General features: G+C 37.9%; 1 protein-coding gene and 2 pseudogenes across 1 annotated transcript; all 3 read right to left on the minus strand.

Moving 5' to 3' along the window:
* Positions 1–168,548: 168,548 nt before the first annotated feature.
* LOC130874050 (5S ribosomal RNA) lies at positions 168,549–168,667 on the minus strand (annotated as a pseudogene).
* Positions 168,668–219,907: 51,240 nt separating this feature from the next.
* LOC130873948 (rRNA-processing protein FCF1 homolog) lies at positions 219,908–220,504 on the minus strand. Its single transcript, XM_057768995.1, has one exon. The coding sequence runs from the start codon at positions 220,502–220,504 to the stop codon at positions 219,908–219,910; it is 597 nt and encodes a 198-aa protein (XP_057624978.1).
* A 160,812-nt stretch (positions 220,505–381,316) lies between these two features.
* LOC130873855 (selenoprotein K-like) lies at positions 381,317–381,609 on the minus strand (annotated as a pseudogene).
* Between the last annotated feature and the right edge of the window lie 195,107 nt (positions 381,610–576,716).

Raw genomic sequence — 576,716 nt, forward strand, 5'->3', positions numbered from 1 at the left:
AGAACTCTAAAGTGTATATGTGCCACAAACTCAAGAAACCAGACATTAAAACTCTAATTAACCCAATTTAAAAATGGGGTACTGAACTGAACAGAGAATTCTCAACAGAAGAAGTTCAAATGGCCAAAAGACACTCAAGGTCACGCTCAACCTCCTTAGCAATCAGGGAAATGCAAATCAAAACAACTCTGAGATACCATCTTACACCTGTCAGAATATCTAAAATAAAAAAACACCAATGATAGTCTATGCTGGAGAGGATGTGGAGTAAGGAGAACACTCATCCATTGCTGGTGGGAAAGCAAACTTGTGCAACCACTTTGGAAATCAGTGTGGCAGTTTCTCAGGAAACTGGGAGTCAACCTACCTCAGGACCCAGCAATTCCACTCTTGGGAATATACCCAAGAGATGCCCAATCATACTACAAAAGCATTTGTTCAACTATGTTCATAGCAACACTATTTGTAATAGCCAGAACCTGGAAACAACCTAGGTGTCCCTCAATAGAAGAATGGATAAAAAAGGCATGGCATGTATACACTTTAGAGTTTTACTCAGCAGTAAAATCAAGGAATTTATTTCTTTAGATTTTCCGAACATTGTAAATTTTGGTATCAGCAGGAATGCTGTGTACTTAATGGCACTAAAACATATGTCTTTCTTCTAAAATCTATTAATATTTGCTTCGTGTATCTTCCATTATTGGGTACACATATATGTATTATGTCTTCTGATTCATTGGCTCTTTTAATATTCTATGACTCTAAACTTGTGATTTAGCTTAGTTACTTTATTTTTGTGTGACGTGGAGTTCTATTACCTCTGGATCTAAAATCACCAATGCACCAGTAGGAACCTTGTTGGCTTGACTTCAGCTCCAGGAAATCCAGTGTCCTTGTCTTCTTTCCCCAGCTCCTGTTCATATAGACTCCTACCACATACACATGAATTTAAAATTAAACCAATCTTTAAAACAGAACAGATTAAATTCTCAAACAGTCACACCTTAGTTACCCCCAAATAAACCAAAGATGGAAGGATGTTTCATTTAGCATCAGCATCAATCTTTGAAACAGAGGGCTTCCTTTTAGAACTACAGATATTCCAGTTTGTATGCCAGTCTTCTGATATCTCAACAGCAAAACCAGCTGCCTAAAGCAGACCCTTCTCAGCCATAATTTAGGTAGTATCTCTTGCAGTTAGTCACAAACCCTGATATTCTATTATTGCTCAACATTCATCTAATGTCCCACAACAAAGAATTAGCAAGTTGTGGCAAACATAAAAACAGTATTTAGAACAGTAACAATTCTACATTCTTCATATGTGAAGAAACCTTAGGAAAATTATGTCAATTTAAAGTTGCAATGATAAATAACTTGTCAGAAAATTCAAACCTATGAGAATTGGAAACCTAACCTAAACTGTACATTCAAGCATCTCATAAATGACAGTGTTATCATTCCCATTTTCCATAGTATACTCTCCCATCCCCACTGGAAAGTGATGGAAACCCTAGAGAGATAAAGAACCAGAGATGGCTTAGACGTGTAAGATTGTGCAACTTCACATTACTTCAACATCAACATCCACTGTCACCTAGATTAAAAATAGATTCAGATGGAGAAATAATTATTTTAAAATTATTGGTGCATTTTATATATACACATATCACATGATACTGAGACAGAAGTTCCGCATCCTATTCTTTGCAATTCAGTGGGTCCTATACGCCTCATAGATAGGGTACAAGAAGGAGGAGTGTTAAATTCCCACATATGCCTGCAACAGCCCACAAAAACTGTCAAGGGAAAAACTTCCAAATATGTGAGGTTTCTGCATTCTGTTCCCTCCGCTGGCAAACTACAGAGAGCAATTAGAGTTGCGTCTTTGTATGTTACTCTCAGAGGCAGGCTGAAGTTTCCCACATGCCATATTTTCAGGGAATGCACATCTGTCTCACTGGAACGATGTGAGATGGGATGGATGTGTGTCCCTCACATATTCTTGAATCTTTGCATTCTCTGAATGCTATTTGCTTGTCTGAGACAGTTTCTTTCTGCCGGCTCTGGATCACAAATGTGCTACTTGGCTTTCTAAAACACATCGCTGGGAGATTGACATGCCCAAGGCCATGGGTGGGTATTAAATCAATGTCAGACTTCACAGTTTTTCATCAGATTCAACCTCGTGATAAAATATTTTAGCTTGAAGATATTTTTGTACTTTGAAGAACATTGCAAACTCTCACTAGTAAAGGAAGTGGCAAAGAGAAATACCACAGAATGTACTTTCATATGTATATGTACAGAAAGAGAACATGAGACTATACCAATGGCTGCCTTCTCTTACTTGCTGATCACAATGGAGGCATTCAGTAGTTAGTGAAGGATGAAATTATTCTGAAGAGCTTGAAGTTTGCTAAGCTATTCTGCTCTTTAATACTGTATATGTTATAGCTATTACAGTGTCTTTGTAGACTTCATGAATGTCAGTTCTTTCTTTTGCTTATTCCTTCAGGATTGATAGGAGCATAATACTTGAAGGGAAAATCTTTTAATATTTTAATGAATGCAGTAGTTAACTAGGAATTTAATTTTTCTCTGTGTAATGCCCATAATTCAAGTATATCTATTTTGAGGATGAGATGAGAATCTTTCTTGCTATGCAGACTATTACTCTCCATCAAGGCAAACCTATCCAAAACACTAAATGGTCCATATCAATTGAATGAACTGGAAACATCTTTCTGATGTTGAGGGACTTTATGTTAACAAAGGGAGGAATCTGATCTTGCTGCCACATTAGAATTGTTCTCTTCTTCTAAGTTAGCAGGTCTCCCTCTTTTCTCTCCAGTTTCATCAGGTAGTTCAGGTCTGAGAATCCATCAAGACCATTTGAGTACCCTCATTGCTGACATTTATCTTCCCTGGGAATTACTCAGCTTTGCTGTTATAATACAATGTGCCTGTGCCCCAAGCGGCAGCTAGTAGACTACTTTCTCACTCTGGATTCCCCAGTTAGTCAGTTCTGAGTGCTATTTTATTGTCAGCACCTGTAACACATAATATCCAATTTGAATCACTTTGGAAAAGTTCAGGAAAAGGACCTATTTGATAAGTAAGTTCCTGCCTCTGGTGATGATTAATTTTATCATCAGGTACTGAATTAAGCCAGGCTATTGAACCAAGAACCTTAAATCACAAGTATTCTAATGGCTGCATGAATGTGTTTCTTAAAGGTGAGACTATTCCCATCTTTAACTAGATTTAAATAGCAGATTAAATAGTGGGTTTAATAAAACAGCTTCCCTCCCTTCCTGTAAGTGGGTCTTATCCAATCACTTCGTGGCATAGATAGAAAAATTCTTATCTCACCAGAGATAGGAATTCCACCAAAAGACACCCTTCAGCTTGCCAAAGAATCAGGGAAGCTTTGCCCTTGTCAGTATGACCATGAATAAGTCTCTCTTTGTCTCTAAATATGTCTTAATTCTGAATTCGCATGTCCAACTTTTCGTTTCTCTGGAAAACTTTAATAAACCTCTTTAAGTAGAATATAGTACTTACAAAAATCCAGTGTTTCACTATTTATGCTCAAATACAGAGAATTCTTGCAGAATTATACAAATAATAGTCAACACCTCATGAATATTTTTGAGATACTATTACATTTAAAACCATTCCACCAACTTACCTAATGAGATTAACAATTGCATTGAAGGTAAAGCTTCTAGACCTGGCCCTGAAACCCACATTTAGGTATTTAACCCAGGGTCTAGATGACTATGACACATCACACAGGGTGGGGTTGTTTCTTCCCTATCAGTTAAAGTGGTATATTGTGCTGTTTTTATTATTATGCAAAACAGAACAAGAATGATTTCCAATTAAATTGGAAGGCATTTCAGTCTTGATTGCTGGGAAAGGATTTGTATTCTATTAAATGTTGTCAGCAGCCTTAAGAAGGTTTGTAAATGACAGGGAAAGTTAGCTAGATCTGAGCATAAAGGCAGAGGATGAATGCAAATAAGGCGTGAGCCTTCTTATTCCCTTCAAAGAAACATCTTCCAATCACACATTCTATCATAAAAATTCACAAGGCATGATGAATTAGAAACAAATTGCATTGTCACCAAAGTAATAGGCTGACTAGATTATACCTCCAGTATGAAAATTATGCTAGATACACAAACATAAAGCATGGAGAAGCTTCTTTGATGTCAAAAAGGTAAAAGTAGTAAATACCAATTACTGTCTTAACAGTCAAGCTTGAAGCTCTTACATGACAATTAGGTGTCTTAGAAATCCTAATGACTGCAGCTAGAAGGAAGAAACTCTTTGAAAATCAATGAATTTATCCTCAAGGTTGCATGCGTCCTCAGTTTCATAATATGACATAAAAAGTTTCATCTTTTCAAGAGGACAGATTATTTCAAAATCGAAACAAATGTCAGTTTCTCAACTGATCTTACTGTTTCCCCTTGTCTTTGGCAAAATACTGTCTGCTGGACTGTTTTAAGATTGTGTGAAACCATCAAAGTTTGAATGGAAAGAGGTAAATATGAACTGGGTAGACAGCCAAGCAGGTGGGAGCATTTACTACCCAGAGTTTGAACCCCCAGTACCCATGTAAAAATCAGAGTGAATGTGTTCACAGAGTTTGCTAACTTAACCTAGCTCCATAATCAGTGAGAGATCCTGAGAGACCGACCACAAAGCAAAGCAGGGTAACCAGTGTTTTCTTCTGGCCCCCACACATTCCCATATGCACACACACACACACACACAAACACATAAACACACACACATACACATATGCACATACTAAAAAACAGATAAATAGTTAATCCAGTCAAGCTGTAAACATACAATGGCCTTAACACATACCACTGTATGTGCCAAAGTCTTTTCATGTCTGTGTTTTAAATATGTAATTAGTAGGACTGAACTGAAATATTTTGCTCAATAATACAGAAGCGTGACATTCTGATGACTTAATCTACTACTTTCTATTAAGCCTATGTTTCAACAGTTATTTGAGTTGACACATGCTAATATCTATTTCCTGAGTAAATGAATGGAAGCATAGCTATCTAAATAATAAAATCATGCAGCGCTATAATAGTCTTTGTTATATGAAAGCTGAAGTATGGATTGCTGTAACCATGTATCCCAATTTTAATCTGCTTGGATTTATCATTCCAACACTGATGATAAACATCATATTCAAAAGTCAAAAGACTCAGACCTGAGCACAAGATCTCATGAAAACAAAATGAATTTTTAAATAGAGTGATCCACAGTGTTCATGGCTATGTAACTTTCTGTTTATTTTTTTTCTCAAAGTAACACCAGACAAGCAAAATACCAGACATCCCCTGCTAACCTTAGGATAGTATAACAATGCAATGTTTTGAAGATGAATTCTTAGCAAATATGACCACAGAAAGCATGTTAGACCTTAGAAAGAAAGGCAATGATTAATGCCATGGTTTGTATTTTTTTACTTTTCTGAAAAAAAAAATTCTCCAAAGTAATATTATACTTACTGACTTTATTTGCTACCCTGGGACCAAAATTGAAATGATAATGAGTTCTTAAGAAGACAAACCTAGAAAAAAACATGTGGAGATTATACCTACATTTGTACACTTCTACATTCTGAAAGATACTTTTCTCCCTGTTTCCCTGCCCTTTTCTCTTATATGAAAGGCTATTTTTCAAGCAGAATATAAGTCACCAAGTAAGAGGCACCGTTCCATCTTAAGGCTCTTCTTTGTGGTTAAATATCTACAGTCAATTTCTCAGTCCAGGGATCCATACATGAGGTCACTCACAACTGGAACACGCTGTTTGAATGTAGCTCTTGCTCTCAGCTTCAGAGAACCTCGATTCATAATTATCACTTACTCTGAAGTGACTCATCTTGTAGACAAACAGCAATGAATTTATCCCATCTTCTACCCTTTGGTTTCCATCGTTTCCGTTGCTGAGTAAACATGCGTGTCTGACAGCCTTATCCATGTCTGCAACGATTTGTGCTTCTGTCAATCATTTTAATGATGTGTTAGAATTGGAAAAAGATATAAATGGATGTTTGTAAAAATTTAGAACTTATTCTCAAATTATCTGTTCAAATATTTGTCCTACCAAGCTTATCTAATAAGACCAACAAATAGAAATATCACGTGTGTGGACTGTTTATTTCATAGTTCCCTTATTCTTAAACTCCCACAAAATGTCCTTCTGACTTATGCAAAAATCAAGCCTCATCCAGGTAATTGACGCCATGAACCTTTAAGAAATGAGACTTCCTGCAAGATGAATGAGCTCTTTCTGCAAAGTTTCCAGTGAACATGCCAAGTGTGACTGATGGAACCACTTTTAATGATTCCCCAGAGCTCCCCCTGCTGCCTCTGCACTTTCCCCACTGTGTTTTTTTTCTATTTCCTCAAGAAACTGCTTCGCTGAGAATATTAGCCACAACAGCTGCTTTCCCATCCATTTCGGCAACCACCTTGTCACAGCTACATCACAGTAATGGGGGGGGAGGGGGGAGGATCCCTACCAGTTTCTGCCCTGTGTTGTCACGGGTGTCCATTTAGTCTTCTTGTAGAGCAGTCGCATATGAATGCCCACGCATGGCGCCCTGCATTCCAGCATAACTTATCAGTGGATTTGATCTGGTCATGTGCTCACAGAAAAGCCATGGTTCCTTCCTCGACAATTACAAAATGACGCTCAAATAAGCTTTTATAGATTATTTAAGATGGTGTAAACAGAAACTTTTATCTTCTCTGACACTCATTTCCCTAATTCACTGCCATTCATGCCTCTTCATTAAAACATTGAAGACAAACGTAATTTTTTTTCTTTCCCACAGACACTGAGTTTTGAGAATTAGCTACATTTAGAATCTGCATGTTGTCTTGGTAGAATGCACCAAACAGTTGCTACTTGTTCTCTTACCCCTGTGAAATAACCATTTTGATTGATTTGAATGTACTCATTAATTCTCCTGGGACTTAGGGGCTATAGATAATATTTACTTTTATTTAAAGTTATCTTTCATCCAATTACTATATTCCTAATTCCTACATTTCATGTTAACTAATATTTCCAGGGAAGAAAAAAGACTACATGAATGTTAAGCTTTCCACAAAAATGGAACAGTTAAAATGCTGCAGATCCGGAACCAGATTATCTTGGGATCCCCTGTAAATAACTGTTTTCTTGTGCGTGTGACCTAACATCCTTGTAAGTAATAGGTGAACCCTTAGGAATGTGCAAACAGACTTCTAGTAGCTGAAGCTCTTAGCAAATGCTTCCTTGTTTAGTGTGATCCAATGGTGCTACCCATAGGGATTTGAGAAGTGTTGATTCATGGCTTTCTTTGTTTTATAACTATAAAAACTTCATCAAGTTGTTCTTACTATGAGATGTGGTGTTTGACGTAACCCAATTTGTGTTTCTGGGTCATACTCACGTATGCTTGGCTCTAGAATAAGATAGCTTCCATTTCTCTTTAGGAGAAAACATTGGAATAATTTTACAAGTCTAAGCTGCATTGTGTTCTGTGTGTCTGCAACATGGACTCTATATGCTACTGGACATCTAAAGGTGCCACTCTCAGAACACAAGGCTGTGTGACAGGGCAGCTTTAGTGCCTGCCCACCACTAACTTGTTCAGTTATGTTCCAGAATAGTCCTGGCTCTGATTTTGACAGTTTTCTCAAGGCAAAATAGTAATAATAATAACAAAAATAATAATTAAAAAGGTAAAGTGGAGAGATGGGAACATAAGAGTGCCTGCCTTTCCACAGATGAGCCTGGAAAAGTACCTCCCAGAAGCCCACCAATAAAAAATAGCACAAAGTCTTAGGGAGAATATCTCCAATCTATGTAGCCATATAAATACAATGAGACTGCATTGCAAGAAGGAGAAGAAGGTATCGAAATAGCTGCTTGATTTTACTGTGGGCAACAGATGCTTCACTAATGCAAGATGTCAGCGAGGATGTGAAACCACAGGCTACAACACTGTCCCATGAGGCATCACAGCTGGGATTTGCAGAAACTTGCAGCTCACTCAGTTGTTAGCATACTGGTGGGACGTGCTGTTTCTATTAAAACTTGAATTTTGAAACTTTATCTGATTTCTTTATTACATCACTCGAACAACTTAAAGCAACCTAATTCTAGTTATAATTTTAGCACAGCACACACTGAAAGTTTAACAGCTCCAACACTCAAATGTAGAACTGAAAGGATAACTCTCCATTATCAAATATTGATTATGGAAGAAGCTCCAGATTTGTCATTTTGTGTTGGGGAGCATTTTATTTATTTATTTATTTATTTATTTATTGAGAATTCATTCTCATTCTTATTTCTGGATGGTTTCATCAGTTAATTACCTGTTAACCTAGGTAATTGATAGATGATAGATAGAGATTCCTTTTATATAGAGATACATGCAAACTAAAGCGTTGTTGGATCATGTCTAAAATCTAAGCCTAGAACCTTTAAGCATGATCCTTTTTCTTCCCATGAACTTTTTTTTTCCTTTAGGAAATTTCACAAGCAAGATTTTCAGTTTATTGACAGTGCAAATATTTTGACTCTTGTGACATAAAGTTTTATTTTATTTTATTTTATTTTATTTTATCAACTCCAGTCCTGCTAAGTTACCTCAGGCTCAGACACCACCAATTTTCTCATTTAAATTTCTAAGCAAGTCTTTGAAGATAAAAGCTTCATAATTGACTAAAATCCTATATTTGATTGTTGAAAATCAATAGAACATGAATGACTGTCCTTTAAGAAGCCCACACTTTCACTCTGGGGTATGTCTTGCACTTTCCTCAAACACATGTTTCCGTTAACCCCACATCTCAAAATCTTTTAATAAACTCTAACTCTGCCTCATACTGGTCCACCCTGAAATCCTTTTCCATGGTTAAGTCAAGTTTCCAGTTGCACCTGAATTGAGGCTCCCCAGAGGACAAGGAAACTGCAGCACGGAACTGGGCTAGGCCCTATTGTCACCAACATATATCATGGCCCTTTTGATGACACCATCTCCAATATGAAGAAAAGAAGCATACAGACTCAGCCAGAGCAGGTGTAATTGCTCTATTGCGTGAAGTTAGTCTTTGTTTCCAGCGCATCGTCACGTCTACAGAGACACAGACATAATGCCGGCTACTTTCAGTCCTTGACTTTTGGCTTTGTTTCCACAGTGTAGCCACTCCCACTGAGACAGTGATATAATGATCAGAAAAAGTATTTTATGGACTCAAATATCAACATAGCAGCTAAAACATGACTTAATTAAGATTTATAAGCTCAAGTGCATATAAGTAGAAAATATAGTTTTGAGATATGTTAATAGACTCAATTCATAATAGTAAAGTCAAAATGCATGCCATTTAAACTCATAGAGTGTATTTACACCTGTCAGAAATTTGTTTAGAAGTTGGGAGAAACAGTTGTTTTCATGCAAGAGATAAAGGTAGTATGTTTTACAACATTACAAAATTAAGTCACATAAAAGCTACATGGTGAGATAAATCAGATTCCTACACAAAGACAGAATATTACCCATTGCCTGAGGGAAAGAAACTGACCTTAACCACCGCACAAAGGCTCAGATCAGTGAATTTTAAACTGTGATAAATCCTCATACCTACCAAAACAAGTTTTCCCTAGGCCCATGTGTGAATGGGCTTTTAACAAATTTCTGTCTTGCCTTCAAATTTTAAATACCAGTCCTCACACCACATCTTTAGCCCAATGTTTTCTTTAGCAACAGCTGTGGAAATAGTTTCCTAAGGTCCACTGCAGATGAGCAATGAGAAGTTCAAGACATGAATCATTTTATTACTGTGCCTGGTTCAGGCTTGCTTACCCTCCCAAATTCTATTCCTGGAAACCTAGTTAGCAGAGTTAAGAGCATTCATGGTGAGTTTTATGCGCATAAATGTGACCAGGATCTGTGTGCACTTCTCTAAAGTATGTCATCCAGCAACCCAGAAAGCAACCAAAGCAAGCCTTAAAAGGCATGTAAAGAAATCTACTCACTCCTTGTCCACTGAAGGAGCCCTTAATCTTTACTGACCTTTCTGGGTAATTGAACAAAAGTCTCTTATTCAAAAGCAGGTCTGTTACTTTCCTAGTATGATGGAGGAAGGTCATTGGTTAAAAAATAAAGAAACTGCTTGGCCTTCATAGGTTAGAACATAGGTGGGTGAAGTAAACAGAACAGAATGCGGGGAGGAAGAGGAAGTGAGCTCAGACGCCATTTCCTCTCCTCTCTGCAGCAGATGCCATGCCGGTGTGCTCCAGAGCAGACGCGATGAAGCTCCGACCCAGGATGGACGGTAGGCTAGAATCTTCCCGGTAAGCACACCTTGGGGTGCTACACACATAAATTAGAAATGGGCTAGTCCAGGTGCGAGAGTTAGCTGAGAAGAGGCTAGATGTAATCGGCCAAGCAGTGTTTAAAAGAATACTGTTTGTGTGTTGTTATTTTGGGGCATAAGCTAGCTAGGCGACCAGGAGCTGGGGTGGCAGGAACGCAGCCCACAGCTCCCACTACACTAGTGCTATTATGCACATGCATGTATACACAATTACGCGTGTGTGTGTGCATGCACACACACACACATACACACACACATCTATTCTTTTGTTTTTCACCTGCCATCTGTTATACTTGTCTATGCCATGGGTGAAGACAATGCAAAAATCTGTCTTGCCATTGTAAAACAGCACACTAGAAATTGATCATGTAGAATTTTAAGTTACTGTTTAGAAATATTCAAAGGAAAATGAAGTACATTTACTTAATCAAATCAGTTATTTTAAGTTTTTTATTAGCTGATCTGTGTGTGTGTGTGTGTGTGTGTGTGTGTGTGTGTGTGTGTGTGTACTGGGTGTAGGCCATGTGAGATGTGAGTAAAGGTGAACATGGATCTCAGAAGATGTTGGATCGCATAGATCTGGAGTTCCAGGCAGTTGTGACTATGCTTGGAACCAAATCTCAGTACTCTGGAAGAGAAAAGCTCTTATCCATTGAGCAGTTTTTCAGCTCCAATGTTACTTCTCAACATAAGGAGATTCCACAGGCTGCACTTTGTGAAGTAGAAGAAGAGAATCAAAGTCCAAAATCATCTTGAAGTACATGACAAATTCAAAGCCAGCCTGGGCTACATGAAACTCTGACCTAAGAAATAAAAGGAAATTCAGTGAGAACATTAGAATTGCCCAATTTGACTACTGTTTTAGAATCTCCAATGCAGCAGTGTGGAAGAGGCAACCGAAGTTGTCCTAGCTGGACAGTCTTGAGGACAGAGCCTTTGATAAGGACTTATGTCCCTACTGCAGATGGCAGTGCTTTTGCTGTGGCTGAGTTACTGAAATAGTGAACCCACTTCCCTTGATGGTCATTTTCTGACACCTCTGCAAATATTACTAGACTTCTCAGCTCCAGAAACAATAGTTGAATCAGCCTCTCTACCTTTCAAATTACCTTGTCTACTGCTCTCCGTGACAGCAATAAAAAACAGGCTAAGAGAAGATCATTAAGTCTAATAACTGAATGGCTCATTGCCATTGAATGGCACCAAACTCCAGAAAATCTTATTTTAAATAAAACAATACAAAATGCCTTGGGGATTTTACTACAGAAGATGTGATGCAGAGTTGCAAAGAGACTCCATTCTTTGTTAGTGGCATCCATTTCTCTTCTAGAGATCTATTGCACTGCAGAGTTTAAGTGTTTGTTTTACTCAGACACACAAGCAGGTGATGGTAGAATAGTTTTGCAGGCATGTTATCCAAAGTATGATTTTAAAAAAATGTGGTAGTTTTTAACTTAACCAGTGAACTGAGCATATACAAAAGAAATCACCACTCTATCTGTGATAACATCCACAGAGGAAAAGGCACATGCTTCCTTCTCTATTCATTCCAGGACAGGAAAGAACAGTTCACAATAAGTCTAAGTTACTCAGATGTAACAAACAGCCAGGAAAAGAAGTTGGAATGCCTCCTTTTGACCCCATCTCCCTACCATGAGACACAATCATCATCACTTACATGTCTAGGCAGAGAAGTCATATAATCAAGAGGTTCCCAGAAGCCAGCTTCAGGCTTTCCCAGTGAGGAACTTCAAAATGTGTAACACTCCTCTTACTTCTCTCCTGGTGAGATTTTCATTGATAGCAGTGATGGGGATTACTTGTGGCATCTTTGAGGCCAGTTCTAACTCATTGATGTGATGCTATTTGTCTTTGGCCATGAGATGCTGATTTTAACAAACTCCACCAACCCTTGTTCAAGACCTGACAGAATTCTTATTTCTTGTGAATTTCATCTCTTTATGAATTTCTGTTTATTTTTATCAGTGTAGTAGGAATTTCAGCTAATTCAGATTATTCTGAAGTTCTTTCAAAAATCCATTACTTATAAAGTCCATTCATTCAGTTGCCCCATGGCTTGCATTGCACTTGGAAAACACAGCACCAAATGCTTAGGTGCTGTGGAATAATCCTTCTGTACACTGTGAATATGTATTACTCTCATTTATTAATAAAGAACCTGGCTGGTCTGCAGCGGGCAGATTAAAATTCGGCAGAACAATCAAACTGAGGATACTAAAATGAAGGGACAGAGTAAAAGAGTCACTGGCAGACACAGAAAGACCAAAATGGGCATGCTGTACTGAAAAACTGTATCAAGCTACAGGGAAAAGCATAGATAAAAAATGTGAGTTAATTTAAGTGTAAGTGTTAATTAGTAACAAGCCTGAGCTATCGGCTGAGCATTTTAAATTAATATTGAATCTCTATGTTGGTTATTTGGGAAGTGACCACAGCACAGAAAAACTCTGCATATACTTAAGTATTGCTGTATTATACATTATTCAACTTGTTCCCACTGTTACTTCATTTATGAAACCTTTCTACTAGACACTGGTGCGAAAACTTTAATCCAAGTACTCAAGAGGCAAAGGCAATAGGACCTTTGAGTTCAAGACCAGTCTGGTCTCAAGGGTGAGCTCCAGGATAGGCAGGGCTACCCAGAGAAGTCTTGTCTTAGAAGAAGAAGAAGAAGAAGAAGAAGAAGAAGAAGAAGAAGAAGAAGAAGAAGAAGAAGAAGAAGAAGAAGAAGAAGAAGAAGAAGAAGAAGAAGAAGAAGAAGAAGAAGAAGAAGAGAAAAAAAAACAGCAAAAAAATGTACAAAAAAGAAACCTTTCTCATGACTGCAATTAGGAAAGATTTTATGAAGAGAAGGGAGAGAGAGGAAGGGGACACACATAGCCATTGGGTGTCCTGTCCTTCTATCTGCATGTTTGCTTATTAACATAGAGACACAATAGTCCTAACATAGACCAATGTTTTGAAATTTAGGACTAAATATATAATATGCAAAGTTTTGATAAATTGAAAACTTGTTTCTTACCCTCTTCTTTGTGAACAAGTATATGTTTAGCATACATGAGGTGAGAGAAAATTCATAGAACAATTATCACATGAGTAGACATCAGAAGTGCTGGTATCATTACTGTGCATTTAAGTCACATGCAAAGTACCCGAGTCTCACTTGACATCCATCTATACCTCTCTTTCACTGATTTAAAAACCCAATGTGCTATTTTTTGTTCTTTTATTTTTCTTAAACATATTGTATGGTGATAGCCACATGGATTTTCTTTTCATCTACTTTATGGTTTTATTTCTATACATTTGAACTGGGTGTCATATTAATACATAGATCTTGCCAACCACTGTTGAATCTCTTGTCCTATTGCCATTACATGCAAAATTTGTCTTTAATAATATTTACATATTGCATTAATTTTTGCATCTTCATTATAGTTTCTAGCTGCCATACAACTCTCTCTAGCTAAATGGTTTTAAGATGACTATTGGATATCTAGCTCCTCATTATTTCTGTGAGCTGTCTCCTAACTCCCACCTATATATGATATATGCAACTGTCAAATACCTGGATAGAATCCCAGGCACTGAGCTTTCTCATAAGAAGCATAGTAATGCTAGCATGGGTACATGTCTTCAAAGAACCAACAATGCTAACAATTGTGACAATCTTAGTTATACTCCAAGTTTCATTATATCCTAATGACAATGAGATATGTCACATTCATGCTCTTGGGTCAGTGAACATAACTTCATAGGCAGGTATGAATAAATACGCTACAGAAAGGACTACTCATTTCATTAGAGTAAAAATTTCAATATTTCTAAAGCATGAAAAACTAAAAATTGTGAGAAGGTCATTGCATCTACTAAAAATATAAAATCACAGACAGAAAACAGTGAGATGTCAGGGGTGAAAGGGACCACTAAGTCTAATGACTGACTTTGATTCCAGGATTCACATGTTAGAAGGAGGGACAATATGTGAATGCCCACTAAGTTAAATAAAATTTAAAAAATCTAAAATACATTCACATTCACTTTTGTTCTTAGTGTGTCCATGTTTTTGTGGTTCTTAAGCCTTTAGAAAAATAAAAACTCATTTTTGGTTTTGCCAACTTTATTGAAAAACTCCAAGTTTGATCATATTCAGTCAGCACAGCTCTCATTTCAAATATATAACAATTCTCAATTTTATTCCTCAGTAATTTTACTTGGCTTTTAATTATTTGTCTGGTCTTTATATTTCATAGTTTCTGCAACTCAATGGACTAGGAGTCTAAGTCCCTGTTCAGTAGACACTCACATCCTCATTCATTATATTTATCTGAGATGATATTGTCTGTATAATCAAAATAATCAATGATAAATATCTAGAAATTCATTTTTTCATATATTCTAGAAAATGATAAGCACTTAAATGGGGTCAAATAATTTTCTCTATTTGTCAAACTTTTTAGTTATCAAACATGAAGCAATATCAAAGATAAGTTTTCCAGTGACATTGCAATGTGATATTTGATAGAAGCCTTCCCAATCACTTCCATTGTCACTTTTTCAGTTTCCTTCTATTAACTTGAAAACTCCATCCATAGGACTATCATCCTGCTCAAAATAAATCACATTATGAAGCTAAAAGAAAATGACAGATCTAGTAGCTCAGTTTTTCAAGTCACAAATAAGAAGCATGACTCTCCCAAAACCAGTGTTCTTGATACAGATGTCATATCAAACCTGACCTCCAAGTATTTGTCCTTGTCATTTCAGCATGCTTCTGGTCAGAATATCAACAACAAGAACTATCAAGCCAAGCAAGACTTGATTCAAACTGTCATCGCCAGCAAAGCCAATCTCATATGTACATGTTTGTTCATTTTTATCATTACCTAACACAGACATAAATTAATTAATGCATATCCATATATAACATTATAATATATAGCATCTACATATATTAGTAGGTATTTCATATATGATTTTATAATATCTAGTGAACCTTTTACTATCATACATATCTTACTATTTACCTATCAAGTAGAGTCGCTATCATCTGTATCCCCTTACAACAAATAATGGGAAATCTTTTAGATTAATCTTCCTCATTAATAGATGGAAGATCTTCTAGAATTTATCCCCAGGATAAAAAACAAAATCTATTACAATGAATAATTAAGTACAGTGTAGCAATTAAAAGGGTTCATCTATTTGCTGATTCTTTCATTCAACATATTTTTAGAGGGCTTGTAACCTGCCACTTTTGGTAGATCTTGAAATAACAGAAAATAGCACAGATAGCAAAGATTCTGCTAGGAGATGTAATTTATATTAAATTATGTTAAATTTAAACATTAAAGAAGTTCCAAGTGGAGAAAGGTTTTAAAGATGTGACAACTTCAGTGAAGAGTAAGTACCCTGTGCAAAAAGATATGCAACAACCTCAGATCTTGTCTTAGAGCTGAGAGTTTACGCTCAACAAACATGACTTCAGTTGACATCTTAAGAGTGGGTATAATAGGTATACTGGGGCATCAGTGGAAGAGGGACTAGACAGTGAATTCTAGAGAGGAAATGACATCAGGCTAGAAGCAAGAAACTCAGTGCAGGTTCACCTGAGCAAGACAGGTGCTGTATGATGACACTAACATGTGTAGGCACCAGGGCTGCATCCACATCAGGAATGTGAAGAGATGGATTCTCTTTGTCCTAATAAAAAGGGGGAACACTAGAGGCTTTTTGAGGTGATAACTTAATGAAAATATTTCCATCGTGAGTACCTGTTTTAACTGAAATATAGACAGCAAATAGGAGCCGATTCTATAGATACAATCATTGTTTGAAAAGATTATAAGAGAGGGCCTGGTAAATTCACCAATGAGCAGCAAAGAGACACTGTATCAAACAAGCAGAAAATAAAGGCCAACTGAACACCAGCGTTTTCCTCAAACTTCCACATGTGTCATGGGTAAAAAGTGGCTTCTCCCAAAGGCAGGATCACAGAGGTTTCAAAAGTCATCACATTTGTGAGAGTCAAAAAAGAGGGTTTGCATGGAATACAAGCACATTTAGTCTTATTGAAGTAATAACATGTCATTTTATTCTAAACAATATTGAAAGTATCAAGAATACTTCTCTTCATCTGAGGTACAGTTTCAGTACCAGAATAACTTATCAGACTTAAGTTCTAAGACAACTGTAGACTGAAGACTGCTTGTTTGTTTCCCAGTCACCCAAATAGAAAATAATTGCACAAAAACTGTATTAATTAAAATACTGCCAGGTCTATTACCTCAGTTTTTTTGTTAACTGACTCTTACATCTTAAATTAACCCATTCCTATTATTCTGTATTTTACTACAAGGCTCATTGTTTACCATTAAGGTTCTCTGGTGTTTATCTCCTTTGGCAGCTACATGGCATTTCCCTGACTCTGCCCTCTTTTTTCTTCTATCTCTGCTTAGAATTCCCACCTTGCTCTATTCTGTCCTGTCATAGACCCAAAGAAGCTTCTTTATTAATCAATGGTAATAAAACATATTCACAGTATACAGAGGAGAATCCCAAATCACACAATATATTATCAACTGATGATATAACCATTGAATAGATAGGGGAATCTTGTTCTTCTAGTTGTCTCAACAGTTAGAGACATTTCTATGGGTAGTGAATACACATGGAGAAGAAGAAAGAGCATTATAAGATGTCTCAGATTGGCCATGACAGAAGAAGGTCTAATGAAGTAGGCAATTAATATGTAATAATACACAACTTGTCACTTTGAAATACGGATTACCAACTCTTTCCTTTGTCATAAATGCACTCTGATTCATCACTACTTGAAGGAATAGCTGTTTTAGCTTCCCAAAAGCAAAAGTTACTTTTAGAAGTGTCATGGTTTGAGAGAACCAGAGTTGACATTCATGCAATTTTTTGGTTAATAAAAAGAGAGAGAGGAGAGATACTTGAATTATATTTGACCAGCCGCAGAATGACTATGTCTACTTACTTTCCAGTCCCATTTTATTAGACAAAAGGTTTGAGAAGGTCAAATAGGGGTGGTATGGGCTGGGAACTTACATTAAAAATCCTTAAGGGAGAATTATTAACACTCTTGTAAAGGTCGAATGGATTCTTATATTTTTACTTAGTTTTGATTTTTGAGCTAGAATAAAAGTAAGATAAAATAGTAAAAGAACAAAGTAAAAATAAAGAGCTGGCAGTTGAGGAGGGGAAGGAAGAAAGACAAGGTGTGAGTGCAAATGTAGAAAAGAATCTATGCAAAACCCAGTGTTATAAAAGGAAAACCTTAAGAGGAAATAAAGAAGATTGCTATCTATACTGTGTCAACTGTGCAGACATGATTAACCAAACCATTTGTACTTAAGAGGATATGTAAAATAGATATATAGCAATATTTCAACTTATTTAGAAATTTGCCTAAAAATTTCATTAAACGAAAGGTTGGGGTATAGCTCAGTTGGTAGAGTGCTCTCCTAGCAGGTACAAAGCTCTCAGTTCAGTTCCTAGCACCATATAACCCATGTGTGATGGAGCATACTATAGTCACAACACATGAGGAGAGAGGCAGGTGATTCACACCAAAGTAGTCTTTAGCTATACACAGTAAGTGATAATCAAGCACAGGATACACGCAGACCTATGTAACAATATAGCCCCAATTCTAGCCTCACTGCTATAGCATCAGCATGGCCCACAGTGATTATGAATACATCTACGGCTGTCACTGGAACCATGGCTAACTACTTTTTTCCTGTTATGTTTTAGTGATTTGATGTGAAACTGTCACTTTTTACATAATGACATAGTTACCTTCCCACACATTTTGGCAAAGACTTTTCCCCCTTGAGGAAAGTATACTTTTGGTGCCTGTTCTTCTCACTCACATGGCCTCTTCACAGCCTCTTTTGCTAAGCTTTCAATCAAGGTACATCTTCTCCAACAGAAAATAATGCTGCATGTCATTACAATGTAATAGTACATTAATAATTTTCACGGTAGAACATAAATGGAGACAGAGCACATTCATTTCCTGGCCACCCAGACCCAAATAATCACACAAAACTATATAGATTACAACACTGGCCAATGTCTCAAGTGTATTCCTAGCTAACTCTTGTATCTTAAATTACCCTATTTCTATTAATCCGTGTGATACAATAAGACTTTGGCTTACGGGTAAGGTTCTGGCGCCTTTCTCCTTCAGTAGTTACATGGTGTTTGCCTGACTCTGCCTTCTTTCTTCCTCGATCTATGCTTAGATTTCTTACCTTGTTATATTCTTTCCTTTCATGGACCAGAGCAGACATTTTTTATTGCTTTTTAAATAATACCATTCAAAATTTCCAGCTTCTCCCCTCCTCCCATTTCCCTCCAACTGCCCCTACTCCCCCTCCCCCTCCAGCCCTAAGAGAAGGCAGGGTACCCTGCCCTGTGGGAAGTCCAAGGCCCTCCCCCCTCCATCCAGGCCTAGGAAGGTATGTATCCAAGCAGACTAGGATCCCAAAAGGCCAGAATATGCAACAGAATCAAATCCCAGTGCCATTATCATTGGCTTCTCAGTCAGCCCCCATTGTCAGCCATATTCAGAGAGTCTGTTTTGATCACATGCTTGTTCAGTCCCAGTCCAGCTGGCCTTGGTTAACCAATGGCAATAAAACATATTCACAACAGAGGTGAATCCCATATCATCTCCCATTTCTGTCCAAATAAAAAAATAAGGTTTTAACTAAAACATAGAAAATTGCATATACAAAACAGTTATAAAATGAGAATTATAGTTATAATATCTAGTACATTTACATTTGGCAAATTAAGGAAAATACTTTATCATCTATTCTATCTTTGTGAGTTTAAAGTTTTTTATCTAATTCATCTTTTATCATAAGTAAGGAAAACTATAATTATAACTATCTGTCATCAACTCCTTCAAAGACCCCAGAAGGATATAATATTACCTAAGTAAACAGGAAGTGCATTATAAGCAACTTCCAAAACTCTAGAATTGAGAGAGACCTCTCACTGCCTGAACAGTCACCCAAAGTTCTTCTGTAACATGGAGACATTCATTTTCAGCCCACAGGCCCATAGTATCTGGCAGACTTTTCTGTGAAGCAGGAATTTTAAGACTGTTTTGTCCATATTTTGCATATCTAGTTTATATAGTATACCATCAAGCAGTTCAGAAAAGTGCAGGGTTTTTTGCCCAAATGGCTAGCCTTGTCACATAGAAAGCAAATTCCATAGTGAGTTTCTCCAATGCCTATCAACCTCTTTGAAACAATTGATGCTGCCAGAAGCAGAATGTCTTACTGTTAAGAAAAGTCTAAGTTCTTAGAACCTTTTAAATGTCATATTCTGTAGGTCTTTGAAATGTTGAATATTATCTAGCTAATTGAAATATATATATCTGTTTATCTAAAAATCCTAACCAACATGCCTACATGTTTGACTATTCTAAATGACTATCCATAATTTTTAATTATACATTACATTTTAAATGATTTGCATAAATGCAACACCTTAAACAATAGTAGAAATATACATATGAAAAAATTGACCTTAAATTTGTATCAATAGACCAAACTACTTCTTTCTGATTGGGGTGTTGTTAATTGGGCCTTTCCTGGAGTATCCTGTGGGGTTGTTCCATCTAAACCAGAAGTCCTAAAGCTGTTGTGGATGTTGGACCACTTGGACCATCACTTCAGGGCATCTTGGAGGTCATGTTTGCTCAAATCACATTAGCCAGAAAGGAGTCCACAGCTTTCTATTCTCTGTAGAAACAAAAGCAGACCCTCTTTTTCAAAGTAACATGTTTATAGACTTAAATTTTGAAGTCAAAATACCTTTAAAATATATATATTGGTTTAGCTTAGCAGCCCATACAATGAAGTGTCTCTCTCATTCACAATTCAAAGATTCAAAGAAAATATTATAGTATAATAATTCAAACTCTGTGTATTTCCAATCTTTACATGTTTTTCCACTCTATTTCTTCTATTTTTATTTTTTTTGTTTTTTTTTTTTGAGATAGTGTTTCTCTGTGTATCTTTGGCTGTACTGGATATCACTCGATAGACAAGGTTCACCTTTAAATCACAGAGATCTGCCTGCCTATGCCTCCCAAGTACTGAGATTAAAGGTATGTGCCACCACACCCAACAATATTTTCTTTTTAAAGGAATTTCTCCATCCTTTTTCTTTCTCCCAAGCTTACACATATTTTTAAACACACTATAAACTATTTATAGACATTTTTCCTTATCTGAATCTGTCTTTATTGGATATCTTTATCTTTTTCTGATCAGATGGATCTTTAATTTGCTAAGGATTAAAGTTGTGGCTTTGGTGGCTAGATCTATCCATTCCTTGGCTTCCTGAAAATCTAGCTTCATGGTGGAGATACTGGTGGGAGCCACATCTTTTTTTAACCACAACTCTGTGGAGTAGTTCTAGGTCCATGTCATTGCCAAGAAGCATGTTGCCTGCTACTCATGAACAACATTTCAATGTTTGGTGGCAGAGCCTTTTAAAACAGCTGCAAGTTGTTTTTTTTTTTTTTTTTTTTTTTTGGTTTTTCGAGACAGGGTTTCTCTGTGGCTTTGGAGCCTGTCCTGGAACTAGCTCTGTAGACCAGGCTGGTCTCGAACTCCCAGAGATCCGCCTGCCTCTGCCTCCCGAGTGCTGGGATTAAAGGTGTGCGCCACCATCGCCCGGCAAGCTGCAAGGTTTTTATATCTAAGACTGAGGCAGGAAATCTCTCTTAAAGGAACTGTGCCTCTGCTTACCTCTAGCAGACAGAGCCCAACTGAGACAATGCTGCTATCAAGAAGCCATGCTTAAGCCGGGCGGTGGTGGCGCACGCCTTTAATCCCAGCACTTGGGAGGCAGAGGCAGGCGGATCTCTGTGAGTTCGAGACCAGCCTGGTCTACAAGAGCTAGTTCCAGGACAGGCTCCAAAACCACAGAGAAACCCTGTCTCGAAAAACACCAAAAAAAAAAAAAAAAAAGCCATGCTTGACTCTGTTCTTTTCTTTCTAGAGTTCTTTTTTTAAAAAGCTTTCTCAGACTTTATGTGAAAATTCTTGCCAAGTGTTTGGATACCATTATGTAAACTGAGACTGTGCGTTCATTTCCAGGCTGAATAATCACACAAAAACTATATTAATTACAACACTGTTTAGCCAGTGTCTCAAGAGTATTCCTAGATAGTGCTTATATCTTAAATTAACCCATTTCTTTTTTTTTATTGAAAAAAAAAATTCCGATTCCTCCCCGCCTCCCATTTCCCTCCCCCTCCTCCGGCCCCTCCCCCCCTCCCCCCACTCCTCTTATCCTCCCTCTCCAGTCCCAAGAGCAGTCAGGGTTCCCTGCCCTTTGGAAAGTCCAAGGTCCTCCCCCCTCCATCCAGGTCTAGGAAGGTGAAAATTAACCCATTTCTATTAAACTTTGTATTGCTACAAGGCTCTGGTTTTCTGGCATCTTTCTCTTTCAGTAGTCACATGGCATTTGCCTGACTTGGCCTTCTTTCCTCTTCTTTCTCTGCTTGGATTTCCTGACTCTCTATATTCTGCCCTGCCATAGCCAAAGCAGACTCTTTATTAAAAAATGACAATAAGATGTATTCACAGCATACAGAGGGGGATACCACATCAGTACAGTATGGTTACACAATCATTTTCTAAAGGTTGAAAATATATTTCCTTTACTGCTCCAACTTTACATTGAAAACCTGTTCCCATATGGAAGAGAGAGCTGTAGAAGGCTAAATAAAAGTACCATGAGTTATACAGAAATGGACCAGCCAGCTTCTATTGCGATGTGAGACTCCAGGAAGAAGTTAGAAAAGAAAATGAGTACATCCCATGTTCCTCTTTTTGGGTCTGGCTCACCTCACTCAGTATAGTGTTTTCTATTTCCGTCCATTTGCCTGCAAAATTCAAGAAGTCATCGTTTTTTACTGCTGAGTAATACTCTAATATGTATATATTCCATACTTTCTTCATCCATTCTTCCATTGAAGGGCATCTAGGTTGTTTCCAGGTTCTGGCTATTACAAACAATGCTGCTATGAACATAGTTGAGCATATACTTTTGTTGTATGATAGGGCATTTCTTGGGTATATTCCCAAGAGTGGTATTGCTGGGTCCAGGGGTAGGTGGATCCCGAAATTCCTGAGAAACCGCCATACTGTTTTCCAAAGTGGTTGCACAAGTTTGCATTCCCACCAGCAATGGATGAGTGTACCCCTTTCTCCACAACCTCTCCAGCAAAGGCTGAGACAATGGGGATGTTTTATCAGGAACTCACCAAGGCCAGCTGGCCTGGGTCTGAAAAAGCATGGGATAAAACTGGACTTGCTGAACATAATGGACAAGGAGGACTACTGAGAACTCAAGAACAATGGCAATGGGTTTTTGATCCTACTGCACGTACTGGCTTTGTGGGAGCCTAGGCAGTTTGGATGCTCACCTTACTAGACCTGGATGGAGGTGGGTGGTCCTTGGACTTCCCACAGGGCAGGGAACCCGGATTACTCTTAGGGATGATGAGGGAGGGGAACTTGATGGGGGAGGGGGAGGGAAATGGGAGGTGGTGGCAGGGAGAAGGCAGAAATCTTTAATAAATAAATAAATAAATAATAAAAAAAGAAAAAGAAAATGAGGTTCTGCACATGCACAGAAGTTCATACAACAGATGGGATTCAGAGAATGTGAACTTTGCAATTCTACAAAAATGTCAGAGAGCAAATGATTACCCTGTTAAATTTTTTCCAATTTTTAGGAGGATAGAAAATGCTATTGTCCATAATTTTTATTGAAAATAATTAACAGATTTACTTTTAACTTGAAGCCTTTTCCTCCATGTACCCTGTGAAAGTATCCTTTTTAAGCATACTTTTTAAGGAAGGCCTTAGATCTTGAAATGTGAACAGATAAACACTGTCCTTTTGCATGATGAATAAAATAGTTGCTCTAATATGGCTATCTCAGGGACTGTAAAATGAAATACAAATTCATATATCCTCTTCTTACTAATTTATGAGGCAGATATTGAATATTTAATAATTTTGTGAATTAATGGAAAAGCTGTAATGCCAAGAAAATGGATGGGCTGTGCTTGAACAACTTTTCATTTGCCTGTCTCCCTCACAGCATTTATTTGTAAGGGATATAAAGATGAGAACTGGGATTTTAAGAGGATGTGCACTTTCTTCATCAGGAGAGCCCATCATGAAAGCATTACTGCATACCAAGATTCCCAGTGTAAAAATTAGTTGTTGGATTAGTGGTCACAGAATCAGTGCAAAAGAGGTGATGCAGTGTTTAAAGGCAAATGTCACTTAATTTTATGCTAAAATAAGTTCAAATATCAAACATAGGTTGATACATTTTATAAATCTGGTTAGAATGTCTCTTCTCATTTCCTTTCTAATTTAACCAGCCAGATTGAGAAAAACATCTGTCCATCGATGAAAAGTACCTGTCATATGAACAAGGAAATCACCTAGGCTGAAATTGTAAAGAATGAGTGGAGACTAGAAAGCATATGTTCAGGACCCATCTCCATGAAGACCTACATTTAGCCCCAAATTGCAAGTCTGTTACCTTGTATTTCACTTTGTGCCTGCTATCATGGCATCTGTGTGCCAGAGGCATCCCTCTCCAGACCACAGATTTATTTGCCATGTTTGAATCTTCAAAGATTCATCTTCCTCCTCAACCTAACAGCCCTAGAGAAAACTAAATATCTTTTCCTTGCTACTGGACTCTTTTTTTGTTTAATCATCAATAACACCCAGTACAGAGATTCCTGCTTTCAGCTGCATGGACAGATGCTGGAATGCCTGCGTCTAACTTGTTAATTGAATAGAGTTATAAATTATCTATGAGTCACAGACACCCTGCTGGAAAAGTAAATGGTGTGCCCAAGTTAGCTTCCCTGTGGTATTACTTTCTGTATTTCACATTATCCTTTTAGTCAGGACACGATATTGCTGCAAATATAGTTTTTCTTGACATTTCTTGCTCCACGGTTTTGGTGGTGTTGTTGCTATTTACTTTGGATTTTTAAATGGTGTTGTAAAGTGTAAATTTTAATTTAGGATTTGTTTTATTTACAAAAATTACTGCTATAGAAAATATTTGAGAGTTGCAAACCTGCCTAAAGTGATGTGTGTCTTCTATTTCAGTTCTGTCTGCATTCTGCTTTTTCTGACAATTTCTTACAGTGTCTGGAAAAGACCTTGCTTTTGTGGAGACTCAAACTCAACCTTGTAAAATCTTTTCAATTGTTCTTTCATGTTCTGTGGTTCTTTAAAAAATATCAGTCTTGTCTGAAATTCAAGAAAATCATCTGCAAATTCTTTACACAGGGAAACTGTGGTTCAGAAATTAATTTGAAGTATAGCATCCAGATTTTATAAGTAAAAACTGTAGTTCACATTTTTCGGCAGGCATGTTTTTTTTTTTTACTTTGTCTGTACCAAACTCCAGTCAAAATTCTTTGTATTATGAATTTGATTACAAAAATTAAATATCTTTAAAATCTTCTTCCCTTTACAATTTGAACAAAATAATAGTTTATATGCAGAGAAATTTTGGTTATTTAACCATAAAATCAGATTGACACTACAAAGACCCAGTTAGAAGAAAATATGTATTCTTTTTTCCTGGGTTATGACCATCCTCAGAACGAATTCAAGTAACAAAGACAGAGAAGTATTTGATAGGCTAAGGACAATTGTGAACTGAGGTTGCTAGTGGAAATGTAATCAATTAGATTATCTGGTCAAGAGTTTCAGGAGGTTTACTAGGTGTACAAAGTATGATCAGAAGGTTAAGCTATATGATGCTATAGAAATTATTCAGGACCTGAGGACAGATACAACAATACCTCTTGAACTTTAAGCCCAAATTCCTATAGATAATAATGGTGATTAATCATGAATATCAGTTTGATGGGACTTGGAATCACCATAGAAAGAATCATGGGACAAATCCATGAGGGGTTTTCTATATGGGATAAACTGAAGTTGAAAGACACACTCTGAATGTGGTCAGCACCACTCCACTCCCTAGTGTCCTAGAAGGAATACAAAGAGAATGTGAGTTGAGAATCAACATTCATCTTTCTCTGTTTCCCAATTGTGGATACCATGCTCCCAGCTGCTTGACATTTTTGTTGTCATGACTTCCCTGACATGGGGAATTATGAATTGAAAAATAGCATTAATTCCACTCTTAAATTTCTATTATCAGGAATTTTGTCTTAGGAATGAGAATATTAGCTAATAAAGATAGATAGGAAGATTGTAGAAGCAATATATGGGATTCAGTAGATCTGGGTTGCTGGTTGCTGGTTGATTATCTTAACCCAATCTCCCTAATCAAAGATGAGCCTTCAGAGAATTGGTTTAAGATAATCAAGACACAATAATATTGATATGAGCACTGGCTTATAAAAGTCAGGAAAATATATAAAAGGGCATGCATCAGGACTGTGATCTATGAGTCTACCCCAAATAAATGATCTTTTATTACACGAAATACTGACCTAGTGTGGCATGACTTTATCATGTCCATCTTCATCTGGCACCCATGTGAATCCCAACTCCATGCCTACCGGGATAGGCCAAGAAGGCCCAAAAGGCTCACAGTCCAGAAGGTCTCCCACTCCTACCTGCCTGGCTTGATTTCACCTGCAGAGCAGTTTTTTGCCAAAACCCTGCCACAGTGGAGCTACTGCATGGCGACTTAGTTATTTTCCAGGCTTGCTCAGGCTCCCCCCTTGCTGCTTTCCTTGCCAAATGGTGGCTTGTGCAGCTTCCGGTTTGTGTTCCCTGCTTGTAAGCTCTGGGTTACTTAATATTCTGGCCACTAAAAACTCTCTCTGTTTACAGAATTGATTTAATTGCTCTTAATTTGCCAATCAAAGCATATTAGTCAGTATTTAAACAGCTGCCAATGTGGAACTGAGTGGGACTGTTCATGCCACTGGTCACATTTCTCAATCACATGGCTGAAACTGAGACACATGCTGGCCAATAAAGATTATTACACCTACAACAATTTACTGAAAACTCATAACAGAGGTTATTTTATTTCATTAATAAATAAATCAATAAATTTGAAAGTTATATAATTGAAGACAATATTACCTTTCAGGAATTTAATAACTTTTTTGCTTATACAATAGATGGTATTCTGCAAGGCTTGTATGGTCTTTTTATGCATCCATTTATTGCATATTGTTAGTTAGTTTTGTTTTTCATATTATATCTTTAAGAAAATTGTTTTATAACAGAGCCAAGATTGAGGAACTTTTAGAAATGATACAGTCTTACATACTAATAATGAACTGCTAGCTGACAGGTTTAATACTGTCAAAACTCAAAAGCTTGCTGAAAAAAATTAATACCATTGAAAAAGATAATATTAATTTTACAGAAAAAAATTAATCCATGTCAAAGAGTGCTGAGAAATTATCTGAAAGAAATCATACTGTTGAATTTCACAATTAAAGTCTTCTAAAAAAAGTTATGATAAGTAAGCAGATAGACTATCTCTCCAGGATGAGAATCTGCATGCCATCCAAATATTATCCAAGGATAAGAAGTTATCCTTAATGGATAAATTTCATGCCTTGGAATTGCATGTGCAGAATGAGAACTAGAGGGTAGGTAAGTCAATGAAATCACTAGAATTATACAATGGTCAAGAGATTCAGGCTTTACAAAAGATAGTGTTAAAAAAAATTGAAATAACTGACTAAATTATCATAGCTGATTGACATGGAAAAAAGGTACAAGGACAGGACTTAGCATCGCCAGTACATTCAGAGCTAGAGATGACTTACCAGGGTTTTAGATATTTTGTAATTGCCTCAGACAAATCAGCAAATACTAAATACACAAAAAGATCTAAAGCGTGTAAATAGAAACCCATAAGTAAGAATGATCTAAAAGAAATTGAGCAAGTAGTAGTATTTTATGGCTTGCATTCACTATTTGTTAAGGAAATGACAAGGACATACATTTCAAGCAATAAAGCTTTCTACATTATTGGTTCCCATTAGTCTCAGCAGACCTTAAAGATGGGACACAATTATTTTGGAAATGTTACTTGTGACAGGAGACAAAATTTTTAGAGCAACAGAGAAGAGTAAAAGTATTTGAAGCTTCCCAAGATCAAATTCTTGGAGAGGGGACTTATGCTGACCCACAGGATCAAGTTCTTTATGATGAACACATCTTGTTTTTATGTCAAACAGCAGCCTTAGAATGCTTGGAATAAGATTCAAAAACTAGGGAAAGGAATTAAATCATATATTAGGGTTATACAGGGCCAGAGAGAATCCTTTAATGACTTTTTCAAAAGATTAACTAAGGCTGTGCAAATAGGAGTAATCGACCCAGAAGCTACAGGGTTACTGATTGAATCACTGGCTTTTGAAAATGCCAAATCAGAATGCAAAACGATATTTTGGACTTTAAAGATTTGATCAGCACTAATGAATGAATGGATCCCACATACAAAAAATGTTGAGACATTTGACTATAATACTGAGTTTTGTGTAATAGGAGCAATTTTCAAAGGTATGAGAACACATCAAAATGTCAAATGTTTTAATTGTGCTAGAATAGGACATCCGCAAAGGGGTAGTAGACAAGGAATTTCTAGAAATAATGTTTCCTCTGGAAATGGCAAAAATAGAAGCCCTCAACCTTCTGAATTATGTAAAAGATGTGGCAAAGGGCAAGATTGGGTCAATGAATAAACCAACAGATCAAAAAGACAGACGAGGCAACCTGAGACAATTGAGAAACACCTTGGGGGGCCTCTCACAGGCCCCAAAGTCAAACGTGGTCCAGTCATTCCCAGTTGTTTTGGAGGACATGTCTCACCAGAAAAAAAATTTAAAAATTCATTTCCTGCTTTAAAAACCATACTGTTCTGGATGATGGAATACACATGGAGAAAAAAACAAAAATTTCAATAGGAAATAGTAAGCATAAATTTTGGCAGACTTCTACAAATTATCAAAGACCAAAGCTAAGAGTGTGTATAAATAACATCGTAATTGAGGGATTACTGGACATGAGTGTGGATGTGAATATAATTACTCTAGAATCTTGGCATCTGAATTGACCTCTTCAAGAGGCAGATGTTCAATTCCTAGGAATTGTAACCCTATATCAAGTGGGACAAAGCATGAGATGGCTTAAATACATAAGGCCAGAAAGACAGAGAGAAAGCCTGAGGCCATATGTGGCTAAAACCACAGTGAATGTATGGGATCATGACCTGCTGCAGGATAGGAATTCCCAGATTAACATTCCTGTAGTTCCAGAAACTCATGGTACTATAAGCAAAGGTCACCAGCCCTTCAGGTACAAGAACATAAAGCAACTAACAAACCTTTAGAGGTATCAACAGCCCTAAATTTAAAATGATTAACTGAGAAACCAATATGGGTTAAACAATGACCTTTAACAGAAGAGAAACTGTAGGCTGTATAACTGGTACAGGGGCAAATAGATACTCACTATATTAAAAAATCAACCAGCCCTTGGAATTCTCTTGTATTTTTGTTAAAACCAAATCTGGCAAATGGAGAATTGTGACAGATATAAGAGCTGTTAACAAGGCAATCCAACCTGTGGGCCCTCTACAATCTGGAATTGCTTTCTCTATTGTCTAAAGGATGACCTCATATAATTATTGATTTAAAAGATTGTTTCTTCACTTTATGTTTTCAAGAAACAGAGAAAATGTTGTATTCACAGTGCCTCCTTATAATATTTCTCACCCTACAAGGAATTATTAATCTACTGTTCTCCCACAGGGGCTCAATAGTCCCACTCCATGCCAATACATTGTAAGTCAGCCATTGGAAATAATATGTAAATAATTTCCTAAATATATAATTTACTATTACATGGATGACATTTTGCTATCTGATTCAAATGTAGATACATTAGAAAGAATGTTTAAAGAAGTAAGGAAAGATTTTTCCAAATAGGAATTGCAAATTGCTGCTGAAAAATACAGAGGAGATTCTGTCAATTGCTTAAGATATAAAATAGGTTTACAGAAAATTAGAACACAAAAGGCACAACTTAGGAGAGACTTATTACAAACTCTTAATGACTTTCCAAGATTCCTAGAAGACATTTCCAGTCTATGACTGGTTGTTGGGATAACACCTGATCTAATAATTCATTTAAACAAAACCTTAGATGGTGATAAAGATTTGAATAGTCCCAGAGAATTAACAGCTGAAGCAGAAGAGGAATTGACAATTGTTGAGGAGAAATTACTGAAGGCACATGTGGATAGGGTGAATCCAAATCTTAATTGTATTCTAGTCCTATGGTTGTCCAGAAATTCCCCTACAGGAATTTTAATGCAGAGGGAAGATCTTGTCTTAGAATGAATCTTTTAACCACATAAAGCAAGCAAAATATTAAAAACTTATGTGGAATAGGTCTCTGAATTAATTATAAAAAGAAAATTGAACTTGTCTGCTTCCAATTTCCAGGAGGATCTATATATGTTTTTCTTTGGGTTCACCTTATTGTTTGGCGTCTCTAGGCTTGTGGACTATAGGCTCAATAGTTTATGGCTAGAGTACACAAATGAGTGAATACATACCATATTCTTCTTTTTGGGTTTCGGTTATCTCATTCAGGATAGTGCTTTCTATTTCTATCCATTTGCATGCAAAATTCAAGATGTCATTGTGTTTTACTGCTGAATAGTACTCTAATGTGTATATGTTCCACACTTTCTTTATCCATTCTTCCATTGAGGGACATCTAGGTTGTTTCCAGGTTCTGGCTATTACCAATAATGCTGTTATGAACATAGTTGAACAAATGTTTTTGTAGTATAATTGGGTATCTCTTGGGTATATTTCCAAGAGTGGTATTGCTGGATCTTGTAGTAGGTTGACTACCAATTTCCTGAGAAACTGCCACACTGATTTCCAAAGTGGTTGCACAAGTTTGCATTCCCACCAGCAATGGATGAGTATTCTCCTTACTCCACATCCTCTCCAGCAAATGCTATTATTGGTGTTTTTATTTTAGCCATTCTGACAGGTGGGAGCATGGGGGTGGAAGTGGGGGTGGGGTGGGGGGAAGAGGATAGTGGGAGAGAGAAGGGAGAAGGGAAGGATTGGGGAGAGCTTGTGGGAGTAGAAGGGTTGAGATGGAGGAAGGGCGGATATAGGAGCAGGGAAGAAGATATCTTAATTAAGGGAGCCATTTTAGGGTTGGCAAGACACTTGGATCTAGAGAGGATCCCAGGTGTTTATGGGGATGTCCCCAGCTAGGAGACAGCAGAGGAGAGGGTGCCTGAACTGGCCTTGTCCCATAGTCACACTGATGACTATCTAGAATAGCACGATAGAACCTTTGTCCAGTAATGGATGGAGATAGAGTCAGAGACCCACATCAGAGCACTGGACTGAGCTCCCAAGGTCCAGTTGAAGAGCAGAAGGAGGGAGAACATGAGCAAGGAAGTCAGGACTGCGAGGGGTTGGTCTACCCACTGAGACAGTGTTCCTGATCTAATGGGAGCTCACCAAATCCACCTGGACTGGGACTGAATAAGCATGTGATCAAACTGGACTTTGAATGGGGCTGACAATGGCGGCTGACTGAGAAGCCATTGACAATGGCACTGGGACTTGATTCTACTGCATGTACTGTTTTTTTGGGACCCTAGTCTGTTTGGATGCACACATTCTTAGGCCTGGATGGAGGGGGGAGGGCCTTGAACTTCCCACAGGGCAGGGTATCCTGCCCTCTCTTAAGATTAGAGAGGGAAGGAGGAGGGTAAGTGGGGGAGTGGGAGGGGAATGGGAGGAGGGGAGGAAGTGGAAATTTTTGAATGGAAAAAATAAATTTAAAAAAAAAGAAAGAAAATTGATACTTCATCAACTAACTAGTAGGAATAGATCCAGCAAAGATTATAATGCCTTTTACTGATGATGAAATTTAAAAATTATGGAAGGCAATAAACCCTGGCAAAGAGCTTGTACTATTTTTTAGAAGTGATTAATAGTGATTATCCCAAAAGTGATAGGATTTACCTTATAAAGAGAACTGCTTGTATCCTTCCCCCCATTGTAAGTTACGCACCAATAACTGGAGCCATACATTCTATACTGATGCAAATAAATCAGGAAAGGCAGGTTACATGTCAGCAGACTTAAGTAAGGTTAAAGTAAGCCCTTAGAAATATGTCCAAAAGGCAGAATTATATGTTATTCTGATGGTGCTAAGGGATTTTAAAGAACCTCTCAATATAGTTACTGATTCGCAATATGCAGAAGAGTTATTTTGCATATTGAAAGTGCTGAATTTATACCAGATGATACAGAATTACTTCATTATTCATTCAGGTTCAAGATATAAACAGAAATAGGGTTTGTCACATGTACATAATACACATCTGATTTCATATATGTCTCCCAGGTCCTCCAGCACAAGGTAATGTAGAAATTGATCCATTTATTGATTGAACATGTGCTGAAGGCCTCAGAATTTCATGCACGCATGATTCTTTGTGGGTATAGAGGCCAAGTTCAGGACACTATTTTTAACATCTGGGATAAAAGATGTGAGTAGATACACATATCAGGAATTCAAAAAGGGGCAAGAATAGGTAAATAAAACTATTCATATCAGAATAAGACATACTTGAAAACCAATACTTACATTCCACAGAGACAGAGTATTTGTCTTCCCATTTGAGATCCAAGTTTAATGGCTGCTTCACAGCAGCCTGCCTTTAATGACTTGACTTCAAACTGCATAGCCTGTCAGTTATATTTAAAGTTAGATGCTGCCCTGATATCTTTGACAAGTCACTGACTATGTGCCACACAGACTTAAACTTTCAGAATAATGCTGACACAAATTTTTAAAAAAGTAAAGAGGTGCTAGTATACTAAACTATAGGAAGTCTAAGGCAGGCATATGGAGATGTCTGAGTAAGTAAAGCATGAACAAAGAAAGAGTGAGGGGTCTAGAGCATGAATAATAGAAACTCATAGACAGACATTTGGGTCCAAGCTGAAGATCAGAAAAGTCACAGTCAAGCCACTAGAAAAGTCTTACCTCTATCAATGCTATATGACTGCAGAATGAACGCTGAGTCTTTGTCTTTCCTATTCTATATACCCTTTTAGTGTTTATGATTAAAGATGTGTGACTCCCTAGTACTGGGATTAAAGTGTGAGCTAGCGCCACTTGAATCTATTTCTGCATTAATCTTGTGTATCCCAGGGTGGCCTTGAACTCAAAACAGATACATCTGCCTCTGTCTCCCAAATTCTGGGATTAGAGGTGTATGACACCACTGCCAGGCCTCTAGTGGCTTAGTTTTACCTTCTGATCTTCACACAAGTTTTATTTAATAAAACATAAACAAAAAATCACTATATTTCCCCTTTTGTCTAAATTTTAAAAAGGCTATAACTGATATAAGAAAAATATATGCAATAAATACAATAATTATATATAATATATATAGGCAATAAGTACATCAACAACTCTTTCTGAATACTGTGAAAATGTAATTATGTTGAGGGGTACTTTATAATCCTTTAGTACCTTAAGAACTGAATATAATTCTGACTTTTGGACAGAATTATAAGGATTTTGATACACTTTACTTAATATTTCTCATTTGTAGCCTGCCTTTCCTGATTTATTTGCAGAAGTATAGAAGAACTCCAGTTATTTGTGTGTCTCATACAATGTGAGGAAAGATCTAATTAGTTCTATTTATAAGTTGATTTCTTTTGCTTTTGGGGTAGTTGTTAATCTCTTAAAAATTACTACAAGCTTTTGCCATGGTTTACTTTCTTCCAATAATTTTCCAGTTTCTTCATTATTAAAAGGTACTATAATTTCTACTGTATCACTTCCTACTGATTGATGAAATCTCAATTTTCCTTTTATAATTAACTCAGAGACTTTTTACACATGTTTTTAATATTTTACTCATTTTTTTGTTAAAAAGATCCATTCTGAGATAATATCTTGCCTCAGCATTAAAATTCTTGTAGGGAAATATTTGGAGGGTAATATCACCAGAATGCAGTTAAGATTTGAATCTATACAATCCATGCATCCTTTCAGTAATTTCTCTTCAATCAAAGCCAATTCTCTCTGTTTCTGCTGGTAATTCCCTGGGACTATTTAAGTCCTTGTTACCATCTAAGATTTTGTTTATGCTAATCAGGTCATCAGAACCCATCCCAGTAGTGCGCTATAGACAGGAAATGTCTCCTAGCAATCTTTGGATTTATTGTTGACATAGGTTTCTGTCCTTCCCAGTCCCAAAGTCATTAAGTCCCCCAAAATACACAGAGGCCTTTATTAATTATAAACTGATTGGTCTATGATGTGAGAATCCCTTCTGTATGTTGTGAATATCATTGGTTACTAAAGAAACTGTCTTGGCCTGACAGGATAGAGCAGAACTAGGTGGGGAAACCTAGGCTGAATGCTGGAAAAAAAGAGGCAGAAGCAGTGAGTAGCCATGTAGCCCCACTGGAGACAGATGCTGGGAATTTTACCTGGTAAGCTACAGCCATGTGGTGATACATGGATTACTAGAAATGGGTTAAATTAAGATATAAGTGTTAGCCAATAAGAAGTTAGAGCTAATGGGCCAAGGAGTGATTTAATTAAGATAGTCTCTGTGTGATTATTTCAGGTCTGGGCTGCTGGGCATCTGGGAAACAAACAAGCAACCTCTTACAACATGCCTATTAGCTCAGATTTTCTTATTAACTAACTCTAATATTGTAAATTAACCATCATTCTTGTCTATGTTAGCCACATGGCTTGGTACATTTTATCAGCAAGGCATTCAATCTTGCTTCCTCTGTAAGAGGGTACCAGGTGGCAGTTGAACACACACTTTACAGCTGCTTTCATAGTATAAGAGACCATTCCAAAATGGGCTGGTATCTTAAAGGCTATTGCAGGCTATTGGCTGAAGGAGCTTCCACAGTAATTAAGAGTTTGCAATCAATCTTTTCTAACTTGCACCTTGTGGGGTAGATTTTTTTGTAAACCTATTTGTAAGCCTAAATAGAATCTCCTTTTTGTATTTTTTCAGGAATAATTTATATTTGCCAATAAAGAAAATTTTCTTCTTTAAATATTCTTTCTAAAGTATACATTTAACTTCTTCCTTTCCAATATGGATCCCCTTGATCCCCTTATGTTGTCTTATTGCTATTGCTAGAACTTCAAGCACTATATTGAAGAGGTATGGAGAGAGTGGACATCCTTGTCGTGTTCCTGATTTTAGTGGGATGGCTTTGAGTTTTTCTCCATTTAATTTAATGTTAGCTGTCGGCTTGCTGTAAATAGCTTTTATTATATTTAGGTATGCCCCTTGTATCCCTAATCTCTCCAAGACCTTTATCATAAAGGAGTGTTGAATTTTGTCGAATGCTTTTTCAGCATCTAATGAAATGATCATATGGTTTTTTTCTTTCAGTTTATTTATATGGTTGATTACATTGATAGATTTGTGTATGTTGAACCAGCCCTGCATCTCTGGAATGAAGCCTACTTGATCATAATGGATAACTTTTCTAATGTGTTCTTGGATTCGGTTTGCCAGTATTTTATTGAGAATTTTTGCGTCGATGTTCATGAGTGAGATAGGCCTGTAATTCTCTTTCTTGGTTGGGTCTTTGTGTGGTTTTGGTATCAGGGTAACTGTAGCTTCATAAAAGGAATTTGGCAATGACTCTTCTGTTTCTATTGAGACTATAATTCGTGACTCTAGAGAAGCTAAATAAGAAGGTGAACCCAAAGAAAAACATATAAGCATCCCCCTGAATATTAACCTTCATCAGGCGATGAAAGAAGACAGAGACAGAGACCAACATTGGAGCACTGGACTGAAGTCTCACGATCCAAAGGAGGAGCAGAAGGAGAGTGAGCACGAGCAAGGAACTCAGGACGGCGAGGGGTGCACCCACACACTGAGGCAATGGGGATGTTCTATCGGGAACTCACCAAGGCCAGCTGGCCGGGGAATGAAAAAGCATGGGACAAAACCGGTCTCGCTGAACATAATGGACAATGAGGACTACTGAGAACTGAAGAACAATGGCAATGGGTTCTTGATCCTATTGCATGTAATGGCTTTGTGGGAGCCCAGGTAGTTTGGATGCTCACCTTAATAGACCTGGATGGAGGTGGGTGGTCCTTGGACCTCCCACAAGGCAGAGAAACCTGCTTACTCTTTGGGCTGAGGAGGAAGGAAGACTTGATTGGGGGAGGGGGAGGGAATGGGAGGTGGTGGCGGGGAAGAGGCAGAAATCTTTAATAATTAAATTAATTAATTAATAAAAAAAAAGCAAGAAAAAAAATAAATTAAAAAAAAAGTATACATTTGAATGAGATAGCAAAATGTCATCCATGTAATAGTAAATTATAGATTCAGGAAATGGCTTACATAGTATTACAATGGCTGACTTAAAAGTATTGACATGGAATGTGACTATTTAACATTCCCTGTGGAAGTATCTTCCATTGATATATTTTACCATGCTGAGAATTATTGTAAGTAGGAACTGCGAAAGAAATTTTTTCTCTATCTTTTTCTTATAAAGGTCTAGTGAAGAAACAATCTTTTAAATAAATAAAAAATGAGAGGCCATGCATGGTTTAGGCAACAAAAAAAAAGCCAAAGGATTTCAGACTATAGAGAGCCCATTGGCTGAATCACCTTATTCACAGCTCTTAAATCTGTTATCATTTTCCACTTTCCAGATTTACTTCTAACAACAAATACAGGAGGACTCTAAGGGCTGGTAGATTCTTCAATATGCTGAGCTCCCAGTTGTTCCTTTACCTGCTATTCTGAAGCCTATAGTTTCCCTTGTGTTAAATGTCATTAGATTATTCTTAGAAAAACATTGTTTCTAGGAACACCCTTTCTACAACCCCTTTTAATGGTACCTTGTTTGGCACATTAATAATATTTGACATTTTGATTTTTCTTCAAACCTCTGGAAATCTCCTCTCCTAACCATACATCATCATGATCTTGAGATTCAATATTAATTGTATTTTAGATCCACTCCTCCAAAGGTGCTGTTCTTGCCTTTAATAGCTTAAGTATCATTTTGCATAGAGTATTGGCATTTTCAGAATCCAGAGATTCAATTACTACTTGTCTAGCTTCTGAATTCGGTATCATTCTATTTACTGCTGAAATCAATTTTTGTAAGAAATCCAGAAAGGCTTCCTTTGGGTGCTGCTTAACTTTAGTGAATGACTCAATTTTCTTTGCTATTTCTCCAATTCTGCCCCAAGCATTCAAAGCTGCTCTGGAGCATAAATCCAGGGTGTCCATCATATACAGCTTGCCTTTCTATAAAAGCATATTCTCCTTCTACAATAATTTGATGTTGGGAGATTTTCCTACCTCTACCTTTACTTCATTGTTATATAATCTTAGCTTCTTCTATGAACCACATACTCCATTTTAATTGTTGACCAGGCTCTAAAACTCTATCTATTACAAACTTGCCATGTATTTAACATTTACTTCACAAAAGGTGAATGCATGCCATATGATATTATTGCTTCCTTGAATCTCCTTAAATCTAATATTGGCACACGAGTCCAGTTAGGTATAACAGAGCCTCTGCTATTTACCAATCCTGTAAGGTCACTGAATGTATTAAGGTTGGTTGTCTGAAAACCTTTGGTTGTTCCTCTCTATTTTTATAATACAATGCTGGAATTGTCTCTCCATTAGATTCTTCTGTCTAGATTTGAATATCTCTGAATCTGTTTTATTAATTTTTTAAGGCCTTTATATCAGTACTCAGATTTACCAACTTTGTAGTGATAAGACAAAAGTTATAAAGCAATAATGTTTACAATTTATAACTTCTCATTTTTAATTTTTCTATTTTCAAATGGTCTTGATGTGGGATTCCCCTCTGTATGCTATGAATATGTTTTATTATCATTAGTTAATAAAAAAAAACTGCTTTGTCCTATAGCAGGGCAGACTATAGCCAGGCTGGAAAAGATAGAAAAGGGAGAATAGGCAGAGTCAGGGAGATGCCATGTAACTTCATCAGGAGATAGATGCTGGACATTTACCCAGTCTTGTGGAAATTGATAGAAATGGGTTAATTTAAGATATAAGAGTTAGTTAATAAGATGCCTGAGCTAATAGGCCAAACAGTGATGTAATTAATACAGTTTCTGTGTGATTATTGTGGTTTGAGCAGTCAGGAAATAAATGAGCAGCCTCTGCCTATATTTATCACACAGAGACCCAAATCCCTCTATTATAATAGCTTTTCTCATTTTTTTTAATGTGGGAAAATACTTTTTCTTTTACCTAATCCTTCCCTTTAAGAATTCCCAATTGTCTTACCCAGCCTATCAACAATGTTGATGAAGATATGACACTGATTGTTGCTGCATAAAACAGTAAACGTATAACTGGATTTCAAGGCAGCTACCTATTTTGGCAGAAGGTAGAGAAGAGGGTTCAGGAAAGGCCTACAACCCACAGTGAAGAGAAAAAGAGTGAGAGAGAGAAAGAGAGAGAGAGAAAGAGAGAGAGAGAGAGAGAGAGAGAGAGAGAGAGAGAGAGAGAGAGAGAGAGAGAGTTGTATGAAAGGCACAGGGGATTGTTTAGAAAAAGCATGTTTATTGGGGGCTGCCTGAAGGCTACAACAGAAAAACCCAAAATTTGCTCAGAGGCTTGGGGAAAAAAGAAAAGACAGCCTAGGCAGGTAAAGCTAGAGCCCCACATTTAGTGCCAGCAGAAACTCCACATATAGCTTTGGCCTATGCTGGTGACTTTTTTGTGAATTTGTATCCCAAACACTGAACGCCAAATGTAGCATGAATAATAAAAACACAGGGACAGGTATTAGGGTTTAAGCTGAAAATCAAGAAAGCCAAATAGCCAATCTACTAGAAAAGTCTTACCTCTACCAAGGCTGGACAACTACAGAATGAGTTCTTAGTCTTTGTCTCCTGTCATCTTATATTCCCCTTTAGTGCTGGCATTAAAGGTGTGTGACTCCCTAGTACTGAGATTAAAGTTGTAACGTACCACCTCCTGAGTCTGTTTCTGCATTGATCTGTGTAACCCAGGGTGGCTGCCTCTGTCTCCCAAATCCTGTGATTAAATATGTATAATATCACACCCTGGCCTCTAGTGGCTTAGTTTTACCTTCTGATCTTAAGGCAACCTTTATTTATTAAAACATAAGTAAAATATCACTATAGGGGCCAGATTCCAGTTTCCTAGCAAGCATGCAAATGCTTTATAGGCATGGTGGCCCACATCTCATCTTAGCACCTGGCATATGAAGAAGGGGCTAGTGCTTTGGAGCAAAGTGACTAGTTAGACTAAGAGAATCTGTAATCCCTGAGTCCCAGAAGAGACACTCTCTCACCATAGTAGATAAATGCCAATCTCTGCCCTACACAGACAATTCACACATTGTACACATACCTACACAGTTAAATGTTCTTTTACACATGCAAAGTGCATACATGCATATATGCCCAACAAACATAAAACATAAGGGGAAAATTGAAGGACAGAGCAGGTCAATGTCATGTTTTATCTGATGTCAAGCAAGTGAGATTTACGATCCCTTCGAGTGTTTTCCCCCAACTGAGCTCTGAATCTTAGAATTTGGATAAGTCTCGATTTCTAGAAAAGGTAAAGGAAAATTGGACCTTAACGGCTGGAATGGGAACTAGGAGCATTCCACTCTTAATATCCAGCAGTATGGTGAGTTTTTTACACTTGGCAGTGAAACTTACAGAAAGACTCTGCATCTCTCCTAATACAATTATTTCTTTACAAGAACCGCACAGCTGCAGAACAGAGAATGCTTTTAGTAGGGTTGTCACTGAACACCTGAGGATGTAGTGTAGAGTCACATTATAAAGCCAAAATTACACCTCATGAGATTAATAGGCAGAAATAATTGATGTCATTCTTTATGCTCCAGGTGTTTTACACAGTTCACCTCATTACTGCTCCTGGCATTTTCTTATTGTAAGTTGGAGGGCAGGTTTTCTACTCATACTCATTACTAGAATAGTGGAATGAGCAAGCATGGGGAGTGACGGTGTTAGAGCTCTTGTGTAATTCAGGAGTATGGCTAGAGAAAGGAGTTTATGACCTCAGAGAGAAACAAGACTAGTGCTGTTCCTAAAAATTTTAAAACATAAACACAAGATAGTGGTGAACAGGTAGTACCAAGATGCAATATATCAAGGCACATAATTCTCAATTTAAAATTACAAAAACCATAATCACAAGCAATCTGATGTCAGAATGGGGCAGTATTCATCCTGTTAGTACAAGGCTACTCTGAGTACAAACTTCTACCAGGTTCCTCGAGAGGTGTGATATGACTAATGGCTGGGACCTATGATGTTTTATCTTGATTGAGGGTATGTTCAAAATCAGAATTAGCATGGACTCACACCTCTAAGGGTGACTCAGAGTATTTCTAGCAAGGTTAAACATAAGAGTCACAGAAGATCCTCCCAGAACATGGGCAGAAATATGGAGCCCAGATTAATTAAAAGTGTGGAAACAACTTGAACACCAGCATTCATCTCTCTCTTCCTCCTTATCCAGATACAACATGCCCACCTATGCCAGGGATCTCCCACCTTGATGACAAGTGCCTTCTCCCTGGACTTCTTTAGTTTACTACTAATGCAGTTCCAACAACATAAACCAATAAACTCGGGCTCTACTCCAAGTATCCGTGATCAGAATGCTTGAAATAACTGATTGCTGAGTGCTTAGTTCCAAGAGACAACCCATCTCCACCTCAGAGAGCACCAAGGACCATGGGGAAAAAGAATGTGGGATCTGGAATCAGGGCGAATCAGTGACACACTGTCCTCTAGGGATGACGTCACTGCCACACACTGAAACTCTCAGTGACTGTGAGATGTGTCCAATTCCTGCATCAGATATCAGCTTGGACCACCCACATTCCACCAGAGAATGGGCAGGAGTTCACATACTTCCAGCTCTGCCTGGGATTTATACAGTGGGCACTTTTTGGAAGGATGACAGAGATTACCTGCAATTCTGTAGCTACAGGTAGCGTGGTCATGCTCCAAAAATTAACCATAATTAAGCAAACTGATTCAACAACAACAACACTAACAATAAGAATATTAAAGTTGAAGGGGGACACTGTTTGAAAAGAGGGAAGAAGTCAGTGCGAGGGGAAGAGGCTAGTAGCTGTGTGATCAAAGTACATGTAAGAACATACTAAAATACTAAAATAAATCATTGCTTTATATAATTAATATATCCTAAAAAAACTTAGAAATGATCATACAAATAAAAATCTTGTCATATAGGCAGACCAGACAGAAGAAGTGACATTTGTCAATAAGTAAGAAGTGATTCAATGATTAGGGTTACTTTTTCCTTTCAAATGAGCAGATAACAGAGGTTGAAAGGAAGACAGCAACAACAGCAGGACAACAGGGGGAAATCACTTTATTTTTTAAGTAGGAAGACCTGAATTTTCACTGAGACTTTAAACTTGAAATTCTTTATGACTTTTGAAATTATATGTAATATATTTTCTCCACAATATTTAGTTAACTTATTTTTGAGTATTACCTGGTTTAAGTGACATTAATTAGTAAAAACCATATGCTAACCTGCTAACGATACCTTATCGTTTTATAAGGACAAACATTCTGAACGTATCTGCCTGGCCTGAAACGCCAATGAGAACTTATTTGCAGACCAGTCCAAATATAGCTATTTTGGAGTTTAGTAAGCAGAAACATTCTTAAAGCCCAGAGCAAACTGGAGAGTGTTTTCTGTTACAGTGTGCTCTGTGACACATTGCTTTTATCCCACCAATGCTATTTAAAGTGACAGAATCATATGAGGTGATTAATGAAGGGAGAGACACAGAGCAGAAATAGAACAAAGCAAAGCAATTTGAAATGGGTAGATACTTGTCCTTCATCCTAAATTATGTCTCTGGAACTGAACATCAGCAACACAGCCAAACCTGGGGAAATACCACATAATGGAAACCAATCTGATATTTATGATAAAAGTAGACAAATTTCATGCTTTATCTCAAAATAATATCAAACAAGAAAATAAATAAATATTTTTTCCCCAAATTTTCCCATCCATGTTCTGAGGCAATGCACAACTGTTTAATGCATCCACCCATGTGTGCTGCAAAGACTGTATTAGCTATAAAGGTGCACAAACATTTCTGGAAGGTGTGTGACAGAATGAGAAAAATGAAACCTCTGATTCATGATTGCTAGGCATAGCTAGCTGGTCTTGAGTTCATGAGATTTAAAATACGCAATCAACCAGCTTGTTCCTCTCTGACACACACACAAGCTGAACAATCTGAAAACTAACTAACTCTTCTAAGATTCATTAGAGAATTGAATCCTCAGGGCAACCTCCTTATCCAACGACTGGAAACAGGAAGATACAAGAGAACAAAACTCAGTTGAAGGTGGGCACTTGCTGCTGGAGTATTCAGGCAGACCAAACTGAGAGTTTAGAATCCAAATGTAATGGTATTATTATTTTTTTTTTAGGTAGATTTTTTTTTATTGAAAAAAAAAAATTTCCGCCTCCTCCCCGCCTCCCATTTCCCTCCCCCTCCTCCCGCCCCTCTCCCCCTCCCCCCACTCCTCTTCTCCTCCCTCTCCAGTCCCAGGAACAGTCAGAGTTCCCTGCCCTGTGGAAAGTCCAAGGTCCTCTCCCCTCCATCCAGATCTAGGAAGGTGAACATCCAAACTGTCTAGGCTCCCACAATGCCAGAACCTGAAGTAGGATCAAAACCCCGTGCCATTGTCCTTGGCCTCTCGTCAGCTCCCATTGTCCGCCGTGTTCAGAGAGTCCGGTTTTATCCCATGCTTTTTCAGTCACAAGACTGACTTGCCCATGCCGATTGGGAAGCTCTATTCCATGGTTGTCTCCTGCTTATGGCAGATACTTACACAATAGATACATACTCAGAATGATGGATGAGAGTCACAGGTGACTTGAAACTCATTGGAAGGAAATCCTGAAGTGTTTATGTATAGATAGGATGCCCTAGGGAACAATCAGGAGTGATGTGATGTCTAAGTCTCAGATGGAGGATGAAATCATGAACCATGCATGCATGAACTGTGAGAAACCTCCATAACCAAAAGAAGGCAAGGGAAGTGAAGCCAGCACCCCCATTCCCTCCTCCAGGCTCCTACTGAGTGTTCCAGAAAAAGCATTTCCTGCTACACTTTGACCATCACCTGGTGATGCTGGTTTTCATATCTGAGGTTTAGAATTTAAGAAAGTAAACTGTGATAAGGTGTGAACATTCTTGATCTTCCTTTTTGTCCGCTGCTTGCCTTCCATTCCCTCCTTTTCATGGTCACAGTCCTGCCCTCTCCTTTCCCTTTTGCATTTATTGCTTCATCTAACTTCTGCTAATCTATTTTAGTTTGTGGCTGTGAAGTCAAAGTGGGATGTTGCTGACTTCTTTATCTCTGGCAAACACCACTCCTCTTCCTTTTTCACTACTCTCTTCTCCCTTTGGATTAAATGACATTTAAGAATCACAATATTTAAAACATTGGAAGAAAAAAATCCCTACTCCCCATCCTTGACACTCTACACCTTCTCCCCCATGTTACTCATGTCAACACTTCTCAGTTCCTCAGTCCAAAAGATTTATCATTATCTTTGAGCTTCTTCTCGCACACCCCTCATTCACCCTGCTAGAGAACCCCATTAGCTCCATCTTCAAGTCTTCTGCACACTTTTTGGAAAGAATTGCTACATTGACTTATCTACACATGAATGCCTTTCCTCTTCCTGTAGCCCAGGTGGCTTCATGGCTGAAGCCACCACATGGCTCTTGTCAAACATCAGTGTCCTATCAGTGATGTCCACACCTCACTGAAAGATGCTACATAAGGATATGCAGCCAACGAGGACTGAAGAGAGGGCTTAGTTGTTAAAAAGCACTGGCTGCTCTTCTAGAAGGCCTGGGTTGGGTTCCCACCAACCACTTGGGAGCTTCCAACTGTCCAACATTCCAGTTCCAGGGAATCTGATTTCTTTTTTTAACCCCATGGGCACTAGGCATGCATGTGGTGCACATAACTACATGTAGGCAACACACTGAAATGTATGTAGTTAATAAAAGTAAACTAGGAGTATTCCTCTGATACTGTCTCTTTGCCAATAGCAATGTCTTCCACTCTCTTACTTTCATCAGTCTTAGTTCAAATACCCATTTTCTTAGTGAGGGCTTTTCTTACCTCTTAGTAAGTTTCCAGCTTACTGTCTACTGTCTTTTCCCCAGTAACTCTTATCATCACTGTACATGTTCTTTATTTACTTCTCCATTATCATTCCCAAAGATATAAACATTACTGGGCAGCAGATTTATCAATTTTATTTACTGCTTTATCTTCAGTGTAAGAACTGCTATGAATTTGTCAACTAGAATTAGTTATATTTAAATATATACAAGTTCTCCACAAAACATTTAGGTCTCTAACATAATAAATGTATGATCAGAGTGATACCCCCTTGTAGATCAATTTCTTATTTTGTAGTAGTAACTATATTTTATTTTTCATCTACTGTTCAATTTTTATTCAAGTAATAACCATTTGCTGTTCTATGGGAAACTTCATGAGATATCCATGGAAGAATAAGACTCACTTTAGATATTTAAGAGTTATTCTTTCTTTTTTAATCAAGACAGTTTTTCTCTGTAGCTTTTGAGCCTGTCCTGGAACTAACTCTTGTAGACCAGGCTAGTCTCAAACTCACAGAGATCTGCCTGCCTCTGCTTTTGCCTCCCAAGTGCTGGGATTGAAAACATGAGCCACCACTGTCCTACGCATCATTCTTAAAACAGAAATGAAGAAAAACAGAGAATTAAAGTAATGTATAAAAGACTGAGGCCAGGACCACAATGGGAACAAAAGTAAAAAGCATTGTAGAGAAAATGTTAACTCAATCATCAAATTAAAGAAAAGGCAGCACTGGGTGTTTCTCCTCTATGAGTGAGGAACCAATCAGGAAATTGAGGGCTACAATCACAGCCCACTTCTTCCAAGGACTCTCATAGACAATGTGTTGGCTGGCTATGGTTATCACCAGGGACATTATTCTGCTATTCATGACTCTGACCCATATAAGATAGGCAGATTCCTTCATATTTGGCCATGGTGTCAATTTCTCTATTCTCTATAGAAAGACATGCTATGTTAAACCCTAACCAACCAGACCATTTTGCTTGTGTGTCTAAAAGAACTTTCGTCCAAATAAATTATATTATTTCATTTCCATGTATTTTCTGATATTTTCCTAAGATATATAAAGCCTGCTTGCATCACAGTTTTGTTTTGTTCTCACTAGGCCCCCAAATAATACTGCTATCTTAAGCCTCTCCTAAATATTCATCAAGTCACAAAATGTTTCCAGGGTTAAGGAGTAGTTGGACATGTCCAGCCAATCAGTTTTACTCAAAGAAACACACATCCTAACAACTGCAAGAAGCAACATTTTATTTAGATATAAGATTCTTAATAAGTATTATTGAATCTCTCAGTACTGAAAGTATAATTTAATGTTGTTTATATAGATTTCATTTACAGTTTTTATGCTTCAAACTTCTGAATAACACATAAAACTATATGGATAATAAGAAATCGTGCATCCATTAAGTGAATAGTGAGAACCTATAATTGCTCCAAATGCAAGTCAGTTAGATAAAATGGTTATACTACAGTCATATAGAAAATTAATTCCAACAGTATGACCGTTATTATCTGAAATACATCATCAGAAGAGAAGCATATTAGAATATTACCCCAAACCTCTCTCTGTACATACTGAAATTCAACACTCCTCGTATTCACTCCTATTACCCTAATTCACACTTGATATGCTGCCTCTCCCAGAGAGAAGGTAGTAATCATCACAGCTCCAATTATCAACTCAATACACAAAGCTTGGAAATGTTATCTTGAAATACGACATCTTCTGCAAATTGCATTATGGTAGAAACCTGTCTCAGACATCTTGCCTCATCATTGAGATGTATTTATTTTTATATGTAATATTTATCTATTTATGTATTTTGTTACCTCTGTCTAATCATTAAACTTGCTTGGGCATTTAGTTTCCCTTTTAGAATGGGAATGACTGTGACTTTGTCACCCACTTTAGAACAATGCAAACATCTCATGAAATACAAACTTGGAATTTTTGTTTATATCACGATAAAAGGGTTAGAATGCACAGTACTTCAGGGCATCATTCTACACATGGCTGTTATTTGCCGTATTTTTAGTATTATTTAATGTAGCCTAAACATTTTTTTTACACAAACCAAAGTAGTAAATAGTCCTTGCCAGGTCACATATAAGCACATTCACAATACCAGAGCCTTACAGCTTGTAGTTACCATGGATATATCTAAATCACCATAAACACATCTTACACATTTGACCTTTAGTGAGCAAACTATTTTAATTTTAATTATTAACATTTAAATCATCTCATCTATGTCTATAGACTTCACCATTGACTCTTGTGAGCCCAATAGGCACTGGGCTCAGCGGAGAGTACTGATCATAAGCGTTCAACCTAGTTCACACACTAGTGTCATCTTGCCCAATTTCCTATTAGAGTTACATTATCTTCGCGTCCCTCACATTTTGTTCTCCATCATCTCTTTTACCCACCAATCTCCTACATCCTTCTTCTAGTTTCCCATTAAGGCAGCACTCTGGGGTTACCTCCATCATTCCACTATGTATATTGGGCTTCAATTTACTGTCTTTAGGACTGTTCTTAAATGAGTAAGGCTTTATAACTCTTCAAAAAACTTTTATTGCATTTCAGTGTGTGTGTGTGTGCATGCATATGTGTGTGTGTGTGTGTGTGCGAGCAAGAGTGCATGTGTGTGCATGTGTAACTGCATGCATGTGTTTGCATGCATAAATTCATGTATGCATGCGTGTGTGTGTGTGTGTGTGTGTGCAGTATCAGTGTAGTCATAACAAGTATATGGAGGTCAAAGAAGAAATTGTCAGTCAAGTCTCTCTATCATATGGAATCCAAAGATTGAACTCAGGTTACCAGTGTTGATAGCAGGCATATTAACCAGCTAAGCTATCTTGCCAACTCAGCCTTTATTTTTTTTTTTTTACTTAAGCAAAATCTTTGTATAGTTTCTTGTCCCAGGTTTAAAAAAATTGTATAAATGTACAAGTGATTGTTTCCAGATATTTATTTTTAAAGTCTTGATTTTATTATTTTTTTTTCTTGCTTTCTTATGACGAGGAACTTTTTTTGCCCAAGTTTCAGTTTTAACAATGTGGCTACATAAACTCCTTGTAAATAGAATAAAGGATTTTTTCCTTCTGTTTAGGGAAGAAAAAAATCCATACCTGTCAAATAAGTCTGTCAAGTTCCTGAGTGAGTCATATGAGGGGGTCTATGGTAAGCTTTAAGAAAACTCCAATTTTTCACAGAATGTTCGCAATATCAGATCCAGTACCTGAGAGACATGAAAGGAGGTGTAACGCTTAAATTCAACAGATCTCTGCCGTGAAATCAAAGCTCTGATGGGACTGGATGAGATAATGAGATCTGCAGTGTCAACATTTTGATGATAAGCGTGAGAATATTAGAACCACAAATCCCAGAAACTCTGAAGTCTGACAGCAGCAAGCCCTGACAGTTCCCAGGAAACTTTGTTCTGGCTAGAGCCTGTAACAGAAGGTAGCGTTTTACAGAAAGACATGCATATGATATTCAAGACCAGTATCTGCCATCCATCATCCCCGTCAGGCTAATACTAGGCTGAAGTCCAAAAAATAAGCACCGACTCTTTCCATACAGAAATAATATGCGCAGATTCTGACAAAATGCAGAACTTTTTAACATACACCTGAGATGGATGGAGCATGTGAAAAGTGGCAATTTATGTGCTGCCCTTGGACCAGGAAGGAGTAGTTGAGCACAAGGCACTATCATCATGGAATTCTAGTCTGGAACCAACAATGGCACCTGCAGTCAGGATGAGAGTTGATTAGGAAGAGTCCTAGAAATATTTTTATACAATTATCTGCAGCCAATGAAATGGAGACTTTGAATTCAGTACTACAGAAGGAGTAGAAAAATATTAAGCGAGAAATATTAAATTATCTTTTAATATTAATATGAAGAATGTACCCTGCTATTCCAATAATCTTTACTTTAGGCTCAAGAACTTTGTGAGTTCCAGTTTAAAGAAATGCTAGACTTTCAGATCTTGTCTGTTCTTTTTGACAGATGATAAGACCTTTTGCTTTGATTGAAGACTAGGCAAGCACCTTCTAAGACAGAGTGTCTCTCAATATCTACAATGTTGTCTCCTACTAGCCACTGTTAAATAGATTCACCAATGCTTTCTGGGATTCGTGGTTCTAATATTTTCGGTCTTATCATCTACCTGTCCAAGTCCAGCAAGATTGGATGTGTAAGCACAGGTTTTAATAAGTGAATGTGTTATGTACACAATGAAAGCAAATGTCAACAAAGTCCCTGGTCCTAGATAGCTGTTCCCTTAAGGCTCAACACTTCCAGTGGTGGATGGAGTACTTACTGCACATGTCGTCATTGCTCCTAAGCCCAGTGATTTGCACAACCTCACACCCGGTTTAAGGGTCAAATAGGCAATGTTGGCAAAAGTGAAGAAAAACTTCAAAGGTGAGAACAGGAACAGAACTTTTTGCTGTTCTCATTTTCACTTTGCCATCTCAGAAATTATATTCCAAGCTTTTTGCCAGTTTTTCCTGAGGACTACAAAGAAGAAAAATAATGATGCTGGTCCAACGCCATATAGAGAACTGTATATCATCCACGAGACAACAAATACAGTAAAATACAACCATGCTTCAAGGGGAAGCTATTGAACCTACTAAGTGGGGAGAGTGATTACAGTCCTCAAAGGCACTGCTGTTTATACTTAGCACATACTGTAAGAAATAGAGTCTGCCTGCGATCTAGTCATCTGGGAATGGCAAAACAGGTAGAGCAAAGTATTTGTATAGGATTTATCATCATGTCAGGAGCTTTGGATTTCCCTATTTATCTTCTGGATGGTTTATAGAAGCTTTGGAATGGTCATGACTGTTATGAACTTAGAAACTAAAGTCTGATTAAGCATAAAAGGGTAATGATAAAGGTTTAGAAAATTATGAAGAGATACCAACTGTGTACATTGCTCTCCAATCTGCTGATAATTCTTTGTTTTAAATTTTTTTTAGTGAACCAAGTGTGTGCAAAGAGCAACAGCAGCACCTGAGCAGCTACAATCCAGCCTTGGCCACCCCTTTGCAACTAGTTCACTGTCATCTCTGTCTCTCTGTATCCCCCCACCACTATTTAATTATCTGTTCTGTATGAGAACCACATAGTGTCAAACCTGCCGCGTTACTATGTGGACTCTTGTCTTTTTAGAAATATTTTTATATATTCTATCACAGTTTCACACATGATTGTAGTATAGTTTTATCTTGTTGAACCCCATTATCTCCTACTCTCATAGAACTGCTTCTACCTAATGAATCCTCCTCCTCTTTTATGATATCTTATTATTTTTGTAATCTACTTAGTCTAATTAGAATTACCTACATGAGCACAAGTTGGGGATTTGACTATACAACTGAAGAAAATGGCTCTCCCATAGCAACGATTAACTATCAATTGCTCTTCAGAAAGAGGTGAAGTGTCAAGAGTTTCTCCCGTACCCATGATGGAGTGTTGGCTGGCATAATCTTGTGCAGGGATTGAATATTTGACCTCAGCTTCTATGACTTAACAAGTGCAGGAGTTTTGTCTTCTTAATTCCTCTATTTCTTACCTTTCTATGATCACCTACACACCCTTTTCCCCATATAACCATGTAACTTGCCCATGTTAAATCTATTCTAGTTAAAAACTTTAAATGTGAGGTCCATTTATATACCCTTAACCTAGCATCTTATCCTACCAGTAGGTACTTCATAAATAATTGTTAGAATAAATGTGTTCTAGTATCCAATCGACCTTACCATTATGCCTTCATACACTTGTCACAAAGACATACAGCCAAGGTAGTCTTCTACCCATTAAGATAATAAAATTAAACTCTTTCAGATTTTATGACATTTGGATTTTAATTAACTTTGGCATCTGATACTGTTAATAATACCAATTCCTATTTTTAACTTTACATGAACTTTGTGTTTAATCCAATGAAAGTATTTTCATCTATCTATGCACAATCTTTATATATTCTCTTTCCTTTGATTTTTTAAACTATAGAATAACTTTTAATTTTACTTCCATTGCCGGTGTCTCACATGACTCATAAAATAGATAATGAAAGAATGGACAAAGTTATTTAGTGCCTCAACTTTGTGTGTGTGTGTGTGTGTCTGAGAGAGAGAGAGAGAGAGAGAGAGAGAGAGAGAACATGTGTATGCTTGTGTGTGTGTGTGTTATAAAAAGGAGTTTGGGGAAGGTATTTCAAGTGATGATCATTTTTCATCTTTTATAATTCTCGCTTGCTATGCTTGCTGTCTTGGGACAATGCTGCTGAGGTGTCTCGCTGCATTAGCCTTGTTACCATGTCATTGCCTGAAACCTCAACAGACCCTGTAGAAACTGTTCTAGCTCAACCACTTACTCTTCTGTTTCACTATATACTGGACATATTTGTCTAAGAAAAATGTGATTTTGAAATTTTAATATTTAATGTAGATATACTCAATCACAATATTAAACACAGCATAAACTTTTAAAAATATTCAGGGGTTATATTATGCTTGAAACAATGTTGGCATGAGAATGTTTCAAGATATCCACAAAGATACACCATGTAAGGCAAATGTTCTTGAGTTCTTATCCCTAACACTAAATAACAATTTAGCAGCTCCGCACATCAGTGTTCACTCTCAGTACAATTTCTTCTGAGATTTTCTTTCTCTAACTTGTGTAAATCTGATGTCTTTTAAAAATCATAAAATGTAAATATTATGCTAAGTTCTGGAACCTAGTAGCAGTCACTGTTTTGTGTGGAAAACTTACTATTTTCAAATAAATTTACCTATTTTAAAGCAGATTGCTAACCTTCATAGAAGTCATCCATCAATCATTTAAAATGGTTGGTGGAGGTTTCTTACTTGGTCGCTCCTCTTCATATGTTTTTGTACATGTGAGTGCATGTATGCATATACATGCAACAAAATCTATTTCTCTAGTTTGATTATATGCACCCAATTGAATATCATAGATGTAAAATATACTATTTTTCTCCATGTGTGCTCTTGATTTTCTTTGTAGAAAAAAATGCTTCTAATAGATAAATTTATGATAGATCTAAATATTACAGACTATTAAAGGAATATTTTATGACAGTTCAAATAACATTTATTGTATTTGACTGGTAATTAAAAAAAATAAGCTAACCATGTAATATTAGGAGCATGAGAATTCTACCATCTTTAAGATACCACATCCAAACTTTATTTTTCTACTTTCTTGGCAAGTTATTTTTGGATATTCTGAATCAGTTGGGTTATTATGAGAGGAAACTGAAAGACTCATGTGCCATAAAAACATTTTCTCCAGATGTGTCCTGATTTACCAAAATGTAACATACAACTTTGAGAAAAAAAAAATGTGATAGACTAATGCTCAAACTGCTGAATCCTTACCCACACATTTTTAAAGAATCTGTTGCTACTTATTATTAGCATAGTCATGTATTGTAATGGATGAAAAAGCTGTTGCTGTACATGGAGGAGATAATCCACATAATGAAATTTAAGACACATTTCCAACTCATAGGAAGTAAATTATTTGATAACAGTAAAAGAAATTAGTCTTACCCTATGCAGCCTTGTTATAAAAGGTAATTCAACAAGCAAACAAATAAAGATGAGAGGGTGAAATGAGAAAGCATTCTAATAAGGAAAATATAATACCACACTGCCATTTTAGCTGTTCAAATAAATTTATTCTACTTAAACCTTTAGAGAGAATGGATAAATAATCCAGTCTTGCATTAATCATCAAGAATTTCAGTGAGTACCCTGATTGTGAGATGGTATCTGAGAAAACATATGGATGAAGAAACATATCACAGGAAACATAATTCCATTGCCTTTTAGTGCAGAGAGGAATGGCATCATTGCAGAGTCTTGAAGCTGAGCCATTTGCCTCTTGAGTTGATGTATCTGTTATAAGGTCTCCAACTTCCAACATTTAACCACTCTGAATGTAAAGGACCATACGCTGTCTTCCATACTTTTGAAACTGTCCTAATAAGTGGAGTAGAGTAGGACAAAGCACCTGTAGCTAAGAGACTTTCTTCCTTGATACAAACCAGCGTTGTATTACATGCATAGTCTCTTACTAAAGACCGAAAGTTCATCAGCGAGAGGAATACTACGATTGTTTTATTAATTTAACAAGGGAGATATCTAAGCCACATGGAGGCTAAGAAATAGAAGGATCTTAGATCTTAAAGGACTAAGTCAGACTTTTAAGGATGTGGTCTTAGATTGTTCAAGACCATCCTTCCCACTGTACAGATGGCTGAAGTATTTAAAAATAAGGTATTTGGGAATGGGAAATGCCATTAAAGCATAGCAGCCCATCTGCAATTCTACCTCACCAAAAGCACTGATGTGTTGTTGATAACATGCTGGCTAGCTAGACTAGCCACAATCAGTGAACAAACAGGTATAGAGAGAAATCCCACTGCTGGAACACCACCCAAGAACGGATTTGTGTGAGGAGACTTTTGAGTGATGTGAGAAAACTTCAAGAAAAACGGGAAAAGAGTCTTGTGTCCTCAGTTTCTTTAAAAGCACAGAGTCGTTCTTGAATGTGTTTTTGTGCCACTCCCAGAGGTAGAGGATAGGAATGAGTTTATCTCAGACTATTAATGACAACTTGTTGTTGTTATTTGTTTATATGCCTGTACAAATAAAGGTTTCTGGTGCATGTAGCTTGTCTGACACACGGGGTTTGCCCATGTGATTGTATACTTTACTCATGTGACTGCTCCTAACTCGTAGAGTATAAATTATCTGGGACTTTGAATAAAGATGGCTACTGAATGAGACTCTAGTCCACCTCATTTATTGGCTCCATTATCCCATGTCCCATGTCTTCTAGAGTGGTAAACTCTCTACCTCAATAGTGAAAATGGAAAGGAATGCAGGCTACATCTGGAGCTCCACAAACACACACACACACACACACCATGTACATACACATGCAGAGGCATACACACAGAGAGAGACACACATATATACAGGCACACACACAAATAGATATACACATACATACACAGACAAACAAACACACACATACATATAAACACACACAGGAATGTACACAAAGACATACACAAAGTCACACACAGACACACACATATACACAGTTACATATAGATACACATAAACACACAGAGATAGACACGCATGCACATACATATATACATACATACATATATACAAACAGGCATGAAAACACAGATATGCACATATGTATACACATACAAATGTATATGGACATATAGACATAGACATACATGGAGAGATAGACACATACACAAACATACATAAATATACATACAAACATGCAAACACATACACACATAAACACACAGACATGTACACATACACATGAACATACATTGACACACAGACACAAAAAACACATTTGAAAAAACATGCATAGATGAGATTATACCTCACACAAGTCTAAATAAGAAGTAGATAATACTTCAAACCAGTATTACATAGAGCTTGTAAAGTCATCTACGTTCTCAATGTGTCCTAATTTGTCAATTGGTCTCAAGTGAACAAGCCCATCATTTTACTTACACACATAGAAACACACACACAGAGAGAGAGAGAGAGACAGACAGAGACAGAGACAGAGAGAGAGATAAATAAACATACACACACCCGATTCTGAAGATTTTTGGTTATCAAACTTTTGTTTGTACTCAATACCACCTTAGTTGGGAATAATAAACTTTGGAAACAATAAAATTCAATCTGCCCCTAAATTGACCACTTACTCTTTTTTTTTCCTTTTTATTGAAAAAAAAAATTCCGCCGCCTCCCAGCCTCCCATTTCCCTCCCCCTCCTCCCCCTCATCCCCCTCCTCTCTCCCTCCCCCCACTCCTCTCCCCCGCCCTCTCCAGTCCAAAGAGCAGTCAGGGTTCCCTACACTGTGGAAAGTCCAAGGTCCTCCCCCCTCCATCCAGGTCTAGGAAGGTGAGCATCCAAACTGGCTAGGCTCCCACAAAGCCAGAACATGAAGTAGGAGCAAAACCCAGTGCCATTGTCCTTGGCTTCTCATCAGCCCTCATTGTCCGCCATGTTCAGAGAGTCCGGTTTTATTCCATTCTTTTTCAGTCACAATCCAGCTGGTCTTGGTGAGCTCCCAATAGATCAGCTCCACTGTCTCAGTGGGTGGGTGCGCCCCTCACGATCCTGACTTCCTTGCTCATGTTCTCCCTCCTTCTGCTCCTCATTGGGACCTTGGGAGCTCGTTTCGGTGCTCCAATGTGGCACTCTATCTCTATCTCCATTCATTGCTAGATGAAGGTTCTATGGTGATATGCAAGATATTCATCAGTATGGCTATAAGATAGGGCCATTTCAGGTTCCCTATCCTCAGCTGCCAAAGAACTAACTGGGAACATCGCCCTGGGCACCTGGGAGCCCCTCTAGGTTCAAGTCTCTTGCCAACCTTAAAATGACTCCCTTAATTAAGATATGTGCTTCCCTGCTCCCCTATCCGCCCTTCCTTTATCCCAATCATCCCGTTTCCCCAAGATCCCCCCTTCCTCCCCTTCTCACTTTTCTCTCCCCATCTCCCCCTACCCCTATCCCATACCACCCCCCAAGATCCCAATTTTTGCCTGGCAATCTTGTCTACTTCCCATATCCAGGAGGATAACTATGTTTTTCTTTGGATTCACCTTCTCATTTAGCTTCTTTAGGATCACAAATTATAGACTCAATGACCTTTATTTATGGCTAGAAACCAATTATGAGTGAGTACATCCCATGTTCATCTTTTTGGGTCTTGGACACCTCACTCAGGATAGTGTTTTCTATTTCCAACCATTTGCATGCAAAATTCGAGAAGTCATTGTTTTTTTACCGCTGAGTAGTATTCTAATGTGTATATATTCTACACTTTCTTCATCCATTCTTCCATTGAAGGACATCTAGGTTGTTTCCAGGTTGTGGCTATAACAAATAATGCTGCTATGAACATAGTTGGACAAATGGTTCTGTAATATGATAGGGCATCTCTTGGGTATAGTCCCAAGAGTGGTATTGCTGGGTCCTGGGGAGGTTGATCCCGAATTTCCTGAGAAACCACCACACTGATTTCCAAAGTGGTTGCACAAGTTTGCATTCCCACCAGCAATGGATGGGGGTACCCCTTTCTCCACAACCTCTCCAGCAAAGACTATCATTGGTGTTTTTGATTTTAGCCATTCTGACAGGTGTAAGGTGATATCTCAAAGTTGTTTTGATTTGCATTTCCCTGATCGCTAAGGAGGTTGAGCATGACCTTAAGTGTCTTTTGGCCATTTGAACTTCTTCTGTTGAGAATTCTCTGTTCAACTCAGTGCCCCATTTTATAATTGGGTTGATTAGCCTTTTACGATCTAGTTTCTTGAGTTCTTTATATATTTTGGAGATCAGACCTTTGTCTGTTGTGGGGTTAGTGAAGATCTTCTCCCAGACAGTAGGTTGCCTTTTTGTCTTAGTGACAGTGTCCTTTGCTTTACAGAAGCTTCTCAGTTTCAGTAGGTCCATTTATTCAATGTTGCCCTTAATGTCTGTGCTGCTGGGGTTATACATAGGAAGTGATCTCCTGTGCCCATATGTTGTAGGGTACTTCCCACTTTCTTTTCTATCAAGTTCTGTGTGTTCAGGTTGATATTGAGGTCTTTGATCCATTTAGACTTGAGTTTTGTGCATGGTGATAGATATGGGTCTATTTTCATTCTTCTACAGGTTGACATCCAGTTGTGCCAGCACCATTTGTTGAAGATGCTTTCTTTCTTCCATTGTATATTTTTAGCTCCTTTATCAAAAATGAGGTGTTCATAGGTTTTTGGGTTAAAATCTGGGTCTTCTATATGATTCCATTGGTCAACTTCTCTGTTTTTATGCCAATAACACACTGTTTTCATTACTGTAGCTCTGTAATAGAGTTTGAAGTCAGGGATGGTAATGCCTCCAGAAGTTCCTTTATTGTATAAGATTGTTTTGGCTATCCTGGGTTTTTTGTTTTTCCATATAAAGTTGATTATTGTCCTCTCAAGATCTGTGAAGAATTTTGATGGGACCTTGATGGGGATTGCATTGAATCTATAAATTGCCTTTGGTAGAATTGCCATTTTTACTCTGTTGATCCTCCCAATCCAAGAGCAAGGGAGATCTTTCCATTTTCTGGTATACTCTTCAATTTCTTTCTTCAATGCCTTAAAGTTCTTGTCAAATAGATCTTTCACTTCCTTGGTTAGAGTTACCCCAAGATATTTTGTGCTGTTTGTGGCTATCGTGAAAGGTAATGCTTCTCTGATTTCCCTCTCTGCTTCCATATCCTTTGTGTATAGGAGGGTGACTGATTTTTTGGAGTTGATCTTCTATCCTGCCATATTACTAAAGGTGTTTATCAGCTGTAGGAGTTCTTTGGTGGAGTTTTTGGGGTCACTTATGTACACTATCATATCATCTGCAAATAACGAAAGTTTAACTTCTTCCTTTCCAATTCGAATTCCCATAGTCCCCTTATGTTGTTTTATTGCTATTGCTAAAACTACAAGCACTATATTGAAGAGGCATGGAGGGAGTGGACATTCTTGTCGTGTTCCTGATTTTAGTGGGAAGGTTTTGAGTTTCTCTCTGTTTAATTTTATGTTAGCTGTCGGCTTGCTGTAAATAGCTTTAATTATATTTAGGTATGACCCTTGTATCCCTAATATCTCCAAGACTTTTATTATAAAGGGATGTTGAATTTTGTTGAATGCTTTTTCATCATCTAATGAAATGATTATATGGTTGTTTTCTTTCAGTTTATTTATATGATGGACTACATTGATAGATTTGTGTATGTTGAACCAGCCCTGCATCTCTGGGATGAAGCCTACTTGATCATAATGGATAATTTTTCTAATGTGTTCTTGGATTCGGTTTGCCAGTATTTTATTGAGGATTTTTGCGTCGATGTTCATGAGTGAGATTGGCCTGTAATTCTCGTTCTTGGTTGAGTCGCTGTGTGATTTTGGTATCAGAGTAACTGCAGCTTCATAGAAGGAATTTGGCAATGACTCTTCTGATTCTATATTGTGAAATACATTAAGAAGTATAGGTATTAGGTCTTCTTGGAAGTTCTGGTAGAATTCCGCAGTGAAACCATCTGGTCCTGGGCTTTTTTTGGTATGGAGGTTTTTGATAACAGCTTCTAATTCTTCTTGACTAACAGGTTTATTTAGATTGTTCACCTGGTCCTGGTTTAACTTTGGTATATGGTATTTATCTAAAAAATTGTCCATTTCTTTTACATTTTCCAGTTTTGTGCCATATAGGTCTTTGTAGTAAGATTTTATGATTCTCTGAATTTCCTCTGTTTCTGTGGTTATGTCCCCCTTTTCATTTCTGATCTTATTAATTTGCAAATTCTCTCTCTGCCGTTTGATTAGTTCGGATAGGGGTTTATCAATCTTGTTGATTTTCTCCAGGAACCAGCTTTTTGATTTATTGATTCTTTCAATTGTTTTCTGTGTTTCTATTTTGTTGATTTCAGCCCTCAGTTTGATTATTTCCAGTCTTCTACCCCTTCTAGGTGAGTCTGCTTCTTTTTTTTCTAGAGCTTTCAGGTGGGCTGTTAAGTCTCCAATGTGTGCTTTCTCTGTTTTCTTTAAGTGGGCAGTTAGTGCTATGAACTTTCCTCTCAGGACTGCTTTCATAGTGTCCCATAGGTTTGAGTATGTTGTTTCTTTATTTTCATTGTCTTCAAGGAAGACTTTAATTTCTTTCTTTATTTCTTCCTTGACCCAGGTGTGGTTCAGTAGTTGACTGTTCAGTTTCCATGAGTTTGTAGGCTTTCTGGGGGTAGCATTGTTGTTGAATTCTAGCTTTAATCCATGGTGATCTGATAGGACACAGGTGGTTATTAATTTTTTTTGTAACTGTGGAGGTTTGCTTTGTTACCAAGTATGTGGTCAATTTTCGAGAAGGTTCCATGAGCTGCAGAGAAGAAGGTATATTCTTTCCTATTTGGGTGGAATGTTCTATAGATGTCTGTTAAGTCCATTTGATCCATTACCTACATTAATTCTCTTATTTCTCTGTTAAGTTTCTGTTTGATGGATCTGTCTATTGGTGAGAGAGGGGTATTGAAGTCTCCTACTATTAGTGTGTGTGGTTTGATGGCTGCCTTGAATTTTAGTAATGTTTCTTTTACATTTGTGGGTGGTTTTATATTAGGAGTGTAGATATTCAGGATTGAGACTTCATCCTGATGAATTGTTCCCGTTATGAGTATAAAATGTCCCTCTCCATCTCTTCTGATTGATTTAAGTTTGAAGTCAACTTTGTTAGAAATTAGTATGGCCACACCTGCTTGTTTCTTAGGTCCATTTGCTTGATAAGCATTTTCCCAGCCCTTTACTCTGAGTAGGTGCCTGTTTTTGTGGTTGAGGTGTGTTTCTTGTAAACAGCAAAATGTTGGATCCTGTTTTTGTATCCAATCTCTTAGCCTGTGCCTTTTTATAGGTGAGTTGAGTCCATTGACATTAAGTGATATTAATGGCCAGTGGTTGTTAACTCCGGTCACTTTTTTAGTAGTAGAGTTTGTGTGTTTTTCTTCTTTGAGTTGTGCTGGTGAAGGGTCTCTAGATGTCTGAGTTATTGTGGTAGTTGTTGGATTCCTTGTTTTGTGATTTTCCTTGTATTACTTTCTGCAAGGCTGGATTTGTGGCTACGTATTGTTTAAATTTGTTTTTATCCTGGAAAATTTTGTTTTCTCCATTTATAGTGAACGAAAGCTTGGCTGGGTAAAGTAGTCTGGGCTTGCATCCATGGTCTCTTAGTTTCTGCAGTACATCTATCCAGGACCTTCTGGTTTCCATAGAGAAGTCAGGTGTAAGTCTGATAGGTTTACCTTTATAAGTAACTTGGCCTTTTTCCTTTGCAGCTCTTAATATTCTTTCTTTATTCTGTATGCTTTGTGTTTTGATTATTATATGGCGAGGGGACTTTTTTTTTGATCTAGCCTATTCGGTGTTCTGTATGCTTCTTGAACCTTCATAGGTATATCTTTCTTCAGGTTGGGAAAGTTTTCTTCTATAATTTTATTAAATATATTTTCTGGACCATTGAGCTGTACTTCTTCTCCTTCTTCTACTCCTATTATTCTTAGGTTTGGTCTTTTTATTGTGTCCTAGATTTCCTGAATGTTTTGTGATGAGAGTTTGTTGGACTTGCTGTTTTCTTTAATCAGTGCGTTTATTTTCTCTATGGTATCTTCAGAATCTGAGATTCTTTCTTCTATCTCTTGTATTCTGTTGTTATGCTTGTTTCTGTAGTCTCTATTTGTTTACCTAGATTTTCCATGTCCAGCAGGCCTTCTGTTTGTGTTTTCTTCCTTGCCTCCATTTCAGTTTTCAAGTCTTGAACTGTTTCCATTAGCTGTTTGATTGTTTTTCCTTGGTTTCCTAGGGTGTCATTCACTGATTTATTCAATTCTTCAAACTTTCTGTTATACTTCTCATCCATTTCTATACGGGCATTTTTTACATGCTGTTTAAGGGTGTCTATCACTTTCATAAAGTCAATTTTTTCTACTTCTTCTTGATTAAGGTGTTCATGTCCTCTTGTTGTGAGGTCGCTGGGTTCTGGTGGTTTCATGTTGTTTTTCAGAGTGTTGGGTGAATTCTTGCATTGATGCCTACCCATCTCTTCTTCCAAATGCTCCCCTATGGATCTTCTTTTTCAGGATCAGGTCTCCTTGTCCACTGATGTACCTTCCCAGTGATGGCACTCCCCAGTAATGGCTCTCCTGATGCCGAGATCAGATCTCCGTGTTGGTTGGGTAGCTCGTAAACAAAGCACCTACCATGCTTGGTGCAGGCAGGCTATTGAGACAAAGGAACTCCTGCATGATTCGCCCCCAGCACCCAAGCAGGCTGAGCTGGGTGATGTTATGTGCCCAAAGAGGGGAGGGAGGCAGAAGGGAGAGGGGTTTCTAGATGCAAGCAAGGTGGGATAGGAAGAGAGAGGCAGTATCCGGGGAGTCTAACCCCTGCAGGAGGTTTAGGAAGTATGGGGGGGATGAGGAACATCTGAGTACTGTGTCCCGGGCTGCTGTCGTGGGTCCAAAACTGACTCACCCTGGTGCTGGCTCTCCAGGTGCCGAGATCAGATCTCTGTGCTGATTGGGTAGCTCGTAAACAAAGTGCCTACCTTGCTTGGTGCAGGCAGGCTAGTGAGACAAAGGAACTCCCACACCATTCGGCCCCGGCACCCAAGCAGGCTGAGCTGGGTGATGTTATGTGCCCTAAGAAGGGAGGGAGGCAGAAGGGAGAGGGGATTCTGGTTGCAAGCTGGGTGGGATAGGAAGAGAGAGGGAGTATCCAGGGAGTCTAGCCCCCGCAGGAAGGTCAGGAAGTATGGGGGTGGGTGAGGAACATCTGAGTTCCATGTCCCGGGCTGCTGCCGCGGGTCCAAAACTGACTCACCCCAGTGCTGGCTCTCCTGGTGCCAAGATCAGATCTCTGTGTTGGTTGGGTTGACCACTTACTCTTTTAAAAAAAAAATTCTAAGTTATGTGTACATCTAAGTGCCTACATGTATGTATATGTACCAGTGCGTGCCTGTCACTAGTAGAGAAGAGAAGGCATCAGATTCCTGAAATTAGAGTTTTGGGTGGTTGAGAACCATCATGTGCATTCAGGGAACTGATTCAGGGTACCCAGCAGAACAATAAGTGTTTCTTACCACTGAGCCACCTCTCTAACCCTGTAGTCAATCCTGTACAATTATATAAATAGGAAGAAAATAACAGAAGACACTCACAAACTAATTATTTAAATTTATAACATGCACTATAATTGTGTATAAGAAATATATATTATTTTGCTTGCAAATAATCACAAAATTCTACATGCTAACAATAAACCACATCCACTAAAAGATAAAACATCATATTCAAGTTAAGTTTACTTTTGAAAAACAAATATACTTTAGCCTTAGGAGAATGGGTAGGTGTGTATATTTCTGTTACTAATAGTAAAATAATGATAATTCATGCAGAAAATTATTTAGTTTATCACCTATTTGCTAAAAGTCAAAACAAACTAATAATGTGCCTGAATTCACCTCATAACAAGTTTACAATTAAATTCAAATCAAACATCTTTTTCTAAATAGGAAGAAATAAGAATTAAGACATTTCCTGTGATTTCCATAAGAAAATGCTGTAATCTGTGGCTCAAGACAATAGACATGGGAGGCTATAACCTGGATTCACTCTTCCTAGGTTGAAACTATCAACCTGGTGTGTGTGTGTGTGTGTGTCCAGCTGGTGAAAGCCTGCTCTTTCCACTTTCACACCTCATCATCCATGATTTCCCAACTCATGCTGGTACTGCTTACAGCTCTGCCTCATTGGTTTCAATACCTTTCCCTCCCCTACATGTATCACATGTCCATGTGCCTTTCTCTCAACACACCTTAACTTACTTAGAACCAAGTGGACAAAACATGGAATTATAAAATCTCAGAGACTTTTAACACCTGCATAGTGTATTTTTGAGATGCACTACATTTATGACTTCAGAAATCAAGTCACTTACTTTTTGGATATCTGAAGTTTATTCTGCCTTTCAAGTAAAATAGAGAGTCAGTTGTTTTAAACAGCAACAAGAAAGACTTATACTGTAGTCGTATGTCTAATTTTCATTGAAAACATTTATGTCATCATTTTTATGCTTATTTTAAAGGAAGAAATACAGTGAGTGAGGGAATAAAAATCAGTCGTGGGAAAGAATAGAGCATGAATGGTTGTTGAAATGTATGCATGATGAAATCATCTGAAAATTTTGTAGGCTGTAATACATAGTCAGAAGGGCACAAAAATGTGGTGATACCTTGTTTACAGTCTAACAAATAAAGCTTTCTGAATATCAAAGGGCGGTGCTAGCTACTAGTTCACAATAGAAATCTGTGGAGACAGGAAGTGATATGGCTGGGTTGAGAGAAGAATATAAGGTGGAGACAAGAGATCAAACTCTTTTTGATCTGAGGATTTTGCAGAGGTAAGAACCCTAGTTGCTGGCTGTTCTGCCTCTTGAATCTTTCAGCTTTTGCCCCTTCATATTGGATTCTGGATTTTTATAATTAAGATTGATTAGAATTCATGCTACTTCTGGCACTCAATGTGGGGTGCCATTTGTTATTGGAGTTTTCTTTCCCACCCACTAGTTTCTGAATAACCACTCAGAGGCTTAATTAAAACATTAATTAAAAATGTTTGGTCAATGACTCAGGATTATTACTAGATAGCTCTTAAATTTAAATTAACCCATACTTCTTACCTATGCTTTACCATGTCATTTGTGGCTTGTTACCTCATTTTATGCATGTCTTCCTTCCTCAGCAACTAGCATCTTTCAGACTCCATCCTTCTCCTGTATCTCTGCTTGGCTTCTTCCCTGGCTCTATCTTGCCTTGCCATAGGTCAAAGCAGCTTTATTTATCAACCAATGAGAGCAACACATATTCACGCATAGAGAAAAACCACCCCACAGTCTAGATCCTGTATGTTATTGTGTTGATTTTGAATTTTTTGATGACTGATGGGCAGCAGACAGCTGTTTGTAGACATGGGATGTAAAGAGCAACTGATAAAAAATACCAACCTTAATATTTTGAAAAGGTCTTAAGTTTAAAACAAAAGTAAATAATATTATTTGTAAAAGGGAACTGAAATGATGCATTGTTTTTGGAGAAGCAATTTAGATTTTCTTTCTACAGGAAACAACAGGTTACGGAATTGTTACAGGTTAAGATGGGTCAGATTTGATCAAGGGAGATCTTCTGAACCTTAACAGGTGATTTCTATCAATAAAGGTTATCTTCATAGGAGTTGGCCAATATAATCAAATTTTCTCCTGGTCTTCATAAGCTCACTAGTACCCACCAATCAGCAGGAAGTATTCTAGAGAATTATACCCAAACTCTCACAATAATGTTTATGAATGTTTATTTTTAACTAAGAGAGGTTGACTAGAAATTGTTATTGTTTTAGTAAATATCTTACTAAAAGGAAGAAGAGGTATATGGTACATAAAATTTGGAAGAAAAGGATAGATTTTTATGATGAAAAACAGTGTAGATTATTAAATTTACTTTAGTCCAAAAAACAAGTTAATTTCAAAATATTTTGCATTGATATGAATTTTAGTTTATTGATGCAAATTTAAAATCAATCTTATTATACTGTATGTATATTCCTACTTTTGTTGCATGTGTTGTGTTTATACAACTCAACTGAAAATGCAATGTATAATTAAGAAATACAGATTTACAAAAATACAGGTAGTCATCTATAATAGTCAAATTTGCTAGGTTTTCTTCAGGTATACAAATATATATCTCAATTAGATAAATATTCTTAAAGCACTTCAAAGATCTATATATGATGACATTTTAAATGTGTTAAGAAATAAGACATTTTTTCAACATTGAGACATGTCTGCTCCTGGCAGTACCAATTACTTCATAGAGGATGATGGACATCAAAGAAATGCCTTATGGAATTTGCTTTTAATGTGACAAGGCAAGCCATTTGGGTAAGAAACCATTTTTTCTTGGACTGCTTGACAGTATGCTGTATAAACAAGGCATGCAGGACCCACAAAAATATGACCAATAAACTTTGCCAAAACAAGACAAGATGGTCTTTCAGGTTTCTACTTCACAGAAGAAACTACCAGACATCCTTCAGGACACAGAGGAAAGCAACTGATGATCTTTGCCAATATAGGTAGGATAGTCCTTCACATTTTTTGCTTCACTGAAAAGTCTGTCAGTTATCCTATACCAGTAGACTAAAGATGGATATCTCAACATTGTAGAGGAACCTTGGGTGACTGTCTATGCAGATAGCTGTTTCTCTCATTTCTTACCTTTTTTTGGGGGGGGGCACATTTTCTGTTTGCTTAGGAAATATTATGTCCTTCTCAGCACTCTGATGGAGCCAAAGATGTTATAGATTTAGTTATAGTTTTTCTTCTTACAAGATTCAAAACAGAAATCCATTAAAGTGGTGTAAAGTGTATAAAGTTGAGGCATTAAAAGATAGTTTTGGTAATACCTGTTTAAAAAGAAAATGAATTAGGTACAACCTTTTGGACTCACCAAGATAGGATAGATATGGAATATTTTCTTTGGAATTTGTCAATTGCTAATGGACTGGACACATTGTTGACATATTTAATGACAGTATATATTATATACAGTTATTATACTCATTGTATATAGTTTTATTATATTAATTATAACCTGTTTTTATTTTAGACAAAAAAAAGGGGGAAACGAGGTGATATCTTGTTTGTACTCTAACAAATAGAGCTTGACTGAAAATCAGTGGGTGGTGCTATCCATTAGCTAACCATAGAGGTTTGTAGGACTGTACAGACAGACAGGAAGTGATAAGACTGAGTGGAGAGAAGAATACAGGTAAAAGGAGCAGAGGTTCTGTGAGTTTTCATGCTGAGGATTTTATAGAAGATCTCTAGTGGCTGGCTGCTCTGTTTCTCTGATCTTTCTGCTTTCACCAACTAATATTTGACTCTGGGTTTTTATTGTTATGATCAATTAAAGCTTGTGCTACACAAAATATAGATGACAGAATTCCAGAGTTACAAGATTGAGTTACATTCAAAACTTAGCAGTCATATGTGACAATGGATAATCAACTAGATCATGCAAAAGACAATAGGTTATGTAAATGAAAATATTTCTTGTTGTAAGGAGGCTACTTGATCATTCTAGCTGCTCAGCAGCTCAGACCCTAAATAATCACACAGAAACCATATTATTTAAAATACTGCTTGGACCATTAGTTCTAGGTTCTTATTGGCTAACTCTTACATCTTAATTTAATCTATCACCATTAATCTGTGCATCACCACAAGGTTCGTGGCTTACTGGCAAGGTTCCAGCATCTGTCTCTGGTAGGGCTATATGGCTTCTTCTTGACTCCACCCTTCTTCTCCAAACATTCAGTTCAGTTTCCCCCACATACCTAAGTTCTGCCCTATCAAGAGGCTAAAGCAGTTTCTTTATTCACCAATGGTATTTACAGTATACAGAGGGGAATCCACATCACCTCCCATTTTCTGTTTAAATAAAAAGAAAGGTTTTGACTTTAACATAGGAAAATTACAAATAAAACAAGTATCAAGCAAGAATTATGGCTACAAAATTTATATCTACTTTATCATTTATCATAACTAATAAAAACTATAACTATCAATTCTTCAAGTCCATCAAAGTCTCCAGAAGCCTGTAATATTACTTAAGTAAACAAGAAGTGCATTGTAAGCAACCTCCAAACTCTAGAATTTATAAGATATCTCACTGCCTGGACAGTCACCCAAAGTTTTTCTGTACTGTTGAGGCATCCATCTTTAGACTATAGGTCCATAGTATCCAGCAAACTTTTGCATGAACCAAGAAATTTCAAAGACAGTTCTGCATATATTGGCAGTTTGTCAGTCACTTTCTTCTGTGTCTTGGAGAATGTCTTGCAGACTCTTTAACAAAGCAGGAACCCTGAAGGATGGTCTCACCTTTAGGCCAGTCCAGCAGTCATATTTCTATGGGTCTTGTATTTTCAGTTCATCAAGCAGTCCAGGCAAAAGCAGTTTCTTGCCAAAATGGCTAGAAAACTCCATAAGGAACCTCTTAGATGTCCATTTTCCTCTTGAAGTAACTGATGCTGCCATGAGAAGAGGTGCTTCACTGTCATGAAAAGTCCTAACTTCTTGAAACATTTTAAATGCCATATCCCGTAGGTCTTTGAAAGGTTTGAAGAATACCTGTCTAATTGAAATATATTTCTATATATCTAGAAAACCTGACCAGCATAATAAGAGTCTTGACTTTATAGATAATTATCTATTAACCTATATTTTTAATTATAAATTACATTTTCAAATGAGCTGTACAAACACAATACCTTAATCAAAAGCAGAAATATACATATAACAAAATTGACCTTAAATTTGTATTAATAAACAAAAATCCATATCAATGCAATCTCTATATCATATCACCCTTTAAATGTAAAGAAACATCTCAAATAGTATTTGGGAATATGGGTATAGTTCATCTCCAAACTGCTTCCCTGCTTTTTGTTGGACAAAATAATTTTGGGGGGGTGTTCTTGGTGACTTCTCTTGTGGTTGTGGTCTATCAAACCATATCAGTCTGGACTAATTCCACAGGTTCTCATCTTCTGTGGAAACAAAAGAACATCTTTTCCAAAGCAACATATCCTTAGACTCAAATTCTGATGCCAAGGTACCTTTAAAATATATATGTTGGTTACTTAGCTTCTTCACAGTCAAAAAATTCAAAGAAAACACAATAATATACATAACCCAGACTCTCTGTGTTTTTTCCATCTTCACATGACTTATTTATTTTAATTCTATAACTTTTTAGTATGATTGTCTGCCCTCTATTTTATTAAAGACTTTATTTCATTTTTTAATATAAACCACTTATTTCTTTTTATTGCACTCTATAGTCTTTTTCTTCTCTCTCCCAAGCCTATGTATGTAACATGAGGGCCTGCTTGTTAGGGTTTCTGTCCTGCCTGGTTCCTGCAGTTGTTATGTCCCAAAGAAAAATCACACAGAGTTCTACATAAGTTATGAACTGATTGGCCCATTAGCTCAGGCTTCATATTTGCTCTTATAACTTATATTAGCCCATTATTCTTATCTATGTTAGCTACATGGCTTGGTATCTTTTTCAGCAGGGCAGGTCACATCTTCCTTCTTCTGTGTCTGGGCAGGACTGTGGAAAGAGCTTCCTTCTTCACAAAATACTCCTGTTCTCATTGCCTGCCTCTACTTCCTGTCTGCTTGTCCTGCCAATACTTCCTGCCTGGCTATTGGCCAATTGGCATTTATTTAAATAATTACACACATTTTTTAAAACACCCTGTATCTCATTTAGAGGTCTTTTTCATCTGAATTTGTCTTTATTGTGTATTTGTAATTCTTTTCTGACCAGTAATGCTTCTTAAAATTCTAAGCCTATCTTATGAATTTAAGCGGCACCATTGCTAGGGGAAATACAGCACTGCCTGCTTTGTCCTGCCAAGACCAGCATGATGGAACAGTTCACGGCCTCTGAGAGCCATGCACATTGCCCCATTTACAAGCACACAGCATGTCTACGTTGTCATTAAGCAAGTTGTAGCACTTTGTTCACAAACCCCATTTAAATGCTCAGCCTCTTGAAAAAATCAGAGGTTGTGCTGGCAGCATAGCCCAGAAAGCCAGCAGTTTCAAAACTGTAACTTTTTTCATCTCTTAAAGGAATCACAGTATGCTGCCAGCAAGCCAAGCCTATCTGGGAAAAAAATGCAGCTAAACTTTGTTTTTTAGTGTGTAGAATTTCTTTAAAATCACTCTCAGGTTTTAAGTGGATTTTAGTTGGCCACATGGGTGCCAATTTGTTGTAAGGAGGCCACTTTGTTATTCTAGCCATTCATCAGCCCAGACCCTAAATAACCACACAGAAACCATATTATTTAAAATACTGTTTGGTCCATTAGCTCTAGCTTCTTATTGGCTAACTCTTACATCCTAATTTAACCCATTTCCATTAATATGTGCATCACCACAAGGTTCATGGTCTACTGGCAAGGTTGCAGTGTCTGTTTCCAGTGGGGCTACATAGTTTCTCCTTGACTCTTCCCTTCTTTCTTCCAGCATTCATTTTAGTTTTCCCTGCATACCTATCAACAAGTTAGGCCCTATCAACAGGTCAAGACAGTTTATTTAGTCACCAGCTATATTCACAGCATACAGAGGGGAATTCCACATCATTTTCTTTCAGTCATACTGCTGACTCAAACATTATAACACATAGAGTTATCAGTATAACCTGACACACAATACCAAATTTAGTCAGAACCTTACCATCTTAGCAACTGAGCTTTGGGTTCTATATGGAAAAAATAGAAGTGGAACATTGTAATGTTATTGTAAGGATAAATGCACTGCCAAGCACGGCAGGGACCAATGGTCTGACTTTCTTTTTCCTCAATGTGTCTGTAGTTTCTATAAATAGTTGTGATAAGGCAGTGAGTAAAAAAGTGATGCTATCATCCTCACTATAAAACCTTGTATTAAAGCATAAGGTCAATCCTAAATAGAAGAGTGAGTTGAAAGACTATTCCAGAATCTGACTTGAGATATTGGACAGAGCAACTAAAGACTGCTGCTGCCCAGAAGCCCTGGCCATCTCACTTTGGGAATATAATCAGGATTGCAGATTCCAAACTATCACACAGTATACAGAAAACAAATGAAGATAGCAGTCAGATGGTTTAATACATATGCCACCCAAACCTTTTTTCTTTCATTCCTTAAGATCAGGCAGGCATGCATCACAAATACAGAGAACTATTTTCTCTTGTTGTATCCAAACTTTCCATTGATGGGTGCATGGATATGTGTTTGAAGGATCTCTCAACCAGCTGTGGTCTGTTTCCTTCTTGGGTCTATGTTAGCTTTTAGTTCATAGAGTGACAAAGTTTGTGTCTACATCCATAAAGATGTACACCCAAAGGTTAGATTAACAAGCAACAAAGAATCATTGTAGCTCTATTAACACCTCAGTACTATCATGACACCACACTTAATCCATAGTAATGTCTAGTCATTTTAAATTGAATTTTGCTTGCTATCAGCTGAAGAGTCAGTAAAGGTTTTTGTGACCAGGGCATGTCTGAACTCCCATCTTCTTCTGGTATAAGAGAATTGTCTGTATTCTGTCAATCATGTTTTAAATAAATGCTGATTGCAGGCAGGAAGTATAGGTGGGGAAACCAGGCAGGAAGTAGAAATGATGCAAGGAGAGCAGGAGAATTCTGGGAAGGAGGAAGTTGATTCTTTCCACTCCTGCCCAGAAGTAAGATGTGAGCTGCCCTGCTGAGAAAGGTACCAAAGCATGTGTCTAGCATAGATAAGAACAATGGGTTAATATAAGCTACAAGAGCCAATAAGAAGTCTGAGCTAATGGGCCAATCAGCTTTATAAGTTATAGAGATCTCCATGTGATTTTCTTTGGGGCTATACAGCTGTGGGAACCAGGCAGGACAGAAAACCCCAACAAACAGACCCCCGTTCATGTTACATTCTTCTCAGGATTTTCTAACCAGAGTTACCTAACAAAAATTTCCTCCCCAAGCAGACTGGTCTGGAGTTCATTTTCCCTAACTAAGGGATGACAATTAGATCTTAAACCTGTAACTTCTCAAACAGGATTTGCATTGGGAAATCTAGGGCACGAAGTTCTTAAAGGACAGAACCATACAAGCCAGGCAAGAGTCCTTGGCTCAGTGCTCTCTGAGCCAGTAAGCAGTTGGCTCCATTTAAATAAGTTAAAAATAGACTAAGCGCAGTTAAAATTTTCAGCACAGCAAAACGCAGGGAGAACAAGGCTTCTCTTTGATCTCCAAAGGTTTGCTTCATTGAGTCTGATAATGGTGCATGACGTGAAGAATGTCAGCGATACCGTGGTCTCACATTACCTGAGCTTCACTTGGTCATCAGTGTAATTTATCTAAGGGCAGCTTGCTGCTGAATAAAGAGCTCGGCTTGAAGTCTTCCAGCTTACACAGCAGGAGTCTCTAGAAATTTTACTGCTGGCAAGGAAACTCTTATTTATGGAACCAGGGATCCTCGTTAGCATTTTTTTTTTTTACTGGGTTGACTTGCAGGCAGGGCACTCTTTATTTCTTTATGTGCAGTGCTAAGTTGTTCTCCATCACAGGATTCTGGGGAGCCTGCAGAATTTAGGGTGGCTTCTCACTCTAAGAAGAAAAGCACATCTGGATAAGCCTTATTTGCCCTTGAGGCAAACATAAGTTGGCTCCGCTTTCAAATGGGATGGAGAAGCCAACACTGCTTCCATTTAGCTCAGCCAGTACCCAAAGTTCCCAATTAGAATTCAGTGGTCACAACCCCCTTTGGGGATCAAATGACCATTTCACAGGTGTCATACCTCAAATATCGTGCATATTCGATACTTAACTTGCAAATCATGCCAGTAGCAAAATTACAGTTGTGAAGTAGCAATGAAAATAATTTTCTAGTTGGGGGATCATCACAACATCCCAGCATTAGGAAGGTTAAGAACCATTGGTTTATTGTTCATCCAATAGTGATGGGAGGATTTACAATTCCCCAAAGAACATTTAAAAAAATGTCTAATGTACAAAATAAATAGCATTACTCTCTCTAAACATTTCTATCATAGTTACACTTCTTTAAATTATATTATTCAATTATTATGTTTTTTTTTTTACTTCCATATACTTTGCAATCTAGTTAACCAATGCACTTCCTCACCAAATCATCTTTGAGTACAATCATCCAGTTCTGACTTAACTTTTGAAATCTTTGTATCACTGAACATTCAGGGAAAAAGAATTATTTTCATTCTTGTCATTTGTGTTCAATAAAGGTTCCCTAAGTAATGAATATTACTACCCATTTGTCTCTTTTAAAAACTGCAAGGGCTAGAAGTAAAATAACTTTCCAATGAGGTAAAAGCCCTCTGCTTAGTCACCATAACATTTTTATTTGTTCAATCATGTTACAAACAAAAAAGGGAACAAAAAATAGTTTTGATATAGGTGGATTTTTATTTGGGCTTCTAGCTCACAAAAATGACACAGAGACTTATTATTAATTATGAAAGCTTGGCCTATAGCCTAGGCTTGTCCACTAGCTCTTCAACTTACCATTTCTATTCATCTGCATGTTGCCATGTGACTAGTGGCTTTTACCTCTTCTCCAGCATGTCTTGCTCTCTCTCTGTCTCACTGGCAACTCTACCTGTCTTTTTCTCAGAGCGTTCTCTATCCAAAAGTCCCTGCTACACCTCATGCCTAGCTATTGGTCATTTAGCTTTTTATTAAGCCAATCACAATCACACATCTTCACACAGTATAAAAGAATATTCCACAGCAGTGGAGGTAAAAAAAAGAAATCCAATCATTGCTTCCTTCAGAAAACAAATAGACAAACAAACAAATCAGAGTTTTCCTGGTGTCCTTTGGCACCTGTCTGCTTTTCAATTCCTATAAATTTATAAATAGGTATTAATGGTTTTCTTTATATTTACAGCAGCTTCAGTCCAACCTTGAACTCTGTTGTCGTTATCAAGTGTCCTCTGACTGGCACATATGCCATGCACAGGATCAAAGATTGTTTCAACAGTATCCTTCTTATTTGTCATAGAACATAATGTCTATGCAATAATATTCCATCTTTTTGAACAACTCTTGAGTCTCATGTCTACAATTTAAAACAACAAATGATCAAAAGGATCTTTTCACCAAGTGTTCCCAAGATGACATCCACTCATCTTCCAATGGGATTCTCAGAAATGGTGCCCATCATCCCATTAGCTGCCTCTGGCCATGACTTCTTAGACCTCACCATCTGTCTCCAGCCTGCGTTTATATCTTTTTCTCATGGAAATCAGGTATTCTTTACATTATAGATCTTGTTTTCAAATTCCAGACTTAGGAAAACTTTCCAATTAAGATTCCACCTACTTACCTATTCTGTTGTTGGTCTACATTTGATACACACTTATAAAAATAATCATGGAGATACCCTGAGAAAGCTCAGCAGCTAAAGACACCTGCTTACAATGCTGCCTACCCTAGCTCAAGCCCTGAGATTCACATGGTGCAAATAGAACTAATTCCTTCAGGTTATCCTCTCATCTTGACATGTAAATAGTGACACACATGTGTCCATACAACATGCACACTTGCACATAAATACTCTATTTGGGGGTCATGGAAAAAATAAATAAAATATAATACAAATTTAAAAAATTAATAAACAGGATGATCTCAGTTTCATACACAAAAATATATGTTTAGTATCAAAAACCTCTATTATATAATTGACTTTTGTAAAACAAAAATCATGTCTAGAAGAAAAACATTTTAAAACTTATTCAGGGTATGGAGAAATGGCTCAGAAGTTAGGAGCAACTGCAGATTCCAGAGATCACAAGTTCAATTCCCAGCCTAAGTCAAGAGGCACATAACCACATGTAACCCCAGTACTAGGACATCTGACTCTTCTCCTGGCCTCCATGTCACCTGCACACAGTCAGCATACATTCAGGCACACAGGAAACAAATCAGTAAATAGGTAAAAAGGCTTATTAGTCATTGTGTATGTCCTTTCCAAAGTCTAGGTGCTGCGGTGATGTGTTCAAATGTGCTGTAGTAAGAGGTACTATGACACTTTTCCCCTCTGGTCTGAGAGGAACAAATGTTTATGTAGGCTCATTTTAGCAGGCTCAGTCCATGGTGGGTTGACTCCATTCTGAAGCCAGGGATTGCATGGTGGTGAGGGCAGGAGGTGATCACACCCTGAGGCCACCTCCATCATGACTGCTCTCAAGATGCACATGAAGGACGCTTACTGCAGTGCTCAGCTGACTTGCCCTATATCTTCCCCCTCCTACCATGGGAGTCTGTACTCCCCTCCTCTCTGGTGTAGAGAGTCTCTACCATAAAAGCCTGCACTTATTTTTAGGGTGTATGAAAAGAAAAGAAGCATCAAACAGAACATTCATGGGAAACACTCAGAATTTTCCATAGTTCACTTGCTTTTCTACATGCTGGGAACTGTCACCAACATTTAATTTATTTTTTAAAAAATGTGTGTTCTGTGTGCATGTATATGTGTGTGTCTGTGTGTGTGTCTCTAAATATGCCAGGGCATACTTGTGGCAGAGGCAAACTTTAAGGTCTTGTACCATTGGATTCCCAAGGACTGAACTTGGGAACCATGTATTCCAGGTTGGAAGGAAGTGTCTTCACCCACTGAGCCACTCCACTTGTCCTCCCAGTATTAAAATAATCGTTCATGATGACGACAATGTCATTACTGTTGATAAAGCAGAATTTTGCCTGATAAGAAACAATCAAAGTGCTATTATTTTATATCTATAAATATATTCAGCCGTTAATGTTCCTGGACCTTATTTTCAATGTCCTAAAGCCCAATTTCCTTTTCACTACATGCCTACTATGTCTTCATTGCTTCTCCAAAGCAGCAGATGTCAATTTGATATCTTTTAATCCATCACATGGCTATGCCTGAGGTAACTGTAAAGTCAAACTTGACGTGTTCATAGCTAGGAGATGAGGTTTTCAGGGCTCTTTACAATGTGACACCATGAAATGAAGTATCTTTAAAGTGGCCTTCTGCTTTCCTATTTCCTAATGCCTGAGTGAAATAGATGATCACCTTGAGGATCACCTATTTGGAGAATAACCATGAAAGTAGACATTTGAAAAAGAAATGCACTTTGAAGGGAGGAGCTGTTGTGACAGAAGAGGCGACTGGAGAGGCCAGAGCTCAGTATGAGTCCTGGGTGGCACCTTGTGCTCCATTGGAGCCAGAAGCTTTCAGATTCACAGCAATTGCAAGGTGGGGCTCAGTCCATGGGTCATGAAGAGATGTTGACCATCATTCAGAAACACTATCAGCCTGTCACAATCAGCCTTCTGTATGACCACACCCAGCTACTTTCAGAAGACACCAATAATAGTAACACCCCCCCCCCCATTAGGAGCAGAGAGAACAGAATTTACACTTCCAGTGTTTTAACCTTCAAAACCTGAGCTATGCTGAAATATATCTTTTAAGGTTACATATTGGCATAAAAATACATTTAAATTGGAGTTCAGATCAGTGCCCATATCTGTTTGTTTTTTACAACAGTAATGTCTTAAGCACAAAACAATGCAATTTAACTCGACTTAGTAATTATTAGAGCATTCTATGCACTCCATGTGCAAAGCCCATTTTAATGTAAAAAGCAGATGAGAACATACTGACAGAGGTGAAAATGTCCAGCTAGGTAACTTGCCTGTGAGAAAGAGTAAGAACATTGTAGAAACAAAAGGATTAGGGGAGAGCACCCTAGGGATGTTCGGAGCATTTAGAATGTGCAAAACTAGAGGGCACAGACTGCTGTAAATCATACTAAGTCAGGATAGCAAAAAAGCACTCCACCAAGCAGGTGCTTTAGAAAACAAGGAATGAAATAAACCTTAGAAAGAGCATGTTTAGGGGAAGAGTATGTTTATTATATTTAAGTCGACCAGCTTTCTTAAAATTCAACATATGATTATTCTTTCCCTTTAATGTTGCACACCTAGAATTGTTCCTGTGTATCCATTAGGGCACAGTTCTTTATGTGGTTCAACTTTACATTAAAACAGCCTAGGAATAATGATGTTTGTCTGTAGAATTGTTCCATGAAGCCAAACATGTGTGTGTGTGTGTGTGCATGTGTGTATAAGGATAAATGTGTCTCTATCTAGACATGTATGTAAATGAGTGTATGTATGCATGTATGTGTGTATGTACATGTGTGCATATGTGAATGAGTGTATATCTATATATGGGCACTTACATGCATTTGTGTAAATGTGGTATGTGTATGTATGTGTGAGTATATGAGTAAATATGTACACATTTATGAGCATACACATATATCTGCATACATGTATGCACATATACGTGTGTCTATGAATGTATGCATATGTGTGTATATGTGTGTACTGTACACATGTATATGTGTATATATGTGTAGGAATGTGTAATGCACTTTTACCTTAAAATAATGTTGTTCAACATTATTAAATCTTGCCTCTAGCTACAGTATATTACATAGAAGTAAATGGAAATAAAAATATTTTTTGCTCATCAAGGCACGCTCTTTTCAAGGTCATATTTAATCAAGGTGAACTTCACACTACATAGACAGGTACAAAGCAAAACAAGAATAGATGAGGGCTTTTAAAGGCTTAAAAGATGGAACTGCCACTCACAGGAATATAGGCAGTTTCATTTTGTTCTCTTTTGTTTCATTTTGAGATCATTTGTTTGGACTTAAAATGACTTGTTCTACCAAGACACCCCTGCTCAAGGAGGAAACATTCAAGGCATAAGAATATTTTTCTAAGCTGAAAATCGTGTCATCATTAGAAGCATTTGATTGACAGCTGGCAGAGGTTCCTAGAGAAAAACGGGCTGGAAGCATCCTACCACACAAGGGCAGCATCACATTCTCTGATTGGCCTGGTATTGGGCATAATTAATCTCACACTTCAACACTATTTATTTCATTTGTCTAGCTTAGGCTACAATTCTTTCTTTCTCTGAGATTCTGTTATACCAAGTATGATACATTGTAGGCAGAATGATTCTGCTACAGCAAGTATGATACATTGTAGGCAAGGGTTTTTTTCCCTGCAGTCACTCTCTAATAATCATTCAGAGGTTTAATATTAATTACAAATGCTCGACTGAGAGCCCAAGCTTGTTACTAGCTCTTACACTTAAATTAGACAGCATTTTCTTATCTATGCTTTGCCGTGTGGCTTAGTTAGTACCTTTTCTCTTGCTCTCTCTGTGTCTGCCAGTGACTCTCTGACTCTGCCCTTCTTCATACCAGCATCCTCAGCTTGATTGCCCTGCCTATGCTTCTTGCCTGGATACTGCCCAACCACTGTTTTATTAAACCAGTTCAAGAAACAAATCTTTACAGTGCACAAAAGGATAATTCCACTGCAATGTATGCATGCGAATGAGCCATGCGTAAGAATGTAGTGGAAGCCATGCTTTTCCCCCCTCACACTCCACAGCCATCAGTCTCCTTATAAACTCATTGTATAGACTGCTTTGGAGCTGGAATAACATATTAAGTAAGAGTTCCCTACTTAAGTAGTATCAATTTGCAGCGTTGGGAAAACCATCTCATTTTGTCAGACACAGGACGGATTCAGGCCGTGGTCTGCTCTTGGTCCACAGTTGACAGTTGGTCATTATCACCTACACTATGAGCCCCAGGAAGCCAGGTTCTGATCCCTCCAGTGTCTCAGACTTACAGCACTCACAGTGGGTGTAGTGAACACTGATCCTCCTCTGCATAGTTTGACCATCACCTCTGGGATGTTCTACTAGCTCTCTGCCCTTTTTCAGACATTATTCTAGGAATGATGGTAACTCTCCAAAGACTCTCAAAACAGAAGCTTCAGTTTATCATCTGTATCCTCTGCACCCTCCAATAGATGCAAAGGAGTTACTTTCCAACTCTTTGACACATGAGGCCAGTCTTCATTCCCAACTTTCTCCCTCTTTGAGCCTCACACTGGTGGTGGATACAAGGCAGGGAAGTATAGAATTCAAAAATGTTTGAAATTCAGACATTGCTTTCTAAGGAATTCAACAGAGGCTTGGATGGAAACATGTCACTTTCATTATCTTATAAAAATTAACAATGAATTAAACAACACAAATCAAAGTCATCAAATTGTTCTAAATTCTACCAGAGTCTGGGTATAATAGTATTTGTGATGATTATCTGTGAAATGCAAGAGCCATTGTGTCATGTAAACTTGTATTCACAGAGTCAGGCTGAATTCAGCTTTAGATGGGGCTAAAGTGCCATACCAGAAACACCGATGTTCATTCTTTTAGGTGGGTTCTGAAGAGTCATGCATTGTCAACATAGTTATCTTCTGCTCAAGCATAATCTATAGAATTCACCAGCGACAGACTTGTGTTAGGACAAGAGACAAAGTGTTGTTTGTGTTCTTGGTCTTCACACAAAGATATGATCTGTGCATCACTACACAAACATACATAACTCTTCTATGTATTGTTTATCCATTCACTAAGTCAGATACATACATATAACTTGAACCAGTAAATTTTGTCACATATAGGAAATTAAATTATTTGTAAAGCCAGGTACCTGATCAAAGCACGAGTCTAGTTACCAAATAGCCTTAGAAGTCCTATCTGAAACACAAAATTGTCTATTGCCTTTCTAGTGCTGACAGAAAAAGATGTGTGCTTCTTTAAATTCATGTCGTGTCTTTGTATGGAAAGGCTTTCCAGCCTCAATCCCACAGATTTCATAATTGTACACTAAATAGACATCTCAGCTGATGATTTTACACCTCAGTATTATTCAGAGCGGCACCATATATTATATATAATGATAGATTTTCAAGAATTTATTCATTTTTAAAACGAGGATAACAAAAGTTGATGTGGGAGTGATTTCTTTCTAACCTGTTGCTTTCATTGGTTAATTAATAAAGAAACTGCCTAGGCCCATTTGATAGGCAACCCTTAGGTGGGTGGAGTAAACAGAAGAGAATGCTGGGAGAAAGAAGCCGAGTGAGTCGCCATGATTCTCCCACTCCAGACAGACGCAGGTTAAGATCTTCCCTGGTAAGCCAACTCGTTGTGCTACACAGAATATTAGAAATGGGTTAGATCAATATGTAAGAGCTAGCCAATAAGAGGCTGGAACTAATGGGCCAGGCAGTGATTAAAAGAATACAGTTTCCGTGTAATTATTTTGGGGTATAAGCTAGCCATGTGGGCGGCTGGGTGCCGGGGACGCAGCCCTGCCGCTCACACTTCAACAAAAAGTACCAAGTTTATAAAACTATGATGAGACATAGTAATGCACACAAAATAACAAGATTGTTTTGTGCAAGCAATACAAGCAGAGTTTTCTCTTGTAATTTGTAAAAGAAAGAAAAACCCCATCTCAATGCCATTATTGGATTAAGAACTTATAGGTATTTTCTTACTTTGATGAAAATTCTCTTCAAAATGTTCTTTTTCCTGCTCATATATTTCCACACACTTGCTAGATTATTGAATAGTCACCATTTCTCATTTCTTTTTGGAGTTCTTGAGTCTCGGAATCCTCCTGTATTGAATTATGTGTAACCCATTTTGCTAATTTACTTCCTGTCTTTAGTTGACCATATAAGAAATTAAACATTGACCTAACGAGGGACAGCATTGGTGTATGGGAAAAGGCAGTAGGGTAGAGAGAGAGTTAACCTACAGGAACGGTGTGTACAAAAGCTCTATGGAGACCTATCTCACAGCCTCACTAAGACTAAAACTGGAAAGCATAGTAAAGCACATAGAATGTAAATAAGGGGGGGGAGCTAATTTCTTCATTTTTCTTTTCTTTTTAATCAGAGGACAATGCTATTCCCATAAAACAGGAACTTATGGTGGTTTGAAAGAAAATGGCACCCACAAGAAGTGGCACTATTAGGAGGTGTGGCCTTATTAAAGTAGGTATAGCCTTGTTGGTGGAAATATGTTTAAGCTATGTCTAGTCTGGCACACAGTTGCTTCTGCTGCCTGTGAATCAAGATGTAGAACACTCAACTTCTTCTTTAGCACCAAGTCCACTTACACATTGCCATATTACCTGCCATGATGATAATGAACGAAACCTCTGGAACTATAAGCCAGCCCCAGCTAAATGTTTTCCTTCATAAGAGGCACCATGGTCATGGTGTCTCTCCACAACAATAGAAAACTGGCTAAGATGGAGCCATGAAACAAAGATCACAGAACTAGGTTCAAGATACCTCCCTACAGTCCTGCAGATGTAGAGGCTCAATGGTGGGCTCTTTTCTGACAAACTAGAGGAGAAACCCTGATCTCTATAGCAATGTGCCCTAAGGCACATTAGACAACAATGAAAAACAATCAAAAAACAACCTCTGGGTTGATGAAGAATATTCTGATTTGCTTTCCCTGTTTTTCTTTCCTATTATTTCACTCTGTTTTCAAAAGTAACTTTTAAGCAAACCCCTGGCTTTTCAACTGACGTGTACATTGAAAAGTTGATAAAATTCTTCTGTGTAGGCCCATATTGTGAGAGCCAAGTTCTCAAGCCATGGTTGGTATCCAAAGTAGTTACTATCCTGCCAGACAGCCTGCTGCTACCTAACCAAAGCACAGGATGTACTGCTCCTTCTCTTTTGTTACTATGCAGCTCACCTGAGAAGAGGTATGAATTCCAAGCTAGTGACAGAGTGGCTGAGTGACTGCAGTCCTACTACCCTGGAAGGAGAATGTTAATGAACTTCCACCTTAGTTTACCTTGAGGAATAAAAGGTGTTTGAAAAATAAACGCAGGTAATCCTCAGGATGAATAAAGCCTGAGACTCCCTTCCAATATTGCTGTGTGAAATGCTTCTCAATTTTTCTCGTGCCTCCACGCCAGTCCAGACAGGGAAAAGTAATTTATCTTGGGGCACCAGACCCCAACATTCTCTGGCTGATGTACTGAGTTGTCATTGCTGTCCATGGGAACACCTAAACATAGCCTAGGACTTATGGGTGACACCAGCTAGGTTAACAAGCATTAACCTAGCATGAAAGACTATCTTGAGATATTAATCATGGTATTCTCTGTAGTAAAATGTGCAACCTTTAAGATTCTCAGTCTAAATATTTGAACATACTCTCAAGAAGGTAACCAATCTCAGACGGTATACTTAGAGATAGGAATTTCACTCTCACCTTAAAGAAGTTACTAGAGAGCAACAAAAGAAATTAATTTTAACACAAGCCTCGGCTAATTAATTGTTCATGACAAACAGAGAAGCTAGATAATGAACCAAAGGAGAATACGTGGTTTCTCTAGCAGAATGTGACTTGATGGTATGCAGCTGAGGAAACACAAGATTTTTATTCCAGGAAAAAAGAAATTGGGAGAAGGTTGAAAAAGCTGTGGAAACATGAAACTCTGTTCAGGGCACATCTTCATGGTGGATATAACAAGCATTTGTATCTTTTTCTAACCAAAGTCTCACATACCACCAGTCCATTTTGTTGGTTTTTTTTTTTTTTTGGCTCCTTGATTTAAATTTTCATGTTATAAACCAAGTGCTCATTTACAAAGTATTACATAATCAATTTCAGTGGATCAGATTGAACAATATCTTTACTTTTGTCAAATGGGGAGCTACTGTATGTTTTCCAGACAAGAGACAGAGGACTGTAGATCTCTGAAACATGTGGAAAGGTATAACTGAAAAGGAGGTGGGAACGGAATGCTGGGGCTTAGATGTGATTCATTTGGGGAAGTCTTTTTAAAGGGTGCATGCCTTGAAGAAAATTTTAAGAATATCTGAACTTGCTTCATGGGAAGTTTATTTCTACTCTACTTCTTACAAAAGATAGAATAAGAATGAACTTGAGAAAGGTAAACTAGTTTCTTAACTTGATTTATTCTATCTGTGCCTGCAAATTATGACAATATTTTCCTTTACATGATTTAAAGACTAAATGTCCTGATTTCCATTCTTCAGGTTCTGTGAAACTCACTTATCCCATGATGAAAAGTTGGTCTTCGGTGCTTGCCTCCCCATCCCTCACACAGACTAATGCTTAGATTTCTCATAGTCCAAAACCACACATTTCAATAGCATCACTCACTTGACCTGTTTGGAAAAATAATTCTTGGAGGCTGTTAGAAATTGCCATACAGAAAGTTGACATGAAGTAATGAACAATCCAAGCAAACACTATTCAGAACATAGGCTCAGCCTGCACAATCTATTTTAGACAAACAATGGGAAGCTTTAAATACACAGTGTGTCATGGTGGCTCTTTTGAAATGAAATCTTTCAGGTGACAGAGAGACTTGTTTGCTCTTCCTCACAAGGTCACAGGGGAGAAAGAACAAGTTTCTCTGATTTGCTACCACAAAAGAGAAAAAGAATAACATGGCCATGGCCTCAGCAGTATAAGAACCAATTTGTTCTTCTCTTAAGTGTTGGCTATTATTTATTTAGATGGTGATAAATTATCCTCAGCAACTTGGCAACATTTCCATATAATTATTCTTCCTCTTAAAACCATATCTCTTTTTATTAGGCTATTACTTTGTATGTTTCGATGTAAAATAAATCTCAATACCACATATACCCATAAGAGCATACTACTTGGTGCATCAACCCAAACGATAAAATTTAAAATTTAATAGTTTGATGCATAGAATTAATTAAACAGTGTCATATGTTTCTAAAAATATCATTATACTCATTTTATGACTTTTATATGAAAATTTTCTCTTTCCTATAACAGAAAACTTAAGAGTAAAAAGAAAATCAAAACTTTTGTTTCCTGTCACCATAACTGCAAGACTCAAAGGTACAGGTGAAGAATCAACCCACCTGGAACTGAGCAACAGAATCACACACAGGATAAGTAAGTCTAAAGAAGTTAATAAAGTATCCAGGAGCTGTAAGCAATAGGATTCTATCATCTCTTTTGTCATAACTGAACTTATTTTAAAAAGCCAAGAGAACAAATGAACAAACAAACACCAAAAACCTTCAAAACATATTCAGAGTAGCTTAGCTCATCAGTATATGTAAAGCAATTCAGAGCTGAAGACCTTCACATCCTTGGCCTGAACTCTATTTTTATATACAAACTCTGTAATGGTTTATATCAGCTATCAACTTGATGAGATATAAAGCCACTTGGCCTCTGAGAACACAGAAGGTAGGAATGAGTATCTTCATAGGTTTAATTGAGGTAGGAAGACCTATCTACTATGTGTGGCACTATTCTCTGGACTGGAATACTGATTTGCACAGAGAGCAGGAAGCAAGCTGAGCATCAGCATTAATCACATTCTGCTTCCAAAGCTAGCATTGTCATGACTTCCCTGCCTTGGTGAACTGCACCCTTGAATTGTGAGCTGAAACAAACTCCTCCCTTAAGTTGTCTTTGCCATGGTATTTTTATCATAGCAATGGAAAAGCTAGTCTGGCATTAATCAGTAAGAGGTAATCATAGTTGGTCTGTCTGCTTCCTCTTACATGTTTCTATTACTACTAATTCTTTCTCAAAAATTGAAACAAACTGAGGTTCATATAATACAGTATAGAGTTCCTCGGTGTTTTAGGGATAGAGCTTGAAAGATTATTAGAATATAAAATTTTTAAATACAACTACTTTCACCATTCCACTTCTATTTACAACACAACACCCACTGTAACATTGTAAGATGAAGAAATTCACATTTTCTCACAGGGGAAGATAATAAAACATCTCATCTATCACTTCACAAGGTTAACCATGATTGAGCCAGTAAAATTAATCCATCAACATTATTGGTATATATGTATCTGTAGATTTATGTGTAGCAATTAAGGTGTAGCAAATAATGCTGTGATGGTTTCCATACCCAGCAAGGAAACCTAGTTCGGTCATCACAGATTCATTGTCTACACAATAAACACTATCTCCATGGCTCTTCCCCAACAACACCAAGAGTTACCAAGGGATTTTGTTGTGTTTTCTTCTTTCCCTATGTGAAAATCTCAAACTCTATTCCTAAATCACCAAGGCCTAAAAAGGCCTGTCTCCATGGTGCTGCTTCAGAATCTTTTGTTCATTGTTATTAAACACAGGGATACAGGACTGAGTCCTTTGTTTTCCAGGTTCCCAGCATGGATACACTTGCTACACTATGAAGCCATATGTGGTTACAGCAGGCCAAGTATGCAGTCCATTATAATGATTCAGTGATGTACTTAGCTTAGTTTCATAGAACACAAACTTGTGGAAAACCAATGTTAGCTCACATCTGAAAACAGTTGAGACTAAGGCCATGTCTCCTCAATTAGAGTGCTCCTGAATACTAGGACTTCTTCCTTCTCCTAGTGAAAGATGAAAAATCATTTACAGCAGACTATTTGATCTCTCAATTTTCTGAACCTCTAAAATGGGAAAATCTTGAAACGGTTGTTTCTTAAACTGGCTTCTATTTTAAGGCATTTATCATACATCATAGGATATCACAGAAAATAATCAGTTATTATTTTGCAGCCAACAGTAGAATTTAACATTCTGTTAAGCAAGATGCTTTCACATGATAGAGAACATGATGTGTACAGTGAAGGCCCATTGCAGACTCTTCAGTGAGGCTCACTGAATGGCATGTATCTGCCTAGTAAATCCTCAGTGGATATTTTATGAACAGACCCAGTATGCCTATTTTCTAGACACTCCTTGGAGTTATATTTCATATTGTCTTTTCCTATAGTGAAAGATTCAATAGGACCGTGGTGTCTTGTGTGAATTCCCAGGTAATGGCACCTGGGCTCTGAAAAAAATCATTTGTCAGTAGTCAGTGTCTAATCTGTGCTGTTCTTTTGAAAGATTCACAGATTTGCCTAACTTTGTCTCAGACATACCTGGCAAACCAGGAACTTTCTTGTGACTGAGAATTGCTTAGGTAATGGTTCCTTCAAACAAGTTCAGATAAGAGGTTTTTGTATGTGGGAATTAATTTGTGAAAAATGTCTTTTGTATAACAATAAAGAGGCTTTGGCGAAGACATGAGGGAGTTGGTCTATCGGAGGCTGATTCCTCTGAAGCTGTTGAGGAAGCCATTAAACATGTTGGAGTGGCTCTTTCTTCTACTGACCTGACAGTTTGCAAGACCAACCCATTCACCAGCCTCCAGCCCATTCATGAGGCTCCAACCCATTCACCATGTTCCAGGAATCTGTAGTTCCTCATTCCTTTCTAGTATTCATTCAAAGAAAAGCCAAGTATACTTCCCTAATTCTCCTCAAAGATAAATTTTCTTTCCACTCTTAGTTATCAAAGAGAGCTTTGAGGTTCTGTTGCCATACTATGAGCAATATGGTGAGAAGTGCCAAAGACATGCCAGACCAGACTTAGTTATCTAGGATTCTATAAGCTATGTGTATGAATTCTGTATGAGGTCACATAAGTTCAGAGAGACAGAGTTAAAGTACTTAAAAAGCAATTATCATAAGAGGATGAAGCATGCTGCCAAGTATCTATCTGTCCCTTCTGGGTACTTCCTCAATATAAAAGTTCTCTTATCAGCATTCATGTCCCCGGGCTCAGTTGATGAACAACGTCTATCAGATAACATCTTTCACAATGGACATCAAATGTTTGTATTCTCTCAGAGCTTCACAATTGGCTGTTTCCTCTCTATGGTCCAGTCACAGAAGAGAAACTAACTTATTACACATAAATTCTGTCAGTAGAATATAGCATAACGTACCCAAGATGGAATCTTTACTGCGGCTGCTTTCTTTGAATTCTTTGCAGTGAAGTGTTTGTTTGAAGTGGGATTCTCTTCTGTATGCTGTAAATATGTTTTATTGCCATTGGCTAATGAAAAAAAAAACTTTGACAGATAACAGGGCAAAATATAGCCAGGCTGGAAGAGATACATAGATAGAGTAGGTGGAGTTAAAGAGATACCATATATTTATGGCTAGAAACCAAATATGAGTGAGTACATCCCCTGTTCCTGTTTTTGGGTCTGGTTCAGCTCACTCAGGATAGTGTTTTCTATTTCCGTCCATTTGCATGCAAAATTCAGAAAGTCATTGTTTTTTACTACTGAGTAGTACTCTAATATGTATATATTCCATACTTTCTTCATCCATTCTTCCATTGAAGGGCATCTAGGTTGTTTCCAGGTTCTGGCTATTACAAACAATGCTGCTATGAACATAGTTGAGCATACACTTTTGTTGTATGATAGGGCATTTCTTGGGTATATTCCCAAGAGTGGTATTGAGCCTATAATTCGTGATCCTAGAGAAGCTAAATAAGAAGGTGAACCCAAAGAAAAACATATAGGCATCCTCCTGAATATTAACCTTCATCAGGCGATGAAAGGAGACAGAGACAGAGACCCACATTGTAGCACCGGACTGAAATCTCAAGGTCCAAATCAGGAGCAGAAAAAGAGAGAGAGCACGAGCAAGGAACTCATGACCACGAGGGGTGCACCCACACACTGAGACAATGGGGATCTTCTTTCGGGAACTCACCAAGGCCAGCTGGCGTGGGTCTGAAAAAGCATGGGATAAAACCAGACTCGCTGAACATAGCGGACAATGACAACTACTGAGAACTCAAGAACAATGGCAATGGGTTTTTGATCCCACTGCATGCACTGGCTTTGTGGGAGCCTAGGCAGTTTGGATGCTCACCTTACTAGACCTGGATGGAGGTGGGTGGTCCTCGGACTTCCCACAGGGCAGGGAACTCTGATTGCTCTTTGGGCTGACGAGGGAGGGGGACTTGATCGGGGGAGGAAGAGGGAAATGGGAGGCGGTGGCGGGGAGGAGGCAGAAATCTTTAATAAATAAAAAGAGAGAGAGAGAGAGAGAGAGAGAGAGAGAGAGAGAGAGAGAGAGAGAGAGAGAGAGAGAGAGAGATACCGTATAGTCGCCGAAGGAGAAAAATGCCCAGGAACCTTACCTGCAAACCATGAGGCTTGTGGTAAATTACAAAATAATAAAAATGGGCTAATTGTTAATTTAAGGTGTAAGAGTTAGTTAATAAGAAGCCTGAACTAAGAGGTCAAGCAGTGTTTTAATTAAAACAATTTCGGTGTGATTATTTATGTCCAAGCAGCTGGGAAACAGGTGTGCAAGCAGTGTACATCTACAAATTGGCACACTAATGTGGGCTGACTACATTCACGTAAAGCCCAAGAGAGCTTAAAAAGGAATTCTAGACAAAACAAAGAAACAAAAATAACAACAACTAAAGAACAGTTTAGTGCAGCTTCTTGGTAGCTATATACATATATATATATATATATATATATATATATATATTTGGATTGGCTCTGTTTGTTGGCAGCAATAAGGGGTGCCATGGCTCCTTTAAGAGAGGTTTTTCTGACTCAGCATTGGCATTGAAGGCTGCATGGCTTCCTTAGGGGAGGGCTTCCTGGTTCATGCTAGTTGAACAAACAGTTCTGGCTCTTTCGGGTGGATAAGAACTTAAATGGGGTCTAAGAGCAGTGTGTTACAAATTGCTTAATGGTGACATAGACTCACTGAGACCCTGGAGCTAAGGCAGTATGCACAGCTATCAGAGGCAGTTAACATGCCTCCACCATATTAAACTGGAACCAGCCAACAGGCAGGACTGTGGAGTTGGTCCTAGCCTTACCTGCTTAGCATTTAAAAGAAAAAAAAAAGCACTCATGGTCAGAAAATAATTACAGATATTCACACATTAAAGACAGATTCAGATAAAAAGATCTCTGAATAGGTCACAGTGTTGAATAAGTGTACATAGGCTTGAGAGAGAAAGGAAAAAGAGTATAGTCAGTTATAATATAAAAGTATGAATAGTCATAGATTAAAGGAGTAAAGATAATAAAATAAATATTAAACTTGTAGAAAAGGTAACAGAGTAAAGAAAATAAGCCACATAAAGATGGAATATAACCAGAGAGTCTGGGTTATGTATATTATAGTGGGTTGTTTTTTTTTTTTTTTTTTTTTTTTTTTGGAAATTTTTGACTGGGAATGAGCTAAATACAGAGAGACATTTTATGAACTACTTAGTTAAACTAACATATATATTTTAAAAGACTATTGATTTCAAAATTTGGGTCTAAGGATATGTTACTTTAGAAAAGAAATTAGATTCTACTTTTGTTTCCACAGAGGAAAAATAGCTGTGAATTCCTTACCAGCTAATATGGTTTAATCAAACAAGACTCCCTGAAGCAATGGCCCAGAAGGCCCAACATCCTTGACAACTTTAGAACTGCTGGCTGAGATAAACTTACCACACAGGATACTTCATAAAAGACCTTATTAACAGCAATCCCAATCAGCAAGTAGTCTAGAAAGCAACTTCCAAATTCCCTAAATGATTGTTCATAAATATTTGTTTACATTTAAAGGGGGATATGCTATAGAGAGGAATACTTTGCATTGATATGAATCTTGGTTTAGTGATACAAATTTCAGGTCAATTTTGTTATATGTATATTTTAATGCTTGATTAAGGTAGTGCTTGCGCAGCTCATTTCAAAATGTAATTTATAATTAAGAAATACAAGTTAATAGATAGTCATATTTTATTGTCAAGCTTGTAGCCATGTTATTTAGGTTTTCTAGATGTACAGAGATATATTTCAGATGGATAGATATTATTCAAACCTTTCAAAGGCTTACAGAATATGACATTTAAATGTTTTAAAAACTTAGGACTTTTCATGACAAAGAGACGCTCTGTTCCTGACAGCACCAATCTACTTCAAGAGGATGATGGGCATCAAAGAGACTCCTTATGGAGTTTCCTAGCCATTTGGGCAAGAGACTGCTCTTGCCTGAACTGCTTTATGGTATGCTATATAAACTGAACATTCAGGGTCCACAGAAAAATGACTGCTGAACTTTCCTAAAGTAGGTGAGATAGTCCTTCAGGGTTCCTGTTACATGACAGAACTTCCAGATATTTTCCAGGACACAGAAGAAAGCAACTGATGAATTTTGCCAGTACAAGGCATAAGGAATCTTCAAATTTCTTGCTTCATGGAAAAGTCTGCCAGATACTATGGGCCTGTAGGCTGAAGATGGATGCTGCAATGATACAGAAGAAATCTAGGCAACTGTTCATACAGGTGATGTCTCTGTCAATTCTAGAGTTTTGGAAGTTGCTTACAATGTACTTCCTGTTTGCTTAAGTAATATTATAGCCTTCTGGAATCTTTGATGGATTTGAAGAATTGATAGTTATAACTGTAGTTATTAGTTATGTTAAAATATAAAATAGATATAAATATTGTAACTACCATTCTGGCTTGATACCTGTTTTGTTATATATAATTTTACTACATTAAAGTTAAAAACTTCCTTTTATTTAGACAGAAAAGGGGAGGTGATGTGGAATTCCCCTTTGTATGCTGTGAATATGTCTTATTACCATTGGTTAATGAATAAAGCTGCTTTTGCCTATAGCAGGGCAAAGTGTAGCCAGGCTGGAAGAGATGTACAGAGTGAGTAGGTGGAGTCAAAGAGATGCCATGTAGTCGCTGAAGGATACAGATGCCCAGGAACCTTACTGGTAAACCACAAGGCTTGTGGTAAAGTACAAAATAATGGAAGTTGTTTAAGTTGCAAGGATTAGTTAATAAGAAGCCTGAGCTAATAGGATGATAATAGACCTAGTAATGTTTTTAGTTTTTTTAGACCAGCCTGGCCTCAAACTCACTCTACCTGCCTCTGCCTCCCGAGTGCTGGGATTAAAGCATTGTGCCACCACCGCCTGACCCCCAACCAGTATTTTAATTAATACAGTTTCTGTGTGATTATTCAGGTGTGAGTGGCCAAGAAACAGATGAGGAAGTGGTCTCCACTTACAGATGTCAGTCTTACATTCTGTCAGCTGAGGGATCTTTTGCAATCTAGATCATATGACTGAAGTGGCAGCCTTGCTTGTACCATATCTTAGACAGGACACAGAGACTTTTCTCTTTGCATCACTGAACATGAGAGTACTCATGAGTGACAGAAGACCTGGCCACTGTGTCCTTAAAACACTGAGGAGACATACTAATTACTCTCTCGGCCTAAGAGGTGGCTTAAAGAACATAAATTTGTCACTGTCTTTAAGATCTCCTGAAGTAACCCCCAGATGAACCCCTGAAATTCCCTCGGAAGTGTTTTGTCAATGAACTCCCGGTGATTTCCTGTCCTATTTTGTTTCAGGCATATGGGTATTTTTAATTTCTCACTCATCAAACTTAGATGTCACAAAAACATCAATATGTGAGATGAAGACATCTTTAGGAATGACGATCAACCTTCTACAGACTAAAGCATTGCACAAAGCAAAGGAGTTTACAAATCCCATGATAAAATAGTCAAGATATGCTATTTTCCCAATAGACAATTGAAAAATATTTCTTATATACTTTTTCCCCAAAATGCGTTGAATAAAAATCATTTCCTGGATCAATAACTACATGACAGTATTTATTAATACCAATTAAGAATAGTAACCATGAATAACACAGCATCAGAATCTCAAATCTAAAATTAGGAGTTTCATGCTGCTACAAAATCTATTTGTGAACACCAGTATAACCCAAGCACTTCAGAAAAGAAATACTTTTAATATGTACCATTAATTAAATAAGCATATGGCAATGCAGTCATTATCCAGGACTGCTCACCAACAGTGAATCACAAGATGCCCTAGAAAGGATCATTACCCAAGTGACTTTGACATCACTGATGGATAAATTTTCTGCAGCTTCCCCAGGGACATACTTTTATCTTTGGTTTCAGTTCCTTAGTTGAATATTACAGTGTAGTAGTTGTTTAGTTAGGTTTTTATTGCTGTGGTTAAATGCAATGGACAAAAGCAAATTGGGAAGGGAAGGTTTGAATTAATCTTACACTTTCAGGCAATAATCCATCATCAAAGGATGGGAAGGCAGGAAACCAAGAAGAATCCTGGAGGCAAGGACTAGTTAGAACAGAAGCTATGGAGGATGCTACTTGTTCTTGCTCGCCATGGCTTCCTAAGCTTGTTTTTTTATGTCATCTGGGACCTCCTTCTCAGGAATGGTAGTGCCCACAGTGGGATGGGCCTTCCCATATCAATCATCAATAGTATACTCCTGTAGACTTGCCAGCATTTGTTGTGAGCATTTTCTCAATGATGGTTCCCTCTCCTTAGCTTAGTCTAGTGTGTATCAAGTTAACAAAAAACTAGCTAACACAAGTAGGAAGCCCAGCATAAAATTCAACATTGGGCAACCAAGGTGATCTATGTAAACTAGAATTTTAGCTCCTCCCAGTTAGCATTTCATGACACAGAAATTAATGTAGGGTGAGTCATGGATCCACTGTATTAATGAGACTTTCTTGGCCTAAACTCTATCTTGTATATCACCACCACAAACCAGGAGGTGAGCAAATCATACCCAGAAATTCTATATATGTGATATTCCATTTGTAACTAATTCTTTGTTTACCCAGAACTGAAAATTATTAGCCTCAGGCCTCTCAATCTGTCATGTTTTCTACTTCTGACTTAAATAGCAAGGATAACAGAAGGAGATACTCACTGCTTAGCATATTTTATTCTTATATTTTGTGCAAGTTTGTCTTTAGAAATGCAACAGTAACTCTTGCTTTCTATGACATCTTGCTTCCTTTGGTAATTATTGCAAAATATACTTATTAACAAAACACTAACATGTAAAAAGACAAAATACAAGATGCAAAGATAAAAAACCAAAACCACACACTTGCCCTAAAGTAACTTATTGACTTGTAAGCAAGTATTTAGCTAAAACAATGAAAGTAATAACAAAAGAAAATTAGACAAGATCTATAAATGGAGAAATCACTTGGTCAGGCTATCATTGAAGGCTTTCTAGGAAGCAGATTTTAAAGAGTAAGCTAAAGGGACATTGATGAGAGGTTGTAGCAGTACTGAATACAGGATTCCAAGCAGAGTTGGGCAGAATTTATTTTTCACTTGTGGATAATAACTATTTTAAAATGAAGTGGTAGCTCATTGTGATTTTGATTCACTCTTCCCTAATATTTAGTTATGTTGAACATACTCATTATCTATTTACCATGGTTTATTTTCTCTTGAAAATATGTCTTTAGACATTTAACATCAAATAGAATACTATTCATCCTTAAGGAATAGGAAATTCTGCAGTAGTTATGAATGAATGACATTATAGAATAAAAATATCAGCCACAGACAAACATGGTATGATCTCACTCATACGGAATCTACAAGCTGTAGCTCTGACAGCAATACATGCATATCAGAGATCAGTGTGGGAAAAGATGTTGGCAGTGGGTGCAATGTTACAGCAAAATAGGGTGAAGGAATTCTGTGATCTTCTACATAGAGGAGTCAGGAAATTAAGAGTGGTACATTATTTCCCAAAATGGAAAATAGGATTTGAAATATATTCATTATATCCAAAAGTAGCACACTGCTGCTGAAACATTGTACAAGGAGCTGTGGGCTGCGTTCCTACCACCCGGCTCCTGGTTGCCTGGCTAGCTTATGCCCTGAAATAACAACACACAAATTGTATTAAACACTGCTTGGCCCACTAGCTCTAGCCTCTAACTGGCTAATTCTCACATCACGATCAACCCATCTCTAATAATCTGTGTAGCACCAGTCTTACCGGGAATGATTCAGCATGTCTGACCTGGCAGCTTGCTTCATTGCGTCTGCCCTGGAGAGCAGAAGCATGGCGTCTTACCTCACTTCCTCTTCCTCCCAGCATTCTGTTTCATTTACTCCACCCACCTATGTTCTAACCTATGAGGCCAAGCAGTTTCTTTATTAATTAACCAATGACCTTCCCACATCAAAACATAATCAACTATTATGACTCAATCATAAAAATTATAGTTACAAATGCTCTGTGAAGATAGAAATATACAAGCAACACCTTTGGGGTATATTTTTTCAAGACAAGTTTTCTCTATTGCTTTGGTGTTTGTCTTGGAACTAACTCTTTTAGACCAGGCTGACCTTGAACTCACAGAGTTCCCCTTGCCTCTGCTTCCCATGTACTGTGATTAAAAGTGAGTCATACACCACCACTGCCAAGTTTATAAGCAACAACTTGAAGGAAATAAAAGACAGGATTCTTGAGTTTCACATATATGATCAGATTCCTAGCAATTCATTAATCATGGCTGCCTGAAGAAAAACATTGGTGTGTATGGGATCATTCTTTATACTATAAAGAAATGAAGATGAATTAATGTAGAATTTCCCCGTCCAGCAGTACCTGCAGACCAGTATCCAGCAGTTCAACAAGTAAGGCTCCTCTGATATGAGGATGTGTACTGCACTTTGAAATGACCAATGAGTCATTCCATATGCAGAGTAAAGCTCATAATTATGACATTTAAAACTGGAAACATTTGGAAAAACATCTCTCTACATAAATTCACATAAATTCAAGAGTCCATGTAGATACAAAATGAATATAAGGAATTGATCTTCTTTAGAGACAAGGAACACCAAGAAACCATTAAAGATTAACAAAGCAGTTTTCCACATATGGAGGGATGCTGATGTTCTTATACTTAATAGAAAATATCTGAATTAACAGAATTTTTTTATAATTTTGGAATATTGTCATTGAGTATCAAGTTTTTAGTCTGTATGTGCATATATGTACATGTGTACATGTCATTTTGTGTATATATGAGGTGTGTGTTCCACAGTTCATTCCTGAGATCAAAGAACAATTTTAGGTGTTAGTTTTTGCCTTCCATCTTGTTGAGCTCAAGGCTTTTTATGCCAGGCCAGATACCCCTTAGCTCCCAGTCTCCTTTCTTCTCCTTTCACCGTAGGAATCTCATGATCACATGATCACAACACTACTGCATGTAACTTTACAGTGTGAGAACTGCAGATTCTCACACTTACAGGTCAAGAGCTTTTCCAACTGAGCCATTAGTTATTTCACTGCAATGTCTACTGTAAAGAAATCACCCAGCTGAAGAGTGGCTCAGTTAATAAAGCCTTGCCCACATCCATAAGGACTGGAGTTCAGATTCATAGAAACCCTATAAAGCAGGGTAGTCATTGAGGCGATATGTAATCTCAATATGCAGAAGGCAAGAATAAAAAAAAAAAACCCAGAGTATACTAACTAAATTCACCAGAATCCATGAGTTCCACCTAGAATAAGAGGTGTTGCCTCATTAGAAAACTATTTATCAAGGCAAAACTCTAAAAGTCAACAATGAGCCTATGCATATACAAGCATAGGCTCATATGTGCCTCTACACACACACACACAAACACACACATCATACATACAAAAATAGAGAGGACTGAAGAGCTGTCTCAGCAGTTAAGATAACTTACTGCTCTTCCAAAGGACCTAGTTCATTTCACAGACACCCCATGGCAGATCACAACCATCTGTAACTCCAATACTAGGAAATCTGACACTCTCTCTGGCCTTCATTGTTATCAGATAACACAAAGTACACAGACATGTAGTCAGATAAAAACCCATATTCATAAAAAACAAAACAATAACATAGGTTTTTTTTTTTTTTTTTTTTTTTTTTTAGAAGAGGAAGTATAATGCTCAGCAAGCAGCCATGCTAACTTTAGTTCAAGGGCACTGGGAAGATGAATCTTCAAGGAGAAGAAAGATGTAGCATTCAAGTCTTGACATTTGTGATAGAGATACTAGTTCATACAGGGAGTCTCGATAGATGTCAGAGTGATTGGGGGTGTGTGGCATTACCCTGGTAGTGGATACAAGAATAGACAGAACAGAAATTTAGTGAAAATGGGTGTGGAGGCTCAAGAGTGGATGGATTCTAAAGTATTTTTAAAGCCCTTTATGTCCTTCTGTTCATCAACTTTATGCAGATGTAATATCTACTTTCATTGTTAACAAGGGACAAGACAGTAACATCAGGAATTACCACTGTATTGCAGGAATTGTGGTGAAGATACTGAGAACACTCGTCATTTAACAAAAGCCCCTGTGCTTTACATGCTTGGGAAACTAAACATTACCCATTTTTAAAACCCAGGCAGGCAAAAGTGGAAGAAGTCACCTTTAATGTAAATGATTATTACTTAATTTACAATGAAATTAGCACTAAGAAATCTTTAGAAGTTAATAGAATATCATTACCTGCCTAAGTCACACAACATAAAACCTGTAGTGCAGAAGGCCTGGTGTTTTTCATGAAGGTTCTTAATTCCTTTGTGCAGAGAACAATGAGGGACAGAATTCAGCTACTATGAACTAACCACTTTGTGAGTTCAAATGCATTTCTATAACAGGTTTTATTTTAACACACTAAATTATAAAAGTTACATGTTACAGCACTATGAGATGACCTCATTCTCCTATCTAGGAAATTGCATGGAGCTGTTATTCAAACCTTTGAGGACCTCCTATTTTATGTCAGACCTCCGTTTTCACTTCAAAATGTAATTGTGTGCTCTGATTCGAATATTATTGAACTGCAGACACATCCCCACACCCAAAGGCAAGATTCAGCATGGAAAAAGTTCATATCCTCAACAATCATCCATCACAATTTTGCAACTAATGTCAAAAGCAGAATCATTAACCAAAGAGATTGAGTCAGTGTACTGGCAGTGGCTGGACCTGAGAACTATGAGAGTCTCTACTCTATGTCAACCAGACTTGCCTATAGTATTCAGTTATTCAGAAGAACACATTAATCCAAGGGTTGTTGTGGAGATATTTGTAGTCATGATTAATTGATGTGGGATTCTCCTCTGTATGCTATGAATAGGTTTTTATTACCATTGGCTAATAAAGAATCTTTTTCACCTATGGCAGGGTAGAATATAGGTAAGTGGAAAAACTAAACTGAATGCAGGGAGAAAGGAGGCAGAGAGAGAAAGATGCCAGAGTGTTACCACTAAAAAGATGATGTGTGATCCTACTCTGTATTCTGTGAATATGTTTTATTACCATTGTTTAATAAAAACTGCTTTGGCTTATGACAGGGTAGCATTTAGCAAGGCAGGAAATCCAAGCAGAATAGATGAGGGAAAAAAGGCAGAGTGAGAGACACCACGGAAGTTGCCCAAGAAGCAAGAGGTAAAAACCACAAGACTTGTGGTAAAATATAAAATAACAGAAATGGGTTAATTTAATTTATAAGAGCTTGCTAGAAATACACCTGAGACTTTGGATAAGCAGTATTGTAATTAATATAGATTTGTATGATTATTCAGGTCTGGGTAGCCTGGAAACAAAATCAGTCTCCATTTGCATAATCACACCCAATATTTGTCAACATACATTCATATAAAGTCTAAGCACTTCTAGACTCTCAAAAATGAGAGACAATTGGAGCTTCTTGGTAGCCACATTTTTTCAGATAGGTTCTTTTTATTGGCAGCGAGGAGAAGCAAGGCTTTAAGAAATGGCTTCCTGGCTCACACTGCCAGTATAAATGACTCTGGTTGTTTCAGGAAGTCCTGCTACAGAGCACTTAAATGGTGTTTGCGCACAGATTGCTATGTTACTTAATGGTGACATAGATCTGACGCATCCCTAGAGTTGCCAAAGAAAGGATGTTTTGCAGAGGTGGTAAGCATACCTCTGCCATGTTGGAATGAGCAGAGGCTACATGGAAAGCCACACCAGTGTTGTCCTAACCATGCCTGCTTAACATTAAAGAAAACCTCTCCTGGTCAGAAAATGTTTACAGATATACAATAAGACAGATTCAGACAAAAAGGCCTCTGAATGGGTAGCAGTATTGCATAAATACACATGTGCTTGAGAAAGAAAGAAAAAGAGAAAGTGGTCATAGATTAAAGAAATAAAGATAATAGAATAAATATCAAAAAATAATAGAGGAAGAAAATAAGCCACATAAATATAAGATATACACAGAATGTCTGGATTTTCTATATATTATTGTATTTTCTTTGGGGTTTTTGACTGACAATAAGTTAACTGCTAAAAAATATTTGATTCTGGGGGCTGCCAAGCTAAACCAATATATATATTTTAAAAGTATCTAGACTTAAAACTTTAATTTAAGGATAAGTTATTTGTTTCCACAGAAGATGAGAACCTGTGGATTCCTTCCAGGTTAATGTAGTTTGATGGAACAAGAACCTTCAAGAACAAGACCCCCTGAAGATTCTCAATAAACCCTAAAAATACTTCACCCAACAAATAGCAGGAAGCAGTTTAGAGAAAAAAACTGGCCAAATTCCCAAAATGTTTGATTATAATATTCAAACTTGCAGTCATGTTAGTTAGATTTGCTAGATGTACAGAGATATATTTCAGTTAGATAATCTTCAACACTTCAAAGACCTACAGAATATGGCATTTAAAAGGTTTTAAGAACTTAGAATTTTCTTGACAGTAAAACATGTCTGCTTCTGGCAGCACCAATTACTTCATAGAGGTTGACAGGCATTAAAAAAACTCATTATGGAATTTGCCTTGTATGTGACAATGCTAGCCATTTAGGAATGAAACTGCTCTTGCTCAGACTGTGTAATGATATCCTATATAAATTTGACATACAGGACCCACAGAAAACTGACTGATGAACTTGCCAAAATAAGATAAGACAGTCCTTTAGGGTTCTTGCTTCACAGAGGAAACTTCCAGGCATTTTGCAGGACACAGAAGAAAGTGACAGAAAAACTGCCAATATAGGTGAAACAGTCTTTCAAAAGTCTTGCTTCATGCAAAGTCTGACAGATACCATGGGCCTGTGGGCTGAAGATAGATGCCCCAATTTTACAAAAGAACTTTGGGTGACTACTGTCCAGGCAACAGAATGTCTGTGTCATTTCTAAAACTTTGGAAGTTGCTTACAATACACTTTCTGCTAACTTAGGTAACACTAATGTCTTTGATGAAGTTAAAGAATAGATAGTTATAATTATAGTTTTTCTTAGTTATAATAAAAAATAAATTATATATAAAAGTTTAGACCCACAAAGATAGGATAGATGATAAAATATTTTCCTTAATTTTTCAAATGTAAATGAACTAAATATTATAACTATAATTCTTGCTTGATAACTATTTTGCATATGTAATTTTACTAGGTTAAAGCTAAAACCTTCCTTTTTATTTAGTCAGAAAATGGGAGATGATGTGGGATACACCTCTGTATGCTATGAATATGTTTTGTTATCATTGGTTAATGGAGAATGCCCTTTGCCCTATAGCAGGGTGGAATATATAGCAAGGTGTGAAATCTAAGCAGAGATAAAGGAGGAAAGAAGGTGGAGTCAGGGAGATACCATGTAGCCTCCCAAGAAGCAAGATGTAACAAACCATGAGTCCCACAATAAAACAGAAAATAATATAAATGGGATAATTTAGAATGTAATAGCTAGCTAGAAATATGCCTGAGCCATTGGCTAAGCAGTATTGTTATTAATATAGTTTTGTGTGATTATTCAGGTGTGGGTGACAGGGAAACAAAATCACAGTCTCCATGTACAATTAATGTGTGAAATCAGTTCTGTTTAAGTAAATTATGTGACCCTAAGTGATCTTGTTAGGCCTTAGTCAAACATCTGGAGGATCTCAGATGCAGACAGAACTAAGAATTTTCTGGAGAAAGGCACCTGCCATCCATAACAACTACAATCTGATCCTACTGCCTCAGAGCTGCAGGCTGCTCTCAAACTGTAAGCTCACTGTGCAAGGACTCATAAAAATATACACAAATATTTAGAAAAAATAATAGAAACAACAACCACAATAAAATCGCTCTTCACAGGGGGTTCGTTCTATCTTTAGTTGTAGTTCTCTTAAAGGATATAATCCAAATTGGGTGATTTCTTACTTATCTGCTGGTGTCCTGATCATTCAATGAGGAAAAGGAAAAGTTGTACAAGTTTCCATAATATGCATATTTCATAGGAAAACATGACTCTGGCTGTTGTTATACTCCACTGTGAAAAAAAAATCTGAGACGTTGGTATAGCAGAAGGAAATTGTAGGAATGACTGCTGTTTATTAAACTCTGATGCTATTCTAAATTCTAACAGTATCTGTCCTACTAACTTCTTCCAATTTTTGACAGCAATCTTCTTTTATGAGGTTCCACATTTCTGTACTACTTGCCAGTCCTATAAAGACATTTTTAGGCAGAAACAAGTGAGATACTCTTAGTTGCCATGAGGGATGAAATTAGGCAAGAGAATGAAGCCAGAATCAAAATGAAAGTACGGATTCAACAAAACAACCTTGGTGAAACTTACAAAAAATCTCCTAGCATATCTGCTGGTTTACAGGTTTAGTTCATTTCTCTGTAATAGGCAGTCACCTGTGGAGAAGCCACCATGCTGAGTTAGTGATTTGATTTGCCTCCTGTTAGCATGTGTTTGCAGTAACATCTGCACCATCTCAGTTCATGACCTGCAGTCCTGGAAACACCTGAATTCTCCGTTGCATTCTCCATTTCAGGAGTTTGTCTGAGCTGACACGTTTCTGAGTGAATTGTTCTTAGAACAACCAGCCATGAATTAAGCCTACTTAAGACTATCTTGGGAAAGCACAGTCAGAGCTTTGAACAACCCAGTGCTGTGAAAGTTTGTTGCACTCAACTGTAGATGCCTTTATAAAAGCAATGCTCAAAGCTTTGACTTTATACTACCAATAATTGATTATTTTCTGTAGTTTCAGTCCCCAAGTTCTCCTTATGAGAAAAGATAGGAAGCTCAACTCTGACCACAGTTGTAATTTGTCTACTGAAGTTACACTTGATAGACAAGCAGGTTATGGAGTGTCGCCTAGAATTTTCATTTGATGGGGACATTTTGTCTGCCATTCTTGAATGGAATGCTATTTACTCAGTATTTTATGAGGTAGTGAGAGTTCATGGACTTTCCTTTCATACTTCCCTTAATAATAATGATTCCATGCAGATTGTGGACTGTCAGGGTGACACCCAAACAGACCGAAAATACAGGACCTTGTTCTATGCAAGAGTTTAACCATATCTGGAAACAGTATTCTGTATTCCATATAATTTCAGAGAAATAAGAATTAACGGCTACAGTGGGAGAGAAATGACATTTCTACATAAAAAATTTACAGATTATTAATGAAAGAAAAGGCAAGGACTTGGTGTAACAATGGAGAAGGCACTTTACCTTGGATGGAAATGTGATTGATCACCCTGGTAAGAGGGCAGGAGACGGAGAGACATTAGTGTCCTTATCTTACCTTAACCTTCAGGGACTAGTTATTTATTAGCATATATCACAGATTTCACATTAAATGTTTAGTAACGTCATGTATCTAAAATTTAAATGTTGACATTAACCAAATTCATTAATGATTTCAACAAAATTACAATATAAAAATCTTTTCTTGCAAATTCATGGACAATTAAGTGGTTTTAGCCTTTGCTATGAGGTCCTATTGCTTTAATTTTCTTGAGATTATTTAATACTTTTTGTCATATTGTTCATATTTCTATGAAGAGACACCATGACCACAACTACTTTTACAAATAAAACATTTAATTGGGGTGGCTCACTTTACAGTTTCAGAGGTTCAGCCCATTGACATCATGACAGGGAACATGGCAACATGTAGGCAGATATGGTGCTGAAGTAGTGGACGAGAGTCCTACATCTTGTATGCAACAGGAAGTCAACTGAGACACTGGGTGATATCCTGAGTACATGAAACATCAAAGCCTGCCCCACAATGACACATTTCCTCCGACAAGGTCATACCCATTCCAACAAAGCCACCCTTCTTAAGAGTGTTACTCCTTATGTGATTATGAGTGCTAAATACATTCAAACTACCACACTTTAGAAACAATTCTATCCCAGCACTCGGGAGGCAGAGGCAGGCGGATCTCTGTGAGTTGGAGGCCAGCCTGGTCTACAAGAGCGAGTTCCAAGACAGGCTCCAAAGCTACGGAGAAACCCTGTCTCGAAAAAAAAAAAAAAATAGAAACAATTCTACCTATATTTCCTAATTACTAATGTCCCCATGTTCCTTCAAGACCATACCACAAATTCTTTTTTGAAGCTACATTAGAATTACATAATTTCCTTCATCCCTTTCTTCCCCCATACCCTCCCATATACATCTCCTTACTCTCTTTCAAATCCTTGTCTGTTTCCTTCTTTAATTTTGACTTGCCTTCTTAAAGTGATACTTCAGAGAACATTTTATCTTAGTTGAAGAGGCATGATAACTCAGACATTTGTTATGGAACAATAGTTGTCAGATTTTGGTGCCCTTGTTGCAACAAAACTAATTTATCTAATCTAGTTAAGAAATTCTAATATTCCCTATTCTTATCTGAACCAATTATTCCCGGAGCTTGACATTTTATAACATCATAATATGCAACACGTATTTTTCAGTAATTTTAGCCAACTAAAATGGTACTTGGAAATTAACACCTTGGCAAGAACAAAATGGAGTCCATTAAGAACCTACATCATCCTCTCATGCCGCACATTTATGGCCTGTACTTGCCTCAAGATCAACAGCCCTGGATACCCTGAGATCCGTATGTGGACAGTATAACACAGGTCAGTACCCAGCTTGTTGCTATGTCAAGACTCTTGTATTTGCTGAGACATTTACCTAGACTTGCATTTCTCTAAAGAAAATCCTGAAGAGAGAAAATCCAAAAACAGTCATGGACAGAGAGAATAAATACCTGCTCTTCATTAGACTAATCTTAGAATTCTCAGAATTCAGAAAGCTTATAGTACATTAAGTAGATGAAGTTTATAAAAGTACAAACTTATTTAAAAAGCACAAAAATAATGAAATATTATCACATTCACAGCTAAGGCTATAAATAAGGGACAAGTAGAAATTTTCAGGATGAATAAATTTGTGTCTGGACTTGAAGAATGAGTAGATATAAATATTTAAAAAGCAATAAACTAAATGCAGTTAAGTCCCAATTGCATAACTCTGGGTCTATTTGTGTCTGCATGATTGTAAGAGGATTTGAAATATTTTTAATAAAGGGCTGAATATTTATTCTAATTTTAAAAGCATGATCAAATAAAAATGATCTAGACAAAAAATTGTGGAGCATAGTCTAGTGACTGATTCATCAAAATATAATGTCTCTTGTACTCTGCCCAAGTCTTGGTAAATCTATTCAACAGCAGTTTATAAATGTGCATGCTATGAGATACAATGATTTTCAAACCCCTCAATATTTTAGTTGATAAGAGACTTCAAAGTTTTTATTCTCCAATTCTAGATCTGAATGCTTATACCAGTATTTTAACCCACATGACTGTACTTATTACTGTCCTCAAGTCCATCAAACAAATTTCAGCATCCAGAAACAGAAATCCTTTTGTTTTTTTTTTTTTTTTTTTTTTTTTTTTTTCGGGACAGGGTTTATCTGTGGCTTTGGTTCCTGTCCTGGAACTAGCTCTGTAGACCAGGCTGGTCTCGAACTCACGGAGATCTGCCTGCCTCTGCCTCCCAAGTGTTGGGATTAAAGGCGTGCGCCACCATCGCCCAGCCAGAAACAGAAATCTTGTATTTCATTTTTAGTACACACCTTGCTGTCAACCAGTCCAGCATCTATCTATCCACAACTGCCACAGAAGATATGAAAGGCGGTCAAGGCACTGAGTTGTGTAAAATGTTTTCTTCACACTCTGAAACAGCTATGTGCCGATAAAGTATATACAAAATCATAAGTGTCTATGTTTAATACTTGTACACAATAAACTATGTTTTGCTATATAAACTATAGTTATATAGAACCAATAAATACATATAGATGTATAATATATATGCCACTAATAATTCACTCTAATTCTAATCCAGGTTGAATATAGTTATTAATTGGCCAACTCATGAGGGGAAAGGAAGTTAGTGAGACTGTGCTATTACCTTGATGGAGCTTGCCTTAAAACCACTGTGTGGAGTGATAGGGCACTTTTAGAATTTAGATGTATTATCCTTCAATTAAGTCAGCTTTATTGTTATACAAATTACAATCTCACCATGTTCTTCTGGAAAGTTGAGGGACTAGAAAACAATCCCCACCACTTCTCTTTTCCATTAAAAATGCAGGAAAAGTTAAATCCAAGGATGCACAAGAATGGAGTTTCCACTAAAACTGAAAGCACTTTTGAAAGGATAAAATTTCAAAACTTGAAAGGAAAGAGGCCAGAATCTGGAAAGAGCAGGATGAAAACTGAGATGAAGACAAGCCAGTGTTTTATGCAGGTGACGTGTCCTTGGCATTTATCCACACAGCACTCCAGCCAAATCCTGAAGTCTCGAGGCCAGGAAAAATTCAAATAATTTCCCACACAAAATGCAAGATTTTTTTCTTACCCACAAATTTTTGAACATGCATGTTTGCATGCACACACACACATGCACACACGCACACAAGTGCATGTGTATGTCTATCTCTCTACGTGTCAGCACATGTATGTCACAGTAAGCTTATGGAAGACAATTTACAGAAGTTAGTTCTTTCTACCCTGTGTGTTCTGAGTCCTCAGATTCGGTAGTTAGAGCCTTTACCTGCTAAACCATGTCACCAGCCCTTGTATACACTCTTGAAGTCCTACGGATACAGACAAAGGATCTGACAAAAATACATTAACATTGTCATCACTTCCCTTTACACTGGCAGAAGACACCTCAGTCTGGAACCCACCTGCACGGTTGGCAACTACCAGAGGGACCTGGCCTAATGGAGTACGTGAGAGAATAGATGGGAGAAAACCATTAGACCACCCACATGGTCTCTCTCTGCTTCCATGGACTCTGTGACCAGCAGCCTCACACTTCTAAGATTACAGCTAGAGTCAGCCTCTCTGCATTGCCTATCCCCAATGGTGAGCTATCACACTCAAACTTGTGGGTCCAAATACACCCTTAATTAATGCTCCGTGTTAGACATTTGGTCTCAGCAATGTTACAGCAACAAACACAGTGGCCTCTGGTGTAATAAGAAACTAAAGAGGCAGAGGAACATGGTGATTCGCACTGTCCCCAAATGCCATATAAGTCACTTTTGCTCGTGTGTGCATTAAAAACATATACTGAGCCCCAGAAACATCAGATGATCCTACACAGCGGATAGATGCTACCATTTGTGGGATTTACATTTTGTGGTCATTCTTGCTTAACCTATGCTCATGAGCTACTGCTTATAGCCTCTAGAATTATTTGAATTTAAAATCTCCAAGAAAAACTGACCTTATATCAATGAAAAGGCAATTAAGTCTAATTCAAGAGAGGGTATCCTTCAAACAATCTTAAATTTTAAAAGCCTATGTAACTTGTTAAATATATACCACTAATTATATCTAAAGAGTCATAAAACACTAGATTCTATAGACTAAATATATGTGACTTTAATCAAAATTTGATTTTTAAAAGTTTCTGGGACCTAAAGAACTAAAAACTATATTCTAAAATTAAGTATTGAGTGACCTTTATTCAACAATTGTCAGCTGCATTTTTCTAACGTAACATTACACTAAAAATATCAACTCATTCTAGGTCATGCTTTTCATTTAAAGAATTCTCATCAATGCTTGAGAGGAAGCCCTTTCCTTCCCTTGCCCCCATTCTGCCATTTCCTTTATTCTTTCCAAGTTCTGTTCTGAGATATTAAACTTTTCTTACTTCTATTTAACTCTTCATACTTCTTAGTGGACTTTAACCCTTCTAAATTGATGCTAACTCATCTTTTATGATTTATTCCCCTCTTGATCTTATCCTTTGTCACCTATTTTTGTAAGTGTTGACACACTTTTCTCTCTTTTTCTGTTTTATTATTCTCACAGTGTCAGTACATACATACATTCCAAATAACTACACCTTATTCTCAAAGCGTTCATCTAAATTAGAACAATTCTCAAAAAGCTGATGACAAGGATATTTTGAGTGAGTCTAAAATAGACATAAAATAAGAATATGCTTAATGAAAATTTGTATCATAATTAATCATTTAGTGGCATCAGATCCCATAAATCATTTTTCTTCAGTGTTATAGTTTTGCATAGAATTTCTGCAAAGAATGTATTTTAAAATGATGAATGATAATTGACTACAAATTCTCTAAACTTTTAATAGCTGTATTTCTGTGCTGTGTCACACAGTAAAATATATTAAATCTTTTTAAAAGAAATATACTTTGGATACTGCCTTTTTTATTCTAGAAACAAAGTTGTTGACATTTCACGTGAATACACTTAAGACCCCTACCACAGCAACTAGGCAGGAATTCAGAGAGAAGATAAAGCTGGAGACTTTAGTACTTTAGTATAAACTACTGAAGAAGTCTTTATATTCAGTAAAGTCAGGATATTAATAATATAATAATATTTTCTGCACACAATTCATCCAAAGAGGAGAATGCTAAACTTACTTCTGTAATATTTCTTTTTTTATGTTTTTATTTATTTATCTATCTATTTATTTATTTATCTTTTCCATTAAAAAATTTACACTTCCCCCCCTCTCCCATTCCCCTCCCGCTCCCCCACTCGCCCTCCTTCCTCCCCCTCCCTCCTTAAGAGAGGGCAGGGAACCCTGCCCTGTGGGAAGTCCAAGGCCCTCCCCCTACATCCAGGCCTAGAAAGCTTTGCATCCAAATAGACTAGGGTCCCAAAAAGCCAGTACATGCAGTAGAAACAAGTCCCAGTGCCTTTATCAATGGCTTCTCAGTCTGCCCCCATTGTCAGCCACATTCAGAGAGACTGGTTTGATTGCATGCTCGTTCAGTTCAGATCCAGCTGGATTTGGTGAGCTCCCATTAGAACAGGCACACTGTCTCAGGGGGTGGACCAACCCCTCGTGGTCCAGACTTCCTTACTCATCTTCTCCCTCCTTCTGCTCTTCATTTGACTTAAGCACTTTTCTCGTGACCTAATGATTACTCTGAATAGCAAAGATACTTAGAAGCATATATATCCAGAACTACATTCAGTGTTCTTTTAAAATATATTTTATTAATTTTTTTTTAGAATTTTACTAGTACAAATAACATATTTTAATCAGTGTTCAGAACTGTCACAACCCTGATCTGTTTATCCTATAGATCTTTCCTCCTTTCCCAAATGAACAAAAGTCTTACTTGCCTTTCTAATGTATAGATACCGTTAAGTGACATAGAAGGAAAATGAGAGAAAATAGCAGTCAATAGAGAGTGCTTTCCCAAGTTCAACAGGATTTATAATTTACTTCTTATGCCCAATTAAATATTCAGCATATACCACCATATGTAGGAAGTTAGGAGCTACCAGGCCAAGAGGAGCCAACCTTGAGTCTATTTGCTGCTGTCGGAGGTCCTGATAGTGCCTAGACAATGACTGGTGACCATGTGATGTAAATGGATTGGAGCACCTGAGTGCTGGGAGGGTATATAAGATTCTCCCCATTGCTAAATAAATGAGTCTGCTGTTTCCCTTTCAACTGACTTCCAGCATCTATGTTGTTGATGCTGTGCCTTCTCCCTCTTCTGAGGGAGCCATTAGGACTTAGTAACCATCATAGATAAAAGTATACAGTGTCCGTGTTTCAATTTTTCTCACTTTTTAGGGTGTTATAAAAATTAAGAAAGTTATAACTAGACTTATTTTAAGAGGTAATTATACACACACACACATAGCATTTGATAGATGAGTAATACTATATCTTCACTTTTTCTATTTGTGTGTGTGTATGTGTGAGGTTTATATGTGTCCATATACATATTTGCATATTTACAGTCCCAAATACATATGCCAAATTTTGACATAGAGAGTCATCCTTAGTTGTTGTTATGTCTTATTCAATAATGAAGGGTCTTCAATCAATCCAAGAGCTTTGTAATACAGGTACTATTGTGTGTAATTTGTACAGAAATGGCCTCTATATATAAGCTCATAGATTTGAATACTTGGTCAACTAAGAGTAGCACTATTAGGACATGTAGTCTTTTAGGAGTAGGTATGTCTGTTTTGGAGAAAGTGTGTCACTGTTGGTGTGCAGACATAAGTTTCTGTCCCACCAGGTCCCATAGCCATTCAGTCCCAGAGAAACACATGGAGATTTATATTAATTTAAATTGTTTGGCCTATTAGCTCAGGGTTATTACTAACTACCTCTTACAACTTAAATTAATCCATAATTCTTGTCTATGTTTACCCATATGACTTGTTACCTTTTTTTCAGCTTGGCAATCTTATCTTGCTTCCTCTGAATCTGGCTTATGATTGACTCTCTGCCTTAATTCTCTTAGTCTCATCACCCTGTCTATACTTTCTGCCAGGCTATTGACCAATCAGAGTTTTCTTAAACTAATATAAGTAACAAATCTTTACAGTGTACAAGAACTTTATCTCACACAACAGGTGTGGGTTTTGAAGTTTCAAATGCTGAACCCAGGCCTAGTATCTCTTTCTTCCTTCTTCCTTCTGGTCCAGTTGTAAAACTCTTAGTTCCTCTACTGTCCCATGTCTGCCTTCATGCAACCATACTTCCCACCATGAAAATAATACACTAAACTTCTGAATCTGTGATCTAACCCCTGTAAAATGTTTTCCTAAATAAAAGTTGATTTGCTCATGGTAGCAATTCACAGCATTAGAAATCTAATTAAGACACCTTATTAGACAGCTTTCCATGACAACCTTTTCCTTTGCTTTGCTAGACAGGTTCCCATGCCCATTCAGAATTTGCATAGGTCCTACAGATCTTAACATGAACTTTATAGTTATGCAGCAAGTGATGTAACCAATGAGTCGTATTTACAACACCAATATAATCATTTACAAAGCACAACCACATGACGGATATAAGCTTTGTCAAGTGATTATTTCTCAGATATCTAGTGTACACAGAGTCTTGCATGTATGTAAGTCATAGGAGGCTGTTATAAAAAGATAAAGGAATAAGAGAGACCAAGATGTGTGGTGGACAACAATGGCTGGAAGCTCTGAACATATGGTCTATTCTATGTTTATGGTTCTCTTTCCCAATCATGGACTCAGTCTATATCTTCACCATCATACATGCAACATCTCTACCCCTTCCCTCTCCGTCTCTCCCCTTCTTTCTTTATTATTTTAGGCATATGAATATATATGTTTATATAGGGGCATTATGTCTAGATAACTGTGCATATACATGCACATGCCCTTGCACAGTATCATAACATTGCATAGCCTATTACTTTACAGAAATAGCTTTTGTTATACATCCTCCAGGTCAGACAATATGAATTATTCTTCCAAAAATCTCCCATTATCATTCATTTGCTATTATAAAAATATTGATTGTAATGCCTTTTCCTTCTCAGTATATTCTAGCAAGACTCTTGTCATTTATACTAAATGAAACACTTGTATTCTTTTGAAGCTTATTGAGTTTGGGGGTCAGTATATTTTATATATCAGGTTGTAGTGTATCATATAGGCTTAAAACTTTCATGTCTTTATTTTGGAATTGATAATACAAATATTGATATCTAAGTCACACAAATATATTGCTAAACAAACAGACTATCCAAGTTATATGTCCAGACGAGCACATAAGTTTAAGGCACAGATTAATCATAACCATTAATTGAGAAAATTTTTTGAAAGTGAGATGTGCTGGTTATATAAGAGCTTATGCAATTATTATTTATTTTAACTTCAAATATGATGTGTAGTCTATTATATAAATTGGCACGTTTAACTTATTGTTATCAACAACACAAAATGCATAGGTATCTTAACAAGTTGCTACTTGTGATTTTGAAACTATTCTATAAAGACAAATAATAAGACCTGAAGAGCAAGTTCAGTGGTTCAGAGCACTTGCTGCTCAATCATAACGATTGGACTTCAGTTACCAGCACCCATTTAGGTGCTCAAATTGCTAATCACCACAGCTTCAAGGAATACAACACTTCTTCTGATCTCCACAGGTACTGTCACTTACATATGAACATAAGCTCAGACAGGAACAGACACAAACACCCAGATATAAAATGTATAAAAACTAAAAAAAGACATATTGGAAGAACCTTGACCTCCAAATAAAATCAGTTAGATGATGCAGATATAGTAATTAATTTTGTTCCAGAAAGTTACGCAGCATAAACAAAATCCCAGGAAACGTTCAGGAAAACTCAAAAATTAAGTCATAGAAAAGGTATTTATAGTAAATAAAGATTTTAACATTCAAAAGAGAAATAAAAACCTGTTTCACTTGAACAAGAGTAATTTATAGTACAGTTGCACCTTTCAATAAGATCTATTCTAGGACTGCCATTTTATATTGAACTAGTGACCAAGCAATTGACTTATCTCTTGTATTGAATTAATTGGGACCCAGATCCCTAAGAGGCAGGAATCACACCTCAAATACACCATAAAAATATGAGTTACTGATCCTACTAATCTATTTCTTTAGGTTCATTAAAATTATATGTTAAGATCAGTAACTAAACCATGTAGATTTTGCCATCTGTTTTTCCATCTATTTTGACCACATAAGACAAAAGTCACATCTACCCAATTAATCCCTATAATTAATAAACTTCATTTCCCCTTCAGCCATTGATGGCCTGTTTTGTGCTGTTTCTCTAAGTTTCTGTCTCACACTTCACCTCTGACCTACTTCTGTGCAGCCTTCATGGTTTGGGCAATGTGCCATGATTTCCACAGCTTTTACAAATACATTAAAGACACATTAAAGCCCCCTCTGAAAGTCTGTCTGTGTGTACAACTATGACACACTGGTATATCCATGCAAATGCATACCCATAATTTTAGTGCCTCTTAATTTAACTATCCTGTTCATTTCTGTGACAGCTTTTCCAGGCTCACTCTCTTCATAGTCCAAGGTATACCCTACACAGAGTTGTAGAACAGAGCTTCAGGAAGCTGCACACTAACACCACAGACTTCCTCTACTGTGGAGAACACAGGGCCAGGACATTGTATGATCACATTTCTACTCTCTTCCCAGTTATGTATTTTTTACAAACATTTATGTTTTTGATTTTTAGCCTGCGATAAACTTTTTACAGTTTTCCTCATGAAATCAACAGTTTACAATTTTTATCTCACCCAATCCTAACCTTTTACTAATTACCTTGATGCCAGAAATCAGATGCTCATCGTTGAGACTTCCATTGCCTTGAACATTCTTGTTATTACTCTCCATCTCTTTTGCTCTCCATTTCCAAGATCAACTGAAAAAAGGACATTTCTCTCCTGTCTGACTTTTATTTTGTCCTTCTCATTTCACTTTAATAAAATTTCCAATGTAAACACCATCAATACCCTGAAAAATATCTTATAGCATTTATCTCAAAGGACTGATAACACCTGCATCTGTCTGTCTCCATGTTAGGCTGGCTCCAAAAGATTGTTGCTTCAAATGGAACAACCAGTACTTGAGGAAGCTGTAACATGGTGGCCTGCTAGTTGGGGTTTCTGTCCTGCCCAGTTCCCACAACCAGTAAATCCCAAAGAAAATCACACAGAGGTCTACATAACTTATATACTGATTGGCCCATTAGCTCAGGCTTTGTATTAGTTCTTATAACTTATATTAGCCCATTATTCTAGTATATATTAGCCACATGACTCAGTACCTTTTTCAGCAGGGCAGATCACATCCTGCTTCTTTGGTTTCTGGACAGGACTGTGGAGGAGTGGGCTTCCTCCTTCCCAGAATTTTTGTGTTCTCCTGACCTGCCTCTACATCCTGTCTGGTTGTCCCGCCTGTACTTCCTGCCTGCCTACTGGCCAATCAGTGTTTATTTAAAACATAATTGACATCAGTGTTTATTTAAAACATAATTGGAAGAATACAGAATTGTCCCAAACCAGGAAGCAATGTTTGTTATGCACAGACTGGAGAGATTTCTTCCCTAAACATCTGTATCTCTGATTGATGTATGTAGATAGTGTGCCCAGTACACTTTCAGTGACCTTATCTTTGTATCATTCCATCAGACTTCTCCTTATGGAAAACCATGGCAGTATTATACTTTCCTTTTATTTTTTCTATTTATAAAGAGGCAAATAAAAGTATGTTATTGTATATGTATGCACACATACCTGTGTACTATAATTTACAGTGGCCAAAATACAGAAGGTAGAATAATATTTAATAAGCCGAACAAACAGAATTCTAAAATACACCTAAACAATTAGTTCTTCATGTCTCATGATATGGGTACTGTTTTCAGTCCACTTTTCAAAGAGATAGCATGATTTTGACAATCTGAGAACCTAATCTTATTGCACATGACTAACAAGAATTCAAACAGAGATTGCCAACATAACTACCTACTCTAATATCCAAACTCTCCTTGCAAAGTCATCTTATAAAGCTGCATGAGAGAATTATATCCCCAGTGGGTCAGAAAAGAATAATAGGATGATTAATGGAAAGAGAGACTCTCCAAAGGTTCTCCTAAATTTAAGTAGTAAAATATGTTTTTATCAGGGAGGGCATACTCCAAAATCCTTGAATCACAATTTTTTGAAGCACAAATTCCATCCTGTAATTCAGAATTAGCACAAATCAAAAAAGAGTAAAATCGAAGGATATAGCATTAAAAAAATCACCAATACAAAGAAAATATGAGTATTTTCACTTGAGAATATAGACTGGGGACTTTTGAGATGAGCTACACTTGACACCATGTAAATGCAACATATACAGGAGATGAATGACATATGGTTCATTCTTGAGCAGACTGACAGATGAACAGATAAGAAAACAATCAACGTAGTTTATTTATCAATAAAAAATACTGAGATGATCTAAGGAACAAAACTTGTATTGACGTAATAGTCAGGCTAGCTTAATATGAAACAGCAAATTTTAATGAAGGAATAGCTTACAACACCAGGGATCCAGCGATGAGCAGTAAATACAAAAAAAAAAAAAAAAAAAAAGAGCAGCAGGGCTCACGCTCTGCCAGATTTATACGTAAACATTAGCCCGAGGCGAACACGCCCCCAAAATGAAATATTTCCAGTAAATTCTGAACGTAGGGGTAATATGACCAGTGTTTAACTCTTTTCAACATGTCTTGATGTTGGGGAACTATAAGGCATCCCCGTTGCTGTAGTTTATAGTAACTATAGCTATGAAGAAAAAGTGAGACTTATGCAAACACACTCTTGTGAAGAAAGACAAGTCTAAGAGTCCTGAAAGTTAGTCTCTGGCCCTTTTGGTGAATTTGACCCTTTCATTTAGGTTTCTGCCCATTGATATCAGGGTATTCTGAATTCAATAAGGAAACAACAATTACCCTTTATGTGATCCAGTTTTTTAAGTTTTAATGCTCTGGATATTTTAAGAGACCTTTTCATTATATAGACACAATTCCCAAGTAAGAGAATAAAACATTCCTTCCATCTAAAGTCTGCAGTAAAGGTTGGAACTTCAGAGATTTGAAAACCCTGCCCTTATAAAGCTCACTCTTGTAAGCTCTCACAGGTGCTTGAACCTTCCTGTTCAGCTGGGAAGGTCCCTATTGTGTGTAACTCTTCCATGATTCATGCCATTCATCTGAACCTTTTCATTAAATCAGTGCCTTTTGCTGTGAAATTTAGTGCAGAGTTCTTCTTTTGTTGTCTCTGTCTGGAGCCTCAAAGCCTATTTAATCACTTTAATTTGCTAAGGAGGCTAGAGTGTGGGATAGATGGCTTGAGAGCTTCTTATTTGTGATGATTATCTAGTGTGGACTGGGGAAAGCATTTTAGTCTTTAATTTTTTTTTTTTCAGACATTCCATTGTGTTGTGGAGTATGCCACAGGGACCCATCCTTTGCTGCGAGAGAGTGAATGAGATGACCTTAATGGATCTTCTGCACATCTACCATCTAGGACTCTTTAATTCATTTGTCCTTTGGGCACAAGAAGAGCCTTCCATCACCCCTCCTCAAATGGCTAACTACCAGCATTACTTTTTTAAAAAGCCTACTACAGTATTTCAGGATTTTTTTGTTCTTCCTTAACACATCCTTAGCTGCCATTGTGTGTGTAGAATTTTTAATTTTATTTTAGATTCATTTATTTTATTTTGTGTGTGTAAATATGTTACTTGCATATATCTCTATGGACTATATATGTGTCTCCAAAGGGGCATGGGTGATCAGGGAAGTGTGTTAGTTTCTTACAAACGGGATTTATAGGTGGTTTGTGAGCTACCTCTCAGAGTGAGGCAATTCTTCTTCTCCTTGGGGACATCCAGCCCCAGGAGGAAATTTCAGCCCTGTCAAGACACATCTGAAGCTCCTACATACTGCTATGGAGGCGCTGCATGAAATGCCTCTCTGACAGATGTGTCCCATTTATAACAAGAATAACTGCAGTAGCCATTTTTGTTACATGTTTATCCAGGTTAATATCCCAGACATAGAGGAAAAACCAGTTATGTATACAATTGTACCTATTGTTATCTTTCTTCCATTAGTTGAGATTCAAGTTTCCTGTCTTCTGACTGTTTATCATTTTGAATAAAAGAACGCTAAGAAAAAAAATCCTTTTATTTCTTCTTTTTTCAGAATCCACAGTAGAGATGTGAGATACGTGACTTTGGATAAAATGAGAAAAACTTAATGGAAAAATCAGTGAACTGATTGATTCATGCAGTATTCCTTTGGGTAGAAGAGTATATGTGTTCTTCACTGTGTCTATGACATGTCTTGTCAGGTTTGCCAGCTTCAAATCTTCAGTCTAGGATGTTGCTGAGTTTTAGAAACACTAGTTACTCTTGCCATAACAAGTTACCATTGCGGTGGCAATTCAAAATCAATGTGGACTTTGGATAATATGGTTTCTACATAGCTGGGGAATGCATTCAATACTAATTTTTAAACTCTAAACAATTCAATCCAAGTTTGCTTTTTACACCATCTGGGGAATGATTTGTCTCTGGCAAACATTTCAACTCATGTAAATATTCTCCATATCTTTCATCTTATTCATGTGATATGTCCAAATAACAAACAAAATAAACAATAATCTAGCAGAAGACATGTATCTTGGTTCCATAAACAATTGGTGTGCAACTCCTGGCTCCCACAAATTCCATGATCTCATACTTTGAATGTAAAATTACCTGCATGGTCTTACATTTGAAACCCTGCTCTTCAGCTGCTGATGTAATTTTAGGAGGATGTAAAACCTTTAGAATATGTGCTCAGCTGATGTAAGCAGAACATTTCAGGTAAGACTTGGAAAGTTGTACCTATTTCCAGTTCTGGTGTAGCTTTATCTGCTTCACAGATTTCTATGCCATAGACATGCCAGGCTAAAATCCAATCTTCACTATGCAAAGCAAATCAAAAAGCCAATGCTAGCCTCTGTAGCTACCATGAGGAACCACAAGCAGAGATTGAGCTGAAAGCCAATGGAAAGTTGTAGCAAAAGAGTCATAGATAGGAGTAATCAATAATCATTGGAAATAAACATTGGGATAGAAGATTGTCATGAGTACTGAAAACATAAAAAAGTTGGACCTATGATATCACAAGTAAATTCAGATTGATTACATTTGGATGAAAAGTTTGCAAGGAATGGCAGTAAAAAATGTTTAATAGACTCTGAAGAAAGGAAATAGACGAGCATCAATCTGAAAAAAAAAAAGATGTCACAAGAAAGATGGTTCAAAGTCAGAACTGAGACTATGACCATGGAAATTAAAGGATACATTTAAAATAAGACCACTGCAAGGCCAATAATATCGAACGTTAATAGAAGAGCCCCCTTAGCATACATTTTAATATGAACACAGAGCTGACAAAATTTATACCATGCACTATGATTACAGAATTTCACTGTCATCACCTCATCATAACTAGCACAGGGCAGACATGCATTCGGTATGGTAACAAAGGCAGTGTCAGACACTATGTCTGAGTTACCTCCCATATTAAATGTGTATTTGATCATTAGGTCGGTGTTTGTTAGCAAAATGACAGCTATTTCCAACCTAATGGATTGTGTGCTAGTAACTACTGCCCTTCTTTGCTGGTACTAACAACACAGATCTTGACAAGATGACAAGACACTTTACATTTACATGCTTTTCTCATAGATTAAATTTCATGTTTGTGAATGGTTTGCCTAAAAGCCCTCCTGAAGATGCAAGTGTATGGTTTTCAACTCTGTTTATAGTCTAACTCTTTCTAATGCTAATGAGCATGACTCTAGTTATTGTTCTCAGAGTAACCTGCTTCTTGCATTTCCTGATGGTCTAGCAGCTTTTCTGCTGATGTGACAAAAAATGGTGAATTCATTTGAAGAAATGAAAGATTGACTTTTGCTTCACCATTTCAAAAGGATTGAATTCATCATGATAGAAAAGACACAGCAACAAGCATGGAAAGCATACCACAGGAGCCAGAAATGGCTAATTACTTTTTTATTAATATACAAGAAGAAGAAGGAGGAGGAGAAGGAGAGAGAGAGAGAGAGAGAGAGAGAGAGAGAGAGAGAGAAGTTAGGGAGAGGATATAAGATAAGCTCTAACTTCTAAAGATTCCATAACCTCCACAATAGACACAATAGAACTATCAACTAGAAACCAAGTGTTTAGGTACATGAGCCTCTTAATGACATTTTTGCTTCAAACTATCACAGTTATGGTTTAAATATTCTCCCCAGAATGCTATGTTGGAAAGTACCTATGCATTTAGAATCATCCCAGTTCATGAAGACTGATAGTCATCATAGCATGAGTAGCCTTGGAGACAAGGAAGAGAGTCCAGATATACCACATCTTGTCTAAACTTATTCCAAGGCCTTGTGTAAGCATTCTTTAGAAGTATGTCCAACCATAATACAGGAGCTGTTTGTCCCAGAGTAATATGGTCTAAGACATTTCTAGATGATAAATTATGATGTCATGTCATAAATTTTGATGTCACCACTATGGTTAACACACAGGCAGAAAACTGACTTTGTGTCTTTCATTGGAACATAAAGTGGTGGCACATAACTGACTTACAGACCCCGGAGGTCAGAAGAATCTTTTAAAGAAAGCATTATTGTCTGACAACAGATTAATTGTGGTGTTACAGAGAAGCAGAGTTTTATTTGTACCTGTACAATGATTACATGTATGATGGTACAATCCATAGAGGAATTAGAATGCAACCTGATCATTGCTGTTATTGTTGAGAGGACAATGCTTCATATTATAGGTGCATCTTGAATCAGAATGTATAACTTTGAACTTAGGAAGACTCATTGAACCAACATTGCATATTTATAGAGATACATGCCTCCCTTCTCCATTAATCTTCAGTCTACACATACTCTAGAGAAGAAGAGTGGGATCATCTTTTTCTGTCATCACATTCCTGAGAGTGGAGAAAGCAAGGGCTCAAATCAAGTATTCCCCAAAATCTGTATGTAAGTGCAAGAATACCTGGTGATGATGGTTGCCAGAGTGAAAAGGATTCAATAAGCTAAAAGTGAGATAAATGAGTTTTATAATTTTGGAGAAAAGATTCCATGTGTGCATAACCTGGAAAAGATAGAAAGCATCAAGAAAAGCAACAACCTTCAAGGTGTTTTGTGTGAAATCAAAATACATATATACATTGTTTTCTTTTTATATAATTAGGTGTTTCAAAATTACTAAATCGTCAATCTATGTTGATTGTCATGAAAAACTGAATGCTTTCTGAGTAGGAATTTAAACTTTCTAATGGCCTTGGAAAATGGCTCAGTACAAAAAGGCACCCGAAGCCAAACCTAAGACCTGAGTTCTATATCCTGGACCCAGATGGTATACATAGAGAACTAATTCCTCTACTTGATCCCTTATACCTTCATAGATGCCATTGCATGAACATGTCACAAACACAGAAACACAGCACTAATAAAATGTAACACTGAAAAGAAAAACTTAAGATTTCAGACATGAAGTCAGTAAAGACATAATATTTTGGGGGCAATTTTCAATTTTTGACAATTTTAGGACTCTTAATATACATGTTAAATTATATGATTGCTATATAATTTTTAATAAAAAATTTCATGTGCCTGATGTTGCACCATGAAGTTGAACAACAGGTGGTAAAGTGTTTACAAAACAGAGAACAGCTTGAAGTTGAAGCACAAATAGTTGCTGTCATTATTACTAAATTATGATCATAGAATTTAAATTGAAATTAACCAGCAAGTGCCATATGTAGGCATGTTTTATTTGAATGCAGCAATACCCCACAGCAGATCCTGAAGTGTTCCTACATTTTTATATTGAGTATGCCAAGAGTGCCTGCCCCTGGACATTCTCCTTTTATATTCTAAGTAGGAATTACTGCAGAGCTTAAACTAGAAAGTTATTTGAGGTTGTTGCTTTAGAATAAATCTCTTCTAGTGTAGAATTACAGCTTGAACTGTCATGCATTTTAACCTCCCTGCTTGGATATTCTTTGCTAATTTAAACATTTCTAAAATCTCTTAAGTGTCAAACCACATATATTTCAAATGTTCCACAAAACCACTTGGGAATTTTTTTCTTTACTATGGAGTGAATACTGTATTTTGGAGGCAGTAGTATCAGGGATTCACAGTCTTATTTACCTTGGATGTCGGCTTATTTCACTTCTGACTTTTGGAGGCAACAATGCAGCTGTCTGAGGCTTCTGGCCACCCTTTCCCCCTTTTTGTGTCAGCACAGGATCTGATTATCATCTAACACTCTGACATGCTGCTAAACCATTCCTCCAACCCACAAATGCCACAGAACACCAGTTATTAGTGGCTTTTAATGACATTTTATACCTTACTTTTTAAGTTCTCCATGTCAGAGAGTAGAGTGATGGCTCAGTGGCTAGGAGTGCTTACTGCTCTTCCAAAGTACCTGAGTTCAGTCTCTAGCACCCACATTGAGTGGCTCAGAATTTCCCACACATGAACTCCAGGAGATGATTCCACATCCTCAGGTACCCACTCTTAGGATTCAAGAGGAGCCCCCAAAGAAGACCAACAGCCACATATGTAATAATAAGAGCACTTTATTAATTCCAAGGTTGAAGAGGCACTTGATGATCCCGAAGAAGGTCACAAGCTCCTTTTAAGTGGAGTTAGGGAGACTCCAGAGAGAAGGGATTAATCTGGGGTTGATTGGTGGAGGAAAGGTAAGAATGAGGCTGATTGGTTGAAGGTCCTAGTGGTTAGGAACTTCTCAGCAGCAGGGTAGGGAAAGCTATCTTTAGTTATCAGGAGACTGGGGAGCACCCACTGAGCCAGCAAAGGGGCTTTGAGGGCCTGCTGAACTAGCATAAGGTTGTGGCTATTTTAAGGTCTGTCTGTTTAGCTCTGTCCCATTTTAAAGAACCAGAACTTAGATTTCCGTCAGACTACTAAAAGAGCCTGGTCTGATCCACCCCCACCCCTGCCAGTTCTCTCACACACATGTTTGTGCCTCACCTTAACGTCTATAAATTTTAAATATAAACAAATTAAATTTTTATAAAGTATTCTCCTACACAATGTTTGTTGGCTTTTCTGTGGTAACACATCAGAGCTCTCTCAGTATTTATGAATACAAGTTCCTGTCTCATTCATATGTTTTCCAAGACTTTATTTTTTGTCCTTGCCAGAGTCTGAAATACCTATAGTAGAGACCTTCAACATTCTGTACCCCAAACCTTGACACACAGTAGGAATCCATGTGCTCAATACAATGAAATGCCAGATTTGAAAAGCAAACCTTGGCAATAATGCCCCTCTCATTCTTTTAACTTAAGGTGAAACCAGAATAGAAAGAGTTAAATCTCTGATTATTGCAAGGCTAAGTAAATTCTATTTCAGGTTTAAAATTATATTCAATGATACATGTTGTATTTTGCCAGTGTTATCCCCGAGAATATGATATTTGGCTGTAATTTTCTACAGGAGAGTACAGTCAGGAGTGTTGGAACTTGTGATCAAGGACAAAGCCATAACCAGCACCAGACACCAAGCAGGCACAGAGAGATCAAACACATCCCAGAGTAGCCAATAAGATTATACACAGACTGGAGGCTCTGTAGGTGACAAAGCAGGTAAGAGAGATTCCAGGAAGTGTGTTTAAAAGTAAAAACAGAATGTCTTAGCAACTGCCTGGCTTGGATGACCAGACGAGATTATAGTCCCCATCACTAGGTTTCCTCATCAGGATCATCTCAATATAGCGCAGGTTTCCACTGCACTTGGTTTCCACAGCACCTCCCAAATTTTCCCAATTTTAGCCACTTGTCCTTCTATCTCACTTTCCCAGTCACCTGATTGCTCCCGAAGGTATACACCCCCTGTACCCCTCTTGTTTCATAACCTCTCTGGGTCCACAGACTGTAGCTTTGTTATCATTTACTTCTTAGCTAATATTCACTTATAACCAAGTACACGTGATTTTTATCTTTTTGGGTATAGGTTACCTCACTTGGTATGACTTTTTTCTAGCTCCACCCCTTTGCCTGCAACTTTCATGATGTCATTTTATTAACAGCTGAGTAATATTCCATTTTATAAATGTACCACATTTTCTTTATCCATTCTTTATTTAAGAGACATCTAGGTTGTTTCCAGTTTCTGGCTAGTATGAATAAAGCTGTAATGAACATGGTTGAGGAGTGTCTTGTAGTAGAATGAGGTGTCCTTTGCACCTATGCCCTAAAGAAGTACAGCTAGGTCTTGTAGTAGATAGTTCCCAACCTTCAGAGAAAATGACATATTGACTTTCACAGTGGATGTACATATTTTCATACCCACCAGTGGAGGGGTATTCTCCCTGCTTCTTACCCTTTCCAGCAGGAGCTGTCACTTAGGTTATTGATCTTAGCAATTCTGACAGTTGTAAGATGATGAGTGCAATGTGTAGGAACGGTGAAATTTCAACTGTCAATGTAGTGTGCACATAGGCATCATGAAGAGAGTCACATTCAAAGCAGGTATGAGAAAGGTGAGGAGAGTTAATGTGCTGTCAGATGAAAGAGACTTGAGGTTGAAATAAAGCAGGAAGAGGGAGTTCGAGCATTGTGGTGCATGCTCACAATCCAAGTACATCCCAGACCAATGTAGAAGAATTGCTGTGAGTTCAAGGTCATCCTGGGTTACTATTATGGCAAATCAGAGACTAGTAGGGACTTAACTCAAAATAGGAGAAAATTTTAAATTCAGACAGACATGTGATCCATTTTCTAGGATTTCAAAATAAATGAGAAAATTCTATATATTTCTCAGAGAAAATTCTGCTTGTCACTAAAGACCAAAATTTATACTGGAAAAGTAGTGAGAATTCCAGGAGGATGCCACGAGCTGATGGAAATGTGAATGATTTAATTGTGTCTTGATTGACAGGTGAAATCCTATTGACTTTAACATTAAAATATGTACAGTCATTTATATATCAGTCATACTCAATAAAGTTACTTTAAAAATAAAAGAATCAGGGTCAGGGGGATGGCTCAGTTTTTTTTTTTTTTTTTTTTTTTTTTAAGATTGTATTTATTTATTAAGTATACAGTGTTCTGCCAGAAGAGGGCACCAGATCCCATTACAGATGGTTGTGAATCACCATGTGGTTGCTGGGAATTGAACTCAGGACCTCTGGAAGAGCAGCCAGTGCTCTTAACCTCTGAGCCCTCTCTCCAGCCTGAGATGGCTCAGTTGTAAAGGTTCCTGCCTCCACGCCTGACTAGTTGAGTTTGATACCTGGGACTTACATGGTAGAAAGAGAGAACCAACTCCTGCAACTCCTGCAACTCTCTGACTTCAACACATGAGTCGTCATAGCACATGTATGTGTACATATACACACAAGTATTTTTAAGCCACTAAAAGATGTTTATAAATGTTTGCTTACATTTAAAGAAGGATATGCTACAGAGATTTGTATTGGTATGGATCTTTGTTTATTGATACAAATTTAAGATCAATTTTGTTTTATATATATATATGCATTTGATTAAGGTATTTTGTTAGTGTCGCTCATTTAAAATGTATAAAAATATACGTTAATACATAATTCTATAATAGTCAAGCTTTAGTCATATCAGTTAGGCTTTCCAGATATATAGAAATATATTTCAGTTAGATAGATATTCTTCAAATCTTTCAGAGACCTTCAGAATATGGTATTTTAAATGTTTTAAAAACTTAGGTCTTTTCATGACAGTGAGACACATCCGCTTCTGGCGGCACCAATCTACTTCAAGAGAATGATGGGCATTGAAAAGGTGCCTCACGGAGTTTGTTAGTCATTTGGGCAAGAAACCGCTCTTGCCTGGACTACTTGATGTTATGCTGTATGAATTGGGCATGCAGGACCCACATAAAAATGACTGCTGAACTTGCCTAAAGGTGAGATGTCCTTCGGGGTTCCTGTTTCATCAAAGAGTCTGCCAGACATTCTGCAGAACACAGAAGAAAGTGACTGACAAACTGACAATATAGGTGGAATTGTCTTTGATATTTCCTGCTTCATGGGAAAGTCTGCCACATACTAAATGCCTATAGGTTGAAGATGGATGCTCCAAGGATACAGAAGAACTTTGAGTTACTGTCCAGGTAGCAAGTTGTCTCTGTAATTGTAGAATTTTGAAAGTTGTTTACAATGCCCTTCCTGTTTACTTAGGTAATATTATACTTTTTGGAGTCAAAGAATAGATAATTATAGTTTTTTTAGTTATGATAAAAGGTAAAGTAGATATAAATATTATAACTGTAATTTTGCTTAATACCTGTTTTGTTATATGTAATTTTACTATGTTAAAATTAAAACTTTCCTTTTTATTTATACAGAAATATATATATATATATATATATATATAGAGAGAGAGAGAGAGAGAGAGAGAGAGAGAGTAGGCAGAATCAGAGAAAAGCCATGTAGCCACACCAGAGACAAAGGTCATAAGTCACAGTCATGTAGCAATACACAGATTAATAGAAATGGGTTAGTTTAAGATGTAAGAGTTAGCCAGAAATATACTTAAGCTAATTGGCCAACCAGTGTTGCAAGTAATACAAATTTCTGTGTGATTATTTTGGGAGTCTGGACAGCATGAAAATGAACTAGGAGCCTCTCCCAACAAAAGAAGATCCAAAAACCCACTCTTTGTTCACTGTAACTCTTGAAAGTTCTAGAAAAAACAAAGGCCCTAGAAAAGTATTTCTCCCAATTCTAACAATAAATGACTCGATATAATATTCATGTGTACTTCCTTCCAGGGTTTCCAAGTACTGTGTTTGAGAATCTGAATTCTAAGCATGATCTTCAATACACATTCTTTACTCTGTGATTAAATCACTCTCTCATTGAATATATGCTTAACTGTTTTCTGAATGTCAAAATTATCATTGAGCATAAATGTATGTCAGCATTTTGCTTCTTAGAGTTTGTATTTTGGAAAAGAAAATGTTAGAAAAATCTCTTGATGTTTATTGTCAAACAAGTTTTTCAAAGAATCTCACTAATTTTTGTTTCTATCTGCATATACATGTTCCTCCCTTTTTTCCTCTTCTTACTATATCTCTCAGTATTTGTGCTTGCTAATTCTATGTCAATTAGACATCAACTAGTGTCGTCAGAGAGGAGAGAATCTCAACTGAGAAAACGTCTCCCAACATAAGTCTATAGGCAAACCTTGAGGACATTTTCTTAATTAATGGTAGATGGAGGAGGGTGTCACCCTGGTCCAGTGGTCCTGTGTTCTATAAGAAAGTAGGATGAACAAGCCCTAAGAAACAAGACCGTAGCCAGCTTGCCACCATAGCATCTGCATCAGCTCCTACTTTTAGGATCTTCTCTGTTGAAGTTCCTATACTGACTTCCTTCAATGATGAACAGTGATAAAAAAAAATGTAAACAAAATATCCCCTTTCCTCCCCAAGTTGCTTTGGTAATGGTATTTCATTACAGTAATAATAACCCTAAGTAAGGGAGAATTTCACCTGCAAAAAGTCAATGATAAAGTCAGTATTTTGAATTAAGGCCCTACACCAACTTTTGCATACACCAATTTGTTTCTGATCAATGTTGTGTTGTGAATACATCCCACGACCAACTCGCAAATTATACTCATTTTAATTTGATAAGTTATGATTTAAATCAATGAGGCCAAGATTTAGCAACAGTACACACCTCATGCTTTTGTTCATATTTGTGTAGCAGTGTTCTTGTGACTCTATTGACTTCTGCTTATCAGTAAAATTTACATAAATTTAAGAAATACAACATGGTATTTTGATGGAGATGAACAACATGAGATAATGGCTCCCACAATTAAGCTAATTAATAGATCATTGCTTTATGGTTAGCATGGATATCTGCCCTTTACACAAGAGAACACAGTAAAGACTCTTGGGTTATTGTTGATTGCTGTGATGTGAACTGTTAATGAAGCAATGTCTTCCACCTCACTGCCCACTGAGAGTGCAGCTGGGCTTCTCAGGGTGCAGCCTACAGCCCAGTCATCAGCATGTCAGCAGCACAGTGGGACACCATAAACTTGTTCACAGAATGCTTTCATTGGATTATGTACTTCCCAGAGTTACCGAAGACTCTAAAATGCAGCGATGGCCAACATAGTTGCTGATGCCAGTAAGAAGAGGAAATTCTCGGGTGAGGAGTAATGGCCATGGAATTGCCATGATGCTGGTGAACCATGACTGGATCTGATAGTGTTTGAATTTACATTTGATGAACTCTGATAACTGGATAGAGTTAACACAAGTTGTAAAAGTAATATAAGGTTTGTATGCTAATATTACTTTTCTTGCCCCATGAATGGCAGGTAGCAAGTTGTGAGAGTTTCAGGCCATGTTTTATCAAATAATAAAAACTTGTGTTTGTGTCATGAGCAAATGGGTTGCGTTTAGATTGCATTTAACACCCCTTTTCCTTTTCTCAAATGAACTTACTATTTTTCCATCACTTACCTTCATTGAGAGAATAATTTGTGTTTGAGGTGGCATATTATTCAGCCGCCTCTCACAGAAAGGTCTCATGTCAGATTATTAACACCTGACTGAGAATGGGTCTAGATGTGAGAAAAACACTTATTTCCCCTTCTTTTAGATTACCTTGATCTTGATGAGACTTTTCACAGTCCTGAGTAGACAGAATAACAAGGATCAGGATGATGGTGTGGGGCTGGGTGTGAAGAAGGAAAGAAGAGGTATTGACCTTTGCTCCTGTTGCCAAGCAGTGCATATGATTACTTGTTAGCATAGTGACTTCCTAGTTACAGGGATTTCACAGAAGGTTTTGTTCCTAACCCATGGTTACTAGCAGCTGCAATGATTTTTTTTTCCCCAACTCCATGTCCTCTTCAAAATTCTAACTACAAGTGTAGATGGTTTTGGATATGCAATTGGAACTAACATATCCTTCTCCATATGTGAAGAAGAACAATGGCAAGACAGAAAACTACAGTTTTCAGACAGACAATGCTCAAATTCAAACTGAGAGAAGAGAGTAGATAAGCCCTTTGACCTTTGATTAGAATGATTTCTCCACCCATTTAAGGTAACATCCAGATAAACTTATTGTAAAGCCAAGAGATTATCAGTTAAAAAGATTTAATATTCCTAATCTAGGGTACATTATAGTGAGAGAGAGGAAAGGGACCCACCTCTCCCCAACAAAATGGGTATATCAATCACCGTAAAATACTGTTCGAGCCTGTGGAAACAATTGATAGTGTTAATGATAAACTCCCTACATTATTATTAGAGCAGATACTGCTTCTGCTGTTCATTTCCTGGTAAACAGCAAAAAGATTTGAAAAATGAGTGATTTCACTCCACAATTAACAAGTGTATTCTCCCTTTCTGCCTAGCTGCTGTGTGCTAACAGACTATTTCTCAAATATTAGCCAGCTGGACTATGTTCAGGCCAACTACAGCCATCCTAATAATCTAGGCAAACTTAAGAAGGCCACACACGACTGAAGTTGATCATGCCCAGCCTCAACCAGAGTGGTATCAAACAGGTTTTAAAGGGCTATTTGCTATCACAGGCCCAAATGGACCTAGATGACCCTGAAACCTATCCACTAGTGCAGTCCAGGAGGAGTTCTCTTGGGTCACTGGTGGAGAGACTACTGTGATTGGTGCCACAGAAACATCCATTTGTATGTGCGGTACCCTATGATTGGTGCAAATATCCATCTTCCAGCTATGTAAACAGGCTGTTGAGAATACCTAGTGAGCTACCTCAGAAACACTAACCTGTGCTGGCTCATGCAGCACTGTGACACTGGTCCCAGTTAGAGTCTATTCATAACTACTTTCATAACTACTTTCTATAGTACAAATTGGGTTAACAACATGAAGAAACAACAGAGACAGCTGAGTAACAGTGGTGGCCAAGCAGCCACCAGGCTAAGATAAAATGTTGAAAAGCAGCTGGCTTCCTGGCTCTTAAAAAATAGGTAGCTGAGAAGTCAGAGAGAGTAACAAGGGCAGAAAGAGAGGGCACCAGGACTGAGGGAAGAGCTGAGGCTGAGAATCGATGGAAGGCTGCAGAGCAGAGAAGAGAAACTGCAGCCTCTGCTGAGTAGGAGAGTTCTAGACAGCTGGCAAGACTGAAGGCCAGGAATCTCCATGATCCCTTGTGACTATGGCCACTGTCAAGGGCTGAGTAATCATTGTGCCTGTGCACAAATGTTCCCAAGTTGCTGTTCCATTTGTTGTCAAGAAATAAGGAATCTTGTTTCCCCAGAAGATGTAAGGGGTGAAAAGCTGTGAGTTCTATTGCTTGAGGCTTGTTACAGAGGACACTAGCTGATCCTGTCTTCAGTGCTGGAAAGTCACTACTCACTGTTGTAAAGCAATGAGGACTCAAAGCTGCATGAGACCCACTTTGGGAGGGCTTCTCCTTGTCCTGTGATGGTATCTGGGTAGAGTAAGATCCCTGCCTACTGACTAACAGTGATAACTTAGCTCTATGATAGATATGAAGGCAAGATACATGAATACTGTTAGCCAATAATGTGCATCAGGGCAAGCTATCCTGAAAGGTTTGAACCATTCCTATGTATGCCTATAGACTAGCAAATGATCCAAATACAGACAAGCAGGTGGATTGTTAATTTATAGTGTATCTTTACAGTGAAGTGCTACTTAGGAACGCAATGTTGGGGCATACTGTTTAGCCAAATGCATGAGTCTCAACAGGAAACAGAACAGTGTACTACTTCTCAAACTCAAGAAAGTCTCAAGCTCCCAGCTCCAATGACTGGGATAGAAATTCATTGTGACTAACTGGGCTGAGGACTATTGGCAACTCAGTTACAAGAGATTGGAGGAAAACTCTTGCTGCCTGTGCAATATTGAAATAATAATTAATGGCACAAAGATGTATGCATGCATTCTATGATGGCTACTCTTGATTGTCAACTTGACTACAACTGTAATTAACTACAACCCAATCATTTGCGTAAATCTGTGAGAGATGTTTACTCAATTAACTCTTTTGAGGTGGGAAAATCTACCTTTATTCTGCCTCACATCTGGTAGCAGCCTGTATAAAGGATGTGAAAGAAGGAAGCTCTCTGTTTTTGCCTGCTTGTCATCACTCTCACTGGCAGTGTCCTTTTCTTCACTGGCATGAGAACGTAGTTTTTCGAGATTCTGGCATATACTGAAGAACATCTAAGACATTCAGCTTCTGGGCCTGAACAACTACTGGATTCTTGATCTTGTCATTGCTAGACAACCAGGCAGCCATTACTGGATTAGCTGCATCACAGCCTATATGCCACTCCAGTAAATCCCGCAATTATAAATATATGTGAGATGTATACATATGTATGTATATTTTTATACCACAGAACTGGATAGATGCAACAGAACACACATATATGTGAGTCAATAGGGACATATGTACATATTCAGTTTTTTTTACCCTAGAGAACACTGACTACTACACATTCCATACATCTATCAAGTTGCGCTCTAAACTGATCATATTTTAGAAGTGCAAACTATAGCTCTGGTCATTTCTATACAGTTTTAGTAACTGAAGAGTCCCAGAGGAAGAATGGCTTGTGTTTTTTAACAACTAATAAAATAAATTCGTAGACTACTTGGGGATACTTCTCACACCAGCCTTCTAAAGAGAATATTTTTTTGTACATTCACTATTATTAACTATAGAAATGAAAGGGTGAGGTTCAACAATGTTAATCATCTCACCTAAAGCCACGTGCTTTCTGTGGGACAAATGGATAAGATGCCAATTTTAAGCCCCTTTACATTTTCATATTATTTGATATTTCTGCAGCAATATGAATTCAGGAAACTCTCCCAAACATAAGCTAGATAGTTGTGCATGGCTCAAAGCAAAACTTGTGTCTGATATCCTAAAGTGCTTATAATTGTTTTGATCCTCAGCCTTATTAAGTAACCCACTATGCAGTTACATTGAGAATAATGCAGAAACTGGTGAATTCATGAAACTCTATTCCCATTCTCAGCTGTTCATTAATAATTTCATAATGTAGCTATTTAGAACTTCTGTCTCATCAGCAATTTCTGAGGTTCTTTAATATACTAAAGATACTTACAACAGTAATAGAAATAAAATGGATTTTCAGGGAAGATTTGAAGATAGTTAAAACCATTGATTTAGAAAGACAATCGTGTCTTAAGCTGCTTCAGAGCAGGTTAGGAAGGGCAGCCTCAGTACTTGCATGCCACAAAGGCAAACATCCCAAAGATAAATGATCCTAGGATGGAAAATACAGATCAATACACTTGGAATTAGAAAAAAAGACAATTTAAAAATGGATGCCAGGGTAAACAGGATCCAAGTGATTTATATAAACCAGAGTCGTGTGTATGTATTTGTTTTTAGTTCCACTGAAGAAGCAAATAATTAACACTCTAGGAATTTGAGGCCAAAAGTAAGGCAGTACCAAAAGAGGAAAGCGAGGGTCCTGTTTCCATCACAGCTGTGCTGTGAGTTTATTAATGGACACCTCAGAAAGAGCACAGCTTTCATCAGTTCACCATCGCCACTCCGGTGTTCACAGAGCTGCACAGTGGGTTGCTAAAATTGCAAGACTGGGAGTAAGGAAACTCTTGAGCATCTGGTTCAGAATGTGAATAACACTTACTTTGATATTCTGCCCTTCTTATTTGTAAGTGATGACAGTATTACTGAGCTAAGTTGGGCTAATAATTAGTAAATGTAAATCACTCTATTGTCTGAGTTTTCTCTACTATTAATTTTGGTTAACGGGTTTTACTGTGATACTCTCATGTCCATATGTAATTACCTTTGAGGTTTTACTGGGATATTCTCATGTTCGTATGTAATTGCTTTTGTTCTTTCTTACCACTCTCACATCATATACCCTTGACTCACTTCTCTTCTCATTGGTCTTCTTCCATTCCTACTCTAATTGTTCCTCATTTGCTATTAATGGCTTTGAAATTCATATAAGAAGTGTCAAGTTTGGATGCAGTTTCTCATTTTTGTATTTCTAGAAGAACACTCTACTAAGGAAATTATAACTCGATTTCCTTTGGTACTTGTTCACAAAGTTCGTCATTCTGTAGTGAAGTCATATTAATACATTTCGTTTTTGAATTGCACGTTGGATAAAGATAGTCCCCATTGGCACAGAAAATACCTAATAGCACATGATTTGATTTTTGCTTCAGGAAATACTTCGTCACACATAATAAGGGTGTATTGAATTCTAGAGGATGGAAGTTCTAAGCTCTTCCTCATTTTAATATTTCACAAACGGGAGTTATAGTAATTAATTTAGTATGATTCAAGTTTGTGCTGTACAGCTCCAATTACCCAATCTCTCAGTTCTAGACTTTTTGATTGTTCCTTCAGTACATGTAACGTAGATGCAGAAGCTTGGAAATTAAAAGAGGAGTTCTTCCTTCCTTCCTTCCTTCCTTCCTTCCTTCCTTCCTTCCTTCCTTCCTTTCATTCTTTATTGTCCCCAGGAAAAAAGTTCTGTAGCTTAGTTTGTAACCACTTGCTCTAAAATACAAATCATGTTTATTTTTATTATATGTTAAATAGTCTTATGATGTAAAGTAATACTGAGGTCAAATTAAGTTTTGTTATTTCTAAATTCTATGGCTTAGCATTATGAAAATAATATTTTAGTTAAACACACTACGTGATTTTCTGAATTTTTAGTATTCTCAACTCAGTGCAATATTAATAAACAATGACCAGAGAAAGGCATGAGGAACTAGGGCTTTTAATTTCTATAAGCAGTAGTAAGAATATTATTTGATCCTTAATGCATTAAATGTTTAAAGGTAGCAATTTTAGCCTAAATTTACTGAGGAGCCAATGAAAAATGAGCCTGAAGGATGCCTAATTAACCATAAGACAGAAATTCCTACATTAAAAAGAATTAGAAGAATGGGGACTATTTTCCATGTCTCTTGAGTGCTCTTGTCAAGTATAAGCATCTCGAGGTTTCAAAGAAGATAGCAATAAACACTGGGAAATAATTTTCTTTCAAGAGATGGCTATTATCCTTAAGGTTCTAATTTTCTCTGATTCTTAGCAGTTTAATAATTTAAGAAAAAAATACCCCAGTATAGGTAAAGGAGTTCATGGATATGATAGAGCAGATTTCCCAGGATTGTTGGAGAAAAGAAATTTCAATGGTCATTTTCCAAGTTTCAGAACACAAGAGAAACAACAGTCTGTGTGAGGTCAGAAATGTAAACACACTAGGATCTCAACCCACCACCATCTTTATGCCAGATAACCACTGAGCTAAATTCCAAACCTTTTATTTTGCTTTATTTTATTTAAGACAGGATCTAGCTAGGTTATTTTATTTAAGACAGAATCTAACCATCCTAGAATTATATCATAATTAATATATGACAATCTGAAGAAAAATATTCCTAGTTAAATGGACTGTCTTTTACATTGATATAGACATGCCATTTGTAATTGAATTCTCTTCATTTTCAAGTGTTTTCCTATGAATTACTTCATATAGTCTCTGAAACAGCTATGAAAAATTTGGTAGAAATAGTATTATTAGATTCCTAAGAGGGTTTGTTAAACAGGAATAAAATGTAATCTAAATAACCAAAATCTTTACAAAAGATAATAACTTCAAGGCACCAGTTTATTGGGACTCTTTATTTACAATTTAGATGGAAGAAATCTTAAGAATAGGCTGGGATATAGCTCAGTTAGTAAGGCTTGCCTAACAACCAGGAAGCTCTGGGTTCAATCTTCTGAATCAAAATTATCCTCACCTACATAAGGACTTTACTCCCTGAATGGGCTACATAAGACACTGTCTCAAAGATACCATTGTTCAATCTAGCATAATATTTCAACGTTTAGGAATTACATTTTAAATATAGAGTTAAACACTTTTTAAGTTGCAAAATAATAATAAAACATTTTAATCAAACCATATGATAGATCTCCAGGAAAGGCAGGTGTGCAAAGTGTAGAGTGCAAACTTAGCTGTGTGATCTTTGTGTAAGGCATATGTGAAACAATAGAATCTGTGCTTACTCTTGAGTTACAGTCCCAAGATACCTCAACACAGGGTGCATAATAACTAAAGCCTTTACAAATTTTAAACTCTAAAGCATGTGTGCACCCAAGTACTTTGAAGAAGGGATGCTCAATCTGTATTGTATGACTGGATGCATTGTATGTCCCTGTTTTATTCATAAAGGCAGTCAAAGTTTAAGGAGCTTAGAAAATCATAATAAAAATAAGTGTGACCAGTATCACTCCCAGAACTACTATTATAGGCATACACAGTCATATCCAACTGTTGTATGCTGTAAAGGCATCTTAAGACTCATTTTATTGTGGATTTATAGTCTTTATGTAAACAGTTAAGTTCATTTGAATACAATATTCAAAGCATGAACAGTTTAATACTTTTGAAGTGATCAAGTGAAAAGTCTTCTCTTCCATGTCTGGAGGACATTCTGCTGTCTTCAAAGAGCATCCAGGTGTCTAGATTCACAATTCACAGTAAGATGACAATTCCACAGATAATAAAAAAATGAATACAAAATCAAGAATTTAAGAGTTGTTTTTCAGAAAACAAGAATATGAATTCCAAGGAAAAATAATTCAAGGAGTGGTTGATTGCAATACTTAGCATTCTGTGGAGTGCCCCATGTAAAATAAACACATCCTGGAGTGAAAGAATATGTGATTAGGTGGTATTTTTAAGAATAATATGTTAAAGTATTTAATATAGAAGTATCCTAAACAATTCCAAAAATAGACAAACAGTTTCAACACCATTTTGCCTTAAAAAAATGACAAAGCAAACATGAAATTGGTTTAATAAAATTCCAAAGAAGTAGTTATTTGTAAAGAATTAGAGAAAGAAATACAATCTCCATTTAAGCAAGTGGTGATTACTCCAGACATGATAATCAGACAGTGATGAAAGAGAAACACTTCTTCACACTGTAATCTGTGACAAGCTGCTCTGTTCCTGACAGTCTGCTGAATTTAGAATTGGTGAATCACAGAGTACCTTAAGTTCTGACTTCCCTAGAAATAACATTCCTTTGGGTGGACAAAATTAACAATATAAAGAAAACATACATCAGATGCTAAAATAAGCACAAAGGGAAACAAGGAAGATGTGAGGCACGGTGGAAAAAAAATGAAGGTGTAATTTTGGTGTTTTGCCACTGTGTAAGCAGTTGAGTTTAGACAGTTAGCCTTGTGGAAGGGCAGGAGAGAGCCTTGAAACCCAAGAAACATTGAGATGAGTTTTTGGCAGTATGATGAGCGAGGAGTAGAGCTAGAGATGAGACTCAAAGGAGGCTCAGGATGGAGATGTTTACAGGATGTCTGCTGTCAGGAGAAACAGTGAAAGCCATCATACCATGAGTAATAATAGGAGATACCAGAGGGTTTCAAAAGAGGATCAGTAATAATACCTGAGCCACATATGAAGGTAATCAGTCTATCTGTGAATAAGAACTGAAGAAAAATAATAATGCTAACAACTTAGAAATTCTTCACCATAATTTACTTAATACCCAGAAAACAGACCAAGAAAAACGGTAACAGTAGAAGGCAGTAAATTGAATTTAAATATAATGTTGAAGATGTACCAATAGGACATATTGACTTTATGTGGAGTGTGAGAAAAGGGAAGGGATTAAGATGGACTCTTCTAGCTGACTTGACCATGGTGTGTGCTTAATGCAGCTTCCCACCCACAGCAGACAAATTTCTTCTTGTAACAGAGGATAATTAATATAGAGGCCACAGCTGCTTTAGATGTTGATAATGAGAGACTATTCAGCCTTCACTGGGGAATCTATATCTTATCTCCTCCCTTCAGGACTTGGGGATTATTATATAAGGCGAGGCAGATGATTTCAAGTGCCAGACATAGTAGAAAATAAGTGTGAGAGAATGTTGTCAATTATAATAAAGTAATACCACACTAGGTCAGAATGGAGTATAATAAAGATTTATTTTTATTTAGGAGTAGACTCATGGATCAATGGTCCTCTGCATGAGAGGGAACAGGAACTAAATGCAGCAGCTTAGGATACTGGCTCTTTCTGTGCATGGCCACATGTATTATATATACAGATGTAAAATTGTGTGCAGCCCTTTGGCTACTAAATTTGGCTCCTGTTCCCCACTCATGCAGAGGACTGTTGATCTGTGAGTCTACCCCCAAAGTAAAAATAAACCTTATTATACTGCATTCTAAGCTAGTGTGGGGCTACTTTATTATAATCAACAACAAGAAAGTGTTTTTCAGACATGACAAGGCTATTACACACATGAGCTCAGAAGTTAAACTTTGCAGTTAGACCAGGCTAACCAAACTCCTGGCTTGGGTATTTTAGAGATAGGACTCATGAGATCCCACCCCAGCTGAAGAGATATTGGCATGTGATGGCTGCTGGGAAAGGGATAATCAGTTTTTTTTTTCAGACACTTCACCTCTAAGTGGTTACCAAGGCTTCATAAAAACCTAAGAGGCATCATTGCTAGGAGTAATATACCCCTGCCTGCTTGCTCTGCTCAGTCCGACATGGCAGAAATCCCTTAGTACCTGAGACTGCCAGGTGGGAGCCCTCCTCACTGCCTCAATTCTGATAACCAGTTGGCCCTTGCAACTGCCAAGTAGCTTGCAACACCCTGCCCACAAACGCCATCTAAATGCTCTACAACCTGAAAGAGCCAGAGTTTTTAGACTGGCAGCATGGACCAGGAACCCGCCATTTCAAAACCACATGACTTTTACTCTGCTACCACTGAATCAGGAAAACCTCTCTTAAAGGAGCCACCAGTAAAAAGAGCAAGAAGCTGCTTTATCTCTGTTTTTTGTTTCTAGAATTCCTTTTTAAGTTTTCTCAGGTTTTATGTGTGTTTAACTAGCATGTTGGGTGCCAATTTTGGATCTCTGTGAGTTTGAGGCCAGCCTGGTCTACAGAGCTAGCTAGTGCCAGGACTGGCTCTAAAGCTACACAGAAAAACCCAGTCATAAAAAACAAACAAACAAACAAAAACTAACAAAATTTATTATATAACAAGCAGCTTTCAGGGGCTGGAGAGATGGCTCAGCGGTTAAGAGTACTGCCTGCTCTTCCAAAGGTCCTGAGTTCAATTCCCAGCAACCACATGGTGGCTCACAACCATCTGTAATGAGGTCTGGTGCCCTCTTCTGGACTTCAGGCAGACACGCAGAAAGAATATTGTATACATAATAAATAAATATTTAAAAAAAAAAAAAAAACAAGCAGCTTTCATTAATAAAAAAATAGAACCTCTCCATTTTACTTGAATGAACACACTGAAGATTTAGAATTCCCATGTATTTAAAGAAAAGATAGAACTAAGCTTAGGAGTCATAGTGAATAGTGAATATCAATTCAGTTTTGGGCATTTGAAATATGAATTATAAGCTCAAATACAGTTGTTACAGGCAATTGCTTTGGACAACAGTTCAGTTCTACCCAGTAACCTTTGTGCCACCATGCACAACAGAGCTGCTTTTCCTTCAGATCATCCAAGAAAGCCTGTCTTTTCATGATGCAACGTCATTCTGCCAAGTCATTTCTCAAAAAAGCTATGCCATAATGAGACATGAATGTTGTGTTTGGTAACATAATAAATTGAAAACAGAAAAAGTACAATTTAGACAAGATCAGTTCACCTCCCATGATCCAACACATTTGAACAGTGATACTATTTGACCAAATAGACAATATCACCAGTAGTAACACACAGCAAATAAGAATCATTTATCTTCTTATATATCTTAAATATATTCAGTGGTATTCAGAAAGGTGCACAGGATAAAATTGGGCCTTGGTGACAGCTGTGTAAGGGAAGAGGCACAGGGAGGTGGAATCAGTACTCAGCTACATGCCAACATGTGAGCCCACCAGAGGCTGTCAGCAGTAAACACAGGGTAACACAGATGCCCCTAGTTAACCTCTGTGGGGACAGCAAACATGAGCAAAACTGTTAAATAGAGTGGAGCAGGATGAGTGCAAAGGAAAGAGCAGAGGGTGGGAGAGAGCAACCAGAATACGTCAGATACATGATGGAATTGTGGAAGAATGAAATCTTACAATGCAGTATTTTGCACAATACAGACTTATAAACAACATAGTGCATGTCTGTTTGTCTTACACAGAAATAATAAGGAAGGTGCTGTGGCCTGTACCACTTAATGAGTACATTTCCAGTGACAGACACTTCTCCTTCTCTGTCCTGCTACAGTATCATTCCTAATTAACCTTCAGCCTTTCCTTTCAGAGAACTCTGCTATTTAAGTGTGCAATGATCATGAATCCCTTGTCACTGAGGGTGAATTAAATGTAGTGTCCTCACAGAATCCATGAATTCAAAGCTGTAAGGCCAGCAGCTTTCTCTCAGTTATCCTCCCAAGCAGAGCTTTAGCCTCAGGGGAAGAGAAATCCTTTATGTTCATAAAGAAGTAGATATCTCAGAGACACAAGTCATCATGTGTCTGATTGTCTTTGACATTGTCTTTTAAACCTTTGAGCACCTGTGCTCTGGGGCCTCCTTGTTCAGGGGTGTGACTAGTTAGCAATAATTTAGTTTTCATTTCAAAATTACTAGCAGAGAATTTGGATGTCAACACAAAGTTCTGACAAACGTTTGAAGTGATAAGTATGATAATCACCATGTATTGATCATCACCGAATGTGTCTATGTCTTCCAATACAACACCAAAACAATCACTGTGTCCCTTAAAAATAAAATTAAAAAAACTATGTGACTATGTTTATATCACTTAGCAGAATAAAAATGGATATATATTAAATATTCATTAAAACAATTACAGTTCTGATTGTTCTAAACTTTTGAAAGCAACAATTGCCTAATATAATGCCATTAGCAATAATGGAAAATACATTTCTAGAAATACACAAGTACCTTTCGCCAAGGTAGTGCTCCCTCAATATTTTTCAGTTAAAGGTTTGAGGATTTGTGGGGCATGCTTTCTGAGAAAAATAACAACTTGTAAGTGAAATACAAAGACTGAGAAAATGCAAAGACTGAGAAAATGCAATGAAAAACCTTGACTTTAGGGGGATTTAATTCTGTGATGTAAATTAATAAAATACATGCTTGCAATAACCTCCCCCACTTGAAAAATCACATAGCCAAGTTGTACTCTTTTAAAATGTATGCTCCTATTATCTGTGTCATACAAAGCAAATTTTAAAGCAATACCACCTATGTGTTTAAACTATCCTGCACAGCAACTGTATCATATTTTCCTCTCCCTACTTCTTACTGCCCTGCATACAGAGAAGGTGATAGGGAGGAAGAGAGAGAGAGAGAGAGAGAGAGAAAGGGAGGAAGAGAGAGAGAGAGAGAGAGAGAGAGAGAGAGAGAGAGAGAGAGAGAGAGAGACACGAGTCCCTCCCTGGTAAAGTAGCACACTGATTAGAGAAACCACTCCACTTCTCTCGCAGTCCCGTCTCTATCTACCATCTCCTCTAAAGTAACCATGTGTGGAGGACTGAGAAGTTTGAAGACATTTTGTCGGTGACCACAGTGGCTGAGCTGGTAAGCAAGAGCTTTCTTCATTGCTCTGTGTAGAAATCAATGCTTTTCAGTATGTCTTTCTGGGACATTTGATTGTGTGACAGTAACAGAAAGAGCTTCTTTAAAGCAGGGCATCTCAAATAGAGCTGCTCTTGTCTGAAAATCTGCCAAGTTGACCACCCAAAGAACCTGCCATTAAAAGATGCAAATCCTGCTGTCTGATATAAAGCCTTGTTACAAATGAAAGTAGGAAGGAGGACATGATACCTCTGATTTTCAGGATGTATTTTATTTGTCTAAAATGGTTCTTGATGGTTAATCAGTTATAAAGGAAGGACAAACACTAGCATCTTTTATGTCTTTTGTCAGAGCTAGATTTTAAAAATAAGCCAAAATACCCTTATTTTTTCTCCTGTGACATAAATTGGCAGGTGAGCTATTTGGCAATACATTCTGAAGTATATCAACTATTAATAAGTAGAAAAATATTAATATGAAAGGGAGAGAAAACAATATTACACATGGTGGGGGAGGAAGGGCACCAACTAGCCGGAGCCAAGTCTCCTAATTTTCACTTTCATTCAGACCATGCTGAACTTCAGAGCACTGCTTACTTTAACAAAGAATCTTCTGTCATTTCAACATTTACACTGAAGCGTTCTCATCTGGAGGGAATCAGTACACCCCTAAGACTCAGGAACCTGAGGAAGTTTACAAGGTTTTGGAAGGTCAGGAATTCATGAGATTTACACATCACAAGACAGTAAAACATCACTTAAGAAAAGAGGTTTTCCTGTGGAACAGGCAACACGTTCTCTCCCATGCTTGGGTCAGCCTTTTCAATGATACGGCTGTCTCTGGGTCATCCATGTTTCTTAAGGTAACCCCTACTCTTGCCCCCATAAATAATCCCAGTATCTCAACCATTACATGGAATCATATTTGTTTTGTTTATTACAACTACCATACAGGAGTAAATAGACATTTGTCCACGTATTCCAGAGGGGCCATAAAACATCCCTGAGTTGGGGTTAGTTATTCTGAAGGTAATTTACCCAGAAGAGTGGATCCCATAAAAACAAAACTAATGAAGGGTGGATGTGAGGGAGGGGATCCCAGAGGTTAACAAAGAGCAGGTGCATAAGTGACATGGTACACAACATCTACAATTGGGACATGGGCCCCACTAGACACAATTTTCTATACCTTTTCCATGTTCTAGCTCTTTACTATAAATGCCCAAATAGGAAAAAATAAACCTCCATTACATTCTCATCTATCAATTTTATGAGAAAAACATTTCTCCTGAGACTCTGTTGCATTGAAGACTCTGAGGTGAATGCACATGCACTTGGGAGTTTAGCTTCTGGACATTTTGCAAAATAAAATGTGTTTTAGACTTAGAAAGGGAAGCTCGTCAACTCTGTCCTGAAACAGAATGAGGCATTTGGGATAAGTTCAGTGAGAGTCGATGATGGGTGGGTGATATGGTATTTCACTCTCTATGCTGTGGTTACCATTAATGAATAAAAAACTGTCTTGGCCTGAGAGGATGGAACAGAGCTAGGTGGGGAAAACTAAACTGAACGCTGGGAGAAAGAAGAGCAGAGTCAAGAGAGAAGCCATGGAGCCACCGCCAGAGACAGACATGTTGAAACCTTGCCAGTAGGCCACAAGACCCATGGTAAAATGTAAAATAATGGAGATGGGTTAATTCTAGATGTAAGAGCTAGTTAGCAATGCACTTAAGTAATTGGCAAATCCATGATTTAATTAATACAGTTTCTGTATGGTTATTTCAGTTCTGAGCTGCCAAGCAGCTAGAACAACCAAGTGGCCTTCTTGCAACAGGTGGTTTTCTGCTCAAAAGCAATGATTTTGCACTCAAAATAAAGGAAAACAATAATTCAGAGAATAGTGAGGAGAAAACTGAGCTCATCTTAAAACTGACCATCCCTGCAACCATTCTGAAAATTACATCAAACATCTAAATGAACTGTTGTTACTAAGCATGCTTTTGGTTCTTAATTTAAAATTAATCTTTAATAATCTTGTTATCATACATAGTTTTCAATAAGATGGCAGCTACACATGAACTCATTGTATCCATTTAAATCTACTAGATATCAGGGACTCTTTATAAGTAAGTCACATATCCACAGAAGTTAAAGAAGATTTTTTTTACTGTCTCAGATTTGACAGAAGATGAAAATTCTAATTAGAAAATAATTTGTGAACTGTTTTCTCTAATTCTAACTGAAGATGTATAGGACTTATCAGAAAAAGTCTTAAATTGGTTTTGAATCTTTATCCCAGGGCATATTGAAAAATACAAGTAACTTGAGCTTGCAGAAGTTGGGCAGGAATTGCCTCAGGAGACACTCCTTCAGGTATGTCTCATGTAAGTCTGACTTTTAAGGATTGATATCAAAGATTTTGATGCATTTGTGGCATTTGGGGGTATACGTATATAATAATGAGTCAACAGGCGATCTTTCTTAAGAAATCTAAAATTGAGATGATGGGTCTCTGAGTTTAAGTTAGGAAAGTACAAAAAAGATGATGAAACAGAAGCAAGCATTATTTCCACCAATACTAGAGCAAAATTCATGCATATCATTCAAAGGGGAATTGCAAATAATTGACTGGAGTCCTCCTAAGTCTAGCCTGGGGTGGGGATGTAAAGCAGATATGACCTCATTCTAGAAGAAGAATTGCTAGATGACTATGGACTGAGAGAAGAGATTTAAAGGACCAAACAGAAAATCCAAAAATGCCATTTGTATCTTGGAAAAGACAGTTTCAAGGGCAAAACATGACCAAGGAAAGAGAATGAGCATGGAACTTCAAGAAACAACAGACATGCAGAACCTGAATAGTGAGAAGTTTCTTAGAGACTGAGTTTTTCAACTTGGGCACACTCAAGTAACGGGGGGTCAGAAACCATGGCTGGATAGCGTGCAATGTGCAAAGAAATATAAGGAAGAAAACCAACAAAAGGTACCCATCCTTTCTTCCAGATGCAGACCCTTGAGCTTAAGTGCTAAGTGATGAGATGTGAGCTCTTTTGAGACTGGGGAGAAAATAGGAAAAACTTTGACATCAATGAAGACTACTTACTTTCCCCTAGTACAAAAGTTTGAGATTTCAGAATGTTGCAACTCCAAAACGTTGTGATCACTATGGGAAAAAAAAAAAAAAAAAAAAGAACAACACCGCCCACACAAAACAAACAACAACAAAAAACTTCAAATTTTAAAAGCCTCTGCTTCCAGTCAAATAAGTAACTGTAAGTCTTTATGTACTGAATTAACCAAAGGGATTATAAAGAGAGCCCAATGGAAACACAGAAAGTGAGAGACAGACACAGAGTAGGGGGCTGGGTAGATTTTGCATTGAGGTCTGAAGAACAACTACGTGTGCATATAGTTTACCCACAGGGTTCCTTCCTGAGGAAAGCATTATTCAGCAATTCCGTAGATTCACAACCACCTCAGTGAGTTTAAAATCCAAAATGATCCAGGTACCCTCCACCAGACGCACTCAAGAGAAGTGGTAAACACATTTCAGAGAGGCTGTGGTCAGGGTTCTGGAGCATGCTATTCTATAGCTTCGCATTTCTAATAGACAGGGAGATACTAAAAAACAAAGATTCAATGTACAAAAAAATGCTCAGGCCAGTAATATCAACACTCACTACTCATCAGTTCTTATATGCTGAAATAAATAGGTACGCACCTGTGACAGTGTGGGATTGTTTACACCAATATCTCCACAGACACTTGAACACTACAATACTTTGACAGCTGCAGTGTCTCTAGGCAACAGGGAATTCTCAGCTCCTTTTTGAACTTATGGGACCACTGTCAAGTGTGTGGCCTGTTCCCGCCTGAAAATTCATTGTGCATCCTGTCACTGTGATGATATTCATTAAACATGACTGCTACAGCATGAAATGAACCCTATGAATATGCAGGGGAAAGAGATCCAGGAAAAAAATATTGAGAAATTCTGTGGGACACTGCACAGGAAAGAGGTTATTAGGAGCATGCTAAATAGTGTTAATTGCATTTTCTGTCTATGTATATGTATTTGTTCATGTGTGTGAATGTGAAAGGAAGTGTGTGTATGTCATTATGAGTCTTCTTTATTCATTATTCACCTTATTCTTTAAAATGGTGTCTCTTTCTGCACTGGGAGCTTGCCGGTTCAGCTAGACTGACTGGCTAGTATTAGTACAGTTTGCCTTTAACATGGGTACTAGAGATCTGCCCTCAGGTCCTTGTGATTGCATAGTCAACACTTTACCCATTAAATCAGCTGCAAATCTCAAGTATTTGATAGATATTCACCTTTCCAAGTAGGCATGGAAATGCTGACTAAAACTAAGATGAAAAGCAGTTTTACATAGTCTAGACCCAAAAGTCAACCATTGCTAAGAAAACAGAGCAAGAGAAAGAGCCAACAAGAGGATGCTATGATAGCTTTGGAGCAGTATTGGTACTTAGAACACCCTATAGTGCTTTTTCAGTTAAAACTACCTGGAAATGTGGGTCTCTGTGGGCAACAAGAAATATACTACCCTCCAATCAAGAGCTGAGAGGGATAGGCTCCATGACGTCAGTGGGACCACCTACAGTTGACTCTATTTCTCATCCAGCCCTACCCTCCTTTTTAGTCACCTCCGCTGGGTGCTTTTCTCCAAACCCCAAGTGAGTACTTCTGAAAATCTAGCTCACTATAATATTATGCTAAAGAAAAGAGGTGTATTTAGTCTCTACCCTTGGAGCCCATTATATAGCACCTCAAACCATTGTATCTACCACTGACATCAATGAATTTTTGGATAAGATAAGTGATTATTAAGGTTTCAGAATAACTTGAGTATGCAGGTGAAATGCTTGGAAAACCACGTCATTAGGTCTAAGCGACATTCACTCCAACTGCCCAACATCTAGGGAGAGAAGAGAGGCTGAGCCTTGACATGGTCATGTGTGACTAATTAATCAACCCTGTCTACATAATGTAGTATGCATAAAAAATAACCAGAATCTGGTGGGAGAACTTAAAGTCCAAAGAGTACAGATGGATTCCTAGAGTGTGTCTTACCTGGAGAAGCACATAAACTGTGATGCACACATGGGGACAGCATGTGGACTGTGAGGCACACATGGAGAAGGCATGTGAACTGTGATGCACACATAGAAAAGGCATGTGGACTGTGATGCACACATGGAGAAGGCATGTGGACTGTGATGCACACGTGGAGAAGGCATGTGGACTGTGATGCACACATGGAGAAGGCATGTGGACTGTGATGCACACATAGAGGGCACATGGAGAAGGCACATGGACTGTGATGCACACATGGAGAAGGCATGTGAACTGTGATGCACACATAGAAAAGGCATGTGGACTGTGATGCACACATGGAGAAGGCATGTGGACTGTGATGCACACATGAAGAAAGCATATGGACTGTGATGCACACATGGAGAAGGCATGTGGACTGTGATGCATCTCTGAAGAATGTATGTGAACTGTGATACATATGTTACCTTGTCCATCTTTATTGTATCTCCATTTGCAATATTTTGGATGGCAAATGAGTGATTTAAGTCAAAAATGCTTGGAGCACCTCTGACAAGCTACTCTCAGTATTTGGAGTCCACAGTAACTTGATGTGAAGCTGATTGTACAGAAGCACAGATAAAATAACCTGATGCTAGTCACTGGTATGGACTGTGAAATCTGGCACATTTCTTGGTAGTTACTGTCTGAGTTACTAAAACAAAATGCCAAACATCTACCTTATGTCCACCAGATAATCAACTACTTGTATGGGGGAAACATTTGGTGTCAGAAGTGTTGACTATGTATGTGGAAAAATACATAGAGCTTTCATATTTCTGATACCTCTATAATTTTTATTCCAAACACCATTGACAAGTCTATCACAGAATATGGATATACCCCAGCTTCCTGAAGGTGTCAAATTCCCCACCATACCAGGGGTGATCCCAAAGCTTTCTCTGTCCCTTCTCACAGTATATTAACTGTGATAAGAATATTCCTATGCCACTAGATTCATAGTAATTCTGCTGTCCTAATTAAATAGGAACAAACACAGGAAAAACCAATGCACAGAATTACATACTGTATGGTATTTCTTGTCTATTTACAACAAGAATTAAAAAAATCAAAATAATCTGTTAAAAATAAAAATAAAATTTCAAAACACAATCTGAGACTAGACTTTTCAATCTCACAGAACATTTTCAAGATCCTATTCATGGCCCTTGCTATATTTGTGAGAGCACCACTGACTAGGTCACGATGTAGACTTACTTGCTCAGCATCACTCCACTTACTAATGGCAGAGAATTGTATTAGTCCATCAAATCCAGAAGATTCAACACATTCTAATAAGTCAATCCACTCATGGGGCTTGAGAGAGGTCTCTGGATATAAAACCATTTACTCTCCTTCCAAAGGTCTCAGGTTTGAACTTAGGTTTGTGACATTGGAAAGTGCCACCATACACAAAAGTATCAACTACCTCAGTTGAGCAATTTCCTTTATCATATACGTCTTTATCTGTGAAATGGAAAATATTATTATCACCCATAGAATTATAGTGATAGGTAGCTTAGAAAAGCAATTTATAATCACTAAAGAAAAACCTGAAGCATTGTTATGGAGAACAAATCTCTCAGACAATAATTCTTTACACATCTCTATATCACATGACCTTCCCAAAGGGCCATAATGGAAGAAGGGAAGGAAGATTCTAAGACCTAGATATTGGGAAGGATGTTAAAGAAACAGTGTCTTCTGGACATGATAGGACAAATGCACTCACTCATTAATTCACAGCTGTCTGGACAAGATCTGCAAAAGACTGAGTCAGTCAGTGTTCCAGCATAGAAGGAGAGGCGGCTTGTGAGCCCCAAACCGTAACTTGGGAGCTTGGAAAACTGATGTCTTCTGGGTGAAGGAGAGTCAGGGTTTCTCATTGTTGTTGTTGTTTGTTTGTTTTAGGATATGGCTGTTGTTATGTAAACTATGCCCCATTAAATGACCTTACACCTAATAATAGATGGGCAATCCATATGGAAGTCAATAAGTTATTTAAAACAAAAAGAAAGGAAATGAATTTGGGGCAGTCCAAATTCTCTGCCCTGCAGGAAGTCGAAGGTCTTCTATCTATGTCCAGGAAGGTGAGCGTCTAAACAGGCTAAGCACCCACAAAGCCAGTTCATGTATTAGGATCGAAACCTAGTGCCATTGTCCTTGGCTTCTCATCAGCCTTCATTGTCTGCCATGCTCAGAGAGTCCAGTTTCAACCCATGCTTATTCAGACCCAGACCAGCTGAGAAGAGTTGATCTGGGAAAAGGTGGGGGGTAATTGAGGGTGAATATGTTCAAAATATATGAACTTCTCAAAGAATTAATAAAAATAGAAAAATAATTAAAAGCTAAGGAAAGAAACAAAAAATACTCACATAGTACGATGTCTGTAATAAAATTTGCCACATTGCAAAAGCTTTTTCTATAATTGTACTTCTCTCATTTAATTGAAAACAAACCTTTTAGCTTAAAAGAAAGCTAGTATTAAAACAGAGTTCATATCAGAATAAGTATGTTTTCCCCAAAAGAAAGCTTGATAAAATCAATTTAATTGTGTAATTTTAACTTCCCATTATTGAAATTTAAATTACTAATGATAGGTGTTTAAATAAGCTATTTCCAATTACAATTAACATAAACAATTCCTTACCCAGATGTAATCAATGGAGCTATTAGAGTGCAGTAAACAGTCTTTATTGCTGTGAATTATGTTCCCACATCACAGGGTTCCCACATCAGATGCTCTGGTGTTTTATGCTCTGTACTTACATATTAAAACTATGTGTTATTTTCATATACACAAATACACCATTCACAAGCATTCATCTTTGTGACCTTTTCCATCTCTTCTTTGTAAATGAAAGTAAAAATGCATTACAGACAGAAAAAGATTCAAACTAGAAACACTAGCAAAAAGAAAAAAAAAAGAGAAAAAAAAAGAGAGAAAAAAAAAGAAACACGATTTTGTGCTGTTTTTCAATGATTAAACATGGCTTGATGTGGTTTCTAACTATTAATAGCATGTGTTATTACTATTGTTTTCATTTTAAAGAGGTATGGTCTCATCATGAGATAATTTAGATAGAAGGAAACATTTTTCCATAAGGCATAATACTTATTTATTCAACTCAAATTATAGATAGTCCATATTTTCTACTGGAAGTTTCAGAGAAGATTATATATAGATGGGAAAGCCCTCAGGACTCAAAAAAGATGGGGATGTTAAAAGGCTATCCTAGCTGTCAATTTAACACAGCTTAGTGTCATTGAGAAAGTCACAATGAGGGATTACTGGCTTGTGGCCAAGTCTGTGAGAGATCACCTTGATTGATTATTGACCTTAGAGGCACAGCCTACTATAGGCAGCACCATACTTAGGCAGAAAGCCTGGGCTTTATAAGGACTCTAGCTGAGAATCAGTGAGAGAATGACCCCACAGCAAACAAAACTGCAATATCCTTCCACGATTCCTGTCTAGTTTTTGCCCTGGCTTCCTTCAGTGATGGATTATGATCAGCAGATGTCATCTAAATGAATAAAACCTCTCCTCCCTCCTTATGTTCAGGACATTTTATTACAACAACACAAAAAATCACTAGTGCTGTGGCCAGTAGTGATTGGACACTGACATTTCTAAGTCCACCAAGAAGACCCCTTATCACCACACACAAGGGTTTAAAGGAATTGGATTTAGACCTACAAACTAAAAGACACAGATGTGATATTTTTAGAATACAGATAAGGAAACATCCTGTAGAATGTTTCAATACATTTTTTCAACTAAAACCACATGATACACAGAGTAGTAATATTTTCCAGGCCACTAAGTATTTCACTGGCTACTACAAATAAATACAAGCTCATTTCAATGCCAAGAATACATTTCAGGTCCTGTTTCTTATGTCTATAAGGTTAAAGACTGGCTCAGGAAACAAGAAAAAATAACCAAGTACAAAGTGCAAGGGACTTTAGAATGTAGAGGTTATCACCAACTAAAATATGTTGTTACAATTCCCTTTAGTTTTCTTTAATCTTAAGGTGAATACTGTCAAGTAGAAACCTGAAGTCTAGGAGTGAGGAAAATGTATAACATGCCATACCTCACACTTGTTGAAAGCAATGCAGCAGAAACAACTGTCTGGAGTACATGGTTAGCAATAGGAATCTTGTGTAGAAATCAGTGTGATGACCATCTTTCCAGGTGACTGAAGTAGCAAATAATCAGAATTACATTAATATTTAATTTACTTCTAATTAAAAATGCAGTATGAGAACATAGCTAAATAAAACCAGCATTGTTCTATCCTATATTGGAATTAGGTCTACTAAATGAAGATTCATCACACTCAACATCATTTGGTTCTAACTCACTAAAGTAAGGATGGAGTGGAGCTGAGAGACTCTGCTTATTCCCAAACTGCTGTGGGATAAGGCTCTTGTACCCTGTAAAGATTTGCCACTCATATTGCTTAATAAAATGCTGATTATCAGCCAGGCAGGATGTATAGGTGGGGTGACCATATTAGGAGAAATATGGGAAGTGGAAAGGCTCAATCTGCAATCACCAGCCAGACTGAGAGAAAGCAAGATGAGAATGCCTCATTAAGTAAGGTACCAAGCCACATGGCTAAACATAGATAAGAATTATGGGTAAATTTAAGTAGTAAGAGCTAGTTAGTAATAAGCCTGAGCTAATAGGCCAACCAGTATATAATTAATATAAGCCTCTATGTGTTTTGTTGGAACTGAAGACTGCAGAACCATGCAGGACAGAAACTTCCATCTACAAATGACACCCAAAGTGAGACAACTACATCCACATAAAAACAGAGAGCTTGAGAAGGAATTCTAGACATACAAGAACAGAGTTAAGCCCGACTTCTTGGTAGAAGCATTTTCTTGGGTGGGCTCTGTTTTCTAGAGGCAAGCAGAGGCATAGCTTCATAAAGAGAGGCTTTCTGATTTCCAAAGTGGTTGTACAAGTTTGCATTCTTACCAGCAATGTATGAGTGTTCTCCTTACTCCACATTCTTTCCAGCATAAGCTATCATTGATGCTTTTTTATCTTAGCCATTCCAACTGGTGTAAGACCTCACAGTGGTTTTGATTTGCATTTCCTTGATGGCTAAGGATGTTGACCAGTTCCTTAAGTGTTTTTTGACCATTTGAGATTCTTCTGTTGAGAATTCATTGTTTGGTTCTATACCCCCATTTTACCCAATTTTTAAATGAATTATTTGGAATTTTGATGTCTAATTTCTTGTGTTCTTTATATATTTTGGAGATCAGTCTTTTGTCTGATGTGGGGTTGGTGAAGATCTTCTCCCATTCTGCAGGCTGCCATTTTGTCCTGTTGACCATGTTCTTTTCTTTACAGAAACTTTTCAGTTTCAGGAGCTTCCATTTATTTATTGTTGTTCTCAGTGTCTATGATACTGGTGTTATATTTAGGAAATGGTTTTCTGTGTCCATGAATTGAAGGTTACTTCCCTCTTTCTCCTCTATCAGGTTTGTGTGGTCAGATTTATTTTGAGGTCTTTAAACCATTTGGACTTGAATTTTGTGCATGGGGATAGATATGGATCTATTTTCATTATTCTACATGTTGACATACAGTTATGCCAGCAATTGAACATCAACCTACATCAGGACCCAGTAATACTGCTCTTGGACATATACCCAAAAGATGTTCTATCATACTAAAAGGACATTTGTTCAACTATGTTAATAGAAGAATTATTTATAATAGCCAGAACTTGGAGACAACTTCAACTGAAGAATAGATAAAGAAAATGTGGCACATTTACACATTATAATACTACTCAATGGAAAAAAAAAAAAAAAAAAAAAAAAAAAAAACCAATGACATCTTTAAATTTGCATGCAAATGGATGGAACTAGAAGAAACCATCCTGAGTAAGGTAACCCAGACCAAGAAAGATGAATATGGTATGTACTCGCTCATAAGTGGATACTAGATGTAAAGCAAAGGATATTGAGCCTATAGTTCATTATCCTAGGAAGCTAAGTAACAAGGTGAACCCTATGAAAAACATACATAGATCCACCTGGAAAGGGGAAATAGACAAGATTTCCTGACAAAATTGGGAGCATGGGGGTATTGAGAGTAGAGAGGGTAGAAGGGAAAGACAAGAGGAGAAGGGGATGAGAAGTTGAGGGAACAGAATAGTTGAGATGGAGGAAGGACAGAGATGAGAGAAAAGAAAGAGATATTTTGATTGAGGGAGCCATTAAGGGGCTAGCAAGAAATCTGACCCTAGAAAATTCCCAGAAATCCAAAAGGATAACCTCAGCTAAGACCCTAGGCAATAAAGGAGAGGGTGTCCAAACTGGCTTTGTCCTGTAGACACACTGATGTATATCTTAAATAAGACCATAGAACCTTCATCCAGCAACTGATGAAAACAGAGGCAGAGACCTGCTTATGAGCAATGGACTGAGCTTCCAAAATCCAGTTGAAGAGCGGGAAGAGGGAGAATATCAACAAAGAAGTCAAGACCATGAAGGAGACACAGTCTACCTGAGGTTTCATCATGGGGACCATGTTGAAACAGTCTACCTGAGATAATAGAAGCTCACAAACTCCAGCTGGATAGGGGAGGGACAAGCATAGGACCAAACTAGACCCTCTGAATGTTGGTGACATTTGTATGGCTGAGGTAGACTGTGGGGCCACTGGCAGAGGCACCAGGATTTACCTCTACTGCATGTACTGGCCTTTTTGGAAGCTATTCATTTTGGATGGATACCTTGGTCAGCCTAGATAGAGTAGGGAGGGCCTTAGACCTTCCCCAAAGCAATGTGCCTTACCTTCTCTAAGGAGTGGATTGGAAGTGGGGTGTAAGGAGTTAGGTGGAGCATTTTATTAAACCAATATGTGTGACAAAGAGGATCTGCCACCAAACACTTAAATGATGTTTGTGAGCAGCCAGCATTAGGCTTCTTGGTGGTGGCATGGATCTAAAACCTCTACAAAGTTGAGTTACAAAAATGTGGCCTCTCTTAGTACCTCTCCCATGAAGCTAGACTCTCAGGAAGCCAAGGAATGGGGCAAATCCAGTTTCCAAACCCTCAGCTTTAATCCTAATCATATTGCATTAAAGACTGGTGCGGGAGAATTGTCTGTATTCTGTCAATCATGTTTTGAATAATAATAATAATAAATAATAATAATAATGCTGATTGGCCAGGCAGGAAGTATAGGTTGGTCACCTGACAGGAAATAGAGGCAGGGCGATGATAACAGAATTCTGAGAGGGAGGAAGCCCATTCCTCCCATTCCTGTGCAGGTCACCGAAGAAGTAGGATGTAACATGCCTGGCTGGAAAAGGTACTGAGCCATGTGGCTAACATAGATAAGAACAATGGGTTAATATAAGTTACAAGAGTTAATAAGAAGCCAGAGCTAAAGGGGAAATCAGTTTTATAACTTATGGAGATCTCTGTGTAATTTTCTTTGGGGCTTGTTGGCTATGGGGAACTGGGCAGGACACAAACTCCAACAAGCCAACCCTCATGTTACAAAAGACTCATGTGGTCAGAGATATATAGTAAAGACAAACTTAGACAGAAAAGAAGAAATATAAATGGTTTATATACATAGGCTTGGGAGATAAAAGAACAAGAATAGGAAAAGCCCCCTTTTTTTAAAAAAGGAAAGAAATGGCCCTTTCACCAAGGCTACCAGCCCAGACCAGTGAGTGCCTGACTAGAGGGCAGGCCTCAAGGTCCCCACCAGGGGAAGCAGGCCCCTGCTGCTGGGGTTGCAGTCTCTGCTTGTGATCTCCTGGACCTGCTCTCCCTGCCCCCTATTTCCCTTGGTCCCGGGCTCATTGGGGCCACCAGGAATCCCTGCATAGGTGCTGAGAAGTCCCATCTGGATGGGTGAGTGTGTGCTATCCTGGGGCGCACTGTCCCGGTAGAGAGCACAAACGCCCCCCCCCCCAGCTCCTGCTGCAAGGCTTTCTTTCCTACACACCCGCCCCCCACCCCCACCCCCAAGCCTGCCTTGTCTGCAAGGTCCTTAGCTGTGGAACAGTTTCCTGCCCTTTCACTAAGGCTACCAGCCCAGAGCAGTGAGTGCCTGACTAGAGGGCAGGCCTCAAGGTCCCCGCCAGGGAAAGCGGGCCCCCGCTGCTGGGGCTGCAGTCTCTGCTGTGATCTCCTGGACCTGCTCTGCCTGCACCCTACTTCCCTTTGTCCCTGGCTCATTGTGGCATCCAGGAGTTCCTGTGTAGGTGCCGAGAAGTTTCATCGGGACGGGTGAGTGTGTACTATCCTGGGGCGGACGGTCCCGGTAGAGAGCACAAACGCCCCTACACTAAGGCTACCCAACCAGAGCAGTGAGTGCCTGCCTAGCGGGCAGGCCTCAGCAACCCCCGAAAGGGAGTGCAGGCACCTCCATCTTGTACTGCAGTGTCGCCTGTGTTCTACTCGACCCCGCCCGACCCCTTGCATTCGGCCTTCTTTACGCGGGTCATTGGAATACCACGCATCCATGTTTTGGTGTTGAGGAGTTCATCTGGAAGGGAACGGTTCCTGCCCCTACACTGAGGAGATACACCTAGAGAGTTAGTCACAGCAAAGACTGGTCCAAGACATCAGGCCTCTCCTGGCTCCATTTGAAGGAAAAGATGGGCAGGCGCCAATGCAAGAATTCCCCCAACAACTTGAAAGGCAACGTGACATCACCAGGATCCAGGAATACCGAAATGAGAAGTGTACACCCTAATCCAGAAGAATTAGAAGAATTCGACTCAAAAGTGAATTTTATGAAAATAATAGAGGACCTTAAACAGGAGGTGAAAAACTGCCACAACCAATTAGAGATTACAAACAAAAAGGTAGAGGAAATGAATAAATCTCTCAAAGATACCCAAGAAAACCAAGAGAAACAAGAAAAAGTAATCAAACAGGTAAGGGAAACGGTTCAAGACTTGAAGAATGAAGTGGAAGTAATAAAGAAAACACAAACCGAGGGAAGGATGGAGATGGAAAATTTGAATAAACGAACAGGAACTACAGAGACAAGTACCACCAACAGATTACAAGAGATAGAAGAAAGAATCTCAGACACTGAAGATACCATAGAGAAAATAAACACTCTCATCAAAGAAAACAGCATAACCAACAAATTCTCATCACAAAACATTCAGGAAATCTGGGACACAATAAAAAGACCAAACCTAAGAATAATAGGGATAGAAGAAGGAGAAGAAGTACAGCTCAATGGTCCAGAAAATATATTTAATAAAATTATAGAAGAAAACTTTCCCAACCTTAAGAAAGATATTCCTTTGAAGGTCCAAGAAGCATACAGAACACCAAATCGACTGGATCAAAAAAAAACATCTCCTCGTCATATAATAATCAAAACACAAAACATACAGAATAAAGAAAGAATATTAAGAGCTGCAAAGGAAAAAGGTCAAGTTACCTATAAAGGTAAACCTATCAGACTTACACCTGATTTCTCTATGGAAACCATGAAAGCCAGAAGGTCCTGGATAGATATACTGCAGAAACTACGAGACCATGGATGCAAGCCCAGACTACTATACCCAGCCAAGCTTTCATTCACTATAAATGGAGAAAACAAAATTTTCCAGGATAAAAACAAATTTAAACAATACGTAGCCACAAATCCAGCCCTTCAGAAAGTAATTGAAGGAAAATCACAAACCAAGGAGTCCAACAATGCCCACAATAACTCAGACATCTAATGACCCTTCACCAGCACAACTTGAAGAAGAGAAACACACAAACTCTACTACCAAAAGAAGGAAAGAAAGAAAGAAAGGAAAAATGACCGGAGTTAACAACCACTGGTCATTAATATCACTTAATATCAATGGACTCAACTCACCTATAAAGAGGCACAGGCTAAGAGATTGGATACGAAAACAGGATCCAACATTCTGTTGCTTACAAGAAACACACCTCAACCACAAAGACAGACATCTACTCAAAGTAAAGGGCTGGGAAAAGGTTTATCAAGCAAATGGACCTAAGAAACAAGCAGGTGTGGCCATACTAATTTCTAAGAAAGTTGACTTCAAACTAAAATCAATCAAAAGAGATGGAGATGGACATTTTTTACTCATAACAGGAACAATTCACCAGGATGAAGTCTCAATCCTGAATATCTATGCCCCTAATATAAAAGCACCCACTTATGTAAAAGAAACGTTACTAAAACTCAAGGCAGTCATCAAACCACACACACTAATAGTAGGAGATTTCAACACTCCTCTCTCACCAATGGACAGGTCAATCAGACAGAAACCTAACAGAGAAATAAGAGGATTAAGGGAGGTAATGAATCAAATGGACTTAACAGACATCTATAGAACATTCCACTCAAATAAGAAAGAATATACCTTCTTCTCTGCAGCTCATGGAACCTTCTCGAAAATAGACCACATACTCGGTAACAAAGCAAACTTACACAGTTACAAAAAAATATCGGTAACCACCTGTGTCTTATCAGATCACCATGGATTAAAGTTAGAATTCAACAACAATGCTATCCCCAGAAAGCCTATGAACTCATGGAAATTGGACAGTCAACTACTGAACCACACCTGGATCAAGGAAGAAATAAAGAAAGAAATTAAAGTCTTTCTTGAATTCAATGAAAACGAAGACTCAACATACTCAAACCTATGGGACACTATGAAAGCAGTGCTAAGAGGAAAGTTCATAGCATTAAGTGCCCACATAAAGAAAATGGAGAAAGCACACATTGGAGACCTAATAGCCCACCTTAAAGCTTTAGAAAGAAAAGAAGCAGACTCACCTAGGAGAAGTAGAAGACTGGAAATAATCAAATTGAGGGCTGAAATCAACAAAATAGAAACACAGAAAACAATCCAAAGAATCAATGAAACAAAAAGCTGGTTCTTGGAGAAAATCAATAAGATTGATAAACCCCTATCCAAACTAATCAAACGGCGGAGAGAGAATACGCAAATTAACAAAATCAGAAACGAAAAGGGAGACATAACCACAGACACAGACGAAATTCAGAGAATCATTAGATCTTACTACAAAAACCTGTATGCCACAAAATTGGAAAATGTAAAAGAAATGGACACTTTTTTAGATAAGTACCATATACCAAAGTTAAACCAGGACCAGGTGAACAATCTAAATAGACCTGTTAGTCGCGAAGAATTAGAAGTTGTTATAAAAAACCTTCCCACCAAAAAAAGCCCAGGTCCAGACGGCTTTAATGCAGAATTCTACCAGAACTTCCAAGAAGACCTAATACCTATACTCCTTAATGTATTTCACAATATTGAAACAGAGAAGTCATTGCCAAATTCCTTTTATGAAGCTGAAGTTACTCTGATACCAAAACCACACAAAGACACAACCAAGAAAGAGAACTACAGGCCAATCTCACTCATGAACATCGACGCAAAAATACTCAATAAAATACTGGCAAACCGAATCCAAGAACACATTAGAAAAATTATCCATTATGATCAAGTAGGCTTCATCCCAGAGATGCAGGGCTGGTTCAACATACGAAAATCTATCAATGTAATCCATCATATAAATAATCTGAAAGAAAAAAACCATATGATCATTTCATTAGATGCGGAAAAAGCATTTGACAAAATTCAACATCCCTTTATGATAAAGGTCTTAGAGAGATTAGGAATACAAGGGTCGTTCCTAAATATAATAAAAGCAATTTATAGCAAGCCGTCAGCTAACATCAAATTAAATGGAGAGAAACTCAAAGCTATTCCACTAAAATCAGGAACACGACAAGGTTGTCCACTCTCTCCATACCTCTTTAATATAGTGCTTGAAATTCTAGCAATAGCAATAAGACAACATAAGGGGATCAAAGGGATTCAAATCGGAAAGGAAGAAGTTAAACTTTCATTATTTGCAGACGATATGATAGTGTACATAAGCGACCCCAAAAACTCCAGCAAAGAACTCCTTCAGCTGATAAACACCTTTAGTAGCGTTGCAGGATACAAGATCAATTCCAAAAAATCAGTTGCCCTCCTATACACAAAGGATAAGGAAGCAGAGATGGAAATCAGAGAAGCATCACCCTTCACGATAGCCACAAATAGCATAAAATATCTTGGGGTAACCCTAACCAAGGAAGTAAAGGATCTATTTGACAAGAACTTTAAGTCAATGAAGAAAGAAATTGAGGAGGATACCAGAAAATGGAAGGATCTTCCTTGCTCTTGGATAGGGAGGATCAACATAGTAAAAATGGCAATTCTACCAAGGGCAATTTATAGATTCAATGCAATCCCCATTAAAATCCCATCAAAATTCTTCACAGATCTTGAGAGGACAATAATCAACTTTATATGGAGAAACAAAAAACCCAGGATAGCCAAAACAATCTTATATAATAAAGGATCGTCTGGAGGCATTACCATCCCTGACCTCAAACTCTATTACAGAGCCTCAGTATTGAAAACAGCTTGGTATTGGTATAAAAACAGAGAAGTTGATCAATGGAACCGAGTAGAAGACCCTGATTTCAACCCACAAACTTATGAACACCTAATTTTTGATAAAGGAGCTAAAAGTATTCAATGGAAAAAAGAGAGCATCTTCAACAAATGGTGCTGGCAGAACTGGTTGTCAACGTGTAGAAGAATGAAAATAGATCCATATCTATCACCATGCACAAAACTCAAGTCCAAATGGATTAAAGACCTCAATATTAGTCTGAACACACTGAACCTGATAGAAGAAAAAGTTGGAAGTACTCTACAACATATGGGTACAGGAGATCACTTCCTACGTTTATCCCCAGCAGCACAGACATTAAGGGCAACATTGAATAAATGGGACCTCCTGAAACTGAGTAGCTTCTGTAAAGCAAAGGACACTGTCACTAAGACAAAAAGGCAACCCACTGACTGGGAGAAGATCTTCACCAACCCTGCAACAGACAAAGGTCTGATCACCAAAATATATAAAGAACTCAAGAAACTAAACTTTAAAATGCTAATGAACCCAATAAAAAAATGGGGCACTGATCTGAACAGAGAATTCTCAACAGAAGAAATTCAAATGGCCAAAAGACACCTAAGGTCATGCTCAACCTCCTTAGCGATAAGGGAAATGCAAATTAAAACAACTTTGAGATACCATCTTACACCTGTCAGAATGGCTAAAATCAAGAACACCAATGATAGCCTTTGCTGGAGAGGTTGTGGAGAACGAGGCACACTCATTCATTGCTGGTGGGAATGCAAACTTGTGCAACCACTTTGGAAATCAGTGTGGCGATTTCTCAGGAAATTTGGGATCAACCTACCCCAAGATCCAGTAATACCACTATTGGGAATATACCCAAGAGATGCCACATCAAATGACAAAAGTATCTGTTCAACTATGTTCATAGCAGCATTGTTTGTAATAGCCAAAACCTGGAAACAACCTAGATGCCCTTCAATGGAGGAATGGATAAAGAAAGTGTGGAATATATACATATTAGAGTACTACTCAGCAGTAAAAAACAATGACTTCTCGAATTTTGCGTGCAAATGGATGGAAATAGAAAACACTATCCTGAGTGAGGTATCCCAGACCCAAAAAGAGGAACATGGGATGTACTCACTCATAATCGGTTTCTAGCCATAAATAAAAGACATTAAGCATATAATGTGTGATCCTATAGAAGTTAAATAAGAAAGTGAACCCAAAGAAAATCATATAGTCATCCGCATGGAGAGGGGGAAGTAGACAAGATTGCAGGGCAAAAACTGGGAACTTGCGGGTGAGGTGGCATGGGGCAAAGGGGAAATGGGATGAGAAATATGAGAAGGGGAGGATGGGAGGAGCTCGGGGGATTGGGATGGTTGGGATATAGGAAGGATGGATACGGGAGCAGCGAAGTATATATCCTATCTAAGGGAGCCATCTTAGGGCTGGCAAGAGACTTGACTCTAGAGGGGTTCGCAGGTGTCCAGGAATATGTCCCCAGCTGGTACCTTGGGCAACTAAGGAGAGGGAACCTGAAATGACCCTATCCTATACTGATGAATTTCTTGCATATCACCTTAGAACCTTCATCTGGCGATGGATCGAGGTAGAGACAGATTCTCAATTTGGAGCAACGGTCTGAGCTCTTAAGGTCCAAATGAGGAGCAGAAGGAGGGAGAACAAGAGCAAAAAATCAGGACCACGAGGGATGCACCCACCCACTGTGACAGTGGAACTGATTTATTAGGAGCCCACCAAGGCCAGCTGGTCTGGGACTGAATAAGCATGGGTTGATTCCGGACTCTCTGAGCATGGCGGTCAATGAAGACTGATGAGAAGCCAAGGACAATGGCACTAGGTTTCAATCCTAATACATGAACTGGCTTTGTGGGAGCTTAGCCTGTTTAGAAGCTCACCTTCCTGGACGTAGATAGAAGACCTTCGTCTTCCCGCAGGGCAGAGAATTTGGACTGCTCTTCAGTATCGAGAGGGAGGGGGAATGGTGTGGGGGGAGGAGAAGAGGAGTGGGGATAGGGGGAGGGGAGTGGGGGGAGGGGGCAATATTTGGGAGGAGGGGAGGGAAATGGGAAACGGGGAGCAGGTGGAAATTTTAATTAAAAAAGAATAAAAAAATAAATAAAAAAAAAAAAAAAAAAAAAAAAAAAAAAAAAAAAAAAAGGAAAGAAATATAATTAGGTGTGGTGCATGCTTTTAATCCCAGAACTTGGGAGGCAGAGACAGATGAATCTCTGTGAGTTCAACGGTGGCCTGGTCTACAGAGTGAATCCCGGGACAGCCAAAGGTACACAGAGAAACCCTGTCTCAAAAAACCAAGAATTCAAAATAAAAATAAAATAAATAGAGTTAAAAAATAAAGTCAGGTAAATATGGAAAATATACAGAGAATCTGGATGACATATGTTATTGTGATATTTTTGAATTGTTTGACTGCTGAGGAAGGAGAAACAGCTGATAAAAGACATTTTATTATAAATGTTGCTTGATTAATCTAACATATGTATTTTGAAAATGCCTTGACTTCAAAATTTAAGTCAAAAGATATGTTACTCTGGAGAGGAGATTTTGCTTTTGTTTCCACAGGAATGATAGGCTGTGGATTCATTCTGGGTTGAAAAAAAAAATAGGTTTGGTCAAGGAAGACCCTCTGAAAAATCTCCACTGGGAACAGATAGCCCAGGTGATCCAATGTTTCAGAGCACCTCTATTGCAGTTTCCTCTGAGTTCTACATTCAGAATATGCTCAAGACTGCTGGCTGAGATGATCCAGCCTCAAAGAATACTCCTGCTAAGATATGACTATAATCCTGAATTATCTTTGGGTCCCCATAAGATTATCAGCATCCCAAATCAGCAGAAAGTAGCCTAGAAAACTATGCTCACATTCTCAAAAAAAAAATAAATTATGGATGTTTGTCTTTTTTAGACTGTTGATTACAAGTTGTTATTGATAATTGTCAGGAAAATGCCAAACAAAGGGATTAGATTAGGAGTTCTTGTTCTGAAAAGAAAAAAAGAGGAAGTGTTATAGAACAAAGTTCATGTACCCTGTAAATATTTGTCACTCATATTGGTATAAAACACTGATTGGCCAATAGACAGGAAGGAAGTGTACGTGGGGTGACTAGACTAGGAGAATTCTGGAAAAAGTAAAGGCTCAATCTGCAGTCACCAGTCAGATAGAGAGGAATCAAGTTGAGACTGTCTCAGTCAGTAAGGTACCAAGCCACATGACTAAACACAGGTAAGAATTAGTAGTAAATTTAAGTAGTAAGAGCTATTTAATAATAGGCCAGAACTAATAAACCAACCACTTTATAATTAATATCAGCCTCTGTGTGTTTTATTGGGACCAAATGGCTGTGAACCAGGCAGGACAGAACATTCTGTCTACAAATTTCCATCATCAATTTGTTAGCTATTTTCATTGTGTTGAATTTGATCTCATTTTCTTAAATTTAATAAAAAATGGATTTTATTGTTTGCTTTGCTCAAAATCAAAGGGAGTCCTAGACAATGAGCATTTGCTTATAAATTCATATAATTAGAATTAAGAATAGGGGATAGAGAATTAACCAGCTTATTAATTTAGTGAATACAGGTAGAAACAGGAAAAAAAAAAAACATTTCTGTGAAGCCAAAGCAGTCAGTCCCCATTGCAAAGAATACACTTTCCTTTAACAAGCAATTACATTTCATTCCTACCCCACCCCTCCTTTTTGTGGTTCACCAGGACTGAAATAATAGATTCATCTGCCCTAAAGGTAGACATTATCAGTTGCTCACTTGTATCAAGGAAAGTTCGTCTCATTAACAGAAGTCTCCCCCATGCTGTGGTTCATCATGGTTATGCACAAAGCAGAAAACTTCATTAACTCAGCTCTTCAACATTCCCCTCTTAGCTCTTCATTCAAGATTTATGAAATGAGTTTACCTAACTCCCTCACCTTTGAAGAGTTTACACAATTGATTAGTTCATTATCCATCCGTTCTATGTGTGTATTTTCTCTTTGAACATATTCCCTAAATCCAAAACAAACAATCACAGCCTCAAATTATACCATCGTGAATTTGTCTCGGGCTTGAAAGCTGTGTATTGTCACTGGTGTTGTAAATGGAGAAAGGACATCGTGCATGCAGTCTTTAGTTTCTCCAGGCATATTTATGTCATAGCATCAATTTATGCCTAGGTGTCCTGAGTTTTACCTAACTTGGTTTGCTTTTCTAGGAATCACTCTCTGATGCACAAAATAAATAACCTTTGAAATGTCTTTGCTATAACTTAGCAGAAGAATAGCCTGGACTCTGAAGTAGATCTTGACTGGGAATCAGCTTCCGTTCTTCAAAAGTGTGCTTATCCCTCTACTTGTCATAATGCGTTAAATATTATATAGCACTCATTGTAACTGAAGAAACAGAGTTCTTCACCTATAGTTCACAGACTGAGTTTTATTTGTTTTGCAAAGATAGAAACAAAAAAATCAGAAAATGATTTCAAGCATGAATTCACTGAGCTATATAAACAATCAGGTTAAATTAATCTTCCACTAAATGCATAAGTTATCATATTTTATAAGGTTTCTATTGTTTGTTAATCTTCCACATAGAAAAACAATCTAGATAACAGCAATTATATAAATGTGTGGTTTGTCCGAGCTCTTAATATAGTGAGATTATATATAAAAACTCACATGAGACTACAGAGGTCTCAGAGTTATCAAATAGCTCTGCTGTTTCTGAACTTTCTATTGTCCACTCTATACCTCATCCTAAGCGTCATAAAAATATCATGTTTCTGTTGTACTAATAGAATTATATATGTTTTTGTTTGTTTGTAAGATACCACAGCAGTTGAAAGGACTGACATTCAGAACACAGCACCCACATTAAAGGCAGGCATTCTGAAAAAGAAAGAAGTCCAGCTCCAGGGATATGATGTTCTTTTTGGCCTCAATACATGTTTGCATATCTGCCCCTACATTTGTCCACAGCGACACACATGCTTACACGTGCACAAATAAATTTAAAACTAGGTATAAAGTTGTGACAATTGCTATTGGTAGCCAGCTTTAAAAGCTCAAGAACCATCGAAGAGACAAATCCGTGAGGCCTCATCTAGGTTTACTGGAGTAAGAAGACTCGTCCTGAACGTGGGCAGCACTATTCTGTGGGAGAGGTCCTGGGCTGAGTGAGACAGATAAAATTAGCTAAGCACCAGCATCCCCTGCTGTCTGCCTCATAACTGTGAGCACAATGTGATAAACACCCCCGAGGTCCCCCTGCCGTGACTTCCCTGCCATAAGAACTCCATCCTCAAACTGTGAGTCAAAACAATAAACCTGCTGAGCCTATTTTTGTTGTTTAGATGTGTATGGTTTCAAAGCTAAGAGGAATCATGAAAGAAATAAGATCAATGAAAGTGTATATGAGTTTGAGAATGAGAAGGCACGGGAGAAATTTCAGGGAAGATAACAGGGGGGTTTGTAGAGAGGAACGGGAAAGAAGACACAATGCAGTTCTATTTCATTAAAAACTTAAAAAATAAATAAACCATAGCTTTCTCAATTGATTTTATCCATTATTTTATTTTGGCAATGACACAAGAAACTAAAAGAAAGGTTAAATGAAATTAAGAAAATGCTGAAGGCTATGAGTGAGTGCCTCTCCCTTGCCACCATGAGTCAACCACTCATAAATTACTCTATATACCCTCCTTTTGTTTATTAGTATTGTGCTGGTGTGGGGAGAGACAAACTCATCTGCCACTGTGTGAGTTTGGACATTTGGGGGCAGCTTTGTGGAGTCAGTTCTTTCCTTACTTCTTGAGACACAGGTTTCAGGCTTGCCTAGCAAGCACCTTTCCTCATTGAACCTTCTTGCTTGCCATCTCCCCATTTTTTTTTTTTAACAAGCCCTCCTGTCGTATTGCCAAATTTTCTTTCCCATAGCACACATGTGGCCCGTTGGCTTGCCAGTCTACTGAAAACACATTTCCTCTGTTCACTAATGAGTCTATCTCAGTTTTGTGGTTGCTACGACAACAGCCTTTCCAGGAGCAAATGCTACAATTTCTGATTGTGAAAAAAAAAAAAAAAGAAAGAAAGAAAGAAAAAGAAAAACAACCAGAGACCAGAGAGGATACAGACTTGGCTTAATAAAGCCTTTTCCTTGATGAGCCTCCATTTACATTTGTGCTTTCACAGAGGAATCAGATGTTAAAGACCTGTATGCACTTTTTGTTAGCCTTTGATGAGTATGGAAATAAACATGTCTATATACTGTACATAAACAAAGAGAAGGAAACTGGTCTTTTCTGAAACTTCTTTTTATTCCTCCAATTGTTCTGCACACATGAACTCCTGATCCCAGACCTTCCCCAGGCCCTCCCTGTAGATTTAAAAGTATCATTCGCAAAATGATATGTATAGACTGAACTCCACAACAAAGCTTACCTTAGGTACCTACTATGACCTCAGCTCTGTCTTCCCTTAAGTCTGTCAATCTCAGGAAAACACAACCCTCATCTACTGGTTTAGGTCAAGAATAATGGAATTTTTCTCTCACATTCCATGAGTGATAATCAGTGCATTTCATGTTAACTTTCAGACCTTACTTCAAATCCAACAGTGAATACCTTCTCATTCTTGACACTGTTCATCTGATAACTCATCATCTTTCTAACTTGACATAGTTGCCCAACTCCCACCTGCATCTATAATCCTACACACAGAGTTCAGAACAATCCTGTTAAAAGGGAATTATCTAAGTTTCTTTTTTGTTTCTGATCTGAATTCCAAAGACTTCTTATTCTATTTTTAAAGGTCAAAGATCTTATAAAACACTTCATCCCTTACATAACCCAGCCTCTGACCCCTCCTTCACTTCCTGCACAGCTATGCCAGCTCTTATACCTTAACCCCAATCCACTACAGGCCCTTTGTTACCCAGGAAGCCATATCTCCCATACTGCTTGCTAACTAATCTGTATCTTCCTAGCCCTTCTCATATATTCATTTTTAGGAGATGCCTACATAATCCAGCTTATTAAATACAAATCCACCAAACAAGTCTTTTCTTTGAGAGCACACAGCATTACTGAACTGGAAATGTACTTACTTATCTCACTTGATGCTTACCTAGTACTAAAATAGGTGTCTGTAATGCAGTGTGTCTAGAGAAAGCATCAACATTTTCATATGAACTTCTTCTGTGGGATCCTTAACATGCCTGAAAGAGTATTGTATGTGTGTGGACATCAAATGTCTTCTTTGATAGTTTAACACCTTTTTTTTTTCCCCTGAGGCAGTATCATAGAATGAACTTGGAGTTTTCCAGCACCACCTTGGCTAGCTCCTAGCTTGTCTGAGGTCTTGCCCATCTATGTTTACCAAATTCTGCAGTTAAAGGCAGCTGCTCAACTTTACAAAGATTCTGAGGACCTGTACTCCAGTCCTCCTGTTTGTAGGGACTCCACTGAGCAATTTCAGTAATATAAAATGAGTTAAAGGGTTGCCATTCAGGTAAGTAATATGGGTGGTGGTCTAGGCTTTGCTTAGAAGAATGGAAATTCTGTCACTTTGAATAAAACTGAAATAAAATTCTTAGAAACATTGTCTTACCTTGCTCTCTAAGTATTTGAAACCCTTTGACTCCCACGTTTTCTTTGAATTACTTAGGGAATATTTGTTGCCTTTAGTCTTACATAAATTTGGAGAGTTTCTGTAAGATTCCCAATGTCATGTCAATAAAGTGAATCTATAGTTCATAAATTATGTATTTCTCATGAAGAATTCATTCCTCAGTATAGCTGAAAAAACCCAACGTGAGTAACTTATAATCCAGTAGTTCTTAAATTTTCAAACCATAACTTACATCTATTTTTAAATATTTTTCACCTTATAAATGAAAATAAATGACAACTGCTAATTCAAAGTACTACCCTGTCAATTTCTTGAATGAGTTTTTTTTTTACAAAAAAAGCATTAATAATTTCTTTGTCAAAGATACTGAAACTGTTTTATAAGTTCTTTCATAAGACATAAAATTATAAATGCACAGAAAAGCCAAAATTCTGAATACTAAACTGCATTTTCCTGTTATGTGAGTCTGTACTATGGGATACCAGCATCAATTTGCTTTTAAAATATATGCTTAGAGACTGAAGTGTAACTCATTTGGCAAAGTGTTTGTCTAGCTTAATGCTCTGGGCTCAATTTGCAGATTCTCACCATCATACCAAGCAAGCCTGGGGCCTCCCAGCTATAATACAAGCCCTGTAGAGGGGAAGACAGGAGGATCAGAAGTTCAAACACATGCCCAGCTGTAGAATGAGTTTGAATTTGATGTCAGGTTAGAACACTTGAAAACCTGACTCCAATTTAACAAATAAATCAGAAATGTCTCTGCCATTATAAAAAAGGAAAATGATGAATGTACCTATGCAAATTTGAGTTATCAATAAGTAATTCCTTTTACTGTGAAAATCTATGTTCCATGTCATCATCAGCTTTACTACAAAGCCATGGTTTCTTTGATGACCTAGTCAAGTTGACTGTCTATTTAAATATCTACATATATTACAAATCCAGTGCACAAACAAGTGCTATGTTTGCATGGGATTCAGTATCTACATGTTTTTAATGGGGGATGTTTGCTTCATGTTTACATTCATTTTACAAATTAAAGATTTATTTTATTTACCTTGTATGTATGTGAAGGATTTTATTACAATATTGTCAGCTAAGGGATTTATCTTCCCTGTGTTCATACTTTCACAGCAACAAAGAAAATTATTCAATGGTGAGTGAACATATGGTAATCATAATAATAAATGTTATGTATACTGATGTTTTGGGGTGGAGAAAGTTTCAATGTGTTAACATTAATAGCTGCTAATCCCTCCATACAAAAGCAGTGGAGTAAGGCATTATCCTAAGTTAGTCTGATGACTTGTGACTTCTCAATTCTGCTGCAGAAGATGAAAATCATGTATTTCACTTCATCCATAAAATTTCAAGCTACAAATGCAAAAGCAATATCAAAACCATTCTGTTCAAGAGTCTGCATGAGTCTCAAGTTCAGATGTTCACTGGAGATTTTCTATAATATTAAAACAATAGTAATCACAAACAAAAGTTCTAGATACTGCTGGAAAAGTGTGTTTGCTAAAACTGACAAGGTTCTTAATGATTTGGCAACTGGAAACAATGGGATTTGTTGTGTCTTAACTATTAAACCAATGGCTACGTTGCATGGCTCTTAAATTTCTCTAATGAAATTTCTGATAATATATCTGCATATTAGCATGTATAGAAAGTAACAAACTGTATGATTGCCAAGAATTATATGTGGATTATATGGGATTGCAGCACCTGCTGTATTGTTTGTGAGCTCTTGACACCAAATTATCAAGCAACACAACAGCTTCACACCAGAGTAGTCATCTCCATCTTACACTAAATAATTGTTACATAGCTTTCTATACCAGGGTTCTCATGCACCAATTGAGAAATATTGAGTAGAGAAATTTACTCACTCAACAAGCCATTGAATAGCTGTTATGTGTCTAATTAGTTGCAAAAATAGATGAAGATAGGTGAAGATTTTGGTCTTTAGATTCCAGTACACACACAGTTTTCAAATAAATCACTTACCTCAAGAAGATTATGTCTATCAACCAACCAAGATCGATGTTCTACCAGAGCAATAGGGAACCACTGAGGACAGAGTGCCTCTATCACTGAGCAGGAATGATTTACTAAGCAAAAGGACAAATGAAAGATGTAGCAAAAAGGGAGAGAAAGATCAAAAGGGAGAAATAAGAATAGAAACAATCAAGGAAGAGAGAAGCAGGAAGAAACTGGGAGGAAGATAATAGTTGGTAGCTACAGAGACCCTGGCAGTGTATAAAATATATAGTAAGCATCAAAAACTGAATTTATTTGGAAAAATATAAGGGAGAAAGGTCAATAATAAGAACCAGAAAGCAATACTCTTTTAGGAAAGCCAGTTCCAGAAGTCCAACCAGTGTTCTGAGGATGTACAGGGATAGACTGACAAATTTACTTAATGTCTTGAGATTAATTTTTAAAATGATTTTTATATTATTATTATTACTATTATTATTATTATAATTACATCCTGATCATAGTTTCCCCTCTGTCCTCTCCTTCCAGCCCCTCCCCTGTACCTTCCCTTTGCCTCCTATGTCATCCACTCCTCTTCAGTTTCTATTCAGAAAACTGCAGGCCTCTCATGAATATCAATCAAACACAACATATCAAGTTTCAGTAAGACTAAGCACCTCTCCTTGTATTAAGGCTGGTCAGGGAAGCCCAGTATGAGAATAGCTTACCAAAAGTGACCAAAGAAGCAGAGGTATCCCCTGTTTCAACTGCTAGTCATCTCACAAGAAGACCAAGCTGTGTAACTGTAAGATATATGCAGGATACTTAGGCCAGTACTTACAGACCCCTTGTTGTCAATTCAGTCTCTGTGAACCCCTATAAGTCTAGGTTAGTTGATTATGTGAGTTTTCTTGTGGTGTCCTGTAGAAGGAGCTGCGATGGGCCGCTTCCCACCTCCCAGCTCCTGGCTCCCGGTTAGCTTTACCCAAAATAATTACATGGAAACTGTATTCTTTCAAACACTTCTTGGCCCATTAGTTCTAGCCTGAGTGAAGTAATTTTTTGAAGGTGTTCACAGCAACACTTCAGGAGGGCATGGTCCATCGTACCATATTGGGATAGAAGCAATCCACAGAGTCTCGTCCTCTGTGAAAACAAAAGAACAAGCCGGGCGGTGGTGGCGCAAGCCTTTAATCCCAGCACTCGGGAGGCAGAGGCAGGCGGATCTCTGTGAGTTCGAGACCAGCCTGGTCTACAAGAGCTAGTTCCAGGACAGACTCCAAAACCACAGAGAAACCCTGTCTCGAAAAACAAAACAAAACAAAAAAAAAAAAAAAAAAAAGAAGAAACTCCTTTCCAAAGCATCATGTCCTTAGATCCAAATTTTAAAGTTAAGGTATTTTCAAAATATCTATGTTGGATTAGTTCAGCAGCATTTATAAACAAATATCTTTTAGCAGCTGTTGCTCTTTCCTCAGCATTCAAACCATTCAAAGAGAGCATAATAGCATACAGTATCAAGATTCTCTGTATATTTTCCATCTTTGTGTGGCTTTATTTTAACCTCTATTTCATTTATTTTTACTTTTTGAGACAGGTTCTTTGTATATCTTTGTCCTGGAATAACTCTGTAGACCAGGCTGTCCTTGAACTCTCAGAGATCCTTCTGTCTCTGCCTTCCAGGCATTGGGATTAAAGGCGTGTGCTACCACACCTTGAAGTCGCAGAGTTCAACTCTGAGGTCAGTCTACCTCTGCCTCCCAATTGTTGGGATTAAGGGTGTGTACCACCATACCCAACTACTCTCTTTCTTTTTTACTTTTAAGAACTTTAACTTTTATCCTGCATATATTCTTAACACACTGTAAACCATTTAAACGTTTTATTCAACTTTGAATCTTTCTTTTACTGAATATCTCTCTTTTTGTGACCACATGAGTCTTTAATTTACCAAGCAATATCAGTAGGACTAAAGCCATGGCTTTGTTGGCTGGATCCAGCCCATTCCTTAACTTTCTAGCCTCGTGGCTGACATACTGGCTGTAGCCATTTTTATTGCCACAACTCTATGGCATTTCAAGGTCCCTGCCAGCAAGCAAGCTGCAACAGTATGTCCACAGACAACACTCAAGTCCTCTCTCTGTAGCTGGCCCTCCTGCCTCAAACAGTCAGAGTTTGCACTGGCAGGACAGCTCAGAAAGCCAGCATTTTAAAACAGCACAACTTTTTTCCTGCTACATCTGAAAACAAGCATTCAGTCAGATTTTATCAACCCCATTTAAGTGTTTCATGGCAGAATCTCTTAAGAGCTGCAGGGTTTTGCAGCTAAAGCTGAGTCGGAAAGCCTCTCTTAGATGAGAGTGCTTGCTTGCCTGTAGCAAGCAAAGCAGACCTGAGAAATTGCTGCTACCAAGAAAACATGCTTTACTCTATTCTTTCCCAAGCTTTCTCAGGCTTTATGTGGATACAGTTGTCCACGTTGGGCACCATTCTGTTGAAGGAGCTGCGGGCTGTGTTTCTGCTGCCCGGCTCCCAGCCCCTGGCTAGCTTTACCCAAAATAACAACACAAAAACTGTATTCATATAAACACTGCTTGGCCCATTTCTATTAATGTGTGTAGCACCAATAGGTTGTGACTTACCTTGCTTAATCCATATTTAGTAATCTGTGTAGCACCAGTCTTACCGGGAAGGATTCAGCATGTCTGACCTGGCGACTTACTTAATCACATCTGCTCTGGACAGGGGAGGCATGGCATCTGTCTGAGGCATCTTACCTCACTTCCTCTTCCTCCCAGCCTTCTGTTCTGTTTACTCCACCCACCTAAGGGCTGGCCTACCAAATGGGCCAAGGCAGTTTCTTTATTAAACAATGACCTTCCTCCATCAGTGTCCTTTGTCCCTCTGGCTCTTATAACCCCTTTCTCCTTTCTTCAGTATGCTCCATGTTCCACTTAAAGTTTGGTTATGAGTTTTTCTGCATCTGTCGTTTGAGTATAACAGAATATCTTTTGCCATCATTACAATGACTCTTTTCTTCTAGTCGTGTTGGGTTTTATCCTGGGTCCCTGGGGTATCCTTCCTCTGGGTTCTGACACTCTAGGAGTGGGCATGGCATAGATCTCAAGATGGACCAATTGTTGGTTGGCCACTCTCACAGTTTCTGTGTCACCTTTACCCCACCACATCTTGTAGTCAAGACAAATTGTAGGTAGAAAGTTATGTGGCTGGATTGGTGTCTCAATCCCTTCCCTGGAATTTTTGCCTGGTTACAGGAGTTGACCAGTTCAGCCTCGACATTCTTTATTGCTGGGAGCCTTGGAGGGGTTCACTCTCATAAATTCCTCAGACTTCCCATCACACTAGGCTTCTATCTCTCTTCTAGTCTCTTTCAGTACTCTCCTTCTTCATGCCCCTAACTTGATCCCTCTTGTTCACATTCCCAACAGCCCCCAACTCACCTGTGAAACTATTCTCTTTCTCCTTCCAGGGAGATCCAACCATCCCTGCTTGAGCCCTCCTTATTACATAGCTTCTCTGGGTCTATGGATTACAACATGGTTATCCTTATTTTACAGCTAATTTCCACCTACAAGGAGTCCATATCATTTTGGTCTTTCTGGATCTGGGTTAGATCACTCAAGATGGTTCTTTTGAAGTTCCATCCATTTGCCTTGTTTTTTTTTTGTTTGTTTGTTATTTTTTGTTTGTTTGTTTTTTCGAGACAGGGTTTCTCTGTGGTTTTGGAGCCTGTCCTGGAATTAGCTCTTGTAGACCAGGCTGGTCTTGAACTCACAGAGGTCTGCCTGCCTCTGCCTCCCAAGTGCTGGGATTAAAGGTGTGCGCCACCACAGCCCGGCCATGTTATTGTTTTTAATAGTCAAGCAATACTAATTAATTAATTAGTAATTAATTGTGTAAATGTACCACATTTTCTTTATCCATTATTTGGTTAAGGAAATCTAGGTTGTTTCCAGGTCTTAGTTATAGTGAATAAAGCTGATATAAACATAGTTGAGAAAGTATCCTTGTGGTATGATTGAGTATCCTTTGGTCGTATGACCAGGAGTGGCATAACTCGGTCTTGACTTAGATCAATTCCCAGTTTTCTGAAAAACTACCATGTCAATTCCAAAGTACCCATATAAATTTGCACTTCTGCTGGCAGTGGAAGAGTATACTCCTTTTCCCACATTCTTGCTAGCATGAGCTGTCACTTGTGTTTTGATCTCAGCCATTCTTACAGGTACCTCAGAGTCATTATGATTTGCATTTCTCTGATGAGTAAGGATATTGAGCAATTCCTTAAATGTCTTTTGACCATTGTAGATTCTACTGTTGAAAATTCTTTGTTTTGATCTGTACCCCATTTTAAAAATCAGATTATTTGATATTTAAATGTCTAGTTTCTTGAGTTATTTATATATTTTGGAGATGTGGGGTTGGTAAGATCTTTTAACATTCTTTAGACTGCCATTGGATTTTATTGACAGTGTTCTTTTCCTTACAGAAACTTTGCAGTCTCATGAGGTTCCATTTATTAATTGTTGACCTTATGGCATATGCTAGTGATGTTATGTTCAGGAAGTTGGCTCCTACGCTAATGCATTCATGGATATTTTCCCATTTTCTCTTCTATCAGGTTTGATGTACCTGGTTTTATATTGAGGTCTTTGGTTCATTTGGACTTGAGTTTTGTGCAGTGCAATAGATGTGGATCTATTTACATTCTTCTACATGCCAACATTCAATTAGTACAACACCATTTGCTGAAGATGCTTAATCTTTTTCATTATTTAATTTTGGCTTCTTTGTAAAAAATCAGGTACCCATAGATGTGTGGATGTATATCTTGGTCTTCAATTTGATTAGTTATTCTTTTAAACCACATAAATCTTTGGATATTTTAAGAGAGCAGACCACAAGTTTAAACTTGTAAACTCCAAGAATTTTCATGATAGAAATATTGGGAATATATTACAGGCTAATGGGATTCAAAGCTTAAAGAAACTAAAGAGATGATTATGAATCCCAAATGCCCGCTGAGGGGCAAATTTTTAAGAGCTAATATATTTCAATGTGCTCTGCAATTTGGCATGCATTAAAGAATATTCTTGTTCAAAACAATCTTATGAAAGTAGATAAAAAGGCTCTCATCAGACTGTCAATGTGAGAAAATTGAGGTATAACTTGCCACTTGACTGCAACACCTGTGCTCTGGGCCACCACCCTTTACTATTCTTGAGTCAAAAGTCGAAAAATACAAAGGATAAAATAGAAGATACAGAACACTGAAGCATGCTCATAGGCATTTCTCTGCAGAGATGTTCAATGTTTTATGAAGACTGACTCCTGGCGCCAGGTTTACAGTACTCCCTTCACAGAAGGATAAGTCACAATAGAAGGCACATTTTAGAGACGAGAATCCAGGCTTTGGAATGTATTTGAAACATCTTTGATATAGATAAGTAGGTTCACAATAAAATTAAATACAGGAAAGGCTATCTCCCACCCATCCTCACTATCTTCTTTCTACAGAAGCATGCTGTGTATTTTCTAGCCATCTTATTAGATTCACCAATCTGTCACAGTTTCCTCTAAATCTCACTAAAACTGATGCTTTTTCCTGGCCTAGTGGTAAAATCCTGCAATCCTAGACCCTTGGAGACTTAGGCAGAAGGGTTATAGTTCAAGGCCAATCTGATCTGCAGAGCAGAGCAAGACTAGCCTAGGTAACTCTGTACATTCCCTACCTAGCGTATGTAAGTACCTGATTGAATTCCCCATTTCCACACACCACAAGTGAGTTTGATCATATGATCTCAGCATTGCACTTTTATCATGTTCTTGCTTTTATTTTCTAGTTATTTTCTTGGAAGGTAGAAGGGACCATATCCAGACTACACCCTCCAAACATACCCTGACTGAGCCCTACCTCCAGCCCTTATTTTTTCCCTGGATCCAAGTATTTCAAACTTAGTTATGGTCTAAAATTTCACTTTTAATTTCCAAGAGTTGACTTAGCAGGTAAAGTGTTTGCTAAGCAAGCACAGGAACCTAAGTTCAGGTCCCCAGCAGGCATGTAAATGCCCAACATGATGGACTACTTCTGTTTACCAGTCCTGGGACAGCTGAAACAATCTCACCATGGGAACTTGCTTATCAGTTAGTCTAGCCAAATTGACCAGTTCTAAGTCATTCAAAACACTGTCTCACAAACTAAGTAGGAGAGCAACAGATGAAGATACCTGAAGCTTACCTCTGAAGTCCACCAGTAAATAAACAGGTGTGTACACCACACGTGAGTGTGTATACGCAAAATGAAAAAGCTAAAAACTACATTCTCTTTGTTCTTATCTATACAAAGAATCATGGCACAGTAGTACCAGTTGTCTGGCCATTCTTTCACAAGAATGTTTCTCAAAATATAAATGGCAAAATTTCACAACTAAGTGTATAACAGAGAGTTAAAAAGAACACACTAGGGTGGGCATACTGGTTCTTGGCTTTTATCTCAACTCTCAGGACACAAAGAGCTGGTCTACATTGGAAATTCTACACCAGCCAGGGTTATGCACTGAAACCCTGTCCTCAAACAACGTAAAACAAACAAACTAAAACAAAACAAATTCACCAATTTTGTATTCTTTAAGTAGTCTGGGTGTCTAGTGATCAATTTTAATAATCCACAAACAATTTAGAATGGCGTGCATACATCTCTCTTCACAATCATTGATTAGGATCTGTTGCTGTGTTGACCACCATTTTCTCTGAAGCTCCTATCTCTAAACAAAATTCTACTTTTAGGCGTATTGTAATATTTCAGTTGCCCATAGTAGATTACAAATCAGGCAGATTTTGTACAATTACCATATCTGGAATATCTCATGAAGCAGACCTGAAAACAGTGTGAATGAATTGATTGATGGACCACAAGGCATGGTTTGGCATAAACACTAATGGCAAGTTCCTAAAGGAAATTATAACGTTTCTTTTCTCAAGGCCTTTTAAACATATTTTACCACTGAATATATTACAATATTTTCTTAGTTTATATTCACCTAAGGTTTTGTTTTTTTCTTTTTTTGTTTTGTTTTTGTTGTTGTTGTTTCTTTGTTTTTGTTTTTGCTTATAGCACCTGGTATTACCAGGTGGCCTTCCATCCAAGTACTAATTAGGCCCGACCCTGCTTAGCTTCCAAGATCAGAGGAGATCAGGCGCGTTCAGGGTAGTATGGCCATAGACTAAGGTTTTGTTTTAACACATATTTTCAGTCATTTGTATGGAGCTTGCACAAGGGACTACAAGGGAGGCACCTATCTCAGCACTGGTAACTCACTACATAAGCTATTTTCAGCTCATTACTCTCTTTATCCCATCCAATTTAATGCCATTCATAGAACCACTCCCTCTCTTTCCAGACTTCCAGCTTCCTCCTTGCCTCACGTGATCAATAGCTCTCCTTTCCTAAGGCCTCGGGAAGTGGACTTGCTAAAGTCTAATGGACTCATCAGATATGGCTCTCAAAAGTTAAATGCCACACTGACATTCAAAAATTCATCTTGGGTCTCACATCAGAAAATGAAACCATTGCTCTCAGAGTTCATCAAAGCAATGCCCTCCATAGAAACAGGATGTGAAAGCTGTCTGTTTTCAGGCAACACTTCCAAATCTGCAAAACAGAGGTGCACAGTCAGGTTCAGTGACATGTCATGCTGAATCCCATTGCTCTGAAATAATTCAGAAAATGGACAGATTTAACAATATCTGCCCCAAAGGACTACATTTATGAATTATGCAGTGCCCAAATCACCTTGTGCTTGCATCTGTTTTTCAGAAATTACAGGGTCCTAGCACTAGAAAGAATGGCAAACTTACATAGTGTGGCAGTGCACACAGAGTCTGTACAGCTCCAAGCCAGACAGGATCCCTGCACTGAGAGAGGGAAATAGATATGGGCTCCCACCTCTGTGCAGCTCTAGGCAACTGACCTGCTTACAAAGGAAAAATCAGTTTTCTACAATGGAGTCATATTTGAGATACTAGCTACTCTAAGTGTAGTGTGCAGGCACAGTAGCAGATGGCCAACACAAAAAGAACTAATTATTGTAGACATTTTGTCTGATATTACTTTGTTTGTGCATTTTTTCTCTTACTTTTTATATTATATTATATTTCTGAGATTGTGTTTTTATGGGTTTTGTTTGTGTGAGAGAATGTGACTGTATGTATAGTGTATGAAGGCATGTGTACACACAAGTGAGTGTTTGTGTCTAGTTTCATATGTGTGTGTGTGTAGTTTCTTCTGTGAGTGTGTTTGTATGTAGTTTTGTGTGTAGTGTCTTGTGTGTGTGTGTGTGTGTATGTGTTTGTTTCTCCTGGCTGGTTTGTTTGCTGTTTTGGTGGTGGGTTTGCATTCCAGAGAGAAAGAGAGAAAGGCCTGGAGTATAGGGGGTGAGGATGCGGGAAGATTCTGGCAAGAGTTGGGGGAGGGGAAACCATGATCAGGTTATATTGTATCAAAAATGATTTAAAAATTTTAAAAGTGGAAAAAACATTAAAAAGAACCACAGGAAGAGGAGCCCCTTCAAAAGGTGGGATAGTGAAATGGCACAATTTTGTTCTGACTTTCAGTTCCCTTGACATATACTCTTTTCTGTTATTTAATAAATGGCATTGATACAACCACTAAGCATCTGTTTTCATGGCAATAACTCCCCCCAAAATGAAACTTTTAAAGTACAGAATAGTCACATTCATCTTGAACTAAAGATGCCTAGTGCTGGTGTTTATTTTAGTTACACTCATCAAGCATTTGCAGAGACAGAGATTAAGCTCACACAGAGTGTCTGTATTAGTCAGGGCTCTCCAAAGGAACACAACAGGACTCTCTCAGGGTCTCACTGGTATTGCTTACAAGCTGTGGTCTGAGTCGTCCAACAATCGTTGTCCCTGATGAAAAGGCCAAGTAGCAGTAGTTGTTCAGTTCATGAGACTGGTCATCTCAATATTTCCCATTTCATAATGGAGTCCCAGGTAATGTCTAGAGAACTGTCAATCTTTACTCTATGTTGAAATCCTGAAGAAGTAGTATCTAATACTAGCAAAGGAATGTCTAGGTAACAGGATAGATGAACTTGCCAGTGGGAGTGAAGAAAGCAGACAAAGAGCAAAATATCCATTCATCCATTGCATTTTATGTGCACTGCTCTCAAAAGGTGTGACCTAGTTTAATTGTGGGTCAAGAGTTCTCAACCTGTGGGTCACAACTGCTTTGGCAAACCTCTGTCTCCAAAAATATTTACATTACGTTCTTAACAGTAGCAAAATCACAGCTATGAAGAAGCAACAAGAGTAATTTTATGGTTGGAGTCACCGTCACATGTGGAGTGTATTAAAGGGTGGCAGCATTGGGAAGACTGAGAGCCTGTTACAGGTCTTCTGATCTCACTCAAATTACTCAGTCAAGAAAATCCAACACAAGAATGCCCAGTTGCTTGGATTGCCATAGATTTCAGGTGCTGTCAAGTTGACAATAAAGATTACACATCTCAGGTCTTCGCTGTGTCTTTTATGCCATTATTAAGTTCCAAATGAAAACAATAAATAAGTTGGTACCAGGAATAAAGTATTTATTTAACAGGCCTGAAATTTAAGTTTTTGTTTGTTTGTTTGTTTGTGAATGTGGAACACTTTGGAACTTTGGTCTGGAAGAATGGTTGGATGTTATAAGCAGGGTTTAACAGATCATCCTAATAAGAGTTTGGAAGACAATAGTGCTGAAAATCATGAGAACTATGGAATCTCTGCTCCTGAGGTTTTGAAGGGGACAATATTAGCATCTGGGATAGGGACTATTCTTGTGATTTTTTTGGCAAAGAATGTGGCTGCTTTCTGCCTTTGTCTTAAGACATACAAGCCCTTTTGATTTTAGAATATTGAAGTTGCATGCATAAAGTTTCAATCACATTCCTTGCTGTCTATTTCTTTCACATTCATCTTTTCTTCAGCTCTGAGAATAGAGTTGCAGTGTAACCCATCTTGAAGAGGAAGGCTGTTTTGCCTGACAGGTTTTGTATGACAGGCTTGTCATACAAAGAGGCTGCATAGCCATGCAGAATGTTCATTGTTGAAAGTGAGATTTTAATTTTTTGTTGGGCCAAACACATATTTAAAAGCTTCTTTAAGGAGTTCAATGAGTGAGAATGATGCTCTTTATGTAAGCATTTCTTCCTAACTGATTCACTGAGGAGGACGTTCTGACTGGAAGCTCAGGGTGGTTAGTCCTTGCTCATGTCTCTCTTTTCTTCATTCCTTCCCCGTTGCTTTATCTTTTAGGACTCTTGGTCTCCATGGTGACACCATATAAAAATCTATTATCAAAACTGTCAAGCTCAAGCCATGTTTTTCCCCACAGAAGATTACATTACCCAGAAATCAAAATCTCAAGCTACAGGCAGCAACTGCCTAGGCAGGACGTCAAGCGTGTCAAATGTACCAATTAGCCTCTTAAAGGGGCTTTGTGAAAGAAAGCTTCTCCTTGACTTAGCAGAGGAAGAAAGCGAAGGTAGAAAGAAGAGAGGGACTTTGAGCTTCTTTAAGGCTAAGTCTTTTGATTTTATAGGCTGACCTCAGCCATTAAAAGTAACAGTGCAGAAATGGACAGTAGGAACCAGATGCTGCCAGGTATCTTTTTCTTTTTTGCACAATGTTTCTTTTGTTCTATATACAGACTCTTGGTTTGTCTGCTCTGATAATTCTTTAACTGAATCCTGAATCAGGGCTTGGTATGTGCCCAAAGTAGACAGACATTAACCCAGCCATTGCTGCAAAGATTCTTTACTGAGTCTTATTTGCAAATTTTTCAGAATTTCATTACATATGCAATGCACTCTGATCATATCCTCTCATTTCATGCTCTCATCCCCTTTTTACTTACCCTGGGCACCCTTTTCCCCAATAAGTCCCCCTCTTATTTTTGTGCTTTTATTTCTTTGTGGTCTCATGCATTTAATTATGATTGTCCACATAAGCATGTGTAGGAGTTATTTGAGCAAGGGGCATCTTAACAGGAAATGCACCCATACCCCAGCAAAGGAAGATTGGATACTATTAGTGTCTCAGGGAGCAGTGAGGTACTTGTTTCCCTTCTCACTCCTTGATGAAATGTTGATGGGGTCAGTACTTTAAGGTCTTGGCGTAGGTGGCCACTGTTATTGTGAGTTTATGTGTATCATTTCTTATGTTTCTACATACATGCTTTGTCCTTGCATGAATGTCTCAAGAGGGGAAATAGCAACAATCCAACTTAAAGAGTCTAAGTGCCTAGTTCTCAGGATGTGAAAGCTGGTATTTTCATGTTAGTCTGAATATCTGTTTTTGTATATGAAGAAGCTATCGAGGGAGAGATTAGGTGGTTGAGGAAAGCTGGGTAGCTCTTTATTAAATAACCTGTTTGTGTTATTTTTTAATTGCTTATACAACTGAGGTAACTAGCTTCAGATCTATCCTCCTTTCTTTCATCTTTTCCATGCTACTTCATGCTGGTGCAGTGATCCATTCAGTTTCTGTCAGGATGTCTCACCTCCATGATTGAGGAGACTGTGTGGAGCCAACTCCATAGAAAGGGAAAGCAGATGCTGAGCGTATTTCTATATACAAACGCGGAAGGAAGTTCAGAATTTGTTGGATTGAGGATTCTTCCATCTCCCTGTTTCAGTCGCTGTTCTATTGTTTGAAGCTTATAAGAAAAAGCATTTAGTTGGGGACTTACTTTCAGGTTCAGCTACGTCATGGTGGGGAACACAGCAAGTATTGCAACAGGAGCTGAATGCTCATGTCTGATCCAAAGGAGGCAGAGAGAAAGAGGGGTTGAACGTGGGCTTGTGACACCTCCAAGGCCACAACCAGTAATACCTCCAACAAGGTCATGCTTCCTAATCCTTCCTAAACATCCATAAATGAGGGACCAAGCATTCAAATATATGAGTCTAGAGAGGTCATTCTCATTTCTACTACCATACTCCCACAGTGCTTAGCTGAAACTTTATGCTAGCAGACAAATCAGTAGGTGAAATTAAAGTGATATTCAATGTGAAACATTTTTAGATGATATCAAGATCAGAAATGAATACACACTCACTACTCTTGACATCCATTTCATTTCCTTTAATTATTAAATGAACACATGAGCCAGACAGATGGCTCAGCCAATAAAGGTGTTCTCTATCATGTCCGCGGACCTAAGTTTAATCTTTGGGTAGCACATTTGGTAAGAACAGAAACGACAGCTTCAAGCAGTTTTTTGAAGGAGAATTTTCACATGGACACCATGGCATTAATACACCACCACCACCACCCACATACTTCAAGATAACCACTTACATGAGCAAAATAAATAAAACATATACTTATTTTTTCAAAATAAATCCCAAGGTATTTTTATTTTGACTGAACGTCTGCTTAACAGGAGGTACTTCATGCCTAGCATTGTAAACCTGGCTAACTACTACTGATACTTAGAGAAGTTGTGAACCCAAGAAAGAACTCAATCACTACTACTATATACTTTTCAACTATATTCTCAATATTTATTCTTATACCTACAAGTAAGTGCTGATCTTACATCGTGAAAGAAGTCTCTTTGTTTGCAGGAGACAGAGGGTACTGAAGAGAATCACAACTGGTCAAGATGCTGAGATACCAACCCCAACTGATATACCTACAATGCAACTCTACACCTAAGGCTCAGGAAAAACTGTGGACTATGGCATAGAAAGACTCATAGAGGACAGAAGATGAGCATACTTAATGAGAAATAGTGTCTTCTAGACAAGACCAGAAGTTGCACCAATACAATTTCAGCAACATGGTCTCCTAAGCAAGACCTGCAAAAAGATAATACCTGTCTACTTGCAAACATGGGTGAGGAAACCCCACTAGTCCCAACCTCTAGATAAAGAGTTAAAGGTCTTCAATGACTATTGAGACAGGGAGAATCAGTTGTCCTTGGGGATGAGCTCTATGCTAGGTTATTTAATCCCATGGGTTAGTCGTAAAGTCATCTTTGTGAGTAGCATTGAATCAATATATTACTATAAAAAAGGAAGTTATAAATTTGAGATGGAATGTGTATAGAGAAGAGCTAGAGGGGGAAGAGGAGTATAAATAACACAAATATAGCACTGATACATGAAATTCTCATAAATGAATAAGTAGATAGATGCATACGAGAAAATGCAAGAGATAAAAATAATTTCAAAGGATTATGCTCTGACTTGTGCTTAGTTCAAAATTAGAAAGTTACCTAAGGCTGTTAAATTTCCTTTAATATTGAAAGTCAAATCATAAAATGAAATATTTAGACTTCTGTAGATTGTCCAAAATGAAAGATTCAGAACAAATTTGCCAATGACTAGCTAGATAAGCTCCTGGTGTTTATGTGAAAGCCAGGCTATTTCTCACCTCTCAATGAGCCATAATTGAAATCTCTCCCTCAGTCTACCTCTCAAACTCTCTCCTTTTCTTTCTCTGTCTCCCCATCTCATTCTGTATCTCCCTCTTTCTGTCTCTCCCTTTCCTTCTCCCCCTCTCTCTGCATGTGTGCTGTGTGTGTATCTGTGTGTATATGCCCACGAATACATGCATGCTGATCCTGATTACATGAGAAAAAGAATAAGACAAACAGCACAGAGAGTCCCATGAAGCAACTCAGTGGGAGTTCTAACACACTGGTACCTCACCAGCAGTAATTTAAAGTATAATCAAGATGAACACACACCAGGGACAGGCAAAATGAATATCATGCATGTTGTCACGGGCACATATGAAACAGACTTTCTTTTAGCCCACCAATGAGCTCTGAAATCATGACACAGGAACTTATTATTAGTTATGAATTTCCTGCCTTTTCTTATCGTTTTTTTTCTGTTTCTCTTTATCTATATTTGCTTGCTTGCCTTCCTTCCTTCCTTCCTTCCTTCCTTCCTTCCTTCCTTCCTTCCTTTCTTTCTTTAACAGTTCTTTCTGTATGTCCTATTTTCTTGCTTCTTGTGTCTGGTTGGCCTTTGGCTTCCTGGCTTCTGTCCCCTAGTGTGTCCTCTTTTTACTTTGTCCTGTCTGCCTTTTTCTCTCTTGGTCTACATTCCTCCTTGTACTTGTACTCTCTCTGCCTGCCAGCCCCACCTATCCCTCTTCTGCGTAGATATTGACCATTCAGTTTTTTATTAGACCCATCAGATAGGTGCCTTAGACAGACAAGGTGGAACAAATGCAACACATCTTTACATAATTAAGCAAATGCAGCACAAACTAATGTAACACATCTTTATATCATTGGACAGTTTCAGCATAAACAAATGTAACACACTTTTACATGGCTAAAGTAATTTTCTGCACCATTAATAATTGTAAAACATTTACATAGTTAACATAATATTCCAAAACAATATGATTCTTTCTTTTTCTCACCAGAAAATGTATATAGTTTCTTTTTTTGTCTAAATCTGAAATTTTTTTGTTTCTAAATGTTATCAAAAAGTCAATGTGTTCCCTAATAGAAAATCTTATTTATTCCAACTTTATACATATTTATTATTAATGTAAATTGTATTGCCAACCTTTAATATCTTCCTATTAGTGATTATATCCAATAACTACTTAGACATATTTGACTGTGGAAATATTTAAAATAATATATGTGATTTTATGGAAACTCCATTATAACATAAAGTTTATTTTTCATATACAATACCTTTATCACAAAAGTTAGAATTCTTCGTGTTTTGTTACACCAGCCCAATTGAGTTTGGACATCCAAAGCTTGTCTCCACATTACACAGACGATAGCTCAACATTCTTTCTCTGTCTTAAGGTCTTTCTTGCCCCCACTTGAGAGTGGTTTACAGATGACAGGAGGGGAACCTGTGTCTTTGGTTTTCATTTTTAGAAAGTTCAGAGTGACCTCGAGTCCTCTGTAATTCCAAGCACATTGTGAACAGATTCCGGTTCCATTCATTTCCATTTCCATAGGAAGTTGGCAGCAATCCAGGGCAATGCCTGGTTTTCACACACTGTCATTTTGGGGGTTTGAGAGGAATTGGTTTGAAACTCCTAACACTTATCTCAGTTTCATGCCTCTGGTACCCAAAAGCATACTTTTGTTGAACTCTGTCCATTTATTTCTGCGGAACTTCCAGCCTCTTAAAGCTCTAAGACATGAGAAGACAAACTGTTGTGCACAGTCTTTGTTTACATCAAAAGTCAGTGAGTTTCTGGCCTATTCCATATGATCAGATTTGGGATAAAAATGTTCATTTTTATACATTGCCCTCATTAGTTCACCAGAATCAACAAACAACACTTTTAAAGTAGCACATTCACTTCAAGCATCGTGTGTAGACAGGCACCATATTACTGTGAGTGGGTACAGAAAACCAGCTGTGCTGCATTTGCTGAACTATTGGGTCTGAAGTTCTGATTTTGTTTCCATTCAATTATTCTGAATATTGTGTGTTAATGTAGAGGCATTTTCAACTTTCCACAGGACATATGTATACGTAGTCACAGTAATATCAATCATTCTGTTGCCCACAGTGCTGTAGCTCTTGGTCCTACAAATTGAATCCCTCCTGCTACTTGCTTTACTATGGATAATTTCTTTTTTTGTGTGTGTTTAGTTTTCTCACTGGAAGTTAAACAAGTAAAAACATAAAGTGAATCACACAAGAAGTTGTTATGAAGACTATATGGGATAAAGTTTATTAAAGGATAATATTGTTTTATCATATATATGAGATGCTCAATTAAATCTCACATTGAATGAATAATAATACATAGTGAAGGAGTAATTATTCCAAGAGTTCTTTGTAATCTTATAATAATGTCTGCAATGGATTTGGGTCTGTAGTAATCAGTTAACAAAATATAAGCACCACTGAATCTAATGTTGGAAGGACAAATATGTAACAGTTTATGGATTTTAAGGGAAGCAGTTTCGTGGAGACCAGCATGAGAGTCTGGCTTCTTAACTCATCAATGGAATGCCTTCAGGAGAAATCACTGTCAAAATGTCTTATCTTTAATTTAATGAAATTACTGGCATCCTTCCCATGGTTTTAATATGATGACCAAGAGTCTTCATATGACATATTATTCTATAGACTGACATTATTGTACAAAAGGACGTGGCAGATTTTGTGAAGCTAAACAATATTAGGAAAGAGCAGAAATAATGGAGGAACAATTTTCAATCTGTTCTTGGGCCACAGAGTATCCATCAGCATTTATTGTAACTATTAAATATTTGTATTATATTTTATTTTACAGCTCAGGTTTACCATATCAAGATAAAACAATTTAAAAGGCTCACTGAGGGCTTCCAGTTCATGAATTGTATTAAAAACATTAAGCACTTTCTTTTACACTTTGAAAAATCAAAACAATATAATCCAAGGGAACATTTTTAAATTTAATAAAAGATGTGTGAAATTAATTTCATTTCTCCAGCCATCTCTGATCTCCTATTTGCTGTACTAATCCTTAACACAAATACATCCCTACACACACTCATGGCTTGGATATAAAGGTAATGAATACCTTCACTAGAGGATCCCTCTAGACAACCACACCAGTGTCCATTAGTTAGCAATTCTTCCAAATGAGGCTGGAGTGGCAAGGAAGGGGATCCAGTCCCATGGGAAATGAAAGACAAGAATTTAGAGTTTTGGAGGATCCTGTCACTGGCATGAATACAGAAATAGGAACAGGAGGATAATATCTTAAGACACCACGGAAAACTTAAAACTGGCCACCATACCCAGGGTGAGAGAGGAGAAGCCTGGTGGAATAGGTAAATGTCAAAGAGGGTAAGAGAAGGAGCTCTTCATAGTTTCTCCTTTGACTTCATCCTATGTCTTCACATCATCTTACTTCTGGGTCTATGTCCTAACGTCCTATCAAGAAGTATGTGATGTTGATGCCCTAATTAGTGTTCCCTATTCCACTTTTTTGTTCATTGCTTCTCTCCCTCATTCTCCCCCACTCCTTCATTGGCAGGTTTTAGTAAATACTGGAATCTGGCTTTCACCATTCATTCTTCCTACTTCAACTTTCCAAGCGCCAAAAATTTATAAGAGTGTGCCACCATTCTCAGCAACATCATGCTTTAAAGTTGAGAAAATTTAAACTAGAGTAAGTCAAGATCCTTGTCCAATATTTCACATTTATAAGATTTATAATTAGATGAAATTTAACCTATCTGGCCATATGGTTTCAAGACGGAGGCCCTTGAGCAAACAAAGCAGTGGCTTTAGTCATTAATTTAAAAGAGAGACCCACACATCCATAGGACTTCATGGCTGGATCTGACTAGAAATAGCGAAAGAATGAAGAATGACAAAGAGACACATGGACAGACTGATAGAAAATCTGAGATCTGTTGTTAGAGCACGTGACTGTAGAGAACTACAGCACCCCAGAAACTCAGTGCATTTATTTTACAGAGCTGAATAAAGAGGGAGGGTCAAGGGTCAATGCACATGACTGAAACAGGAAGCATACAGATAGCACAGATGCCTCGAGGCGGTAGGTTTATTGAATCATGTGAGGATCAACCCCTTGAGAAGAACAGTCTTCAGGACAGAAACATGAGTAGGGGCAGTTAGAATGGACACTATTTGTATGCATTCTGAATATTCTCATTAAGTTTTCTATGTAAGGTTTTGACATTTCCCTCTGAGCATCACCCTTTTGAGCATGGGGAGGGTTGCTTTGTCATTCCTCCATGAGTCTGAGGGTTTCTATCTTTGAAATGCTGTACCCATGTCAACAACACACATCACTCAGACCTTCAATAACTCAGGGCTTCTTCCCTACGTTGAAAACATAGAGCATCCTCTTCTAAGAGCATTTATTTACATGAAAGCTTATTACATGTCTACTTATAAAGTGAAAACCTTGTTTAAAGGATGAGCTGGTTAAGGAAAAGCAGCTTTCAAAAGAGGCCATGCCAAAATCATCATTTGTACCACTATTTTTTGCACAGCATTTTATAGGGCAAGAAAGACTCTGCAGATAAAAAACATGGATCTTAATGCTGTAGAAATTCCTACAGCCAGTAACTTTTAAGTTACCCACCCACTTGGTCATGGCCTCTTATTCTATTTATGTAAATATAAAGTATGTTTCTGGCCTCTTTTCCAGCTGCAGGATTTGGTTTCTGTTCTCTGATCCAGAAGAAAATTCTTATTTGTGAGTCTACCCCTAAATAAATACCCTTTATTATTCTCAATTCTGAACTAGTGTGGGATTTCTTTTAAGCATCCTTCTTCACCTTGACATTGAGAGACTGACCTGGAGATATCCAGTCCAACTCAGAACACCTTTAGGAGCTGTTAGATGTGGGAAGAAGGAAACAAAACAGGTCATCAAGGAGATGCAATGCAAGGAGTCAATCAGGGGATGGAAACAGATACATGCCAAGTTATACTTTCAGTCTTTAAAAGCGTAACATGGCAGAACACTGGAATCTCCTCTGTAATCTCTAGAAAGGGAGGGTTTGCCAATATCTTGACATTAATTAGATCAGTGATTCCTGAAATTTCACTCTAAAGATCTAGAGCATAATGCAGTTAGTATGTAAATTTTCAAGTACAGGATAATTGGTTGCCATAGAAATAGGAATTAGTATAGTAGTAAAATTTTTATTAGAGACTTTAAAAAGAAGGGAAGTTAAATGTTTACTAGTATATTCATCTGGACTAATGCTTCTAAAATAGGGAAAATAAAAACAAAACAACTGGTAATATTCCTGCATGTGAAAAACATTAATAGAATTGTGGAATGTCCAGGTATGCCCTGTGGGATGTCTCAATATCCCAGAAATTTTCATTGTTTATAGCATCATCCTGAAGAACTAAGGAAGTTATCCAAGGGAACAGGTACTAGTACAACTGTACAGAATACAATTTCTATGGAAGTCCATAAGTTCAGCTAAGGCAACCACTTATGTAACTAATGTATTTGTCAGGATTCTTCAAAAGAACATAACAGAATACTGCATAAATATAAGGAAATTAATTAGATTGCTTTCTAGTATGCTATCCTGCTAGACCAACAAAGACTGATTCACACTGCAGACACAAGAGTCAAGGAGTTGTTCAGTCTTTAGGGCTGGATATCTCAGAAGTCATAATCTGTCACTAATTACCTGGGTGTTTCTTCAATGTCTGCTGTTCTTTATATACATTAGAACCAAATACATTGAAATACTGCTGAAGAGATGTGATAGTAACAGGTTAGATGAACTTGATAGTGAGAATGAAGGCAAACATGCAAAGGGCAAATCTTCTGCCTATCATATCCTTTTGTCTTGGTGCCCAACACAAAGTGCTTTCCATATTTAGAACGGGTCTTCTTGCTTAAACTATAACAACCAAGAAAATTTGTCATAGGAGTTCCCAGAAGTTTGTGTTTTAGTTAGTTCAAGATGCAGGTAAGTTGGCAACCAAGATTAGCTCCACAACACACAATGAAGAATGAGCTGTATTTTAGTTTGTTCCTAGAGGGGAATACTATCAACCAACTTAAAATAAGAGTGGCAGCTGCATCTGTCAGTTAGATTAGTAGTTATTTTTAAAGAGAGATATTTAAGACATTAGGAAGGCATCATTCAATATTCATAATGTTTTTTCTTGGTCAGTGTTGCTTGGTAGGTGGTGTCTCAGTTTTGAAGACAAGGGACTCAGCTCAGCTTACAAGCACTGGTTATCTCTGCCAAAGAACACACCCCTGCCTCTAGTGAGATGGAGAGATGCCATCTCCCTCCAATGACAGCTGCCAGCCCCTGCTAACCCACGGGAAAGGGTAACTTCTGTTTTTCCTCAGATTCCCATGATGCCAATATGAGTCCTGGTAAGAGATATAAGCCCAACCATGGATCAGCCTGCTTCCATCAAGAAGGGAATAACTCAGGATGGGTAATATAGCTATTTCCCTTTTTAACCCTCATTGCCCCCCAAAACAAATTGTTTTATTAAAAGCAGAAGTTATAGTCTTTGAGTATTCATTTTTTTGAAAAGTCTTGGCATAATATAAGAAGGCTATTTGACCCCTCTGGGATGCTTATTTAGGCATTAATTATCTGAATGATAATGTTAATCCTTATTCTCTTTAAATGTCTCCTGCAACCGATCTAAGAGCAGCAGACAGCAACAAAGGCAACTCTTCAACGGTTGATAGCTCTTAGACATCCTGCTCACAGTCTTCCACAGGAGGTTCTGCATGCCTGGTTATCTGTAATTCAAAAGGCTACTGGCTGGTCTCCCCATCATGGCAACTCTTCAGGAAGGAATGCTCTTCAAAGATTAGTAGTCAATGATGGGCAAGAGCTTATTCAGCCTAAGACAGACAAGGTTCAGTTGTTGAGTCCTTCTGAGATGGGGTCATAAGACCTGAGCAAAGAACTCCCACTGAGAACCCATTAGGAAGTTATGGCCTACCAGGTCAAAAGGAGCCAGTCTGCAGCCTGCCTGGTGCTGTCCGAGGTCTTGACTTTGCCTAGCCAATGAGGAGTGACACATGATGTCAATGGATCAGAATGCCTGGGTTCTGGGATAGTATATAAGATTTTCCCCACTGTTAAATAAATGAGTCTGCTGTACCCTTTCTACCTGAATCCCACAGTCTGTGTTCGTTGACATCATACCTTATCACCCCCTCCCCCGAGGAAGGCGTTAGGGACCAGCAACAGTGTTCATTTCAGTATCATAACACTAGTATGACACATAGTCCAAGGAGGAAGTGTTAGAGTGCATCTTATTAATAATCCTTTCCTACCTCTCTGGTTCTGTGGCACTCGGAATCTCTCTCTCTCTCTCTCTCTCTCTCTCTCTCTCTCTCTCTCTCTCTCTCTCAATGTATGTGTGTGTCAGTGTGTTTATCTATCATCTATCTATCTATCTATCTATCTATCTATCTATCTATCTATCTATCCATCCATCTATCTATCATGTATCTATCTTCAATCTATCAGCCAGTTAGTTATCATCTATCTACCTATCATCTACCTATCTATCTATTATCAACTATTATATATTATGTATACAGTTACCTGCAAATTATACAAAAAATAGACATACACAGGGACATCACAAATTTCATATTCACATACACAGTCATACAGAGAAAATCAAAATCTACTTAGATGTTTGGTAAAATGTCTTAATTACAGCCCATTGAACAAAAGATACCAATGTGTTGAAAATGTCACCCACATATCTCAGCGTGTACTCCTGAAATTTACTTTACTCATTTTATTTTTGTGTAACTGAAACTGCTCTGCCCTTCTATCATGGATGTTCACATCTCCCTAAAACTTGCATTCATGCCATGACAGCCCTCAGTGATTGGATCCTATTTTCCATCCTCTTATTGTATCCTTCATTCCTTGTTCTTTCCCTGCATTCTCTCTACCCTCTGTCATATACTAGACTTCTCACAAGAGAAAATATATCTTTATCCACAAAAGCTTTCTCACTTGAATCTCCTTCTCTGAAAGTCTCTTTGAGTTCTCAATCTCAACTTTTGGAAACCTTTCAAATGTCAACTCATTTCTGAACTATCCCTGCATATCTGCCTTTTAAAGCCTGCATGAATACTCTTCATTTTTGACTCCCACAAACCTTATATGCTACTGAGACACATAGACCTCTTCACTCTTTAGCTACAGATTTGGACTTGACGATTTTAACTGTGTGCTGCCTCCCAAAGCAGCAGAAATTTGTTTTCAATGCTTGGATATGTGCATACTTAAATGAAATATTTAAATCAAAGAGATATGCAAGGAAAAGGGTGGTGTCTTTGAGTGTTTTCTAATTCCAAAGGAAATGCCCAGTCTTTTACCTTGAAAGATAAATTTAATCTCTTGCTTGTCCTGCATAGTTTCTGTTGTATTAAGGACTTTTTTTCTGTTCTGAATTTGTGAAGATTTTTTTAAATAATAAATGGGTGTTGAGTAATCTGCACCTACTGAAGTAATCATATAGTGTTTATGCTTTATTTAATATGTACATGTTTAAAATATTTCCTTGTACAGTTACAATGGGAAAGTGTTACACAAATTTAAGAGCATCCTTTTAGAAAGATAACTTGTGAGTAATGAGATTCTAGAAACTGTTTATATTATGCTGTAGAAACCTGAATTTTCAAATATAAATTTGCTGGAAAAATTTACCTTAGTTGATTTTTTTTCTTGAAACAAGGTCAACTATAGCTCAGATTGGGTTTGAACTGGTTATGTAGCAAAAAGTGACCTTAATCATTGATCATAGAATTAGAATTTGTAGAAATTTAAAATTTATATGAAAAGTGTGTTATGAGTTTGGTTTGTGGACTGGTGTTAAGGCCATCCTCTTGACAGGAGGGAGATGCTGCATTCAAGAAAGCTGAAGGTCATTATGAAGGAGACTGCTTTGGACCTCAGAATATAACTTGGAAGTATGTGCTCTTTTCAGTTCGTACACCAGCCATGTTTTAATATGCCTTATAAATATTCATACTGTACAGAAGAGTGATTCTATGTCTCTTCTCACACTTGTTTGGAAGTTTAAATGATTTTCCTCCATACAAAAGGAGAAAAGGTATAACATTTGTAAAATTGTGGAGACATAATATCTGATTTAAAATGACTTAAATATCTCATATATAAACAAAACACATTTTATCACCTGAACCATTAAATGATTATTAATTTCAAGATAATTAGGTACTACCACTTTTAAAGCTAAATTGGTATAACTCTAAATTGAATATCCTCAGATAATTTCTCTTCTCCCTTTTAATGCTTGAAGTAATGCATGTACAAATGAGTATTTGTATATATCAAACTAGATGTTCATTTAGTCAGTTCACTCTGGTAAACTTTTCTACCTTTGATTGCAACAAATGGAAATTATGTCTTTCTTCAAGTGGGCTTCCAGACAGGTATCAGTAGTATCCATCTATTAATAGACAGGTTATCTTTTTAGGCCCCAAGAAAGTTATATAGTCATTGAAGGAAAAAACAGAGATGTTTTGCAGCTTAGAAATATTTTTATATTATCAGATCATGGCAGTAATATTCCATTTAGCTAAGTCATTGTCAACTTGAGGACCACAAAATATCCCCTGGGAATGGTTGCACTATTCATTCATCAAGAGCCTAAGATAATTAAGTCATCTATCAATGCTGATGCTGGCTGGATGTTTGAGGTTTCTTGTTGTCTTGACCTTGGTATGTCAGATGCTTAGATAAAGGCTGTGATGGATCTGGGAGCCCATCCTAACTACCTCCAGGCCTGAGAAGCCCAAAGTGCTCCTAGGGAGAGCAGTATATTTATCATTCTGCTTTCAATCATCTTGACTTTCTCTTACAATATGCCACTTCTGTCCCAACACTCAAGCTGAGTTTGTTATTTCTTGTTTGTATACCCATAGTCCTTTATAGTTGTGTCTAGTGTGGTTCTTAGCATCATGTGTTACAGAGGTTTGTCTGCCTTTATCTACCTGGATGATTTCTTCAAAATGTCTTAGGCAGTCTTGGTTCTCTTTATCTAACCTCACAACTGACATAAGGAAAATAGATAAGTTATGAATCAACTTAGGTAATTAAATATGTTTCTCTCTTGCTTCTTTTGAAGCTTTGCTTCTATTTTTATTTGTGTGTATATGGTTGGGACTGTGTGTGAGTATGTGCACATGAGTGTGATAACTGGGTGTCTTAGTCACTCTTCTATTGCTGTGAAGAAGCACATAACCAAGGCAATTCTTATAAAAGAAAGTATTTAATTGGGGACTAGCTTATAGTTTCAGAGTCTTAGTCCAACTTCAGCCATGGTGATGGAGAAGTAGTTAAGAGTCATATTCTGATCTGCAGGCCAAGGGAAAGACTAGACTTGACATGGGATTTGGAAACCTCAAAACTGGTGACATTCTTCCTCCAACAAGGCCATACTCCCAATCCTTCTAATTCCTTCAGATAGTGCCATTCACTGGTGACTAAGAATTTAAATATACGAATCTATAGGGGGCATTCTTATTCAAACCACCATACCAACAAAGCCAGCAGAGGGGGTTGAAGTACCTGGAGCTGTAGTTAAATGTGTTTGTGAACCATCACATGTGTAGATGCCAGGAATCAGAACTCCATTCTCTGAGAGAGAAGTATATACTCTTAACTACGGAGACATCTCTTTAGCCTCTTTTGTCTGTTTTAATGACATGAATTGAGAATGTTGCTAGAAGAATTATGTTTTTCAAATTAAAATAGAGATAACTGTGTTATTGTAGGAGGCTGCTTGTTTGTTCCAAGCTGCCCAGACCACAAAATAATCACTCAGGAACTATGTTATTTGTAATACTGTTTGGTCAATAGCTTAAGTGTCTTTTTAGCTAGCTCATATCTTAAATTGACCTGTTTCTATTAATCTGTGTATCACCACATGGCTATGGCTTACCGGAAAGGTTCCGTCTGGCATCTGTCTCTTGCAGGGCTATATGGTTTCTCCCTGACGAGTCCTACTCTCTCTCTATTTGCATCTTTCAGCATGGCTGTACTCTGTTATGCTACTGGTCAAAAGCAGCTTCTTTATTAATCAATAAAATCAAAACATAGTCAGAAGGATTTCCCACACCACAGCATGTATTATAAAGTACCTTTAAAAGGTTGTCATCTCACCATATCTAAATGATAATAACTTGTCTATCTGGACCTTGTCATTTGAGAGCAGAATAATGTCTGGAAAACAGTTTCACTTTCTATCAGTTTTCCCACCGAAAAAGAAAAAACTTTCACTTGGATTTGAAGAAAATAAAACTGAGGGAAATTTATTTTTAAATGCTTTATAATCTGCAATGTACTGATAAACTGTTTTTTGATAAAAATTTTTGTCTGGCCACCAAATTTTCTACTAGGCCTGCTTGTTTCTTTCTGCTTATAACATTGTGGAATCAAAAATTCTGTGAAGTCCATTTTAGCAATAGCCTTCCAAAGGGGCTGGCAAGGTCCACTCAGCACCACCCTCAATATGTACTGACACTGCTTCCCACTACCGCCCCCCATATGTGTTCACAATGCCCACCCACTACCATACTCCATATGTGCTTGCGATGCCCTCTCCCTACCATGCATCCCTACCAATAATGACAAGTCATCCAGGCCTGTCTTGAGAAAGAGTTCTGTTGACTAGTCCTTCTCCATTTACCTCTGCTGTGATTTCTCCATGCAAAACAGAGAAATGTGTATTCACCTCATATAGTGCACCAATCACAGATGGAAACGATGATTCTGCACAAGTCTGGACTGGTGAAATCCATGAGTTTATTGGGTTCCTTACAGAAGCATCAGTGAGAGATCCCTTACAGGACTATGGATGCAAGGTGACTTATAAGAGCAGGAGTGAGCTAAGCAGCTGCCTCACTGGGAAAAAGTCCCCAATATGAATGAGAGCTGATCCACAACAGCAGGGTCCCTGAAGTTGCTTATATAATTTTCAGGTAGGCACGTGGTTCTCCTATCCCCAAATGGTCATCACAGTGGCCCCTTGGCTGGTAGCTTTCTTGCAAATTATTGCAACTATCTTAGGAGGATGTCTCCACTATTTTTCATAAGGGAGTGCTTCCGCATGGAGGTAACAGCTGCACACACTACATTTGATAATCCTTCTGAGTGATTTTGTACACACTGATTCCCACTCTGCTCCATGGCTATAATTTCTCATACTATATTCAGAACTGAGCCCAGTTCTATACTAAGATATGTTCCCTCTGTAGCCATAGTTCTGAATAAAGCCTTTATTGAGATTTAAATATCAAGAAGATCCATGTATGGTTTTGCCTCAATAACGAAATAGGAAAAGAACATTTCGATGGTGCTGTTCGCCATTGCTGATCTTCTCAGATTAAGATTTTCTCTTCATTGATTAATTATACTCTTCATAGCTGATTATTCCTCCCTCTTGGAACACTTACTTGTTCTGATACATCTGTCTTGGTGGTCCTCCCTGAATTCTGATGCCATACCTCTAAATAAAGCCAGCTCTTGAAGGTGGATCTGGGTGGTTACTGCCCATCACCTTTTTGCCTACGCTTGCCCTTGAAAGGATCTCATTTACTTTCATAACTTGAAATTTCCTTTAAATCCAAAAAGTCTTAAAGCTCTATTTCAATCTCCACTCACCCCTAAGTACAAAATTTGTTCATCTATACAGCATTAATATTTGGCTTATAAAAGCCACCACAAACTTATTATGTCTAAAATTAACTCATGGTCTTTTTCTAACCCTAGCAATTTCTTTTCCTGAAGTGTTCTCAGACAAAATCGGTGTCAAAACTTTTCTTTCAGCCGGGCGATGGTGGCGCACGCCTTTAATCCCAGCACTTGGGAGGCAGAGGCAGGCGGATCTCTGTGAGTTCGAGACCAGCCTGGTCTACAGAGCTAGTTCCAGGACAGGCTCCAAAGCCACAGAGAAACCCTGTCTCGAAAAAACCAAAAAAAAAAAAAAAAAAAAAAAAAAACTTTTCTTTCAGGTAAATGTCACAATTTGGAATCCACCATTTTGCCTACACTCACATTGACGTTCAACAAAAGATCCCCCTGATTCTTTTGTCAGAGCTATCATATGTGGTTATTCTAACCTCTCTACTGCCATGTCTTTATCCTTCCTCAGGCCAATATCATCTCCTGCCTTCAGTTTTATTGCAGCATTCTTGTAGCAACTTTTTTATTGTTTTTTTTTCTTCTTCAATCTTTTCCAGGTACTTGAAAACTCACAGACATATTTACTTCATAATTGGTAAAATTCAGACTTTTAAAATAATATTCAAGTCCCGATGCTCCCAGGACATGGCCACTGTGATCTCTGATTTCATCTCTGACTCTATCCTCATGTCTTCTTTTATTTTTATGACACTACTTCTCAAACATACAATTTATACTGGAGCCTCAGGGCTTGAACTATCTTCCTGCTACTTGAATGTATGTTCAGTAGTAATTTTCTCCCACATAAAACTTTCTATCTTGGAGAAAAGTTTATTAAAACACAGAATGCTATCTGTAAGATTCAGGAAATGAACCACAAAAAAGTGTCAGGAAGTCCCTGAAACTGACCAGATGCATTAGGTCCATCACTCCCCAAGCTTGTATGAACATTAAGGACTGTTAAGCCATCAATGATGATATTAACCTTCTTCATTTTAATGATGTAGTGCTGTTCAAATTTCTGTAATGTGCAATTACCCTACTCCTGATTTATAATTTAATGTTTGGAATGGAATCATAACTCTGCCGATGATTGATAGAGGATAATTGCTCTAATAACATTAGTTTGGAGTATTTGCTTAAGTTACCTGAAATTGTTCAGCATGGAAAATCTTGTATATCTGTTTCTGGGTTTTCTATTATGTTCCATTAATCCATATTAATTTCATTAACATAATTTGAGTGTTGCAACATAAGTCATAAAATTTGGTAGTTTGAATCTTCCAACTTGTTCTCTTTCCAGTTCTCTCAGTTACTGTAATCTTTTTGTTCTTTTCCTCATTAACATCAAAAATCAGTTTATTATTTCAAATATACTGACATGTATACATATGAAATTTCAACTGGAATTACACTAGATCATATACTAAATTAAAAGAATTAATTATTTATCTATTTTTTTTATATCTATTTGTTTATTTTTCTGGTCCTAGGAGTCAATGTGCAGTCATTATGGCGATCCTAAGCAAATCTCTTATTTCCGTAGGCTCACCTGATGCCATGGGGCTCAGACAGATGAAAAACACCTTGAGCAGGGTGCTCAAGGCCTGAAAATCCTGAAACATCCACAGGCCTATCCAGTGCTTTATGGCCCTAGGGCAGGTGGGTGCCATTATGGTGAACAAGTACATGGTGGAGAAATAGGAGAGAGGGGGATAGAATGGTTTGCGTGCTTTGGTAAGAATTGAAGAAGCGAGGGTGATAGGAGTGGGTTGATGTTGGCAGCCTGTTTGCCACTCAGGATAAGGGTGGTATCTAGCCTAGGCTGCTGTCTAGGGCCAGTTCTAGGTCCACGTTTCTGCAGCAGCCAGGGTCTGTGGTGATGTAGATGGCTTCAGTAACTATTGAAGTTAATGTGAATGACTGGGGTGTGATCAGATATCTGAGTTCATGTTGGTGTCTAAGGGCCATGGTGCTGCTGGGAGCATGCTAATCTAGAGGGCCCGTGCTGCCACTTAGGATCATGATGGCATCTGAGCCCTGGCTATAGCATAGGGCCATGTCTGAGTCCATGGCCCTAACCCTGCCAGGGTCTGCGTTGATATCTGTGACTTCTGATACCACCGAAGGGTCTGGGTTATCACCTGAGACCATGTTGCTGTCTGAGGGCCATGATGCTGCAGCTGTCAGGCAGATAATGAAGGGCCTACATTTCTACCTAGGGCCATGAAGATATCCAAGTCCAGACTGCTACCAGATACCATGTCTGGGTACATGGTCTTACCACAGCTGGGTTCTTTGTTGGTGTCCAAGGTCTGTGGTACCATCAAATGTCACATAGATTCCTAGGGTCTGGGACACAACCTGTGGCCATGTTTGTGTCTGAAGGCCATGCTCCAATGACTTTCTGAATGGCCTGAACTTCTACACAGGACCTTAGTTTGATTTGGGCCTGGGCTGTTGCCATGGCCATATCTGGGTTCATAGGCTAGCAACAGCCAGGGTCTGACTTGATATCCACAGCTCCTATTGCCACAAAGTGGGGGACTAAGAGGATACCCAGGCTTTTCACAGTCACCTGAAAGCATGTTGGTATCCAAGGGCCTTGCTGTTGATAGTGCTATACTGTTCTGGGTGACCTGTGTTGCCACCAGGGCCATGGTGATGTCTGGGCAAGAGCTGCTGCCAAACATATGCCTGGGTCCATGTTCTTGCTACAGCTGAGATCTGTGATGATGTCCATGGTCCAAGTTACCACAGGAGGTAATAGGAACCATGCCTGTTTAAATCCAAGGGCTGTGCTGAGTCTGCCCTGCTCCTCAATTGTCTTGGAATAGCTGCAGTAGGAGAGCTGGCCTATACACTCTGGAAAGATGACCTTACTACTGTACAGGAGAGCTGGCCCCCATTACATGGACTAGAAGAGCTACCAAATAGCTCAGCTATCATCCAGACCCACATCTTGGGTCTTGGATCAGCCCACCCTAACATCTACCCCATCTATCACCTGCTGGAGAGCATAGAGGGTTTAGTCCAGTGGAATGATTACAGGATCTCCATGACTTGGGCAGCAGCAGGATATCCAAAGGTAGTTTCAGAGAATGTTCAGTGATGATGGTGTTCCAGAGGCCTTGAACCAGACCAGTGACTCACTGCAGCGAACATTTCGGGTGTGGGCTAGTTGGGCAAAAGGGTATACTGTCCGACACCACAGCTCCAGATTCCACTAGGGGGAATGAAAAGGTATTAGAAAGATGAAGAAATTAGGTGGCTTTTTTGTTTTGTTTTGTTTTGTTTTTAATTAATTTTAAGGGGTGTGATGCAGGGGTAAGGAGCAGACATGGAGGGATGGGGAGAGGCATGCTGCAGGGGTGAGGAGCAGACTTTGGGGGACTAGGAGGTGAGTAGGACTGGGGAGCATGCTATGAATTTCCCAAAGAATTGATCAAGAATTATGTTTAAAAAGAAAGCATATTTAACAAATGGTTCTGTCATAACTGGATATCAACATGTAGAAGAATGAAAATAGACCCATATCTATCACTGTGCTCAAAACTCAAGTCCAAATGCATCAAAGACCTCAACATAAAGCCAGCCACACTGAATCTCAAGAAGAGAAAGTTGGAATTTCACTTGAATGCATTGGTACAGGAGAACACTTCCTAAATATAACCCTAGTAGCACAGACACTGAGAGCAATAATTAATAAATGGGACCACCTGAAACTGAAAAGCTTCTGTAAAGCAAAGACATGGTCAACAAGACAAAATGGCAGCCAACAGAACGGGAAGAGATCTTTACCAACCCCACATCAGGCAGAGGTGTTATCTCCAAAATATACAAAGAACTCCTTAAATTGGTCATCAAAAGAATAAATAATCCAATGAAAATGTGATAAAGACCTAAACAGAGAACTCTCAAGAGAAGAATCTAAAATGGCTGAAAGACACTTAAGGAAATGCTCAACATCCTTAATTATCAGAGAAATGCAAATCAAAACAACTCTGAGATTCCATCTTACACCTGTAAGAATGGTCAAGATCAAAAACACTGACAACAACTTATGCTGGAGAAGTTGTGTGGTAAAGGGAACACCCCCGCATTGCTGGTGGAAGTGCAAGCTGGTACATCCCCTTTGGATATCTGTATGACAATTTCTCAGAAAATTAGGAAACAGCCTTTCTCAAGACCAAGCAATGCCAAGGGATGCTCAATTGAGCCACAAGGATATGTGTTCAACTATGTTCATAGCAGCACTGTTTATCATAGCCAGAACCTGGAAACAACCTAAATGCCCCTCGACCGAGGAATGTATAAGGAAAATGTGGTACATTTACACAATGGAGTACTGCACAGTAGAGAAAAATAATGACATCTTGAATTTTGCAGGCAAATGGATGGAGCTAGAAAACATTATTTTGAATGAGGTAATGCTGACCCAGAAAGACAATTTTCACACTTCTAATATTATCATAAGTGGTTTTTAAAATAAAGCAAAGAAAATCAGCCCAGAAATCACAATCCCAGAGAACCTAGACAACAATGAGGACACTAAGGGAGATTTACATGGATCTAATCTACATGTGATGTAGAAAAAGACAAGATCTCCTGAGTAAATTGGGAGCATGGGGACCGTGGGACAGGGTTGAAAGGGAGGGGAAAGATAGGGAGGGGAGAAGAGAAAAATGTATAGCTCAAAAATGTTAATAAAAAGAGGAAAAAATCTACCTCTATGCAATGTTCAGAACTTGCTTTAGCAGACAGTGTCTCACTCTGTACCTCATGTCAGACTCAAGTTTCTCAAACTTTTGCTCCTTCAGCTTCATTTCAAGTCCTGGAAGTATAACTACCTAGGAATGGACCTCTTCACAACACTGAGGGTTCAGTGTTAATACATATATAATGGAATTAACCTATATTAATCTATATGGCTCCACATAGATTTCAAACTCATCAGTCAGTTGTTGACATCATTATGAACAGTTTCTACTTATATTTTGAGATTCATATGTAATTTTAGAAGCAATTGTCTCACTGTAAATTTAGCTTATAAATACGTATTAAAAGGAGGCCTCTATTTTTTTTTATTGAACTATCAGAATTACCTATCTTTACATTTTACATACAATAATTTAAATAGTGAAATTATTTGTTCAGTGTTCTGGTCTTCAGGAATGAATGTAGCTATGAGTATATATCACTGCAGTTCTGGGAACACTAGACTAGGAGTGGAGGGACTGGAAAACCCAGGGAGAGGGCCATGAACATGCTGTTGTTTGGGTTCAGTCACTCAAAGCCACATTTGACCTAATCACTTCCCAGTCCACACATGAGCTCTGAGAAAGAATTCTGAAAACTTTAACCTCTCTAAACAATACACTCAACCACGAAGCTCCAAATAATTTTGGTATCTGTCACTCTTGCTTCTTCTTATGGGAATAAATTTTAGGGAACATTTAATGCTGTGTATGAAACTGAAGGCAATGCCCTGTCTACCTCTTTCTGCTATGTATGACTGCCAAAATTATCTTCTTAATTTTTACCAGATATAATAATGTGCTTGGATCCAGACTAAAAATATGCATTTATAAGCAGTTAGTGTGAGGAACAGCTGGCGTGCCCTTAAAATAGTATATTATATGCATTGCTCCTCATAAATATTTTAAAACTCCCATTAAATGGGAAAAAAGAAAACTTTAGCCATCAAATCTATTTTAAAGTCACAGCATTTCGGGAGCAGCATATTTCATGGATATTGAAATTCTAGAGAACAAATAGGGAGTTACAAATGGGATCTAATAGGAAGCATCACTATTAATGGAAGTCTATTTTTCATGCTGAAGCCTTAAAGATCAGCAATGATCTATACATAATATTGCCCCAAACTTGAATAAATCCTCTGCCCTCATAAGCACCTAAGAAAGTTTTGGGGCCATGGTGGAAAGACCTATTCTTCACCTTGTCTTAATAACATCTCAGGTATATATCTGTATGTCTATAATATGTCTAATGTACATCTCTATGCATGGCTGCAAGTAGAATCTATTGCCAGAGGGTTTGAAAATTTAATAACAATTTTTCTCTTCACCCCAGGAGAATTGCAATGGCCAGAAAAAATTGTCAGATACAAACATAATATTAGTGACGGCTGGTAGGTTTCACCTCTTTCCATGGAGGAGAGGGTCCACAGAATCTGCAGGTTTTGAAGTGTGTCCTAATGTTTACCTTGATTTATTTTTTTTTGACTCAATGCTGAGCACCATAACTCAATTGACAGTCATTTGTCTTCAGCAAGGAAACTCCAGAAAGAACCTCAAATAGATCTTCCTCTTTTTGTCAGACAGGTAAAATTTTATCTTGGGCAATTTACATTATAAACATTATGCTTTACAAATAAATAATTTGAATTCAACAATACAATCTCTCATTAATACAGGAAAGATAAGAGATTGGTATTGGTACACAGAAAGCAATTAATCCCTGTTATCCTGTATGCTATATACCTCAATTTACAATTTATCATAAAAGAATACTAGGAAGGCCACCTATTTACCATGAAGAGCTACTCAGATCATGTGGGATAGCAATATTACATCCCTCCCCACATGATTAATTTTGGCAATACAAAAAAAGATGAGGTGAAAAAAGTGAATTTAGATGAACTGACACATTCTTAAATTTTTGTAACTTTTCTTTCATTGTGTTTAATGTTGACATTAATATACATCACAACTGCTTTTACTACATTCATCCTGCCAGTTGATCTCTAAACACTAACTTACTCATTGTTAATGATGATATAATTGAGGTTTGAGAAACCTTCTTCCTTTTATGGCTGATAACACATATCAAAAGAGGTTAGGACACTATGGGAACACCTTACTTCATATATATTTTGGTTTCAAGACAGAAAGAAAGCTCAAACAGAAACATTCCTGTTTTTAAAGCATAATTGTGATTAGTTACAGGACTAGAGAGATGCCTCTCAGTACTGCTCATGCAGATGTTCTGAGTGCAGTTCCTAGAAACCATATTAGGTGACACACAACTGCCTGTGTTAACTCCATATGTAGAAAATTTGACATGCTCTTCTAGCTTATGTGAACTCCTCCATACTTTTGGTTTATACACATGGAGAAACACAAGCATATTCACCAGTAAAAATAAAAACAAATCTTAAAGGGCTAGAGAGATGGCTCAATGGTTAAGAGCACATGATGGCCTCCCAGAGAAACCAGATTCTATCCCCAGTACCTATATTGTAGCTCATAGTCACTTGTGTATTTAAACATTAATTACCGTTCCAGTTGATATTAGTTTGATATAACTCCAGTTACCTGGAGTCTGACATCCTCTTCTGTCCTCCACAGGCACTTCATGCACATAAAACATAGATACAGTCAGAAAAACACCCATACATATAAAATAATAAAACAAATTTCATTTACATCTTAAAATGCCCTTATTTATTGAAATCAACCTTGTGTTTGTCATTGTAGTGGGAGAGAAGAAAATATTCATTAAGTTGGAAACCTTTATTTATAGAGGCTAAAACACAAAAGAAAACTTGGAGGTAGTATATCAAACTGAACCAAATTATGAATGATTATGAAATTTAGAACTTCAATGTATGTAAAATACTGTATCCAGGGGTGATATTACAGCAAACACTGTAAGGGATTCTGCAGTTTTAAGTAGAAAAAAAAAAACTTCATAGGAAGTCCCAGCAATCCTAAGTATAATCAACAGAAACAGTGATATAAAAGGCAATGACATCATTATGAAAGTGTATTTGTGGCAATTGGAGACTTATATGCTGGCTGCCATAAAAGGGTATGGAAATAGAAATGCAGCAAAGAAAGTAAGCAGATGTTCTATAGAATTAGGAATAAGTTTTCAGAGTAATATGGCTTGAGGAAAAGAACATCTGAAGAGAACAAACTGCTATTTCATTTTAGGAAGAAAGCTCTTTGGTTGGTTTAGGCTCAAGACTTGTTGTGAGTTTTTTGACTTGTAAATGTTGCAGCAACTAACTCAAACTCAGACAGTGTAGAAATTAAAGCCTTTTATATGTCTTGCTATTTGTCAAAGGCTTTTATCTTAGTATGCCCACATCCAGGCCCACACTGTTGAGAACATCATCACCTACTGTGTCTACAGTGTCTTGGTTATGAAGTTTCTTTAGGATATCATGCTGCAGCTTTACCCACTGATGTGTTGAGTAAGAACATGTACAGCATCTAAGACTAATTGTTGGCAGGCCCTAGCCAGTTTTTCATCACCATATCCTAACAGTGGGAAAATTTAGTGCTCTTTTGAGTAAGGCAAAACTGCAGATCAAATCTCTAGATGTATTTATTACAGCAGAAGTACACACGCAAAAGTCATAACCATAGGAACTGTGTGCTTGTGTATTGTCCATTGCCTTTAGAGTACCCCAACTTGACGTATTCATATATAGCTGTACTATTTACCTGTGACACTACTCTTCCAGCTGATAGTATTTTAAATATAATATTGTAGAGTTTACTAATCAATATTCTTTAAAAACATTCTTCAGAGCATAGCAATGCAAAAGACTGAAATTCTCTAGTTTGTTGCATGGTTAATTTGTCTAAATGTACAAACACTGATTGCTTTCTTCTCTAATTTTTGTCAAATCTTAAAAATAACATCACATGTATGTGGAACATAGATACTTTTAGCTATACTGTAAGTCTAGCCATGCTTTCTAGTGCCATTGTTTTGCTACTATAAATCTATAAAGACAAGCAATTATCAAAAATTCAGCTTTTCTTCCTGGGGTATTGGTGTAGTATCTGGGAGAAACATGAAAACGGTTTATTAACATCTTTGGGCCCTAGTGGTTTAGCTGTGTTGTTGATTCTCTCAGCAGTCCTGATGCATATCTATCTGAGCACCTGGGATGTTGAAGTCAATTACAGGGAGATAAAAGATAACACACAGAGAGGCAAATGTATTTGAATATGAAATGTTGAAAAAGGGAAGGGTGAATTTTGTTAGTGATCTAGGGTTACTGAAACTGTAATATTGCTTATTTAATGCTATCAGTAAGCAAAATTAAAGATATTGATAAATCCCTCTACAGCAGGTGTGACAGTGTAGAGAAGTTGACAAACATTCCATAATTAGAAACAGTGCATATTTTGGACTTAGTAGGGCAATTGCTTGACTCTGATTCTACAGTTTTTATACCTGTATCCTCGGGTACTATTTGTGAGAGTTTATCTTAGTTGTATCTGTAATCAACCAAGAGGCAAGCCAGAAATAACTGTGAAGAATTTTCTTGATCAGGTTACTTAAAAAGGAAAAAAAAAATCTTGAATGGGGTGGTAATTTCCATTGGCAGTTCAAATAAAAGGAGGTCTGGGGGAAAAGCTTCAGTTTTTGCCTGTTTGTCTTGGTGTCTTGCTGGTAAGCTTGCCTATCCAATATTCCAGTTCATCTGGACTGTCCCTGTTATTGCTGCTGCCACTTCTGCTTCCCTCCTTCACTCCTACCAGAACCCAGCTTATTCAGATCTCCAACATGGATTGACATCCATGGCTCTCCAGTAATCCGCCAGACCAACAGCAGTAGATGTGGTGTGTGGAGGAACTCAGGCTATGGACTAGCCCCTACTGGGTTCTCAGTCTCTCACCCACAGAAACAGCCACAGTTCCACTACCTAGACTATGTTATGCAAACCGATGCAATCCATCCCCTTTATTGATCTATGAGAGAGCCCTAAGGAACACAGTATCTTAACAGTCAGTGCAGTTGTATTCTAATGAAACTCTACTCAAATAAACAGGTATTGGCTAGACTTGATTCAGCCACAGTTTTTCCACTCTTGCTTCCCCTTGTAGAAGGAGCTGCGGGCTGCGTTCCTGCTGCCCAGCTCCAGGTCACCTGACTAGCTTATGCCCCAAAATAACAACACACAAACTGTTTTCATTTAAACACTGCCTAGCCCATTATATCTATCCTCTTACCAGCTAACTCTTATATCTTGCTTAACCCATTTCTAATAATCTGTGTAGCACCACGAGGTTGTGTCTTACCGGGAAAGATTCAGCATGTCTGACCTGGAGGCTGGCTTCATTGCATGTGGCCTCACTTCCCTTCTTCCCAGCATTCTATTCTGTCTACTCCACCCACCTAATTTTCTGTCGTATCAGGCCAAGCAGTTTTCTTTATTAATCAACCAATGAAACAATAGATAGATAAAGACCCTTCTACATCATCCCCTCCTCTGCTTTAATACTTTTTAAAATATATTTTTTCATAAAATATATTCTGATTACAGTTTCTCTTCCCCATCTCCTCCCAGATTTTCTGCACTTCCCCAGTCAGCTAAATCCATACTCTTTTTCTGTCTCATCAGAATACAAGTAAGCATCTAAAACTATTAATAATAATAATAATAATAATAAACTAGGATAAGACAAAACAAATAGAAAAATGAGCCAAAGGAAAAAACATAAGAAATATATACAGATGCTGAAAACACACATTCAGTTGAACACATAGAAAACCAAAAAAAAAATAAAATAAAATTGAAAACCATAATATATATAGGTTCTACATGGGTTTAATCTCCATTTTATAAATAAAAGTTTAATAGAACATATCCAAATTCATTTGCTTGCAAATCATTCATTGATGCTTTCACATAATAAGAGAACAAATAGATTATAACAGAAATGATGTAGTATTTTACCACTAAATACTAAAGTATTTGCTAAAGAGCTGTTTCTAGAAAAATTCCATGACTTCTGAGGTCAGCCCGGTTCTACTAGTAACCCTCATGAAGGTGTGGTCAAGTTACTTTGCCTTTCTATGCCCCTATTTCCTTAACTTTGAAAAGTGATGTGCACACAACATTCTGTGCTGAGCATAGCAGGTAGGCACTCTAGTCTTAACTACTGTAATAACTTATTCTTAGGGAGAACTCTATCATCAAGGAAAACTTTATATGGTCTGGCAGGAACAGAAATGTGAATACATTACCTCGAAGTTGTTCACTTAGTCTATACCAGAGAGTGTACAAAATGCCTCACATGCATCTTTTTAATTCTTATGATAGCCTTATGAAATATTATTTGCTACAATAGAAGAATAGCACCCATGCACCTTCACAGTTACAGGCAAACATCTCAAGCAATTACCATATGCTCAAAAGTTAGATATTTTCAAACTGTGTTTTCAAGCTATTGGAGAAGGGACAAAGATCTATCTGCCACTGTGCTGGGAGGGACTGTTTGCTCACCCTTTCCCTGTAAGGGGGAATTCAACTTATATTTATGTAAACTTTAGTTGAAAAAGTTTTGTGAAATGTTCATCATCTGTAATATTTAAAACTGAATCAGTGTTTTCCACCTACTTTAGATATCTGTGATAGATACAAGTGGCCTTGCAGTTCTCTTCAGTAGACAGTTATCCGAGAATGTGTGTGAACTTTGAGTATAGTGAGTAATGTATTCAAATAGTGAGACAATCAGAGAGACAGAGAGGGAAAAAGTAGCTTATTGCAAACAGAGGAACAGTTGTTTTGTGTCCTGACCACCTAGTCTCAATTAATCACACAAAAGCTTACATTAATTACAGAATGCTCAGCATAAAGCTCAGACTTATTACTAACTAGCTCCTAAAACTTAAACTAACCCATTTCTATTAATCTACATTTTGTCATGTGGCTTCATGGCTTATTGGTTTTCCAGCACATCTTGCTTCCCCTGTAGCTGACTCGTGTCTTTCTCTCTTGAGAAACACACAATTGTGGAAATTCAGGAAAAGTTTTTAAACTGTAAGTTGCACCTGTTCATCATGGTGCAGGAAATGATAGTTTGATGAGGCTGTATGACGGAAGCAGCATTTTTACTCCATCACATACACATCTAAAGAGAACCAATAAGACATGGATTAGGCAGGGAGCTATGTTAGGGACTCCACAGAATTGAAGGGAGGCAGTGGGAATGGATTTGATCAGGATATATTGTAGACATGTATAAAATTTTCAAAGAATAAACAAAACATAATTTAAAAACTGAATGAATAACAACCGGGAATAAAGCTTAGTGGTAGTGTTTTTCTGCCGTGCATAAAGTCCTGTGTTCCAACAGGCACCACAAAAATCAATCCAAATAAACAAGATTAAAAACTAGGTCCTTGGGCAGCTGAGGAGGGAGAGCCTGAAATGGTCCGATCTTATAGTCATACTAATGAATATCTTGCATATCACAATAGAATCTTCATCTGGCGATGGATGGAGATAGAGACAGAGACCCACATTGGAGCAGTGGACTGAGCTCCCAAGGTCCAAATGAGGAACAGAAGGAAGGAGAACATGAGCAAGGAAGTCAAGACCGCGAAGGGGGAACCCACCCACTGAAACGGTAGGGCTGATCTATTAGGAGATCACCAAGGCCAGCTGGACTGGGACTGAAAATGCATGGGATACAACCGGACTCTCTGAATATGGTGGACAATGAGGACTGCTGAGAGGCCAAGGATAATGGCACTGAGTTTTGACCCTACTGCATGTACTGGCTTTGTGGGAGCCTAGCCGGTTTGGATGCTCACCTTCCTAGACCTGGATGGAGGGGGGAGGACCTTGGACATCCCACAGGGCAGGGAACCCTGACTGCTCTTTGAACTGGAGAAGGAGGGGGAGGGAAAAGGGAAGCGGGGAGGAGGCAGAAATTTTTAATAAAAAAAATTAATAAAAAAAAACCTAGAAACTAACAAACAAGAAATCTATGTCAGCATTTTATTTATTTATCTATTTATTTATTTATTAAAGATTTCTGCCTCCTCCCCACCACTGCTTCCCATTTCCCTCCCCCTCCCCAAAACAACTCCCCCTCCCTCAGCAGCCTGAAGAGCAGTCAGGGTTCCCTGCCTTGTGGGAAGTCCAAGGATCTCCCACCTCCTTCCAGGTCTAGTAAGGTGAGCATCCAAACAGCCTAGGCTCCCACAAAGCCAGTACGTTCAGTAGGATCAAAACCCAGTGCCATTGTTCTTGACTTCTCAGCAGCCCTCATTGTCCGCTATGTTCAGCGAGTCCAGTTTTACTCCACGCTTTTTTTAGACCCAGTCCAGCTGGCCTTGGTGAGTTCCCAATAGAACATCCCCATTGTCTCAGTGTGTGGGTGCACCCCTCGCGGTTCTGAGTTCCTTGCTCATGCTCTCTCTCCTTCTGCTCCTCATCTGGGCCTTGGGATTTCAGTCCGGTGCTCTAATGTGGGTCTCTGTCTCTGTCACCTTTCATCGCCTGATGAAGGTTAATATCCATGAAGATAACTATATGTTTTTCTTTGGGTTCACCTTCTTATTTAGCTTCTCTAGAATCACGAATTATAGACTCAATGTCCTTTATTTATGGCTAGAAACCCATTATGAGTGAGTATATCCCATGTTCCTCTTTTTGGATCTGGCTTACCTCACTCTGGATAGTGTTTTCTATTTCCTTCCATTTGCACTTTGCTGGAGAAGATGTGTTGTAAGGGGTACATTCATTCATTGCTGGTGGAAATTCAAACTTGTTCAACCACTTTGGAAAGCAGTGTGGCGGTTTCTCAGGAAATTTGGGATCAACCTACCCCAGGACCCAGCAATACCACTCTTGGGAATATACCCAAGAGATGCCCTATCATACAACAAAAGTATATGCTCAACTATGTTCATAGCAGCATTGTTTGTAATAGCCAGAACCTGGAAACAACCTAGATGCCCTTCAATGGAAGAATGGATGAAGAAAGTATGGAATATATACATATTAGAGTACTACTCAGCAGTAAAAAATGACTTCTTGAATTTTGCATGCAAATGGATGGAAATAGAAACACTATGTCAGCATTTTATGTGTTACTCTGAGTCCATAAACTAGGGAAGAGATAGAGGAAACATAGGTACAGATAGGACAGCCATTAATAACTAAAGAACCAATAGACCGTTCTGATCACACATTTCCTTTTGGTGCAAAATCAAAGATCTTTCCCCATTGCTCTCCTGAGATGCTGTTCAGAGTGGTGTTAAAATGACATATTCATTTCAGAAATTTTGTCTGTCTACCCCTCTGACCATAATAGGTGAAAGTTCACTGAAATTTTTATAGAAATAATGTTCTGCCCATATTTTCTACATGGCTTACAATTCAAAGTAACATACATGAACAGTGAAATAGGGTCATAGATTTCAAATCTGATGGAAAAATGATCAATAATTAATAGGTTATGAGCATGGCTTACCTCGTCAATGATGTGTCAGCTGAAAGGGCACGAATATGGCTAGTAACTGCAGCATCATCTATAAGTTTTCAGTCAAAAGTTTCCAACTTGATTATAGATGATGGACTTTGTAATTCCTTATTTTTTCTTATTTGATGTTTGATAAAAAGAAATCAATCATGTTATCCCCACATTTGAGTAAACCAAAATGTAATTTATATATGAAAGTGTTAATCCTTGCAATTAGTAAGAATATTGTAAATATTTGGTAGAATATCATTATTCATTTTTATATTATATGGGAAAAAATCATCCGTATGGAAAAATTGAATTTTACCCTGAATAACAAGTTACACAGCTGAATTAGTACACTCTGAAACAAGGTTATCCTTACATTTAAAATGATAAATTGGTATGTAATGGATCTGATATTCACCTACATTAATAAACTAAATTACTTATAAATAGACTAAAACATTTAGGGATGCCTAATGTAACCAGTCAAGCAATCTAGAAATAAGATTGGAGTTGGAAAAATCAGAATAGAATGACTTCACAAAAGAAAAGTAAAGACTTTCTAGGCTACTGGTTACTAAATTTCACTGTGATCACCAAGTAGGAACACATATGTGCATGGAAAATCTAGAAAACTTTCAGTTCCTGTCTTGGCATTTACAATTGCACACACCTGTCATCCACAGCAAAACTGCTTCTGACAAGAGTGTATTATTTTAATTATTTTCATGAATCATGAATCAAGACAAACATAGCTGAATGTTGTCATTCTCAGTCTCCAACCAAGTTTGTTTTTTTATTTATTTTTTTTTCAGCCTGCTTTGCTCTGTATTAATATATAAACCCAGGCTCTCTGGTGGAAAACTCAAAAAAAAAAAAAGAAAATTACTAAAAGTTTTATCAACAATTAGAGTGTTCCATACTGAAGAACAACACACAAGCCATTACATTTTTAATAAAACCTTTAAAAATTACTAATGGATATGTGTGTCAGTGTGGTGCAATATAATTTTTGAAATATGCAATAAATCTAATGTTTATATTATATATTATATAATTTTAAACCAATGTTTTACATACATGGTATATATATATACACATATATATAGAAAACAAATACATTAACAGTACGTATAAGTAATATAAGATCAACCATACTACTTATTTTAAATAATTATACATAAGTGCATTTATACGCATTATTTATATAGCAATACACATATTGAACATTTTTTTTTATAAAATGAAACAACAATAATTCTATTTACTTGATTACCCTTGTACAAAGATAGCTGGGGTGAAATATGAGCATGTTCATTTATTCTGTCATAAGCAGTGATGCTGGTCAAGTTTAATGTTTCTACTGAGACTTGTGCTACAGTAATAGGATTTTCGTCCCAAAGTGATACCTGGAATAGATGAAGAACAGAACACCCAGCCAACAGCTAAGCTAACAAGAAGTTTCAGGGCCCTGCTAGGACTCTCAGAGGGTCTGTTTCTGCTACCAACCACACACAGAGTACATTGAATTTATGCCCCAAATGAGAAGGAGCCTTAAGGGAAAGAAATAACTATCTTTCAACTAGTATGCTATTTGAGGGGAATAAAATTCAATCTTATTCTGGAAAAATGCGAAGCTAGGTATATTAGTTACTATTCTATTACTGTGATCAATTGTTGTGACCAAAGGCTGCTTTTATAAGGAAGAACTCGTTCTCCTTATAGTTTCAGAAGAGGAGTCCATAGTGGTAGAAGAGGAATTACAACAGGGCACTGGAGCAGGTTGCTGAGAGAGCACATTTTCAACCACAAACTCCAAGCAGAGAGTGGACTGGAAACTGGGTGAGGCTATAGGTTCCCAAAACACACCCCAGTGATGTACTTCCTCCAGTAAGGCTCTCCCCCTACTCAAACAGCAGCATCAACTGAGGAGCAGGTACTCAAATTCCTGAGCCTAGGAGACAAAGTTTTTGTTCAAGCCACCTACATAGTCTTAGTTTCTTTTCATGATTCTGTGATGAAATATCCTGAAGAAAGCATGTCAATGGAGAAGGCATTTATTTTGGCTCCCATTTCAAGGTGTGTGCTTCATTATAGTGAGGAAGTCAAAGCATCAGGTACATTACATTGCATTGACAGCCAAGAAAAAGAGTCAGTGTATGCTGGTGCTTGCCGGAATTTCTCTATTTTTCACAGTCCAATATCCTGGCCCAGGGAAAGTGCTGCACATGATGAAGACAGGCCTTCACACAATAATTAAACCAAGATACACTCTCATAGGCATTCTTGGAGGCTATATAACCCCTAAAGGCAGGTATGTAGCTGTCTTCTAATTTCTGCAGGATCTTGTCATATTGGCAACCAACACTAGGCATCACACTAAGAAAAAGAGAGGAGTTCATGGCCAAGACTTTGGTGAGATGGACTAAGGCCTTTATCATCACTCACTCATGGTCATAGGTGTGAATAACACTCATAACTTAAACATTTTATATTTTATAAAAATCTTATATTGTATCTGGATACAATTCACATTTTTCAATTACTCCAATTTATTTATTTTTAATCAAGAACATGTACTTTTCATCCAGCATATTCTGAATACGGTATCTCCTCCCTGCAAGTCTTCCTAGATCATTCGACTTCTTCACCCACCCGAATCTATGCTCTTTCTTTGTTTCCTTCATTGGAATACCAACAGGCATCTAAAATAACAAATAAATAAATAAAGATCAGAATTAGTTCAACACAAAAGAACAACGTAAAAACATTCAAAGAAGCAAAAGAAGCACATGCTGATACAGACACACAAATTCACATGTAGAGAAAGTGAAATGATAATATATGCAAAAGACCTGGAAAGGGGACAATTCTGATAGAGCATTATGAGACAAAGAACATCCAAAATGCCATTAAGTTTATTTTGTGTTGACCGTTCACTCTAGAACATAGGGCTGCCCTTAAGGGTAGTTTTTATCCCCAATAATTTACATATTGTTAGTATATGGTACATTATATATTTTATTGTATCTAAAAGAAAAGCCCCTTCCATGGCCAGTGTCACATACAGCATATAGGACACTAAACAGTTAATACAATATGAATAATTGCAAGCAGCATTTATCTGACAAGGAATGAGACTTAGAAATCCACTTGACTTATACAGAACACACCTCTCCTTTTATACACAATAACCAAAGCCTAATATCACCTCATTATTGCTCCATAGGCAATCCACTCTAGCTGCTAATCAGATTCTTTTTTGTCAAAGATAGCAAACAACATGAACTTTGAAATCCCTAACAAAACACAACATCTACTATATTCTTACTCTCCTAACAGATTGAGATATTTAGCAAATCTTTGTGTTTCTATTTATGAATATCAATTAAATCAGCTTCCATTATTCCATAGCATAGTGTGATGTTTCTTATATATTATATGAATTACTATGCATCTTCTCCAACAGGACCATTAATTCCTTTCCCCTAGGATTCAGCATGATGTCTCATTGAATCATGCCTCAGCACCGATTCGAAACTATTTAGGGGGCTGGAGAGATGGCTTGGTGATTAAGAGTACTTGCTGCTTTCTGAAGGACCTGGGTTCAGCTCCCGGTACTTTCATTGGGTAGTTCCAGTTCTGGGAGATCTGGCTTCCTCTCTAGGCCTCCATGGGACCAGCACTCAGGTACACAGACCCTCTATACATATATGTACAAGTGAATTAAAACTCTTTGAAGTTCAATTTAGCATCTAAAATAGTCACCTTCTCATTAAAAATAAAAACCTATCCATTTTATACTGATTGTCCTGTCTATGAATGTTGTCTCAAATTCTCTTTCTTCTGCAGGAATTGTGTATGCTCTATATGTTGCTAAATTATGGACTATTATATCAATGACCATGATTTCTTTATGTTTTTTTCTTTTTGTGTGTTGCCATTGTTTCCTTTATTGGTTTATTTGGTTTTTTTTTTGTATTCATTTTGGTCATCATCTATTTCTACATTTTTGACAAGATGAATGGATGAAATCTTATCTGATTTTCTCCAAAAAAATATTTCTTTGTTTTTCTTTTTTATTGAAAAAAAAATTTCCGCCTCTTCCCAGCCTCCCATTTCCCTCCCCCTCCTCCCACTCCTCTCCCCCTCCCCCCACTCCTCTCCCCCTCCCTCTCCAGTCCAAAGAGCAGTCAGGGTTCCCTGCCCTGTGGAAAATCCAAGGTCCTCCCCCCTCCATCCAGGTCTAGGAAGGTGAGCATCCAAACTGGCTAGGCTCCCAGAAAGCCAGAACATGAAGTAGGAGCAAAACCCAGTGCCAGTGTCCTTGGCTTCTCATCAGCCCTCATTGTCCGCCATATTCAGAGAGTCCGGTTTTATTCCATTCTTTTTCAGTCACAATCCAGCTGATCTTGGTGAGCTGCCAATAGATCAGCTCCACTGTCTCAGTGGGTGGGTGCGCCCCTCACGGTCCTGACTTCCTTGCTCATGTTCTCCCTCGTTCTGCTCCTCATTAGGACCTTCAGAGCTCGTTCCGGTGCTCCAATGTGGGACTCTGTCTCTTTCTCCATCCATCGCCAGATGAAGGTTCTATGGTGATCTGCAAGATGTTCATCAGTATGGCTATAAGATAGGGCCAATTCAGGTTCCCTATCCTCAGCTGCCCAAGGAACTAACTGGGGACATCGCCCTGGGCACCTGGGAGCCCCTCTAGGTTCAAGTCTCTTGCCAACCTTAAGATGGCTCCCTTAATTAAGATATGTGCTTCCCTGCTCCCCTATCCACCCTTCCTTTATCCCAATCATCCCTTTTCCCCAAGATCCCCCCATCCTCCCCTTCTCACTTTTCGCTCCCCATCTCCCCCTACCCCCATCCCGCCCCACCCCCAAGATCTCAATTTTTTGCCCGGCAATCTTGTCTACTTCCCATATCCAGGAGGATAACTTTATGTTTTTCTTTGGATTCACCTTCTCTTTTAGCTTCTTTAGGATCACAAATTATAGACTCAATGACCTTTATTTATGGCTAGAAACCAATTATGAGTGAATACATGTTCATCTCTTTGGGTCTGGCTTACCTCACTCAGGATAGTGTTTTCTATTTCCATCCATTTGCATGCAAAATTCAAGAAGTCATTGTTTTTTACCGCTGAGTAGTATTCTAATGTGTATGTATTCCACACTTTCTTCATCCATTCTTCCATTGAAGGACATCTAGGTTGTTTACAGGTTCTGGCTATTACAAATAATGCTGCTATGAACATAGTTGAACAAATGATTCTGTAATATGATAGGGCATCTCTTGGGTATAGTCCCAAGAGTGGTATTGCTGAGTCCTGGGGTAGGTTGATCCCGAATTTCCTGAGAAACCACCACACTGATTTCCAAAGTGGTTGCACAAGTTTGCATTCCCACCAGCCATGGATGAGGGTACCCCTTCCACCACAACCTCTCCAGCAAAGACTATCATTGGTGTTTTTGATTTTAGCCATTCTGACAGGTGTAAGGTGATATCTCAAAGTTGTTTTGATTTGCATTTCCCTGATCGCTAAGGAGGTTGAGCATGACCTTAAGTGTCTTTTGGCCATTTGAACTTCTTCTGTTGAGAATTAAAGGCTAATCAACCCAATTACAAAAAAAAAGATTTCTTAATGGAAACAAGAAGAATCTTAAGGAAATTTTACCATGGCCTGTTATAGCTTGCTTTCCTGTTTTATGATAACAGTTGGGAATGATGATTACATATGTTAAGAGCAAAACGGTCAAGCCTAAAAGTAATCAGAATTTACAATGACATTTTAATTTTGTGCAACACTTTTTAGAATGAGCTATTCACAGAAAAGGTTCTTAGGCTGTAACAGAGTTTTTATATTTGAACAAAAAGTATCCCGAGGATTGAAACAGTGATTCTTAATCATTTTTAATGAAATGAAACTCCAGGCATCAGAGTTTTCTAAGACCTACCCCAATGATCGTCTGCAATGATGTGTCAGTATTTGATAACCACTGAGTTCGAGATATGGACTAAACAAAATAGCAACAGTATGTGTGAAGTCAAAGAAATCACTCTCCTGTCTTAATCTCAGTGATTCTACACATTCTTAATGATTATAGCTCAGATCTTACTTAGTTTTCAGAATAACAATCTAAATCTAATCTTTGTAGAGGGGATAAATTATTCTCTATAGAATTAAGGTACTTTTTATAAGCAATGGGTATGAATAAATATCAGGAGCACAACTGGCCCCTCTATGTCTCACATATCTCTGTCTTATTCTGTCTCTCTGACTCTTTCTTTCTCTTTTTTTCTGTCTCTCTGTTTCTCTATGTCTTTCTGTATCTCTGCATCTTTGTCTTTCTATGTGTTTCTGTCTCTCCCTAGGTCTCGGTCTTTCTGTCTGTCTCTGTGTTTCTGTCTCTCTGTGTCTTTGTCTGTTTCTCTATCTGTCTCTATATCTCTCTGTGTGTCTGTATCTCTGTGTCTCTGTATCTCCGCCCCTCCACCCTATTGCATTTTGCAAGTTGGAGAAGGCAGGGCATGCTTTTTTTTCTTCAAGGGTTAGATATGTTAACTGAAGAATATAAGCTTTCTTTACAAAACCCCATAATATGCAGTCAGTGACAGATAAAGTGTGATTCCTCATCCAGTCAGTTTCTGTGTTAACACATATAAATGTAAATTCCCCAGACTTCTCACTTCGTGCCTGGTCTACCACCTCCTACAGAGGTGACCTCATGATGGCTTCAAAGATTAATGGCCTCTCATCTTTTGTCTGGTCTTCCTCCTGATTTTGTAACAGAAGTTAATTGTCAAGACTCTCTTTGACATCCTTAATGCTGCTTTGAAATGAATCTTCTGGGCAAGGAGTGGGAATAGAGACTTAACTGGAAAGTGTTTCACACTGCCTAATCTCTCTCTTTGAATATTATCATGTACCTGGCATCATATAAAAGATATAAAATGGCAAATAGCACAATGTTTGTATTCAGAAATTACTGGCTTCAAACCACTGTTCAATTCTATAATAAAGATAAAATGTTTGCTTGAAACCTTACCTGTCCTAGGAAAACTCTACTTGTTCATTCAATATGTTCAATCAATTAAAATGGTAATCTCATAATTTTATACAACCTTTGAAAATGCTTGAAGGGCTGGCTCTCCGAAGGGCCACAATGACATCAAAAACATGGAAAGCATTAGTCTGGATATCAATAGCATGAGCTTCATGTGGGAAGACACCTCACTCTTTAGGAAGGAATAATAGCACACAGTCCATTTTCCTTCCAGGAGGCAATTTCTTACTCAAATACACAATTATTTTCATTTATATCCTAAGGGAATATTAAAACACTGGGAAAGAAGAAAAGCAAATTGAGTGGCTACAACCCAGATTCAATCACAATTTCTATAAATTACCTTTTGTGGTTTGATTTCTTCTCTTCCATCTGGTAGCCCCCTCCATGTGGTGGGGTCAAGGTGATTCATAGCTGAATCAGGACCCTTTTATCTGAAAAGGAAAACAATAACTTCATGTCTTCATCATCCTTGAGTGACAATTCTCTACTCTGAAATCATGAGCACTGCTTGCTCTGCTATAAGATGGCAGCATTTGCTCTGCTATAAGATGGGAGTTTCCAACTTCCAACTTTTCCTAACTTTTCTGCAGTGAGCTCCCAACTCCAGAACTCCTCAGCCATAGATAAGAGTTTCGAAATGCCCTCAGGTGTGCATCCAGTGTGCTTTAAGAACACCCGAAGCTCTGCAAAAACTCTGCCTGCAAACAGTGTGACCCTAACCGGAGCAAGTATGCACCCTGAGTACCCGTGTTTGTTCCATCTCAGGTTAAACATGCCTGTTGTCTAAAAGCTATCCCATTGTTTGAGAAAGAGACTCGCAGCTTGAAGACCTTTGCTCCTGTGTCTTTGAGCCCCTGTTCCGGATTATTCCATCATAGTGTGGAAAGTGTCATGATGCTGCTAGGAACTGCAAAGCCCATCCTGACAATTTCCAAGCCAAGGAGCACCTACAACCTCTTGTCATGTGTATGGCCTTTCATTTCATATTTAGGTTTTCTAACAACAAGAGACTTAACACCAACCTCTAACAAAGACCCAGCTTCAAAGAATCCTATGCTACAGTTGTGTAGTGGGCAGGGCAAGCACTCTTTACAAGTGAGTTGTTTGTTCTGGCCTCAGGCTCAAAGCATCAAATCTTTCCCACAATATCACAACTTCTTTACCCATAGAAAGTAAGAAATCTCAAATTCTGACTCTTCCATTTACACTTTATTAGACTCAGACAAATTATTTATCTGCATTGATTATTTTTTCAAGTGTGGCTTGAAAATGAAATACAATCTCAAACAAGTATTATAAAGAAACAATTATATGAACATTGTAAATCTCTTGGTTGTTGCATAACCATATATTTAAAAAATCTTAATTATTAAATGTTTTCTCTAAGTAAGAGATATTATTTAGAAATTTGCATGTTACTACATAAATTATGCAAGTATTTTAAAAAGACATCCAAAACTTTACTTTTGCATTTGCACAAATATGGTTAACCATGGGGTAGAACAGAGTGCTGGTCAAAGTGCATGGGTGAATATGTCCTTCAAACACTGCTCTCTCCTGCTGCTTGATGTTCCCTTTCTACTCCGAAAGGTTAAGAACCAATTCTGTCTTTAAAATAATGATGGAAGATGTTAAAAACTATGTTTTTCAGCATTAATTAAAGTGTCCCATTATGAAATTTCATACAAAATAAAATCTTATTCCCTTAAATATTCATAGATGCCAGGAAAAGACCAAAGTCATTAGTTCAGAGCATCATATTCCAAAGCTTTCTCACCGTAGAGTTTGATCATTAGGCAGTAGTGTGGGTTGTCTATTTTTACTCTACAACACTTTCCTGTCAAAAGTCACATAGTTGACTTTTGGTCACATCACTCTGCTAAGTGATGATTAAAGTCACATGGTTTGTAGGCTGGGATTGAAACCTGGCTTTTACTCTTTCTCCTTTTTAGCCCAGGACTGCCATCTGCCAGTGACTGCAGAATTTACAGCTTCTTAATTCCAAATGACGATACAGTAGGAAAACACTTGATTTGTGCTGTTTTGTTCTTGAACAAAATTTGTTGAAATGTTGAAATTATCAAGACACATGCAAACTCTAAAAGGATCAACCTGGAGGACATTCTTCACAGACAAGGAAAGAACACTCGAAAATAGAAGATGTGAGTCACAGGATTACAGTCCCCAGAGGGAATTCTTTAGCAGATCAGGTAGGAAATGAACATAAGAAATGAAAGCAGGTTTCTTTGCTGAGCTTACAGGCCAGTATTGACTGTGTGAGGCACTAGACGAGGTGGACTAGATGCACCTCTGCAACACTCCTGGAGAAATGCTCTGGGATTCCTTGCTGTCCAGCTCATGTTGGCATAAACACAGTAGTACAGACTCAGTAACAGAACTCTGAAGGCCAAGAAAAAGGTGTTATCAGAGTGAGGCTATAATTCCAGCTTCCTGTGTGCTCCCTTGAAGTTATCTCTGAGGACACAAAGGGAAAGAGCCTTGCTGTCTCTCCCTTTTTCCAGAAAGATACCAGACCTGTTGGATGCAGGTTCCCCACTTTAACCTCATTTTACATCCAATGCTTTCTTATGTCCACTGCCTTAAATCATTGTATGAGAAATCAAGGCTTACCATATAAATTAAGAAGAGGAACTTCCAACTAAATCTCCAGAGCAGCATAAACTGATGGCTACATAATTCTACAAGTCTCTAGTATTCACAGTTAATTAACTCTGTTTCAAATGTTTTCTGTGCATTGGTTTATTTAATCCTAATGAAATTTTTATGAGGTAGGTAATATTCATACCATGTCTGTGGTGGAAAAAGAAAAATGTTATCACAGATATATTAGTAATTTCCCCAAAAGCCAATATTCAAACGCAAGAAATCTGCTTGGGCTTCCTGATACTGCATACCTTTCTGTCCTCAAACTTTCTAATTTCAAACTAAAGAAAGTTGTTCATGAGAATAATACCCAGTCCAAAATGATAATGTCTCCAAAATCCTTGTCTGGACAGCAGGAGTCTGTTTGTTTCTTTGAGACTAAGTGCTTCATCAGGCAAGTAAGACAGAGTAATAGATAGTAACTAACCATCAACATTAGGTATTCACCTAAGGTATTGGTGAAAAGAAGGTGGAGTGTCTCAGATGGCGAGAACAAAGAACTTGCTCCAACTTGAAGTTACTGATAGGTACCCATCAAACAATCAAGCCATAGTCTCTTCACCGGTTTAAACACCAAAGTGAAAAGGACCACCCAATCCCTAATTTCAGCTTTTCTCTATGAGGGTAACATACATATATGTAGAAACTGTGCCATATATATTTTACCAGTTTTGTCATTTACATTTCTCCACATAAGTGTTATTTGTTTGTAGTTATTTTATATAAATATATGCAAATAGAAGAAAACATGATCAAACACAAAGACAATCCAAGTAGACAAATAGAAGTATTATCAGTATTCTAGTCTCTCCTATAAATACATCTTATTTTCTACCTTCATAGGTAAATATTATCTAACGTTGTCAAATGACCACCTATTTTGTCTAAGTACAATAAACAGCAAACATTTACTTATTTAAATACAAATAAAATATATTTTTTCAAACAAAATCAAATCCTTAGGTGCAAGGCAGTAAATTACCAATCCACCTTGTCATGGAGGTAGGCACAGTCCCTATCAAATATTTAATGAACATTTTCATGTCTGCATGACAATATGTTAGACATTTTGTCATGATAACTGATTTTACAGTGTTGTTCCCATCAGAAGACCCAAGACTTGAGAAATGAGAAGAGAGGTTTAAAAATAGTGAAGAAAACATTATATTTTAGATGACAATCCACAGGGATATCAAAATACCGATAATGTAATAATAAAACCTGCCTGGCATCCATCTGATTTCAAAGAAACTTCCTAATCTTCATTTTTCTTCCACAAGGGCAACTCAAATAGAAAATTATGACTTGAGGGGCATAATAAATATCCTAAAAGTCGCACCATTAACATTTTCCCATATGAATTTATTAATTTGCATTTACTTTATAAATATATATGAATTGGAGCAAACAGAGTCAGAGGGCAAATGTCAACAAGAATAATTAATATCAGAAAACAAAGAAAAGTTGCTAGAAGCTCTAAGTGCTAAGAACTAGGAACACACTGTTCAAAGGTGACAACCACAAGATGACTAGATCTGAATGATTCAGTGTACAGCATGGGGCTCATAGTTAATAGTGTATTTCATGCTTAAAATGTGAAAGAGCGTGGATCTCAAGTGTTCTCTGTGCCATTGAAGGAAAAACTCTTGCAATTTTGTTAGCTGACGGTGCATTCTGTAGCATAGTGCTGGTCATCACTTCATCACCAGCGCATGTGCCCATTCAGAATGCATTCATTTCTCTCATTGGTGCCCCAGTAAATCCAGGGCACGATGCTAACCAAAGCAATTTTCCCACTTAAAGTGGAAATGCCACAGCTGCAAAGCCAAGCACTGAAGCTGAGATCAATTGACATGCTTCTCTGTCATCTACAAACAAGACAGTAGGCTCTTCTTTACTGTTCCTAAAGTATAGTATCTAACCTGATTTTGAAAAAAAAAATATTAAAAGTGGAGTTGTGTTGCATATTTCCTGATGGATAAAGGCCATCAAGGAAAAAGTCAAATGTTCTATATGATGTTTCCTAAGGCGATATGGGAGCTGCTGGCTACAGAGCAGGAAGAGGAAGCAAAAATGGAGCAGGAGGTATAGGTGGACATTTCTGATCTGAAGATATTAACGTGATGTAAGATTGTGAATACATGAGAGACTGGATAGCTCCCTTCACTAGTCAGGTGAGAACTGGATTAAACAGAATGAAAAGTAAAGGTTTCCAATATTATGTCAAATTATAAACAAAAGCAAGTAAATAGAGTTTGAGTCTTGTGATTTCTGAAGTCACCTCTTCCAACATCACTTCAAAATAATTGTTAATATCTTATAATGTACAGTTGATGAGGCAGCTGAGGATCTAGAGCCCCTAGGAGTTCTAGTTGAGGCTGAGGAAGACGCTTGTCCCTCCTATACACCTTCTTCATTTATTGGCAGGGTTAAAACTTTACTGCTCTATCAGTTGGGCAGTAAGTTCTGACAGAAGGCTGTGCACACACAGGTCACTTTAGAGCAACAATCTTAAACTTTCCCACCTCTCTTTAAAAGACCCTCTTACTCTGCAAATCCACAATTTCTTGATTCATATCCTCTGGAAAGGACCTGTTGTCCTCTCTGCTGCCTTTCCACTCTCTTGTCTGTGCTCTGTTGTCAACATTTTAATTCATTTGGAGCTTTTCTATCTTTCCAAATAGATATTCAAGGTCAATTCTTACATGATTTTAGCCTCTTCCCTACCTCTCATTTTCTTAGACATTCCAAGCTATCCATGAATACAAGAATAAAATTATTCTTGATTTTCCATCAAAAACTTTTATAATTGTTATGGAAGAATAAAACAGGACAAAAACTAAATTTTCACATACAAGTCTCAAAAATAAAACAAAACAAAGGTTAAGGGGAAACCTGATATGGCAGCCTACTTTCATAAGACACATAGGTCCTAAGGAGGCAGAAACTCAGCCGCAAATTGTTAGGTAGAAAGAGCCAGAGGTAAGTCAGTGTATTCTTGAAAGCCATTCGTGAGTGCTCCACACGTCCGGCCATGGTTATCAGTCACCTGCTAACCAGGCAGAGCTGAACTGACCTACACAGTGAATCCAGGGAAACCAGGTGGAGCTTTTTCACTGTAGAGCATTCAGAGGTATTGCAAATTATAAGGTATCAAATAAGCCCTCCTGCATGAGTGGGAACGCTTCTCTTCCAAGGAGTATCACACTGGTGGTATACACCTTAATTATGATTAATACTAGACATTAAATAAATAATATATAAAACCTTGATTTCTGATCGTGATGTTTCTTTGGTGAAATTCAAGAAAATTTTTTCACAATTATGTGTATGCAGTTTTCAAAAATATGAATCTAGATATGCATTGTCATTATATAGAAATGAGAAGTCATGCATGCATGAAATCCATAACAGGTTAGCAAACTTTAAAGAAAACTATCTATACATATATGCATATGTATTAAGGGAAAGGCAGGAGGCAATGTAAGATGCTCCAGAACTTTCTTTAAGTGCTATACTTGTTCATCTCAATACAATTTCAGCTTTCTATACATTTAATATTTTTATATAAACTAAGAAAATGACATAACACAAATGAAACATGAAGGAAGAAATACAAGAAAGAAGAGAAATAGGGATTTAGGCAGACAGAGAAACAGACCAGATTACAGACAATGCATCCTATCTATTCACTATTATAAGCTCCAAAACCTATTTGTTGAATTAAATTGAACCTTTAGGCAATCTTCAAGTAGTGGTTTATTGCAGTACATGATATAGGAAAAAGCTCTGACAGTCAACTTAAGAACTAAGAAAGACAAAATATTCAGCAATCAGAAAGCAATGGAGAAGCTGACAAAGCAAAGATGTTCCTGTCACTCACAAGAGCTAGAAGAAAGTCATGGCACCTTTGGAACATTGCAAACTGATGGAAGTTTCCATCATCACCAAACTCAAAAAATTACACCTCTTCCCAGAGTGATTAGAGAGTCGCATGCTTGCCACATGCTTGTCCTGTGCAACATGAAACGAATGGGAGTTATGCTTCAGTTTCTAGAACATTAAAGGTATCCTGGATTCTATAGCCTCCACAGATCACGATATCAATCATGGGCCTGAGTATGTTTCAGACGTAGAGGATTTTCACACTGCTCGGAAAAATTTGTTACAAAATTTATAACCTGAAACCATAGCATGTTAATCTTTGCTGTTGGGTTTGCTATCAAATCTAGACTATATGTTAATATATTTATAATCTTAAATGAAGAATTTTAAATCTAAAATTTACACCTCTGGACTTTTAATTTAAATCTAATCAATGAGAACAACCAGATTCCTATTTTCTCTCCGTTTAAAACGTATGGCTGTATTTTAAAAGAACAACAATAATTTATTTAGGGAAGTTCCTTGACAGTCATGTAAAAATGAATTGATATTGACTTTAATGACCGTGTGATTCAGTCCACCTATATTTGGTTATTTTATTCCATTTTTATTAGTGTTTTCAATAATTTATATGCACTCAAACTACTTTAAAATCTTATTTATATATCTATGATTTGATCAAGAACTGCAGTGTTTTGTTGATTCCTGGACCCCTCTGTGTAACTCTTTTCCCCAGGCTTTCCAAAGTCAGCTCCTCCTAAAAAATGTCTCACACCCTGCTGCTATTTAAAGTGATTTTAATATCACTCCAAATTAAATCCATTACCTCTAGTCTATCAGTTTTCCAGCTTAAAATCAGTACCCTCAAGATTCGCATCTGCTATCTATTGTGAAGCATGTTTATGTCTGTCTCTGTGTTCTGTATCCTGTCACCTTGGAAACGCCTCCGTAGGTCCTCCACAGGCATCTCTCCCTGCCAGAGATGTCTTCTTCATCTGTGTGTCGGGCATGTTCTACACCAATGATTCATGACCAGACTCTTTCATGCTCTAATTTCAAGTGGCTTCCAGAATACTAGTAAAACTTCATTCCACAGAGAGAAATGATGAAATGTCCCAAGGATACAAAACATTGCAGTACAAAGTAGAAAACTGAGTACTAATGGAAAAGTTCCTAAGCTGGGAGCAAAATATTGAAGTCATCCTCCTGTGATTCCAGAGTACTGTAAGTTCTTGGCTAAAATCTACATGTTAGTTCACTTCCCTCAACTATAAGAATAATGAAATAAATACAGTTGAACTCAGTATAAAGTTTTTTTAAAAATAATTTATTATGTTATATGAATAGAAACAATCTTACAACTCTTAAGAATTTAGAAACTTTAAATCATCTGAATAGGAAAAAAATTTTATTTATGTCACATAGAATTAAGCAATTTCGTATTACTGACACTTATTCTGCCTTTTATGTACTGTTAGATATGCAATCATGTAAATATAAAATTAAACTTATTAATAAGCTAGCACCTTTAGTATACTAAATGTATTCTAGTTTATTTTTTTATTGAAAAAATTTCCACCTCCTCCCCACCTCCCATTTTCCTCCCCATCCCCCACTCCTCTCCCCCTCCCTCTCCAGTCCCAAGAGCAGTCAGGGTTCCCTGCCCTGTGGGAAGTCCAAGGTCCTCACCCCTCCATCCAGGTCTAGGAAGGTGAGCATCCAAACAGACTAGGCTCCCACAAAGTCAGTACATGCACTAGGATCAAAACCCAGTGCCATTGTCCTTGGCTTCTCAGTCAGCCCTCCTTGTCCACCACGTTCAGAGAGTCCGGTTTGATCACATGCTCCATCAGTCCCAGTACAGCTGGCCTTAGTGAGCTCCCAATAGATCAGCCCCACTGTCTCAGTGGGTGGGTGCACCCCTCGCGGTCCTGACTTCTTTGCTCATGTTCTCCCTCCTTCTGCTCCTCATTTGGACCTTGGGTGATCAGTCTGTTGCTCCAAGGTGGGTCTCTGTCTCTATCTCCATCCATTGCCAGATGAAGGTTCTGTGGTGTTATGCAAGATATTCATCAGTATGGCTATAGGATAGGGCCATTTCATGTTCCCTCTTCTCAGTTGCCCAAGGAACTAGCTGGGGACATCTCCCTGGACACCTGGGAATCCCTCTAGAGTCAAGTCTCTTGCCAACCCTAAAATGGCTACCTTAATTAAGATATATACTTCCCTGCTCCCATATCCACCCTTCCTTTATCCCAGCCATCCATTCCCCCAAGCTCTCCCCATCCTCTCCTTCTCCTCTAGTTTATTATTAAATTTTAATAAATTTTATTATATTGCTTCTTTGAGAATTTCATATAGCCATATCATGCATTTTGTTTAAATTATATTTCTTCCAACAACTCCTTCCAGGTCCACTTCCAACTTTTCTCCTCATCCCAGCCCCTTTATCCTCATGGTCTTTGTTTGTTTGGTTATAACTAAATAGATTTCAATTTTTATAGCCAATGTGCTTATAGGTGAGGAACTCTCCAGTGGAGTATAGTAAATCAATCAGAGATCAGTCATGGAGAAAAATGACTCTCCTTCTACCAGAAGCCCTGAGTTATGCCTCTATCTGTGCTGGACTGTCGCCTGGCTTGTTCCTGTGCTAGTCTTGTGCAGGCAACTACACACTGTAAATTCATGAATATCTTATACATGTGTATGCTAGCAAAGCCCCATTTCAATGTTTCTTTCTCTTTTTATTTTTTTTTAATTTCATTTTACATTCCAACCACAATTCTTCTTCCTACCCCTCCTCCTACCTCCCCTTGCCCCCCCCCCCCCGATGTCTCCTATCCACTTCTCATGAAGAATAAGCTTTCCTCCATGGGGAGTCAACAAAGCTTGGCCCATTTTTCATTGTGGATAGTTTTGCAATGTCTTTACAAACTATTTTAAATAAAACCATTTAGAAACAAAATCTGTATTCCTTGTCTTAAAAATAAAAAAATATCTCAAGAGAAATTTGTTCATGGGATGATAAGATGGTTCAGTGGGTAAAGGTGCTTACTACCATACCTGGTGATTAGACCTCAATCCCATGTGCCTCATTGTAGAAGCAGAAAACTAATTCCTACAAGTTGTTCTCAGACATCCGAATGTATGCTGTGACACACACATGCTACACACACACATGCACACACAAACATGCCACATGCAAATCAGTGTTTTTCAGAAGAATGGCTTGCTATTAAATAAAAGTATCTGTTTACATAATCTTGTAAATAAAGTATACACTTAAAAACACAATTCCAGATCCCACGACCAACTCTGAGGGACACGGATGATTTAGGTCTTGACATGCAAAACTAATGTTGACCACAGCAGGTCACAACTACAGAAATGGACTTATTTGTGTAGAGTGCAGAGAAGGAATTGTCACAGCTGCCTGGATTTGGATGTGCAGAGAAGGAATTGTCACAGCTGCCTGGATTTGGATGTGCAGAGATAGGTATTCAGAGGAACCCTTTTATAGGCCTGTGTTTTAAAACATAAGAAGCAATATTTGAGAGCAAAGCACATTGAAAAGTGGCCTACTAGCGAGAAATAAGTCCCAAAATGTGAGCCATAAAATAGAAACACATTCCAGTAAGCCTGCACTGTTTCTGTTACCCTCTGCAAGGTGATGAGAAACACGGACAGAAATAAACAGTAGAGAGGAGGTAAAATAGAGTTTGGAGACTGACCGTTAAAGTAAAAATCAGATATAAATACAATTAAAGTCATTATGACCAGCTGAACTGACAAAAATAGGAACTAGAAGTTTTCAAGACACACAACAATATTTGAATACACACATACACACATGAATGCATACATATACATATGGGAGCAAACCCACACATGTGATTACTTACATACTCACATGCATATATATACACATACATGAACACATATATACAAGCAACAAAAATACATACATATACACATAAGCACACAATCATACATACATACATATATACAAAGACACAAAACTATATTATATACAAATGTAAAGTAATCTACATATATACAGATACACGTGCACACCTACATACACAAAATACGCATATACATATATGTAAAATATTTATATGTGTGTGTGTGTGTGTGTATGTATGTATGAAAAACAAAGCTTTAGTAACCCAAACAGCATGTTCCTGGATTAAGGCAAAAGAATTTATTTTTCTTTTATTTTTTTTACATATACATATTTTAATAATATAATTTTTTAAAGATGCAGCTATTTTTAAAATTGAGACAAAATATGATTAAAGAAACAACAAAAAGTGTGTTTAATTAACTGACAACAGAGAAAGCTGGTAAAGAAAGACAGGTGAATGTGGTCAGGTAAGAATTAGAACCGAGGAGCTCCATAATAGTCTGGCATCCGTTCAATGTTGTATCTATGGTTAGAAATATACATGATAGGAACTCCAGGGATCTTCCGGATTCTTCGTTTGAGGTCCCGATCAACTGTAGCCACAATGTACCACTTGTGCTGAGTGACTCTCTGTACCAAGCAGTCATCAGCATAGATTCCTTTGTGTGTGCACGGAAGTTGGTCAAATCGTGGATCCTTGGCGATTCTCAGTGCCACTCGGTACTTCTGGCCTAATTTCTCAATTTCAGCCATCACACAATCAGTTATACAAGGGATACACTTGGCGTACAGACAGTCCATCACGGACTGCATTAAGTCTAGTTTGGCTTTGATGGAAAAGTTGATGAAGTTGGTGTCAACAAGGATGTGGTACCGTGGGCCCAGCTGTGTATTGTACTGGAAGAATAAGCAGGAAGGATGTTGGGGGACTTCTCTTTCCTTCAGCGCACTGGGATCTTTCTTCTCTTTCTTTTTAGGCTTTAATCTATCCTTTTCTTTAAGTCTCTCGTCTCTGAGCCTAAGCATTCGCTTCATGGTCGCATATCTTCTTGTTTCCTTTTGTTTCCCCATGTTCACGTTATTCTTCCTGAATCACGTACCAAGGCAAAAGAATTTAAATTATTGCTTTGGAAACCTGAATGTGAGATTTTTTTTTTTTTTTTTTTGGTTTTTCGAGACAGGGTTTCTCTGTGGTTTTAGAGCCTGTCCTGGAACTAGCTCTTGTAGACCAGGCTGGTCTCGAACTCACAGAGATCCGCCTGCCTCTGCCTCCCAAGTGCTGGGATTAAAGGTGTGCGCCACCACCGCCCGGCTTTTTTTTTTTTTTTTTTTTTTTTTTTTTTTTTTTTTTATCTGTGTCGGGTTAATTGACACAGATCACTTTCTTTGCCTTACTAGTGAATGAAAGTAACCAGGGATGGCATGCAGGGCTCTCCACCTTTTCTACATCACCATCAATAGGGATGAAGTCAATGATTTTCAGAGTCTTTCACTAATGAGTTGATGTTTCCATTTTGAGCATACCCTTGCAAGCTCCTCAGGAACCTTCTAACAGTTTGAAAAGTTAATGGACTTCAAATTGCTATGCAGCTAGATGTAAACATTAACAAATTACCAGGTATCCATGGTGATGGCTTACATTTGATCAATAAAAGTATAATCCCAATAAACAAAATATGTAAGCAGGTTAATAACATTACCTGTTAGACGAAGCTAGTAATTGGCTCCTCAATGAGTCTCTCCCCACTTCATTTTTTTTTTCAGGAGAGTAACATAACTTTAATAGCATAGAAGACAGACTAAAGACAGACACATTGTTTTCTTTAACATATTATTATTAATAATATATGATTAACATATAATTAACATATGGCTATTAAAAGCTAGTTATTATTTTTAAAATTTTATTATTATTATTATTATTACAAATTTTCACCTTCTCCCCTTCTCCCATTTCCCTCCCCCTCCTCCCATTTCCCCTCCCTCTCCAGTCCAAAGAGCAGTCAGGGTTCCCTGCCCTGTGGGAAGTCCAAGGTCCTTCCCCCTCCATCCAGGTCTAGGAAGGTGAGCATCCAAACAGACTAGGTTTCCACACAGCCAGTACATGCAGCAGAATCAAAACCCAGTGCCATTGTCCTTGGCTTCTCAGTCAGCCCTCCTTGTCAGCCACATTCAGAGAGTCCGGTTTGATCACATGCTCCATCAGTCCCAGTCCCACGGGCCTTGGTGAGCTCCCATTAGATCAGCCCCACCGTCACAGTGGGTGGGCGCACCCCTCGCAGTCCTGACTTTCTTGCTCATGTTCTTTCTCCTTCTGCTCCTCAAAGTATCATGTACCAAAATTAAATCACAAGACCAGGTGAACAATTTAAATAGACCTATAAGTCGTGAGGAAATAGAAGCTGTCAAAACAAAAACAAAAACAAAAAACAAAAAAAAACCCTCCCAACCAAAAAAAGCCCAGGACCTGATGGTTTTAATGCACAATTTTATCAGAACTTCCAAGAAGAGTTGATACCTATACTCCTTAATGTGTTTCACATAATATAACCAGAAGAGTCATTGCCAAACTCTTTTTACGAAGCTACAGTCACCCTGATTCCAAAACCACACAAAGACCCAACCAAGAAAGAAAATTACAGACCAGTCTCACTCATGAGCATCTATGCAAAAATTCTCAATAAAGTTCTGGCAAACAGAATTCAAGAACACATTTAAAAAATTATCCATTACGATCAAGTAGGTTTCATCCCACTTCATTTTTTTTCTTTATTTTATTCTTTTTAAATTAAAATTTCTGCCTCCTCCCCGTTTCCCATTTCCCTCCCCCTCCTCCCACACATCGCCCCCTCCCCCCAGTCCCCTCCCCCTCTCCACAGTCCTCTCCCCCTCCCCCCCACTCCATTCCTCCTCCCTCTAGGTACTGAAGAGCAGTCCAAATTCTCTGCCCTGAGGGAAGTCCAAGATCCTCCCACTTCTATCTAGGTCCGGGCAGGTGAACATCCAAACAGGCTAGGCTCCCACAAAGCCAGTTCATGTATTAGGATTGAAACATAGTGCCATTGTCCTTGGCTTCTAATCAGCCTTGTTCAGAGAGTCCGGTTTCCTCCCATGCTTATTCAGTCCCAGTCCAGCTGGCCTTGGTGAGCTCCCAATAGATCAGTTCCACTGTCACAGTGGGGAAGTAGACAAGATTGCCCGGCAAAAGCTGGGAACTCCTTCTTATTTAGCTTCTCTAGGATCACAAATTATAGGCTCAATGTCCTTTATTTATGGCTAGAAACCGATTATGAGTGAGTACATTACATGTTCCTCTTTTTGGGTCTGGCTTACCTCACTCAGGATAGTGTTTTCTATTTCTGTCCATTTGCATGCAAAATTCAAGAAGTCATTGTTTTTTACTGCTGAGTAGTACTCTAATATGTATATATTCCATACTTTCTTCATCCATTCTTCCATTGAAGGGCATCTAGGTTGTTTCCAGGTTCTGACTATTACAAACAATGCTGCTATGAACGTAGTTGAGCATATACTTTTGTTGTATGATAAGACATCTCTTGGGTATATTCTCAACCACACACTGAGACAATGGTGATGTTCTATCGGGAACTCACCAAGGCCAGCTGGCCTGGGTCTGAAAAAAGCATGGGATAAAACTGGACTCGCTGAACATAGCGGACAATGACGACTACTGAGAACTCAAGAACAATGGCAATGGGTTTCTGATCCTACTGCACGTACTGGCTTTGTGGGAGCCTAGGCAGTTTGGATGCTCACCTTACTAGACCGGGATGGAGGTAGGTGGTCCTTGGACTTCCCACAGGTCAGGGAACCCTGATTGCTCTTAGGGCTTAGGAAGGAGGGGACTGGATTGGGGGAGGGGGAGGGAAATGGGAGGTGGTGGTGGGGAGGAGGCAGAAATCTTTAATTAATTAATTAATTTAAAAAAAGAAAAACAAACAAACAAAAAAGAAAATGTTGGAAGATGGGAAAAACATGCTTGCTTTTGATGTACAAATAAAGATGGCAGGAGCTATAAAAAAAAAAAGCTGGGAACTCGCAGGTGTCAAGGGAGATATCCCACATCATTTTTATAACTTTCTTTCTTAGAAGCAAACATGCCCTTACAAACTTTTAGACCCAGTGTAAACAATACTTACAGAGCCAAACCCACAGACTGCTATTCACCCTCCTCTCGCTACCAACAATTGTCAGACAGTGAAGTGAGTAAATCCTATTGTCTGACTTCTTGCTTTTCAACCGTGGAATTTTGAGACTTGTGGTAGATAGACAACTTTCCCGGAGCTGTTCAGGAGATAGCAAGCCAGAATAGACTCTTGCTTTCTTTTCTTTCATCCCAGAGCTTCATTTATGTGTTAATAATTTAATATTTCTTTTCATTCCTTGTCAAGTTTGACTTTCTAACGATGTGTTATTTTCTATCAACCCAAATTGTATGCAATTATTCAAATTGTAGGGAAAGAATGTTCTAGAAACTTGGAAATGCAGAGAATATGAGTCATTACTCTCAACCACTCAGAAATGTTAATTGGATACTTTCTTTGCCTCTGACACTCTGTTGGGTTTAAAATTAATACATGAAATGGAAAGTCCCCTACAGAGGAATGACTGAGGAAAGAGAGGTCACTGTACCAACAGAGTAAGGGTGTTTCCGGCAGAAGGTACACCGATGTAGTCTGAAGATTGAGCTGCCTCAGTTGATTGAAAGGAATGTCAGAGAGGAGGGAGGGAAGCAGGGAAGCAGGGAGGGAAAGAAAGAGAAAAGGAGGCAAAGGGGAGGAAGAAATGTAGGGAGAGAGGGAGAATTTATGGTTTTAGAACTGCAGAGAAGCATTATAAATGCAGATAAGAGATCCATCACCTCAAGAAGTCTGGAGATGAGACAGGGAGATGTGAACACAGAGTTATCTTGGGTAGAAAAGTTAGAGCCCAGGAGTATAACCAATGTATTAATATATTGTTTCGGAGGCTTGTGAGATTAGGCTAAGTCTGTGAGACCCAGGATAATGACTTGTGCCACCTGATAGATACTTTAGTACCCAATTGAGTAGATGGTCTTATATCCAACATCTTGTTCTTATCTATGGAAGAATTTTCAACAATTTATGTATGACATTTAAAAACTTTATGGATGCATTTAAAATATATAAACACTATTCAAAAATTTTGACCATGATTAATTTTCTAACCTTGTTTCTGAGCTGTTTCAAAAGCTATGAGATGTGCCTCTAAATTTCAAAAAGGAAAAATGGGAGCGACTTCATAAAGTTTCTTCAGTCCAACTGATAAAAGGGAGGGATCCTCTGTATGCCCGGAGCATAAGAGCATTCCAGACACATGTCCCCACTTGTATGGAGCCTTAGTCACCAAGTGAAAAGAATGTTCTCAACAAAAGAACTGACATGAAGTTCTTTTATCCCTATAGATTTATACTGGTATATTTATTTAAATTAAAAAATATAATGACATACAAGAATACCCTCTACCCTGTGTGAAATTCTATATAAGTGTGGTGTAATACTTTTAGATATTTCACAAAGATTGGTTTATAAATTCAGGAAAAAATGACAGTAAACTGAATAAGCTACTCACCTTAGAAAAGACTGATTCCACAGAAAAGTACAAGCTCACAAATACCTAATATTTAATCACTCTCAAATAATCCTGGAGCTGGGCTTTGCTTCCTTTGGTGCCACCTGCTTTAGAGTTCTCAACAGTCTTACACACACAGTATTACCTGGACTATTTTTACATGAAATAAAATGTATAAAAACAAATATAGATATAGGCACAGACTATAAGGGCTTAGTAAAATAGATGCACAAAATAAAAGCAAAACATTTTTTTAAAAAAATATTGGGTCAGAGAAATGTAAGACTACCAGGGCAGATGGAAGAAGGCACAGCCATTTTCCTCAATTCTAACACGGTGGATCACATTTGACATACCATGCACAAGAGCTTCTACATATGTCATTTTCCACGTGCTTTTTTCTTTTGCTTAGTTTAATGACTGCAGTAGTTCATTACATGAGCTTTCAATATGCTATATTTGCTTTGCTCTACCAAAGGGCATTAGTCTTATTCCAGTTAAGGATGATTCAGACAGGCTTTTGCTCATGTTTGCCGGCATCCCTTGTAAGCACCTGGCCTGTTTAATAATGGCCATTTTTCATTTGTTTGTATGTCCATTTTAGTATGTGGGGAAGCTTATAATCATTAGGTTGGGTTTGACTATGGTGACATTCAATGGGCACCAATAATACATGACCCTAAGTCACTGATTTTGTTTTCCTTTGATCCTTGCCAATAGTGAGAATCTTAGTTTACATCTGGTTAACCAGAAGCAGGCTGAGAGTGGACTTAGGGTCATATATTAAACTTCGCATCTATGTGAGAACTACAACAGCTGAATCAACCTAATTCAAGCAGCTCCCATCACAGCAGTGTCTCTGAACCTGTTAGGCATGAGGAACCTGAGATACCATCCTAGATTTGCCAAACAACACATTCAATTGTAAAATATGCACTTAGGGCTAGAGCACATGACTCACAAATGTGAAGGCATGAGTTGGATCCTAGCATGTTGGGGAAAAGCCTGATGTGGTAACACATGCTTGTATTTCCAATGCTGGGAGGTAGATGGGTGTCTCCTGGGATCCCTGATCCATTCAGTCTTTCCTACTCTGGAAATGTAGGTCCCATTAAGGCCTGTCTGAAAAATAAACAAAAGAGATGGATCCTGAGGAACAACACACTTGATTGAACTCTGACCTCTATACACACACAAACACACACACATAATCCAAAGTACTCAAAGTGTCTATAGATTTATATAAAGTACCAATGTATAAAAGTGGATGATATATAGTATCCTTTTACATACTAGGTGGTAATTTGTATTCAGTATTTTTGCCAGTGATAACCAGAGAAACCTACACAAAATGCAAGTTTATGGATTTTTTTGAACCAAATATTTAAGTCTTCAGGAAAACAAACTTAACTTAAATAGTTTGGAGACAAAAATATGTGTACTCATAGTTATATGAGCAGACAAAACCAGAAATCAGGAGTACAGCTAATATATTGATATATTGTTACTGATGCATGTGGAGTTGTCCTGAGGTTGTAACACCAGAGATAATGACCTATGCCCCCTGCTAGACATTGCAGTACCAAATTGAAAAGACATTCTTATGCCTAGAATCATGTTCTTATCAATACCAAATTTTCAATAATTTATGTGTCACATTTGCTATGGAATTTTGTGCATTTCATGCTTTGTAATGAGAAAAATATTCTAGTAACGGGTTTTTGGACTTGATAATGGTGCCAAGTATAAGTTTCTTCATGTGTGTGGAATAAGCTTTAAATCCATTCAGAAACCAGTGGGTGACTTTCAGGCCATCTGTGCCACTATGGCACCAGTGGCAGATCATATAATATATCCACACAAACATAGACAGACATGCATGCACACTACATACACACATACATACAACGACTACACACACATGTACATACACATATGTACACACACATACACAAATACCTGTATTCCCACCTCTTTAATAATATTTTACATTATAAAATATCCAAAAGTTAAATGCTGATGATAGACCCCTATTCCCTCAGATTTAAGGTCCATCTAGTTCTGAAGGATTTTCCAGGTCACTTCTAACTTCTTGATATTTCATTCATTCATTGTGCCTTAATTTTCCAAAAGAAATCTGACATACCAAAATCATTCCATCCTATCCATAAATGAACATATAACTTGCCTTTTATCTAGATGATTCTTTTAGGTTAGGGGGAAAGCATTGTATTGTCCTAATTTTGTCCCAGGATACCTGTACTCTATAGAAATTTCCCCTTTCAACATCACTTTTCTATAGTTTACTTAATTAACTTACATATTTTTCACCCTGAAAGCAGCTTCCCTCCCTCTTCTCCTCTCACTTCCTCTCCTCACCTTCCCTCCTTCCTACGCATCCACCTCTTTTTGGTATTCCCTCAGAAGAAAGCAGGCCTCCCATGGGCTTCAGCAAAGCATGACATATCAAGCTGCCATAAGACCAAGCACCCCCCAGTATTAAAGTTGAGAAAAGCAACTCAACATGAGGAAGAGGTTCCCAAGAGCCAGCAAAAGCACCAGTATCAGCCCCTGTTAGCATTGCAGGTGTCCCATTAATAGACCAAAACACACAACTGTCACATATATGCAGAGAGCCTGGGTCAGTCCCACACAGTCTCCATGGGTATGGGTTCAGTGTCTGTGAGTTCCCATGAGTCAAACTAGCTGTTTCTGTGGGTTTTCTCTAATGTACCTGAACCCACCTCCTGGCTCCTACAATCTCTCACCCCTTTCTTCAGCAGGACTCCCTTTGCTCAGCCCAGTGTTTGGTCATGGTCTCTAAATCTGCCTCTACTTGTCACTGAATGAAGGTTTCCCAATGACAACCTGGGTAGTCACCATTCCAGTCATAAGGGATGGACAATTCAGACTATACATAAGCTGCTGCCAAAAGTCTTACTTGGTGCCATCCTTGTAGACTCATGAAGTTTCCCTTGCATCAGGATTCTACCTGATTCTGTATAGGTTCATGTTCCAGTAATATCTTTCAGTACTCTCCCCCTCCACCTAACCCCCCCAAACAAATAAAATACCTCAACTTTCCATGCCCACACACCCCCAGTCCACCCAAGATATCTTATCTATTTCCCCTTCCTAGGGGGATTCATATGTTTCCTGCTTGAGAACTCTTTGTTACATAACCTCTCCTGGTCTGTGGACTGTAGCATGGTTATTCTTTACTTTACAGCTAATAACTAATTATGATTTAGTTATATCATGCTTGTGTTTCTGGGTCTGAGTTACCTCACTCAGGATAACTCTTTTTATAGTTCCATCCATTTGCCTTCAAATTTCCTGAAGTCATTGTTTTTAACAGCTGAATGATTATCCATTGTGTAAATGTACCACATTTTTCTTGATCCATTCTTCAATTGAGGGCATGTAGGTCATTTCTAGGTTCTGCTATTACAAATGAAGCTGCTATGAACATAGTTGAGCAAGTGTCCTTGTGGTATGATTGAGTATTCTTTGGGTTTCTGCCCAAGAGTGATATTGCTGAATCTTGAGGTAGATTGATTCCTAATTTTCTGACAAACTGCCATATTGATTTCTAAAGTGGCTGTGCAAGCTTTCACTCCCACCAGTGATGAAGGAGTATTCCCTTTGTTCCAGAAAATAATCAGACTGGGGGATAAAAACAATAAAGTAGAAACAAAGAGAACAATATAGAGAATCAATGAAGCAAAGATTTGGTTCTTTAAGGAAATCAACAAGGCAAACCCTTATCAAAACTAATCAAAGGGCAGAGAGAGAGTATCTAAATTAACAAAATCAGAAATGAAAAAAAGGACATAACAGTAGACATTGATGAAATACAGCCAATAATAAGGTCATACTTCAAAAATCTGTACTCTCCAGAATTGGAAAATCTAAGACAAATAGACAAATTTCTTGAAAGATGCCACATATCAAAATTAAACCAAGATCAGATAAAACAGTAAAAATAGATCTTTAACCCCTAAGGAAGTAGTCATTAAAAGTCTCCCAATTAAGAAAATGCTAGAGCCAGATGATTTCCATGCAAAATTCCACCATGCCTTCAAAGTAAAATTAGTATCAGTGCTCTTCAAATTATTCCAAAAAACAGAAACAGAAGGAACATTGTCATTTTTTTAATGAGGTCACAGTTACCATGATACCCAAACAACACAAAGATTCAACAAAGAGGGAGAATTAAAGACCATTTTCATCATGAACATTGAAACAAAAATATTCAATAAATTGTAAAATACTGGCAAATTAAATCCAAGAACACATCAAAAAGATGATCTATTATGCTCAAGTGGATTTTATCCCAGTGGTACAAGAATGGTTCAACATGAAAATTGTCAATGTAATCCACCATATAAATAAACTGAAAGGAAAAAAAATGTGATTATCTCTTTAGATGCTGAAAAAAACATTGACAAAATCCAACACTCCTTCATGATAACAAACATGGAGACTGTTCATTTTTAAATATAATAAAAACTATATATAGCAAGCTGACAGTCAAACTCAAAACAGTTCTGCTAAAATCAGGAATAAAACAAAGCTGTCCATTATCTTCTTGTCTGTTCAATGTAGTATTTAAGCTTCTAGATAGAGTAATAAGACAACAAGGAGACCAAGAGGACACAGACTGGAAGTGAAGAAGTCAAAGTATTGCTATTTGCAGATGATGTGATAGTACACAAAAGTGACCCCAAAATTTCTACCAGGGAACTGCTGCAGATGAAAAATGCCTTTAGCAAAGTAGCTGGATAGAAGATTAAATGGAAAAAATCAATAGACCTCTTTTTTTCTTTTAAGTATTTTCAGCAATGTGTTTAATCAACATGTTGACATGTATTTTTGGCTTAATTTGAGATAATAATAAATTTAGTTTAATTTATAATATTGTTATACTTGGAAACATTGTATTGATAAGATGACTTTCACTTTAAAGATACATTATTTTATTATTTTTATTCATTTTTTAAAAAGAAAACAAACTATCTTTTTTTTTAATTATACATACCAATCGAAGTTCCCACTCTATCCCCCCTCCCATTTCCTCCACATACCCTCCCAACCCACCCCCATTCAATTCTCAGAGGGGGTAAGGCATATTGCTTTGGGGAAGCTCCCAGACCCTCCCTACTATATCTAGACTTAGCAAGGTATCCATCCAAAGAGAATACGTTTCCAAAAAGCCAGTACATGCAGTAAGAATAAATCCTGGTGCCTGATGAATATCTTAAATAGCCCTATTATATACAAATGAGAGAAGGGTTGAGAAATAAATCATAGAAACAATGCTCTTCACAAACTATATAAAATATTTTGGTGTGACTCTAACCAAGCAAGTGAAAGACCTGTATGACAAGAACTTCAATCCTATGAGGAAAAATTGGAGATGATACCATAAGATAGAAAGATCACCCACTCATATATCAGTAGGATTAACTTAGTAGAAATAGCCATTTACCAAAAACAATCCATTGATTCAATGCAATCCTCATCAAACTCCCAATACAATTCTCAACTTCATTGGAAAAACAAAAAAACCCAGGATAGCTAAAAACAATCCTGTACAATAAAAGAACTGCCAGAAGCATCACCATTCCTGATCTCAAGATCTGCTATAGAGCTATAGTAATAAAAATAGCATGGTATTAACATAAAACAGACACATTGATCAGCAGAATCAAATGAAAGACCAAGACATAAATCCACAGTCTTATGGACATTTGATTTTTGACAAAGAAGCCAAAACAGTACAATAGAGAAGAAGGCATTTCAACAAATGGTCCTGGGATAACTGGATGTTGACATGTAGAAGAATACAAATATATTTATACTTATCACCCTGCACAAAGCTTAAGTCCAAGTGGATCAAACACCTCAACATAAATCCAGATACATTGAACCTAACAGAAGAGAAAGTGGGGAATGGCTTTGAACTCACTGGCACAATAGACAGCTTCCTGAACAGAACACCACTAAGATTGACAATTAATAAATGGGAACTCATGCTCTGTAAGGGAAAGGCCCATTACAACCTTTTAAAAATGATTTTTAGACATACAAAATGGGTTCTGCCATAGAAACTGTTTGGCCTCTTGTTGCTAAATGTTTTCTTCTGATACTATCTTTCAGAGCAACTGATCAAGCTCAGGATGCTCTCATATAAGGACAGTGTTGCAGTATTTTGTTAGGCATGAATAGACTTATAAAACTACGTGAATTATATCAGAAGTTTAGGTTTGAAGTTTCTTATTGTTTCTGTAACGGGTAGGAGGTAGGTATTCTGGCATGAAATATCATTACTCGGGAATCTGAAAAGGAACTCTATATAACCTAGCTCTTTCCATTGTTCTCTCTGTGAACACTTGATTTGTATGCAGCATCGTCCCTGTATCAGAATGAAAAATAAATAAATAAATAAAAAATAAAGTGTATATTTTCTTAAATTCATTCCTAGTGAATTTTGTCGACAGCTGAAGGTAGAATCGATTAACACGAAATACTTGAGTGACTTAAGAGTGTCTCCCTACAATGCATCTATTAGTTGTTAGATGAAAAATAGCAAATCGTACAGTGAACAAACCAGATTAAAAAATTACAACTAATGGGCATGTGTGACCTCCAATGTAAATTTTAATAAATAAGCAACACTACCCCTGTGTTATTCCAGTGAGAAACACACAATACAAATCAAGTAAAACTCAAGAAACATCAATGATTTGTGGAAACATCAGTAATTAAAAATAAAATGCAATTGTATTTTTAACCAGGTGGTGATGGTGCATGCCTTTAATTTCAGCATTCAGGAGGCAGAGGCAGGCAGATCTCTGTGACTTCTAGGTCAGCGTGGTCTACAGAATGAGTTCCAGGACAGGTTCTAAAGCTACAGAGAAACCCTATCTCAAACAAACAAACAAACAAACAAAACAACAAAAAAGTCAATATCAAAAAGAAGAGCTAAAGTGTTAGTAATGTTCCAGGATTTGAAGTGCCTACAAATTAAAAACTAAGTGCTGAAGAACTAGCACAGCGGTTAGTAGCATATGCTACTCTGGAAGAGAACCTGAATTTGGTTTCAGCACTGATGTCTTCTGGATCGCAACTGCCTGCAAGTCCAACCCTTGCAGATCAGACACGCACTTCTAGATTCCCCATGTACCTGAGTTCACATGAATGAAATGGATGAAACCAAACCTACTTATAGCCATAATTAAAAATAAAATTAATCATAAAAATAGAAAAAAATCACAAAACAGTAAAATACCTGTGCAGTGTACTGGGACAAAAGAAAATGCTGAGGGTATTGATGCAGGGAACCAGTGAAATATAGATCATGGGTTGGATAAAAGTCATTGGAACACTATTAATTTCTTAAAGTTAATAAGTGTGCTCTTTTTATGTAAAAATAATGGAGCATTCTTATAAATGCAAAGAAATATTTTGAAGCAATAGAACCTTCTATAACTATTCAAATGAGGCCAAAGGTGATAATGAGTAAGTCTGTGTAGAGGGATCTTCTCAGCATAACCCTCCTTAGATTCCCTATAGGATTAACATACCTTTAAGTTATGCTTGATTATAACAAAAGCATAATTGTGCTAAAAGCCAAAGTGTATACATTAAGTATCTGGTACATAACAGTAACTATTTAAGTAATATTGTTTTAATTACTTATCATAATAGCTCTCTTAGGGCCTTGTATTGCCTTATTTCTACCAAGGAAGGCATTTCTCCACATGCAGGATTGAGTGGAAAATAACTGGCAAATATTAAAACTTAAATAGAGCAGAATTTGTTTACATATGAGTAATTAAAATTATTTTCTCTTAAATTATATCATTATACCTTTAGAAATCTTTAGACCATTTGTTTCAGGGACACACACAAACACACACCTATGCATTTTCTCTGTATTCTTTTTTTTTTTTATTAATTAATTTATTTAATTATTAAAGATTTCTGCCTCTTCCCCGCCACCACCTCCCATTCCCTCCCCCTCCCCCAATCAAGTCTTCCTTCCTCCTCAGCCCAAAGAGCAAGCAGGTTTCTCTGCCCTGTGGGAGGTCCAAGGACCACCCACCTCCATCCAGGTCTATTAAGGTGAGCATCAAAACTACCTGGGCTCCCACAAAGCCATTACGTGCAATAGGATCAAGAACCCATTGCCATTGTTCTTCAGTTCTCAGTAGTCCTCATTGTCCATTATGTTCAGCAAGACCGGTTTTGTCCCATGCTTTTTCAGTCCCCGGCCAGCTGGCCTTGGTGAGTTCCCGATAGAACATCCCCATTGCCTCAGTGTGTGGGTGCACCCCTCGCAGTCCTGAGTTCCTTGCTCGTGCTCACTCTCCTTCTGTTCCTCCTTTGGATCGTGAGACTTCAGTCCAGTGCTCCAATGTTGGTCTCTGTCTCTGTCTTCTTTCATCGCCTGATGAAGGTTAATATTCAGGGGGATGCTTATATGTTTTTCTTTGGGTTCACCTTCTTATTTAGCTTCTCTAGAATCACGAATTATAATCTCAATGTCCTTTATTTATGGCTAGAAACCAAATATGAGTGAATACATCCCATGTTCCTCTTTTTGGGTCTGGCTTACCTCACTCAGGATAGTGTTTTCAATTTCCGTCCATTTGTATGCAAAATTCAAGAAGTCATTGTTTTTTACTGCTGAGTAGTACTCTAATATGTATATATTCCATACTTTCTTCATCCATTCTTCCATTGAAGGACATCTAGGTTGTTTCCAGTTTCTGGCTATTACAAACAATGCTGCTATGAACATAGTTGAGCATATACTTTTGTTGTATGTTTGGGCATCTCTTGGGTATATTCCCAATAGTGGTATTGCTGGGTCGAGAGGTAGGTTGAACCCGACTTTCCTGAGATACCGCCACACTGCTTTCCAAAGTGGTTGCACAAGTTTAGCCCACAAACCTATGAACACCTGATTTTCGATAAAGGAGCTAAAAGTATACAATGGAAAAAAGAGAGCATCTTCAACAAATTGTGCTGGCAGAACTGGAAGTCAATCTGTAGAAGAATGAAAATAGATCCATATCTATCACCATGCACAAAACTCAAGTCCAAATGGATTAAAGACCTCAATATCAGTCCAAACACACTGAACCTGATAGAAGAGAAAGTGGGAAGTACTCTACAACACATGGGCACAGGAGAACACTTCCTACGTATAACCCCAGCAGCACAAACACTAAGGACATCATTGAATAAATGGGACCTCCTGAGACTGAGAAGCTTCTGTAAAGCAAAGGACACTGTCACTAAGACAGATAGGCAACCCACTGACTGGGAGAAGATCTTCACCAACCCCGCAACTGACAAAGGTCTGATATCCAAAATATACAAAGAACTCAAGAAATTAGACCGTAAAAGGCTAATCAATCCAATTATAAAATGGGGCACTGAGCTGAACAGAGACTTTTCAACAGAAGAAGTTCAAATGGCCAAAAGACAATTAAGATCGTGCTCAACTTCCTTAGTAATCAGGGAAATGCAAATCAAGACAACATTAAGATACCATCTTACACCTGTCAGAATGGCTAAAATCAAAAACACCAATGATAGCCTCTGCTGGAGAGGTTGTGGAGAAAGGGGAACTCTCATCCATTGCTGGTGGGAATGCAAACTTTTGCAACCACTTTCTCTGTATTCTTTAAAAATTACTGCATAAAACATGAAGTTTAGAAGAAAAGGACCCTTAAATACCAATGTCTGTGACTCTCTGGTCTCTTTATCTCTTTATTGTATTTTCTTTCTAGGATATCTCTTTGAAGTGCTTATTTCACTGTCTCTCTAAGCCAAAGATGTTTCTTCTTAAAGTTCCCGTCTCTAGTAATTTTATAATTGCTTGTTAGTAACCTATCATAAAGAGCCCCCCTCCCATACACAAATAAAAATCTGACTCCTAAGAAAATTTCCAGTCATTGATGTGTCCAACAGCCTTCTTATGGAGTTGTTTCAGGATCATGTGACTGAATAATACCAATGTCTTTCTGTTTTGTAATTCCATGATTTTTGTGCACAACAATGCTTGTACAAAAATAAAATATTTCAAGAGAAAAGATAGGTCTAAAATAGTTTTCTTTGAGATGTAAGGAAACAGTTATTCAGAAATTTGCAAATATTCTCAGAATACCATGTTATAAGTAAGTAATAAAGCCAAAATCACTTACAGTAATTTTCATTGAATATTCTAGTTGCATGCAGCCAGAAACTGCCTTGAAGAAACAACCATGTGGAAAAAGCCAAATGGGCGACAAGTTTCTGGTGGTAGGCACATGCTCAACGATAGTTCCTAAACTACGGTAGTTATTCAAAATCATGTCCCTCAAGTTTTGTCTATGGGATATTTTTGATATAATAATGACATTGCCATAGTTGTTTCTAAGTTTGTCATTAAATAATATTAAGATTTTTAAAATCTTCATGGTGTATTTGATGTTTAAAATGAGAATTTGGGTGTAGCCTTGGGGCTGAGGACCCTGGGGAAGTGACTCTCAATATGTTGCATTTCTGTGCTTTGTTGCATGTTAGGAGCTTCAAAAAAAATTAAGACTGTAATTTCTGCTTCATTTCAAGTTTCTTCAAGACCAGACCACCTGCTGTTCCCCAGGACACATAGATTGCCGAGGAGTGTATAGGTCCAACTAGATCACCGAGGCATGTCTAGGTTCGACTATTCTTTTGGCTAAAAATTTGTTTTCTTTAGTGGTTCTCTCAATATTTTTATGCTTTTATTTTAATTTATTTTTTTAGTACTTAGTATATGAATTTCTTACTTGAAATACCCACAATTAACTTCTATCATTTCATTTCTATTAGACTAATCTATAAAATTCATTTGCCAGGTTTTTTTTTTTTGTATTATCCAGTGTTCTTCACAGTCTTATTCTTTGTATTCTTACTTTTTATGGAACTTGAATTACTGTGATAGTTGCAGAAATGAAGCAATCTCCAAGGGTATGTATAAAGGTAAATGCAGATGGTCGAGCTTCACCACCTTAAATCTGGATATAATAAATCCGGATAAGCAACAGTCAGGTTCTGGAAATCCTTAAATAAAAGCTGTCCCTTTTGAGCAAATATCTGCAAGTCTTCACTGTGGACCCTCTGCTAATTTTCACTGGTGAGCTTTCTGTTTAAAAAAGAGTAAACTGCGCGGTTAAGTCTTTCCTTTTCATTCCCCTAAACTGCCACACAGAGACTCTGCTTGAAATTCTCTTGTCTTTTTTCTTTTTTCTTCTTCAAGTTCAGTGTTAGATTTCACACACTGTGATCAATTCTTCACATGAGGACTTTCGAATCACACAGTTCTTACTGTCTCTTCCATTGTACAATTTAGAGTGCACCCATAGCATGTGATCATAGACAATCAGACTTCTGGAAAGGTCTACTTCACTGAGAAGACTGCATTATTGTTAGTTAATGTTTTCTATTGTCCTGAACATGAGTGTGTGTGCTCTTGTCTTGCTGAGTACAGGTTTGGTCATTCATATTTTTTTTTTATCCAATGAAATATGTGTGATATATGTCCTTTCTAGGTAACAGATTTAAGAGCCACCAAAAGGAGGAGGTCACAGTGCATATTCATCCTTCTTGCAAAACCAGAGATAATGTTCCCATGGCAGAAGCAGCATGAGTGTATGAACACCTTGTTGTGTATTGTCTATCAAGGTTTGGGGACTCTGGGATTTACATTGTAAGCAAACATTGCTAGATCAACATATGCAATTATAACTGTATTCTTTGATGCTAGTATTAGTGTTAGCAAGATATTGGGAGAGTAAATTGATATGACAGAAATACAAGGGAGGTTATATAGATGGTAAAGTAGAAAAGAACTCTTGCAGCTGAAGCAGCTGGCTGGAGTTTGGCTCCTACCTCCCAAGTTTGGTGTAGACAGAGATTTTTGTCCCACCTGGTCCTGAAGCCATTCAGCACCAAAAAAACACACATAGGTCTACATTAACTATAAACTGGTTGACCTACTAGCTCAGGCTTCCTATAAACTACCTCTTACATCTTAAATTAACCTATAATTCTTGTCTGTGTTAGTCACATGGCTTAGACCTTTAATCAGAGAGGCATTCTCATCTTGCTTCCTCTGTGTCTAGGTAATGACTGCAGACTGAGCCTTTCCTCTTCTCAGAATTCTCCTTTTTTGGTCACCCCACCTATACTTCCTGCCTGGTTTCCCCACCTACACTTTCTGCCTGGTTACCGGCCAGTCAGCATTTTATTAAAACAATATAATATATAATAAATCCTTACAGGGTACAAGACTATTGTCTCACAGCATTCTGGCATTTCACAACAGCCTATAACTCCAGATACAGAGAATCCATTGCCCTCTCGTGGTCTCTCTCTGAGTACTAATACGCACATGTATATACACACTGACACAGGAACAGACACACACAGGCAAAAAATATTTTAAAAATGATAAATTAAAAGAGATAAACTTGTAGGCAAGTTTATAATTACATCTAACAGAAAAAAATGGAAAATCTTCAGGAAGATGAAATCAAAATTAATTAAGCAGAATAAGCAGTTTGCTAGATTAGTAATACAAATAAATAATACAATAAAAGAATATATGGATTTTGTGAGGGAAATTAGTAAAATATTATCAGGGAAGTGGAATTTGAATCATTAAATAAGCTAATCTTCAAGAAGACATTTAGCAGTCCCTCACATGAAGTAATATAAGGGAAGCTATGCACATAGTGGCAAAATACTTATACTCATAATCAACATTGACAAGTATGACACATGCACAGAGTAGGTGTCTTTAAACGTATCATATTTTTGTTGGATTAGGATCTTGGGCATGGATAGTCCAGGAGACCACAGCTGAACCATAAGTAAATAAGTCATACAGCAGGTAGGTTCATGTCAACCTCAGTTGCCAAGGAAGACCAAATGGAGAGGTGTTAGTTTTCTCTCATTGCTGAAATAACACTTTTCAGGGTTCATGGCTTAAAGCAATACAGACCTGTATGATCTCACAGTTATGTAGGTCAGAGATCCATCATAGATCTTAGCACACTAAAGGCAAGGTGCAGGAGAGTTGCAATCTCTTCTTGAGTGCTTGAGAAAAGACTCAGTTCCTTTCATTTTCAAGGGTTAGCTGGGCAGTGGTGGCAAATGCCTTTAATTCCAGCACCTGGGAGGCAGAGGCAGGTGGATCTCTGTGAGTTCAAGGCCAACCTGGTCTACAAGAGCTTGTTCCAGGACAGGCTCCAAAGTTACAGAGAATCCTTGTCTTGAGAAACCAAAGAAGAAAAAGAAGAAGAAGAAGAAGAAGAAGAAGAAGAAGAAGAAGAAGAAGAAGAAGAAGAAGAAGAAGAAGAAGAAGAAGAAGAAGAAGAAGAAGAAAGAAGAAATCTCATGTTTCCTTTAATTCTCAATATTTAAAGGTAGTAAATGTTGCAAATCCTTTCCATTCTGTTTATTGACTCTTACCTCTCAAGTTTCTTTCCCTTCCTCTTATTGCATGGTGCCCCCTCATAATACAAGTGAATATTACTATTGTAAGGCTTGCTGACTGACAGCAATCAATCTATGTGTGATCTTTTCTCTTTTGTGTAAGTTAGAATGCTCAAGGATCCCAAAATAAGGTTGTAGCTTTGGAGAAGATTTGCTCTGGTTATCACAGGAGACTATCTGCCTTTCAGTCTTACTTAGACTGGTGAATAATCAGGTTCTAGGAGACAAAGGAAGGACAGATGCTCCCAACAATGACAGCATAGCTCTCTCCACTATTTGTCAAAGTGGCTCTTTAATCCCAGATAAAGCACAGCACAGATCTACACTGTTTACTTTACAGATATGAACATGCATGTGAATTCCTAATGTAGTTTTTCACAAGCTTTGTTCATGGCAATGATTGAATACACATCTTTGATTTGTGGGTTTTGCCCTTGAAAACATCTGCATGACTTTCATCTCTCCAGGGTGTTGATGGCTTTATGCAAAAAAAATGTAGGGGTTACAGGTACTTTTAGAGTGTTTCAGCCAACTATAAATTAAAAGCTTCCCTCACAACCTCTATTTCACCTTCTGAAGCAACCAAGACATATAATATAGGGTATAACATTAGGGAATGACAGCAGGAGGAAAACTCTGCAAAGCTATTAAGTGCCATCATTGTATTCCATTTCTGAAATATTGACAGCATAGAAATATTATTAACTATCCCTAGATGCAAATACCAGAGGGAAGGCAATGACCAAAAAGGGATCAGTATGTAAATGAATGCATTATGTTTACATCAAGGGAAGTCCCTTCACAAATCAAAACAAAAGGCTGCCTAAACTTGTCCCTGACAAACGGTCTTGGGAGCTTCCAAAGAACACTGTTTTATAATTAATACATAGAAAAGATGAAGACCGAAGGGGAAAAATAGTGCCAGACTCTCAGGAACCAGCTTTCATACCCAGACCATGAAAATCCAATAGCTAGAACTGATTCAATCAGTTCCTGAAAAGAATTTGAAATATACCCCATATGTTGGTAGAAAGTCTTTCCTTGGCCGCTGTAAACACTCCCATGGTGCTCACACAGACATCTCTGTGGCCTGATTGTTGTCCTTGAGGTACATCTTAAAGATAACTGTATGTTTCATGAGGTACCATGTGCAGAGTGTATCAGAGGAAGCCCAAATTATAGCATGCAACATGAAGCACAAAAACTTTATACAGAATGAGAGCATCAATTTGGTTGATACTGTATTTCTCTAGACCCTACTTGCTTTTTACAATAGAGAAATATATCTAATTTCATGTCATGAGAATAGTTCTATATGTCTTTCAAAATTTATTTGCATTGCTTGATTATTTTTTGCAGAATTCTTATTTTTCTACTTATTTTTCTGAATTTGTTTTTGTTAATACTAAATTTAGCTATATAATGGCAATTTTATTAAAAATTCACTTCTCCTTTTTAACATGCTGCTCTTTTTGCACATTGAGGCTCCTGTCCACAGTTGTCTGTGAAGCATGGTTGGGCATGCTGAGCAGAAATTAATGAAGGGATCTACATATTTGTTACTGTTTCACAGAAACAAAGATTGTAGTAGGACAAATGAAGAAAAGGATTTTAATGAAATACTTTTCAGAACATGCAAAAAGGTAAAGATCACAAAGAAGGAAGAGGCTGCCTTCTGTTCTGCCTTCTCCCACCACCATTCCTCATTTGGTAAAATCACTGCCTCGTTAGTTTCCCAAAGACATTGTTAACTTTTCTTTCTATTCCTTGACCTTGGAACTTCGCTGAGCCAGAAAGAAGAAAGTCAATGTATTTAAAATCATAGGATTTATTTTATTTTTTGTTATGTTTTGTTTTGGGGTGCAGCAGTGCCTGCCTGTATTCTCTGCACATTGGAACCGAGTTAGGAGAATCACAATTTCTAGCCCAGCCTGTACTTCAGGGTGAAACCCTGTCTCTCATCTATAGATCCATCTATCCACGCTCTGTCTCATGTGTGTGTGTGTGTGTGTGTGTGTGTGTGTGCATGTATTAAGCTGGACCTGTATTTACATAGAAAATAAACTTATGTGTCCATACAATAGTTTGAAGATCATAAAATTAATCTGAATGACTAGAATTATACGCTTCTCTATCTTGCATAAAAAAGAAAATTTCTGTTCTTTCCCTTCACTTTCTCACATCTGCTCTCTTGCTTATGTCAATAAAACATTTGCTTTCATTTTGGAGTTTCTGTGGTCAAGGAAGAAGAGGACATTTAATGGATCCCAAACTTGAAAAGCCAGTTCCAGGTAAGTGAGCATCTATGTCCCAGTGACCACATACCTGCAGAGACACACAGCATCTACTTGAAAAAGCAGAAAGAGCAAGTACTTGAGAAAGAACCTTGCACCTTGGAAATCTATTTTATAAAATTGGTTTTTGTGCTGTTGCCTTCTGTGAAAACCACTGTATTCCAGTTTCATTCATACTGAAAGACAAATCTCCACCTGCAACCTGTGGTGTCCTATGGCCCCAACAAAATCATATTTCTTTCTCTTATATAAATGATTCAGTTCTCCGAGGAAAAGACAGCATCCATGAAGACTATCCTTAGGCATGAAGGGGGATCTTTAAGACACTTTCTCACATTTGTACAGCAGTAGAAATACAACATGTAACATGCTGAGCATCCTTGAGATGCTAATGAGGCATTGAGAGTACATGGAAATAGTATCGTCCTCTACAGGCAAAATCAACAGCTAGCAGAGACACTAGCCAGAAATGCACCCTTCCTAACAGAAGGGACCAATGTTTTTTCTGTCCCTTATACTGTCATCACACTAAATGGGACACACACACACCAAATGCTCAGATTAGGGAACAAGCCCTTGTCAAGAGGTATGCCCTGCAAACTGATTGTCAAAGATAGCACTCAATCATCCATCCTAGAACCCTGTTCATTGCAACAACCTATAGTAACACTTTGACTTTTGTATGCAAAGAAATCATGACTAGTTTTAGCTACAATCCTGACAAATGCAGTGAAATGAGAGAAGAAAATGATGCCAATAATATGTCTGGAGGAAGGTTGTAATATGGGATGCTATCTAACACCAGAGCTTGACTTGTTCTGGAGCATTCAACCACTAATAGAAGATGCATACAGGAAGCTTATACTTAATAACATTTCCAGTGTGATCATGTTTCAGACTGCAATAGGTTCTTTGAAAATTTCATCTTAATCTAGGAACGGGTTCTGTTTACTTTATCTTCAGCAACCATCAGGTCTCCCACTCTCTCCTTCACACATGTATTCAGTTCAAGTCAAATGTCACAATCTCCAGGAATTTTGAGTGTGCATGTCATGACTCCTTGTACCAACATTCTTTTCAGGCAATGGTTTTAATCCTCCTTCCAAAATTCACTGATAATGATGTTACAGGAGCCAATGTTTTATTTATTCATGGGCCTGCATACCCACAGTGAGCCTTGAAACAGCTTCTCCCCACACCTCCTCCCATTCACGCAGACATTCTACACAGCATACAAAACAATGCCGTATTGAAGATAAGAGGACATGACTCTCAAAACCACAAAGGAGACACGCTAGAAAAGCTGATTGTGTAGATGTATAATAGGGTTCACAAAGGTTCAGAGTTAAAGGGGAGGAAAGTAAACACATTGTTCAGTAAGAGGACTGAGAGAACAATAGAGACAAAGTACCTGCAGCTGGATAAGCAGGCAGAGCCTGCAGATGGGGCAAGGATAATTCCTATTAGAGTAATCACTTGGCAAATGGATGTCTGCAGATTTCCCACAGCTAAGATATGAAACATAATAACAACAAAAATAAATAAATAAACGAATGACCTTACCACATATAAACAAAGATTAGCTACACTCTACCGTGCATAACAGATTGGACGATGAAAAGAATGACACCTCTTCAGTGAAGACAGTTGACTCAAGGGTTCAGAAACCAGTTTTTCCGCTTAGAAATGGTCCTTTTATTTCTACCAAATCAAAAATGCCCAGGATTCCAACTGGGAAAAAACTTATTTTTTTATTATAGAAGGAATGGCATTTTATAGAAACTGAAACATTGGCTTTGCAAAATCTGTCTTCTCTGAGTCAAAGACAATTTCATGTATCAGAGATGTAGCAAATATCGAAACAATGGTCCTGACCTTACAGAATTACTAGCATCATTTAAGGGGTTGACGAGGTCAAGTGCACAAATAAAAATTAAGTGGTGACAAGGGCTAGGAGGAAAAATAAAGTTGGTGGGTGAGTGTCTTGGGAAAGTTTTTGTCCCTGTTCATTAAAGAAACTCATACCAGAAGAGTGTTACTTGTCTAGTAACCTGAAGTTGGAGCAGAACACGTCATTGACACTCCAAGGAAGTCAAGAACCCCAGGAGTTAGTTGTTAGATGACAGAGGATGCTTTTCTGATCATGTTTGTTCCCTCCCTTGTAAGTTATTATGAGGAACAAATATGTCAAGGGTTTCATTTCTAATAATCTTTGTCCACACCCTGCAAGTTATTATAAAATAATGTAGATACAACATCCAAACTTATTACAGGAAAGCTACCAGCACTCACGGAAAGCAAAGAACATACACATATTTTACTCTTTGTTTCTTTACTAGCGGCAACTTTGGCTTTAGAAACTGAGCAGAATCACAAAATTGTGATGCAGTAGCAACCACCCAAAGCAGTTGTGAGAAATTAGCAATGAAAATGTTGACAATATAAAAATAATTGACCTTTCATATCTTATGATTTGAGGGAAAAGGAGCCACTGGACAGAGAAATGATGAATTGGGTTTCCTCCATAGACTTTAAGAGAGTATTTTCTATACACAGTTGACAACTGTGGTTTTACCATGAAACACTTGATTAAGTGTAAATAAATTCCTACCTAATAAAAATCCTCTTTATTTTTAGAATTTGCATGTTTTGGACCTACACGTGCCATTAATATGCACAACTGATCCCAGAGCCAAGTGGCAGATGTGCCATGCTGATTAGAGAATGCCTCCCTGCCTGCCTGCCAGCCTCCAGTTCATGACTGAATTTACAACATCCCATTGCTTACAAAATGCTCCATTGGCTTGGCCTCTCCTAACAGTGGCCAATCGTCACTCCTAAATTCACAGGAACATGAAAGTCAGACAGCCTTATGATTATGATGGTTTGTCAGGTCAGAGATACTGTATCCTCAGAACGAAGAAGTTCGAATAAACTTTGTTTCAGAAAGCTACAAGAAGTAACAGGCATCATAGCAGCTAATCTTGTCAACCTGACAGAAATGAGGGTCACCTGAGGTGTGGAGAAGAGCCACTGTGGGTGGCTCCATTCCCTGGCTAGGATCCAAGAATACCTGGAACAGAAGCAAACATCCTTCATTCCTCGCTTCCTGAAGGTGAATGCAGTGGGATCAGGTGTTTCAGGCTCCTGCTGCCCTTATGGCCCCAGTCTAACAGACTTTAACTCTTTGACTCTAAAGCAAAGTAAGTCCCTCCTCCTTTGATTTGCTTTTGTCAGTGTATTTTATCTTAACAGTGGTGGAAAAAAAAACAAAAAAAAAACAAATTACACTACCCATAAATTAACTTTTCTGGGTCAACTCTTCAGTACTGTTTGATACTATTGGACCCATGAAATCCAAATGCAACTACCATCATTTCTGTACCCAGTCACTGTGAACAATTCTGAGGAATAACTTGCCCACTGTCAGGAGCTGTTCCCGTCCTATCTTCTCCTCTCCTATCTCCTCAGGGGACCTCCAGAGCATGCCATAAGCATGTGATCAGACCTTCAACATTTTATTTTCCCTAGTGTTCCTTTGCAGAGTCCACGTCAACCCACTTTGATAGATCAGTTTTGAATATTTCAGGGATCTTGCCAGGTCATTACAGTTGATGCCCTTTGCTGGCAGAAATAAACCTCAGAGCTGCACTCACTTAGCCTGTGTTATTCCTCAGTGAATCCTTAGACAACAATGAATGCAAAAGCGAACATTACTTCTCCTGAGCTCAAGTTCTCTCTCTCTTTCCCTCCTTCTTAATGCCTATCTCATTTTATATAAAACTGAGGTTCAATAAGATTAAGATAAACAGTTAATTTCAAAACTCTCATTACTCAGTCTTCTATGGCCATAAGTTTCCTACCGAAAGATGAAAACAGAAGAAATCCAGAATTATAAATGAAAGCATTCAAGAAGTGAGAGGTGATGACCCTGTTGCTAAGGGGCCACTTGTATAATCAGAGCTGCACCGCCCTCTCCTGGGGCCCAGATTCTTATTATTTTTATGCCCTGCTCCATCTGGTTTGCACCTTTCCTTTTCTCCACTACGCACATGTATTTTTTGCAATAAGTATAATTAACAGTAGTGAAAATATCCCCTGTTCAGTTATTATATGCTGCTTATTAAATGACACACCTACTGTAACTCTTGGGCATTGTTAGTGGAAGATAATTCAAACAAAGCAGAACACTGATTTTTTTTTTTTTTTGTATTGTTTTGGTTCAACTGCTCCAAACCATGGCTAACAGTGGCCAGGTCCAATTATATTTTCTGACAGTTACAAAATATGGCTAGCAATTGTGCATTTCATATAGTAATAATAATATTTATATTTTAACATCTATTTAATTAAACCACCATGATTGATGTGCTATAAAAATAAGACATAAGCACAAAAGCACAACAAATATAGGTATACATGAGTGTTTGGAACAACGTTACTCTCAAGCCTTTGAACCTAACTGTTTTCTCTTAAGACTTCCAATTTTGTGGTTTTTATCAGATAAGATGTGTGTGTGTGTGTTTCTTGTGTTTTTCTTTTTGCCTCCTTTCTTTGTTTTTGTTGATTTCTTTTTCTTTCCTGTTTGTTTTTTAAAGAGAGAAAGAAGAGAGTCATTGGGTGGAGCAGTGGGAAGGACCTGGGCGGAGATGAGGAAGGGGAAACTGAAGCCAGCATACATACTACAAAACCACTATTTTCAATAAAACGAAAGACAACCATAGCAGTTTAAATTATTCTATTCCATATTTAAGTAAAATGTATTACATATATACAAACAGGCTTATCTAAAATTAGTACAATGTAGTAATTTGAATAAAAGAGATAAACAAAAAGTGTTGTCTTGTCAGAAACCCCAGAAACAGAGTCATGGCAGAGAGATTTGGGCACATGCACCTTACTAAGGAGAAAGAGAAAATGATGTGTGGGTCTGGGCAGAAATGGGAGCTAAGTGAAGATAATGCTTTTCTCAGCTGGAGCCCACCTTCAACCAAGAACTAAACAGAGCCTCAGAGTTACCTGTCCAGCACGTCACTATTGGTTACTGGTGAATGCTGGATGCTGAATACAGAAAAGGTAACTTAGAAATGAAATCACTTAATTTGGTGTTCATTTTAATTCAATCGGGTCTTTAAATCGTCCTCATACTATAATTGGGAACCTGGTTTGCACCTTTCCTCTTCTCCACTATGCACATGTATTTTTTTTGCAATAAGAATAATTAACAGTAGTGAAACTATCCCCTGTTCAGTCATTACATGCTACTTATTAAATGATACACTTATTGTAACTCTTGGGTATTGTTAGTGGATGATGATTAAAACAAAGCAGGAAACTGACTAAGTTAAACATATGACTTTACTGTTTCAACTCTGATGTTTCTGAAATTTAAATCCAATCAAAATTTCCCAATGAAAGACTGCTATCCAATATAAATGTTCTAAGTTTAAAGTATAAAAGACATAGTTAAAACATACAAGTTTTGTCTTTCTAATATTTGTTACATACTAAAAAAGTATTGTCTTACCCTGTGTTCAATCCCCAACACCACAAATACACCAGTTAATTCAAATTTGGATGCACTATATAATAAAATGTATCTTGAAAATTAAATTTACTTATTCCCTAAAAAGCCTTTTTCAGAAACGACTATGAAATTTAAAATTCCATTATATTTTTATGGCAGCGCTGTTCTTGAACATTCGTCTGCAATAGGATTTTGTGTGATGGTAGAAATATATGGTACCAGCATGGCCCTTTGCAGTATTTCCTATCAAGTGTGATCTTTGAGGCCTAAAAAGTCACTATTGAGTCTAGGAAATGGAATTTTAATTTTAATTGTTTAAAAGTACATTTGACCATACCCCTGTGACTCATGGCAGTCAGATGAGATGGCACAATTGGATAGAATCCTGCAAGACTGGTTAAAATAAGATACAAAGGATCTCGGTTTTTAACTTCTCTGAAAGTCAGTCATTAGCTTTCTTTAGTGGGCTGCTAAGCTCCTATTTCAGACAAAGCCAGTTCTCTATAAGAACATCCTTGAACAGTGAAAAGTCACCTTTCACAGTGCTGTGAACACCTGAGTGTTGGCTAGGTAAAGAAAAGACAGAACTAACACCACTGTGAGAAGTAATTTATATGAAAAATGAATTGGTACAGACACAAAGACTCATGGGCAAGGAAAGTTGAAAAGAATATGGAACATCTACAGACATTCATAGAGTATTTATAAATATAAGAGCAACTGATGTAAGAGGCCACAAGCAGAATGGGTAGAAATTCAAATAGCACATTGCTGCCTGCCCTTAACATGATGCTTTTGCAAAATATGGGCAAATTTTGGGAAATTGTGCAGTGGAATAAAAAGGCCACTTTTAGGGAGGCAGGTAGTATAAACCTACATCCACAGCACTAGGAAGATTAGGAAGAAATATTATGACATAATCAAGATTAGACTAGTCAAAGCTACGCAGAGCAATGCTATGAAAAACAAATAAAGAGACACAAAGCTGGGAGAAAGATGACCTGATGGGGCTGCCTGTAGGAGTTGGAGGGCAGAAAGAAAGAATGCATATGACCCAAGTGCATTGGACCTCTTCTTAAAGAATTTATTTTTAAAAGAGAAAGTATTTCAAATATTTTATTCAAATGGGACAATAATTATATGTTAAAATGCCCAGTGTGTATAATTCTGCTTCAAAATCACGTATCAGCCAACCAGGCATAATGTTGTATGGCTTTAATTCCAGCATCCAAGAAGTAGCAACACACATATTTCTGAGTTTGTGTTCAGCCTGGTCTACATAGTGAGTTTGGGGGCAGCCTCAAAGCAAAACAAAACCCAAATCAAAAATTTAAACAAACAAACAAAGAAAAAGCTGTGAAGAACATGAGAATTTCCGTTGTGTTTGTATGGACATCTGGACCTGGCTTCCTCTCATCCTGCTTGAAAACTGATGTCTTGATCATTAAGACAGATAAAATTCCCAGACAATCCCAACTCAATCCTAAGCTCCACCAACAACTCTTAAGTGGGCAAATTTATTTTAGGAGTGAGGGTTAAAGAGGTACTGTGACTCACTATGACCTTACCAGAATCTTCAGTTAAATTCAAAAAACATTCTCAAAGTTGCTGACTGGTACATGGGTATGTGTATATGCATACTTCATGTACACACACACACAACACACATACAGAGACACAAGAGATGATCATTAGGAAACCTAGAATGAGAGCGTGATGATAGAAAAGCTATGAAAATTGTACATTTCACTAAAAGTACATGTAAGCTAGTTTTCCAGGGTAAAATGTGATATAAAACCCCACTCATTTGATCAAATGCATATAATTTCATACATATATTAATAAAAGAACAGCGGAATTTGCAGATACATTTCCATATAACATTAGATTAGAAAAGTGTGCCTATTGGGACTTAATGACCTTCTAATGCTTTCATCATGGATACAGAAATTACAATAATTGACAAAGAAAAGATGAAAATCAATTTAGAGAAATAAATGCTTTTCTTCATATACTGTATTTTCAACCTGAATCTTAATAAGTAGCTTCCCTTGGGAACTACAGACCTGGTTTTTCACATAGGAATTCTAATAAGAAAGTAAATTACTTTATATTGTGTGTTCACCATATTTAAAAACGGGTCCATGAAAGCTCTCAGGTTTTTAGACTAACGAGTACTCTAGCTTTTGCCTTTTGGAGCCTTCAAGTTGTTATGCATGTTTCGTGGAACAGAATTTGAGCAGCTCTAATATCCACTACCCTCGAGGTTGTCCTGAAAGACAACAAAACACACAGCATAGAAAGAGAATGAAAGCAGAGGGCCATCTCATTAGGCAGATGACTGAAGAAAACTGCGTCAGAATGTACCCGTGAAACATAACTGCCTCCCCACATCACTTTTGCTTGCCTTATGACCCGAATATTCTGAACAAGGTCTTTAGTGGCTGTATAAATTATTTTTTCCTTGGTAAGAAGCGATAAGTAATCAGAACAGCCTCAGCAGGCAGCAATAACCATAGAAAGCTAAATTTATGGGGAAATAATTGCTACTAATAATTATAATGATTGCTGTGCAGAGAAGATGCCCTCCCCTGAAGACAGCCCCTTTTCTTCTACTGTGAGCTGCAACATTCTTGATGTTTCCCTGAAATATAGTATCAGAATTTTATCCAATGTCCCATGACCACCTAACTTATTGCTGACATCTATCTTCTCATTCCATATATTTCCTTTATATTCTTTCCATGTTAATACTGTAAAGATTAAAAGTGTCATTTTGTTAGTTATTATGGGAGAGAAAAAAGATGTGAAATATGTCCACACCAGTCCGAACACACTGAACCTGATTGAAGAGAAAGTGGGAAGTACTCTACAACACTTGTGCACAGGAGACCACTTCCTACGTATAACCCCAGCAGCATAGACACTAAGGGCATCATTGAATAAATGCGACCTCCTGAGACTGAGAAGTTTCTGTAAAGCAAAGGACACTGTCACTAAGACAAAAAGGCAACCCACTGACTGGGAGAAGATCTTCACCAACCCCGCAACTGACAAAGGTCTGATCTCCAAAATATATAAAGAACTCAAGAAACTAGAATGTAAAAGGCTAATCAACCCAATTATAAAATGGGGCACTGAACTGAACAGAGAATTCTCAACTTCCTTAGCGATCAGGGAAATGCAAATCAAGACAACTTTAAGATACCACCTTACACCTGTCAGAATGGCTAAAATAAAAAACACCAATGATAGCCTTTGCTGGAGAGGTTGTGGAGCAAGGTGTACACTCATCCATTGCTGGTGGGAATGCAAACTTGTGCAACACTTTGGAAATCAGTGTGGCAGTTTCTCAGGAAATTCGGGATCCACCTACCCCTGGACCCAGCAATACTACTATTGGGAATATACCCAAGAGATGCCCTATCATATTACAGAACCATTTGTTCAATTATGTTCATAGCAGCATTGTTTGTAATAGCCAGAATCTGGAAACAACCTAGATGTCCTTCAACGGAAGAATGAATGAAGAAAATATGGAATATATACATATTAGAGTACTACTCAGCAGTAAAAAACAATGACTTCTTGAATTTTGCATACAAGTGGACAGAAATAGAAAACACTATCCTGAGTGAGGTAAGCCAGACCCAAAAAGAGGAACATGGGATGTATTCACTCATATTTGGTTTCTAGCCATAAATAAAGGACATTGAGCCTATAATTCGTGATCCTATAGAAGCTAAATAAGAAGGTGAACCCAAAGAAAAACATATAGTTATCTTCCTGGATATTAACCTTCATCAGGCAATGAAAAGAGACAGAGACAAAGACCCGCATTGGAGCACCAGACTAAAATCTCAAGGTCCAAATCAGGAGCAGAAGGAGAGAGAGCATGAGCAAGGAACTCAGGACCGCGAGGGGTGCACCCACACACTGAGACGATGGGGATGTTCTATAGGGAACTCACCAAGGCCAGCTGGACTGGGTCTAAAAAAAGCATGGGGTAAAACTGGACTCGCTGAACATAGCGGACAGTGAGGGCTGCTGAGAACTCAAGAACAATGGCAATGGGTTTTTTGAACCTACTGCACATACTGGCTTTGTGGAAGCCTCGGCAGTTTGGATGCTCACCTTACTAGACCTGGATGGACATGGGGGGGTCCTTGGACTTCCCACAGGGCAGGGAACCCTGATTGCTCTTTGGGTTGACGATGGAGAGGGACTTCATTGGGGGAGGGGGAGGGAAATGGGAGGCAGTGGTAGGGAGGAGGCAGAAATCTTTAATAAATAAATAAACAAATAAATAAATAAGAAATTAAAAAAAAGAAAGAAATTGACCGGGATATGATACTTAAATATCTGCCACTTCCACACAGACCAACTCCAAAATACAGACTAAGAGGAAATGGAATAAGACATTCTTAGCTTTATTCTGAAGGCATAAAAACTTATCACTGGGAAGAAATGTTTTAAAATTCTTCAGAAAACCCTGTTTTATACTATGTCTATGATTAGTGCAAAGAACTTTCTTTCTTAGCAGAAAGTCTGTGTTTCATCTACACTGTGCTTTCTCAGTTCCTGTTTCACTCTGTAGTGTATGATCATGCCATTCATCAGCAGCAGTGACAGAAGATTTACAACTGAACCATTGACATTACTAGGTCCTTTCTGTTCCAGGAGTATTCTTGCCCAGAAAAACAAAAGTTGCAAATGTTATCTTTCATTTCAAAAACTTTTCAGAAAGCCAGTCAATGGCATGAAATTGACCAATATGAAGGCAGAGAAGATCAAGAAAACGTTTCCTCCTTAGAGTTCTAAAGCTACTTATTCTCTCACATTGAAGTTCCCATCTTACCTTGGGCATGTGTGGAATATGTCACCACACACTCTAGCCTGAGTAAAACTTTGTTTCACAGAACTGCTTCTAAAGCTGGGATTCAAAACCTTCACATCTTCAGTTCTTGTCCTTCCAAACTAGAGATGCTACTAAGGCTCCATCAAGGTAGTGATGTCCCTTGCCAGGCTTTCCTAAAGAGATCTTTCTGAAGGAAGACTATTCTCTTAGTTATATTTCTATTGCTGTGATAAAATACTGTGACTAAGTTAACATATACAATAAAGGGACTAATTTAGATTTTGCAGTTTCAGAAGATGAGACGGTTAGATCCATGATGGATAAGTGAAGTTGGGGCAGCAGGAACAGCTGAGGGCTCAAATCTTAGAGACTAAGAGAGATGGGGGGATGGAATAATGGAGGAAGGTTGTATGGACAAAGTTGGAGAAGTCGGAAAGGAGAGAAAAAGAGAGGGAGAGAAATAGAAAGAGAGGTACTGAGAATGGTGTGGGCTTTTCAATTATCAGGATGCACCTCCTTCTACAAGGCTACCCCTCCTAATCCTTCCCAAACAATCTGTCAACTGGGGACCTAGAGTTCAAGCAGATGACTCTATGGTGGCCATTTTTATACCCACGATCACAGCTGTAGAACCTAGGCTCAGCAGCCATGAGTTTAACCATGCTACTCTAAAATGATGTCCGTGTGTCCTTGCTAAATGTATAGAAGGAAGGTTTAAAGCTTCTTTTTCGGGGGGGGAGGGTTATGTTGAGTAGGTTATACTTTACAGTATTGTCCTTAAAATTATTTTTAAAGTGGTATTAAATTACTAAGAATCATATTAGTAAAGCTCTTACAGTTATGCTATTTCTACCTAATTGACATTGTCTTCATAAAGAATATTTCAAAGAATCATAAAAGGAGAAAAATGTAGGACTGAGAAATAAATGTTCAAATCTCTTGCAAAGAATTAAATTAAAATCAAACAACCTGATTATTCACTGATACCTAATGAGTAAAACTTCAAATTTGGATTCTATAAACTGTTTTCTGATGAAGACATCTTTAAAAGAACCTCAGCATTTAAAGTCTATTTTGTGCCTCATTAGTTGTAAATGCTATAAAAGACAAATATCACTTGTTGAATTCATGCAAGTAAAAAGAAATTGCAAACGTATAACATAGTGGGCAAGTAGTATTTATTTTAAGTGTTTTATGGCTACTCACGGTTATGACTATGAGGTTAGTGGTGATCCAGCTGCCTCCTTCTATGAGTTGCCTTTCTAAAATGCAAGGCATTTATGTGCCGAATTTGTGTGTTTCTGAAAATTTGAAAGCCATGGCTGAACTAACAAGAAACAGTACTGAAATTCAAGGTTTAGATTCCTATTCATGGCTGGCTAGACAAAAGGAGAATAATATCACTGACTATTGAGTCTCATGGAGAAAAATAATGCAAATAGGTACCACTTTAGGGTTTCAAACGTTATGGATGGAGCCTGTCGGAACCCTGATATCCCGGGGGACTCTCTGCTACAAAGAAGTTGTATTCAGCGAACTCTTGACAGAATAAGTGACAATCTAAGTGACAATCTTCGAATTTCAGTTTGAGTCTGCTTTTGAGGGAAAAAAAATGGGACTTTTGTCTCATTTAGAAAATGGGCAAACCTGCAATTGCATCCTAAGGCAAAGCATTTCTGTAGACAAGAATGGTTCAAATGGAAATTAAGGACAAAAGGTAGCCTGGTGATTTGGGGCTTGATCCTGCTGGGCAGTTAGACAAAATAGATTGTGAAATGGTTTTGCAGACAACAAAGGCCTACCCGAACACCAGCCCATTAATCACAGACGATTTTAATTACTGTGATATTGATTAGTATAGCAACTATGCAGAGCCTAAGCCAGACGCTGTGCTGCCTGAGCTAGCTTTTTCTCTTCTCTCTCCCTCTCTAGCCACAGCTTCAGGAACAGCTGGCTTAACCAAATTCTATTTTAAGACCTAAAAAGAGCAAACACAAAGAAAGTAAAGCTGAAGGTTGTGCAGGGCTACACTGAGAAGCTCTGGGAGACGAGGAACTGAATGCCTCAGAGAATAGTTTGGAAAGTTCTGTGCCTCTGGGAAGTGACTCTGTCAGTTCCTTTCAGCAAGTTCATGATTATACCTTCTTGATTTTCCTCCCTGGGCTGAATATTTGTAGTTATTTCTTAAGATGTATGTTTTGACATAGTTCAAGAACTGCGTGTGGACACCGTGCATGTTTGGAGCTGTTGGGTATTCCTCTTTTTGGAGCCACTGTCTTCTTATCTTAAGTATAGTTTGTGATAATAACAGCAAAGTTCCTTTATGAACAGTCAAAAATGTGAGGAAAAAGTCATATCATGTTTACATATTTGGGCGCAGTGAGACTTAGATGAACTGAAAATAGATTTTATTATTTTCTTTGTTATAAGTAATCTAAAGGTAGGTAGTTTTTATTAGATTTAAAAAAAAATACCAATCCGAATTCCCACTCCCTCCCCTCCTCCCATTCCTTTGATACACCCTCCTACCCCACCACCCTCCAATTCTAAGAGAGGGCAAGGCACCTTGCCCTGTGGAAGGTCCAAGGCCTTCCCTACTACATTCAGGCTGAGCAAGGTATAAATCCAAAGAGAATAGGATCCCAAAAAGCCAGTACATGCATCAGAGACAAATCCCAGTGCCACTGCCAGTGGCCCCTCAATCTGCCCCAGCCATACAACTGTCAATCACATTCAGAGGGACTGGCATCAGAGTACTGGACTGAGCTCCCAAAGCCCAGTTGAAGAGTAGGAGGAATGAGAATATGAGCAAAGAAGCCAAGACCAAGAGGGGCTCATCCACTGAAGCAGTTTACATAAGCTAATGGGAGCTCACCAACTCCAGAGGCACTGGGAAGGAGCAAGCATAGGACCAAGCTAAAGGTAGGTAGTTTTAAGCCATATAATGAAGTATAAATTACGCCATTAACTACTGAATTATAATGAAGTATAAATTAAACCTTTTAACTTCAACATTCTCATTTAATGCTAATTTTAAATTTGGCTCACGTTTAATTATGTATATGTATATTTGCATGTATAAATGCATGTCTGTATGGGGGTATTTACACACATCTACAGGTGTCCCCAGAAGCTAGAAGAGGGTTCTATCTGTTAGAACTGGAGTGAAAATCAATTGTCAGCTTCCTCACATTGGTCCTGTGAACTAGAATCCTGTCCTCTGTCAGCATAACAATTACTCTTAACTGCTGCCCCATCTTTCCAGTCCATGCTTTTGCTTGCTTGTTTTTTAAACTTTCTTAATAAAGATATTTTTAAAATGTTGAGATTTTTCACATTCAATTTTTTCTAGCCATGCCATGCCTCTGTATAAATGAATTCCACACTTGTAGAGTGAGAACTGTAATAGACTCTTTGGAGAATAAGGAAAGCCGATAATGGGGGGAAGGTTGCAAAGAAAATTTGATCTTCTTATATGGCATTACTTAATTGCATATGTAGTTAGTTACATAATTCTTCTGTCTTCACAGACGCTTAAGCAGGTAGACCTCATTATTTTTCAGTCACTAAATTAATGCAACCCAAGATATTTCAGATTCTAATTGAAAAATTCTCTGGAACTTTAAAGTCTAGGTCATAAAATCTCTCCATAGTTTACCTTCACATGCACGACTGCAGCTTAAGTGTGTCAGCCTCTCAGTATATCTGTGGCTTTACCAAGGAATATGGTTTGTTGGGTTTTGCTTAGTTCTCCATTGACTGATAGTATTCAGAATTTGGTCCAGCCTTGTCATCCATGAACAGAATAAGCATGTATCAGTCTAAACTCCTTATCATTATCAAACTGGCTTTAAGACAAATGGCCTTTATCATACAGGACTGCCGCCTCCCCTGGGCTCTAGGATGAAAAACAGCTTATTAAGATGGTTGTTCAGGAAGAATGAAAATACACAGGCACTCACAAGATTTGCCTGACCTGTGCTTTTCTCTGAGGACACTGCATTCAAGATAGCAAGATTCAAAAGGAAGAGGGCAGTTTTGTCTACACAGAGATTTTCAGGTCAGCAATGACTTCATAATGAGACTCTGTCTCAAACAAAACAAAACAACAACAAGCTTATCACTCTGAACTATGATGAAAGTACATGTTATCCACTTATATAGTTACCTTGTTTGTGTTAGTGGCATTTTTCTGTCAGACAATGCTAAAATGTCTCATTAATCATCATAATAAGCTTAAAAACTACTATACATATTTATCTTTAGTAATGAAATATGTCGTAGTTATGTTGTCAACTTGACACAAGCCTAGTTGAAGAATTGTCCACCTTAGATTGTAGCCATGGTTGTGGGGCATTTTTTAAATACTAATTAATGATGTTGGGGAACCCAGGCTATTGTTGGTAGTGCCATCCCAAGACAAATGAGCCTAATTTGTACAAAAAAACTTAGCTGAGCAAGCCAGAGAGAGCAAGCCACTAAGCAGCATTCCTCTGTGGCCTCTGCTTTGGTCTCTGTCTCCAGGTTCCTTGAATTCCTGCCTTTGCGCTATCTGGGAGTTGTAAGAAGAAATACAAATTTCCTCCCGAGTTGGTTTTTGGTCCAGAATATTTTATCAAAACAATAGCTAGGTAAAGTAGGACAAGATATGCAAAGGTTTAGGAAGGTTAAATAGTTGTTCAAAGATCATCTATCCAGTATGTGATAAAACTCATTTGTATTCAATAATGACTGATATCAAACTGATGGCTGTAATTGCCATGATCAAACACAAGAGAGTGAAGAAATATCTCCTCCATGTGTTCCCACCTTTGTAAAGTAAATACTCAAGAAAACAGATTCAACAAAAATCAACCAATCATAAAACATGGAAGGCCTCCCAAATCTAATACTTAGGCACAACACAACTGCTGCCTTTGTGAGAATTTGTACTGTCTTTACCTGGCTAAGGAGTATAGAGAGGGCCTATGACATAATACCAAATACAAAAATCCAATGGTCTCCTCGGAGTTTCTAAATAAAATGTGCCTTCAGATAGAAACCATTAAACACCTGGGTCTTGAAGGAAATTATTACTATTAAGTCATTTTGCACTTAATGTATATATTGTGGGATTTGTTTCTCCTAAAAAGCTCCAATTAGTAAAACACATAAAACTGGAAGTGGCCACAAGAAATCCCTGCAAGATGGATGTTTTAAATTGGTTTTGTGACTGGATTAAAGGCAGAATTGCTCTATTACTTGAAGAAATGGAAGCCAGTGGCACATGGGATTTGGCCCTTCTGTCAGTTGCTTACCAGAGAGTGAGAGTACGTGTTCAAGAGGCAACTACTAAGGGACACTACAGTGATTCTCAGGATGCAGGGACTGAGATTGAGCTGGCTGTTTCTGATGGAACAGCACAGCATTTGCAGAAGAGAATTATAGCTCAAAACCTTATATAATATGCCTTCCTTGACTTACTTCAAAAGTTCACTTACATCAATGGTAGTCTTTCCTGAGTTCTTTAAGATGATCTTAAATCTTTCATAGCCACTGATTGAGACATCAATACGTTGAAGATGGAAGTTACAGATTCATAGTCAATTGAATTCTTGACCATGCAGTACCTCTTCGGCAAAAGTCAGTGTTTTGACTACGGGGGGTCCTGTTAGTAAAGTATAGGAATATTTGAGGGATTTTCTCTAATGAATGTTTTCTAAGCTTCCAATGATAGTTATGTTTTCTTGTCTAAGTTGTGACTCATGTGCATAATGAAGATAATAATTATATCAACTATATGTGATTGTAATGAAAATTCACTATACGTAATTTATATTTAAATTATATACACACAAAGAGCAGAGTTTCAAAGAATAACATTTATAGAATTACAAGAGTACAAAACATTAGACAACTTAAAGCAGCATGAAATGAGTGTTTAAGTGAAATTTGGGTTCCGTGGCAATCCTAAATCAAATCAAATTGATGCATTAGAAAGTCTTTATATAATGGGATAAATGGAAAACTTGAGCAAACAGGAATCCCGCAGTATACTTTTCACTTAGCCTCAAGTATCTGTCATGATGTACACCTTTACTTGAAACTGGGTCTCTTGCTTGTGAGCTCTCTGTACAGAAGACTACCTTGTCTATCTGCTTCAGTTCTGCGCTTCTACTCTACCTCAGCTCACCAAGGGAGTGATTGCTGATATTATAAACTGCACTCTATGTTGGTTCTAGGAATTCAAACCCCAGTTCTCATGCTTGTGTAGTGAGTGTTTCACCCACTTAGTCATCTCTCCAGGCTGTTGATTGAAAAATGGGAAGAAACACTGGCAGCAAACAGATTCCTTACTTCAGTTCCCTATATAAAAAGGAGACCATTTTGCGCTTAAGGTCTAGGCCAAGAGTCAAATCCAATATTATATCCCCAGTGAACCAGAACAATTAATTCCCCCAGAAAGCTTGATGGATGCTAGGGTGATGATCTCTAGCCTGTCTCCATTTAAGTAGCAGAAGGTAAATTAGTGTTGAAAGAAGATGGATGGTCTTGCAGAATGACAGTGAATTATTTTCAACTTGATCCAATGATTATATGTAACCAGGGCTCGCTCTTCTCCTGCAATCTCTTAATGCCTGCTACTTTATATTGCTCTGAAAACTAGTAAGCACTTTTTAATATTCAAGTTGCTTGTTTTTGTTTGTTCTTCCTTTTTAATAAACAGCTGTACCTTATCTTTGGGTCAGCAATGAGAAAAACACAATGAATCAAACTCTGACTCTTTTCTTAAATGACCTTCAAATTTTTTAATCTTTCACTATGCTACAGCTCCATTATATTGACAGGTTTCATATTGACTACATCTGGTGAACAAAATTATTGTGACTGTCATGTATGTGTGTATGTGTGTGTGTGTGTCTGTGTTTAAAAAGTAGAAAGAAACTTAAAGAAAATAAATTCATACGGTGCAGCCTTCATGGTCGACAACAGTGTAGAAATGTTGAAAACAATGATGTAACCTCCAGTTAAGCTCCATTGATCACTGTTGACATGACAATTTCTGCCTATCCCCAGTGTTAAAGTTTGAGTCAGATGTATTCCTACAGGTTTAAGTATCTGAACACTGCTGGGCTCCAAAGTGATGGGACTATTTGGGGAGATTCTGGAAACTTTGGGAAACTGGCCTCCAAAGGGCCACTTTGGAGGTTGTATCAACTTGTAGTCTCGTCTGGATTGTTAGCAAGGTCTTGCCACTCCAAACCAGATCACTTTGCTTTTCTCGCCATGACATAGAAGGCAACCATTAAAGGTAACCAAAGTAAACACCTTCTACCTCAAGTGATTTGTGTCGAGAGCTTTGTCACAGCATTGCTGAAAGCAGCTAACACACCAGGCCTCCTCAGCATGCTGAGATCTACTGAGACAATGGCGGGAGCAACTTTGTAAACTGGAAACCAAGTCCAGTGACATCTCTGCAGTCTTATTCTTCCAACACTTTTGTGTAATTTCCTAAATCTCCTCATAAGAACGAAGGAAATGATTGGCATGGGGAAAAGAGAAACAAAAAGGTAAAAGAACAAATATGAGCAAGATGAGCAAGGCACTTGGATGAGCATGTCATTATGAGGTCCATTAACATGTACCACAAATACACACCAGTAGATGGGTAAAAAATGAAAACTCACCTGCATTTTCACTTATTATTTTTTAACTAACAAACAGATATTATAGTTTTGAATGAGAGCTGTTTTAAATGCAACTCCCTGGGCCCCAAATCAGGGCATCCACAAGCTTCACTCCCTCAGAAAGTCCAGCAGAATGTTCACCTGCTGGAGTTTCAACTTAGGAGGCTGCCCAGTTTCCCAGTGTCCCTTCCTATCCTAACAGCCAATAGTAGACAGTATAGCCTTTCATCCATGGTCCCAGAAACAGTCATAAGCATAGCTTCACCTCAATCATTATGCCCTTTGCCATGTAACAGAGACAACAACCACCCCCTAGGATGAGACACAGGCGCATTCAAAGGACAAATTTCTGTAGACCACTTATCACTTCCCATTGACCATATGTTTCTTTGCAAAAGAATACTATTCAGTGTTCTTTGTTGTTCTCCGAGTCTTCAAAAGAGCAAATACTTTCCATTCTATTTAGAGAATTAAAATGAATTCTCATGACTCACTTCTCTCTACTTTTTTTTCTGAGTTTCCTGGTATACAGAATGTGGATTGTAATTTCCCCCATGTAGTGAACTGTCTCACTGGCTTTATGATTAATTCTGCTTTGTCAAATCCAAGATAGGTATTAACTAGATTTTCAATCAACATTTGGATTGCTTAATCTAGGTACAATTATTCAAGAGATATTTTATCACATATTCAAGGCCCACTGCCTAAAAATTCATTTTCTGAAATTAAGTGTATATCTTAGCTATTAGACTCCAGTATCTGCTTCTCAATTCACCCTGACAAAGAATATGGGGATTTAACAGATTAATTTTATACTGAATCAGAACAAAATAATAAGATCATAACGTAGATGTGTTCTAAGATTACCTATTTAACATAAGTTTCTTCTTCTCTGTTTAAAAATATTGGTTTAGTATCTTAAGATACACTTGTCTTTATGTATGTGTTACACACCAACACTCACACACTCACATGATGGATGGATGGATAGATAGATAGATAGATAGATAGATAGATAGATAGATAGATAGATAGATAGATAGATAGATAGATAGATAGAATGCCTGTAGCCATATAGAAGCCAGAAAAAGGTTGGGTCCCTTGGAACTGGAGTCACAGCAGGCTGTGAGCTCTCTGACATGGTTGTTATGGATGTTGGGAACTGAATTTGGATCCTCTGCAAGAGCAGCAAATCCTCTTGACCATTCAGCAATTTCTCTAGCTCTGGTTTAACTTTTTGAATTTATTATTTAGAAAGAAATGTAGATGAATTCTATAAGGGGAAAGGATAGCAACCATAACAGTATTCCTAGTAGAATATTTTTTTTTTCACATTGAAGTTTCTTATCAGCTAAACCTATTTTCCGGATCAATTTCCTGAGAGGAGGCTCATTCACATTTGGAACAGAAACAAATTTTGGCATTATTACTTGGGCTTTACTTTACTTTTCTCTCAGAATCTTTTTATTTCTTCTGACAGGCCTTATTTAGGCTGTTTGTTCTGACTTCCTAAGAAATACTGCTAATATTTCTTTCTCGTTTCTTTCCAGAACAGGTCAGAACCTCTGTGGAGTCTTCCATTATTCCTAGAATAGAAGAATTACCTGGTGTTCTTTTCCTCAGGTTAGACTTTTTGTGAGGATCCTTTCGTAACGTGTTTCTCCTCTAACTGCTCTTTTGGAAACAGGGGTCTCACTGTTAAACGACCTTCCCTGGTCTCACCATTTCAACTCTTAATTGTCTTCCTCTTGTAGGACCCACCATGTTGTCATGCTCAATAGAGGTCTGTAGTTTACCCTGGTTCTGATAAAGACCACAAACTGAGACCACCCAGGCATCATCCAGGAACAGACCACCCAAAGGAAATTCCTAACCTTCCAACCCTTGTAGATAGGACCACCTGCCAGCCAACATGCATCGGTTTTCACCAGGACACCACTAGACAAATGTCAGTGAATCAGGGATTCTAAAACATAGAAACCCATCACCCCACACCTTGCTAATGTAACTTTTCTGGTTTTTTCCTTTAAAAAATGACCTCTAGCAGGGCAGGGTACGTCCCCTGGCCACACATGAAAAGATGCTTTTTTCTTTGTTTTTTTTTTTTTGTTTTGTTTTTTTGTTTTTTTTGTTTTTTTTTATGAAGCTTGGGTGTACACCTAACATATTCACGAGGAAAAAAAATCCATTTCTATGTAACTTCCTAGAGTCAAAGCCAGGAGTCTTCCATGAGACTGGCTCAATGATCAAATAAACTTTTGTTAAGGGAAATGCATTTCTTTGTATATAGTTTTGAGTTTCACTTAGCAACAAACATATATTGTACAATGAGATCAGGAAATGGTCAGAGCCTTTCTAAATGTACCCCACAAACAGAAATGTGGCTTCACATATTGCTCTTATCTGATGTCTTCATATTTCAAACTGCTCAGGCAAATATTAAATCAATTTAAAAATATGCCAATCTCTCTAGGTCCAAATTATGTGCACTCCTATCTGAAAGACAAGAGGTCATATACATATCATGATTCCTACAGGTAATGTGCATTGATTCAATAAATATATTTTATTCTATTATCATAGATGCTAGAGACTAATGTGGGGTTTCAATTATTGAAAATAACCAAATAGATCTTAAATATCTTCCAACCTTAATGCTACCCACTCATTATGTACTACACCAGAGCCTTTGGCATAAGAACATAGCAACATGATATTCAGAAGAAAAGAGGGGGCAATTGAGCAAGCAGGACAAGATAGGGGACAGATAGTGATTATAATACTGGAGATTCTCTGTTGATGACATTAAGAGTTACAAGTCATCTGTAGGCATATCCCTTACTTCATGTAATTTTACTCTTCAGGACTAGCACATACTCCTTTGTTTTAGAAAACACTTTGATGCATTTTATTAACTCAAGCCCACAGATACAATCTCCAGTTTTAGTTTAAAAACTGATATCTGCAGGCAAAAATATATGAAAATTACCTATATGCGTTTCCCAAATGTGGATAAGAGTTAGTAGTGTCAAGCAGCATGCATCTATTAAGTGAAATTTCTTATGATTAGAGATCGAACGCTGTTAGGATATTGACTCTGTTTACAGGCTAATCAACCTGCAACACGGGTGCCTGCGAGTGCTTACTGCTCATCTTAAATTTGGGGTTCCCCTGAGAGTTCTTTCAACTAATTGGCAGGATTGGCTAAAGGCACAAATATCATTTTTCTTGGAATGTTTCCAGCTGATCGCTCCCAGTTACCAGAGAGCAAGATTTTTCCTGTCATATCAAAGTAAGTCACTTCTATAACACTGGCAAGGTGTAGGGAACATCACAGAAGTAGTAGAGGGGATGGCAAAAGACAGAGAATAAGGAATACTATGAGATGCTGGCTTCTGGAGCAAGTGGCTGTTACAGTCACTAACACACAGTAGCTGGGAGTACCTGAAAAAGACCTGAACAAACACATGCATGCACACTCATGCACACACAAAGACATACACACACATATACACACACAGAGAGAGAGAGACATACACACAGAGATACACACACGCACACACACACTCACACAGACACACATGCATGCACACACACACACAGTTGCAGGAAACTAGAATAGAGAGTAGCTAGGAAGAAGAAACAGATCAACAGGAGGGTATAGGGCCATATAATATAGTAATGGGAGCAAATGCAATGAAAATACATTGTACACATATGTGGAATAATCAAGACAAAAGAAATAAATATACAGATAAATAAAAGCAAAATTTTAAAAAGTGAAACTCCATGCTAAAGCTATTTGATTCTACTGAGATAGAGCTCTGTGTACCACATGTATTCTAGTGTTCTCTACAGTCAGAGAATTAATGGAACAAATCTCTCTCTCTCCATATGTGTGTGTGTGTGTAATACATATAATACATACATACATACATATATAATACATATATGTGAATTTATTGGAATGACTTACATGTTGCAGCCAAAAATGACAAGCTGTGAATGGAAAGTCCAAGAATCAAGAGTTGCTTGGTCCTATAAAGCTGGATGTCTCAGTTGGTCTTCTGTATACACTAGAATTCTGAAGAAGTAGGTTCCAATACCAGTGAAAGGATGGATGTGCTGGCAAGGTGATGGAGGACAAGCAGGTGAAGAATGAACCCACCCCTTTTCTTTTTCCATTGTCCATCTAGCAGAAGGTATTACCCAGATTAAAAATGTGTGCCTTCAAGCATCAAGATCTGGATCAAAGGTTTGTGTCATACTGCCTCAAGAGCCATAGAAAGAGTGTGTCTTCCAGATCACAGTGTGTGCCCTCCATTCGTAGATTGTAGCCATTCCAGATAAAGTCAAGTTGACAATCAAGAATAGCCACCACTCCACTCAGGTCACTCTGAAGATTGTACAGCAGATGCTGCAAGGATACTGGAGACTATCTAGAATGCTGCTCCACCACAATGCCATCAAAGTTTCCAATGACATATTTTTAAATGTCTTTTTGTTCAAGACTTTAAAGTTAAGTATGAAAGTAAACAGGGCATAGTTTCAATAATAAGACCTTTCTATTTTCCAGTGGAGATTATCTCTCCCTTGAGGTGAACACTATTGCCTGATTTCTTTTCTAATATTATAAGAAAACTACTTTATAAAAAAGAAATACATGGAATGTTCTTCAGGGTTATGTTAAACTATCAAATTAAAACTTTATCATGTCAGTGGCATGCAGTCCTAAAGCACACACACATTTGCATACATGCATACACATACAAGTACAAAGAAATACACACCATAGGCACATCATGCACACACACAAATGCATACACACAAAAAGAGAGAATTTCAATAATCAGCCCAGGTTGGACCAAGACTCACTATATAGACCAGACTGGCCTTGAACTCACAGAGATCAGCCTGCTTTTGCCTTGAGAGTACAAGGCATATTAAAGGCATGCGATGCCACATCAGGAAGAAAACCAAAAAATTTTATCGGTGGTTTGTGTAAAATTAAGTACGGTTTTCTTGCACACACTTTTACAAGTTCTATGATTTAGGAAGGCTTTTAAACTAATGACACTTTACCAAAGTTGCTGTTTGCAACTCTTATTTTAAAAAAACACAATAATTTCACAACTACAAAGTATTTCAATCACACAAAATTTCTATTTGCATTATTATTCTTTATTTATTTATTTTCACAACTATAAAACATTTCTATAACCCAAAATTTCTATCTTCATCATTCTTTTACTTATTAATAAAAATTTTTAATTTATTTTATATCCTGATCACAGTTTTCCCTCCCTTCTCTTCTCCCATTTCCTTTCCCCAACTCCCCTCTTCTCTACCACCATCTACTCCCTTCTCTGTCTTCATTCAGAAGAGGTAAGGCTTCCCATGAGAGTTCACAAAGCATGACATACCAAGGTGAAACGGGACCAAGCTCCTGCCTCTGCATCAAAGCTGAAAGAGGCCACCCAGCATGGGGAACAGGTTCCCAAAAGCCAGATAACACACCAGGGACAGATTCTGATCCCATGCCAGAAGCTTCACAACCAGACCAAACTACACAACTGTCACACACATGCAGATGGCCTAGGTCAATCCCATGCAGACTCCCTAGCTGTCCAGAGTCTATGTGCTCCCACTAGCTAAGGTCAGTTGCCTTTGTGGTTCCCTCTTCATGGCCTTGACTCCCTGGCTCATACAATCTTCTTCCCTCTCTTCAACAGAACACCAGGAGCTCAACCCAGTGCTTCCCTGTGGATCTCTGCCTGTGCTTCTGTCAGTTACTAGATGACAGTCTCTGATGAAAGTTAGGGTAACACAACTCTTATTATAAGAGATGGCCAGTTTAAGCACCCTCTTCATTATTGGTAGAGGTCTTAGATGGGATCATCCCTGTGGATTCCTGGGAGTTTCACTGGCACAAGGATTCTCCCTAATCCCAAAATGGCTCCTCCATCAAGACATCAATTTCATTACTTTACTCATGGGTCCTGCCTCCAAAATGCCTAATTAGGTCCCTCATGTTCCCACCCATTTTCCACCACCACAACACTTACACCAAATTTGCTCAGGAGTTCTCTTCCATTTGCCCTTCCCAGGGTAATCCATTAACCCCTTTTTGGGCCCTCCTTGTTATCTATCCTCTTGGGGGCTGTGTATTGTAGCCCAGTTATTATTTACTTTATGGCTAATATCCACTTATGAGTGAGTACATAACATGTTTGTCTTTCTGGGTCTGGGTTAACTTAGTCAGGAGGATTTTTTTCTACTTTTATCCATTTCCTGCAAATTTCATGATGTCATTGTTTTTTACAGCTAAGTAAGACCCCATTGTATAAAGGTACAACATTTTCTTTATTCATTCTTCAACTGAGGGACATCTAGGCTGTTAACAGTTCTGCCTATTATGGATAAAACTGCTATGAACATAGTTGAGCTAGTGTCCTTTTGGTATGATTGAGCATCCTCTAGGTCTATTCTCAAGATTGGTGTAACTGTCTATTGTATATTGGTTCCTGATATTCTGAGAAGCTGCCTTATCGACTTCCAAAGTGCCTTTACAAATTAGTGCTCTCATCAGCAGTGAAGGAGCATTCTCCTTACTCTGCATTCTTTCCAACATAAGCTGTCATTAGTGTTTTTGGTCTTAGCCATTTTGAGAGGTGTAAGATAGTATCTCAGAATTGTTTTGATTTGCAGTTCCCTGATGGCTAAGGATATTGAATAATTCTTAAAGTGTATCTTGGTCATTTTAGATTGTTCTGTTGAGACTTCTTAGATCTGTACATCATTTTTAATTGGTTATTTTGGTATTTTGATGTCTAGTTTCTTGAGTTCTTTGAATGTTTTGGAGATCAGCCCTCTGTCAGATATGGGGCTGATGGAAATCTTTTCCCATTCACTAGAATGACATTTTGTCTTATTGACAGTTCCCTTTGTTTTACAAAGCTTTTCAGTTTCAGGAGGTCCCACATATTGTTGATCTCAGTATCTGTTTTACTGGCATCATATTCAGGAAATTGCCTCCTGTATCAGTATGTTAGCTACTTCCCACTTTTTCTTTTATCAGGTTTAATGTAACTTAATTTATGTTGAGTACTTTGATCAACTTGAACTTGAGTTTGTTCAGGGTGATAGATATGGATGTATTTGCATTCTTCTATGTGTGGGCATCCAGTTATGTCAGCACTATTTGTTGAAGATGCTTTCTTTTTTTCTTTGTATAATTGTGACGTCTTTGTCAAAAATCAGTTGTTCATATATGTATGTATTTAGATCAGGGTCTTTGATTCAATTCCATTGATCAACTTGTCTGTTTTTAGCCAATACCATGCTGTTTTCATTACTATAGCTGTATAGTAGAACTTGAAGTCAGGGATGGTGATACCTCTAGAAGTTTCTTTATTGTTTTAGCTATCCTGAGTTTTTTTGTTTCCCATATAATGTTGAGTATTGTTCTTTTGAGGTCTATGGATAATTGTGTTGGGATTTTGATGAGTATTGCATTGAGTTGGAAGATTGCTTTTTGTAACATTGTCATATTTACTATACTTGGATGAAGCCTATCTATCCAAGAGCATGGGAGATCTTTCCATTTTCCGATATCTCCTACAATTTTTTCTTCAAATGCTTAAGTTTTCATCATACAGGACTGACCTATTTGGTTAGAGGTTCCTCAAGATATTTTATATTATTTGTTACTATTGTAAAGGGTGTTGTTTCTCTGATTTCTTTCTCAGCCTGTTTATCATTTGTATACAGAAGGGCTGTAGATTTATTTTTTTGTATCTAGCCTCATTGAAGGTGTTTATCAGCTGTAGTATTTCCCCATTAGGATTTTAGGGGTCACTTCTGTAAACTATCATGTCATATGCAAATAGTAAAACTTTGACTTCTTCCTTTCCAATTTGTATCCCATTGCTGCTTCTATTGTCTTATTGCTCTAGCTAGAACTTCAAGTACTATATCAAATAGATTTGAAGAGAGTGGATAACCTTGTCTTACTCCTGATTTTAGTAAAATCACTTTGATTTCCTCTCCATTTAATCTGATGCTGGCTGTCAGCTTGCAGTATATTGTTTTTATTATCTTTAGTTATGTTACTTGTATCCTTGATCTCTCTAAGAATTTTATCATGAAGTGTAAGATTTTGTCACAGGATTTTCAGGAACCAATGAGATGATCATACGGTTTTCTTCTTTCAGATTGTTTATATGGTGGACTACACTGGCAGATTTTTGTATGTTGACCCATCTCTGCATCTCTTGGATAAAACCTACTTGATCAAGGTGGATTACTTTTTTATGCATTCTTGGGTTTGGTTTGCCAGTATTTTATTAAGTAATTTTGCATCAGTGTTTATGAGAGAGATTTGTCTATATTCTATTTCTTTGCTCTATCTTTATTTAGCTTAGGTATCAGGGTAATTGTAGCCTCATTGTTGGGGGAGACTACTTGTTTGTTTCACAGCTGGCCAGACTCCCAAAATAATCACACAGAAATCTGTATTAATTGCAATACTGCTTGGTCAATAGCTTAAGCATATTTCTGGCTAACTCTTATATCTTAAATTAACCCATTTCTATTATTTTATATTTTACCCAAAGGCACATAACCTATTAGCAAAACTCCAGCTGTTGGCTCATGTCTTTCTCCTCTGGTGGCTACATGTTTTCTCACTGACACCACCTACTCTCTATCTATATCTATTTCAGCCTGGCTATATTCTGTTAAACCATTGGCCAAAAGCTGCTTATTTATTAACCAATGGTATACAGAAGGGAATCCCACATTACTTTTCCTTTTCTGTCTAAATAAAAAGGAAGATTTTAATTTTTAACATAGTAAAATTACATATAACAAAACACATATCAAGCAAGAATCACAGTTACAATATTTACTATTTTATCTTGTATTATAACTAAGCTATAATTATAGCTATCTATTCTTCAACTCCATCAAAGACCCCAGAAGGATATAATCTTACCTAAGTTAAAAGGAAGTACATTGTAAGCAATTTCCAAGACTCTAGAATTGACAGTTATTGCACTGCCTGGACAGTCACCCAAAGTTCTTCTGTAATGGTGGGGCATCCAATCTTCAGCCTACAAGCCCATAGTAACCAGCAGACTTTTCCATGAAGCAGGAAATTTGAAGATCTGTTTTACCTTGTAATGGCAAAGTACAGCAGTTATTTTCTTTTGTGTCCTGCAGAATGTCTGGCAGGCTCTTTTATGAAGCAAGAACCTAGAAAGACTCTTTTACTTTTAGACAATTTCATCAGTCATTTTTCTATGGGTCCTCCATATCCATTTCATGCAGCATAGCATAAAGGAGTCCAGGCAAGAGCAGTTTTTTGCCCAAATGGCTAGCAAACTCCATAAGGAGACTCTTCGTGGCCCATCTTTCTCTTGAAGCAATTGATGTTGTCAGGAACAGATATGCCTCATTGTGGAGAAAAGTCCTAAGTTCTTAAAACATTTTAAATCCCCTTATTAGTCAGTATACTATTGATATTAAAGTTGGCGATCTTGCCTAGGCAGTCATATTGTTGAGGTATCATGGGTGCGGTGCCCCTGACATTTGCAGGAGTCATTATCTCACGACACTGGTCCTTTGACTCTTACAATCTTTTGCCCCCTCTTCTGTGATGTTCCCTGGGCCTTGGGTGTAGAATTTGTGTTATAGCTATATCCACTGGAGCTGGGTTCTACACGACCTGTTTGTCTCGGCATTATTACCAGGTTGGGCTTTCTGTGACAGGCTTTGCTCCCAAGAGAAGTTTCTTCTATGAGGGTTGAAAGCTACACTTATTTGTGGGTATAAGATTAAGTATTTGGAATGCAGTTAAGATTTATGTTAATCTAGTAAAAATGATGAAGGTGGGTTCTCTTCTAAGATCTGTCCCAAAAGCAAAAGCTACAGGTAGAGGGAGCATTAGCCTCTCATAAAGGTGAGGCCCCTAGTTGGCTATCCAATACCAAGTGATCAGTCCTGAAATCATATACCTACAAGTGACACTAAACTAAAGGACTCAGCAAGTTGTATTTGTGTTTATATGTTTATATATAATAACAAGTAAAAGAAGTTATCAGTTTTAGAGGGGCTGGGAGGACATGGGAATAGAAGGAGAGAACATAGGATAAGGTAGAGGAAAGGGAGAATAGCGTGATTATATTTTGGTTTTAAAAGATTTTGATAAAAATAGTAATCTTTTAAAAATACAAAATAAAATGCCTTCCTTCTCTAAAAAAAAAAAAACAAAAACAAAAACAAAACATTTTAAATCCCATATTCTGTTAATCTTTGAACGGTTTGAAGAATAACTATCCATCTGAAATATATCTTTGTATATCTAGAAAACTTAACTAATATGACTACAAGCTTGACTATTATAGGTGACTCTTTATTAACCTATATTTCTTAATTATACATGAAATTTTTAAATGAGCTGTACAAACACAATACCTTAAACAAGAGCATAAGTATACATTATAACAAAATTGACCTTAAATTTGTATCAATAAACCAAGATTCATATCAATGCAAAGTATGCATCTCTATAGCATATCCCCCTTTAAATGCAAACAAACATTTATAAACAATCACTTAGGGAATTTGGGCATAATTCTCTCCAAACTGCTTCCTGTTTTTTGTTGGATAGAGTAATTTTGGAAGGTGTTTATGTCAACCTTTTGCGGGGAGTCTTGGTCCATCAAACCACATTAGTCTAAAAGAAATCCACAGGTTCTCATCCTCTGTGGAAACAAAAGAAGAACCTTTTTTCCAAAGCAACAAATCCTTAGACCCAAATTTTGAAGCCAAGATACCTTCAAAATATTGACATTGGTTTAGCTTAGTAGCCCAAATAATAAAATGTCTCTCTGTACTAAGCTCCTTCACAGTCAAAAAATTTAAAGAAAACACAATAATACACATAACCAGACTCTGTGTATATTCCAAATTGTGTGACTTATTTTTTTTATTCCTTTAATCTGTGACTGTACTCTGTGTGTTTAAATATAAGAAAGACTTTTCTTTCATTTTTGTTAAATACTTTACTTCTTTTTATACCTCTCTATACTCCTTTTCTTCTCTCTCCAATGCCTACATACATTTATCCTAACACCGTGACCCATTTAGACTATTTATTTGTTTATTTATTTATTTGTTGCTAAGTAGGCATGGCTAGAACCAACTCCTTAGTCCTGCCTGTTAGGTCTAAAAAGGCAGATGTCTGTTCACTGGTCTGAGGCTGCCAGGTGGGAGTAATGCTCACCACCTCAACTCTGGTAACCAGCTGGCCCATGTTGCTACCAAGGAACTTGCAGCATGCTGCCCAAAAATCGCATTCATGTACTCAGCCTCCTGAAAAAGCCAGAGTCTGTGCTGGCAGCACAGACCAGGAAGCCACCATTTTGAACCCATATGTTTTGTTTTTTTTTTTTTTTTCTGCTACTGCTGAATCAGGAAGACCTCTCTTAAAGGAGCTGCAGCACACTGCCAACAAAAAGAGCCCTTCCAGGAAAAAAAAAAAAAATGTGCCAAAACTTTGGGGTTTTTTTGTTTTGTTTTGTTTTGTTTTGTTTTTCTTCCAAGCTCTCTCAGGTTTTATGTGAATTTAACTAGAACATGTTGGGTGCCAATTTGTTGGGAGAGACTGCTGCCCAGGCTCCCAAAATAATCACATAAAAATTTGTATTAATTGTAATACTGTTTGACTAACAGCTTAAGCGTATTTCTGGCTAACTCTTATATCTTAAATTAACCCATTTCTATTATTTTATATTTTACCATGAGGCTCATGGCCTACTAGCAAGGTACCAGCTGGCGGCTCGAATCTTTCTCCTCTGGTGACTAAATGGATTCTCACTGATTCTGTCTAGTCTCTCTATATATCTTTTCCAGTCTGGCTATATTCTTTTAAGCCATTGGCCAAAAGCAGCTTCTTTATTAGCCAATGGTATACAGAGAGGACTCCCACATCACCTCATAAACAGAATTTCACAATATTCATTCTGTTTCTATTGTGTGGAACAATCGGACGAGTATTGGTATTAGCTCTTCTTTGAAGTTCTGATAGAATTCTGCCATGAAACCATATAGAACTGTCCAAATTATTTATCTGGTCTTGATTTAATTTTGGTATGCCATTTTTATAAAAGAAATTGTTACTTTATTTTAGATTTTGCAATTTTGTGAAGTACATATTTTTGAACTATGACCTAGTGATTTTCAGAATTTCATTAGTGTCTGTTGTTATGTCCTCCTTTTTCCTTCTGATTTTTTTAATCTGTATATTCTCTCTCTGCCTTTTAGTGAGTATGGATAATGGTTTGTCTATCTTGTTGATTTTCTCAAGGAACCAATTTTTCATTTTATTGATGCTTTGTATTGTTCTCTTTGTTTCTATTTTATTTATATCAACCCTGAACTTGACTATTTCCTGCCATCTACTCCTCCTGGGTAAGTTTGCTTCTTTTTGTTCTAGAGCTTTCTGGTGTGCTGTTAAGCTGCTAATATGAGATTTCTTCCACTTCTCTATGTTGGTACCTAGTGCTATGAACTTTCTTCATAGCACTATTTTCATAGTGTCCAATAAGCTTCAGTATGTTGTGCATTCATTTTCATTGAATTGTAAGAAGTCTTTATTTCTTCCTTGACCTAGGGATAATTCAGTTCAGAGTTGTTCAGTTTCTATGAATTTTTAGGCTGTTGTAGTTTGTGTTGTTGAACTCTATCTTTAATATCCTGTGCCGAATAGGATACATCGGGTAATTTAAATTTTTGATATTTGAGACTCTGTCTCTACCTCGATCCATTGCCAGATGAAGGTTCTAAGGTGATATGCAAGATATTCATCAGTATAGGATAGGGTCATTTCAGGTTCCCTCTCCTTAGTTGCCCAAGGTACCAGCTGGGGACATATTCCTGGACACCTGCGAACCCCTCAAGAGTCAAGTCTCTTGCCAACCCTAAGATGGCTCCCTTAGATAGGATATATACTTCGCTGCTCCCGTATCCATCCTTCCTATATCCCAACCATCCCAATCCTCCGAGCTCCTCCCATCCTCCCCTTCTCATATTTCTCATCCCATTTCCCCTTTGCCCCATGCCACCTCACCCGCAAGTTCCCAGTTTTTGCCCTGGAATCTTGTCTACTTCCCCCTCTCCATGCGGATGACTATATGATTTTCTTTGGGTTCACTTTCTTATTTAGCTTCTATAGGATCACACATTATATGCTTAATGTCTTTTATTTTATGGCTAGAAACCGATTATGAGTGAGTACATCCCATTGGGAGCAACGGTCTGAGCTCTTAAGGTCCAAATGAGGAGCAGAAGGAGGGAGAACATGAGCAAAAAATCAGGACCACGAGGGATGCACCCACCCACTGTGACAGTGGAACTGATTTATTGGGAGCCCACCAAGGCCTGATGGTCTGGGACTGAATAAGCATGGGTTGATTCCGGACTCTCTGAGCATGGCGGTCAATGAAGACTGATGAGAAGCCAAGGACAACGGCACTAGGTTTCGATCCTAATACATGAACTGGCTTTGTGGGAGCTTAGCCTGTTTGGACGCTCACCTTTCTGGACGTAGATAGAAGGACCTTGGTCTTCCCGCAGGGCAGGGAATTTGGACTGCTCTTCAGTATCGAGAGGGAGGGGGAATGGAGTGGGGGGAGGAGAAGAGGAGTGGGTATAGGGGGAGGGAAGGGGGGGAGGGCAATATTTGGGAGGAGGGGAGGGAAATGGAAAATGGGGAGCAGGTGGAAAAAGAAAAAAAAATTTTTGATATTTGCTTTGTGACTAAGTATATGTTCAGTTTTAGAGAAGGTTCCATGAGGTGTTGAGAAGATGGTATATTCTTTTTGGGGGTAAAATGCTCTGTATATGTCTGTTAAATCCATTTGAGTCATATCTGTTAATTCCATTATTTCTCTCTTGAGTCTCTGTATGGCAGACATAACCAGTGGTGAGAGTGGGATGTTGAATGTTGACGTGGCATTTGATGTGTGATGTAAGCTTTACTGATGTTTCTTTTACAAATGTGGGTGCCTTTGTATTTGGCTTATAGATATTCAGAATTAAGACTTCATCTTGACATATTTTTCCTTTGATGAATATAAAATATCCCTCTCCATCTCTTTTGATTAATTGTAGTTTGAAGTCTATTTTGTTAGATATTAGGAAAGCTATGAGCTTGTTTCTTAGGTCGATTTGGTTTTTTTTTTTTTTTTTTTTTTTCCCAACTCTGTACTCTGTATTACAGGTAATGTGTATGTTTGAAGTATACAGCAGAAGGATGGATCCTGTTTTCATATTCATTCTGTTAACTTGTATCATTGATATTAAGACATATTGATGACCAGTGATTATTGTTTCTTGTTATTGTTTGGTTTAGTGATGTTGGTGGTAGCTTGTACCCATGCATGTGTGTTTGTATGCATGTATATGTGTTTGTACTTCTCTTCTTTGAGCTTTGCAGGTGTGCGATTATCTGTTGCCTGTGTTTTCCTGGGTGCATCTAACTTCCTTGGGTTGGTGTTTTTCTCCTATTACTTTCTATCATGCTGGATTTGTGGATAGGTGTTGTTTAAATTTGGTTTCCCATAAAGTGTCTTGTTTTCTCTATCTATGGTAATTGAACACGTTGCTGGGTGTAGCAGTCTAGGCTTGCAGCCATTTTCTTTTAATGTCCGCAAAACATCTGTCTATGACCTTCTGTTTTTTAGAGTCTCCACAGAGAAGTCAGGTGTAATTCTGATAGGTCTGTTTTTATAAGTTACTTGGACTTTTTCCTTTGTAGCTCTTAATATTCTTTCTTTATTCACTATGTTTAGTGTTTTGATTATTATGTGGTGAGGGGACTATTTTTCTAGTTCAGTGTATTTGGTGTTCTGCAAGTTTCTTGTACCTTTATAGACATGTCTTTAGGGTGAGAGAGTTTTTTCGTATGATTTTGTTGAATATATTTTTTGTACCTTTGAGTTGATAATCTCCTTCTTCTATTGCTATAATTCTTAGGTTTGGTCTTTTCAGGGTTTCCCAAATTTCCAGTATGTTTTGTGTTAGTTATTTTGGGATTTAACAATTTTTGACTGATTTATCTATTTTCTCTATAGTATCTTCAATGCCTGTGATTCTATCATCATCCTCTTGTATTCTGTTGCTTATGTTTGCATCTGTAGTTTCTGTTCACTTACCCAGAACTTCCATTTCCAGAATACTCTTGGTTTGTGTTTTCTTTATTCCTTATAATTAAATATTTAAGACTTGAACCATTTTATTCACTTGTCTGATTTTTTCCCTTGGCTTTCTTTAAGGGGCTTATTAATTTCTTCCAATGTTTTGTTTGTCTTTTCCTTGATTACTTTAAAGTAATTTTTCATTTTCTCTTTAATTGCCTCTATCAACTTTATAAAGTTGTTTTTAAGGTTATTTTGTGCCTCAGCTGCATTAGACAGGTTGCTATTGTAGGATCATTAGGCTCAGGTGGTGCCATATTGCCCTTCTATTGTTGAATGTAGCTTTTTAATTTATTTTATTTTGATGTGGGATTTCCCTCTGTATTTGATTACCACTAATGAAAAAAACCACTGCTTTGGACCAATAGCAAGGCAAAACACAGGTTGGTGGGGAAGACTAAACTGAATGCTGGGAGAAAGAAGGGCAGAGTCAGAGAGATGCCATGTAACCCTGTCAGAGACAGACACTGTAACTTTAGCTGGTAAGCCACAGCCATGTGGCAATACACAGATTAATGGAGATGGGTTAAATTACTATGTAAGAGTTAGCCAATAAGAAGCTAGAGCTAATGGGCCAGGCAGTGATTTAATTAATATAGTTTCATGATTATTTTGGGGCTGAACAGCTGGGAACCAACAAGTGGCTCACTCCCTTGTTCAACAAATTTCGCCCATATTCCTAAATATTGTTTTTATGTTTCTTTACCTTTAAAGGATGATATGATATAAATATGAATACTTTTCATTGTTATGTATCTTGGTTTATTGATACAAATTTAAGGTCAATTTTGTTATATTATATGTATTTCTGATTTTGATTAAAATATTGTGTTTCTATAGCTCATTTTAAAAATGTAATGTATAATTAAGAAATATAAGTTAATAGATACTCATCTATAATAGTCAAGCTTGTAGTCATGTTAGTTAGATTTTTCTAAATGTATAGAGATATATTTAGTTAGATAGGTATTCTTCAATTCTTTCAGAGACCTTCAGAATATGGAATTTAAAATGTTTTAATAACTTAGGACTTTTCATGACACAACTGCTCCTGGCAGCACAAACTACTTCAAGAGGAAGATGGGCATCAAAAAGGCTCCTTATGAAGTCGGTTAGCCATTTGGGCATGAAACTGCTCTTGTCTAGACTGCTTAATAAACTGGAGGACCCAAACAGAAATGACTGCTAAACTTGCCTAAAGGTGAGACGGTCCTTCAGGATTCCTGGTACATGAAAGAGTCTGCCAGATGTTCTGAGGACACAGAAGAAAGTGACGGACAAATTGCCAATATAAGTGAAACTGTCTTTAAAAATTTTTGCTTAATGAAAAAGTCTACTGGATACTATAGGCCAGTAGGCTGAAGATGAATGCCCCAATGATACAAAAAAAAAATTGGGTGACTGTCCAGGCAGTGAGATATCTCTGTCAATTCTAGAGTTTTGGAAGTTGTTTACAATGCACTTCCTGTTAACTTAAGTAATATTATATCCTTCTGAAGTCTTTAATGGAGTTAAAAAATAGAAAGTAGATATAAATATTGTAACTGTAATTCTTGCTTGATATGTGCTTTGCTATATGTAATTTTACTATGTTAAAGTTAAAACCTTCCTTTTTATTTAAACAAAAAAGGGAAAGTGATGTGGGATTCCCCTCTGTGTGTTGTGATTACCATTAATAAATAAAGAAACTGCTTTGGACCTATAGTAGAGCAGAATTTAGGTAGTTAGGAAAGACTGAACTGAATTCTGAAAGAAAGAAGGGTGAGGTCAGAGAGACTCCATGTAGCCTTGCTGGAGACAGACACTGGAACTTTAGCTGGTAAGCCACAGGGCAATACACCAGATTAATGGAGATGGGTTAATTTAATATGTAAGAGTTAGCCAATAAAAAGCTATACACCCATTCCACCCCCATCCATTCCTCAGAGAGGGTAAGGCACATTGCTTTGGGGAAAGTCCAATGCACTCCCTACTATATCTAAGCTGAACAAGGTACTCTTCCAAAGAGAATAGGTTCCCTAAAAGCTAGTACAAGTAGTAGGAATAATTCCTGGTGCCACTGCCAGTGGCCCCGTAGTCTGCCCCAGCCATACAGCTGTCACTCACATTCAGAGGAACTATTTGGACCTATTCTGGTTCCTTCCTGTCTGGCTAGAGTTGGTGAGCTCCCATTAGCTCAGGTAATGTTTCAGTGGGTGTCTCCATCATGTTCTTGATCTCTTTGCTCATGGTCTTACTCCTCTCACTTTTCAATTGAACTTTGGAAGCTCAGCCCAGTGCTCCACTGTGGGTCTTGTTGAATGTACTCGTACACTGGCATTTATGCATATTGGTTTGGTATGATTATAGATATGAGTGTTGATTCCTGTGTTGCCTTTGTTGGATGAGTGTTTTGTTCCTTTATTATCTATTTTCTTTATTGTCTTTTGGGCCAAATGGTCAAGGTTTCTGGTGATGGAGAAATTACTTTTATTTAATAAAAAAACTGCCTTGGCCCATTTATAGGCCAGCCCTTAGGTGGGTGGAGTAAACAGACAGAATGCTGGGAGAAAGAAGCCGAGTAAGGGAGTCGCCATGATTTTCTCTCTCCAGACAGACGCAGGTTAAGATCTTTCTTGGTAAGGCAGCTCGTGGGCTACACAAAATATTAAAAATGGGTTAGATCAATATGTAAGAGCTAGCCAGTAAGAGACTGGAACTAAGGGGCCAGGCAGTGATTAAAAGAATACAGTTTCCGTGTAATTATTTCGGGGCATAAGCTAAGCCATGTGGGCGGCCGGGTGCCGGGGACGCAACCCCGCCGCTCTTATTTCAACAGAGTGGCACCCAACGTGCTAATAAACTCCATGTAAAACCTAAGAGGGCTTAAAAAGGAGAAAAAAAAAATTTAAGACAGCTTTTTGCTGTTTGTGGATTGCGTGCCACAAAAAAATCGTCCTGACTCAACAACAAAAAAAAACTGGCTGTTTTAAAATGCTGGCTTTCTGGACTGTGCCGCCATCGCGATCTCTGTCTGGCTCCTGCGGGAGACAGACTCTTTAAACGGGGCATTTGGAGTAAACTGCTACAGCTTGCTTGATAACAATGTGGACTGCTTTGTGCCTGAAACTCTGTGTGGCTCAGGGACACCAAATGGCTCTGAGGCAAGAGGGCTCAGCTCCGCCATGCTAAACTGTGCTGGTCTCAGACAGGAACTACCGTAATTACCATAATAACAGGGCAGTAAGGTTTAGACTGAGCAGGACATAGGTGGTACCGTATTACTTGTACATGGTACAACTTAAATTTTTAAAAACTGCTTAACATTTAAAAAATGCTCCTGGATAGTAAAAAAATTACAGATTCACAATACAACTGATTCAGACACTGTTGGATAAATGTAGGTAGACTTGAGAAAAAAAAATATATAAAAAATAAAATTAATGTCTTAAAAAAAGGGTAAAGTCTTTAAAGAGACAGAGTACAGATAGTTATAATTTAAAAAAAATAAAAAAAAATAAGCCACGTAAAAATAAAAAATTCACAGAGAGTCTGGATACTTTGTATTATTCTGTTTTCTTTAAAATTTTTGACTATAAAGGAGCTAAGTACAGAGAGACATTTCATTATATGGGCTGCCAAGCTAAACCAAAATGGATATAAGGGTATTATGATTTCAAAATATGGGTCTAAGGATATGATGCTTTGGAGAGGGTCTTCTTTTGTTTTCACAGAGGATAAGACTCTGTGGATTGCGTCTATCCCGATATGATATGATAGACCACGCCCTCCTAAAAGGTTGCTCTAAACACCTTCAAAAAATTACTTCATTCAACTGCCGACTGAGATGACCCTAACACACAGGTTACACCATAAAAGATCTAAATACAGCGCCCCCATTCAGCAGAAAACAGTTTGGAGAAAAAAAAACTGCGCCCATATTCCCAAATATTGTTTATAAATGTTCTTTTACATTTAAAGGGGGATATAATATAGATATGAATAATTTGTATTGGTGTGGATTTAAAGGTCAATTTTGTTATATGTATATGCATATTTCTAATCTTGATTAAGGTATTGTGATTGTATAGTTCATTTAAAAATGTAATGTATATAGGTTGTTAATGGATAATCATCAATAATTGTCAAGCTTTTAGTCATGTTAGTTAGATTTTCTAGATGTACATAAATATATTTCAGCTAGATAGGCATTCTTCATATCTTTCAAAGACTGCAAAAATGGCATTTAATGTTTTAATAACTTAGGGCTTTTTATGAAAATGAGACACATCTGCTCCTGACAGCACCAATCTACTTCAAGAGGAAGATGGGCATCAAAGAGGCTCCTTATGGAGTTTGATAGCCATTTGGGCAAGAAACTGCTCTTGCCTGGACTGATACATAAACTGGATGCAAAGAACCCACAGAGAGAGGACTGCTAAACTTGCCTAAAGGTGAGATGGTCTTTTGGGGTTCCTGACTCATGAAAGAGTCTGCGAGACATTCTGCAGGACACAGCAGATAATGACTAAACTGTCTTTGGAATTTCCTGCTTCATAAAAATATGTCTGCTGGATACTATGGGCCTGTAGGCCAAAGATGGATGCCCCAACGGTACAAAAGAACTTTGGGTGACTGTCCAGGCAGCGAGATGTCTCTGTCATTTCTAAAGTTTAAAGTTTCTTATTTCTTGTTTACTTAGGTAATATTATATCCTTCTGGAGTCTTTGATGGAGTTAAAGAATGGTTAGTTATAGTTATAGTTTTCCTTACTTATGATAAAAGATAAAATAGATATAAATATTGTAACTGTAATTCTTGCTTGATAACCGTTTTGTTATATGTAATTTTACTATGTTAAAGTTAAAGCCTTTCTTTTTTGTTTAAACAAAAAAAGGGGAAATGATGGAGAAATTACTTTCATTTAATAAAAAAACTGCCTTGGCCCATTTATAGGCCAGCCCTTAGGTGGGTGGAGTAAACAGACAGAATGCTGGGAGAAAGAAGCCGAGTAAGGGAGTCGCCATGATTCTCTCTCTCCAGACAGACGCAGGTTAAGATCTTTCCTGGTAAGGCAGCTCGTGGGCTACACAAAATATTAAAAATGGGTTAGATCAATATGTAAGAGCTAGCCAATAAGAGACTGGAACTAAGGGGCCAGGCAGTGATTAAAAGAATACAGTTTCCGTGTAATTATTTCGGGGCATAAGCTAAGCCATGTGGGCGGCCGGGTGCCGGGGACGCAACCCCGCCGCTCTTATTTCAACATTCTGGTGAATGGCAGATCTTCAAGACCTGTAGAATTTGTGAGGGTTTGGGTACCTAGATTCAGGATATCCTCCTGTTTTTCTGAGTGGTATCGGCTGTACCTTTTCCTTTGGAGTCTGTTCTTCCAACTATACTGGGCTTTGCCTGATCCTATGGAGTCTGCTGTAGTTTTCTGGGAGCACTGAGCATAGGGAGGATAATGAGGTAAGTATGGTTGGGAAGTAGGTGAGTAGGTCTTTGGGGAATAGAATCCAGTGGGTGGTGCCAGTGGTAGTACAGTCTGTAGGCAAGTCTCTCACCTGCTGGCCAGCCGCTGGGTACTGTACCAGGGCAATGGAGTTTCACCAGAATTTGGGTCATGGCTTAGCTGCCTTGCTGGTGCTGAGATGGGAGGAAAAGTGGCAGAGGTTGTGTCTTGGTGCTTCCTGCAGGTTTTAATTATTCTCTTTACTTAAATGTAATTATGTGTGGTATAGAAAAGTCTCTAAAACTCTGTGAACATATACTGAAGATATATATAGATTTAAATCATATAAAAATATGTTCAAAATTCAAATTGAGCTCATACCTTAGATCACTTGTTTGATTTCTTTAATTTTAAACATATACACTGTTCTAAAGCACATGAAACACTATATCCTGGTCAGAGAAACAATTGTGTAAGTTCGCTTGATATAAAGAAGCAGCATATGGATCCCAGAAAACCCAGTCTGATCATGAGGCTTCGCAACAAGCATGTGTTCTCACAGAAACATCTCACTGACCCTAAACTCCTTTTTTGAACACCAGAATACTGTAAACATTTGTTGGAGGGAGCGGGCCACTTGTTTGTCCCGGTTGCTTGGCTAGCTTACATGCAAAATAACCACACAGAAACTGTATTAATTAAAACGCTGCTTGGCCATTAGCTCTAACTTCTTATTGGCTAACTCTTACATATTAGCTTAACCCATCTCCATTAATCTGTGTATAGCCATATGGCTGTGGCTTACCAGAGATTCTAACTGGTGTCCATCTCAGGCACCATGGCTTCTCCCTCTCTGCCCTTTTCCCTCCCAGCATTCAGTTCTGTTTTCATCACCTACCTGAGTTCCAACTAAGCCAAGGCAGTTTCTTTATTCATTAACCAATGAAAGCAACACACAAACAGAAGGAATTCTTACAGCAAATGTTGTGGATGGAAGATGTGTGCTACCTTGGTCTGAAGAGGGCATCACCAATCTTACCTAATAACTTTATGTATCCTTGGGATGCCAATCTTTCTCCCCAAGAAAGACTTGCACTACCACTGACTGTAGAGGGCTGTATGGAGACACGTAGCACCATTTTTACTGTCTGTTTTTAAGAACACCATCACTAATCCAAGGAGCTCCACTAATGGGGTTTAAAGTGGCAGTGTCTGGTACAGAGTAATACAGACTTTAAGATGTACTTCAGGGGATTCTAATCCTCTTAGTAACACCGTAAATATAGTGAACATAAAAATTATCTTTGCAGCTGTTGTGTTTGTCAGTAAAAATAATAGACTCCTACAGAAGTCCAACGCACCATCTGGCACTTCGATTCACCTGATTTAATCACATAGTGTTTGAGTATTTATAACCTTACAAGTTTATTGACTTGCATGATTTTTATGAAATTATGCTAAACATATACATAGCATGGGTCTGCTATTCTCATCTTATGGGTTCCTTCATTATTGCCAGACAGACTCTCCAATGTGGTCTCAATGAGTTCTGAACAAAAGCTACCATCAGTACACCCTTAAAGTTTGAAAGGATATTTTGCTATCTACCACATCTATGTAACAAAGTTAATATTCATTTCCCAGCCTCTTTCTTTAGATACTATCTTCCTACAAAGATAGTATCTTTTTTTTTTCAGAAAGTTGTTGAAAATAGTCACCCATGATTTTGTCAGCTTCTTTGTATCAAGAAAGTTCAAACACACACACACACACAAAGAGAGAGAGAGAGAGAGAGAGAGAGAGATCCTGTATCAGAATTTCAGAATACTTGATTCTAATGGATCACAATCCCTAGCTTGTTATTTGAAAAGGGAAGAAGTGATTTATCTGGCTGATAGTCCAATGAACTTTTTCTAGAGATAATGAAAATTCATTTTTTTTTTCTGCCTGGGTTCCTCATTTGTATATTGACTAGGAAACACATTGCTACTTTTTAAAAAGTATGTATAGCTGCAAAGATAATTTTTATGTTCACTATATTTACTGTGTTAGTAAGAGGATTAGAACATTGGAAATGATGAGGTAGGGAAGGCTTCTACACCCTGAATTTAAATAAAGTCTAGGCATCACTATTTAATATCAAATATATCAACTTCTATTTAGATGTATAGCATCTAAGATATATTTAAATGTTAAAAAGCAACTGCATATTTAAATTTTCATTTACTTTACATGTTTTTGTTATATTAAAAATGGAATTTGATAAAAGGAGGTCATTTTCTGAGCTTGTGCAGACTAACATAAGACTGTGAAATGAAAGCTGTGGGTCATCTAGAGCACGATGCCTTGAAAATGAGTGGATGAGGAGGGTGGTGGCCTCTCTTTACTCTCACTCTCTCCACAGTGGATCCTCAACAATATTTGCTGAAAATTGTCACCATGGACAAAGTTTCTACTTTAGCCATTATTTTCTAGAAGTGTCTTCTGATATAGAAAATTTCATCTCGGAAGGAAGCCTATTTAAAAAACAAGATGCTAAAGGGGAGAGGAAGCAACAGGTGTTCTAAACAGAGAAGAAATATTGTATCCTGCAGGAAAGCTTTTTAAGTTCAGGAAGTTAACAACCGGATAGTTTCAGGAAGTTCTGAAACTGACCATACTCACTACGTTTCCCCACCCCCAATCACCTATATGCAATAAGGATCACTAAGAGATGTGCTCATATAAACTGAGCCACCTGGGAGAGTTAGAGACAGCTGAGCTGTCTGGAATGAGTTCACACCGAGTAGTCTACCTGCAGAGAACACTCCAGTCTGTTGATCTCTGTGCAGTCTGTACTCTCCCTTCATGTTTCTCACTTTCGTGAACTGTCACCCACACCCAGGTGGGATTTATTGATACATCTGTCTTTGACTTATGTATGTTCCTCAAAGTAACTTCTTACCCATATTCTAGTTAGTAACTCCATAAAACTCATAGATTCACCATGTTGGACTTCAGTGTATCTGTACTTTGGTCTGTTGTAGAGTTCCTTTCCAGGGTGAATGGACATGTGTTTAACATTTCCCCGGGAAAGGTATGCCATAAAACACCGATTAATACACAAATCAAGGACGTTTTAGTCTTTATGGTAAGATTGGAGAACACATTCCTAGCAAACAGCAGCTTTAATATTTACTAGAGATGTATGCAATGTCCACCCACCATATGTGACTACTCCCTACAGAAGTCAATAAGTCCTGTGAGAAAAAGAGAAGCCACGACCCAATTTAATAAAGGGAAAAATAGAACTTTAATAAAACACTTTTTGCCTACAGCTAGAAATCCAAGAATACTGGCCATTTGATTATCATAAATTTTGCAAAACTGCAAAGTCAAAATTATTTGTTTCATTGTAGCATGAATGCATGAAAAAGTCAGGAAAGGAGACATACAGCAGAATGAAACAGGAATGAGGGAGGCGTAACAATATATATTTGACCTGCCAGGCATTTCTCAGATACTTTACTGCCCAACAGAAGCAATTTCCTCCCTCATTTAGGATTCGTTATGCTTCATCATCTTAGAATGAGAGACTGAGGAGAGCCCTGCAGCTGGCTATTAAACGACAGAAGCTCAAAGAACAATGCAGTAATAGTGTCCCCTCCTCCATAAGATATACATAGAATGCCTTAGACACCCGGCTTTGAAAAGTCGACCACTACTACCTATGGAAATAACAGAATAAAAATGGGACCTTTAACTGCTTTGTAATAATGTCTGTCATTAGATTACATAATTATACCAATATGAAGTGGACATTAAATATGGTAGATTTCTATTTTTTATTTTTATTTTATTTATTTTTTAGTTTTACAAGACAGGGTTTCTCTGTAGCTTTGGAGCCAGTCCTGGCTCTTGTAGATCAGGCTGACCTTGAACTCAAAAAGACTCACCTGTCTCTACTTCCTGAGTGCTGAGATTAAAGGTGTGCACCACCATCACTCGACTATATTTTTTAAATGAAGAAAAAAAGGGAGGGAAGGAGAGAGGGAGGGAGGGAGGGAGGGAGGGAGGGAGGGAGGGAGGGAGGGAGGGAGGGAGGGAGGGAGGGAGGGAGGGAGGGAGGAAGGGAGGGAGGGAGGGAGGGAGGGAAAACCTGGGAATAGATTAGGATATCTAGGGACTCACACTCCTCATGCTGACCAGTCCTTGCCACTTTTGTACAACAAAATTTGAAATAGGGCTGGGGTGATATCTTAGTTACTAATGTGCTTGCCATCCAAGTGTGAGAACCTGTGTTTAAACTCAAGAAGCCTGTGAAGAAGCCATGTATGGTGGCAAATACTTCTTATACTAGTAGTTGAAAGAACTTAGATAATTCCTTGGCTTTGCTGGTCAGGTGGCCTAGCCTAGCATATAAACTCTAGGCCAATGAGAGAGCAGGAATCATAAAAAGTGTGAACACCTTAAAAACAACACTTAAGGTGGTGGCACACACCTTTAATCCCAGCACTCGGGAGGCAGAGGCAGGTGGATCTCTGTGAGTTCGAAGCCAGCCTGGTCTACAAGAGCTAGTTTCAGGACAGGCTCCAAAGCCACAGAGAAACCCTATCTCAAAAAACAAACAAACAAAAAACCAAAAAAAAAAAAAAAACGAAACAAAACAAAAAACCCACTAAAAGTTGTTCTCTGGCCTCCACATACATGGGACACATGAGCAAGGATAATTAACATCTACATATGTGGGACTGACCCTCTTTGGTGGGGAATCCACAGGCTACAGTTTGGATGGTATAAATATTATTCTATCACACTACAGGAGGCTGAATGTAATCGTCAATTTTTTATCAACTTGACCCAGAGTAGGTCACCTGGAAAGATGGGAATTACCTCCTTTATATTGACCTCTTGACATGTCTGTGGGGGCATTTGATTGATAAATTTTTGATGCAGTAGTGCCCAGCCCATTGTTGGTGCACCCCAGTGCAGATAGTTTTGGTGTATAAAGGAAGTGAGATTAGTGGACCATCAGGATAACCAAGCCAGTCAGCACCACTCTAGGTTCTCTACTTCACTTCCCACCTTGGCTTTTCTCGATGATGTACTGTTTCCATTGGGTCAAATACACACTTTGGTTCCCTGACTTGCTTTTGGTCTGTGTTTTATCATAGTGACAAAAGCAAGCTATGACACCAAGCTACTTGGGAAGAACACTTCTATACAGATTTCTTAACTCCAGGATTCTGAGTCTGATGCTGCTTACCTGCTTACTTGGAAAAGCTTTCTGTGAAAACACAAGACTCAGTTGTGGAAACATGTCCTGACAGAAGATGAAGAAAAAAAGAGGGATAGATATGACTGACAAGGAATGAGGTATAGAGATGGAGAGGAAGAACAAAAATAAGGAAAAAAAATAGGAATAGTCTGGATAACATTGGTACAGCATCCTAATCAATGATATGTAGCCTTCCCTGAAACAGAAACAAATAAATCTTTCTTCCCATTTTTATTGCTTTATGCTGATTAATATTGATATTCTTAATGTATTTTTGCTACTTCAGAAGACAACTATGACTTATTGTTACCTTTTTCACAAAACTTGACATTAGCTTTCCTCAAGAACCAGCAAGTTATAACACTTGACCATAAAATATAAATTCTTTGTCTCAGATTGTCATCTCAGAAGACAGGTTGTAAATGAGTCATGTCCTTTAACTGAGCCTTATGTCACAATAATCCCAGTGAATTTTCTCCAACATGTTCTGAAGAATAGGATTTCCTCAAGGTTATGTTTCATCATGGCCCTGTCAATAAGTAGAGCCCTGACATACCTGGGGCACATAGCCCAAACAGAAGGTCATGCGAAGGTCAGAAGCACAGTAATTAATGAAAAGAAAGATGGGTACACACACACACACACACACACACACACACACCAGCATACCACAATGCTCAAAAAGTTCGATCAGAAACTTTTGATTTGATGTAATCAGAAGCACAGCTGTATAGACAGGATATAGCAAGGGCACTTAGTGAAATAAAATGGGGCTCCATTAGTCATTTTTATCATTATTGTCAACAAATCATGATATGAAACAACTTGGGGAAAAGAGAATTTGTTTGGATCATGGTTTAAGAGAAGGCATGAAGGCAGTTGGTCACATTGCATCCACAGTCAGGAACTTGAAGGGGATGGATACTAGTCTAAGATGAATTTCTGATTTTTCTCTTTGTATTCAGTCTGGGACTCCAGTCCACCCCATGATGCTACCCACATTCTGGTCTGCCATTCTTCTTCAGCTGAACTTTCCTGGACATTCATAAGCATGTCTGGAAGTGTGTTTCCCAAGTAATTGTAAATTTAACCGAGTCAGCAATAAAGATGTCCCACCTTTAAGCAAATTAGAAAGTAGGAGTCATTTTCACAAGACTTTTGCTAGAGTGTCGTCCACCAATCAAGAGGTGTGCATGTGTGTGTGTGTGTGTGTGTGTGTGTGTCTCTGTACAGACTGAAAAAGACATGACAAAAACTTTCAAGAGAAGAAGTAGGATCATATGCCTTGTTAAAAGAAAACCCCTTAACTTTATAAACAAGGTAAGAGGTCTTCAGGGGCTTATTGGTAGAGCACTGTCCTTCACGGAGAACAAGATTGAGGTATAGCAAAACAACAAGATTGGAATCACAAAAGAGACCTCATTTCTCTTAGAAGTCCCCAATAGATACAGCAGCATTTAAAACCGAAATACCATTCGCCATTTGTGATTACGAGACATTTTCCAACTCATTCAGAAGGTACTGAAGTTTTGCTGTATCCAATCTTTAATGAGTATGTAATAAATAGACTCAGAACAGATTATTTTGTTGAATATATCTCATTAAATTGTTAGGTTCCTTAGAGTAGTTTGCTCCAAATTACTCTTATATTTTTCACCTATTCTTTGCCTACAGAAAAACACTTTCTTTCCCAATAATGAAATCACTACTCCAGTCCTAAATGGAATAGTTATTTTTTGCTGCCCATCATGTCTAAGGTCCAGTAAAAACTTGTACCTATTTTCCAATTTTCTTATTGTCCACTCAGAATATGGTGCCTTTCTCTCTAAACTTGCACAAAAATTGTGCAAGTCTTTGAAATTTCTGATAGATGTGGCTCTAGAAATCCTTTACAGGCAATTTGAATATTTACCCTTTTATGTCACAAATGCCTAAAACTAAAATGAATGTGTGAGGGAAACCAAAAATAAACTGAGTCACACCAAATTCCAATGAGGAACTGCTAAGTAGGAACTAGGAATTAGAAAGGACATCGTACATGGTGAAGGTAACATACGTGCCTATATTCAGGTATGGAAACTTTCCCACTATTTCCTATCAGATAAAAAATACAATGAATACCACCTACTGCTCAAGGTTAATCAGGTTGGTTCACCGCTGCACCCTGGAGACAATCTGGCATCTTCTCTCCATATTGCACTTTAAAACCAGAAAAGCTGGAAATGATATTTTCTGTGTGTTTAAACATCAGCAATTCTCCAGTGCCAAGTCTGGCTCTCATACTCTTTATTCCAATGGCTCTTCTTGCAATAATGAGGTGCCTGGTCCTCCAAGGTAACTCATTCCTTCCCATAAGTATAGTGAAAGGTATCCCACCTCAAAATTAATGAGAAATTTCATATTGATTTGAATGTAAATATCCAATGGGATTTGCTGTGCAGGTACCACAGGAAAGACATCACTGAATCAGGATGGCATGGGAGAAAAAACCCACCAAGACTTAGAGGCAATGGCCCTGAACCAATGTCACCCACCGCTCCTGAGCTGTACAGGCCTTGCAAAGGTGTTTTTCTGGGCTAATTTTCTACTCAGCAAATGATAACAATAAAACCTAACTTGCATATAGTACTTTTCTTTAAATGATGAATTATATTTACAGGGCTTTACATAGACTCTTCTATTTTACATGATTTAAAATTATTCTTGATCTTTTACAACATAAACAGCAAATAGAGCTCAAACGTATGTGAAGCAATCAGACATTTTACTCTGTTTTAGACATTTCTTGTCAGGCGGCCTATCGTGTACCATACTCCACTAGGAAAGGGAAATAAATATACAAGCTTTCTAGCCCATAAGCAATAGACAGATGCATGAGCAGATAATTATGAGATGATCAAGAACAACAAGAACGACAAATAAATATCACAGCACAGTCATTCTTCTAGCAAGGTGGAAAAGTGGGAAACCGTCCCAGAGCTCCTCTTCCTGGATTAGCTGCATCATCATGGCTTTACAGCACTGCTATTCTCAATTTATCTCCTGAAGTAAAAAATACGAGAAATTAAACAAAGTGAAGTGGATAGTGCATGTTAGATGCTGATGACATCTGAGTTTAATCTCTTCCTGTGCCGTGACAGAATGAGCAGGCTGACTCCTGCATTTAGACAGAATCATCCAGTTCTCAGAGCTGTGAGCCCCCTGCAGACTCTTTTTATGCAGTGATCCAGAACACTGGTGATCCCTGATCTCAGCTGGCTGGATGCTACTTAAGGAGAGAGGCAAACACACTAACCAACCAAGCTCATTTGAAATTCACTAAGCATTAACATCCCCTATTCCTAGACTAAAATGAGCTGAGGAAGAACAAAGCAGGAACAAATCGCAAGGTTTTGTTTCTTATGGTTGGGGTGGGATTTTCTCCTTAAATGTATTTAATCCATGTTTGTTAGGATGATGTTTTATCCATGTCTGGGATTACTTTCCTTGTAATTATGAGGTTTTTTTTTTTCATTTGCCAACAACAGTTTGTACTATAAATTATGTGTCTACACTAATATTAGGGGATAAAGTAGAATCTCCATGAGATAGAAATTATGACATAATGTTTCAAAAGGAATAAGAGTTACTGAGGGTGCAAAGGAAGAACTAGATATAGGAACCCAGAACACCATGAAAAGAGGAAGAGGGAAAGCCCCTGAAAAACTTCAAGAAATAATGAATCCAAAAAGTAGCATGGTTTGTATAGAAAATTAGAATACAAATGCATCCCAAAAGTCAAATCTAATGCAAAAATACTTGAAGACTCAATCTGAGTACCTGTGGGAAATAATGGATCATTTGTTACTTGGATTTTGTTCCTTAATAACAGAGCTTAAAATATCATTTACTTTCATAGTCAACAAAACTTCACTAGCTGGCTTTTTAAAGCCTCCATATAATATGTTAAAGGTGGTTACATAACTTCTGTTCTCTGCTTTAATTTGTTATTATGAATATGTATATATTTCTCAAGGAGACTTAAGGAATATTTTTAAGGTTTGAAACCATATCCTCCAGTACCTATCTTTGTTAGAATAATCTTTCTAAAATTTTAAAACAGATAACTGACATGCAATATTTTATTGAGATATGTATTAAATATGTAAAATCATTTTCTCATACAAAAAAGACACTAAATTATATTAGTTTACATAATATATTTTTGAAGATAGATCTGTGATATTATTTTTGACTTGTCTTAGGATTGAGTCATAAATTTAGTGGCTTCTTTTTCCCTAATGTTCATGGTTAATAAAATTTTCATGAAAATAAAAGAACAGCAAATATATATACATATATATAACACCTATATCTCAAAAAAAATAAATATTTCAATCAAGATCTGTTTTTACATTTTACCACATAAGACTAACTCCCAATAAGAGAATACTTACTAAGTTACAATCACTGAGAGACCACTATATATGTTCACAATATTCTGCATTTAATCAGGGAACATTTAAAAACTGTACTAATAACCTATGTAGTCTATGTTATCATTCCATTATCTATAACACACAATGAAATACAAATACAAACTTCATAAGTAAGACATTTACTATTAAAAATTCCCACTCTCTAAAAATAAATACACAAACTGATTTTTTTTTTTTTTGTCTTTGCTTTGGGTCTATAGAGTAGATGACCAAGTGGTTTCCAAACTAACCCTGATCTCCTTCTATAGTCAAGGGTATCCTTGAATTTCTGATAGTCTTGTCTCCATGTATTGAGTGCTAAGATTACAGATGTGTGTCACCCCAATCCTTAATTTTAATTCAAAATCTATTTGTCATGAAATCAAATAGGCTTTTGACTATATCACCTGACCCCTGTGCATTATCTTAATTTTTATTAGACTCACAAGGGGGGAATTATAATGTCTCATTGAACTATTATTTAAATCTTAGCTCTTTTGGAATTCCTAATACAGATGGTCTGTGCCATCATGAGACATCAGATGAGGCATTCATGAGCTGATGGTCATGTAAACTCCCTACCCTAGTACACAAGTCAGTCTTGTCCTTTTTTACCTCTTTTCAGTCAACTTATCTTTAGATTTAAAGTAATAGAAAAATTCCAGAGTTGAGCTGTCATTTTTTATTTTTAGACCAAACTTGAGTTTAATACATTTGTATTTGTTTGAACTTGGCATTCTTTGAAAGAACTGTCAAGTATCATAGGAAACGGTTTCATTCAAGTTATGTAAAGTTCTTATGAGCCAAATGTAAAATACTTCTATATGTTTGACACAGATATCTGTGCAAGTCCAAAGCAGCAATAATTCAAATAAAATGCATTAATCAAAAGACCTAATTCTTAGACAAGAATAAATAAAAAGGCCTGTAAGCCTTGAACTGCAAGAAAGAGCCCTACAGTTTGTGCATTTATTATCTGTGACATTGTATCTGAGTACACCATGGGGAAAGGTTAAAAGGCAAAGTGAAAAAGAACGCATTACTACCAGTAATTGATGGATGTTACTCTGCTTGGTTCATTTGTTCATGAATAAAGTCCCCGCAAATCCAAAAAAAGCAAGCTGTTACATGACAGTTTTAATATTTCCCATTTTTTAACACAAAATGCCTTTTGTGATTAACCTTAATCACCTAGAGTATAGGTTACTCTATGTTTTTCTTTCTAATATTTTTCTTTAAAAATAACAGAATAAAGCAAAGAGTGATTCTTTAAAGCATCTTTTTCTTTGTCTTTTAAAAGTGAAATTATTTTAGTTTATAAAACTTATAGAGGCTCCATTTTGCAAATTTGCAACTATGTTTGATGTTTCATCATGAGCTATCTTTAATTAGCCCAAATACGTATGCACTTGCTTATATCAGAAGGAATTTAATCTAATTGGTGCCTAATGGGTTAATGCCTACTTCTACCATGGTCAATTTCATCATGCTTCTTGAAAACTAGAACAAGACCTGTGCTGTGACCATGTGGCACCATGTACACAACACGATCAATGTCTCAGACTGTATGGATAAAATAAATTTGTCAGTTATCATATGTTACAAATCTTATATTTGATTATTTATGTCTCAGTTTAGTTGCTTGTAAATCCTGTGTTTTAGTTAACCTTAAAACTGGATATCTTATAAAGTAAGGAAACAGAACTACGGGAAGAACTGAAAGATACTGTTCCTGCCTTTCTGGGAAAGCATATGGGGAATGGATGGAAAATAACAAGAACCAGTGCCAAATGGTATTAAATATTTACTTGTTGGTGTTGTGGGACAGCTGGGAAGTTGTGAAGAGGTCCCAGAAATCACTCTGCCTGCAATGAAAGTGTCAGTTCTTCCTTACTGACACCTCTTCCTGCATTCCTAACAGAGCTGTGTACATAGAGCCTCTATGTTATAGAAAATAAAAGTTGCATTTTTTTTTTTAAACAGGAATAGAGTAATAGAGTAAAATATGTCTGGCACTCAAGTATTCTATAAAGAAGACTGTGAAAAATTCAGGGACACACACACACACCACTTACTGCATATGAATGAATGAAATATATGCCCTGGCAATGCTGAAGCATACATGGGAAGTCCATATTTGGTGGTTCTGTTGAACTAGTCCATATTGGGTTTCATCTTCTTAGTTGATGAGGACGATTGACCACGTGTCTTCCTCAAGAGGGCACCAGATCTCATTACAAATGGTTGTGAGCCACCATGTAGTTGTTGGGAATTGAACACAGGACCTTTGGAAGAGAGGGAGTTCTCTTAACTGCTGAGTCATCTGAATTTGTAAAAGCTGGCAACATTAGTAACAACTCATTATAATAAAATGAAAAGTAAACATTATGTGAGAAACCAAAATATTGACAGAAGCAGACAGATGTTCTAACCTCCTAAGATACATAGTGAACAGACTTATAACACATCATTCTACAAAAGCAGAGTCCTGTAGATGCTGTTGTGTTTTGGCATGGCATGCCTGGTCTTTTCTACATGCTAACTGAGGATTCAGTCATAGGAAGAGCAGCTATGGTGACAGATGAAGTATTTCTTTCTGCTTCTCAAACTACTCAATGGGTTATTTTTACTTTTACTTGTCTGAATATTTTAACATTTAAAGCTTTGAGTAAAATATCATTCGTTATATCACTATACTTGACAACTGTTACATGCTGGAATTATTCTACCATTATCTTTAAAGGTTTCTGTCTCTAATGAAGCAGTGCATATTGCCTTCACCACAGATTAACAAAGGTGCCATTAACAACAGTGCTCAATTAACAGTTGAAATTTCAATTTGTCTCATATTTGAAATTTGAGTGGTTCCTTCTTAAATATTAATAACATTAAGTACATTGTAATAGCTGCTATGGAAACGCACAAGGGGTGTTAGCTATTATAAGCTTATATTATAATATTAAAGAAATTCAGATTTTCAAAGGAAAGCCTCCATTATGCATTTATAAGAAAGATCTAAAACACTAAAAGCCAAGCTTTGCTGAAGGGATCTGGAGTAGGAAATAAAATTTTTCAAAATCTATTTTTGTTTCTCTAATGTTGAAGACAGACAAGACACATACTCGTTCTAACCCTCAGAAGTAGTCTTCCTATTTACGAAAGGATTAACACCCTAGATACAGTTATGTACGTGGTCAGTTGATCCATCAACATGGCAGGAAGCATACGTGATGTTTTCTAGTTCACACCCTTATACGTAATGTTTTCTAGTCACACCCTTACAAGACTTCCGTGGAAAATGCAGCCATGTTATCTCTGGAAACTGTTAAGAGCTACACTGCAGATATAGTCACAAAAAGACAAGCTTTTTTTATTTACCTTGTGTGTGTGTGTGTTTCTGTGTCTGTCTGTCTGTATGTGTGTCTATGTGTCTATATGTCTATGTCTGTGTGTGTGTCTATGTGTGTGTGTTTTTATGTCTGTGTATGAGTCTTTGTGTCTCTTTGTCTGTCTGTCTGTGTATGTGTGCATGTGTGTGTCTGAATGTGTGTCAATGTGTATGTATGTTTGTGTTTGTGTATGTATGACTGTGTGTGAGTCCGCATATATATGTCTGTGTGTCTGTCTATGTGTATGTATGTACATGTCTGTGTTTGTATGTCTGAGTATAAGTCTCTGCGTGTGTATATCTGTTTGTCTGTGTCTGATTATCCATGGATCAGAATATGTGTGTGTGTGTGTGTGCATGTGTGTGTGCATGCATGTGTGTGTCTGTGTATCTGTGTTTATGTGTCTGTGCGAGTGTGTGTCTGTCTGTGTGTGAGTGTGTGCGTGAGCTTCTGTGTGTGCATACCACGGGTGTTCAGTGCCTGTGGAGGACAGGAAAGGGCAATGAGTTCCCTAGAGATTGAGTTTCAAGTGGTTGTGTGCTGCCCAAGGTAAGTACTGGTAACAAACTCAGGAGCTCTGGGAAAGGAACAAGTGCTCCGAACAGCTGAGCCATCTCTCCAGCCCAAGATAAGCCTTCTTGAGAAGCATATCACCATGATGAATTGTGCCTTTATTCTTTTAAGCTCATCATCTTTGCAAAAAGATTACTCCACCGTCTCCAGTCAAGATAAAGAAGAAGTCTAGGTGAGAATTTTTGATGGTATGGCTACCAAAAAAGTTATAAAGCCCCAAGGAAAGTTGAAACCTTAGTTGCATTTCTGTCCAAATAAAACCAAGCTAACAGTCTCGCAATACTCATGGAAGTGTCTGTGAAATGTACCATTACAGGCTTTCTATTCTGATGTTGGCTTCTCCTATTTCATACTCTACCTTGCTCAATCTTCTTATCTCACTCGGAAATCTGTTACTCTTCCTCCAATCTCTGCACTCCACTTTTTCACCCCAAAGCAAATGTGGCACCTCTCCTTGGAATCTCCTGGAGCAGTGTTACCAGCCTCAGTGACCTGCCTTCCTGTTTGTTCATAGCCAGGTGCTGTGAAACATTGTTTGTATTTTCCTTTTATTGTTTATACTGTATTTAGCTAAAGCACATACCTTTCAAAACAGATTAATCACAAAAACATGATGCACAGCATCACACTTATGGTGAGATGCATGGATCACCTGTCACCATAAAGGAACCTGAAGGTTCCTAAACCTGTTGTAGTCTGAGCTTGGCATCCTTTCAACTCTTGGCTACTTTCCCACCACCAGCACACTCCGAAGAGCAAGAAGTGCAGTCTTAGAAAGGCAGTAGACCATCTATGTGACGTTCTTAGCACATATCTAGCAGACACTAAGGGCCTCATAATTTTCAGAAGATCTATGATTTTCTTCATAAGTATAGATGTGCCAATTTACCTACCTAGTGTCAGGGGATATGATTTATATTGCAACATGGGTAAATAGTACCACAGAGCTAGTTCTGCATCCACTCTGGAAACTATAAAGCCTCCTCACAATCACTATTCTGTCGCTGTTGTTGTCTTTTAGTGGTCAACAGCTAAGAGTGCTGGTTGTTCTCTCAGAGAACCAGAATCTAGTTTCTAGCTCCAATGTCTGATGGCTTCAGCATCTTGCAACTCCAGGTCCAATCATCTAACTTCTGTTTCCATCCTCAGTGAACACCTGTCTATGTGTGCACATATCCACACATACACAGACACAAAAATAAATTTAAGGTAAGTCTTTCTTTAAAAAATGACTTAATAATAAAAAGCATACAATTTCTCTACTTTGCTATAGAAGACTTTCTTTTATAAAGGGTCTCATTTTAAGACTGTGAACACGGTAGTCATTAATCTCAGAGAGTAGGTGTAAGAGTGGAGTTGTTCATCCTGCGGGTACATTGTGACATGACTTTGTTGCCAAGCACCAAGTTTCAAGTTTTGATAGAACATGTCAGAAAGACATGATATGTCAGCATGTCTCATTTCTCCCCGCTGATTAATGTTGAAGATAAAATGAATGTTTAAAGCCATACGATTCTGAAAGTCCAAAAGTGAGCAAGCCTCCAAAAGGGTAAAGCAGCCTCCAGCCGTGTTTGAAATCCTCTCCCCCTCAGCTTGCCTTCTGAGGTGTGAGATGTGCCTCCCTTTTGCTAAACTCTTAGAATTCACCTCTGCTTCAATAGTTCTGTTTCTTTTCCCATTTTCAGGTTTTTTTCTCTATCGCCAACATCTGCTTTTTATTTGCTCTTTATCTCCAAAAAATAACTTTCCTCAAGCTGAAATGAGCATGGTATGTGTGGTAACAAGTAGCAAACTGTTGGTACAGAAGCCTCTTATACAGCTCACATGTCATAAATAGCCATGCAGAAGACAAAAGGTTTCTCTCTGTACACCCCATGAACTTACTGCTAACCTTGAGCCCACCTCTTTGAAACTGACTGTAAGATATATCTCAACATCATTTTGTTCCATTGAATATTTAATAGAGATATGCACTGCCTATTATATTTAATTTTAGAATCTTAGAAGGTTAACATGGAGGTGGACAACCTCAAATAACATGTGCTTTGTGGGAGTCCCTGGCGATCTGAAAGAGACAAGAAAGAAATCTGAATCAACACGACTTAATGAGGCTGGTTCAAATTTCTAGAATGTGACTCTTAGAGGTTTATTTTTGGCATATTTAAGCACTATATACTTTGGGGGAAAGTTTCCTCTTGACAATTATCATAACAAAGCTTAAGGTGTGGCCACATTGAAACTCCTTTGCTAAATGCCTGTGTTTTGCAAAGCAACTGTGACTTTTCCCACAACAATGGGTTCCTTTGACTGAGAAACAATGCCCAGGATAAAGAGCTAGGAAAAGGGGTCTGGAATAACTGTAATAGTAGAGTCTTGCAAATACATGGACCTCTTTTATAAAAATGGGTTCTACTGACTGAGAAACAATGCTTAAGAATCTGGGAGATTTGGGTGAAGCTTGGCTCTACAGATATCAGATCACCAGGTTATTAAAACACCTACTCCTAGGCTTCTTGGTGGAGAACAGGTATACACATCCTTTTCATGGAAGAGACAAGGATGTGTGCTTACCACTCCTAGTTGTTCTAGTGCTTATTTGTGACCATGAGGATGTTGTACGCTCCATACTGTTTGAACACCCCCCAGTTATTCACACATCTGGGGCTCTCCTGAAGCACTATTCAAGAAAGAAAGTCACCCATGTCCCACACCTTCCACCATTGTCTTCTTTTTTCCTGGTACGTAAATTCTTTTCGAAGTTAGAGATCTCCTTTTACAGAATTTAGTATGTAGCAGATTCAAAAACCAAACTTCTTGACCTCTCAAATAGTAAACAACTAAGTGTGCAAAAGAACCACCATTAAACAGGACATCAAAAGCTAGACATTTTCTATGAAACAATAGGTGCACAGATTTTTTTCAAAGCTGTGAAAATGCAATAAAGAGCACAACACTTTTTGGTCACTTTATTAAATGACATTAAAGAGTTTAAGTTTCAACTACTAAATAGCACTTTGAATGGTGAAAACACAGATAGTATATTGTCATACTTGAATGTTTTTCTTTAAAAACGCAGTTCCAGTCCTTATATAATTTACAAAACAGCCTTAAAGGAAGAAGTGACATCTTTTCTACAGTACCAAAGATATTCAAGACAGAACTAAAAAGCAGTCTAACAGAAACCAAGGCTCATCTTCACAGCTGTATGATTTCAGCAGCCAAAGCTGGATGATGGACTGAAACATTGCTATACAACTGGGACAAAACATATACAATATCGCAATTCTAGGCTAAAGCACTTGACACCCAAAGAAATGAAACAGGTTACAAGATGTGGAGAATTTATCAGGCAAAACTGTATTACAAGCAACATTTTAAATTGTCATTTTAAGCCATTGCATCTATTTAAAACATCTAAAACAAATATAAAAATGAGCTTTTTAGGATCTTATTTGATTTTTTGTCTTTAAATATTTGTTAAAAGTTGATGTTGTACTCAAAGTACATATATCATGCTGCTATAATGTCAAGTGAGAAGAGTATATGAAAAGTGGTCCAAGATTTATTTCAAATTCTCTGATTTCCAATTAGTCCTTCTAATTACTATTCATCAAGTTATAGCTTCATCCACTGTGGAAACAGATTAGAAGTTTTCTAAAGTTTTCACATGTATGTCTTTGAGTAAATAATTAGACCATGTTGAAAATTCCCAGGCCTAGTAAATCAGTTTTAACGTATTCTGATAACAGTTGGCCAGAGCATACTGCTTTCAAATATTTATCTCATAAATCCTGCCACCATTGTCTTAATGTAGGTTAGATGTGGGTAATTTGATGTCACCCAGGAGTTCCTCTCATTCCTGCTTTTTTCTAATGTACCAGGCTACCCACCGCTCCACACCTCTGTGATCCCATTCTCATAAATAATCTCATTTTAAAGTAACTATTAAGAACTTGACACAATTTAATACTCTCATAAAGAGATATCACACACCTACACACAGCCACACTTTTGAAGACAGGGTATCCCAGACTGGCTCCGTCTGTCTGCACAGCTGGGAATGACGCTTAAAGTTGGCCATGTGTAGTAGGCACTGATCTCTGAAAGGAGGCCCTGAAAGAAAGAAGCTGTGAAGCAGAACCTTAAAGTTACCTAAGTGGCAACTTCAAGATATTGTTGATATCAGGGATGTGAGGCGTCTGCCAAAAAAAGCTGCAGATACAAGGTGGTAGGTGTGTGCCAAGAGAGATGCCGCATGTGCCGTAAGTTACAGAATTAGAAGGTAAATTCACAATGAGTCCCAGACCAAACATGGAACTGCATAGTTTAGTGCATACACTGCTGGGCTTGGGTCTCTGATCTCATCTTCTCTCACTAAGAGCTTATTCCTCCATTTTGGAATGGGAGTGTTTGTTCTCTGTGACTTTATACTGGAAGTATAAGTATATATGTATAAGTAAATATATATGTGTGTGTATATATATATATGTAAGTATAAGTAAAAGTATGTAACTTCTTCATTGATTTTGCCCAATTTTAAACAGTTTTTAACTATGGATAGAATAACCATGGGGACTTCTGAAGTTAGACAGAATATATTTTGCATTACCAGATGAACTTTTCTGGTTAAGATTTGGTATACTGTGGTATACCAAAATGAAATACCCCTTTCAGGCTATATGTTAAGTACTTGTTCCATCTGGTGACATCATCTTAGGAAATTTGAAATCTTTATGAGGTAGAGAATAACTAAATTAAGTGGGTCACCTGGAAAAGCGTCTTTGAGTTTATAGCCCAGTCCTACTTCTGAGTCGATTGCTTTCTTACCAGTACACTGAGATGTAAAAGGCTATTATGGCCTTCTCTCACTATGCCTCCCAGAATGGGCTGGATCACCTTTAACAGTAACCCAAGATAAACCATTGCTCTCCTGAGTTGTTTCTTGCTGGGTATTTGCTCATAGCTATGAAAAGCAAAACTAATATACTGAGCCTTGGGTTCCATTAAGGCATATTAAAAACAACAGATCAGGAGACATTTGGCACTGGCATAGCATACCACCTTCAGTTCCAAGAGCATAGCACTGTGTACAAAACCACATGGAAAAGTACTGGACTCAGTCAGATGTCGGAAGTAGTCAAGGACAAAACACCAGGTTAATATGAAGATTTTCATGGGCACATATAGTTTAGACCAGCTGGTAGGCACAGTGCCTGTGGAGTAGAGTAATTTCAGCAAATAATTTGCCTCTGGGCTTTAGAAGCAGTGTATCAGTCCCTGGGTGTCCAGTTCCTAACCAGTGGTAGAGTTACAGTAAAGAATGTACTGGGTCAAGTTGTGAGAGTTTGATAAAGTAGGTGGCCAGGGGTGTGATCTCTGGGTTAGGTCATCTGCACATTATACCAAAGCTGTCTTCTCACGCACATTGCTTGTTCTCTTTAGGAAATAACTATCCTTGTGAGGTTAGAGTATCTCTAGGTTTATATGGTTCCCAGAATCACCAAGCAACATTAAATATTAGAAAACAAAAAGAACTCATGGTTGCTGTAGAAGATCATTCCAGTGCCCTGGCCTTTTGGGTCTTTCAGTAAGGAAACATTACTCACTGACCTTTAAGACATTCTGTTATGTCCCTTCCCAGTCTCTTGTAACCAGATGGGCTTATATGATTAGGTTCTCCTGAAGGGATTAGATAGTCAACACTCAGGATCTAAAGTCTATAATTCCTCAAAATAACTCCATTACCTCGTTCTTGAACTAAGTCCTGATGGATGTTAAAGGATCTTTGGATGATTCAGAATCCAGCAATTGAATGTAACATAGGGAATTGAGCCACATTCTTTTCCTCTTTTGCTGTCACAATCCTAACTTCCATAAATACATATATACAGAATTTTTTAGATAATGTTGTTTAAAACATGGTTTAAAAGTGAAATACCCCTTACAGGCTTATATGTTAAGTAATTGCTCCATCTGGTGACATCAAATGAATTGTAATTTGTCTTTAGCTGAGATCCTCACAATCATGGTTAGAAGCTAAACAAAGATATTCTTGACACAGTGCTCACAGCACTTCCAAAATCTCAGTTTCTTACTTCTATTCTCTGTATTCCTAATCAACTCTTCTAATAAGCCAGCCCTCTAAACATGGCTAACCATATATCTTGCTGACCACTGTATTGGTAAACCATTCTTTATTCATTTTTTTTCTTAACTAGCTTAACTAGACTCTACATTGACTCATTTTAGCTGCTCAACAAAATCTCAGACTGTAATTAATCTGCCCACAGTCAGCAACTGTGCTCCTCTTCTGAATGTGGTAGAAAATACATGCATGTGCTAATATTATTTCAAGTTATTGGTTTTGTTCTGGGAATCAACACTCTGGTGTCATTCTACAATCTACCATTTTCTCACCCTCTCACCAGATATTTCAACCCCCCTTTTCTTGAAATTCCTCGAAACTTGTCCCCAAGGTCACTCATTATTAGTTGATAGTTTTGTTTGCAATTTTGTTTCCAAAACATTCTTATTTCCGAATCTATTTAACATTTTGCATGTCTGGCACTCTGTACTAATATTTTATTTGTATTTCAATAAACAAAGCTTATTTAATAAATAAAACAGCTGCCCTGGTCAGCCTTAAAGACACAGCAGTGGTGGCACACACATTTAATCCCAGTAGCCAGACTAGTTTGTCATAGAAACCGGGCAACAGTGGTGCAAGCATTTAATCCCAGCACTAGAGAGAAATATAAGACTGGAGTAAACAACTCTCAGTCTGTCTCACTCTAAGGATTCCTGGAGGCAAGATCACCATTATGGACTGAAGTAGAGGTAAGAGCCAGTGGCTGGCTGTTTTGCTTTTCTGACCTTCAGGTTGAACCCCACCCTGAGATTAAGAGTTTCATACTTTTACAGATATGATAGGATAAAAGAGTGGACTATAGGATCTACTCTCAAAAGAAAAAAGGAAGGTTATAGGTATGATAAGATAAAAAGTTCGATTATTGAATCTACTTTTAGAAAGCAACTACTAGTTCTAAATGCTTTGCATTTGATTAGAATTTTGTATATTTCTATAATTGTATACAAATTTTGTGCTCTTCTTTCACTCATAATATTGCAAGTGAATCAGATCCTTCTATGAGACCACCACTGCCACTTGTGACTTTCATTCTATCCTCTCCCCTAGTTAAAGGCACACGCGCGCGTGCACACACACACACACACACACACACATTTTCCCTAACTCTCCCACATCATTGGTTCTGTTCTCTACAATGAGTAATTTCAATCATCATATATCTCAATATAATTCCTGCTCCTCTACCCAGCAAACCCCACTTCTGGTTCCATTTCTTCTCCATTTAATTATACATTTTTATGGTCTCATACAACACATTTAAAAGTTGACTAGTAATTTTTATCCATTTGGACAATTTTGTTTCTTAAAACTATTTAGACTTTTCTTTCTTGTACTCTTCGAGATTTTAACTGATCATGGTAGTCAATTTTTTTTATTTTCATCATTCAATTATTAAATGTGTATTTATTAAAATTTGTTTTCTTCCATCCTCTCCATTTCCTAAATTTTGTCACTTTCCTATTGTTTTTCCTATGTAACTGACTCATAGTATTTTTTTCTTATTCTGCTTACTCTTCTTAAGGATAATGTCATTTATTTCATCATCTCTTTAGTTCTAGCCTATTGATCACTGTGCCTCTTAGGTGTTCCAGGTCCACCCTGCCTCAAGCTTTATGTTCTTCTCTAAACCTAAATGGCTCCTTTCCCACACACTCCAATGGCTTATTTCTTTACCTATTATTGATCTTTACTCATGTATCCTTTCCATAAAGTCCAGATACCATTTTTAAATCACAGGTATATTTATATTATCACCTCACCTCTCCATACTGTTTATCTCCATAGTTTTTTAAACATGTAACAAGTTATACAGTTACTTACTTCAGAGAATAATTTTATTTTCAAGTCATACTCTTTTCTATTTCTCAGACATTCCAGCTAAACTTAGATTCTTGGACACTATATGCTGTCTTCTCAAGATTCTCCATAGTCTAGTGCCCCATATCATCATATAATTTAAATATTCCTCTGAAGAATCTCCATAGTCTAGTGCCCCATCTCATGATATAATTTAAATATTCTTCTGGAGTATCTCCATAGTATAGTGCCCCATCTCATGGTATGATTTAATTTTTCCTCTGAATATTCTGCATAGCCTACTGTTCCATCTCATGGTATAATTTTAATATTCCTCTGAAGAATCTCCATAGACTAGTGCCCCATCTTATGGTATGATTTAAGTATTTATTTCCTCTAAAATGATTTTGGAATTTGTCTCTATAAAATAAAAGTCAAGCCTTTTATTAAATGACTAGGTCAGAATGGCTCAACTCTCAAGAATTAGTTAACAATGCCATCTTGAGACTCATCTACTGAAAACGGGACTGCTGCACAGCCAGTCTATTTCCCCCACGTGTATTCACCTGGTATCTTGTTCTTCGCCAGACGATGCAAGGTCTTCAGCAAACTCCAGTCACTAATTGCCATATTGTGTTCAAACAAGTTAGCCATGGTGAGTATGAAAAATTTTCTTTCTATATAATTTAGGTACTTTTCTAGCATAGCAAAACAAAGACTCAGATACCCGACATACAGCATATACTTGATTAACATGTATTGAATGCATAAATACAAAACAAGAAAGGTGTTAAGGAATAAAGCACACTTTCCTCCTTTGGATAGTAAGAGATCCTCCCTCTATCTTCTGAGGGGTTTTTTATTGTTATTATTTTGCGATAAATCTCCTTCTAAGCATTAACATATCATTATGAATTTTAATCACTCCATGTCTGATGCTATGGCATTTTATCTTAAATGCACAGTGTTACCTACACGTCTTAAGTATGACACCCTAAGGAAAGAGAAAACTGAAGATTATCAATACCTCTTCTCTCTGTCCCAGACACTTCTTTTGTCCCTTTCTGGCAACAATGGCATCCTGTACAGACCAACTGAAAGAGAAATTGCCTGGGTGCCTGATAGGAAAGTCAGTTCTATCCACACAGTTTCCCCTCTGAAGGATAACACCATCCAGGGTACAGCTAGCGATTACTCACTTGGCTGCTTTTGACTTCTCATTCAGCCACATAAAAATGCCACCTGCTACTCACTCGATGGAAGACAGACTGATGTGAGTGTCTAGTAAAGAAGGCAGAAAATAACTCAGAAATTGTGATTCATGTGTTCACATTAATTTTTATTCTTTCTTCTGACTTTTTCTACCTCTCTCGGTCACACCTTTCTCCCTACAGATGATGTTTGCTTTAATATTGAGCCCATTACCTTATTGTGCTTTGGTTTCACTGTATTATTTGTTCTCAAAGTATACCTATCTATTCAATTGGTTTTGTACATAAAGGATTATTGATATCAAAGTCACATCAGAGATTTGCAATGAGGTACAGCATATTCCCTCAGCAGTCTAAAGAATAGATTTATAATGCCATTGTAGAGTATCATTCAAATACGCTGGCCCATTAAGCTGCAATTGATGCTTAACTAATATGCTTTCCCTTGAAGGGCTTATCTTTTTACAGCACCGGATAGCAATATGCAGGAGATGGATATGTGGTGGGTGAAAGTTCAACCTGAGATTTCCATAGAAGAGAAAGACTGACTGAAGTTCAAAAGGAATTTCATATTCTGATACAATTACTTCTGAGGCGGTAGGTATTGTTTAATCACACATAATGCTTACCTTTCTAGAGTCAGTCTCATATTTCCTTTGCTTTGTTTAACTCATCATAAATTAAAATAGAATTAGCATTTATTTTTAAAGATTCATATAATATACATATCTTTTTCCATTACCCGGAGAATGTTTATGCCATTTACATCAATTTTCAATTTTTTTCTCTTATGATTTATATTTCTTTACTTTTTTATTATCCTGTTTTCTATTCTCTTGCTTTTTACTTTTATTAAAAATGGACTTTTTTCCTCACATAATATATCCTGGTTCCATTTCCCCTCGTTCTACTCCTCCCAGATCTGCCCAACTACCTCCCAAATGGATCCACTACCGTTTCTGTCTGTTTTAAGAAAACAATCAGGCTTCTGAGATTTAAAAATAAAATATAATATAAAAACAAAAAACTAACACATCAGAATTAAACAAAACAAGCAAAGGAAAAGAGTCCAAGAGAAGTAAAAGATTCAGAAACCCACTTGTTCACAGAATCAGGATTCGTATAAAAACACTAAATTGAAAGCCATAAGACATATGCAAAGAATCTGGTATAGTCAGATGCTGTAGCCAATTGTGTATGCTGCCTCAGTGTCTGTGAGTTCATATGTACTTTGATCATGCTGATCTCGAGGACCTTGTTTTCTTGTTGTTTTTTCATATCCTCTGGTTGCAAGTCTTTGTATTTGTTCTCAACTGCTGCAGAATGAAGCTTCTTTGAAGATGAAACTAATTTATAACTACAGCAAAAAATGTCATTAGGAATCATTATATTGCTGCTTTTTGGGGGAACAGTAGTATTTGGTTTTACCCTAAGGTTGCAGGCTATCTAGTCTCTGATTCTGGGTTACCCAAGCAGTGTCCATTTTGAGTTCTGTCTCATTTAGTGGGCCTTAAGTCAAATCAGATACTGTTTGATTATACTGACAAGCTTGTGCCACTATTACCATAGCATATCATGTAGGCAGGTCACCATTATAGAGCAAAGAGTTTGTAGCTGGGTTGATGTTTATGTTTCTCTTTTGGTAGCATGCAGAGAACATTTTTGTATGCAAAACACTACAAAATGGAGATGGAGGCTATATGTAGGCACCAGCTCAACTTCTGTATGTTCAATGAGTTGTGTTAATGTTGGACCTTACTATAAGTTTGTGAAAAGCAGCCTATAGTCTTCTCAACAACCTAGGTTGCTTAGGGATTTTCATGGAACCCCTTTGATTAACAACTCAATTAGATGTAACTCAATCCTCAGACTAGAAGCTCTATTTGATGACAGCTGATGGTCAACTGTTGGCCTGCCTCTTCATTATTTGGCAAATTCATGTGGATTGTCTTCATATATGTATATACCTACTGTATTTGGTTTCCACACTATCCCTTAAATGTCCTTTATTTTAGGTGTCTTTCCACGTATTTCCTGCCTTGTGTCCTCCTATACTCCCCTCCATCCTTTGATGTTCCCATTCCAGAGACCCACCCTTACTTACATTCTTAAATATCCAATCAATTTATCCTTCCAGATGACATCTATCTGACCCCCTAGCCTCTTATTCTAGGCATAGCCTCTGTGGTTCTACAGAGTATAGCTTGTTTATTATTAATATGACAGTTAATATGCACATATAAGAGGATATATATCATATTTGTTACTCTGGGCCTGGTTTGCCTCAGTTAAGGTTGTTTGTTTGTACCAGCCAGCCCCAAATAATAACACAGAAACTTACTATTAGTTGTGAATATTCAGTCTTATGATCATTTCTTACTATCTCTTTTAATTGAACTGGCTTCTCTTTATGTTTTTCTTCAGGGAGCTTTACCTTTTCTTTCTGTATATCTTACTTTCCTGCTGTCTCTATGTTTGACTGACTGGCGGCTGTCTGACTTCTGGCTCTAGGCATCTCCTGATTTCTCTCTGTTCTTCATTTCTCATTATTTTTGTCTTTAGATTCCTCCTTCTACTTATTTTCTCTGCCAATCAGCCTCACCTATCTCTCTTCTACCTAGCTATTGGCCATTCTGCTTTTATTAGAGTATTTGGAGTATTTGTGTGCCTTAGGCAGGTAAGGTGAAATAGATGCAACACATCTTTGCATAACACACATCCTTACATCATTAAACAAATGCAGTATAAACAAACGTAACACACCTTCACACAGTGAAGGTCATATTTTGCAGCATAAACAAATGCAACACATCTTTACATAGTTGGATTCATATTCTACAAAATTTTTTTGCTTTTTCTCTAGTTCCATCCATTTACCTGCAAATTTCATGATTTTATTATTTTTAATATCTGAGCAATTCTTGATTATGTAAATGTAATACATTTTCTTTATTCATTCATATGTCGAGAGACATCTAGGTTGTTTCTAATTTCTGGATATTATGAATAGAGCAACAATGAACACAGCTGAGTGGGTATCTTTATGGTAAGATGATGTGTCCTCACAGATATACACAAGGTGATAAGACTGGATCTTGACATGGATAGATGGCCATTTCCTGAGGAACTGCCACATTGATTTTCATAGTGATTGTACAGGTGTGCACTCCAACCAGCAATGAATGAGTATTCCATTTGTTCCGTATCCTTGCTGCCATGAACTGTCGCTTGTTGTATTGGTCTTAACAATCTCGATGGGTATAACATAAAACCTTAAAGGAAGTCAGGACCGCAAGGGGTGCACCCACCCACTGTGACAGTGGGGCTGATCTATTGGGAGCTCACCAAAGCCAGCTGGATTGGAACTGAATAAGTATGGGATAAAACCGAACTCTCTGAACATGGCGGACAATGAGGGCTGATGAGAAGCCAAGGACAATGGCACTAGGTTTCGATCCTACTGCATGAACTGGCTTTGTGGGAGCCTAGCCTGTTTGGATGCTCACCTTCCTGGACCTGGATGGGGGGGAGGACCTTGGACTTTCCACAGGGCAGGGAATCCGGACTGCTCTTCAGACTTGAGAGGGAAGGGGAATGGAGTGGGGGAAGGGGGAGAGGAGTGGGGGGAGGGGAAGGAAAATGGAAATGGGAGGCGGGGAGAAGGCAGAATTTTTTTCAACAAAAAATAAATAAAATAAATAAAAAACAAACAAAAAAAGTTTAGAAATAGGAAAAAATCAGTTTCCTTAACCTGATTCATCACGCATCATGTCAACCTGTAATACCAGTAGATAAGTATCACATCAAGGCATCAAAATACATAATTTTAAATGAAATGTTTTAAAGTTTTACAGGATATTGGCTATGAGTTACTTTCTAGTTAACTGTTTCATGACATCACAAGTACTGCTTGAATTATTCCACCTTTCTTATATTACTCAACTCTATGTTCAGAAATTGGAGTTCATTGTTTAGATATGTCATTCATTTTTACAGGAATTGGTTCATGATCTTCTAGATTCTAGCTCAGTTACAAGAAGGAAGAAGAAGGAAGAGGAGAGAAGGAAAAAGAATAGGAGAATCCTAGAAGAACCCTGTGCATTGTAGTGAAAAAATCATGACTATAGGTGAATTGTGACTCATGCAGTTGAAGTTCAAACAAATTGAACCAAAGTCTTATGATTGCATGCTTGATGAAAGTTGTACAATAGCCTGAACATAATGATTGAAACATATAGTATAAGTTAGAAAGCACTGCTATATATTCAGTTATTTAACCTTCATATCAAGACCTTAAATAACTATTAAATAACAAATACAAGTTATACTTAAGATGATAGTCAATTCAGTCTAACTGCCAATAGAAAAATTAGAGATAGTGAATTATACTTAATCTAATTTTTCAGTAATTGGAGATTAGTCTGTGTCATGTCTTATGTGTGAAAATCACCATAGATTCTTGTGTTTGATCACTTGATTCCCAGTCTGTGTGCTGTTTGAAAGGCTATGGAACCTTTACGAGGTGGCATATCACTGAAGTAAGGACATCACTTATTGTGTGATTCATTTGTTTCCTGCTCCTGATTGATGCATTCCCTACATAATACCATGTATACTCTGCCATAGCATAGTCTACTGCTCTGTAACTAAGCCAAATTAAACCTTTTATTCTTTATTTGTATTTGTCACAGTTTTTATTAAAACAGGAAATATTTTTATAATGTTACTGAGCTTCTATTTTTAATTCACTCAATAAAATATAGATATTTCAAATAAAAAAACCTTAAAGTAGTTTTTATTTGCATTCCTATGTTAACAAAGGATGTTGACTATCTCTTTAGGTTTTTTCAACCATTTGAGTTATGTGTTTTATGAATTCTGTTTACATCTGTGACCCATATTTTAAATGGATTATATATATTCTTGAAATTTAGGTTCTTCCATTCTTTGGCTATTTTGGATATTAGCACTTTATCGGATTTGTAGTTAGTAAAAATCTTTTCCAATTCTGTTGGCTTTTGCTTTGTTCAATTAACAGTACCTTTTGCCATTCAAAAGTTTCTCAGTTTCATGAGGTCCCCATTTATTAATTGTTAATCTTAGTGCTTGTGTTAATTGTCTTCTATTCACAAGATCTTCTCCTGTGCCAATGAGTTTAAAGCTATTCCCCACTTTTTCTTCCATCTAGTTAAATGTTTGTTTTATGTTGAGTTCTTTGAGTTAAATTTAGTTCATAGTATGGATGGATCTATTTGCATTCTTCTACATGCAGCCATCCAGCTTTATCATTATCATTTGTTAATGATGCTCACATTTTTTCAGTGTTTTTCTGGCTTCTTTATCAAAATCAAGTGACTATAGGTGTCTTAGGCTTTAATTCTATCAATCAACATGTCTCTCTTTGTGTCAGTAACATGACGTTTAGATTCTATAGCTCAATAGTAAAACTTAAACTCAGGGATTATAATACCTCCGACAATTATTCTATTATCTGGATTATTTTTAGCTTTCATTAGGGTTTTTTTTATCTTCTCATACAGTATTGAAAATTATCCTTTTAAAATCTGTATTGAAATTTTGACAGGGATTCTATTGATTCTGTTCATTGCTTTTGCTAAGATGGCCATTTTTACTGTTTTGCAACTTTATCTTATTCCTGATTTTAGAGAAATCTCTTTGAATTTTTTTCATTTAAGTTGATATTGGCTATTGGTTTGCTGTAAATTGGCTTTTTTATGTTTAAGTATGTTCCTTGTATCTCTAATCTCTTCATGACTTTTACCTTGAAGGGTGTTGGCTTTTGCCAGAGGCCTTTTCTGCATCTAATGAGATGATTATCATGTGTTTTCAATCTTTCAGTGTTTTTAATGGTAGATTACATTTATTGATTTACATATATTGAACCATCCCTGCATCCCTAGGAAAAGCTTATTTGATGATCGTTTTGATATGCTTTTAAATTTGGCTTGCAAGCTTTTTATTGAAATTTTTTGTTCCGATGTTTCTAGGGGAAATTGATTAGTCATTCCCTTTCTTTGTTGAATCTTTATGTGTTTTAGTGTCAGCGTAACTGTGGCCCCATAAAATAAACTGAGTAGTGATCTTTATGTTTCCATTTTGTAAAAAGAAATTGAGGCGTGTTGGCACTAACTCTTCTTTGAAAGTCTGGTAGGATCCTGCACTAAAACCATTTAACCCTGGACTTTTGTTTGGATAGGAGAGTTTTAAAAATTGCTTCTATTTCACTAGGGACTATATGTATATTTAATTTGATTATCTATTTTTATTTAAATTTTGGTAAGTGAATTTTTTTTAGGACCCAGATAGGTGTGGCTATTGGGGTTTCCATATAAAATGTGTTTCTATTTATTGGGATCTGACACTTAGGAATGGGGAGAGGCTATGATTTGGGGTGCTGAGGGTGTCTACAGGATGGAGGAAATTAGGTGTCCCACCAGGATCTGCTTCGTCTACTGGTAATGGGGGCAGATAGTGGGGAGAGGCAGTAGTGGCAGGTGGTGTACTACAGAAATCGGGATGAGACTGGGTGACGGGATTTGGAGGACAGATAGAAGAGGTGAAGATCTGCATGTAAGCTACCTGCTTCCCTGGCCAGGAAGTCCTGCCTTTCCCAGGAAATGTCTGCTGGTGTGGGGACGGGGATAAAGCAATGAGTGAGGAGTTTGGATGGGAAGATCTGTGTGACTGACTGGAAAAGGGAGCACAGAGAAGAGGAGCCTATGGCATGTAGTATGCTATAGAGCTGGGAATGAGGCTGGGGGTTAGACTTAGAGTAGTCAAGGAGAGGTTAAGACATGCATTTAGCCTGCCTGTTTCTTTGACTAAGGTGCTACCCAGAGAATTTTAGGTTATCTTCATGCAACACTCCTAGCATGGTACCAGATAACTATGTAAGATTAATCTTGATTGCTATTGTTTCTTTCATGCTTCTTTTTTTTATTTTTTTATTGAGCTCTACATTTTTCTCTGCTCCCCTCCCTGCCTCTCCCCTTCCCACTTCAACCCTCCCCCAAAGTTCCATGCTCCCAATTTACTCAGGAGATCTTGTTTTTTTCTATTTCCCATGTAGATTAAATCTATGTAAGTCTCTCTTAGTGTCTCTTTTGTTGTCTAAGGTCTCTGGGATTGTGATGTGTAGGATGGCTTTCTTTGCTTTATGTTTAAAAACCACCTATGAGTGAGTACATGTAATAATTGTCTTTCTGTGCCTGGGTTACCTCACTCGAAATTATGTTTTCCAGCTCCATCCATTTTCCTGAATAATTCAACATATCGTTATTTTTTTCTGCTGTGTAGTACCCCATTATGGAAATGTACCACATTTTCCTTATCCATTCTTACATCTAGGGGCATTTAGGTTGTTTCCAGTTTCTGGCTATGACAAACAAAGCTTTTGTGAACATAGTTGAGCACATGTCCTTGTGGCATGATTGAGCATCCTTTGGATATATACCCAAAAGTGGTATTGCTGTGTCTTGAGGAAGGTCATTTTCTAATTTTCTGAGAAATCATCAAACTGACATTCAAAGGGGCTGTACCAGCTTGTACTCCCACCAACAATGCAGAAGTGTGCCCTTTTCCCCACAACCTCTCCAGCATAAGTTGTCATCAGTGTTTTTGATCTTGGCCATTCTTACAAGTGTAATTTGGAATCTCAAAGTTGTTTTGATTTGCATTTCCCTGATGACTAAAGATGTTGAACATTTCCTTAAGTGTCTTTCAGCTATTTTAGATTCCTGTGTTGAAGGTTCTCTGTTTAGTTCTGTACTCCATTTTTTTAATTGGATTATGTGTACTTTTGATGACCAATTTCTTGAGTTTTTTTTTGTATATTTTGGAGATCAGCCCTCTGTCTGATATGTGGTTAATGAAGATCTTTTCCCATTCTGTAGGCTGTCATCTTGTCTTGTTGACCATGTCCTTTTTTTCACAGAAACATCTCAATTTCAGGAGGTTCCATTTGTTAATTTTTTATCTCAGTGTCTGTGCTGCTGGGGTTATATTTAGGAAGTGGTCTTCTGTGCCAATGCGTTCGAATGTACTTCCCACTTTCATGCTTCTTAAATGCTTAAAACTTCATCAAGCATGTCACACATATAGTTTTAACCTAATAAATTCTCACAGAGTTAAATGCCATTTATCTGCATATAGATATGTCTATATATATGGGCATACCATCAATGCCATAAAATAGTATTCATATCTGTGTGTATATGCATGTGTGTATGTATATGATTTTATTAATCAGATAGATAGAAGATAGATAGATAGATAGATAGATAGATAGATAGATAGATAGATAGATGATAGATGATAGATAGATAGATAATAGATAGATAGATAGATAGATAGATAGATAGATAGATAGATAGATGATAAATATATAGGTAGAAGAACGAATAATTCATGTAGATGCACATTACATGTCATTATAAAAAGCAACTACAAATATAATTGTATACAAATATTTAAATAATTTTTTCTCTATTCACATGTGGTATATGTGTATCTGGGTGTAGATATGGCCATGTTAATGAAGTGCCATGGTAGGTCAGAGGTGCTTGTTCCTCCTGGAGTTGAAGTTACATGTAGTTATAAATCAACTGATACCCGTTCTGAAAACTGAGCTAAGATCCTCTTCAAGTTCATTACATGCTCTTATCCTGCTGAACCATCTCTTCACCTTGAAAATGCTGAATTTTAAAATTAAAACTAATTCAATAAAACAGGCAAACCTGAATTCTACATGAGCACTTTATGTCATATTTCTAATTTATTATGTCATAATTTTACTAACTATAAATATAAATGTAGTTTTTGCTCAATATAAACATGTCCGGATCATATTTAGCTCTTGTCCACTGAAAATAATTTAATTAAAAAATAACTATTTCTACCATAAGAGATCACGTTTCTTGACTGGCCCGTCAAACTAAAATTCTGACAGGAAGCATGTATTGAAGATTTTTGAAAAGCTAATATGGAATTGGAATAAAATAATTTTTCCCTTCTTTTTGTTGGTGGACAATGCCCCAAAACAATCCCACACCAGTTAAGAACTATGGATAATAAAAAAGGTTATCTATTTGACTTATAGATCACCATCCCAAAGAACACTCCTCACATTGTAAACAGGCAACAGAGTCTAGCTGCCAGAACGGGAGCAGGAAGCAAGAGAGAGAGAGCACATGGTTCCCATTGCTTTTTAAACTATAAAAGATCATGCCCAATTGAGCTGGTATCTTAAAGGCTATTGGCTGAAGGAGCGGGGAGGGGGGGTCTTTTGTTTGGCTTTTTTTTTTTTTTTTTTTTTTTGAGACAAGATTTCTCTGTAGCTTTGAAACCTGTCCTGGAACTTGCTCTGTAGACCAGGTTGGCCTAAAACTGACATAGATCCTCCTTTCTCTGCCTCCAGAGTGCTGAAGTTAAAGGCATGCTCCTCCAGTGCCTGGAAGATAAAGTATTCCTAGCACCAAGCCATCTTAATCCATCTTGGGCTCCTAAGCGACCCTTTATTGCCCAGGTCTCTATGTGCTCTAACTTCTCTGTGACTGTTAGGAACACTCTTTGGTGTTCACAGGAGAGCTCTCTGTGACTGTTAGGAACACTCTTTGGTGTTCCCAGGGGAGCTCTCTGTGACTGTTAGGAACACTCTTTGGTGTTCCCAGGGGAGCTCTCTGTGACTGTTAGGAACACTCTTTGGTGTTCACAGTTCTGCAGTGTCTATTTGTAGCCCTTCTTCATGTGCTATCAGACCTACGACATAGCTTTCCATTTTTCCCATGAAATTACAATATTTCCTCCAGAGTACTCCCATGAGGGTAAACAGAGTATGTTTTCTAAGTCACTTAATATACTACTGAGAACAGGGCAGTTTCTCAACAATCATTCACTTTTTCCTGTGGATTTTACTTCAACTTTACCAGTAATACTCTTACTACTTTGCCTTATTGTGGATAATCTAGATTTTTTTTTTTTTGTCTTCTTTCTTCAGCAGGTATGGGCCAGTCTCTTTCTGTCTTGACTCTTCCCAGATCGGTGGTCAGCACTTTCACTTAGACAATTCTTCATGCTATAAATGGAGCCATTTATCAAAACTAACCAAATGTCTTCCTCAGGCACAAGAGAAAGCCATCTAGAATATTCGCTTCCCACTGAAATGTGCACTCGTGTGGTGACACAGAAATCAGTATAGCAGGAACTAATGATCTGATTCCATTAACAATTGCTCATTTGTGTGGTAAGTGGCCTGAGACGAAGGAAATGCTATTTTGCCTGCCAGTAAAAAAAAAAAAAAAAAAAAATGGCCATCATTACAGTTCTAAAGAGATTATAATCAATGATACTTTTTATTGGCTCAATTGAACTGCATTGTGGACAATTAAATCCTTGTTTTGATGACACTGTATAAAATGAGAGAGTTTAGGATTTTTTTGTCTTACAGAAAACTAAGAGGACAAGAGCTATAGCCTTGATTCCTTTCAAAGGCAGGAGGTAACTGTTGTTTGACTGATAATCCTTGACCATGGAATTGTTATATCTGCATAAAACATCATTAAATGTTTTTGAGTTCTCAAAGGCATAAATGGCCATCATAGTCAACTATGAAGATTTTCACTACTGCTTCTTTAAAATATAGAAAGAAAAAAAGAAAAAAGGACATGCAGTAGAATTATGATTATAGAGAAATTGGAATTTTAAAGTTTTATTTTTACTTATGTTCATGTATTATGTTCATTATGCCCACCAGGTGTTGCAGTCGTCTCAGAAGTCAGTTCCCCTGGAGCTGGAGTTATGGGTTGTATTGAGCCACTCAGTGTGGGTACTGGGAATCAAACTCAGGTCCTCTGAAAGAGCAGCAAGTGGTCTCCAGTCCCAAAGAATGGGAGTTTTCACTGAAGTTTTCATCTCTAAAATACTGTAGAGTAGAATTTGAAATCTTTAAAATGAGTGTATGTCCTTATTACCTAGGAAGATATAGCACTAAATATCCATGCAATATGTCTTGTCTGGTAATTTTCTGAAATTATCATCTTACATGTGTTTATGAGCAGTTTCCCAGGCAGTTGCAAGTTGATAGTTGTTAGGTTTCATATAAACAATATTATAAAAAATTTATATTTCTGAAAGACATGTACCCTGAAATCCTATAAACACAAGTGATATAATGGAATCCAAATTGCTGGCAGTCTATAAATTTTGGTATCATAAAAAGATGATACAATACTACTAAGACAAGAAGAACACCTGTCATTACATCATATACCTACATTATTTCCAGATCCCAAACATCCCAAGGAACAAATATAGAAAAACCTGAGGTTTTTTAAAATTCACTTCCCAGTTATTTATTTAAGTGTATTTTTGTTTCAGTCATTACTGAGCACAGTATCTATGGCAGGAAGGATGTTAAAAGCTAGATATGAAAAGATTAAGAGTATATGATGACTCCTTCCAATATATTTTACAGTCCTAGTTTTTTATATAAAATTAAGATAATTTTACTTATTACTAGCTATAACTGTAGAGGATCAGTTATGCTACTTGGCAAAAAGTAGACTGGGTCTTCTGCACAGCTGGAATAATTCTGTCAATAATGTGGATACAGTTGCAGTTCAGTAAGTGTAATTAGTGTTTGCTTTATAGGAAAATATAGGTAGGTGGGACCTAGTTGGTTGTCATTAGAATCCTGTTAAATCAAAGGAATAGAAAACTTTTATTTTACGTGAAATAAATAGAAATAGATAAATTAAAAATGGTGATGCTTTTAAAAGCCCTTCTGTCTCATGAAGAGACTTAAATTTTAAATGTCTTTTACTACTTCCTTCAAACCAGGAAAATCATATCACACTTTCTTATTATCACAAAGTGGTGACTCATTCAATTATTTTATATAAAAAGTATTTAATTATCTACTTAGAGTTTAAAGCTATATTAAAAACAAAAACTCACTAAAACAGGAATGAATAAAACATTGTAACCCCCCAAAAAACAGTAAAACCCATGCTTCCGTGTAATACCTTAAATCAGAAAAGTGAAGTCATTATCAAGCTGAAAACATATCAAAATATACTTGTTCCTCAAGAAAATAAAATCAATAAAATTGCATTAATAAGAAGGAATGAGGAGATAGAAGGCCCAGTAGCTAAGAGAGCTTGGTAATTTCCCAGAGGACCTCAACCACAATCTCAATACCCAATAGCCTGTCCTCCAATCTCAGGGCCTCCAACATCCTCTTTGGCATCAGAGCCCATCTGTGCTTGCACACACTTACTCATATATAGGTACACACATAATTAAAATTGAAATAAAATAATTTTTGCAGGGAATGATTACATAAATTATCTTTCATATGTTAAAGAAAGTGAAGACAGAGCTAAAAGTCTTACAAGAAAAACTAATTTTGCCCTAAATAGAAAGGGGTTTATATTTCTAACAATTATATGTAAAAATGTTCATAGCAATTCTCATAACAGTAAAACTGCAGACAAATGGATAACAGGTAGACATAACAATTCTATTTATAGAGGAAGGGGTCATGGGTTCGAGAGGGGATTTTGCAGAGATATGGGAAAAGTCAGAGGGAGTGCACATATGGAAAATACATTGTAAGCATGTTTTAAATTCTCAAGATAAGTAAGAATTAAAAATAACATTTAAATATCTAAAAAAACCTTGACTGAACTGTGGGTTAGAACTTAAAATAAAAAGGTTAATATGACCATAAACACCAAAAAATATTGATAACTCGAGAGAAGTATAGCATTCTAGACACAGAAGTATAAGAACTAAGAGAAAGTGCAATGACATGAAGGCTTCAAGTGTCTTTTATTTGTTTATTATTAGAATTTAAAGTGTTATGGTGAGATTGAGTTTGCTAGCTAGAGAGTTAAAGGATGATAGGAGATACTCGTAAACACCATGCTAAAGCATTAGAATATTCTACAAGAAAAACATTTGCAGGTTTTAAAGATACAAGTTCAACAAGTAGACAACTTTGTAATTCAAAAGCAGCCTTGGAAACATAGGAAAAGGGTTCACATTGAAGGTAATTCTGTAGATAAGAGGTGTTGTGTGCACAACTCCTCCACAGAATTCAAGAAAACACTTAACTTCAATTCTTACAGAGTTGTCCTCATATTTTCTCTGATGGGTATGAATCTTATACCCAACTTAAGTTCTTATTTTTCTTATGCTCATGATTTTTTTAAACTTCTATCCCATTTTGAAATTGTTCCTTGTTTTCTGTTTTCTTTGTATAGTTGTAAAATCTAGGAGAACTAGCCCTTTCTTGGTTTATTAGTTGTTGTTACATCACCCCGTGTGAAGTAAGTATTTGGTGAGCACACATACAAATTCATAAATACATCATTCTCACATCACTGTGTTGAGTTTTGGGAATAGTTAAGTTTGTTTTGATGGGCATTTTCCTCCCTACTATTTTCGAAATTCATGTTGTAGTATACACAGTAACATAGACTATACCTAAAATCATGCCTGTACTCACATGTACCTGTATGTGCATGTAGCTAAATTGTAAAAGGTAGCCTGGGAAGTGGCTTAATCAATAAAAGTGTTACTATGGAAGCAAGACTACCTGATTGCACTCACCAGTACCCCCAAATTACAAGACAGCACGAAGGTCAGAGAGAAACAGCCAAATCTTTTATTATTATTATTATTATTATTATTATTATTATTATTATTATTACTTAAAAGAAATACCAATCCAAATTACCACTCCCTCTCATCCTCCCACTCCCATCCCACTCCTTCCACAGACCTTCCCACCCCACATCCTCCAGTCTTAAGAGAAGGCCATTCACCTTGCCCTGTGCAAAGTCCAGGGCCCTCCCTACTACATTTAGGTTAAGCAAGGCTTACATCCGAAGAGAATAGGATCCCAAGAAACCAGTACATGCATGCCATAGAGACAAATCCCAGTGTCACTATCAATGGCCCCTTAGTCTGCCCCAACTGCCCAATCCCCTTCAGAGTTGATTCCCAGTCCAGTTGGAGTTGGTGAACTCAAGCAAACTGTCTCAGTGGATGACCCCCTCATGGTCTTGAATTCCTTGTTCATGCTCTCACTCCTTCCACTCTTCAATTTGATTTTGGGAGCTGTCTAGTGCTCTGATGTGGGTCATTGCCTCTGTTCCCATCTGTTGTTGGACAAAGGTTCTATGGTGATATTTAAGATAATCATCAGTCTGACTACAGGGCAAGGCCAGTTCAGGGTCTTAACTGGGGTAATCCTGTGGGTTCTTGGGCATTATTCTAGAGCCAGGTTTCTTGCTAAGTACATAATGACTCCCTCAATCAAAATATCTCTTCCCTTGCTCTCATATCTGTCCTTCCTCCATCTTGACTATCCCATTCCCCCAAGTTCTCCTCAACTCCCTTATCCCCTTCCTTCTACTCCCTGCCCCCATGCTCCCAAATTTTTGTCAAAACAGCCAAATCTTAATACTTGTTGGTTAACTAATCTAGTGAACTGCTAAACATTGATTCAGTGAGAAACCCTGCAACAATAAATAAAAAATGCAGAAAATTCTAAAAATAATACCTGATGCTATCCTTTGGATTCCACTTTTATACCACACACACACACACACACACACACATACACATGCTAAAAAAACAGTGAATGAGTGAATGAATGTGATCAGCATTTAGGTATCTGGCAACATGCTATGTCATTCATTCAAACAAGCAACTTAGATTTACCATTAAAGTGCCATTGATAATGTGTGCTTGATGACTTCCTGGCTCTGTAAGTAGTGTTGTTTCTTTCCCCATTTTAGTTCAAAGTATGGATACCAAAGTGTCCTCCAAAGTCTGGGAATAGAATGGTCCTCTAACTCTTTGACAGGGACAGAAGACAACAACAATGTGTCTTTAAAAACAACCAGAGAACAAGCCATTTCCAACAGTGGTTACAGTTTGTCCCATGATAGAAAGTACAGACAGTGAGGTTTAACCTTCAGAAATTCAGAGAAGGGAAGCCCAGCCTTGGACAGAAAGCTCATGTGGCAACTCCAGCTGACTGCTTCAGCTTCCCCAGTGGGTTTTTGGAGGACTATTCTAAGTGCCCAGTTGGATGATATTATCCTGTATCTGTTTGCTATTTGTTCTTTTACTTAAAGCATCAACCAAGGAAAGGGGACTCTATTAGGAAAGCTAGCTGGCTGCCTTAAAGGGCTTCAGTTGGATATTTTGAGTATCTGATGTTATAATGTTTTGTCATTTATCTAAGCAGTATTCATTCTTTTACTTTGGCTAGCTATATATGTAGTAAATCTGCTCATCAAAAACCAAAACTATATGTGTTACAGATCCTCCTTGAGACCATCCAGAACAATGCAATAAGGTCTCAAGATCAGTTTTCTGAAAATATTATTTCTAGGACATGAGGGAAATGAACAGAGAACTCTGGTGTTTTCTGACTCACATTTTGACCACCAAAGCTAAACTTGAAGATTTCAAGGTCAAAGTTGGAATTGACACTCACCAAAAGGGCTCTTCCCTTTCTGAAGATACCATGGGGAGCGAAGTATTAGATAAACAAATGTGTGTATTCTAGAATTTTGGATAGTAAAGTCTTACAAAGTCTCCTGAAAGAACAAAATTATTAGTTTCTCAGGAGGTATTCAAAAGAAGACATACCACATCAGAGAGCATTTTTTAGATGAGTAACTTGTGATTCACATGGCACAACAGATTTGCTGTGGAGTTTGGCTATGCAGATAAAACAGTTCTTCGATTTCTAAATAAGTGTTCAAGTGCTTGCTGGAGGACAAATGCATTGCTTTTTGCATGGTTGCACCCTTTGTGGAGCTGACAATCAAATTACAAACATAACAGAAAATAAGAAACAGATACTGTAGAACAAATAATAAAAACCCAGAGACAGATATTGGGATTCAAACTTTAGATCAGAACAGCACAAGCAGACAAACTACTAGAGAGCTCTTACCTCTTTAAAATCGTCAGACTGAAAGAAAAGCAAGTTTCTATCTCATCACTATTCCTCTCTACTGCTGGGATTAAAGGTGTGCACCACTACCACCCAACCACTATGGCTACCTAGTGTGACTGCTTGAATTAAAAGTGTGGCCTGAATGACTGACTAGTGGGCTCTTTTGAATTCTGTTCTTAAGGCAAGCTTTATTTATTGAAATACAAATGAAATATCACTACATTTTCCCTTTTTATATAAAATAAAAAAGAATGATTTAACTAATATAAGAAAATTATATACAATAATAAATACATCTACAATGTCTAGTCCATTTGCATTCAACAAATTCAGAGAAAATATTTCATATTTATCCTATCTTGGTGAGTCCAAAGTCTTGTACCTAATTTAGTTTCTATCATAATTTGCTTCCTGTATCAGGTAAACATGGAAAACTATAACTATCTAGTCTTTAACTCCCTCAGAGATACAAGAAGGAAATAATACTAACTGAATAAGCAGGAAGTGCAAGTAAGAGATTTCCAAAAAATTTGAAAAATGACAGAAACACCTAGCTGCCTGGACAGTCACCCAAAGTTCCTCTGCAATATTGGAGCATCCATCTTAGGACTACAGGCCTAGCATATCTTTTTTGTGCTTTACTTTTCTATGAAGCAAGATATTCTGAATGGCTGTCCCTCCTTGTCTTGACAATGTTTGACAATGACTTTATTTTTTTTGTCCTGCTTGTATAATTAGGGCAGCATACTGTTAGCAGTAGTGGCAAGGACATTTTCTTAACCAGTGGCTTACTTTTGACACTAAGAAAGTAAATTCCATTGTGGAGTTTCTTCAACACCAATTTCTTCTCTAAAGTAGAACAGTGCTGCCGGAGCAGATATGTCTCACTGCCATGAAAAAGAAAAGCCTTGTTATTAAAACATCTTAAATTCCATATTCTATAGATCTCTGAGATGTTTGAAGATAGCCTGTCTAAAATATACCTTTGCTTGACCTTGAAAACACCTAATATGCTTACAAATTCAATTATAATAGATGACTAACTACTAACTTGAATTTCCTTATTCCTAAACAGTTGGTAATGATAATTTTCAAGGACAAGAAATTTGCATTACATTGCTAAATGAGCTGTATAGGTGCAATATCCTTGAACAAGATTAGAAATGTATGCACAGTATGTTCTAACAAATTAGTCTCAAATTTGTATCAATATACAAAATTTGTATACAATATACAACTTTGTATATACAATACACAAAATACAATATACAATATGCAAAAAGCCCAATCCAACATAAAAATATTTAAAACTAGTAGTTGCTTTCTAAAGGTAGATTCAATAACCTATCTTATATCTTATTTATATCTAAAACCTCCCTTTTTTCTTTTCTTTTTTTTTTAATTTTCGAGACAGGGTTTCTCCATAGCTTTGGTTCCTGTCCTGAAACTAGTCCCTTTTTTCTTTAAAAGAAGATTCTATACTTTTATCTTATCAAGATACAGAATCACATGTCCTAAGAGGTCATTGTAACATGGTGTATGATGGACCAGATAACCTGGCACTGAAGAGGTATCATTAGAATTAAAAATGGAAACTCAAACTTGAGAAGGTGTCAGTATAAAAGGTGTAGGGTACACAGTTTCTAGGAAGGAAGAGCATTGGTTCCCATCTGAAGCTACCAAGAGACCATGCAGATCTCCAATACTTTTAAAACAACATTAAGGGAATAAAAGATGCACAAAGATGTCATGTAATACAGCTTTGTAGAAAAATAAGAGACAGATAGGATAAGTTGTTTAATACTTCAAAGTTTTCTAAATAGACAAAGGGGACTTTTCTGTTGTTGATTATATAGTGAAACGCAAAGGAAAATCAGAGGGTGGATGAATCTGCCTGTGGGAGCAGAACAACAGACACTGACAGACAGAGAAGGCGGAACACACATGGGGACGAGTACTTTAGGGAGCCTTCAGGGTTTAAAAGTATGCCCTCCAATCCCTGGGGACATCTATGCTCCTGTCACTGCCACTAAGATTCATCAGAGCAAGAGATACAGTCTGGCTGACTACTCATTAAAAACTATCCCTCGGCTAGACAGACAACCCACTCAGCATCACTAATCAGCACGCCATCCAGAGGAATCTTCTATTTCTGTCTTTTGGTCCATTAACTAGGAGTCCTTGCAGGGAGGAGGTTAAAACATAGATTTAAGTAACTTCACTAAGATCCTGGTAGATATTACCTTGAGGAAAAAAAAGTGTGTGTGGGGGGGGGGTTCATTTATATTGTTTTGTTTGATTTTTTTTTTAGTAAATTTTGCCACGATTGTAGTTCAGCAGTACACACAAATCAATGACAGCACCCACAGTTTAGTTGGTGATCATGCAGACTATAGAGAATTTCCAGAAAACGGCCTTGCATCACTTCACTGGGGAACACAACATCCCAAGAAACAGAATGGAAAATTTCAGAGTCAACCCTTCTCCTCCCTGTGCCCCCCACGGTCAGTCACCGATCTAACTTCTTTATGTTTTAAATTGTATTTAATTACCACAATTCAAGATCTATTTTGTTCTGAAACTTAAACTTGTTGGAAAAACAGCAGGCTCCAAATACCTCTGGGGAAATTTGGGGATGAGTTGAGACACCACTGTACCTTAGCAGAAAAGAAAAAGTCTAAACTTAGGAACTGAACAACTTAATGCAGGTTCTTAGGACTCCTGGCTATCTTTGTCCAAAAGAAGTCACTACATTTTCTGTTTGTTTCTTTCTGGAAGGTTAAAACTCTCCACTTACCTGTGGGAGAAAAATTACCTCCCAGTCTTCCAAGTACTGACTTTTCTCATGAGTGTTAGGGAATGGAATTCAGGTCTACATAGCATTTTCCTTCAGCTCAGAGGGCTTTTGATATTATTACTTATAGGGAACATATGAAGTTCTCTCAAGAGTTTCCCATTCATACCTCTGCCCTAAAAGAGTTTTCAGGATTTAGAAGTGTATGTTGACCTTTCCCCCTTCTCATTATGTCTAAGATGTCTGATTTACACATGATGCCCTCACAGAGCAAGGTCATGCATTTGTGTTCAAGTCCATTTCACTTATTTGCTCTTTCTGCTGTCTGCAAAGGCAATCATCTCCCAAACTCTTTCCTGTTGAACATGTGTGCTCATGGCTTATGCAGTTTTCTGTATCAGCGGGTTCCTAATTTTTAAAAAATATGGAAATTTTAGAGCCATTGCTTTTGAAGTCACTTCTCTATTCCAGGCATCAATTAGTACATATATTAGACCAACATTGTCTATGGCTCCACTCATATTTTCCAGTAGTTTTTCTTTTTATCATTTTAGTTTCTTTTCATATCTATGCCTTTACATTCAATAACTCTGTCCTTCCTTCTGTTTGATGTGCTGTTAATTTAACCTAATGCAATTTCCATATCTGATTTAATTGCTTTTCACCTTTAAAGAGTTACTATAGATTCTTTCTGCAGCATCAACATCTGTGGGTGAACACTCACCCTTTATTGTAGCATACTGAAACAGAGAACGGAGGTGTGATGTTCATTCATACTCCCTTAGTTAAAATCCCACCATCATCTAAGTTGTTCCTGGATCAAATACAACTCACAGATTCTATTTGTATGTTTGGTTTTGTGTTTTTCCACTTCATGAAAACTTAGCAAATTCTTTCTAATTGGATGTGGGGATGTTTAGTGGGTTCTTAAATACTGAATATTTTTATTTCTTAGATATGCTTGATCATTATCATACAACATAAATAATCTATGAACAATTTCAAGTTTTCAGGCATTGCCTTTAATCTTTGGTAGATGGAGATAAATCAGTGTTGATCGTGGGTTTCTTTCCTTTACTACACAAAGGCAGAAGATCTATGAACTATGTTGATTCTTACAGAGCGTGTGCGTATGGGGAAAGAACTAGCCTCATTCAGTTCTAGAGGGTTTCTTACACTCAGGCATGAGCAAATTCTTCATCTGAGATATGAGGGTGACCCTGCTACTGCTCTGCTGTCCCCTGTGTCATCATCACACGCTGCATCAGAACTCAAGCTTTGTTTGCTTTCTTGGTGTCCTCTCTTCATCTGCACAGGATTCAGCTAGAGACCTCTCCTGCTGCCACCAACTGGAAAATCCCCACAGGGAAAAAGTAGAATATTCAAATACCCCTCTCTTGAGGATCATAGCCCTCCCTGACTTCACTAGGATCCCTAGATTTGTTGCTTGTCAAATTTTATTTTGACTCTCATTGTTGCAGTTGGGAAAGTAAATCTTGACCTATATTTCTCCGAGTGGAAGCAATGATTGTCTTTCTTCCACATTGCAAAAGGGAACAGTTTTCCACGTTGAAATCTATAGAACTCTTTAAATCCATGTCTTTCCAAGAACAAAAGCATATATTTTTCAAAATCATGAGTAAGTAAAATAGCTTTTAAAATTTAATAGATTTTTATATAGCAAAGTATGCGATATTAGTTGACAGTTTCAGATTCCATGGTCATAAAAATTATCTAAATATCATTAAATTTATCCTATTTTACCCAATGTTTTACGTACATGAGACAACATTGCGTCTATACTTCCACTAAGACAGTTTATGTTCATAGACAAATCAGAGAGCAAACAGAGCTGGCAAATTTCTCAGAGAATACATGAGAAGCAAAAATGTAAAACGACCTATTTAGTTACTCTTTGGAAAGAAGCTAATTTTTTCTAAGTGTGCTTTAAAGTGAATGTGTTAGGAGCTAGTATTGTGCTACACAAGTTTGTATGCTGTTTTGTAAATGTCACCAGTTACAGTCTTTGAATACTGTCAGTACTGTAAGTGTTGCGGCTCAGATGGACCTCATATGAAAGTTGTCTCTAGGCCAAATGCCTGATTTATCTTTAGCTTGGCCCTTGGCACTGATTCTTGCTAGAGGACTGGGCAAGGAGCTCTACTGTAGGACCTACTGCCACATACAGAGGCTTAGAACAGGATTACACCACTTAAAACAAGTTTTGGCTTGTCCTCAGACTCCCCAATCCTATATGTTTCTTATGCTTTGGAATAAAGTGGAACTGATGAACCAAAGTCTGTCTCCCAGAAGGCATGCTAACACACAGATCCCACACTATCATGCATATGTATGTTTCACATTCACAAACAGGAAAAGAAAATGAGAATTTCTATATCAGAAAAATGGAATCCTCCTGTGAATCCCTCCCCTAAAAGTATAGCTAGTAACTGACCTTTGGCCTTCTTCCTCCTATGGATCTCTTACTATGTCTGTGTGCAGATTAGACACAGTTTAGAAATCAATCCTATATATTCCCAGTTATATCTCTGACTATGGAAGATAAATTTAGTACACAACACATAGAACTCAGCGTATGTTGATATATTTTGATTCAAAATATAAATTTTACCTGAATTATGAGTATACCATTATGGTCACATGAGAAAAAGAAAAGACAAACTGTGAGTTTGCACAACTCTGCTGAGACCCAGCTCTTTCACCTTCTTCCCTGCAGCAGTTGTCTGCCTGGTGCAGCAGTCTTCAGAACTCCAGCCACTGATCCAGGAAGATTGATCTGGCATCAACTGCGGTTAGAAGAACAAAGAGAACTGCATTTAAATAACTTTAGGCCTCATAGAAATTTAGAAAATGTATATTAAAACAATAGGGCATATGATTTTCTATGACATTATGATACAAGAAAGTAGGACGTTTTGAAAACCAATCTTCAAAATTTACCAAAAAATAAATAAAAGCTTCATGTAACCACAGTCTATAGGAATCCGTTATATAACAATAAGATCTGCCTTTTCATGAGTTCAAGGAGTTATACACAATAAGAGGATTAAAGACACCCTACTGGGAGATGGCCTCTTTTAGTTTTTAAGAAGGGCAAAATCTCAGCAACATTACCACCTATTCAATTTAAGTACTGTTCTCTGAAACTAATACCTAAAATAGCTTATCCTGTTAACAATGATCTTTAAGACAAATCTGAAATATTTGAGCAAAATAATAAATCACTTAGGAAGCAGAATGTTCTTTCTATCTCACCTAGGCCAGTTAGATAATCAGGAAAGCAGTGTGTCTGTCAGCAGAGGAGAGTAGGAACTAGCTCCTGCGGACAGTGGGTTTGGTGGAAACAGAAAGGATCTATCTCTCGGGGATGGTGTAATCCACTGGTTCTTCTCTCCTCCTCCAGAGACAGGCTATACAGACTTGGACAACATGAAGAAATGAGACAGCTTCATTTATTCGTTTTTTGTTTTGTTTTGCTTTATTTTTGTTTTTGAGACAGAGATTTTCTATATAGCCCTGGATATCCTCAAACTTGGTATGTAAATTCAGCTGGACTTGAACTCACAGGGATTCACCTGCCTCTGCCTCCCAATTGCTGGCATTAAAGGTATATGCCACCATGACCAGTCAGTCCACTAGACCACCTGTTTTTTGTTGTGATTTTCATCTTTTGGCCAGAAAAGTGAAGAGTCTGTTGTATCTCTGAGCTGAAGCGTATGTGGCTGACCTCCACCTTTGATTTTGGCATGGGTACGTTCACTAACATAAGCGGCAGTACTTATTCGTTAACTATCCAACCCCCGTCTTTGATGCTATTGATTTTATTACAATTGTTATACTTGCAGTTTTAATAATAATGTAGTTTGGTTGCTGAAGATTTCTGTCTATTTATTTAATATCATTTGGGAAGCTAAAACTGCTTCAACGTCAACATTATCTTCACTCCCCCCATTTTTTAATGTTTGACTTTTATTGTTATTATTAATTAATTGATTGATTTTCAGTCTAGTCTCATTGCAGTCACCCCAGTCTGTGTACTCAGCACAGAGCCCTGGCTCCTGAGGCTTCCCAGCCTCACCCTAAAGTGAAAGTCTGTGTCGATAACCTGACCAAGTACACGTGGGCTGACTACCACCATCCAAGCCTGCTATCCTGAGCTAACTTCTGATTTTTAAAATAGAAAAGTAAGTTCTAAAAGTATCTTAAGTTATTCCATATTTTAAGAGTAAATTTTATTTGTCTTCTAAAAGTGATTTTCTGATATTGAACCAGTGATAATCTTCCAGGATTCTGACAGAGATGAAGTCAGAGCACGGAATTACAGAGACCACTGGATTGTACATTATTTTTATCATAGAATTTTTAAAATGTTGTCTATACAAAGATTGAAGAAGATACAATTAATTAAAAAACAAAAATTTAGCTGATTTGCTCAATGACACATACAATCTTCAAGGTGATTATCAACTTCTATGCAAAGTATTTCTGATCAATAATTATCCAAGCTGAAGGCATCATTTCACCTTATTTATTTGAAAAAGGAAATCAAGATTTATACAGATCTTGGCTCTTAGCGGAGTCGGTTAACGAGGCACGTGGTGCCACTGTATAAGTTCAGATGCCTATGGAGAGGCTAACAGCCTGCTGCTGTCCGAACTGAAAACTCCTGATGTTGAAGTCAAACCAAAACTCTTACTGTCACTGCAGGATGGTGACATCAGCATTTCTATAGAGTTAAAATCAGCTCTGTTTAAGAGCACTATGTTTTTCCTTGGGTTTGCCCTCTTGTTTAGCTTCTTTAGGACCACAAATTATAGACTCAGTGGCCCCTATCCATGGCTAGAAACCAATTATGAGTGAGTACATCCCATGAACTTCTTTTGGGGTCTGGGTTACCTCACTCAGGATAGTATTTTCTATTTCCATTCATTTGCATGCAAAATTCGAGAAGTCATTGTTTTTTACTGCAGAGTAGTACTCTAATGTGTATATATTCCACACTTTCTTCATCCATTCTTCCATTGAAGGACACCTAGGATGCTTCCAGGTTCTGGCTATTACAAATAATGCTGCTATGAACATAGTTGAACAAATGCTTTTGTCATATGATAGGGCATCTCTTGGGTATATTCCCAAGAGTGGTATTGCTGGGTCCAGGGGTAGGTTGATCCCAATTTTTCTGAGAAACCGCCACACTGATTTCCAAAGTGGTTGCACAAGTTTGCAGTCCCACCAGCAATGGATGAGAGTACCCCTTTCTCCACAACCTCTCCAGCAAAGGCTATCCTTGGTGTTTTTGATTTTAGCCATTCTGACAGGTGTAAGATGATATCTCAAAGTTGTTTTGATTTGCATTTCTCTGATCGCTAAGGAGGTTGAGCATGACCTTAAGTATCTTTTGGCCATTTGAACTTCTTCTGTTGAGAATTCTCTGTTCAGTTCCTCCTGGCTATGGAAAATAGACAAGATTGCCGGGCAAAAAATTGGAATCTTGGGGGTAGGGTGGGATGGGGGTAAGGGGAGATGGAGAGAGAAAAGTGTGAAGGAGAGGATGAGGGGAACTTGGGGAAACGGGATGAATGGGGATATAGGAAGGTTGGATAGGGGAGCAGGGAAACTCATATCTTAGTTAAGGGAACCACCTAAGGGTTGGCAAGAGACTTGAACTTGGGGTGGCTACCAGATGCCCAGGGCAATGTCCCCAGTTAGTTCCTTGGGCACCTGAGGATAGGGAACCTGAAATGAACCCATCCTATAGCCATACTGATGAATATCTTGCATATCACCATAGAACCTTCATCTAGCGATGGATGGAGATAGAGACAGAGACCCACACTGGAGCACCGGACTGAGCTCCCAAGGTCCTAATGAGGAGCAGAAGGAGGGAGAACATGTACAACGAAGTCAGGACCACGAGGGGTGCACACACCCACTGAGACAGTGGGGCTGATCTATTGGGAGCTCACCAAGGCCAGCTGGACTGTGACTGAAAAAGCATGGGATAAAACCGGACTCTCTGAACATGGCGGACAATGAGAGCTGATGAGAGGCCAAGGACAATGGCACGGGGTTTTGATCCTACTTCAGGTTCTGGCTTTGTGGGAGCCTAGACAGTTTGGATGTTCAACTTCCTAGATCTGGATGGAGGGGGGGGAGGACCTTGGACTTTCCACAGGGCAGGGAACCCTGACTGCTCTTGGGACTGGAGAGGGAGGAGAAGAGGAATGGGTGGAGGGGGAGAGGGGCGGGAGGAGGGGGAGGGAAATGGGAGGCGGGGAGGAGGCAGAAAATTTTTTTTTTCAATATAAAAAAAAGAGAGCACTATGTTTGTCACTTCACTCTTCAAACCTGTAAGGCATTTACGCTTACTAACTGCAAAGTTCAAAGTTCTTGCAGTAGTTGAATGGCCTAGTTTTTCCTGCAGCAACTCCCACCAGGCCCAGCCCACCTTCTACTCCATCCTGTAAGAACCTCCCCACAGGCCCAGACCACTTTCCACCCCATCCTGTCAACCCTCCCACCTCTGTCCCCCTTCCACCCCATCCTGTCAACCCTCCCTCCTCTGCCACCCTTCCACCCCATCCTGTCAACCCTCCCTCCTCTGCCCCCCTTCCACCCCATCCTGTCAACCCTCCCTCCTCTGCCCACCTATTTGTCTTACTCATGCCCTCCACGTTTGCTGTCCTGGATCATGTCACACGCATGGACCCACAGTCACGTATGTTTGATCTTTCTCACTTCTTATCTCCACACTGTCTGAACCTCTCACCTATTCTCCTCCAATCTGTCTACTCAACAGTTGTATGTTAACAACTTTGCACTGGGTTATGGTGAATCCATATAAAATGGTGATTTTTATCTCTTTCTCCTTCTCCATTGTATTTTTCTATATTACTTATTGCTATACAATAGAGCTTCTTAAAAATATTTATTCATACTTTTAATTAGAATACAGCTCCACATAGAAAAACCTGTTTCTGTATTACTCACTCTTATTAACTAAAGTTGCCAGATAAAATACAAACAATAGCTTTAACGTTGGGTAAAAGCATAGATTCAGTATAAACACTTTTTAAATATTTCACATTTCTATTGAATAGCAAAAGTATGCTGAAGGGGTGTCTGTTCTGTCAAAACTGATCAAATAATATTATTTCAGAATATGTATCTTTCTCTAATTTTTAAAAAAGCTTGTCCCTGTTCAGCATAAGTATTGTGAGACTCTTGGAAAATAATGCTTTAGATTTGTCAATCAATATTGTCAGAAAAGACACATTTTTATGTGATCATGCATCCATGAACATAGTGTGCCTTCCTTTATTTGGGGCTTATAAAAGGATTTACTTTTAAGTTTTTCAGCATACTTATTCTACTCAAGTTTTGAGGCAGTGAATGCTGTAGTTTTTATTTTGTGACATTATTGTTGATATTTCACCAAGTAATTTTTAAAACTTAATTTACACATATAATTTTGCTGCATATTTCTAGAAAAATCAAGAAAATTGAAAAAACATAGTAATAAAATACTGTATTCTAATTCTTATGAAACTATTGGGAATAATGTGAGATCTTGTTCTTAGTATAATTACTTTATATTCTGTCCTCAGACATGCCAAAAACAGCTGAATTATGTTGATGTATGAATGCCAGCATGTTATCCATATATATTATCCTTTTAAAAATATCTTTGTGTATAGGAGGGCAACTGATTTTTTGGAATTGATCTTGTATCCTGCAACGCTACTAAAGGTGTTTATCAGCTGAAGGAGTTCTTTGCTGGAGTTTTTGGGGTCGCTTATGTACACTATCACATCGTCTGCAAATAATGAAAGTTTAACTTCTTCCTTTCCAATTTGAATCCCTTTGATCCCTTTATGTTGTCTTATTGCTATTGCTAGAATTTCAAGCACTATATTAAAGAGGTATGGAGAGAGTGGACAACCTTGTCGTGTTCCTGATTTTAGTGGAATAGTTTTGAGTTTCTCTCCATTTAATTTGATGTTAGCTCACGGCTTGCTATAAATAGCTTTTATTATACTTAGGAACGACCCTTGTATCCCTAATCTCTCTAAGACCTTTATCATAAAGTGATGTTGAATTTTGTCAAATGCTTTTTCAGCATCTAATGAAATGATCATATGGTTTTTTTCTTTCAGTTTATTTATATGATGGATTACATTGAGGAGAGAGAACATGAGCAAGGAAATCAGGACCACGAGGGGTGCACCCACCCACTGTGACAGTGGAACTGATTTATTGGGAGCCCACCAAGGCCAGCTGGTCTGGGACTGAATAAGCATGGGTTGAAACTGGACTCTCTGAGCATGGCGAACAATGAAGGCTGATGAGAAGCCAAGGACAATGGCACTAGGTTTTGATCCTAATACATGAACTGGCTTGGTGGGAGCTTAGCCTGTTTAGACGCTCACCTTCCTGGACGTAGATAGAAGACCTTCGTCTTCCCGCAAGGCAGGGAATTTGGACTGCTCTTCAGTATCGAGAGGGAGGGGGAATGGTGTGGGGGGAGAAGAGGAGTGGGGATGGGGGAGGGGAGTGGGGGGAGGGGGCAATATTTGGGAGGAGGGGAGGGAAATGGGAAACGGGGAGCAGGTGGAAATTTTAATTAAAAAAGAATAAAAATAAAAATTAAAAAAATTAAAAAAATAAATAAAATAAAAATAAAAATATCTTAACACAGGGATGGAGAGAGGACTCAGCAGTTAAGAACAATTGGTCCCAACACCCACATTATCACTCATAAACATCTGTGCCTGTAACCCAGCTCCAGGGGATCTCATGTCCTCTTTTGGCCTCTGCAGGCACCAAATATTCACCTGGGGCATGGCCATGTGTGGTGTGGCACAAGCACTTGATGTTTAAATCTATTCTCAAATTCTAAAATATAATATACTATGAAACAGGGAAGGGGCTTGTGTAAAGTATGGTAGACTATTTAGTTGACTGAGATATTCCCCCCATTTGACGACTTCTGGGATAAAGAAGAAGAAATATGTACAAGAAACAAATAAAGAGCTATGGGATATATCAGTACTAATTATTCTAAATAAGATGATAAATATCATTTTAAATAAACCACAACAATTTAGCAGACATGTCTGAAAGTGTAGGCAAAGAGTTTAATTGAATTGATATAATAATACAGAGAAGTTATGGTGACAAAACTTAACAAGGGACTACTAAAACACAAACGGAAATCAGATTTAAAAGAATGAAGTCGACAAATAAGGTATAAACAAAGAAATAAAATAATATTTTTCTCTTGAGATGAAATTGTTTGATTACACTCAACCCTTTTCAATGACACTGACATAGCTTCTAATCTGAAAAGGGAAGACTTAGAATAGATGAGCCACTCAGAACAGAAATGAGAAAGACTTCTACCCAGAAAAGTGTAGCAGAAGGGCCAAGTTCCCTAAGCTCACCTCATTGAAACAGAAATAACCCCAGGCAAAGCTCTCCTATATCATCACATTCACCAGCATCTCTATAATTAATAGTGTCACATGCCACAACTCAGAGTCACAAAAGTTCACTTTCTCTCATTTTCATATCATCAGATATAAATACTAATGGAATGAGGATATAATTTATGCAATAAAAATTAACCAGAAATAGAATAAAGTCAAACACTGTGCCATCTAATTTTGATGGAATAAAAGAGAATAGGGATTTTTCTAATACCAACAGCCATCCCAAGATTATAAAATTATACAGACTGAGATGGTTGAAATTATATATTTAGGAACACACACACACAACACACACTAAAGGAAAAGAGGCAATGAATCTGAAGGAGAGCAAAGTAGGAGTACCTGGGAGGGGTTGGGAGGAAGGAGATGGAAAATGATTTGCAATTATATTATCATCTTAAAAAATAAGAAAATTAGACAATGGAAGTTAAAGTTTAAAAGGTGTCTATCAGGGAAAATAGTATAAAGTAGTTATAAAGTAGCATTAAAAAATTCCTGTGCATTATTATGAGTATGTGTTTAATATGTGTACCATTCTGTATGTGTGTACACACACAGCAGTTACTGCTGACTACATTGACACACTTGGGCTATAGAAATGAATGAGACAAACAGGTCCTCTGTTCCTGAAACATAAAATGCCATATGGCATAAGAACTGTAATTTAAAATCTTATTGTATCTGATTTTAGATTATCATGTATGACCCAAATGGAAAGAAGAAGGTAGCTGCACCATTCAATATTAATAAAATATAAAATCCATTCTAATGACACAGAAATGGCAAATGATGAAGACATAACACATATCACATACTTATTTCTACCTGGCATACACAGTCATGGATTTGATTTCCAGTGCTGTGGAAAGACATAAGAACAAATAAATGACTATCAATTTAGAATGGTTGGAGATACAATCTACAATAATATTTCCAGAGAGCACAGTACAGAGTTTAATGATGTCTCTGAACTCAGGTCTCCTTAAGTCCAGAATCTGGTAAATTTTACTCTCCCTATGCTTCTATTTCCTCATTTATAAAATGGAGGTAATCAGGTTATCAGTTTTTTTGAGAAGCATCTAAAAAGTTGTTTGACACATAATAAGTGAATTTGTTGATGTCTGTTATTTAACATCACATTATTAAACAAAGCCTAAGACCGTTGACCCATACCTCCAGCTTCTGAATCTGGCATTTTGTAAAATCCTGTATGTTCTCTTTTACAGTATCTTCCTTCCTTGCTGTGGGATGTTTTTATTCCATTTTGACACTCCTGAGACTGCCAATAAAGTTTACTTTGAAACAGAAGGTGGAGCTACCTACCAGCTGACCAAGATTAGTCAGAGAGGTTTTGGAGTACCAGGGACATATAAAGAGACACAAGAAGTAGTAGAGTGAGGCTTAGAAAGATTCTCTAAACTTTTGAATTGAAGAAGGAAATGGAGAGATCAGGTCACTTCTCCACTATTTTTCTGACCATTCAGGTTCTTACTCCAATATCTGACTCCTGAGATTTTAATGATAAAGAATAATTAGATAAAAGCTTCATCTTGTGTCCAACATGGAAAACAAGATCATGAGGCAGCTGCTGGCCACCACAGTTGGATCTCCTACCATCCATCCTTCCCTTCCAAGCAAGTCTGAGATTTTGCTGCTGCAGCCTCCAGCTGCTGCCTGTCCCTGGCCCCAAAGTCCACAAGTTGTTGGGTCCCAAATGATGCTAGAGTTTGCCATCCAGCACAAGCCAGCCCTGTCATTCAAGTGGTCCCATGCCCTCACTTTCCACCACAGGGGCTTCTTCCTCAAGTCCTCCCGTGTCCACTTTTTAGGCAGATGGCTCACTCTCCCCATTGGTTTCAGACTTCCTCTAGACACTCTCCTTGGGTCACTGCCATACCAGGTCAGTTGCCTTGGCATCCATTAGGGCTTTTACTGCTGCTGTCACTGTCCCCAGCAACATGAAGGTAGCTACAGATACCCTCATCCAGACTATGCACCACACACGTTTTCTGCCACCATGTAGTACGGTGAAAGTCAACCTCTTACTTCCCTGTCATTGTCAGGAGATCTGGTAATAGACCTGTGAATTCTTAAGGGGAAAATTAGTTTCTTAAAAAAATAAGAAAGAAAGAAATAGAGTTTTTACAACCATTAAGAATGAGAAATAATATTACCTTGAAAGGAGTTTACAATTGTAATTGATTTTAAAATGCCTGACTTGAAATGGAAAAATTAAATGAAGAGATAATCAATTTAATTTGGATTAACATATTGTCAATTGCAATTATTATCAGTTTGGTGATTCTTGTTTTATCATTAAAAAGTGGTTTGATATCAGTGACAAATAGAAAATATTGACTGATAATATACAATCCTCAGAATGACATACTAATGAAACCAAGAAAAATATTCACACACAAAGGAGTTTAGAGCAGAACCTACCACACAATCACATTATGAAAGTGAAGAGGGGCAGCCCAAGGTCATTAGAAAAATAACCTTAATTTATTCAGTTACCATTGAAGAACAAACACCAGATGATATGTAGCCCCAAGGCTATCCAGAAGTTGATTAGGATCCTGCAGACATGTTAGATATGAAGATATTTAAGGAAACAGTTGTTTCATATGATATGCACTCACCTTTTGTGAAGCAGATGTTAAATTCATGGACAACTCAGAACAGAATTATTCCACAAGATTGGACTGGTTTAGTTACAGCAATATTGGAGGCTGGTCCTCAGTTACAATGGAAAACATTGTGGAGAGGGGAACTTAGGGTCATAGAAAAACAAAGTAAGCCTGGAAGTATTGAAATTTCCCAAGAACAGCTTTTTCTCATAGAGGGCTAGTTTGCTGATTTGCAAAGACCAATCACATTTGATTATTATTTCTTGGCCTTATGTCATATAGCAGCTTTGTATGATTGGGACAGGGTTGAAGAATCATGAAAGAGGACTGAGTAATTGACTAATTTTCAGAAGATACTATAAAACAAGTATGTTAACTAACTTCTAATCAAAGACCAAAGCTAAAAATACAACTAAATGGCACTGTGATTGAAAGTTTACCAGACACAAATGTTGCAGTAGTGATAATTTTGTGCAAATCTTGGGCATCCAGATTGGCCTTTTCAGGAGGCAAATATTCAGCTTCTAGGGATTGGAGCATTATCTCAGGTAAAATAAAATGTCTAGAATATAGAGCCAGAATGACAGAAAGGAAAATCAAAGCCACATGTAGCTAACAAATCAATGAATTCATGGGGATATGATTCGCTACAATAGAAACCCATATTAACATTCCTCTAAACTCAGAAACAAACCATAAAAGAACTTATCCTCCCAAGAAAAATATTAAAAACTACTACCAAGAACAATCACCAGCAATCCAGGTTGCATATGAGCGGGGCATAACAACTGCTGATCTTTCAAAGACACCAACATACATACCTTTAAAATGTCCAACTCACAAACCTTTGACATCAGAAATTTTATAGGCATTAAACAGCTGATATAGGAACAGCTAAATACCCACCACATTAAAGAATTTACTTGTCCTTGGAATTATCCTATATTTCTCATTAAAAGAAAATCTGGAAAATAGAGAATGGTAACAGAAATTAAAGCTATTAATAAAGTGATTCAGTCAGTGGGCTCTTTACTGCCCAGAATTCCCTTGCCTTCTCTATTACCTAAAGGAAGTCTATTATAGTGATTGATTTAAAAGACTACTTTTTAAAATATATACTTACAAAAACAGAGTAGAAAAAAATTGCCTTCATGGTGCCTATAACAACTCTCAGTCTATTAAATGGTATCAGTAGAAAATTCTTCCAGAGAGAATGTTAAACAGCCCCACTGCATGTCAATATTTTGTACAACACCCATTGAAAATAATTTGCAGGTATATTTTCATGGTCAAATAAAGATATATTTTAGAAAGAAGAGTAGTCTTCAAACACTTCAGAGGTATACAGAATAATACAGAATAATAATTTATTTCAAAAAGGGATAATGGGCATCAATGAACCTGCATATTGAGTTTGATTTTATCATGGCAAAGTTAGTTACATAAAAAGTTAGAACAAGAAACTCCCCTTGCCCAAATTGTTGACCCTATGCTCACCGAACTGGACAAGCAGGAAGCAAAAGAAAGTGAGTGACAAACTTCACCACAACAAGGTAGCTAGTCCTTCAAAAGTTTCTGCTTCACAGAAAGTTCTGTCAGATATTCTAGGCCTGGAGTTTGAAGGTGGATGCCCCAATATTGCAGAGGCATCTTGGGTGACTGTCCAGAAAGCCAAATATCTCTGGAATTTCTATAGTTTTGGTAGTTGTTTACTTTGTACTTTCTGTTTACTCGGGGAATATTAGATCCTTCTTAGGTCTCTGATGGGGGTTGAGGACTGGATAGTTATAGTTACAGTTTTCCTTGTTACCAAATTCAGAAAAGAAATTCACAAAAGAGGTGCAAAGTACATAAGGTTAAAAGATATAAAAACTTAAATTGTTTAGGTAAGAAAAAGGTCTAAAAAGATAGTTTAGGGTTGGTAATACAAGTTAGAATGGAAAGTGAATTAGGTGCAAAATTTTTGACTCACTAAGATAAGATAAATAATGGAGTAATTCTCTGAATTTTCCAAATGCAAATAGACTGGATATTGTGATATAATTCTTACCTGATAATCATTCTTAAAGTGTATAGTTTTACTGTGTTAGAATTGAAACCTTCCCTTTTTATTTAGACAAAAGGTCAAATGGTATGTGATATTTAGATCTCATTCTGACAGTCCCAAAACTGACAATAAAGTTTACTTTGAATCAGAGGGCAGAGCTAGCTATTAGTTGACCAAAATTAGTCACAGCAGTTTTGGAGGACTGAGAACATGTATAGAGACACAGGAAATAGTAAATGGGGGGCTTCAAAAGATTCTCAGTTCTTTTAGCTTGAGGAAGGAGAAAAACAGGAGGTCATTTGTTACCTCTCTGCTCTGCTTCTCTGATCATTCAAAATGTTGCCCATATATCTGACTCCTGACTTTTAATAAAGAATAATTTAAGTTGTTTTGATTTGCATTTCCCTGATTGCTAAGAAGGCTGAACATGACCTTAAGTGTCTTTTGGCCATTTGAACTTCTTTTGAGAATTCTCTGTTCAGATCAGTGTCCCATTTTTTAATTGGGTTAATTAGCATTTTAAAGTGTAGTTTCTTGAGTTCTTTATATATTTTGGAAATCAGACCTTTGTCTGTCTCGGGGTTGGTGAAGATCTTCTCTCAGTCAGTAGGTTGTCTTTTTGTCTTAATGACAGTGTCCTTTGCTTTACAGAAGCTTCTCAGTCTCAGGAGGTCCCATTTATTCAATGTTGCCCTTATTGTTTCTGCTACTGGAATTATACGTAGGAAGTGGTCTGAGATACCATCTTACACCTGTCAGAATGGCTAGAATAAAAAACATCAGCGATAGCCTTTGCTGGAGAGGATGGGGAGTAAGAGGAACACTCATCCATTGCTGGTGGGAATGCAAACTTATGCAACCACTTTGGAAATCAGTGTGGTGATTTCTCAGGAAATTCGGGATCAACCTACCCCAGGATCCAGCAATACCACTCTTGGGAATATACCCAAGAGATGCTCTATCATACTACAAAAGCATTTGTTCAACTATGTTCATAGCAGCATTATTTGTAATAACCAAAACCTGGAAACAACCTAGATGCCCATCAACGGAAGAATGGATAAAGAAAGTGTGGAATATGTACGCATTAGAGTACTACTCAGTGGTAAAAAACAATGACATCTTGAATTTTGCATGTAAATGGATGGAAATAGAAAACACTATCCTGAGTGAGGTAACACAGACCCAAAAAGATGAATTTGGTATGTACTCACTCATAAGTGGATTCTAGCCATAAATAAAGGACATTGAGCCTATAATATGAGATCCTAGAGAAGCTAAATAAGAAGATGAACCCAAAGAAAAGCATGTAGTTATCCTCCTGATATTGGAAGGAGACAAGATTGCCAGGCAAAAATTGGAAACTTGGGGGGTGGGGATGGGGTGGGGGTAAGGGAAAATGGGGAGAAAAAAGTGAGAAGGAAAGGATGGGGAGAGCTTGGGGGAAGCGGATGGTTGGGATGGGGGCAGGGTGGATATGGGAGTAGGGAAGTATATATCTTAATTAAGGGAGCCATTTTAGGGTCGGCGAGAGACTTGTTCCCAGGTGTCCAAGGAGATGTCCCCAGCTAGATTTTTGGGCAGCTGAGGAGAGGGAGCCTGAAATGGCTCTATCCTATAGCCATACTGATGAATATCTTGCATATCACCATAGAAACTTCATCTGGCGATGGATGGAGATAGAGACAGAGACCCACATTGGAACACCAGACTGAGCTCCCAAGGTCCAAATGAGGAGCAGAAGGAGGGAGAACATGAGCAAATAAGTCAGGACCGTGAGGGGTGCACCCATCCACTGAGACGGTGGGGCTGATCTATTGGGAGCTCACCAAGGCCAGCTGGATGATGGAGCATGTGGTCAAACCGGACACCCTGAATGTGGCTGACAAGGAGTGCTGACTGAGAAGCCAAGGACAATGTCACTGGGTTTTGGTCCTACTGCATTTATTGGCTTTGTGGGAGCCTAGTCTGTTTGGATGCTCATCTTCCTGGACGTGGATGGAGGGGGGAGGACCTTGGACTTCCCACAGGGCAGGGAGTCCCAACTGCTCTTTGGACTGTAGAGGGAGGGGAAAGGGGCTGGGGGGAGAGGGAGGGAAATGGGAGGAGGGGAAGAGGTGGAAATTTTTAATTAAATAATAAAAAATGAAAGTACACGAATGGTAGTATATGCAAAAAGTTGAAGGAAAATAAAGGGGAAATTATGTAATAATATTCTATTATCAAAAAACTAATAATAATTAAAAAATAATGTAGAGAAGTATTTTATATATGGTTAATACTTGAAAGTTATTTTAAATAAAATATTTTCTGATTTTTGTATATTAAAAATGAATAATTTAATACTTTGTCCCCTCCTTTCTTTTCTTTCCTTTCGTTCTTTTTTTAAAATTATTTATTTATTTATTTATTTATTTATTTATTTATTTAGTATACAATATTCTGTCTGCTTGTATGCCTGCAGGCCAGAAGAGGGCGCCAGACCTCATTACAGATGGTTGTGAGCCACCATGTGGTTGCTGGGAATTGAACTCGGGACCTTTGGAAGAACAGGCAATGCTCTTAACCACTGAGCCATCTCTCCAGCCCCCTCTTTCTTTCTTTTTTTTTTTTTTTTTTTTTTTTTGAGAGAGAGGGTCACTCTGTAGTTTTTGGAGTCTGTCTTGGAAATATCTCTTATAGACCCATTGGCTGTGAATTAATAGAGGATCACTCCTAAATGCTGGGATTAAAGGCGTGCTGCCACCACCTAGAAATCTCCTTGTTCTTTTGATTTGGAGATAAATATACAAACTGGTTTGGATGTTGGAGACGGAGCATCTCTGTGAACGCCATCAAGAATCTCCTTTATGATTCTGTGTGCACAGTGAAGACCCAGCTGGCGGAAATATCATCTTCCATGCTACCCTGAAGAGGGTGGAGAGTGTATTCGTTTCTCTAATGCCATTGTTAACAAACTGTGAGGTGCAAGTCTTACCATGTGGGAATTATTCTCTTATGAATTCCAAAAGCAAGATGCTTGCAAATCTCTCTGAAATCTCTTTCAATTTCTGCTGACCAAGATCCTACTTGATTTATAGGTAAGTTATTGAGATTTTGTGTCTGCCATCATTTTATACCCAATACATATCCTCTTGTGTATCTATCTCTAATGATAGTCACTGAACACTGTTACATCCTGATCCATTTATCTGACCATCATTCTTGCTTTAATTATATCTTCAAAGAACATACTTTCTAATAAAGTCAATTTTCATGTGCATAAAGTCTCAGGAAACACGCAGTTAATACAACACGTGTGGTGTGAGTAGGAAGTGAAACCTGTTGATTTCAATTATTATTAGCTAGTAATCTTTAGTTACCATAGTAACAATAGTTTTTAATCATCCTAATTTTATCCTCTTTACAGAAGGATTATTTTTTTATTTGAACCAGTAATTTTTTAAAGTACGCATTTGTGAATGTAAAAAGTTTTCAGAGCAATCAATAATATGAATTAATTTGCTATTGATAAATTATCTTACACTATTAATATTAATAGCATTTGGTATTAGTCTAGTGAATTAATTACACAAAAGAAAATTATTGAGTTTGTGCACATACAGATTAACTACCTTGACCATTTTAACTAACCAATAAATCAATTAAATAAAAATGGTTAAATAATTGCAGTAACTATATTGTCACTAACATATGGATATGAGACATGGTGCAAAAAAGGAGGAGAGGGAATAACATCTCTGTTCTGCACCTGAGCATTGTTAGAGACCCTTCTCACATACTTTATCTCATTTTTCCCTTCTAATACAGCTGCTAAGTATTATAATTTCCTTTTTATACATAATGAAACTGTAGCTCAGAAAATTTTAGCCAGTCATCCCAGACCATAAAGCCAGCAAAGAGCAAATTCTGAATTTTAATCTAAGGTTACTGCCTAACCGATGCTGCCTTCTTTCCCTTATGGTACTGTGTTAATAGACTGAACTAACTAATTTGGTTTAATTGTTCAATGACTTTAGAGACTGTTCAAATAGTTTACAGTTGATGGAGTTATTTATAGGCAGCCCAGAACAAGCTGTTCACATTAGAATCCATTCCATGTCCTCTGCACGGTAAGCTTTGATTTTGCTCCACAAAAGAATGAGGTTGCTTTGCAGAACACAGAAGGGCTAAGGTAAATCTGTCCCTGTCCTTTGATTCTGAGCATGGTGACACAGAAGTTAAGGGGAGGAATGCAGTAGCGGTAAGGTGCTTAATCATTCAATCATCTTGATTATTTTTTTGTGTGTTCTTGCCTCGTTTCAGTGTTTCTTTATGAAGTAACAAGAGTCGTTTCAGCCATTCATTAACCAAAATGCTCTGTGAAGTAACTAACAGTAGCACATAGAAAATTGCTACAAAACATCTCACTTATCAAAGGCCACATTGTTCTCATAGCTCTCTGTATTCATATAGGACACTGTGCTTCATCTCCTGACTATAAGAATTGTGTTATCCGGATGGAAATGAATTCATAACTAATTGTTATAGGTTACTGTGAAAGCTATTCTGTTGCTAAAGGTCTGAAACTCACCAGGAATTGCAAAATTAAATTTAGTCTTCTTCTCAAAAAATTTAAAATATTCTACATTTTATCTTAAAACACATACACAGTAATTCTTCATTTTCTGTCTCTTTTCAAATTAAATATACAAAGTAGATAACATGACAAGTTGAAAATACTAGAAATTCTTAAGAAACACAAAGAATTCATAAATCACTTTCCAATATTTGAAGTGGGCATGATTCCTTTTTAAAATACCAGCTTATGAATTTTAAATGAGTTGTGCCTTTTTTGTGAGGCACGTTGGGAAGTCACCTGTCACAAATGAAGTCGGCCTGTCCTCATTTACACGTTGTTCATCCTCTGCGTCTCCTGTGTGACCCTTAGCTGCTAAGTTGCAGTTTCGGACCCCACGCTGCAATTTAACTAACATAAAAATAATTCTATCGCATCTTCAAATACTTTCCATATGTCAAGTTTTCTTGATAATTTTGGTTCCATTTGAAAGAAAATTTAGTTAAGATGACTTTTTAAAACTTGAATTGTCATAAGTTACAGTTATTACAAAAATGAAAATGCTTTCTAGATTATAGGTAAGTTTAGAGAGCTACAATCGGTAGATTCACTCCTTCTCAACAATAAACACTTCTCCCCTCAGCAATTTTGGGAGAGCTCAGCTTAAAGGCAAAACCTCCATATTTGACTCAATTCAAACTCAAGTATTCAGCTTTAGGCTTAAGGATGGCTTTCCATAATGATGTCTAGCAACTAGCTTGTGAATAACATATGAAATGATATAATGTGTACATGGTCTTTAAAAGAGAGAGCACTACATAGTAAAGTGTATACCTGAGGCACCTGTGAAAGAAAAATTCAGTGTGAGAGAATCATCAATTCAAGTCTCTTATGATAATGACAGCTTCTTAGATTGCAGGCAGAAAAGAACCAGCTGTCTCCCCACCACAGAGGGAAAGGATTGATTCAGAAAACACCCATCTCAACAATATACCCCATGCTGAGAAGAAGAGAAAGAGGAAAAGGAAGGAATATAAAGTTATACATGAAAGAATGAGACATGAAAAAAAGGGTGTAAGACCTACCAAATGGGATATCCTAGCTGAGATGGTATGGGATACCCAGAAGCTATACATGGCTTTGTGCGATGGTCATTAAAGTGTGCTCAATGGCAACGTGAATAACTAGCAATGTGGAGATAAGATCTGTTAAGTTTTCACACCTGACCCTGAATGTTAAAAAGTTACAGTAGAATATGTAATTCTCGTGACTGAATTCCTCATGAGACCACATTTTCAGAAGAAATGCCCTGAAATCTGAATCTAGTCAGCAGCTGAAGAGAAGCTTTTAAAAATAAAGAATGAAACAACTAGCAAAGACATGGTTAAGGATGGAGGCCTTATGAGTTACAAATTAGATGTACTGTTCATGGAAAATAAGGTCAAGAAAAAAAAACACAAAAGTACATGGACATCACAAAAAGAACAAAAAAAAGTTGTGTTTGCAAGATTGGAACTGAGAATGTCTAGAATATAAAGGGGATTTCTTTAATCAAAGAACTACACAAATCTTTCCAAACACCACTTCTCGAAGAGATGAACGAGCAGAGGAACAGAGGCAAAAAAATCTGATAATTCTTCATAATGTGTACAATAAATGCCATTCTTCTTATGTGAGTTAAAGAATGACGACAAAGATTAAGTAGGTAAGGGCTCTCAAGGAAGCCTGAGAAGCCAAGCTTGGGAAACTAACAGTGGTGAACATGGGGTTCAGACAGATGGGCAACTTTTGGAATTGCTGACTGCTGCATGTTTAAAATGATTTGTAGACTTGTGTTTCATTGTGCAGGTGAGAAAGAAGGGTTGGGTCTAAAGGAAGAAATAGGTACAGAGGTAGATGCTAGGTCTTATGGCCGTGTTAGCAGCAGGAAGCAAACTGAGCTGAGATCCCTGAGACTGGCAGATTTTTGCCGGTTGATTTCCAGAGGCGCATAATGGGTTGTAGGTATTCTTGTCTTCATGGACTCTCGTGGGGAAACTGCACCTTTTCTGTGGTCGGGTATGTCCTATAAGTTCTTCTGTCTGGTCTCCCTGATAAAGTTTACTGTGTCCATGTGTTCATACAGTCCCAATTTACCCCAGTAAATGTATAAGACTGTAAACGTTCTCCCTCATAAATTATTTACGAATCTGTACCTTGTGGGTGCTGATTGACAGATGTTGCTATTAACATGCCTACCCAGGTACACAGTCATCTTTTCTCAAAAATGAGGCACGCTTGTCCAGGACTCTCCATCCCCAGGGCCCAGAAGAAAAGATTGGAATCTTCCCAGTGCTTCACATGCTTGTCTGGGGCTCTCTGCCCTGGGCCCAGAGAAAAACACACAAGACCACTTAGTGCCACAAAGCACTGAGAAGATGAGCTCTTATTATGGTGAGCAAATACCTGATTGAGTATGAAACAGTGAGAGACATAATGATTCATGTCCTGTGGAGATGAAGGAAGTGAGGAGTGGGCTAAGGCCAGTGGCCTTCTTCCCACCCAGGGTCATGGTTATATTCAGGCCTAAGCTGCTGCCAAGGGCAATGTCTGAACCTGTGACCCTGCCATAATTCTGGTCTGTGTGGATGTCTGTGGCAGCAGTGGTCTGTGGGTGTCTGTGCAGCAGTGACCTGTGTGGATGTCTGTGCAGCAGTGGTCTGCGGATGTCTGTGGCAACAGTGGTCTGTGTGGATGTCTGTGGCAGCAGTGGTCTGTGGGTGTCTGTGGCAGCAGTGGTCAGTGTCGGTGTCTGTGGCAGCAGTGGTCTGTGTGGATGTCTGTCATCTGTGCAGCAGTGGTCTGTGGGTGTCTGTGGCAGCAGTGGTCAGTGTGGGTTTCTGTCTGTGGCTTCTGTTTCCACCTAAGACCTAGAGGATATGGCTGCACAGAACTGAACTCAATTCTTACTGGCCACACTACTAGGAAAACCTGACTCTCACCTACTGCAGCACAGGAGAGAATGGGCCTCTACTCCTTGCCTGAGCAGCATGACAGAGATGACTCTTGGTGGGAGTGTGGGATAGCTGGCCCTGAGGATATAAGAGTGGGAGACCTGGTCCCCCAACCCCTGCATTCATGTGATAGCATGGGTGAGGCAAAGATGCCCTTCTCACTTCACCCTCATCACCAACAGCAGTAGGGAGAGCAGGTCTTGCACCTCACCTACGCAGCACAGTAGAGCTGGCCCTGTTGAGGATGGCACAGTAGAGTCAACACTGAGGGTGTGAGCATAAGAGGGTTAACTGTACTACTTATACATCATGCAGCAGCATGGGCAGGGTAGAGATGCCCCATCCTGCCATGAGTGAAGAGGGCCTGGCCCTGCCCCTCACCTCACCAGCTGAGCAGCAGCACTTAGGAAAGCAGGCCCTGCAGCTCACTTGAGCCTCAAAGTAGTGCTGACCCAACTGGCAGAGGCTCAGACAAGAGCCTGCCCTAAGGGCAAGGGAGGGAAAACTGGCTCCTCATCTCTCATGTGTCATGTGCTGGCAACAGTGAGAGAACGATGCCCTCCCCATCACCTCTTGCTACCTGCGGTGGACCAGAAAACTGCCCCTGCCCCTCACGAGATGTAGCACTCAGGAGAGCAGGTTCTGCACCTTGCCTGGGTAACACAGAGCTGATCCCATTGATGGGGATGGCAGCAGGTGAGCAGACCCAAGAGCATAGGTGTGATAAATCTGGTACTACCCTTCATCTGCCATGTGGTGGCATGTGTAAGAGAGAGCAGGCCCCCTGTACCCTTCACAGGCCGTGCCAGGTGGGAAGACTGGCCCTGAGATCCTGAGAGTGAGAGAGTTGGCCTGCCTTTCACCAGAGTGTGTGGGCAACACAGTAGAGCTGACCCTGGTAAAATACATAAATAAAAACAATTATTTCTCTGCAAAAAGAAAATCCTGCAATTTCTGTGGGAAAGGAACAGATTTTATACAAATTAGGACAAACATATGGTAAGGCATAGTCTGATATGAACAATTTTGGGATTGATTTGACATTAAGACAGGATTATCTGTATGTAAGGCTAGCCTGGAACTTGTATTTAGCTCAAGATGACTTTGAATTCTTGATTTCCCCAGGCTCTGCCCAGAAGTGTCAGAGCCCTCCTGGTCTATATTGTGCTAGGTCTCAAGCCTATGCTGATACTTTTAGCCAAAGCACTCACCATCTGAGCTACATCCTCAGGCCCCCAGGACAGATCCTGTACAGAGCACATGCATTGTCAGGATGGATGAGGAGCTAACTAGAAAATTCAGTTTATCCAGGTTTTGTTTTCACCTGTTTTGCTTGTGTTTGCTACACACAGGTCTTCTTTTACTTTTAAATGGCAGACACACAAGCTAGAGAGAAAATTATAAGCCTGGAATTCAACTGCTTACTAGGAAAACAAAAGGACTACACTAATGAAAACAAGGTTTTATCTCAAAGTTATTAGTGAACCTAGTACTTTATTGAAAATACAAGTAGGCACTGTAATGCCTCCTAGTTCTCCTCTATTGTATGGCACAGATTAGAACAAGGACAACATTGCTGAGTCCACCCCTCACAGCTAATCTGTGCCATCTTTTCATGCTGTATCCCAGTCTCCACCTAAGACACACGTCTTAGCAGCTCCAACTTTCTCCCAGTCCGTCAGCTCAGAGTGACTGATACTCATGCAGAGAACGCTTGGGGGACACATCCTCATAATCTTCAACACAAAATTATTTCATCAACCAGGAAACACTGATGTCACTCATCTTAGAGGAAAAAGAGCACAGCTGCTCTCTTCCTGCTTCCTCTTTCCTCCCTCATCAATTGAGTATTGATATTCCAGGAAATTCTAAAAAAAATTGAAAATGGATTAAATTGGTAACATTTAAGTAGCCACTTCTGCTTGTTTCTCTTCCTCCTACCTCCCACGTGACTCACACTCTGCTTAGGATCTTTATAGAATGGCAGATGATCTTCTCTAATATTTGCATAGCATAAATCTACTTTCATTCCTCACATGAATCTAATGCTCTTTTTTCACAGGCAGTAAGTTTACATATTGACTTACATATTGAATCACATATTGATGTATAGCTAGTGGTCCTTAAACATTTCCTATAAGGATACACACTCAAGGAAAATAATTAGCTTAATTAAAATCACACAAATGGTTCTTACAAAAAAAAAAAAGCCTGATGTCTAAAGTACATTTCCTTCAAGAGGAAATTGAGAGGAAGAAAGGAAAATAGGAAGGAGGAAAAGATGTCTTTCCTTGAAAACTAGAGATTTTTGTGTTTTTTTTTTTCCTGAGAACATTAGAAAAAAATCAAATGGGAAAAATAAAAAGCAAACAAAAAAACATTGGTTTCTAATGGTAGTGATTCTGTTAATCACACACCTCTAATCAGATTGTGAACACTTGTCTACATATCCAAGTTCTCCTCGCTCTTCTCTGCACCTACCACATAGTATATGCCCAAGACACTAATCTCTACTTTCAAAATGATGCTTCTCTACTCTTAGGAACAAAGTTGGCAGCATGCTATAGAAGGAAGAGACACCATGGTACTGGAGCATGCAAATGTGGTTATGCCTGATCTATGATTATCACCTGAAAACTTCTAGGTAGAAAACTCATGAGAAATATATTATGGGAAAAATAAGATGATGGAGGAGTTACTTTCATTGGTTAATAAAGAAACTGCCATGGCCCATTTGATAGGCCAGCCCTTAGGTGGGTGGAATAGACAGAACAGAATGCTGGGAGAAAGAAGACGAGTCAGGCAGTCACCATGATTTTCCCACTCCAGACAGATGCAGGTTAAGATCTTTCCTGGTAAGCCACCTTGTGGTGTTACACAGATTATTAGAAATGGGTTAGATCAATATGTAAGAGCTAGCCAATAAGAGGCTGGAATGAATGGGCCAGGCAGTGTTTAAAAGAATACAGTTTCCGTGTAATTATTTCAGGTGTAAAGCTAGCCTGGTGGAGAGACGCAGCCCGCAGCTCCTCACTACAATAAGACAAAACAGTATCATGGGTATTCATGTTAAAGTCTCATATGCAAGATTTGATTTTCTTAAAAGTAAAGGTGGAGAATAGTTCTTCCCCAGGTAGGGACCTTAATTTGGTTACCTAATTCCAAGTTGTCATCCTTGAAATCATATGTATATAAGTAATATTATGCATATTAAGCAGGTTCTATTTATATTTATAGTATAGTAGGTAGATAGATGACAGACACATAGATACATAGATATCTAAAAATATAAATTAATATATAAATATAATAAATATAAATATTTATATCTTAAATATTAAAATATAATAAATATATAGAGAATACTAATTAAAGCTAATGAGTGAGCCTCTCTCCAAGAACACAGTTCTTATCTAGGTGTGAACTTGAGAGATTCTAGCTACTCCTCAGAAGCACCTCTAGACATAGCACATCCCAGCAAATCTGTGCTCTCCAGCTCACTCCCTCCTCACAGACTCCAGAGTGGAATTCCAAAGGACATCTTGATGCTCTTCCTACAATCCAACTTCCTGTCTCTGCAGGAATGTCATCTCCAAAACCTGTTCTTTTTTTTTATTCTTTTTTAATTAAAATTTCCACCTGCTCCCCGTTTCCCATTTCCCTCCCCTCCTCCCAAATATTGGCCCCTCCCCCCCAGTCCCCTCCCCCTATCCCCACTCCTCTTCTCCTCCCCCTACACCATTCCCCCTCACTCTCGATACTGGAGAGCAGTCCAAATTCTCTGCCCTGCTGGAAGACGAAGGTCTTCTATCTATGTCCAGGAAGGTGAGGGTCTAAACAGGCTAAGCACCCACAAAGCCAGTTCATGTATTAGGATCAAAACCTAGTGCCATTGTCCTTGGCTTTTCATCAGCCTTCATTGTTCGCCATGCTCAGAGAGTCCAGTTTCAACCCATGCTTATTCAGTCCCAGACCAGCTGGCCTTGGTGGGCTCCCAATAAATCAGTTCCACTGTCACAGTGGGTGGGTGCATCCCTCGTGGTCCTGATTTCCTTGCTCATGTTCTCCCTCCTTCTGCTCCTCATTTGGACCTTAAGAGCTCAGACCGTTGCTCCAAATTGAGTCTCTGTCTCTACCTCGATCCATCGCCAGATGAAGGTTCTAAGGTGATATGTAAGATATTTATCAGTATAGGATAGGGTCATTTCAGGTTCCCTCTCCTCAGTTGCCCAAGGTACCAGCTGGGGACATCTCCCTGGACACCTGCTAACCCCTCTAGAGTCAAGTTTCTTGCCAACCCTAAGATGGCTCCCTTAGTTAGGATATATACTTCGCTGCTCCCGTATCCTCCCTTCCTATATCCCAACCATCCCAATCCCCCGAGCTCCTCCCATCCTCCCCTTCTCATGTTTCTCATCCCATTTCCCCTTTGCCCCTTGCCACCTCACCCACAAGTTCCCAGTTTTTGCCCTGCAATCTTGTCTACTTCCCCTCTCCAGGCGGATGACTATATGATTTTCTTTGGGTTCACTTTCTTATTTAGCTTCTCTAGGATCACAAATTATAAGCTCAATGTCCTTTATTTATGGCTAGAAACCGATTATGAGTGAGTACATCCCATGTTCCTCTTTTTGGGTCTGGGATACCTCACTCAGGATAGTGTTTTCTATTTCCATCCATTTGCACGCAAAATTCGAGAAGTCATTGTTTTTTACCGCTGAGTAGTACTCTAATATGTATATATTCCACACTTTCTTCATCCATTCCTCCAATGAAGGGCACCTAGGTTGTTTCCAGGTTTTGGCTATTACAAACAATGCTGCTATGAACATAGTTGAACAGATACTTTTGTCATTTGATGGGGCATCTCTTGGGTATATTCCCAATAGTGGTATTACTGGATCTTGGGGTAGGTTGATCCTAAATTTCCTGAGAAATCACCACACTGATTTCCAAAGTGGTTGCGAGATGGCTCAGCGGTTAAGAGCATTGCCTGCTCTTCCGAAGGTCCTGAGTTCAATTCCCAGCAACCACATGGTGGCTCACAACCATCTTTAATGAGGTCCAGTGCCCTCTTCTGGCCTGCAAGCATTATATGCAGACAGAATATTATTTATACAACTTTGAGATACCATCTTACACCTGTCAGAATGGCTAAAATCAAAAACACCAATGATAGCCTTTGCTGGAGAGGTTGTGGAGAAAGGGGTACACTCATTCATTGCTGGTGGGAATGCAAACTTGTCCAAAACCTGTTCTTATGCTCTGCTTTTTATCTCTGATTCTTTCTACTACACAGTTACCATTGCTCCATTTCCTCACATCCCAGAGCTGGGAATTACTGCTACCCGTTGCTAAAATCAAACTGTCAACATTCTAGACAAAGTACAAAGTAATGGAACCACACATCCTGCATGAAAATTCTATCAGCAAGTCAATCATAATCAACGAGAACATGTTGCTGATGACTATTTGAGAATTTTTTTTTGTAGAGTTTCTGAAGAGCCTTTGAAAATTAAATCTGTCTTCATACCATAGCTGCCTCATTTGAGCCATCTCTAACAGGTGTGTTCTCAGGGAACACAAACTAATTGCATTTTGTCCAGACATAATTAAAGTGGCAATTACTCCTTGCCCACCCCCAATATATAATGCATTCTTAATTGATTTTGGATTATCCGTGCCACTGATTTTCTTTTGAGTAGATAACAGAGGGATAAGTTTATGCAGTAGCAAGGGGATGGGAATGAGTATTGAGCATATAGACATAGGCTCTATTATTGCAGAAAGTTGACTTTTCTCTTTAGTTTGCTGAATATACACAGGTTTGCTCTTTGCCCTACCCTTAATCAGTACTACTAAAACAAAACACACACAAAAAAACCCCACACAGTTTGTTCTGCATTTGCTTCATTGTCCTCTGACATTACAGTGCAAGAAGCTGGTTGTCAAGTCTGCAAAGCACTCAGACATCCACAGGTAAGGGCCACATGCCGGAGACCTATGGCGCCCAAATACTAGCCTATTTATCGCTGTATGCTTGGTTGGAAGGAGCCTTGTCAGACAGAAGGATCCAGAACTGGTGTTCTTCCTTAGACAATCATTTTTATATATTGCATGAGAGAGAGAGAGAGAGAGAGAGAGAGAGAGCGGATGAAGAAAATAGAGAGAGGAGAGAGAGAGAGAGGGAAGGAGGGAGGGAGGGAGGGAGAGAGGGAGGGAGAGAGAGAGAGAAAACCAGCCCTATAACTTCTGTTCCCAGGATTTGTGGCGAGCATCTTTACCTGCTGAACTACACACATCATTTGTCCCAGAGGACGACACCTTAACCACAGTTCATGAACAGTTCTGAACCCAAATCACCATACTAATCCATCGTAGAACCCCTAATCCTTAAGAAAATGTATTATAACTGCTTTTATCTAGTAACTAAGAATCAGGGCACAACTTGTAAAGTTTTGCTTAGGACCCTTCCCAAATATCTGCTGTGTGGAGCACTGTGGGATATCACTGGCAACACAGAGGTGGTGCTTGCCTGTGTCTGCTGTGTGGAGCACAGTGGGATATCACTGACAACACAGAGGTGGTGCTTGCTTGTCTCCTCCTGGATGCTTTGGACTATTGCAAAAGTATAACTTCAGACAAATGCTCAGAGTTTTATGCTTTGTATTCCTCTCTGTTTTGCCATTTGAACATAACAGGTTATGTGAATAATGCCCCCCCATACTCTCTAATGGCATTTGGCAACTTATGAATAATTTCAGCCTCCACGTTCACCAAACAAGTAAATATATTTAAAAAGTTGTGCATATTATTTCTGTGCAGAATTTTATAACAGCCATTGAAACAGGAATAGTTGAGTGGATGGAAAAAAACTTAATCTGCTCAATCCTAATATTCTATCAGACAAGGACCCTTGAGACATCATTTTCCCTCAGCGTACCCTTCCATGTGGCCTTGAAGAAGAGAAATAAATCAGTTAGTTGAAGAAGTAGGCAATTCTTCCTAGGTCCAGGGAAAACAAGAAGGAGATTAGATTCATGGCTATTCTGCTGACAAAAGCTTGATCAGATGACTGTAATTTTTATGTGGTGCCCATTTTAGGTATTTTTAGATGAAAATGACTGTGATTACTTAATCAAGGTTATAGTTTGCAAATCTAATTTGAGGCTAGATGACACCTTCATTAAATGTCTTAAATCAGACACTCATCAGGCAATATTTATACTTATAAAATACAAGCAATCTTTTCAGCTTATCACTTTCTTCTCCTATTCATTTCCCACCAGTAGGCCCATCCCAGTAGAAGCTGCAGACACAGCCCTCCTAGAGGCATGAGACCCGGGACTCAGCTTTCCCTGCACAAAAACACAAAGTAATGGGGATGTTTAGATCCCCTGAAGAAGAACAGTTACACGTCCACCTTGCCCAGGTAATGAGGGCTGAAAACAGGTGCAGGATTCCCAGAGAAGCTAAAAGCAATCACAGCACAAAAGGAGGAAGGAAAGCGAGCAGTACTGCATTTTCTGCCCTTTGTTCAGATGTTAAACTGATGGATGTGGAACTGTGGTCATTTTCACAGTAGGTCTCCCTTGCCAGTAATTCCCCTGTTAAGGAATCCATGAGTCAACTTAATGGAAGGAGGTCAAGTCTGTAATTTCATTAAATGCCAGCACCCTCTCTCCTGAGTACACCCAATGACACATTTAAACTGGCTGAGACATTCTTCCCTTCCGTTCTCTCCCACATTGCCCCCCTAGTTAATTTTACTGTTGTTTACTCTTTCACTAGTCGATTATCATAAGATTTATAATCATTTTTATGCTTCTCGTAGCCCCTAATAAATGTAATATTCAAAAATCAAAAACCTCATAAAGACAAAGAATTTTGCTACTTTGCCTCCACTGAAATTGCATTTAATAGCATTGTCATGAGGTATGCTTTTCCTTATTAGCAAAATCACAGTGTTTGAGCCCACCTTCTGTCACTAACCCCACTTTGCCCTGTGAAATGCTAATAATGAAGTCGAATCCAGCCAGCCTGACTGTTAGGACGTTTTTCCTTTTCACTCATGAAATGCATAATACTAACGTTGACTGCCTGACTGACTCCATTATTAGATAACCCCAAAATGTCAAATGGGACTGTTTAAATTAGGTGCGCAGAGCCACATGACCAGATCCACACAGGAAAACTGGGAACCATTATGAAATCAGTAAAAAGAAGAAAGGGGCTTAGAGGAATTTAGCAGTCTGAAATTAATAATCGGGTTTTAGCTCCTGTGTTCATCTTTTTAAAAAGAAGTATTTTCCACTTCATTTGCACTTGTGCACTACAAGCCAATGCATTCAGAGGAGCAATTAAACTCTCTTGACACCACGACCTTTTCAGAGCTGGGTCATGACACTGTGGGCAATTAGCTGGTCCAGTGTAGGTCATTCTCAACAGAACCAGCTGCTGCCTACTTTCCAGCAGAGCTAGCCTGCACTCAAAACTATTCACTAATATGACTTGGCTGAAATTCATCTGAGGTTATCTTTAAATCCTCACAAAGCAAATGTCCTTTTTAACTGACCTCATTTGGAACCAGGGCTAGTTCTGCTTTTTCTGCTCACTTTTATTGAGGCAACATTCATTTGAAGAGATCTTAAGACAAATGCTAAGCTTATGGGAATTTTCTCGAAAAAGTAAAATGTTTAGTGAAAAAAATCCATTTATTTAAATGAGTAAGTTTGCGTCAGTCATGGTCTATTTCAGGTAGTTCTAAAAATGCAAGCCATTGAAAGTGGCCCAGCTAATAATAGAAAGTAAATTAGAAAAGGTGGCCTCGGGTTCAGTGAATACACAGCTCTAAATAAGTGCAAATTTTGTCCAATATAATCATCTAAACGGTAGAAATTGCTAAACTAGAAAAGCAGTTAACAAGATAAAATGCCTTAAAAACGTGGATTCAAACAACCATGCATTTTCCAGGGGAGCATCACAGTTATCATCTGCCTTTTGACCAGGTCCCCAAGTTCAGAATATCCTTTTGCGGCCATCAAATTAAGAGGTATTTTACATTCATTAGGCATAAAGTCACTAATTTTCCAAGGAAATTCAAGGCTTGTGCTGAGGGTGGGGAAGGAGTTCAGTGTCAGCCCATCTGTGAAATCCTTCAAGATATCTCATTCAGAGTCGGTGTTTCCTTTTCCCCAAACACATTTAAAAATATTTCTAATGTACAATCATTATGAGTTTATGTTCATTGATAGAGCTAAGGTTAATCTTTAAGACTAGGAGGTAAATATTAATCATTTTATATTTAGACTCTGGTTCCATACCGAGCACTTATTAAGCACATCAAAAACTCTATATTTATATGGAAATACTGACATATATACAATTCTGGGACATGGGTTAACTTCTTTTTCCTTCAAAGTAGGCAATTTTATCAAAGAATGAACTTGGGTGACTATGTAATAAAACTGCCAGAGGAAGGTGCAGATTTCTATCTCATGGCCAAGATGATCATCCTACTGAAAGAAGAGCACTCCAAATGTGATTTCCTTTCCTTTAAATGAGTGTAAGAACATATGGAAAATTTATTTCCATTTAATGTAAATATAACTCCATGGAGAGTTTTCTGTGTAGTTGTTTATTGACATGATGAGTACCTTTGAGACTGCTACAGCTGCCCTGTAGTTGTTGCATTCATATTGAGACATTCCCTTCTGGAAGGAGCAGAAAGACCACAAGGCTGAAGAAACGACAAGTAATTCCTGAGAATCAACTGAGGGCACTGTGACTCGTGGGGGCTCTACCTGAGCTCTAGGGTAGAGTGGCTCCTTATAGGTGTCAAAGGGAACTCCTGTGAGGAGCTTTCCTAAGCTATTAGCTGTCCTGGGGTGAGCTGTTCAGTGATAAGGCTGCCCGTTTCATCCCAGGATTACTCTCTGCTTCAACAGGCAGGACTTGATTAGAATCAGTTTTTTGGTAAATGGATACACAATCTAAGGTGAGCAGATTTGTCAGTGAATTGCTCCAAGAAAGTAATGCAAGAAGCATAGACTAATTTTCACATTTTCTTTTTAGTATTTATAGTGTAAATGATCTGAGCTAGAAAGCAGTGGCAAAACATTATAAAGGGTTACATACTCCGACTTTTGAAGTAGAATGGAAAAGCTAAATTTAAGTCCTTAAAATGGGATGTGAAGAAATAACTTTTGGATAGCAATCCAAAGTAATCAAGGTGATGATTTGATCCATAGCACTGTCTCATTTTACATGTGTTGCTCTAGATCTTAAACCTAACACACAGCATATTGGCCTGAGTTAATAGTTGCAAGCCATTACATTCCTTGAACAAAATGGCTTATAATCAAGAATCCATAGTAACCTCTCTGGGGAAATCAGACAAGACCCTATCTAGGAAAAAAACAATCCATACATGATACAAGAGAGAATAAACACTGCTGATGATGGTCCAGATGAAGTTGGTACCAAGACAGCGACCATCAGCATACAATGAATCAAAGAAAGATGGTGTGGGCTGTTATAAATAAGGAGACCTCACAAAATCTTCTCAATCAATGCCCTACTGGTCAATAGAGATCCATCTCTATTAAATTGGAAACTGGTAGAAATTTTTTCTTATATATTTTTTTTCAATTATATTTCTCTTTTCTTTTCATTTATTCATCCAGACTGCAATTTCTCCAAGTACCTCCATACCTCACCTTTCCCCCACATCCATTTTACCTGTTTCCCTTCAGAAACAGCAGTCTTCCCAGGGATATAAAGAGAACACAGCATAACAGTGCAATAAGACTAGACAAAGCCCTCCTCATCCATGGCTGAGCTAGGCACCCCAGTAAAAGGAAAACCATCTCATGATCAGGCAAAAGAGTCAGAGACCCCACCACCACTCCCACTCTTAGGACTCCCACTAAATTCCAGGCTAAACAACCATGGTATATATGCGGAGACCTAGAGCTAACCCATGTAGGCTATCTGACTGCTGCTTCGATCTCTTTGAGTCCCTAAGAGCCTTGCCTAATTCATTCTATGGTACATGTTCTCTTGTGTCCTCAACCCCTCTGACTCTTACAATCTTTCCTCACCATCTTCTGAAGGGTTCCCAAAGTTTTGACTAATGGTTGGCTGTGGGTATTTGCATTTGTTTCTATCAGCTGCCAGATGAAACTCTCTGATGACAATTGGGTTAGGCACCAATATATGAGTATATTAGGATAGCATTAGGAATCATATCATTGATTTATTTTTCTTTTTCTTTATTATTTTCTATCCTAGGTCTCTCGGCCACACAGCCTATAGTTCCTAGTCATCCGGGCAGTATCAGAATGGGCTCCATCTCGTGGCATGAGCCCTCAGTTAGAATAGACATTGGTTGGTTGCTCCTACAAGCTATGAGCCACCATTGACACAGCACATGTTGCAGGCAGGACAGGTTGTAGGTCAAAGGTTTTGTGGCTGGGTTTGGGGTTAGTCCCACCACTAGAAGCCTAGCCAAGTTACAAAAGATGGCTGGTTCAGGCTCTGCTTTCTCCATTATTAGAAATCCTCACTAGGGTCGCCTTCAAAGGTTCCACAAAGTGTCTACTGCACTAGGTTCCCACATTGCTCATCAAATGCTCCCCAGTTCCAGTTGTCTATCCCTGTACTCTCTCCCACTGTCCCTCCCTCCTTCACCTGATCCCTCCTGTTCTCACCCACACCAGCCCAGCCTACTCACAAAATCTGAAGATCCTCCATCTTGATTTCCATAGTATCTGCACAAGTTTGCACTCCCACCAACAATGGAGGAGTCTTACCCTTACTCTACATCCTCCCCAGCATGGGCTGTCACTTGTATTATCGATCTTAGCCATTCTAACAGGTCTTAAGTTGGAATCTCAGAGTCATTTTAATTTGTATTTCCCTGATGGCTAAAGATGTTAAACATTTCTATTTCCAAGTCAATTAAGATTCCTTTATTGAGAATTCTGATTAGATTTGTACCCCATTTTTAATTGGATTATTTCTTTCTTTCTTTTGATGTTTAGTGTCTTGAGTTCTTTATATGTTTTGGACATTAGCTCTATATCAAATGTGGCAATGGTGAAAATCATTCCCCATTCTGTAGGCTGCCATTTTGTCCTATTGATGGTGTCCTTTGCTTTACAGAAACTTTTCAGTTTCATAAGATACCATTTACTAATTGTTGATCTTAGTGCCTGTGCTATTAGTGTTCTTCTCAGGAAGTTATCTCCTGTGCAAACGTATTCAATGTTATTCATTACTTACTCCTCTATCAGGTTTGGTTTGTCTGTTTTGTTTTGTTTTTTGTTGTTGTTGTTGTTGTTGATGATGATGATTTTTCAAGACAGGGTTTCTCTACAGCTTTGGGGCCTAGAACTAGCTCAGGCGACCTTGAACTCACAGAGATCCTCTTGCCTCTGCCTTCCAAGTGCTGGGATTAAAGGCATGTGCTACTACCGCCCGGCTCAGTTTGTCTGTTTTTTTGTTGAGGTCTTTGATCCACTTGGACTTGAGTTTTGTACAGGGTAATAAATATGGATCATTTGCATTCTTCTACATGTAGACATTCAGTTAGACCTATTCTATGTCTACAAATAATTCATATAATGTGATAACGATACTGGGAATTGATTCTGTCTGATTCTATTACCTTCTCAGTGCTTAGGAATTGGCATTGTTAAATGACATTATCATTAATATAGTGTAAATTTTTATTTATTTGTATGTGTGTACGTGTTTTTGTGTGGGTATTCATACATATGAAGGTACCCACTGAGGCCAGAAAAGAGCATGGAAACTACTAGAACTGAACATAGAGGTGACATTAAGACTCCTGGTAATGTTGCTGAGAACTGAATTCTGATCTTCAATGGCAGCAACACACACTTATCCCCTAAACCATCTCTCTAGACTAACAAAGCATCATTTATCAGATCCTTTATTTATAGCTTATGATGTTTGAGTTTTATTAGTTTCCTGTCATTATGTCATAAAGAATTTCCTGTTACTTTTTAAAAGTTACAGAGTGTTGGTATAATATATTTAGTCTCATCTGCCTGGAATTGCCATGTTTTGGTATTAATCAACATAAGCAATTTCACTAATACATTATTAATGGTATTAATTAATAAGCTACCATATGCCTTCAAGATTACTCATCTGATTGAATGTCTCATAGATTCCTCCTGGGATAATCTACCACTTTAGTTCATCTTTAACATGAACCTACATCTGGTAAACAGCCTCTAAACATCTGTTAAATATGTATTGATAATACTTTGACTTTTCTACAAAATTCTAAGAATTAACATAACCCTAATATTCTAAGCATGACTGGAAATCATTCAAGTCATAGAATGCACCCAAAGGCAGGAGTTTGCCTGAGGTGGCAAATTTTATGGCTGATTGGTCATGCTCTGCTTTCTTATCTTTTCAGTCAGAAGTGCCTCTAAGCACCCACAGCCTGCAGTTCCTTATCAATGATTCCAGCTATCTGATGACACTCTTTTTTTCATCTCAGACTATTTTTAGTTTCTTTTTTTTTAAAATAGAGAACAGCTAAACCTAACATTCTTCTTTCTTATAGCCAAAGTTGTCTTTTAGCTTTCCAATATTTCCATTTTAGATTTATTTTAATGCTATATTTTGGTTACTTTTAGAGGTAAAATATCAAGGACTAAGGCATGCATAAATTTAAATACATTAGTGGGTCAAAATATATACAAATGAGAGACTGAAGAGGTAGCTTAGAAGCTTGTTTGGTATGCTAAGACCTTGGGCTCTCAGATTGAAGCACTAATACAAAGGAGTGAAGAGACAAGTAGGAGTGTTTTCATTCACTGGCCTTACATTAAGGTACCTCCATCAAAATATGTCAGTCATCTTCACTGAAACAAGAAATCTGTGAGCTAGCCCAAGATGAAAAACGTGATTGCAGGGATTGCATTGTGAGACATCAAAAGGCTGCTACAATGCCTAAGGCTCTTTCAGTCCAATCATTGCTCTCTTTTGAATTATATCACGTCAATACTCCATGGGTTACATCTGCTCACTTGGAAGAGGTTGGGTTACATAGGCTCAAAACAGAAAACAGTTGGGCAGTGAGGGTCATATTAAACATGAACAACAATTAGAAACAGGAAAAATTAAGATGTGTTAACTATTTTATAAGCCTCAAATTTGAGATTTTTCACGTATTTATTTTGTACAGAAGCTATATCTTGAAAAGCTAATACTTTTCTCTCCCCATCTCCCCTTACCCCCATCCTACCCCACCCTCAAGTTCCCAATTTTTTGCCGGCAATCTTGTCTATTTCCAATATACAGGAGGATAACTATATGCTTTTTTTGGGGTTCACCTTATTTAACTTCTCTGGGTTTCTAGGCTCAATGTCCTTTATTTATGGCTAGAAACCCATTATGAGTGAGTACATCCCATGTTCCTCTTTTTGGGTCTGGCTTACCTCACTCAGGAGAGTGTTTTCTATTTCCATTCATTTGCATGCAAAATTCAAGATGTCATTGTTTTTTACCCCTGAGTAGTATTCCAATATGTATATATTCCACACTTTCTTCATCCATTCTTCCATTGATGGGCATCTAGGCTGTTTCCAGGTTGTGGCTATTACAAACAATGCTGCTATGAACATAACTGAACAAATACTTTTGTAATATGATAGGGCATCTTTTGGGTATATTCCCAAGTGTGGTATTACTGGGTCCTGGGGTAGGTTAATCTCGAATTTCCTGAGAAATCGCCACACTGATTTCCAAAGTGGTTGCACAAGTTTGCATTCCCACCAGCAATGGATGAGTGTACCCTTTACCCCACAACCTCTCCAGCAAAGGCTATCATTGGTGTTTTTGATTTTAGTCATTCTGACAGGTTTAAGATGGTATCTCAAAGTTATTTTGATTTGCATTTCCCTGATCGCTAAAGAAGTTGAGCATGACCTTAAGTGTCTTTTGGCCATTTGAATTTCTTCTGTTGAGAATTCTCTGTTCAGTTCAGTGCTCCATTTTTTAATTGGGTTAATTAGTATTTTAAAGTCTAGTTTCTTGAGTTCTTTACATATTTTGGAGATCAGACCTTTGTCTGTTGCAGGGTTGGTGAAGATCTTCTCCCAGTCAGTGTGTAGTAGGAGCTGCGGGCCTCTTCCCTCAGCCCGGCTCATGGTTGCCTGGCTAGCTTATGCCCCAAAATAACGACACACAAACTCTATTCTTTTAAACACTGTTTGGCCCATTTCTGTTCATGTATGTAGCACCCCAAGGAGCGCTTACCGGGAAGATTCTAGCCTATGTCCATCCTGGGTCAGAGCTTCATCGCATCTGCCGGGGAGAGGGGAGCATGGTGCATGGCGTCTGCTCCAGAGAGCAGAGCTGTCGAGTCTGAGCTCACTTCCTCTTCCTCCCAGCATTCTATCCTGTTTACTCCACCCACCTAAGGGGTAGCCTATCAAATGGGCCAAGGCAGTTTGTTTATTGACAAATGACCTTCCTCCATCATTTCCCTTTTTTTCTGTTTAAACAAAAAAAAAAAAAAAAAAAGGAAGGCTTTAACTTTAACATAGCAAAATTACATATAACAGTTATCAAGTAAAAATTACAATATTTACATCTATTTTATCTTTATCATAACTAAGGAAAACTATAACTATCTATCTATTATTCAACTCCATCAAAGACTCCAGAAGGATATAATATTACCTAAGCAAACAAAAAACAAGCAACTTTCAAACTCTAGAAATGACAGAGACATCTTGCTGCCTGGACAGTCACCCAAAGTTCCTCTGTACCGTTGGGGCATCCATCTTCGGCCTAAAGGTCCATAGTTTCCAGCACACATTTCCATGAAGCAGGAAATTTCAAAGGCAGTTCAGTCACTATCTGCTGTGTCCTGCAGAATGTCTTACATGAATTCATGTCTCTTTCATGAATCAGGAACCCCAAAAGATCATCTCACCTTTACGCAAGTTCAGTAGTCCTCTCTCTGCGGGTTCTCTATGTCCAGTTTATAAAATAGTCCAGGCAAGAGCAGTTTCTTGCCCAAATGGCTATCAAACTCCATAAGGATCCTCTTCGATGCCCATCTTCTTCTTGAAGTAGATTGGTACTGCCAGGAGCAGAGTGTCTCATTGTCATGAAAAACCCTAAGTTATTAAAACATTTAAAATGCCATATTCTATAATCTTTGAAAGATATGAAGAATGCCTATCTAAAATATATCTATGTACATCTAGAAAATCTAACATGATTACAAGCTTGACTATTATTGATAATTATCCATTAACAACCTATATTCATTACATTTTTAAGCGAACTACACAATCACAATACCTTAATCAATATCAGAAATACATACACATATAATAAAATTGACCTGAAATTAATATCAGTAAACCAAGATTCATATCAATGCAAATTATTCACATCTATATCATCTCCCCTTTTAAATGTAAAAGAACATTTATAAACAATATATGGGAACATGGGCGCAGTTTTTTCTCTCCAAACTGCTTCCTGCTGAATGGGGGCGCTGTTAATCAAGTCTTTCATGGTATAACCTGTGTGCTAGGTTCCTCTCAGTCGGCAGTTGAGCAAAGTAATTTTTTGAAGGTGTTCACAGCAACCTTTCAGGAGGACGTGGTCTATCATACCATATTGGGATAGAAGCAATACACAGGATCTCATCGTCTGTGAAAACAAAAGAAGAAACTCTTTTCCAAAGTATCATATCCTTAGATCCAAATTCTGAAGTCAAGGTATTTTGAAAATATCTATCTTGGATTAGTTCAGCAGCATTTATAAACAAATATCTTTTAGTATCTGTTGCTCCTTCCTCAGCATTCAAACAATTCAAAGAGAGCATAATAGCATACAGTATCAAGATTCTCTGTGTATTTTCCATCTTTGTGCAGCTTTATTTTAACTCTATTTTGTTTACTTTTACTTTTATTTTATATTTTCTGTATATCTTTGTCCTGGAATAACTCTTTAGACCAGGCTGTCCTTGAACTCACAGAGATCTGTCTGTCTCTGCCTCCCAGGCAGTGGGATTAAAGGCGTGTGCTACCACACCTTGAAGTCTCAGAGGTCAATCTCCCTCTGCCTCCCAAGTGTTGGGATTAAAGGTGTGTACTACCACACCCAACTACTTCCTTATTTTTTGTTTTTTTTTTTTACTTTTAAGAACTATATCTTTCAGCCTGCATATATTTTTAAACACACTGTAAATCATTTAGAAATTTTCTTTTGTTTTGTTTTTGAGTCTCTCTTTACTGCATAGCTCTCTTTTTTTTTTATCTGACCACATGAGCCTTCAAATTACTGAGCAATATGGGTAGGATTAAAGCCGTGGCTTTGCCAGCTAAATCCAGGCCATTCCTTAGCTTTCCAGCCTCATGGCGGAGGTACCGGCTGTAGCCATGTTTATCACCACAAGTCTGTGGCGTTTCAAGGTCCTTGCCAACAAACAAACTGCAGCATTACATCCACAGACAACAATCAAGTCCTCTCTCTGTAGTCGGCCCTCCTGCCTCAAACAGTCAGAGTTTGCCCTGGCAGGATGGACCAGAATGCCAGAGTTTTAAAACAGCACAACTTTTTTCCTGCTACGTCTGAAAACAAACAAGTATGCAGTCAGCTTTTATCAATACCTTTTAAGTGTTTCGTGGCAGGACCTCTTAATGAGCTGCAGGGTTCTGCAGCTGAAGCTGAGTCAGGAAGCCTCTCTTAGATGAGAGCACTTGCTTGCCTCTAGCAAGCAGAGCAGACCCGAGAAATTGCTGCTACCAAGAAAACACGCTTTACTCTATTCTTTCCCAAGCTTTCTCAGGCTTTCTGTGGATGCAGTTATCCACGTGGGCGCCATCTGTAGTAGGAGCTGCGGGCCTCTTCCCTCAGCCCGGCTCATGGTTGCCTGGCTAGCTTATGCCCCAAAATAACGACACACAAACTCTATTCTTTTAAACACTGTTTGGCCCATTTCTGTTCATGTATGTAGCACCCCAAGGAGCGCTTACCGGGAAGATTCTAGCCTATGTCCATCCTGGGTCAGAGCTTCATCGCATCTGCCGGGGAGAGGGGAGCATGGTGCATGGCGTCTGCTCCAGAGAGCAGAGCTGTCGAGTCTGAGCTCACTTCCTCTTCCTCCCAGCATTCTATCCTGTTTACTCCACCCACCTAAGGGGTAGCCTATCAAATGGGCCAAGGCAGTTTGTTTATTGACAAATGACCTTCCTCCATCATCAGTGGGTAGCCTTTTTGTCTTAGTGACAGTGTCCTTTGCTTTACAGAAACTTCTCAGTTTCAGAAAGTCCCATTTTTTCAACGTTGCCCTTAATGTCTGTGCTGCTGGGGTTATATGTAGGAAGTGGTCTCCTGTGCCCATCTGTTGTAGAGTACTTCCCACTTTCTCTTCTATCAGGTTCAGTGTGTTCAGACTGATATTGAGGTCTTTAATCCATTTGGACTTGAGTTTTGTGCATGGTGATAGATATGGATCTATTTTCATTCTTCTACAGATTGACATCCAGTTTTTCCAGCACAATTTGTTGAAGATGCTCTCTTTTTTCCATTGTATACTTTTAACTCCTTTATTGAAAATCAGGTGTTCATAGGTTTGTGGGTTAAAAATCCGGGTTTTCTATTTGATTCCATTGGTCGACTTCTCTGCTTTTATGCCAATACCAAGCTGTTTTCAATATTATAGCTCTGTAATAGAGCTTGAAGTCAGGGATGGTAATGCCTCCAGATGTTCTTTTATTGTTTAAGATTGTTTTGGCTATCCTGGGTTTTTTGCTTTTCCATATAAATTTAATTACTGTCCTCTCAAGGACTATGAAGAATTTTGATGGGATTTTGATGGGGATTGCATTGAATCTATAGATTGCCTTTGGTAGAATTGCCATTTTTACTATCTTGATCCTCCCAATCCAAGAGCAAGGGAGATCCTTCGATTTTCTGGTGTCCTCTTCAATTTCTTTCTTCAAAGACTTAAAGTTGTTGTCAAATAGATCTTTCACTTCCTTGGTCAGAGTAACCCCAAGATATTTTATGCTATTTGTGGCTATCGTGAAAGGTGTTGCTTCTCTGATTTCCGTCTCTGCTTCTTTATCCTTAATGTATAGGAGGGCAACTGATTTTTTGGAGTTGATCTTATATCCTGCCACATTACTAAAGGTGTTTATCAGCTGTAGGAGTTCTTTGGTAGAGTTTTTGGGGTCGCTTATGTATACTATCATATCATCTGCAAATAACGAAAGCTTAACTTCTTCCTTTCCAATACGAATCCCCTTGATCCCCTTATGTTGTCTTATTGCTATTGCTAGAACTTCAAGCACTATATTGAAGAGGTGTGGAGAGAGTGGACAGCCTTGTCGTGTTCCTGATTTTAGTGGGATGGCTTTGAGTTTTTCTCCGGTTTAATTTAATGTTAGCTGTCAGCTTGCTATAAATAGCTTTTATTATATTTAGATATGACCCTTGTATCCCTAATCTCTCCAAGATTTTTATCATAAAGGGGCGACTGTCAGTGTGTGTGATTTGATGTCTGCCTTGAGTTCTAGTAATATTTCTTTTACATAAGTGGGTGCTTTTATATTAGGGGCATAGATATTTAGGATTGAGACTTCATCCTGATGAATTGTTCCTGTTATGAGTATAAAATGTCCATCTCGATCTCTTTTGATTGATTTTAGTTTGAAGTCAGTTTTGTTAGAAATTAGTATGGCCACACCCACTTGTTTCATAGGTCCATTTGCTTGAAAAACCTTTTCCCAACCCTTTACTCTGAATAGATGCCTGTCTTTGTGGTTGAGATGTGTTTCTTGTAAACAGCAGAATGTTGGATTCTGTTTTCGTATCCAATCTCTTAGCCTGTGCCTTTTTATAGGTGAATTGAGTCCATTGATATTAAGTGATATTAATGGCCAGTGGTTGTTGACTCTGGTTATTGTCATTGTTTTTGGTAGTAGAGTTTGTGTGTTTCCCTTCTTTGAGTTGTGCTGGTGAAGGGTCGCTAGATGTCTGAGTTATTGTGGGCAGTGTTTGCAATGTTGGATTCCTTGGGTTGTGATTTTCCTTCTATTACTTTCTGTAAGGTTGGATTTGTGGCTACGTATTGTTTACATTTGTTCTTATCCTGGAATGTCTTGTTTTCTCCATTGATAGTAAATGATAGCTTGGCTGGGTATAGTAGTCTGGGCTTGCATCCATGGTCTCTTAGTTTCTGCAGTACCTTAGTTTCTACCAGGACCTTTTGGCTTTCATCGTTTCCATAGAGAAGTCCGGGGTAAGTCTGATAGGTTTACCTTTATAAGTTACTTGACCTTTTTCCTTTGCATCTCTTAATATTCTTTCTTTAATCTGTATGTTTTCTGTTTTGATTATTATATGGCGAGGGGATTTTTTTTGATCCAATCTATTTGGTGTTTTGTATGCTTCTTGAATATTCATAGGAATATCTTTCTTTAGGTTGGGAAAGTTTTCTTCCATAATTTTGTTAAATATATTTTATGGGCCTTTGAGCTATAATTCTTCCCCTTCTTCTATCCCTATTATTCTTAGGTTTGTCTTTTTATTGTGTCCCATATTTCCTGAATGTTTTGTGATGAGAATTTGTTGGCTTGGCTGCTTTCTTTGATCAGTGTGTTTATTTTCTCCATGGTGTCTTCAGAATCTGAGATTCTTTCTTCTATCTCTCGTATTCTATTGGTTATTCTTGTTTCTGTATTCTCTGCTCTTTGACCTAGATTTTCCATATTCAACAGGCCCTCGGTTTGTGTTTTCTTCCTTGCTTCCATTTCAGTTTTCAATTCTTGAACTGTTTCCATTACCTGTTTGATTGTTTTTCTTGGTTTCCCAGGGTATCATTTACGTATTTATTCATTTCTTCAAACTTTTTGTTATACTTCTCATCCATTTCTATAAGGGCATTTTTTACATGCTGTTTAAGGGACCCTATTGCTTTCATAAAGTCAATTTTTTCCACTTCTTCTGGATTAGGGTGTACAAGTCCTGTTGTAAGATCATTGGGTTCTGATGTTTTCACGTTGTTTTTCAGATTGATGGAGGAATTCTTGCCTTGGCGCCTGCCCATCTCCTCCTACAAATGCTATCCAATGGTCTTCTGAAACAGGATCAGGTTTCCTTGCTGGCCAGGGATCTTGCTGAGAAAAGGCCTACCTTTCTGCAGGCAGGCTACCAAAACAAAGGAACTCCCACAGCCCTTTGCCCCCAACACCCGTCCCAGCGCCCAAACAGGCTGAGCTGGCTGATCCTGTGGTCCCGCCGAAGGGAGGAAGAAGACAGGAGGTTCCTGGGTGCAAGCTGGGATGGGCTAGGGAGAGAGAGGTCCTAGGAGAGGGGAGCAGCCCCAGCAGAGGGGAGCAGCTCCAGCAGAATGATCAGGGAGCCAAGGGGGTTAGGGAATGTCCCTGTTCCATTACCTGGCTCCTGCTGTGGGTCCGAAACTTGCTTATTTTAATGAACCTCAAAATTTTATCACATAGTAGTTTATCATTTTTCTTTTTCACCATAACTTATTTAATTTCCATTTTCATTTTATTTTCTTTATATTTAGTAATGCTATTATTGCTCTATTTCTTGAGATGCATAACTTATAGATTTTAATCTCTATTTTTACTATAAATATAACTCGAACTTAATTTCATGTGCAATTCAATATGCTTTCTATGAATTTTAAAACAATAAACTGAAATACATTCAGTTAGAAGTAATTTTTTATTTGATTCTTATTTCTTTGAAATAAATAGCATGTAAAAGTTTGTTTATTTCTAAATACATGGGAATTTTTAAAAAATCTGTCAGTGATTTCTAACTTAAATAAGGCTACCAAATATATCATCATGACTTAAGTCTTTTTACATTTAACTAAGTCAGTTTGGATACAATCATTTTACTCTTTGGAACTGAAAACAATGAGTGCTCTGCCTTTGGGGTGACCTGTAGTCAAAAAATTTTATCATGATTGTTAACTGGAACAGGCAAGTTTTCTGTCTTGTTAGCTTTCCTTCTCATTTTCCCCAATAAATTTGTAAAAGATAGAAAATTTTACTCAATAAGTATAGGTTACTCTAGTATTTTAACTAGTTCATTTTTATTTCAAATTTTCTGAAGCTATTTCATTAGGTAAAGAAAATGTGAGCTTTCTTTTTATGATTGTATTCTTTTATTATTCATGTGTTTCTTTTCTGATTTATTTATCAATTCATTTACATTTCATTTTGCATTCCAACTACAACTCTTCCACACCTCCTCCTACCCACCCACCTTCCACTCAGGCAGTCTCCTGTCCATTCCTCCTGAAGGGTAAAGGCTCTTATGGGGAGTCAACAAAACCTAGCCCATTATGTTGAGGCATGACCAAGCCTCTCTCTACTACAATTAGGGCTGAGAATAGCATCCCACCATAGGGAATGGGCTCCAATAAGCTAGCTCAAGCACCAAGGATAGATCCTGGTCCCACCATCAAGGGTCCATCAGATAGACCAAGTAACACAAAGGTGTCCCACATACAGAGAGCCTAGTTCAGTTTCTTGGAAGCCCCACAGTTGTCGGTCTAGAGTTCATGAGTTCCCATGAGTTTGATTCAACTATCTCTGTAGATTTTCCCTTCAAGATCTTGACCTCCATTGCTTATATAATTCCTTCTTTTTCTCTTCAACTGTGTTCCCAGAGTTTGGCCTGGTGATTGGTTGTGAATTTCTGCATCTGGTTCCATCAATTTCTGGATGAAGGCTCTATGATGACAGTTGGGATATTCACCCGTATGACTACAAAGTAAGGCAAGTTCAAGCACCCTCTCCACTATTGCTAGGAGTCTTAGTTGCTGTCACCCTTGTAGATTCCTGGAAATTTTCCTAGCTCCAGGTTTCTTCCTAACCCCATAATGACTCCCTCTATCAAGATATCTCTTTTATTGCTTTCCCACTCCTTCCCTCCCTCAATGGGACAATCCCATTCCATCATATTCTCATGCCTCAGGCCTCCCCTTTACCACCCCCATGTACCCCCTGTTTGCCTAGAAGAGATAATCTAATTTCCTTTCCCAAGGTGATCCATGCTTCCCTCTTAGGGTCTTACTTGTTGCCTAGCTTCTCTGGAGCTGTGGGTTGTAGTCTGGTTATCCTTTGCTTTACATCTAGTATCCACTTAAAAGTGAGTACATACCATGTTTGTCTTTCTGAGTCTTGGTTACTTCACTCAGGATTGTTTTTTCTAGTTCCATCAATTTGCCTGTAAATTTCCTGATGTCTTTGTTTTTTGTAGCTGAGGAATATGCCATTATGGAAATACACTATATTTTTTTATACATTCTTTAGATGAGTGATGTGTCGGTGGTTTCCAGTTTCTAGCTGTTATGAATAATGGTACAATAAACACTATTGAGCAAGGGTCCTTGTGGTATGGCTGAGCATCCAAGACTGGTGTCACTGGGTCTTGAGGGAGATTGATTCTCAATTTACTGAAAACATACCATACTGATTTCCAAAGCTGCTGTACAAATTTGCACCTCCACCAGTACTAAAAGAGTGTTCCCCTTCCTCCACAGCCTCTCCAATGTAAGTGTCCTCAGTATTTTTTATCTTAGTCATTCTGACACGTGTAAGATGGTATCTCAGAGTCATTCTGATTAATGATTTCCCTAATGATTAAGGATGTTGAGCAATTCCATAAATATCTTTTGGCCATTTGAAATTCCTCTGTTGAGAATTTTGTTTAGATCTATACCCCATTTTTAATTGGATTACTTTGAATTTTGATGTCTAGTTTCTTGAGTTCTTTATATACTTTGGAGATCATCTCTCTGTCAGATGTTGGGTTGGTGAAGATCTTTTTCAATTAAGTAGGTTGTCATTTTGTCTTATTTGCTGTGTCCTTTGCTTTACAGAAGCCTTGCAGTTTCAGGAGGTCCTATTTATTGATTGTTGTTCTCAGTGTCTGTGCTATGGGTGTTATATTTAGGAAGTTGTCTCCTGTGTCAATGCATTTAAGACGACTTCCCACTTTCTCTTCTATCAGATTCATGTTGAGGTCTTCGGTCCACTTGGACTTGAGTTTTGTGCATGGCAATAGATATAGATCTAGTTGCATTCTTCTACATGTTGATATCCAGTTATGGCAGGACCATTTGTTGAAGATTCTTTTCTTTCAACATTGTGACATTTTGACTTCTTTGTCACAAACCAGGTGTTCCTAGGTATGTGGGTTAATGTTAGTGTCTTCAGTTTGATTCTATTGATCCACCTCTGTTTTATGCCAAATACAAAGCTGTTTTTTTTTCCTTTTTATTTATTTTTATTCTTTTTAATTAAAATTTCCACCTGCTCCCCGTTTCCCATTTCCCTCCCCTCCTCCCAAATATTGGCCCCTCCCCCCTCCCCCTCCCCCTATCCCCACTCCTCTTCTCCTCCCCCCCACTCCATTCCCCCTCCCTCTCGATACTGAAGAGCAGTCCAAATTCTCTGCCCTGCGGGAAGACGAAGGTCTTCTATCTACGTCCAGGAAGGTGAGCGTCTAAACAGGCTAAGCTCCCACAAAGCCAGTTCATGTATTAGGATCGAAACCTAGTGCCATTGTCCTTGGCTTCTCATCTGCCTTCATTGTCCGCCATGCTCAGAGAGTCCGGAATCAACCCATGCTTATTCAGTCCCAGACCAGCTGGCCTTGGTGGGCTCCCAATAAATCAGTTCCACTGTCACAGTGGGTGGGTGCATCCCTCGTGGTCCTGACTTCCTTGCTCATGTTCTCCCTCCTTCTGCTCCTCATTTGGACCTTAAGAGCTCAGACCGTTGCTCCAAATTGAGACTCTGTCTCTACCTCGATCCATCTCCAGATGAAGGTTCTAAGGTGATATGCAAGATATTCATCAGTATAGGATAGGGTCATTTCAGGTTCCCTCTCCTCAGTTGCCAAAGGTACCAGCTGGGGACATATTCCTGGACACCTGCGAACCCCTCAAGAGTCAAGTCTCTTGCCAACCCTAAGATGGCTCCCTTAGATAGGATATATACTTCGCTGCTCCCGTATCCTCCCTTCCTATATCCCAACCATCCCAATCCCCCGAGCTCCTCCCATCCTCCCCTTCTCATGTTTCTCATCCCATTTCCCCTTTGCCCCATGCCACCTCACCCGCAAGTTCCCAGTTTTTGCCCTGGAATCTTGTCTACTTCCCCTCTCCATGCGGATGACTATATGATTTTCTTTGGGTTCACTTTCTTATTTAACTTCTCTAGGATCACAAATTGTATGCTTAATGTCTTTTATTTATGTCTAGAAACCGATTATGAGTGAGTAAATCCCCTGTTCCTCTTTTTGGGTCTGGGATACCTCACTCAGGATAGTGTTTTCTATTTCCATCCATTTGCACGCAAAATTCGAGAAGTCATTGTTTTTTACTGCTGAATAGTACTCTAATATGTATATATTCCACACTTTCTTCATCCATTCCTCCATTGAAGGGCATCTAGGTTGTTTCCAGGTTTTGGCTATTACAAACAATGCTGCTATGAACATAGTTGAACAGATACTTTTGTCAATTGATGGGGTATCTCTTGGGTATATTCCCAATAGTGGTATTACTGGATCTTGGGGTAGGTTGATCCCAAATTTCCTGAGAAATCGCCACACTGATTTCCAAAGTGGTTGCACAAGTTTGCATTCCCACCAGCAATGAATGAGTGTGCCTCTTTCTCCACAACCTCGCCAGCAAAGGCTATCATTGGTGTTTTTGATTTTAGCCACTCTGACAGGTGTAAGATGGTATCTCAAAGTTGTTTTAATTTGCATTATATTTAGTATTTGATCAACTTTTATAATTAGGAAAACACATTTACCTCATTAGTTCATTTTATGTCTTTGACACTTCCCTAATGTATGTCTTCTAATGATCTCTACAGAACATTATATTCATCACTAGGTCTGTATGGTCCAGTAGTGGGAGTGACTTACAGATAGATCTGAAGAACAAGACTCTGTAACAATGTTCCACTCCTTACACTTAATGTTTATGTGCAATTGGGCAGATCATTGAGTCTTTTCATATTTCCTCCCTCATCTATAAAATAGGATATGTAATGATAGTCCCATTTTTATAGTAATGTTGCAAGGACCAAACACATTAATATGTAAAATGTGTTCCAAATATGACCTGACATGTAGCAAGAATTTTTACAAGCATTTACATTTGCACATAACAATAAAGTGTTAATTTTATGTTGAGATCTTAGCTATTTATTCTTTTATTCTAGGCTACTTCCTTGTCAGGCTCACACATATGAGATTTTGACCAATACATTTTGAATTCCTCTCTGCCTTGTTTATGCTGTTCTCTTCTGTTAATATACCACCTGTTTTTTTATACTTAAAGCTGATCTTTTAATGTACAAAACACAAATTACTATCACACCCCTGGAAAAAAAAATATCCTGGACATATACTGTCCAATGTGATAGTAACTAGCTACAGTCACTATAGAGCATTTGAATTATAATTGATCTAAATTGATAATCTCCAGAATTAGCTTAGAATTTGAATGTTTAATTCTAAAAGAAAGAGTATAAACTACCTTAGTAAGTTTTATATTGGTTCCATGTTGAAGTTATATATAAGATATATTGGGATAAATAAAATTCATGATAAAACTCAAATGAATTGTTTCTTTTATGTTGTGACATAGCTACTAGGTAACTTCGAATGATATTTTTGGCTTATGTTGTAGCTCTATTTTATGTGACAGGCTTACACTAAATATGGAATACAAATCTTTGTGCTCTTGGGAAACCTAATGCAAATATACATTTAAATTTTTTATGCTAAAGCAAGTATTTCTTTTACATTGACATTATGTCTTCAGATATTAACTCTTTAGAACAGCAAAGATAGGTCCTCTAGTTTCCTTTAATTCTTGATTTCTGGTATACCAGTAATGGCCTGAAGCATTGCCAATGCTCATAGTATTGGTCAAGTAAAACTGATAATACAGTATATGTGTTTCAGTAAAATTCACAAACAAGTTCATGTTCTGTAGAAGTTAACTTGATTTGGGAAGTAACCAGACTAGCTAAAAGAGAAACAAATATATTTTTTTATTTATTATAACATAATAAATAAAACTCATGAAACCAGAATGAGAAGTCTAAGCTCAGCTGTGTGATGAGGGAGCCACAGAGAGAGCATGCCTGGAGTGTGCACCAATTTTTCTCTGGGTCCCAGAAAGCCACACCCTAACTTAGTCCCACCTCTTAAAGATAATTAATTATTAAGGCTTCCCCATCACTTCCCTGTTTTGTCTAAACAAGAGCAATCCAAATAGAATACAGAACTATATACAGCAGGAACAGATATTAAGTATGAAATTACAAACAACATAAACAATATTAAGCAAGAAACACATGATAAATGTTTTAATGAACATTGTGTTCCAAAGAATCTAAGTCTTGAATAGGAAATAAGCTTGCCTGAATCGTAAGAGGAAGATAACTACGACTATCTAATCTTCAACTCCATCAAAGGTCTGAGAAGGGAGATAATATTACTTGAGTAGACAGGAAGTGCAATCAAGCATCTTCCAAAGTGAGCACTATATGATGGAGACAATTGGCTACATGAGCAATCACCTGAAGTCTCATTTGCAATGCTGAAGCAACCAACTTTGGCTAAGGCCTAGCATAACTGAAAGACCATTTTCAGAAGCAGGAAATTTTTCAGAACCATCTTACACTGTCTTGGCAAGGTTTGGTAGTCCGTTTCCTTGTATCCTGCTTATCCAGTAGGATACCACATTCTTTGTCAGTGGTCGAGGCATGGGCAGTTCCTTGCCAAAAGGCCAATTTGCCAAGAAGAAAACAAACTCTGAGTGATGTGTCTTTGGTGCTCAACATTCTCTCGGGAATAGATTGGTTCTGTCAGGAGCAATTATGTATCATGTCAACATCATCCTAAATTATTTAAATGCTATGTTCTACAGATCCTTGAAGTGGTTGAAGATTACCTACCTAGGCAGAATACAATCTCTATGTATTTAAAGAACCTAATTAATCTGACTACATGTATAAAAACATTGAAATTATTGACCTATAATATTTAATACCTGTATAACTTAAAGACTAAGACTTTATGTCAGAATATTAAATAATCTTTAAACAAATGTGCAGCAAATAAGGAAAATGACCTCAAAATGTAAACAATGTATAAGTATCTTGATCAGAGGTAAGAATAATATATAATATAATACAAAAATACAACCTAAAAGTTGTACCAATATGCAGAATGTCCTAAACAGAAATAGAAACATGCAGGTATACAATCTGACAGAATAACTTTGCATAGGTGTACAAATATTGTAAACAGAAATAATAATATATATTACTAGAATACAATTAAGATTTGGATTTCTCTTATCCACATGTGCCTCCTGTAATTTTTCCTCAACAACTGTCAATTCCTTTTCTGCTTCAGATATTAATTTTCAGGTACTATTTAAGTTTTTAGCACCATCTAAGGTTTTATTTAAATGAATTATTAGATCAGGTGTTATCTCAAAAGCTTGTCATAGACTGGAAATGTCTCCTAACAATCTTTGAAAGTCCTTAAGACTCTGTAACTGGTCTCTCTTAATTTGCACCTTTTGTGTTCTAAATTTTGTAAACCTATCCTCTTTGAATATTTTCAGGAGCAATTTCTAATCCCCATTTAGGCCAAACTTTCTTCACTTTTTTAAACATTCTTTCAAAAGTATCTGCATTTGAATCAGATAACAAAATACCATCCATGTAATGGTAGATTATAGACTTAGGAAATTTCTTATGTGTTATTTCCAATGGCTGATTGACAAAGTATTGGCACAGGGTGGGGCTATTGAGCATTCCCTGTGAGAGGATAGTTCACTCACTGATATATCCTACTAGGCTGGGAATATTTTAAGTAGGTACTGTGAAGGCAAATTTTTCTCTATCCTTTTTTTTTTGTAAAAGTATAATGAAGAAATAATTCTTTAAATCAATACCTATGAGAGGTCCTTCCTTTGGTAACAGAGAAGGAAGAGGAATTCCAGATTGTACAGGGCCCATGGGTTGAATATCCTTATTGACAGCACTTAGATCTGTCACCATTCTCCATTTATCAGATTTCTTTTTTTTATTTCTTTACTTTTTTATTACTTTATAAATAATACCAATCAAAATTTCCACTTCCTCTCCTCCTCCTACTTCCCTCCCATTCCCCCACATACAATCCCTTCTTCCTCTCCAGTCCTGAGAGAGGGCAAGTTACTCTGCCATGTGGGAAGTCCAAGGCCCTCCCCTCTACATTGAGACTTAGGAATGTATGCATCCAAAAAAAATAGGATCCCAAAAAGCAAGTACATGCAGTAGAGACAAATCCCAGTGCCATTATCATTGGCTTCTCAGTCTGCCCCAATTGTCAGCCACATTCAGAGGGTCCAATTTGATCCCAAGCTCATTCAGTCCCAGTCCAGCTGGATTTGGTGAGCTTCCATTAGCTCAGGCACACTGTCTCAATGGGTGGACCAACCCCTCGTGGTTCTGACTTCCTTGTTCATATTCTCCCTCCTTCTGCTCTTCAGCTGAACCTTGTGAGCTCAGTCCAATGCTCCAATGTGAATCTCTGTCTCTATCTCCACCCATCACCCAATAAAGATTCTATGGTGATATTTAAGATAGTCATCAGACTGACTATGGAACAAGGTCAGTTCAGGCACCCTCTCTTCCACTGCCCAGGGTCATCCCCATAGACTCCTGGGAACCCCTCCAGAGCCAAGCCTCTTGCCAACCCCAAAATAGATCCCTCAATTAAGATATCTTCTTCCCTGCTCCCATATCCATCCTTTTTCCATCTCAACCATCCAACTCCCCCAAGCTCTCCTCAACCATCCCCTTCTCCACTTTCCCTCTTGATCTCCACTTACCCCACCCCAGGCCCACTCCCATGCTCCCAACTTTAGCCTGGCAATCTTGTCTGCTTCCAATTTCCAGGAGGATCTATATATGTTTTTATTGGAGGGGGGTTCACCCTATTACTTAGCTTTTCTAGGATTGATATATTTTGTTTATGGCTAGAATCCACTAATGAGTGAGTACATACCATATTCATCTTTTTGGGTCTGGGTTATCACACTCAGGATAGTGTTTTCTATTTCCATCCATTTGCATGCAAAATTCAAGATGTCATTGTTTTTTTACCACTGAATAGTACTCTAATGTGTAGATGTGCCACACTTTCTTTATCCATTCTTCCATTGAGAGTCATCTAGGTTGTTTCCAGGTTCTGGCTATGAACATAGTTGAACAAATGATTTTGTAGTAAGATTTGACATCCCTTGGGTATATTCCCAAGAGTGGTATTGTTGGATCCTGAGGTAGGTTGACTCCCAGTTTCCTGAGAAACCACCATACTGAATTCCAAAGTGGTTGCACAAGTTTGCATTCCCACCAGCAATGGATGAGTGTTCCCCTCACTCCACATTCTCTTCAGCATGAGCTATCATTGGTGATTTTGATTTTAGCCATTCTGACAGATGTAAAATAGTATCTCAAAGTTGTTTTAATTTGCATTTCCTTGATAGCTAAGGAAGTTGAACATGACCTTAAGTATCTTTTGGCCATTTGAACTTCTTCTGTTGAGAATTCTATGTTCAGTTCAGTACCCCATTTTTAATTGGGTTAATTAGCATTTTAATGACTAGTTTCTTGAGTTCTCTATATATTTTGGAGATCAGACCTTTGTCTAATGGGGGTTGGTGAAGATCTTCTCCCATCCAGTAGGTTGACTTTTTGTCTTAATGACTGTGTTCTTTGCTTTACAGAAGCTTCTCACTTTCAGGAGGTTCCATTTATTCATTGTTGGTCTTATCGTCTATGCTACTGGGGTTATACGTAGGAAGCGGTTTTCTGTGCCCATGTATTGCAGGCTACTTCTCACTTTTTCTTCTATCAGGTTCAGTGTGGTTAGATTTATATTGAGGTCTAGATGCCCCTCAATGGAAGAATGGATAAGGAATGTGTGGCACATCTACACATTAGAGTACTACTCACCAGTAAAAAACAATGACAGCTTGAATGTTGCATGCGAATGAGTGGAATAGAAAACAGATACAACCAGGGAAGCCCGTGTCCCACCTGAGCATCTGCAAGCTCTGGAAAAATGGACCCAGAAGCCAGCTGAGACATTTAATGAAAAAATAGGAAGGACCATGTGTAGCAGCTACTCGGGGCCACTGTACCCGGGAATTCTATACCCAAATGAACTGCATGGAGCATGTCAGCAGCTGGCTAGAGCCGCTGGAGACCCAAACCCCACAAATCAGGCATCCAACTGTAGAAGTTAACTCAATTCGGGAAATAATAAGGCTAGCTAAAATATAAACAATTATATTTTTTTTAGTATAAGGGGAAAACTCATGTAATCAGAACAAGAAGTCCAAGCTCAGCTGTGTGGCAAGGGAACCACAGAGAGAGTGCACTGGGGCCCTGTGCCCATTTTTCTCTGGGTCCCAGAAAATCACGCTCTAACTTGGTCCCACCTCTTAAAGATAGTTGGTTAACATGGCTTCCCCATCGATGTTCTAGGGCTATTTTGGCTAAAATTGAACAGGGACATGCAGCAATGATCCCCCGATAAAACAACAGCTCCTGAATTATGAATACAAGTATTTATCAGAGCATAATTCTTTAAGTACTATTGTAGAGCTAGTGAGGTAGATTTTCTATAAACACACGTTTCATATAATCAAAAGACACAAAAAGGGCAAGAGTTCTTAGTCATTCTTCCACAGACTGGTCACAACTGGTGGCTGTTGGGGCTGAACCTTCCATTCCATCCCCCATTCAGGATACAACAGACTTAATTGATTGGCAAACACTTAAAATAGCATCTGATCTTTTGTTGGAGATAAAGAATCTGTGTTCTTTTAATCTGTTCTGAAGCATTCTATTCCCTAACCTTTTTGATCCTTATCAATGTAATTCAGTTTAGCGAACCTTCTCTGTCTGTGAGGCAGTGTGTTACTTTCTTCAGGGGACATGCAATGAAGATGTACATCTAGCTTTAACAAGCTAACAATGGGCACAGTGAAATGGGCATACACATTAGTTTAAGTGAAAAGCACAAAAAGAGTAAGAACTTGACAGTACTAACTAGAATTGAAAGTAAGCAACAGGTTAGTGGGGATGAAGGTTTCCTATCATTTAAGAACGGCATTCATAACAGAGCTAGATTTAGGGAAGATGTTCTTCCTTCAGGGAATTTCTGCATCCTCTGAAGATGATGGAACAACGGTTCATAGTAAAGGAAATATATCAGGATATAAACTTTTTCAAACCATGTCACCCTGATGTTAAACATCATTCCAATATTTTGAATGACTGTTACATGATAAACACTATAATCCAGGTACAGATATGGGATCATGATTAAAAATATACATCCCATCTACAAAGGTGTGCATTCAGACCTGAGCTAAATAAAAAACTACAGTGTCGTGGAACAATTGCAAGTCTTAAGAGGTAAAGTATGGGAAGTTCCTTACTGGTGGGCAGGACCTGGGCTGTTATTTCCAGGTTTTGTCTCTTCTTCAAGTAATTGAGACAAAGATTCTCACAGATTGTATAAAATAATGAGGAAACTTTACTCAAAAACTATAATAGAGATTAGAAAGGGATACAACATCGAAATTGATAGTGGCTCACAAAATATCATCAAGGGTCCCAGTTATTATCTGGAACCTCTGTTAATAGATTGCAAGAGAGGGAAGAGTTTTGTTAATAGGAGCATAATCTAAGTGGCTCTCTACTTTGATTGACAGGCTTAGATTACATAAGCTTTACCAACTGTCCATGACCTTTCCAATGATGTATTTAATTGGAAGTATATAGGTGCTCCAGTATAAATAGGCATAAGAGTGTAGAAAGAATTGTACTTAAAGTCTACTTAGGGACATAGTTTTCCCTGATTGCACATGCGCTCAGTCAGGCCAGGTCAGGCCATCCTCCTGTTGACAGTTCCTGGTTCGCAGTCCACGGTATGTTTGCATAGATGCAGGACATCTACAGAGGAATGCTAGGGAAAGTAGCTTATGTTTATTTTCTAAAGTATATGTGCAGCTGGATGCAGGTGGGGACTTAGGATGCTAAAAGATTCCTAGATACATTGTTTAGGAAGGGTTATAAGAAATCGGGATCAACCTACCTCTGGACCCAGCAATACCACTCTTGGGAATATACCCAAGAGATGCCTTATCATACAACAAAAGTATATGCTCAACTATGTTCATATCAGCATTGTTTGTAATAGCCAGAACCTGGAAACAACCTAGATGCCCTTCAATGGAAGAATGGATGAAGAAAGTATGGAATATATACATATTAGAGTACTACTCAGCAATAAAAAACCATGACTTCTTGAATTTTGCATGCAAATGGACGGAAATAGAAAACACTATCCTGAGTGAGGTAAGCCAGACCCAAAAAGAGGAACATGGGATGTACTCACTCATATTTGGTTTCTAGCCATAAATAAAGGACATTGAGCCTAGAATTCGTGATCCTAGAGAAGCTAAATAAGAAGGTGAACCCAAAGAAAAGCATATAGGCATCCTCCTGAACAGTAACCTTCATCAGGCGATGAAAGGAGACAGATACAAAGACCCACATTGGAGCACCGGACTGAAATCTCAAGGTCCAAATCAGGAGCAGAAGGAGAGAGACCACGAGCAAGGAACTCAGGACCGCGAGGGGGAAACCCACACACTGAGACAATGGAGATGTTTTATCAGGAACTCACCAAGGCCAGCTGGCCTGGGTTAGAAAAAGCATGGGATAAAACTGGACTCGCTGAACATGCGGAAAATGAGGACTACTGAGAACTCAAGAACAATAGCAATGGGTTTTTGATCCTACTGCACGTCCTGGCTTTGTGGGAGCCTAGGCAGTTTGGACACTCCTCTTACTAGACCGGGATGGAGGTGGATGGTCTTTGGACTTCCCACAGGGCAGGGAACCCTGATTGCTCTTAGGGCTGACAAGGGAGGGGAACTTAATTGGGGGAGGGAAATGGGAGGTGGTGGTGGGGAGGAGGCAGAAATCTTTAATAAATAAATAAAAAATAATAAAAAAAGGAGACATAGCTTGCTAAACCATAGTGTATATTTGTCTGTTCTAGGGAGAGTACAGGATCAATATTATATATTGAAAATTTACCAAGTGAGAGTATTTCTGTGGTGTTACCACACAATCTATGCAACTGTGGAAAGGCAGTGGGTATGTTAAATTGCCTGACTGCAATAAATATTTCACAATGATTGTGCATAAAAACATGGAAATTTATACAGCAATAAATATAATACTTGTATTTTAAATAAGTAATATAACTACTTTTTCTTAAGTCCAAGTCAACCTAAGAGATATTAAAAACAGTCTAAATACTGAGAATTTCTGCTCTATTGACTTTGTTTCCTATATATGTTTTATTCCTAAAAGTGAAGCACTCTATGAAGTATTTTTAAACTAACATTCTATGCTTTTTTTCAGCATCCATTGACAACACACTGTCCATACTATTTAGACTTCTATGAAGAAAATGAAATTCTCATTAGAATATTTTCAATGTCAAGCCAGCCAATTCTCGAGTAAGAAGGAAACTCCCTCTGGAAGACCTCTACTTTCCCAAAGTACCACTTTTCCCCTTAGTTTTCATAGTGCTGTCTGCTTTTCTTCTATACCCATGACCATACATTCTGATAACCCAAGAAAGGCTTTCTCATTTAGGAGTCTCAGGGAACTCATCCACTCTAAACATGGTCAGCTTCCAACCTCATCTCACTGCAAGAAAATATATTTGAAAAGAGACTCTCATCTCAGCCCTTCTGAACTGTGCTGTCCCTTTGTTACAGCTACTGAGACTACTTTGAATTGTCCTGTTAGATTGCTTAGCTACTGTCAAACTCTTGACTCCTTTGACTTCTCTGATCTCAGATTAAAAATCTCTGCTAACTCCAATCATAAACAAATATATTCAAGTCATAGATTGTACTATCATAGATTGTACTATCAAGTCCGAATGACAGAAACAGCTTGGCTGTGTACTCTGTGTCATAGTGATGACTAATTCTATTAGCGTGCTTGTATAGAGACATGACCAGGAGATGCTAAAGTACTTCTCAGTATGTATCTACATCTTTGAGGGTGTTCCCCAAGAGGGCTGACTGCAGTGGGAGATCTTGAATGTACCATTGCATGAGATGGGCCCCAGACAGAGATGGAAAAGTGGGGAAAAAGAGAAAACCTTCAGCACAGGTTCTTTCCTCCCTCTCTGCCTCCCTCTACCCCCATTCACTGGACACTTATCTAAGATGTTCTGCTCTCTGCAACACACTCCCAGACATGATAAGATGAAACTTCCAAAATCATGAACCAAATGAATCTATTCTTCCTCAGCTGTTCCATCAGTTGTTCCATTATAGCAAACAGAAAGCATGGATGCAGCTCTGACCCTGAGTATCTCAGGAAAGAAAGCTGCAATGAGAAGCACCAACATCTGACATGGGTGCTATAAATCAAATCATTTCAAAACATACCATAAGGATTAGACAAGGACACAGGACATGATGTGTACTCTGTGCTGTGATATAGTTATTTCACAGTCTGCTGCTTTCCTGTTTCATGTCACCTTCAAAAAGAAGCATCCTGGTTTATTTACATGTGAAAGTGTCAATGTTGTTGGAAACATTAGTTTGGCGATGTCCCCATGTTAAAACCTTACACCATCCTCAAAAGGGATGAAGTAATGATAGAACATACTGTCTTTGATAAGAAATTGATCTTTTATTATGAGGCACATGCTATTCTGATAGTGTAAACACATTTACATAGCTATAATTAGTATCCCCAATTTACCAAAAGGAACGCTAAGGCACAAAAAGTACATTATTGCTTTTTACTCACTATCATGGAGCTATAAAAGCAGGGATTTTATTTTTAAAGACTACAGCTCAGACAATATGCTTTAAAGCCATTCAAACCTGCTGCCTTTTATAGCATATTAGCCAACGCTGACCCATAAGTGTTTTGAGTTACAGGTTTCCTATTCATAAAGTGATAGCCATAAAGAAGATTCTCTCTGCTAAAGATGTCATAAAAATTAGTTAGAAGTGTGTAAGCCACTGGGATGAGTGTGTGCCATGTCCACTGTCTGCTATGCCTTGTGAGTGCTATCAATTAATAGTAATTGTTTGTTGAGGGCATGCATACTTATCTCAGAAGAAAACCTTACCAGCATGATTCATCTGAAGCAGTGAGGTTGAAATCAACATGCCCCAAACATTTCATACAGCCTAGAAGCTTGAGAATCTGGGGAGCCTTAGATGTCATGCACCAATAATGAACACTCCATGGGAATGCCCCTGGGCTTTTTCCTCTGTAGATTACATCAAGATTAAGAGCCATGTCTCTGTATCTAGAAAATATTATAGGTGCCCTTGCCACTATTTATAGCTTCAGAAAGTTGCCAATGTGATTGTCTACAACAAACATGTCAACTCCAGTGCCTTGATTATGCAGGTACCTAGCAGAGAGGCTTGTACAATGGGTAATATTAGTGCCTCTGAACTCCCTTGGGACACATTTAGAATACTGAATTCTGTCACCTTGAAATACTTTTTCCACATCAGCTGAACTTCCTCTGCATGGATCTGAGGGAGTTGGCATCTTATTCATAACTAATCCATATGGGTAATGATCCCATTACTCTTCAAGATGGAAAAGGAAGTCAAGAACGTATGTAAGTCAAAAACTTATTCTTTGACAAATTTAAATGCTTTGGCCAGAATGAGATCAGTTCATTTAATCCTAGAAATATAAATTACTGTTTAGATTACTTGCTTCCTTAAAAGAAAAGGGAAATATCTCCTTCCCTCCAACTTATGCAAAAGAAGGTGGGTGGCCCTGAAAGTCCTATCTAGGTGTCAAGATGAAGGGCACTGCAAAGGCAGCTTCATATGAACATTCGTTATCAGCAAATGTCATGTGATTCTTCCTCAATATGGAGAATATTCAAACAATGTTAGGAAGAAAAGCAATTTTGTAAACATAAATTACACTCACCCATCAGCTTTGGTAAAATTTCTCACTGAGTAAAAAATTTTATCTGCCAACCACATGATTCTGAACTTCTTTTAGAACCACTGAGAGAAATCAGATATCCCGACTCCAAGCCATTCCCTTTCCAAGGTCATGTTTCCTCTTTAATTTGCAAACTGTTTGAATGTGATCTTGATCAAGCAGAAAATGATTCAAAACATAATAAGGGACAATCATAATATGTATCAATGGCTAAAATGCCTATTAAATTAGTGACATTAGTGTAGATGGCAGATAAAAACAAGAAAGTATTTCAGGAAACTCAAAACAACTTTGATAAATTTGTGAGAATGGAAAAGGTATTATTTTTGTAAAGGAGAGGAAATTTTACAGCCAGAAAGCACTTCAGTCAGGGATCAGTAGGAGAGTAAAAGCATCACTCACGCTTGCTACTGAGAGTCAGGTTACTACTCAATCAGTTTTGGAAGTAGGTAGATATACTTGTCTCTGTATTCACCTTTAGAAGTACGGAGGATTGAATCAGAAAAACTTGGTAAGGATGGCAGCACATGCAGGGCCTTACTCTGTTTTCTATGGTTATCAGTGATAAAAATCTAAATTTTACCTACCATAAAAATAGCTACTCTAGGAGTTTAATGGATCTGAGATCTATGACAATAATCAGACATTCTGCAATAAAAAATAAAATAATACTACTTTCTGTCAATTAGTTGTAAATAATCCCAGATGCTTCAGAAAGCTCATCATTGGAAGCTGTTGGTTTGTTTGTTTCTATGCTTGTGACAGACCCTAGGGCTGTGTGTGTGTGTGTGTGTGTGTGTGTGTGTGTGTGTGTGTGTCTGTGTGTGTGTTATACAACAACTCTCTCTGTGTCAAACAATGACTTAATTCTTTCAGATCTACCTTCTCCACTTCCATAAGGAACAAGAAGCAAGAGGCTGGAGAAAAGCCACAGTAGTTAAAAGCACTTGCTGCTCTTCTAGAGGGCACAAGTTTGGTTCACAGAACAAATGCTGGGTGGCAATAAGCATCTTCTATTCCATCCCCAAGATATTTAACACTTTTTGTGGCCTCTATAGGAACCTGCACACATATACATACACACACACATGCTAAATAAAAGTAAATTTTTTAAAAGATAATCCAGTTGTCTGCTTCTCAGAGCAGACGTTTACCTTCCTCATCCACCACCCATTGGAGGAGGGCTGGGGCCTTGAAGATGACTGATTCAACCCATTCTTCGTGGAGGATTTCCTGGTGGCCCCCTTCCATCATCGTTTCTGGAGCTGGACGAGCTTCCGTAGCCTCTTCTCTTCTTCACATCTTGCTGAAGCAGAGTTTTGAAAAAAAAAAAAACCACAATTCTGCTAATCCCCAGAAGAAATCTGTTATAAAAGACAACCTCCATGGGGACTGATTCCGGCTGTTCAACACTTGTCCATTCGAGATGTAAACCATCTTCCCTCCGGGAACTCAGAGATCTACCTGCCTCTGCCTCCCAAGTGCTAGGTAAAGGCATATGCCGCCACCCCTGGCACTAACGTATTTACTCCTGTTAATGTTGCCTTTTTTTCAATTTCTGAAATACTGCTCAATGTTTTCTTGCTCTCATTTGTAAATAAACCGCAATATAATTAAAAAAAAGATAATCCAAACCAAATATGATTTATTGCTAGGATTTTGTGAAATAATGAATATGAAAATATTTTAAAACTATGGTGCTATTAAAATATTGTGTATTTCCATTGCATTGCATAGAGGAAAGTGATTCAAAGTTAGTAATATGTAGCATCATGAACACATGAGAAATTTGGGTATAGAAAATACATTGTAAGAAAATCCAGGCCTTCTCATTGGTGAATGTAGCTTGGTGATGCAGGACTGGCTGGTGGGGTACAGATGCTGTGATTCCTGCACTGTGGTTTTCCACACATCTTGCAATGAGCTCAGACACTCTGAAAAAGAATAGATGGCCGTGTGGAAATAGCTGAGGTGCGGTACTATCTGATTTTGAATCTGCCTAGGCTACTTTGTCCTGGAAAATGGAAGGCCAAGGTCTCTTCAACTCCCAAAGCCAAAAATCAGTGTAGTTTGAAGAATATACTAAGTAGCTTTTGTTCACTATCACCTTATGTATGTCTGTTCCAAGGCCTCATCTTAATAGGCAAGTCTCCCTCATTCTGAACAATTACAAGGACAATGACATTGATTGTAATTTGCAAAAGTGACATTTTGCCCTTGGCTGTAGATGGTATTTTTTTGAGGAGCCCATAATGTCTCACCCACCTCCAATCAATCTGTGACTTGTGTCTCATACTGATTAACATCATTCCTCTTCACTGTCTGTGACCTCAACATACAGAAGAACATGCAGCCAACCTCAAGGACATACAGAAAAAAAAGAGAATAACATGTAAAGGCCAAAAATAAAGTCTTAGACCCCTATCTATGAGATTCTTTAGTAATTATTACAGCAATCCTGACTTTGTGTGTGTGTGTGTTTGTGCATATATTAATGCAGATCTATACCTGAATGCATGTATAAGGGGTAGAGAGAAGGAAAACATTGAAGGAGACTAGTGAAAAGTAGTGAAGAAACACAGAAAAAAGAAATAAGATTGAATTTCAGTTTTGATACTTCACTATCCTGCCTGTTTTCAGTACTGCCAAAATATGTTAACTGTCAATTAACTGTTAAATATGTTAACTGCCAATAGGCTAATGACCTTCATGAAAACTTACTTTAATCAGCATTCTCTTAGATTATAAATCATATATTTGCCTAGTCACACCTTACATTAAAGAAATGTCTGATATATAATTGTTTCATTTTTCTTTAAGAAGATGAATAAAGATATTTAGGAATCATTAATGAGATAAATACAATTTTAGTTAATATGCCTTTAATGAAACAAAGATCCTGAGTTTTATTTCCAGTCCCCCTAGGAGCAAGATCAGCAACCAATGCTTCAGTTGGTTAAGTTGGGAAGTTCTAAGTGACTCAAACATTGGATTCCTGCATCTATACAAAAAGGTCATTCACAATGGCAAGCTCATAAATGAAACTCCTCTTAAGACAAAATTATAATTGATATTTTCTGAGTTAAGCATTTTAAAAAATAGAATACATTCATTTCTGTCATCTCATGTAAATGGGTACATCCCAACAAAGGAATATATCCGAAGCAGACCAGAGTAAATGGGAACAAATGTTCACATAGATGCAGCTTCAGCATTGCTGTCAACATTATTTTCTCTTAAGTGATAGCCAGTTTTACGTCAACTTGACACACACTAGCATTATTTTGGAAGAGGGAACTTCAACTGAAAAAAATGTCCACACTAGATTGGACTGTGGGCAACCTTGTCCACTTTCTTGATAGATGAACAATGTTAGCAATGCCTAGCTTAGTGTGAATAGTTTCACCTCTGGGCTGGTGGTTCTGGGTACAATGAGAAAGCAAACTAAGTAGACCAGGAGAAACAAGCCCATAAGCAGCACTTCTCCTTGGCCTCTGCATCAGATCCTTCCTCCAGACTATTCGCCTCTTGAGTTCCTGCCTAGAATTCCCTTAGTAGTAGACTTTGATGTGGTAAGCTTAATAAATCCTCCCCCAACTCCAAGTTGCTTTTGGTCATGGGATTGTATTACAGCAATAGAAAGCTAACTAAGTACCTGATTCTGGTAGGGTGCCATTTATTTCTGTCACATGCAAACTCACAACCTGAGCCTATGAGGCACAAAAATCCACAGGATTATTTTTCTTTTTGGCAGAGGCAATCCTCTCTTAAGGGAATAGAAAAACTATTACCCATATAAGTGCTTCAGAATGTTCTCTTTCCTACAATAAAGGTAAGTTCCCATCTTCAGCTGTAGAGTGTATAGAATTGCAGTGAGCTAGTGTCTCTGGAAGAAGTTAACAGTTGACATTGATCTTTATCAAGTTCATGTTTAAGGATCTTCAAAGCATCATCCATCATAGAATATCAAAACAACACAATATCCTAATCTCTCTCTTCCCCAAATGATTCACAAAATTCTTTGCTTATCTCATTCACTAAACTAGCTCTTGGACTTCAAGGCATGTACACATCTATAACTAAACAAGGGAGGAGCTAAAGCAATTTCATTTATCTTGTTTAATTATGAAGCAAGAAATCCAATCACCACAGTAAAATAAAGACCTAAGATATTTTTTTCCAGAAATTACATATTTACAGAAATTGGAAAATACAAAGAAGAATACTAGGTCACAAAAACAGAGAAAAATATGAAAGTGGATTGGGTATTTGGAAAGAAGGGGATCATCCAGGGTAGAAGTGATGTAGGATTTCCCTCTGTATTTTGTGAATATGTACTATTACCATTGACTATTAAAGAGCTTCTTTATTAATAATTAATTATTAATGATTAATAATTCATAGTTTCTTTGGCCTATGACAGGGCAGAATATAGCAAAGCAAGAAATCCAAACAGTGATAGAGCAGGAAAGAAAGCAAAGTCAGGCAGAAGACATGTAGCCAACTAAAAAGCAAGAGAAAACAAGCCACAAGCCTCATGGCAAAATATAAAACAATAGGAATGGGTTAATTTAAGATGTAAGAGTTGGTTAGAAATACATCTGAGCCATCAGCCAAGCAGTGTTGTAATTAATATAGTTTCTGTGTGATTATTCACGTCTAGGTGGCCAGAAAACAAAAGTACAGTCTCCAGCTTCATAATGATACCCACCATGGGGCTTGAAACCATGACTCTGAGATTAATAGTTTCATGCTCTACCAACTGAGCTATTGTTAATAAAATGTATTCACAACATACAAAGGGGAATCCCACATCACAGAAGAAAAACAAGAGCGGATAATGGGAGTTAGTATGGGCAAATACATTATATACCGGCCTCTGAAGGTCATTACAAATGTAAAAAATAGTATAGAGTATAATGCATAGCAATGTACTAAACCCTGGAGACTTAGTTCATCCTCAGCATGAAAGACTTTTTTAAAAATAGTAAAGAGTACTTCCCTAATGTGGGAATCTCCATAGACCCTATAGTTGCTTCTTTTGATTATTTACCATAATCAAAATCCTGGTTCTAAATGGCTTCTCATTAGCACTATAAATGATCAAAAACTTCCCTGTACTGAAAAAGAACATAAGTACTGATTTGACATTCTATCCGACCTTTCTTTCAACCTACACCCTTCTTTTACAGTTAATATTGACTTAGTTAAGGCACCTGCAAGACCTATATGAGACATTATAGTAATAGTTCAGCAGTGAGTTGGAAATAGAATCTCCTTCCCATTTACCACCCAGATGTACATCCAGATTTTACCAACATGTTCTTTAAAAGTAGTGGCCATCAACTTGAGGTCCCCAGTTCAACATTTCCTGCTATATGGCCCATGTATGCCATTGGGTCAGTATTAATACAAAGAAAACAAACATTTATTAAGCCTTAAGAGAATCAATTCAGAAGACCTGTACATGATCCAGGGGCTAGACTATGTGTGTTATACTCACAAATGTTACAGAAAGAAGGCCACTGAATTGCACTAGTCTGGGAAATGGATCTTGAGATGAGCATTTTCAAACATAACAACTCAGGTATACAGGAAGGTGATAAAAATTATGTAACAACCTTCTTTCCCTGTAGTACATCTAATAAAAAATCCAGAGACAGATAATGGGCTTCAACCAATGGGATTCAACCTGAAGGTCAGAAAAGTAGAACAGCCAGACACTGTTTCTTACATCTATCTGAGTCCAAAATGGTGATCCTGCCTCTAGGAACCCTCAGAATGAGACTGAGCCTGAAAGTTGTCTCCGTCAATCTAATATTCTGCTCTAGTGCTAAAATTAAAGGCATGCACCACTACCTCCTGGTTTCTATGGAAAACTAGTGTAGCTACTGGAATTAAATGTGTGTGTCACCACTGCCTAGTCTGTAAGGCTGACTAGGAGGCTGTTTTAGTCTCTCATCTTCTGGCAATATTTATTTATTAAAATACAAATAAAAACCACTATATAACACCTTTTTGTCTAAAATAAAAAGAAGACTGAAACTAATATAATAAAAACTATATGTAATAAGTACAATGACTATACAAATATATACAGGCAATAAATATATCAACACTATTTAGTCCATTTTAATTTAACAAATTCAGAGAAAATACTCCGTATTTATTCTATCCTGGTGAGTCCAAATTGTATACCTAATTTACTTTGATCACAACTTGTTTTCTATATCAAGTCAACAAGGAAAACTAGCTGTCTAGTCTTCAACTTCCTCCAAGGCCCAAAAAGAAATATTATTAACTGAGTAAGAAAGAAGTGTAAGCAAATGACTTCTAAAAAATGTGAGAAATTACAGAAACAGCTGACTGCCTGGACAGTCACCCAAAGTTCCCCCACAACACTGGGGTATCTCTCTTCAACCAACAGGTCTGGCATATCCAACAGACTTTTCTGTGAATCAGGATATTCTGGAGGGCTGCCCCTTTTTGTCTTGACCATGTTTGGCCGTCACTTTCTTTTGTGTCCTGTTTGTACCCAATTAGGACAGCATACTGTTAGCAGTTGAGGCAGGGGCATTTTCTTGCCCAGTGGCTTACTTTTGTCACAAGGTAAGTAAACTCCATGTGGAATTTTTTCTATACCCATTATCTTCCCTGAAGTAGAATGATGTTGCCAGGAGCAGACATGTCTCATTGTCATAAAAAAGAGACTATGTTATTAAAACATCTTAAATGTCATATTCTGTAGATCTCTAAATTGTTTGAAGTTGATCTGTCTATCTAAAATAACCTTTGTTGGACCTTGAAAATATACCTAATGTGACTACAAGTTTGATTATAAAAGGTGACTAATTACTAACCTGCAATTCTTTATTATCTTAAACAGTTGGTAATAATAATTTTCAAGGGACAGAAATTTGCATTACATTGTTACATGTGCTGTATAGGTACAATACCTTGAACAAGGTCAGTAACATGTTACTGTATGTTTCAATAAAATTAATTTCAAATTTATAACAATATACAAAATTTACATACAATAAACAAAAGTCCAAACAAATGTAAAACATTTAAAACTAGCAGTTGCTTTCTAATAGTACATTCAGTAATCAAACTTTTCATCTTATTATATTTATATCCTTCCTTTCTCCTTTTCAGTGTAGATTCGATAGTCTACTTTTTATCCTATCATATCTATATCCCTGTTTCTTTCTTCTCAAAACAAAACTTTGAATCCAATTTCCTTTGTAATGTTTTATTGCTGACCATTACCAATAATAACTTGTAACCAAATTCCTTAAACAATTACAAATATCCATATTCCATTGAATGATCTAAAACCACCGATCTCACCTCTTGGAAATGTGGGGGTTGTATTCTTAAATTTACTTCCTGCAGACTGGGGACAATGGAATCTTTAGGGGATCCTGACAAAAATTTCGGTTTAATTGTCAAGCCTTGGGAGGGTGAGCTGCATCATTTTTGTCCAGTCTATGCAGAGTGGGAAAGTACAGGGGTTGCCTTAAGTCCTGTTTTGAGTAGTCTGTTTGGCTGGATGATCTCAGCTAGTCACCTCAAAATTATTCTGAGCAGTTTGTAGTCAAAAACTGGTCTTTAAGTGGTGCTGTCAGCTGAATGGAATCATATGAACTGGGTGAAGTTGCTGTTGTGGGGCCCCATCTTCTTTCTGGAGACTTTAGAGATTACTGTGAGACAATTTATTATTCACTGTGGAAAACGTAAACATTATTCATATCAAACTCTGTTATCAAACCATTTCTTTATGAATATAATATAAAGTATCAAACCAACAGCAACTATGGCTAAGAATGTATATGTCCCAGGTATGTCTTACACTTTATCTAAAATTCCCTCCACGATAGAAACAAAAGTTTTTAAGTTCCTGTATAGTGATATTATCTGAAATTATCAGATGACTTACCTTCACTAAAATCCTGGTTCAGATGAGAATTTTTAAGGTGTAATAATGATGTGGGCCAACAGATGTGGCAGTTAGATTACTAAAGTAGTCCAGAGATGTGGGAGATCTGGTCTTTCTTGCTCCAATGTCACTAACCTGTGGATTTTCTAAGCAGAACTCAAAACATATCTGAATAAATGGATTTTTGTTAAAAACAATACTGGTCAGGGCAGCCATGCAGTGGGTACACACAGGCTGTGTGAGTCATGGGAAGGTATGAACTTATGGACAGGCAGGAGAAGAAGTTAATCCAGGGCAGACAGGAGTTGGGAGTGTAAAAATGAAGAGGAAAAATGTTGTGGATACATCAGTGATACAGAGCATGCCAAAATATTAGTTCAAAAGAAAAAAGACTGTGGATGCACTGGTGGTGCAGAACTTACTTTGCAGAAGGCCCTAGTTACAGTCCTTGATGCTACCAAAACAAAAATCAGAAATAACTAATAGTCATATTAATTAAGGAGGTTACAGATTTGATAGATGGTTCAGCCATTGAGTTCTTACTACTCTTCTACAGGGTTCAAATTTGGATCCCAGAATCTATGACAAGCAGATGACAACTGCCTACAAGACCAGATCCAGGTCCACTCCCATACTCAGGTATACCTGCTACATCAAAAAACACACATACACATGATCCACAATAATAAAACAAATGATAAATAATTTTTAAAAGATTACAATTCTACATAACAACCTTCTTATTTAAAGTCTTACATGTATTCTCCTTTTTTTTTCTGCTCCCAAACTGAGCTCATGTCTTCTGTCAACATTGCTCCCCCTCTACTTCAAATCCATGCACCCATATTCCCTTTAATAGTTTGAGATTTAGTAAGTAAGGAAATTTCAATAATGGAACTATCTTGCTAGCACTTTTCCTTTTTAGTTTTGGGAGAAAGCTTTTGTTTTTAGAGAATGGTTTACAAAACAGAAAGAATTATTATAAGTAACAGTATAACTAAAAATATAAAAAGGAATAAATGTTTCAGTAGATTTCCTATCTATTCAGCCTTGAAACTGTGGTCTTCAAAAGCATAACCTCTTATTTCCTACCTAATGCATTGTATCAACTCTGAAGGAGATAAAATGTAATAATATACTCATGCTTTGATTCTCCTTATTTAATGGTTGATATTTGATTATATACCCTAGGATAATATTTTCACAGTCTAAATACTTGTAAACTTTACTTCTTGGGTGCCTCAAAATTTTATTACTGTATAATACTCATTTTTGTTCTGTTTAATACTTTAGTCCTTGTTGTAGTTTGATAGAGAATGGTCCTCATAGGTTTATACATTTTAATGTTATTCTTCAATTGGTGGAACTATTTGAGAAGCACTTGGAGGTGTGGTCTTGTCAGAGGAGGTTTGTCACTATGTCACTGTGGGTGGACTTTGATGTTTTAAAAGACTCTTGCCATTCCCAATTAGCTCTCTTTTTTGTCTCTCCTTTTTATTCTACGTTTGCCCCCACCCCCTCTCCTTCCTGTTTGTGAATCAAGATATACTCTTTCAGGTACTGCTATGGCATCTTGTTTGCCTGTCTGCAACCACATTCCCCATTACAATGGTCATGAACTCTAACCCTCCTAAACTGTAACCAATACAATTGATTTTATATATTTCTTTGGTCATGGTATATTACCACAACCATAGAAAAATACTGAAGGTAGTTCTAAAACCCTATTTTATATGGTGTGATATGTCTCTTGTTTCCATTATTTGTTAGAATTTTCCACTGAGTAGTTTCCATCATTCTTTATTCATTGTGTTTGTGTTTCTTTGTTTTATTTTGTTTTTATCTTCTAAGGTTTTCATTCTAAATATATGATTTCTTCGAAGTTAGTTAATTTGACATGTTCACCTTAAAAGTTACCTCCTGGTTATAAGAGTTATCTTTAAACTGTTGAACTATTTTGTCTCTCTGATCAACAAAATCTCTGAAAATATCTTAGTATCCAGGTGTTTTAATGGTGCTTTTCTTTGCTATTGACATTATTTTTCCAAGATAGCTATAGAAGGAAGACATATAGGAAAAAAACATGAGTGCACAGAATGTAGATATGGAGAGGCACTGATATTTTCTGCTTTTCTGAATGACTTGGATGACAAAGAATACACATGCTGCTTTGACTATCTTTTTACTCAAATGAAGCTCAGTTCACAGAGTAAGTGATCTGTCCCTACTCACAGAACTAATTAATAGTGTAAAGAAAATAAAGGCAATAACTCTTAACTTATTTGTACTACAGTGTGCTTCAAACTAAAAAGTTTTAAAATGTATAACATATTAAAAATTAAATGAAAGCATCATGGTTTAAGGAAAGTCATTATTAATGTCTTCCAGATATAGTGCTCAGAATTGAAATGCAGGAATTTTACAGAACACTTATTAAATGGAATTAGATACTTCTTAAATAAACACATTGCATTTGAAAATCAACGTACACACTATTTGATGGTGCATAAGAAGTGGAGACAATATTACAAAGAACAGATGGCTACAATCCAATGCAAGATTTCAAGTTGACATCATTGGATCCATCTTGTTTCAGCAATTCATAGGTGCCTGCTTCAAAACTGCCCACATTGTTCTGATTCTCATTTCTTCCTGAATTAGATAACCTTTACTCAGTATTCCATATTATTTTTAATAAAAAAATCCATTCTGTTTATCTCTAACCTGTTTTTTGACCCTGAGTTTATAGGCAGGACTGAGCTATGACTGCAATTGAAAGCTGTGGGAGGCTGAAAAGTTGGATCATTTATATCGAAGCATTCAGAAGATTAACCATGACCCATGATTTATAACATCAGTTATAAGCTGAGAAACTTCACACAATTGGACAGATTTCACATCAGAACTCACAAAAACTGTCTTTTTCTACGAATCATTTTTACTAGCATTATTATTGTTAATGGAGAAAGAAAAAGAAAAATTACACTGAGATTAACATGCCAGATTCTAACACTAAACTTTTTATATCTTAGAGAATAAACGTGCATTATAAAAACAGGTCCGTCACCAAAAGAGAGGCAGGGTACTCAGTCAATAAATAAATAAGCAGGTCATTTTCCAAAGAGGAATGCAGAATGGGAATAAAATGAAAATGACCTTGCGGGATGCAAGAAGGTGCTTCAGAAGTAGGATGTATTTCAGACGAAGCAAAGTGCCAAGAGGCCCACTTAGGATATAAATAAGCTGTTTATTACTATAAATATAATCCACAATGACAATACTTTAACTCAGTTAGCTTCCATAAACTAATTACTTATAACATAGTGATATAAAGAAAAGAACATACTTTCTGTACATTAATTTAAGTGATCCTCTTTTCTCATCTCAGTTTACAAAAACAGGAAACACATAATAAAGCCAAAATCATTTTATGTCTATTCTATATTCATATGTGTCACTACAGTAAAAGATCCTGACAAAACACAACTTACAAGGAAAAGAAGACTGTTAAACTTCCAGGTTATAGCCCATCGTAGTGGAGAAATCACACCAGCATAATCTTGAAACAGTGGTTTCATCACATCAACAATTAATGACAGAGAGAAATACATGCATGCCTGCTTGCTTGTGCCCAGCTTTATTCCTCCACTCTTACAGTATTCTAGACCTGCTCTGCCTAAAGAATGATGCCACCCAGAGTGGTCTGGTTCTTCCTTAACAATTAACTAAAACCATCACTCACAGACATGCCTAACTTAATGCCAATAATTCTTCATTAAGACTCTTTCCAGGAGAGCCTATATTATGGCAAGTTGAAGCTAACCATTACAATATTGGTACACAAAATATAAACTAAAATAAATTTATTTCTATTTTCTTTAAACTGCTAAACAATCTAACAACATAATATGTATAAGAAAGAATATAAAGCATCAATTGATGTATTTATTAACAATATAAATTAATCTAATATAATAGAACTGGTTTATAAGTCAACTGCAACAAAAAATGAAAATTACTGATTTAATTTTTTTTTTTTTGCCCAATTATCTCCCTTCACAACCCTACCATTAATCCACATTATTTAGCTCAGGAATTGTATTCTTTGTGTTTCTTTTAAGACAAAGCACTAACATTGCCACTGACTGTGTTCAAGGAGATTGACACACATTAGAGAGCAAAGGTTTCTCCTTAATAGCAATGAGGAGGATAAAGGAGGCCTTTGAGCATCAGGTATGTGTCCGTTATGTTTCTCCTGATGCACGGAATGTACTTTCATGCAGGCACAGGAGCCTGCTTCCCCACTGCTGAATTCTGGAAGCTGCTCTGTGAGTGGTAGTATACAACCAATCTACTTCCCATGCACAGAACAAAAAATCCAGAGAAGAGAACTTAGGTGCATTATGCTAACAAAATCCAAGTAAGATACAGTGTCCTTCTATTTCATCAGTAGTAGAGGTGACCCAGTGAAAAATGCTGAAATAAATGTGCAGAAAGCCAGTGACAGGTGAGGGCACATCTGGGAAACCAAGTCTGACTGTTTACGAAGGTATCCTCATGTTCTGCCTCCCCATCTCACAAGCAGTTATTTGTTGTGGGAAGTCCTATGCCTATGTGTTGTTTTTATTCATTAATGAATAAATCTATTTTGGTCAGTGGCTTATCAGAATAGGGCAAAGTGGGAGTTTCAAGCAGATTGAGGAGGAGAGAGTAAGCAGAGTTAGTGAGAAGCCATGTAGCTGCCTGCAGGAGACAGATGCACTGGAACCTTGCCAGTAAGCCACAGCCATGTGGCAATATAAAGATTAATAGAAATAGGTTAATTTAAAATATGAGTTAGTCAGAAATATGCTTAAGCTATAGGTCAAACAGTATTACAAAAAATATAGTTTCCGAGTGTTTATTTTGGTTCTGGGCAGCTGGGAACAAGGAAGCAGCCTCTGTCAAGAGTTAATCAGCATCTCTACCTTCCCACGAACTAGGATGCACAGACAACAAATAGACAAACAAAGACTCAGAAAGGCTGGAGACGATCTTGAATGGTGAATGAAGTAATCATATCTAAGAACTTAATATTCACCTCAGAGAAGCAGAATCTTTAATAATTATATTAATTATGGATGTTATTGAGACAGATAAAAATTTAATAAAGAGAAAGGATGAAAGATCTCTGCTCATGGCAAACCTGGAGGTTCAAGCCCAGAGTTACACTTGCAACTTTCAGAATGAAGTGAACTTTCTATTTGTTCACATTTGCCTTGAGAGCCACCAGGCGAGTGATAGGTACACACGACAAAAGAGTGTGGGGGTGATCTAAAGTTCTTCATGTCACCTCAGCTGGGAGCATCAAAGACCTGTCTTAGGTAGGGTTGCTACCTAATAATAGGTTGCTTCTATTGCTGTGAAGAGACACCATGACCAAAGCAGTTCTTGTAAAGAAAAAACAGTTAATTGGGAAGGCTTATGTTTTCAGAGGTTCAGTCATTATCATCATGGTGCAACACGGTGGTGTGAAAGCAGACATGGTGTTGGAGAAGGAGCTGACAGTCATACATCTTGACCCACAGGCAACAGGAAGTGATATGAGACACTGGGCTTGGCCTGAGCATATAGGGGACCAAAAAGTCCACCTCCACAGTGAATGCCTCTTCCAACAAGGCCACACATACTAAATAGCACCACTCCCTGTGAGTTTATGGGGGCCAATTATATTCAAACCACACAGATCATATATAAAGAAATACCATCAGAATGTATGTGTCTTGTTTTGGAAATTTGCATTGTATTTTCTGGATTTATTTGAGTTGGTTGGTTATATGCAGCCATTGACTCTCCCAATTCTCATTGGAGAATTTCAGGATTAACCTCTTTTTCCTGAATCAAATCCACACCCGTGCTATAAAAGCAAAACTTGATGTAGATGATTGGTTTAAGCAGAACCCCACTTTCGTTAGAAAAACTTCATTGGTTTATTGCTAGAAGCTTCTATTGGACATCCCAACTACTCAAAGACAGAAGGGTCTTTCTATCTCATTCAGTTCCACCAGTGTCAGACATACTCACATCCAGAAAAATTTACTAAAAGATAGAAGGGTCCCTGCACCTCATTCAGTCCCACCAGTGACAGATAGCCATATAGTTGGGAGAACCTTTATTTCTCAAATAAGGCAAACTATGCCTACAACTGGAATAGAAGAGCAAGAAGAAATTAAAAGAATGTCATGAGAAACCTCTAAAATAAGAATTCTTATGAATCTTTTTCATGTCCAAAGCAAAAGGGGAAAAGAACCAAGGTAAATACTCAGCCCAGCTAATCAGTGGAGGGAGGTGAGTTAATATGGAGAAATGAATCATAGCTGCACAAAGCTTTCTTCAGCAATCTCTCATCACAATCCTTAATGTAAAGAGAAAGGGACATCACCAAAGGCAGGAAAGGGCAGTAATCACACATCTGACTAAAAATCCATAATGTTTTGTTTGCGAGAGATAAAGGAAAACCCCCTACCATGTTGCTCCATGACAATCTAATACAATTGCAGAAGAATTGAGGATTATCCTGTGACCTTTCTTTGACTAGATTCTTGGTTATTCACCAGGATTTCCAGTGCTGCTTATTACAAAGAATGGCTACAGTTTAAGAAGTTTGTAAAGTTTCACAAAATGTCTAACAAGCATGACAACAATCCCTGCTCAGGAACTGCTGTCTTATGTTATACTAGACTCTCAAATATTGACTGTCTCAGCCAAGTGTCTTATAGATTATTGGATATTTGGCCATAGATCCATCCATGGTCCCTGGTCATCTCTACTCATTATGGAAGTGAATGTTGAATAACTTCACCAAGGGCATCTTCTCTGAATTCTGGAAGTTTAGTCAATGAGAAGTATACCAGTACATTGTTATCATGTTAGTAGGAAATGAAAAGGCAACAAACTAGTTCCCACTACCACCACAACATCAATGCATCTCCTCCATTCTCCGTTATCCTTACTGTATCTCTTCTGCCAGGACTACCTTTAAAACTTTGATTTTGTATTTTCTATGCCCTTTACCACTAGCAAACAATCCTTCCTCTGTGGTAAGTAGAGTAATGACTTGAACGGAAAAGGGATGAGAAAATGTTGGTTGAAATAAATAGAACTTTTGATGAATTGAGCTGAATGAAGTACACTGGAGTTTTAAGTTAGAATTTACACACAAATTATTTGTAGTCATCATGAGAACTTGTAAAATAAATTATGCTCTCTCCTTTCTTATCTGGGAAAGAAAAAGAGAATGTAAGACCCTCCTGCTATTCAGTCAAGTTGAGACAACAGGAAAGAAATAGATTTAAGGGCTGCATGCCTGGCTTATACAGTGGGTGTTGAATTGATTCTCTTTTAGCCTCACTTACACCTAAGACACTAAGAAGAAAAACTGCCTAAGCAACGGCACCTCTAAATTGTCACCCTACATCACAGAAGTGGCAAAGAACTCTGATACTACTAGGTTGAAGACTGTAAACAACTGGTGAAACATTGTGTAGCTTTAAATAGAGCCCACACAAAAGTAATAGATATGGATGGGTATTCTGGATCTCTCTCCTGGCAATTTCACCCAGGTGGGAACCATATGTTACACATCCCTTCCCCTACATAATTCCAGGGTAAATTTGGGAAACAGGAAGTTACATCAGATGTGTCAAGTACAAATGGGCCAAGTCTTGGAGCATTTAAAGCGACAGAACAGAGATCCAGACAGAATGGGCTAAGTTACAGTTTCTCTATCATAGTTTTGAAGTGTGAGAAGTTCAGCATGAAGGTCTTAACAGATGTGCTATCTATAAAGATTCACTTCCTGGCAGATGTCAGTCAACCTCCCTACTGTGTACTTGTGGGGGCAGCAGCACTGATGGGTCTCCTATACACAAAAAGCACAAAATTCATTCAGGATGGCTTAACTCTCACAAGCCAAACACCTCCTAAAAATTCCACTTTCTAGTACTTCTTCCTGGATATTAGAATGCCATCACTAGGAAAAGTACATAATCCTCAGTCTAGTACAAATAGTAAACATATTCTGAAGACTTTGACTCTGAAACTCCAGAGAAGGCACAGACATTCCCAGTGGGAAAAACCTTTGTTAGCCTTTTAATCTCTTCCAGATTTTTCTTCCCAACCATTAACCAAGTTGACTAATAACAGCCCCAGACTTCCAGGAGATGATTCCTCTGCACTAATAGAGGTGTCGACTGCCCAAGAGCCACAGCTACTCATGAACCACAGCCTCTTTGACTGTCCCCTTTCCACAGCTCATCTGTCAAACACCTACAAATTTCCCACTTATCCACATTTATCAACTGTAACATGAACGGGCTTGGCTTGTTTGTTGGGGTTTTTGTCCTGCCCAGTACCCCACAGCTCTTTAGCCCCAAAGAAAATCACACATAGGTCTCCATAAATTATAAGCCGATCGGCCCATTAGCTCTAGCCTCTCACTGGCTAACTCTCACATTTTGATTAACCCATTTTTCTGATCTATGTTAGCCATGTGTCTCAATATCTTTTTCAGTGAAGCAGATCACATACTGCTGCTTGAGAGGTCTGGGCAGGAGTTGGAGGAATCAATTTCCTCCTTCCCAGAATTCTTCTTTTCTCATTACATCATTTCTACTTCCTGTCTGGTTTTCCTGCCTATACTTCCTGCCTGGCCAATCAGAATACAGACAATTTTTCCACACCGATCAATGGCTTTAGGAAAAGGGTTACAAACTTCTGTCTCTCTGAAATCCTCCCACCGTTGCACAGTTAATCATGCATTGCAACAATTGCTGGTGATTCTGGGTAATAAACTTGTCCTGGCTGATGCAGTAGGTCTGTGACAGTAGACACTGCAGTCGGCATACATACATGGGAGATGGATCAGCAGTAACATTTGGTGTCAAGCCTGACAACCTGAGCGCAGTACCCTCGAGCCACAAACTGGAAGAACAGAACCAACTTCTGCAAGTCACTCTGTGACCCCCCCCAACCAGTGCAGAGTTTCTCACACACACATGTGTGTGTGCAGACTCACACATAAACATATACTCAATAAACAAATGTAAAAAAATAAATCAATAGTTTTAAGTAGTAGTAATATTTTAATTTAAAAAAATTTGCTATTGTGTACAAAATAAACTATATATTTACATACAAAGTAATTTTTAAGAAACCTTCATATTATCACATACTGGTAATAAATAAAGCAAATTGAACCCAAAAGTAACTGTAATTATTTTGCATATAAAGATCAATACTATAAAATGTTCAATTTTGATTTTTAATATACACCTTTGTGCTTAATATGTATTATACAAGTATGGGTAATATATATTAAATTCTTCAAATAATATAAGGACAAAGATGCAATTTTCATTTGTTCCTTTTTATAGCATCTCTCTATAGGAAGCAGTATCTGAAAACATAAGGAATTCTTTAAGGAAATGGGGCTATTTAATGTAAAAAAGGCCCAACAGTAGATTCAACATGTTTATGTTTCCACTTCTGTAACTACACTCATTCGTTCTTCTTAGATGCACACTCCTGGGTTCACAATAGATCATTGTTTCCTCAGAGTCTTTGTTGCATCCTGTCAGTAGCATTAAGATCAGTGATCATTGCTATGCCAGACACATGATTACGACAGAATATTCTAGATAAATGAGAAAACAAAACATTTGACAACTGCCTGTTTCATTAAAGTACCTTTTACTTGGTATTACAGCTCTATGAAAATAATTTTAAAATTTTATATAGTATCTTCCGTTGTGTTTATAGTTCAGGAGATGATGAGAAGTTTGCATAGTTCTTGATTAGAGGACTCTCTAATGATGAAATAGAGGATGGTGGATGAAGTTTGGTTCACCTCTCAGTTTTATCATTCTTGTTCTTGACCCAGTATTGAAAATGCTTACAACTGGACACCTGGGGCTCTTTAAAAGTCTTCTATACTTTCTTAGCTCCTCCATGTGATCTCTCTAACACATAGACTTTACTTGAAGCAGGACTTTGTAAAGATGGCTCCCAACCCCTAGACATGACTGTGGAAGGGGGGCAGCTGCTCTACGGCATTTACCTTGCTCAGGAGTCATATTATCTCCATGTCACACCTTATGTTATAGATTAGGAATTCATCAGTGAACAACACAAATAAGTTAATCTTGCAGTAAAAACTGTAGTGAATAAAATATTGCAGAGAATAGAATAATGATGGCTGGATACAAAACAATGCCATGATTTCAGTATCATTTTATTTCCTTCTAAAAACAAAACTGCCACAGGATAGGAGGACTAAAGGCAAAAGACACACAGTCACATCCCTAAAGTTAATGATGATACATTATCTTCTTGGGAAATGTCAGGAAAGTGGGTCACTGTTACATGTTCTTACCACAAAAATGAGAATTATATGAGATGACATATAATTGAATTATGTTAATAGCCCAACCTAATCAGTCTTTGACACATATAGTCTTCAAAACATTATATTGCACATAATGACATACAATTTTAACTATCAACTTAAAAATAAATTAGATAAAAATAAAATTGCACCATTTATTTAATCAAAAGGAATATAAATTAAAATAAATGTTTTCCTACCAATTCTGCTCACACAGGATTCTATTAGGGAAGATTGGTAGTTGATAAATAGAAAGTTAATAGAAAGAAAGATAATAGATAGAAGGCCGATAGGTAGATAGATAAATAGATAAATAATAAAGTCTGGAATGTTCAAGAGGATGCTCTTGAACATTATCCCAAGTCCCCTCTGCCATTTCTCTTCAAACCTTGCTGCATCTCAGAAATCTCTCAAAATGATAACCCCTCCCACACAGATGCTTTAAACTGGGGGTATTTAAACTGTTCCCCAGAAAGGGGACATATGGTATGGTTTTCCAGTCTTCCTTTTCCGTCTCCTCTCTGGGGTCTGGAAGGTCATTCAGGAGCCTCTTTATTTTTTTACAACTGGGATTTTTCTAATTTGTTTTGATTTGGTCTGCTTTGGATTGCTGCACTGACAGAGAGGCTTATTGTGGTACAGAAACTTTTCATATATCTAGAGAGAGGGAGCATTGATATACATACACTGTATATATATATGTACGAAACCAACCCAGTGAATCATCATTGTCTGTCTAGTGCTGGAATTTGTTTTCTAGATACCACAGACTGCTGAGCCTAGCCAAGCTGCAGTACTGAAAGGCCAAAAAGTTAAGGTTTCTTGTAGGAGTCTATTCAGTCTGATAACCTTGGAATCAGTTGGACATCTCCACTGTTTTCTCGATGACAATGCTTGAATCGGAGCAATTTGCTGTTTTTTACCATGCTGTTGGCAGATGACTTAGGCCTCAGGATGTGACAACTTTAAAAGAGCCTAAGTCAGACACACTAAAGACAGAGCTCCAAAGAAGAGATCAAGTCTTTGTGAGCATGCCCTCCCCTATGGGCAGAAAAACTTTAAGGACAAGTTTAAATCAGGGATCTTCCAGCAGTTACAATCCCCAGAATTTAACAAGATTTGAAATTATACAACGATCAGTAGCTCAAAACTCAATTGACAGTTCTTAATAACAAACACACAAGTTAAAGGGAAATTGGGCCCTTGGAATATGGCTCCTTGAGTTTAGATCTGCTGTAAATACAAAGACACACTTGAAATTGAATGGCTAATAAGAAAAAAAGAATGGAAGCATCCAGTTAATAGTTTTTTATTGATTTGGTGTTGAAATGATATTTAAAAATACTGGGTGAAATAAAAGATCATATTGAATTTAAAAGAAACTATTTTCTTCGGCACAGCTCTTGGGAATGTAAAACGGAACTTCTTTGTTTCTCATTCGTCCTGCTTCTTCCATTCCTCAAGGCTGTTCATTGTCTGCATCTGCTACAGACAAGGTGGGTTGTGAACCAGTGGGAGGAAAAGCACACTTACAAAAACACAGCTGCTTTCTCACTATGAGTGCAAAGACCTGTCTCCTAAACAACAAATTCTTCTCTCTTACTCAAGAACTTATCAAACACCTCAAAGAAAATCTTCAGAAAACATAGAAAACTCTTTAACATGTGCACAAACATCATAGAGTCCTTGGAAATCAAACTCTGTCTCGATAACAAGTGATTAGACTTCTGACACAATCTCTTGAAATTACAACAATGTGTCATATGTATGAGATGATTTCTATTAGTTGCTGTCTGTAAGAAACTTAGGAAATCTGAGTTTCTGCCAAAAATTATTCTGAAAATTAAGCTACAAAAATTAACTGCACAGAAAAGTCATGAGTAACGTATAGACTCAAACACTGATTTTTAAATTTGACCTTTCTTTGCAGATCATCATGGAGTATAGTGCTTTGGTCAAAAAAATTGTTTTGAAATTATTTATTTTGAAATAATGTGTTTTCACCCATCCTTGCATCTCACTGTCTTTCGTGTTCTGCTAAGTGTTAGTCTTAAATACATGAGTGACAATGAAGCATGAAGTCAAAGTTGTCTGCTGTGTGCAAACACTTTTCATCTTTAGAGAAGGTAAGTAAAGAGAGAAGGGTGAGAGAGAAAAGAAGAGGGGAGAAAGAAAGCATAAAAAAGAAATATAGTTAAAGAAACATATAGTTATAGTTTCTGGAAACAAGGAGAAAGAATGGAACAGAAAAACCCAAGTTGAAATATTTTTTTTGACCAAAGCACTGTACTCCACGTTAATCTGGAAAAAAAAAAAAAAGCCAAATGTAAAAATTAGTATTTGAGTCTTAATATTTCTCAAGAGTTCTCTGTATAATTTTTGATAGAGTTGAATGGACACAGAAAGCTGTGTGTGGTAGCTTGGGAGGGCAGGAAACCATGGAACATTTATTTGAAAGCATTATAATAAAGACACAGAAGTCAGAAGTGGCTGTAGGAGGATGTACCATAGAATCAGGCTTGAGGCCACATGTCTGAATCTTATCCAACCTTCAGAGCACCTGTGTAACCTGGGCCAAAACTCATGGTAAACCAGCTAATGAATGAAGAAATATTGATGCATAGTCAATGGAGAGTGACATCAATAATTCTGATATAAAATCGTTAAATTATTATGCCAGTTAATAATGTCCTGAAGGATGGTACAGAAATAATTAGTGTCTTCCCACAATGAAATCACTTCATTATAATACTCCATTCTTATAGCATTTATAAAGCATCTTATATTACTGTGGGACAGTGGTCTTGTTTTCTGTAAAGATTTATCACTTGTATTGGTTTTATAAAATGTTGATAGGTCAGTAGCCAGGTGGGAAGTATACGTGGGACAACCAGACTAGGAGAATTCCAGGAAGAGGAAAGTCTTAGTCTGCAGTTGTCACCAAGACACAGAGAAAGCAAGATGAGAATACCTCACTGATCAACGTACCAAGCCACGTGGCTAACACAGAAAAGACTTATAGGTTAATGTAGGACGTAAGAGTGAATAAGAAAAGCCTGAGCTAATAGGCCAACCAGTTTATAATTAATGTAGAACTCTATGTGTTTCTTTGGGACTGAATGGTTACAGAACCATGTGGGACAGAAACCTCTGTCAATATTATATATATTATATATTATATACTATGCATGTATATATATAGTATAACTATATATAGTAAAGACTGAATAAAATAAAATAACTCTTTGTAGGAAGTGAAAACCCCATTTTTATACAGACATGACAATGAAAGATCGGTCATTAGGGTCATCTTTTATCTTTTGCAAATGTCTTTTAAATTTTAATTTTTGATCTTTTTCAAATAGAAACCATAGATTAATTTAGGCTAAGGCTAAGGGGAAAACTGTGAAATTAGATACAATAGGCAGGCAAACAGGGTATATTTCACTAAACAAAAAACATTTCAATGAATATTTGGAAGTCTTGGGACATCTTCATGATATATACAGAGGGTCCTAAAACTCTAAATATTATTGACTAAGAGTTAATCAGTATTAAATATAGTTAGTAAATATGCAAGGATTTCATTGCAAGCACCTATTTTCCTTTTTATTAATTTAAATAAACTAATCAGATTGGGTTAAATGGTTTTGAACTTTTGATTGACTCCAATTGACATTTTATTTCTTACTCCCTTGAGCAAAGAGCCATGAATTAAGCATCCTTGTTCTAACATCAAACTGGAATGTGCTCCTGGCTCTTTGACAATATGAACAATAAACTCTAGTTACAAACACTGTTGCAAGCACAACTTCACAAGGCTTTCCTCACTCACAGCCATTCCAGCAGCTTGAAATTTTCTGGGAGACTTCATATGAGTCCATGTTCTCTGTGTTCTGTATAACCTTACCTACATACATTCTGGACAGCACAGTACACTTTATATTTTTTTCTCACTGGGCCTGGGGTTTCCGCTGCTCTACTAAACTTATGACCGGCAACAGGAAGGCTTGCACATTTGAGGTTTCTAACTGGTACATTGATGTAGGAAGTCCTTCTGTATATGCGTTACTTTTATTGGATAGGGTAGGATAGAGCTAGGTGGGGAAAACTAAACTGAATGCTGGGAGAAAGACAGTGGAGCCAGAGAAATGCCATATAACCTCCAGAGGAGAAAGATATGAGCTGCTAGCTGGAACCTTGCCAGTAGGACACAAGCCTCATGGTAAAATATAAAATATTGGAAAAGGGTTAATTCTACATGTAAGAGCTAGCTAGAGCTAGCTAGCAATACATGTAAGTGATCGGTCAAGCAGTGATTTAATTAATACAGTTACTGTGTGATTATTTCAGGAGTCTGGGTGCCCAGGAAATGAACAAGTGACTTTCTACAACAAATTGGCATGCCAGTGTGGGGCAAGAATTTCCATGTAAGTCAAAGTCTAAAAAAAAAAGGCTTGCAGACTCACAAAAACAGGATCCAACAGCAGCTTCTGTGTAACAGAAAATTATCAGATAAGTTCTGTTTGCAAGGGATGCAGTAAAAACTATGCAGCTTCTTCTTCTTCTTCTTCTTCTTCTTCTTCTTCTTCTTCTTCTTCTTCTTCTTCTTCTTCTTCTTCTTCTTCTTCTTCTTCTCCTCCTCCTCCTCCTCCTCCTCCTCCTCCTCCTCCTCCTCCTTCTTCTTTTTCTTTTTTAAAAAAAAGCTCCAACTTTTTAATTCGCCAGCACAAATGCCTCTAACTCTTCCAGGAGGTCCACTACGGAGCATTTAAATTGGGTTTGTGAGCAGAGTGCTACAACTTGCTTAATGGCAACATAGACGGCTCTGTACCTGAAAATGGGTCAACGTGCATGGCTCACAGAGGAAGCAGACACTATTCCCCAATGTCACACTAGGTGGAGCAAGCAGGCAGTGCCATGTTGGCTCTAGCCACACCTACTTAGCAATTTTTAAAAAAAGGCACTTCAGGTCAGAAAATAATTACAGATACACAATAGGACAGGTTCAGATATAAAAGACCTCTAAATGAGACATGGCATGTTTAAAAATGTACATAGGTTTGGGAGAAAGAAGAAAAAAGAGTAAAGAGATAGTAAATGTAATATAAAAGAGTACAGAGTCATAGACTAAAAAAGTAAAGACAAAATAAATATTGAATTTAGAAAAATGAATAAAGAAAAGTAAGACACATAAATATGGAATATACACAGAGAGTCTAGATTATATAAATTATTATTTTTTCTTTGAATATTTTTACTGAGAAAGAGCTAAGTACAGAGAGACATTTCATTGTATGGGCTGCTAAGATAAACCAACATAAAGTATCTTGACTTCAGAATTTGGGTCTAAGAATATGTTGCTTTGGAAAAGCGGTTCTGCATTTGTTTCCACAGATGATGAGAAACTGTGGATCTTCCAGACTAATGTAGTTTGATAGACCAAGACCTCCTGAAAGGTCACTGTGAACACCCACGAAAATTACTTTGCCCAACAAAAAGCAGAAAGCAATTTGGAGAGAACTATGCCCAAATTCTCTAAATGATTGTTTATAAATGTTTGTTTACAGTTAAAGGGGATATGCTATAGAAATTCTCATTGGTATGGATCTTGCTAATTTAAGGTCAATTTTATTATATGTATTTTTTGCTCTTAATTAAGGTATTGTGTTTGTGCACCTCATTTAATAATGTAATGTATAATTAAGAAATATAGGTTAATAGTCATCTATAATACTCAAGCTTGTAGTCATATTAGTTAGGTTTCCTAGATATATATTTCAGTTAGATAAGTATTCTTCAAATCTTTCAGAGACCTTCAGAATATGGTATTTAAAATGTTTTAATTACTCTGGACTTTTCATAGCATGAGACACATCTGCTCCTGGCAGCACCATTTACTTCAAGAGGAAGATGGGCATCAAAGAGGGTCCTTATGAAGTTTGCTAGCAATTTTGGAAAAAAACTGCTCTTGCCTGGACTGCTTGATGTTATGCTGTGTGAGCTTGACATGTGGGACCCACGGAGAGATGACTGACTGCTGAACTTGCCTAAAGATGAAATGATCCTTCAGGGTTCCTGCTTCATGAAAGAGTTTGCAAAATATTCTGCAGGACACGGGGGATAGTGCCTGAAAAACTGCTAATATGGGCAAAACTGTCCTTGAAATTTCCTACTTCATGGAAAATTCTGCCAGATATTATGGTCCTGTAGGCTGATGATGGATGCTCCAATGATACAGAAGAACTTTGGGTGACTGTCCAGGCATCAAAATGTCTTTGTCTATTCTAGAGTTTTGGAAGTTGCTTATAATGTACTTCCTGTTTACTTAGATAATATTATATCCTTCTGGAGTCTTTGATGGAGTTGAAAATATATATTTATAATTTTCTTTAGTTATGAAAAAAGATAAAGTAGATATAAATGTTGTAAGTGTAATTCTTTCTTTATACCTGCTATGTTATATGTAATTTGACTATGTTAAAGTTAAAATCTTCCTTTTTATTTAAACAGAAAAGAGTAAATGATGTGGGAAGTCTTTCTGTCTATGTGTTGCTTTTATTGGTTAATCAATAAATCTGTTTTGTCCAGTGGCTTATCAGAAATATAACTAGGTGAGGAAAACTATATTGAATGCTGGGAGAAAAAAGGCAGAGTTGAGAGATACCGTGTAGCCCCACCAGTGACAGACACTGGATGGAAACTTGCCAGTAAGCCACAGCCATGTGGTGATACATAGATTAATAGAAATGGGTTAAATTAATATGTAAGAGCTAGTCAATAAGAAGCTAGAGCTAATAGGCCCAGAAGTGGTTTAATTAACACAGTTTTTATGTGGTTATTTCAGGGCTGAGCAGCCAGGAACAAACAAGCTGTCTCCAACAACAGTACATGTTGGATCTTTCTAAATAATGAAAAGTGAAGACACACAGGTGTGACTGGGGCAGCTAGAAGCTGAGGACAAACACACGTATGTCTCTCAGGCTGCATAAATGATGTGTTATTTCCCCCTCTGAATAAGTTTGTGGTGTTTCTTCCACTGTTGCATCATTAATCCTTAATAAATATTTTGCCTGGTAGGCTTAAGTCTTATCATGATTAGAGCATGCTGAGATGATCAGAATCAGACAAAATTGCAGGTCTTCCCACCATATAACAATATGATTGAAGAGTTCCAGAGATAAGTCATGGCAGAAACTACAAAATCAGTGATGACAAAACTGTGAAAGAAAGTGAAGATTATAATGGATGCAAAGGGGATATGAAGAGCCAGTGCTACAAATTCCAGGGACGGAAGGGTGGAGAGAGTTCCCAGCAGTAAAGAACATATGGGGGATCCCTCACCCCCAAGGCATGAAAACAGCAACATTAGCTGCTAGGTGGTAGGCCACTGCAATGTATAGTTCAAAGTAATAAGTCTCTTGTCCTGAGCTCCTGGAGCTATAATCTGTTGCTTTGAAAGCTTCCCACTGTAGCCTCTAGCTTTCAGGTCCTAGAACTATAAGGCTATGCACCTGTTAGCCACTGGCACTGAGGCTTAGACTGAGAACACTAAGGAAGTGGTCCTTGCATGGTTGAGAAGGAATCAGCAGCAGCAGCTCTGTGAGATTAGGAAGAAAAGCAAAACAAATGATTGCAGTTAATGTTTCCGTCTAGAAGGCTGGTGAGGATTCAGTCATAGACTCAGAAAGACAGACTACAAACAACCAATATCTAAAATTTATTCTCCACCTGACAAGGTGGTTCAGTTAGTAAAGACACTTGCTACCAACCTATGGCAGAAGGTAAGAAATGACTCCTGCATGTTGTCCTCTGATCTCTACACATGAGCTCTGTAAACACGCTCACACACACACAAACACACACAAAACAAATAAATGTAAATAAATTTTAATTTATTCACCTTAACAAATAATAAATTAGATTTATGGCATACCAAATTTTATAAGTAGAACCTATGAACCCCAAATAAATTTTGTACGAATGACTTTTTTCTCCAAAAGGTTGCTGCATAGGCTACAGGATATTTGCTGTAGCCTGGAGACATTAGATGTTAATATATTCATGTATATTGACTAGGAATAAGTTGTGGGAAGTGCCATAGATACATGAAAGGTACAAAGGCATTTTTATCTTATAATTTGGCTTAAATCACATAGGTCTATGGATATAGCACTCTGAACTTACTCGATCTCCTCTGATCTTGGTAGCTAATCAGGGTCAGACCCGGACAGTACTTGGATAGGAGGATCACAGAAGGTGAGACCATGACAGAGGAAGGCTTCAGTTACCACACATTTTCTGTGCAACCGCTGACCCTCTCAGTTTGGTGTCCGTCTACCTAAAAACTGATTCCAAGGAGTAGCATGGCTTCAAATAGTGATATGTTAGAATAATGAGCTTTTTATGACTGTGAAACCTCTGGAAATAGCTCATCTCACAAGATCAGAAATTTTCAGTCTGTGAAAGCTACAGGTAAAACTTGAGCATCCCTCTGGCTCTTAGAACCTATGCCTCAATGTAGCTAACCATGCTCTTTATACAAGCAGGGCTAGCAAGCATCTGAATCCACTCTATTGCAGAACAGTCATGACCCAGAGTGAAAGTGAAAATTGTCTGATTTTCAAAACAAGAGTTATGTAGATCCCAGGATGACCCTTCAATTTCACAAGAATTTAAATGGTACTGAGAAAAAATAGTATCAACACTTTAAAGCAGATTTTGGGACAAACGAATGGCTTGATAATTCCAAACAATTTCTAATGGGATAACTTGAGTTCAATTCCTGGGAACCACATGGTAGCAGGAGAGAAATGACTATCAAAGGTTGATTCCCACAACAAGGGACTATGACTTGTACTGAATACCTAACTATAGAGAGATAGAAAAGTCATGGTTTGGGAGGATAATCTCCAACCACTAATTTACTAAAGCAGCATAGTTCATAACAACAATCTATAAACACTTGTCCTTGTAACCATAAATAAGTGTAGTCTGCACCCCTCATCGAGGAAATTTCTCTATGGAGAATATTACAGAAAACCACAGCCAATCAAAATACAAAATCATGGTTTTCACTCCCTACAAAACACTCTGACACCTCAGAACACTGCAGAAGAGGGGAGGGAAAGACTGTGAGAGCCAGACGACCAGGGACTTTGCTGAGACTGTGACTTATGGTAGTATTAGAAGCTACACTGACAACATCTCACCAATATGACCCCAAAACATGAGTTGAACAAGAATTAAAGTGATGAACATGACAAACTGGATAGAGGAAAACCCAGAAATCCTCAATACTTCGCAGAGGCAGCTGAGGAACTGGGAGTAGAAGAAGTAATCTTCCTCCAGGGTAGACCAAACCAATTGCTCATTCAGTGTCAGTCAGCCCTGAAAACATGCACACAGGTAGCACCATACAGACTGCACAGCTTATATTTATTACATATATACACATGCACACATACACACATGCATGCAATAACAATTAGTTTTAAAAGAGGGCATGAATTTGAAGAAGTAAAGAAGAGGATGAAGGAATATAGAGGAGAGTTTGGATGTGGGAAAAGGAAGGGACAAATATAACTAAACTATATTCTCAAAAGTACCAAAAACAAATTATCTTCAGTAGAAATATTTATTGTCTTCTGATCTACATTCATGCACTCAATCACAAATACAAATAGATAAGTAAATCATCATAACTCATGTTTTCTAGTAGAAATGGATAGAGCATTCCAGCTTCCTGGAATAGAAAACTCTTTGGCTATGTCCCAAGGCATGATGAGTTTAGCTGATAGATAAGGCCTTGGGGTTAAGTGTTGTACTGAGACTTAGTATGGAACAATCAGAAGCCAATGGAAGAAGTGTCCCCATGACAACTTAGATCTTAGAATGTCTGAGACTGAAATAGCTTCCACCTGATCAAGCACAGGGAGAAATTACTTCCAGAGGAAGATGGGCATTGAAGTGGCTCCTATGGAGTTTGTTAGCCATTTGGCAAGAATCCACTTTTGCCTGGACGACTTGATGTTATGCTGTATGAACTAGACATGCAGGACCCACCAAAAATGACTGATGAAGTTGCCTAATGAAAGTGAGACAGTCCTTCAGGGTTCCCGCTTCATGAGAGAACTGCCAGACGTTTTCCAGGACACGGAAGAAAACAACTGAAGAACTTTGCCAGCACAAGGCATATGAGATCTTCAAATCTTCAAATTTCCTGCTTCATGGAAAAGTCTGCCTGATACTATGTGCCTGTAGGCTGAAGATTGCATGCCCCAGTGTTACAGAAGAACTTTGGGTGACTGTCCAGGCTGCAAAATGTCTCTGTCAATTCTAGAGTTTTGAAAGTTGCTCACAATACACTTCCTGTTAACTTAGGTAATATTATATCCTTTTGGGGTCTATAATTATTGTTTTCCTTAGTTATGGTAAAAATAAATTAAATATAAATATTGTAACTGTAATTCTTGCTTGATACCTGTTTTGTTATATGTAATTTTACTATGTTAAAGTTAAAACATTCCATTTTATGTAGACAGAAAAGGGGAGGTGATTTGGGATTCCTCTCTGTATGCTGTGAATACCATTGGTTAATAAAGAAGTTGCTTGAGCTTATGACAGGGCAGAAGAAAGATAGGTGAGGAAAACTAAACTGAATGCCGGGAGAAAGAAGGCAGAGTCAGTAAGAAGCCATGTTGCCAGTGCAGGACACAGACACCAGACATCAGATGGAACTTTACTAATAGGTCATCACCACGTGATGATGCACAGATTAATAGAAATGGGTTAATTTGAGATGTAAGAGCTAGCAATACACTTTGGTTATTGACCAAACAGTATTGCAAATAATATAGTTTCTGTGATTATTTTGGGTCTGGACAACTTGGAATAAATGAGCAAACTTCGACAGCAACCAGAAATTAGAACTTTTGGAATTTAGCTATGCAAAACATTCATATTTGTATAGAAACATCCCTGCCCATATAACATTTCCAAGTGAAATCTGTTTTGTCCAGAATGAACACTAAGAGACAGGGAGTACAAATTAATGAGTTTTATTAAATCAAAAACCTTGGGGATGGAGAGATGCTCAGCGGTTAAGAGTACTGACTGTTCTTCCAGAGGACCTGAGTTCAATTTCCAGCAACTCACATGGTGGCTCACTATCATCTATAATGAGATCTGTTGCCCTCTTCTGGGGTGTAGGTACACATGCAGGCAAAACACTGTACATAATAAATAAATAAATCTTTAAAAAATCAAAAACTTTTACTGAAATTAGAAGAAGCATTTACCTGTGAGATGTATAAGTAGTCAAATGATTACATAATCAGAACGAAGTCCACAATATCAATTATGTACCTACATTCATTTAAACATATGAAAATAGTAATACATACATTGGAACACAACTATAGATATAGACATATGTTTCATCATAACTGTCAAATTACTTTCATTAGTCTGTAGCAACACAGTTAACGGCATGTAGCTTGGGCTACTTTGATTTATTTGAATCCAGAAAATACAAACCTAAACTAAAGTCAGGCTCTCGGGTTGGCAATATTTTAATGAAGGGACCCTAGCTCTCTTCCTTTCTTTATCTGAATTTCTAAAATTTTTCTGAAAGTTTACTTTCCTAGTTGGAGTCATCCAGTCCTTCTTCTTGAACAAGTTTATTCCTTGATACATTAATTACTTACATGTCTTGTTGATATCACAAAATACTTAACAAGAGCAAATAAAGGAAGGGTTTAAGGGTACAGTCCTTCTCTATTAGGCATTCCTGCTGGCAGGAGCTTGAGACAGCTGGTTGCTTTGTGTCTTCAGTCAGGAAGCAGAGAAAGATGAATAAGCAGAGAGAGATGAATGCTGATGCTCAAGTCTTTCCTTTTTATTTGGTCCCAAATTCCAACGTTTGGAATAGTGCCACCTACAGTGGGACTTCCCACCTCAACTGATTTACTCTAGAATCTCTCTTAAAGAAATGTGCAAGGAGTTGTCTCTTATGTTATTCTAGATCTTGTTACTGTGAATCATCACAACCATTTTCCCCATGCAGCCCCTCATAAGACAAAGGGAAGTTTATCCAGATGCAAGAGATTGGTTACAGCAAAAGTCAGGTGGTACAGTGCTTGCCACATAAGCGCAACAACTGAGGCCAAGCATCAGAACACACACAGCAACAAAGACTTACGTGTGGTAGAGATTCTAGTGATCTCTGTACCTGGGAGGCAGAGACAGCAGGATCCCTGGCTACTAGGCCTAACCTACTTGGTGTAGTCTACACCAATGAGAGCATGTCCCCCAAACACAAGGTAATGGCTCGCAAGGGGTGACACTGATTACCATGATGAAGTCTTGACTGGCACACAGACAGACATTCACTTTCACTCATAAAGCATGAGTTACCATCCAGGGGCTCTGTGTGACTAGACTGAGCTCTCCATCAGATGTGTCATTATACCTCCCAAGAGTCAGAACTGCTTCCATGGTGTATCATCTCCCAGCACAAGTCAATCCACTTCTAGTAAAGGTTTGGAATCCAAACAATTAGATCTTCTCAAAAGAAATAAAGTAAAGAAATAACCTATCATTATAAAATGTGCACCAAAAATATTACATATGTGTCTCATTATGAGTACAAATAAAGCCATCATCAAAGGTGTATACAGTGCCATAACATAATCAGATGAGCTTCAGGAAAATCATACTTAGGCTATACTCTATACTCCAAGTATTGATGAACACCTATAAAATTGTCCACAAAAACGCATCACTGCATAACCCTTTTTCTCATAAACTTAAATTATGTCCCGCTAGTTAAGATTTACATTAGAAAGGACACAGCAGTATCTTTATTACTAACTGGGAAGTAGGGTGTTGTTCATTCTCTCTTTAGGTATCTGTCCTCTAGCCATCATTCAACAAAAGTAAGATGTACAGAATCTTGACATATCCAATTCATTCAGCAGAATATAAATTGCCTCATAAAGGTTCTCATTGATCTTTTGATTGGCAGATAGTATCATGCAAGGAAAGAAGGGTTGGTGATGAACAAAGTCAGGAAGCTGAATAATATTTGATGAATTCTAGATACTTTTGATTTTAATAAATTCCTACATGGCACAACTATATCTAACACATTCCCTAAGAAAATGGTCTCTGTGTTCTGCCTCTTAAATGTTTTTGTTTTTCTTTTTGGGGAAGATTAACCAATAGTAATTTTAGCATTCATACTAGTGTTGTTTTATCAAGAAAAGAAGACTCATTGAAAAATAAATGTATTCAGAGTATTATGAAAGTGATCATGTACAGCAACAATATTGACAAAATATCCATTATGAAAACCAAGATGCATTTGGTAGCAGGTGAGTGTGGCAAAACCATTTGAAATGAGAAAGGACACATCCAATGATTCACTTACAGTAGCAAATTGTAACACTTCAACTTTAACCCAATTTAATACTTTTCATTTCCCCACTGGAATTAGTGGATTAGACATTTACCAAGACATGATTAGATTTTTTAAAAACATCTTTCTCTGTCCTGTGTTTCACATTGGTGTCCCAGTAGACATCAACTGAAGCTAATTATCAAGTAGTCTAAATGAGAGACAAATATTTTGCAAACTCTAAACTCTATTTAGAGACCTTAACAAGTGCCTTTGAGAAGATTGTATGTTAGATTTTCCCTTCTGAGGTCATAATTCAGCCATCTATGTATGGTCAAGGAAGTATTAAGATACCCTCCTTTAATAGTAGCTCCTGATGAGCACATTAAAATTCCATACAAAGAATAGCTCTTAAATATTACCTATGTTCTAAACGTCAAATTAAGATAAAAAATAAAAAGGCAATGATTACATCAGGATGTCCTAATGTTCCACACATTCCTCCATCATGAGAAAAACAAGAGTTCTTAAATCCTCCTCTGTAGAGGAATATATTTTATTTGCCTCTGTGAAAAAAAAATCTGTCTTAAATTTGCCTCATTAAGTTACAAAAACTTGCAAATTGATTCCCATCACTATGAAAATATCCTCAAAATAAACTTATGCAGCAATATCTTTATCTATCTATCTATCATCTATCTATCTATCTATCTATCTATCTATCTATCTATCTATCTATCTAAAACATTCCACCATTCTGTACCTTCCTGTAATAGATAATTTAACATAATTTGGGAGGGCAGGTAGAGCCACAGAGTAGAGGAAACCTAAGACTGAGATTTCCTCATTGCATCCATTATGCACATTCTAATGGCACTAAAGAAAAAAGAATATTCTATTTAAATAGCTATAAACCACCAAAAAATAATAATCTTAAAAGAATTCTAATTTCTTGTTCAAATGGATAATATCTGCTCCACAATTTCAGTTCATTTTCTAAGTGCTTTTAGGGTTACCTCTCTTGGGGATGAATGCACAGTAAAGATTATAATCAACCTCCAGCTGTAAGTGTGCCATAGTCACTTTTAGGAGTTAATATGTGAGCCAAACCCTGGCTAAGGAACCACCCTCTGAAAGGCAGCGCACTCCTAGGATTGATGACTGACCCTAAAGAGCCAAGCTAGGTATAGGATAGGTGGAAAATTACTACTTTAATGAGAAAATGTACTTCCCATCCCAGAATTTCCACCCACAAGTCGCTTACAAGAGGCTTTGTGAATCCACCCACTTTTCTGAACTATACAGAAAAGCCTGACTTTTCCATTTCTTTTGCTTGTCTCTTTGCTAAAGATGTTACATGCTTTCCCTAACAGTTGGACTTCCTTATTCTTTCTCTAAGACCTCCCCTCCTGCCATGTGACGGATTGTCATCAGGAGGCTAGCTTCCATTCTAACTGAACTCAAGGGACATGACCTTTCTTGTTGTTTTGCCTATTTATTTATTTATTTATTTATTTATTTATTTATTTATTTTTCTTCATTTTTCACCTTTTGTCTTTTCTTCTTTATTCTCCTTAGAGCAGCTTCTGAGATTCACAGGTTTCTTGCCCAGGGGTGTTTTTATATTAAACTCCAATAAAATTTTGTTTGAGTCTGGAAAAAAAAAAGACTTCCAAAAAGAGCAATAAGTAACTTCCATATAAGAAACTATCACATATCCTAATTTGAGTCTCACAAAAATTATATGAGGTCAAATACTTATACTTACACTGTAAACTTTGAGAAGATGAAAGTCTACAGACATCTGCGCATTAACAGGAAGTTAGTACAACCACCACATGGCTCATTTGCCTTAGTCAAAAGGTTTTAGTGGGTTGTTTCCAGCATGACTAATACCATTGTGGGAATGGGGCATTCAATATATTTGGTGTCAGAGTAGCACGTGACAATTTTAGTTTTACTTGGTCTGTGGGTCCTCAACCTTGTGTCCCAAGATGGCAGTAACAAGTTGCAATGTGCCCAACAGTGCATATCTCTTCTCCTCTGCTTGCATTCCTGACAACACTTGATTTCTGCCATCTTTGCAGCAACAAATCTAACAGAAATGATTTGAAACTAATCTTGTTTCTATTTTCCATTTCTCTGACTATTAGAAATGCTGATCATATATTAAATATCTGCCCATCATTTTTGTATAACTTAGAGAGATGTTTCCTCATTTCTTTTGGTCATTTTAAAATAGGTTTATATCTTTTCTTATTATTGAATAGTTTTGCCATAAGGGAAAAATCACAGAGATGTATTTTCAGTTTTCATAGTTTTAGAATCTTATAATGTTGTCCCTCAGGGTACAATTTGTGGGTTAAAGGTAATACACATATCTGGCCTTGTGACCTTTGATAACCAATCAGAAATGACAGAATTGTTTGCCTTTTGATACGAGCACTGATTATCTCAAGCTCTGTTCATCATTTTCTCAGAAAACTTTGAAGCAAAAGGGTAGACAGAAGTTTGTAAATTCCTTTGTTTGATAATGACATAAGACATAATTTTATTGACCAAGAAATAAAGAATGAGAGGATGTTTCAGAGATCATTCTCACTATGACTGACAAGGTAACTGTTATTTATTTAACTTGTTTAAAGAAACATGATTAAAAAACACATAAGAATGCACTGCAGAGCATGATAAAATCTTACAGAACACTAACCTTTCCTAATGAATGATTCTATTAAACGACTCATGTTCTTACACACTAAATCAACTTTACCAGAATAATAAAACCCCTCTAAATGAATGCCCATAAAATAAATAGAATGGCAGTCAGAATCAAAGTGCAATTCTTTGAAGGTCAGATAATGATATTTTCAAAAGAAACTACATTTTCCTATGGTACAAATGAATGCTTTCAATGTTTCCTTTTAGAAAATAGCTCTATTTTACAGGTTTTGTTTAAGACAACTGTGTTTTGTTAAGCAAAAACAGCACATAAAGGTAAATCTTTAGTTTCTGCAGAAAAATTACTCTAACATTTTTTTTCTAGAAGGCTGGAAATATCACATTTTTAAAATACTGTCTGCATATACTGTCAGAAAAATTGATAGGAAATATTTTTTCTGTTTCTCCAAAGCTTTACTATTTGTTTTGTTTCTAGGAGAAAGAATAGTCACATATGGAACTCATCAACATCTAGGAATTAGGTAGCACATGACCTTCAGTCTCACAGCTATCCTGTAAGAGTCGAAGTTACCTAGGACTTTATTGTTGTCCTACATTACTGCCACTCTGCAGTGACCTTATTTAAATTCCATCCAGCACCAAGTCAATATGTCCAAAATTAACTCATAATCCTTTTATCACCCCATGTGCACATGCACACAATCCCACACTACTAGCAATATTGTTTTCTCCAGCAGCTTCCTGTTACAAACAATAAAGTCACCCTGGAGTTCCTAACTCCCGGCATTGAATTACTCACCAAGTCCTATTGATTCTATTCCCTGAACAGCCCTTTAGCCTACTTTCCCACCACTTCCTTTGAAACTCCCTAAGTTCAGATCTTTATTAATAAACTAGCATTCTAATATTCTCTTCCTCAATATTCTGATCTATACTCTCATCCTCCCTTAATCAATTCTTAAGACTACTGAAAGAATAATTCCCAAATTACTTATAGTTATATATATAACATATCACTAACCTTTCCTAACGTCTAACCATATGTATTTTACCAAAACATCTCAGCTTCACACGTGAGCTTCCATATCTTCTGATATCAGTTACTTGGCATTTTCATAGCCTCCTTCTCCCTCAGAGGGCTCCTACCTGTCAATATTGAAAAATGACTTGATGGGCCTAAATTTACCTGTGTATATTCTATCCAATTTCCCACAGAACATTGAACTCTTCCTATGATGAATATAGAATAGGATAGAAGAGAAAATAATTCACTATAATAGAATAAATAGATAGTGATGATAGATACACACACACATACATACATAGATACATACATACATAGATACATACACACATACATACATAGATACATACATACATATACAGATAAATGATAGATATCCTTTAAAGCATACTTCCCAGTGAAAAGCCTTCATAAGTAAATGTAAAATGTATAGATTAAAAAGTTCTATTCCAAAGATATTAATGTGGTCTGGCTTTATACCTATCAAGTATATCTTATAAAAGACTTCATGTGATCAACTTGTGTAGAACCTTTCTACTTCACAGAATTATTTTTTTAAAAAATATCATGAAAATAATGAGATACATTGTTGGGGGAGGCTGCTTGTTTGTTCCTAGCTGCACAGACCTGGAATAACAACACAGAAACTGTATTAATTAAATCATTGCTTGGCCTATTAGCTCTAGCTTTTTATTGGCTAACTCTTGCATCTTAAATTAATCCATTTCTATTACTTTGTAATCTACCACAAGGCTTGTGGCCTCATGACAAGGTTCCCGCTGTCGGCTTGCATCTATTTCCACTGGTGGCTCCATGGCTTTCCTCTGACTCCAGCTCCTGGCCGCCTGGCTAGCTTATGCCCCGAAATAACAACACACAAATTGTATTCTTTTAAACACTGCTTAGACCATTAGCTCTAGCCCTTACTGGCTAATTCTTATATCACGATCAACCCATCTCTAATAATCAGTAGCACCAGTCTTACCGGGAAAGATTCAGCATGTCTGACCTGGCGGCTTGCTTCATCGCATCTGGCTTCGAGAGCAGAGGCATGGCGTCTGCCTCGTTTCCTCTTCCTCCCAGCATTCTGTTCTGTTTACTCCACCCACCTATATTCTAACCTATCAGGCCAAGCAGTTTCTTTATTAAATAACCAATGAAATCAACAGATTGATATGACACTCCCACATCATTTCCCCTTTTTCTGTTTAAACAAAAAAAGAAGGCTTTAACTTTAACTTAGCAAAATTACATATAACAAAACAGTTATCAAGTAAGAATTACAGATATAATATTTATATCTATTTTATCTTTTACCATAACTAAGGAAAACTATAACTATAACTAACCATTCTTCAACTCTGTCAAAGACTCCAGAAGGATATAATATTACCTAAGTAAACAAAACGTAGACATTTCCAGCAGACATTTCCATGAAGCAGGAAATTTCAAAGGCAATTCAGTCACTATCTGCTGTGTCCTGCAGAATGTCTCGCAGACTCTTTTATGAATCAGGAACCCCGAAAGAACATCTCACCTTTAGGCAAGTTCAGCAGTCCTCTCTCTGAGGGTTCTCTGTGTCCAGTTTATGCAACAGTCCAGGCAAGAGCAGTTTCTTGCCCAAATGGCTATCAAACTCCATAAGGATCCTCTTTGATGCCCATCTTTTTCTTGAAGTACATTGGTGCTGCCAGGAGCAGAGTGTCTCATTGTCATGAAAAGTCCTAAGTTATTAAAACATTAATGCCATATTCTGTAGTCTTTGAAAGATATGAGGAATGCCTATCTGAAATATATCTATGCACATCTAGAAAATCTAACTAACATGACTATAAACTTGACTATTATAGATGATTATCTATTAACAACCTATATACATTACATTATTCCATGAACCATACAATCACAATACCCTAATCAATATCAGAAATATATATATATACATATATATATATAATATAACAAAATTGACCTTAAATTTATACCAAAAAAGCAAAACTTATACCAATGTAAATTATCCGTATCTATATCATATCCCCCTTTAAATGCAAAAGAACATTTATAAACAATATATGGGAACATGGGCGCAGTAATTTCTCTCCAAACTGCTTCCTGCTGAATGAGGGCACTGTTATTCAGGTCTTTCATGGTATAACCTGTGTGCTAGATTCATCTCAGTCAGCAGTCGAGTGAAGTAATTTTTTTGAAGGTGTTCACAGCAACCCTTCAGGAGGGCGTGATCCATCATACCATATTGGGATAGAAGCAATCCACAGGGTCTCATCATCTGTGAAAACAAAAGAAGAAACTCTTTTCCAAAGTATCATATCCTTAGATCCAAATTCTGAAGTTAAGGTATTTTCAAAATATCTATCTTGGATTAGTTCAGCAGCATTTATAAACAAATATCTTTTAGCATCTGTTGCTCTTTCCTCAGCATTCAAACAATTCAAAGAGAGCATAATAGCAGCATACAGTATCAAAATTCTTTGTGTATTTTCTATCTTTGTGCACTTTATTTTAACCTCTATTTTGTTTATTTTTACTTTTGTTTGTTTTGCTTTTTGAGACAAGTTCTCTGTATATCTTTGACCTGGAATAACTCTGTAGACCAAGGCTTTCCTTGAACTCTCAGAGATCCAACTGTCTCTGCCTCCCAGGCATTGGGATTAAAGGCATGTGCTACCACACCTTGAAGTCACAGAGGTCAATCTCCCTCTGCATCCCAAAGGTTGGGATTAAAGGTGTGTACTACCACAACCAACTACTCTCTTCCTTTTTTTTTGTTTTTTACTTTAAGAACTTTAACTTTTAGCCTGCATATATTTTTAACACACTGTAAACCATTTAGAAATTTTCTTTGTCTTTGAATTTCTCTTTACTGTATCTCTCTCTCTTTTTCTGACCACATGAGCCTTTAAATTACTGAGCAATATGTGTAGGATGAAAGCCGTGGCTTTGATGGCTGGATCCAGCCCATTCCTTAGCTTTCCAGCCTCATGGCGGAGATACCAGCTGTAGCCATTTTTATTGCCACAAGTCTAAGTCTATGGCATTTCAAGGTCCCTGCCAGCAAGCAAGCTGCAACAGACAACACTCAAGTCCTCTCTCTGTAGTCGGCCCTCCTGCCTCAAACAGTCAGAGTTTGCCCTGGCAGGACAGTCCAGAAAGCCCGCATTTTTAAATGGCACAGCTTTTTTCCTGCTACAGCTGAAAACCGAAAAGCATGCGTTCAGCTTTTCATCAACACCATTTAAGTGTTTCATGGCAGGACCACTTAAAAGAGCTGCAGGACTTCTTGGGAGATGCAAGGAGGCGAGCTATGTGAGCTGCTTGCTATTCAGCCTCTCTAGGAAGCAGGATTCTACCTTACTCTTTGAATCCTGAATTCTTTAGTGGGACAAAGTTTTAGATAAGTTCTTCTAGTAATTTTTAAAAGTGTTGGTGCCTGGGGGAACAGAATTTTTTCAGGCTATGGCTCTTGTGGCTATAGTGATGGAGTTGCATTTGTGGATTTGGATTGGTGTAGTTTATAAGGCACACAATCAAAAAAGAAAACAGAAGTCATCAAATAACTTTTGATAAGGCATTTTGATATTTCTCTACTGTCCATTTGAAAGCCAAAAGCTGTACTACATCCCTTGACCAAATCGATCACACTCATGTTGACTTGTTTAACTTTTTTTCTTCTGTTTTCTTAATGCTACTGTGATACCCAGGTCACAAAGCAACACTTGAAAAATGTTTACAACTTTGGAAGGCCACTGGAGAATCACCCAAGAGACAGGTTTCTGAGAAAATGAACTCTCAAAATGGACACATAAATGTGAATGTTAAAATGGGTCCAAACTGAAAAATCACTAGTATACATTAATAAACATATATGAACTCTTCATGTCACCATAGCCCTAGGAATCAGCCACGCATGAATTACTGATGTGTGATTTGATGTAAAGCTTTATCTGTGTCAACCTCTCCTGTGTGTGAATTGAGAAGTTAATTTGCAATGCTTAAATATCAACCTGGGCTCTTATAGAAAGCCACATATGGTTAGACAAACAAATTGTCAAACATGATTAGCACTTTTTTGTTTTTTTATAAAAACTGAGGACATTGTTTTATTGATTGTTTCATGCTAGCAGGTTACATTTTAGTAGAATGTGATTCTACATCTTTTTTTTCTTTTTTTATTATTTTTATTCTTTTTTAATTATAATTTCCACCTGTCCCCGTTTCCCATTTCCCTCCCCCTCCTCCCAAATATTGCCCCTCCCCCCAATCCCCTTTCCCTATCCCCACTCCTCTTCTCCTCCCCCCACTCCATTCCCCCTCCCTCTCGATACTGAAGAGCAGTACAAATTCCCTGCCCTGCAGGAAGACCAAGGTCCTCCCACTTCTATCTAGGTCCAGGTGAGGAGCAGAAGGAGGGAGAACATGAGCAAGGAAGTCCGGACCACGAGGGGTGCACCCACCCACTGTGACATTGGAACTGATTTATTGGGAGCCCACCAAGGCCAGCTGGACTGGTACTGAATAAACATGGGTTGAAACTGGACTCTCTGAACATGGCGGACAATGAAGGCTGATGAGAAGCCAAGGACAATGGCACTAGGTTTCGATCCTAAGACATGAACTGGCTATGTGGGAGCTTAGCCTGTTTGGACGATCACCTTCCTGGACCATGATTAGCACTTTTATCTCATAACTACTCACGATTTTTATTTTACTTATTTATCTTAGGACATTCCTACTCCTTCTTAGCATTGCATTGAATTCAGTGATACCTCCCTATACTCAAAGAAACAATGTTTATAGGTAGTGTAAATGAAAGCTGTATCTATACAATGTGAAGACTGTGTTTAGAAATTCTCTGAGTATGTAATATTTTGTTTTACTCTCTCCCAGGGGTCTAGAATCCACACTCAAAATGGTTAACATGTCAGCTTACATATCTAACTTTATTGATCTTAAAATTGGTGTGAATTGAAATTTGATTTTCAATTCAAAATAGCTGGAAGGGTTACAGAGATGGCTTCAAGTCTAAAAGTATGTATCATTCTTGCAGAGGACCTGAGTTCAGTTTTTAGTACTCACACCGGGAGGCACACAACTGTCTTCCTGTGTCTTCACTTCCAGGGAATTTGATGCTCTCTTGTGTCCTCCATGAGGAACTACACATACCCACACACAATAAATATAATATTTTTAATCTAATTTAAACTTAACATTGTTATTTTACCTATGAGTCTTCTCTGCAACATAATTCAAGAATGTTCTAAGTTTTGTATTAGAGGACTTTGTGAATGACAGGAGTTACCTTTTATGGCTCTTAATATATAATTTATTGCCACATTACATTGAGATCTCAGTGTATCATTCAATTAATCTTTTCAATTGATCTTCCAACAGTTGAGTTCACAAACTCTTCTATTCAAGTCAGAGACATTGGCATCGTTGTAGATATTGAGCTTTGTTATGATTTCTAAGCAATTAATAAAGAACAATAGGTTAACTAAACATGTACTATGCCAGAAAATATGACTGAGTGTATACACTTATGAAAATGATGAATATTTATCTAAATTATGAGTTAGCTACAAAACTTCAACAATGTTAATATTGTGTGTTATACATCAATTCCAGTTGCATAGGAGTTGTAAATAATATGCCCTAATTTAAGAAAATACACACTAAAGAGATTTAGAAGGACTAATGAAAATCATTGCAGTTAGCTTCAAAATAAGTTCTCCTTATATTTTGCATTTTTAATTACCAAACTGATTAAAGTCCAAAAGTGTATCAACTGTAGAATAGAGACATAAATTTCACCACACCTTGTACAATAATACTATTTTCAAATGAGAATGAAGTCTACACCAATATGATGCTAACATCATAACCTAGTAAAACACAAATATGAAAGAGAAATGATGCAAGAGTCCCTCCCCCTACATACATGTGCAGTGATTTCCCTGATTAAAACAGGGAACCTGTGAAAGTGTTTGTGATGGGCCCTTGATACTCAACTGGGTGTACTTTTATGGGTTATATTAATAAGTCCTAAGCTCACTAAAACAAAGTGGCTGGCCTAAGCTTAAAGTGTCTTTTCTTTACACTAGTTGTCTTAGTTTCATTTCTGTTGCTGTGACATAATATCCTTATAAAGAAACTAAGTGGTTAATTTTAGCTTATAATTACCAGTTAGAGTCCATTATTGTGAGGAAGCCATGACAGCAGGACCTTAAATATCTAGCAGCATTACATCTATAATCAAGAGCAGAAAGGAACACATTTCTACATGCTTAGTACTTTCTCTGCTCTTCCAAAGTCTAGGATCCCTTGACTAGAGAATGGTGCCACACACAGTGGTCTTGGATCTTCCCATATCAAATAACAATCAAGAAATCCCCCCCACACATGCCAGAGGCCAACCTTATCTAACTAATCTCTCATTGAGATTCTCTTCCTATATGATTCTATGCTGTATGAAGCTGACAATTAAAAGCAATTATCATATCACTTTTTAAGCATAGGAAAATCAATAATCCATCCAAATTAAAACATGTTTGAGAGTGAATGAGGATGCTATTACTTGTTGCACATGCATACACAAGCACTGTGCATACACGCTCACACTAAGGGTCAAATGATCTTGTAAGAACTGCTGATGTTTTAAATCACCACAATGCTAAACTCTTACTTACCCTGACCTTTTACAGGCTTCACTTCACATTGATTTTTTTCCATCTATCTGATATAATTGGAAAGAGAGTAAACCCAGAAGGATCCAAATTCCATCCATACAACCATCTTTTCAACAAATATCTATTTACTGCTCTCTGAGAGATTTGAATCTGATTATGAAGAATCCAGAAAATCCCTTTCCTTCTTCCCACTTCCCCCAAAGTAATAGAGAAAGCCCCTCAGGGGAAGCCTCCAGCAGCACTGATCTATCTTCAAAATCTTTTATCTCTGTTGATCCCAGGCTCAGTTACATCAGAATATTTTACTTTGGGAGACATTGCTTATCAATTCCTTTCAGGATGAGAAGCATGTATTAAAGTGAGTACCTGAGTTATGCCCCAAGGCAATATTAAACATTCCCTTTCCTGCTAAATGATTTTCTGTCAACTGGAGTGCTGGATGCCCTTGGGAAAGGCAGGGATTCATTTATAAAGATTTGCCCTACACAGTCATAAATTAAATCCCCCGAAATCAATGGTATTTAGATTTTTAACGAAGATAGGCAAGGTATTATCAACAATGAAAGAAAGAATCTCTATTCTTCAGTCAGATCATTTTCAGAAATCTAATTACTGGACCACTGGAAAACCACAGTGTGGTGAGGCCTGTTTAGTAACTGATTCCCAACAGGAAGTGTTAAGACAGGAGAATGGAAAGCCTCTGTGAATGTCAATCAGAAAGCTTCCAGTGATTCACTGGCCCTTTTAGGCTATGATGTTAAAGATAGTTTATCTCTACAACCAGATGCAAAGAAAGCAGATAAGCGGCTCAAACCGGCTGTGACAATGATCAGATAATATGGTCCACTCACTGCTTTCTGTCATGAATCACAGAGTTTTAAACTATCCACTTAATGTCCTCCAATACTTTATAGTCTAATGTGGAAATGTCAAACATTCTAACTCACCAAGGAAAAATGAATCATAAATGCTACAATGCATATACAGGTCTCAGTATTTACAGACAAGACACCTTCATCGGCAGTAGGGTTAGCTTCCCAACACTTGCAACTGCAGACAAAATGCCCTTGCTGTCATAGCTTGAAAATAAAATTATTATTTCTGTCACAAGTTGCTGGGATGGCCCATTGCAATGGAGTACTAGCCATACATGCCCCTTCTTCATGCTCACAGGTTTCTTGGCCAATTGCTCCTCAGTCTTAGGACCACGATTTTGAATACTTGATGGTACATTTGGGCACACTGATAGAGTAAGAAAAAAATGTTTCTCAACTGTCACTAAGAGAGTTACTTGCTCAGTGTCTCTGGGCTGCAGCATCAGGCTAAGATTTGTGGTCCTATTGCAGCTTGCGGGATTTGGGATAATAGATGGTGTCATTAACAGCCTTGAGGCAGGAGCACATGTAAGAAATAGAGCCAAGAGGATTTCTGCATAGCCATCTTTAGGGGAAGAGTGGTAACAGTCAAGCTAGGTTTCCAATTTGCCTCCACCATTGGGAGTCTATAGAATTAAACTGGTCTTGCTTCCAACATTTATCCCATCATATAAGTCTCAGAACTAAACAAGGGAATGCCCTGTAAAGTGTTTACTTTGAGAAGGGCCTGGAAAAGTTTTTTTATTTCACATGATAAATAGGAATGGCAAACGCTACTATAAATACAGGCATTAACCAGCTCAGCTCTCAAGCACCACATTTCCTTTTTCTACATCTGTTGTTTGTTTCTGGAAATGTTCTTTTAAGAGTATATGTGCCAGCAGCAAACACAGCTTTGACTGTGCAGGAATTATGACATATGTAGACTTAAGAAAATTGTATTTATGTTTTAGGTCCAAAAGGCATGATGACTCCATACGAAGAAATTACTTACAAAGTGAGTCTAATCAAGTTGGCATAATTTGAGATGGAGCTTGCATCTAGAGATTAAACATACATTTTTCCAAAGTGAACACTCCTATCTATGTGCTGCATATAACAACAGTTTGCAGGAGTAAGCGGAGCTTTGTATATAGTTAGTAATTGAAAAATGTAAGTGTGGGTTGAAAGAGAAAGGAAAGATGAAATGAGATCGGAAAGTGGAGCTATGAAGGCATGAAGCTAGCTTTCAAGATAAATCAGCCACATTTCTCATCCCCCATGACTGTGTATGGAGCAGCTACATGCAGACAGCTTTCTACCAAGCTGTGAAGGAAAAAGCATGTCCATAGGACACATATTCTTTTGAGGGCAAGAAGCATTTAACAAATAATTATAAAGAACAGAGTGGCAGAGGTGTATCCCTGGGAAAATGAAAGGTGTACGTTCAGGACGAAACTACAAAGACTTTCTAAAAGGAAATGGGATTTAGAAAATGAATGGTGATTTACTGCCAGAATAAAAATATTCAGCAAAAAGTAGTGATCAGTGGACAATTAAGCTCCAGACAGTGGCAAAATGTTCAAGAACAATGAACATTTTCAGAAAAATGAACAGGGTTGTAGACAAAAGTAGAGAGAGGTAACTGGTTAAAATCAGAAAGAATGGGGTTGAGACAAGAAGAAGGTGTGACATCCAAGTATATTCCAGGTGAAAAAACCAACAAACATGACAAGGAAAACAAAGGTCTCGTCTGGAAGAGACTAAAAATTACCCAGCATGTCACTTTTGGACATTTGTTCAGCTTCATCAAATACTTAAAAATCTCTTAATCAAGCAGCATAGATGAGAACACAGTTATCCGTCCTATATGCAGCTAAAAGAGTGATAATGGGAACCTCTCAAGGAAAATCCTATGTGGGAGCTAAGATTGCTAATTGATATAGAGGTTTCATTAAGACATATATTCTCATCTCCCCATGAACACAGCATCAGTCTCAAAGCCTGATCTATCAGTCACACTGCATCAGCACACTGGAAAGAGGCACCAATGAAAGGAAAGAAGGTAGGATGAAGGATGGAAGGGAAGGGAAGAGATGGGAAGTGGGGAAGAGAAGAGAGCAGGGAATGGGAAAACAGGGAACAGAAGAGATGGAAAATAGAGGGAAGGGAGGAGAGAAAGGAATAGAAGAGGGGGAAGGTAAGAGTGTACAAAGAGATGACGGAGAAAGAAGGGAAATAGAGGGAACAGCTATACAAAACAAATAACAAACAGAGGTTGAATTTTTGTCCCAATAATGCAAATTTAGACAAAGTCACCACCACCGAAAGTCTAAAAGACCTCTCCCCGTTTCTCATTTCTGACCTGAATATAAGGAGTTCAGAAATTACTATGTCCATTTTAAAAATTAGTAAAGGCTAAGATAACTGAAAAATGATATCGTGGGACTGTAGAAAGGCAGAAATTGAAGTAGAAACACCCTCAAAATGCAAGCATATGTCCAGAGGGACAGTGCAACAATGGAAAGCTATACAGAGATAACCAGACAGACAAGGAGGTGACAGGAAGCCATACAGGAATGTGTTCGGATGGACAACGCAACAATGGAAAGCTATACAGAGATATCCAGACAGAAAAGGAGGTGACAGGAAGCCATACAGGAATGTGTTCGGATGGACAACACAACAATGGAAAGCTATACAGAGATATATCCAGACAGACAAGGAGGTGACAGGAAGCCATACAGGAATGTGTTCAAATGGACAATGCAACAATGGAAAGCTATACAGAGATATATCCAGACAGACAAGGAAGCAACAGGAAGTCATACAAAAATGTGTTGAGATTGACAACTCAGTGATAGGAAGATATATGGGGATATATCCAGACAAGAAAATGCAGCAATGGGGAACTGCTTATTAAGAACAGTACAGCTTAGAACCATGTTGATAAAAACACATCTATGATGATTTTTCATGAATTTTAGAAATTAGTGCGGACAACCAAGAGAAAGAGAAACACCGTGGGACTGTAGTCTCAAAGGGGCCATGGCATATTTTGTGAGGTTTATCACCAAGAAATCTCCAGGGTCTCACAAAGAAGAGCTAAGAAAGAAGTTGTCTAGACACTAACCAGGGCATTGTAAGAATATCTATCTCAAGGCACAGTAACATCCGTGCTCTCCACAGAAAGCTGTTTGACCAAAATATAACTCCAAAATTTTCCTCAGTGAAGTGGGGAAGAATTTGTTCCCACTAGAGATATATCTCAATGACTGGTCCTCTGTGTTTCATTAAAGTGGAAAATGCCAATGCACTGCCGTACAAATGAGTAGTTATGGTCAGGAAAGAAGACAGTCGCGGACAGACAGAAAATAGACATCAATGGAGAACATTTACAAAAGTCACAACTTTAAGATACAAGCTCATTATATTCTGAAGTATCAACAAAACCTCTCAAGGTTCCCCTCCCTACACTCACATTCCACTTAAAAAGTCTAACAAGAAATATCACAGCAGTGGACCAGGGATGTGGGACTCCCCTCTCTTTGCTATAAATACTAACCTTTGGTTAATAAAAAAGCTGTTTTGGCCTATAGCAGGGCAGAATATAGCCAGGCTGGAAGATATATATAGAGAGAGTAGGCAGAGTCAGAGAGACGCCATATAGCTGCTGAAGAAGACAAATGCCTGGAACCTTTACTAGTAAGCCACAGCCTCATGGTGATACACAGACTAATAGAAATGGGTTAATTCAAGATGTTAGAGCTATTTAGAAATGTGCCTGAGTCATTGATCAACCAATTTTAATTAATATAGTTTCTATGTGATTATTCAGGTCTGGGCAGCTGGGAACAAACGAGTAGTCTCTGTTTACAGACCGTGGTTGGAAATACCGAAGAACTCTTCTAATTGTGTATTTATGGGTCCAGATCTGAGTGTCAGGGATGGGAAGACGAGATGCTAAGAAATTTAAGACATATCCATCACTTACATTACATCCAACAATGAAAATAGTGTGACTTATAAATAGCAAGATATCTTGCATTCAGGGTTTATGTACTTTAATGGCCAGACATTTCCACATGACCTCAAGAAATGGCATGATAAGACATTTTATAGGGCAAGATGAAGCACAGTCTACAGACAGAAAGTGACCCCATAACTAGCCACAGAAACTGTCAGGAGAATTTTCAAGGGGTGGGAACTCTTTCCGACTTTTTACAATTCTGTCCTGATGCCGCCTGATCCAGGCTTTACTTCATTGTGTTTGTAATTGCAACTATGATAATATCTTTGTTTGTAATTGGCCTGCTTTTTAATTTTTATTTTTCTTCATTCACTTTTGTCAGATATCTTGTGTCTAGGGATCCTTCACTTCCCACAGGTCATCCTATTTGTTACCACATAATTACTTCTAATGATCCCTTAGTGGTGCTTTCTACCCTGAGCTGCCCATTTTAATGTCTCCTCTTTTGTATGTAACTGCATTGATTTCAGTAGCAAATTAACATTATCCAAAACATGAAAAGAATCCAAGTATCCACTGAGGAATAAGGAAGGATAAAGAAATCATAAACATATAAACTTTAAAAATTATTCAAATTTTTAAAGGAAATCCTGACATCAATGAAGTTAGATAACATGTTACACTAAGCAAAATAGAGCTTATGCTAAAAATGCTTCTGATTTCACTAACAGGAAAGATTCTTTTGAAAATCAAATACAATTTTATTCTTTGTGTATGAATTAGTCTCTTACATTTTCACTTATCTTTGCAAACGGATTATTTCTTATTTACTTACCAATTGACAGACCCAGACTTACTGTATAACTCAGCTATTGTGACAGGACTGTGATCACAGATGGACACATTTGTGTATTATGTTGACTTTTTAGATCACTTTGGGTATACACCTAGTAGTAGTATGGCTAGATTGCAAGGTATGTTTATTTTAGGTATGAGAGGAAAGCTTGTACTGTTTTCCATAGTGTAACTAATTTACCTGTTATCCAAAAGCATAGAAGTCCTTTCCCCTCATATCCTTACAAACATTGGCTTTATATTGTTTGGCAGCTTCACTGACTGAAGATGAAATTTCAATGTAATTTTCATTTGCATGTTCATATATGATGTGGCTATATTTATTAGCCACTTCTACTTCCTTTTTTTGCTTGTACACCTGTTTTATTTTTTTAACTAATACAATAATTTTATTCCCAGCTTATACGACTGAATTCAGTATTCATACAGACTTTCTTTCTATGATAGAAAGTCTTACTTTGTTTCTTTTTTTTCCTCTTTTTTTTATTTTTCCACTCAAAAATTTACACTTCCTCCCCTCCTCCCAAATCCCTCCTGCTCCCCCACTCACTCTCCTCCCTCCCCCTCCCTGCTTGAGAGAGGGCAGGGTATCCTGCCCTGTGGGACGTCCAAGGCCCTCCCCCCTACATCCAGGCCTAGGAAGCTGTGCATCCATATAGACTAGGGTCCTAAAAAGCCAGAACATGCTGTAAAAACAAGTCCCAATGCCTTTATCAATGGCTTCTCAGTCAGCCCCCATTGTCAGCCACAATCAGAGAGTCCATTGATCACATGCTCCTTCAGTCCCAGTCCAGCTGGATTTGGTGAGCTTCCATTAGAACAGGCACACTGCCTCAGTTGGTGAACCAACCCCTCGCGGTCCCGACTTCCTTGCTCATCTTCTCCCTCCTTCTGCCCTTCAATGGACCTTGGGAGCTCAGTCCATTGCACTGATGAGGGTCTCTGTCTCTATCTCCATCCATCGCCGGACAAAGATTCTATGGTGATATTCAAGATAATCATCAGTGTGATAGTGGGGCAAGGCCAGTTCAGGCACCCTCTTTTCTGCTGACCAAGGACCTATCTGGGGACATCCTGTGGACACCTGGGATCCACTCTAGATATCAGTCTTTTGCCAACCCTAAAATGGATCCCTTAATGTAGGTATCTTCTTCCCTGCTCCTATATCTGCCCTTCCTCCATCTCCACCCTCCCGCTCCCCCAAGCTCTTGCCAGTCCTTCCCTCCTCCCTTCCCTCTCCCCATCTCCCCTTCCCCCCACCTCACCCCCACCCCTACCCCCACCCCCATGCTCCCAACTTTTGCCTGGTAATCTTGTTTCCTTCCAATTTCTAGGTGGATCTATATATGTTTTTCTTTGGGTTCGCCTTATTATTTGGCTTCTCTAGGCTTGTGAACTATAGGCTTAATGTCCTTGGTTTATGGCTAGAGTCCACTAATGAGTGAGTACATACCATATTCATCTTTTGGGATCTGGGTTATCTCACTCAGGATAGTGTTTTCTATTTCCATCTATTTCTATAGAGGAAATAAACACTTCTACTTCTTTTGAAAGTGTTTATCTCATTTTCATTTACTTACTGAACTATTGCTTTTTGGGGTGTTTAATTTATTGATTTCAACACCCGGTTGTATGAGTAGCTGGCAAACATTTTCTCCATTCTGAAATGTCTTAACACTCTTGATAGTTTAGTTTCCATTGTTTTTGATTTTGCTTGGTTTGATTTGATTTGGTTTTGCTATGCAAAAGTTTTGGGGTTTAAGGAAAATACTGTTGCCAAATCTTTTAATTCTCTGAGTCCTATCTATGAAGTCAGTGTCTACATCATCAGGTATTACGTTTCAAAGTTACAGATAATGCATGCATGTCTGATGTGTTTTGACGTGAATTTTATCTAGTTGTGAGGGTAGAGACCTAATTTCAGTCTACTCTAAACACCACTTTCTAAGGAGGCTTTTTTCCTAAGTGGACACCTATTGATGTACCTGTGTGAGCTGAACACAGACGTTTTATGCCACTGCAAAGGTCTATACAGCTGCCTTGTGCTGGTGCTGTGTTCGTTTTGTTTTGTGTGCTCGTAGTATGGCTGGAACTTGGGTAGCATTGATACTTCTAGTGTTGTCCTTTTCCACAGGAATGCTTTGGTGATTTTGAGTATTTTGTGTTTCTAAGTGAGTATTAGGATCATCATTCCTATTTATGTGAATAATGCCACTGAAATTATTGTGAGGATTGCACTGGACCTGAAATCATTATAACAATATTAATTCTGCCAGTACTTGGACATGGGAGGCCTTTCTTTTTCCTAGTGCCCTCCACAATTTCTTTCTTCAGCATTTTACTGTTTTTGTTTCAGAGGTATTTAGCATCTTTTAAATTAGGAACATGTATGTTTTTACTGTGTTGTAAAGGATGATATGTACAGATATGCTTTCAATGATTTTATTGCTAGTATAAACAAAAGCTACTTACTGCTTTTTGTATGCTTATGTTTGATCCTATTGTTTTTCTGAGTAATTATAAAATCTAAGAATATATTGGCGTTGAGTCATTTGAACTTAAGATAATATAATATATAACTGGGTGTAGATTGAATTATATTTCATATTATTTCTTTATTTTTCTCAATGCATTGAGAATTTTTGCAGCTTTTTCCTTGAAGTTGATCCACGGTGGGGGCACATGTATGTATATGCTATTCTTTGTATTGCAGTCTCTGCACACTCAAACTTAACAAATCTTTGCTGAGTATCAGTGTCTGAGTCACCCACTTTTATTGGCTCTGACTGTTTTGGGGGGTATTCTCTTGCTTAGCTAAAGGAGATGAGGACATCTGAAACTTGGAGAAATAAAATGTGAAAAGGGCCTTCTACTCTCCTACCTGAATGGCTTGATGATAAATCTCTTCCAATATGATTTTCTATAGCAGTACTGTGGGGGCTCACAGAAGTGGTTCTGCTTCACATTGACTGAGGGTCAGACAGCTTCAGCCTACTCTTGTTCTTTCAAAGTCATTGACAAGAAGTCCGAATTAAAGAGTGGCTACAAACAAGATATCCTGACCTAGGGTGTGGTTACTTGGTAGTTTGGATATTAAGACCCGTAAAGGTCAATCCATTTCACCATGACCAAAGGTCAGAGAATTCAAACCTATTCCTGCTCCTTCAAAGATATGATTGGAGATTTGACCCATGGAGTAACTGCCTAAAGAATGCTTGGTCTAAGGTGTGGTCATTAGAAGTCCTGCCTAAACAAAAGAATACTTAACTAAAGGATATAGTTGCATGATATTTAAGTACTGAAGCAAGTAATTGTTCTGTTTGTCTGTTGTGTTATATTAAATCATTCCTTTGTCTTCTTTCCCCCATTTTGGATTGGGGTATATAAGTGTAACAAGAACTGGGGCCTGCTTGTTGTTGTTGTGGTTTTTGTCCTGCCCAGTTACCCAGCTGTTTAGTCTCAGAAAAAATCACACATAGATCTCTATAAGTTATAAGCTGATTGGCCCATTAGCTCTAGCCTCTCACTGGCTAATTCTCACATCTTGATTAACCCATTTTTCTGATCTATGTTAGCCATGTGGCTCAATGAGGGGGGCCTGTTTGTTATTGGGGTTTTCTGTCCTTCCAGGTTCCCACAGCCGTTGAACCCCAAAGAAAATCACACATAGGTCTCCATAAATTATAAGCTGATTGGCCCATTAGCTCTAGCCTCTCACTGGCTAACTCTCATATCTTGATTAACCCATTTTTCTGATTTATGTTAGCCATGTGGCTCAGTACCCTTTTTCAGTGGAGCAGATCACATCCTGCTGCTTCGGTGATCTGGGCAGGAGTAGGAGGAATCAATTTCCTCCTTCCCAGAATTCTCCTGTTCTCATTACATCATTTCTACTTCCTGTCTGGTTTTCCCACCCACATTTCCTGCGTGGCCAATCAGCGTTTATTTGAAACATGATTGACAGAATACAGAAAAATTTCCCGCACCATATAAGCATATGGAGAATAAATGTGGGCATATTCAATATTCAGTATTTACTGGATAGCCCTCCCAGTTCTATCCTATATCACTGTATTTCTTTCTTCCCACTGTTCCTCCTTATTGCGGGAGGTCCTTTCGCTCCTCCAGCCAATAGCCGCTGAGATATCAGCCCATTGGGGCGTGGTCTCTCTCCCTTTAAAAAAGCGGCTACTTCCCTCCTCGCTCTCTCTTACTTCCTGCTCTGCTTCCGGTGACTAGACTCCCTTCCTGATTGCACAGAGGGCTGTTGTCTGGGACGGTGATTGAAAGTTTTTTCCCCTTTAAATAAATAACCATTCTATTAATCATAATTCCAAACTGGTGTGGGATTTGTTTGTGACGTATGCCTTCACCTTCATCTGGGGCCCAACATTTGGTTTAGGACCCCTCCTTTCCCCACTAGGCTGCCTGCTGCCAGTTTAGCTTGGCGCAAGCCCTCCCTCCCTCAGCTACGGCCTGTGCCTTGTGCATGGAGCCAGCAGTTTAACATAAATTATCATGCAGTGGCTTTTCTTCCTGGATTTCTTTATATTTTCCCTTTAAACACCTCAGATTGACTTCAAGTCCCCATGCACCCTATCGTTTGCCTCCCCACGTGGATTTAAACTCCATAGGCCTGCGTAGTCTCTGCCTGCGTGGTTTGCTCTTTTCTGAGTCGTTTTTTAAATCTCCCTTGCAAGCATAGCGATTGATTGGCGCGAACCAGAGTGTAAGCAGTTGCTGAAAGCTGCAACCCCTCGGGGCGACTCTGTCACGTGGAGGCATAAACGCTTCCAGGTTGCTCTTCTCTATCCCTGGATTCTGGGTTTCTTGTTCTGTCCATGGAATTGATTTAATTACATTTACTTTGTTGAGAAAATTGCATTTTCCAGTTTTTAACATCTACTAAGGCGGACACTGAAACAGGACCCCGTTTTCATCGTGACTCAGCAACAGCACCACCTGCTGGATAATAGCTAATATGGCAGTTTTCGTTTCTAATGCAAATTTTACTGCTTTGTTTACTAATACAATGGAGTATATCACACAAGGTTTATATGATTATGGGGATACCTTAATTTGCTTGTTACTAGGTTTCAGTTTTCTTTTCCATATTCTATCATTAAGGAAGAATATGGCACTCCTAAGAACGATAGAATCTTTATGAATTAATAATGAACAACTAATTGACAGGACTAAAATTTTTGAAAATCAGAGGTTATCTGAACAAGTAGATACTATGATAGACAAAACTGACTCCATATCCAAGAAAGTTACCTGAAAGAGTTCAGGCTGTTGAATTTGACGTTCAGACGTTATCACAAAGTTTTGATAAGGTAACAGACAGAATGTACCTCCAAGATGGAAATCTACATGATATACAAGAAAAGTTTAAGGAGGACATGTTATCTTTGAAGGAAAAAATTAAAGCTTTGGAATCACAGTTGCAGATTGGGACCAAAATTTGATACCTCAGTGAAATCACTAGAAACATATACAGGTCAGGAGATTCAGGATTTAAGAGAGACAATGATAAAAAGATTTGAAAAGATTGAAGAAATTATTGGAGCTGGTGAACAGAGTAAGGAGGCACAAGGACATTATACAATGTCGCCACCAGCTATTAGAACTGGCTTACCCAGGGTTTTAGTGACATACCCTATACTTAATTCTGACAAGTGTCAACTTCTAAAGGCTCAAAGGTAGTCAAAGAAGCTAGATGGAATAGCAATGAATGATCTGAAAGAAATTAAGCAAGCTATTGTGTTAATTTTGGCTTGCATTCTATATATGTTAAGGAAATGATAAGGACTTGGGCTTCTAATGCTAGAGCTACCCTCATGATTTCCATCAGTCAGTGTCTGCAGTTTTAGATAATGGACCTTCCTGGATGTTTGGAATCTATTTCAGAGAAGAATCCAAACATATGGGACAGCAAGGAAGAGCAAAAAGTGAGGAGGTTTCCCAAGATCAAATTCTTGGTGCAGGAGAATATGCTGATCCACAGGTAGGTCCAAGCTCTTTATGATGATGAAGTACTGTGTCTATGTCACCAAGCAGCTTTAAATGCTTGGAATAGGATAAAATATCCAGCAAAAAGGGTTGAATCATGTACCAGGATTAGACAGCAACAGAGAGAACCCTTTATTGACTTTTTGCAAAGATTAATTAAGGCTCTGGACATAGGGGTAACAGACCCAGAAGCTAGACGAATACTTCTTGAATCTCTAGCTTTTGAGAATGAAAACATAGAATGTAAAAACATAACTGGGCCTTTAAGGTCTAGATCAGCACCTATGGATGAATGGATTCAGCATACGATGAATGTTGAGACGTTTAGCTATAATGATGAATCTTGGGTAGGAGAAACAATTTCCAAAGCAATGAGGAGACATCAAAATGCCAGGTGTTTTAATTGTGGTAAATTAGGACATTTGCAAAGGGATTGCAGGCAAAGAATTTCTAGGAATAATATCTCTTCTGGGAATGACAAAAATAGGAGACCTCAGCCTTCAGGTATATGTAGGAGATGCAGTAAAGGCCGACATTGGCCCAATGAATGCAGGTCAACACAGACAGACAGGGCAACCCGATATCATCAGGAAACTCCTTGAGGGGCCTCTCGCAGGCCCCCAAGCCAACAGTGGCCCAGTCATTCCCAGTCACAGTGGAGAATGTGCCTCACCAAGAAAATTAAAAGCTCCAATTTCTGCTGTAAAAAATAATACTGGTCTAAATGATGAATTACGCATGGAGGATGAGTCAAAAAACCCAGTAGGACAGAGTAAACGTATATTTTGGCAGACTTCTACTACTGATCAAAGACCAAAGCTAAGAGTCTGTATAAATGGCACTTTTATTGAAGGCTTATTAGACACAGGTGCAGATGTAAGTATCATTACTCTAGAATCTTGGCATCCGAATTGGCCTCTTCAAGAGGTAGATGTTCAGTTCCTGGGAATAGGAACCCTATGAACCCTATCTCGTGTAAAACAAAGCACAAGATGGGTTGAATGCGTAGTGCCTGAAGGGCAAATAGGAAGACTAAGGCCATATATAGCCAGTATTGCAATAAATTTATGGGGCCGTGACCTGCTACAGCAATGGAATACCCAGATTAACATTCCTGTAGTTCCAGGAACTCATAATTCTGGGAAAGATATGATGAGGTATTACGGATAAAGGTCACCAGCCATTCAGGCTGTACAAGAACATACAGCAAATACCAAACCTTTAGAGGTACCAATAGCCCTACCTTTAAAATGGCTAACTGAGAAGCCAATATGGATCAAACAGTGGCCTCTAGCTGAAGATAAATTACAGGCATTGGAACAGCTGGTGCAAGAGCAGCTAGATGCTCACCATATTGAAGAATCAACCATCCCTTGGAATTCTCCTGTGTTCGTTGTAAAAAAGAAATCTGGTAAATGGAGAATGGTGACAGATCTAAGAACTGTCAACAAGGTAATTCAATCTATGGGCCCACTACAATCTAGAATTCCTTTGCCTTCTCTATTACCAAAAGGATGGCCTCTTATAGTTAGTTATTGATTTGAAAGATTGTTTTTTCACTATACCGTTACAAGAAAAGGATAGAGAAAAATTTGCCTTCACAAGGCTACTTATAATAATTTTCAGCCTAATAGGAGATATCAATGGACTATCCTCCCACAGGGTATGCTCAACAGTCCTACATTGTGCCAATATTTCATAAGTAAACCATTGGAAATAATCCGTAAACAATTCCCCAAGTCCATAATTTATCATTACATGGATGACATCTTGTTATCTGATTCAAATAAAGATACTTTAGAAAGGATGTTTGAAGAAGTAAAGAAAGTCTTGCCTAGGTGGGGATTACAAATTGCCCCTGAGAAGATTCAAAGAGGAAACTTTATTAATTACCTAGGTTACAGAATAGGGTTAGAGAAAATTAAAACTCAAAAGGCACAAATTAGGAGAACCCGGTTAAAGACTCTTAATGACTTCCAAAGATTGTTAGGAGACATTTCCAGTCTACGAACAGCTGTTGGGATAACACCTGATCTAATAGTTCATTTAAACAAAACCTTAGATGGTGATAAAGATTTGAATAGTCCATGAAAACTGACAGCTGAAGCAGAAAAGGAACTGACAATGATTGAGGAAAAATTACAGAAGACACATGTGGATAGGGTGAACCCAAATCTTAACTGCATCCTAGTCATATTGCCTTCCAGAATTTCTCCAACAGGGACTTTAATGCAGAGAGAAGATATTATTTTAGAGTGGATATTTATACCTAATAAACCAGGTAAAAATTTAAAAACTTATGTGGAAAAGGTCTCTGAATTAATTATAAAAGGTAAGCTGAGACTTCATCAACTAGCAGGTATAGACCCAGCAGAAATTATAGTGCCTTTTACTACTGAAGAAATAAATAAGTTATGGGAAGACAATGAATCATGGCAAAGAGCTTGTGCTAATTTTTTGGGAGAAATTAATAGCAACTATCCCAAAAGTGGTAGACTTAACCTCATAAAGAGAACTTCTTGGATTCTTCCTAGAATTGTATGTGACGCTCAAAGAACTGGAGCTCATACGTTTATACTTCTGCCTCCTGAGTGCTGGGATTAAAGGCGTGCACCACCACCGCCTGGCTGATGCAAATAAATCAGGGAAAGCAGGTTACAAGTCAGATGAATTGAGTAAGGTGGAACAAAGCCCTTATAATTCTGTCCAGAAGGCAGAATTATATGTCATTCTTATGGTGCTAAGGGATTTTAAAGAACCTCTTAATATAGTTACAGATTCACAAGATGCAGAAAGAGTTATCTTGCATATTGAAACCACTGAATTCATACCAGATGATACAGAGTTGACTTCATTGTTTATCCAGGTACAAGACATAATCAGGAACAGGCTTTGTCCGATGTACATCACACACATCCGGTCCCATACAGGTCTGCCTGGTCCTCTAGCACAAGGCAACGCTGAGATTGATCAATTATTGATTGGAAGCGTGTTGCAGGCCTCAGAATTCCATAAGAAGCATAATGTCAATAGTAAAGGCCTAAAGAAAGAATTTTCCATTACATGGCAACAAGCTAAGGACATTATAAAGAGATGTCCTACTTGTTCTTTCTATAATCAAACACCGTTGCCTGCAGGGAGTAACCCAAAGGGTACTAAAAGAAATGAAATCTGGCAGATGGATGTGTTCCACTTTATGGAATTTGGTAAATTAAAATATGTACATGACACCATAGACACGTATTCAGGTTTTCAATGGGCTACTGCTCTGAGCTCAGAAAAGGCTGATTCAGCAATCACACATCTATTGGAAGTTATGGCCATCATGGGTATACCTGCACAAATAAAGGCAGACAATGGTCCAGCATATGTATCTAAGAAAATGAAATGCTTTTTTGCTTATTATAATATAAAACACATTACAGGTATACCAAATAATCCTGCAGGTCAGGCAGTTATAGAACGATCAAATCGTACTATAAAGGACATGCTGAACAAACAGAAAGGGACAAAAAATACCCCCAGAAATAGATTGCATAATGCTTTATTAACCTTGAATTTTCTTAACACTAATGAGAAAGGAACGACAGCAGCAGAAAGACATTGGATAATGGAAAAGTCTGCTGAACTAAATCAATCGATTTGTTTCAAAGATGTGCTGACCTCTTAATGGAAGCCAGGAGATGTGCTACGTTGGGGAATGGGTTTTGCTCTTGTTTCCACAGGAGAAGAAAAATTGTGGATACCATCAAAATTAATAAAGGTTCGATTTGAAGAGGAGAAACCTCTTGGGAAGGAGAAATGACAACTCATCCACAATGATGATATTCATACAGGTGGTAAGAAAAACATGTAGAATGGGGACAGGGTTCTGTTCTTATCTCCACAGGAAAACACTCATCTTTGAAAAATTCAAGGGACCCTAGATGTTTGGATACTGACAAATGAAAAAATACCTGCCCAATAGGAACTATCAAGAAAACTGAATAGGTTGTGTAAGTAAAATCTACAAAACCATATTTCTAAATTTATAGAACTCGTTTTGAAGTTGGACTCTGGCTCAGTCCCTCTCCAATTCCAAGCCTGTTGGTAAGAGAAAAACCCAGAGTTTCTTGAGTTTCTGTCTCATGTCAAGAGCTATGATATGGGACAGAAAGAAATAATGAGTTTAGAAATCATCTTTGCTTTTCTTCATATCTATCATACTTTTAATTGAATATATCTATCATGCCTTTCATTGAATATATGTATGTCTATATATGTTATTGTTTTGAGACAAATATATTGCTATCAATTCTTATATATTGATACAAAGTGAAATTATATTGACTATTGTATGCATGCATGTTTCTACCTCTGTTTAAAAACATTTTTTATGTATTGACATACATTGTATTGATATATATATATATATAGTATATATTTACCATATTGCAGTGTACATCTCTACCTCTGATTAAGATACTTACATATTGTTTGTGTATTGATATATATTTACCATACTGCAATGTATATTTGTACATTGTTTATATTTGGAGGTCATTGTCCTCATTTGTTTCACAGTCGTTTATTGTATTAGTCTTTAAGTTATATAGGTATTGGGAATTATATAGATCAATAGTATTCTAAGTTTGTCATTTATAATTAGACTAATCAGGTTCTTTAGATACATAGAGATTATACTCAGTATAGATAGATAATCTTCAACCTCTTCAAAGAGCTGTAGAAAATGGCCTTTAATCTAACTCAGAGTTTTGTGGTAGTGAGACACAATTGCTCCTATTCCCGAGAGAATGTTGAGCACCAAAGACACTCCACCTGGAGCCTTTCTTCTTGGCTGAACTGGCCTTTGGGCAAAGAAATGCCCATACTTCAACCACTGACAGAGATACAGAGTATCCCGTGAATGGAAAAAACAGGACTGTCATATCCTGCCAAGACAGGGTAAGATAGTTTTGATAAGTTTCTTGCCTTTGAAAATGGTATGTCAGTTATGTTAGGCCTTAGCCAAAGTTGGTTGCTTCAGTGCTGCAAACGTGACCTTGGGTGATTGCCTGCATGTTTTGGAAGTTGTTTGATTGCACTTCCTAATTACTTGGGTGATTTGTTGCATGTTTTGGAAGTTGTTTGATTGCACTTCTTAATTACTCAGGTAACATTATTTTCCTTCTCAGATTTTCGATGGGGTTGAAGACTATATAAATGTAGTTACTTTCCACTCATTACTTGGCCAAGCTATTTATCATACAAGACCCAAGCTAGTTAGAATAGGATATTTGTACTTATTGTATATAATTTCATAGTAGGTTTAGAACTCTTTTACTTAAACAAAAGGAGGAGGTGGTGCAAGAAGTCCTTCCGCTCCTCCAGCCAATAACTGCTGAGATACCAGTCCATTGGGGCGTGGTCTCTCTCCCTTTAAAAAAGCGGCTACTTCCCTCCTCACTCTCTCTTATTTCCTGCTCCACTTCTGGTGACTAGACTCCCTTCCTGATTGCACAGAGGGCTGCTGTCTGGGACGGTGATCTGTAAGTTTTTTCCCCTTTAAATAAATAACTATTCTATTAATCATAATTCCAAACTGGTGTGGGATTTGTTTGTGACTTATGTCTTCGCCTTCACCTCCTACCTAAGTTCTAATTCACATTCTCCTACACTGGAACATGTGAATCCCATGGATGTTCGACCCTGACAGATGTTGACCCAACGTGTGACTGACATAGTACCACTGTGTGCTTGTGTAGTGCTACACTACTGGTGTAGTTCATATAGGAAGTGATTTCTCTGTTTGTTAAGCCCTGCTATGAAGAGATTATTCTCCTCATCTCTCTCCCAACATTTTTTGTAGTATAATATGTAAGGATCTACTGAGTCCATTTGGTATTGCTTGTATGAATATGAATATACATATATGTAACAATAACAAGTATAAAAGAAGAAATCATAAATTTGAGGAGTCAGGAAGACATGAAAGTCATTGAAAATGGGAAGGGAAGAGTAGAAACGATGTAAATATAATACTCATAAAATTCTTAACAATAAGTTAAAGGAACAGAAATAAAAGAAAAACACAGGAATACTAATACAACTGTCATTGATTTGGATGCTGTCATTGTGCTGAATATATTATCATTTGTAACAGAAACTAAGTTGATCTTTACTTCTATAGTCCAAAAGATTATACTAACCATGTTCAAACCACAAAGAATTATAGTTCATAATGCCCAATTTTTAACTTGTTTTATAGTCCATCAAGATGGGAATATCACCTTAGGGTACAATTTATTTTCTTTATCATAAAATTCTGCCACCATTAGAAACTTCATATAAATAAAAAAAATGAGACCCCTGCAGAGGTAATGAGAGAAAACTCGTTCAATCTTCCTTCTGATGTGTCATTCTGGCTCTTTTGACAGTTTAAAAACTAAATTGCAATCAAATGCCTTTAGCATAGGAATGAAAAATGCAAGCATTAAGCAAATTTCTTCACATGACATAATTAACAGCGTGCAAAGATTCAACTCAGTGGTTTATAAAATGTAAGAATCTTGTCTGAAAAGATGCAGAATTACAAAGCATAGGAAGCATATGCCATTAGGTTGACTGAGGAAATGGACTCACATGCTCTCTGTTTTGTTTTGTTTGTCTGATCTGAATTCTTTTACTTTTAAAGGAAATAAAAATGCACCTAGAGAGACAGATAAGTGGTTAATAGCACCTTTTGCTCTTCAAGAGGACCTGACTTTACTTCCCAGCATCCAGGCTGGGTAGCTCACAACTACAAGTCACTCCAGTTCCAGGGAGTTCAAATCTCATACAACTTCAGAGAACACCCCCACATGCCAGACATTCACACGGATACACACATGCACACTTGATTGATAGATGATAGATAGATAGATAGATAGATAGATAGATAGATAGATAGATAGATAGATCTATCTTGTATAGTAAGAAATCAAAACACAAAGCTTATTCTGAGTTATAAAGAATGATCTTAGTCTTTCTTCTCTGGTGATTTCTAGAAGTAACAATTTGCTCTCTAGGCACAAACGACTTGGTATGTAAGAAGTAGGAAACCAAACAGGAAAAGGAATACAACAATATAGAAAGCTTATTAACTGAACCACTGAATTTGGTTCAGTCAATTCTGAAGATGTTTTAAATAAAATTCAACACAAAAGCATTGCAACAAAAATATGTAAATAAAAAGTGATTTCAATGTAGGTATTTTCTTAAAGTTTGTTTTAATTCTGATAATATTGAATTTGTTAAATATATTGGTGCACAATTAATAAAAGTTCAGAGAGAGAAAGTGGGGTTCAACCTGAAGATATGAAAGGAAAAAGCCAATGACTGGCTCTTATCTCAGACCAAAATGGCAATCCTGCGTCTGGGAATCTCAGAATGAGACTGAGCCTGAGAGCTGTCTCATTCCATTTTATAATTATCTCTAAGGCTGGGATTAAAAGTGTTCACCACTGGGATTAAAGGCATGCACGATCTGGTTTCTATGGCAATTAATACATCTACCGGGATTAAAAGTATATGTTACCACTGCCTGGTCTGTAAGACTGACCAGTGAGGCTGTTGTACTCTCTGATCTTCAGGCAAATTTTATTTATCAAAATACAAATGAAATGCCATTACATTTTCCCTTTTTGTCTAAAATTAAAAAAGAAGACTATAACTAATATAACTATATATAACTATATATATATATAGTTATGTACAGTAACTATATACAATATATACAGGTAGTAAATACATCAAGAATGTCTAGTACATTTCCATATGACAAATTCAGACAAAATATTCCATATCTATCCTATCTTGGTGAATCCAAAGTCTTGTACCTAATTAACTTTCTATCATGACTTGCTTCCTGTGTCAGATCAACAAGGAAAACTATAACTATCTAGTCTTCAACTCCCTCAGAGGCCCAAGAAGGAAATGACATTAACTGAGTAAGCAGGAAGTGCAAACAAGTGACCTACAAAAATTCTGAGTAATGATAGAGATAGCTGGCTACCTGGACAGTCGCTCAAAGTTCCTCTGCAACATTAGAGCATCCATCTTCAGGCTACAGGCCTAGTATATCAGACAGAAACTCTAAAGCAGGATATTCTGCAGGGCTGTCCCTTCTTATCCTTACAATATTTGGCAATCACTTTCTTTTATGTCCTGATTGTCCAATTAGGACAACATACTATCAGCAGTCAAGGAAGCAGCATTTTCGTCACCAATGGCTAACTTTTGTCACAAAGAAAATGAACTCCATGTGGAGTTTCTTATATGCCCATTATCTTCTCTGAACTAGATTGATGCTGCCAGGAGCAGACATGTCTCATTGTCATAAAAAAGAAGTACCTAGGATATTAAAACACCTTAAATGCCATATTCTGTAGATCTCTGAAGTGTTTGAAAATGACCTGTCTATCTAAAATATAACTTTGTTTGACCTTGAAAACATACCTAATGTGACTATAAACTCGATTATACTAGGTGGTTAACCACTAACCTATATTTCTTTATTATCCTAAACAGCTGGTAACAGTAATTTTCAAGGACTAGAAATTTGCATTACATTGTTAAATGAGCTGTATAGGTACAATACCTTGAACAAGATTAGAAATGTATGTACAATATGTTTCTAACAAAATTAATCTCAAATTTGTATCATCATACAAAATTTGAATACAATATACAAAAGTCAAGTCCAATGTAAAATACTAAACTACATTCAATAATTTACCTTTTTATCTTATTATATCCATATCCTCCCCTTTTCTTTTCAGAGTGAATTCAATAATCTAAATTTTATCTTATCATATCTATATCCCTGTTTTTTTCTTTTCAAAACAAGAACCTTAATTCTAATTTACTTTGTTTAACTTTTTTTAACATTATCCATAACAACTTGTAAGCAACACAGTAAACAAAGACAAACATCCATAGTCCACTCTATGTGGGCGTAGTTTTCTAGGTTACTTCCTGCTGATTTGGAGCATTCATAATCATATGGGGACCCAAAGCAATTTTAGGATTATGGTGAAGTCCTAACTGGAGTATTCTGTGAGACTGGATTATCTCAGGCAGCATTCTTGAGGCTATTCTGTATGTAAAATTCAGAGGAAACTTGCAATAGTAGTGCTCTAAAATGTTGGATCATCTGACCCATCTGCTTCTATTGGAGATTTTGGGGGGGGGGGTGTCTTCTTTTATCAAACCTTATTTTCTTATATATTCTTAACTAAGAATGAATCCACAGCCTCTCATTTCCTATGGAAACAAAAGCAATACTTCTTCTCCAAATTAGCATAGCTTTTGACTTAAATTTTAAAGTCAAGTCACTTTCAAAATATATAGGTTAGATTAATCAAGCATCGTTTATAATCAAATATCCTTTAGTAGCTGTCGCTCCTTCCTCAGAAGCCAAACAATTCAAAGATAACACAATAACATAGTATCCAGATTCTTTTTTTTTTTTTTTTTCCATCTTTACATGGAAGCTAAGCAGGGGCAATTAGGAGCTGGGAGCACTAAGTGCTTCTCCCGAACCCCGGTGATTACGTTTGGGTTCCATTTCCTAGAGTTGGAATTCCAATCCCAACTCAGGTCTCGGCTGGTGACTAAACGGCCTCAGGCAAACAGCTTTTTATTTATTTATTTATTTTTGTAAAATTGAGAGCCAAAAGTTCGTCAACAAGTGATGCACAATTAATAAAAGCTCAGAGAGAGAAATTAGAGTCAACCTGAAGATCCAAAAAGCAAAACCCTCAGTCCAAAATGGCGATCTTGCCTCCAGAAATCTCAGAATGAGACTGTTCCTGAGAGCTGTTTCATTTCATTTTATAATCCTCTTTAGGGCTGGGATTAAAGGCATACATCACTGGGATTAAAAACTTGCACTGCTAGGTTTCTATGGCAAACTAGTGTGGCGATGGGGATTAAAGGTGTGTGTCACCACTGCCTGGTCTGTGAGGTTGACCAGGGAAACTATTTTACTTTCTGACCTACAGGCAAGTTCTGTTTATTAAAATACAAATGAAATTCCACTACAATATATAGTTAAGATTGAAACTGAAGATTACAGAGAATTATTCCCTACATTGTTGGTGTGTATGTGTGGTAATTTGGCTGATTAGCCATGCTGAGGGATCGCTCTATCTCTGCTTACCCAGCAATGGGGTTAAAAGTATGGATACAACATCTGGAATTTTATTGTGAATTCTAGACATCAATCTCAGATCTCCATGCTTATGCAGCAGGCTCCTTATCAACATCCCCCAGTCACATTAGTTGTTAGTAATAAGGCACTCGACAACACTGGTACCCTAAGTATTCCAATAAATTAGCTTGTTTCAGCATAGTCTCTGGTAAAAAAAAAAAAATGGTTATACTTTGGGACTTTAACTTTTTTTTTTTTTTTTTTTTTTTTGGTTTTTCGAGACAGGGTTTCTCTGTGGCTTTGGAGCCTGTCCTGGAACTAGCTCTGTAGACCAGGCTGGTCTCAAACTCACAGAGATCCGCCTGCTACTTTGGGACTTTAAAGATAATGAATAGGCATAATTTTTTCTTCAGGCAGGATGGTCTATCATAGACCAACAGAACCACTTCTCTCTTTCCAAAACTACACTTACTATTAACAAGAGAAAAAAAATCACCATAACTGATAAAATGTTGTAAGTAACCCCACACATTTCACAATAAAAGAAGGTATGCATACTGCACAGTGTACATTAAATGTACAAAAAGGTCAAAATTATTACTTTATTTGCAACAGAACACAAACATTAAATCTAAGTGTTTCTATATTTTACCATAGAGAAATGCAGGTTGTCTACACGAAATCTCATGTGTTACTTCCCAACAACCCTCCACCTGCACCACTTTCCTTTGTTGCCATGCATGTCCATGGCTCATACATCTGAAGACTCAGTTTTCATTGGAACAAATTTCTCAAGACATCTACTACGTTAAGTCTCCTGTCTTATTGTACTTGTGTTCCATCTGCATGTCAGTAGCTCCTGATTAATTTCATTACATGGCCCAAGGATGAAGCAGATGTTTCTGTTGATTTTATTTATTTGTTTTCATCTTAGTGCCTTCTGTAATACAATTCGCAAAAATGGAATGCTGTTTGCTTATCATTAGTAACAAAGAGTTATTAGATATATTTTCAATTTAGTATCTTATAACTTCTGAAAATACATCTACTTAGTAAGACTTTAAAGATCTGGTAATTTATATGAATTATGGTTTACTCAGCATAGTAATGCAGCACAGTTTGTATTTTATATTTAATCTATAGATGGTGAAATTTTATGTGTATGAGGCTAAGAAGTACTTCACATTCTCTTAAAAGGGAAGACAGGAGCCAAGTCACAGCTCAGCTGTGCCAAGCTCTAGAGAGTCTATATCTAACCCATGTATCATCTTACCAATAAAAAGAGAAAACACTCGATTGCCATTTTATGGATAGAAAAAAACTTTCAGTGAACTTCCTAAAGGAGGGCCTTCAGGAAGTAACTAGGTTTAGGAGAGGTGGTCACAAGAATGAAATTTACATGATGTCATGAAACCCTTAAATATCTCTCTCTCTCTCTCTCTCTCTCTCTCTCTCTCTCTCTCTCTCTCTCTCCCTCCCTCCCTCTCTCCTCTCTCTCTGTCTCATTTTCTGTCTGTGTCTCTGTCTGTGTCTCTCTCACTCTCTTTCTCTTCTCTCGTCTCCCTGTCCTTTTCCAAACATTTACCAGAGAAAAATATATAAGGAAATAAGCCAGAAGAAAGTCCTTACCAGGAATCTAACTACATTGCCCTGTCTCCCTTCTAAGACATGCCACCTCCTGAGCTAGCAGGGATAAATGTTCATTACTTAAGCCACCCAATATATGGTATTTATTAACTTAAACTGGCTAAGATGTGGTTATGTAATTAGATTCTATTACCATGCAAGAATGGGATACCAATTTGTTCACAAAAGAATGGTCAAAACTAATAACTGAGACCACTAGCAGTTTAATGTAACTTATCAGAAATTCTCATGTATCAATGCAAGGAATAAAAATTGATATAAGGTTTTGGAAGAATAATTTGTTGACATTAACTATAATGCAAACTGTACTTACCCTGAGATCCAGTTACATTATGACAGCAAGATATATATTCCTGTCTTAAAATTTAGAGTAATTTCTGGCCTGTGAGAAAGATATGCAAAAGAATATTAACAGTAGTGTTCTTAATGTATAATTAAAATAGGTTTGTGTTGCTGTTGTAGTTTTCCAGTGCCTGGAATAAACTCAGGACCTTCTGAAAGCTAGGTATTTCTGCCATTAAGCTATACCCCAGTCCTTACAATGAACATTTTTTATGTTTATTTACTCCATAAATAGCATGTATTCTTGATAGTCAGTCAAATGTATTTATTATTTTTCCTTATGATCTAATAGGAAATAAACAGCACAACTTAAATGTATGAGTTTCTTCAAGATTTGGAGGGTACTTCTTCACAATGAGTCAGTCAGATCACTCAGTCCGTGTCTGCCAACACTGTGGTCAACCATTCCAAGTACATGTTTTCAACAAGCTAACACTATGAAGTTTGAGTCAACAAGAAACAAGGACTGTGAATCACAAATTAGTAAATGCAATTGCAGGAGGATTGATTACATTGTCCAAAGACAGCACCAGTAGATGGCACAGTCTTTATTTCTATATGCTTTCTCTCATCGTAAATCTATGTGCTTCTGCTTGCAAACCAGTAACAACAAAATAAATACTTTAGCAACAGGAAAATAAATCCTTAAAGAAACAAAACGAGACTAAAAGTAATGAAATGATGAGTTTCAAATGCCAGTGTTTCCATACAAAGGAAGCCAAATCAGAATGAGGAATCCACAAGACAGTTTGTTCTGGAAGTAGCCACACAAAATAAGGATGGAGATGTGGCTTTTCTTCCTAGGAAGGTGGCAATATTTATGCAATATTAATTATTTTTCATTACCCAATTGTGTTCAAATAACTTTAAAGGTTAAAGCTAAAAATAACTAAAGTGTTAAATAAAACCATGTAACTAGTGCTTATGTTTGTTTAATTCTAAATGTAAAATAAATTGGTGTTATTTGGTTGTAAAGGTCATTCAAGAATTAGAGGCTTGAGTTGAAATTCAAAGATTTCTTCCAAGACCAACCCCAAGAATTTAATTATTTCTTTCTAAAGCATTAGATTAGGACTGCTAATGTAGTCCAAAGCATCACAGTTGGAAACACTGGCATTCATAGGATGACACATATGTTGCTTTATTAGAATTCCTCAAGAAAGACCAGCTGGCATTTCTAGAAGGTTCGAAATAATATGGCCCGCAAAAGATGATGAAATGCACTATGTTGAGGTGACATCACAGCAGAGAAGCGGCAATAAGTGGCAAATAGTAAATTAGAAAATATCCCTGGCACCTCAATACTATACTTACCTCACCTACTTCAGTGGGTTTGGACCCGTTTCCTTAAATTCGTTAACTTCTCTTTTCTCATGCTTGAAGCTGAAATGGTAAATTCCTGTCTCATCTACAACAAAGCTTGGCTAGTGGGTTGAATGCATTACTGTCTATCAGTAAGTTTTGTTTCTCTGAAAATTTCCTTCAGGCATTAAAAATAATATGGACAGTTGTTCTTTTATGGACAGGGCTTAGAGTCACTCAAAATGGTCCGTCATGTATCATACCATTGCTTTTCTACAATACAGCCTCTAACAAAAACAGGCAGTCTCAAATCTCTCACAACAGGGTTGTTTAACTTTATACCAAGAAGGTTGTGAAAACACCTGAATCTGCACTTGGCGAGTGGCCAGGAAGACTCTGGGGATTGTGCTGGGAGACCTAAAGTCTTTATGGGATTGTCTAAGATAAAGAAGCATGTCAGCAGAGCCTGAGTGATCCCATGTGTGCCAAGTATGCCTGTGACAGGATCAAGTAGACTTCCTTCCTTATTGAGGAGCAGAAAATCATATGAGCATGTTGAAGACACAAGTATAGAGTCAGAGAGAGAGAGACAAATATGGAGTTTTAAGTAATAAAAATTGAAGTGTGGCCTATGAAAAGAATAAAATGGAAGAAATACTTCACAGGTACAAATATTGCTAACATAATGAACAGTATATCAAATCTCATGTTAGACACTGGCAACACATAGGTCGGGTAAGCCTGGTTTCTTCAAGTCCAACATGAGTAAGACACAGATAAGCAGATATATAGTAAGAACCATTGGTTAGATGGACTGATCACTACAAAAGAGAGTAAGTATTAAAACAGAGAAACTTCACTCAAACGGCTGATAACTGATGTGGATCTATAAGAAGCTAGAGCAGCCAAGAAAATAGAGAAGAAAAGCAGCTTGATGAAACACCATGTAGCAATTGAGATGTGTCGCCTTCTAAAGAAATCCCAGGAAGGTTAGAGTGAAGGGCAGTAAGAAAAAAAAGCAAGAACCTTTGGCGCATCATCTTACCAGAGCACTTAACAATGAAATGATGGACTGTTACCGAATAAATTATAAGATTTGTACACAGTGGAGAGAAGACATACAAACAGGGAGAGAAACTTTCCCAGCTATATCAGACAGAGCATATAAATAATTTTTAAAAATTGAATGTCAAAAATCAGATAATACATATTAAAAATGGGCAAACTAAATGAGTCAACTGTTTCAATTTTAAAAATATGTATGACTCATAATTATATGAAAATAGATTCAATATCATTAGTTATCAGAGAAATGAGCATCAGAACTGTACTAAAGTTCCATCTCAGTCCAGTCAGAATGATTATCATCAAGAAAACAAACAACAAATTATGGCAACTATGTAGGGAAAGAGGAAAACTTATGTACCTCTAGAAAGAGAATAAATTGATGCAGTCATCATTAAAATTGGTATAGAGGTTACCCAAGGAGCTAAAAATAAAACTCCATAGTACCTAGTTATGCCAATCCTGTGTCTATACCTGAAGTCAGCATGCCACAGAGATATTTTTCTATCTGCTATTTGCAACAGCTAACACACTAGTGTACTCATCCATGGACAACTGAGTATACAAAATGCAGTACATATGCCCAATGGGGTTTTGTACAAATCTTTATATATACATATGTATGTGACAGCAGCAAAGACTCTTTGTAACAGATATATGAACAAAAATACTGAGAACACATGTATGAAAATATAATGAACCCCATCATTTTATACACTAATTTAAAAACAGTATGTTTGTGTTTTCATGAAGGCCCTCTGCAGCCAGCTTTGTGTAGTGAAATGGTTGAGCGGCACATCTGAAAAGTCAGGACTCAAAGCCCAGCCTGTGACAGCTTTGACTGTCTAATGTCTGATGTCTAATGAGGATCAGAGCCAAAGCATTAGCGCTGAGAGTAAAGTGCAGGGCTGAGGTCACAGAGAAAGGAGGAAAAAGAATCGATGATAACTAGATGGATTGAAGAAAAAGAAAATCAAGGGTGATATCAACACAACAGAAAGTCAATATGAATGATTGGATCTATTTGATAGAATAAACTACACTTAATGCATTATCCAAGTAAAACATCAACACAGTTATGCATACAGTTATAATGACCATATACTTTGTCATGGTAGCATCTATGTTCTCCTGACTTATAATTTACCCCGATGTATTAAATTCTTCTCTCCTTTATACAGTACTTCTCTATTTTGCTAATGGTAGATAATCCTTCCTTATTTTCTTTTTCTGCATTTTTAAAAATATTACTATGTAATTCCCATGTTGGATGGTATCCTTGAGACAGAGGATGTAAAGGAGTGTTGTGCAATGCTCTTTTCTGGAAGTGAGATGGCTATTTTACACTAATGAGCTGTTCATAATCACTATGATTACCCTCACAAGCATAAGACCTGTACAGATTAAGTCAGCCAAAATCCCAGCATGGACAAAAGGGTTCTGTTCCTGACTCACTCATTAATAAGGTACTGTGGGACAATAGTATGTACCCTGTCATTTGTATTTTAAATAAATACTGCTTGGCCAGTAGCCAGGAAGGAAGTGTAGGCAGAGTGACCATGCAGGAGGTAAAGGAAGGGCAATGAGAATTCTGGGAAGAGGGAAGTTTCAGTCTGCAGTCATCACCCAAAAGGAAAGGAAGGCAGACACAGAGCAAGCAGGATGTGACTGCCTCACCAGAAAAGGTACCAAGCCATGTGGCTAACACAGACAAGTACTATGGGCTAATTTAAGTTATAAAGGTTAATAAGAAGCCTGAGCTAGTAGGCCAATTAGTTTATAATTTATGTGACCTCTGTGTGTTTCTTTGGGACAGAACAATTGTGGGACCTGGCAGGACAGAAAGTGTGGTCAACGATAAGGAGTTATGGGCAGCTGACATCTGCTAAGGCTGGGTTAGTCATTCTTCTTTTGATGGTGTCCCCACTGGTAGATTGTTGAGAGCTTCAGGGAATACCTCACACAAACACACATATAGGCAACTCAAATTGGACCTAGTGGGTTATCAAAAACTTGTACAGTGGAAAGGAAGTTGAGAAGGACACACTGGGAGAGATATGAGGGAACTGGATGAAGAAAATGGTAGCTGAATATGACCAAATTTTATTGTATACCTGAATGAAATAAAGAAAATTTATAATTAAAATGTTATTTGTACTGTATTTTCTTTTAATTGCCAATTTACTAATTCAAGTGAGATTTGAAAATATTTTCTTTCTGTGTACTCAGATTAGTTGTCTTTGGCATATGGTACCTCTTTGGAAGCAATTTCCTTTCTCTTGGCTTGGTATAAGAGAATTTCTACTTGAATTTGACCTTTCAAATCATTGCCACTGCATCAACATACCACACCTTAACCAATAAATCATGTCCAAAATACTTTTCCTAGTTTTAAACCCTTAGATTTTAAGAACCTCAAGATATCAATATTGACAATGTCATTTACTGTGCTAGTTTCTAGAACAAAACCTTAGATACTGCTCGTGTAACATTTGGTTGCTTTCTTCAAACTATTGTCAAAGCTTGACAGCATGACTGCCGTGTAACATGATTAATGCATATTGAGTAATTAATTCTTGAATATTTGTCAATGTTGTAAAATAGTTGTTATCTTCATTCAAATACATTGGTGTATGTCCAGATGGTACTGTATCAATGCAGCTTTCGAATCTGAGACATATTTCTTACTTACACATAACAGAAGACAATCCTATGTTTGGCAGATTTCACAGAATCAAGGGCAGGCTCGACAAAGAAGTCAGTTCTGGGGTGAGCAGCAGGACACTAGCTTCATGCCTCTACTTGACTCCATACCGCATGGCTGCTCTTGCCACTAATGCCAGGCACAGAATTATCTCATGCTGCTGCCCACTAACTACCCCCAGGTTCTCCCACTTTGTCTTCTTCGTTTTCTTCCCTAGAGTTGAAGGTGGAGAATACAGCGGAATGTTTTCTGGGAAAGAGTAAAAGGGACCAAGCAGAGGTCTTAGGCCAAGCCCCAGAGAATTCGTTACTTTCCTGTTTCTTGCCACAAAACATCTGACAAAAGCTACCGAAGAAAGGAAGCGCTGATTTGCACTTAGTTTCTGCTGGTACCATCTATAATGGGATGAAGGTGCAGCATCAGGTGTAGGAGGTAGCTCACTACAGTGCCCCCCATCGGGAAAACAGAGCCAAGAATACTCATGACCACCTTGTCTTCTTGTTTACATTCAGTCTGAAACCTTCTCATAGAGTAGTGCCATCCACATAAAACACAGTACAACACCACTCACAGACACACCAGAGATCCATTTCAATAGTAATCCTTAATGCCATCAAGTTGTCAAGACTGACCATCACTCCATGCTTACAAAATTTGTTTTTTGGGGTACAATCATTGAAGATTTTATGAGGCTGGAAGGTGCTGAGGTCAGATGGTGCATTTTGTGTGACCCCACAGTAGAAATACACAAGGAGGAGAAAGCAGTATTTCATTGTTCAATAGATAGTTTTAGTGCTGCAGGGAGCCTTGTATAAGTACAGGTAAGAGTTTAAGTCATTGATGGTGAATTAACGGAACTGTAAGTCACTACCATTGTATTGCTCTTAGTATGTCCAACTAACATGTGGCAAGGAACAACTGAGACAGCCAAGTTTCTGGACGCCTATGTCAGTTACTTGTCTATTTCTTTGGTAAAAAATCATGACCAAGGCAACTTAAGAAGGAAGGCTTACCACTAAGAATTAGAGTCCATGATGATAGCATCATCGTGGCAGCAGGTGGCAGACATAGCAACTGGAGCAGCATCTGGGTCCTAGTTTGTGTCTCAAACCACATCAAGCAGACACAGCAAACTCAAGATGGCACAAATCTTTACACCCTCAGGGAACTCTCTCCTTCACCAGAGCTGTACTTCCTAAGACTTCTAAAACAGGACCAACACAACAAAAACCACCACGGCACTCCATGACAATGTTCAGGTAGCTGTACTTCCTACAGAAAATCAGGGATCCATGAGAAACGACTGTCCTTAAGCCCTGTGATGCCTTCAGGGTACTGTGCTAGCTATGCCACATAAATAAGCCTAGTTTTCATTGCTGCTGTGCATCTGAGAAGCTTCAGAACCAGTCTGTGCTGGATTCCTATCCCACATGAGCAGATAGACCCATCTAGCCAGTGACAGTAATATATGTTATCATACGTCATACTGATACACCTTCAATATTATATTTGTGTTCTCAAGTGAGTTCCCAAGTTCAGGAAAGGTACATTGATTCTTTAATACATAATATTAACACTAACTAAGGATAATGATCAATAGAAAAGGCAGTTTTTCCTAAGGATTTTTATGTCTATCACATTTAAATAAAAGTTCATGGATATATGATTTAGATGTCCTTTTGATATTTCTTATTTAAATATTTTAAAATTCCATAAAATCTCTTAGTTTGAAAGGGCCTAAAAATATTAGACAATGATTTTATTTTATTCTCTCCTAATAATCTAAATCTCCAAATATTTTGCGGTCATAAAAAAGCTCAGGTTGGTCTTTTCCAATTGTCTTTTTTACTGCTGTTATTTTAATAGAAATGTCCTTACCTCTTTGAAAATTGTGGTTTTATATTTGTAGTCTGTTTGTAAAGGAACCGTTGGACTCAAGTCATATCTGAAAACTGTAAGTTCAGCCAAAAATTCAATTATGCAAATTAGAAAACAAATGGCAGAGAAAAGGAAGCCAACTGCTTCTGTGCTTTCTACCTTAGGTAGGCAGCAAAGCGAGGATGTAAATCAGGAGAGAGCGAGTATTCTCAGGGCAGCAGAGGCAATTGCATCCAGTCTTGTTCAGGATAAAGCTCAGAGTCTACCACGTTTTCCATCCTACATGGAGCTGTGGCGTCATCTGAACCCAAACCCCGCAGTGCACTGAACTCAGGCAGCAGGTGCTCCACAAAGGGTCCTTTGCTCATGGTAGATCTGCACTGGAGAAGCAACAGAACAAGGCAGAAATCAGGCAATAGATGGTGGGAGGATTAAAGAGAGAAAACTGGATGCAGCTTTAGTTCTGTCACTGGGTGGGAGGGCTGCTCTGGGAAAACTCAGTTTCACTTGGAAAGATTATTAGAAAATTGTTTTTGGAAGAAATCTGATGTAACTGTTTTTTGTGGTTTTTTTATTTTAATACTGGGTTGGCTGATTCTATAACAGCCTATAGATGTATATCAGAAGGTTTGCCCAGGGATGAGGTCAAAGTACACTTGATTGAGAGATGCTTCCCACCTCACCTACAGTAAGCACAGCACAGCTTGCTTTACTTACATCTGTTCAATGCATCATTTCCTTACAAAATTATGATTTTTAAAACTCAGTTCTAGTTCATGCAAGTATTTCATTTTAGAACTGAAAGGAACCCAGAAGTTTAAGACCAAGCTAGCACACGTGGCATCAGCAGAGGGAGAACGATGTCCAACACTTTCCTCCAACCACATACTTGCCATGGTCTTTCATTCATTTCACAAAGGTCCAGTTATTTTTGTGTTTTATATCCAAATAAAATATTCCCAGCACACAACTACTAGAAAGATATTTGGGCTCAGTTATAAATGATTCATATAAGATAGTAATGAGCGTAATTGATGACCATTTAATTATTAGTAAATCGCGAAAGGCAGTGATATGTATGAAACCCTTCTGTTAAAGTAAGCATCAGTGACAGGAAAATTTTGTTAGTGGCATTGTAGTGAGAGATGAATAAAGAAAGAAATGTATAGTGAGGAGATGCCTCAGTGGATACAGTGGCTGCTGTACAGCATTAGAAGGGTAGACTAGATCACCAGAAGGTACGTGAAAGCAGAGCAGGTAAGTGGCTATCACCTAGCATTCTGAAGGCAGAGATGGGAACCCGCATCCCCAGGGCAAACTGTCTATCCAGCAGGATTGGTGAACTCTGGGTTCAATGAGAGATGTTGCCTCAATAAGAGAAAATGGAGAGTGATAGAGGGAGATATTCACCACCAATTTGAGATCTCCACAAACACACACACACACACACACACACACTGCATGTGAATATATATATATGTATTTTGTGCACATACCACAAACACACACACACACACACACACACAAAGACCATGAAAATTTTCCAAATACAACAGAGAAGCAAAGAAAAGGCAATGCAGACTGAGTAGAGAGATGATAGCTACAGTTTAAAATACTCAGTGCATTAGTGTATGTAAAGATGAGAAAAATGTGTTCAGTAAGTGAGAAAAGCATGGTACAGATGAGATACTAGTGTGGCATCATACAAATGCAGAGAGGAAAAATTGCAAACCCTCAGAAGGGATTTTGTCTCTCACCTAATACCTGTAGATGTCCTTTAAAAGAAAAACAAATGTAAACAAGTGTTTTGAAAGTATGTAAATTTTTTCCCAGATTCATAATGACTCCAACCATCTTTCACATTTGAGGATTATGTGTGCCTCTACCCTCCCTTTGTATAATGGATATTTCACTGTAAACTTCAGCCTCTGAGCCTGAAAATCATGAAGAAAAAATTGTAGCCAATCAAGTTGCATTTTTCATCTGCTTTTCAGGTCACATTTGTTTTATTTAAAACAGCTGTGTTGAATCAGCTTCAATGCAAACTACTGAATGGAAAAGTCTTAAGCATGTGACCAGGACCTAGAATAAATCAGTCTGCCTACAATTTCTGAAATAAGGCAATGAGCATCCATACAAATCTGGGCTACAAACAGCTCAGAAGCACTGTTCAAGGAGAGGAAAGTTGTCTGTCTTATAAACTAGCACTACACTTACTTCTGAAAAAGGAAAAGTCTTAGAAACATGCCTAATGCTTTATCACAGATCTGCCATTATTTAGATAAATGATGATTAGCTTAAAATAGGTAGGTCTGCCTAATATCTGAAAAATATATAAGGGAGCTCATTTTGGGGTTCCATGGGATATAAAAATATTCTGGCAGTTTAGTATCTAAGAAATTACTTAGGGCCGAGCAATGGTGGCACATGCCTTTAATCCCAGAACTAGGGAGGCAGAGGCAGGCGGATCTCTATGAGTTCGAGGCCAGTCTGGTCTACAAGAGCTAGTTCCAGGACAGGCTCCAAAGCTACCGAGAAACTCTATCTTGAAAAAAAAAAGAAACAAACAAAAAAAATTACTCAAATTATTCACATATTCTAGTCTTGAGACCATATATTGAAAATGCAAACTATTGTCATAACTTGGGTACTTGAAAAATAACAAAATTTTTAAGATCTGCAAGGTATTTTTTTTTGGGGGGGGGTCAGTTACAAGTGTTGGCATCCTGATGTCACTCTAGGCTTCTACAACAGTTGCATGACGGTGACTCTGTCAAAATGGAAACTCTCCTGAAGTGTAGGTGGGCCCAAAGCAGAAAAATAACAAGAAACTAATTTAGTTGAAGCCAGGAGAAAGAAAGGCACCTGGGGCCAGTGATAAATTTGATGTATGTCTCAAAGACAGAGATAAGAGGAAACTACGTGGTATCTCGGCACTCTGTTATTGATCTGCTTGCTGGGCTATTTAATGTGCCTGGTAATAAGAAATTATTTCCCCAGCTTCAGACTTAAAATGTGATAGTAAAAATTAATAGAGTAAAGGCGATTTTTCTCCTTTCATACAATTTTATGATGCTACATTTGTCATGGAAACAGTGAGAAGATACACACACTGAACAGCTCCTTGCAAGTCATGATACTCACTGTTTGAACATCAGCCAAGCTATGGATAACCCTGAAGGCCAGCACGTCACTCTATGGGTTCTCAGCACCCTGAGCTCCCCAAATTTATGGCACAGGCACTGTCTATGGAGACAGAGGGAAGACCCTTAGGCAAATTACTCAATCTTAGTAAGCTTACTGTATATAGGAATGATAAGACATAACTCATAGAGTTATTGGGAGGCTTATAATAATGAATGTCACAGAGAAGGTGCATGCCTGTTAGGAAATAGTCACCATCATTATTTCTGAAAGAAACAGAATGTAAAGAACACATATCTATAAATCAGAGTTCCCAGTTCTAGCTCTGTTTCCAAATCACCCATGGAGCTATGTTACAGAAGAGATGTTAAACTCTGTCTCCAAAAGATGTTTATTTAATAGGCACAGTGGAGTCATGTCTATGTTGCAAACAGTTTGTGCTTGATCCTTATATCCGGCTGGGGCGATAAAAGAATTTTTCATCATCAAAGAACTAAAAAAAATTTAAAAATGAAAAGGGCTTTAAAAAGTGCCAACAAGTCTACCTTCCCATTACTGCTACCCACTGCCCTACACCATACACACACACATGTCTGTATGTTTGTATGTATGCATATATCTTATACATTATGTGACCATGTGTATATAATCAATGTGTACATATACATGCATACTCATATATAATACACACATATGTATGTATGTATGTATGTATGTATGTATGTATGTATGTATGTATCAAGGAGCTGTAGACAACTTGTAAATAAACCAGGATCCACACAAGCTCAAGGATGTAAATTCAATTCCCAGAACCCACATAAAAAGACAAACTGCATGGTTTGTGCTTGCCACACCAGCACTGAGGAGTCAGAGACAACAGGATATCTGTAGTTTGTTGCCCAGTCAGCCTTTCCCAGTCAGTGAGTGGAAGGAAAGTGAGAGACCCTGTCTCCAAAAGTAAGATATAGAGAGACTACAGAAGATACCAAAACTGACCTTCATCTTCTGCTTACACAAATACATTTGTACATGCTCCTCTACACACATGAGAGCATGCACACAAGCACATGCAAGCACACACACACACACGAGTATGTATCTACAGAGATGCTGGCTATAATTTTATAACTGATTTAATGATACCAAACTACATGAAACAAAAGAGGTATTTCTACACAGATTATTTGAATGAAGTCAGCTAGGCAGGTTCATCTCTGTCACTCAGAGCTACTAAACAAGCTCTGTTTAGACTCTAGTCAAAAAAATAAAAAGCAGGGATCTGAACTTAAACCATCTGGCCTATGTTTCTGCCTTGGATTCAAGAACGGTAAAATCTGATGAGTGAAAATTATTCATGCACTCCCAACATGCACTGAGGCCCTCCTCCAGCCCAGCCCTACCATTACATTCCAGAACAGCAGCTGGAGCCTCATCAAGTTCATAACCATCAACCCTGTAAAGAGAAGTCAATATAGAAAGCAAACCAATGCAAACAAAAATTTAGCTCAACAATTCCATGCCTCTCAGAGTAAAACAGTAAAGCTCCCCCAAATAAAGGGTGTGATGGTGAATTGTGCACAAGGCATCTGAGAGCAACTGAGATAAAGGCTGTGATCCAAACCTAAAAAGAGATTCAAAGAGATTCCAAATAAAGACCCAAATAAAGAAAAGTTCGAACAAATTAGGGTGACATTTCTGGGTGATGTTTGTTTGTTCATTTTATTCTCCTGTGTATTTCTTTTTTCCAAATAAAAATGAAGGAAACATTTCAATTCATTAAACATTATCCTCTTTGGATGCTGTTATAAGCAACGTTTGATTTAACCACTATCATAAACATGTCAAAAAAAACCTGTTAGAGCCTCATGAATGTTCTCCATCTGATCATTAATAATAAGAAAACAGCAGCCATCAATTGTAGAACACTGACTATTGCCAAATGCCATTCTGCTAACTGTGAACTAACCCCTTTAATCTTAAGAATTGCCACAGAAAGGAAGCAATTTTTGTGCTGCTGGGTAACATCTCACTTTTTACTCACTAGTAAAATCTCTCTTTTTAGTTTTTTAAGGAGGAACAGACTTATTTCCTTAATACTGAGAGTGATACTGAAATACAACCCAACTTCCAGAATGATGGATCTGGTAGTGCTGATCCAAAAAGACTTTGTAGGTAGAGATAAATGTTGATACTCTAGCATCAAGCTGGAAAAAGTCTGCAAGCTTGTTGACCTAATGATCTCCAGGTCACTCCCTGAAGTAGTTTGGGTACTCCTTTATAATTTTATGCAAATTCAGCCTTCCCAGTACCTACTCATTCTGCTACTTTTCTCATCCCAAGAGTACACCAGACGGCATAAGAAATATCTTATACCCTTACCTCTTTTTCATGCAGTCCAATCTTGACAGTACTGACAAAATTCTAATCATTTTGGAAGCTCTCAGAATCTGACTTCAAACACTAAGGCAGCAAAGACAAACACCAATGATGGTACGGTACATACCACTTAGCAAATTTTGTCCCTCCCAGCCCCACCCCAGATGAGTAAGTCATTGTAAACCCATTCACTCACCTCCTACCACATCTGTTTCTATTTGTCTCACATTCAGATCTTTTAGGATTGACCCGGAATTCACTGTAAATTTGATTGGATTTTGAGTCTTCCAGTAACAAGGTGACTACAATACACATCTGGGTATGTTTGTGAGGACATTTCAGAGGAGGGTCACATGAAGGGGAAACAGCCACCCTGAATGTGTGTTGACTCCATCATATGGGCTGTTCACTATGACAGGAAGAAGATAAACAAACTTGGCAGAGTGCCCACATTCCCTGTTCTCTGCTTCTGGTACACAATGACAAGAACTGCTCCCCTGTCCTCAGACATACTCATCCATACCCTGAAGGACTGAACTTGAAGAAACTACATATCAAGACAATATTTCCTCCCATAGGTTCTGAATTCCTTTGTTCAAACAGTTGGAAAAAGAGATAATACAGAAAATCAGGATCATCACCAAACCTAAACCTGACCCTGTGATTCCTAGACCATTAGAACTGTCATGTGGGAAGGATAACACATTGAAGATGCAGGTTATAGAAATCCAATGATGCTGTAAGTATAGCTCATAGAGTGGTACTATTTGGGTCTCGGAAATTATGACATGGAAAATTATGATTAATTATAAATGCTCAGTCTTAGCTTAGGCTTGTTTCTAACTAAGTTTTCAACTTAAATGACCCCATTTCTCTTAACTATGAGATGCCATAAGACTTGCCTATATCATCTTCCTACTGTAGGTCCTGCTTTCCTGATTCCTTCATGTCTGGTGGGCAGTCTCCTGCTGGCTGTCTCCATAATGCTGTTCTCTTGTTGATTGGTCCTGGCTGGCTCTCCTTTTCTCCTTGCCACCAACCTTGCCTATCCCTCCTCTTCCTAGCTATTGGCCATTCACCTTTTTATTAGATCAATCAAGTGCCTTAGGCAGGCAAAGTGAAACAATACATCTTTACATAGTTAAACAAATGTAGCACTGAAAAAAAGCAACACATCTCTATGTAGTTAAACAATATTCTATTCCACAACACCCATGAAGTTCCAGTAAAATGATCTAAACAAGAACATCACAGTAACAACACTGCTTGGCATGCCAATATGGATGAGGAAATATCATAAGCTCCCCTACATGAGAAAGTACAGGCAATTAGAGGCCACTGAGAGAGGGAGAAATGGTCTTCTCCAAGAAGAAGGCCTTGAGAGGTTATCCAGTTCCAAAGACCATCCTTAAACACATGTACACACAGCAACACAAAGTGAATTCAGCATGTTATATTCGTACATGTGTTCACATGTGTATACACATATGTGAAAATGCTTGTATGTGTGAATAATAAAAAAAGATGAGGTCAAGCCAGGTGGTAGTGGCATACTCCTTTTATCCCAACACTTGGGAGGCAGAGGTGAGCAGATCTCTGAATCTGAGACCAGTTTGATCTACACTAATCAAGTTCCAGGACAGCCAGAACTATGCAGAGAAACCCTGTTTTAGAAAAAAAATCATGAATTTGAGAAGAGTGAAGGAGAGACAAACATAAGAGGAGTTGGAAGTGGGAAATGAGGAGTAGAAATGTTATAAATCCACCACGAATGCCTGAACTTCTGAAAAACTCAATGAAGATGTCAGCAAAGTCACCTTCACTAATTATGCTACATTGTTGAAAAGTTGAAAGTATTTAGCGGTTATTTTAATTGCTTGAAATCTTCACGTCAAGGCTTCAAGTTCCTCCTGTTGTTTCAATTTTGCCTCCCTGCTTTGCTTTGGGATTTGTTGACTTCATTCTTTATCAGGAGTCTCTAACTGGTGGTGACATGTTCTCCTTCCTTTAAGTGATAAAGGATGCTAGAATTTAACTGTGATAAATTTCCTTTCCCTGAACAGTGGGCCTTTGTCAAAGAGAAGGCTCTGGTTGTATTTCATAAAGCTTATTATTTCCTTCTGAAACTCACAAGCTTTTTCTATCGGCAACCTTGAATCTGGTATGGCTCCACAGAGACATAAAGCTCTTACGAGCAAGGTGCTATCTGTTATAAATAAGGACAATTAATTTAAAAATGGCTAGAACAACAACAAGCTTCATATCAGAAGTTAAATTTATATTACAGGCATTAGATGGATACTTTTCTAAAGATAATCATAGTCTGGGGGTGGCAGGGTAAGAGAGAATTTTAAAAAATATATAGAATGGGAAGGTATTCTAAAGCTTTAGTGTTCCTTGCATATCACATTGCAGCTCAAAGCATGCAGCTCAAAGAATTAAATATCACAGTTGACAATGGGATAAGGAATTTAAGAAAGTTCTCAAAAAATACATAGTCAATAAACACACAAAAATGTTTACTATCCTTTATCATGAGAGAGATACAGACTAAAGCTTCCTTTACATTGCGTCGCACCCTACTCAGATTGGCCATCATCAGGAATGCAAATAAAGGGCTAGGAAGACATCTCAGCAGGGAAGAATTCTTGCTGTTCTTCCAAAAGACCAGCGTTCCTTTCCCAGCACCCATTTGGGATGGCTCACATTGGCCTGTAATTCCATTTCCAGGGGATCAGATGTCCTCTTTTGGCCTCCATGGGTACCTGCACTTACTTGCACATACACTCACACAGACACATACAGATACATATAAATATAAATAAATCTTATTCTTTCTGGACACAGCAGCACATTTGCACGTATGAACTCACAGTGGTTGTGACAACGTGCACAAGATCTGTGCAAACTTAAGCCAGAGAAAATCCCAATATGAAGAAAGGAGGGAAACACAAAATCTCACCCCTCGCCATTGGCAACCGATAGTTACTGGGGAAAGGAAAGTTGGTTTTCCTTAACAGTGTCTCTTCTGGTAAATCCACGGTGCTCCAGTGGAATCACACATCTGGAGCATGTGAGAAGCCAAACTGGACTCGATGGTTGAACAAAAGGATACAACTACATGATAAGGAAGAGACTTGTAGTGTTGTGAAATAGAATGAACTTCACACATTCATATATGTGAATCTGAATGCTTGAATCACAGTTGGTGGAACTGTATGGAATAGATTAGGATAGGTTGCCTTCTTCAAGGAAGTGTGCCACTGGGGTAGTTTTGAGATCTAAAAAGTCCATGCATTCCCAGTCGGCTCTCTCTGTTTCCTATTTGTGGGTTAGATGTAAGCTCTAGAGTCCTTCTGCATAACCATGTCCACCTGTCTGTTGCCATGCACTCAGTCACGGTAATGATGGACTCTAACCTGCTGGAAGCATGAGTCCCCCAATCAAATCCTTTCACTTACAAGTTGTCTTGGTAATAGTATTCTGCCATGCCAATAAGATGAAAACAAAGATAGGCGAACAGATTTGTGAGAAATTGTGGAAGAAGGTGATTACAATAAAATATATTGTACAATATTCTCAAAGAAATAATAGTTTTCTTTAATCTTATCTTAAAATAGAATTAAAATGAAAACAAATGCCAATATGCGTGTAGGAGCCGCTGGGAAGCAGTCTGAAATTATCTCATGACCCTAGAAGTAACTCTGACATATGACAAAGCATCAACGCTCCTAACCATGTTCCCAAAGCTATAACGTTCCTGAGCATGCGCCCAGAACTCTAACACTTGTGAGCATGCACCCAGAGCTATAAAATTCCTGAGCACATGCCCATTGCTATAACAAATTCCTGAGCATGCTCCCAGATCTAGAACATCCTGAGCATGCACCCAGAGCTAACATTCCTGGCATGCCCCCAGAACTATAAAATTCCTGAGCATGCGCCCATTGCTATAACATTGCTGAGCGTGCACTCAGAACTCTAACACTTCTGAGGATTGACCCAGAGCTATGACATTCCTGAGCATGTGCCCAGAGAACTTTATTTCTTACTGCAGAGTCACCTGCACAGCCATGCTCTTTGACACTTTATTCACAATAGCTAGGGATTGGAACCAGCCTAGATGTTCATCCCTTGATAAACTGGCAATTAAGCGTGGTACATATACACAATCAAAATTTATGTGGCCACAAAGAAAACTGAAATTATGAAATATGTAGGTAAATTGAAGGAAGTGGGGAAAGTTCTATTGAGGGAGGTAACTCAGGCCCAGAAAGACAAATACCTCATGTTCTCTCTCTTATGTGGCTCCTAGGTTGGACTTCTTAGATACGTAAGTCTAACTTTGAATATTGTGCAAGCCAGGAAACTAGATAAAAACAAACATTAGGAGTGCAAAAGTGAGGGGGAATAATAGATAAAAATGAAAGTAGAGAAAGAGAATGCTGTGGTGAGATTAAGTAAGAAGATTCCAGAGATGGCCAAGAGGAGGGGCTGGGAGAAGGTTAGCCTAAAGAAAAGGTGTGTCAATAAACTATATGGAAAAATATTATCATGAAACCCAGTTAAAACATAATTTTCTTCAAAAGGGGTTAAAAAGAAGCTGTCCTCTCTGGCTGCACCATGCTGTTTCTAAATGGTGTGAATTACTGGAAAAAGAAATACCAGTGCCAGATGTTAAACGTTTCCACATGAAGTCATAAAGGTCACAGGGGCTTCCAGAACAATGCAGACTCTTCCCAGTAGGAGACTGCATTACTAGGGATATCAAGCTAGAACTGAGCCTCCTCATGGCTTGCTAACTTTCATGGCGCTGGACAGTGCTATGCTTGCTCTGGGATAGAAAAGCCATCAACAGTCTTACTCACTGTGATTCCTGTGAACTTGCCAGATACAGTGTCCCCCTTGTACAACAGTGGCGTGATTGTTAATGGGACAACTGCTGTTCTCTGATTGGGTCTGAGGTCAACCCCACAGGATGGGAATGATATCCGCTACTGTAAGCCTGGCTTACACATAGCTAGGGAATCGATGGGCCCTAGAGAGAACACTACTGTTATTCAGCTAAATTAACACAGCACCAGCTTCAGTCTAAATATCCGTTTATACACAGACAAATGCAACTCTAAGCATTAATCACAGAAGCCTCCATGAATGCATGGCTACTCAAGTGTTCACTGACAATAACTAATGGTTGAAAGCTCATCCCTAAACAGAACTATGGTGGGTTGAATATGACGACCCCTATAATCTCCAGAACCCAGTTGGTGGCACTATTATTTGGGAGGCGTGACCATGCTAGAGGAAGTATGTCACTGGAACAGGCTTTGAAAGTTCAAAGACTTGAGCCATTCCCTATTTCATGTGGTTTCCTGATTGCAGTTTAAGATATGAGCTCATGTCTGATTGCTTCCATGCCATGCCTCCCTGCTATGAAGATGGACTCTCATCCCTCTGGCACCATAACCCAATTAAGTTCTTCTTTCTGTAAATTGTCTTGGTCATGATATTTTATAACAGCAACAAGAACAACAAAAAATCTAGCTAATATAAGGGAGCAGTATTGGAAGAAGGATGAGAAAGAAAGAAAGCAGAGGAAGATAGAGAGGAAAGCTATGAAATCACCATCTCTAGGCACATCACCATCACTGCAAACATGAACTCACAGCACAGGGCCTGCGCAAGAATGGTCTCTTCCATCAACAGTCACAGGAACTCTCACTGCTGAACTAGGACTACGACAGGCCCTTGGAAATGGGGAGTCATTGTCTCTGGTTGTTTACCCACTGATGAGTCCACCAAGATGCAATAGACAGCTCCAAAACCATGGTTACACAGACGGCACTGGTAAAGTCCAATGAGTCAAAAAATAATAAAAAAGCGCCTGACTGTGGGAAAGATGTTTGCAAAGAGAGCTGGGGTTGGCAAAGGGGAAAGGGAGACTTAAAAGTATGAGAGTAAGAGTAATTATAATGTATTATACACATGAATTAAATTTTCAAAGAAAAGTTAAAGTATAGTGAAATGAATTTAAAAGAACAATGAAAATCAAAATGAGATAAATATCAAGTAGCAATCTAAGGTATATCCACTTATGCATCACTGTTATTCTATCAATGTTTATACTTAGTATTTAATACAAAATGGGACCAATGTATATAAAATAATCAATTTCCAAGTTTTTAGTCCTTAGGGATCACATCGTATTTATAATAAAATATCACCATCTAGTGGTATTAGTTTCAAAGTTCAAGCAAAAGATCCTATAGGGTTTTATGTTTAACAAAAGTATCATATATTCAAAATGAAGCCTATTTTAAAATGAACCAACTACTTTGGGAAGAATGAACTATAATGTTAAAAGGTCAATAGGCACAAAGCTATTTCAGACATCCTTCAGAAAGGATGGCTCATGAGTGAGGCCTTTACCTTGTTTGTAAGTCCTCATGCTATTTCATGCATTAGTAAAGTCCAACAGCAGATACATGCTCTGAAGTGTGCAGTCTAGAAAGTAGTTTCTGCACTGTATGCTTTGAGATCCTTTTCTCCTTGGGGGCCTATAGAGAGTGTAATACTTGGAGAAACACTGCTTTAGGGTATATTTTGCCATAGGGCAATTAACCAGTATCTTAGACTACGCTTATCCAAGAGTGAAGGGAAATTATTTATTTTTGCATAATTTCATACAGTTACGCAGATACAGCAAAGGATAAATATCTCCAATCACATATCCCCACATAATTCACAGACAGGTTAAATATGGGCTGTAACACAAATCAATACAAAGAAGTCAGCAGCAACACGGGTGCAGAGGATGAGAAATCAGAGAATCTGGAGCATCGGAGATGTCTTAAGGAAAATCAGGAATTAAGTTGGGTCAGGATTAAGTCACATTCACAGAGAACAAGTAGGCAATTAGACACACGATTTCAATGTTGGGGATAAGGTCTGAGAGCAGCACATACCTCCGTATACAAACACTAATTAACAGTATTTAAAGTTATAACAATGAGTTTAGCAAGAGAATAAACTCTTACACACCAGAAAATGGATCTAAGAATGAGGTCCCAAGACACTTGGCAATTCAGAAGTCTAGAATCGTGCTATAAAACAATACTAGTGCACAGAGTCTAACTTTCAATCTACTTTTAAATAAAATACAAACTGAGAATTTGTTAAAGACCTATTTATTTTTATTTTACGTATATTAGCACTGCGTCTTCATATGTGTATATGTACTATGTGAGCACCTGGTGCCTACAGAGGATAAAAGAAGGCATGGAATCACCTAGAACTAAGGTTAGAGATTGTTGTCAGCTCTCACGTGGGTGCTGGGAACTGAACCAGTATTCTCTGCCAGAGCATCTCTCCAGGTTCAATGTGTTGTTAACAAATCTCAATGCTGATGAATGAAGCACAGTAGTGACCACGGGCAGGGATGTTGGTCCGTAAACTATTTTGTTATATGGCCATTTTAGAGAAATCATTTTTGACAGTTTGTCCGGATGCTAGAGGTGACCACTGAACATGACATCTCGAGTTCAAGTGGGGCCAGGTTTCATAGAGGAAGGAACACTGTGTCAAACTCTGAGCCTGGGGATAGATGTAGGAGATAAAGAACTGGAGATGACCATAAGCTTCCCAAGCAAAGGACATCAATGACCATCACCAGAGTCAGGATCAATAACTTATTGAACCTAATTTATTGAATCAAAGTTATTGAAAGTTTGATTGGGATATGAGGAGGTGCAAACAATAATAGACTGGTCTTTTTCAGAGTGTTTCTACTTTGGTGATAAAGAATTGAAGGAGGGTGATATGCAGCTTTATTTGCTGGGTGAGGGCTAATGGGGTCTAGTGATGAGTTTGTGTCTTGAATGAGATCATGGTGGTCTTTCACAGAAACACGAATATAGAGACTATGGGTAAAGATGTCACTGGAAGGAAGCATGCTGTGTCAGGAGAGTGCACACTTTACCTTCTGAAGGCTCTTAGCAAGTTAGAGGGTCAACAGCAAAGAAAGTGGAAGGGAGACTCCATGGTGGAAATTTAAAGAGAGCATATACAGAGTTATTTGTTCCTTAAAGCAAAAAGGAAAATGATTTAAAAATACAGTGTTTTTTCCCTCTATTCATGAGGGTTAATTTAACATGACTTGAGAGAAATTGTGGGTAAAACACAGCTGGGGTGGGGGGGGTGCACATCTTGATTGGCATTTATAATGATTCAAGTGGAGCAAAGTACTTGAATGGACTAATTGATTCTGCAAAAAATCATAAATATAATCTGAAAAAGAAGCAAGAACATGTCATAATATATAGCATTTCATTGACAAATGCACAGGCTATGCAGACTACACCATAATTACTTAAGTCTAAAACATGGACAAGACCCTAGGAAGGTTTAAAAATGACTACAATAGAAAATAGTGAGTGGATGCATACTAGTAGGTTGTTAAGAGCAGGCATGTGGGGGATAGAGTAGCAAGGAAAATAGAGAATATGTTTTTAAAGCATAAGACTGTAAGGTCCAGTACAGAGAGGAATTTAAAAGAGACACACTGTACAGGAATTGTTTATGTAGTTTATGCAGTATGTGCATTCACATTGCAGTTCATATCAATGCCTCTGAGTTACTGGAATGGAAAAAATACTTTTTTTCTTCTATGTTCAGATCCCAACTAATCACAGTAAGGTCATTGGGAATCAGAATTAAAAACAGTAATTTTGAGGTAGCTAAGTTTCACAACCAAAGAATTATTTAGGTTAAATATCTACTAGTAAACTTGAAATGTAAAAGTTTAAAAGATTCATAAATGGTTCTGTGAATATAAGGTGAAAAGAGTCCATAGGTATGTAGTAGATGAGAATCAAGTCTTTTATTTCATAAAAGATGTCTTTGCACCAAGTATTAATCTATAAATACCCACACCAAACCCAAAGTCAATCTCCTGTCTTGTTGAGTGCTGTCTAAGGGTGAATCTCTGGAAGAAGAGGCAGAGAGAGATGAGCCAAGCCTGCTCACAAAGCAGCCCATAGAATGCATAGAGAACACCGACTTTGAACTGGTACCACACTGTATGGAGAGTGTGTGACATAAGATACTAAAAACTAATCATTGAGTGTTGATTATTATGAGTAAGACAACATAGCCTGCTTTCTTCTTTGTAAAGATGGGAAGATATGAATTTGAACTTCAGTGTGCAGAACATGTCGGAACAGGGACAGGAAGAGCAGAGGAGTCCTGTTGGAAACAGAGCTCCCTCTCAGCTTTCTCTCTACTTAAGCTTTTAACAGGCCCCATGATTGGTGATGAAAATTTCTGAGGGGAACTTGAGTATCACTAGCAAGACATAAAGCAGTTCCGGTACTAACTAGCCAAGTCCACTGACTGTCTGAGGCAGTGGCTACAGCTGCCACCCATCGGGAGCTTTGTTGTGCCAGGCTTCATACCCCTCCCTGCCAGGCAGTTTCTCTCATCGGCACACCCCTTCCCACAGTTGGTTCCCAGCTGTGGGTACTGTTATATTGCTTTCCTCTCTGTATCCACATGAATTTGGAACTTTCTGGCTTCCTGTTTCCTGTGTCGTGCTGGGTCCGCACACATACCCTTGGATATGAAAACACTCTAGAAGAATGTGAGGGAACAAACTGTGATGGGAAGAGCTTTAGTACAGCTCTTGCTGTGTGCAGAACTCCATTCTGCCTCAGAGACGTGAAGCATGCTAGCTCATTTAAGCTTTTCCTATGATTAATGAAATCCGTTTTTGAAAAAGACTCAGAAGTTCATTTGGAATAGAGACAAACTTTGATACAAATTTTATGAAGTCAAATATGTTTCCTGGACGCTCACTAGGCTGAAGTTAGAGAAATTATATTTAACAACCAACTGTGGACTTTCATTCTCTCCCTTTTTGGATTATTCTGAAAGAAAAAAAAATGATTAGTGAATTTTTCATTAAAAATTTATTCTCTCTACTTGTGACAGAAGGGAAAGCTGGGAAACATGATGGGCTCTTAGTATACTGGATTCTTTGGCAAAGGTTGAAGAAAATGCCAAAGGAGCAGCTCATTTCAAATCTAACTTCCAGATAATTCTAGGGAGAAATATCTACCTGTTACAACCCCCAAATAATTCCCTGTGATTTCTCATCCTTCCTATTTTGCTACTATCCTTCCTACTCCATCCCTTGCATTCTCATACTAATAGGATCAGATCAAACATGCAAAACTATGGAATGCATATTGTTTCTCTAATTCCATCCTATCATTTTCCCGTGTATCACCTGAGTTTAATTTTAAATAACTATTTAATAAAGGGTCACACACCATTAGAACAGTGTTATTTGAAGAAAAAGAGAAAGCCATTAGTAAGTTTGAATAATTTTTCCAAGAATTTGTTAATTTCAGAATCCAGATCTTTTCCATGAAGTTAATCATCTCTCCTATGAATGTATTTAAACATTCTATCCTTATATTCAAAAGCCATGAACAGGTTTTCCTTGAGACAGAATATTATTAATGTATTATTCATTCATTTTTTATTTTTTATAGGCAAGTTGCTTTTCTAATCTATGTATTATATTTAAGTTTCTTTTGTCTTATCAAAATTATTTTAAACCGAGGGCCATTATTTATTCTTTTTCCAAAGTCATAAATAATCAAAAGTATTTAAGTCCTAGGAAAAATATTTTGGTCCTATGGACAGACAATGGTGAGTAAAAATAAAAGAAGAATAACATCTCTCCTCCATATCCTAGTAAGCTAAGTGAGCATAGTATTCAGTAAGAGATTGTGCTGCATATCCTCTTTTATATCCTTGAATGTATTCATAATAGCTATTTCAAAGTTCTTGTCTTGTGATACATTTATGGTTCATTTCTCAGGGCCTACTTTAGTAAGATTGACGTGCTATATAGTTTATAGACGGCTAGTGCCTAGGATGTCACAGGAACCAGACTAGTTGCTTGTAAAACAAACAAAAATAATTTTAATTGAAACGAAATTATTAATTATAAGACAAGAGAGATTTCTGAACAATAAACATGTACTTAAAATAAACAGTATCAAACATGAAAGTAGAAAAGATTTGCCAATAAAGTAAATGTCATTAAAAAACTTTGAGCCCTGCTAAAGCCCAGAATTCAGCATTGGATTGAAGAAAATAGGGTTGGAAAGGAGTCATAATGACCAACTGAAGGGAGAAAGGGGAGACAGGAGAACAAGATGCCATGAAAGTCATAGGATGATATGCAAGATATTCATCAGTATGGCTATAGGATAGGGCCATTTCAGGTTCCCTTTCCTCAGTTGCCCAAGGTACTAGCTGGGGACATCTCCCTGGACACCTGCGAGCCCCTCTAGAGTCAAGTCTCTTGCCAACCCTAAGATGGCTCCCTTAACTAGGATATATATTTCTCTGCTCCCGTATCCACCCTTCCTATATCCCAACCATCCTATTCCCCCAAGCTCCCCCCATCCTCCCCTTCTCACGTTTCTCACCCCGTTTCCCCTTAGCCCCATGCCACCTCACCCGCAAGTTCACAGCTTTTACCCGGCAATCTTGTCTATTTCCCCTATCCAGGCGGATGACTATACGTTTTTCTTTGGGTTCACCTTCTTATTTAGCTTCTCTAGGATCACAAATTATATGCTCAATGTCCTTTATTTATGGCTAGAAACCAATCATGAGTGAGTACATCCCATGTTTATCTTTTTGAGTCGATGGATGGAGATAGAGACAGAGACCCAATTTGGAGCAACGGACTGAGCTCTAAAGGTCCAAATGAGGAGCAGAAAGAGGGAGAACATGAGCAAGGAAGTCAGGACCACGAGGGGGGCACCCACCCACTGTGACAGTGGAACTGATCTATTGGGAGCTCACCAAGGCCAGCTGGACTGGGACTGAATAAGCATGGGATGAAACCGGACTCTCTGAACATGGCGGACAATGAAGGCTGATGAGAAGCCAAGGACAATGGCACTAGGTTTTGATCCTAATACATGAACTGGCTTTGTGGGAGCCTAGCCTGTTTGGATGCTCACCTTTCTGGACCTAGATAGAAGTGAGAGGACCTTGGACTTCCCACAGGGCAGGGAATTTGGACTGCTCTTCAGTACCTAGAGGGAGGGGGAATGGAGTGGGGAGAGGGGGAGGGAGTGGGAGGAGGGGCGATGTGTGGGAGGAGGTGGAGGGAAATGGGAAACGGGGAGGAGGCAGAAATTTTAATTAAAAAAAAATAAAATAAAAATTAAAAAAAATGTCACAGGAAAGGGTGTCTAAGTGGCATAACAGAAAGAGCAGGGAATCTCTGACAGTTCAGAGCCACTCAAGTGAGAGGACTGACTACTGTCCTTAGTAAGGAATGTCGGTGGTGAAAGGAGAAGATTGAAAAGTGGGTAGGAAAAGTTGCTATAGCTCTACAGGGAACTGGGTGTCACAAAAGGAAGGAAATGGGTCAAACTATGGGAGGTAAAAGATAACATTTAAAATTAGTTTAAAATCACCTCATCAATATAATTTTTTATCTTTGTGGTTTTTTCTTATTTTAAAGATTTATTTATTCCGTCTATAGTATTCTGCCTGCATTCATCCCTGCAGGACAGAAAAGAGCACCAGATCTCATTACAGATGGTTTCAAGACACCATGTGGTTGCTGGGAATTGGACTCAGGAATCGAACTTTAGAAGAGCAGGCAGTGCTCTTAACCACTGAGCCATCTCAAAAGACAGGAATCATAATTGTTCATGGCTGTAAATATTTATTAATAAACTGATATTTTTAAAAATGCCCAGCTCCACAATAGGGAATTTATACCTAGAATTGAAATTCCAGTAAAAACATTAAAACAGCAACAACAAAAACATGGCTGAAGATGTCTTATGCAGTAGGGAAAACTTAATTTTTTTTAGCTGGATTATCACAATACCAAGATACTTTCTACCTTCTAAATATTTGTATTTATATTTATATTTATAGACAATCCATCAATATATATAGAGAAGCCACTCTGCATAGTGAACAGCCTTGTGGACACAGAGAATATATGACTACTCAACATAGTGAGAATTACTGATGGTTAAGAGCTCAGCCCTCAAGAGAACATCCGCATAGCCACCTCCAGGTCTGGGAGGTGGTCACTCTGGAAGAAGGAGAAGAAAGAATGTAGGAGCAGAAAGAAAAAAAAAGCATTCTGAAATACTGACTTCTGGGCCCGGCAGGGACCAGTCATGGTTCCTCATGACCTCACAGCATCTGGAGCTGCCGGTAGTAGACTGGGGCCAGCAACAGTTGCTCATAGATTGGAGAGGCATCCAGTGGGCTCACCCCTCCCTGCTGAAGCATTGGCTCCTGGTGGATTACTGGAGAGGCACAGTCATTGTCTTCTACTGAGTCCCCACTGAAGTGCTCAGCACATTCCAGGGGATGACTCCAAATCCACTATCACTGAAGTGGCTCAGGGGACCAGGGGAATGGGGGAGGAAGAGGGGGAAAATGGGAAGAGAGAGAGAGAGAGAGAGAGAGAGAGAGAGAGAGAGAGAGAGGATGAAAGAAAACTCTATTGAAGAAGGGAGTTGGCAAGTGTGGAAGGGAAAAGAGTTGGAGTTTGAAGTCACTTTACATATATATAAAACTGTCCAAGAACAAATGTAATCAAAGATAACTATTTTAAATTGCTATGTAAAGTATAAAACTTTTATATGAGTAAGAGATATTTGAAAAGAGATAGCTATTTATTGAAAGGAAAGAGAAATTAAACATTCAGGAGTACACTTAAAGACCCTACTTTGTCTTTCTAATTCACGACCTACAATTTCTCAAAGAAGTGATGAATTAGCTTCTTTTACTATACATTACTCTTATGGTACATTTAATTTACATTACTAGAATTAGTTATATATTTTTCTAGTATGTAACTCAAATGGTGAATGTTTGTGTTTAGTAAGTAACAGCTTGAGTAGCAAGACTTCACTGTTTATTAGAATTAATTCCCAGGAGTGGAGTCTGATTAACTTCCTACTGATGGGAAATGGATTGCTTCCTGTTCTAACTACTGTAAGCAATGCGCCTTTGAACACTGTTACATCTGTTCAGTTGGCAGTTGTTTGTGTGTGTCTTTTTTGCAGATACATCTGGACTTCCATAGTTACAAGAGGGAGAAAAATTAACCAATTTCTATTTGGGTGGGGGAGGTAAGGAAGTTGAAACAGAATTTCATTGTATAGCCTAGTCTAATTGTAACTCAGTCCTCCTGCCCACTCCTCCAAAGTGCCTGGAGTACTGGCAACATAATGGGTTGTCAATTGTGAATATATTCCATTAAAAAATGTTACACATGAAGTCACTAACTTTTAAATGGGTCAGACGAAAATGCGTAAAGCTGTCGGTTTCCTCTGTGCACCCTAAATATACTCCACTTCTACTTTTTCTGGTGTTGTTGGAGTTGAAGTACAGCGTAAGGTAAAGTTCCTGTGGTAAGTAAGGACCTTTATTCTCTTGTGTATAATGGGGTGCTCAGGTTTGTGAAGGTGCTCATGGAGGATACGCTGTATGTGTGGAGGTCAGAGCACACCTTCCCCTCAGGCGTCATTTCCCAACTGTGCTTGCTCAGGTGCTACCCATCTTGTTTTTGAGAAACGGTATTTTATTGGCCTAGAACTAAGAAAGCAGGCCTAGCAGACTGACCACAGAGCCTCCAGCCTTCCTTCCCAGTCCTGGACAAGCTCAGCCCATCACTGCCAAATGGTCACCATGGCAGTAATGATCAGACTCAGGTGCCCATGCTTGCATAGTAAGCGTTTTTCCAACTGAATTCTCACCTTAGCCGTTTTCCCCTTATATTTTAAAATGATGATATACTTTTTACCATATTATTATCCTTCCATTTCTTTGAAGTACTCAACTTCATTTGGAATCCGTCAAATAATCTCAATTCTATCCAGTTTGTAATTTAACTTCAACCGAAACACTCAGGAAAATATCTCTTTCCTTTTATATTTTTAAACATTATCAAAATTTGAAATTGTTATTGAGTCATCAGAAGGACCATCTTCTACATTTTTTCACTAAAATCCCTATAAATAAAATCAAACATAAATTATTAACTTAGCTGTCAGAATAATATAGTAATTTGAAGCTTAGTGATACAGTTTATGTGAAATGTGGTAATGGATAAATTAGACTTTTCTTCAAGCTGTTCTCTCTTTAAAGCAGTTCTGGCAATGAGAGGGAGGGGCACTCATTCCTAACAGTCTACGAATAAAAACACATCATTCTTAAAGGACACTCCAAAGTTTAGACTTAATTATTTTAGTAAATAAGTGATGAGCAAGATATTTTGCTTTATAAATAACTGAATTAAGTTGAAATTCAATCTTGACATTAATAATAATTTTTGTGACATGCCAAAAAGCTGGTATATGCAAAGTTTGATTCCCGACACAGTCCGTTTTCCACAAAAGACAGAATTGTTGAATTATATTTCTTGTTTTTGAGCCGTAAACTCTTAGTTTTCAATTTGGGGCACAATTAGGAGTGTTATAAAAGATTTTTATGGTCTTTTCGCCCAGTCTCAGAGCCAATTATTGTACTGTTTGTATATGCAGCAGATCGTTAAAATATTACTCATTTCCCTTGTTATTTGCTTCTTGCTAAAACTGTAATAATAAATTGTGGCTGTACTCACAGGGATTTGCTTAGTTTCCATAATGTACTCAACAGCCAAAGAACAAAATTGCTCAATTGAGTGTCAGAATAAAAGTGAAGGGTGTGTGGTAGCTGTCGGAGTAAGGACCTCACTCCTGCTTCCCCAGGTGGGCTATAACACTCAATTCAAGGTTTGGAAACTTGGTGGCTGAAACGTTTTATTCTACCAGAAGATGCTCAGGAGGCAGACGTCCTCACGGAAGAAGAAGGAAAGACTTTTTCCATCTTAACAGTGTTCCCTGTAGTGGTGGTGCTATAAAATACAAATAGAAATGCCCAGAATGCACTTCATCACTGAGAGAATGTTCTCTTCCATATTTATTTCAGGACACAAAGAATGAAGCTGTAAAGTAGGGAAATGTTTGTGCAATATTTCCTCTTTCTTCAGGACTTTGATGCACATTTCTATGAGAATATTATTTCCTCCATGCACCACTTGACTTTGAAGCCATATCATAACCAAATGTTCTCTAACAAAGAGAATGGAAAAAAATCGATAAAAGGTGTTCGAGATGTAGAATCCACAGAAATGCTCACATTTCCTACAAATGCCCATATTGCCCACAATTCTTTTCACTTCTTTTCACTGCCTTATTCATCTTATTACCACAGCCATCATTTGAATATTTAGAGCTATCTCATCTTCCTATTAATCAATAATGACTTATGTCCTACTTAAGAATAAGAACCAAAAATTTCCATGCAAAATATTCAAAATAGATGAGATACTCTGTAGAGTGTACCTTTAAAAACAAAAGAAAAAGTTAGTTTTTATATAATAGACTCTTTTACACTGGTGCTATCCACACTCAATCTCTGAATTTTCATTGTGTAAGAAAGCAGAAGTTTACAAAATTTAGTTTAATTGCAGAAATCAAAGTGTCTCTACCAAGGTCAGTAGAAATCCATGGGCATATGCCTGAATGAAATTGTCTTTTAAGGGTTTTGTTGTTGCTGCTGCTGTTGTTTATTTTCATTATTCCTGAAAACTTACTTATGAATTGGAACTAATTCAAGTATTCAATGACATTTTGGGCCAAATTTTCTCAATTTAATTTTTAGATTTGATCTCAAAAACTAACAAAATATTCACAGTAAAATTAATTTTGTATGGCTTTAGGCAAAAGATCACCCTGTCCAGGAGGGAAAAACAACAGATTAATGGCTTTATCTTTAGTTGATTAAATTCCTGACTGTTTAAATGAGATTTGCCCTTGTGAAAGGTTAGAATTTCCACCTGTCTATCATATGAGACTAGGGGAAACCTAGTCTGCACAAGTGGCTGCCCCAGGGCTAGAAGCCTGAAAGCTAAAGCCGCCACTGTCTAAAGCAAAGGAAGAGATGACACTTCTTTACAAAGAAAGAAAAAGAAAAAAAGAAAAGAAAAACATTTTCCAAGCAACATTTTCCAAATCACTGATTAACTCCACAAATAAAGACTAGCATCCTGTATTGACTAAACTTTCCAGTAAGTGACCTTGTGAGAACATCTCAGATTAACCTTTAATTTCCCCATCTCTTGAGAGCAGTTAAGATCAATGTTCTTTTCCTTCCACTTGTTATGTGGTCACATTTACCTATTTCCTCCATCCAAGTTCCCACCTACAACCCAGCTCACCATTGTCCTAACCATTGTCATTTTGTTTTGTTTTGGCTTTCTTTGTCTTAACCAGACAAAGTGCTGCCCATAAAAGCATGGGTATAAGGCCATCCACTGGAGCATGGAAAACCTACCACACACACCACATACTTAGAACAATTCTTTTCCACTAACAATTGCCTGCTGCAGACAGCTCCTCAGTAGAGCCTGGGGTCTCATTACCATTCTTGGATGGCTTGATCCACTGCAGATCTTATGCAGATAGCCATGATTAGTTCATGCATGCAATAGCAGCATTATGGCCTAAGGACAGCATGTCACAGAATCCCTCCCCATTCTCTTGCTCTTCAGTCTTCCTGTCATCTCTTCCTGGATGTTCTCTGATCCTTCCTAGTAGAGGGGCAAGGCTTGATATAGATAAATGTTCTATAAGAAAATAATGCTTAAGTAGTTTGTAGTATGGGTTAGTATGTACTGCTTACATGGTTGCAGTATTTTTCTCTCTTGTTTCATACTGTTGTCTTTGATCCCCAACTCTAAAATTTTATGCCTTAACTTAAACAGGACAGACTTGCCTTGTTTTGGAACTGTGAAATTCCAAAACAGACAGAAATAGCTTAGCTGGTCTCTATGATGAAGAGGAGAAAGCTTCAGAGGGGCTGAACAAAAATAAACATTCTTCCAAGAACAAAGAAGAAACATATGAGCAAGTCATATTAAAAGATTACTAGATTGCAGTTATCAGTTATAAGGGATTTGCAATTAGAGGCTGTGCACACAGATCCTGCAGGGGCAGTATAGATAAAGCAAAGAGCACATCTCAGGGGCTTAATATATGTTAGCAAAGGAATGAAAGGAAGGAGAAAAGCATAGTTTTAAAATGTCCCTGTAGTCAGGTAGAAATGAAGGGTATCACTATTGCAGGATAATTGGAGCTGTGTACCAGGGACTGTTAGAGGAACTATCATCACCAAGAGACAAGATCACAAGTACTGAGTGTTCTTCAGAGTAGTCAATAAACTTTCCTATGGAAACAAATTCACAAGCAGTCAAAAATGATCAACTTTTCCATTTTGCCCAATAGTTACTGTTATTGTCTATGTGTTAATAAATGCTAAATAAACCAAATAACTCCACAGAATCAGGTAAGATTTAAAATTCAATGCCAAAAATAAGGTAGAAGTTGCAAAAGCAGAAGTTTCTGTCTTGTTTGGTCCCTCAGTTGTTCAGTTCCAAAGAAACACACAGAGGTCTATGTCAATTATAAACTGGTTGGCCTATTAGCCCAGCCTTCTTATTAACTTTTATATCTTATATTAACCCATAATTCTTGTCTGTGTTAGCCACATGGCTTGGTACCTTTTATCAGTGAGACATTCTCATCTTGCTTCCTCTGTGTCTGGATGACAACTGCGACTGAGCCTTTCCTCTTCCCAGAATTCTCCTGTTCTAGTTGCCTCACCTATACTTCCTTCCTGGTTGCCCAGCCTATACATCATGCCCGGCTAATAGCCAATCAGCATGGTTCACGCCAGTACCTCCATCATGAGTTTAGAATTCCAGACTAAGAGAACTCAGGAATAGGTAAGCATCGAAAGCCAGGAATATGAGAGACCTGGTTGGGTTTGTTAACAAGCACAGTGTTATAATCTTGTTATGACAATAGAAGCCACTGTACCCAGGGATAGTAAATGGATACAATAGCCAAAGGAAGTCCAGGTAATGTGTCATACAGGTGATCCTTTGTTGTGAGTAAGGGAGAGAAACAGGAGAGAAGCCTCCTCATTGAAGAATAATAGATCTTAAGAACTGAGTCACTAGGGAGTGAGGACTGTTTGTATTTACATTGCTAGTGACAGGGTTTAGACAGGACTTACACATCGTGACAAACTTTAGACTCTACTTCTAGCTGATAATTTCCCACTTGGTTCTAAAAAAAAAAACCTGTATTATGAAGATTACAAAGAGACCTTAAATCTCTCCTGATACTATGTAACTGGTAAGTCCACTTTATAATGCATGCCTACCTAAGCAGACTCAACATTGTCATTGTACACTATCCCATATGATGCTCCCCAATTGTGATTCTCCACATAAGGATTGGTAGTGACAAGCATAGTAAGGATAATTTTACATAATTGAGTTCTGCAGAGATGACTCAGTTTAGACACTTGCTGTTCTTTCTGAGTGCCAGAGGTCGTTTGGCAGAGTCCATGACTCACCAAGACTCACAACATCCTGTAACATCAGATCCAAGGGATCTGTCACCTTCTTGTGGTCCTGATGGGCATGTGCTCATAATGGTTATACACACACACACACACACACACACACACCACTCATACACAAAAAAAGCAAAATATTATTAAAGCATTTTGAATAATTATATGGCTCAAGAGATTTTAAGGGATGTCAACATGATTGCTGAAGATTGTCAATTGAAGAAAGAGAAACATCCAGAAACCATGTCAGGGGATGAGGAAAAAAGTGAATAAAATATTATAGATAGTCAAAAGATAATAACTAGCATAACAGAACAGTGCTATAACAGAACAAGGACAACAAGGGGTTCCCAGGAGTGAGGGACAGATATCTTCACTGCAGAATTACACAGTAGAAGGGAAATAGATAACATGGCAATGTCAGAAACTCTGTTGACCAGGAACGAGAGTCCACAGACATAACAAGAAGCAGCAGGTGGAAGCACGCATGAAAAGAATGGGGTTCAGAGGAGACCAAAACTGTGAGCTCATATTGTGATCTAGGGAGCTCACCACACCACTCACAGTCCTGAGACCTCAAGCTGACTACTAAATATCTCCCTGTTTCTGTTTCCTTCGAGAATCTGTTAACATCCCATACAAAAATCTTACTACAACCATGATTGTAGTGTTCTGAGTAACTCCCACACAATCTAAGAAAGCAACGAAACAATGCCAGACCTTCTGACTCCAATTGCCTCTGGGTCTTCTCTTGCATCCTAACCTGAACAATCTTGGTAAAGGCAGGGTATTATATAGCATCATTATTATGTTCATGAAATCTCTAAAATAAAGAACATACACATCTCTTTGAAATTCTCTAAATAAGAAAGTACTCTAGGATTCACTACCACAATTTTCTCCCTTCTAACACAAAGAAAGCCAGCTTCTCTTAAAGTTTTTCACAAAAGGTGATTCTGAAAATGCCCTTGATAATGTGTTTGATCTCAGTGGATTCCCTTGTACGAATCATAATGAAAGAATAATGCTAGGGTGCCAAAACCTGAAACCAACTGTCCACTGCCGAGATGCTAAGTAGGCAGGGTGCTAATTCACTGTGCTTCCTTTGTCTTTTTAGAGGTCACTGGAACAGCACAATCCCGAAAGGGATGATGCCCACCAGCTAACAGTGATTATTCAGCACAAAGGAACATATGCGCCATGTGAACAAGAGCCAAAAGGTGCTGACTATAGAATGGTATAAAAATAAAAAAGCCAGAGCCAAAAATATCTCCGCAACCTACAGCATAGCCTTGGCTTCACTTTGATGGCATGTCCCCTTACTTCTTCAATCAGAAATGTTCTTTTATGCATTCATCCAGTCATTAGCGCAGTGAACACCACTCAAGTGCCTACTATCTTTCTAAGTGCTGTACTGAATTACAATGATATTGATATCAAAGAGCAGTATTATATTTTAGACATAAGGACAAACATTAATTTGCTATTATCATTTGAAGTAGCACAATTAATAAAAAAAATACTTTTGTTAGCCCTAGTTTTTGAATAGTAGAGAAAGAACAAGGCAGGTGGAGGTTGAAATGTCATCGGTAACCCTGATGTCTCTGGAACATGGGAACAGATGTCTTTCCGACTTTGCCTTTCAGAATTAGACATACACTTCCTAAGACAGCAATACATCAGAGAGCAGTCACACCGTCCCTTTTGTGCCCCCCTACATGCCCTGTCTTAGAAACTCCTGTGACAAGAGCATTAGACAGAAGTCCTGGAATTCAGTGCACAAGGCACACATCATGAAACTCATCCTTCCCACACTGCATGCCTTATCCAGGCGACCACATAGAGCTCAGTACATCAAAATCATGTCTCTCTATTCCTGGAATATAGGCTACACCTGAGATTTGCCTCGGCTAAAGTACTACAGAAAAAAAAAAAAGATATGCCTTTTGATACCCTAGGCCTCCAAAAGCCCTATGGATTTGTTTTGTTTTTGTTGATGTGCGGTCAGGACACTACACAAAACAAAGCAAGCTGGCCAGCTAAAGAGTAAAAGATGATTTAGAGCAGAGATGAGCCCTAAAGACTCCAACCTGATCCGGCCAAAATTAAGCTACAAAGTGATGTGGCTGATGGATGTGGAAACAGAAAAGACCAGTGTGATCAGCACAAGAGCCAAGCTGGCCTCGGACCGCAGCCTTCAGCCACTGACACACTGAACTGTGTTGTCATACAGCAATAATACCTTGATCTGTTTGTATCTTTAGACATATTTTCTGTGATTAAACTCTAGCCTTGAAGCTCTAGTGCATGCATGCCAGAATATATAAATAGCAGTGTTCATGCCAGAATATTTTTTGTATGAAAACAACACAAAAGCAAAGCCAATAAAAAATTTTAAATTAGTATTAAATAAGAACTAAAAGTAGATACTGCATATGAATCAATGGGCTACAACATGGCTTCGGAACCTGATAACTACAAATACAGATATCATCATGGGTAAATTCTCAAGTAAACATGGTTAAGTGGAGTGAAAATCACATAGTACCAATAAAATTATTTTTCATACAAGAGTAATAAAGAGATAAAGTTGTAAAATAGTATTAAGAGGTACATAAATGATGAGAATGTGTCCTTTAAAAGATGAAGAGGAATCCTGGGCATGGTTTAGGACAGCACTCAGTTCTAGAGGGCAGGATGGAAGACGCTGGGGAGAAATAAACCAAGAACTTCCCAGATGCTAAAAATGTTCTAAAGCTTGTTATTATCATTGATAATAAATCAAGGAGGAGATGTATTATGTAAATGTATGTATGTATGAGAGACAGTTTTAAGTAACAATCATTTACTTATTTGGTGTGCAAAGGTGTATATGTATGGAGGTCAGAGGACAAACACGGAAGGCTGTTCTCTCCACCATGTAATCCTGAGCATGGAGCTGACATTGTCGGGACTGGCAGAAACTGTTTTTGCTAAGTCACCTTAGTGGACTAAGGGATATGTTATTTATGTAAAATGATTTTAAAGGGAAGGATAAAAATGAGTGAACCAGTTACAGGGCACTATAATAGTACAATGCAATGTTTAATATATAACTATACTATATAAACGTGATTTCTATGAATTATGTAAGAATACTGTATTAGGCCTCAAAGGTTGAGTGATAATGGCTAAGCACTATGTGTTCATGGCATCAATGAAATAAATAGAAAAACAGACAAACCAAAGATGTACAGCCCTACCACATACTAGCTGTGGAGAGAATAACTTCATGTTCCATAGATTTGTCAAACTAATAGAAGTGTATAAAGTAACATTTAAAATGAATGGAGAAGCTCTGGAAGGATATGTAAGAAACAAGCACAGCAAGGCCCTTCAAGGCAGGACAACTGTAACAGAGGACAACTTTAAAGCAGAGCACATTGCTACATGCTATAGGACACTTGAAACAATGAAATATACTGTAAACGCTGAGAAGGAGACATTGTGGTGTATTATAGGACAATTGAAACAATGGAGACCTCGCAAATACTGTAAAGGAGACATTACAGAACACTGTAGGACAACTAAAACTATGCAGAACAAGAAGGATCCATTATAAACCTTCACTAGTCAATTAACAAAGTTCAAAAGTTCCAAACTCAATAACTAGCATCTATTCATCTCAGCTTTTCCAAGTTCTCTTTCATAGGTATGAATATTGGTTAAGCAGCTTAACTTCCTTTGTTATAAGATGAATTGAAGCAGACATAATAGTGTCTACTTTACCACTTGGTACAAGGATGTTGTAATTATGTGTCTTTGCAAAACATTTTCTGGGGATACTATTAATGCATTCTTCTCTACTAATAAATTTGCGGCCTTTTCTCTGAGGTCTCCAGATGATAAACTTCAAGTACACTAAACAATCAATACCACCATTCAATCTCTAACACCTAATATGATGTTGTCATGTGTGCTGCGGTAACAACATATATATTTAGACCTACATAAAATAATCAAACCAATGATTTTAAATTTTTTTATACTTATGACATCATAGAAAATGACTCAGGTTAATTAAGCTGAAAATCTTAGAGAAGACTGTACATTAGAAATCTCTTACATGGTAGAGTTCGATTTCCTTATCAATGCTTTATTGAAGTCCCCTTCCACAAGGATAAAAAGACTAGTTAGATGCAAGTATGGTATGTGCATGTGTGTGTGCACATACATGTGTTTAAAACCAGTCTGTAGTCATTTATGTATTTAAAAGCTATGCAAGCAAATACATTCACTCTGGGATGTGTACTCCTTTTGGGTTGTTGAGTGACATAATAAATTGCTTTTATATTTAGATAATTTAATGTTGGATAACACAAAAAAAAATCAGTTTACCACAAAGGTAGATAATTGGCCACAGAAAGGTTTAGGTCACAAATAGATTTTCAGATAGTAACTAGAGGGACTAGTTTGGTCTTATGCTGGTTTCCCACCTGTCATTCTAGGGTCAGTGAGCTCCCACGAGCTCAAATCAGCTGTTTCTGTGGGTATCCCTATTATGGTCTTGGCCCCTTTTCTCATAATACTGCTCCTTTCTCTCTATGACTAGATTCCAAGTGTTCAACCCAGTGCTTAGCTGTAGATCTCTGCATCTGCTTCCATAAGTTACTGGATGAAGGTTCTATGAGACAATTAAGGTAGTCATCAATCTGATTACAGGGGAAGGGCAGTTTAAGTACCCTCTTCACTATTGCTTAGATTCTTAGCTGGGTCATCCTTGTGGATTCCTGGGAGTTTCCCTAGTGCCTGGTTTCTTGCTAACCTACAGTGGCTCCCTCTTTCAAGGTATCTCTTCCCTTGCTTTCCCTCTCTTTTCTTTACCCAACTCAATCTTCCCCATCTGTTATGTTCTCTTCCCTGCTCCCCTTATCCTCTCCCCACTCCCCTACCATTCCTCCCACCTCCACATTACCAATTTACTAAGGAGATCTTGTCTACTTTCCCTTTCCAGATGGATCCATGTATATCTCTCCTAGGATTCTCCCTGTTTCCTGCCTTCTCTGGGGTTGTGGACAGCACCTGATTATTCTTTGTTATGTTTAATATCCACTTATGTGTGAGTACATACTGTGTTTGTCTTTCTGTATCTGGATTACTTCACTCAGGGTAGTGGTTCCATCCATTTGTGTGTAAATTTCAAGATGTCATTGTTTTTTAACCACTGAGTAATACTCCGTTGTGTCAATGTTCCACATTTTCTTTATTTATTCTTCAGTTGGGGGGGGGGGGGATCTAGACTGTTTCCAGGTTCTGGCTATTATGAATAATGCTGCTATGAACATAGTTGAGCAAATGTCCTTCCGGTAGGAATCTGCATCCTTTGGGTATATGCTCAAGAGTAGTATTTCTGGGTCTTGTGATAGATTGAATGCCAATATTTTGAGAAACCACCATACTGATTTACAGAATGACTGGACAAGTTTGCACTCGCACCAACAACGGAGAAGTGTTCTCCTTACTCTTCATCTTCTCCAGCATAAGCTGTGATTAGCCATTGGTTTTAGCCATCCTGACTGGTATAAGATGGTATCTTGGAGTCATTTTGGTTTGCATTTCCATGATGGCTAAGGATGTTGAGCAGTTCCTTAAGTGCCATTAGAGATTCCTCTGTTGATAATTCTGTTTATTTCTGCACACTACTTTTGACTAGATTGTTTGATATTTTGAAATCTAGTTCTTGAGCTCTTTGTATACTTTGCAGATCAATCCTCTGTCTAAAGTGTGGTTAGGGAAGTTTTTTTTTTTTCCCATTCTGTGCATTGCCATTTTGTTTTGTTGACAGTATATTTTGCCTTATAGCAGCATCTCAGTTTCAGGAGATCCCATTTATTAATTGTTGATCTTGTTGTCTGTGCTCTTAATGTTATTTTTCCAGAAGAGGTCTCCTGTGTCAATGTTTAAGGCTACTTCCCACTTTCTCCTCTATGAGGTTTAGTGTGACTTGATTTATGTTGAGGTTTTTGATCCTTTTGAATTTGAGTTTTGTGCATGGGGATACATATGGATCTATTTGCATTCTTCTATATGTCAACATCCATTTATGCCAACACCACTTGTTGAAAATGTTTTTTTTTCCATTATATAAATTTAGCTTCTTTGTAAAAAGTCAGGTACACTCCTCTCTTACTGGTGGGAGTGAAAACTGGTACAGCCCCTTTGGATATCAGAATGGCAATTTCTCAGAAAATTCAGAAACAACCTTTCTCAAGACCCAGCAATACCACTTTTGGGTATATACCCAAAGGGTGCTCAATTGTACCACAAGGGCATGTGTTCAACTATGTTCATAGCAGCATTGTTTGTCATGGCCAGAACATGGAAACAACCTAAATGCCCCCTCAGCTGAAGAATGGACTAGGAAAATGTGGTACATTTACACAATGGAGTACTATATAGCAGAAAAAAATGACATATTGAAATTTGCGGGCAAATGGATGGATCTTGAAAACTCATATTGAGTGAAGTAACCCAGACCCAGAAAGACAAATATCATATGCACTTACTTCCTACGTGGCCTTTACACATAAAGCTAAGAAAATCAGCCTACAATTCACAATCCCAGTGAATCTAGACAACAAAGAGTACCCGAAGAGAGAGATATACATGGATATACCCAAGAGATGCCCAATCATACTACAAAAGCATTTGTTCAACATAGCAGCATTATTTGTAATAGCCAGAACCTGGAAACAACCTAGATTCCATTCAATAGAAGAATGGATAAAGAAAGTGTGGAATATATACCTATTAGAGTACTACTTAGCTGTAAAAAACAATGACATCTTGAATTTTGCATGCAAATGGATGGAAATAAAAAACACTATCCTGAGTGAGGTAACCCAGACCCAAAAAGATGAATATGGTATCTACTTACTCATAAGTGTATTCTAGCCATAAATAAAGGACATTGAGCCTATAATTCGTTATCCTAAAGAAGCTAAATAAGAAGGTGAACCCAAAGAAAAATATATAGTTATCCTCCTGGATATTGGAAATAGACAAGATTGCCAGACAAAAATTGGGAGTTTGGGGTTGGGGGGTAAGGGGAGATGGGAAGAGAGAAGTGAGAGGGGAGGATGGGGAGAACTTGAGGGAATGGGATGGTTGGGGTGGAGGAAGAGTGGATATGGGAGCAGGGAAGTATATATCTTAATTAAGGAAGCCATTTTAAGGTTGGCAAGAGACTTGACTCTTGAGGGGTTCCCAGGTGTCCAAGGAGATATCCCCAGCTTGTTCCTTGGGCAGCTGAGGAGAGGGAGCCTGAACTGTCCCTATCCTTTAGCCACAATGATTAATATCTTGCATATCACCATAGAGCCGTCGTCTGCCGATGGATAGAGATAGAGACAGAGACCCACATTGGAGCACTGGACTGAGCTCCCAAGGTTCAAATGAGGAGCAGAAGGAGAGAGAACATGAGCAAGGAAGTCAGGACTGTTAGGGGTGCACCCACCCACTGAGACAATGGGACTGATCTAATGGGAGCTCACCAAGGCCAGCTGGACTGGGACTGATGGAGAGCATGTGATCAAACCGGAATCTCTGAATGTGGCTGACAATGAGGGTTGACTGAGAAGCCAAGGACAATGGCACTGGGCTTTGATTCTACTGCATGTACTGGCTTTGTGGGAGTCTAGTCTGTTTGGATGCTCACCTTCCTAGACCTGAGGGGAGCAGGGAGGACCTTGAACTTCCCACAGGGCAGGGAACCCTGACTGCTCTTTGGACTGGAGAGGGAGGAGGAGGGGGATGAGGGAGGGGGAGGGAAATGGGGAAAAAATTTAAAAAAAGAATTGATTAGATAAAGAAAAAAATTATTAATTAATTGATCAGACAAAAACATAAATATCTGTGAAGAATTTTGCTGGGATTTTGCTGGGGATTGCATTTAATTTCTCGATTGCTTTGGGTAGGATTGCCATTTTTATATGTTGATTCTACCTCTCCAAAAGAATGGGAGATCTTTCCATTATTTGATATCCTCTTAAACTTCTTTCTGCAAAGACTTTAAGTTCTTGTCATACATGTCTTTCACTTCTTTGGTGAGTATTATTCCATGATATTTTGTTATTTGTGGCTATTATAAATAGTGATGTTTCTCTGATTTCTTTTTCAGCCCCTTTATCATTTGTATATAGGAGGGATATTGATTTCTTTGAGTTGATCTTGTATCCCTCCATATTACTGAAGGTGTTTATCAGCTATAGGAGTTCCCTGGTAGAATTATTAGGGTCACTTATTTATACTACCATATTATCTGAAAAGAGCAAAAGTTTTCCAATTTTTATCCTCTGATCTCCTTTGGTCATCTTATTCCTCTAGTTAGGACTTTTAGTACTATGTTGAATAGGTATGGAGAGAGTGAGCAGCCTTGCCTTGTTCCTGATTTTAGTGGCATCACTTTGAGTTCCTCTCCATTTAATTTGATGCTGTCTATTGGCTTGGTGTATATTGCTTTTATTATGTTTAGATACATTTCTTTTATTCCTGATCTCTCTAAGACCTTTATCATGAAAGGGTATGGGATTTTGTCGAATGCTTTTTCAGCATCTAATGAAATGATCACAAGTGTTTTTTTTTCTTTCAGTTTATTTATATGGTGAAATATATTGATAGATTTTCGTATGTTGAACCATCCCTGCATCTCTGGATGAAGCTGACATGATCATGGAAGATGAATTTTCTGAGGTGTTCTTAGATTCAGTTCGCCAGCATTTTATTGAGTATTTTTATGTCTATGTTCATGAGTGAGACTGGTCTATAATTCTCTTTCTTAGTTGAGTCTTTGTGTGGTTTTGGTATCAGGGTAGCTGTAGCCTCATAAAAATAGTTTGGCAATGTTCCTTTTGTTTCTATTGTGTGGAAAAATTTGGGAAGTATAGATATTTGCTCTTCTTTGAAGCTCTGGTAGAATTCTGCATTCAAACAGTCAGACCCAGGGCTTCTTCTTCTTTTTTTTGAGACTCTTGATGACTGTTTCTATTTCCTTAGATGGTATAGATAAGATATATTTAAATTATTCATCTGGTCTTGATTTCATTTGGGTATGTGGTACTTACCAGAAAATTGTCATTTTTTTAGATTTTACAATTTTGTTGAGTACAGATTTTCAAAGTATGATCTAATGATTCTCTGGGTTTTCTCAGTGTCTGTTGTTATGTCCCTCTTTTCCTTTCTGATTTTGTTAATTTAGATGTCCTTTTTTTGATTAATTTGAATAAGGGTTTGTCTATCTTGTTAATTTTCTCAAAGAATAAGTTCTTTGTTTCATTGCTTCTTTGCCTTGTTTACTTTGCTTCTATTTTATTGGTTTCAGCCCTTGATTTGATTATTTCCTGTTGTCTACTCCTTCTGGGTAAGTCTGCTTCTTTTTGTTCTAGAGCTTTCAGGTGTGCTGTTAAGTCACAAGTGTGAAATTTTTTCCATTTTCTTTATGTAGGCACTTAGTGCTATGAAATTTCCTCTTAGCACTGCTTTCCCACAAGTTTGGGTATGCTGTTCATTTGTTTTTGTTGAATTCTACAAAGTCTTTAATTTATTTACTTCTTCTTTGACCCACAGCTGATTAAACTGAGCACTGTTTGATTTCCATGAGTTTGTAGGATTTCTGCAATTAGTGTTATTGTTGAATTCTAATTTTAAGTCATGGTGATCCGATAAGGTATAGGGGTTTATTCTAATTGTTTTGTATCTGTTGAGGTTTGCTTTATTACCAAGTATGTGGTCAGTTTTAGAGAAGGTTCCATGAGAAGAAGGTTCTGAGAAAAAAGGTATATTTTTTTGTGTTTGTCTGAAATGTTCTATAAATGTCTATTAAGTCCATGTGGGTCATGGCATCTGTTAGTTCTCTATTTTCTCCATTAAGTTTCTGTCTGGTTGACTTGCCCATTGCTGACAGTGGCATGCTGAAGTCTTCTCCTATTAGTGTGTGCAGGATTTGATGTGCAATTTAAGCTTTAGTAATGTTTCTTTTAAATATGTAGGTGCTCTTTTATTTGGGGCATGGATGGTCAGGACTGACACTTCATCTTAATGGATCTTTCCTATGATGAGTATGAAGTGTCCTTCTTCATCTCTTTTAATTGATTTTAGTTTGAAGTCTATTTTGCTTGGTATTATGATAGCTTTACCCGCTTGTTTCTTAGGTTCATTTGATTATTCATTATTCTTGTATCTGGTATTATTTTCAGCAGTAATGCTTGATGCCTCCCAGTCTGCAGATCCAAAAAAACAGTGAAAAAATGTTGAGCTGGTATCTATCATGTTACTAATAATGTGAAAGTAGAGATTTACATTTGCTTAAAGTAACATTTATTTATATTAACTGTTGAAATCCATCTTCACATTAATAGTATGCTGAATGTTCATTACTCTTGTTTAGTCCACATAAACTCTTTTAGACAAATTATCATTTTCCATAGTATTAAATAAAAGCATATTCTTTCAGATATTTCTTTCTCTAGAAAATAAGAATTTTTAAAACTTTTGTCAGATTGTCATATTATTTATTCTTTTAAATGTGTATGAATGTTCTTCCTCTATGTATGTATGTATCTATGTATGTATGTGAACAACATACATGTCTGGTACGTGTGGAGGTCAGAAGAGAGTGTCAGATCCCTGGATCTGAAGTTGTAAATAGTTGTGAACTGCCATTTGGATACAAAGATAAAGACACCTGTTTAGGACGCAGGACTCTCAGAATTCAAGCTGGATAATGATCTGAAATCCTCCTTCCTGAGCACTAGCTTCCATAACACCAGAAGGAGCAATACAAGCTGCCGAGGGAGAGAAGCACAGCATAGCATAGCATAGTTTTCTTTTTCATACTTACAGTCTATAATTTCTGTTTCATGATTTATCCTATTGGGCATGGTTTAACTTTTTGAGAATTTTGTTCATGAGTATTGTATTTGGATCATTTTCATCCCTCTCCCTTCTCCCTCCAACTCCTCTGCTGTCTCTCCACCCAAGACCTTTTCTTCTTTATTTAATATGTGTGTGTGTACACACATGTATGTGTGCATATGGCATATGTACGAGAGAGAGAGAGAGAGAGAGAGAGAGAGAGAGAGAGAGATGTGGTAAGTACATTTAGTGCTGTTCATGTGTACATGTGTTTCAGACTAACTGACCACTTGGGGTAACAGAAGAGCCTGGCCATGACTGTTTAAGCAATAGTAATTTAACAGGGATTAGAGAGAGCATTATCTCTAGTAAGTTAATAATAGCTATGATCACCATTATACTGTAAAAAATAGCCTCTTATTACATGCTTATTTGACTTGAGGCTTTCAAAGTATTTGGTTCAGTGTGGCTTGGTACATGTGGTTAGAAGCTTATTTTCTTCCTTTTTATGGCTATATTTGTTGTATGGCTATTTCCTCTACACTGAAACATTCCCTCATGGAGAGCAAAAGACTGGTCATGAAATGCACAAGGAAGTTATGAGACTCAAGAATCACCTGCTCCAAGTGATTCGGACAGTAATCAATTCCTGGACAAGGGAGGCTACTCAGTGACATGGCTGCCAACAAAGTCACTGAGGGAAATGTAACTTTTCTAGAGTGGATTTTCCCATTACAACTCTCCCATATGCCTCTGATCCCAAGAATCCTGTTGGTTCATCAAACTGGACATAGGTGCAATTGTTTATTTGCTTAGTTATTTATACACTGTATGACATAAATACATCCTTGATTACACTTCCCTGGGTAATAACTTGCTGATGTCATTATTTCAAAACAAAATCTGAAAGGAAAAAGTACTTATAAAAGTTTTGTGTTGGCTTAGTTTTCCATAATTAACTAATCAGTCCTTCCACAAATATTTATTACATGCACGTAAAATATTCATCTTTAGTAATTATCTAATGATGTTAATTGCATATTGATTTAAGAAGGTTTTTTCACCTAATTTCAACTTAACCTCCTCTCCCCATTTTTTCTCATTCCTGTTGTTTCTAAATGCTTAGGTTAAAAATAACATAAAGGAGCTGCCAAGATGCCTTAGTAAGCAAAAACCCTCGCTGCCCAATCTGATGGCATTCACTTGAGTTTAATCATGGGACGAACGTGATTGAAAGATCCAACTCCTACAAGGTGTCTTCTGACTCTGACCACTACATATAAACACTGAAGAGAGAAGGGTTGGAGAAGAAGGAAAAAAAGAAAGAGATAAAGGGGGAGGAAATATAAATACTTAAAACTTTAAAGTGCTTTTGATAACCCTATAAAGCAAGCAGGAGACTCTTACATGCTCAGCTCCTTTCTATGCAGTAAGCATGAGACCAAGCTGAGGAGCTCTGGGGAAGGAAAGCCTGAACTCTCAATCTTCAACTGACCACTCACTGGACATTATAATGTTAATCAATTTAAGAGTTCACCCTATTCTCATCCCAATGTTTACAAAACTGATTTTCTCCTAGAAACAGGAAGCAGCATCATGACGACAAAGTTTTTTTAAGTAAAATAATGATGTATCCTATGGGGAATGAGTAATATAATTTAAAAAATTAATTTTCATATTGAATATGTTATGAACCGCTATCTAGACCATAACTAATGTGATAGTTATTTTGATTACAGTTTAAAAAATTAAGTGGGTAAAGGCATTTACAACAGTGTAAAACAAGTACACACTAAATATCATATTCTTGTTAAAGCTTAAAAATTAAATTCCACATATACAAAATGCCTGGGCCCTATAATTAAGAAATTCTATTATAGAGTATAATGCAAAAGTGAGCTAGATACTTTTTGTATATTTCTTAATTTATACATTAAGTCTGCATGAAGTTTATATTATCAATGCCATACAAAAGATAGGAAAATAATTATACAGCTGTTATTCCCTGAAAATCAAATAACAAATGCATCAGAACTGTATTTCAACTGCAAATGTCATTCTGACTGAATTAGTCAGTGTGTTTTTAATTACAACAAAGCACAGGACAAGAAACACCTTAAGAGAGGAAGGATTTGCTGAGTAGTGGGGGCACACGCCTTTAATCCCAGCACTCAGGAGGCAGAGGCAGGCCAATCTCTGTGAGTTTGAGGTCAGCCTGGTCTACAAGAGCTAGTTCCAGGACAAGATCCAAAGCTACAGAGAAACCATGTCAAAAAAAAAAAGAAAAAAGAAAAAACGAAAAGAAAAAGAAAGAGAGAGAGGAAGGGTGTAATGTGGCTGTGGCTCAGGGGGCAAACCATGCAAACAGAACAGAACAGAACAGAATCCACCATGATGGGGGAAGCATAGTGCCTGGAGCAGAAGGCAGCTGGTCACATTGCAGCTTTGGTCAAGAAGGAGAACACAATGAATGCTGGTGCTCGCTCACTTTTTCCTTTTAATTTAGTCTGTGACTAAGCTCCACCCCAACACAGATTAATCCGTGGAATGAGTTTATTTTATTTCATGTGTATGACTCTTTTGCACCATGTGTGAACCTGCTGTTCATGGATTCAGAAAAGGGCATCAGGTCAGTTTGAAGTGGAGTTGCTGATGGCTGCAAGATGCTTTGTAGGTGCTGGGAATCAAACCTGGATCCTCTGGAAAAGCAACCAGTGCTCTTAACCATCGAGCTAGCACTTCAGCCCTTACAATATACTAAAAATAATAAATAAGAGAGAAGATTCTGAATGCCCCCACTAGGATTGATTGTATATGTGCAAACGTGTATCTGTTAAATAACATCAACTGCTCCTTGCACATATATAAATTGTCACATCCATACCTCACCCATAAATATATAAAATCATTAAATATCAATTAAAAATAATATTTACATGAACACAGATCAATACAATAAGCTAGAATGATAAGACTGGGGAAATTTTAATATACTGTGATAATAAATTTTAAAAGTACTTCATATATTCCATGATGATATTCAATTTAAATTAAACAAGAAAAATTTAAAAGCCTGAAACTTACAAACCAATTCCATCTTGATCTGAAACCAGAAAACTTCACAGAGAAAAGACTAATCAGCTTAGCAATATCTATGATAAACTCACAATTAAAACCAAATGTCTAAATATATTAAGGAAAAAGAGTGTATTCACTTGAAAGTGGGAAGGTATGGGAGGTGTTAGAGGAAGGAATTAATTGTCAGGAGAATGTGGTATAATTCTATTTCAATTAAAAATATGCTTTTAAAAATAGTTCCAAATGCAGATGTGTGGGCTGGAAAGACGGCTCAGCAGTTCTTTCGGAGGACCTGAGTTCAGTTGTTGGCACCTACACTGGGAGGAATACAACCACCTGTACCTCTTTCGCCGAGGGGAGTCTAATGTCTCTGTCCACTTATCCTTGTGTTCTATACCCCCACACACACACAACACACATGCATACTCTAATTTTAAATAATAAAAATAAATCTTAAAAATACAATATGTGTCTGTATTATATTCTACTAAATAAATGACAAACATCATATTCTAGTAAAAAAATACTTCTAAAATAAATACTAAAATAGAGAGATTTTAAATAAAATTTCCTTTGATTTTTACACAACCAATTTGACCTATCACAAAATAGATGATAACAAACATTGCTTTCCATAAATACTAAAATTGCTACTACTTAAGTCTATGAAACACAAAGACAGTGTCTTTGGCAAAGGATTGTGGGATTAATAATAACTGCCGTGAGGCCAGGAGCCTGAAATTTCCGATGTAATCATTATCAGGTTTTAGCGGCTATTTAGGGACCACACTTCCACCTTGGAGGTACCAGACTAAATATATAATACATGGCATAGTGAAATGCCAAGGGAAAGAATGTCAGGGAGCTGTTTGTTTAAATACATCATTTCATTTTTAAAGCACTTGAATACTTGTTTATAAAATTCCAATTGTGAGCATCCAAATCTTTCATCATCTTACTAGGCTTGTATTTGCTTTCCAAAAAGGTATTTCTTAATAAACAGTATGAAGAGTCTTGATATCCCATTACGTATCTACATGTATTTGTTATATCCACTCATAAGGACAATGAAGATATCTAAGTGACCAGCTCACTCCATGTTCGAACACGAAGCACCACAATGAACGACAATGAAGATATCTAAGTGACCAGCTCACTCCATGTTCATACACGAAGCACCACAATGAAGAAGCACACAGCTCAGAGCTGGAAGAGAAAGGAGACCACAGCTGACTTGTCTCTTGCCTGCAGAGGCTAACAACACTCTGAACTTCCTGAGTCAGGGTTTCAGATCTTTCAAATTGCTGTTTTATCTCTCTTCCACTAACAGGAAGTCATTATCTACCCACTAAGTAAAAGCAAATAATTGCACAAAATAAACAGGGAGGTAATTAATTAGTGTAATAAACACTAAGTGATTGCTGTAATGTAGTAAAATAACAAGGGCAGCCCTTCTGTGCCTTGTGTTTTTCTTCCTAAGGCAGGGAAATGATCTTGCAGCCATGCAGTGATAAGTACAGCTGGCTTTTCTGGGATTAAACTGGACTTCACTGCTGAGCTTTCTACAGCTCAGAAATTGTGCCTTGTTCTTATTTTCCTTCCCAGGGAGCTGGATGGAAATCACACCTTTGCAATAGAGAAAGAGTTCTGGGAATGAAGTGAAATTTGGAAAAAGCAAGCAAAACAAATAAAACAAAACTGAATTTTAATAAGGGCCTTTGACTCTCTCTCTCTCTCTCTTACCATATCTCCAGCCTAATCTAGTTTATGATATTTCTCCATAAACTGCTGGGAGATAGGATTTCCCAAAGCTCTTCAAGTGCTGAGAAATGGGTTTTAAAATCTGAGTCTGTCTTAAAGAAAAAGGGGGATTAAAAGACCAAAAGGAAGGGAAGAGTTGGAGGAAATCTGAGTAAGTGTTGGTGCAGATTGCTGACAGTTACAGCCTGATTCGTGATATTTGCAGAAGTGCCCAAGCCTGAGAAAGGAAGAATGCCTCGGAACCAGGACATCCCAGCCCTAGGCAGACGGGAAGTCTTCCTCTTTTTTTATTAAACAAAAATTCCCCACTTTATTTCATTTGAATGTAGTACAGTGAAATTCAGGAAGGAAGATACATTTGTCTACATCAACTACATTAAATTCACTGAGCGTATTATCTTATACCAGAAACGCCCTACCTTGCTGTCCGTCACACATGGGAGCTTGCCAGAAGTCATTCTGACTCTCTAGACAGGAAAAGATTACAGCCTTCACTCACGGAGAGCAATTTCACTCAAAGCTGAGATATCAAAACCAGATTCTAGCCCTGGAAAGTTGATTGCTCCATCATTCTTTAAAAAATTGCCTTGATAACCTATTAGAACAGTGGTTACACCTCTGGGTCATGACCCTTTTGTGGGTCGCATATCAGATATTCCCTGCCTATCAGATATTTCCTTATGATTCATAACAGTAGCAAAATTGCAGTTATGAAGCAGCACCAAAAATAAATATATGGTTGGGGGGGTCACCAAAACTTGACTATTGAGAACCACTGCATTAGAGCTAGGATAAAATATTTAATCTTGTTTTCTATCCCAATATCATCGATGGTGATTGATACCCCACACACTTCTACAGTTATATTAGCAGAAAGAGATAAAGTAGCATACAACACTGGGAGGGGAGAGTGGTAGGAAATAAAGGATGGATCAAATGAATGGGAAGCAGTAGAGTGGATTTGATCAAAACATTATCTGCATGGAGGAAATGATCAAACAATGAAGAAGAAAATGTATTAAAATCCCTGATATTACCATCAGTATATTTAATGAATTTATTCAGAATTAGAGAGAAAGAGACTACAGCTAAAAGAATTGAGCTGGATAGTGCTGGTTTTGAGAAGGTCTCATGTATTCCAGGCTGGCAACAAACTCACTATATACTCAAGAATAACCTTGAACTCCAGATCTTCTTGCCTCTAAAGCCTCCAAGTGCTAGGGTCAGACACACCCTTTCACAACTTCAAACAACACAACCTCATTGCAATCATATCCTCTTAGGTTTCCAGTCCAAATTATTGAATACATTCAAAGAAAAGTGTGGAGGGAAAAAACTTAACAGTATATTTAACATGGGAGGAAAACAATTATTTATAAACAGTCAATGAAACTGACAAATTTAATAAATACCCATGGTAATGTATAGGTTGGAGAAAGCTTCTTTAATTCTGTTAAATAAACACAGAACAGTCTAGAAATAACTGGCAACAGATACAATTCCTCTTTCATTCCTCCCTGAGACTCCTCAAAGACCACAAACATATTTGATAAAGGGTTCACTTGTATCTGTGGCAGCCATCAGACGAGTGCTGAGCGTCAAGTAAAAACATGACAAATACCTTGACACAGCTGTAAGATCACAGTGACATGCACGATAAAGACTCAGAAATGAAGAAAATGCCCTGACAAGATGTCAAGCACAGAGGCTTCCTTATCAAAAGAGACAACAAAACACAATTACAGTACAAAAGAAAAACAGGGAAGAGGAAGAACAGAAAGGTCTTAGAACAAAACACAGTGATTTCAAACTAAATGTAACAGAAAGCAAGACTTTTTTGCCTTTGACTGGAACAGTGACAGGGACAAAATCGACACTCCTGAGAAAAGAAAAATAATTAGTTGCATTGGGTACAAGAGAAAACTTGTCATCTAGAGGGAAGTGACAGGGGTTATAGCAGGTGTCCCACCGTCAGTGAAGATCCCAGAGCTGCTTTGACATGCAAGGCCAAGCAAAGTCCTTGTGACATACAACAGACACAGAGAGATCCACCACCTACCATGTCCCAAATCCTCTTCAATGTAGAGCTTGGACGGCCATATATTGATTTATTAATGTCAGACGCACAATGTAAGGGATTAAGTATCGCAGCCCTCAAAGTGCCTCTCTAGAGAGAAAAGGCAATGCCAACATTCTCCATGAGCCCAGAGAAGGTGGATCTGTCTGGAAGTCATAGAATTACATTGAGGAAAAATGACACTTCTTACTCTTACTTTTAGTCTTTTAAGCAGTAAGTACAGTCATTGTAATGAGTCTAAATATTCTACAATGTTAGACTACTGAAATTTGAATATGATGTAACATATGCATATATGCCATTCATATATCAAAAATTCTAGTATGCTTAAATATATATATATATATATATATCACAAATTCATAGTTTACAACATATGCATACAAATATTGTACTATATATAGATAGATCATATGCAAATGAAAATGAGAGAAAAAGGGATTAAGTCAAGGGATTCCTACCAATGAGCTAAAGTTTCCTAACCATATTGCTAATTCCATAGGTGTCAGCTTATATCAATAGTAGAATGAATATCACTAGGTTAGAATAAACAATATTAGAATAAATTGTCAATCACTGAAAAGGGATTTGTTCTGCTGGAAAACATATTGTTTGTCTAACAGGTAGATGCTTTAACAAAATACAGAATTTGTGTCCCCACTCTACAGCTAACCTAGTGTGAACTGTAGAGAAATTGAAAACATACATAGAATGATCTAGTAGTGTTAATAGGGTCTTAAAGAGGTAATAAAATCCTTTAGTCTGAAAACCTGAAAACAAAATGTTTTCATTTACAAGATAATCATAATCACCATTACAAGGCTGCCCAGATATTCTGGACCTGTGTTTCCCTTCACCACTGCTCTGTATCTACCCCTGTTAGTAAGGGCCCTGACTCTAGACCCTCTGTATCAAAAATGGAGGCTTTGCTCCTGAACAATGGAAAAGCTTTGGTCCATTATCAAAATAAGCCCTGTTTTCTCTAGATATAATTAGTAAAACTTTACCTGTAAAGGGATATGGGAACAGTTTCTGATTATTCCTCCCAGACCTTCTCTTTGTCCTGTGGTGTGTTTTGTCCTGTCTCTCCAGTGCTTCAACCATTAAGTCCTGTTTCAGCCTGGATCCTAAAATTCCTCAAGGCACAGCAGCTGAAGACACATTTTTTTTCCTTTCTATTACTAATCAATACTCCCAAACGTCCTCTGATACCTTTACACTACTTGAAGTAAGATTTGGAGGAGACTGGGCCATGGAGGTGCTGCAAACAGAGAATGCTTGCCCTGCAATCATGAGGACCTACATGTGGGTTTCTGACACACATGTGTATATCAGGGTGTAAGGATATATTCCTGTAACCCTACTGCCATGGAAGTGGAATCAGGAGGAGCTCCAGGAAGTCTTCCCAAGGGTGTGGCTGTGAATTCAGTGAGAGACCCTCTCTCAAAATGTAAAGCAGAAAGCAATAGTGAAAACCTTACACCAACATCTGGCCACCATAGACTCTTGCACAAACACACCAACATCCATACAACACACACAGTTTAGAGGAGGCTAACAAGTGAAAGCGGTTGGCTCATCACCTGACAGACTGACTGCTGGGAGGCCCTGCTAGTCAGAGGTTGCATTCTACATGGCCTGTCAGTCACCTTTCTCCAGCTTGGCCACAGGAAGGACTCTCTCCAGCAAGGCTGCCTGCCTTCTAGCTGCTCTTTTTTAAAGGATGTCTCTAGGCCCAGATGGCTCATCTGGATGGTTACAAGGATGGCCCTTGACATAGTTCCCTGCAGATGTCCATCCCCTGTTGATCATATGGCAATTCAGAACATAATCCCTAGTTATGTTCCTAGGGATGTGCTGCCGTTAACTGAGCTTTATATCATTTATCATTAACACAAATTGATGATTCCCCAGCTACCATCCCCAAACCTTTACATTCCATATACTCTGAAATAAAATTTAGTAGTCTCTGTGAAGTTACCTCCAGGAGGGCTATCTCTCCTTCATATACATAGTCATCTGAACCTTGTTCACCACTCCTGCTTCTGCCACCCTCATGGACTGGTGCCCAATGATCCCGAGGAAGAAGGAGACCCATGAATGATATCATGGTTAAGATTATAATCTGTGAAAGTAGCCCTTCTCTGTTCACATCCTGCTCAACTTTCCTTATTGGCATGACAATTGATTGATGTTTGTTACTTAATATCTCTTGGGCTCCATTTCCTACTCAATCCCTACACAAATGTCCCAAATGAAATAGTTTCTATTTCAGAACCATTAAGTGACAAATCAAAATGCCTGGTGGCTTATTCAGCACAGACACTTTATTAAAAAACCAAAGTGACAAGAGATCACATATTACTTTTTCTTACTGTCTCAGGGTTTAAACTAAGGCTTTAAAAGCCAAAAAAAAAAAAAAAAAAAAAAAAAAAAAAAAAAAAAAAAACCCTTACCATGGCTTATCTATAAAGGATAAGCCAAAATAATGCTCTAAGATTTCATACAGCCTAAGCCACTGCTGGGTTGTTCGTTGGTATCAGTGACTCACGTACGGTGGGAAAGTAAAGATACTATGGGAAGCACAGGAGAATTTGAATAAACATTTCTTCCAGGAGAATAAATCCAAAAGTGTGGCAGGGGAAAGAATGGAAAGTCTCATGAGGGAACCGTCGGAAATATTTAGATCTGATACATGTTTTAAAGTCTATAGGGACAACTTGCTGTGTGTAAGAAGTGTCTGACTTATGACTGGAGCATTAAAAAGAGAATTTGGACAAAGCTGGTAGAAAGTAAGGGAAGAACTGTGCTGCTGACCTCTATGTCAACTTGACCCAAGCTAATCAATTGAGAAAACTCCCCAAAGAGATGGATCTCTGGGGCATTTTCTTGATTAATTATTGATGTGAGAAGGCCCAGCCAGTTGTGGGCAATGTCCACCTAGAAGCTGACCGGAACAGATGTCTGCATGTGCCACAAATGTCCCACAGTCAAACAGTAGGGAGGAGGGGAAAGAAAGGTCTGGGAAACCAGAGGGTTCAGGAATACCAGGAGAGCAAGGCACATAGAATCAACTGACCAAGATCCTTGAAGAGATATGGAAGCCTGTAGGGGTCTGACCTACATCCTCATTATGATTGAGTAGCTTCGTGTTCTTGTGGGATTTCTAAGAGTGGGAACAAAGGCACTCACTGACTCTTTTGCCTACTTGTGGGACCCTTTACCTCTAACAGGCTCCTTTGCCCACCTCGGTGTGATGGTGTGTGCCTAGTCTTACTGTGGCTTTTTATGTTTAGGTGATGTCCCTGGGAGGTCTGTTCTTTTCTGAGAGGAGGCAGAGGTAACGGGAGTCTGGGGAGAGAGGAGGTATTGGGGAGAGACGCGGAGAAGGGAGGGAGGGGAAATGTGACCAGGGTGGGAAGTAATATACGAGAGAAGAATAAAAATTTTCAAAAGAAGGGAAAAAAGAGAAAAAGTCCTTACTCTTGAAGCTTACAAGTGATGAGATATAAATAATGAAAATACCAACTGCATATGCTATAAAGTAAGCATAAAAATTCTATATAATGACAAGCACTTTGTAAAGAAATCATTGTGCCAATCATCACAGGTTGTGACTACATACAGCACCAAGAAAGACTTCCCTAAAGAGGTTATAATTAGCTAATTCTTAATGTGCAAAATAACAAGTTATCTGAAAAAATAAAATACCATATTGGCCGAAGGACACATAACCCTGAACAAAAATAACCTTCAATGTTTATGAGTCTGAATGGTTAAGATGGCTAGAACATCTGGAGAGGGAAAAAGACAAATTTCATGTTTTCATAGTTCATGGTTAGATAAGAGGTAGGCGATGATAAAGAAGAGGAACAAAGATAATTTCTAAAGGTTTATACACAGCCATGATGTATTGAAGTGAAGGAGGGTTTCACTGGTAACTTTAGAATCTCTGTGAGCTGATGTATGAGTCCACTGTTCAGATACTGCAAGCAGAGAGCATGAACCACTGACTTGGGAAATAACACCTGGGCAAGGCCATGTGACGCACGGATACTAATGAAAATTAAAGTGTTCAGGGGATTATCAAGAATGAAAGAGAAAAACAGGTAACCAAACACATGTTTCTTACACCGTTCTTTAAAATAAAGGGAATAAAAGTAGGAGAGAAAAGATGAGAAACTTGGAAGCCCTTTTCAAAAGTTCCAGACTTTTCCAACTGAGAGAATTCGCAAAAGTAAGACAAGAAAAGCACTCAAATAGGCTATTCCCAAAAATGCCCTCAAGACCAGATTTCAAATCAAGACTCCTTAAGAGCCTAACACAGACTGTGGGACCTGACTTAATACAGCATGTATGTACTAGAGAGAAGGGTGGACACTTCACTCTGTGCATAGCAGCTTCTAGCAAATAAGTGAGAAGAAGAGAAAGATTCCATCATCTTCTACTGTGAAGAATAAAATATAACCTGAATAAAGTCAAGACAATTTTATAAGCATGTTACTTAAAGATGAAAGATAGAGAAAATGAAAAAAAATATAAGATACAATGACCTAGGTATCAAAGAATTAAAAACTGTGATGTGGTCACAGCTGGGACACTGAAGTCTTTTATAATAAACATGAGAAATGAATCGACATGTGAAGCACTGGAGATGGAAACTTTGGTGGAAACAGAAACCATCAAGAATTGGACAAAAGAGAGAACAGAGAAACCCGTGAAAGAAAAGGAGGAAGGAGTGAAGAAAGGAAGGGAAATAGGTGTATACTGTTTAAATGTAAACTATCCCCCCTCTGTCTCACGTGTTTGAGCATTTGGTCCCCAACTGATAGCACTGCTTGTGCTTTTGGGGCCTGTAAGAGGAGGCACCTCCCTGAAGACAGTGAGGAGCCGAGACCTTCAGCGTTTTAGTTCCTGACTCTCTACTTCCTGACTGTAGGGACCACGTGACTAGCTGGCATCCTCTTCCTATCCTGAATGCAGGAACCATGTGACTAGCTGGCATCCTCTTCCTATCCTGAATGTAGGAACCATGTGACTGGCTGGCATCCTCTTCCTATCAGTACATCTTTGCTGCCTGAAACTATAATTTCTCTGCCTTGTTGGAGCCAGAATAAAGTCTGTCTTTTTTTAAGTTACTTTAGTCAGGTATTTTGTCTCAATGAAGAAAACGCTAATACAGTGTGTGAACAGAGAGGAAAGTTGGAGAAAGTTGCTGACTGTGCTGTTGATTTTTTTTTTTTTAGGAATTAATTTAGCACATTCACAAATCAGTATTTTGCTAAATGATTTAATTTTTTAAATGATAAAGTATTTTAAGTTACTTATAAAAATTTATGATTTATATTCAAAATTAGAAAATCAAATATTTACAACATTTTCCTATTTTCCTTTGGCTCCTAAACATCCTTTTAATAAGATCTTAGCCTAGCTAACCATGTCACAAAATATTACCTCTTCAGGCTCATTGTTTCTTTACCCATCTGTTTGAGATTATGTCACCAGGACTTGGGAAGCTAAATGTCTCCTTCAGCCATTCTCCCAGGAGGTGTGACCAATAAAGATGCAGTTTTCCCTAAGACTTGATTGCGCCTGCTTACCGGGAAGAAGCCTGACTTCCCCTCTGCATCTGCTTACCTGGAAGAAGCCTGACTTCCCCTCTGCATCTGCTTACCTGGGAAGAGCCTGGCTCCACCCACACCCCTCAATGCACAGGGTCTGTTTCTCTCTCTTACTGTGCACTCTGTAGCAAAGTCTTCTCCCAAATGTCGTAATCCAAGAAGCCACTAAAATGAAATGCAAATGGGCGCTGTTTTTTTTAGTTGCAGCTGTCAATTTGGCACAACCTAGAATACGTGGGAAAGGAGTCTTCATGAGGAGTTAGAGCAACCTGGCTTGTGTGCGTGTTTGGGCCAGGGTGGTGGTCCTGACAGGTAATTGGTTAGGGAAACCCAGCCTGGCTTGTGGGCATGTCTGGGCAGGGATGGTAGTCCTGACTGGTAATTAATTAGGAAAACCCAGCCTAAAGATAGGCAGCACCTTCTAGAAGCTGCCCAGAAAATCAGAACATTTCCTTACCTGGATTCCATGCTTGCTGGCCAGTCTGCCTACTCTGTTGCTTCTGCTGCAATTCCATCTCTTACATGAGAACCAGATTCATTGGAATCCAACATGGAGTAAAGGCCAGTGACCTCAATGAATCTCCCGTGATTTCTAAGAACTCAAGTCCTTTGGACCGAGCTGGTATGGGGATCTCAAGTCTCTTGACTGTGAGACAGTCTTTGTTGAAAGTCTCTGGTCATATCCTGTAAGCCAGTTTACAAATTCTCTTTAATGTGTATTACCTCTCAGTTCCGTTCCTCTGGAGAACTGACAAAGACAAGTGTTAACCAATGAACACGTACATCCAAGCTGGTGACAAAAACTACTGAATGGGAAAAATAAAACTAGAAGCTATGTAATTTGCAAGAGGGTAGTTTAAAATCTGGTGAATGGGTAACTAATGCCCACTCGTACTGTACGGGTACATAGGAATGCAAGGTGACTATTGCAGTGAACACTGTTCTCAAATACAAGCTCCTATGACAATTATCTCTCCAAAGCTTTGGTTTCTCAATCATAATTATGGTCCCTATAGAATAAAGTTTCAGACGTCAAGATCACCTTTAAACTGGAGCTCAGATCCCAGGTGTATAGGTTTAAAATTTTAGATGGCAGCTGAGACAAAATAGGAAGCAGAGATAAATTTTCCAGAATTCTCCTTTGTCCTTAGGGTATTTGAATCAAATGGAGAAAGCTACAGGCAGTCACACCATTTCTTTGCACGTAAATAGCAATGCAGCTAGGTCATATCCTCCACACTCCACCTGCCAGCTGCAGCGTGGGGGAGCAGAGCAGGTAAGCTCATCATTAATCATGACTGAGAGTGACAGGATCAAGCACTCCATGATTCAGGAGAAGTAGGGAAGCATCTAGAAGACATGTTTGGGTTTTTTCTCTTTAAGTGAAAATAAGACTGATGTTTATAAAGCTATGCTAGTGTCTAAGAATGGCTGGCGAGCTGATTGAAGAAATTATCTAATTTATCAGGGTAATTGCCTTTATCCACCTGGGGAGATGGAGGCAATGGAGGGAGGAATAGATATCTTTAACGATCTACTTTACTTGCTTTGTGTGGTATCTCCTTCTATACCATCATCCCATCTTGCTCAGAACGAGACATCTTAGCTTAGGTCAAACACAGAAAGGACAAAACTTGAGAGAAAATGCTCTCTTTTCTTTTTTTCTTACTAGATCATTAATCCTAGACTGTCAGGTAGGTGGCTGGCTCTCTTTTGTATCTTACTGTTACTGCTTCCTGCTTCCAAAACAGTGCCTTCTCAGCTCAAACCACTAAATGTCTGATGAGTAAAAGACAAAGATTAAATCCTGATTTTCTTGGCTTACAGAAAGCATATTCTGCTTCCTTATAGGATTTAAGTGTGTATGAACAATATTACATCATTTTAAAATCTGTCAGATTAATGAAGAATACCCTTATTATATAGGTACATAAAACATACTACATATATGTGATGTGTGTGTGCAGGTACACTTACCCATGTATCTGCCTGTGAATTCCAGAGGAGGATGTGGGTGTCTTCCTCTATGCAGGGTCTCTCACTGAACCTGAAGCTTCCTGTTTAGGCTAGGCTGGCTGGGCAGAGTATGTGGGATATACCTATCTCTGCCACTACCCCAAACCTTGGCTGTGGCATGATTTTACGTGAATACTGGAAAACGGAACTCAATTCCTCTTCCTGCCATGCCAAGTACTCATCCCTCCTGAGCTATCTCCTTGGCCTAGCAGTAGTATACAATAAGCCTTCCCTATTGCCAATGAAATTTGGTTTAATTACTTTACAATGGCCACTAGTAATAGTACAAAGAGATAGAGATTTAGAATCACAAGAGGACAAGTACATGGAAAGGCGTTTTAGAAACTAATCACAAATATTGTGAACATGGTCCACAAAGCCCTGAATTACCTACACACACACTACTACTCTGTTTAATCATGTAGTGCAGCAACTTGGGCTTCCTTTCAGCTCCTGCAAGCCTAAAACTCCACATCCTTTTGGACTTTGTGTATGATATGGGAGGTCCTTCTGTCTATGTTTTGTTTTTATTGGTTAATGAATAAAGATATTGGCTTGTCCTGATAGGGTAGAGTAGAGCTCTGTGGGGAATAGTAAACTAAATGCTGGGAGAAAGGAGCCACAGCCTTGTGGTGATACACAAATTAATAGAGATGGGTTAATTTAAAGGTATGAGTTAGCCAGAAATATGCTCAAGCTATTGGCCAAACAGTATTGCAAATAATATGGTTTCTGTGTGATTATTTCAGGTCTGGGCTCCCGGATGGGAAACAAGCAACCTCCTACAACATGTGTATGTTGTTTTTTACTCCAAAATGGTGTCAAACATCCTTGTTCATTCTTGTTGCTGTGGGACAATAGTTTTACCCTGTAAACATTTGTTTCCTGTACTTGTTTAATAAAATGCTGATTGGCCAGTAGCTAGGCAGGAAGTATAGGCAAGGCAACCATGCAGGAAGTAGAGGCAGGACAATGAGAACAGAAGAATTCTGGGAAGAGAATTCTGCAGTCTGCAGCTGTGACCCAGCCTCAGAGGAAGCAAGATGTAACTGCTGTACCAAAAACGTTACCAAGTCACATGTCTAACATAGACAAGAATTATGGACTAATATAAGTTGTAAGAGTTAATAAGAAGCCTGAGCTAATAGGCCAATCAGTACAGTCTGAACTTGTGACCCAGCCTCAGAGGAAGCAAGATGTGACTGCCTTGCCAAAAAAGGTACTGAGCCACATGGCTAACTCAGACAAGTATTATAGGCTCTTATAATGTAAGTTATAAGAATTAGTTAATAAGAAGCCTGAGCTAATGGGCCAATCAGTTTATAACTAATGTAGACCTCTGTGTATTTCTTTGGGACTTTACAACTGTGGGAACCAGACAGGACAGAAACCTCAGTCAATATTCTTTCCCTTAGCCAGTTTTCAAGATCCTGTAAGACTTATAGACATCTCCTCAAAGAAGTCTTTCCTGACACCCACAAAGTAAAATAAATTTTGTTTTACGTTCTCCTAATTTCATCTACATTTCCTTTAGGCTGTTTATAGAAATGCAATCAAAGTGTAGGTAAATTTATAATTAAATGTATTTCATGGCATTAAATTACAGTAAAAACAAGCACAGTTATTTTTGGCTTATGGTGGGAGAAACATGGAATATGTGGGGGATGGGTAAAACATCAACTTCAAAATTTTGTAGAGGTTTTCTTTTTGATTTCCGAAATTTTCACAAGAAAACAGATGGAAATTTGAAGCTCAATTGTAAGTACTAAAGTTACCTGTAAGCCCTGATTGTCCCTAGACAGACAACTTCATGGAATGCTGGGAGCTATAGTTCACATAAGATAACAAGTCATGTGTTTTCAGCTCAGAAAACAAGGTTGGTGCTAAACACACCTATGCAGGAGATGCATAGGCAGGAAACACATTAGGGTACATGTTTGCCCCCAATTGGATGAAGGTGGGAAGTAGCATAGCCTTGTGGAGCTTGACTAAATTTAGTGCCAATTCTCTGGGAATCCTGAGTATGGGTCTGGCCAGTGTCCATATTCCCAGCCAGTATTAAATAAAATGTGGTTCAATTGAACAGTTGTGGACTTGGTCTTTTATCTCACAATTTTCAGGTTTAACACAATCACAAAATTTCCAAAGAGAAAAAAACAAGTCTTCTCGGATAACTGTCATCAGGTTAGACAGAAATTCAGGATTCTAATGATGAGACAACAGGTTTGCCCAGGGCAGACTGCTCTACACCACTGTCACCTCTGGGCTCTACCTATCAGATGAGCGTACATTGATCAAATGTCACAGAGCTGTAGAGCCACCAACTGGGGGCATGCATGGGTCCTAACCTGTGTATTAGACATTTGTGATCAACAGCACAAATAGGGAGACAGATAGAATACCTCTGCCCAGGCAAAACACACCTGGAACCCAGTATGAGTGACCTTGGCCCAAAAATGCAAATTCAATTTACAGAAATTCTATTCTCCAATGTGGTTAGTGTTTAATGGAGTTTTTAAAGTAGCAGAACAAAGGAAATCATAGTTGAAGCCATTTTTCAAAGACATTGGTGTGAAGGTGAGGCTGGGGGGGGGGTTACATAAAGGCAGGAAAGTCTCACCTATAGCCCCAAGGGCTTCATGACTGCAGAGTTAGCCATTAGTTCCTGGGTACTTGAGTATCTGTCTGTACATTCCGAAGGCTTACCTAGTGGTCAAAATGATGTCACGTCATTAGTAAGAGTCAGGCTGTTCATGGCTATTAATGGGATTAAATATGGCCTAAAAAAATATGGTTCTGGACTTGCGATATTCCAACCTCTTCACATCACTGAAGTCCTAATCCATCAATAAGCTTTATATTTATAGCCCCTTTCCAGGAATTCCTGTTCACCTGAGCTTAATACCCTGGCTATGTTATTTGGTCTTCCTGGGTCTCAGTTGTATTGTCAGTAAAATGAGTATAAAAGTGTCAGTTAAGCGCTGTATGTTCAGGTGTATGCCTATGCATTTGTGTGTGTTTCAGTCTTATTAATGTTATTTTGTGAGGAGACTGACAAGGGAAGAATAAAGAAAAAGTAATCAAAAAAAGTAAATGAGAAGATGGTTTAGGGAGAAAAAGAATTTTAAAGATAGAAAGGACCATAACAGAGTAGTGTATAAATAGGTTTTTAAATATAATTTTCTTAGTTATGTGTGTGTATTTGTGTCTGCCAGAAACTCTGTTGAATACTTGGAGTTGCAGGCGATTGTGAGCCCAAACTGGATTCTGTGAACTGAGCTGTTATCCAGAGAGACATCACAGCCATGTGACTATGTTAGCCTGAAAGAAACAATCCTAAAACATGCAGAGGCCAAGGAAGAAAGGGCGCACGTGGAGGATAAGGCCCAGTGTTTCCCTGTGTGAACAAACGGAAGCAAGCACAGTGTGCTGAAAACTCTGGTCTTCAAGCTAATTAGGAACTACAGTGGCTTCCTGGGCAGGGAGCAGTCTGATTAAAATAAGTTAGGAAAGGATAACCATTGCTTTAACTAGGATGGATTAGAGAGTAAAACAAAATGCCCGGCTAAGGTTTGATCCTGCTGCAGGATTAAAAAAAGAAAACTGGAGACTGAGGAATATTCAGGTAGCAGACAGGAAGCAGAAGACTGGACATTGAGGGATGTTCAGGTAGCCGACAGGAAGCAGAGGTGTAAACAGAATTGTTCCATGATTCGCTGTGCGTGCCAGTAGGAGGGCATGGCCCTCGAGGACGCCCCACGGTGTACGGTGACGGTTTTTCAGAGCACAAAGGCACTGTCGTTACCAGTTAAGCATTCCGCAGTTCAGTTCTAGCATTGATGAGAGAAGAAAAGCCCCAGGCCGCTGTAAGTTCATAACAGGACCTTCCCTTATCTCTGTGCTCCAGGGTTCTCTCCCCCAAACTTGTACCATGACCTGCAAAAGGAGTCACAAATCAGCCCTACTAGACACGTGTGCTTTTTTGAAGGAATTACCAGTACTAGCTCAGCTGATTCACCCAGTTAATTTCATACAGCTATAAAAGAGCGGGCAGGTTCCAATCGATTTTGTGTCATTTGAAAACCAAGAAATTGGAAGTTGTAAGAACCCTATGATGAGATTGGCACCCCAGTCTCACTGGCTCTGGGACAAGCATCATCAAGAAGTTAAGGATTCTCCAACTCACCAACACTTTCATGTTTGTGAACACTGATTTTGGTACTAGCTCAGTCTTCACTGGCACACTTGGTCAGTTTTCAATTACTAAGTGATCAATATTCATAAGAATACTTCATACCTTTGAATATGTTCCCTATTTAATGGGTACAAATCTATCCTCTGAGTGATAAATTGTATCTGGACACCTCTAAAACAAGAAGATGGACAGAATCTTATCTTGAGTGCCAGGATTTGTACAACCTAATTTGGGTTTCTGTCTTTTCATCTATTACTGATTTCTACTAAGTAAAACTATCATTTTCTCACCTGAGAAAATGGGATAAGGATGGATAAGGAAAATGAGTTTGGAGATCAAACTTCAAACAGAATCTGCCTTACAGCTGTAGGCATTTTCACCTTGCTCCCTCTCCCTGCTCTTCTGACTCCGTCTACCTCCAGCTTGACCAGGCAGATGAGTAGTGGAGGCCGCCAGCCAATGTCTCTCCAAAACCCAGATGATTAAAACAGTAGCAAGCAGTCAATGAGGCAGAGATGAGCTGTCTTCTTCAGAAGACAGAAATACAAATTGCTCTTTCTATGGATCCTATGGTATCTTCACTGTTTGACAGTCCCAACGTCTGAATAATGCATAGATAAAAATGGCATGGTCATTCATACTAAAGCTCACAACTTAATAGTACCAGAGATGTCTAAATAGTAAACCATGAATGAATGAAGGTGAAAATTACTGTTTTGGATATCAGAAATGTTTTCCATAAAAGATGCCTTAATGGAAGGTTAGCATTTGATAAAGCAAGAATAAATGCAAAGTGTTCTCAATAAGTGGGTTAAACACAAGAAACAGAAATTTTAGAGGTACAGAGAAATGCCATGTTGGAAGAGAATCCCAAGCTTCAAAATTGTGTGTGTGTGTGTGTGTGTGTGTGTGTTCATCCATGCACGTGAACACATGTTGGATAACTAATTCGAGGCATTTTATTTTTCTGTCTCTCATCATTTTACTTTCAGGAATAAAGCCACTGTCTTTTGTAGACAGCACAAGACAGAGTAAGTCCTACATGACATTGGCACAAGGCCTATATTATTATCTTCACTATCATTACTATCATTAGCAAGACTAGCAGTCATGTGTCAAATGCTAGTGAAGCCCCAGGCATGCTGGAAGGCACTTGGTTGCAATTTCCGTCCATCTCTTAAATGGGGAATGTTTTGACAATAGTGACAGTTAATACCCGGAGTTGCTTACGTCAGATGTCCAATCACAGCAAGAGGACGACCTGGTACAACACCCATGTTTGTCTTTCTTTGGAAATATTTCCTGCTACCCTGTGTTCAGGGTGAAGAGGAAGGGTAAAAGTGGGAAAGTTTGATCTCAGAGACATTGTAATTCACAGATGGGAATATACATGGTCAGTTCTCCCACATCTAATTCTCCCTACTGCAGCTCCATGCCCATTGCTGGGGTTGCCTCTGTAACACAACGGTGCAGAACACACAGTCCCTGAAGAAAGAGGACCAAAATTAAGACTGTAACTTTTAATGTTTGGCTGTCTATTAGCATCTAAAGAACTCAAACTAATTTACTCAAATCATACTGTTTTTATTAATAGCATCATTTCAGCAACATCAAGAAGACATAAGCCAGGAGACAGAAGTGAGGTGAAGTCAATGACACCTCTGACCTCTCAACCCAAGGGGAGCTAACTGTACTTCAAGTTTGTTTGGTTGATTATGAACAGGGAAAAAAACCCAGGCTGAAATGAAAACAGGATCATCACTAGCACAGTTCCCAAAGACTGTCTTTACTTTTGTAAGATAACACTGTGACTCGCAGCTCCTTGTCTTAGAAACTATATAGTAACATGTCTAAGGAGATGAGAAGGGCTTAACCATCCAGACTCTGGTGGTGTTCAGGTAAAATTACCACATCCCAGTAACTTATTACTGTATGGATCTTGAGAAATTAATTTGTTTTTCTGATTTAAACATCACTGACCTAAACGTTAAACGAAGGAACAGAAGTTAATTTTCCAAAGGTCTCTTCAGTTCCAATGTCATTACATCCATTATGCTAGATTGCTTTTGTAGAAAAATGACTAACTAATCCATTGGTCCATTTACTCAAAATATACATTCCAAATTATGAGAAATCTAAAATACCTGCAAGACACGACAGGCAGCATGAATTAATGTTTTGGATTGGATGCAATATAACAAGGAATTATTGGGCCCCTTCAGATACTCACCACCATGCTTTTAAAAGAAATTTATTTTTTATTTATTTGTTTGTTTGTTTTGCCCCCAATGTTTTCTACATCTATTGTGTTCATAATTGCTTTTCTGAAATAATAATAAAAAAAAGGATGACTGGTAATCTTTATTTGTCCATTTATCCAAACCAAGGACTCAGCACAAGATTAACTTTTGGGGAAACTGTTTCTACCTCCTCCGGAGGAGACAGGGTGTGAGTAGGTTGAGCGCCATCACTCTGTGACCACAACCAAACATCAGCACCTAGGACAGAACACTTTCTAGCTCTGGGTGCTCAGACCTCGCAACATCTATACCACAGAATTTCTCATTTTACTTTAACTAGATTTTACCATTTAATTTTTCCTACCTTGAATTTTTCTTTCCCGCAGTTATTCATCTATTTGCTGTGATTGATACAGAATTGACATCAGAAGTGGGCAGAGAAGACAGATATGAATATGAGATTTGTGTATGAATTTAATCTCCTCTAGGAGTTGAATTCAGTGCAGAAGAGTGAGTGGGTTCATCCACCAGAAAAAAAAAAAACCACAATGGTTGGTGGTGTCACTGTATGCATTGTATAGTTCAATTGAAATAGGCACCTGGATTCTCCTGTGGACACCTCAATATCTGCATATACAGGCATTAAGAGAGTAGATACAAAAACAAGCTAGAACCTTCAAAATAAACTAAACACATACAAAGCAACAATATGTACCTTCTGTGGAACAGTATACAATTTAGAAAGCAAATACTAAATATAGATATGAAGATTATGGACTTTTAAAGGCATCTTTTGAATTCACACTTTCTCCATGTTTTACCATGAGCTCCCGAACCTTCACTATCAAGCAACTTACTGCTAAGACCAAAGGAGGACATCTGGTTGTGCACATGAAAACGAACTTCTCCAATCCCCGAAGCACATTAGAATTCCCTCACCAAAAGACTTGGCTTGCGCTCCTACATCTGAGAAAGCTTCCTCTGTTAGAAAACTCTGTGGCCTTACCCAAGGAAACTCCTGGGAAGAAGAAGAAGAAGAAGACGAAGAAGAAGAAGAAGAAGAAGAAGAAGAAGAAGAAGAAGAAGAAGAAGAAGAAGAAGAAGAAGAAGAAGAAGAAGAAGAAGAAGAAGAAGAAGAAGAAGAAAACTCATGACATGTCAGTGACACACTTAATCCCTGAGGAAGTTGTTTATACTCCAACCCCCAAAGAATGACAGGGTGTGTTTGTATCTGTCAGCAGAGCCCTGGAAATGAGTAGGCTTAGCGTTGTCACTCCATAGCCACAACCAATAGAATAAAAGGGTGCATGAAGAAAGCTGTACTTACTGGGAGTGGGTAGAATGTTATGCTAGCAGCAGCACGCTCCTTCTGGAACATCTCCATCCTTGCGCTTTTAACTGAGTGGAAGTCATGGTAGAGACTGTGGCGATGGAGGCTACTAGTGCTGGAAGTAGTTACAGGGTCCCAGCATAGCAGAAATCTAGGGCAGGACTTCACCACCAGGAACAAGATGAGCAAGTGTGCCATAAGGGTTGGCATACCAGTAACCAGAATGTTTGATCTTCAGGGATCCCGGCAACTACTAATTTCTCTCAATATCCCTAGGACTGAAACAGATGGGAAGCTGATAAAGGAACTCTTTAAACCATATCTCGAGAAAATATACCTCTCTAAGCCTGGTGGTCAAAACCTAGCTTACGCCATCACAATGTCAAGTCGTGACTTCCAAACTGCTTTTTATACCTAAGGCAATCAGAGAGCACAGCTTTTCTCAATTAAAAATAATTGATGTCTGCTTGCCACTAGAGTATGACTATTTTCCTTGGAGCCCATCCCAATATACATTGTGGCTGAATTACTAGAATAAATGTGAAGTGAAAACTAAAATAAGAACCCGTATTTCTTGGACGTTATTAGACTTACTGAATTGCCCTTAGTGTCAAGAGGTCCAAAAGACTGATCTGATGTTTGGATAGCATGGAAGGAGCTTTTACTCAACTGACAATTAATTCAGTAAATACATAGCTCTATTACGTGTGTATGTGCTGTGTGTGTGTGTCTTTGTGTGTGTGTCTCTGTGTGTGTGTGAGTTTCTGACTACATAATGAAGAGAGGCATCTTTACAAACCGGTGGAATGCCTAATATATGCAAAAGAATAGAGTCCCACAAAACTATTAATAGAGAGGAAACAATCAAATGATGAATTTAACAACACAGACTTACTCAAACATGACCATAATTGACAGCAATAAAGAAACAGGTTCAGAGAGTTTATGCAAAGGTCACATTGAAGAGAAGGCTGGCATATAAGTATCAATGATGGTTAAGTTGGATGTCCACCAGCTTTACAAGAAATATTAAGAGGTCAATGACAAGAAAGCCAGTAATAATCTTACATGTATGGGTCTTCTGCAATAGCTGTGCATATAAAAGGTATTTTGGTGGCATGTTATCTTTTACTAAAGGAGAATGCTAACAGTCAAGTAGGGCATAGATCAGTGTGCAAAGGATGCTACCTTCATCAACCACACAGTGCTCCCAGCTGCCTCTTTATGAGACTAGTGAGCACAGAGATAGAAGCTATCCACTAGTTTAGTCTAGCTTAGCTATTGCTATTCTGAGTGTCTACAGAACCCTTGACAGCTTCCCAGTGTGAGAAACAATGGGGCATCAGGCTGACTGATTACTCAAGACCACTAGCCAGCCAATTGGTAGCAGCTCATTACCCTGGCCCTGCTCCATTATGTAGGGTCCGAGATTCTCTGCACAGAGACAGGCACATATATCCTGGGTATGAATTGTTTCTCTAGATGCCGTTCGCAAAGCTATTGTGGCCTGGGCTATTTTACTTGGTATCACAATGATCACTCACTATGATAGTTTCCCAGACAGAATTCCCTCTGATCACATAACCTTCTGAAATCAGAGGACATACACAGAGGGGCTCATCTCCATGGTGTCATTATTGTTTTCTATTTACTTGATTTCTCTATATATTTGTTCACAGCCTCTCCCTATTTCTGTTCCTAGGTTATACATGCACTGTTGGAGATAACTTCTAAATTTTGGTTTCTGAGACTGACAGAGATGCCCTTAGCAGTCCTCTAGCTGGACTGAATCTTCAACACTTCCCTTACTAACTCTGGGCATCTATCTCCTTCTCCTCAGAACAAGGACTTTGGGAAACTTGTAATTGTAAATCCCTTCTTTTCTCCCTTGACACATAAATCTTTCTAAAAGCTTCTTGCCGGTTTTACAACTCAGAAATGTGTTCCTCAAGGCCCTGGATGTTATCCCTTTGAAATGTAATCATGCAGGAAGATGGAACCTTTGTCTCCTGATTTCCATGGAAGGGAAGGAGTCCTGATCTTTTAAGGCCACTTGAACAATAGCAGTAGATTCCTAATAGTTTTTCCTCATCTCTCTTTAAAGTTATGCCTTTCCCTTTCCACTGTAAAGTTCTACTTGATAGTACTATGTTGTAACCACATTCTTTTTCCTCTTTCTAGATGGAAAATGCTGCAAGCAACGAGGAGCTACTTTAGCACCAATGCCTCCATTTCACAGGCCCACAAGCTGAACTTCCAAACTCAGAGGATCTAAGACCTGAGAGCTTGAAGTTTATTGCTCCAAGTTTTCATATGCTGTAGGCATAGAATGCCAATACACAGCGGTGTGAGCTACAGTTTCCCAGTGTTGATAGGTTAATGGGACCCTTCACTTTGGCCCATAGAATCTCTACTGGACTATTTAGTGACAGAGCATTGTGGTCCCCAAAGCCTTAGCTCTACACAATCTCTTGCATACACTCTACTTCTCCATTTCTCTTATCTTCCCAGTACTTGTACTATTTGCTCTTGGACCCCATTCTAAGTGACTCTGTGAATTCTTGATAGGTCTCTGAAATTCGTAGATGCCTGTAATTTTTACAGCTCCATGCTTTAACTACCAGGTCCCTCGGCTATTGGAAATTTCTGGAACTTTTCAGCCATCTGCTTTCTGCCACAGCTGTGCTCCTGCCAGGTTTCAGAGTTCTGGTTTTTTTTTTTGTTTGTTTGTTTGTTTTGTTTTGTTTTGTTCATCTGCTCTTTATGCCATAACTCAGGCACATCTAAAGATGTCAAGACCAGGAGTATGCAAAAGACCATTTAAGCAAATCCTTTACTAGAGCCAAATGTTCAATCTGATGATGGACTTGTGTTTAACAGAAGAGAGAAGCCTCTAGGCTGACTCCAAAGAGAACCTGCATGTAGTCAAAAGAGAGAAGTGGAAAGCTTGTGCCAAGTTTATAATTCTTCCTATCAGAGACTTAGCCTAAAACTCAGCTGAAAAGCCTTCAGCCTCATTCACATGCTTTTACTGAGTTATTATGGAATATGTTCCAACTCCTCCTCCACCCAGTGGTTGTGACAAGGTCTGGAGCAGTGTGGTCAGGGTGTTCTGAAGAGTGCAGGCTGAATTAGTTGTGACTGCAGTAAGGTCTCCTGCAGCAGAGCTTGTGGCTTCCACAGCAACCAGGGTTGCAATGTTCTTTGAATTTGGAGTTATTTTAAACAAGGCTTAGGTGAAGTGTTGAAAGCAGTAGAGATGTCAACATTCCAGCCTGAATTTTCAATTTTAAAAAGCTGCTGCTTGACTGACAACTTCTGACCTGTAGCCAGACACAAGGAAAGAGTCTGACAGCTATCAAACAAACAAACAAAAAATGAAATATTCCTGGTCCTTGTGAACTGAAGTTTCCAGGAAGAAAAAGGCAAAGAGAAATAATGACTGAAATAAAGGGAGGAAAGCTATGTCTACATATGATTACAAAGACAAATTACTGAATTTTAGAACTAAAAAATTACAGGTCAGAGCCAAACCAAACTTTCTAGAGCCATTTTTAGTCCCTCCAAAAGTCATTTATTGCCCATATCAGTATCTAACCTAAAGTCTTTGTAAATACCAATAACTTAAAATATATTTTCAGAAGATCTCCAGCTTTTTCATCAATCCAAAGGCTAAGACTGTCAGCCACCCTCCAGCCCTGGCACTTTGCTGCACCTGCCTAGCCTGTGCCTCCACCAATATTTCTGGTAAACACTTTGATTCATGACATTCAATGTTCCATTTAATAAAGACCTCAAGTAACCACTTCCAGTAGAGCACGGTATTGTGGACACTTGAATCTGTTTTCTCCAGTGTTTATCATTCATATTTTGCTTGAAGATAAAATATTTCTCACTCCCTTTGAAGTGAGAACTGTATTTTTTATCTATGCCCACAATACGTGCCTTGCTTAGAAGCAGAGTGCTTGTGATTAGGACCTATCGTCATTACATTAACATTCTAGACACTATTTAACAGCACATGAGTCCTGTTCTGCATACTTACCATTCCTTACTAACTCCTCTTCTTATAAAACAAAACCCAAAATCTTCTCAGACCCTGGTATGCTTGTTATCACAAGTACAGAGCTGAGTCAAGAGAAACTTAAAGGAAAAAATGAACTAACAAGACCACCACATATATTCACATATTTGAGGAGCCAAAAAATCAAGGGATGTTTCAAATTACTGTTCTATTAACAAGGAAATACATAATGAAGTAGAATCCAAAGTTTGTGTCATATTTCAAGATAAATGGTAAAGTAATGGTGTAGTATATGAATAATCTTTGTGGTTCAAAGTACTTTAGTTGAAAAAAATCAAGATGCACAGATGGATAGAATAAATCATAACTTTAAATCTATCATCTATGTGGCCCCGTGTCTCATCTTCCACTGATGTGGGAAGGTCATTTGTCAATCTGTTGTTTCATTGGTTAATCAATAAAGAAAACTGCTTGCTCTGATAGGTCAGAAAATTAGGTAGGTGGAGTAGACAGAACAGAATGCTGGGAAGAAGGGAAGTGAGCTCAGACGCCATGCCTCTTCTCTCCAAGGCAGACGTGATGAAGCTCCAGCCCAAGATAGACATACACTAGAATCCTTTCCAGTAAGCCACCACTTCATGGTGCTACACAGATTATTAGAAATGGGTTAGTCAAGATGTGAGAGTTAGCCAAGAAGAGGCTGAAACTAATGGGCCAGGCAGTGTTTAAAAGAATACAGTTTCCGTGTTGTTATTTCGAGGCATAAGCTAGCCAGGCGGCCAGAAGCAGCTGCTCCCTCTACATTCCACCATTAACCACACCCTGTCACCCAGGACACTGCCCTCTTAACTTTACCTTTTAGATACTTGGAATTCATTGCTTTTGTTTCTGCAGACAAAATTTGATTATGTGATTTCCACACACTGTTTCCCTTATGTTTCCAATGTGGAGTAAGTAAATGGACATGAGAGTAGCAAGAAGAACTATATGCTAAATGTGTGATTAAACATTTGGGAAGTTCTAGAAAGTTCTCTTTGTGAATGTTCTGGGATGTCTAAGGAGCAACCTGCCAGTCATGGATATCAATCAGAAGACCACATTGGCCCACCTAATGGTAATCTCCATTTCAGTTCGACTTTGTTGTACTTAAATTGCCTTTTTAATGAGCCCCTGTCTGGCACAGATGTCAAGAGAACACAAGACAGAACTCCCGTTGAGCGCCAGGTCTGTTGTAGTCCACAATGTGTGTGGTTGTGAGAAAGAGTTTTCCAGGCAGTCTCTGGGAGAAAATGTTTTTTGCTGAACAGAGAATCACAGGTCATTAAGCAGGCACCAGAGACCCCAGGCAGAGGTGGAAAAACCAACACACTCCTGTAATAGAATGACTTTTCCATCATATTTTTGATTGTCAAGAGCTACCTGGGATGAATTTAAAAAAAAAAATTGAATTTGCAACTGAAAGACAGAATTGAGCTCAGGCATCTCTGCTGCCTGACTATGTAATTCAGAGCTATGTTTCCCAACTTTGTTCTGTTATTGCCCCATGAAGAAGCCTTAGACATCTTTTCAAAACTCCCTTCCATGAAATTTCAATAATGACAAACATTATGTGTATGTTTATATAGTATCTATAAAAAGAGTAAGCAGAAAGCCTGCTCTAGGAAACCAGTGGCTGCTGAGAGAGGGATCGGGGTTCTAAAGGGATGACTGAAGCTCCCTGAGGATTATCCAATCAAAGGCTGTGAGTTCTAAGCACATGCACATATGGCTAGGTAATATTTTAAGTTAAAAGTAAACTTAAAAGTCTGAAAGCATGTAACTAATGTCTTTTGACTGGTACTTTCCACTAACTAGAAGCCACATAGAAAACTGAGATAAAAGGAGAAAAGTTTCTGGACTCAAGACCTGTAGCAAGCCTATAAATCGGGGTCCTCTAAGAAGCAGAGCAGAAGAAGCATTTGACGGTAAAGTAGTGCATAAAATGTGGAAATGTAAATGTTCTTAATCACTAATATAAAAATACCAGTCACAATTTAAAAAAAAAAAAAAAAGACCAGAAATGTTGAGAACATCAAAAGCATACTGAAAGCTGGAGAGCTGGCATGGTGGGTAAGAGAGTTTGCTGAGAAATCACAAGGGCTGGAGTTCTTATTTCAGTACCCTGGAACAAGTTGTCATCCTGTGATTGCCTGTAGCCCCAGCTCCAAAAGATCCAATGAACCTCTTCAGGCCCCATATGTACACAGGATGGCATACACATTCACCAAGATTCATAAATGTAAAAAAAAAAAAAAAAGTCTTTTATAAAAAAAGTATTTTTGAACTTCTAAGCATTATTTTTCTACTAATAATGTTAACTTTGTCTCTCTAAGGTTTTCAAGAAAGTCCTACATCTCTGTGGCCATTCATTTGATATGGACTACATTCTTATGATTACAAAAAGAAAACCTTTGTCTTTGAGATTCCTTTATAATATTGTGTTCTATTTCCCAAGGACATTAGGCCTATATGTAATCAGAAAGCTACTGTGAACAATTTATTTCTTGTACAAATTTTATTACATTATTTCTTTATTGTTAGTGTCCTGTCCCAGCCAGGTTCGAGTCTTGAGATGGGAAGAGGTGTCAGTGGGAAGAAAGTTCTGACCCCCAGACCAGTTTCTCACAGGTCGCAGTGCTGTGGGAGGTCCTTCTGTTTGTGTGTTGCTTTTATTGGTTAATGAATAAAGAACTGTTTTGAGCCTATGCCAAGGGCAGAAAAGAACTAGGTGAGAAAAGCTAGGCTGTATGCTGGGAGAATGAAGGGCAGATTCAGAGAGAAGCCATGGAGCTCCAGAGACAGACACTGGGAATTTTACCTGTAAGACACAGCCATGTGGTGATATACATATTAGTAGAAATGAGTTAAATTAATATAAGAGTTATATATTTTGAAAGTTATAGCCAATAAGAAGCTAGAGCTAATGGGCCAAGCAGTGATTTAATTAATATGGTTTGGTGTAATTATTTCAGGTCTAAGCTAGCTGGGTGGTCAGGAACCAACAAGCACTCTCCTACTACATTGTGGGCCAACGTGGTGGACTAAATCCTAAAAAAGCTTGAAAAGGAACTCTAGACACAGAAAAACGAAGTTTAGCTTCATTGTTTGGGGTAGGGGGTGGAGTGCTGCAGCTCCCTTAAGGGAGGTTTTCCTGATTCACTAGTAGCCGATAAAAAGCTCTGCCTTTTAAAATGGCAGTTTCCTGGGCCATGCTGCCAGCACAAAATCAGGCTATGGAGCATTTGAATGGCATTTGTGGGCCCAGGTGTTTGTGTGCCCACTCGGGTTCGGGAGGACGGTAGCTGAGACCAGTCCAGTGACCCCAGCCTGGGAAGGTGGCAGGATCGGGACTGCTAGGCATGCACAAGCAGGAGAGCATGGCAGATTCCTGCCACCATACATAGAGATATTTCCAGGCCATGTAGTACGCTGCAGGACATGTTTAGTTGTTACTCAGATAAAAATGGTTTATACGCTGCGTGCTCATTCTCAGAGTTAAAGTGCTGAGAGCAGCTCCTACATGGTGGCCCCAGAACTAGCAGTAAATGGTATATCCACCATTGTGAAAGTGGAGCAAAGTGGAGCCAGCATCCAGAGCAGCTGCAACAAAGCTGTTTACCATTCTAAAAGCTCTTCAAGACAGCAAAGAATTGCAGATAATGCAATAAGGGCAGATTTAGACATAAAAGAACTCTAAATGGGCCACAGTGTTGGATAAATGTACGTAGGCTTAGAAGAGAGAAGAAAAAGAGTATAGAGAGTTTTTTAAAAAGAAGTAAATTTTTTTTTAAAAAAAAAAATGTCTTTAAAGAGACAGAGTAAGGATGGTCATAGATTAAAATGACTAAAGAAAAATAAGCCACATAAAGATGTACTATACAGAGAGAGTCTGGATTATGTATATTATTGTGTTTTCTTTGAATATTTTGACTGTGAAGGAGCTAAGTACAGAGAGACATTTCATTGTATGGGCTGCTGAGCTAAACCAGCACATATATTATAAAGGTGTCTTGACTTCAGAATTTGGGTCTAAGGATATGTTGCTTTGGAAAAGAGGTTCTATCTTTGTTTCCACAGAGGATGAAAAACTGGGGATTCATTCCAGGCTAATATGATTTGACAGATCAAGAGCCCCTGAAACGTCATTTTGAACCCCCCCTCAAAAAATTGCTTTGCCCAACGGACAGCAGGAAGCAGTCTGGAGAAAAACTATACCATTTTTCCAAATATTGTTTATAAATGTTTCTTTACATTTAAAGGGAGATATGCTATAAAGATTTGCATTGGTATAAATCTTGGTTTATTGATACAAATTTAAGGTAAGTTTTGTTACACTGTAAATTAATATTTCTGCTCTTGATTAAGGTATTGTACTTGTGTAGTTCATTTAAAATGTAATGTATAATTTAAAAATATATGTTAATAGATAGTCATCTATAATACTCAAGATTGTAGTCATGTTAGTCAGATTTTTCTAAATATATAGAGATATATTTTCTAAATATATAGAGATATATTTCAGTTAGTTAAATATTCTTCAAATCTTTCAGAGAACTTCAGAATATGGCGTTTTGCTATAGGAAATCCTACAGCCAGTAGTTACCTGCCCACTGGTGTAGAACATGTGTCCAGCCTCTTTTCCAGCTGTGGGATTTGGTTTCTGTTCTTCATCCCAGCACAGGATTCTGATTTGTGAGTCTACCCCTAAATAAATAGCTGTTTGTTATTCTCAAGTCTGAGCTAGTATGGGATTTCTTTTAAGCATCCTTCTTCAGCATTTAAATGTTTTAAGAACTTAGAACTTTTTATGTTAATGAGACACATCTGCTCCTGGCAGCACCAATCTACTTCAAGAGAAAGATGGGCATTGAAGAGACTCCTTATGGAGTTGGTTGACCGTTTGGCAAGAAATTGCTCTTGCCTGGACTGCTTGATAAACTGGCCATGCAGGACCCACAGAGAAATGACTGCTAAACTTACCTTAAGGTGAGACAATCCTTCAGGATTCCTGCTTCATAAAAGAGTCTGTTAGACATTCTGCAGGACACAAAAAAATATGACAAACTGCCTGTGTAGGTGGAACTGTCTGAAATTTCCTGCTTTGTGGAAAAGTCTGTTGGATATTATGGGCCTGTAGGTTGAAGATGGATGCCCCAAATGTACAAAAAACTTTGGGTGACCATCCAGGCAGGGAGATGTCTCTGTCAATTCTATAGTTTTGGAAATTGCTTACAATGTACTTCCTGTTTACTTAGGTAATATTATATCCTTCTGGAGTTTTTGATGAAGTTGAAGAATTTATAGTTATAGTTTTCCTTAGTTATGATAAAAGATAAAGTAGATATAAATATTGTGACTGTAATTCTTGTTTGATAACTGTTTTGTTATATGCTCAGGACATCCGCCATTTTTTAGAGACCTTGCCAGGCTTTCTCCATGTTCCTTCCTGCCCATAGGTGTGCTGTCTGAGGACATGTGGGACCATGACTTCCAAGTCATTTTCCATCACTACAAATGGTAAGGTTCCCTTCTCCAAGTCAGTCTTCACTGACATTCACTTCTGGTTACTTCCCATGGCTAGAAACATGGCTGGACCACCAGAGATGGCCCTCTCACCTTTCAAGCCATTCGGTTCCCCTAGCACTGCACTCACTGAGTAGTACATTCGTTTTGGGGCCTTGAGTCTCTCAGATTTTTTTTTTTTTTTGGTTTTGGGGTGTTTATTATTGTTATTGTTTCTTTTTTATTTTTGGACCTCTCTTAAATAATTTCCACTGTGAAAGACTGCCTAGGGAGGCCTCTAGCCCCTGGTTCCCAAGTCACCAGACTGAAGCCAGGCTCAATTACCAATCCCTGCATGCAGAGGGAAGACGTTCCCCTGCCATGCCCTGAGGTTTGCACTGTTTTTGCTGTCTTCACATTTTCAGCTATAGGAAACAAACCCTCAAAACTATCAGCTACCTGCAAACAGGACTGCCAGTGTCCTGCCTGCCAGCATCTCACACCTATCTGCTTTTTCTTTTGTTGGACAGCCTTTCCCCACCCATCTGTAAATGCTATTTTTCTCTCGCTCCAATTCCTACTATTCTATCTCTGCTACCACTGCTGTTAGTCCTGCAAAAACTGATAAGATTAGTCGGATCTGCAAGGCAGCTATTTCTAGTTCCAGCCTTTGTTCTCTGCTGAGGCTAGTGGTACAGCCGCTCATGGTGCTAAGTAATTTTCCTCTCTACTTCATGTATGAAAGAATGTGTGAATGGTGTGGTCACATGACGTAATTCTGTTTGAAAGATGTTTTCTATGTGGCCTCCATGTCTCTCTTGTTATTTATATCTTTAAAATTCCTACAGCTCTAACAAACATGGTTTCTCCATACAACATGTGATCACTGCCATTTTAACTGAGGTCAGGTGATATCACCACTATCTTAACTGAGGGCCAGGTCATGTAACCAAGTCCCACCATCTTTACTGAGGTATTTCCTGCTTAGTCCCACCTTTTACTTATGTTTTGTCTCTAAATTCCTTTTACTGATTCTGTTACATGTATGTTTTTCTCAATGGCATGGTTTTGGTACAGCTCACCAAAAGCATCCATTTTACCAATTCCTGTCTAATATGTGTATATGTGTGTGTGTGCATACATGTAATAAGTTAGCTTTAATTCTATGTATATGTATATGAAACTTAAATTCAACTGGGTGCAAATGCACGTATGTTTACTGTTAAAGTCTGTCCATTGTATTTCATTCTAGACTAAAAAGCAATAAGTCTCATATTTTAAATTGGTATGTACTCTTGCATCTCTTAGAAAAATATGGTATATTTAATCCAACACTGTTTTAAAATATATTAAGCTGTTCTCCACTACTTTCAGTTCTACCACTAAACTTCTATTGCAAGCAATTTTTTCTTCTTTGTCTTTTACAAGTACAAATATTACCTGTTAACTTGAGAGCCAGTCAAGCTTGGACCCAGCTCTGCAGACAGATTTTATACTGTACTTATAACTCATCTATACCCAGTAAACGCAACTGCTCAGAGATCTAGGGAAAGTGGCTTTTAAATATTTAATTATTTAAAGACTTTTCATGCCAGGTTGATGGGGAAACTATCAACCAATCACATCAAATTAGGGCGTGGCTCCCTGGGGCCCAAGTAGAAATACTGGTAGATCCAGGTATGCCACTCTCTCTGGCAGTGCTCACCAAACCTATTGGATTTTGGATCTCCCACTCTTGTAGCGTGAGTTTTCCCTTTTCAACTATTATAAAAAAATATATAACTGTTGTTCTTGAGCTGGTCTGGTTATTTATCATGTCGCCCTAATTCGTTGGCACCAGGCAGTGGTGGTGCACACCTTTAATCTCAGCACTCGGGAGGCAGAGGCAGGTGGATCTCTGTGAGTTCAAGGCCAGCCTGGTCTACAAAAGCTAGTTCCAGGACAGGCTCTAAAATTAAAGCAAAACCCTGTCTCAAAAAGAAGAAAAAGGAGAAGGAGGAGGTGAAGGAGAGGGAGGGGGAAGAGAAGGAGAAGGAGGAGAAGGAGGAGAAGGAGGAGGAGGAGGAGAAGAGGTGGAGGAGCAGGAGGAGAAGGAGAAGAAGAGGAGGAGGAGGAGGAGGAGAAGGAGGAGAAGGAGGAGAAGGAGAAGGAGAAGGAGAAGAAAAGAAGAAGAAGAAGAAGAAGAAGAAGAAGAAGAAGAAGAAGAAGAAGAAGAAGAAGAAGAAGAAGAAGAAGAAGAAGAAGAAGAAGAAGGAAGAAGAAGAAGAAGAAGAAGAAGAAGAAGAAGAAGAAGAAGAAGAAGAAGAAGAAGAAGAAGAAGAAGAAGAAGAAGAAGGAAGAAGAAGGAAGAAGAAGAAGAAAGAAAGAAAGAAAGAAAGAAAGAAAGAAAGAAAGAAAGAAAGAAAGAAAGAAAGAAAGAAAGAAAGACTTTTTATAACAGAGAGAGAGACAGGTTGGATCCTAGCAGCAGCACTCTATTTCCTTCAAATTCAGAAGACAAATAGACACAAAATAATGTCATCAGAGCTGACCATTCAGAAAAACTGCCTTTCCTCTAAACTGAAGCTCTCCAGACAGTGAACAGAATCACTAGAATTGACAGCCTAGCTGTTCAGGTCAAAGGAAGCTTGTCTTCTTACAGAATTCTAATGCACAGGATCTTCTAAAGCCTGACAGGCCCTGCACCAAACAGAAAAAGGCAAATATGACCCTCAACAACCATGGAGGACCCTGAGGAGTAGTTCTAGATGCCAACCAAGTAAGTTCTCTGTCATATTTTAATCAATAACTCAAACAAAATTTTATCCTTCTCAAAAATCTCTAATATAGTTTGACAGCTGAGAGGTTTTGTCAGTTTAAAGGACAGCCTCACCAAGCAAAGTTCAGTAAAATACAAATAAAAGTTATTAAGGTGTGTACCTGCAAGTTATAAAGATGTGCAGACAAATACAAGTTAAAGATACTTTTCATTAGGCAAAAATATCTGTCACAGTCATTCTGGTATAAATATGTGCTGTTTAAGACTTGTAAGTTCCAGGGAGGTGAACTGAAGGATCCACCTTAAACAGGTCAGATACACCCCTCCCAATTCCCTGGTCCTAAATTTTTTTTTCTCTTTCTAAACTTAACTTTGTACTCTGTTCTGTCAATACCTTGCCAGGTCTAAGAGACACAGGATGGTACCATACCACAAACACTAGACAGGAAAAAAGAGACCAGCTACCCCAGGATATGACCAGCACCCAGATTTCTCAGGCCCCCCAAGACCACACCCACAAATAAGCAGGAAGCAGTCTTAAGAGTCTGCCATCCCAATTCCTTTAATTTGTTGTGCCTAACCTCTCACCTTTTTATTATAATAGGAATGTTATGATCTGTCCCATCAACTGGGTACCCTGCCTTCTAAGAGACAAGCCCCACACACTCTCTCCTTCTGCCAAGGCAAGTGTATCTTCCACCTCCTCCAGCCTGTACTTTCTCTTCCCGTCACTTTTCTGGAGAGGTGGCTGCTGCCTCTCCCTCCCCCCACCTTACTCTCCCCTTCTCCTTCCCTTCCATAACCCACTAAATAAACTCTATACCCAAGCTCTCTCTCTGCATTGTATATCTGTCTCTCACCTGCCATGGTCTCCCACCCACCTGGAAGCTGCTGACACCTCAGATGGTGGGACCAGCTGCCCTTTGTTGTGGCCCACTGCTGGCCCTCAGGGAACCACTGCTTTTTTGTGTCAACCCCCTCTACCCCATTCAGGACACCTGCCATTTTTTTAGAGATAACAGCAGTTATTGTCTCCTGTGTTGGTTTTTTATAAGTGCCCATTACCCTTTATCACCTCTGACTCTGTCAGCACTGAATCAGAAAAGTCCCAGGATCTGAAGTGACAGCTGGTGTTTCCACATAAGAAACCTGAGAAGTATCACTTCCTGAAGAAATTTTAGAGAAGAATTTTTGAGAAAAAAAAAATGGGGTTTCCAGGAATAATTACATCTGTTCCCTGCATGATTGACAAAGTGAAACTCAAAACCACCAAGGAAATCATCAAAATAATGAGAGACAAGAGAGTGTGCAGGCTATAGGTTCCTAGTAGTAGTGTGCCCTGTCCTGAGGTCCACAGGTACTTCCCAAGTGAGAGAACATATTCACGGGTATTGCCTTGCACAGACCTGTCAGACAAAGCACTCATATGCTGCTCTACTTACTAGGCCACATGGCTACCAACACTTTATTTTGCGCATGCTTTGTGCATATTTTTGTGTATGTGGTTTTATTATTCTTTAGATGATGTCTACAAATAGAAGTCCCATGTTAGAGATAAACATGCATTCAACGCTAGCATAGAAAATCAAACCATTTCCCCCAATGGTTTATATTTATACTGGTTTTTTTCTCTTGGGCTTCATTAAACTTTTTACTAGACTGCACCACTGAAAATAATTGATCTCCTTCTCCTGGATTATGAAGACAGAGGAGAAGGAAGAGGAGAAAGACAGCTACATGACGCTGGGAGAGGAGTGTAGCAGGGAGTTTAAGTTGTATCATCAACTCCACAATTCTTTAGTAGTTATAGAAAGATGTTGTGGATATAAATCCAAGATTTTGTTTGTATATGAAGCTACAATAATTTTATAATTATAATAAATAAAAATATTTATAGAATTTTCCTAGGAATTTGACCAGGGTAGTAATTACAAAGAAAAGTGACATTTGTCAACCTCTAATCTATTGAAAACATAGGTTTCTCTTTTTTATATATTTTTTTCATAATAATTTCTCAGTTATTTTTTTTAACTATTGTACAAAACAATGAGTGTGGTTGGAGACCCAAACAAAACTGGCTTTTGAAATGCTGAAATTACACATTCACTTTGACTGAAGCGAGGAGTTGGCTTTCACAGAGAGGTTAAGGTGCCAAATGAATTTCTACTTGCTTTGTCCCTAAACAGTTAATACTTTATATAGTCACTGCAGCCATAAATATTCTACCAGTGAACAGTCCTCCCACTTCTAATATTGATGGCATAGAGGTTACAGTAACTGGGGCAATGGTTCAGTTGCTCTTACAGTTTCCTTCCCAGTATTCAGGTCCAGTAAATCACAATAGCCTCTAACTCCAGACCAGAAAATCTGGCACCCTCTCCTGGTATCTGAAAATACCTGCATGCATGGGGTGTATATAAATTCATACAGCCTCACACACACATACACATAAATAAATAAATGAATCCTTTAAAAATTAAAAACATTTTAAACAGCATTATAACTGAAAGTGTTGGCATACAAGAGATCCAAGCAATGAGAAAGCTAAAATGGCAAAGCTGCAAAAATCCAGGAAGCTTGGAATTCAGTGATAATCTGCCTCAGAGATGAAGCTGTTTTAGTGTTTTACAGAATTAACAAGAAATTATTTCCTTCATTTAAGAATAAGAGTTCATTCCACATACATAATTTTTTTCTGTGAATTTTTAGAGATAAGTGGTTCATTTTCATATAATTTCCCACTTGATTATCTAGATAGCAATCTTTCTAATTTTTCAGATATCCCTTCAGACAAATTTAGCAATTTGTAATGACCTGAGAATAATACATATAGTGTGAGCAGCAGTGAATTGGCAATGACTAATAAACAAATATGAGAGAGAAATGAACAGGAAGGATTAAGTCCAACAGAAGATGAAGAAGCAAGATATGGAAGTGAATGATGGAAAATAATCTAAGGATGTCTGCTTTTCTCATTAGGAAACTTAACAACAATAGACAGTCCTTCAGATATTTGTATCATGATTATGTGCCAATGATTCTTCTATGAAAAGCAGCATTTGTTGCTGTTGATGAAGCAGGCTGCTCAATTCCAGAGGCGTCATTAACAATGTGGTTTATGAGACTGGTACTGTGAAATTGTTTAGTATAAAACCTATATGTCAAATAGTGACTCTATCTTAAGCACACTGCACATTAACATTTATGATCCTACAAAGAGAGTTCTACAGTAATATTCCACTTCACACATAATAAAGCTAAAGCAAAGAAAGATTAAGTATCTTGCCAAAGATGCCACATACGGATATAGAGCCAGACTCCAATTCCATTTCCAGAGCACCACACTGCTGCATAGGCAATAAACTTCTGTTGAATGGAGCTAAGATGTACAGAACTTAAAATAAATGTTCCTGTGAGTACAAAGAAAGGAGCAATGTAAGTTCAGGAGAGATGAGGAAGAAATGATGTGGAGAACAGTAACATTAAAGCACTGATGGAGACTTCTGCTAGAGTGTGGAGCATGGACTAGACTAGGAATGAGATCCTGTATATGAAATTTATACTTTTCATTAATTTACTGTTTGACAGCTGCACATATCTATAATATATTTTGGTCAACCTCAGTACTCCATCCTTTCCTATCCTCCTACCACAATCCCATCCCACTTTTGTCTGTTTTTATGGTTTTGACTTTATGCCTACTGAGTATAGCCAGGCCATGAGTATGAAATATGGGTGACTCACCATTGACTACATCACTGAAGACAACGGCTTCTTTTCTGTCAGTAACCCACAGTGTCATTAGATCCCTAAACTCCTTACTGTGGCTCTTTAGCTCTTAAAAAATGTTCCATAATAACCACCCATAAGATATGGTGAACAGGTAATCTAAGAGTTTACCAAAATCTACTGTAATCTAAAAGTAAAGAAAGCTCTAGTCAACTCATTATTCTGGTCTGAATCTTATTTTAATGTACCTGGGTGAGTTTCTAAAATGAACATGAATTCTGGAGGTTCCAAGAGAGGCTAAAAAAGACTGGATTCATTAGAACTGTAGGTATAAGCAGTTGTGAGTCCCCTGATGTGGGCACAGTGAACTCCAGTCCTCTGGGAAAGAATCAAATGCTCTTAATTATTGAGTCATCTCTCCAACCCCAGCTGTGTCTTATACAGCATGATACCAACATTTTTCAAATAACAAAAGCTGCAGTTAAGAAACCTCAATACATAAATAGATTCATACACACACTTTATTTCTGCATTTGTAAAACTGAATGTCTGATGCCCTAGAGATAGGGCCACTCACTGTCTTTCGGGATTTTTACTGGATGTTTATATTCTGCATCTCAGCTCTAGATTCAAAGAAGCTTTACTTCATATCACTTGCTTCAGGGCTCCTAAAACTCTGTACCATGGAGAGTAAGATTAGTTTTTATGGTGCCTATCTTTCACAATTAGTTGACTGGAAAGAAAAACTGAAAATTCCCTATTATTTGGAATAAAAAAATATGTTAAACTATTTATACTGGCATTTATGAAACTCTTAAGGACTTTAAGAATTCATGGATTAACTCCTAGAAGGGACATTAATAAGTTCTATTCTGTTGACAGAAGTTTCTGTCCCACCTGGTCCTGCAGTCATTCAGTCCCAAAGAAACACACAGAGGTATACATTAATTATAAAACTGATTGGCCCATTTGCTCAGGCTTCTTACTAACCCTTAGAACTTACGTTAGCCCATTATTCTTGACTATGTTAGCCACATGGGTTGGTACCTTTTTCGATGAGGCGGTTACATCTTGCTATCTTGCTTCCTCTACCGCTGGGTCACGACTAGACTGAAACAGCCCTCTTCCTAGAATTCTCATTACTCCACCTCTACTTCCTGCCTGGTCACCCCACCCATAATTCCTGCCTAGCTACTGGCCAATTAGCATTTTATTAAAAATAATACAAGTGACAGGATAAAAGACCATTATCCCACAGCACTTTATGGATATTGAGGCTGTTATGTGCAATCTATAACAGAAGTTTCAGATAAGGAAGTGCATTTGTCAAATACTGTTTGTATTTGTCTGTATGTATATACTTGTCTTTCTCCATCTCATCCTTACTTTCATAATTCCATGTTCACTGAATTATTTTCTTCTTGCTTGTTGCCAGCTCCAGATTTACTTCTGATAATGTCACCACAAACAGTTTATCGTGGGGAGTGTAGAGCTAGTCTCCACAACATCGTTCCCAAATAGTGTTTTGTCTACTAAGATCACAATGTGAGCCACTATGCCCCGTTCCTTGGAAGGTTTAATGCCTGGAGTCACTATACATTTTCATACCCAGACCTCTGCCCATTGTGATGCCACTTTGCCATATGTTCTTCTCATGGTATCTCCTCTAATTTAAAGTATAATAATCTCCAGACATTATAAATAACCAAATGGGCTGAGAACCAGAAGAAAAGGAAGTGGAAGTAGGGACATCATGTCATATGTGATACAAAAATGTTCCCATATGTTTGCGTTTATGAATGCTATTCAGTAGTTTCTCACAAAAGAAAAACAAGTCAATTCAAGATCAGCGTCAGCTTCCGGCCAACTGGGACATTTGTCCTCATCAGTCTCTGGCGGAAAGCCCTTCTCCAATTTGTTCATTTCATGTGATCACATGAGGCTTACCCCCATAGATGCTTGAAAATGAGTTCTCTTTAAAGGATGTAAAATGGTTTTAAACACAACATTAATTCAGTTTGTAAGCTAAATTCCCTTCCCCATGTGTGATAGTAAATTGTCAGCTTGGTGACATCTAGAATCAACAGGGAGATAGGCTATTGGGTGTTCTTGTGGGGAATTATCCTGATTAAGTTGAATGAAGTGGGGAATCCTTTCCACTGTGGGTGGCATCACTCCCTGAGATTGGATCATGGACTTGCATAAAAATGATAAATAGGCTGAGCACAATCATTCCTCAATCTCTTCTTCCTGACTAAAAACAAAATATGCCCAGACAACTCCAGTTCCTACTGTTAGAACTAACGTATCATGTTGTATTGTATGCTTGAACTATGAGCCAAAATAAACCCTTGATCCTGTAAATTGATTTTCTCAATCACAGCAACAGAAGTAACCAAGATACCATGTAGCCATGGGACCCCAAAATCAGACAAACATGAAAATCTGAGGCCCTTCATGTCTTCTGGAGTATACATGTAGCTCCGCATAAGAACATGAAACCATGCAAGTGAGGATCTTCTAGATTTCAAAAAATATAACAGAGATCTTTGAAGATAGTATGGATATATCCAAACATCTTTTCTTTTTATGTTTTCCCATCAACTCTTGATTTTTCTCAACTATCATTATTGTTACAAGCAATTGCCACTAATTCTTTAACAAATAGCAGTTGACAAAATTTTGTTCACTTTAGGAAAGCTCTTATTTGAGTCACATTCACACACCCTGTGAGTGGAATATGCTACCAACCTTCCATAAGGGCCATGCAGTGAGAGTAAACACTAGGGGTTTTATGGGAGAAAAACTCTACACATCCTCAGCAAGGGAAGTGAGACTGCTGATTCTCAGTATAATTGCGAGGCTTTTGGATTTTGAGGCTACCAAGAGTAGGAAGAAAGATGTGGGGAGAGAGACAATTAAAGTACCATAAAGTTTACAGGTTTTACAAATTTTAAACCATTATTGTTTATTTTATTTTTTTATTGATTTTATTGAGCTATATATTTTTCTCTGCTTCCCTCTCTTCCTCTCCCCTCCCCTTCAGTCCTCTCCCAAGGTCCCCATGCTTCCAATTTACTCAGGAGATCTTGTCTTTTTCTATTTCCATGTACATTACATCCATGTATGTCTCTCTTGGGGTCCTCTATGTTGTCTAGATTCTCTGAGATTGTAAATTGTAGGCTGTTTTTGTTGTTGTTGTTGTTGTTGTTTTATGTCTAAAAGACTCTTATGAGTGGATACATATTATACTTGTCTTCTGAGTCTGGGTTACCTCTCTCAAAATGATGTTTTCTAGCTCCATTCATTTACCTGCATAAAATATCTCAGAGTAAGTCTAACCAAACAAGTGGAAGACCTGTTTGACAATGTAGTACCCAGGCTGATTGGTCGTTCCCAGCTACACAGCCACAAAATAACCACACAGAAACTATACTAATTAAATCACTGCTTGGCCCATTAGCTGCAGCTTATTCTTGGATAACTCTTACATCTTAATTTAACCCATTTCCATTAATCTGTGTATCACCACGTGGAAGTAGCTTACAGGCAAAGTTTCGGCATGCCTGAATCTAGTGACTCCATGGCCTCTCTCTAACTCTGCCTTCTTCCTCCCAGCATTCCACCCAGTTTTCCCCACCTACGTAAATTCTTCCCTATCCACAGGCCAAGGCAGTTTTTTTATTCATTAATCAATAAGAGCAACACATAGACAAAAGGACCTTCCACACCATGACAAGAACTTTAAATCTTTGAAAAAGAAATTGAAGAAGACACCAGATAATGTAAAAATCTCCCATGCTCTTGGGTAAGTAGAATTAACAGAGTAAAAATGACAATCTTACAAAAAGCAATATACAGATTTAACTCAATGCCCATCAAAATCCCAGCAAAATTCTTCAAAGACCTCTAAAGAACAGTACTCAACTTCATATGAAAGCAAAAACCCAAAGATAGCCAAACAATCCTGTACAATACAGAAATTTCTGGAGGCATTACAATCCCTGACTTCAAACTCTACTACAGACATACAGTACTGAAAACAGCCTGATATTGGCATAAAAACAGATAGGAGGACCAATGGAAGCAAATTGAAGACCTAGATATTAATCTACACACAAACACCTGATTTTTGACAAAGAAACAAAAAATATAAAATGGATAAAAGAAAGCAGTTTTAAAAATGGTACTGGCAAGCCGGGCGGTGGTGGCGCACGCCTTTAATCCCAGCACTCGGGAGGCAGAGGCAGGCGGATCTCTGTGAGTTCGAGACCAGCCTGGTCTACAAGAGCTAGTTCCAGGACAGGCTCCAAAACCACAGAGAAACCCTGTCTCGAAAAACCAAAAAAAAAAAAAAAAAAAAAAAAAAAAAAAAAAAAAAAAAAAAAAATGGTACTGGCATAACTGGATATCAACATGTAGAAGAATGAAAATAGATCCATATCTAACACTGTGCACAAAACCCAAGTCCAAATGGATCAAAGACCTCAGCATAAAGCCAACCACAATGAACCTCATAGAAGAGAGAGTGTGAAGTACACTTGAACACATTGGCATAGGAGACCACTTCCTAAGTATAACCCCAGTAGCATAGACACTGAGAGAAACAATTAATAAATGGGACCTCCTAAAACTGAAAAGTTTCTGTAAAGCAAAGGACAATCAACAAGACAAAATGACAGCCTACAGAATGACAAAAGATCTTCACCAACCCCATATCAGACAGAGGACTCATCTCCAAAATATATAAAACAATATACAAAATATGCAAAAAATATAAAAATACATAAAATATACAAGGAAATTGATCATCAAAAATAAATAATCCAATAAAAAAAATGGAGTGCAGACCTAAACAGAAAACTTTCAACAGAGGAATCTAAAATGGCTGAAAGACGCTTAAGGAAATGCTCAGCTTCCTTAGCCATCAGAGAAATGCAAATTAAACTAGTTTTTTTAATAAATACCTCATAAGGATACTGTAACAATTTTGTTCTGGAATTTGAATTATATGAACTTTTTAAGTGTTCTTATTGTTTTTTATTAGGTAGAATTTTCAGACTTCTTATCCTCATCTTTCCTACCAATGTCACCCAATGTTTTCGTTAGAAAGGATAGATGCTCACACTCTGCATGTGGCATCTAATGACAATAAGTTTTTAGAGACATTTATCATGAAGTCCTTATGGAAACATATAGAAATGTGAGCTAGTTAATAGCACAATCAATCATATTCAGTGTTAAATAACTTAATATAATGAACAAGGTAATTAATAAATTGCTTTATAACTGCAGGGAGCTCTCCAGTGACTTAGTTTTTGTTCTGATATAATTTAGCAGCCCCTGGGTATTTTTGGTAAATACTTAGAAGACTTTTCAAATAAAATATTTAAACAATAATTTAAAAACAAAATAGTTTAGTTGAAATTTTTAATTTTTTAAGCATAAAAAGTAGAGCAACATGCAGTGTAATTTTCCTTTCTTGGATTTAAAATAAATTATGTTCATCAAGAGAAAAGAATTAATAAAAATTGTAAATGAGAGTGAAGATGAAAGAAGACTGTGTCAAATGCGGTGTCAATGACAGGACAAATATATGTCTTATTTGCACATACTCACAATTGTTTCTGTGACATTAGTGAACAAGTAGCTCAAAAGGAATTTTAAAAGATTTTTTATTTAATAATTATGTGCATAGTTGCATATTTGTGTCAGGGTGGATATATATGACAGTGCCTGGGGAGGCAGACTCCCTTGGGACTGGAGTTACAGGTGCATATAAGTTACCCAACATGGGGCTGGGAACTGAACCCACATCTTCTACAAAACCAATATGTGTTCATGTTCACAGAAGCAACTGTCTAACCCTAGTTCCAATGGAATTCATGGTGGCTGCTAGTCTCTCTCTCTCTCCTTCTCTCTCTCTCTCTCTCTCTCTCTCTCTCTCTCTCTCTCTCTCTCTCACACACACACACACACAAAGTTTTATTATAAATTTTGCGGCAAATGATGAATATGTTTACTTGACAGACACATTTTGAAAGTGTGTTTCATGTCCCAACTATCATGTTTTACTAATTCCTTTATAATATTTAGGAAAATGTGGAAACAGTGGTGAAAATGTAATTGCCTTTGACTTACAATAAATAAATTAAATTAGCTAAATATCAGTCCATCTTCCAAATCTACAAAGAGCCATGCCAAGGGCAGTTTGACATTTTCACACAGTTTGCAATCCTTTGGCAGTGAGTTCTATTGTTAAATAAGCCAGTAGGCACTAGATTTATCACAAAACATACAAAATTGATGTTTGTAAAATATATGCACAGGAAATGGACATTTCAATGTTGTTAAAGTATAGTTACATTATTAGTTCTGAAATGCTGATAATTACTTAGTGTGTATATAATAATCCAATGTATTATTTAGATAATCTTAAATTTGGCAAAAAAAAAAAAAAGGAAACCATGTATAACCTAAAAACCAAAGCAATGAATGATTTTTTTTGTCAGGAGACTCTCCATTAATACCCATAAACAGTATGACTGTGTCCAGGGCTTTCCTCTGAGAAAGATTTGAGATGATTAAATACTAGAATAACATAATCGTATTAACATTTAAGAACACTTCAGCTGGAACAAACCATCAGAACACTGTTGAAAGTTCTGAAGGGATGGTGATGCCCATGCCAGGGGCGCAATGGAGATGGAAAGAAGTTGACATAATCAGAAGAGAATTGAGGATTGAACGGGGACTGATATACACTGGCAGGGAAATTTGGATTACAGCCTTCAGGGAAAGAGAAAGGTAGTGTCAGAGATAAATTTCTAACTGTGTTTTAACTGGTGTTAAGGGATTTAATGTAGGTTCAGGTAGAAAGACAGGGATAGAAGAAATCCAGCTTTTTAAGTATTAAGATTGTAGTTTCTAAGGGCACAGAGATAATGCTTTTCTGAAGTTCCTGTGAGAATTTGGGGAAGACACATGCACACCTTCACATAATATAGATTTGTCTACATAGAGCTAAGTCACCAAAGATGAGAGCCAGGCATTTACCCCATTCCAGGTAAAGCACGCCCACTATAGGCTTTAGTCTTCTACTACTTTTGCGAATTTCTTCAGTATAATTTGCTAGTTGGTAAGTGCCAGACCGATAAGCTGAAGAGAATAGTGAATCTAAAACACACTGGTGCATTTGCATAGACAAGCTGCCAGCTTTAAACCTGTCACAGGCTGGTCAATGGTGAGCTAGAAAAGTAAAAAAATTAATTTTATTATGTAAAACATGAAAGTGGTTCTGCCTCCCCAGAACCTGGTATCTTCTATTAAAACTACTCAGTGAAGACTTTATTAAACTCTTGGAGAAACAAAAGTGATTGTTAGGAAGAAAATTTGTCACACAGTCATAGCCACGGCTGCATGTTTGTGCTGTTGAGAGAGCACTGATGTCCCTGAGTCTTTCTTTGACAGTGTGCACACCATAGCTGTTCATTCCCACCCCAACAGCTTCCAATCAGCTCAGGATTAGCTGGGTTCCTTTAAACACTTATTTAGCTTTCCAAACTGTAAGAACGAAGGAACAGTGTAGACAGCTGACTGAGGGAATGCACTGCGCTCCTTATGTAGGAAATGAAGACAACACCTATTCCAGCCATTGTGAGTTAAATAAAATAGGAACTATGCAAAGTATTAAGGGTAAGATGCACTCGGTTTAGTTAGTAGTTGGCAAAGGTTTATGTGCACTTTCAGGAACAAACAGCCTTAAACTATCATTGGGATTCCTGACAAAGGCTTGGCTGAAGCGTGTTTTCAGTCCCTAATCCTTTTCAGGAGAGTCAGGAACCCCAAACAGACTAGTTATGGGTTTAGAGGGGTTATCAAACCCAAATGTGGAAAGAGCATCCACTGTTGTTTTTACATGATTACCTCATTCTTCATTGACACAGAAGGACCTGAGAAGAAAATTTTATACTCTCTGTGCACATGCAATCGCCATGGTTTTCACGCTACATGCAATGTAGACCAATATCAGTAAGTAATCAGGTTTGACTGTTGAAAAACGGAAAATCTGTCAGTGGCTCCACAGCTTGGTCTGGCAACATTTGTTATCTTGATATAAAAAGATATTGGGTGCTGGACCTCATCAGTGTGGGTGTTAATCTCAAAAAATCCTGTTTTATGAATAATTTTGTGTCAATTGCTTCTAAATTAGATCCATACTTTGCCTGTGAATTCCTAATTGGTATCTTTGCTCCCATCCAATTTAAATTTAACATTTTGTTTTCTTTGCATGGATTCTATTTCTGTGACTCTAAAATTCTGTGTTTTTGAAAGGACCCAGATGGTACCAATAATTATTTATTATCTTTAGCTTCAAACATTATCTGTCATCCAATCTGTGAACTCACAAATCTTGTTCATACTTAGAGTTGCCATTGAAATTCAATGAACAAAAAGTCTCAAATAGGAGGTTCAGAGGAGTCAGGCATATTACGGAGGTAGAAATTCTTTTGAAGGATTAGTTAGGAGTCTGATGACCATGCTGGCTTCACATTGGGATTTTATGACTCTAATCTTTCCTACTCATCTCTAGTTTGCCGAATAATACTCGAGGATCTTTCCACAGAACTTGTCATAGTATGTATTGACATTTACCTTTCACTAGAGTGGAACTGGCCAGGAGGTGTTGATGATTGGAGAAGTGACTCTGCCCATGTAACAACTGACTGGGAGCCTTCATCTAATCTTCACTGAAGGGAGATAAGGGCACTCCTCTTTCTGAAAAGAAAACTGGGGGAGTGTCTCACAACATCAGCATCTCCACATGAGCATCTACAAAAACTAGAGATAAGTTTTAAGTTGCTTTTACTCTAGGAACACACCTAATGAATGTCTGCTGCATTCCAATTATTTGCAGCCTCTGGAATTTTCAATTTCTATTTTTTTTTTATTTTTTTTTATTGAAAAAAAAAACTTCCGCCTCCTCCCAGCCTCCCATTTCCCTCCCCCTCCCCCCACTCCTTTCCCCCTCCCTCTCCAGTCCTAAGAGCAGTCAGGGTTCCCTGCACTGTGGAAAGTTCAAGGTCCTCCCCCCTCCATCTAGGTCTAGGAAGGTGAGCATCCAAACTGGCTAGGCTCCCACAAAGCCAGAACATGAAGCAGGATCAAAACCCAGTCCCATTGTCCTTGGCTTCTCATCAACCCTCATTGTCCGCCATGTTCAGAGTCCGGTTTTATCCCATGCTTTTTCAGTTCCAGTCCAGCTGACCTTGGTGAGCTCCCAATAGATCAGTCCCTCTGTCTCAGTGGGTGGGTGCACCCTTCCCGGTCCTGACTTCCTTGCTCATGTTCTCCCTCCTTCTGCTCCTCATTGGGACCTTGGGAGCTCATTCTGGTGCTCCAGTGTGGGTCTCTGTCTCTATCTCCATTCATCGCCAGATGAAGGTTCTATGGTGATATGCAAGATATTCATCAGTATGGCTATAAGATAGGGCCATTTCAGGTTCCCTATCCTCAGCTGCCCAAGGAACTAACTGGGGACATCTCCCTGGGCACCTGGGAGCCCCTCTAGGTTCAAGTCTCTTGTCAACGCTAAGATGGCTCCCTTAATTAGGATATATGCTTCCCTGCTCCCATATCCATCCTTCCTTTAATCCAACCATCCCAATTCCCCAAGTTCCCCCATCCTCCCCTTCTCCCTTTTATCTCCCCATCTCCCCTTACTCCTTACTCCTATCCCATCCAACCCCCAAGATCCCAATTTTTTGTTCGGCAATCTTGTCTACTTCCCATATCCAGGAGGATAACTATATGTTTTTCTTTGGGTTCACCTTCTTATTTAGCTTCTTTAGGATCACAAATTATAGACTAAATGTCCTTTATTTATGGCTAGAAACCAATTATGAGTGTTCATCTTTTTGGATATGGGACACCTCCCTCAGGATAGTGTTTTCTATTTCCATCCATTTGCATGCAAAATTCAAGAAGTCATTGTTTTTTTACTGCTGAGTAGTACGCTAATGTGTATATATTCCACACTTTCTTCATCCATTCTTCCATTGAAGGACATCTAGGATGCTTCCAGGTTCTGGCTATTACAAGTAATGCTGCTATGAACATAGTTGAAGAAATGCTTTTGTAATATGATAGGGCATCTCTTGGGTATATTCCCAATAGTGGTATTGCTGGGTCCTGGGGTAGGTTGATCCCGAATTTCCTGAGAAATCGCCACACTGATTTCCAAAATGGTTGCACAAGTTTGCATTCCCACCAGCAATGGATGAGGGTACCCCTCCCTCCACAACCTCTCCAGCAAAGGCTATCATTGGTGTTTTTGATTTTAGCCATTCTGACAGGTGTAAGATGATATCTCAAAGTTGTTTTGATTTGCATTTCCCTGATCGCTAAGGAGGTTGAGCATGACCTTAAGTGTCTTTTGGCCATTTGAAATTCTTCTGTTGAGAATTCTCTGTTCAGTTCAGTGCCCCATTTTTTAATTGGGTTAATTAGCATTTTAAAGTCTAGTTTCTTGAGTTCTTTTTTTTCTTTTTTATTTATTTATTTATTTATTAAATATTTCTGCCTCCTTCCCACCACCACCTCCCATTTCCCTCCCCCTATTAAGTTCCCCTCTCTTGTCAGCCCTAAGAGCAATCAGGGTTCCCTGCCCTGTGGGAAGTCCAAAGACCATCCACCTCCATCCCGGTCTAGTAAGAGGAGTGTCCAAACTGCCTAGGCTCCCACAAAGCCAGTACGTGCAGTGGGATCAAAAACCCATTGCCATTGTTCTTGAGTTCTCAGTAGTCCTCATTCTCCGCTATGTTCAGCGAGTCCGATTTTATCCCACGCTTTTTCTGACCCAGGCCAGCTGGCCTTGGTGAGTTCCTGATAGAACATCCCCATTGTCTCAGTGTGTGGGTGCACCCCTCGCGGTCCTGAGTTCCTTGTTCGTGCTCTCTCTCCTTTTGCTCCTGATTTGGACCCTGAGATTTCAGTCCGGTGCTCCAATGTGGGTCATTGTATCTGTCTCCTTTCATCGCCTGATGAAGGTTACTGTTCAGGAGGATGCCTATATGTTTTTCTTTGGGCTCACCTTCTTATTTAGCTTCTCTAGGATCACGAATTATAGGCTCAATGTCCTTTATTTATGGCTAGAAACCAAATATAAGTGAGTACATCCCATGTTCCTCTTTTTGGGTCTGGCTTACCTCACTCAGGATAGTGTTTTCTATTTCTGTCCATTTGCATGCAAAATTCAAGAAGTCATTGTTTTTTAATGCTGAGTAGTACTCTAATATGTATATATTCCATACTTTCTTCATCCATTCTTCCATTGAAGGGCATCTAGGTTGTTTCCAGGTTCTGGCTATTACAAACAATGCTGCTATGAACATAGTTTAGCATATACTTTTGTTGTATGATACAGCATCTCTTGGGTATATTCCCAAGAGTGGTATTGCTGGGTCCAGAGGTAGGTTGATCCCGAATTTCCTGAATTTCCACACTGCTTTCAAAAGTGGTTGCACAAGTTTGCATTCCCACCAGCAATGGATGAGTGTACCCCTTTCTCCACAACCTCTCCAGCAAAGACTATCATTGGTGCTTTTTATTTTAGCCATTCTGACAGGTGTAAGATGGTATCTTAAAGTTGTCTTGATTTGCATTTCCCTGATCGCTAAGGAATTTGAGCATGACCTTAAGTGTTTTTTGGCCCTTGAAATTCTTCTGCTGAGAATTCTCTGTTCAGCTCAGTGCCCCATTTTATAATTGGGTTTATTAACCTTTTACGGTCTAGTTTCTTGAGTTCTTTATATATTTTGGAGATCAGACCTTTGTCAGTTGCAGGGTTGGTGAAGATCTTCTCCCAGTCAGTGGGTTCCCTTTTTGTCTTAGTGACAGTGCCCTTTGCTTTACAGAAGCTTCTCAGTCTCAGGAGGTCCCATTTATTCAATGATGCCCTTAATGTCTGTGCTCCTGGGGTTATACGTAGGAAGTGGTTTCCTGTGCCCATGTGTTGTAAAGTACTTCCCACTTTCTCTTCTATCAAGTTCAGTGTGTTCGGACTGATATTGAGGTCTTTAATCCATTTGGACTTGAGTTTTGTGCATGGTGATAGATATGGATCTATTTTCATTCTTCTACAGATTGACATCCAGTTTTGCCAGCACAATTTGTTGAAGATGCTCTCTTTTTTCCATTGTATACTTTTAGCTCCTTTATCAAAAATCAGGTGTTCATAGGTTTGTGGGTTAAAGTCAGGGTCTTCTATTCAATTCCATTGGTCGACTTCTCTGTTTTTATGCCAATACCAAGCTGTTTTCAATACTGTAGCTCTGTAATAGAGTTTGAAGTCAGGGATGGTAATGCCTCCAGACAGTCCTTTATTGTATAAGATTGTTTTGGCTATCCTGGGTTTTTTGTTTTTCCATATAAAGTTGATTATTTTCTTCTCCAGATCTGTGAAGAATTTTAATGGGATTTTGATGGGAATTGCATTGAATCTATAGATTGCTTTTGGTAGAATTGCCATTTTTACTATGTTGATCCTACCAATCCAAGAGCAAGGGAGATGGGATTGCATTGAATCTATAGATTGCTTTTGGTAGAATTGCCATTTTTACTATGTTGATCCTCCCAATCCAAGAGCAAGGGAGATCCTTCTATTTTCTGGTGTCCTCTTCAATTTCTTTCTTCAAAGACTTAAAGTTCTTGTCAAATAGGTCTTTCACTTCCTTGGTCAGAGTTACCCCAAGATATTTTATGTTATTTGTGATATCGTGAGAGGTGATGCTTCTCTGATTTCCCTCTCTGCTTTCTTGAGTTCTTTATATATTTTGGAGATCAGACCTTTGCCTGTTGCAGGGTTGGTGAAGATCTTCTCCCAGTCAGTGGGTTCCTTTTTTGTCTTAGTGACAGTGTCCTTTGCTTTACAGAAGCTTCTCAGTTTCAGGAGGTCCCATTTATTCAATATTGCCCTTAAAGTCTGTCCTGCTAGGGTTATATAAAGGAAGTAATCTCCTGTGCCCATATGTTGTAGAGTACTTCCCACTTTCTCTTCTATCAGGTTCAGTGTGTTCAGATTGATAATGAGGTCTTTGATCCATTTTGACCTGAGTTTTGTGCATGGTGATAGATATGGGTCTATTTTCATTCTTCTACGTGTTGACATCCAGTTGTACCAGCACCATTTGTTGAAGATGCTTTCTTTCTTCCATTGTATACTTTTAGTTCCTTTATCGAAAATCAGGTGTTCATATGTTTGTGGGTTAAAATCCGGGTCTTCTATATGATTCCATTGGTCGACTTCTCTGTTTTTATGCCAATACCATGCTGTTTTCATTACTGTAGCTCTGTAACAGAGTTTGAAGTCAGGGATGGTAATGCCTCCGGAAGTTCCTTTATTGCATAAGATTGTTTTGGCTATCCTGGATTTTTTGGTTTTCCATATAAAGTTGATTATTATCCTCTCAAGATCAGTGAAGAATTTTGATGGGACCTTGATGGGGATTGCATTGAATCTATAAATTGCCTTTGGTTGAATTGCCGTTTTTACTATGTTGATCCTCCTAATCCAAGAGCAAGGGAGATCCTTCCATTTTCTGGTATCCTCTTCAATTTCTTTCTTCAATGCCTTAAAGTTCTTGTCAAATAGATCTTTCACTTCCTTGGTTAGAGTTACTCCAAGATATTTTATGCTGTTTGTGGTTATTGTGAAAGGTGATGCTTCTCTGATTTCCCTCTCTGCTTCCATATCCTTTGTGTATAGGAGGACAACTGATTTTTTGGAGTTGACCTTGTATCCTGCCACATTACTAAGGTGTTTATCAGCTGTAGGAGTTCTTTGGTGGAGTTTTTAGGGTCGCTTATGTACACTATCATATCATAAGCAAATAATGAAAGTTTAACTTCTTCCTTTCCAATACGAATCCCCTTGATCCCCTTATGTTGTCTTATTGCTATTGCTAGAATTTCAAGCACTGTATTGAAGAGGTATGGAGAGAGTGGACAGCCTTGTAGTGTTCCTGATTTTAGTGGGATGGCTTTGAGTTTCGCTTCATTTAATTTGATGTTAGCTGTCTATTTGCTGTAAATAACTTTTATTATATTTAGGTATGACCCTTGTATCCCCAATCTCTCCAAGACTTTTATCATAAAGGGATGTTGAATTTTGTCAAATGCTTTTTCAGCATCTAATGAAATGATCATATGGTTTTTTCTTTCAGTTTATTTATATGATGGATTACATTGATAGATTTTCATATGTTGAACCAGCCCTGCATCTCTGGGATGAAGCCTACTTGATCATAATGGATAATTTTTCTAATGTGTTCTTGGATTCGGTTTGCCAGTATTTTATTGAGGATTTTTGTGTCGATGTTCATGAGTGAGATTGGCCTGTAATTCTCTTTCTTTGTTGAATCTTTGTGTGGTTTTGGTATTAGAGTAACTGTAGATTCATAAAAGGAATTTGGCAATGACTTTTTTGTTTCTATATTGTGAAATACATTAAGGAATATAAGTATCAGGTCTTCTTGGAAGTTCTGGTAGAATTCCCCATTGAAACCATCTGGTCCTGGGCTTTTTTTTGGTTAGGGAGGTTTTTGATAACAGCTTCTAATTCTTTGCGACTAACAGGTCTATTTAGATTGTTCTTCTGGTCCTGGTTTAACTTTGGTATATGGTATTTATCTAAAAAAGTGTCCATTTCTTTTACATTTTCCAGTTTTGTGGCATACAGGTTTTTGTAGTAAGATCTAATGATTCTCTGAATTTCCTCTGTGTCTGTGGTTATGTCCCCCTTTTCATTTCTGATCTTATTAATTTGCATATTCTCTCTCTGCTGTTTGATTAGTTTGGATAGGGATTCATCAATCTTGTTTATTTTCTCCAGAAACCAGCTTTTTGTTTCATTGATTCTTTCAATTGTTTTCTGTGTTTCTATTTTGGTGATTTCAGCCCTCAGTTTGATTATTTCCAGTCTTCTACTCCTCCTAGGTGAGTCTGCTTCTTTATTTTCTAGAGCATTCAGGTGAGCTCTTAAGTCTCCAATGTGTGCTTTTTCTGTTTTCTTTAAGAGGGCACTTAGTTCTATGAACTTTCCTCTTAGGACTGCTTTCATAGTGTCCCATAAGTTTGAGGATGTTGTTCCTTTACTTTCATTGAATTCAAGGAAGACTTCAATTTCTTTCTTTATTTCTTATTTGGTCCAGGTGTGGTTCAGTAGTTGACTGTTCAGTTTCCATGAATTTGTAGGCTTTCTGGGGGTAGCATTGTTGTTGCCTTCTAACTTTAATCCATGGTGATCCGATAAGACACAGGTGGTTACTAATATTTTTTTGTAACTGTGGAAGTTTACTTTGTTGCCGAGTATGTGGTCAATTTTCGAGAAGGTTCCATGAGCTGCAGAGAAGAAGGTATATTCTTTCCTATTTGGGTGGAATGTTCTATAGATGTCTGTTAAGTCCATTTGATTCATTACCTCCATTAATTCTCTTATTTCTCTGTTAGGTTTCTGTCTGATTGACCTGTCCATTGGTGAGAGAGGAGTGTTGAAGTCTCCTACTATTAGTTCTGTGGTTTGATGACTGCCTTGAGTTTTAGCAACGTTTCTTTTTGTAAGTGGGTGCTTTTATATTAGGGGCATAGATATTCAGGTTGAGACTTCATCCTGATGAATTGTTCCTGTTATGAGTAGAAAATGTCCCTCTCCATCTCTTCTGATTGATTTAAGTTTGAAGTCAACTTTGTTAGAAATTAGTATGGCCACACCTGCCTGTTTCTTAGGTCCATTTGCTTGATAAGCCTTTTCCCAGCCCTTTACTCTGAGTAGGTGCCTGTCTTTGTGGTTGAGGTGTGTTTCTTGTAAGCAGCAGAATGTTGGATCCTGTTTTCATATCCAATCTCTTAGCCTGTGCCTTTTTATAGGTGAGTTGAGTCCATTGACATTAAGTGATATTAATGACCAGGGGTTGTTAACTCCGGTCACTTTTTTGGTAGTAGAGTTTGTGTGTTTTTCTTCTTTGGATTGTGCTGGTGAAGGGTCTCTATATGTCTGAGTTATTGTGGGCATTGTTGGACTCCTTGGTTTGTGATTTTCCTTCTATTACTTTCTGTAAGGCTGGATTTGTGGCTACGTATTGTTGAAATTTGTTTTTATCCTGGAAAATTTTGTTTTCTCCATTTATAATGAACGAAAGTTTGGCTGGGTATAGTAGTCTGGGCTTGCATCCATGGTCTCTTAGTTTCTGCAGTACCTCTATCCAGGACCTTCTGGCTTTCATGGTTTCCATAGAGAAGTCAGGTGTAAGTCTGATAGGTTTACCTTTATAAGTAACTTGGCCTTTATCCTTTGCAGCTCTTTATATTCTTTCTTTATTCTGTATGCTTTGTGTTTTGATTATTATATGGCGAGAGGATGTTTTTTTTTATCCAGCCTATTCGGTGTTCTGTATGCTTCTTGAACCTTCATAGGTATATCTTTCTTTAGGTTGGGAAAGTTTTCTTCTATAATTTTATTAAATATATTTTCTGGACCGTTGAGCTGCACTTCTCCTTCTTCTACTCCTATTATTCTTAGGTTTGGTCTTTTTATTGTGTCCCAGATTTCCTGAATGTTTTGTGATGAGAGTTTGTTGGATTTGCTGTTTTCTTTGATCAGTGCGTTTATTTTCTCTATGTTATCTTCAGAATCTGAGACTCTTTCTTCTATCTCTTGTATTCGGTTGGTTATGCTTGTTTCTGTAGTCTCTGCTCGTTGACCTATATTTGCCATATCCAGCTGGTCCTCAGTTTGTGTTTTCTTCCTTCCCTCCATTTCAGTTTTCAAGTCTTGAACTGTTTCCATTATCTGTTTGATTGTTTTTCCTTGGTTTCCTAGGGTATCATTTACTGATTTACTCAATTCTTCAAACTTTATTTTATACTTCTCATCCATTTCTATAAGGGTGTTTTTTACATGCTGTTTAAGGGCGTCAATCAGTTTCATGAAGTCAATTTTTTCTACTTCTTCTTGATTAATGTGTTCATGTCCTCCTGTTGTAAGTTTGCTGGGTTCTGGTGGTTTCATGTTGTTTTTCAGATTGTTGGGTGAATTCTTGCATTGGCACCTGCCCATCTCTTCCTCCAAATGCTCCCCTATGGATCTTCTTTTACAGGATCAGGTCTCCTTGCCCACTGATGTACCTTCCCAGTAATGGCACTCCCCAGTGATGGCTCTCCTGGTGCCTAGATCAGATCTCCGTGCTGCTTGGGTAGCTTGTAAACAAAGGGCCTACCTTGCTTGCTGCAGGCAGGCTATTGAGACAAAGGAACTACCGCCTGCCCGCTTGCCCTCACGATTCGGTCCCAGCACCCAAACAGGCAGAGCTGGGTGAAGTTATGTGCCCAAAGAGGGGAGGGAGGCAGAAGAGGGGGGGTTCTGGATGCAAGCTGGGTCGGATAGGAATTTTCAATTTCTTATGGAGCACATAAAATGTACAAATACTTGCTCCATCTGGAATCACGCTATTTAATATTTCCCTTTACTTTGTGCTCATATGTGATACAAGATTTGCTGTATTTTATTATGGTTTATTTTTATTTTTTTCTTTAGATGATATCCATGTATATTTCCAATGTACTCACTGTAGTATGGGCTGAACTTTCATATCTCAGTGTTGCACATGGAGAGAGGAAGAAATATTAAAGATACAACCTACCTTTTTCTCATAATTATTTTTGTCTAAAACACTTACAAAGTTGGGTTGTGTGTGTTTGTGTGTGTGTTTCTTTAATACATCCCAGCTAAATTTTGAAGTCACATTTCTATCATGACAAAATGATTCAAAATAAACACAGTCATTTTCTTCTAAAAGCAACTGTGAAAGAGAACAAAAATTCACAAAGAAACATTTCACAAGCTGGACAGCAGGCCTATGAGAACAGACATTTATGCAAAGAAAGTCACATGGGCATTGCCACATGACCATACCATGCCACCACATGACCATGATATTCCACCACACGATCACACACACCATTACACTAACACGCCATTTCACCCCAGTACGTGCTCTACATGTTTTCAGACACTACAGGATTTAGTGAAATGCATAGTAGTGAAAGTGAACTGCACAGGCAGAGATAACCACATGAGTATCTTGAGACTGGTATGACAGAATTCTAAAAAGGAGAATGTTTGAAGGGGCGACAACATTTTATATAAAATACTAGGACAAAATTGATCAAGGACAGGAGTCTCACAGGAAGCCTTTGACACAGCAGCTACTGTTTCAGTGCGGAGGCACACGGAAATGCTGACAACTGCCCAGCACGAATCCAGTCAAGGTAAAATGAGATCTCTGAGAGTCCTGGAAATTCAGCAGACCCTAGAACATTTTAACACCAAACATCATTCCCCAGAACTATTGTTCTCAAAGTATTCTTGGATATCAATCTGTAAGCAATCAGATGGTCACAAGAGTCAATAAAGTCAGAAGAGTTTCTATATTAACACCAATGGAATGTTGCCTTGCTCATGTTAATATTTGTACTGACGGATGAAAAGTAAATGTGAAACCTGTCACATCCAACTGTCAGTCACAACATGATGCCCGACCTGCTAAAAATGCTGCACTTCTTGCTGTAGAACACTGATCATAAGATTAATGTTACTGCTATATACTTATTTCTTTATTCAACTTTAAAATGTCCTTGATAAAGCCATATAATTTCTTAATTTTATTAAATTTTGATGTTACATATATATTATTAATAGCCCTTATATATGCATAAAACACCTTGGCTGCATACCAAAATAAAATAGAAATCTTTAAAAAGTACAATACAATAATTTGAATTACAAGTTAAACATTGTTTTGATGAAATGTCTTTACTTGAAAGGTCAATCAAAGGAGTTGTTCAGCATGTTTTAATACTACGTAGAGATATCATCAAAGTTTAATAAAGTGAAAATTTCAAGAAGATAAGTCAGAGTATTTGTATCATTGAAAAAATTTTAAATTTCAAATAGAAATTGTGACATTGGAAAAATCACATTTCGTTCCATGATAATGACAAATTGTATATATTTAATAAGTCTCTAAAAACATAGTGAGTATAAGTATGAAAAAACATTGCTGATAGTGGGATATGTTCCAACTTATCAGCATTCTATATTACAAAATCCTGCATAAAGAGGTCTCCTTAAAACTGTCAGCAATGGTCAGCAGACTTTTACTGTATCAAAACCTAGGGTTTGGGGAGATGGTTCAGAGAACAAGGTGTTGTTCTTGAGGAAGCTCAGAGTCCACTGCCTAGCATCATGTGGGGCAGCTCACAAGCTCTGTAACTCCAGTTGGGAATTCAGTGTGATCATAAATTGCAATTTCACCTCAGTTTAATTCGAATGTCTATGTTCAGGACAGCACACAGACCCTATTCACGTAGCTGATTCAGGTTTATATTATACACTACAGAAAGGACATGTTAGAGGAATAGTAAACAGTGTTTTGTTTAAACACAAAATTGAGTAGAATCCTAACATTTGAAAGAAGTTTTAGCTTTAAATAAATACTTCCATTTTTTATCTTGCTTTATTAACTATATGCCTTGAACCCTGCAAGCACAGCATTTTAATATAGAACAATGAAAGGAGGCAGAAAAAATAATTTTTCATTAATTTAAATTAGAGAGTAATTCTAAGACACAGGTAGTGGTCTTTCCCAGTAGATATCTAGCAAGAGCTCTTCCCCCGCACTTTGGCTGCTCTGGGCATTAGCAATGTCAACGGCCCCAGCCAGGGAAGGTAAGACACCTCCTTCTTGCTTCCATCTTTCAGCTCGGCCTTGTGGTCTCTAAAACAAACAAATTCTCCTTTGGGATGATTGCTTTGCTTTGTTGTTATTGGTGTTGTTCTGTTGTGCTTTTTCATGCATTCTCTGAGATAATAATTTTAAAATTCAAAGAATAAAAAAGGCATAAAATACAGTTAAATGTAATTCACTAAAACACAAAAGTACAGCTGCCTCAAAAGGAGAGTTCTTATAATCCATTACCCTGCCTGCACGCATGACTTCCTGCCTTGTGTGTTGGTTCTGTCCATTTCTTATTTATTTCTTTGTCCAGTCTTGGTTTTACACAGTAGCAAGTATGGTTTTCCTTTCAAATTATTTGAGATGATGAATAGAAATGCAACTTTTGACTATTGTTCCTGTAGTGGGGGGGGGGGGGGGTGTGACATCCATTAATGAATTATGAACTTTGTAGATTTTTAGCTGTTAGCTGTGTGTAAAACCATGGTATCTGTGAATGGTAAGTTGTTTGACTTCTTTTCCAGTCCAAATAAATTTGTATACTGACTTTTAATTTTATTTCACTACCTTCAATTCTTCAGAAAGCCTCAAATGCTGACATTATTCTCAGTTCAGTCACTTTCTCAGGAAACATATTTCTTTATCTTCCTTTATCTAGATACATCTCAATACATTAAGTATGGAGAAATTGTGATATTATAAGCTTAACCAAATCAACTGTCTATCAAAACCACTTCCAAAAGGCTAGGGAAATAGTTCTGTCAGTAAAACATTTGCCTTGCAAGAGTAAGGACCTGAGTACAATACTAGAACATGGGTAAAAATGCCAGGCACGATGCGTAATCCCAATGTGCTGGAATTAGAGACAACCGGGCCATAGGGGTTTACTAGTCAGTCAGCCTGACCTGCTTGGTGAATTCTGTGTCACTGAGAGAACTCATCTCGAAAGAAAGAGGGAATGACACCTGAAGCTGTCCTCTGGATACCACAAGCATGCATTCAGATGCACCTGCACACACATGAATACAAAGACACACACGTATGCACACAGACACACTCACACACCAACATTAACAATTACTTCCAATAATAATCATAGCCCTGCCTAGCTCACAAAAGAAGATATGGAAGATCTAATTTTTCTTTAAATTTTTATTTCAAAGGGTTTTTTTTTTCCATTTTACATACCAACCACAGTTTTCCCTCCCCCCTCCTCCTGCTCTCCCTTCCTACCTTTCCCCCATCCAACCCCCTATCCACTCTTCAGAAAGAGTAAGACCTCTCATGGGAAGTCTACAAAATCTGAAACATCAAGTGGAGGCAAGACCAAGCCCCTCCCCCCTGTATCAAGGCTGAGCAAGGCAACCCACCATAGGGAATGGGCTCCAAAAGGCCAATTCATACACTGGGGATAAATCCTGATTTCACTGCTAGTGGCTCCACAGAAAGCCCAAGTCACAGAACGGTCACCCACATTCAGGGGGCCTAGTTTGATCCTAGCAGGTTCCCCAGCTGTCAGTCTAGAGTCAGTGAGCTCCCACTAGCTCAGGTCAGCTGTCTCTGTTGGTTTCCCCATCATGATCTTGATCCCTTTGCTCATCTAATGCCTGCTCCCTCTTTTTGACTGAACTCTAGGAGCTTGCCCAGTGCTTAGCTGTAGATTTCTGCTTCTGCTTCCATCGGTTACTGCATGAAGGTTCTATGATGATAATTAGGGTAGTCATCAATCTGATTACAAGGGCAGGCCAGTTCAGGCACCCTCTCCACTATTGTCAGGAGTCTTAGCTGGGGTCATCCTTATGGATTCCTGGGAGTTTCGCTAGCACCAGATTTCTCCCTAACCCCATAACGGCTCCCTCTATCAAGAGATCCCTTTCCTTGCTCTCCCTCTCGGTTCCTCCCCAACTCAACCATCCCATTCCCTCTTATGCTCCTCTCCCCTTCCGTTCATTCCTCCTTCCCCTCCCCACCTCCACACTCCCAATTTAGTCAGGAGAGGAAAATATAATATTTTAAAAGATAAGGTAAAATTCTGAAAACAATAGCCATCTTTCTCTACACATTACATTATAATCCTCTCTTCTTTTAAATACATTTAATTTTTCAATTAATGCAACACAGTGATTCTGGCTCAAAGTATCAGGAGTATCTTGTCTTCTTTTCAGAATTCCTCAGAGTATGGACACTAACTCCTCCTTTTGTTCAAACATAGCTTAGCTCTTATCTACCTCCCTACATAACTCTAATGATATTTTTCTCTCTAAAAAAGTTAAATAGTACATACTGACAACTTTTTTATAAATGAAATAATCTGTGCTTTATCCTGTGTAGTATGCAACATGGCTTTCCAATCATAACCTCTGGAGGAAACACAGTACGAACAGGGTCATTTCTCCGGGTCTCACAACAGGCTCCGACAGTCACATGTGCCCTGTGCAGCTCCTTCCTGGTTAGAGATGAGAGTGCCAGGTGATCAATACAGTTTAGTTCACTTCAGTGGCCAGATCAATTTATTACAGCCCCAAAGGCCATCATAATGACTCCACAGAATCTATCTCTACAGTTTTTATTTAAAGCTATCACATGGACATCTGGCTTGTAGTACTCCATGAAAAATTATTACTCTCATCAGCACTCTGTGTCATGTTATGTTCAGATATAGAGCATTTATTAATGTCCATTTTATAATTTTGTGTAGACTTGAAGAAAATAACATTTTATTATAATTTTCAAGAAGGAGAAAGCAAAACTATCTTATACAAAGTAAGCTAAATGGTATAAGAAAAGTTCTTTCCTAAGAGCGTGAAGCTGTTGTCCAGCTTCCTCACTGATGCAGATGGAGAGAGCTGGCAATATGTGTTAATTACAGTGATGACATCAAACATCAAAAAAAAATAATGAGCAATGTATGAGTGAAGGTCTGTACATGTGGCTGACACAGGAGGTTTCTCTTTTCAGTAACATTCCCTAAAGAATCAGTCGAAAGAAGTTTCATCCAAGAGAAAAAAAAATTCATTACTATAGTTACTAATGCAATTCTTTGGGAAAGTCTTTACCAAAATAATCTCACATGGTTGAATACGTTTATAGACAAAATAAACTGTCAGATGAAATCCACCAAAAATTGCAGTGGGAACAAGCGTCTTCACTAATAGGTAGGATCTAGGCCATATGCTTATTTTCTGGAAGAAAATTGCTTATTTAGCAAATGCTCGCCAGCAGGAGCCCATTCCAATGCTGAGGGGAGAAACTGAAGCAGAAAGGTAGTTTTTTAGCCCAATTCAAAGTCGAACACATTGAATGACCCTGTCTTTCTAATACCCTGACTTTGGAAAGCACGGTGAAATTTGCTGAAACAAGGAAAGATATAATGTTTGTCTTGGTACCGACTGTTTTCCAGCAATCTCTTCCTAATACTCTTAATTTTAGAGGACAAAAGTCTCTGCCAATGTCAGAGGTACACTTGAAGTAACAGCAAAGGATGATGTAGCCTACAAGGTCTCATCTGACAGCTTATCACAGGGTCAGAGCTCACTGCCCCCATGCCAGCTTCATTCGCACAGAGGTGTGCGGCCCTAGAGCTCAACTCTCCTGTCAGCAGACAAGGCGTAGCTTACCTCGCTTTTGACAATTCCTGCCCCAGCACTCTCCCTGTCCTCAGCACCCCAGAGTCTCATACAAATTAAAATTGGTGATTTCAACCACATATGTTTCAAAAGCTATACAAGAATGCTCTACTTTTAACATGGGAGATTTGAGATGATGACACTGTTCCTACCATTTGTAGATTATAGCTGCAATGAAAATCTTATATGAACGAAAACCATCAGAAACTGTTGTAATGAAAGGCAAAACCTAAATTTCAGTCTTCACATGATGCAGGATGCTCAGTCGAGATTTCCTCACTCAGAATGATGATTTCTAGCTTGATCCATTTTCATTATCTGTTTGCCAGTGATTGGGTATCTAAGCTGTTTCCATTCTCTTGATATTGTCAATAGAGCAACAATGAACATAGTGTTTCTCATATGATACAGAGCCCTTTGAGTATCTACACAAGAGAGGCATAGCTGGATCCTGTGGAAGACCTGTTTATAACTTTCTGAGGAACTGCAGCACTGATTTGCATAGTGACTGCACCCCAACAAAGGCAAGGAAGCATTATCATTCCCCACATCTGTGTCAGCATCTGTTGTCAAGTTTTCTGAATACTCACTGATTGTTCCTGAAGAAAGATGAAATCTCAAAATAGTTTTAGTTCGTATCTCCCCAATAGCTAAGAAGGTTGAAATTTTTTAAAAATATTTATCAGTGATTTGTATTTCATCTATTGAGAACTCTCTGTCTAGTGACATGTCCCAATTTTTTATTGATTTGAAACACCGTATTTGTATCCAATGAGATACGAATTTGTTTTCCTTGTGTTTAGTTTTTTGCATTCCTTGTATATCTGAAGTATTAACCCTATGGAACGTCTGTGTGTCATTTGTATTCTGCTACTTTGCTGGAAGTATTCGTAAGCAGCAGGAGTATTCCAGTGGAGTCTTCATAGTCTTTATGATAAATTATATCATCCATAAATAAAGGTGTGTGTGTGTGTGTGTGTGTGTGTGTGTGTGTGTGTGTGTGTGTGTGTGTGGAGTGCTCATGGAGATGAACAGTGGAGGGCCATGGAGAGGGGCTATCAAATAAGGAAGATGGAGTTGTATAAAGGAATAATAAGGAATAAAGGAACAAACAAGCGAGATGAGTGGTGAGTATGCGGGGTAGAGGAAGAAGTTTCAGGAATGATAATTAACACTAAAGATCTTTGCAAAAGTCATGTGGACATCTGCAATGGCAGGAGCTTCATAAAATGCCATGCGTTGGCCAAAGGGTTTCTGTAGAGCCCCAAATATATTGTCATTGCTCATGGTTACCCTTTAGAACTTGATGGAGAGACTCTGCTTCTACAAATAGCATATACTTGAGTCATTGACCTTGGAGAAATTGATCTGGTTCTGACCTGGAGTTTTCATCCCTAATGAAAAGCTTCCATTGTGGTTGAAGCTGCTACCCTAGCTAGTAAGGGAGAAAAGTCTTAACCAGATGTGAATTCAGAAATATTTGGTCCCATGAGGTTAAAACTTTTCAATTCTAGGTCTCTCTCAAGCACTTATTCTTCAATTAAATATATTATTATGCCTATAAATGGAGCAGATGCTATAGTCTTCCTCTTGATTTTAAAATCTCTAGGGTTAGACAGTAAGTTTGTTGAGAAAGGTGGTATAGAAAAATATCTGAGCTGCTCTGAAAGGCTTATGGCCTTCCAGAAAAAAAAAAAATAAGGAAATCCCTTACAATTAGAGGCATGATCTATGAAAATATGCAGTTATAAGAGCATGCTGTGCTGGGGAAGGAGAATTATAAAGAATGAAATATTAAGGGTAGTATCAAATGTGAGGCTCGAACGTACTTTTTTAAAGTCATGCCAAAGAGTTTGAAAGTTCTGTCGGTTCCCATCAAATTTCAAATGTAAAAACATACTAAATATGAATAAGGAGAGATTTCTTCTGTCCTTGTGAGTAAGAACCCTTAAAGCTCACAGCCTGCAGAAAAGCAATAATAAAATAGAGCGAAGGCTCCACTAAGCCCTCATTACAGTGACTCCGGCAACCAAAATTTCATTTCATGGAACTGAGATGCGCATTAAAGTCTCACAGAGGCAATTTAGGATGCTGCCCTTTTTAATTCTGTTTAATGCTTTTCTAACTACTTCAAAAATTGAACTAGATAATCAATTAATGATACCAATCATCATAATTTGTAATACCAACACATTGGTTCTGCATAGAGAACCCACCCACCATCCAAAATCTCATTGATAAAAATATAGTACATTTCCTAAAACAAAGAAGAACTCTGCCTTCTTTTTGTGTTCTTTATTGAAACCTTTTGCTTCTTTACTTTATGTGCATGTGCATGGATATGTACATACTACTACACATATGTGAAGGTCAGAGACATCTTTAAAGAGTTGGTCCTCTCCTTCTATCATGCAAATTGCCAGGATGGAACTTGGGTCATCAGGCATGGCAGTATGTGCTTTTACACACTGAGCCATTTTGACAGCATTTCCATCTTGCTGTCCTATATTTTACTGAATATATTTAGTCATTCCAAATATTTTTAAAGTACCTCAAATGAACACGTGTAAGGTAGAGACATATGAAAAATATAGTTTTGACATTTTCTTCTTATGTGTCCATTGGCAATTCAAACAGATCAATCCATACAGAATGCGAGTAGTTCCTTAAGCTTCTCCTTACTCATGCTAACTACTAAGGCCTACAGACTCTATTGCTAAAATATCTCAAGATTTACTTTTGTGACTATTGCCATTGCCCTGCTCTTCTCCAGACTCTGCTCTCATGAGGAAATTCAGACACCTTCCACATGTTCATCTCTTTCTCCATTTCTGCTTTGTCAATTGTCCACTGTCTGCAATGGTTTATGCAGAAATAACACTCTAACATACAGCTAATAGCATGACACTAATTTACTTAATACCATCAGTACTTGTGTTTCAATTAAAGAATGCGATAACAAGAACACAGGCTGAAAGTGATGCCTTTGAAAGTTGACCTGAGACTTGTGCTTGGATATTTTAGATCACAATAGAAGAACACAGAGGGAACAGATATGAAAATAGCCATGGGAATACTGAGCTTCAAACAAAACTGGGAAGAAGTGGAGTGGGGTTAAGAGAACAACTGCCCTAGCCAAGAGGAGTGACTCTATCATAGTATGCAGAAAATGACTCCATTGGGAAGGTCAAGCACAATGTGATAAGTGAGCATCCCAGAGAGAGGAAAGAGTAGCTCAAAATTCCTGTTTAGTCAATGGGCTTGACTAGCAAAAGAAAAGACAAAAGGCTAGTGTTCAGGGTAAGGCACAAGAAAGCTGAAGGCTGGAATTAACAATGCGGGAAGGAGCAGCAAACAGAAGCAATTCCAGGAGATGATTTCCCCAACAGACACAAGCTTGGCTCCCTATGCAAGTAAATATCATTTTAAAGCATTTTTCTGCCTATGAAGAAAAGAAAGGATTCATGCAAGACAGAACAAGAGAACTTATTGTATACATTTGTGAACCCCTACATGGGTGCTGGGAACTACCTATGGGTCATCTAAAATATAAGTAATTGGTCTTAGCCACGGTGCCATCTCTCTAGCCCCTAATTGAAAACTCTTCAGGCTGCAATGTTTTCTTCAATTCCACCCTATTGTATGTACACATTTCTCTCTCTAGCCACCCTCTGTTAAGGAAACTCTTCATACATTAATAAAATAAAGAAGATGAGAGAGTACCTGTGACTCACTGACACTAGCTCATGTGCAACTATTCAGATTGGAAGGGAAATTATAGTCTTAACACCGACTGTTCACTTCTTATTAATAGTCCCATTTAAGGTCAGCATATGGCATTTTAAAGGTAGCAGTATGCCCAACACCCTTTAATCTTGAATTGACTCTCAAATAGGCTATGAAGTTAAGATCGGACTGTTATCTTACCACCACCAATAAAAAGAAGAAAATAAAATTAAGAAAAACTAGTAGTTTATGTTCAGGCTACAAGGAGGATTTGAAGGATTTATCAACTTCATTGTCTCTGCAGGTTGCAGGAACTAACTAGAAAAACTGATATGGATATAAAGAAGGTAGAGGAATTGGGAGGGACAGAGCAGAAGACAGAGAATGAAGAAAGACAACCAAATTCCTAGGCCTCACTCTGGTCAGGACTTCAAAACAAAACCTCTCCAAATCTTGTGCAGCAAGGTCAGGGTTCACACATTTACCATCCTGTAAGTTGTAGCTTCGCTTTCTGCTGTTTCACAGATATGTTTTTGAGATGATATAACAACCCTCTCCCCTACTTCCTGTGCATGTTTTGTCTCTTAGTTGATCATACTTGTTTTTAGTAAAATGGAGAGATATTTTTCTGGAAACAAATTCAAGATGAAATATTTACCTGTTCCACATTATACTGCATGAAGAAATAGTTTTAAAAATAAAGCAAAGTCTTTAAAGAGACAATAAAAAGTTATATTAAAGAGTACAGATAGTCATATATTAAAGGAGTAAAGATAATAAAATAAATATTAAAGTATAATAGAGTAAAAAGTAAGCCATATAAAGATGGAATATATACAGAGAGCCTGGATTACATGTATTATTGTGGTTTTGTTTTAATTTTTTGACTGTTAATGAACTAACTTCAGAGAAACATTTGATTGTGGGACTGCTAAACTAAACCAACAAAGGTATTTTGACTTAAAAAGTTTGAACTAAGGATATGTTACTTTGGACAAGAGGTTCTGCTTTTGTTTCCACAAAGGACAGGACCCTGTGGATTCCTTGCAGGCTAATGTGGCTTCCCTGAAAGATCTTCATGAACGCTAAAAATATTTCACCTAACAAACAGCAGGAAGAAGTTTAGAAAAAAACTATGTCCAAATTCCCAAAATGATTGTTTATTAATGGTCACAATCAATTTCTAAGAGAAAGAAACAAAAAGAAAGAAAGGATATGATATACAGATAAATAATTTACATTAACATGAACTTTGGTTTATTGATACAAATTTAAGGTCAATAGATAGTCATTTATAATAGTCAAATTATAGTCATGTTAGTTAGGTTTTTTAGATATACAGAGATATATTTCAGTTAGATAGATAATCCTCAACACTTCAAAGACCTTAAGAACATGGCATTTAAAATATTTTAAGAACTTAGACTTTTCTCAACAGTAAGACATGTCTGCTTTTGACAATACATTAAAGAAGTTGATGGGCATTGAAGAAACTCATTATGGAATGTAACAAGGCTAGTCATTTGGGCAAGAAACTGCCCTTGCCTGGACTGCTTGATGGTATGCTGTATAAATTTGGACATGCAGGATCCATAGAAAAATTACTGCTAAATTTGCCTAAAGAAGGTAAGACAGTCCTTCAGTGTTCCTGCTTCATGAAAGAGTCTGCCAGACATTCTTCAGGACACAGAAGAACATGACTGACAAACTGTCAATACAGATAAAACAGTCTTTCAAATTTCCTGCTTCATGGAAAAGTCTGCCAGATATTGTGGGCCTGTAGGCTGAAGATGGATGCCCCAATGTTACTGAAGAACTTACATTGACTGTCCAGACAGTGAGATGTCTTTGTCAATTTGGAGAGTTTTGGAAGCTGTTACAATGTACATCCTGTTTACATAGGTAATATTATATTCTTCTGGAGTCTTTGATGAAGTTAAATACAAATAGTTATAAATTTTCTTAGTTATAATAAAAGATAAATTAGATATGAAACTTTAGTCTCACAAAGAAATATTGCAACTGCAATTCTTGCTTTATAACTATTTTGTTATATGTAATTTTACTTTGTTAAAGTTAAAACTTTATTATTTAGACAGAAAAGGGGAGATGATGTGAGATTCTCAGGACTCTGTATGCTGTGAATATGTTTTATTATCACTGGTTAATAAAAAAAAGCTGTGTTGGCCTATAGCAGAGCAGAATATAACAAGACAAAAAATCCAAGCAGAGATAGAGGAGGAAAGAAGGTGGAGTCAAGTAGACACCAAGTAACTGCTGATAGAGAAAGATGCTAGAACCTTACCAGTAGGCCACAGTTTGTGCTGATACATAGATTTCTAGAAATGGATTAATTTAAGGTGTAAGAGTTAGTTTATAAGAAGCCTGAGCTAATAGGCCAAGGAGTATGTAATTAATATTAAGCGCTAAAATGATTATTTCATAAGTAGCTGCAAGAGCTAGTAAACAGGACCCAGTGGGTGGAGAGAAATCAATTCAGTGGGACTAGTGGAATGGAGAATATTTGTAGCTGCATTTGGCACCCAATGTGAGAGGCCATTTGTAGACTGAGATTGCACTTTCATTTCCTGGCTGCTATCCAAATAGTCACACAGAAACTATATGAATTACAATACTGTTTGGCCAATGACTTAGGCATATTTATAGATTGTTCTTTTATCTTAAACATATTATGTGCATGTGTGTGTATTTATAGATTTACTAGAGAGACATGGCCATATCAGTTGTGGGAACCACCAAACAGTGCCCACCTAGCTGCTGTGTTTAGAGAGATATTAAGAGCTTCAGTAATGTTTGTTAGAACTAAAAAGTAGTGTGAAGTAAGGGGACCAGGAAATGAACCTGTAACCATGATGCCACAAAGGTGCCTATAATTTCTACTGTTGTTTTGAAACGTAAATTTTCCAGCAATCATGATGGGTTACCTTCCAAATTTTTTTTATTCCTTTTTAATTAATATTTCCACCTGCTCCCCGTTTCCCATTTCCCTCCCCTCCTCCCAAATATTGCCCCCTCCCCCCACTCCCCTCCCCCTATCCCCACTTCTCTTCTCCTCCCCCCACACCATTCCCCCTCCCTCTCGATACTGAAGAGCAGTCCTAATTCTCTGCCCTGCGGGAAGACGAAGGTCTTCTATCTACGTCCAGGAAGGTGAGCGTCTAAACAGGCTAAGCTCCCACAAAGCCAGTTCATGTATTAGGATCAAAACCTAGTGCCATTGTCCTTGGCTTCTCATCAGCCTTCATTGTCTGCCATGCTCAGAGAGTCCAGTTTCAACCCATGCTTATTCAGTCCCAGACGAGCTGGCCTTGGTGGGCTCCCAATAAATCAGTTCCACTGTCACAGTGGGTGGGTGCATCCCTCGTGGTCCTGATTTCCTTGCTCATGTTCTCCCTCCTTCTGCTCCTCATTTGGACCTTAAGAGCTCAGACCGTTAAGCTAAATAAGAAAGTGAACCCAAAGAAAATTGTATAGTCATCCGCCTGGAGAGGGGAAGTAGACAAGATTGCCAGGCAAAAACTGGGAACTTGCGGGTGAGGTGGCATGGGGCAAAGGGGAAATGGGATGAGAAACATGAGAAGGGGAGGATGGGAGGAGCTCGGGGGATTGGGATGGTTGGGATATAGGAAGGGTGGATACGGGAGCAGCGAAGTATATATCATAACTAAGGGAGCCATCTTAGGGTTGGCAAGAGACCTGACTCTAGAGGGGTTCGCAGGTGTCCAGGGAGATGTCCCCAGCTGGTACCTTGGGTAACTGAGGAGAAGGAACCTGAAATGACCCTATCCTATACTGATGAATATCTTACATATCACCTTAGAACCTTCATCTGGCGATGGATCGAGGTAGAGACAGAGACTCAATTTGGAGCAACGGTCTTACCTTCCAAATTTTCCAACAGCCATGAGTGCATCTTAGCATGCAGCTGGTCGAGAAGTCAGAGCACCTGAAAGAGCAGTTGTGGTAAGAGCTAGGAGAACTTAGGGCAAGCTCTGTCTATGCCAACAAGGTAAACCATCATATAATCATCCATGTGGCTAATCCCTGGTGGTTCACATACTTATGCCAACATGTAGAATGGCCCATGCATACAAGCAACTGTCCAGGGAAGGAAACAGAAAGAAGACACTCCTGGCTGAGTGAAGCTAACACAATAGAAAACCTCATCATTAGTTTACCCATCCATTTTATTGACATACTTCATTCTAAAATAGATATACACATTTCTTGTTGCTTTTTGCACAAAAGGAAGAATAAGCATTTTATGTCTTGTAAATGAGACAGTCTAAAATAAGCCCTTGCATAAGTGTAACAAGTCAAACTAGAAGGTGGCAACAGAACACATTTTCCATTTTATCATCATTCTTTGCACCTAAGGATGGACCCATATGCTCAAGCAAGTAATAGCAGTGACATGATCTTGCTCAGGCAAGATATATGGGCTGAATGGCTGTCTTTCATCTTACCAGAATACTGTTTTCATTTGGGTGTTGTATGTTCATGTGACTTAAAGTCTCCATGAAGTAAAGACAGGATTTCTGCTCAATCTTATTCACTGGTTTTCCTTTCTGTTTACTTAGAAAAAGAACCACAAGAAATCTTAAATAATTACTAAATTTTCTAAATTGTGTGTGTGTGTATGTGTGTGTGTGTGTGTGCAGATGACCACAAAGTCCAGAGTTAGTTGATCCTCTGGAGCTACAATTACAGGTGATTGTGTGATACCCTACACGGATGCTGGGAAGCAAACTTAAGTTCTCAGCAAGAGAACATTAAGTACTGAGCCATCTCTTCTGCCCCAGAGGAAGAACCTTGACAATGCCTTAAGAGAATTTTTCACAACCTATTTTTTTTTTACTTCCATGATTACTTCTCCCTCAAGGCTTCATGACTTTTTTTGTCTTTTTCTTGATGCACATTCAGTTCCTAGGGCTATCTGAATTTATCGAACAAATTGTGTGTGCTCCCATTTGGAATCCCACACTGAAAATGAATTAAGGTGGACAAACAATGTAGTTTGTTGTTCACCTGCAGAGCCTTTGCTTTCTGATTTAGATGGCAGTTCATCTTTCTGTTGCTGTAGGTTAAAAAGAGAATACACTGAACAATAAGAGTAAACCTTCATTAAATCTGATGTGAAGTTATCCTCCTTGCACAAGCTATGTGGGCACTGACAGTGTGTTCTGTCATATAAGTTATGCTAGTACTTTTATTCAATGTAGTTTTGGCCAAGGTTCTATCTATACTTAGTGATCAGAAAGAACTAAAAATGAACAGCTAATTGTAGGAGTCAAATGAACCCTATCTGCACAAAACAATATTGTCAACATGCTCTTAAGTAAAATCTGGAGGGAAATGATGTCTGTTTCTTGTGTTTTCTCTCCTACCCCATCCTTCCTCTTGTCTATAGACATGTAAAAACTCTTAACTGCTATATGGTAATTGGAGGTTAAAATGAACAGCCCGTGGCTTCCACAGCTTTTCCGTGACATATGCTTATGGCTCTGGAATATTCAGTTTCAAAGAGATTTTTATTCTAGCTTGTTTAAACAGTAACCAGAATTTTTTTTTTTTTTTTTTGGTTTTTTGAGACAGGGTTTCTCTGTAGCCTGTCCTGGAACTAGCTCTTGTAGACCAGGCTGGCCTCAAACTCACAGAGATTCGCCTGCCTCTGCCTCCCAAGTGCTGGGATTAAAGGCGTGCGCCAGAATTTTCCATATCAGTAAGCTTCTACTTCACCTCTATGTGCTAGCATCATTTTTACAAGAAGATACTCTGCATGCTACCAAAAGAGATATAAATACCAAGCCAACCACAAACCCTTTGATCTACAATGACAGCCTGCTGGCAAGAAATGCTAGGGCAATGGTGGCACAAAGCTTGTGGGAATAAGCAACAAATGTCTAATTTAACTTAAGGCCTGCTCCATGAGATGGAACCCATACCTGATACTGCTTGGGTGACCAAGAACCTCAGACTAGATAGCACAGAGACCTAGGATAAATTTAAATACTGTTCTCTCTCTCTCTCTCTCTCTCTCTCTCTCTCTCTCTCTGTGTGTGTGTGTGTGTGGGTGTGGGGGGGGTGTGGGTGTATGTATGTGTGTGAAAGAGAGAAGTATGTATAAAGTGACTCCTAATGACTGCTATACTCCTACATCAGTGCCTTGCTCAGACACCATCAAATAAGCTTCCTCCTAAGCAAATGGGAACAAATAGAGACCCACAGCCAGATGTTTGGCAGAGAGTGAGAGACCTTGGAACACTCAGCCCTACAAAGCATGTTCTCATCAAAATTCCTCCTCTGAAGAACCAGGGAATCCTGGGGAAGAAAAAGTAGAAAGAGTATAAGAGTCAGAGGGAATTATGAACACCAAGAAAATAAGACCCTCAAAAATCAACATAATACAACATACAGGAGCATACTTCCTTATGGTATTTTCACACAATCTTGGTTTTGGTTGACAATCCCTCCATCCATGCCTCTCCTCCCTCTCTCTGTTTCCCCATTTAAGTTCAAGTCCTTCTTGGTTTCCACACTCCTTCCATCTGATGTCACAAAAATCTTGTTAGCCTACCTACACGTTTCACCTCTCATGGATCTTTCTGTATCTTCTTGGCATCCACACATACTCACTTTAACAAAAATACACAGTTTTAAAACTTAGAAGCCAAGACCTGCATATTAGAGAGAATGCATAGCATGTGTCTTTCCGAGATCTGGCTATCTCAACTGACACTTTCCAGATCCATCCATGTTCCCACAAACTTCATAATTATATTTGTTCTTATAGATGAATAAAATTTTACTGTGAATATGCAGCACAGTTTCATTGTTCATTTGTGTACTGGTGAACACCTAGATTGTTTCTATTCCCTTACTACAGTGACCACAGTAACAATAAACATAGATGAGTGTCACAGTGGTACAATATGGAGTGCTTAAGGCACATGTTCAGAAGTGGTCCAGCTGTGCCATGTGGTACTTTCCTTTTTAGGTTTCTCAGAAGCTTGGACACTGATTTCCATAGCGGCTGTACTGGTTACACTTCCCTCAACAATAAATAGGGATTCCTCTCTTCCCACACCCACACAAGCACTCGCTCTCATTTGTGTTCTTGATAAAAACCATCTTCACTATGTCTCATCTGTATTATCACTCTGATCTTGTTTAGATTAAAGAGCATCCTTGAAATTAATGGAAATAGAGCAGGATAGTTTAATATTGAATGACATTTATTTTTAAAAAAACACAGGAAGAAGAATGGTTACTGGAATGTAACCAGCCTTCACCTGTCACTAACAGTACTATGCAAACGTGGAGAAGTAAAGTCACTCAAAAACTGAAGTGAGAAAATCAAGAAATCATGGACTACTTAGAGAAAGTATTCTATGATGAGAATAGACTCTTTGAAATGCTTGCTGAACAATTATGGCTCTATCTAACTGTTTTGATGTTACATTGAACTCCTGTTTGAAATTGTCACACATATTCATTAATACTTAAGAACATTGCACAGACCTTTAAAACATCTCTGAATTTACATCCCCAGAATCCATATTAAAAAGTCAGGTGTGTCAACATGTGCTTGTAGCCCAAGACTGATGGGAAGTGGCACAGACAGGAGGATCCTGGGGCTTACTGGCCAATCTAGGCAGCAAGGTATAGGATCCACTGAGAGAGGCTCTGCCTCAAAAAATAAGGTGAAGACTCACAGAGATTTGGGTGCCTCTTTCTCTTTCATCTCTCACCCATCTGTCTGTCCCCATCCATGTAAAACCAACAGTGGTTCCAGTTTGGGAACAATGGAAATGCATGTCATCATGACTACCAATTTATGACAAAATATATCATCTCAAATTATTAACTTCAAGGGAAAGTAAGCCAAGCTTTAGGACCATTTCATGAGGAAAAACTGGAACAGAAGAATTTCATTTTTATCCATAAGTGGATGGTGGAAACATAAACATTAAGCACATTTACTAGTCATGGTCTGAGATCACTGAAAATTCAACCATTCACTGCTATCATCATCACCACCATCATCATCACTACCAACATTTTCAGAGTCCCAGAAAGTATATCCAGTTCTAACATATATGAGCTCATTAAACTCCAAGATGAGCAACTGAATGTTGGTGTTAACTTATTTCACAAGAAAAAAAATGCAATAGCAATTTCTTGTCAGGAATGGCAGCCCACAAATAATGACATGGAAACTTATTTTTAATTTGAAAGCTTGATTGTAGCTTGGGCTTTTCCCCAATCAGCTCTTAAAACTTAAATTGACCTGCTTCTATTAATTTATGTTCTGCCACAAGGCTCAGTGGTGTGGGAGGTCCTTCTGTCTATATGTTGCTTTTATTGGTTAATGAATAAAGAAACTGCCTTGGCCTGTTAATAGGGCAGAACTTAAGTAAGCAGGGAAAACAAGACTGAATGCTGGAAAAAGGAAGGCAGAGAGAGAGAGATATGCATGGAGCCACCGCCAGAGATAGATTTTAGCAGAAATAGAAATAGAAATTTAGCTGGTAAGCCACTGCCACATGGCAGTAGAGATTAATGGAGATGGGTTAAATTAAGATGTAAGAGTTAGCCAATAAGAAGCTAGAGCTAATGGGACAAGCAGTGTTTTAAATAATATAGTTTCTGTGTGATTATTTCAGGGCTGAGCAGACAGGAACCAACAAATGGCCCCCTGCAACAAATTGGCGCCCAATATGGCAGCTCAGTTACCTCTACTCTGTACCATATGTCCAACTTCTTCAGTCTCCTGGCACCTGCCTCTCTCCTTCCCAAAGTCCTCTCTCTCTGCAGAAGTCCCACCTATTCTCTCCTGCCTACCTATAGTCCATTCAGCTCTTTATTAAACCAATCATAGTGATCTATCTTTACACAGCATAAACAAAAGTTCTCCAACAAGGAAGAGAGTTTTCTAAGAACATATGACTTGTAATGGGACACAGAGTCCAAAACTAGAATAAATCAAATGGAAAAGAATTAGGTTTGAAGATTTACTAAACATTTTGTGAACATACATGATCCTACGATTGCTTGGATTTAAACTATAGTTGGAATTAGTCAAAACCAAAGACACAGATCAAGTTTGAACTAAATCTGAAAGTCCATATAAGCACGTGACACTAAGGTGTTTAGGAAGACAAAAATCAAAATGAGTCCCAAAGAAGGGCAGTTACCTTCACTGGCCATGTGCTTCAGTACACAGGAAACATCAAGGTGATGCCTTGCTGGACAACGGTCTCTGACAACTACCTCAATTACGTGAAGTGAAAATGGCAGGATTCATTGAATGAAATTAATTATCATGTAACACAAAGCAAACAGTACATAATAAAGATTATACAGTGCAGTATTAGCATAAAGATAGCAAAGTTATGAAGGAAGTCTCTCTAAAAATCCTTACTGGATCCTTGCTCAAAAGAAGAAAGTAAAAACTATCTTCTTGGCTGCTTTTTGTCAAACCCTGCAAGCCTTGCAAGTACACAACAAATTCAATAATTCATATAACGTGAGAAGGAATTGGTTGTGCTGGTGAGATATTGACTATTTAACCCTGGCAGCAAAGACTTAATGTCCTTATTCCAAAAATACAATGAGGATATTGCAGAAAGGAACAATTTTTCTAAGCAGGCATTTTAAAAGCTATAGACTTCATCAGTGAAACATATTCATGATTCTGCTGATTTTCTTCTTTTTTCCTTGAAATTCCTTCACTAACCAAACCTCTCACTGTAGCGATAGGTGAGACTACAAGTTGGATTTTTCTATTTTTTCCGTATTTTTCCAGTCAATATGTTTCTGCGTTTCACCCTAGACAGTCCCCTCCTGAGCCTCTCAAAGCCCTAATTGTTCCTTTCAGGGCTGCAGCTAACCAACAACTTTAAAATCCTACAGCTCTACATTTTTTTCTTTCATAGATTTTTCTCAGTGCCAATTTTTCTTGGCAGTCAATAAACTATAGTGCCATCTAAATTGAGTATCAAAAAATATTTTTCTATGGCATTTTTCTACTGTATAAGTTTTTCTGGACAGAAATAGCTTTCAGTAAGTTTGTAGTAAAATCTTAGGGCAAAGTCTATACATACTTTTCTATGACTGCACTTCTTCCTCCACACCAATGGCCCTAGACTCTGTGACCTCTACAACCACAGCTATGGGGTTCCTCATTTATAACTTCATGTATTCATTAACAGTCATTCAGTAGCAAAAGATCGATGTTCAGCTCAAGCTACTGCACTAAAAGAAAGTATGTTAATCTCTCAGTTGAGACATTGGGGACCTAGACTCAGGGAAGCCTGACTATGGGATTCAATCATGCACCAGGAGAACTCCATCTAGCTCCACTTCTCTTACTCCTCTCACCACCCTCCATAGCAAATACTTTCTTTTCTGTCTTATTTTTAAAACCATGTAACCTTGGTTGTCCTGGAACTCACTGTTTAGACCAGCCTCGCCTCAAACTCACAGATATCTTCCTGCCTCTTCATGTCCAAGTGCTGAAAGCAAAATCAGCTATTTTTCAAGACTACAGACATATTTCATTTATACAGATAATGAGAATGGCCATACAAACTGATTAAAATAGCTATGAAATATCCCATACTGTCTGTTTGAGGGCTATATCATAGCTATTTTTGATCTGCTTGTATGAATGCTGACCCAGAGGCATGAGATATTATAACTAGCTAATCTTGGGGTCTATTCATGAAGAACTCATAAAATTATCAGAATCCCACTATATTTATGAAACTGAGTTTGTTAGATTCTCCAGATAAAAATTATTGTACATGGATTATCAATGTTTCTTACAACAGTCCACTGTAAGTTGCTAAGGATGTGCGTACATTTCTTCCCACTAATGCAGACTACTCTGTTATGCTATCATTCACAAGAAAAAACTGAAAATATTAAGTAAAAAGTGATGTCATGGTTTACTCATAATGCTTTCTCCAAAATGGTTCATATGTTGAAGGATTGGACCCTGATTCAAGTTCTGTTCGGGGGTTGATTGTTAATGAAGGCTTTGACTTTATCACCTATTGATGAAGTACTAACTTGGTGCCATTATTGCACAGAGATGGACACAGTGAACCTTAATTGGAGAAAATAGGTCAATAAGGGCCTGCCTTTAAATGGAAATTTGGCCTTTGCCCTGACATGCAATGTAACCATCTGTGCTTCATGGCTGATATTGCCAAGTATTGTTTCCCCACTACAGTCTCCAAACACCAAAGTGGTACAGTTAATCACACGCCCACAGCTGTGGGGCCAGCTAACCATGACTGAAATCCTGATCCAGATTAAATTTCTACTTCTTTTAGTTGCTTTTCCTGGGTATTGCTTCTCAGTAACAGAAAAAGAAAATGAACAACATAGGTAACAACACATAGCCTCAACCACTTCCAACTAAACTTCCATCATTGCTAAACTATCTGCTATCCCCTCTCCAATTTTTTGATGTGGGATAAGTTGAAACAGAGTTGAATGGATGATTTCAAAACTAAGCATTACTATGAATTAATGACTAAAAGGTAGTTTTTGTTTTGACTCAAAATAAATCGCTACTACTTCTTCCATGAATTAAGCATCATAATTACCAACAGAAACAAGAACAAACAACAAAAACAACAGGTATTTCTTGAAAGTACCTTATGCTACTACAATCTTAAGAACAACATAAAACAAGTATTACAAATGTCACAGAGGAAGAACAAAAGAAAAGGATGAGTCAGAGAAACACACAGGTTTACAGTGGATCTCATCTTAGAGAAGAATGGGACTTGGAAATATAGTAAAATGGGTAGAGCACCTTCCTAGCATACACAGGAATTCAATTCCAGTATCAGATGAAGAGATGAATAGATGTATGTATGAATGAATGGATAGATAGATAGATGACAGACAGATAGATTAGATAAAGAGAGAGAGAGATGGATAGATATGATCAAGAATATGATTGAGAAAACCTGGAGAATGGGAGAATGGCTGTTGTCATGACAGTTTTATCACATGGAAATACAGAAGAGAATAGTCACTTGAATAATCTTGAGTTGTCAGGAATAGGTGTTTTGTTTTGAGGATATTAACCCATGAAGAAATGATATTCAGAGAGAAAAATTAAAGGGAAACTGTAAAAGAGCCTGGAACCATCCAAACAAAATTAGTTGTTCTAAGGTAATAAATCTTCTAACTAAATCTGTGACCAGATTCAGGGAATTAGGAATGCCTTCTATCAGTGCAGGGCCTATAAAGCAATAGAGAATTACCTTTGATATTAAATTTTCATTGACTCCTGTTCTCTCAACTTAAATTATAAGACTTTAATTACTATATCCCATCAATCCCCTTGATTTTTGACAACATATATTCACAACTAAAGCCATAAATCTTAAAGGATCCAGACTTCAGCAAGAAGTCCTTAGTGTCTTGGCATTTTCTCTCCTAACTTTCTACAAAAGCTCCCCCGTCTGTCCTTCATTCCAAATTAGATTCTCACAGATGTGGCTTTCCCATGGGAGGATGAACGCACCTACATGAACGGTCTAACAACGGGTCTGAAGAAGAGCCCCTTCCATCCATCTGCCTCTGTATTTTAGATCCTGTCATAGTTACTATTTTCCTCCATCTCCTTTGACGAGTTACAAAGTGAAAGAGAAGACATGAATTCTGCAAATCCTCTTAGCCTTGCAGTAATCTGACCTACAAACGTCAGAAAATACTGGCCTCAGGGAGAAAAGGGGTATAGAGTTAAGTGGTTTTATCATGGTTATTTTAAATTATTCAACTGTACAAAGAAAAACTTAAAAGATTTTTCTGAGGCTAACATTTAGATTTGGAGGATTCATATTTCAGAGCCCTGATCCAAATATCTAAATTTGAAAGTATGACCGGCAATTAATCAGATATTTTAATATTTTGCTATTTTGTGAGAATCTTCAAATGCAGGGACAGAAGAATCCTTGAAATCCATAGCAGTTTAGGTAATCCTGAACTAAACACATTAAAATCAATGTTTCCTCACAAAGTCCACCATGAGTTGCCAAGAATTCAAACACATTTCTTTCCACAAATAATAGAAAACTGTGAGCTAATCTCACCATATGTAGGAAAAAAGAATAAAACAATATCAAGTAGTTGCTAACATTTTGGTTTAGTCATGAAGTGTCCTCGATGGTTGTTTGTATTTAGAAGGATTGGTTCTTTGTGCAAGCCATATTCAGATGCTTGGATTTTTCACAAGCTCTTGGATGGTAAGGCTTTGACATATCATCATCTATAAATGGATTCCTAACTTTTTGTAATTATTGGAAAGTGCCAGAGACATCAGGAAGTGGGAATTAATTGAAGAATTAGATCAATGAACCCACACCCTGAGATAGCCCACTCACAAGTATGTGAGTACATCTGTCACCACTTTAATAATTCTGCTATTTGCAACTTCTAGACCTGTCAATGTATTATTTGTCTCTACGGTGTAAGAATACAATTCCAATATCTAAATAACAAAGTGTGCTTTTGGCTTTCTGTACTTAAAATTCAACTAACTGTAGGCCAAAGTAAGTCTAACTGCTGAAAATCATTTCTGTCTCTGTCACTCTGTCTCTCTGTCTGTCTCTCTGTCTCTGTCTCTCTCTCTCTCTCTCTCTTTGTGTGTGTGTATGTGTGTGTGTTTCCCTGTCCTCCCATCACTTTGTTTGCTGTTTTATTCTCTGTGGAGGAGGGTTTTCTTCATTAAATTCAGGAAGAATCGCCTGTAACTCCACATCTTTGATGATCATTCTTAGCAGCTGCAGCAAGATTCCCTTCTTTTCTCTTCTTACATGCAAAAAAAAAATAAAATACTTTCTACTACTGAGGAATGATATCCATGCCTCACAGTGACAGGCAGACAAATGTTCCCCTCAAAAGATGCTGCAGTCCTCATAGTCTGTGAACATGGAATCTTACATGGGCGTTGTTTCCAGTAAAATGCGGATAGGAGGTAGGCTACTGAGAAATTGACCAAAGATTGTAGAGCTGACCCCCAAAGGGGTAGACAACTTCTTGTTCAAATGGGATCTAAGTGAATAATAAATATGGAAAGAAATGTACTAAACTCACCAACCAGAAAGCAGAGAGGTTGGCTCAGATAACAGAGATCAGAATTATATAAAAGCAGAACCCCAGTTCCCATGGGCCACCCTTCCTTAGGCAGACCTGACATCTCTGTGCCTGCACCTACCTTCAGTTTAGTGAGCTTCACTTGGTGCTTCTTCCTTTGCATCTTAATTGAAGTTGTTTGGAGAGCAGAGAAATCAAGATCACCCCCTAACAAGAAAACCATAAAGAGTCCTTCAGAAGACAATGCCAACAGCTTTTGGGGAACAGAGAAGTCAAGACCACAACTTAATGAAATTGAATTCAGTGAGTATTAGTAGTCAAGACTAACTTCACACTGCATTATATTTGTGTTGCCGTTTAAACCATTATGTTTGCTTTATATTCGCAGTCCTTTTATTTTAAAATTTGTTGACAACCTTATACATGAGTACTGTACTGATATCATTTCTATTTCACATTCACTGCTCTTCACTTCCTCCCAAGTTCATGGTCATTTCTTTATCATTGTTATGACACAAACACACACACACACACACACTATATATACATACCTGTATAAATGTACTATATATATATATATATATATATATATATATAACCTAGATTTCTTCTAATCTAGGAATGAAAAAAAGCATAAATTTAAATTAACTTGGAATTTCATCAAACCCCAATCAGAATGGTTAATAACAGGAAAACAACTGACAGAAAATGCTGGCACAGATACAGGAAGAGGGAATTCATTGATGCTAGCATCTTCAGAGTCATGAAGTGTCAGGAATTAGCTCGATACGGGAAATAACCAGACCAGCTTAAAGATAACAATTATATTTTTAATAGTTATAAGGGGAAACTCACGCCACAAGAAGGGGAAGTCTGACTTCCTCTGTATCCTGTGGGAATCGCCCAGAGAGAGAGCACTCGTGCGTGCACCTGGTCCCTCCCAGTTTTTTCTTGCTGGGCTCCAGGTAGCCATGCCTTAACTGGGTGTGATTGGTTAACAGAGCTTCCCCATCAATTAAGTGTTACCTTGGTGGAGAAGGCACACAATCATGAACCTCTAATTGGAAAACTTCTAAAGAATTGTCATCACTAGCCCAGTGCTCCTTATGATGTCATAAAGCTAACAGAAGAAGTCAATTAGGTCTATTGCTTCATTAATAGTCTCCACAAATCATATTAATAGCCAACCCTATATCCATTGTGGTACCATAAAATGCCATTTACAAAGACAAGTCTTGACTCCCTTATAGTGTTGCAGAAACTGGAGAGATTAATTTTTACTCATGTTGTAATGAGTGCAAACAAAACTCTAAAAGCCACTTGGCCAATATCTGACTCTCTGAGGCAGTGGGAAAGCCTGCAGGAAGCCTGCATTCGCATTACTGTTACAATCAAACTCTAAAGGATTGCAGCGCAGCAGCAGCCACCTGGCTATTAAGAAATTACTACAGAAAGAAATTCTTAGTTCTGAATCTATTTAAAGAAAATGGGAAGTCTTCTAGTTTTCTTTGATTGTCCATTAATTTTTCATAACCGAGCCATGTGTGGGAGTGAGCTGACAGACTACACTGGTGTGTTTTCTTCTCTGCAAAGTAGCAAAGTAGAGTTCTGCATTGGTCTACTTAATGAGGATCTGTTCCTAGTGATCTCATTACTGTTTGCGGAAGCCAGGTGTCTTTGCACTGTCTGGAGCAGCGACGGGACCAGTTGACGATCTTTTATGGATATCACAGTGCATAACCCAGTAGGTGTTAGGAAGAATTCACCCTGTGCTGAGGTCCACAACTACTCATCCACCACTAATACTTGCATCGCAATGTAAAACTCACAATGAAATCTAAATGATACAATAAAACAAGAATTTAGCTGTCTTCCAGGGAAAATCCATTCCCAACTTAACTGGTTTGGGACTCTCTAAGGAAGACATTTTTAACAGTTCCTTTACAATCTCAACTTAGTCATTTCCTATCTTAAAATTTTCTATGGAAACAAAATAAATTTTATCTAAACTAGTCCCTGTTCTTGACAGATAAAATTGGTTCAAAGAGCCTCTGTCTATGGAAAATTACATTAGCTTGATGTGAAACCTGTAACATAACCTAAGAATATACTCTGGGACTAACAGAGTAAGAGGATACAATCTGATTCTAAGAGCTCAGAAGAAAATGGACTGTTAACCTGTGAGAACGGATGAGTTTGAGATGGTCAAACGTTCCAGTGAATAGTTGGAGAGAGGTCAGTTGGTTCCCAGCCACCAGGCTAGCTTAGACCCAAAATAATCACATAGAAACTGTATTAATTAAAACGCTGCTTGGCCCATTTGCTCTAGATTCTTATTAGCTAGCTCTTATATTAATTTGACTCATTAATCTGGATATCTCCACCTGGCTGTGGCTTACCCGGTAAAGTTCCCAGCATCCCTCTCGGGCAGCTCTATGGCTTCTCTCTGACTCCGCCCGTCTTTCTCCCAGCATTCAGTCTAGTCCTCCCCGCCTAGCTCTGCTCTGGCCCGCCTTGCTCTGCTATAGGCTCAAAGCAGTTTCCTTATTCATTAATGGTAATCACAGCATACAGGAGGACTCCCACATCAAGTGAAGAGTTGAGACTTGCACCTTTTTTATATTTAGGCAATTATGTGGGCATCAAATCTGCTGCTGATAATTAAGCACTAAATTGAAGAACCAATACAAATTGGCAAGGCTGCACCACAGTATCATTTTAAGGATGCCTGCTGATGTCAACCAAGCATCAGAGCCCCAATAATGGCTAAGGACCAGCCTTAGCATGGAGGCATCAGGTTCAATGTAGAACAAGATGCCAATAAATACCACCAAGAATGAAAAAGATATCTCTCATTTGCTTTATAAATTCCCCATTAACTACCCCCAAACTTCACATTGTTATGAAACCCAGATGTAAGAAAGCAATAGTAACAACAATGAACTTTTTCACCACCTCAGCAAATGGGACTTGAGGGCCAAATACAAGCTAATTTTGAAAAGAATAAACTATATTTCCTCATCTTTCCTCAAACATTGGAAGGAATTTTTTGATTCCATCCCATTGAGATCTCACTCAGAATAATTGGAAATCATTTTATTGATAACAGTGTCATTATCTATTCACCAATAAAACTTCAAATAGTTGAGTGCTGTTGGCCATGCCAGAGGAGCAGCAAGTTTTAATTGAAGTTCCAGGTATTAGCTCAGCAGAAGGGAATTCTCTGATGGGCCAATTTCATTTAGGCAAGGACACAGGTCTACAGACCCTGGAATGTCTTTTGCTTCTACTGTGCCTTTACATGACCCCTCCCTAAGCTGTACTGTCAGATTTTATAATAATGATGATAGTTTATACAGAGCTTTGATGAATAAAAATAAATACAAGGATTTGTATCACATCCAGAGTCTGTGAGTCTCACCTAAGAAGCTGCATGAATTGTAACTCAAGTTAATGACTAACATTTGAGTCCCAATAGCCCAGATAACTTAAATTCTTTTAACCTCAATGTTGGGAGACGTTCACAGGTCTCAAAGTGCATCACAGCTGAAACAATGCTTTGAAAATAACAAAATTAGGCTAACTTTTTTGTTAAATAGCTTTGAGGTGAAAAACCCAAGAAGAGAGTCTAAAGTTTTAGAAAGTCACAGAGTTGAATGTGGAACTGCTTAATGTCAGGGAACAAGAACAAAGCAGCCCAGTTGTTACTGACTCTCCTTTCTATGTTTAGTTGATGACCAAGGAGATGATTAATTCCATATACTCATTTTTGCCCTCAATCTTCTGATGTAAAAAACTATTAATGAATGGATATATACCCTAAAGATTTAAAGTAGAGCTAACTGATTCTTTTTCACATATAAAACTTTAGGTTTGTGATTTCTTTAAGCCCCTTCATAAGATTGCTTTTAAAGATAAGTAGTAAAGTAATGAACCCTTTCTTTGTAACTGCAAAATGCAGCCTGCCAGTAAAAGACCTGACAAAAACAACTTGTTGCTCTATAACAAGTTGCTTGGATATCAATGTATGTGGGTTCTTGAGCTAATTTGGTTTTTTGCCTGTAATACATAAAATGTTTAACCATGTGAATGAGATGAAAAACATGTTTTTACCTATAATCATTTACTTGAAAAAAATGGATTTCAAGTGTTTTGACTCTTGTACTACCTGGAAGGTTCTGTTGGGGTAAAAGAAAGCTGTAAAACAACATGAAATAGGGGAGAGATAATAAAGAAAAAAGAGAAATAAAGAGAGGGGAATAAATAAAGAAACCATCCAGAGAGTTTTTGAGTGCCTTTTTCCCTGCACCCCCTCAGATAGAAAAATTTAGCCTTGCTGACTCTGTGGATTCTTGTGAAAGCCCTGTGCTGCTGAAAGCTGGTCCCCCAGTCAGCAGTAGTTGAGCTTATCTGCTTTTAAAACATAGCCCAATTCCTGTTGGAAAACATAAGGCAATCAGATAAACAACAAACATGTTAACTATAAGAAGGAAAAGATGAGGAACGGAGGCACTGGGCCATGCTGTGATGCAATGAAAAGAGAGGTTTTATAAGCAGTCAAAAACACCTACTGCAGGGAGCAATCAGTTGGCAGAAGATTCAAAAGGGAGAAGACAAAAGCACACCATGGAGGATTGTCCTCAAATCCTATTTATCAAGTTCTTATCTTCTAAGAGATATTTTCTTGGTGAAAAAAACAAAGGAGGAAGAGGGAAGGCCAAAGAAGAGAAGGAGGGGCACCTGGTTTTACAGCAAGATTACAAGTATGGAGACACTACTATGTCGTAAATATGAATATAAACTCAGACATGGTCTGTTATTTTCACATAAAAAGCTGTGCATTTTAAACCTCTAACAAGAACAGTGAACTCAAGGAAGATCATATAATGATAGAAACACATTCCACAGACACCAGTTTTTAAAAGCAACTGAATCTTGGAAGTGCCTGCTTTTCAGATGATACAGATGTAATTTTTGGTCAAGGATATGCTGTTGGAATGTCATACCAAGGCCCACATGACTCCGAGTACTACAACACATGGAGCATAGTGCTGAATTGTTCAACTACCTGAAGATCATAGATCCAGCTTCTTCTGCCATGGTGGAAATCCAGAGAGCAATGAGCTTCTTGAATCTCCACCCAAATGAAAATGAAAACCTGTCTACATTTCATTAAAACTCAAGGTTGGTTGAGAAAATTTTGGCAACAAAATTTACAGATTGTTTATACAAAGAAAGAAGGGAAGTATATCTGGAAGCCAAGGGCCATGTTCTGCCAACTATACCAGGTGGAAAGGACACAGGCAGTAAAAAAACATGGATGCTGGCTATCCTTGTGCAAATACCCTAGCAGCTCACTGCACAGCAGAGCAAACCCAGAATCATAACAAGTCAGGTGGCCCCTTCATGTGCTATCAGTGTCATGCCTGGAAAACATACAACACAGGCTAAGGACAAGTAAGAGTAGAGCTAGCAGAGGTCAGGCTAGCAGAGCTACAAGAAAGGCTGAGTTCTGTGCTTTGAAAGTACCAAGCGACACTTGGCATGCCAGCTACAGGGTTGCAGGGAAAAGGCACACTGACAACAGGTGATGACAGAACATTTCTAGGTCCCTTTGTCTGAAGCAGTTATAAGCTGCTTTTGGATATCATGAGCAAACAGTTATTAGTAAGTGGGAAGATACACTATAACTGTTGCAATAGAAAGAAGAAAGAATCCCCTCAAACCCAAACCTATCCAGCCTCCACTCTCTAGAACCTCCCCAGTGAAAGAAGACTCTGGGCCCCTACCCCAACTCCCTTGACTTTTCTAGGCAGCAAGTTGGGAGTTTCCTGAAGCTAGGATCCCCCTAAACCCAAACCCATCCAGACACCATCCAAACTACTAGCCACACCCCACCTCAAAACCTACCTATCCTCCTTCAACTTTGGTAGAAGTCTGAAACACAGTTTGCTCCAATACCAAAGTGACTTAAGAGTGACCAAGACCTTGCTATGACTGAGGGGATTAAGAGAGAGCACCAAGAGAGCAAACAAGGAGAGAAGACCACAAGAGCAGAATTAAAGAGACCTCAGAGACATTCTGAGACAGACATTGACAGTACAGAGCAGACCAAGAAAAACTCGCAAACACTCAAGCAGCCACAGCAAGGATTGGACCAAGATGCAAAGACCTTGCCAACCTCATTTGAAGGAAGAGATGGGTAGGCACCAACATAAGCATTCCTCCAACAACCTAAAAAGCAACATTTAAACACCAGAACCCATCAGTCACAGGGAAGACTTGATCATCCCAAACCAGAAGAAACAGAAGAAAACCACTTTAAAAGTAACCTTATGAAAATAATAGAAACATTTAAAGAGAAAATGAAAAACTCCCTTAAAGAAATGGAGGAAAAGACAAGCAAAAAATTGGAAGAAATTAATAAATCCCTCAAAGAAACCCAAGAAAATCAAGAAAAAGCAATCAAACAGATGAAGGAAACAGTTCGAGACTTGAAGATTGAAATAGAGGTAATAAAGAAAACACAAACCAAGGGAATTCTGGATAGGAAAAATCTGGGTAAACAAAGTACAGAGACAAGTATAACCAACAGAATACAAGAGATAGAAGAAAGAATCTCAGGTGCTGAAGATACTATAGAGGAAACAGACTCATTTGTCAAAGAAAACATTAAATCTAACAAATTCTTAACACAAAACATACAGGAAATCTGGGACACCATGAAAAGATCAAACCTAAGAATAATAGGGGCAGAAGAAGGAGAAGAACTCCAGCTAAAAGACAAAGAAAATATATTCAGCAAAATCATAGAAGAAAATTTTCCCAACCTAAAGAAGAATATACCTATGAAGGTACAAAAGCTTACAGAACACCAAATATACTAAATCAAAAGAATAATCCCCCACCATATAATAAACAAAACACAAAACATACAGAATAAAAAAAAATTAAGAGCTGCAAAGGAAAAAGGTCAAGTAATATATAAAGGTAAACCTATCAGAATACAGCCAACTTCTCAATGGAAACCCTGGCATTCAGAATGTCCTGGATAGATGTGCTGTAGACACTAAGAGACCATGGATGCAAGCCCAGACTACTATACCCAGCAAAGCTTTCATTCACCATCAATGGAGGAAACAAGATATTCCATGACAAAAGCAGATTTAAACAATACATATTCACAAACCCAGCCTTACAGAAAGTACTAGAAGAAAAACCCTAATTCAAGGAAGCTAACTGCACCCATAAAAACATAGGCATCTAATAACTACCAATCAGTATAACCCAAAGAAGGAAAACATATAAACACTACTACCAAAAAATAAATGGAATTAACAAAGACTGGCCATTAATATTGCTTCATATCAATAGACTCAATTCATCTATAAAAAGACACAGCCTAAGAGAATAAATACAGAAACAGGATCCAGCCTTCTGCTGTGTACGATAAATGCACCTCAACCTCAAAGACATACACTATCTCAGAGTAAAGGGTTGGGAAAAGGCTTTCCAATCAAATAGACCTAAGAAACAAGCAGGTGTAGCTATCTTAATATCTAACAAAATTGATTTCAAACTGAAATCAGTCAAACGAGATGAAGAATACTTTATACTCATAACAGGAACAATTCATCAAGATACAGTCTCAATCCTGAACATCTATGCCCCTAATACAAGAACACCTACATATGTAAGAGAAACATTACTAAAACTTAAATCACACATCAAACCCCACACACTAATAGGAGGAGACTTCAACACTCCATTCTTGCCAATGGACATGTCAACCAGACAGAAACTTAACAGAGGAATAAGAGAACTAACAGATGCTATTAATCAAATGGACTTAACATATATCTATAGACCATCCACTCAAACACAAAAGAACATACCTTCCTCTCAGCACCTCTTACAACCTTCTCTAAAATTGGTCACATACTCAGTAACAAAGAAAATCTCCACAAAAAAAAAATGGTTTAACACCG

The sequence above is a fragment of the Chionomys nivalis genome, chromosome 4, assembly GCF_950005125.1.
Source record: "Chionomys nivalis chromosome 4, mChiNiv1.1, whole genome shotgun sequence".
In the NCBI taxonomy this organism is placed as follows: Eukaryota; Metazoa; Chordata; class Mammalia; order Rodentia; family Cricetidae; genus Chionomys; species Chionomys nivalis.

Excerpts from the sequence above, each read along its gene's own strand:
- LOC130873948 (XM_057768995.1), bottom strand. The coding sequence starts at position 220,504 with ATGGGGAAACAAAAGGAAACAAGAAGATATGCGACCATGAAGCGAATG.